General features: G+C 41.2%; 4 protein-coding genes and 1 long non-coding RNA gene across 12 annotated transcripts; 2 read left to right on the top strand and 3 right to left on the bottom strand.

The window, feature by feature from the left end:
* The first annotated feature begins 48,753 nt into the window (after positions 1-48,753).
* On the top strand, positions 48,754-164,934 carry SEMA5B (semaphorin 5B). 2 transcript variants are annotated; one of them, XM_081302805.1, is made up of 22 exons: positions 48,754-49,455; positions 124,604-124,807; positions 129,568-129,667; positions 134,286-134,331; positions 146,331-146,393; positions 146,704-146,802; positions 147,299-147,512; positions 148,166-148,451; positions 150,826-150,961; positions 152,121-152,328; positions 152,433-152,640; positions 157,974-158,091; positions 158,244-158,425; positions 159,446-159,589; positions 159,777-159,924; positions 160,036-160,261; positions 160,417-160,635; positions 161,058-161,228; positions 161,328-161,477; positions 161,816-161,860; positions 162,258-162,463; positions 162,691-164,934. In XM_081302805.1, the coding sequence occupies exons 2-22, from the start codon at positions 124,654-124,656 to the stop codon at positions 162,847-162,849; spliced, it is 3,282 nt and encodes a 1,093-aa protein (XP_081158931.1). In that variant the 5' UTR covers positions 48,754-49,455; positions 124,604-124,653; the 3' UTR covers positions 162,850-164,934. The 2 variants fall into 2 exon arrangements, with proteins under 2 accessions (XP_081158931.1, XP_081158932.1); XM_081302806.1 differs by lacking the exon at positions 161,816-161,860.
* Positions 164,935-165,087: 153 nt separating this feature from the next.
* On the bottom strand, positions 165,088-295,161 carry SLC49A4 (solute carrier family 49 member 4). Of its 3 annotated transcripts, XM_081302821.1 has the most exons (10): positions 294,535-295,020; positions 281,939-282,032; positions 247,136-247,401; positions 241,285-241,414; positions 226,497-226,605; positions 221,667-221,734; positions 217,956-218,083; positions 198,658-198,840; positions 169,744-169,814; positions 165,088-165,229 (listed from the first exon to the last, which is right to left on the bottom strand). In XM_081302821.1, the coding sequence occupies exons 1-9, from the start codon at positions 294,881-294,883 to the stop codon at positions 169,774-169,776; spliced, it is 1,368 nt and encodes a 455-aa protein (XP_081158947.1). In that variant the 5' UTR covers positions 294,884-295,020; the 3' UTR covers positions 165,088-165,229; positions 169,744-169,773. The 3 variants fall into 3 exon arrangements, with proteins under 3 accessions (XP_081158947.1, XP_081158949.1, XP_081158948.1); XM_081302823.1 differs by lacking the exon at positions 198,658-198,840; XM_081302822.1 differs by lacking the exons at positions 165,088-165,229; positions 169,744-169,814 and adding an exon at positions 191,373-192,021 and having other exon boundaries at positions 294,535-295,161.
* Positions 184,357-191,200, bottom strand: LOC308654010. The gene is made up of 2 exons (XR_014023153.1): positions 185,980-191,200; positions 184,357-185,881 (listed from the first exon to the last, which is right to left on the bottom strand). It is a non-coding gene; the product is annotated as an uncharacterized lncRNA (long non-coding RNA).
* Positions 294,985-368,567, top strand: HSPBAP1 (HSPB1 associated protein 1). 5 transcript variants are annotated; one of them, XM_081302818.1, is made up of 9 exons: positions 294,985-295,032; positions 295,709-296,389; positions 319,864-320,049; positions 333,527-333,708; positions 348,353-348,489; positions 351,604-351,775; positions 359,080-359,163; positions 367,637-367,747; positions 367,863-368,567. In XM_081302818.1, the coding sequence occupies exons 2-9, from the start codon at positions 296,326-296,328 to the stop codon at positions 368,394-368,396; spliced, it is 1,470 nt and encodes a 489-aa protein (XP_081158944.1). In that variant the 5' UTR covers positions 294,985-295,032; positions 295,709-296,325; the 3' UTR covers positions 368,397-368,567. The 5 variants fall into 5 exon arrangements, with proteins under 5 accessions (XP_081158944.1, XP_081158942.1, XP_081158943.1 ...); XM_081302816.1 differs by having other exon boundaries at positions 295,016-295,032; positions 295,540-296,389; XM_081302817.1 differs by lacking the exon at positions 294,985-295,032 and adding an exon at positions 295,088-295,208.
* Positions 368,568-373,025: 4,458 nt separating this feature from the next.
* Positions 373,026-420,740, bottom strand: PARP14 (poly(ADP-ribose) polymerase family member 14). Its single transcript, XM_081300620.1, has 17 exons — positions 420,379-420,740; positions 412,231-412,361; positions 410,759-410,792; positions 407,525-407,767; positions 403,450-403,686; positions 400,636-402,896; positions 395,296-395,532; positions 393,956-394,177; positions 391,338-391,413; positions 389,043-389,192; positions 388,666-388,728; positions 388,119-388,286; positions 383,574-383,780; positions 382,892-383,491; positions 380,913-381,046; positions 374,116-374,290; positions 373,026-373,546 (listed from the first exon to the last, which is right to left on the bottom strand). Exons 1-17 carry the CDS (start codon positions 420,563-420,565, stop codon positions 373,260-373,262), a joined length of 5,412 nt encoding a protein of 1,803 aa, XP_081156746.1. The 5' UTR covers positions 420,566-420,740; the 3' UTR covers positions 373,026-373,259.
* Between the last annotated feature and the right edge of the window lie 64,816 nt (positions 420,741-485,556).

Raw genomic sequence — 485,556 nt, 5'->3', positions numbered from 1 at the left:
GTAGAAACAATCCAAATGTCCTCAAGGGACAAATGGATTAACAAAATGTGGTATATTGATACATTGGAAAAGTGTTCACTCATTAAAAGGAATGAAGAATGAATACATGCTACCATGTAGACAAATCTCAAAAACATTATGCTAATAAAAAGCCAGAAACAAAAGCTCACACATAATGAGTGATTACACTTATATAAAACATCCAGAATAGATAAATGATAGAGACAGAAAACAGATTAGTGGTTGCTGTGGTGGAAGGAGGAAACAAGAAGAGACTGCTTACTGAATTCAGGGGACACCTTTTGGGAGTGATGAAAAATTTTGGAACTAGACAGAGGTAATGGTTGCATAACATTGTGAGTGTACCAAATGTCACTTTACACGTTAAAATAATTGTACACGATAAAATGATTAATTAATGTTATATGTTACCTTAATTTAAATTTTTTAAAAAGAAAACATCCTTTATTAAAAAAAACATATTTATTTACTTTAGTGGTGCTGGGGACTGAATCTAGGGCCTTGCACATGCCAGGCAAGCACTCTGCCACTAAGTTACCCCTCAACCCTTTTTGTTTTTTATTTTTTGGAGAAACAGTCTTGTTGGCCTGCCCACTCTGGCCTCAAATTTGCGATCCTCCTGCCTCAGCCTTTTGAGTAGCTGGGACTATAGGCATGTGCCACAATCCCCAATTGAAAAAAAAAAATCTGTTTGTTGGACACCTACTATGTCCAAAAGATCGAGATATATAATAGTTAGATGGATGAAAGAATTGCACAGTCAAGAGGTTTGTAGAGTATAACTGAAAGTCCCTTGCCCTCCATCTAGAGGTTCAAAGCCAAAACTTAGATGTTAAAACTTGACTCAACCTCTCTTCTCAACATGCCCATCCTATCCCTCATTGTGTCCCAGTAGTTCTACCTCCAAAATATATCTCTCCTGCCCCCGCCTTTAAGTCACTTACATGTCTCACCTAGGCCACAGTGAGAGTCTTCTAAAGAAGGTGCCTGCTTCTTCCCTATGTGATAAGTCAGTTGGATTTTTCTGGTCTCTCCCCCGGAAGCCCTCCAATAGCTTCCCATTGTCCTTAGAATAAAATCCAATATCCTACTGTGACCTGCAGCTGTGCATGGTCTGGGCCCCTGCCCTCTAGACCTCCCCTTCTGCCTCACCCCCACCCTGGCCCCCTCAGCTCCAGTTATACACACCATCTTTTCCTGGCCCCTCCCTTCCCTGGAGCAGCTCCACTTCAGGGCTTAAACTGTTCCTATTCTCCCTTTCCTTAACCTGATGCGTGCTTTCTAATCCATGGGAGCTCTTCTTTCTGACCTTCCTTAGAGAGGCCCTTCAGAACAACCCATCTAGAGGCACTTTCACCCTTCCCACCTAAACTCCTTATTCCCTAGCTCGGGTTTTGTTGATTATTTGTCCAGCACTTAACCACAATCTGCAACTATAGTCAGCCTTCTGTGTCTGAATCCACACCTGTGGATTCTTCCAACTCTAGACTGAAAACATAAAAAAAAAAAAAAAAAAAAGTGTCTGTACTGAACAGGTACAGGCCTTTTTCTTATTATTAATCCCTAAACAATACAGCATAACAACTATTTATATAATATTCACATTCTTTAGATATTATCAGTAATGGAGAGATACCTACGTTATATGTAAATACTATGCCATTTTATATAAGGAATTTGAGCATCCATGGATTTTGGTATCTGTGAATATTCCTGGAGTTAATCCCCAGCAGATACCAAATGTGTTAGTCGACTTTGTATTGCTATGATGAAAATACGTGACAAGAACAACTTAGAGGAGGGAAAGTTTATTTGGAGATCATGGTTTCAGAGGCCTGGGTCTACCTTGGGTTCATTGATCTGGGTCCAAGGTGAGGCAGAACATCATGGCCCAAGGGCAGGGGGGAGGAAAGCAGCTGACCTCATGGTAGCCAGAAAGCAGAGAAAGAAAGAAGGGGTCACAGGGAAGACAACCCTTATATGATAGATCCCCAGTGGCCCACCTCCCCAGCTGCACCCCATCTGCCTACAGTTACCACTCAGTCAGTCCAGTCAAACTAGGATAGACTGATTCCAGCTCTCACAATTCAATTATTTTACCTCTGAACATTTCCTCATTAACACAGGAGTTTTGGGGGGAATACCTATGTCCAAGCCATAATACTAAGGGACAAAAGTACTTATGTAGTTGTCATGTTTGTTTTCTGTTGTTCCCATATACATATACATTTCTTTCTCTGCTGCCCACCACCTCACTTTCAGAGCCTAGTGCAGGACCTGAGCCACAGGTAGTTCCCAATTCTGCTTTAGATGAATGACTGAGTGAAGTAATGTGTTGGGGGATTTCAGAAATTCCTAAAGCAGGATGGGGACAAGGCTTCCTCAGCATGCTCTGCAACCTCAAGCTCGTGATCCACATATGGGAAAGTGAGGCTTGCACCTCTTCTCCAAGGGTCTGTTTCTTGTCTGCAAAATTAAGCAACTGATTAGGATATAGAAAAACTGGAACCCTCACATATTGCTGATGGGAGTGCAAATTGGTTCAACTGCTTTGGACCACTCTACATGTACAAAACACATTTTAAAATGTCCATAGCAGCTCAATTCATTGAAGCTGTTAGAGGGCTGAATTGTATCCTTCAAAATTCATACATTGAAGTCCCAGCCCCAAGCAGAATGTGACTGCATTTAGAGGCTTTAAAGAGATAATTAAGGTTCAATGAGGTCCTTTATAAATATAAAAGATTAGATCACATACATAGGGAAAAGGCCATGTGAAGACATGGAGAGATGATTCTCTAAGCCAAGAAGCAAAGTCCTCAAAGAAACCAACCCTGTCAACACCTTTATTTTGACTTCTAGACCCCAGAATCATGAGGGATAAAATATTTTTTTCTGATGTTTAAGCCACCCAATCTGTGTTACTCTCTTATGGCAGCCCCAGCAAACTTGTACAATAGCGCAAATTGGAAGCAACCCAAATGTCCTTGAACAGAAAAATAGATAAATAAAAAGCATATTCTGTAATAAAAAAAGAACAAAGTACTGATCCATGTAACAGCCTGGATGAAACTCAGATTGTTATGAAGTTGAGCGAAAGTAGCCAGACACAAGGGAATATGACCACATGATTCCATTTATTTGAGGTTCAAGAGCAGGAAAGGGTGTCCTAGGATGAAAGAAGAAAAGGAGATGGAGGAGTGGGGGAGAAGGAGCCAGTGTTCTGGATACTGGAAATGTTCTATATCTTGATTAAATGATCCTTACATGATTGTCTCCATGTGTAAATGTGAGTTTATTAATCAAGCTGAATTAATTATTTGCACGGCATGCTAAGACTTAAGTTACTCTGTGTAACTCATGCAGTAGCTCAGCTTTTAAAAAGACTAAACAGGGAAGGGCAGGGTCAATCACTTATGTTCAGAATTGCTTATGACTCCAGGATATTCTGAATCCAAGATTGGCTAAAAGCCCCTCGTCAAGGAGGCTCCAACTCAGACAAAAATCTAACAGGAGCAGTGGTGCATGCCTGTAATCCCAGTGGGTCCAGAGGCTGAGGCAGGAGGATTGTAAATTCAAAGCCAGCCCCAGCAACTTAGTGAGGCTTTCAACAACTTAGCAAGACCCTGTCTCTAAATAAAATATAAAAATGGACTGGACTGTGGATGTGGCTCGGTGGTTAAGTGCCCCTGGGTTCAATCCCTGGTACTAAAAAAAAAAAAAAAAAAAAAAAAAAAAAACCTACTGCCAAAAGGGGAGAGTTGATGAGAGGAAGAAAAGAAAGAAACCATGTACCTATCAGCTAGGGAATCAAGGACAAGAGACTGGGAGGGAGAAGTAAAAATTGCCAAGAAAACAGGCCATTTCATTCTGCAATTGAAACAAGCTAAAATGCAATTTATGGCCCTTCCGGGAATGTTGAACAATTCTAAGCTTCACTCTCCTTGAAATATTAGGAGGAGAGCACAGGGCAAGTGCCGTCTCTCCTCCATTACAGCCCTCAATGGGAGCCATCCATTCTCCAGCTGCAGCCGGAGGGGCCAGCCCAGAGAAACCTCCGTCCTGTGTGTACTGTGCATAGTGAAGCACCTTACATTTGTGTTGCCAGTCCCCTCCATCATTGCAGCTGGAATGGGGACTAGCACAATGACCGTTTTCTGACATTCCAGCAGGATGGGAATTAGCTCAGAACAAAAAAAAAAAAAAAAAAAAAAAAAAAAAAAAAAAAAATAGTGAGGCAAGAAGCCAGACACAAAAGGTCTGTTCTGTGCAACTCCATGTGTATATAAGGCTCACAAGGAGGAGAAGGGGATGAGCCCTTGGGGGAAGTGTGTGAGGAGTTGCTGGAAGGGGTTTCTTGGGGTGCTGATGAGGCTCAGTTTCACCCTCTGAGTCAGGATACTTGGGTTTGTTCTCACTGTGAAAACTCATCACACACACTCCCGGATTATGCTATACACATGTTATATTTCAATAAGAGTTGCAATTTTTTAAAAAAGAGAAGAGATGAGATTGGAGGGAAAGAATAGTTGGCTCTGAATAAAGAAGGTGAAAAGAGGAGAATCCAAAAAAGGAACAATTTGAATCACTGGATAGATCTTACATCTGGGTGAAGGGCTAGCAAAGACCATGATGCTGGTCGTGCTCAGAATTCCCTGTGCTGCCTCACAAGCCTTTGCCTCCGCTGGCCATGTCTGCAGGTGTGTCCCTTCTGCCCTCACTCCTTTGCTTGGCTGATATTGGCTCCTCCTGGGGCTTCGCTCTTCCAAAAGCCTCTTGTGACACTCATCCTCCCACTAACACTCCACCAGTCCAGGGCTGAGCATCCCTCTCTGTGCTCTGTGCACAATTTCCCGTGAAGAGCACGGTCCTTCAGAACACAGGCTGTGACAGATTCATAGAGATGCAAAGTACAGAGTGGCTTCCAAGGGCTGGAGGAAGGGCGAATAGGGAGTTATTGTTTAATAGGTGCAGAGTTTCTGAAAGGGATGATGAAAATTCTGGAGGTGGACAGTGGTAATGCTTGTGAACATTGTGAATGTTGTTGATGCCTCTGAACTGTAACTTAACATGATTAAAAATAGAGAACAGTCTTTTCCATAAATGATGCTGGGAAAATAGGATATCTATGTGCAAAGAATGAAATCGGACTCTTCCTTATGCCATGTACAAGATGCATCAAAGACCTTAATAGCTAAAACTACACAACCCTTAAGAGAAGACACAAGGGGAAGCTTTGTGATTTTGAGTGTGGCAATGACTTCTTAGATACCAAAAAGTACAAAGGAAGTCAGAGAGAAACTGGACTATATCAAATTGAAAATTTCTGTGTATCAAAGGACACAATCAACAGGAGGAAGAAAATACTTGCAAATGATATGTCTCTTAAGGAATTAATATCTGCAATATATGAATAACCATAAAAATGAATTTAAAAATGGACAAAGTGAAAGGAAAGTGACCACAACACTCGGAGTGACCAAAAGATCTTTATTGCAGCAGTGCAACAAAGAGAAAAGAAGGAAGGAAAGAGAGAGAGAGAGAGAGAGAGAGAAAGAAGAGAAGAGATGAACAGGGAGAGAGCAAGAGAGAGACAGAGAGCGCGCGCAAGAAAAAGAGAGCAAGAGAGAGAGAGAGAGAGAGAGAGAGAGAGAGAGCAAGAGAGAAAGAGCAAGAGAGAGAGGGGCCTGGCAGGAGGGAGTTTTTATAGCCCAAATCTAATGGGGCCTCTGGGTCTGCATGCTGCCTTGTTGGCCCAAGTGGGGTTGAGTGCTCAGCCTTGAGCAGGACTTGACACAAACAGGTGATAAAGGACCAGATAGAGGGGGGTTTGAGTGTGTGGGCTATCTTGCAGCCAACATCTGTTCAGCCTGCCCTGCAGACAACACAGTTCAGCCTGCTTTGCACCCAACATTCCTCCCTTTTTGTTTTTCTAAGTGACATGGGGGTCGGCGTAAAGTTCTCTGGCTACTTCGTGCTTAATGGTGGGCGGCGTTAGACCTAGAAGGGGAAGCAGAGGAATGTCCGGGGGATAGGTCTGAGAACACCAGGGCAGCCAGAAATAACACTCAGTGGCTACAGACAACTACTGTGGTAGGGGTAAAGTCCATAAAAGTTTCTTGAAGCCACAAGTCCTCGATGGCATCAAACCAGTCCTGGATGGAGGAGATTCTTGGTATCAGCCACTGGTCCTGTAGCAGGGACTCTAGGAAGTATTGGAGGTGGCTTGGTTGAATCCAGTAATGTTAAGGGTGACAGACCGATTGCAGCCAGTGGAAGGGCAATCGCCTTGACCCAGAAACTGGGAGTGGGTGGTGTCATCCTGGTGTCATGTCGCTTGGATGTAGAAGCAGTATCTGGTTTGAGATAAAAACTTGAGAGAGAATAATGATTAGTAAAAGAAGAAGAGGGTTGGCGAGAAATTTTGAGTTTGGTGGGCATGGTAGAAGTCTAGGACTAGACATTCGGAACAAGTGCCTTTTTAAGACATGGTGGTACCAGGGGGAGTTTAGGTTTGATGCTTCCTTGTGGGGATACTGTAGAGCAGACAGAATAAGCATGAAAGACTCCAGCCCCATAACCTGAGGCCTTGTTGCGAAAGTAAAAGTATGCAATAAATAGGCACAAGTACCGGATGAGCTTACCATATAACTGGTTGAGAAAGAGCACTGCACCCATATCTCAGGACATGCTTGAGAATGGAATGTAACCCTGTAGGTTTTCCAAGAACGTATAGTGAAAAGCAAGTTTACCCTAATGCTGGATTCAAAAGAACCAATGAGATACCTGTTAGTGTGCTAGGCGGGAAACAGCTCCCCTCTCCCTATAAAAGAACTGTACCCCAAAGCCCGGTGTGCCAGTTCACCAAAGCTTCGGCTGAGGTTTTGCTGTGCACCCGCAGGTGCCTGTGTATTAATAAACTTGCCTCTTGCTTTTGCAGCCAGTGTGACACGTAGTTCTCCTTTGGACGGGGGATTTGAGGGTCTGAGGGTCTTTCAAGCAGAGTGGACGTGCTGGAGAGTAGTTCTCATTCCTAGGAAGTGAAAGAGGGGTTGTGAAAATTGGAAAAAGGGGTTAGAAAGTGTTTTAGGTGGGCACAGTGTCTCTGGAGCCAGAGGAGTTGGTCATGAGTCGCAGGTCTCCATCTTGGGCATCAGGGCTGGTAGTCTTAAAGAAGTAGTTGATTGACCAGCTTGTTGGTGAATTTGTGTATCTGATCTTGCAGGAACTACTGTAGGCAATTTAATAGACATGGTCCTATTAGGAGAAACATAGAGAGGACTAATAGGGGTCCTGTGAGGGGGATGTTAAGTTAAGGCCATACTTAACTGAACATTCCCCATGGAGCCTGTTGGCTTAGTTGCTGTCTCCTCTTTTCTAGCTGTTCTTGTCCTTCATTACTCCCAGGAATGACTGTGTTTTAGCTTAACTAGTTTTGATAGGTGTTTAAGATCAAGTTGGTCAAAATTGACTTTGTTTCTCTATCTATTGTTAAGAGTCAGCCCATAGGGGTCACTCGTGGGGGAACTTGAGAGCAGCTTCTTAGTTCTGCTAGTGCCATTTGTGCAAGGGTGGGTCCAGGTCTTGCTTGACCATGTGGCTTCCATTGGAAGCATCAGAGATGTCTCCTGTCTCCAATGACCCTCCTATTCACAGCAAATGTACTGATTGGCTTTTCATTCTCCAGTGGTCTCAATAATCTCCCTGATCGGGAGGTTATGTGGCCCAGAGTTGCAAAGCTCTTTAGAGAAGTTCCCTGTTCCCTGGATTCAGACTGACTCAGAGGGCCAGAGCCAAATATTGGTTTTCTTGGCCATTTTAATTTAACCTTAAGTCTTGATCTCAAACATCCAGCAAAGTCAGTTTCACCCTAAATTAAGAGTATTGGGCTTTAGCTGAAGTCTGGCCTACTTTGGAGTCATTCTGACATGTAGTAAGATGGGAGGCATAGCCTCATCTCAGGTAAGCCAGGGCTCTTTATAAATCTTAGGTAAAGTGTTCTAGTATTGAAGCTGATCTTTTTTTTTTTTAATATCATTTTATAAAGTTTATATATGCTGTTGCTTGATGTCACATGAATACTAGGTAATACAGTATATTACATTTAAATTGTACCCAGTGTATAGAACTTTATATTAATCTTATTGATAACAGGTCCAGTTATAGAACATTAAATGATATAAATAAATCTCCAATATGTTATTTTTATAAGCCTAAAATAACCATGCAACCTTTTGGAGAACAGCAGCTTGATATAATTTTTTAAAGCTTCTATCTTAATGACATATACTTAGAAAATATGAACACATTTAATATACAGAGAAGAGTAATAGTACCACAATTATTATTGATGTTTTTATATTAATCAAGTTTAGCTTTTAAAGAAACAACGTATTACAATATTGCAAAATAACAGTTGTTGTTTAACCATAGTTGTATATACAGACCTTCTTTAGCACTTAAACTCTCTTATTTACTTAATAGACTCTCTTATCCAGAAAGACATTTTCCTTCTATTAAACCCATACTTAGAACCTTGTAATTTCTCTTTCCTATCTGTTAACTCCTTCTTTATTCACACTTTGAAACAATCCTTGTAAATTTCTGAATTTAGGCAAATTATTCCATTTTAACAAGAGATATTTTGTTATTTGCAACACACAATTAATCACATCTGTTGACCATTTCATGAAAACATGACCAATGTTTAGGTATATAGAATTGTAGGGACAGACAAGGCGAGGCACCTAAGATAGCACCGAAGATAGGGAAACAGTCTTATATGGTTGCAGCCAGATTCAGAGGGCACTGCTTCTGTTGTAATCAATTAATCCCCTGAACCCCAAGTTTAGGTTGTTTCAGAATTTTGTACCCAACATGTAAGGGAAGGGGCTCAGAAGTTCACAGTCTGCAGAAGTTCACAAAAAGCAGTTTTTTTCCTCTGTTCTGGGCAAGTTAACCCTTCAAGGACACTTGGGAGGGGGAGAGCTTTTTCTTCCCTTTCTCTCCTCTTCCCTCCACCCTCCCCACCCCTGCCAGCTGTTATCATGGAGCCCAGTTGGGCTTCCTTATCTTAGACGTGTAGCCTTCTCTGTGAAGCCCCAGCTCAAGGTCAGAGGCCTTGTTCACATATTTTGTGGAAAAACTAGTAAGGGGGTGTCCAGCTTTTCGAGTGCTGATTTTTCCAGCCAGTGACCAAGTAAAACAGGGCAACAGGAAAATAGGAAGTTTATCTACATTGAACTTTTTGTAGAGATTCTTTTGCTGAAAGTCCTAAAATCAGCCATGGTGAAGATTTCTGGAGAAGATCAGTTAAGCCTTTTCTATGGGCCTGGGTAGGGAGGGGGAAGATGGGAAGGCGGGGCTGAGAGCAGCTGTGGATCTGAGAATGAGGAAGGAGATGTAAAAGAATAGGATTTTCCCTAGCAAGGAAAACTCGAGCAGCAGAACAGGTAGAGCAGAGGGGAGGATGGGAGTGAATATCCCAAAAAGCCTGTAAGAGACAATTCTTAGTAACCTGTTTTCAGTGATGACAAAGCAACTTTAAAGGCCATTTTCACCAGATCTCTGATAGGGGTCCAAGGGCTCTCTTCAGCTTGTTTGAGCTTTGGGTTAGCTGGTAAGAGGACCTGGTGGGACCTGGTGTGGGCGCTGACAGAAGAAGAGAGGAGTGAGTGGGTGAAGGGATTCCTTCAGTACCTGCTACCTCAGGAAAGAGGCAATGGTTTGAGGAAAGGCGGTTGTTTAGTTTTTGATCTAGTGAGTGGAGAGGAGAAGTCAGGTTGTTCAGGTGGAGGAGACAGTGGAGGGACTGGGGCAGAAGGTTGAGGGTGAGGACCTATTTGAGCCAGGCAATAGGGTGGAAATTCATCAATAGGGTCAAAAGTAGTGGATGAGTCTGGAGGAGGAGGAGATTGGGGATCAGTGGTTGTGGGTGTTGGTTTGCAAGCTAGAAAAATTTGCAGAGGTCTGCAAGAGGTGCAGAGAGCACAGGCAAGAAGAAAGCGTTGATGTAGCAGCTTTTTACCCATTTTTTCGAATGCTCACAGTAATTGTAGAGATCCCTTAGAATGGAGGGATCCAGGGACCCAAAAGGGGGGCCATCTGCTTTGGTTGTCTAAGGGATAAGTGGGCCAGGCCTGGGTGCTATATTTGATCAATTTTGGGGGTTTGATGTCTGGTGTCAAGGAGAGAGTTTTGAGGTTATCCAAGAGGTATTGTAGGGGAGAGTAAACTGGCAGAGAGGACACATTACCCATGTCGCAAAATAGTATAAGGAGGAGGGAAGGGGACGCAAACTTGGTATAGAGGAGAAGGAAGGAGACGCAACCGTAGCATAAGAGAGAATGAGGAAACTGATTTATTGGCAAAAGGGGCGTCCCCGCTAGAGCCAAAAATCAGGAGTGCCTTAGTGGCAGGTTCGAGCTGCAGAGATTGGTCGTCACCGAATCCTGACAGTGGGAGACCTTGGCCAAGGCTTTTCTTTTTGGGACCCCTCCTGGAGAGGCCGGAGACTGGCCGGAAAGAGGGGAAAGAGAGAGACAGGGGAAGAGGGAGGAGGGGGAGGGTAAGCATCTCTCTGGCGGCCGAGTCTTGAAGGTGTGAGGACTAGGATTTTAGGAGAGCCACCAAGATGGTGAAGGTCTGGGTGGGGTGTGATGTTCAGTTCTCTGTTATGTGTTCCTGGAGGTTACACAGTCCTTCGAGGGAGACCTACAAAGCCTATGCTAGGAAATTACCAGCTGGGAAGGGAAGGGAATAATTTTGAACACAGGAGTCTATTTTGCCCTAGGAAGGAGTCCCTGAGGGCCACCATGGCCTTGAAGGCTGTGGTGGGGTGTTTTCCTCCCCGCAGGTGGGCAAAGAGGTTTGCCAGACAATCACTGTCAAATCCTCCTGACACCACCTTTGGGTTTAGGACTCCAGGAAGGGGAAACTCACCAATCGAAGGTCGGTGGTGGATGGAGTTCTGGCGATCGAGAAAATGGGTTCAGGCCTGGGTTCTAGGCCATCCGGTGAGTGGCACTTCCGAAGGAAGAGGGACCCAAAAGTGGGTTTTAACCCTCTCCCAGGTTTCGGCACCAATGAAAGGAAAGTGACCACAACACTCAGAGTGACCAAAAGATCTTTACTGCAGCAGTGCAACAAAGAGAAAAGAAGGAAGGAAAGAGAGAGAGAGAGAGAGAGAGAAAGAAGAGAAGAGATGAACAGGGAGAGAGCAAGAGCAAGAGAGAGACAGAGAGCACGCGCAAGAAAGATAAAGAGAGCAAGAGAGAGAGAGAGAGAGAGAGAGAGAGAGAGAGAGAGAGAGCAAGAGAGAAAGAGCAAGAGAGAGAGGGGCCTGGCAGGAGGGAGTTTTTATAGCCCAAATCTAATGGGGCCTCTGGGTCTGCATGCTGCCTTGTTGGCCCAAGTGGGGTTGAGTGCTCAGCCTTGAGCAGGACTTGACACAAACAGGTGATGAAGGACCAGATAGAGGGGGGTTTGAGTGTGTGGGCTATCTTGCAGCCAACATCTGTTCAGCCTGCCCTGCAGACAACACAGTTCAGCCTGCTCTGCACCCAACACAAAGGACTTGAAATAGACCACATTTCTAATATTTCTTCCCAAATAGCTAATGAAAAGATGCTTGATATCTTTAGTCATTAGGGAAATGCAAACCAAAACCATATGAGACACTACCTCATACCAAGATGTCTGCTATTAAAAAAAAAAAAAAGAAAGAAAGAAAGAAAGAAGAGAAAAAAGGGGGAGGGGGAAAGAAGAGCGAGTATTGGCAAGGTTATGGAGGAATTGGGACCCTTATACACTGTTGATGAGAACATAAAATGCTACAACCTCTGTGGAAAACAATGGGGTGGTTCCTCAAAAATTTAATTAGTAGGATGGGGCCGGGGCTGTGGCTCAGCGGTGAAGCATTCGCCTAGCATGTGTGAGGCCCTGGGTTCAATCCTCAGCACTACATAACAATAAATAAATAAATAAATAAATAAATAAATAAATAAATAAATAAAATAAAGTTATATAAAAAAGTTACTTACCAGGAGAAGGGGGTATAATGGAGCAGTAAAGCATGGTCCAGACCCTGGGTTTCCATTGCAAGCACTACCGCAAAACCAATTGCCACATGATCCAGCATTCCACCTCTGGATATGTATCCAAAAGAATTGAAGAGATATTTTGGAGAGATGTTTGTGTATCCACGTTCATGGCAACAATGTACATAATACAACCAAAGTGGAAGCAACCTATGTGTCTGAGGACAGATGAATGGATATAGAAAGTATGATACATGACAGAATACCATTCAGCACTAAAAAGGAAGAGAATTCTGATATACCTTAAACATGGGTGAAACTTGAAGACATTGTTCTAAGTTAAATAATCTAGTCACCAAAAGGTAAAAGATAAACACTGTGTGATTTTTCTTTTCTTCTTCTTTTCTTTTTTCCCTGTGATTTTTCTTACCTGGAATAGTCAAACTCTTAGAGATGAAAAGTAGCGTGATGGTTGCCAGGGTGGGAGGAGGGGAACGGGAACTTGTTTAATAGGGACAGAGTTTCAGTTGTGCAAGATGAAAAGTGCTCTGGAGAATGGTTACACAACTTCGTAAATATTCTTTTTTTTTCACATTGATAAAAAGTTTATTTGGGTTAACTCAGGAACTCAGGTTTTTTTTTTTTTTTAATTTTTTAATACTTATTCTTTAGTTCTTGGCGGACACAACATCTTTGTTGGTATGTGGTGCTGAGGATCGAACCCAGGCCGCACGCATGCCAGGCTAGCGCGATACCGCTTGAGCCACATCCCCAGCCCAGGAACTCAGGTTTTTAACTCTCCTATTAAAGTTGTCTCAGATTTCTATGAGTTAAATAGGGAAAATAAGAACAGTGAAATATATGAGCTAGAAATGTCCTTAGTTTCTTGTTTTACCAAGGTGGTTAATTTTTTTTTTTTTTTTTTTTTTTTGGTACTAGGGATTGAACCAAGGGGTGCTTTGCCACTAAGCTACATTCCCAGTCCTTTTTTAAATTTTAATTTTGAGACCACTTCTCACTAAGTTGCTTAGAGCCTCAGCCTCCCTAGTAGCTGACATCACAGATGTGTGCCATCATGCCCAGCTGGTTAATTCATTTTTTTTTTTGGAGTAGAAAACTAGCTTAGTTTATTGAATGCTACTCAATCTAATTTAGAATAATTTTTAAATTCCTAAATGCTTGGGTATAGAGAGCTTGCTCCCTAGAGTCTTGTGGTTTTTTTTTTTTAATTGATTGTTCAAAACATTACAGAGCTCATGATATATCATCTTTCATACATTAGACTCAATTGGGTTTTGAACTCCCATTTTTACCCCAAATACAGATTGCAGAATCACAACTGTTACATACTCACATTATTACATAATGGCATATTAGTGACTGTTGTATTCTGCTACCTTTCCTATCCCCTACTATCCCCCCTCCCCTCCCCTCCCCTCCCATCTTCCCTCTCTACCTCCTCTGCTGTTGTTCAATTCTCTCCCCTTTTCCCCCCCTCCCCCTTGCCCCTCATAACCTCTTATAATTTTGTGTATCATTGAAGGTCTCCTACCATTTCCATATGCTTTCCCTTCTCTCTCCCTTTCTCTCCCCCCATTCGTCTTTGTTTTCTATTAGTCTTTTCCTCATGCTCTTCCTTCCTGTTCTGTTCTTAGTTGCTCTCTTTATATCAAAGAAGACATTTGGCATTTGTTTTTTAGGGCTTGGCTAGCTTTGCTTAGCATAATCTGCTCTAATGCCATCCATTTCCCTGAAAATTCTATGATTTTGTCATTTCTTAGTGCTGCATAATACTCCATTGTGTATAGATGCCACATTTTTTTTTATCCATTCATCTATTGAAGGGCATCTAGGTTGGTTCCACAGTCTAGCTATTGTGAATTGTGCCTCTATAATCATTGATGTGGCCGTATCCCTATATCCCTTTTAAGGTCCTCAGGGAATAGTCCGAGAAGGGCGATAGCTGGGTCGAATGGTGGATCCATTCCCAGCTTTCCCAGGAATCTCCATACTGCTTTCCAAATTGGCCTCACCATTTTGCAGCCCCACCAGCAGTGTACAAGTGTACCCTTTTCCCCACATCCCCGCCAACACTTATTGTTGTTTGACTTCATAATGGCTGCCAATCTTACTGGAGTGAGATGGTATCTTAGGGTGGTTTTGATTTGCATTTCTCTGACTGCTAGAGATGGTGAGCATTTTTTCATGTACTTGTTGATTGATTGTATGTCCTCCTCTGAGAAGTGTCTGTTCAGGTCCTTGGCCCATTTGTTGATTGGGTTGTTTGTTATCTTATTGTTTAATTTTTTGAGTTCTTTGTACCTTCTGGATATTAGGGCTCTATCTGAGGTGTGAGGGGTAAAAATTTGTTCCCATGATGTAGGCTCTCTATTTACCTCTTTTATTGTTTCTCTTGCTGAGAAAAAAACTTTTTGGTTTAAGTAAGTCCCATTTGTTTATTCTTGTTATTAACTCTTGGGCTATGGGCGTCCTATTAAGGAATTTGGAGCCTGACCCCACAATATGTAGATCGGAGCCAACTTTTTCTTCTATCAGACGCAGTGTCTCTGATTTGATATCTAGCTCCCTGATCCATTTTGAGTTAACTTTTGTGGATGGCAAGAGAAAGGGATTCAATTTCATTTTGTTGCATATGGATTTCCAATTTTCCCAGCGCCATTTGTTGAAGATGCTATCCTTCCTCCATTGCATGTTTTTAGCTCCTTTATCAAATATAAGATAGTTGTAACTTTGTGGATTAGTCTCTGTGTCCTCTATTCTGTACCATTGGTCCACCTGCCTGTTTTGGTACCAGTACCATGCTGTTTTTGTTACTATTGCTTTGTAGTACAGTTTGAACTCTGATATCGCTATACCTCCAGATTCACTCTTCCTGCTTAGAATTGCTTTTGCTATTCTGGGTCTTTTGTCTTTCCATATGAATTTCATGATTGCTTTATCTATTTCAACAATAAATGCTGTTGGGATTTTGATTGGCATCGCATTAAACCTGTAGAGAACTTTGGGTAATATCGCCATTTTGATGATGTTAGTTCTGCCTATCCATGAACAGGGTACATTTTTCCATCTTCTGAGATCTTCTTCTATCTCTCTCTTTAGGGTTCTGTAGTTTTCATTGTATAGATCTTTCACCTCTTTTGTTAGGTTGATGTAAATATTCTTAACACTATTGGAACTGGGTGTGGTGGTGCATACCTGTAATCCCAGCATGTTGGGAAGCTGAAGCAGGAGGATCACAAGTTCAAAGCCAGCCTCAGCAATTTTGCAAGACCTTGTCTCAAAATAAAAAATAAGAAAGACTGGGATGAAGCTCAGTGATTGAAGGCCTCTGGGTTCAATTCCTGATACAAAACAACAACAACAACAACAACAACAACAAAAAGACCACCACCACCAACAACAACAAAACTATCAGATGTACACTTAAAAATGAATATGATGAGGGCTGGTGTTGTGGCTCAGTGGTAGAGTGCTTGACTCACATGTGTGAGGCACTGGGTTCTATTCTCAGCACTGCATATAAATAAATGAATAAAATAAAGGTCCATCAACTTTAAAATATTTTTTAAAATGAATAAGATGATAAATTTTATAAATTTCATGTTATATATATAAAATACCAAAATTTAAAAAAATTAAACTATAAAAAAGGAAATGTGAAAATTTCAAAATAAATTAATAAAGCAAGACTTCAGGTTTTTTTTTTTTTAAGGTTAAATTGGTAAATTGGGGGGTTATATGTATTTATGACAATTGAAAAAACAAAAAACAACTGTGACCTTAGAAAGACATGGACAAGAGTCCTGGCTCTGCCACTTACTAGCCAGGTGGTATCAGAGAAATCATGTAACTCCAGATGCTCCCTGTGTAAGTGGGAATAGTAGGTTACACAGGGTTTAAATGAGGAGTATGAGATGACGTATACAAGGTATCTGGCTAGCTCTTGTATGGATAAATATCCATCTCTTCTTTATTAGTCTTCATAATGTGTTACATTTTCCTTTGGAGTACATGATAGTCCAAAACACACACACACACACACACACACACACACATACACACACTGTAAACTCTTAAGGACAAAGGCTGTGTCTGGTTTACTTCATTTATCTTCTACCTCCCAGTGCCTGGCACATAATAGGAGCTCATTAAATGTTTGAAATGAACTGTGACAAGAAAGGTTGACAATACAGACAATGCTAACCTTCCTAATGCTAATATAGATAAACAGCAGAACAGGCTGATCAAGTAATCTTTTTTCTTTCTTTTTCAGTTTTGGGGATTGAACGCAGGGCCACATACACTAGGCAAGTGCTCTACCACTGAACTACACCCCCAGTCTTTTTTTTCTTTTTTAAGAAATTTAAGTTGCCCAGGCTGGCCTCAAATTTGCCATCCTCCTGCTTCAGTATCCTGAGTAGTTGAGATTGCAGGTATGCCTGACTGATCAAATAATCTTAAAATCAAAAGAATCCTCACAGACCTGGGTGAAGATATATATATTTGTATTTTATATATACAGCCACTACACCCAGCTGTATTTTGTATTTTAAAAAATGTAGTTGTTGATGGACAGAATGCCTTTATTTGATCTCCATGGTATGTGGTGCTGAGGATCAAACCCAGTGCCTCATGCCTGCTAGGCAAGTCCTTTGCCATTGAGCTACAGCCCCAGACCAAGGTATATCCTTTTAAACCTTAGGTTTAAAGGGCATCTTCTAAAGGCAGCTTCAGGGTGTCTTTGTCAGCCCCTTGTTTCCACGGCAAGCCTGGAGAGATTGCAGTTGGTGACTGAATAATAATTAGTAATTCATTATTGGACATTGATTGGACATTCATCATGGGCCCAGTTGTAGGGCCTCCATCTGACATTTCATTAAGAAAACATCATATTACAAGATCCAGATCTTTATTCCTTCTAGCCATCTTTCCCTACTTTCCATCTACTCCTCCTGGCTTTAGCTAGTAGGCTGCTCAAACCTGTGGCCCTCTCAGGCCCACTTTTTCACCCTTAGTTAGAAAATGACCTTCCCATATGGCTGGGGTCCCTCCAAACTCTACCCAGTCATGACCCCTCAGTCTGTGCTATGGAAACTCTGGAAGCCTGGACCCCAGGTGAGACCAGACAACCTGAGGGAGCATGCCTGACCTCCCCCTGGTCAGATCTCCCTTAGGACCTATTTCCATGGTATGTCTGGGTTGGTTTTTTGTTGTTGTTGTTGTTGTTGTTTGTTTGTTTTTACCTTCTCAGATCTTAGCACCCTAACTGGTTTCACCTACAAGGCCCCAGGCTTTAGCTCATTAAAAAAAAATTGTCTTGCTAAAACTAAATCCAGAGTTGACCTTAGAAGACTGTGGGGAGCCATTCTGACACGTGATTGGGTGACTCCCGTTAAGGGCCTGAGGCACTCTGGCTGTGTCGGAGTTATCCCGACCCTTTCCTGATGAGAGAGCCCATCCGTGTGGGGGTGTGCGTAACCACTGACCCTGGAGACCCAATCACTGACCCTGACCTTGGAGTACAGCCCCCCCTCAACCTTCATTGGATGGAATTCTCCCCTGAATCTCTTGTCCCCCCAAATAAAAGGCTACTCCCCGGCGTGTTCACTCTCTCTCTCTCTCTCTCTCTCTCTCTCCTGCTAGCCCAGAGTAATCCTCGCTGCCCTGCTGGGCGGCTGGAGGCGGGGAAATAGGGAGGCAGGCCGTCTCGGACCTAGCAATGTAAAATAAGGTACTGTCTGTGTGTTTTATTTTGATCTCTTCTAACTAACTTAATGCCAGAACCTCACTAATGAAACCACTGCGCAGGCCGCGTGGTAGAGAAGACAGCATTTTTTTTCTTAAAAATAGCATTTATATAAAACAGACTTCACACTTATATTTAAAGCCAAGTATCAGAATTAAGATATCCTCATATCCTCTACCTTTGGGGGTCACCCTTCTGTTAACAGTAACATTTAAATTTATCAAAGCCTCATCCTCTGTGTAATAGGAATACCAATGCTTCCCTATACCAAATTCCCTTGGAGAACCATAGGGACTCTCAGAGATAGGATTCTGGGGGTCCTCGGGGATGAGTTGTTTTCCTTTGTCTTCTGTAGCTCCAATATCTTTTTTTTTTAAAGAGAGAGTGAGAGAGAGAGAGAGAGAGAGAGAGAGAGAGAGAGAGAGAGAGAGAGAGAGAGAGAGAGAATTTTTAATATTTATTTTTTAGTTCTCGGCGGACACAACATCTTTGTACGTGGTGCTGAGGATCGAACCCGGGTCGCATGCATGCCAGGCGAGCGCGCTACCACTTGAGCCGCATCCCCAGCCCCGCTCCAATATCTTGTTTCCACTGAAGCATAAGAACTTCATTGGCATTTTGGTTTCTTGCCACCCTGCGCTGACACAAACACGATGCAGACCCGTAAACTTCAGAGTCTGCAATAACTCTGGGAGCCAATGTCAGAATGGAATTGAATGGTAGGATACCCAGTTGGGGTTGGAGAATCAGACAGGAGCCTCTCTGTGATGGGGACTGATCATATGGGGTGTGGAGGGAAGTGGCGGGAGGTGGGTGGAAATTGTGCAATTATGTAGGTCTTGATTGAGTTAGGATTCTGCCCCATGTTGACAGAAGCCCCCAAACCACATTGCAGGCCAGCTATATGCGGTGGTCCAAACTCAGCCAATCAGCAACTCAGACCAGAGATTTTGTTGTTGGAGAAAGCACTACAAATGACATAGAGAATGTTTACAAGAGGAGTACTTGGGTCTAGGTATCAGGCCTCCAGTGTCCTCCCTCAGCAGGTTGTTCCCTCATGTGGGCCTCAACTGGAGAACTGGCCATTCAGCTTCCTGCCTATTTTTTTAAGTCTAATTCTCCAACTTTCTTATGAATTTTTTTTGAGGGTATGATGATTGAACCCAAGGGCACTTAACCACTGAGCTGCATCCCAGCCTTTTTTATTTTTTGAGACAGAGCCTTGCTAAGTTGCTGAGGTTGGCTTTGAACTTGTAGTCCTCCTGCCTCAGCCTCCCATTCTGCTGGGATTATGGGTGTTGCACTACTGCGCCTGGCTCCTGTGATGGTTTTAAAATACACCCACATAATCAGACATATCTTTCCTCTATTCACATATGAATACACAACCAATAGGACTCCACATCATATACAACCATAATAATGGATCCTAATTGGAAGGTTATACTTATTCCATGTATGCATAATATGTCAAAATACACCCCTCTGTCATGTATATCTAGAAAGAACAAATAAAAAAATAAAATATGCCCACAATTATTTGATACACTTACCATCAAGAGCTGAGGCTTAATCACCCTTCCCTGAGTATGGCCTAGACTTAATGATTCACTTTTCTTGAATAGAATAGGCAAAGTGAAGATGTGTGACTTGTGAGACGAGGTCATAACAGGCATTGTGGTTTCTTCCTTCCTGTCTTTCTGGGATTACTCACTCTGGGGAAAGCCAGCAGCCCATGTCATAAGTGCATTTAGGCAGTATTACGGAGAGAACCAAGTGAGAGGGAATGACGTTCCTTGGCAATAGCAAGGAAGTGCTGAGCTGAGGTATCCTGCTGACCTCCAGTGGGTGCGCCATCTTGGAAAAGTTCCTGTAGCTCCAGTCAGCTTTCAGAAGACTGAAATCCCACCTGACATCCTGAGTACAATCTAATGAGAGCCCACAAACTAGAACCACCCAGCTAAACTGTTCCCCAATCTCTGACACCCAGAAAATATGTGATTATAGATATGTATTATTTTTTAAGGCTATTATTTACAACCAAGAACCCTGGATGGTATCAGTTCCTCACATTTTCTCTCTCTACTGAGGCTGCTGCCAGTCTCTACCCCTGCCCCCTCCCCCAGCCCAGTTCTCTCAGCCTCTGCCCCTTCATCAGGCAGAGTAGTTCAGGTTGCTCATGAACTCATTCAGGCTACATCCTAAAGCCTTCACCTTCCTTATCCATCAGGTGGTCCAGATCTTTTCCTCATTGGAAAGTCATCCTTGCCTCTCCCCAAGGAGGCAAAAGCAGCCCCTCCTACTGTGGCAAATCAGTACAGGCCCTTGTCCCCAAGGCCTCACCATCTGTCTCCTTCCCTCATCAGTGACTCACGGCTCCCTTGGTGGTTTCTCATGATCTCCTCCTCAGTGAGCTAAATCACCTTGTCTCCATCCCCTGAGAGCTGTCCTTTCCTGGCCTGTCTGCAATTTTTTTTAAAAAAAGAGAGAGCGAGAGAGAGAGAATTTTAAATATTTATTTTTTAGTTCTTGGCAGACACAACATCTTTGTTGGTATGTGGTGCTGAGGATCGAACCCGGGCCGCACGCATACCAGGCGAGCGCGCTACCGCTTGAGCCACATCCCCAGCCCAAGCTGTCTGTAATTTTGAGCACCATTCACCACTCCCCTTCTGGAGACTGCTTCCTCGGTTCCTCCAACTCCACATGCTGCTCTGCTGCCTACTTTGCAGACTGCTCTTTCTCTAGTTTGCAGGTAATTTATTCTCTTATGTCTTAAATTTAGTTGCCCCTCTCCATTCCTTCCTTTATGCTCTCTCTGGGCTGCCTCGGCCTCTCTACCAGCTCCAGCTCTCTGCTAAGGCTAATTCCCCAGTCTCCGTTCCACAGCAGAACTTCTCTGCTGAACGCCAGGCTTCATTTCTTTCTGCTCAGTTACTCTAATTAGCTCCGTCACTGCTACCTGAGCTCAACACTGGTGTGCAAGAGCCTGCTCATCTTCCCTCCCATCTTTCCTCCTTCTATTAATGGTCTCATCCTTCCTTCTAGAAACCTGGCTCAGATTCCCAGTCATCTTTGACATCCCTTTCTCCTCTACTCCCACTCTCCTCAAGGCTGAGTTCCACCAAATCCTTTTCCTCTGTGTTCTCTACTTTCCTTTCCAGTCACTCAGGCCCTGTCACCTCTTATGCTGACCTCTGTGGGTACCTCTTTGTTATCATTGCACCCCATCTATATTCTCTCTCACATGCAGGCTTCAGAGCAATATTCCTAAGGAATGGTCTCCATCCTATTTATTGCCTTGCTTAAGAACCTTCCATTATATTCAACAGTTATTGAGTTCCTACTGCATGTGTATTATTTATTATTCTTTGCATGCAACCTATTGAAACCAACTTGTGCCAATTTAAACTGAAAAGGGGGAGTAGATTAATGGATACAGGGAGCTCTCCTAGAACTCAAGGGCAGGAATGCAGCCAAGCCTCAGAACTAGGAACTCTCAGGACTCCACAGTGTTCTCTCTCGCCATCTCCTCTCTGCTTTTCTAACACATGCTCTCTGCATCTCCCCCTGCAGAGCCCAGCTCTCTCTGGTACCCAGCCTCTTGCAAGAGGTTGACACCTCACAGAAGTCAAGGTTTATTTTTATCCCTGCCACGCAAGAGACCACCCTCAAATGAGAATGGAGTCTTTCAGTCCCAGCTTCTAATTTGCAAGTGTGCTGGTCTGGAATCTTCTGTTTGCAAATGATGGAAAACCAACATAACTAGCTCAAACAAAGGTATGACTTGCGGTTCTTACAAGCAAGCTTTGGGAAGGGCAGGGTTGAGGTGAGCCCTCCTGGTCAAAGAGTAACAGGGACCAGATAACATTCATCTCTCTAGTTCTCTACTCCTTCTACATGTTAAAGAACAGGACCCCTTGGGGCTGGGGATGTGGCTCAAGTGGTAGCGCACTCGCCTGGCGTGCGTGCGACCCGGGTTCGATCCTCAGCACCACATACCAACAAAGATGTTGTGTCCGCCGAGAACTAAAAAATAAATATTAAAATTCTCTCTCTCTCTCTCTCTCTCTCTCTCTCTCTCTCTCTCTCTCTCAAAAAAAAAAAAAAAAAAAAAAAAAAAGAACAGGACCCCTTGATGGTATCTGATAAATCTGGCCAACCAAGTTTGGCTCATCTTCCCCAAGTTCCTATTTTAAAAAGAAGAATCCTTAGAGAATTGTATTAGCCCTGCTTGGGACATGTCTCCAGGTGTGAGGGTCACTAGACAAGGGTGGAGGACAGACACAGGCTCTGAAGGCAGGCTGCCTGGGTTTAAATCTGGGCTTTGTGACTTATCAGCTGTGTGACACTTGGCACTTAAACCTCTCTCTGTCTCAGTTTCCTTTTCTGCAAAATAGCATCCATAACAGGACCCATTTCATAGATTGCGATGAAGATTAAATTTAGAGTGTTTAGAAACGTGCCTTGCACAGCGTAAGGCTCTGCAATAGCAATGACAATGACGACGACGACCATGATGATGATGATGATGATGACGACGACGAGGGGCGACATCCATGATAACATCTGAGGAGGGGAACAGCAGGGAGGAGAAGGAGTAAATGCTGCTTGAGCCATGAGCAGAGAGGGGAGGAGAAGTTCACCAAAGCGAGGATTTATTCATTTCCTAGGACTGCTGTAATGAAGTACCCCTGGGTGGCTTAGGACAGAAATAGATTGTCTCGGAGCTCTGGAGGTCAACAGCCTGAAATCAAGGTGTCAGCTGGGTTGTTTCCTTCTGAAGGAGAATCGGCTCCCTGACTTTCTCTTGGCTTCTAGTATCTCGGGCAGTCCTTGGTTTGCAGACGGCGTCTTTCCCTTGTCCTCACATTATCTTCTGGCTCTGTGTCTGGATGTCCACCCCCACCATTTTTTCCCCCTTTGGTACAGAGAATTGAACCCAGGGATGCTTTACAACTGAGCCACCTTCCCAGATCTTTTATTTTGAGACAGGGTCTCACTAAGTTGCTCAGGGCCTAAGTTGCTAAGGCTATCCTTGAATTTTCAATCCTCCTGCCCAGGCCTCCTGAGTTGCTGGGATTAAAGGTATGCACTGCCAGCCTGGCTAGATGTTCCCTTTTTATAAGGACTTCAATCAATCATATTTGATTAGGGCACATCCTTAAGACCTCACCTTATCTTGATTACCTGCAGAGACCAAAAAAGTTCAACTTCACAGGTACTAGGTGTTCAGACTTCAACATTATTTGGTTCAGGGGCATAATTCAACTCAACAGAGAGGATGGGACAACAAGTAGATGTTCCTTCCATTTCTAAATCCCAGGACTAAATATGCTGGTCAGTCCAGCTTGAGTCAGTTGCACTTCCCTAGTTCTGTCCGCAGTCCTTTGGGGAGGGAGGTAGAGAGCCATGCAATGCAGAATAATTGCTAGGGACAGTGGACATGTTTCAGAGAAAGTGCTGGGATGTTGGCTCACCTGTTGGACAAAATCTCAGACACAGTCCACCCCAGGGAAGTTATTGGAGATGACCAAGAAGATTTGCTTATACTGAGGGAAAGAAGAAAGCACCCCCCACAAACAAAAGTGCTTATGGTGCAGCAGGTGCTACAGAACAGAAGATGGGGGATAGTACACCACAGGGGCAGGAGAGAGCACAGACAAGCTCCACATTGGTGGGAGAGCCTTTCTGGAGGAGTGACAGCTGAATAAATCTTAGGAGAAAATTTGAATGCATAAGAAGATGGAGAGGATGAATGGGTCTCTGTGGCAAGAGAAAGGTGAAGAGATAATGCCGGGCATCTGGGTCGTCAAATGAAACACAAACAGTGACAGCTCACAGTCACCAAGCACCACCTGGGTGCCAGACGCTGCTTTGTGCCATGGGTGTCCATCATCCCTGCTCTCTTACCAGGCCTTGGCACATAGCCATCACCATGCTTTAGGAGAGGTTTAGGGACTTGCACAGCATCACATGCCAGGAGATGGCAGGGCCCAGGGTCTCTGTACTCAAGTGCTGCCCGTGCCTCTTCTCCTGTGAAAGACTAGGTTGGGACGTTGGTTAGGCACAAATGGGGCTGCCTTTCCAAGGAGTTAGAGATTTATTCTGCAGGTAACAAGAAGCCACTGAGGAATTGTAGGCAGAAGAGGACCTGATTTGGCCTTTATTTCAGGATGACAGCTCCCTGGCAGTGTGGGGGATGCTGTGAGCAGGGGCAGATTCCAGGGGAGCGAGCACCTGCCTTCTCCCACCCCAGGGGGAAGCTGAGGAATTAACCAGCCATCCTTCTATATAAGACAGCACCAGGAGCCTGGGGGACTATTTGCTACCTCGTTCTTTTTAATTTAGTTTTTATTGAAGCATAACTTGTGAACAGAAAAGTGCACAAATCATAAGAGTGGCCTGATAAATTTTTCATCAGATAAACACTCCTCACGGGTTCATTCTTAACAAGTCCAAATCTTTCCCTATCAAGGTTGCCTCTGAATCCACCACTCAAACTCTTCATCCTTCTCTGGGAAATCTTTCTACTGCTTAATTATGGCTTTCTTCTGGAGAAATATATTGTCCTTGAAAATTGGGCTGGGTTTGACAGAGCCCAACTGAGTCTTGCTGTCCTGCCGGCCTGGTGGTCCACTCACTTATGGTGTGACCTCAGGCCAGTTTCTTTATCTCTGCAAGTGTCAGTGTCTTCATCTGTAAAATGGACTTAGGAAGGGGTAGTTTCTATTTCACAAACTTAATAAATCAACCATCAGTAAATAAACACATCACAATTTCAATTTTCTATTGAAATTGATAAAAATAATGTGTTCATATTACATATGATATAATTTATAAAGTTTATGAATTAATTAATGAATGAAACAGTAAATATCAGCCATCATCCTTGATGGTATGCAAGCCATTTATTCAATATACATTTATGGAGGCGTTTCTATGCCACCTGGAGGCGAGGTATTGCAGGGGACACAGAAGTAAGGAAGGTGCAGACCCTCCCTCTCCCAACAAACACCCAAGATTTAGCTAGGGAGAGGTGGAGAGGTTGCTGTGTGGAAGGCAGGTACACAAATGACCTTTAAAGATTCTCAGGCGGGTGTGGTGTTTTATGGGGCTCTGAAGGAGTGTGAGCTCTTTACTGTCTCTTTCTCTGCTTTGCTCTGAAGGGCTCTGCCTCAGGGCCTAGGGGAATTCAAGCCCAGACTCTGTCATGATTGATGGTTAACCTTTTGCTGCCCAGAGTCTGTGATGGGGGTTGGGCTATGAGCCAACTTGAGCCACCTAAATGCTGAATTTTGCATTTTCAATGATAAATAATCACATTTCCTCCTCCCGCCCCCCACTTGCAGCCAGTTCACCCCCACACGGCCTCTCCCCTCTATCCAGCCCACAAACTGGGAGGCAGGAGAGCTTATAACTGTCCCCTTGAAGGCAGAGTCATGCTGACCATTTCATAGATCATCACCAAAGACCTCCAGACAATTGAGCCCTCAGCCTCCTTTGGGATCAGTTCCCCAAGGCACTTTTCCATGCCTCCCAGGTTCCAGGGTATGTGTGTTGGGGGACAGGGGAGTGAGGTCAGGAGAAGCCATAGCAAATGGAAATGGGTTTTCCTGGGATATAAGATCCTTGCTCCTCTAGGATTTATTTCTGAGCTATGAGTAAATAGGATGCTGGAGTCCAGGGATTGCAAGTCAGAAGCCCTAGACTCCAGTCCACCTCTCACCAGCTCTGATTCTTTTCCTATTTCTTTAATTCTTGGAACATCAGTCTCCTTTTCTATAAATGGGAATAACATTGGCCTAACTCATCTCAAGAGATAGTGGAAGCACTTTTAGAACTGCAATGTGCTATGAGGAATGTTCAAGAGAATTATTCTCGTCTCTCTTCCCTGCCCCCCTATTGTTGCAAAGCCTTATAGATACTTCTCAATGTACAATGGAGTTCTGATAAACTCATCATAAATTGAAAATAATGTAGTAAAAAAATGCACTTATCCTACCCAATGTCATAGCTTAGCAGCACAGAACACTGTAGAACATTGGAGGTGTTCTCCCGTGATCACGTGGCCTAATTAAGGGAGTGCAGCTGCCCAGCATCACAAGAGAGTGTGATACTGCATAGTGTCCATCCAGGAAAAGATCAAAGTTCAAAATCTAAAGTGCAGTTTTTACCTCAATGTATAGTGCTTTCACACCAGAGTAAAGTTGAAAATTCATAAGTCAAAAAAATCACTATAGGTCCAGACCACCTGTAATTTTTTAAAAAATTAAATTACAATTGTAAATAACATGTTGGGGCACACAATACAAGCTGTAGAGAAAGGTCTAAGGTGAGTAGTTCATGTTCCCTTCACTCTCCCCACCCCCATGCCTCCAAAGCCACGCTTCTAAGACCACCACTGCTGCTCATTGCTACAGGTCTTTTCAGACACTTTCTGCACACTGACAAGTGAATATGTATGTAATAGTGTTCTTTTCACCCAAATCAGAACATTCTGTACCTACATCCTGCACCTGGCCTTTTTTCATTCAGAAATTTGAAGAACTATACATTTCAGCACAAATAACCTCTTGTAAGTAGATGCATGACACTCCAGGATATGAAGGTACTATGCTATGAGTACCAGTACCCTAAAGCTGGCCATTTGGGATTCCCATCCTTTGGCCTCTCAGCTGGCCATTTGGAGGCTCCACGGCTTTCTCCGACATTGTGGGCTTCCTCGTCTCTTCCTCTGAGGAATCCCAGAGCATCCAGAGTCGGGGACTGCATGCAGCAGGCATTTCCAGCCTCAGGATGGGAGGAGCAGGGAAACTTGTAGGTACCCTGTGTTGAGCTCTCCCCATGGCACAGGAAATGGAGAAGGAAACAGATCTAGGGGTGTTGTTCAAGGTCTTTGTCTCTGTTGTCTTGGCCTCCCCAGGTCTGGGTCCATGCAAGGATGTTCAGCCTGACTCCTGATAGAATCACCTGGGGAACATTTCCAATCTCCGAGCCAGACCACACTCCAGGTCCATCTAATTAAGCCAGAATCTCTGAGGGCCAGCCCTAGGTCTCAGCAGTCTGAAAGTATTTCAGGTGAATCTATTGTGCAGCCACGGAAACTATAGCACAGAAGCCTGGAAATAATAATGGCATGGCCAGTCCCAGGGCCCTTGCTATCTTCCTCTTTTCTACCGTATGAAAGCAATATGATTACCCCACAGCATTCAAGCTGGGATGTATTTAACCATCATGCATACACGATATGTGCTTGAAGAGGTTCTTATTTAATTCCTTGCAAAGTCTTATTTGGTCACCCTTTTGACTCTTATTCAAAATTGTTTATGTAAATTGGTAAGAAGCTTTTAGCAGGCAATTTGGCAATATGTATCAAGAGCCATAAAACTGTTCAGAAACCTTGGCCTAGCTCTTCCACTTTTGGAAGCTATCCTAAAAAGTAACATAAACATAGGGGGAAAGCTATATGCGTAAGATGTTCATTGCAGCATTATTTATGTTAATGGAAAACTAGAGGAACCTAATATCCAATGGTACAGGGATGGCTACATAAACCGTGATACATCTATTTGGTAAAATATTAAGTAATCGTTAAAATTATGGCTATGAAGATAAAGTAATAACATGGAAAATGTGTATGCTATAAAATTAAATGAAAAACACAGAATATAAGACTGTGTGGATATACTCTAGTCACAACTACAAGCAGAGGAAAAATGTAAAGGAAAAAAAATAGAAAGGAAAATAACACAATGCTAACATGGATTATGTTAGGATAAGATTAATTGTTTTCTACTTTCCAAGTTTTTACAACATGATTGCATTACTTAGATGGAAATAGATGGTGAGAAAAAAAAATCTGCCTATGTGTTTTCTCATATGTCTGGCTGATACTGGGGACACCCTAATGTTATGATCGCTACATACACTGCTAAAGCCACCTCACACACCCAGGCTACCTACAAAGGGGTTGGTAAGGAATGGGGGTGCAGCTCAGTGGCAGAGCACTTGACAATAATGCATCAGAAGTCAGAGGATCTGGCTTCCAGCCCCTGCCCCAACTTCACAGGGTGACCTTGAACAAGTCCTTTCTCTTTCCTGAACCTCGCTTTCCTCCCATGTGACACAATTTAGTCTTTAAGGGAAAGGAAGCTCAAGAACCTTCCAGTTCTGAAATGTGTGACCAGCACCCTGATGAGGATGAAGGTGATACTAATGAGCCCCAAGTGCGTTCAGATCCCCTGAATGGGAGATAAAGAGGCAGAAACTAGTTCTCCTAAAATGTGTGCCAGCAGGCTGCCTCCGCGCCTCATTTCTATATTCAGAACTGCTCCGTCTCATCCTGCCAATCCTGAAAAGCATAACTGAATAAATGTAAGGCAAATCACACACCTCTGTTCAATGTTTGGTAATTTCTCTCCGCATCACTTGCAAGCAGTACTGATGACTTGTACACGCCAGGCCTCTGAGAGATGCCCGGAACCCTGCCCCACCCCCACCCCCACCCCCGACTTCTCATCTTGATAAAGTGATTTTCCTCAACAGGCAGAGGACGGGGAGTCATAAATCAGTGACAACACAGCTCCTTGGGGTCTCTGCAGCCCTCTGCTTGGGAGAGATGGCTCTCTTATATGAGGTGGATGCACCCAGCCTGAGGCTAGAGAATCACAGGGGGAAAGGGCTTGGGTGGTTAAAAGCAGAATTACTCTGATGGGAAGGAAAATTGAAACCCCAGGATTTAAGGAGGGCAATAAAGGTGATGATGGGAAACGTGAAGCCCATGGATGCACAGTGCCGCCTCACTCATCCGGCAGGAGGTGAATCGCTGCTGGGATTGGTACATTTTCCACTTGACTGAAGTTTAACCGTTGGCATGCCGGGACTTGACCTTTTAAACCTATTAAAATGCATCTCTATCTTCTTAAGTGCCTGTGTGGGACATAATTTAGTCTTTAAGGGAAAGGGACCAAGAGTCCTATCATCCTGTATTTATTTGGGTGATTATTTGTGAAATGCCCATATTCCACACCGAACTGCACATCCTGTGAGGACTGGAAGTTGCCCAGAGAAAGCACAAGAGACACATTGGTTGAATGAGTGCTGAGCATCCCTGAACTTTAACATGTTGAATCATGAAAGATTTGGGGTTTTTAATTTTTTTTAAATTTTTTTTGCATTGATCTCTCTCTTTTATAATTAAATTATTTGTCTATTCTAATTTGTTTCAGTTGTTCTTTTTTTTATATATCAGAAAGTGGCTCTTGCTGAATTAGGCAACAATGGAAAGATCCCAGAGGATTTTATGGGGTTCCCAGTGGAATGTGGTCTTGTGACTGGGAGCAGGCTGGAGCCCTGGGAAGCTCCATGCCTTTGCTTTGAGTTCAATCCCTTCTTATTCTCTCTCATTGCTGGCCATCTTTCTCTGCTCTGCCAAACAGAGCTATCTTCATCTTTCAAGTTTGTTGGTCCTCGGTTTTGAAAGTAAGACTGACACCCCTCTTTCTCTGTTGTTTCTAAACTTCTCAGGGTAGGACTCCAGTTGACCCAGTTCAGTTGATGCGTATCTCAGAACCAATCAACTTTGGCCAAGGATCATCCTATTAGTCTTGGTACCAATGGGATGACTGTCCTGGGAACCACATGGGAGGAGTGGGGCATTGCCCCTACCCTCATCCCTCCCTGGTAAAGGAGTGTGAAACCACACGGCAAGACATCCACTGTACTTACTTTATTACCTGTAGGACAGGTGGGCCTTCACAGGCAGAAAACCAGGTTTAGCCAAGGTGACAGAAGAGTGATAGGTGGAGGCTGGAGGCAGGAGAGGTAGGGAACAGGTCAGCCTCCTGAACACTGGCCGTTTCTTTGAACTGTGGTAATTGCTGCAGACACAATGGCCCTCGGGGCTGAGTGAGTGCCGACCCCAGGGAACTCCCTGCAAATTGCTCTTTTGGAAAAGCCCCAAAGTCAGCTTGCTGTTGGGCCATTTGTTTCTCTCTCAGATATCTAGGTCAAGGTTGTGGCCTGCCTGCTCTTGGGGGCAATGTACTGCAGGTTGCCTTTCTGCAAAATTAATCAGCGAATCAAAGGTCAGAGCTGCCTTCTCCCCAGTGATTGCTTGGTCTCCAGAATAACCTTTTCTTCTCCACTGTGACCACCGATGTTTTTTTTTTTTTTTTTTAAACTCTTCAGCAGCATGGAAGTCATACCAGTTATTTCTGCATCTCTACCACCAGGGACTAGTCTTGGACCCACTGTGCCTGCATGTGCAGGAGGCTTGTGTCTGGATGTGAAGAGTTTGTGCAGGAGTACTCTAACCCCGCTTTATGCCACCGTGGGCATCCACCTCGTCCTCATCAGGTGGTGTGTTTCTCCCAGTATGCTATTGATCACCATCTCCTGGAGTTCTTTTTAGTGTTTGGCTTCCAACAACCTCTCAGGAACAAGCAATATGAAAGCCATATCTTTAATATTGTCACAAGGCTGAAAAAAAATCCTCTATAGTGTCTACATGATAGAGCATCTTGCTCATGACATTTGTTTTGTAATAATACTTCATATTCTGAGTATTCCCCTGGTCCAAAGGTCAGATCAGGGAAGTACTATGGAATGGGGAAGGTCACAGGGAGGCCAGGAAGATGGTAAAAAGATTGTCAGAACATAACCTCGGGGAGCATTTTTATAATTACTTAGTAATAAGATGCTTTGCTTACCTAGGGAGTTCTGAGGTTCTCAAATAATCATTCCTGAAATGTTCAAAAGGATGTGAGTGCCAGTTAGGAAAGATATCTTTGTCTGAGAGCAACTGGCACCATAGATTTGAAAGATCCATAGTGTGAAATTTCTAAAATAGATTATAAACTTGCAGAGGGAAAGGGTTTTCAAGAAACAGAAAACAACTCAAAATAAGGGAAGCGATGAAAAGATTTACCATTAATTCAGGTAACAAGAAGGGCAGAGGTAAGGCGTTTTAGGATTGGTCAAGTTATTGGCTTAACAATAGCATCAAAGACCCAAGTTCTGTCCATCTCTCTTTTCTGCCATGTGCTAGCTGGGTTCCTCATAGACATAAGGTGGCTGCACTATCTCCAGGTATCACATTCTCATACATCATCATCTAGAGGCAGAAAAGGACAATATTTTCCTTGTGTTTTATTTAAGACCTCTCCTGAAACAATCTACCCAGCAAATCACTACTAATATCCCACCGGACATAATTCAGTCACTTGTCCTTTTCAAAGACAATCACCAGCAAAATAAATAGAATTATTTTGAATGACTAAGGCTGTGTGCTGGACTAGGGTTAGGGGAATTCATCCCTGAAATACATGACTGTTTGATATCTGAACATTACATTTATTCTATGTGAAAGGATGTAGAAGGAGGTGGCTATGGGTCGGAGAACCAACAACATCTGCTACAGGGCTCAATTCACATTTCTTGATTTTAATCTATTTTATTCTTCTCAAACCCCAGGACATTGGATTCACTGGCACCTACTGAGATCGACATCATTAAGCCTCGAATAATAGCAAACCGGTTTCAGAAACTCTATAAAACTGCTCAAGAGAGACAGTGTTCAGGAAAGAGTTCCTCGAAAAAGCCACAAAATTGGTCTATAGTTTCATGATGAAGTGATTGGTTTTCACTAACTTGATATAATCTCCTAATTCCATGTCTCATTTTGAAAGGCCACAGCAGCTCTTCAGAAAATACATGACTCCCTCAACCACACGTGCTTGTTCAAGTCCATTTGCCTTGTTAATTAGCTCTGGGTTGGAGAGAGAATGCAAGCTATTTGAAATAAAATTCTTACCCATATTTACCTTTATGTCTGCCTATGTATCTGTCCATCCTTCTATCTGACCCTCCACATTCCACAGGAGCCGAGATGTGCTCTGTAACATTTCCATTAGAGGAGCTTGGGAATCCCTCTCCCGGGATGACACTTGTCACCTCTACCAGCTGTGTTCCGCCACATGTTTTCCCTCCAGTTTGACACCTAGGATCTTTTCATTGCAGAGAGCAAAAACCAACCATGACTAATTTATATGGAAAGGGAATTTATTTGGAGGACACAGGGTACCCCATAGGATTGACGGAATTTCCAGGGATCCAGGTACAGGAACCAATCAAGGTGGGGGGAAATTAGCTTTTCAAGAATCTGGAGAGGAGATCCAGTTGGCTGGGCTTGGAGGCACACCCTTCTCTTAAGGAGTTGGGCGGGGCACCTCCATTAACTCGCAGAGTAAAACCTGAGAGGGTGGAGTTGGTTTTTTGTTCTTTTGTTTGTTTTTTGGTCTGGGGTTTGGGATTCGGGGCTGGATGCGGGGCAGTTAAATACAGCCATCCACAGCAACAGTTGAGCATCATTCCTGCAAACAATGCACAATCTGTAAACTGAGCAAACAGGTCTCCTCATGATGAAACAACGACTTCTGGTTCCCAGGTCTCATTAAACTTTCTTGGGAGTGGACATCTATTCTGTCCCTGAATGTAAACTCTACTTGCTTCGAAATAATAAAACAGCCTAAGATCACTTTAAGATGAAAATACTATCTTAAATTCCGTGATAGAATGTTAATCCTATTAGTGCTTTGCTCTTCATTCAAAGATGACTCCCCCACTCCCCCAACTGGGCTCAGTTGCAGGCAAGCTGTCTGCCTTTGGCAAGGAGAGTGCTCAGCTTTTCTCTTCTCACTGCCTGCTGCTTCTCATCCCTCCACAGTCTCAGCGAGGGAGGAAGAAATGCGAAGGAGGGGAAGAAAGTTTTTATTTAACCAGTACTGTCATAAAATGGCTTGTGCTCTAATAGCACAGCAGCTATTGAAAACTGACTCTCTTGTGGGCATCTTTATGTTTTAAAATTTACATTTTTTTCAATCGATACATACTAATTGCATATATTTATGGAATACAGTGTGATATTTTGATATGTATACAATGTATAAGGATCTAATTAGCATATTAGCATACCCTCACCTCACACATTAAAAATCTCTTATTGGGAACAATGAAAGTCCTCTAGCTTTTTTTTTTTTTTGTACTGGGTATTGAACCCAGGGGTGCTCAATCACTGAGCCACATCCCCAGCCCTTTATTATATTTTATTTAGAGACAGAGTCTCACTGAGTTGCTCAGTGCCTTGCTGAGTTGCTGAGGCTGGCTTTGAACTTATGATCCTCCTGCCTTAGCCTCCTGATCCATTAGGATTACAAGCGTGTGCCACCAGGCTCAGCTCTCCTAGCTATTTTGAAATATGCAATAAATTAATGTTAACAAGAGTCACTGTACTGAGCCATGGGACACTAAAGCTTATTCCTTTGGTTTAACTTCATTTGGTGCCCACAGACCAACCTCTCTCTACCTCCCCCTTCCCACCTTTTCCAACCTGCCTTATTCTCTACATCTATGAGATCAATGGCTTTGGCTTCCACATATGACATTGTGATAGTTACCTTTCTGTGGCTGACCTGTTTCATTTAACATAATGTCCTCCAGTTCGTCCATGTTGCTGTAAATGGCAGAATTTCATTCTTTTTATGGCTGAGTAGTATTTCATTTTGTTCAAGGTACCACATTTTCTTTATCTGTTCATCAGTTGATGGTCACTTGACTGCTTCCATGTCTTGGCTATTGTGAATAGTGTTGCAGTCAGCCTAAGAGCGCACATGTCTCTTTGATGTACTGATCCCATATCCTCTGTAGAGATACCTAGTACTAGGATTGCTGGATCATATGGTAGTTCTATTTTTAGTTTCTTGAGGAACCTCATGCTGTTTTCTGTGATGACTGTACTAATACATGTGCCCACCAACAGCATGGGAGAGCTCTTTTTCTGTATCCTCACCAGCATTTGTTGGCTTTTGTCTTTTTGATAACAGTCACTCTAATGGGGTGAGATGATATCTCATCATGGTTTTGATTTGCATTTCCCCAATAACCAGAAATGCTGAGGATTTTTTTTTTCACATCCTTGAGGGCTGTTTATATTTTCTTTTGAGAATTGTCTGTTCAGATCCCAGTGTTTAATTGGATTATTTGCTTTTTTTGCTGTGGAGTTGAGTTCCTTATATATCCTGGGTATTAATTCCTTGACAGATCAGTAGTTTGCAAATATTTCCTCCCATTCTGTAGTTTGTCTCTCCACTCTGTTGATTCTTCCCTTTGCTATTCAAAAGCTTTTGAGTTTGATGTCATCCTCTTCGTCTATTTTTGCTTTTGTTGCCTGTGCTTTGGGCATCATATCCAAAATCTGTTTGCCAGTTTCCACGTCCTAAAGGGTCCTTCTGTTTTCTTCATTGTTTGAGACTCCCCTGCAATGGCTGTGACTATACCTGTCTTGCTCACAACCTCTGGGGCAGCCCACCTGCCGGCCCGCCATGCCCTTTGGTTTCCTGGGATGAAAGACAGAAGATGGTCTCTGTGCTCCCCTTCTCCAGTTGCAGGGGTCACAAATTTAGTCTTCACATGGTCTCCTTGAAGCCCTCCTCACTGGGCCTAAGTTGAAGAATAGGCACCAGAGTCTCACCCTAGATGTGGGAGAGAGAGAGAGAGAGAGAGAGAGAGAGAGAGAGAGAGAGAGAGAGAGAGAGAGAGGGAACACTTTCCAAAGAAATCATCTTAAAATAATCCCCTCCTCCCCTGTTACCATCTCTTCATTTTCTTTTACATTCCTCCAGGATGTGAAAGTTTCAAGAATCACAGCTTTTTTTTTTTTTTTAAATCTTTGCCAATAGACAACAATGGTGTTTTGTTTTCATTTATATTTCTTTAATTACTGATGGAATTAAATCTTAGGCACTGTATCTGTGTATGATGATAGAATTAACACAGAGCTCCTACTACATGCCAGGTACTTACGCTAACTCATTTAAACCTCTCATGGATCCTATGCTGTAGGTACTACCATTGTTCTCATTTGGCAGATGGGGCTTAAATTAACTTATAAAACTGATCACTAGTTAATTTATTAGTTTTAACTGAATTGATATATTTTAAATAAATTAAAATGACTAAGAAATACTGAATGTTATTGCGTGTACTTGAAGGTGACTAGAATGCATTTCTTGCATCAAGACAAGCAGAGTGACAATAATTGATAAATTCAGTTGCCCAAGGTCACACTGCTGATCGGCCTGGCTCAGGAGGGTTCCTTTTAGACTGTTCTCCATTCCTGCTTTGATCATTCAACTTGACTCTGTTTCCTCTCCCTGTTTCTATTCCTTTCTCTCCTTACCCCCCTTCTTGTGGTCTTCATTTTTCCAGGGAGCCCTTTGAGCTTACTGTGTTCCTCCTGGTCAGTTCACCATATACCTATGTTGAACATTGTGACATTTTTTAGCACATAACAAATGCTGTGTTGGGGGGTTAAGAGACAAATACAACCCTGGGTTCTATTTATGTCCATTAGGATATAATCTTCTACTAGGCAGATTTATGAGTTACACGTGTGGAGTACATCACAGTTTCTCAGGCAGGCTCACAATTCCTCCATTGTTCTTGTTCTCAGAGAGGTCAAAGACTTACCCAAGGTCACACAGCTGAGATGTGGTGGAAGGGAGAAGAGAATATAAGGATTTCTGGCACACAAATCAACCAATATCCATGTGAACTCTGCCTTTATGGGGCAGAGGGATACTAGAGATTGAACCCAGGGGCACTTTACCACTGAGCTACATCCCCAGCTCATTTTATTTTTTATTTTGAGACAGGGTCTCACTAAAATGCTTAGGGCTTAACTAAGTTGCTGAGGCTGGCCTCAAACTTGCAAGCCTCCTGCCTCAGCATCCTGAGCTGCTGGGGTTATAGGTGTGCACCACCATGCCTGGCTCTGCCTACCTTTTATTTTTACTGTTTTTTATTGCCGCTCCATGTTCAGGGGCTACTTGCCATTAGAAACAGTCTTCACCTCCATTTGAGGGCTCTTTCTGCAGCTTACAGCTCCTGGGAGGATGCTCTCTGGTTAATTGAGGTGTTACTATAGCAACAGCAACAATAAAAATCAGAATGGCAGGTACAGATTTCACACCCACAGACTCAGGTGTGCAAACATGTAACTTCATTTTCTTACAACTCAAGTTAATTTCTGACCCCAGGCTTCAACTCTGCTTTTGGAAGAAATGTATAATCTAGTCATTTTCAAGTACACTTTAAAATTCAGTATTTCCTCAGCCACTTTTTATATTTAAAATGTATCAATTCAGAGCCAGGCATGGTAGTGCATGCCTGTAATCCCAGCGGCTTGGGAGGCTGAGGCAGAAAGACTGCAAGTTCAAAGCCAGCCTCAGCAACACAGCGAGACCCTGTCTCTGAATAAAACATAAAGCTGTCATATGTAACAAATTAGAATAAAAAAAAACCTATAAATTGGAAAAAAATCAACTTGTGCAAGTTAAATCTGCCCAGCTTTTTGTTTAAAAAAGGGGAGGGGCGGCTGGGATGTGGTTCAACCTCTGGTACCAAAAAACAAAGTAATATCCATTCAGAATGATTTTTCCTCATCTGATCTCCTAGAGGAAGGTGGAGTTCTGAGGTGGATGGTGGTGTCTGTCTGGAGGCCTTGTGGTTGGGCTGGGCTGGGTTAATGTACGGTCCTCCCTTGAATGGAGACCACATTGTCCTGTTGGTGCTGTGTCCCTGAGTTTAATCACGTCCCACTACAGACGGATGCTGCGTGATCCCCTCATCCCAACTGAGATCCTCTGGCTCTCTGCCTTAGTTCGCTTTCTTGTCCCACTCACAAGAACTAGCTGTACCTCCTAGTATCTAGAAATTTAGGAGGTTTCTCTCTCCTTGCCTTAAGCCAGAATGAGATGGGAAGATGAAAAAAGAAGAAGAAGAAGAAGAAGGAGGAGGAGGAGGAGGAGGAGGAGGAGGAGGAGGAGGAGGAGGAGGAGGAGGAGAAGAAGAAGAAGAAGAAGAAGAAGAAGAAGAAGAAGAAGAAGAAGAAGAAGAAGAAGAGGAGGAGCAGCACTCAGTGGTTAAGATCTCAAATACCATTCTACTGTATCAGTACAATTTTCCTCCTTCAAAGCAATGGTATTTTTCATTTCCAAGTTTATATCTATCGGCATACCTCTTTTGTTACCTTTTCACCAAGTTTCTACCTTTTTAGATTGATCAAAGAAACGCTGAGAACTCTGCCTTACCCAGGAAATTCCACGGATGTACGTTTTTGGCCTCCCTCCCTAATGTGCTAACCTGTGACACATTCATCCATGCCAATCATCCCCGCTCTGCCCAGACATGCCCTTGGGACCTGTGGCTCTGTTCCCCTGGACAAAATCAGCCTCCAGCCAGCCTCACTTTTCAGCCTTTTCATTGGATCACATGAATCCAGCAACCTGGTTGATACCTTTCTTTTTCTTTTTCTACATAGATGTCTGCTTTTTTACACATTTTTTTTACTTGCCTCAAACCCTTTATTGGAAATAGATAAGGTCTCAAGTAAAATTGTAATAAATAACACTGTTGTAGCCCTTTTCAGTTTCAAGGACTAGAACTGCCCCATTATTCCAGAGGTGGATACACTAATGGTCTCCAAATTGCTTTCATTTTGAATAAAGTTCCTTGTGCGAAGCCTTTGATGTCTCCTCCTGCTTCTTTCTCAGGCAAAAGAAAGAAAATAATGGTGTTGAGTCATCTGGGATATCCCAGGCTCTTTGCTGGACACCTCTCTCTCTGTCATCTCAGTGCATCCCAGAGGCACAGGGTCCCAGCTGGAACTTGAGCCAACTACACCCTAAGGTTCAGACAAGCCTAAGTGGAAGTTGCAGGGGAAATGGGAGGACAAGGATACAGGAATTGGTGTGAGGCGCCTTTGAAAAACCTGAGCTGGAAGAGAAAATTCACCTGGAAATGAGGAATTTTCCATTAGTTCATTCAACTCATCTTTATGGACCATTTGTAATGTACTCACCACTGTGTTAGGAACAGGAGACACAACTGAGAAATTCAAGGGCAAGGAGCCAGTTTTGGAGCACAGGGAGAATTCCCAGTGCAGCAGGGAAAGCGTGTCACTAATCATCCTCTCACTGTGACCATAGTCCTACAGCAGGACAGCTGCCGCCCAGAGTGAAGGAACACCACGAGTTGCCTTCATTCCGTTTTTAAGAGACAATTTAAAAGAACAGTCAGAGGAAAATTGAAGCCAGTGGTTTTGTATCCTGCAAAACAATGCCCTCTGTCCAAACAGGAGGACGCTTGAGGTAGAGATATTGTTGGACACCAGGAGGACACTCAGATGAGGCATTAGTAGTCTGAGGGCATTAACTCAAACAACCAAGGCCACGAGGGCCAAGCAAGGGCAGCTGCTAGGACTTGGCTGAGGTATATGCTGGGGCTTGCAAAGACTGACAGGATTTTGAAGAATACTGTGGTCCTCTCCATGTTAAGAGGGTACAGCCCAAGAAATACAACTTTGTGACTTTTGCCAAGTGTCTACTTTTACCCCCAGGCAAGAACCGTCTAGGGAGGGTTCAGGCACTTCCTAGTGAGCTCAGAGGAGATTAGACACTTGCTCTGTGAGGCTCATTGATTCAGTAATGGTCTTTCTCCAAGGACCTCCCAGACTCCATCCACCACATGGTGTGGTAAAAATGCCTCGGGATTCCCATCTCTGCTCTGCTGTTAACACAGGCAGCCCCTGGACAAATGAATTTATCCCCTCAAGCTCCATTTTTGCATGCTTTCAAGGAAGGGGCTGGACTAAAGGAACTACAACTTTCTATGAATCTCGGACTCCTTTCACCCCTTCCCTCCACCTCTCTTTACCTATCCCAGCAAATCCCCTTCCTGTTCTCCCTCAGCTCTTTCAGTCTAGCCACACCTGTTTTCTCGCTGTCCCTGATGCAGAGCACCATCTTCATTCCTGACCCCTGGGCAATTCTCCCTAGGGACTTGTGGTCAGACATGGTCATTGTTTGGAGGGAGGTACCCACAGCCTTCCCCCATGTTGACCTTCAATGTGGACATATGCCAGCCTCCCTGGGCATCCCTTGACCTCTCCGACATTAATCTGTCCAGACCCTTTGTGAATTCATTTATATTTCCCTCGTGTACGACATCTTGGAGTAATGTGCTCCAGGAGTTTATTACCCATTTCTTTTATTTGTCCTAACTGTTCCTTGATCATCTTCCCCTCCAGCAAGCATTTAGGTTGAGTGAGTCCTTGTTCACCTTCTCCTGGTTATTGATGAGTTTACTGATTTCCATTGTGTTCTGTTCTCCTCTGGAGCATTCTAACCTTTACAGCCTGTCTTCCCTTGGCCACCCCAGGTTGTTCATTCTCTCTTCCTTCTCCAGTGTCAGAACATCAGAGGTTCAGTGACCAGAACTCACCACAAATCAATGAAGGGCGGAGGGACCGTGTTGAAGGAAATGGAGGGGGCATTTGCTAACACCTGGTGTGTTTTCTTGGCCTTTGGAGCAAAGCAATACTTCAAACTCATGCATTGGAAAAGAAAATGCTTCCAGGAGCCCTTTTATAGAGACATTAGTCACAGGGTTTGGATTTGTTTATTTATTTATTTATTTTGGGTACTGGGGATTGAACCCAGGGGTGCTTAATCACTGAGCCACATCCTCAGCTCCCCACTTTTTTACAAATATTTTATTTAGAGACAGGGTCTCACTGAGTTGCTGAGTGCCTCCCTAATCTGCTGAGTCTACCTTGAACTTGCGATCCTCCTGCCTCAGCTTCCTGAGTTGCTAGGATTGCAGGCGTGCACCACGGGGGGCCCAGCTGGATTTGTTTAGTTTCAGCATATTTGCACATGCTGTGATTAATGTATCTGCCCACTTTCTGCAGATTTATACCAACTCAATTGATAACCATAATAATTAATATTTAGTGATCTTTAAAATGCACTAGGTACTGTGTTAAATGTTCTACTTGCAGTTATCTCTCTTAACATTCTCCTACACCCAATGAGTAGGGACTTTTATTTATTTTTATTTTATTTATTTATTTTTATTTTTTTGTGGTGCTGGGGATTGAACTCAGGGCCTTGTGCATACAAGGAAAGCACTCTACCAACTGAGCTATATCCCCAGCCCCTGAGTAGGGACTTTTAGTACCCAGTTTTGAAAACAAGAAAGAGGAAGTAACTTGACCATCACACGCTGGCAAATGGCAGAGCCTCACTATAAACCCAGTCTGAGATTTTCAGGCTTGATGTTCTGTGGGGTCATCTCCAGTTGTGGGTTAGAATCACCTGGGAATGTTGGAAAACCTACCAAGGCCCTGGGCCCCATCTATGGCACTTAAATTTCACTGGAGGCAGGGGTGGATATCTCTAAAAACTGCCGCAGATGATTCTAACCATGCAGGTTAAGGGTCACTGCTGGGGCTGTAGGGGTGCCTCCTTCTCTCAGAGACTGAGAGCTTATTTCTACTGAGTCCAGAAGAATACATTTGGAGTCATCTTCAGTGTGAAGGTTTATCATGAGAACTTCCCCTTCTGAATATTTACAAAGGAGTAAATCAGACCAGTCTTGGCACTGATTCTTGTTTGGCTGTCATTGTGGAAAATAATCTACATAAAATTTACCATGTTAACCATTTTTAAAAATGTGCTTTTTATTTTAATTTTTTTTTAAAACAGAGTTTCACTAAATTGCCCAAAATGACCTCAAACTCATAATCCTCTTGCCTCAGCTTCCCCAGTAGCTGGGATTACAGATGTGAGCCACCAGACCCTGCTAAAAATGTACTTTACAATATCTAAACTGGGTCATTCTACATCTGTTGGTTTCTTTCTTTCTTGTGGTGCAATATCCTGACATAAAATTTACTGTCTTGATGATTTTTAAGTGCACAGTTCAGGGTGGCAGTTAGTATATTCACAATGTATAGCCATCATGCCATCTATCTTCAAAACATTTTTGTCATCCCAAACTCAAACTCTTTTTTTAAAAAAAATATTTATTCTTAAGTTTTAGGTAGACACAATATCTTTATTTTACATTTATGTGGTGCTGAGGATCGAAACCAGCGCCTTATGCATGCTAGGCAAGCACTGTACCACTGAGCCATAACCCCAGCCCCCCAAACTCAAACTCTTAACTGGTAAATACTAGCCTCCTCATTTCCCCCAGTTTCTGGAAGTGTGACCATTCCAAATATATCATATAAGTGGAAGTATACAGTATTTGTTCTGCGTGTCTCTTTCACTTAGCCCCTTGGTGTTGTAGTATGGCTCAGAATGTCCTGCCTTTTTAAGGCTATTATTCCATCAGATCTATGCTACATCATGTTAATCGATTTTTGGGGGGTAGTGCTAAGGATTAAACTGGGGACCTCTCGTGTGCTAAGCAAGTGTTCTACCACTGAGCTACAGCCTCTGCTCCTTGCATTGATTCTTTTTTTTTCCTTGTTCAATATTTTTAATGTTTTAGATACACAGAACCAATTTAGCATTTATTAAGGGGACGTGTGAATTCAATTAAATACATGGAAAACGTTTGGTTTTTGTTGAAACTTTTATAATAAATTCCGTAAATTTTGGAAAATTTGTAAATAGTTCACACTCATGTGTACTGTTTAATAAACATCAATATTCTTTCAATGAAACAAACTTCATATATTTGATTTTTAAAAAATTGCTTTTCCACAGGGTGGTCAGGTCATTACTTAAGTAATATTCTTTCATTAGTAAAATTTCCTTTAAATCATATATTGTATATTGCACATGAATAGAAATATTAATGATTGCAATGTTTTTCATAACTTGCGTTTTTTTCCTTTAAGACATCCAAAATGTAATTATTATGTGAGAATATATGAAAATTTTAATATAAAACATAATAATAATCTTGCATTGATTCTTAAAGAGAGAGTTTGAACAGTGCCCCATCTGGAGAAACCTAAATTTGCATCATCTCTTGTCTAAGCCATTTCCTAATCTTGATAAAAGAGGCATCATTCCCTTTACCCTATGGTGACTTGAACTTGCAAAAGACCTTTCTTAGAAAACTTTGTCAAAAACCCTTTACAAGTCCAAGTAGATTCTAGATGTTGCCCTTTCTTTACTTTCTCAAAGAATGCCACCAAATGCCTCTTCTCCCTCCCCAGTGCCTGCCCACAACTACAACTTCTTGGTGGCCAGGATAATTCTCCAAAAAGCCTTCCTGGGCCCAGCCCCAGGGCTCTCTCTCCCCTGAACTTGCCTGGTGCAGCCCATCTGGCATTCACCGGCTGCTTCCTTCTTGCATGCACCTCACATTCCCAGGAGAATGATCATCCCTTAAACATTGCTTATCCTTTACTGCATCCTCTCAGCCTTGGCACAGAACTGAGCAAATAATGGGTGCAGAATTCTTATAGTTAATTGAAAGGAAGGAGCCTGCCGCCTCCCCGCAGATCAAGGCTTTGGGGCTAACATCTGAGATCCAAGCTGTTGAAGAATTGCCAGGATAGGTTAGGGGCACCTCCCATTGCCCTTCACTGCCTGGACTCAGGGAAGAACCAGCCTTGAGGCAAAGTGACAGGGGGTGCATGCTCTCCTCCAGGCCTTCCCTTACCATCCACTGCTTTTCTGAGCATCTGTGTTCTCCTAGCCTTTCTATTCTCACCCATCTCAGTTTCCTCGCCTGTGATGCAATTAATCCCTTAGGCTGTGCCTCATGCGACAAAGGTAGATAATAGAGTTCATTGTTTTGTCCTTTCTGTCCCCTGTAGGTGTGAAGTAGTTGCTGGTGCTGTCCTAAGCCTCCTAACTGGTCTCCCTTGCTCCAATCCCCCAATTACCTGCATCTCAACCTCCTGCCCCAAACCTCAAACTGCACTTGCTTGTCCTGTGGAAAAGTCTAAACCCTTCTGTTGTATTCAAGGCCCCTGCTCATGGTCCAGCACCATCCCTACCCTGTCCCTCTGTGTGTCTAATCAATAACAATGTAATGAATGCTTCTTTCCTGGGCCGGGGGTCTAGGTGTTTTGTATGGTTCTGGGATAGTGGCATGCTCAAGAGATCATTTAGAGGCCATGACTGCTTCATGCCTGCTCAGGTGCTGTTCATTTATGGTCTAGGTAAAGCATTTTGCCATCCTGGTGTTTCCCCACTGTGAGGTTTGGGGCTATGGAACACCAGGGAGACACATGCTGATCAGGACAATGGAGCCTTCAGGACCTCTCTGTCACTCGGGTGGGTTTCTCCTCCCCTCAGTAGGAGGCTCTCCTTCTGATTCCCCCTGTCCCCTGTCAAGGGTTCTGTTCCTGGTTGGCACCTCTAAGGACAAGCCCATGACCCTCCTTGATTACAGGCCTAGGGTCCTCATCTTAATGGAATGCCTCTCTTGGGGGACACTGCCTTAGGTGGCTTTGGCCAACACTCACCCTGCCCTGATCTTGCTCAGAATCTCTGTGACCTCCCGATGGTCCTGGGAGATAATCACAAGCATACATCTCTTGTTTGACCACACATCTCTTGTTTGTTCCTCTCTGGGTCCAAACATCCTGAGAGTAACCCTTGCCCCTTGGCTTGGAGCTGAGCACTTGATTTGGCCTTTTATCCTGCTCATCTGCCAGGAAGCCTGGTGTCCTCCCTAAACCAGCTGTGCCTCTCCCCAGCCTTCGGATCTGCACACCCCTCCCAACCTGCACTTCCTCCTGGCTTATCCTAGTCCAAATCTGACAGCCTCTGCCAAGGCAGCAGGAAAGAGGAAGGGAGAGAGGCGCCTGGGAGGGCCTGGGGAGAGATGTGATACTCTGGGTGTCAATCCAAGGGCAAGCTACAAAGCCAGCCTTCCTCCTTCCTCACCACAGCCTCCACTTAGATGTGGAAATGGGGTGTGAAGACTCCAGGATGAGCCATGGGTGGAGGGCTAGGTTTTCAAAGGTAACTAACTCTTCATGACATGGAGACGTGGAGGGCTGATGTGAGTTGGTGAATTGTGACTGTGTTGTACTGTAATGTCCTTCTTCTACTAAAAAAGGTTTGTAAGTGCTATTATAGATGATAACTAACAATCAATAGGCAAGAATAATTTGATATGGAAAATCAGAGTTTAAGTCTCAGCTCTGAAAGCAACCAATTACCCCACTGAGCCTCCGTTTATCCTATCTCTTTGGGTTCAGTGACTGCTCCTCAGCTGCAGTTCCCACAAGGGGGACAAGGCAGGCAAGAAAGAGAAAGAGCACACCTCGAACCTGGTTTTATTATGGAGAAGCCATTCAAATGAGGCAAGGGGTCAGGTTTCAGGGGGGTTGAATCTGGCTCCGTGATGTCTTTCTGTCTGCAGGTTGACTGACATCTTGGAAGGTCACGCCCATCTCATGTGCCCTGTGATGATCAAAGGCAGAGCGAGCGAAAGGGGCACATACATGCACAGCCCAGACAGAGATGCATGGTCAGTCCAGTCTGCTCTGTGCGCTCAAGATGCTCACAGCTCACACACAGCCCAGGGCTGGCTCGACACATCTCCACATTCCCATCGCTCAAAGCTAGGGGAGCACTCAGCTCCTATGTGGCAGCTCCCCACAATTGTGGGCTTCTTTTTCTCATCTTTTCTTCTGTGGGCTGGGGTTGGGGCAACCAGCAAAGCAGGGAGACTCTGCTTTCATGAAATTTATGTTTTGGGGAGGGGAGACAGTAAATATGTACCATATCAAGTGGTGATCGTGACAAATGTTTGTCATTTTATAAAAGATGATAATGGATCTCTGAAGAACTCTACTGGAGCAGAGACTGAAGTGAGGAAATGACCCATGTGGACACTTGGCCAAGGAGATTTTCAAACAGAGAGAACATATGCAAATGCCCTTAGATGAGAACCTCAGGTCTTTGAGAAGCAGCAGAGAGACAGATGTGGCTAGAGAGATGTAGGGGAAGGTAAAAGGGGTAGGAAAGGATGTCTGAAAGGGCCTTGTGGGGCTGGTAAGGACCTGGGTTTTTCTCCAGAGAACTGGGGAGCCAGAGGAAGTTTTTGAGCAGAGTAGTCACAGGATCTGAAATAAGAGGCTTCTACGTAGAGAAAATTCTGTTAAGTGAACATCCACGTGAGAAAAGAGAGTGGTTTGAATTGGGGTGCTGGTGGAGTAGGTGGGGGAAAGGGGTCAGATTCTGAAAACATGTCAAAAGTAGAGGCAATGGGATTTATTGATGGGTTCGATGGGTGGGGGGCGGGGGTACAGAGTGACTCCAGGACTTTGGAGAACGGAGTTTTTATTTACTAGGGTAGAGAAGTCTGACAGGATGCTGGTTTGGGAAAGAAAATCAGAAACTAAATGCTGAGCAGGTTAAGTGTGAGAAGCCCACTGGATGTTCACCTAGCAGAGGGGCAGGCCATTGTAACCATCTGGATTTTAAGAAAGAGGTCGGAACTGCAGACACAAACATGGCCATCATCGGCACAGAGATAGGGCTTACAGCCAGGTGACCAGGCAAAATCATCTAGGGCTTCAGGGTAGCTCTCTCCTTCACATGGGTGTGAAGGTCAAAGAGATAGCATATGGAAGACACTTCGGTCAACTCTCAAGTGCTCCACATATGGAAAGGACTAAATGCATAAATAAGGCAAAGAGTGTCATGGAGAGCAAGATTTAAAGAAGTATCTGCTTGTAGAGTCAGAATCATAGAATGCTTGTTGTTCAATCCCTTTCATTTTATCCATGAGGAACCAAGGTTGGAGAGGCTAAGAGGTTTGTTCAAGGTCACTGACCACTGCTTGGTAGCTCAGCTATCCCAGAAGGAGAAGCCCTAACCGCTGGTGCAGGACTCCTTTGGCCACACCACATACCTGCTCACGTTCACTGCTTCATCTCTCTCTGAATCTGTTAACTAGGGCCAAGTCATTCTTCAAACAGAAATCTAATTATATCGCCTTGTGCTTTTACACATGCTATTTCCTCTGCCTGGAATATTCTGCTTCCTCCCACTTCTCTGTCTGGCAAATTCCTGCCCCATCTTTCATTCCCGGCTAGAATAGCCCTTTCCAGTGAAGACTTCCCTGCCCTGCCAGCCAGTCACTGGCCTTCCCTGTGCCCATAGGGTGCCCATCCTGTGGTGGTCCTTCCACTCACTATGGTTCTGTCCGCCTTCCCTGCCTGCCTGTGGGACGCTTCCTATGACCTCTCCACCTAGCATGGTGAATGGCACTCAACTGTTCGTGAAGGAAGGAAGGAAGGTCTCTCACATTAGTTGGGGACAATGGCAAAGCTGTCATTCAGTGACACTTGAGTTCCTCTGACCTGAGAATGCTTTAGGGTCACAAAGTGACAATGACTTCTAGGGTGGGAATTTGCTTTTTTTTTTTTTTTTTTTTTTGCCATCCCCAGGCACAATGAGCTGGCATTCTGGGACCAGGAAACTATTTGGACATTATAAGTGATTGCTGCCTTTTTGTTTTCAGTTCTCTATCAGCATACGACCAGCTGTTGTTTGCCTTTTGCTGCAAGGCAAGATTTGTGCTTGTGTCTGGGCTATGCACAGGCATGTGTATACACACACACACACACACACACACACACACAGAAACATTGATGTCTCCTCAGAGAGGCTGCACTCTTGTTTTACAGAGTAGCTTGATCACCCTGAAAACTCCCTTGGGTGGGAGGGGGGAGACAGCTTGGCCCCCCATGGATTTGATAATTTGTACTACTTAACCCCTTGGAAATTTAGTTCAAGGTAAGTTTGAAATTTCTAGGTCAAGAGTGAATTCTAAGAAGTCCATCCCACCTTCTGTATTCCCTACTTTTTAGCTTGTTTGTTTTAGATAATTCTGTATTATTATTATATTTACATTCTGCTTAATTAACAGTGTTTGGGGAGGAGGAGAATTGCTCCTAATAGCAGTAATTATTGTACAGGTTATTGCAAGGTCTAAAGAAGGTGGCAGAAGCTGCTGGTGAAAAGATCAATGCTCCCAATTCTGTTTCAAGTAAATGATTCAGAGATTCTAACCAGACTGGTTTTGCCAAATGCCAGGGAATGCCTGGAGGAGGTGGTAAGCCAGACTCAAGAGAAAATGTCCCTTCCTGAGTTCTCTTGTATTGAGAGCCCTTGAGTAATCACTGTTAATCAATACAATACAGTAGGATGCAATTAGGATTAATTAGCCCAGTGTTGCAAGCTGCCCAGCTCCTCAGTCTGTGTCTCTCTGAATGTCTCCTCTTCTTGGCTCCTACTTTCCTTCAAAAAGAAGTTTTCCTTCCCAGAGTTCCCAGGACCAGTGTCCTCTTTTCCTGTGCTAAGGCCCTTCCCCCCACTCATTTGTAAGGTGGTGAGGGACAGTCAGGAAAGGGCACAAAGTGATGGTGGAAAGGGAAGGGAGAGAAAATAATGGAAACATGGTGGGAAGAGAGAAGGTTGGTGAGAGACTGTGTGGAGGATGGAGGAAATTTTGAATGTCTTTCAAGAGAGCTGCAGCAGCGGACAGAATCACCCAGAAGGCATTTGTCTACTCTCCCAACAAGAGAAAGCTCATTCCCTGTCTCTGCAATATAAGGAATACTGTCATGTTTTGGTTTTAATTAAAAGGTATCTCTATATTACATACATTTCTATATTTGCAGTGCAAAATCAATCCTCGTGGTCTTTAGGTAATGGGGATAGGTGAGTGCCTGCTGGGGGGCAGCACTCACAGCTTGAAAAGGGTTCAGAGTGGGCATCAGGAGACCTGCCCATCCTAGCAGATTCTGAAGAATCCAGAGCTTCTGTTCTCCAGATCTCCATGTCCTTGTCTGTACCATGATAAGTTTAGCCTCCATCCTGTGCATTGATTGTTCCAAGTTGATTTCTTCACCAATATTAGATGCATGGGCTCCAGGACATGCTCCTTTCCTTCCCTTTTTCTTCTTCTCTGCCTCTTTCTCTTTTGGATCAGAATGGGTTTTACATTTGTGAATTCCTCCCCATTCTGCACATTATGAGTTTCAGCATTTCCATTGCCCTAGAAAGTCTTTATCTCTGAGATCTTGCACTGTTTCTCTTTTTACAGAATCTTACAAATGCCTTTCTTGGATTCTGAGCACAGCCTTTCTGTCCTATCATTCTGGCCAAACTACTCCTTGTCTTGGTTGGGAGTTGGGAGTGGCAGAGGTGGGGTGCTTCCCTGGGGGCTCTTGCTGTTTCCATTCTTCTGCTTATCTGGGATTTCCATTACTCAGAATTTTGTTAAGTAAAATGCTTCTTCTGGACCTTGTTCTAATTCTCTAATTTCTAGAAAACTCTAGAAAGTCTCCTAGTGTTTTCCTTTCTCCAGCTTATTTATTTTTATTTCACAGTTATCTTTGATTATCTTTTAGACTCACATTTCTGATTTTAATATTTCAGATCCTTTGTTTTTTTTTCTCTTCATTTTCTTAGGTCACCTTTTTTTTAATTTTAAAAATACCTTTTTTGTTCAGCAGAGGGCTCCCTTCCCGTCGCTCCTGCAGCCCAGGCAGCTAGGATTTGAAGCTTGCTCCTTAGGACTTAGCCTCCCGCCTCCTAGCCATCAGAAACACTAGATCACTTAAACTTGTAAACAATTCCTCCTCGCCCGGTGTGATTGCGCTAAAGCTTCCCACCTCGGCGGAGAACACTCCATCGCCTCCGCCGATCGCTCATCCCTTGGGTGCCCTCCCAATGTTCCTAACGTTATTTTACTCCCTGGATCCCCTGCTTGTTCTTCACCATTGTGTAGGGTGCATACCACCAACCCCGATTTACAACCGAGGAAACTGAGGCTTGGAGAGGTTCTCTCAAGGTCGTACGCCTTGCAAGGTTAGCCAGCATCCGCCCAGTTCAGGCTTTCCAGTCCAGTCCAGCAGTTTAGCCTCACTCTCCGCCACCGCAGTTTAAAACGGACCTCCCTCGTTTTGTACGCGGTTCCTTCCTCCTTCGAATCCACAGGCAGGAAGATCGTTCTCTAGCTAATAGGGCTAGGAAATTGGGGAGCACGGGGTTAGCGTGTGTGTATGTGGCGGAGGGAGAGCTTGTCTCTCAGGCCCAAGACTTGGGGTGGGCAGGCCGCGCTGACGCTCTACGAGGAAGCCAGGTTCGAGATCAGAGAGACCAAAGGCGCCAAGGCGGGATGTAGCAAAAGGTGCAGGGGGAGGACCTCGGTCTGGGACTAAGGATGCAGACCGGGGAGGAGAGGCTTCTGTCCACCCTCCTGGTCGCACACACTGGACAGGTCAGGGTCAGGGATCCGGGCTAGGGGACATGGGGACGCAGGGCGCCCCCTTGCGCTCTCCCTTGCGCCTCAGGGCTGGCGGGTGAAGCGCCAGCCGCCGCAGGTCCTCTACAACCCCCTCCTCCTTTTCTCCCCTCCTTCACTCCCCTCGCTCCCAACTCCTCCCCCACCGCCTCTCCCTCCCTCCTTCTGCTCCCTAGATCTCCTCCTCCCTGCTCTCTCCGGCGCGCCGGGTCTGGAGCTAGTTGGAGCGCAGGGGTTGGTGCCAGAGCCCAGCTCCGCGGAGCCGGGCGGGTCGGCCGCGCATCCAGCGGTTGCTGGAGGAGTCCAAGCGCAGCGGGCGCGGCCCGGGTCCGGACTGCACCGGAGCGCTGAACCAAGGGCCAGGGACTCTTCCTGCGCGGCCGCCCCATTCCCAGACGGGCCGCCAGCCCTCCGGCTCGCCGCCACCTCTCGGAGCAATCAGGACCAGAGAACCGCGGGGAATCCAGCACCTGCGCGTGCAGCCGGGAGGTGAGTCCCTGGAGCCCTGGGCGCTTTCTCCGCACGGGCTGGGGCTGCAAGTTGCAAACTTCAGCAACTCGGGTGGGTAGAGGAGTGGGGACGAGGGACGCTGGCAAGTTGGAGGCAGATGGGGGAGGGTGCAGCGGAGGACAGGGGTCCACTGGATTCCGCGTCGCGGGCTGCTATCTCGGCTTGGGCTCCTTCAGCGATGCTGCGTTCCTGCCTCCCGCCGGCTCCGCGTCCCGGTTCCACTGGGCCCTCTTTGAGCTGCAATCGGTGCGTCTGGGCTGCCGCCGCGTTGGGGGCCCGGGCCTGGAGGAGGGGACCGACGAGTGCAAGGCTGGGAGGGAGCCGGGCAGAGACGCTGAGACTGGCGCGGAGATGGAGGCTCTGAGAAGGCTGGCGAGTAAACGTGGTGGAGGGAGAGTGCGGGCGGCGAGGCGCGTGGGAACGCGTGGCCCGCCCAGGGTGTGAAATCTCCCGCTCCGGGACGTCTCCGTTCCGCAGCCGCGGCAGAGAGTGGGGGCCCCCACCCGATTCTTCTCAGGCCCCCTTTAGGACACCCCAGCCCTGACTGGGCCCCAGGGAGCCCAAACTCTGCCCGCCAGGCCTTAGATGGAGGGCTCCGGGGGCCCTTCGCTCCCGCCTCGGCGGGTGGAGAGGGGTGGAGAGAGGTGCGGCGGCGGGAACCTGGGACGCGAACGGCGATTTCCCGATTTATTTTTCTCATGGTAATTTGTCTTTGTGGTTGGGGCTGCCCATTCACTTTCCGCTCACGTCGTGCCGGAGATCCAGAGCGGAGGGAGGGAGCGGGGGGCGCTCGGGCACAGGGAGTGATGGAGACTGGAGAGGGGATCTGGGACCCGAGCTGGGAGGGCGGGAGCGAGCGCAGAGGGAAGTGGTCGTTCGAACCGCGGAGGAAGAAGGCGAGGCTTGAGAGGACCGGCCACAAACTTTAAACAACCAGGAGGACCACCTGAAGCGCCATTCTTCCCACCTTCTTCTCTCCCTACCCGGTCTTTGGGTCATTTCTCTTCGTCGCGCCGGTCAGGAGTGGGCCCCGAGTTTGGATGAGGAGAGGTGACCGTGGGTCTCTGCCTCCACCCCTGTGGTCCTCTCCAGGCTTCCCGTGGGGAGTGGGGTGAAGGCAGGCGGAGCGCAGAAGGGGCAGCCCACCCGCAGGATGCCCTCCTTTCCGACCAACCAAATGGGATTGGAGGTTGGAGGCTTGCCTAGACCCCACCACAATCCCACGTACTCTGACCCCAATCCCCATCTTTCCCCTCCAAACCCTAGCTAATCCAGCCTCTTTTCATTTTTCTCAGCCCCCACCGCTTCATTTGGGCCTCATTCTGCTCCTCATTCTGTCGTGTGGGCTCCATGGCCCTCTCCACTGCCCTCCCAGTCCCCACTTCCTCTCATCTTTTAGCCTATCCCCATTTAGTCTTCTCTGTTACCCTCCCCGCCTTTCTTCTTGACATTTAGAAGTGGCTTCTCACCTTTTCTGAGCCAGGATAGATGACCTTGAGGAAGGGGCAGAGGAGAACTTGAGCCCAAGAACTGGACCTCACAACTAGGAAAAAAAGAAACAGCATTGAACACCCCCCCCCCCCCATCTAGGTTCCCAGGAGGAGGTGGGGGGGATAAGATATCAAGGAGAGAGAGGGAACTTGCCATTGGGTCACTCATCAGGCAATGTAAAGCACTGAAAACCGGTCTGGGTCTTGGGGGAGGGTCTTAGGAGGTGGGACTGCCTCTTTTTGCCAGGTGGGAAAATAAGGAAAGGTGTATATATGGGGGCTATGAGTGAGTGTGTGAGTGTGTGTGTGTGTGGGGGGGGGGCATATCAACAACTAATACCGCCAATTTCAGAAGGAATGGCAGATCTTCTATCTTTTCTTTTTCTGGGAATGAATGCTAGAGCCTTCCTCCTCCACAACTGAAAATGGCCACCATTGTAACTGGACCTCAAGCATTTTTTAAGCAAGTTACTGTGTGCAATGCACCATTTTAGGAGCTGGTAGATACAAAGAGGAACAGGGCTGAGCCCCTGCCCATCAAGCTCCCTAATTTATCAGTTTGATCCCATGATGCTTGTGTGTGTTTGGGGAGGAGAAGGTGGACATGGGCAGTGCAAGGCAGCTAGGCTTGTTGCCAAATGATGACCTTAGGAGGACTTAGGAGAGGACTGGCTAAAGAAAGCTTCATGACTCAGGTGGGACAGAGCTGAGCTTGTTGGCTCTGTCCTGAGGGAGAGGAGCCAGAACCCTCCTCCCACCACTGTCTGTTACAGGGAGGGTGAGACAGCAGAAGGGCTGGATGAGAAGCAGTTCCCACATCACTAGAGGCAGACTAGAAAGGCAGAGGAGACCAGAGGTCCAGCCTGGCTCCAGGAGTTGCCACCTCTCCATTGGGATTGTGGGAACTCCAGCAGCTTCCCTGTCATAGGGTGAACCTCCTGGCTTGTTTGAAACCTTTCCATTAGTCACTTCTTATGAGACTTAAAGCTGGAGGAAGGCTTGGAGATTGTCCATGTCGAGGGAATGGCAAACTCAGATCTAGAGTGCAGGCAGGTAACAGTGTGTTGATCAGGGAATCAGAGGAGCTTGGTATTCAAAGTCAATGAGTGTTCAGAGTCAGTCTGGACAAATGAAATGATCTGAACAAAACCAATTTATAGCCCTTGAATAGTCCCTATATCTATAATCAAGAAATTAAGATTCTAATATGTGAATAATCTATTTTGTACCTGTATTTTACACATATATTTACTTGTATTTTGGGGATTGATTGGAATGTCCTCATTCTGGTCCTGCCTCTCACCTATTGGATCCCCCGCTGATCCTCACCCTCAAGACCCACCAGGATTCTTCTGAGAGATGATGATTTCCTGAGTTCAGGGAGCCATCTTGTACAAATCTGAGCATTTCACATCCACTGATACAGGGTTCCAGATATAGAGCCAAGACTGGAACTCAGGTCTTCTATCCACTTTCCCACTAGGAATTCAGTGATACCAACCAATTTTATTCTTCACAGAAAGGAAGAAATCCAATCAAATTTCTGTTTCCCTTAATGTAGCAAAGCTTTGTTCAGGGGTTGGATGAGAAAAGACTGGAAGATCCCATTGGTTGTTCAGGGATCCCAAGGAACATCCAGAAAGCCCTGAGTCCTGACTGTGGGTCTAAAAAGGGAAGGGAATCCCCAGGAAGGGGATAGAGAATTGGCAAACATGATGGAAGCTCAGCCTAATAGGGATGAATGTTGCTAGATGGAGTATGTCCATTTGGGAAGAAGATGCTATTGGGTCTAATTATTTGGAACATTGACCATGACACATTTGTCCTTAGAGTTGGTCACCCTCCCATATCCCACAAGGAAAGTCAATGAGACAGAAACCTAGATCACTATGAATTAATCAACCAATTCACTACTTTCGTTGAGATTTGAGGTGGTAAAGGGGACACAGAAGGCAAAAGGACAAGAACCCTTATGAGAAGTGCAGGTTACTTTGTTATATTGCCATAGAGGACTCAGGGCTGTGTTCTGGTGCACTATCCCCACCCTGCCATGGAAGCCAGATGTTCCCCATGATCCTCAAGTGCTGATTTTGTCATTGCCTGGATAATACATGGTAGATGAGACCAATGGTGGCAATATAGTCACATACATGTTCTTTATTTACTGAGTACCTACTATGTGAAAGGCACTGCGCTAGGAGCTGTGAATACAAGAGTAAGCAAAGCATGTCTCTGATCTTCCTATGTGAAGGTCAATTAGCCAGACTAGGAGGACATACTTACCAACATTGACTCGACATCTGTGATGGAATTTGTGTGTGTGTGTGCTTTCCGTATAGATTTATGTGAGTGATCTGATAGCTAATGTGGTCTTATCCAAAGCACTTGTGGTCTGGCTGTAGGATTGAGAAAGCTAGGATCCAATTTCCAAATTTGTTGGTTCCTAAGTTCCAAATTTCCTTTTCATGCTTCAGCTTTCACACTGTGAAGGGGCTGAACACCTTCCTCATATCTTTTTTTTTTGTGTGTGTGTGTGGTGCTGGGGATTGAACCCAGGGTCTTTGTATGTGAGGTAAGCACTCTACCAACTGAGCCATTTTATGGCCCCAACCTCCCTCATAAGGTAAAGCCAGGCATCTGGAGGTCTGGGGATGACAACTATTGGGAGGAAGTATTGGTATATACCTCATGGTCTGAACTCCAGTGGTCCTGAGACTTTACCTTATACGATTACCTTGATCACTAGCTTGTCTTCATTTCTCTATGAAGGGGTGGCATATGTGTTAGAGATAGTTACTTGTACTGAGTGAATTTTCTGTAATTTTAGATATTTGAGTTTAGCCATCACTAAGTTGGTCTTAAATTTATGACAGTGCTTAATTAACTTGATCTTAAATGTATGACAAGAGACAAGGCAAGTGTCTTGACTAATGGAGTTGCATCAAATTGTCTAGTCTGAGCCTTCTTTTGTAGCTTGTATGTGCAGTACCTGGATTTCACTGACATTATGCTCTCCTCTTCAGATCTCTCTCTCTATGGCTTTGCTTTAAAGACATCTGCTTAGCTGTGGAATTGATTCTCTAATGAGCGATCTGGAAAGGAATTGTGTATGCCACCCTGTATCTCAGACAGTCTCCTCCAAGACTCTCCTTCTGAGGAATTCTTCTTCTAACTGGCTTGAAGGCTAGAAAGTGGCAGGAAGAACTTTCAGTTAAAGCAGAGTTTTGAAAGGAAAGGGAGGGGAGGGAGCCAAGTGTTCTGTGGCTCTGCCATGTCACTTCCCTTCCCTTCTGTTTTAGTATTTTGCTTTCCTGGGCATGAATGTTGCAAACCAAGTCTTGCAGGATGCATGCTTTAATCCTGATATGAGTGTGTGTCTATGCATGCACGTGCATGTGTTTGTGTATGTGTTGCACTGATAAAAAATTACTAGACTTTTTTTAGAGTGGAAAAAAAAGAGAGAGAAGATGATTTTCTGTCCACTTTGCTGCTGGACACCTTGGGGAAAGTAGGACAGACCATTGGGCTGAACACTGGGATTGGAAGAGTCTCCTCCTCTGCTGTAGGACAAGGATATTGTTGGGTTCTCCCTGAGTGCTTGAAAACCTTTAGAGGCAACCCTGCATATGCCGAGACCCACCATGACACAGCCCTGATTGATCTGCCTTTAATAAGGACAACTTAATCAGACTTGCACATGGAACTCGTTTGAATTTGAAGCCCTGTCAATATTTTCAGAATACCTTTGCATTTGAACCAGGAACATGTCTGACTGGCATCTTCTGTGATGGGAAAGTGTTGGTTCTTGGAGGATAGCTAGTGACCATCTGTTCTGCCCATCCCCTGAGGATCAAACACAAGGATATAAGTTTCAAGTACTGAGGGAGAAGGCTGGGTTTGCCTTGAGGGAGGCTTCCCCACTTGAACATTTCTGCCAAACCATCGGATTCCTCAGCTATAAAAAAGCAGTGATGAACCCCAAGCCCTTTCTGGCCCTTGCGTCACTGATTTTGAATGGAGATTGAAGTTGCCTCTTGATTTTCCAGGAGTGATTCATTTGCTTTTTTGATATGGATTATTTGTAGGGAATATTTAGTTTTAGGCTAATTTCTAGCCCCTCTGTTGGTAAACAGCTTGAATGCCAGTCACTGAATCTTCACGAAGTACCTTGTCCTTGTCGCCTAAGCCTGAAGCAGATGTCATTTTGGAAGGTAAGTTTGCTGTGTGTTGAGGTGTATGTGTGTGTATGAATATGCATGTGTACACAGATGCGATGCATTGCAAAGATGTGCACTATGGTTTGATCATTGGATTATCTGCAGACTGTTCCTTTGCCAGAGCAGACACAAGGCCACCAGGGAGGCGACTGCAAGGAAATGGCTTGTGAGGTACAGTTGAGATGCATTCCTACTTGTAAGCCCCACGGGTCTACCTGAGCAAAGCTCCCTCCCTGATGCTGCAGCCATTATCCTGAAGCCCCCGCCCCCCTCACCCAGGATCCCTTCCATAAGGTGTACAAAAGAGCTGAGTTGGCTCTTAATTATTCAGGGATGGATGGATCCAGTGTATTAAGCACCCAACCCAGGCCTCTTCTTTCCCTTCTTTTGGTGCCTTGAGTAATTTTATATCTGAAGTGAGAAGCTGGGAGATCTTATCATTTAATACGGACTTTGTTTCTAATACCTTGTTCCCTCTGCTTCTCTTCCCACAAGGTGCCTGGGGGAAACTAGGAGCCCTTCAAGAGGCCTCATCCTCCCAAAGCAGACTACTTTTAAGATCCACACATTCATTGGTCTATTGGCTGATGTGTGTTTCTACCCAAAAGCAGGACAGCAGAGGAAAATACCACTAGCTCTTACGTATTCAGGGTCGAGTCCCTGTACATTTCCCAGGATCCTGCTTTTGTTTCCTTCTGTCTTTCATAGAGCCTGTACTTTCAGCTGATGGAGTCAGCTGGAACCCTAGGTCACATCAGGAGTCTGTGAGTGCAGAGCAGTGTACTTGTGGCAAAAGCTCCCCAACAGGCCAGATCTAAGGAGTACTTCCGTTATCCCCCAAGGCTGAGGGTAATTCTCCTGCATAGAGCAGGTGCCTCACTTTCAGCATCACTCCACCTTGTAAAGCGAGTCTTCCTGTGCTGGATCCAGTGTAGAGAGAAGACTGTGTAACTGATGAGCAGCTTCCAATATACCTCTGAATACAGGTAAATGTGGCTTGGTCCAGCTCAACACTAAATTCACTCATTCCCATAAGAATTACCTATAGATTTTTTAAAAATAGACATGATATTCACATCCTAGACCTTAATTAAGTCAGAATCCTGAGGGCAAAGCCTGAGCACTAGTATTTTTGGCACTTCTGATATTGAGCCCTGGTTGAAAGCCACTGGCCTAATCTTTGCCTGGGTTCCACCTGGCCTCACGCCCATGGCATGCAGAATCTTTTAGCCCTCAGCCCCTCAAAGCAGCCAGGTCCTTTCTCATCCATTCCTCTGTAGCTCCTGGCATTCAGATCATAGCTACGGTTTGTGTTCCTGTTCTGAATTTAATGACTTTTTATTACAAACTGATATGGGAGCTTCTAGTATAATTTTGGGGGCCATTTTTTCTTAGAAAAGCATTTATTAAAATAACGGACATTCATACTCAACACTTCAGTATATTTCTTTCTGGATAGGTGTGACTAAACTGTGATCATACTATCTGGGCTATTTTGTAACTAGCCTTTTTCATTTAACAACACGTTGTGATAATTTCCCTATGTGTTTGAAAATGGACTTTTTAATGGTTGCCTGTATTCCATCACACCATGTGCCATAATTTATTTAACAGACCCCCCGTGGTTGGACATTTAGATTGCAAGCCATTTTTTCACCGTTATAAATAATGCTGCAGTGAACATCCTTGTACATAAATCTTTGTGCCTATTGATGATTGTTTCCTCAGAAGAGATTTCTTGAAGTGGAATATTTATGCTTCTTTCTAACATGGACCATTAAAACCGTTTTTGACTGAATTTCTATAGAAATAATATTTATTTATTTTTTTTTATTCAGAGCCGAGAAACAAACTCTTCATTGGACTTTTCTGAGGCTTCAGGCTGACTGCTTTGACCGGTCTGACTTAAGGTCAGACCTCCTTCCTAGGCTCCCCCCAAAGTCAGCTCCACATAATGCTGCCTTACCCCATCTGATGAACTCTCAGTCTTTCCTGCCCCTGACCTCCAGCATCCCTGGTTCTTCCTTTCCCTTCTCAGCCCTTTCCTCTTGACATCTCCAGCCTTTGACCTATCAGTCCTCAGCACCTTGAAGCTGTTGTTTCCACAATACTGTTATTTCCTGAGCTGCTATAACGTGCTAAACTTTTTATATGCATTATCTCTTTTGGTGCTATCTGCCTTATGTACTCTTATTATTTTTGCCTCTACTTTTTTCCATGAGACAACTGAAACCTTGAGAGATAAAACAGTTTGTTCAAGGTCACACAGCTAATAAACAGTAGATATGGGATTTAAACCCAGAGCCTGCACACATAACTACTACATATATATTTCTCCATCCTCTTGGGTATCTCTTGGCTTGTGGCATCAACAGGTTTTTCACAAATGTTCCACCAGTGTCCCGTGGACATATGTTGTACCTCCCTCCAGCAGAAGAGGAGTGGTTCTCAAATATGAATGGCAGGAGAGCAGAGATGCTATTTATCAATGTCCCCCTTTCTTTTTTACTTCCTCAATTATATCCTTGTCCCCTTTTCCCAAAAACTCATACTAGATAACATTTCTTGCTTGCTCCACTGACCAGCTGCCAAGATTCCAGCATACCTTGCAGCTGAGCAGGTCCAAGTGATGACATATCTCTGTTACAGCTTCCCTAGCTAGTCAGAAGAATATGGATGCTGCTCTCCCAGTATGGATTATAAAGCTGTCAGGGAGAGATGCTGCAGTAATGATGGGGGATAGGCAGCCTGGCTTCTGTTAGAAGTCAAATACTGTTTAAAGTGCAGGGTTAGATATATTCTTGCATTCTTGCCTCTGTACCATTGTCATTGCTGAGGAGGTCGATAAATGGCAACCCAAACTGTCATCTGGATTTGATGCTGACCATGACCAAGAACTAGGCAGTTATGTGACAGAACACTCAGCTGAAAGAAGACACATCAGCCTGGCATTTATAATGACCAAGGAAAGAAATGACATGCCCAGAGACCTTCCTTAGAGTGTAGGACATCTGACTTGGGGAAGAACGACCGTATGATTTAGAGATTCCAAAAGGGAAGATGGTTTGTGGCAGGTAAGCTTCCAAAAAATTAAACCTCACATTTTTATGCATAACTTGGATGAAACTGGAGTAAGCAAGCTTATCAAATTTGTTGGTGACAAGGCCATGATGGGCAGCTTCTATAAAAGACAGAAGAAAGATTAAAAAATGATCTCAACAGACTGGAATGCTGGGTTTAAACTAACAAGATGAAATTTAACAGGGGCAGATGGAAAGTCGCATTTAGATTGCAGAAATTAATTACTCAAGTTCTTGAGGGGGTTGGGGGTGGGGGCAGACCTGATTTGGCTGAGAGCCTGAGAAAAAGATCTGAGGGGGTTTAATTGTGCACAGGCTTCACAGGAGCCCGCAAGGTGATGGAGTTGCTCCAGACAACGCCGTTTTAGATGGCACTAAGAGAAATGCAAAACCCAGATTGGATTTTCCCTGGTCATTCTGTACTCATTTCTAGACATGGATTTTAGAAAACACCCTGAGCAACTCGAGTGTTGTCGGTAGAGGGTACCCAGCAACTGGACAGGGTTGGAAAATCCAGCCACAGTAGGTCTGGTAAAAAGAGGGCTTTTGTCTAGAGTGGGGGGAGGGGAAATGCTTGGGGTCTTGGTTGAAAGTGACTGACTGCAGAAGAAGCAGAACTTCCTGTAGAAGAGAACATAGCTCATCAGTCCAGGAGAACCAGAAGACCCTAGAATGAAAGGACAGAAGCTGGATTTTTTAGAATAAGCCAGATGAGTTCAAGTGAAGTAAACCAAACATCTATTCCAGCACTGGTTGGCACAATTTAATCTGTTAAAGCCATTAATTAAAAGTTTTGCCCAGGTACAGTGATGCATGCCTATAATTCCAGCAACACAGGAGGCTGAGGAAGGAGGACTGCAAGTTTAAAGCCATCCTCAGCAACATATTGAGACCCTAAGCAATTTAGTGAGACCCTGTCTCAAAATAAAGTATAAAAAGAGCTGGGGATGTGGTTTAGTGGTTGAGTGTCCCTGGGTTCAATCCCTGGTAAAAAAAAGAAAAAAAAAGAAATAAAGAAAGGTTTTGGGATCAAAACATCTCGTGGTGGGCTCTAAAAGGGTAAGAAACTTGGGTCGAATCAAGCAGAAATGTGTATGGACCCTTCTTGGAGCTGCCTGGTGCTCGAGTCACCTGTACAAGTCCCTACTGAGTGGCCAGAAGGTGAAATCTTGAGTACTTCAAAGACAACTCATCTCCCCACAGAGGTGGCCCATTAGATTTTTGGGCAACAATGCCTGATAGTTCTGGCCATCTTTTGAAGTCTGTTTCTCCCCTATGGGCTCTATCTTTTCTCCTTATGGTTCTTTCTAGAGAACCCAGTTACTCTTCTGTCTTCCCATTTCTTTCCCACTTCTGTTGGTCCTTCTCTGGATCATCTCTTTACTTCTGGGCACAGGACACTGAGATCCTACTATTTGTCTCAAATTGAGGTTGTTAGGACCACATCAGGCCCTGCAGGTGAGGCCTGTCTAGCACACCCTTAAGGGTCCAAGTCCCACACCTTCTATTAAGTCAGCTCCAATTCTGACCTGGCTGTTTGGGCAGCCATGGGGCACTGCTGACTTTTCTTGACCTTATGACCAACCAATTCTCCTAGTCTCTTTAACATAAGCTGTCACTCAATCTCATCTTCCCAAATGTGTCTTTGTGCTTGAATAAGTTTTCTAGGGCTGACATAACAAAGTGCCACAAACTGGGTGGCCTGATGTGTTGTCTCACAAGCTTAGAGGCTGGGAGTTTGAGATGAAGGTATTGGCAGGGTTGTTTCCTTCTGAGAAATATGATGAAGTCTATTCTGTGCCTCTTCGCCAGCATCTGGTGGTTTGCTGGCAGTCTTTGGCATTCCTTGGCTTAGGAAGCATCAAACTAATTTCTGCCTTTATCATCACATGGTGTTCTCCTGTGTTTACTTCTAAATTTCTTTTTATAAGGACAGCAGTCTTACAGGGTCAGGAGCCCACCTTTCTCTAGTATAATTTCATCTAATTCTATCTGCAACCATCCTATTTCCAAATAAGCCCACATTCTGAAGTATTGGGAGTTAAAACTTAGTATGCGAGTTTATTTTATTTCATTTTAAATATGTATTTATTTTAGTTGTAAATGTACCTTTGTTTTATTTATTTATATGTGGTGATGAGACTCAAACCCAGGGCCCTACACATTGCAGGCAAGTGCTCCACCACTGAGCCACAACCCCAGCCTTGTAGTATATGAGTTTAAGACATAGTTCCTGGGGCTGGGGATGTGGCTCAAGTGGTAGCGCGCTCGCCTGGCATGCGTGCGGCCCGGGTTCGATCCTCAGCACCACATACCAACAAAGATGTTGTGTCCACCGAGAACTAAAAAATAAATATTAAAAATTCTCTCCCTCTCACACTCTCTCTTTAAAAAAAGAAAAAAAGACATAGTTCCTCCTATAATAGTGTTGTAGTTTTTTGGTATCCTGTTTGGAACTTTACAGTTTTTTCCTCAATTCATTTTCTCTTATTTCAGTTCAGTCCATCTGTCCAGCTAACTGAGACATTTCAGAACCTGTGTTTTATTCAGCTTTTTCACTCCATGACTGAAAGACCTGACCAGAACAACTTTAGAGGAAGAAGAGTTTACTTCGGGGCTCCTGGTTTCAGAGGTTTCAGTCCATAGAAGGCTGGCTCCATTCCTTGGGGCCCAAGGTGAGGCAGAAGGACATCATGGCAGAAGTGTGGGGGAAGGAAGCAGCTCACATGATAATCAGAAAGGAGAGAGAGAGAGAGTGAGTCCACTCACCAGATCCAAAATATATACCTCAAAGGTATGCCCCCAATGACCCACCTCCTCCAGCCATACCCTACCCACTTTCAGTTACCACTCAGCTAATCTCATCAGGAGATTAATTCACTGTTTTGGTTAAGATGCTCTCTACCCAATCATTTCTCCTCTAAACCTTCTTGCATTGTCTCACACATGAGCTTTTAGAAGGAACTTCACATCTAAACCATAACACCCTGCTTTTGGCATCCAATATGTTCACTGTTGCTCCTGGCTTCAAATGCTTCCTGTGTATTGATCAGAGGAATTGACAAGCTATTGAATGGGGGAGGCAGAGGTAGAAACCCTGGGGCCCTGAGGATGCCCTTGGACACTTCCTTCCAAGGGGCCTTGACTCATGGTTAAGTACCCTCGGGGTATGATTGTGTGACCAGCTCTGTGTCCTCCTAATTCCCCACCTTCTAGCTTCCTTTCTCCAGCTCATACACACAATTTCACGAAGAGCTTGTCAGCTGTTTTGTTCGAGATCAGCACTGTGGGCGAACCCCATTTCCCTTGTCTACCAGCATGGTGACCCTGTCAACCAGAGGAGACCAGCTTTGCCTGACAGGACTTTATTATCGAATACGCTCTGTCTGCCTGTGATCTCAGCTTCCTGTCCAAGTGCCTACCACACTTCATTTATAGTCTCTGCAGGAATTTTTCTCGGGCAGCACCTCAGGTTTTCCTCTCTGTGGTTTGTGAGAACCACTTCATATTCCTTTCTGGAGGCAAAGGGTAGCCTGTCTGAGGCCTTCAAGGGACCCCCACCTCCTGCCCTGCTTGCCAGGATCCTGTCCCGATTCCTGTGAGACCCCCTACAGCTGTCTAAGCCTCATTTGCCTGACCCTGATTTGCTGGCCTGAGTGACTGGGCCAAGTGGCTTGAATGCATTCAGAGCAGCTGGAGTTTTGACGGCCCTTCTGCCAGAGCTTCTCGCTTAGCCTGTGCCCCTCATGCCCCTCATTTTTTCCTTCCCAGGGAGTCACACACCCTGATAGACGAGACCCAAACCAAACCAGGGATAGCAGCAGAGCCTGCCAGAGAGCCTCCCAGGCCTGCAGACGCCATCTTAGCTCCCTTCAGTGTCTTTTTAGCTTCCAGCTGCTCTTTCCTCTCAAGTTGCTCCTTCTCCTCTCTGTGTGGCTCTTGGGCTCTGTGGGGGTCAAACACTCCAGTGAAAGGATTGGGCTGGAGGTGGGGAGGGGTGCTTTCTGAAGGCCTCATGCTCTGCTGAGGAATCTGGCATGGAAGCCACCTGGAGTAGTAGGAAAACCCAGGAGCCACGCAGACCTGGGCTGGAATCTCCTCTCCACCGTTTACTCTTAGGTTGACTTTGGGCAGATGACTTCCCCTCTCTCAGGCTCAGTTTCCTCATCTGTAAAATGGCCACAATATCTGCTTCAGAAGGGTATTGAATTAAATTTGTTCCTTTTTGTGAAATGGGCCACCTGGAAAAAAGCCTGGGTCTCAGGTCACCAAACTAATCAGCCCTTCTGCAGAGTAGACGAGGGAGTCTTCTTGTGGTGAGGAGAGGGAGCCCTGGAGGAGGAGGCAGGGTCACAGACTGGGCCTGGCATGAGGGGCTGAGGGCCACGACTGCAGAGAGGACTTCCAAGTGGAGGAGTAAGCCTGAATGAGTCAGGAGAGAAGATGCCCAGGACTCTGAGCAACTCCAGAAGGATGGAGTGTTGTGAGCATGTCCTAGTATACCGAGAGCTTGTATAATAGCAGGCCATTTAAAAAGTTGCATGTGTTCTAGCCCACACAATCCCTAAGGGCAGGTATGATTTTATTACACCGTCTTATAGATGGGGCAATGAGATATGGTGAGATATGGAGATGCACAACACCACTCCCTCAAGCCACACGGCTCAACCGCCTCCCGGTTCTCTCCTCCTTTCATCTGACTGATGTGCTTTTCTATTCCATTTTCTCGTCATTAATCATGTCATCTGCATGCCCCATCTCTGTCCTGCAGGACCCTGGGTTGAAATCAGTCTTCACACTATTTCCTCCTTGGAGATGGGCTCACAGATGACTCTCGCTCTCATCTGGGTCAGTTCTCCCCACTCCCTCCAGAATTCTGAGGAAAGGTTTAAATTAGACTCCAATGACTGAAGGCAGCTCTGGCTTGGTGGGAGCTCTTTAGAGTTGGAGGAGGAGGAAGAAGGCAGAAGATCCCGTCTTGGCTCCCACTGGCCCAGACCTCTGTGTACAGGATGACAGGAGGGGAGGTATTCCTCTTGGCAAGATGGCTGCCACTCCTAATTAACCCTTGGCTTTAATTACACATCACAGTCATGTCCTGCTGGGATAGAGGATTGCTCAGAGATTGTCACACAGAGCTAAATGTCTGGAGCCTTTCCACTTGAGGAACTTCTCTCCTTGAAATGGCAGGCCTGGGGCTGGAGTTGGGTACCCATAGGGGACATGCCCGTTACTCTCCCCTGACCTGCCCTGGTCATCTTCTGCGGAGTGGGGTTGTGGGGGGACTTCCTGAGGGTTAAGTAAGCTCTTTGGCAGTTTGGTGTCATGGTTGCATTCAGGGCTGTCTTAGAGGAAGATGGGATATGCGTGGACGGAGAGAAGCACAGAGGGAGAGGCCATAGGAAGCCCTAGTGGTGGGGAGTGCCACCACCTCAGGGATTAATTCTGGTGAGACCTGTATTCCTAAATAACAAATACCATGTGTGGGGACCTACTGTGAGCCAGCTTCTCATTTAAATCTGCATAACAGACTCCAGTTTATATATGGGGAAAAGACCTCAGAGAAGTGAAGTAGCTCACCCACAGTGATATACAGGTGGAGTCAGGACATGGGCCCAGGCCACAGGGAGCGGAAGGTCTTCCTCCTCCTGACCCTTGGCCTCTCTGTAGCTAAAGGCCGGTCTGCAGGCTCCTGCCCATGTAGCACCACACAGCAGGGAAGTGCCTTTGGTGAAGGAGGGTAGGTTGGAAACTGGATTCAAGGAGGCAGTGATTTTCTGCCGTGATGTAGTTCAGAAATGCTGTGGCTGCTGGGAAGATGTGTGTATATTTCTCTAGGTCATTCCATGTCCTGGAGAAGTGATGGGGAAGCTTTGATGTGAAGCCACCCTAACCTTCCATCACCATAGGGAGTACTTCCACAGCCAGCAGAGCTGTGGCCTCTTTTCCCCTTCCTCTGTGTCTTTCCCTCCTTCTCTCTTGTCTGCCTGTACTGGTCCCAGACTGTCTGTCCTCCTGTGGCCTCTCTGAGGCAGCAGCCCTGTGCCATCCTAAACCCTCTAGTGACCACCTCAAGGCTTGTATCTGTGGCCTTGAGTCACAGCCTTTGATGCACCCATGTACATTGAGGCAGTAGCTTCATTCACGGAGGCCTGAGGGAGTCAGCTGTCTTATGAAGGGCCCACCCCTCAGCTGGCTCTGAATTCAGGATTCCCCCCTTTCTTGGGTGAAATTCCAGACTCCATCTTATCATTTCCTATATGCACAGGGAATATGGAGAAGCAAAGGCCCAGGATTAGCCTCAGATATCCCATAGTCCTCTACATTGATGCTGCACAAACCTGAGCCTGCTTGTGTGTGACAAGGAGGCTGGACCAGGTGACTGAGCCTTGGATTGTCCCCATTCTGTTCTCTAAAGCAGTCTGTTCTCTAAACACATGCTTCCAAATCCCCAGGGGACCCTCCCAAGGGATGTCTCTCATCTTATAAGTGGAAAACAAGGCTGTGATAGTTAAGTGACTGGCCCCATGTCACTCTCTCTCCTTAGTTTTGTCTGCTCATTTGCTCTGACAGATAGGGGTGGGATGAGAGTTTTTAAAGGAAGTGGCTCAGCAGTTATGCCAGGAGATCTTATTAAATGACTGACACCCTGCCTTCCACCTTGTCTTCTGTGCATTCAAAAATGGTCTTTGGACCTGTCCACTTGAGGGACGTGTTGTGTGTTCCCATCTGCAAGGGAATCCCCTGGCCTCAGTGACAGAACCTCATGGCTGCCCAGACCAGACACTCAGCCCAGTTTTTTATTTTAGTTAAATGTGACAGTAGGGTGTGTATTGACATATATGCATACATGGAGTATAGCTTCCCATTCTTGTGGTTATACATGATGTGGGGTTACCCTGGTCATGTATTTATGTATGAATATGGGAAAGTTATGTCTGATTCATTCCACTAGCTTTCCCATTCCCAACCTCTCCATTCCTTTCATTGCCTTTGTCTAATCCACTGAACTTCTATTCTCCCTTCTCCCCTTATTTTGTGTTAGCATCCTCATATTAGAGACTACATTCAGCCTTTGGTTCTTTGGGATTGGCTTATTTCACTTAGCATGATAGTCTCCAGTTCCTTCCATTTACCCACAAATGCCATAATTTCACTTTTCTTTCTTCAGCCCAGTTCTTACTCTGTTTTTTTTTTTTTTTTATAGGGATCTGGGTGGTGGCTGAAGAGGGGTTTGGAGAGGTTCCCACCTCAAGGCACTTAGGGCATCCAACTCCAGTCACTCACTGTAACTCTAGGATACTGGTCGGTGTTCAGGAGACCTCTGCGTCTGACACAACCTGATACCCTTCAAGAGGGTGTGAAGGTTGGTGGGTGGGAGGCTGGGTGGCTTGTGTACAGAGTGAGCTGGGGACTCACAGGGCTCAGGGGAATGTGAGATCACATCCAGTGCAGACCACATCCAGTGCAGAGGATCTGCCATGTGGCGGCCACAGTGGTTCCGGAGTTGTGGCCATGCCAGTTGTGAATTTGGCTTCATGACCAAGCTGGCAGCCTGGTTGAGTGACAATGGACATTAATGGAAGCTGGGCCCATCCTGGTCTGAGGCGGTCACTGCCACTCTCAGGGTTTGAAGGGACAACCTGTGAGCTTCTAATGTTCTTATTATTTGCTGATGTTATTTCCATGTCGAAGCCATACGTGAGAAACCAGGATACCTCACTTCAGTCAGGTGTGGAAGTCAAGATTGAGAAAATGGCTGCTTCTCTATCAAAATTGTTGCAGCCCCCAATGTCCCAACATGCAGGAAAGAGCCAGAGTGGGAAAGAGCGCCCCAAGCTGGTGTTGGAGCCAGGATCAGGGCCAGACCTTGGGGCTCTGACAGCTCCCAGCCGGCTGTGGTTTCCCACACTAACCTTTCCGATTTGCCCTGTCAACTTCTCCACCTCTGACTGACCCAATGTCAGTGCATGCTATTCGTGGTTTCACTTGTCAAATATTGTTTTGTGCATCATGTGTGCTGAGAGATGGGGTGAATGAAGCACAGCCCTAGCCTCTGGATACCAACCATTTCCTGGACAGGGCATGAAGCAGGTTAGTGTCCCCTGCAGTCTGCTGAGCTGTGGTCCTTGCCTTCAGTGAGTGATAAGGCTCTAGGAATGAGGCCAGGCTGCTCGCCTGCTTTTTATAGTCCCCAGTAATTCCCCTTCACCTGCCCTGGGCCAAATGATGATGGGGACATGACAGAAACCATTTTTTAATAAAGTACTTTAATAACTGTTGAAGAATTTTCACACCTTTATTTATTTCTTCCAGTGACCTCAACTTCCCTCACTGAACTCCATGCTCAACACTGCTTTAAAGCTTTAAGTATATTACCTCCTTTAATCCTTACAAATGATTCTGAGTTGGGTATTGTTATACCCATTTTAGGGGTGAAGAAATTCTCCAGCAAGAATGAGGCAGCTTTAAATCCTTGTCTCCCGCTTCCAAATTCCATGCCCTGCTCCATCATGCCACCTGCCTCTGCTGTCAGGGTGTTATGGAGATCGTGAGGTGTCAGGCCCTGGTCCTGAGCCCTGGGTTCTTTACTCCTGAGAGCCCTCCCTGCCTCTCACCCACTCAGAGCACCTCAAGTCCTTGCTCCAGGCTCCACCATCAAAGGTGATCTGGGGTCTGGGGTTGTGGCTCAGTGGCAGAGTGCTTGCTTAGCATGTGTGAGGCACTGGGTTTGATCCTCAGTACTGCATATAAATGAATAAAATAAAGGCTCACTGACAACTAAAAATATTAAAATAAAAATTTTAAAAAGATGATTGATTCCATTAGTCTAGGAGAGCCTAGGTGTCAGTGTATTTTTAGGGCTCACTGGGTGAATTGGGAATCTCCTTTTTTTGTCTCTGCCCTCATGCTCTGTGCTACCTCTGCTGCCATTGTGCGATGATCTCCTTGCAATGTGTCCATCTCCCAGGGAAGAGACCGAGCTAGGTTTATCTTTGTGTCCCTTTGCCCAGCCAAACGCTAGGCACAGAGGCCTCAGTAAGCACTTGTTGAAGTATTGTTAGAGCTAAAGCCACAAACACCCCGGTCCCCCTTTCTTGTACCTTTCTTTCAGTGCACGGATGAAACATGGTCCCTCCAAAAGCCTCCTTGATTTTATAATTCTAGTATAGGGTGACGAATGGCGGTCTTTCACGTCTAAAGATTTCAAAGTCACTTGTGTGTTTCAGTAGCTGGACATAGAGCAGGGACACAGTTAGATCCTTTGTGGGGAAGCCATGGGACAGCATCCTCTCCTTCTCTCCTCCTAGCCCTCATACACACACAAGGATAGAAATGAGAATGGAAACAGGAAATCTCTAAAACCAGGCCCTGGAAGGGGCGCTGTGTGGGAGGGTTGAGGGAGTAGCTTCTTTACTCTGTGTTTATACCTGATGTATTTGTAGGGCCCTGGGGGGATGCTGGATAATTGGAACCTGAAAAATAATATAGACCCTTCCTCAGCTTACAGTCCCCAATCCTTCCTCTCAATACCCACCTCCACCATGCTCGTCCCCAGAGGGAAGTGAAGAAATGGAGAAGCAGGAGAGTGGCTAACTCTGCTCCCCAGGGAGTGGAGAAGGGAGTGTCCGTGCATTTGATAGGGGGTCTGGGAAAAACCTCCTTTTCATCTTGGACTGAAACGCTGAGCCTTGATTTTCTGCCAGCCGCTCTGTTCATTAAGCAACTGCCCTGCTCCAGGCCCACTGGCTGCAGCCTCATTGAAAACCGGGTGGCATTGATGAAGCAGGCTGCACCAGGAAGCTCAGGTTCCTTCTGCCCTATAGCCAGAGCTCATTAAAGACACACCTGCTGTGGGGCAGTTTACTGCCCAGTGGCTATCCTTCAGTGACTAGCCCTGGACAGCTGTGGTCCCCCAAGTCCTGCTGAAAGTCTGTCCTCTACCCTGGCTCCTGAACCTGGGGCCTTGGGAGACTCCTGCCACGTCCTGCCACTTGGATGGCCACTCCTCTCCTTCTAGTGCCAATCAGACCCAACTTGGCCCTTCTCCATAACCCTTCACCCAGCCCAGCAGGCCCTATCTGCCAGGTCTGGCAATGTGTGGTCCTTACCTGCTGCATCTGTGTCATCTCCCAAAGTGGACACTGTTGGAAGTCCCTTCCCAAAACCCTCCGGCTGGGAGTGTAGCTCAGTAGCATAGCATGTGTTTATAGTATGTATTTAGCATGCAGGTGGCCCTGGGTTCCATTCCAAAATAAAAGAGAAAAGAAAAAGAAAAACAACAGCAACTAGTACTTTCTGGCTTCCTCTCTACTGCCTCATGCTCACCACTCCAGCCCTCCTTCCATTCTCATGCCACCCACCCATCAGGGCCAGATCAAGTCCTGCAATCCCTAACCCACATCCCCAGCCACACAAGATGCAAGTGGTCCCACTGTGGAGTGCTTTCAAGCCATCTTTTTTTTTAATTTTATTTTTTAGTTGTAGTTAGACACAATATCTTTATTTTATTTGTTTATTTTTATGAGGTGCTGAGGATCGAACCCAGCGCCTCGCAGGTGCTAGGCAAGCACTCTACCTCTGAGCCCAGCCCCAACCCTCAAGCCATCTTTTAACAAATACCTAAGGTGCATCATGGGTGTGGATGTTCACCTAGTTCTTGGGAGGGGAAAGAGCTGAAAAGAAGCCCTGCCCCTGTGGAGTTTATTTTCTCAGTAGGGGAAACAGAAAAAACAGTAAACACCATAAATTGTACAGTGAACACCTCAATCCTATCAGCATGTGAGAAGTTAATAAATATGTGATATGGTGTTGTCTTATTTTGGCTCTTAGTAAACAGATTGAATATTCCTCCAAATAGCAAAAATGAAATGTGAATTCCTATGTTCCCCTCAATTTGCTTCAACTATTAGCAGTATCAGCCATCCTGCTCCTTCTATTCTCTCCTCAACTCTTTTTTTTTTTTTTTTTTTTTTGGTGGTGCTGGGGATTGAACCCAGGGCCTTGTACATGTGAGGCAAGCACTCTATCAACTGATCTGTATCCCCAGGCCCCAACTTTTGTTTTTTCTGGCTTTTGTTTATTTGTTTTGTTCAGTTGGTACCAGGGATTGAACCCAGTGGTACTTAACCACTGAGCCATATCCCCAACCCTTTTTATTTTTTATCTTGAGACAGGGCCTTGCTAAACTGCTTAGGGCCTTGCTAAGTTGCTGAGGCTGGCTTTGAACTTGCAATCCTCCTAAATCAGTCTCTGGAGCCACTAGGATTAGAGGTATGCACCACTGCCTGTATTTTTAAACAAACCCCAGATATCATAAAAATCTTATCTATTGATACTTTAGGGTGCATCTCAATTGATCAGAATTTATTTATATTTTATATAAATACCACATTGTGGTCACACTAAGAAAATGGGCATTAATTCTTCTAGGATTGTTTAACCCTATTGTACGTGACAATCTTGCTTCTCTCGCTCCTGGAAGACCCCTGAAGGTGAAGACTGCGGAATAAGAAAAAGGCTCCAACACTTGGAAATAAGACAAAAGAATGGTCGTGTGTCTGGCAGCACCATACAGGACCACTCAAAGCTTATTTGACTCTCTAAAGGAATGCACTTTTGTTTAACTCTCAATTTATTATTGATCAGGAGCCATGCTTTATGAAGTTAACACATCGGATTGACACCTTGCAAGGTTCAAAACATACAACAAATGTGATATTTTTATCTAATAGAGAGACAATTGATTTTGTGCAGTAGAAAAATAATGCTGCAAATTATGGTTTTATAGTCCTGGAGAATGTTAGCCAGTTCTGTCTCTACTTAACAAACTTATTTCTGCATATTTTCCTGATTATTACAAACAAACCTCTGTTCTTCAAATTCTCTTTTGAATCAGCTTTACCACCCTTTATTAAGAAGTTAAGTAAATATGTATTTATGGGAGAACATTTTCAAAGTTACACTTGGACTGTGGTGGTACATTTTCTGTATCTTCTTAGTCTGGTTTGACATGAACCAGACGTTTGTAGGTTTGGCTTCATCCTTGATTTGCTATCTATAAGTGGGAGAGTCAAGGTGATAATGGAGAACTGCTTAGCAGAGGACTCTGGTCTCCCTGAGTCCCATCCTAGAGAAAGGGGAGGACTGAGGTTTGCATCGCATCCTGCAGAGAGAGTCCTGAGGGCTATCTAGAGAGCCCTGGACTTCCTTCTGTTCCTGGCGGCAAGCCCTGCCCCTGCCATAACACTGAGTGGAGAGAAAGGAAGGGGAAAGAACAAGACCCGTGTGTGTGTGTGTGTGTGTGTGTGTGTGTGTGTGTGTGTGTGTGTGTTGGGGTGGTGGTGTAGGTGTTGGAGGGTGCAGGGGTGTGCCCAGGAGGGTATGCTGGCTTGCAGTGTGCCCCTGTGCTCAGAGGGCACGGGTGACATTGTGGGAGTGCTCTTTTATGTCTAAAAATTGCCACCCTCTCATTCCTCATGCTTTTCTGGGTGGGAAGTTCTCTTTTATATCTTACTCTAATTATTCCATTACAGTTGAGGCCAGGGATGCAGACAGAGGCGGGAATATCTGCAAATGCAGCTGGGATGGTGGTGGGAGGGCTTGTTTGTGGTGCAGAGCAGCTGCCCTTTTCATCTCCTGAGAGGAGATGTTTGTTCTGAAATGGGGTGGGGTGGGAGGGTGTGTGCAGGGAGCAGAGCTCAGCAGAGATGGGACGCTATCCTGGGCGATCCAGGGTCTGGAGGATGCGCAGCAGAGAGGACCATGTCTTTGTGTTTAAAAACACGCAGTTGCCATATTGGCTCTCTCAGCATATTCCTCCAGGAAGCCAAACAACCTGGAGTTGGGGAAGGCCTTGCCCCCCAGGGTCCCACCCAACCTTCTGAATTTTCCAATGCCCAGTCTCAGCACTCGGTGCACACCAAGCTACACCAAGACAGCACTTCAGCAAGTTGTTAATAAGAAGGGATTTTCCATTCTATTTAAAGGTTGAATGTGTTCAATATTTTATTTAAATTGGCATGGAAAAGCCTGAATAACATACTTGTCCTCTTTCTGGGGTCTCTTTTGTCCCTGGAGACTGAGGATGGCAGGAAAAGGCTGGGGGTAGGCTTTCTTCTTCTCCCCTGGACTTTATGCCACTGTCGTAACTCGTCAGTCACTCCCACCCTCCTTAATGTCTTCCCCTCACTCAATACGTGTGCTATCCACCGGCCATCCCCAGGACGCATTTGCCAGCACCAGGCACTGAAACACCAAGATGGATGAGATCCTTTCCCAACTGGAGATGCTCTGAGCCCAGTGGGCAGTGATCTTTCATGAGCGGACAGTACTTTCTGGCTGACAGAGCACAATCACATTTGTTGTGCATTTCAGCCTCACGAGAACTGGGGCAATGAGACAAACATCCATGCTAGAAGAGGTTGCTGAGGCTCAGAAACTGTGAACATTTCCAATCCTGGAGCCAGGATTGGAAGAGCCTTGTGGGTAATGGTCAAGGCTATAACCTCTGGCCATGCAGGAGCTGGTTCTGGGAATTAAAAGGGGAGAAAGAGTGTCAATGAAGCTGAGGCATGGCCACCAGGGTCAAAGGCTGTGCAGTGAGGGCAGGCTCTGGAGTCAGGGCTCTGTGGCAGGAATGTTTCAGGGGTCAGCATTGCTGTCTCTTTTGCCTGGAAAAAAAAAGTGAAGGATGCAAATGACCCTTTAGTCTCTGGGAGTCACATTCTGGTGGCCAAGGAGTCCTGTGTCCCTATTCATTCTTTGTTATACCCACACTTCTGACCCCCTCAACCAGTTGCAATGACAGAGTTGGGGCCAAGCTTAAAATGAGCATCTCTTCAAAGAGTGACATGGGAAGGGATGGGGAGTCAACTGCAAAAGGAATTTGTGGAGTGGAAATTGGCATGATGGCATTTAATAGGTGACAGTGTCCTTCCTGGCTGGAGAGGGACCATTGTCTGTCAAGCTATCACTGCCCAACCTCCAATTCCCAGGGAACACAATGCGGTCGAGGGTAGAGCCAGGTGGAGGAAGTGTTGAGAGGCAGAGGGGCACAGCAGGACCTGAATGGCAGGTGGTCTTGAGCAGGAGAAGTACTTGGTGGACGGGCTGCGTCAGGCACTGCTGCTGGCAGGAGGGGCCGGGGGAGGACTGTGTTTGTCCCTTGAATGAGTGAGCGCCTAGAGCTTCCAGAGTTTATTCTGACATTTCATACTGGTCTTGCTGAAGGCAAGAGACAGTGCAAAAGAGATGATCCTTAAAGTTCATGAGGTCCTGGCTCTCCCATTCAGAGAGCTTGTGGTACAGAGAATTCTGGATTCTTAGAGAGGCAATGTGAGCTTTCATCAGGTTGGTCATCAGTTTTGCTAGGGAGATGAATAAGAGAGAGAATGCGTGTCCCACCCATGAGATTTGGATTTGATAGGTTTAGGTGAGGCAGGGAGTCTGTTCTGAAAGAGCAGCAACATAATACAAATGCCTACTATTTGTGTTGCCCATTCCAGAGATAAGGTGCAATCACTTTCCTTCAGAGTGAAGGAGCCCGTGGGGAGGCCAGTCATGACTTACTGTTGTGCTGGGTGTATCATATTTGCGGTCTGCATGCTAAAACCCCAGCTCTCTGGAGAAGCTGGGGTAGGTTGTCCCAAATTTCAGTTTTCTGACTAGCTCTAGATTTACCCCTTCAAGCAACACTTTAAAATTGTTAGCCACTGTTAGTAGTTCTTTGTAAAATGTTTTACATGCATTCCTGTCTTCTTAAGCAGAGTAACACAACCATAAATGTAACCTTTTCTTGATGTCTCAGGGGTGTGGTACAAACCTTAATTAATGTATCAGGCTGTAATTCAGTGGGGCATATGGGGCACTTTGCTTATACCAAAGAGCCCCCTGAAGTTCTGGGTTTTTGTGCCTGCTTTTTAGTTTTTCCAGTCCTGCTTCTTGCTGACAGATGTCCCTTCTTGCTAGATACAATGTACCTGCCTAAAGCAAGTTTGTCTTCACTTTTGATTTGCATTCTTTGTGTGGGCTTAGAAAATGGTGACTGAAATTCTTATAAATAAGTGAGGCAAATCTTGTGATCAACTTCCCGTCGTCCATGCCACACCAATTCAGAATGTGGTGTAATTTGGGGTTGACCTCAATCATCCTAAGGTCATGGGCCCCAGAGACTTAAGGGTGCAGCTGCTGTTTGGCTTGCCGAGGGTTAGGTTATAAATGGACACCTGGCATAATTTTGACCAGTGAGATTCAAGGATAGGTTGTTCACTGATTTGGGAGAGAATTCTTCCTCTCTGGCAACAAAGAGCCACTGGAAGTCACTCTCCAGGTAGATGGAAATGAGAAAGGCTGCCCTGATTGCTCTTGGCAGCCGGATTATAGCTTCAAGAGCTTTCTTTGGAAAGAGGCCCACTGGTGATGACAGAATGGCAGGATGTGGAACTTCGGCGACTGGCAGAGGGAAGCAATGGAGAAAACCTGAACCACATGAGTTGGTTGGACCACTAAACCTCCTCTTGTGTGAATTATTCTATTTTCTTTGATTTAAGCTGCTTTGAATCGAAACGGGGTTTTGGTTACATGGAACGAAAGCAAATCAATGGATAAATGTCAAATGTATGAAATAATGGCTAGTGGGTTCTGGGTGAAGCCTGAGGCTTTATTTCCTGCATTTGTTACTCAGTTCTGGTTCCTTGGAAGCTCGGTTTTATGTTTTGCATTTGAAGTGCGGCGTTTTCCTCCATGCTATTTTTCCAGGTAGGTAGTGACTGCTCCTCATTCACCTTCCACTGCCCAACTTTGCTCACAGTGCCTCACATTCACCAGATGTCCAAAAGCCAAATCGACTTGAACTTGGCTATCTGCCTTCATCTGAACTGTGCTTTCTCCTTGTTCACAATGATTCCTGCTTGTTGCTCTTTACTCCTTACCTAACAGGTTTATTGGGATGTTAAAACATACCATAAACTATCAATTCTTTTTGGTGGTTCTGGAGATTGAAGTCAGAGCCTCATACATACTAGGCAAGAGCTCTACCACTGAGCCACACCCCCAGCCCTAAATTTTTTTTAAAAAAATAGTGCTTCACAACTTACAAAGTGCCACCTCATACTTATCTCAGGAAATAGGTATGGCTGGGATCATCATTTTACTGATAAGAATACTAAATCCATTGGATTTGCATGCAATTTAATTTCAGAACTAGTTCTTAACAAATTTAACTTTGAAGTGGCATCCTGAGCACTTTCTTTTGGAATAAATAACCCTAATACTTCTAAAACAAGTACTCCAATGTTTGCTAAAAGACTTATAAATAACTTACAGTGCTGCAGGTCAAGTCTTCGGGAGGCCCCTCCAACTGGGGCTGCCTCTGCCTCCCACAGCCACCCTCCCCTCCTCTGAAGAATTGCAATTTGCCATCAGGTTTAAGCACTTCAGGATTCACAGCTTGAGTTTCTCACTTAGCTAATTGGTGCTTACTCTTCTTTCCTATTGGCTTATTGTTTTTACCAATAGGAAGAAAGCAGGAGTTTGCCTCGGGCTGCTGTTGCATGCAAGCTTTGCAGCTAAAAATGAACTGTGCATCTTGGGCATCTCTTGCTTCAGACATGTCCACAGGATGGTTATTCAGAGAATTATTTGTAAGCAGGGCACTGAATAGGTCTATTCCTGGGTCTATCAAGAATGGGAAAAGCTCCTTTGGAATATAATGCTCTAGGTTAAAATTGAGCTCTTACTGCATTCCCCATGCATGACGCCTGTCCATCTGACCCCAGCGCAGAGTTCCAAGAATGATGTTTGGCACTTGCTTTTTCCCTTGCCTTCTCCCCATTGCCCCATGGGCTTAACCCATTTGTGTTTTCTGCACTTGGACTTCTCCATCCCTGTTCCCCCCTGGGGCCTCTCTAATGATGGTTGGACACGCGGGGATGCACAGCTCATTCTGATTCCTGTGCCTTTGGTTATCTGGCTGATCTCTCTTTTACTTTTTGAAATTGTTGTATAGAAATTATTGGATGGAACACTTACTTTGACATTGTTTTGAAAACGGTATTGTGTGTGTATTTGTCTCCTGGAGGGCAAAGCTTATGTTTTACATTGCTTTTGTAGGATGCATAGCATCTAGCATTAAACTTGTGTAGAATTTAGAGTTAGTAGAAGAGTTTGTAACCCAGAAAATACCTGAGGAATGTCATCGCTCTTCCTTTGAGCTTTGTGGATCATCTGCTCACTTCATGTGCTGCTAAGTGCCTTGCCTATCTGCTCACAGTGAAGCTGAATGTGGGCATGCATCATCAGACCTGGGATTTTAAGGGGATGAGTGGGTGTGAACTTTACTTATATTATCTGAATAGTTCTTCAGTACATTCTAAATACATTCTGAGTTTTGGGGGGAATTTTAGAGGGGAGAAAAGTGGGAAAAATGAGTCGAGTGGAGAGGCTTGGTGTAGTTGAGCATGAAGAGAGAAAGGTTTGAAGGTTCCTCGCTGCCTTGATGGCCCATCTGACCTTGGGTGGAGGGGTTTTCCCAAAAAGGGAAAGAGGGCTCTCCCTGCCCAAGGGGTGACATTGTGGCTCTTTGTGAATTATCTGCTGCTGCTAGCCAAGGTTTAAAAAAAAATGGTAGTGACTTAGGTGAATAGTTTCCTCTCCAAAACCTATAACTCTGGCTTCTCAGATGTCTTCTCTTATTCTCTACGAAATTTCTGTCGCTGACAAAACCCTGAGCCATGGCCAGTTTCTGCCTCCCACTGTGTGAGAATCCGGAGGTGTTGAAGTCATTTGAAGGCAGTCGAGGGGAAGCAAACCCCACGTTCAGACTCGTCTGAGATTGTCCTGTCAAGCCTTGGGTGTCCAAGCATTGCCCTTCTCTCTCTTCTTGTTGCATCCCAGTACTCAGCTTTGAGGGGTTCTTGGATACAAAACCTGCCCACTTCCTGCCAGGCCCATCTCTCATGCTCAGCCAGCTCAGCACCGTTTTTGCTGAGCAAGGCCAGGCCTCTGGGATTCCGTGTGGCAGTGTGCCCCTCCACCCTTATTTCCCACCCCAGGCAGCTCACCACCAACTACATAGGTGTCTGCAATTGTTCTAGTATTTTGAAAGTTGCAGAATCAAAACGGAGTCACTTTATCCAACCTAATCAATGCATAAATAAAGCCAGGAGGCTGTGAAAGGATCTCATGCACATATACCTGATGACAAAAACTATTCACAAAGACTCTGCCAGAACCACAACCTTGCACAAAGGCCACCAGAACCTTACACAAAGAATTCTCCTACAAGGACGTCCGTCCAATAACTATCTATTCAACCTTGGACTGGTGCCACCCTTGTTATCGATCCTGAACACCCTCTGTTTTAATCCTTGAGGCCAAGGATTATTGTTTCAAAATCTCTTATGTAATTCTCATTTTGCCTCTGAAAATTTCCCTTCGCCTTGGTCTTCCTGTGGCATACATATTCCCAACACAATGCTATTCCTGAATAAACTTCATTCATCTTTTGACAATCTCTATTTGTTATTTTGTTTGATAGCATCAAGGTGACTGGAGAAACCTACCTGATATCATTAGGCAGCCAGGGCTGCTAACGCCCTGCAGGGCACTGGGAAGGCCATCCCTCAAAAAGTGTCATTGGCTCCTCTGTTGAGAAACATGAAGTAGCCTCCACAGAATGTCAGGCTTTGTTCTTCTGGGTGACATGAGTGGAAGTGTGGTGGTTGAGTTCCTGCTCTACTGCGTGTTAGCCCTGTGACTTTGGTTTCCTGGCCTCTGTCTCCTTATCCATAACATGGGTAATAATCATGTCCCCACTAGTTCAGATAGGGTCAGATTTATTATTATATGGAAAGCACTTGGGACAGTGGCTGGCACATGTTAAGCACTGGAGAGCCCTTTTCATTAATTGTGCCTTTTAAGATCTGATCCTGCATGGGCCTCCAGGGCCACCCCTTTGACCTCAGGTTGAGGCTGTTGTCCTGGCAACCACTCGCCTCCTGAACAAGTGGGCCCCTGGTTATGTGACTGAGAATCTTAGCCCAGGGCCTGCACCTGGTCACTCCAGGAACCTCCCCTTATGGCCTCTGTTCCCAGCTCACCTCTTGCCTCCTGACCTTGATCTCTTAGATCCTTCTAGAGGGCCGGTCCTCTGTTCCTTTCTTTAGGAGTCTACTTCTACTGCACTGTCTCTTCTCTCTGTCCCCAGAGTTGTGTGTGTGTGTGTGTGTGTGCGCGCGCACGCTGTTTTCTTTTATAGAAACTCATTTTTAAATGCAGATTCTTGGGTCCCACCCCAGAGATTCTACTTTGCGAGTCCAGGCGGGGGTTGCGAGTCTGCAGTTCACCTGATGCTGGTGGTCTTCATATAGTAAGCCTCCATCTCCGTGGGGCCTGTATATATGGCTTTTCCTCCCCAGGAAGGAGAGGATCATTGCTGCCTTCACCGCCAAGAGGGATGAGGCTCATTAGCATGTTACAGCAGATCCCCATCTGGTTTGGGGACGCGTCATCGTCCTTGGTGGGTTTTTGAATTTCTACTTGAAATTCTACATTTGAGCTCATGCCTCAATCTAGAATGGCTCCTTTCAGAAATGATGGGTGACAGAAGGTGAGGGCTGGCATTGCCTTCCTCCGGAATAGTGATCTAATGGAAGGGGCCACAGGGCTGTAACTCTGAGGCATGGGTGTCAGCCCCAACTCCATCACCAGCTTCTGTGTGACCTTGGCTGAGTCACTCATCCTCTCTGGGCCTCACTTTCCTGGTCTCCAACAGAAGGGGTTGGACAGATTTAGAGTTTCCTTTCTGCTCTACAAGTCTGTAAGTCTGTGAGCCTATTTAATTGTGCTGACAGCTTTAGAATGGCTAATTAATGAGAGTTTAGTGGGAACACAATTAAGTGATAATGAAGGCCTCAGAAGTACATCTCTCCACTTCTTGTAATGAGTTCAGCCTATGAGACTTGAGTGTGTTTTCCCTGAATGGAGTCCCTGAGAAGAGGGAACAAAGAGCCACCTTCTCCTACCTGGGGAATTGAAGGAGGCCAGGAGTTAGGAACAAAGTCACACACAGAGGAAGCCAGGCAGTAGCAAAAGAAGTCGACGGGCAGGGAAGGCTGGGAGCCCTGTGTGTGAGTGGACCGCGGTCACCCTGCTTTACGGCACAGGTTCAGCTGCATCCTCTTGTTCAGCACTCGTCCACCTGGTGAAATAGAGAAGCCTGGAACCTTCATCTCACTCATTTAATGCTTGAGAAATGGAGGCACAGAGCAGGGCCACCCAAGGTCAAGGAGCTAATCAGTGATACAGATCCAGACTCAGCTGGGCTTCTTGATTCCAAAGCCCACGTCCTTTCCACTCTTCCACTCTTCCCACTAGCTCCTCCCGTCTGGCATGCCACCTCTTCTGAGTGACTGGCCTGGGTGATGTGACCTCCTTGTTCCAAATGCTCCAGTGTTTGCTGACTGGCTTAGATTGCTCCAAGGATGGAGTATCTTAAAGTGGGGGTGTGAGGAAGAGAAAGAGTGACCCATAGAGCTGGGGGAGCCCTGTCCCAGGAAAGCAAAAAGTAAGAAGAACCTACAAGACAGGAAACCCAATCTGCATGGTGTGTGGGAGAGGCAAGGTCTCCTGGCCTGGAGGTGGAAGCCAGGAGCCCATGAACTTCTCAAAGACTCTCAAAAGCGGCTGGTAACTTTGGCTGCAAGGACACAAGACCTTGACCTTTCCTTTCTACGTGAAATGGGGCATAAGCATTATGCAGAGATGCAGCATCTTTGCTGCAGAGGGAGGGAACAAGCATCTGTCTGGGTCTTGCCCTAGAAATGCTTCAAGTAATAAAATCAGGACGGCTTAAGAAATCCATTACCCCTCTCTGCCTCCCACAGCCACCTGGAGGAGATGGGGGAGAGGCCTGGGGACTGGCCAGGTAGAATGGCCTCAGGTGCCTCATCTGTGTACCAGGAGATGAGGTGAGGTGATTGGGAGGCCCCAGCAACTCCTATTCAGGTGGGTCTGGAGGAGATCTCTGGGGGGACAGAGGAGGGCATGGGAGAGATGCCAGAAAGACAGGGGAGGAGAGAGGAGAAGAGAGGGAGAGTAGAGGAAAGAAGATTGAGGGAAGCTGAGGAAAGGTGAGGAGAAGAGCAAGAGGCCCACAGGGTCTGATGGTCTAGCCCAGCCCTGCTGCCCACAAGACCAGGTGGTCAGTCAGACCTTCTGAGCTTCAGCTTCCATACTGAGGAATGGAGATGACAAGGCCACCCTCACGTTTTCAAGGGTAAATGAGCAGGTTACCAACGCTTCATGCCACATGAACTCAGGGGAAGTGACAAGAAAGGAAGTGGGCAAGGCTGGGGCTGGGCAGAGGGGATGGGAGAGAGTTTCCAGAACTTTCTTTTCCTTGGAATGTAGATACAGGAGAATGGGTGAAAGTAGGGAATAAATAACCCAAAGGTGGACTAAGGAAGAAATAAAGTCCTCCCTTGGTGGCATTTGCACTTCCTCTGGGAGGCGGAGAACCCAGGGCCTGTCTGGGCAAGAACATTCCACATGGGGCTGGGTGGGCCCCGTGCTTCCTTCCTAGAGGCCCACAGCAGGAAAAGGGTATCTCCGACTTCAGGTTCTCAAGGAGCATTACTGTTTCTGTAAAACTTAACACGTGAAGGGCTGAGGAAGCTAGAGTTGGGGGACACGGTAAAAGTCCGTAGCAGAATCTAGACTAGAGGAAGAGAGGACTAGAAATAAGAAAGAAAAATTCTGTGTGTAGAATGTCCTAAAAAGTCCCCAACCAAAAAGGGGCCCTTGGAACATGTCAGCCCAGCTCCACGGTCCTTCCTTCTTCTGCTTGTGCCTGGATTCCCATCTTGGCTTGAGGCAACGCCAAGGGCAGGGGGAGGGGGAGGCACAGGGCCGGGGTCAGGGCAGCCAGCTCCCCTGGCAGGAGAGATTTATGATTTGGCTGAGCTGGGGAGAGAGGAAGCCTGCACCCAACCAGGGTATGGAAAGCAGCCTAGTGTTTCCTGGAGGAGCCTCGGTGCCAAAGGCAGGGGCATCCATCTGGCCTCACTGTGTAGTACATTTGTCACCCTGGAGCCCAGAGCCTGGCTGGCCTCCCTTCTGCCATCTGAAGCCACTGAGGCCAGCACCCATCTCAGTAACCCTGCTGTGGGATCTGCCACTCCAGTAGGTCCTCTGAGTGGGTTTAGGGGTGCTTCTTCCCTTGGGATCCTCCTAGACTGGGCCTTCCAGCTTGTGCACATGGAAGCTGGTATCCATCTAGCTTCCTCTAAAAATCCCGGGGTCAGAGAGGTGAAAGGCCCTCAGAGAGAGCCAGGACTGTAGTTTCATGCTGTGTTCTGAAGAGCTTGGAGTCCCTCCTGGCTACCTTGAGAACTGCTGAGAGAGGCTGAGCATCCAGGGTCCAGCCCCCACTCCCCACCACTATAGCTCTTCTTCCTTCTGATCTAGATATATAGATGTTCTAGATAAAAGTTCATTTGAAAAGTGGGTTCTGCCACTCCTGAAAAAAAAAAGAAAGAAAGAAAAATGTTTGAAGACCATAAATTTTGCCTCATTTCAAAGAAGGTACATAGGATCTGAGAAGGCTGGAAGACTAGCAGCTCAACCAGCTGTTGACAACACTGATACTGGAACCCAAGCCTCTGGCTCCCCAGCCATGATCTTCTCATGATACTTGGCTGCCTTTTTTTTGAGGTGCGGGTCTGAACATTCACAGCCAACCCTCTTCCGTATCTGAAATTTGGGTGCTGTGCTATCTTAGCTTTACTTCTGTTCTTTGGAACATAATCATGCAGGGCCCAGGTAAGCCTCTTTCAGGTCTGAAGCAAGACCTGTGTGGTCAGCCCATGACTACAGCCTCCACTGGCCTCAGCCTGTCTCCAGGCCTGCGCCCAGGTTCTTGGTTGTGGCTGCACTGCCCCATCCAAGAGGCCATTGGTGGATATTGAGGCCCCTGGTAGAATGAAGGCCATTTTCTTTTCTTCCTTTCTGGCCTCTCGGGAAACATGGCCCTCTCCTATTGAGAACTTATGTTGTCCATTTTGCTCCCTCTACCACGTACTCCATGCCCTGTTTCTCATGGCTCCTTCAGCCCTCCCTGGTCCTCTTTCCCAACTTGACTTTCCCTGATTTGGCTCTGCCTTCTGGGTTAGACTTGCTTTCCGACAGGTTGCCCCCATTCCCTCCCTCTAGGATTTACAGCTCTGGCTTTGCTCTTCCTAAATACTCCTCTTAGCTTCTTGGAGCTGGGCCCTTCTCCTTTAAGCAATCCACCTGGAAGCCTCCTTCTCCTGGTACGATCTACCATATGGGCCTCTCAGAGTTCCACAGAAGAAGCAATAAGGGATCTAGCATTTCCTGAGGGCTAGACATTGGCTATTTGATCCCCTTTGATACAACAATTCTATGAAGTAGATATTAGGATTCCCACCTTTTATATAGGAAAGCTGAATTGCAGAGATTTAGCAGCTTGCTCAAGGTCACACAGTGATAAGTTTATAATGCTGGTTCTGCCTAATGCCTGAGCTTCTGCAGTTCCCCAGAGCATGGAGCTCCCTACTGAAGCCAGTGAGCCTTGCATGGTCAGGCAAAGAGCCTTAGGCTGGGGGTGGTACATCCTGGTGATGAGTTGTCTCCAAAGCACCACCGCAATACCCAACTCCTCAGCACAGACTGAGTATGGCTGGAAAATGCAGGAAAGAGAGGCAGGACTCTCATAGGCCAAGAAAGACTAAAAATTTTGCCCTTGTTGAGGCAAGCCACGGTTGTTTCCAAAGAGGGAGGGGAATGTTAAAGCCATAGATGGAGTCCTGGCCATTTTTGTGGTAGCCACTATATGACACAGAGAGTAGGTGGTGGTTAGACTCTTATAAGTGAGGTAGATGAGAGGCTATGGAATGTCCTCCACGTGCCACCACCCCACTCTCCCAGGTCTGTTTCCCTCAGGATGCTCTGTGCTCACTCGTGTCTTGGTGGGCAGCATGGAGAATGCCAGATAAATGCAGGTAGAGGAAGTCTGTGGGTGTACAGAGCCCTGCTGATGGCCCCTTTCTCCTTCCTCGACCCGGGACTCACAGGAAGGGTGGTGAAGAGACATGTCGCTGTGGGACAGGAGCAGGTATGCGGATACTTCTGTCCTCCCCATCTTTTGGAGAATGAGCACCAGGACAGGGGTGGGGAGGGCAAAGACCAAAGGGGAGCAGTCAAGGACCCGGGCTGGAGAAAGCAGTGACTGTGCTGCTGATTCTTTCATGAAATGCTGCTGCCTCTCAAGTTGTTCCCCCAGATCGTTCGGCAGAGGGAGCTGAGGGCTGGCAGCAGCAGCTGTGCAGGAGGCAGGAGCAGAGGGATGGCATCGTCACCCTCTGGGTGGTGGAGGCAGGGGGTGGGAGGAAGGCATGGTGTCTCCGACCTGTTCTGAAGTCTGTGCATCTCACACCACCCATCTCTCCAGGCTCCAAGCCCAGGAAGAGAGAGGGACAGGGTGGAGATTAGACAGGGACAGGCACCCCAGAAGGATTCACACACGCACATGCACATGGACTCCCTGCCCCTCTCTCTCCCACTCCCCCCCCCCCACATTCTCTCTCTCTCTCTCTCTCTCTCTCTCTCTTTCTCTCTCTCTCTCTCACACACACACACACACACACACACACACACTCCCAGTCCCAGCTCTCCTGCTGTCTCCACTGAGGCATGACACCACTGCTCCCCGGTCTAGCCAGAGTTGGAGTGTTTCTGGGATGAGCAGATCCACTCCCTGAGGCTAACTCATCCTAAACCATCCTCAGGCATCTTTGAGGAAACTCAGGAAAGGAAGCCAGCCCTCAGTAGGGTGGCAGGGACTTGGCCAGCCGGGAGGACAGCCCTGGAGCCAGTGATTGGTGTGTCCCCGCCTGGGCTGCGAGCTGTTTGCAGTGCTTTTGTCTGGTGTTGGAATCGAGGCTGGGCAGTACGAGGGACAATCAGCCGTTCAGGGCCGGCTGCCGCACTGTGCCCTGCTTTCCCTGCAGACGGACCAAGCTGCCTGGAGCAGCCAGGCGGTTTGGAGATGTTTTCTTGCTGACCTCACCTGAGTGCAGTGGCTGGGTTGATCTTACAGGAGTGCTTTCTGTCTAAGAGCAGTACACAGCCCCCCTGGCTCTCTTGAACTGAGACACACTGGTGGGAGTTACACTGGCCCCTATCTTCCTCCCTTTTCAGGGACTTAGGAGGCCATGTGCCTGCAGCCCTGGTCTGCTCCCAGGCTTGGACTGGAGTCCTGAGCTCTAAAGCATGGGGTGAGCAGTGGGCAGTGGGCAGGCTAGGGTGGACAGCTGGGTGGATGGTGCCGCTTTCCCAGGACCACTTCTCCGGCTGCCACCTCACTTCCCCGCGCAGTGTCTGAGCTTCTCCCGGTGAGTACTTGAGCAGATGTCCCTTTCTATGTTGCTGGCTGTGTCCATGTGAGCCATAGCAGACCAGCTCTAAGGCTTTATTTTCAGAGAATGGATATAAATTGGCCTCACCTTGTGCCAACTGGATCCAGGGAGACCTCAGGAGCCTGACCAATGTGGGGTGAGGAGTTGGGGTGTTGGGGAACAGGGCTGCAGGAGTAAGAAGTCCTAGAAGTTGAAGAAGCTTTTTCCATTGTCTCCCACTCCTGGTTGGGTAGCAGTGTGTGTAGGGATGGCAACCCCAAAATGCCCACTACTCACCCGCATCACAGGCTTTGTGGCCAATATGTGCTCTTATCACCAATGCACGCTATTCGAAGGGCTGGGAGAGCTGAGTGAGATTTGCCCCTTCCTTTCCCTGGCCATGTGGCTTCCCACACTCTTCCACCCTTATGCCACTGCTGGGGCCATTGAGAAGGGATCTGTGATCCTTCTCTCTGCTCCCTTGGAGACCCTAACCCACGAGCTGCTGGACTCCTGAGGGTCATGTTGCTATTGGCATTGCCAGGAATGGGCATTTTGGACCACCTCTTTTGCAAACAATGGCAGGTCAACTTTAAATATTTATGAAATGAGATGAAATGAGGTTGGGGAGCTGCAGGCCTTGGGAGCAGTGACCCTCTGTTACAGACCTGTCTCCTACCTATACATGTGAATGCTTGTCCTTGGTGGTTATGGTTGTTTTCAGATTGGGCTGCCACTGTGCAGAGGGAGGTCTACAAGGTTGCTACCTGCTGAGTGAAGTCATGCTTCCTTTACTCCTAGATGGGACCTCAACTGTCTCTTTTAATCTCACAGGCATGCCCATCTTTCTACCTTTCTATATGTGTCTGTGATCATGTTTTCTCCCTTTCATGATTGAACAGTCTTATATCTGTATAAGTTTCGTACAATGAATGTATTTGGACAGGAAATCTCTGAGGTCCCACTGGGGGACATGTCCAACTTTTGAGAGGCTTGTTGGCAGGAGCAACAATGCATGCCCCCCCCCCCCATCCCCACCCCAATACATTGCAATGCTTCGTGGCTCATCTGAAATCCAAGGCAGGGCTGGAGGACTGATTCGGACTCATTTGAATATTCTGGTATGGAGGGTGCAGCAGTGTGCAGGGCACGGGGCCTCAGCAGCGCACTGTAATTTAGACTGCATAGTCTTTGTGGTGGGGGACTGTCCTGTGGACAGGCTGTTGAGCAGTAACCCTGACCTCTACCTGCTAGATGTGTTGCACCCGGATTTTGACAATCAGAAAATGCCTCCAGTCTGGGCTTGATGACGTACCCCTGTAATCCCAGCAGCCTCCCGGAGGCTGAGGCAGGAGAATTGTGAGTTTAAAGCCAGCTTCAGCAAAAGCAAGGTGCTAAACAATTCAGTGAGACCCTGTCTCTAAACAAAATACAAAATAGGGCTGGGGATGTGGCTCAGTGTTTGAATGCCCCTGAGTTCAATCCCCAGTATCCCCCCACCCCTCGAACAAAAATGCCTCCAGATGTTACACAAGGACCCCCAGAGGCAGAACTACCCCTGGTTGAGAACTGCTGGTTTAGGTTAAGCCTGCTGCTGTTTGTGGCACAGGGTCTGGCAGGGACGGGTCAAATGCAGCTGTCTGTGGGCTGGGAGTTCAGACTCTAGGGCTCTGTGTTCATGTGATCTCACTCATGATCCCACCTAGTCTAGGCCAGAGAGTCACTTCTAGCCCTCCTGTCACCATCAGCCTCCAGACTTCCCAGTTGTGGAAATGTGGCTGTGAGGCTTGCAGTGCTGGTTGGAGTCCTTCATTTATGCCATGTGAAGTCTAAGGCAAGAAAAATCCCACAGCAGGGTGCCACTGTTCCCTCCTGACATTTTCCAAGAGCCAAAGTGGCATCGGTACCCATGGGTTCAGCATTCAGAGCAGGCATGAGGGTGCTCTTGCCTGTGTACATACTTATATGGGCACTTTTTTTTTTTATAGAGTTTTGGATCCTGTATGGTATGAGTGCGGTGGAGGTGAGCCCTGTTGAGTGAGATGGACGTGGTGTTATGCACCAATAAAGAAATAATCCAATCAAGAGGATTCTGTGCCTTGTTTCATTTAAGTCTTACTCTTCGAGAGAAAGGAAGCAAGGGGAGCCTCTTGTTTATCAGAATCCCTGTGGGGCCAAGGTGGTCTTGCTTGTTATCAGTCCAGGAAGGCTCTGTGGAAGAGGGGGCAGCACGATACATCCATCCTAAAGCCCTTGAGTACATATTTTATCTGACAGTGAATTTGGGGAACAGGTAGAGAAGTTAGCTCAGGAATTTCCTTTCCTCTCCTGGGGTAGGCAGATGGCCACTTTTTCTCAGGTTTCCTATCTACTTTGCCAAAATTTGTCTTCAGAGCTGGAAGGCAATTTCCCCACCCCCAAGCACAGAGGAGGGGCTTACAGGAAGTCCCACATTAACAGAAAAATTATGGCCAAATTCTGATTTGTGGGATGGAGCTGAGAGGTGTTTCAGGTGCCCTGAACTAGCAAATCATCTCCTAATCAGCCTTCTGGGCTTGGAAATGCCTTGTGTGATCCATTAGCAGCAGATTTTATCTCCTAATGATGCCTGATTCTGGCAGGTTCATTTACAATCTCTAAACAAACAGCATCTAAAGAGGAGGGACTGGGAGGTGGCAGACTGTACTGTTTGGGATCCAGTTGGTTCTATAAGCCACCACATACTGTCCTTAGGGCCCTGGGTCTTCATGGCCTCTGCCTAACCACATCTTATTTTCTCCAACATCTTTCTCTGAAAACCTTGATGGATGTGGAGAGAAATCTTACCAGATGGGCAGCTTTGGGGTAAAACATGGCTCTATGATTTGTAACTTTTAGACCACTAGGATAGGAATACACTGAGATTTGAGGATTCATGACCCCAGGGCAGAGCTGGGTTCTACCTGCTCTGTGTGTTGTTTGGGGGCTGATATGTGTAACTTCCTAGACTGGTGTGAGACCTTCCCAGGGTGTACTAGGGACTGAGAGATCCTCCAGAGGTCCCAATGGACTCCTCTAAGGGTACTGCATGTGTCCAGAAGATCAGGTGCAGAACTAGGAAGCCCACTGGGACTTTGGTGGCCCAATCCAGGGTCAGCTCACGGGGGAAGGTTCCAAGGCAGGATGCTGCTTCTACAGCCACATCTACATCAACAGCAGATCCCAACTCACAGCCCTCTCTGGCCCTGGCAGGGCGGTCTCTGCATGGCTGCTGGGAAACACTGAGGGCTTTGAGCTTCCCATCTGAAACTGGATGGGACTGAGGGGCAGTGAGGGGGGACCAGAGGAGCCTCTGTAGGGTTGGGGAGCAAAGCCCAGTTCCAAGAGTATTGATGTGGACTCTCTTAGAACATGTGCTGTTCAAATGCAAAAGGATTTTTTTTTTCCTTGAGTGGAGCCAGGAGAGACTTGGGAGAGGGCATTTCGGAGCAGAGGGACTCCTGCCCACTCTGTGCTAGTTACAGGAGCCCGCTGGCCTTTCCCAACCAGGGGGAGGGAGGCTGGAAGCTTAGGCAGGTATGACTTCTCTTGAAGGGTACTGACAGCAGAACCTGCTTCCTGGGGAGCAGGAGGGCTGCCTTCATTCTGCATTCTTTTTTTATCCATTTGGTACCGTGCGCTTACCTGTGTGGATAATGCCATCTCCAAGCTTTTAGGAGCTCACAGTCTCAAGAAGGATGGGGACATGATCAAGACGCTGTGGCCCTCCCGTGGCCGTGGGAGCCCAGACTAGGCAGAGATGAATTGTTTTGTGTCTCTTCTCCCAGCACAGGTTTCCAGGCCCTACCCCAAGGCCTTCGGGAGTTAACAGATGTGGGCTCAGTCACAGCTGGAAGGAGCAGGCTACTGCAAACTGCCAAGTCCTAAAGGGGCTTGTTAATCTCTGCCCCCCCAGCAGGCACTGCTGGCAAGAGGCTGCCCAGTGCTCTTGGTTCTCAGCTCTGCATTAATTGCTTTTCATAATCTGTTTGCTCCCTTCCTCTTCCTGTGGCTGTCTGCTTTGGGACTGACTGTTTTCTTTTCATTTTTCCTTGGGATCCTCCCGTGAGATCCAGGTGGCTGGAGCTTCTGTGGGACCTGCTGTGATGCAAAGGCACTGAGAGGGTGCTTGATGTTAACCGGGCTTTGTCCTCTCCTTTCGGCCTCACCCCGAAATCAGGGCTTCATGCTAGAATTTAGTGGCACACCTTCCCCTCTTCTAGGGAAGGTGGCTGCTAGGTTCTGGTTCTGCCATTGAAGCCATTGATTGCCTCAGTTTCCTCATATAGAAAATGAGAAATTTTCTAGAATAGTCTTTCTCACAGTGAGGTCCACGGACCAGCAGTATCAACATCATCGGGACCTTGTTAGAAATGCAGATTCTCACGCCTCACCCCAGACCACAGAATCAATAAGTCTGGGATTGGGGCCCAGCAACCAGGGTCACTACTTATCCTAGGGGTAATGTGGAAGCAACTTGGTTTTGAGGATCCCTGCTCTAGAATAACTGTGGGGCTCCTTTCCAACTGTACTTCTATGACCCACCTCGTCATTTTCCAGCTCGCAGGAACTGGTGACTTGCAAAAATCTAGTAATATTATTCTGACCTATTGCCAGTTATCTTGAGGGTGTCATGTGGTCCTCAAAAATCACACATGTGCGCGCAAGTTCACACACACACACAAACTCATCAAAACCAAACCCACCATTTATCCCCTGGCTTTTTCCAGAAAGGAGTCAAGGTAGTTTACTTCCCTCTTAATCTCAGTGGCTCTCTCCTTCCAGCTCCTTTCCGGAGGACGCTGCAGAGGTGGCCATGCAATTCAGGGTGTCCAGCGCACACCACGACCCACAGCCTGAGAACTGCTGCCATCTCTCCACGGGCTGCAGCTCCCCCAGCAGCGTGAACACTCCTGTCCTTTCAGAGCCTCTGGTGAGAGCAGGCCCAGTGATCTCCATGCCGCCTCTTTCCCCAGAGGAGCAGAATGCCCTGACATCTCTCTCCTGCTGCTGGCATTTAGCCCATTGCTGAGTTAATTCAAGCAATACTAATAACTGGTTTGCAGGGAGGAGACCTCTTGCAGACCCCTAAATCCTACTCTCCGGGGTGCTGATAACGGGCTAAGAATCCTTTCTGGCCACCTGCAGCCATTCACACACAGCACATAAAACCAGCACTGGCTGGGTTCTGTGAAGACACCAAAAGAAACAGAACCTTGTCCCTGCCCTCCACATCCAGAAGGAGGGACAGGGCTGCATTCTTCCATGTTTGTTAGAGCCTCCTCTCTCCTCTTGCTTCTCTTCTCTTCCAGACTTTCCCCCCATCTCCCAAGCCCACCCCGCCCTCCTCCTTCTGTGTGGATGGCTGGCATCCGTTTCCTGGAGGTCCTCAAACCCCAGTCCATCAGGCTGTATGGGGTCGGGCTCCACATCTCGTTTTCCACTGGTTCTGTGAGGGCCTGGCCCCAATGGAGACCTCTCCTGGCCTTTCTCCCGTCTCCAAGGAGCCTGCAAGAAATGCAGCCTGAGAAAACAGCCTCCCTGCCCATCCCCCACCTCACTCTTCTACTTGCCCATGTCCCCCACCCACCCAGCTCCCCAGGCCTGGCCTGCTAGCTCACTGTCCTCCCAAACTCATGTTTTATGCAGGAACAACCCCATTCTCACGGAAAGTGCAGCAAAGTTTGGGAAAGAATTTCAAACCTCTTTTGAAGAGGGTGGAGCGAATGCAGGGTTATAGGGTAAACCTCAGCAGAGTTTTCCCTGGCTGAGTAGAGGCCTCCTCTAGTGTGTGTGTGTGTGTGTGTGTGTGTGTGTGTGTGTGTGTGTGTGTTCCTTTTACCCACCATTTGCAATGCAGGGTAGTGGGGGCGGCCAACACACAACACACCCCTACACCCCGACACTCGCACATAGGCCTCCAGAGCCCGCCTTATCTATCTCCTGGTGCCCTACCCTGCCTTTTCTGCCCTACGTGGAATGCCAGTGGGTCTTATCTTGGGTTTAAACATTCTCTGAAGTTTGAGAAGCACAGGGAAAAGAAAGCATTTATTTTTTCAAATATTAGAAGGAAAATGAAAGACTTTGGTTTGGGGGATTTTCATGAGCTCTCTTGTCTCTGTGTTTTGAAACATCAAAATAGTTGTCTATAACTGATTTGAAAAATTATAAATTTAAAAAAATTTAAAATTTTATTGGGTATGTCAAATTGCTAATTATTCTGCTAATAATTCCAAGTTTCCCATTTTGAAAGCACCCGGAACCTCTCTCTCTTCTGAAGGTTTTTAAGAAGTAGGCAAAACCTTGAAGAGAAGAATCCATCTACAATACACTTAGAGTAAGACAAAAGACAGTATTATGTTTTTTGGACTTGGTGTTTGGCGAGAACAGAAAAGCACTTATTGTCAGAAAAGGAATTGTGGAAAGAAAGGAGAGGGAAACCTTTAAATCTCATTGAACACAATTTGCTCCCCAGAACTTGATCTAATCAGGCTTATTCTCTCAGCCCTCACCTTGAGTCATTTTTGATTCTTCTAACACTTCATTTTTATCATCTTCCTAGTCCTGGAAACTGAAATTTTCCCTAAATGGAGGCAAGTTCCTCTCTCTTTTCACATGTTAATTTATCCCTTGATTTGTATCGTGTTTTTCCAAATATGGCTCCATGTCTCTCACATGAGTGGAAAACTGAGGGAGCAGATTGGAACCACATGATGTGGACTTCATGTGGGGAGGGGTTTGCTTGGGAGACCCCTAGCTTTCTGTAGGTCAGAACAGCTGTCTGCAGTTGTTGAACAGTTAGATGTTTGGGATTTGGGGATGTCTATCAAGTACTCTGGCCATTTTACTCTTACCTCTCCATGGATCATTTCCAATTCCAGATCCAGCATTCTCACATAAACTTCAATTGCTAAAGACAAAAAAATTTCCCAGTTTTTGTTAAAGTAATTCGTTGTACTTTCCTCTGTACTTATGAGTAGAAATGTACTTGGATTCCCAGGAACAATTGATTTTTCTGTAGGTCATTTAGAAAGGAATGTCAAACAAGTTGCATCCTCAAATGCAGACAAAAAGATTGATGTAGCTTGTCTAACTTCAAATCTTAGACATAATTTTTAGAAACGGTCTGGGAACATAAATACACTCTAGCCTAAACACTTTATTCATTCCAAAAAGTTTTAGAATCTAGAAATTTATTTTAAATTATGTATTTCAAAGATATCTTTGGGACCAAACGGGGGTAAATTATTTTTTTCCTTTATGTGTTTTTTCCTGGACCTTCACATATTCAGTCCTTTCCCTGGGGAATCCTGTGTCAGACAAATTTAGAATAAAATCTACTTTCTTTTCTCCTCCTCTGTAGCTTTTGTCATTATTCTTAAAGAAAAACATTTGTGATGTGCCCAGAATTCCACTGTGAGTTTCTGTTGGACAGAGGAGCCCAAAAGTGTCAGAGGGGAGAGTACAAAGACACAAAGATGGGGGCCCAAATCGAAGACCACAGATAGATGCCAAGAGACATGAGTGGGTCACAGGCCTACACTGACAAGTGACAATCAGGAAGGTGCTTAAAGGCAGGCCCAGACTCTCTTCTAACAATGGGCCCTCCCCTCCTGGCCTTATAGGGTTATTAGGGGACCTCCCAGCACTTTACCAGGCTCCTTCTTTAGCTGTGGGAGTGGAGAGGCTGGACAGACAGGGGAGGGTCCACCCTGGGTCTTTGGACCATGTCTGCAGCTTCTACCCCTACGAGATGGCCTATAAGGAGCCTATAAGGCCACCTGCAGGAGAGAGTGAAGGAGGAGAAGGAAGGTTGGCTGGAGAATTATGGGCAAGCCCTCTATAAGAACTGTAGGAGGGCAAAAGGGGTCTCTTTCAGGCTTGCTGACTACTTCTTTAGTGCTCTGTACATAGTACCATCTGGGGTGAGGCTGCTGAATTCATTTCTAGCCAATGCCATACTGGAGGTAACCTGCCTCTCATTTCTCTCTCCTTCCTCTTTCCCTGCCACTCTCCTCTCCATCTTCACAGTACCAGTAATGGAGAGAATCATAAGAGGAAGCTTTTATTGAGCAGTTACTAGGTGCCCTGGCCAGCGGGGCCTGCCTGACTCCAAGGTTCTCTTTGGTAAACATCAGTAGACTCCAATCTTTAGGGGTAGGTGAGGCCTATAGGCCCCACCCCCACCCCATTACTAGGTTAACCATGAAAGGCAATCTCAGAGTAAATTCCACCTCTCTACAGATATTTATTAGCCAACCAGCGGAGCCCAACCATACAACCACTTCTGAAAGCTCCCAGAAGTCCCAGCGCTCTCCTTTCACATGCATCAGCAGTGCCCAGGCGGAAAGTGTCCCTTGACATGAGGGTCACAAGGTTTGCTAACCCGTGCAGGAATTCTGAGCTAAAGGAGTTGCAGTTGTTCACTCCAAAGAACTGCTCTCCAGGGAGCAGGGACTGAATGATGACATCACTCAGTTTATTATTATTAACATTATTATTAACACTCTGATTTATTTTTTCCTTTACTTTTCAAATTTTGAGTTATTTTAAAGCAAATATAGAAAAAGGTCCCCAAAGTAGATGTTTTAATGATGGGTTAATAAAGTTAGGCTCATTTCACCCATTCCCAGATCAAGAAAGAGAAAGAACTCTGGCATCCATTTCTAGAAGTTTCTCTGTGCTCTTATCTCAGCCCCTCAAAGCTTGCTTGACTTCCTTGTGTGACTTTACAGTCCGTTGCTGTTTGTTCCTGATGAATTACTATTATAGGAGGAGGTGGGGCTTCAGCTTCCTGAGCTCAGAACAACCCACAGTGCATTGAAGCTGCAGCAGCAAAGATTTAAGTTAGACTATAAAAAGACTTTCTAGGATTTTAGAATACTAGAAATCAGTGATATAAAGAAAAAAAAAGGAAATAACTGTTTCCTTGAGATGACTTAGATGTGGTTCTGGTTGGAGGCAGGGAGATTACAGGAGGTCCCCTTAAAAATCACTTCTGGGGCTGCCCTAAAAGAATGAGCCTAGCTGTGCCGTTGAGGGGTCTGTGGTTGGGGCTGGGGGATTGGAGACCAGTGGTCACTTCATCCTGCAGCAGCCCTGACTGGCCAGCCAGTTCTGCCTGTTGCCTGCAACCCCTCCTTCTGCGACCAGAGGCACGCTCTTGCTCCCGAACCCTTTAATCCCGCCTGGTCAGAGAGAATGATTCTCAAAAGAGAGAATGACCGGCTGGTGGACAGGCCTGGGATCTGAGCCCACCCCATTCGGGGGTGACCAGGGCAGCCGAACAAACACACTCTGGCCTCAGGCCGAGGGACACCAGGCAAGGTGCCTGGAGGAAATGGGGCAGTGGAATAAGAGGAGAGTGAATGGCCCCCTTGCTCTCTCCCCATTCAGTGTGTGGTTTCCATGGGGCTTCAAGTGTGTTTACAGGCAGCAGACCTGGGGGTGGCGGGCTCTGGGGACCTGGACTGCAAGGCTGCAGGGACAAGAAAGAGAAGGCTGGGCAGGGGACGGGGAGGGCTGGGGCACTTGAAAAAACCAAATAAAAAGTTGGCTGTTGAATGCTTTTTGCCAACCATAGTCAATTCTTAATTACCCCCGTAATGGGAGGGAGCAGTGGCAGGAATGATTCAAAGCAGCAAATAATCCCAAACCATTTAAATGACATGATTTTTCAAAGAGAGAGAGGAGATTTCCCTTCCTAATGATGTCTGGCTCAGGCTGATGTTAAATGAGGGAAGTATGAACAGTGAGCTCCCTGGGGATCGAGGCTTATTTAACATGTTTATAAATTATTTAGGGTTCACATTTCCTGACTTAGTGAACGGGTGCTGGGAGGGGGCTGTTAGTTCTCCCCGGAGCAGAGGAAACCCTTTTCTGGGGATTCTGCAACTCCCTGGAGGAATCCCCTGAGTGGGCAGTGCAGAAGAGATGGGAGATGACAGGTCAACCAGCTGCTCATCGTGGGAGGGGCAAGAAGTCGAGAGATACAGGCCCCAACCTGTGGCTAAGAGGAAAAAGAGTGTGTGTCTTTGCTCTAAAGCATCAGGTGGCCCCCAGCCTCTCCCTGAATGAAGTGTACACAAGGCCCTTACAGTAGGGCCCCAGCCACCATTCCATCACTCGAGCTGTGCTCCTGATGTGAGGAACAGCCTCAAGGGACTAGGGACGTGCCGTGCTCACGTGGCTGATGCAAAGCGCTTGGAAACCCAGGCTTTTGACTTGGAGTCTCTCCATATGTCCCTGTCACACTGGATCCTGGCAGACTCCCAGGCTCACATCTTGCTTTTTTTTTCTCTGTTTCTGGAATGTAACCCCTGCTGCTTCCCCTGTCTGTGGTCAGCAGTCTCTAGTGCCACATCCTCTAAAGAGCCTTCTTGCTTGCTCCTAAAGTACTCCCTCTTGGCTCAGAACACCTGTGGCCTGTGTGCACCCTGGTGGCACAGGTCAAACTCTGCCTGTGTGACAGCCTTGTGTTCTTGTCTTGGTTTTCCCAGATGCTTCCAGGAACTTCTTGCAAAGCCCCTAGTACACCACCTACCTATGGCATGTGCTGTCCCTGGGCTGGTTGAGTAGAGAAGAACCTCCTCTGAAAAAGGCGTGGGAAGTTAGATCTGCCTCTCAGAGGCCAGGAGTGCCCTAAGGGATGTGATGACTTTATTTCTCCCCATCACCTATTGGTTTCCCAGGAAGTTGTCAGGTGCAGTCTGGTTGTACATGAGACATGACTGGGGTCAAGTCTTTCCTGGGTTGCACATGAGCAGTCCCTGGGAGTGCATGCTTTCCACAGGCTGTCCCAATCCTCTGCCTCCTCATCTTCTGTTGCATCCTGACTGACTGCATCCCGAGGGGCCTGGGACTTGTGTTGGAATCAGCTTTTCAGTGTCTCTTATGCACAGGGACATCTGAGAATTGCCCCTACAGGCAAGGCAGGCAGCCACCTGGGCCATGTGGACGTCATGTGAAGGGATGTGCAAGTTCATGGGTCTGCATATGCCAGCCTGCAAGACCCATGTGTATGAATGACAGGTCCACATTTATGGATAGCACCCCAGAAACTTCATCCATTCTGTCTTCACCATGCCCCCCAAAGTGCTACCTGGTGATAACATGCCTTAAAAAAATAATTTGGTGACATGTGCTACAACATGGACGAATCTTAAAAACATTATGCTAAGTGAAATAAGGCAGTCACAAAAGAGCAAATACTGTTTGATTCCATTTATGAGTGCCTAGAGAAGTCAAATTCATAGAGACAGCAATGGACCAGGAGCTGGGGGAGTGGGGATTGAGAGTTATTGTTCGATGGTACAGCTGAGGAAAATGAAAACGTTCTAGAGATGGATGCGGGGATGGTAACACAACAACATGAATGTATTTAAAGCCACTGAACTCTGCACTTGAAGGTTGTGAAAATGGTCAATTTGTGTTACAAATACTGAACCTCAATAAAAATAGTAACAATAACCAGGGGCTTTGCTTTGCCCCTGGGAAGAGCATTGCTGACCAGAATGATGGGTCTTGACCCTTGTCTTAAAGTTCTCCAGGGAGAGAAGATTACAGTCACCTCTGCCCTATCCAGAGTTCCACATACCCAGGAACAGGGAGCACTTCCTTGGGTCTTTAGATCCACACCATAATAAATCATCCTGGAACGGGGATGTGGTTTGTGTCATGAGTCAGAGACTGGCGTAAGGAGGGAACGAAGGAGAAATGTGTCTTTTTGGACGGGGGACATCAATACCAGAGTCCAGTAGAAAATGGGGATGACATAAAAAGCCTCCAGTGATAAAATATCAGGTCAGCTATAGTGTGTGGCCCCCAAAAGTGTTAGCTTCACTTTACCCTGGATACGTAAGGTCACACATTTAGGGAAAATAAGTAAAGTCAGTCACAATTGGGAGTGAGGAATGCTCTGATATAACCCAGCACACTGGAGGAGCTGTTGAAAATGTTCCCCTGAAGACTTTGGCTCCATGTGCTGGTTTGGCCAAAAAGACCATCTGGGTGGTCAGGCATGGTGAGGGTCTTGGAAAAACGTGGCATCTGGTCTGGCATCTGAGAACCGAATGTGCAGTCTGTTCTTCCTTCTTTAAGGTCCGGTCTTTCTGGATTGAGAGGGGAAGTCTACCAGGATTCCAGGACAGCAAGGAAACCTAAGGGAGACAGCCCAATTGTGAATCCCGCTGTCCCTGTTGAGACTGGGGCTGGGTGACATATTGATTTGACCCCCAAGTCCCCTGAAATCAAAGCGAGAAGCAGACAGGCCTGGAAGCAGGCAGTTTTAGCACAAATGAAAGGCAGTGCAATTACACAGCAGGTAGTGAACCTATATGGAACTTGTAACCCCCAGAGGCAGCATAAGCTAAATATAGGAATAGATGTGGGGAGGGCGTGGAAACACTCATGGATGGCAGGCCGTGGCGGGTGGTCAGGGATGCTGCGCTGCATGGCTGCCTCTGCACCCCGCATCAGGTGGAGCCTCAGCATGGCTTCCTGGAGTGTCCCTGGGGGTGGGGTCTGCTCCATCGTTTTGGTTCTGACTTTTCTCCTTCTGGGCCTTTCTGCCTTTCGCGTTCACCTTGCTGTACTTTGTCCTTAGAGCGATGGATGTCTCTGTTCGTCCCATCTAGGGATCGCCCTGTGAGACCTGAGGTTTGGGGCTCTCACCCCCGACTCCCAGCCCATTTTGTCTCATAGTTCATTTTCTGAGCTGTTGAGCCCCAGCACTTCCTCTGTTCTTTTTCCAGTGTTTTTTTTTTTTTTTTAATATCTCACACCCACCTTCTATGAAGCCCCTTCCCAGCTGCTGTGTGATTCAGTTTAGGGCAGGCTCGAGAAGGCCAGGCAGGACCTGGACAGAGGATGGCGGTGAAGGAAGCAAGGTGGTGTTTGAGGTCACTCAGGAGGGACAGAACAGAGCAGACACACGAGACAAGAGTAGCGGTGTCCAGGGGGCCTGGGAGAAGGACCAGCCACCAGCCTGCTCTGCTTACTTTGCCCACCCCGTTTGCCCAGCTGAGCAGCACATACATTTATTGAGCACCTGAACACCCCACATGGGGCAGGGTGCTGAGGATAATGTCTTCTGACACAAAGCCTTTCGTCCTGGCCTCTCTCCCCTTGAAAGCCTGGCAGGGCTCTCACCTGGGCTGCCTGGCTGAGGCCCGGACTCTGACCTCATGGTTCAGAAAGCTGGTGCTGGGAGATAGGCCTGGCCAGCGCCTTGGTGCTCTTCAGTCCAGCCCCCTCCATTCTCACGCAGTTACTGTAGCTGTTAGGTGTTCAGGGACATAATTTTGACCCATAGTCTGTGGGAGTCCATTAAAAACAAGATTTGTCATAATGGGCTTGTACTGCCCAGGATCGATTTTCTTCCTTTCTGCAGGTATTTGGGATGCTGAGCTGGTCCCTGCAACCCCACGCCCGCCCGCCTGAGTGCATTCAGCTGCTCACTTCCCCAGCTGAGTGAGCCGTTCTTTTCAGGGGCAACCGACTGCACATGGATTCCTGAGTCATGATCTCATCAGCGCGTGAGAGGCCAAGCACGTCCACCCCACCGACTCACAGGGGATAGACAGGGGTGCCATAGGGTGGGGGGTGTGGCTGGCTCAGGGAGCTGCCTTTGGGTTCATGCCAAGGCTGGTATAGGCACAAGTCTTGCCCTTGGCCTGCAGCTCTGTTTCCTGTGTCTGTCTGCAGACTCAGCTGTGGATCCCAAGCTGGGGGCCAGGCTGCAGGCTGGTTCCCGTCTGCCATCACTCCACCTGCACCAGAACCCCCAGGACACAGTCTTTCAGGAGTGGCTTAACCTTGCCCAGGATGCCTTCCTGCTCAAACTCTTACCTCCAGCATTTCTTTGGTCAGCAAATATTTATTGAGCACCAACAGCAGAGCTTCCCAAAGTGGGTCCATGGAGCTCTTGGATTAGAAACATCTGGAGTGAGCGGTGGCTAGAATGCTGGCTTCTGGGCACTGTGCCAGACCTCATGCATTAGAATCTCAGGGGGAGCCCTGGGATCTGCATTTTAATTGATTCTCCCAAGTGACAACTTTGGGGCCTTAAATGTTTGAGACTTTTTGACTGTAATGGTTAATTTTTTTGTGTCATCTTGGCTGAACTGCCCTGCCTAGATGTTTAATCAAACATTATTATATTTAATCAAACATGGATGTTTCCATGAAGATGTTTTTGGGTGAGACTAACATTTAAATCTGAGGGCATGTGGGGTTGGCTGGGCAGAACAGTAGTGTCTGTTGCCCAGCCCTGACTCTTCCCTGGATAGAGGATCCCAACTCTGCCGCCTTCACAGGACAGGGCTTAGTTCTAGGATTGCCAGACTTGGCAAATAAAAATATAGGATATCCAGTTAAGTTTGAATTTCATGTAAGTAATGAATAATATTTCAGTCTTGTCAATATTTGGGATATACTTGTGCTAAAAAAAAATTGTCATCTATCTGTGATTCAGATTTTCTTCAGCAACCCTATGATAGCTCTGGACATTTGCCTCCCCAGCCTGGAGTCAGGGATTGCTTCCTGTGCATCCTCTAGTCCTTTACAAAGGGTTTTCTCATTCAATCTGTGGAACGATGGGGTGTGGGGGGGGGGCAGAGCCGGCATCATCACCATCATCATCCCCACTGCACAGCAGGAGCTGAGGCTTGGAGGCTGTCAGTTCCCCAGCTGGGATCTGAGCAGCCCTGGCTGCACAGTATAACCACCTGGAGGGCTTTTAAATCACTCACGTTTGTGTGATGTGTATGATGTCTGCAGCCTACTTTGAAATGCATCAAAAAATAAAATGGATGAATGCATGGGTAGAGGGATGATAGATAGATATGTGATAAAGGAAATAGAGCAAAATGTTATGATAGAATCCAGGTAGTTGGTATACAAGTGTTCACTGTGCAATCTTTTAACAGCTTGGTATGTTTGAAAATATTCCTAATAAAATGTTGGGAGAGAAAACAAACCTCGGATGCACAGGTTCCTTCCCAGATCAATTAAATCAGAATCTCTGCATGTCAGACTGGGACAGCTGTATTTTTTCGAAGCCAGCCAGTTGATTTGATTAAGCTCATCACTTCTCTGTACCCAGCATCACCAGTAGTATACAGGTATCCTTCATCAGTGGTCCCCCAAACGAGAGTGTGGTAGTGTCTAGACCTGATGGTTAAAACAGATTCCTGGGCCCCACTCCCAGACTTCCTAATCCAGGAGGTCTGGGGGCTGGGCTAAGAATTTGCATTTTAACTGGGTGCAGTGACAAACGCCTGTAATTCCAACTGCTCAGGAGGCTGAGACAGAAGGATTTCGAGTTCAAGTCCAGCCTCAGCAAAAGTGAGGCACTAAGCAACTCAGTGAAACCCTGTAAGTAAAATACAAAATAGGGCTGGAGATGTGGCTCAGTGGTCTAGTGACCCTGAATTCAATCCCCAGTACCCCCGAAAATAGCATTTTAAACAAATTCTCATGGGGATACAGATGCTGTTGGTCCTAGGACCACACTTTGAGAAGCCTTCCCACACAGGACTTGTGAAGTGATGAGCACATATAAGCCACAGGTTGCATCTGTCATCAGAGAAAGCTGTGTGAGGGTCAGAATAGGCTTCAGAGAGGAGCTGGAATTCATCTAAGCCTTGAAGAGTTGGGGGTTTTCATTGGAGGAGAGGCATTCCCCATAGAGGACATAATAGGAGCAAAGGCTTGCAGGTGGGCAAAGATGGATAGCTACATTTGGGGTGAGATAAGGAATTGGGAACAGAGGGGATGTGGCCAAGGAGGATGCAGGAGAGGTGGTTTGTGCTGGATAGGTGGAAGGGCTTTGGTATGCAGGGTGTTTGGATTTGATCTGTAGGCAGTGGGGAGCTGGTGGACATTTATTAGCAGCAGAATAATGTGACCAAATAGTCGCTGTAGATTGTTGTTCTGGCAGCTCTGTGTAGGACCGAGTGGAGAGGAGAGATGAAAGATAGGAAGCATACTTAGGAGTCTATTGTGAGCAGCTGGAGGGAGAGACGGAAGGTCTGCATAATCACAACACTAATAATGATGATAAAATAATGGCTGACATTTATTGAGGGCTTTCTGGGTGCCAGACAGTGCTATGTGCTTCAGCAAACATTACCATCACATCATCTTCACAGCTGCCCCTGCCTGGTCTTATAGATGAGGAAACCGACCCAGAGAGGCTAAGGAATGCCAGGGCTGGGGTTTGGACCCAGGGCGACCCCTTTGGGTGAGTGTGTGAGTGTTTAAGGGGACCCAGGCTGAGCTGGGCAGGGAGGGGGTGAGGAGGAGAAAGAAGGCACAGGCCCCTGCCGGGCCACCTCCTCTGGCAGGTTGAATGTCCCCTGGCCTAGGGTCCATGGTCCTTCCTTCCCCTGCTGAGGCAGAGGCTTGAGTCAGGAGAGGCCTAGCTAGATAAGAATATGTCCATCCCTCACCCTCCCCACTCTCCTGCAATGACAGCGCTTTCCCACAGGTGGGGACTCAAGCCCTAGCTCATGAGCCCCACTCCACCCTTCCTGTTCTCCAGCCTCAGCAGCTGCCTGCAGACCGCATCTGTAGGCACTCAACTGAAGCTTCTAAGAGGAAGATGCCATAGCTTTCCTCTCCCTTCCTGTCCCTACTGTCCTTTGGGGCTGAGCAGAAGACATGCACCTTCCCCAGGACTCTGGCATTGCAGTCTCCTCCAGCCAGACTCTCCTAAAGCCACTCTGTACCCAGGCAGTTCTGTCAGGGAAAAGGAGAGCTGGGAACTGGGGCTGGGGCTACAGGGCAAGTCATAGATACAGGCCTGCAAATAGTAAGCCTGTTAGCTGTTATTATAACTGGGCTCCATGAATGTAGCTCTTACGGGGCTTTGGCACCAATGGCCGGAGAGACATTCATCAAGCACTGGAAGGGCTTTGTCCGCTCTTGACCATCTTTCTGTCTCTAAGAAGGACTGCTTTTACACCCGATCAGAAAGAGCCCACTGTGCTTCTCTAAAAGTCCCCTCTCCTCCATTCCCATCCCCTGGCCCAGGGCTGGAGCTCTCTCTTCTGTCCCACCAAGCCCCATGTCCTGCCCACTTCCTACACACTGTCCACCTGAGAGCTGTACCCTCCCCACACACCCAACCCCAGAAGGACCAGTCTTCTGCCTTGGAGGGCTTGAGGGCTGAGCAGCAGTGAGGCCATGTCCCTGTACCTAGAGGAGAAATTTCTGAGGAGTGGCTCTGGGTCTCAGGCACAGGTGGGTGAGCATATTCGTGTCTTAGGAATGTGCTTGGGGAAGTGGTGGGGTACAGTCCCAACCTGGCCTTCACACAGACCTCCCATCTCTTTGTGCAGGAAAGAAGGTACTCCTTGGCAAGGGTGGGGGGGTGATCCCCTTCTGCAAAGACAGGTGGAAAGATGGAAGGAGAGTGGGTGCTGGACCCAGGATGGGGTGGGGCATGTGGAGGCACCACTGAGCCCCTGCCTACCCAAAAAGCAGCCTCCACCACTGCCGCCCTATTACACCCCTGTATACTTCTTTTCTCTTTTCCTCTCTCAAAGAGGACAGGGCAGGCTCCAGCACCTTCCACAGTCTGCCAGGCTCTACCCCACGCACACCTGCAGCTCCGGGGCTTGGGGTTCTGCCCTTGGCAGAGCTCATGGCAGAGAGGCTGCTCGCTGGGACTGGACAATGGGGCTGTGTTGTGCTCTGTTCTTTCTCCCAGCCACCTGCAGCCTTCTCTCTCCCTGGCTGCCGCGCGTGTGTCATGTGTCAGGAGCAGATGGGGGCGGGTGCTGGGCTCTTCCCCCCAGCTCCCCACAGCCAACCGATTGCTCTCCAGATGGATCTGGGCACAGTGGGGGATGGCAGCCCACTCTCTGCCCGCCAAGGCCTTGCCCTGACAAGTTGGGACAATTATGTTCTGGAAGTTCAGAAGTCTGAGCTGGCAAGACCCAGAATACAAGGAAGCAAGCCTGTGAGGAAAACTCACAGCCCCCGAGGAAATCCTGATGGGATTTAAGGAACCCCCTCCCTACCTCCTCCTCCACCCGGCACCTCCATCTCTCCATCCCCAGCTCCACACCGTCCCCCACCACCTGGGAACCTACAACCCACCAAGTGTTCGACACTACACAACTCCAGTACAGGCCCGGGTGCTTACCCCTTCACTGTTTTATTTATTGTACAAACACCATCATAACAGCAATAACATAAAACACAAGGGAAAAACCCTCCATTTTATGACCTTAACAGATGAACTGTCTTTGTTTGCTTGTTCCCTTCTAGTCCCCTTCCATAATATACCCCTCCTTATTCCTTTTTCTCTCTAAAAGAGAATGGAGGATGAGAGCACAGCCTGCCAGTCCTTCCAGCACAAGGGCTGGGAACCTACCCTTGTCTACTCGCATCACAGAAGCTGTGCTGAATCAGTAGCTCATTGGCTGGCTCCCCTCAAAGCACTGGGGTCCTCGAAACCCCAAGACCAGGAAGTTGTTCTGAGAAGATGGGAGAGAAGGACATAAACCTAACCTGAACATGAGCTGGAGTGGGGAGTCAGGGCCCAGATGCATTGGGTGCCTATCATTTCTCTCTCTGTCTCTTTTTTTTTTTTTTTTTTGAGAGAGAGAGAGAGAGAGAGAGAGAGAGAGAGAAGTGTTTTCAATATTTATATTTTTAGATTTCGGTGGACACAACATCTGTTTATTTTATGTGGTGCTGAAGATCGAACCCAGCACCCCGCGCATGCCAGGAGAGTGCGCTACTGCTTGAGCCACATCCCCAGCCCCCTATCATTTCTCTTTCCTGCCCTAGTCTCAATACTGCTCACTCCCCAAAGAGGGTATCGAGAGTGACTTTCTGGGGACCATCAAGTCCCATCATTTCTAGTTTTCATATTTCTAAAACCAGCTGTATAGACACTCTGAATCACCGGTCATTAATCATTAGAGGCTCTCCCATAGTGTCCAAGCCCTTAATCCCAGACTGCTCAGATCTGTATCCAGGCTTGATTGGGAAAGAGAGGAATGTCACAGAGCACGGAGAGGGTGCCAACAGGAGGGTGAATCTGGGAGGGCGTAACTTCCCACTCTGACCATTTGGATCTACAGTTGCTCCCAAGGTCTCCAATTTCCCATCTATTAAATGGGAGCATGGCAACCTGCTTACAGCCCCTTAGGAAGATCTGAAGGGGACATGTGTGATACCTGACCCTTACTTTTCCACTGGATTACCTATGCTGCACCCAGTTCAATATCCCAACCACTCTAACAAACTCAGATGGGAGTCTCCCCCCACAGTGCTAGACCAGTAGCATCTGTGGGGCCATCTGGAGCTAGAGGATTGAGTAAAGAGCTAGATAAGGTCAAACCCTGGCACAGATCATGAAAAACAGGGTATAATCCAAGAATAATTTTTATTTGACTTAAACTCTGGGGGTGAGTGGCCCCAGCTGAGTTTTATGCACACATAACTGGTTGAGGGTGAGAACCAGCCTTGGACAAGTCAGGGAAAAGGCTGGTATGTCCCTCACAGGGGCAGCACAGCCATTCCTGTTACCACTGGCTTGGACTTGTGTTGGTTTGGACATATCATAAGTTAAGTCAGCACAAACTCTCCATGACATCAATGCGTGATACCAGCAAGCCCATTCCTGCTGGATTCCTGGAAAGAAAGCACAAATCAGTGGTGCTGAGAGGTCCCACTACCTGCTGGCCTATTCCCCACCACCTTGGATGAGAAGGTTTAAATGGCAGGGCATATTGGTGAATGCCTGTAATTCCAGTGACTCAGGAGCCTGAGGCAGGAGGATCACCAGTTTGAGGCCAACCTCGGCAATTTAGCAAGACCATGTCTCAAAATAAAAATAGATAGGCTGTGAATGCAGCTCAGTGATAGATCACCCCTGGGTTCAATCCCCATTACCTCAAAAAAAAAAAAAAGGCTAAGTTGCAACAGGCAAAAGCAAGTCAGACAGTGGGAGAACTTCCTGTTGAGAGGTCAGGGACTCCTTTCAAACATATCCAGCTTGGCAGATCTGTCAGTGGATTCATTTTGTCAAGAAGCATTTGTTGAGTGCCTATTCTATTTACAGTGTTGCTACATTCACAAGCATTTCATCTTCAGCACAAGTCTGTGAAATCATCTTTATTATTGCAGTTGTTGTTGCTATCATTATTAAGAGCACCGTTACCCTCCTGCTGGGATTGTGTCTGTTGACTTGTTCTGGGTGGATGGCATCAAGACTGGCACCAGGGCTTCCTGCTCAAAGTCCATGCCTGCTCCCCTTGCCCCACCCGCCTTCCTGAAAACCTTGGGGAGGATGTCCTGCCCAGGGACGCACAGCCACCAACTACGCAGCGGAGTGTGAACACCTTCCCCGCTGGGTACTCAGGGTGGGAGACTCAAATTCATTCATTCAGCAGACACGGGGTTTGGGGATGCAGAGGTGAATAAGACATTATTCTTGCCAGCTCTCAGCAGACCTATTCAAATCTCCATTTTTCCACCCATGATGGATTCGGAAAATGTTCTTGATAAATTACTTTGAACCGAGTTATCACCATCCTCCTCCTTTTTTATGAGTGTCTACATTTTCAGCCATGAGTGGGCACATTATCCAAAGTCCCTTTGGCCAAGAGCAAAGAGTCCCTACCCTTTGTTCCAGCATTCTGTCATCCTCTCATTCAACAAATACAATGTCTACTGCATGTCAGGCACTGGGTTAGCAGCTAGGGATATGGCAATGAGCCAACAGACATGGCCCCTGCCCTTAGGAGTTTGCAGGTATTAGCCAGTTCTCCCCTCTTGCTCTGATGTATTCCCAAGGACTAAGGCACCATGAACAGGAGTGGCTTCCAGGCATGGAATGTCTAGGGCACTGTGCTGGCCCATGACCAGCCCATCTTGTCTTCTGGGAATTATAGGCCATAGGGAAGTGACCAAGGACCAGTTCTTGGCTGATCTGTTTCTTTGGAAGGAGGTAAAGGACTGTCCCCCTCCCCAAACCTCCTGGCTCTTGACCTAACCTTTCCTGTGAGAATTATCCCTGGTGGACAAACCATGAAGGGCCCCTAACGAGAGGCCTATTCTGCTCAACCTGGGCAAGAGGTGTGTTCTGTGGGCCCTGTTTCTCGGTGAAATTTGGTGGATGAAAGAATCAAGGACACTGGAGTTTGTCTCCTGGGGACATCAGTCCCAGAACTGTCACTTCGTAGCTGTGTGATCTTGAACAAGTCATGAATATCTCCATGCCTGGGGTCCTCAGCAGTCAAGTGGCGGCCATCATCCCTGCCTTGTGGTCATGCTATGACAATGGAAAGAGGTGTCTGTGGAATCTTCCAACACTTGACAGTAAGTGTATGCCCACCCTTACTTCAGAGGACTCTGACTTTCAACTGCTTAAGGACATAGTTACCTCTTGAATTGAGACACTGAATAAAAGCTAGAGAATATGAGAAGGTAAAGAAACCATGAACTTCCCTGCTTCTATGCTGCTTGGCTGGAACAGTAGTTCCCAGAGTGGAGCCCCTCCACCATCAGCATCCACAACTTGATGGAAATGCAAATTTGTGGGCTCCATCCTGAAACTGGGTGAAAGTTCCAGCAGCCTGCCATAACAAGCCCTGCAGGCAATTCAGATGCCCAGAGTGTGGGGACCTCCAGGCTGGAGATCACAAACCATCTGTCACTGGACTGAATTCTTCCACAGATGTGTTCTGTTTGGCCTCTCTCATCAGCTGGAGCTGAAGCACAGCCAATCTGAGGAGCCACAGTGGCCTCCTGAAGAGGATCCTGTCTCATTTCCCCATTCCTTTCAGTGTCTCACTGACTGGCCTCACTTATTAACTGCTTGGTCTTTTTATTTTTTATTTTTTATTTTTTGCAATACTAGGGAATGAACCCAGTGGTGCTCCACCACTGGGCTACATCCCCAATCCTTTTTCATTTTGAGACAGGGTTTTTCTAAGTAGCCCAGGCTGACCTAGAACTTACGATCTTCCTGCCTCAGCCTCCTGAGTTGCTGGGATTATAGGCATGGTCAATGTAGGCATCTGCATTTGCAGTCTGAACTCTGGGTCAGGGGCAAGTGTGGGTCCGTCTCCCAGAGAGCTGCTCTGTCTCAACTGGTGCTGGACATGAGCCTGAGACACCTAGACACCCAGCCTAGCAGGAAATAGGAGCAGGGTGGCCAGTTTTCTAATTCCTAAAAGCGGCAGTCAGGTCCTGCTGGTTTAGCTTCAGAATTTGGTTTGAAGTGTTGTGAAATCCCAACACATCACACACACCCACATTCAACAGTAAGTCCAAAAATACCCTCCACAGCCACATAGAGATTTTTACATTCCCCACTACCTTGGATTATCTGCCTCGCTGCTCTCTGCCACCCCCGCCTCTGGCACAGCTAATGAGCAGTGACTTTCTCATGCTGGTGAGAGTGAGGGAGCAGAAGGGGCTGGTGACTCTGGTGGCCGCAGCAGTGAGAAGCGCAGCGGGGCAAGGAAATATCAAGGCAGGTGGGCTCCAGGAAGGACCCTGGAGCTTTGTGTCTTGGGGAGCGGAGCAGAATGGGTGTGGAGCCCGCAGCTGTCCTTGGAAGCTGGAATAGAGAATCCTGATCAAAGGCCCTGACAGCAGCAGGCATTCTGACCCTGAGAGATGAAGAAAATGAACCCAGAACCCAGCATGGACTAGGACACAGGGAGGAAGCTCTATTCAGAGTGACAGGAGCTGAGCTGGGCCGAGAAGCTTCCTCCTCCATAGAGTGAGCACCAAGCCTCCCCCTTTTTTTTCCGGAGGGATCCATCTCTTCAGCAGCCCTCTATGGAGGTGGGAAGCAGGCTGGCTAAGAGCATGGGCCTTGGTATCCCATATACCTGAGGGCAGATCCCGTCCTGCCATTTCCTATGTGACCCGGACAAGCCACCCAATCTCTTTGGGCCTCAGTTTTCTCATCTTCAAAAAGGCAGAAAAGCTTCTTTATTTTATTGGCATATGGTGAGGATAAAATGAGATCACGTTTATAAAACAATTAGCACACTGTCTGTCCTAGAAAAAATGAATGCAATAAAGCCTAGATATAATTATAATTATTAGAGTGCATACACTGTGTATTTTCATCAGAAGGCCTGGTATCTGGGATTTGGCAAATGTGGGATCATTGTTGAGGACAAATGGAATCAGAAGGAAGCATTAATTAATGGCCGTACAACCAGGGAAGGCTGAAAACAGGGTTTCCTCAAAGATACAGTGACCTCCCCTAAGATTTGAGGCCCAGAGCATTCATTGGGAACCTTGATAAACATTAGCTCATGCAGCAGAGAAGATGCAAGAACATCCCGGCAGAGGTGGGTACCAGACACTGCTGAGGTCACCAAGCAGTATGGCTGCAATAAAGTGACCCCCTGGCAATCTAGCTACCTTGGACAGAGAGGAGCTGTCTTGCCTGGAGCAGGGAGGAGGGACAGGGTTACCTCAGATCATGCCCATGTAAGGCATGATTAACAGCAGGGAGATCCAAATTGAACTGGTTTCCCCCTGCCCCTTTTTACCAAAGAATATATTCCCAACTGTGTTGGGAGGGTGGGGGGGTGCACATTAGAGGGCAAACAGCTGCTCCTCCTGCCTTTCCTGGGGCCTGGACCCTCACACCAGGACCACCATCTCTCTCTGATTCAGGTTCGTTGCCTCTGGGGAGACCAATCCTGAAAAAAGGGCCTGGGGTGGGGGATTAGCATTCATGCTTTTCTGACTCTGTCTAGCTGTATAAGTGGTTTAAAGGAGGATAAAGCAGACCAAAATGATCATAATTATGAGAGGGGAGAGGCACAGTCACAGAAGTATAATCCACATTAAACTGTAAAGGGGAGTTCCATGGCCTCCCAAGGCCCTTTCTACACTAATACTTTGTGAGTCTGTGAACTTTAACGTTCCTGGGGGCCCATCTGGATAATCTGGTGACATGGAGACCAATTGATTTTTGGATTTACAGCTTTCCAGAAAAATATTTCTGGGCCTTGGAGGGGATCTGCACATTTCCTTGGAGAGACCAGGAGCGAGGAGATCAGGAGTGCAGGGAGGACGCAGATACAGACCAGCGGGGGTCAAAGCCACAGCCTTGGGTGGTTGAGGGTTGGGTCTGGGTACCTAGTTTCTCTTGCACACAGGGTGAGCTGGCAGAATCGGAGCCAAGTGAGAAGTGTGCAGTTTTGTCCTGACGCCAGCCTGTCGTTCCCCTACCTCCTCTGCAGAGGCCCCCAGTGGCTGGTCTTAGGTCAGTTTCCTCAGAATCAGAGCCTGTGCCAGGACTCTTGTGCAGGTGACTGACTGGGGAGTGACCACATGAAGAAGCAGGTGCAGTACAGGGAGAAGCTAGGCTGCCTGATTCCACCTGGAGCCCTGAGCATGACCTGAGCCACAGAACTCGTCACACCTGCATACATGGTGACATGGGGGGGGGGGGGCAGAGGGTTCTACTCTTCTATTCCCATGGTCCTTGGAGTGTTCTCTCCTGGGTGTGCCTGAGGAGAAGACTGCCTTAGGCTTCAGGCAGGCCTCTAGAGAAGGCTGCACAGACATGAACAGCCAACTTCGGCGGTGGCAGTGGAAGGGTGCCCTGGCCCAGGAGTGGGGAGCCGGGTGGGGTACCAACAGCACCTGCAACACTTGGTACCTCTCTTTCTCCTGTGAAATGGCACTAAAGATATTTCTTTCATACTTTTGAAGATAGAATAGAGGCCATCAGTGAGGTGGTTGGGAAAGGGAAATCTAAGCTTCCTGACTACTCTGTACTCGACGAGATTGTATTCCAAGGTGAATAATTCCTGGGATGATTCTTCCAAGACTGATCACTCTTAAAGCCTTATTATAATGATCATTTTATGCTGAGTATTCATACTGACTTGATTCTACAATGGCACTGTGAAACAGGCCTTATTATTACGATTCCTCCTATATAAAACTGGCTCAGAGTGGCCAAGTGTTTACTTGAGGTGACTCACCTTGTCAAAGTAGTCCATGTCTAATAGTGAAATTTCAGACCATCCTGTAGACATCTAGGCTCTATTTTCTGGGGGTGGGGGGGGCTGAGGGAGCTCTTCTCTGAGTTGCCCTTTAAGTCATCAACCTCTTAGCACCCTTCCCAAGCATGTCTCTCAAATGGAAACATTTCTCAAGTGCCTTCAGTGTTCCAGACACTGGTAGATTCTGGGGCTTAAAAAGGATGGTGATGTCTGTACCAGGGGGCTTAGAATCAAACCAGGGAGCCATCTTTGAGGCCATCAGGGAGGTATGATTAAGTGCCCATTAAGAGGGTTGGTGGGCATCACAGGAACTGGGGAATTGGGGTGGGGGAACTTCTGCAGGAGAGACTATTCCAGGATGGCTGGATGTCTAAGAAGGGTAGGTCTTGAATCAGCTGGATTCAAGGTAGCTTCTAGAGTTCCTTCCTACCAGCTGGTAATCACTGGGACACCTGTGCCAAGAAGTGGCACATCCTTCCATTCATGAATTTATTCATACAAATCTGTGTTAACTAAACTCCCACTGCACAGCAAGCTCTGTGTTTGGTGCCAGGGTGGCAAAACTGAGGGGCCTCCCTCAGACCTCCATTGCCCATGCTGAGGTCCACTTTGCTGTCCTTATATCCAGGGTCTGCACATCCCAGGGCTCCAGTCTTGGCTCACTGTCTCAACAGCATGAGGATATTCTGTGACTCTCTTGGTTTGACTCCTGCCTTCTTTCATGGTTAAATCCTGGCTGCTGCTCAAGACATCACACTCAAATGTAAGGCAGAAGGTAGAGAGAGGAAAGCGATTGATGCCCACTAAGCCTATTCTCTCCTAAGGATGGTCATCACCTTCCCTGAATATACAGAAGATCTTTGCTTATTCCTCACTGGCCAGAACATGCACATGAGCACCGATGACTGCAGAAGAGACTAGGGAGACCAGAGTCCCACCAGGGCTAGGAATGTGGCCCCTCTGTGTGACCAGGGGTTTGTTATCGAGGACAATGGAGCATAATATCATAGAGGCAAGCAGCAGTATTAGCCACAGGAGAGCCGTGGACTTCCTTGTACAAACCTAGGCACCAAGCCTCTGGCCCCAGCTCCTGCCCAAGAAACTTCTGGGATAATCATAGTCCCTCTTGCTGAAAGATAAACTTGCTTCTTCCTAGCCTGTTCTCAGAGAACTATGCTACTGTCCTCTTGTCCTTCAGCACAGAGGGACTAAGCCCAGGCCCCTCTCCATCCCTCCCCTGACTCAGCCAGGAATCAGTTCTCCTGGTTTCTGCTCAGCTTACCCACCGTGGAGCCCCCTGGGAAAGTTAATGGGAGGGAGAATGAAAGCAGAGAAGGGTGTTAATTAAACACGAGATGTTTAACTCTGTTAATTAATGGCTCTGTCACCCTGACTGGCATCAGCCTTCTCCTCTCCATCTCCCGTACCTTACCATTCTCTCCACCTCAGGAGGGCCTTGAGTTGAAAGCTGAAGAGCCTGAGACCAGTGGAGAGTGGGGGGATAAAGTAAGCCAGGGAGACCCTCCAGAGCACCTCCATTGCCCAGGAGGGAGGTGTGGACACACTAGCATATTGGAGTGGGAACAGAGAAAAGGACCATTGGGAGACAGATAGACGTCTAGAGGCCGAGACAGACATGTTTTATTTGGCACATGTAAGGATTTCAAAAAATGCAAATGGTCACCAGCATTTAAACATGAGGGAATTTGATGCAAATCCAGATGTGTGGATTTTCTATAAGAATGGACAGGCTTGGGTCTGTGTCCTCACAATATTCAGCCGGAGGACGGGGCTGCATGGCCCCATCTGCTTGGCTCCTGTGTCACCTTCCAGTCCTAAGGACATCAGAGTTTGGAAACCACTGTTGACGGTCAAGTTACTTACAGGACTTGACAGTGGACGGGGTGTGGGAGATGCAGGCCAGGAGAAACTAGGAACACTGAGATGTGAATCCTGACCCCAGAGAGGGTTGTAGGGCCACTGGCAGAAGTGGGAGAGGTGGGAGGAGCAGGTGGGAGTACAGAGATGACAAATTCATGTGGGGCAGGCTGTACCAGTAATGCCTGTGTGCCTGACACTGAGATGGAGGTGGCCATGTGGTCTAGAGTTCTCCAGAAAGAGGGGCTGGGATCTGTGTAGCTGATGGAGCAGGGGAAGTGAGAGCCCTGCCTAGAGTGGACAGATGGGGGCTGAAGCCACTCAAAAGGAGCCAGGGCGAGAGAAGAGGGAATTGAGAAAAGAGCCTTGGAGAACCACACATTTGGGAGGAAGAATCAGAAAGGAAAGTTAGGGCCAACAGGGAGGTTGGAGGGGACCTGGACATATGATGGCAGAGAAGCAGGCAGAGGGTCCACTAACTACCTCCTGGCACTTTTCTCTGCGTCACCTGTTTTGAAGCACGAGTAGTGTTTCCAGAAGGACATGTGGCCAGGGAAGTCAAACGTGGCCAAAGCCCTTATTCTGTGCCCTGGGTTTCTTCTTCCTCCTCCCCCACCGCAGCTGGCTCTTCAACAAGACGTGAAGTCAACCACTCCATTGTGGCATTTTACCTCTTCCTGGAGTCTTAGCCCCCAAAACTAAGCTTTGTCCCTATTTGAAAGTTTCAGTATCACCCCAGAAATGGCCACTAGGAAAGCCACCTCCCTGAATGTTCTGTGTTCACACCCCATGAGTGTGAGTGTCAGACTGCAGCTTCTGTCGCTGACACGAACATGAAACTCCTTGTTGCCTTGAAAATATCTCCTGTCTATGAGAGGCCAAAGAACAGAGGACTTTGGAGCGAGAGAGTTCTGGGCCAGCTCCAGACTCGGTTTCTTGATAGGACCTGTCCCTCGCTTCTCTAGCCTTGGTTTGTTCTCATGTGAAGTGAGTGTAGGAATGCCCAGAGGAATTAGTGGGATGATTTCCACGGGTGTGCTTGTGTGTGCGCGCATGTGCGCGGAGCCCGTCTCCCAGTCGGTGGTTCCTTCCGTCTCCCGGTGACACCGGCAGCACAGAAGGCAATCAGCAGATGTTACTGGTCTCACTTCATTTCCATAGATTTACAAGCATCCCTTTATGTGTTACTGAAAAATCGGGTGCAAATCCTATTTTAAGAACACAGTGCAACTTGTTACTTGGAGAATGCTTTGGAAAATCCTTTGGGGAAGTGAATAATGATCACCCTTTGGAATAACTCTCGTGCGAGTGTTCATGAATTTTCGGTTGCAGTGTGGTTCACCTGTAAGGTCTCTCCTATAACCTCCCCCTTGTGGCAGTCCCTTCCCCACGGGACAGACTGTCACACTTTCCTGTGCCTGTTATTTCTGCATCTCTGGTCCTCCCTCTCCCTCCACCCCCTCAGGCTGCACATCCACGTTCCCTGATTGTTCCCTCCACTGTGGCCTTTTCTCCTCTCTGTCACCATGTGACTTAACTTGCTGGGGACGGTTATCAACCACTGCTCCTCCTTCTCAGAAATTCAGGCACAGATGACTCTCTGGATGCCAGAAAGGTGTTTACCCTGGGGTTCGAGACCTGTGGTGGGTGTGGCAGGCAGAATAACAGCCTCCAAAGAGGCCCCCAGCTTTATTCCCGGAACCGTGAATATGTCACTTTACATGGCAAGAGAGACTTCTGTGGAGGTGATTCCATTAAGGACCTGGAGGTGGAGGGGTTTTGCTGGATGAACTGGGTGGGCCCCATGCAATCCCATGGGTCCTCATAGTGGCAGGCTTCCTCCTGTGGTCCAGAGAGCCAGAGCTTAGCTACGGGAGAAGGTTAGAGAAAGGCGATGCTCCTGGCTTTGATGATGGAGCATGGGCGGCCTCTAGAAGCTGGAGAAGAGAAGGAGAGGGATCCCCTCCTAGAGCACCCAGGTAAGTGAGCTGCCTGCCAGCACCTTGCCTTCAGCCCTGTGAGCCCTGGGGCAGACTTCTAGCCCCTGGGACTGTAAGATAATAACGTGCGCTGTCGTAAGCCGCCAGGTCTATGGTAATTTGTGTCAGCAGCAACAGGAAAGGAATCCAGTGGGCAGCCTCCTGCTCCATTGGGCAGCCCTGCCCACACCTGTCTGTGTCTCTTGTGCCTGCCTCATCACACGGCCATGGATTCTAGAGTCCTCCCTCTTCAGTGGGTGGTTTCAGCCTCTCCTGGGCCTTGTCTTGGACGCCCATAGCTTCACTCCATCTCCTGATGCCCCAGCTAGATGGTCAAGGTGGGAATGGGCAGTAAAGAGCTGGCTTCACCCACTGGTCAGGAGTCAGTGCGCACAGAGGGAGGGCAAGGGGCTGGCAGTGGGTGAAGGACTGAGTGAGAGCAGAAAAAAGACCCCGTCATCTACGGGTCATTAGCACACCTCCAGGGATCTCAGCCCAGTATATTTTAAGAGCTCTTCTTAAAAGTTGATTTACAGTATATATACATATACTAAATATATATGCATAAGTATAGTATAGTAATGAGATATATATATATATATATACACACACATGTATATAATAAAATTTGTCATCTTAGCCATTTTAAAATTCAGTAGTTGGGAACACTCATTGTTGCGTAACCATCACACCATTCATCTCTAGAGCTCTGTTTATTCAAACCATAACTTCCCCTGCCCCCAGCACCTGGCAATCACCATTCTGCTTTCTATCTCTATGGATTTGATACCTCATATAAGTGGAACCGCACAGTAGTAATCTTTCTATGACTGCTTTCTTTTTACTTTCTATCATGCCTCAAGTTTCATCCAGGTTGTAGCATGTGTCTGAATTTCTTCCTTTGTGTGTGTGTGTGTACCTGGGATTGAACCCAGGAGCACTTTACCACTGAGCCACATCCCCAGTTCTTTTTATTATGTTTTATTTGAGAAAGGGTCTCACTAAGTTTCATAGAGCTCACTAAATTGCTGAGGCTAGCTTTGAACTCACCACCCTCCTGCCTCCACCTCCCAAATCACTGGGAATACAGGTGTGTGCCACCATACCCAGCTAATTTCCTCCTTTTTTAAAGGCCAAATAATATTCCACTGAACGTTTATACCTCATTCATTTATCCATTTATTTGTCCATCTCTTGGGGGATGCTTGAGTTGCTTGCACCTTTTGACTATCATACATAATGCTGCTATGGAGGGGGCTATCTCTTCAATGTTCTGCTTTCAGTTCTTCTGGATACAAATCCAAAAGTGGAACTGCTGAATCATAGGATAATTCTACATTTAATTTTTTGAGTAACTGCCATCTGTTTTACCTGGAGTCTCTACCAGGTAAATTTTACACTCCCATCCACCCATTTGAACTGCTAAGGGTACTTCAGTGGCATGAAGGACATTCATACTGTTGTGCCACCACCCATGTCTTTTGGAGCTCTTTGAATGATAGGACTAGCTCTCTGGACGTTGCTCAGGGAATAGAAAAGGCCCCCCCTTCGAAGATTCACGTTGAGTGAGGGAGTCTTCCGGGAAACTCAGGAAAAGGCAGGCCTGTCACTGGATATGCATCTGTTTCTGAGCTGGAGGCATGTTTTCAAAGGCAGTTTCCATTTTACACAGCCCCGGAATATCTGATAGCAGAATGTTTTCCAGCGAGCGCCTGCCCCGTGGGGAGGAGGCAGGAGGCCGCTCTAATGAATAGATAAGCGGGTGTGTGTTTGGCAACGTCCTCAGCATTTAATTCCAGTAATTAAAGTAGGCAAGTCTCCTTTGTTTTCTTTTCCTTGCAAAAACAATAAAATATTACAGAACATTTGGGAAACGGGAAATGAAACCCTTCTCATCATCATATCACCTTGGTGGCACCCACCGCCGTGCCCATCTGTGCAAGGCAGGAACCACTCACGCTCTTCACCTGGTTCAGGCCACACTGTAGCTGTGCGAGGCCTGGCCTGGCAGTGGCCCTCGGCCATGTCCTTTCCTCATCAGGTCTGTCCCCGCACCTTTGGTGCTCCTTCCTGAACAGGCCCGTCTTCTCCTACAAAGCTGTCCTCAGGACGTTTACACTCGTCTCTTTTCCCAAGTGAGGGGAACACTCCCTGTGTGTTCTTGATTTTGATTCCAGTTCTGACCTTTAGTCCCCATGTCCTGTTCAGAGAAGCAACTCTGGGCTCCATGGTCACCAGTGCAGAGTAACTGTAGAGAGTGCTCAGGAGATTTCATCTCCTGCAAGGATCCCTGGGGTGGCCCAGGCTCCACTCCCAAGGTTTTGTGTCCGTTAAAGCTGTTTTCTGAGTGGCGGAGTCCTGTGTGGTATGCTGAGACCAACTCTGGGTTTAGATCTACCAGTTTGACTTTTTGTTGTTGTTGTTGTTTTTGATACTGGGGATTGAATCCAGAGGTGCTTAACCACTGAGCCACATGCCCAGCCCTTTTTTACATTTTATTTTGAGACAGGATCTCACTGAATTGCTCAGGGCTTCGATAAATTGCTGAGGCTGGCTTTGAACTCATGCATGATCCTCCTGCCTCAGCTTCCTGGGCTGCCTCAGCTTCCTGGGATTACAGGCAAGCGCTGCCAGGCCCGGCCAGTTTGACCTTTTGCAAGTAACTTAACTGGATCGTGCCTCAGTTCCCCATATCCACAAAATGAGGATGACAGTAGTACCTGCCTAATCCATGGGGTTCTTGTGGATTAAAATGACAGACAACACAGAGTACCAGTTAATACATAATAACATGGTTGTTGTTATTACTTAGTCTCAGCTCTGCCACTAGTTCCCTATCTAATCTTAAACTGGATATTCTCTCCAAAGTCTCCATTTCTTCAATTGTGAATGGCCAGTAAGAGCCCTTCTTGTTAAACTTTCTGTAATCACATTTTTCTTTTATCTCCCACCTCCCCACCTGGTCCCTTTGGGTTCAATTGCACTCAGAAAGGTGTGGGTGCGACTGCAGGAAGGACTTCCCAAAACTGATGGGACAAATGCATAACTTGGAAGTTTCTAGGAATGTATAGAAGAGGGGAAAGCCCAGCCCCCACCCTTAGCAGGGCCCAGAATTCAGAGGCAGGAATGAGCTTGCCCCTGGGAAAGGGCAGGGGAAAGGCATCCCCACACCCTCACCCTCCAGGTTCCAGAGCTTTCTGAGCCTCTTCTACCCCTCCCCCATCTGGTCTCAACCTTCCCTCTGGGCCCCAGTCGGTCTAACTGGGAAGAAAAGAGGAAAATCCGTATCCAATCTGCTGTATTCAGAGCAAAGGGAAGGAATCTGCATCTCAATTTTATCTTTGTGCAGAGTTTGGTTAAACTTGGCCCCCCAAGTGGTGAGGGATGGGCCGGTGGACGCCTTCCCTGCCTGCCTTGGGAGAAGCCCTGTGGGGACTTCCAGGGGCCCAGGCCTGTGTGTGGGGGGGGAGGACACCCCCACACCTTCCCCTGCTGCCAAACCACAGACGGATACATTCTTCGCCACTCTGGGTTTCCCCTCTATTTCCTCTTTTCTTTTCCTTCTCTTTTTCTCCCCCCTTCCCAGGAAAGCAGCCAAGTAGAGAATTTGAGTGGAGGCCAGGAGGGAGGGGTCCCCGAGAGGAGGACCCGCCTGAGGTCCTTTCCCCCAAATCTTCCTGGGTAGAGCTTGGGGTGGGGACCAGAGGAAGCATGTCCTTCACTCCTACCCACCCTGGGACCTGGCTCTTGGGCCTGGGCTGGGGTGGCGGTCAGCAGGCTGGCTCCCACTCTGGACTCTGCCCTAGGCTGTCCATCGGGAACCTCTGGAATTTGTTTCTCCAGGGCCTCTCAGGATCTGGAAAAAGTGGCTCCCACAGTCTAAACTCACAGGAGGCTGATTTGCAACAGGAAGTCAGTTTAATAATTTGTAGCCAGAAAGCACTCTCCCTGCAAAGAAAGCCCACTCAGGAAACCAAATTAAACTCCGAAGGCTGCCTGTAGAGATGTGGGGCCAGGGCTGTGGAAGGTGTCCACAGGATCAGGGCCAGTGTGTCCTTAGAGTGGAGTGGCCCACACTATGGGGTTCACATCCCAGCTCCATTGTTCACTGGTGCTGGGACCTATGGCCAGTGGCCCCCCCCCTCCCCCCCCCCGCCCCCGTCTCAATCACCTGTCTTTCTTCTCTGTCAACTGAGAATGATTAGCAGCTTTCTTTTTTTTTTTTTTCATAGTTTTAATTGGCGCATTATAGTTGTTCACAATGCTGGGATTTGTTGTTAACATTCGTACATGTTAACATAACAGAACAATATAACTTGGCCGATATCATTCCCCAGTATTTCTCCTTTCCCTCCCCTCCTCCTCCACCTCTTCTTTTCCTCTATTCTACTGATCTCTCTTTGATTTTCATGAGACTGCTCCCCCCTCGGCCTTTCTTTTCCTTTTTATCCACATATGATAGAAAACTTAGGACCCTTGACCTTCTGGTTTGGTTGATGTCATTTAATACAATGTTCTCAAGTTCCATCCATTTTCCTGCAAATGATATGATTTCATTCTTCTTTATGACTGAATGAAACTCCATTGTGAGCAGCTTTCTTACAAATTTGCCATGATATCTTGCAGGTCAAGAGCTCAGTACAGTGACAGGAGTGTGCTCAATCTGCTTTAGTCGTTTTTACTTGAACCGTTATCTTTAGGATTATAAGTTGTCTTTTTTCGTTTGGTAACATTATTTTTTTTCCCTCTAAAAAGAGAAGAGGTCCTTGCTTGCTCTGGAAGGGGGCCTTCCTGTCAGCAGCAATTTGAGGGGTACTCCTGTTCCTGTCTGGGTACAGTTTCATGGCCAACACAGCCTCTGACCTGGGCCTCCAGTTCCCTTCTCCTTGCCTCTACGGGGCCCAGCCCTGCATCAGAGCTGGTACATCCTCCAAAATGGGTACAAGAGATCTACCCATGTTTTGAGTGTGACACTGGGCTCTCTTGAATGAGAAAGTGCCCAGTTCCAATTCGAGTGCCTTAGGACAAGCAGCCTACTCTACCCCTCCCTCCCAATGCCTATTGCCATCTGACTTTCTAATGTTCAGACTTGACTGTGTCCTTCCAGTGTCCCCAACTATCCCTGGGTCCTCCTGCACTGCAGGAAACAAACGAACAAACAAAAAACGTTCCGGAGCTTTAGATTTGTTCTTAAGTCTCACCATGAACTTGGCCCCAGTTTCCAGACTCTTCTCCCTCTGCCCACATCGCCAGCTTCTGTGGATTATCTCAGGACGTCCAGGGCCAAGTCTTTGCCCATGCTGTCCCCTCAGTCTGAATGTCCTTGGCCCTGGGCTGGGGAAGCAAGGCCCTGTTTGAGGTCTGCCTTCTACTATGGGCATCTCAGGCCTCCTCCCCACGGGCAGCCCTCTCACTTCCATTTCCACATGGCATCTTATACCCCATAGGACCCCCTCATCAGCTTCTCCTGCTGATCTTCCAATGCTTTGGTCTCACTGGGCTGTGAACTGCTGCAGAGCTGGGACCTCCCGGACCCCTCATTCCTCCTCATGCTGGAGGGGCCCTCTGGAAAGCAGGGGAGGGCATGGTTGTTCAAGGAGAGCCTATTGGGGGCCAGTTTGTGCTGTGGGGGGATACAGCGCTAACACACACTCCGAGTCTCTGTCTCCCTCATCCTTCACCGCAGCATGAAGGGCAGAGGTCCTCAAACTGGGCCTCCCGACTGGCCTGGCCTGGCTGTCTGCCCTTCCCTCGCTCTCCCTCACTATCCCTCTGAGACTTCACCCCTTCCCCGGGTTCCAGCCAATCCTCCTCTTACTATCTGTGCAGGGAAAACAAGCCCTGGAGAAGTCCCAGAGCAGGCGAGCAGCCCTCCAGGGTGCCTGCGTTGGGGTGCCTTCTCTCTCACACAAGCACACGCCTCCCGTGCCTCCAGGCTCCGTTGGAGTGACCCAAAGCAAGGACCCAAGGAATTGGGACAGCAGCGTCAGCAAAAGCAAGAGAAGCTCTGGCCTAAGATTCGGGAAAGTGCTTTCCTGGTGTCTCAGGGTTTCCCAAAATAGCTGGAGTCAGCTGGTGCCGCACTGCCTTCCCCGACTCCCAGAGCACCCTGCCACCACTGTGCCAGTGACAAGCAGCCAGAGACAGAGTGAAGACAGACTGTGTCCCCTGTGACCCCAGGTCCCAGGTCACTGCCCCTGCCCTTCATGGACACACCATTAAACTATAAGCTCCTTGCAGGCAGGGAGCACGCTTTTGTCATTTGAGCTTCTCCATCTCTGCTTCCCCACTGTATAGGGCCTGGCACATAGTAGGTGTTCAGTTCTCAGTGAAGTATCATAGAAATGAATGGTAGTTGGCTGAATGTTTTGTCTATACCAATCAACTTACAGGAATGGGTTCTATAATAGGCCTACTCTGCGCTTCAAAGCATTCTTTCTAAGGCAAGGAATTATTAGTCTTAGTCAGAGGTGATGACCTGAGACTTTTGCACCCTGCTTTTGCATTCTCCCAAGCTCGGGGCTTTCTGTTGTACTGTATAACCATCAGGAAAATTGGATGGCTTCTTGCTATGCTCTGCTGGTGGAGAAAGGGAGATTGTTTTAACATCAGATCAGGCACACTTATTAGAAATAGAAATTTTTATTTGTCTTAGGAATATTTGTATATTCTTATACTTATAATGTAAGTATAAGAAACCAAGCCGTATTTGGATAGAAATGGTGTTTGTCTAATGATAATTGAGACCTGAAAAAAAATAGCGTTTAAACAAATTAGGGGTGTATTCATCTCTAGTAATAATAATGACAGTCGGCGCGAACTTCAGGGCAGGTGCTATTCCAAGCTGTTCAACAAAATAATTTATTTAATCCTGCAACAACTCCTAGAGATGGTTGTTATTTCCCCCACTTTATAGACAAAGAAATGAGAGGCACAGAAATGCAGGGCTCATGGTAGAGCATGTGCTTAGCCTGCTCGAGGACCTGGGTTCAAAGCCCAGAATCAGGAAAGAAAAAAAAAAGAGTCAAGTCTGGGAAAGAAGGCTGGAGGTAGGCAGAGGAGAGCTGACTCTGTGTCATCAGGCGGCCTGCGTCTGCCTTCCTGCACCACCATCCTTCTCTGGAGGTTAAAGAGCACACGGCTAATGGAAACCCATACCCGCCTCGCAGCTTCCTCAGGCACCTCTCACCTTCCTCACTGGCCACCTCTGTTTGGAGGACAGGAGAGGTCTCCACAGGACACATGCCCTGCCCCTCAATGGTGAAGAGAGTGCTCCACAAAGGAGGGCAGCAAGAACACACGCACAAGAGGCAGCGCCCTGGCAAGTCCTGCTCAGATACAACCCAGCTGGCTCAAGCAAGAACAGGACCTTCTCCCCACGGGCAGCCCTCTCACTTCCATGTTATCAGACCTGGAGGGGGTGGCTCACGCAAGTAGAATGTTGCCAGACCTCAGGAAAGGGCCAGAACTAGGAACTCAAGGCTGTCAGCATCCCAGACAGTTTCTCCCGTCTCCTGTCACCGGTCTCTATCTTCAGATTGTTCTAATCTACATGGCCTGTGGAAGAGGACCACCCTCCAGCTCCCTTCTAGTTTCTTTAGCAAAGACTGACTTGGGGTTGTGCTCCCAAATTGCTATGAGAGAGCACATGATTGGTCTATTTATATCACATGCCTACCCTGATGCATCAGTGTGGGGTGGGGATCACGTGGTACAGAAAGACTGCTGAGGCCCACCCCTTTGGCCACAGACTCAGGGCAGATAATTTCCAAAGATGGGGAATTCTTGGAAGTTGAAAAGTCATCCCTACACATATGCACTTGCACACACACACACACACACACACACAATCTAGAGCTTTGTCAGGCATAGTGGTGCATGTCTGTAATCTCAGCTACTCCAGAGGCTGAGGCAGAAGGATCACAAGTTCAAGTGAGACTCTGTCTCAAAAAGTAAGAAGGGCTGGAGATGTAGCTCAGTGGTAGAGTGTCCCTGGGTTCAGTCCCCGGTACCAAAACAACAATAAAAATAAAATCCAAAAGGTCAGGCCTGGTACCACTCAGTGATGTGAGAATTGTCCACTCTTTTCTTAGGGTGTCCCCCCACCCTGGTTCTGCTGAAATCTGCTAAGCCACCCGCCCTGGCTCACTGTGCCCTGGCCATCGGCACCCCACACTTCAGCCCCTTCCTAGCTGCTCTGCTCCTCTGACCCTGCTTCCCACCCCTCTTAGGGCTCACTGCCTCTCTTGCAAGAGGGAAGGAGGTCCTTGAAGTGATGGCAAAATAGGTCCAAGTGTGAGTCTCCAGCTCCTGATGACGGGGACCCTGACCTGAGTACAGGCTTTTCCTGTGGCCTGCAGCCTCTGGATAACTCTGGGGTGTGCTGTGTGCGTGTCCAGGTGCCTCTCTCTTTCTCCTCCCTCACCCAGAGGGAAGGTAACTGAGGAGAGGAGATCCCGGATCCAGGACCTGACCTTCTCCCTGCCCTGCCCCCACCATGTCCCCTGAGTCCTTTCTCTTCAGAAACAGCAGACAGACATGCTGTGCTGAGGCCCAGGTGGACATACTGATATTAATTTAGCAATTATTGATTCAGGAAGGACTTGGAGGACATATTTACATAAACACCATAATGAGAATGGAACTTCTGGTGCAGGACTTAGGGGACTCAAGGAGGAGAAGGGGCCAAGGATGTTCTTTTAATTCAAGCCCCTGGGCTCAGGATCTGGTCCCAGAGTGCCAGCCCTGTGTCTCCTAGGCTCTGGTAGTCAGACCTGGGTGGGAGGAAGGGAAGCCTGGGAGGGGAGAGTGGGGGAGGGGAGGGCTGAGGATGATGAGGGAGGACAGGTGTCTTGCCAGCTTAGATGTCCTTGGGGGTTAATGGGAGAAAAGCCCAAGCCAAGATCTCAAAGGATGAAATTTGAGTTCCTGATGATGTGTTGTATCAGAAGGCTCCCCGCAGGGTGCAGAAGGTGAGCTCACAGGGTATGGAAGGTGGCAGGGGACCATATAGGATGCTCACTGTGCAGTACCTGGGGCTGGTAACTGGAGGGGGGGGGGCGGTGGTACCACCCCTGGTTCTGAAGGGAAGGGGAGGGAGAGTTTGGGAAACCTAGAAGCACAGGAGCACATGGGAGCCCTGGCCTGAAGGGGATGGAGCCAACTCCCACTGCTTTCTCCTCCAGCTCCATTGGTCAAACCCAGATGGAGGAAAAGGAGGCCTGGATGCAGTCCATGCAGGGGTCTCTGGAAGGAGAGAGCAGACTTGGAGGTGCCAATGGAAGTATCCAGCACAATGTCAAAGGGCCCAAGGGAACCCTCCCGTGTCCCCCTCCCGCCCGCAGCAGGTCGGCTCACACTAGTTGATTGCTCACTCTCTGTGGGGAACTGTTCTAGGTCTTTTAATGGCAGTGACTCCTGTAATCCTCACAGCTGCTGGTGAAATGGTTATTGTCATTATCATTCCCAATTTGGGGAAATTATGGCAGGGAGAGGTTATGTACTTTTCTCAGAGTCACACAGTTAGTAAGAAGAAGAGCTGGGATTTGACCTCAGGTTGTTTGGCTCTAGAAGGTGGCTCTTACCCTTTGGTACCCTGTTCTCCACTTCCTGTGGCCCTGTTTGAGAGGTCAAGGACCAGTGTTGGGGAAGAATTATGGTGGGCACCGAGGCTGAGACAGAAGAGCCAAACCCCATATGGCAAGAAGACTCTGCCTAGCACCAAGACAAACTCTGTGTGACAGTGTGAAAAAGTTTGGACTCAACTTCTCTGTGTGTCTACCGAGAGGAGTGGCCAGGCTCTTCTGGGGAGTGCAGAGAATGTGTGTGTTTGTGCCTGAGGATGAGGGGATCAAAGAGGGGTTATGGGAACTAATTCCTTATGGGGTGCTAGACAGGGCAGGGTAGACCAGCTGTGTCTGTGTTATTTCCTTGAGGTCTTGCAGCAAGTCAAATGATGAATATCAACCCATTTCACACTCACGGGGAGCCTTAGGCAGGAGGAAAAGAATCTCACTGTTATTTTCCAGACCTGGAGGGAGGTAGAAGAGAGAGGAAGAGTTAGGAGCAAAGGTCCTGGAGTGGGAAGCAACCACAGGGGCTTCTGGTCCTTTGGATCTCACCTTTGGAACCCTCACCTGCCAACCCAGGCCTCTTCCCCCAGAGGAAGTGATTCTGATTCATTTCATGCCTTGTCAGAAGCCCCTGATCTAGTCCAACCTTTCATTTCATAGAAGAGAAAATCATTCTTTTCACAGCTGCATAGTACTCCATTAAAAGATGCACCATAGCTTAATTAAGCAGCCTGTTTTTAGATATTTGGGTGTTTTTTTTTTTTTGTCTTTCTATCATTTCAAAGATTGCCACAGTGAATAATCTCATATATAAGTCACTTTGCACATGTGCAGGTGCCTCTGTAGTCTATTTTTGCTCCTAACTATCTGTGGTGACAGAGCAAGTTTGATTTTTCAATTTGCAATCTGTCGCAGATGGATACTTATGTAAAATTCAATAAAAGTAAATTACTAGAGAAGAGAATTGAAAAAACAACATGCAAAATGCAAGCCCGAATATTCTGTTTTCTCTCTCTTTCTCTCTCTCTCTCTCTCTTTCTCTCTCCTCTCTCTCTCTCTCTCTGGCAGTGCCAGGGATCATGCCAGAGCTTCATGCAAGCTATGCAAGCATTTTACCCCCAAGTTGTACCCTGAGCTCCAAATATTTTTAATACACATAAACATTACTTTAATTACTATAAAGGTTTTAAATACTGATCTTCACTTTCTTTATTTTTCATTTTTTTAGTTGTCAATGAATATTTATTTATATGTGGTGCTGAGAATTGAACACAGTGCCTTACACACGCCAGGCAGGTGCTCTACCACTGCACTATGACCCCAGCACCTGACTGTCACATATCTGCAACCATCTCACTGAGAGCCATTACACTGTGAAGCCACACTTGTCTACAGACTCCTCACTTTGAGGATGACAAGCCTAGTCCTCCAAAATAGGTTACTGGGTCAATGGTAAATGCATGGGCAGTTTTGCCAGATACTCCCAGGCTACCTTCCACGGGGATATGCCATTTTGCACACACTAGCCCCTTTCCCCACAAATTCAGCAAAAAAAAAAAATGTGGTTGACTAACTTGGATTTTTGTTATCTTGATAGTTGAGAAGCCTAAGTGTTAATTGGTACTGCTCTTCTTATGAGTGAAGTTAAGTGTCATTTGTATTTTAAGCCCTGTTTGTATTTATATTTTTTACCCACTTTCCTACTGAATTCTTGGTCTTTTTCTTTTTGGTTCTGAGGAGTTCTTTATATGTTAGGAATATTAGTCTCTGGTTTGTAATAAGAATTGCAATTTTTTTTCAATTTGTCATTTGCCTTTTGATTTTACTTAATGTTATTATTTCGGGAGAGGGGGACATGCACAGGTTTGTGCTTTTTCCCATTGTTTAAAGTTGGTGCATTATAATTATACACAATAGTAGGGCTCGTTGTTACATAATCATACATAAGTTTGTGCTTTTAATGTAGTCAGAGTTGTTAATGGATTCTGGATCTTGAGTCATGGTTTTTCATTCTAAAATACAAAGGATTCTGCCCAAATTTTCTTCTAGTACTTTTATGGTTTTATCCTTAACATTTAAATCTTTTATCCAATTGCAATTTTTCCTAGTATAGGGTGTGAGGTCTTGGGTTTAAGTTTTGTTTTGTTTTTACAAATGGCTACCTATTACCCCAGTTCTATTTATTAAAATCTCTTAAATACCACCTCTATCATTAAAACTAATTTTAAACCATTTGGGATCATAATAGGAAAATCTCTATAATTTGTCAATTTTGTCCAGAATACCATTACAAGGAAAATTAGCTTTCAAGATATGATCTATAACTTTCTATTACTAGTAAACTCTGAATAACATAAATACAATACCAATTTATCTTTAAAAAACCCTGTGGGGGGTCTTTAAAGGAAATTGAGAGAAGTGGGCCTTGATGGAGGGAACACTTGGTGAGACTGAGTTTTGCATTTCAGGTCCTCTCCTCAGCCTGTCTCCAGGAGCTGGGACCGCAGAGGCGTCCACCATGGTGGCACCAAGACCCCTGGTCATCTTTCTGCTGCTGCCCAGCCTCACCCTGCTGGTATCCCACCTCTCCAGCTCCCAGGAGGTCTCCAATGAGTCCAGCGGTGAGCAGCAGCTGTGCGGCTTGAAGGAGCACCCTACCGTGGCCTTTGAGGGTGAGAGCATCCCACAGGGTTGTCCCAAAGTCAGAAAGGAGGTCAGGCCTCAGCAGGGTCTTCCCAGCTGCTGGAAGCCCCGGGGATGTTCATTTCCTGTTAGGGTACTGAGACTCATCATCTGATAGATATTTTAAGAAGAACAGGTAACATTGGGCGGGAGGGGTCTGATTTTTGTCTCCAGGTAATTTATTCAGGCCCTTCATTCACCTCCTGGGGCCAGTGTAGTCTTTTGCTGGGATTCTTTAGTTAGAGAATGAAGTCATACGGGCTTCAGGTGAGAGTGGCAAGATTTGGTGGTGTTCTCAGTGCTGTTCTGGAAGCATCGGCTCCGTTCCTTGGCTTCTGTAGGGGAGGATACAGAGGAGCCACTCACTAGGAATTGCCTGGAGAGCTCTGGAAGGCTTCCTTCTTGCTCTAAGTCAGCTGCAGGGATGCCTGGCTTTGGAGTCCTGGGAACCCCCACGGAAAGGGGGCCCTGTGTGTCAAGGGAGAGCGTGGGAGTATCCTATTAAAGTGTTTCCCAAACTGGGATTTGTGAATCACTGGACATATTCCAAAGGGTCCATAAGTTCTTCATGATTTCTAAAATTAGTATATACATGTGATGATAATCCAAAAAGCAAAACACAGACACCAGGGAGGCCTGGATGTTCTCCCATTAACCAGTTTGAGAGTCTCTAGTTGTGCTACGATCACATTCAAACTTCAGGATCTACCATCTAGGTGGCCGTGGCTCATGCTGGAATCTGCAGGCATAGTGTCCAGGGTCCCTGGGTTCTTGAGTCTGATCAACACTGGCCTACTCCTCATATTAACTCCACTGGGGAGAGCCAGCAGGGCAAGGAGATTGTCACCTCCTTTTACAAACGGGAAGACTGAGGCGTGAGGGCTGGAAGACTCAGAGCAGAACCTCAAGGTAGGTCTGTCTCCTGACTCCACGGCCTGTGATAGAGCAATCAATCAGGTACTCTCCTCTCCCGTGCCCTGGACAGGAGGACATACAACCCTGTCCTATGGGATTCCACCTGGTCAGTAGGGCCCCATGAGATGGAAACCAGAGCAGAGAAAGCAATCAGTACTCTAAGGCTGGAGTGGGATTTGAGGGATAGAAGGGGCCGCAAGGATGGGAGTTGGGGGCTTCCTGGGTGGGGAGGCTGGGGGCACTTTGAAAGTGTGGGCTCCACTTCCCTTCTCCAAGTGGGAAACTTTCCAGCTGTCTTTTCTGCAGTGAAGCTTTGGAGCCTTAAGTGGATTATAGGCAATTAGCAATGTCCTAAGCCTGCAGAATGCACATACCCTCAGATATCTGATGGCCCCTGGAGTGCTGGTGGTTGTCACTAAAGTGAGGGGACAGAAGGAACAGAATTCCTAGGGCTGTTGGGGGGCCCCTGTGACAGCTCCTAATGGACCATTTCCTGGTCTGTGTCAGGGCAAATTGTGTGTGTATGTGGTGCGGGTAGGTGGGAGAGCCTGAGTGCCTGGGTTCCCTGAGACTATTTTGATCTTGAGCTGTGAACTAGACAAATCTGACTTCCCACTCCACCCTCCACTTCCCCATTCTGACAGCTTTGGGTTTTCCTATTCATTCACCAAATTATCATTTGTGGGGCGGGGGTGGGGTGCAGGGATCAAACGTAGGCCCTTGCACATGCTGGGCTCACCAAATTTTTGTGGGCCTGGGTGGTGCCCGGCACAGAGCCAGGCTGTGGGCTTAGAAAGGGAAGGGTATTTCCTGTGGGAACTCAGTTACCTCATGTCGTTTCTTAAAGGTGGCCTTTGGTCCCCCAGGGCTGCTGGCCTGGAATCAGGACTGTTTCTTGGGTCCCCTTGCATCTCTAGCACGGCTGATCACACAGTAGGGACTCGGTTCACAAGGGGTGAGTGACGAGGCCCTGCTGGTTCTGGACAGTTGCATTGACCCAGCCCAGACCCCCAGCCGTTTCCCTTCAGTCCTCACTGAGTGGCAGGCCTCCCACCTTGCAGCTGTGAGTTTCCCTGTCCCCTGACACCTGACGGATCTGTGAATAACCCCTGAGTACCCTAGAGGAGCTGCCAGTTCCAGAGTCTGACTGGCGGGTTTTCTGTTTGTAAGGTTAAATGCTCTCCCCTGGGTTTCTGTTAAGGGGGCCCACCTGTGTTTCTCCGTGGCCTGCGTATTGTTCCGCTTGCCACCGCCTGTCCTTTCTAGGAGGCCGGGAGAAGCCAGTCTGAAGTTAACACTGGAAGTGGTTAATCCACAAAGTGGGTAATTGAATTGACTATAATTAAAATCACAGGCGCGTCATGGAGAATGTCATTTTTCTCTTAAAGTCGCCGTCCAAAGCCTTTGCTGCACACGGAGCTCAGGACGTGCTTGGTGTTTTAAAGACAGCCTTCCCTCTGGTCCCTTTGCCTGTTTAATAAGAGGAGGCTGGCTCCCTTCCCAAGGCTCCCCCGGGACCGCGGCGCTGCGCCCGGCCACTCTCTCCCCCCTCACCCCTTTCCATTTGCCATGTGCCTTCCCGAGGGGCTTCAGGGGAGAGACAGACACTAGAAGAGGCCCCCAACCCCACTGTCCCCATTGTCTACCGCTCTGGCTCTGTTTCCTTTCCTTCCCTCCTTCCTGGGGGGAAAAAAAAACCTGAGTGAAGACTGAGCTAAGTCCCCAGATGAAGTATTTGGTGTGGACTGGCCATGCCACCTCCTCCCCCACCCAGCTGTCCACATCTGGAATGCTCCCGTCAGCAGGAGAGAATTAAAGTATAACCTATTTGCCACTGATAGGGAACACCTGGTCTGATGGGGACAGGCAAACCTCCTTACACACACACACACACACACACACACACACACACACACACTCACAACATGGGCACATTCACTGTGACAGTAATATACAGTGTGAGTGGAACATAAAAGGTAGGAGAGAATGTGGAACAAAATACAATCAGAGTGGAGAGGTCATAACCCAGGAGGTCTTCCTGGAGAGGGAGGGCCCTTGGTTTAGTCTCTAAGGTAATACAACATCCTACAGGATTTCAAGAGTGGCCCTGAGATCAGCTAAAGTCCCACCCACTGGACTTAAGATCGACTCCTTTTGCCTATTACCCAAATGCCATTGAGGCTCTATGATGGTTCTGTCAACCCACAGTCACCTGCTGGGAGCAGGGGCAGCCCTGAGGAATTTGCTTCTTTTTGCTGCAGAATTTCTTCTTTTTAAAATTGTGCGTATCACAGTTTTCTGAAAAACATCCAACTCGAAAAACCTCCAGTTCTCCAGGGAGCGATTAAGTGTTTGCCTGTCGTGCAGAAATGAAGGGCTGCTTTTACTCTGTAGTGGAGGGATAATGAGCAATGATTTATTTCCCTTGGATTACTACACACACACACACACACACACACACACACACACACACACACACGCACACACGCCCTCCTCTGGGCCTTATGAGAGCCAGTAGCTGGTGTGCTGTGAGAGCGCATTGCCTCCTATTCCCCTTCACCTCCACCCCCCACGGACATCACTGCTCTCCCCTCACAGGTGCCAGTTCCCTCCCAGCTTTGAGGCATGGGCTGAGCAAAAATATTAAGCTGTCGTGGGCCAAGCTCGGAGCAGTGGGTCTCTTGAAGGAGGAAAAGTCAGCTGGCAGAGCTTAGGCGTGCCCTCCCAGAGACCACTCTGCCCATTCAATTCATTTGAAAAGTTAAGGCTTTGGCTTTGGCTAGGAAGAACCTTCTTTTAAAACAGGGGTGGACACTGACAGCCCACCCTCCATTCCTCCCATCTCTGCAGAATCTTGTCTGAAACCCTGTCTTTCCTCGTAGAAGTTGAGGGATATAAATACATTCATTCAAACAGCAGGAGGTGCAGGGCTGAGCCTGGATATACAAGAAGTAAGATCTGTCCAGGCCCCGGGAGAAACCCCAAGGGTAGATGCACAGAGTGATAGGGTTAGGATGGCACTAAAGCAGAAGGAGCCCCTGGAGTCCAGGAGGGCTTCTTGGAGGAGGTGGGGTGGGGCGTGATAGGAACTATTCCATCAAGGGAGAGGAGAGGTGCAAAGGTTTGCAGGCTCTTATGGGATAGATTTGGAGGTATGTGAAGTGTTTAATGTGACCAGGGTGAAGAGTTTGAGGGAGAGATGAAATATCGTTTTTTTGTTTTGTTTTGTTTTGTTTTGTTTTGTTTATCCCTAAATAATGGATCATTAGGCATTTAACTTGGGAGGACAATGGATTCCCAGAGGAGTCAAGACTTCTCCTAAGGAGCTGGGGTGGGATCCAAGGTTCAGAGTGACATAGCATACTCGCAAGATTGTTCTGGTTGCCTTTGAGAAATAGATTAAAGGGGGCAGGAGTGGAAGCCAGGCTGGTCAGGAGGCTTCTGGCACCAGTCCAGGCAAGAGATGATGACGGCTTGTGTGCGGGAGTCGGGTCCAGAGAGAAAGAAGTAGATGGAGTTAGGGGACAGTCTGGAGTTAGAACAGACAGGGCACGCCAGTGTGTACTGGTGTGGCCGCTGAGGACAAGGGGGAGTCGAGGGCAGTTACAGGTGTCCCTTTGTGCATTTGTGGGGAGGGTGGAGACTTCCTCTGAACCAAGGGTCCCATGACTGCCTACCCTGTGAGGTGGGCAGGTGGAACCCAGGCATCCTGGGGCCTCTACCCCACTTCACCCTGACTTTCACCTCTTTGCATCTCTGATCTGAGGCTGGTGCAGCGGGGGGGGGGGGGGGCCTGGTCCAACAGTAACGGAAGGGTTACCTCTCCCTCCACCAGATCTGAAGCCGTGGGTCTCTAACTTCACCTTCCCTGGAGCCCGAGATTTCTCCCAGCTCGCTCTGGATCCCTCCAGGAACCAGCTCATCGTGGGAGCCAGGTAATGAGGTGCAGGAGAGTTGGGGCCAGGGGTGGGATGCTCAGAATTGGATATAGAGACGACTACTGGAGATGACCCACATTCTGGGTTCTAGTCCTCTCTGTTAGACTCTTTCTGTGCATGAATGTCTGTCCCCCCAGGAAGGAAGCAGGTGGGGGTCAGTGGGTGGGGGGGCAGGGTCAGGGCCTGACCCTATCTGGCATCCTGATCTCAGCCAGCCACATTCTTTAGTGGTTGGCAGAAGGGAGAGCAGGGATGCCTGCCGGCCACCTCCTGCCCTTGTCCCTGTGGTGATGCCAGGACCTGCCTAGTTAGCCAACTCCCGGGAACTCTGCACAGAGAAGGTGCCCAGGAGCCCCCTGCTGGTCAGCTGGCCACCTGCGCCTCGGGTGCCCGTCAAAAGCCTTGTGCTGCTTTTATGAATGGACTTACTTCCTTGGGGCCTATTCCTGGTAACCTCATTGTTCAGATAAAACTCTCTAGGGAGGCCCCATGAGCTCTTCTGGGTGGAGTGGGGGGGGGGGGCTAGTTCCTCAGAATCCTAGATCAGCATCCTATTAGGGAGGGAGCTTAGAGATGGCCTATCCTATGGGTCTCAAAGTGGGTCCCTGAGTCAGCAGCTTCTGCAGCTGTTAGAATCTGGTTGAAAATGCAAACTCTTGGGCTTCTGGAATCAGAAACTTGGGGGCAGGGCCCCAACCTGTATTTTAACGAGCCTTCCAGGTGACTGGTGCAGGCTCAAGTTTGAGATTGGCTGGTGTGGTTGGATTGGTTTCATTTTAAACATAAGAAGCAGAGGCCCTGAGAGGGAAAGGGGACCTTCCTCATCTGGCACAACGACAAAGGACACAGGGATCAGAACCCAGGTCTCCTAACCCCAGGGCTAGTGACCTGTGGGCGAGTCTGTGTTATGCACCCTGAGTGCGCCGGTGGTTAGTTTTCCCTCTCTACCCCTGAGGTCCTGATTCAGTGGGTCTGGGGGTGGGGAGGCATCACCCCTGGTTTGGGCCTTTCTAGGCTGCTCTGTGAAGCTGGCCTTCCTTGCCTTTTGGCCTTCTGTGCTTCTGACTCCCATTTGCTATGTGAAAAGGAGGCCAAGTCTTGAGCAGAGCTGAACTGGGAACAGATGAGCTGGAGTTTTGTTCCAGGTGAACTTGACCTTTGAGTCTCAGTTTCCTCATCTGTAAATCCTAGATTTAGTCTCTATGCTGGCAGCCTTATAGGGCTGCTGTGAAGCTGGGGCTGAAAGCATTTTCTTTTCATTTTTTAAAAATATGAATTAACTGTTTATTTTGCACCGGCATTATGTGGTATGACGTAACATTCAGAAGTTACAAAAGAGCGCCCAGGGAAAAGCAGGGCCATGTCCTCACACCAGACCCTTCCTGGGGTGCCCTGCATCCTCCTGAGGGTCATCTGTATGTATGTAGGTATAAAGGAGACTAAACTTTATCATATGGTGAAAAAAGTAATTGTTTCACTTCCTACTTTGAGATGATCATAGATGATCATAGATTCACGCTCAGTTGTAAGAAACAATGGAGAGATTCACCACCCAGTCTCCTCCAGTGGTCACATCTTGCTTAACTGTAGGGCAACATTGTAACCTGGAAACTGACATTCATGCTATCCTTCCATCCACTCTGATTCTACCAGTTTACATACATGAACTTTCTAAAACCCAAAGGGTAGCATCTGAAGACTCCTTGCTCTGAACCTTGTGAAAAAGCATTTTGGGAAAATAATGAATTTTTAAAAGTGTTTTGGAAATTACCATGTGCCAGGCATTATTTTATGTAGCATCTATGTAATAAATCATACATGCAGTAAATCATATGTGTGATAAATCACACAGGCAGTAAATTATTTTCTCTACACTGAACCCCAGGAGATGAGTTCTTATGATTACTTCCATTTTATGAACCAGGAAACTGAAGTGCTCCTCCTGATCCACTCTGGGGCCTCCCCATGTAAATAGTGGTTATGTTTTCTGTGTCCAGAGGCTTCCCTTGCACTGCTGAAGGCACCCTTGAGTCCTTGAACCAGGCTCTGCTCTCAGATGGACAGGGAAAGCCCATCCTGGACTGGTCACTTATGTCTCTAGAGCTGAGGCTGTGGGTGCTTGTCTGCTTTTTCTCCTCCTTCTTTTTCTAGGGCACATTCCTTTTTCCTTCTCTGCCAGCCATGTTTTCTCTGTCTTCCTGACCCCCTTGGACCTGAAATTCAGGCTAGGGATATTTTTTCTCCATTTATAACCCCACCTTGTTCCCTATGGGATTGAGGGCGGGTCTGACTGCAGAGATTTCTCTGTTCTCATCCTCCTGCTCCCAGAAGAGCCCTTGGAGATGCTGTGATGAATGATTTTTGATGGGATAAAAATGAATCGAGTGCTGCGCTGTTTCCCCTAATTTGTTAAAGCTGTGAGCAGCTGCCTGCGTCACCTGAGCACACAGCTGGGCCAGAGCCTAAGCTGGCGCCCATCTGTCCCCAGGCCAGGAGTGTGGGCCTGGGAAGCGCTGCCAAGACCCTGTGTGGGGCCTTGGGAGGGACAGCAGAGGCCTGGAGCCAAGGTCTCGAGTGAGCCCCGCCCAGCCCCTGGATAGCAGAGGAGCTGAGTGGGGCCTGGGCCTGCAGCCAGAGCCAGGAGAGGAGTCTCCTGGCCTGAGGTGTCCCCTTCCACCCCTGGCCTCCTCCAGCAGGGCCCCTCCTTCCCTTTCTGGCCCACTCCACAACTTTCCCCTCATTTCTCTTCTCAGCAAAGCTGAGGTAAGCCAGAGTCTTCTGAAGTAATTATTCCTAGAAATTTCAGGAACCCAAAGAGGAATGGCCAAAAGGAGAAAGAAGAAGGAAAAAAAAAAAAGGAGATCCTTTGGGAAAAACCAAGATTTTACATCTGCCTGTCATTAATAACGCCTTTAATGTGTCTCCGTGGGCCTATGGAATAAACACTACAGGCATTAACTAGTTCTTCATCGAAGAGATGCCGGCACTGAGGCCCGCAGAAGATCCCCCAGCTATTGGCTCACCTGGGATTCTGTCTGTCTCTGCCACAGGGTCTGTCCCATGAACTTGAAGTCTCTTTCCTGTGGCACTCTGACTCAGGCGTTCCGAGTCCCTGGGTGGCAGTCTTCTGACTCCAAAGCCGCACCAATACTTAAGAGCACACAGTATCTGATATTATTATTATTAGCAGCAACATTATTATTTTTTAAGGCTTTCAAGGAGCTGGCCACTGGATGAAAACAGTGTTTGGGGAAGATTATTGTAACCCTGAGGCAGTGACACACACCTGTAATCCCACTTACTTTGGAGGCTGAGATGGGGGAATCACAAGTTCAAGACCAGCTTAAGCAACTTCACAAAACCTGCCTCAGCATAAGAAATAAAAATAGCTGGGAATGTAGCTCATTGGGTTTATTGAGCACTCCTGGGTTCAATCCCCACTACCACACCACAAAAATAATCGGAACACCGTGCCCTAGAGGTGGGGAATAGAGTAATATAACAATAAAGGAGACAGAGTTTTCTGGGGAGGTGGTCATGGAAAGGTCAGACCTGGGCAGAAGGCAGGTCCAGTCACTGACAACAGGAAATGAGGGTAAGTGGTGTGGGCGGTGGGAAGGGAGGAGAAAGCCGGCCTGCCTGAGTCCTGCAAGAGCTCTGTGAGATTAAAATTGAACAGAAACAGGGTTCGTGGTTGAGAAAAGTAGGAGTCAGGAGACAAGTTATGACAATTTAGTTTACAGATCTTTACTGGCTTTATTTTTGATTCTAGAATGCGGTAACACTTCATTCCATAAAACAGAATAAGGGCTCCAATGGGCTGAACCAAAGAGATTGGTTTTACATAGAAGGGCTAAAAAAAAAAGCAGAAATAAAGAACAAAAAGCACTTTGGTTGTTTCAGAGTTACTTTCCTCATGAGGTGAGGACAGGGAGATAGAACAGTAGAAATAAATTGATTGGTAAACATCAGGTTACTTCAAGTTACCGTGTGTGTGTGTATGTGTGTGTGTGTGTGTGTGTGTGTGAGAGAGAGAGAGAGAGAGAGAGAGAGAGAGAGAGGCGGAGGCAACTCCACTATCATGGCAAGTTGAAATTGGCCTTCTTGAGAAATGTGCCTGTTCTCTTTCTCCTGATTTCTCTGAAGGTCAGTTTCAGTTTGGTGATGGGGAACTTTAGCATGAGTGACTCAGTTTTGGTTTTTAGACCCAGTGTGAGGTTTTAGTCCAATAGAATGGTCTCCTCTAATTTTTATTTATTGGCATCAAGAGTTTCCTTTGGGGACCAACCAACAGCAGATATAACATAGTGCCTGGAGGTGGACAAGACTTGAGTTTTAATCTCAACTCCTTGATAGACCATCTCAGTGACTTGGGCCATTGACCCAATCTGTTTCCTGACAGCAAAAATCGAGTTTCCTGTATCTATCACCAAGGTTGTGGGAAAGTTAAATGAGCTAATGGAGGTAAAGCCCCCCCTGTGTGTGGGCCCACCGGAGGCTCTCCGTAGCCAGTCCCCAGTCCTGGCATCCCATGAGGCCTGGGTCAGGAGGCTGCTTCCTGGGGTCTTGCCTGCAGAACCAGCTTGGCTTACAATTTCTGTTTCTGTTTTCACAGGAACTACCTCTTCAGACTCAGCCTTGCCAATGTCTCCCTCCTTCAGGTACATTTGCTTTTCTTCCCTTCCCTTCCTGTCATTTCCCCAACTCGGGGAGGGGCAAAGCAAGTGGTGAGGTTCAGAATTCAGTCCCTAGGATTGGTGACAGGAGCCACTTGCTCTTTTCCCTGGCTACAGACTAGACCCTGCTACCACGGTAACTGCCAGGATGATAGCTGGAAGCAGGGTGCAGCTCACATACACATGGAGGCACACACAGGGCTCTCTGCGTTGTGCAGAGAGGCTGCTGATGGGCAAGGGGAGGAAAAGAGCATTGGTTGGGGTGGCCAGCTGTCTCTATTTGCCTGGGACCAAGGGGTTCTCCAAGATGCAGAATTTACAGTGGCTAAAACTGGGATTGAACCACGCAAACAGAGACAGTTGCTCATTCTAAGTCCAGAGCCTAAATCCACAGAAAAGTCTCAGAGTTCGGGTCTCAAGGGAAAGGGTGTCCCTGCTTCCTTTCTGAGCTTGGCCTGAGCAATCCCATTCTAACTCAGCATTTTCATTGAGCTGTGATTGATTTATTATCTGCTGCCAAGAATGACTCCCCAAGCATAATTCCCTAAGTGCTCTGAGAGGCTTTTTAATGGGACTCCTTGATCCAGAACATTTATTCCAGATTGAGAAACAGATGCCAAACCATCTCTGCAGAGGCTGAGCATTCCAGAGAAAGAATGGCCACCTCTTCCTCAATGAGGGAAGCGCCTTGCTTTTCATGTCTAGGAGGCTTCTTTCTCTCCCAGTAACCAAGCATACTTTGAGCACTTACTATATATTAGAACTGAGCTGGGGGCTTCTTATGGTTTGGAGATGTCTGCCAAAAGCTCCTGTTAATGCAGGAAAATTTGGAGGTGGGTGGTTAGATTATGAAAGCTGTTACCTAATTGGCCCATCTTCCTTTGGGTGGACTAACTGGGTAATAACTGTAGGCAAGCAGGGCATGGCCGGAGGAGGTGGGTCACTGAGGATGTGCCCTGCAAGAGTGCACCTTCCCTTCTGTCTCTACTCCCTTGCTGCTATGACAGGAGCAGTTTCCTTCTCACCATGCCCTTCACCCATGATGGCCTTTCTCACCTGGGGCCCAGAGCAAGGGAGTGGGCCATCTATGGACTAATACCTCGGAAACCATGAGCCCCAAATGAACATTCCCTCCTCTAAGTTGTCCTTACTTAGTATTTTGGTCACAATCACACAAAAGCTGCTTAAAATGGGACTAAAGGGATATAAGAAAGGGGAGCCCTTGACCTCCAGGGAAAGATAATGAATGATGCCTACAACCAAACTGGAACTTAGGAGTTCATCAAGTGCTGAACTACGTGCTATAGACTTTCACTGGAGCAGATGGCTAGGGAAGAGAGGCCTCCTTATTGAGCTGGTATGACATCCTGGTCTTCCTTTGAACTTGGATTCACACCCCGAGGGGCCATTGTAGCTCCTGGCTGGTCACCACAGGGGAGGTATCAGAGTAGAAAAGTTGTGCCCATTTGAGGGGAGGGATCAGGATGAATAAGGCAAGCTAAAAGGAAATTGCATTCATCCACTTATCTGTCCACTTGTTCTTCTATCCATATCTTTACCAGCCAACCTGTTCATCCATCTATCCAACTGCCCACCCAATAATAGTAAGTGAATATCTACTAAAGGCCAGGTCTAGTTCTACACATTGTATTAGGCATTTAAGTTCCAAAGGTGAAGCACATCAGAAATCACATATGATTCCCTTTCCTGGAGGGGAACTGGGCAGCATGTTCCTAGGGCCCAGACTGGAGCAGGGCAGGGGAAAGCCTAGAGGTAGCATTCTGTGGCCCACCAGCGTGATCACAAGCAACTAGTCCAAGTCTAGTTCCCAAGTGGTATCCACAGAAAACAAAACCAAGATGCCAAATTTAGCAGGTCAGGCTGGGGAAGGCCAGTGCAGAGGAGATTCAAAGTGGGCAGAAGCAAGTGGACCCAATGGTAACTGCCCTGTGTCCCAGGCAGTTGCTCTTTATTTGGTCCTCGTCATCTGCAAATGAAGGTCTTCGGGCAGTGCCCAGGGGTTGAAGGGAAAAAGAGAGACAGATGTACAAAAATAATGGCAGTGCTGTGGGATGCGTGCATGGAGGGGTGGCCTCTAGGTATGAGAAACCCTCCGGGGCCAGCAGGGTTTGCAAAGACTTCCCACAGGAGCTGCCTTTGAGGTGGAACTCAAAGGATGTGTTTGGCAGGCAGCTAAGGGAAGAACAGAGGTGTGTGACAGCATGTAGCACTGAGGGGCAGGATCAGAGGGTGTGAGGGGGGGAAGGGTGGGAAGCGAGGCCCTGGGAGAAAGAGGTCATCTTGCAGGGGGTCTTCACTGCTGAGCTTAGGGGTCCATATTTTATTTTGAAAGCAAGGAGGATCTATTAATGAGTTTTAAGCAGAGAAATGGCATGAATAGACTTGATGTTTTGATCACCAGACCCAAAGCAGAGACTGGATTAGTGATGAGCCAGTCAGGAGACAATTGAAATGTCCGGTAAGTGATGAGGCATTTGCAGGAAAGCAGCAGCCATTAGAAAGGGGAGAAGACAGGAAGGGATCCTAATGTGTCAGAGTCACACAGGGCCACAGCCTCACATTTCAGCATCATCGGGCACACTGTCTTCTGTGTGAAGGTGACCGCTGGCATGGGGCATTTGCAGCCTTGGAAGAATTGGTGATGCTTGGACCACACAGGTGACATCTAGGTTTCTGGCTTGCACAGCTGAGTACCATGAATTGATATGGAAGTGGGGCTGGCCTGAGTCTAGTCGCTGGTTCTCCCTTGCTCAGGGGTACTTAACTTGGGCATTGGGATTTTTTAAATCTCTCAAGTGATTCCAATATGCAGCTAAATTTAGGAGCCACTGCTGTAGGAAGTTCAGAAGGCCTTGTCTGTAGATGCTGCCCAGCTGGTTTGGCACAAGTCTTCTTGACAGCTGGTCTGCAGGTCATAGGTCATGATCCTAATCAGATGTTAGGACTCTCTGCCTAATGACTGAGCCCTGGATTGCCTCATCCTGCTCAGTATTGATCTGGTCTCAGCCAAGGGCAGGGATCTTTGGCAACCCCATAGCTCCTGCTTGAGGCAGGGATTCGGCTTCAGAGGATTCCCTGAAGAGCCCTGCAAACTAGTCCCAAGATTACCAGGATCTGGTTTCTCAGCGGTCTAACCTCAGAAGTTCAGACTGGATTCTCCTGACAGGAGGAAGGAAATAAATACATTTTATATTCACATTCCCATAGTAGGAGGTACTGGCCAAAACGGGAGAGAACACACCGGAGGCTTTGGAAAACCATTCTGCCTCTTCTCTCTCAGGTTAGTGGCAGACCCTGGTCTCTGGTCCTCAGTGTGGTGCCTCAGTCTGCTGTCTGGCCCTGGCATTTGACTCTAAATGCCACACTTCAGCAAGTACCCCAGCATGGCCCTCTCTGGGGGCTTCATTGTCCTCAGTGTCTATTACAAATGGCTCACCAGCGACCAACGACTGTAAAGAGGAAGATATACACATAAGTTAGAAGGCTTCATTACAGAGCCAAGTGAGTCTCCCACTTGGCCCCAGGGTATGATTTAAGCAGACTTAAACCTCAATGTTTTATTGATGGTTTAAATAATTAACACTCCTTAAAGAAAAATCTAAATGCAAACAGCTTATGCAAACCAGTGTCCATTAAAGGGACTTCTAAGTGCCTAACTCTCATTAAACAATTAATGTAAACTACTATTCCTTAAGGAAAATTGAAATACCCAGCTCCTTCCCAACTCTCAAGCACCAAAGGGAGGGGAGGCCTGGAGGGGAGATGCAGCTAGGAACAGATGGAGCCACTGTGTCTGGTACAGTGGGAGGAGTAGCGAGGGGTGAGCAGGGAAAAGCAAATCAACTCAACTGTGATGGTTATTATTGGTGTAACTTGATAAAATGATCTTGGGAAACTTCAAAAAGGAGGTGAGCGTTCATCAGTGTCATGGGGATGCCGAGAAGACCAGCGCAGGCTGTCTTGAATTTGGCAATTAGGAGCTCCAGAGTGGTCTTTGCCAGGACAGTTCCAGGGGATGATGTGGGTGGAAGCCTGGTTGCAAATTGATCTTGGGGTGCCATATGTCCTGCAAGTGCAGAAATGAGGACAGGCCTGCATGTGTACATCAGGATGCACAGTGGGGCTTTGTTTGAGAGACTGGGTGACATTGGGATGATTCCTGAGCTCCCTTCCAGCTATCTCTATGTCCCTCAAACTCAGATCTGGCAGCCTGGAGTTGTTAGAAGTCTAAATTCTGCAGAGTGGGGAACTTTAGGGTCAGAAGACGTGTTAATGCTCAGCCATCATCTCTGGCCCCCACCTGTCCAGGATGGTCCAAGGAGACCATTGGCTACTCTCCCACAGCAGGAAAACCACCCAGCCACTCTGACTAGAGATCACCACTCTGGAATTTCTGGGAACAGTCCTAGTTTAGTACTCTGCACAGCTGATTGAAAGTATGTGTCTCTCTCCACTCCCTCACAGAAAGCCACTAAAGGCACTGTGAGAAGTGCAGGTACATGATGTACAGGTCCATGATGACAGAGAATGACAGAGGAGATGTCAGTGGAGAAGAGATTAAATGCATTCTGTGAGTTAGAAAGTGGATGGAGGGATCATCCTGACTTAGCAGAGCAGAACAGCTTAAAGAGCAAGCTGAGTCCCCAGCAGGACTCCGAAATTGGGGTGCTGGGGATTGTGGAATTTAAGGATGAACCACAGTTTTAAAAGCGGGAATTGATTGAGATTCTTTATAGGGAGGTTAGAACTCACCCTCTTTGCCTAGCAAAGGAGACTGAACTCTTTCTCCAGAGACCACACTGGAAAGGCTTCATATAGGGACTGCAGGAAGGGTGGAGGACACAGATGGCAAGTGGAGCTAGAGCAAAGAGCTCAAGTGGAATTCTGCTACCCCCACTCCTGCCACATGCCCAGACTAGAGACTTGAGGAGTTTGCTGGAGAAACTCAACAGGGCCAGAGACCAGACTTCTAGATGTGACAGAGAGAACCTCCTAGTGAGAGCCTAAGAGCACCCCACTGGCAACCTAAGAGAATCTACTCTATATAGCCACCACTCTACATAGCCCTACCCAGGGAGTTTGCAATGGGCTATTTAGAACTTTCCTCTTAAATCAATCAAATAAATTCAACTGTTCATCATGTAAAGCTTCACACACACACACACACGCACACACACACACACACACACACACACACACACATGCACACGCACATACATAAACTAGTACAGTGTCCTCATAGCAGTTTAAACACTTGAACAAGCCAGGTGTGGGTGGAGGACCTTTGTAGTCCCAGCTACTCAGGAGACTGAGACAGGAGGATCACAATTTCCAAGCCGTCCTGGGCAATTTAGCAAGAATCTGTCTCAAAATAAAATAAAGAAGGGGCTGAGGGGGCTGGAGTTGTAGCTCAGTATAGCTAGATTGCTTGCCTAGTATGCATGAGGCACTGGGTTCGAGCCTCAGCATTACATAAAAATAAATAAACAAAATAAAAGTATTGTGTCCATCTACAACTTAAAATTTTCTTAAAAAAATAAAGAAAGAAAAAGAAGGGGCCGAGGATGTAGCTCAGTAGTAGAATACTTGCCTAGAATGTTCTAGGTGCTGGGTGAAATCTCCAGTACTACAAAAATAAATAAAAGCCTCAACAATAATCATCTCATGGTTACTCATGTGTCATTGGTAGTCCCTACTTCTCTGTCCTGAGTCATTTTGAAGCAAATCCAGATATATCATACCATAAAGATTTCAATATGAAGAACTAGGGGTGTGGCATCATAGTAGAGCATTTGCTTAGCATGGGTTAAATCTCAGAGCATGGGGAAAAGAAAAGTCAAAGAAAAAGATTTCAGCATGCATTTCTAAAAGATAAGATTCTTTTTCTGCAGTTAAATTAATGATTCCACATCACTAAATGTCCATTTAATATCTAAGCTTCTCTAATTGTCTTACAAAATTTTAAAACAGGCTTGGGTGTCCAGCTCAGTGGTAGAACTTTTGCTATCACATTTGAAGCCCTGAGTTCAATCTCCAACTCCAGCACTGCAAAAGAATTTTTTTTCAAAATAATTTTGGTTTTTTGAATCAGGATCAAAATGTGTTATAATTAGTTAATATGTATCTTAGGCCTCTTTTAAACAATACTTTCTCTCTTTGTATAATTTATTTATTGAAGAAGCATGGTCATTTGTCCTATAGAGTTTCCTGATTACAACTCAGGTAGTATAACAACATATTCCTCTAGTCCCTGAATCACTTGTGAATTGATAGATCTACAGACTCCATTCGATTTGGATTCTGGCAAGATTATCTCATGGGTGTTATTATGTGTTTCCCTTAGAGGGCACATAGAGTCTGATCTCCTCTCTTTTTTGACATTAGCAACCATTGATTATCATTTCCTAGGTCCTTAACTGGACAACTTCTATGAAGACAAACTTCACATCTAGTCTTTGGTTACCCAATGATTCAGTCATGCAGGAAAGGCAAGGGAAATGTTTGCTAGATAGGAAAGAGATCCCCTCTCCTCCCCCTTAGTTCTTACATGACTCCTTGGCTGGATCTAAGAACCAATTAATACAATGCTGATTAACACGAGAAAAGCATACAAGTTTCAATAATTTTATTTGTATATAGGGATTTCTACATGACAGCAAAGTCCAAAGAAATGACCAAAGCAGATGTTTTTATACTTTTAAATAAAGAACAACAAATTTGTGAAAGAATGACAGAACAAATTGATCTCTGAACTAGGGATGTCACTAAGAAATATATGGGGGTTGGGTGTAAAAGCTAGTGGGAAATAAGCATTACACCAAGGAATTAATTTGTTCCGGTTCATTACAGCCCCAATTACCAGTCTTAGATGATTAAGACTATTTTTCTGCCTTGGTAAAGAAAGGACACCTTTACTAAAAGAATCTTGGATTGGTGCTTGTAGAAAAAGTCATGCCAAATGGCTCTTTCTGAAGTTCCAACTCCTCAAGTGATTTTGGCTTGAAATCATCAATGTACCAACTTGGCAGAATTTCAAGATAGTGCATCTTTAACTTCTTCAATATTCTGTTTTCATTATAGTTTTCAAATGAGGAGCTGGTTTGCTAGTCTCTTTAATGGTAGACAATTAATTTTATTCTTCTATTATAATTATTATTATAAACTCATGGATTCACACAGAGTTGATGTGTTTCAATCCATTGCGGTTCTCTTTCCTGACTCCCATCTTTCTCCAGTTGGAGCGGGCCTCTTCAAGGTGGCTCCTGGGTGCTGTAAACCCAGCCTGGTCATCTTCCGCTGTGTCCTTGCTATCTGGTATAATAAGCCTTCCCAAGCGCCTCTTGCCCTTCTGCTGCCCCACACCTGAAATCAGCTATTTCTTCAAGAAGCCCTGGTTCATTTCAGTGGGAAATGGTTAGTGACTTATTTTTTAAAATATGCACAAATAGCCAAAAATCATCAGATCTTTGAAGAAAACTTTCAAAGGGAAAGAGAAGACCAAAACAAACAAAATGAAGGAAATGGTAAGAAACAGACAATATAATAAAATGCTTTTAATTATATAAAAACTAATATCTTCTGATATATGAAAATTTTTGTATATAAAGTAATAATGAAACATGAAAATTAAAAGTACAATGAGGAAAATAAAAATTGAAGGTGTAGAAGATGAAATCGAAGAAAAATCTACCAGAAATTAGAACAACAAAACCAAGAAATGACAAATAGAGAAAATCAAAAAATGAGAGGATCAATGTACAAGGGCCAACAGTACATTAGATTAACAAAAGTTCTAAAGAAGAGAAAGGAGAAAAGGTAAGGGGGAAAAAATAAAGGTAAATTAACATTGCCAAAACAGAGGGCGAATCTTCAAATTGAAAAAGTTGACTGTATTCTCATGAGATACCTGCACACATCAGTGCAAGATTTGGGTCTGTTATTAAAGAGAAGATGAGAAACCTTCCAGAGCCTGGGGAAAAAAAAAAAGAGATAAAGTCCATTACAGAGGATGGGGAGTATGAATTGCTTCAGACTCCTCAATAGCAATGTGAGAATCTAGAAGACAATGGAGAAAGAAAGACCTTTAAATCCTGACTGACAATTGTTTTCAATTCTGTATCAAAACTGTCAGTCAAGTATGGAGAATAAATCAGACATGCAATAATTTTAAAACCAAATCTACCATGTTCTTTTCCTTGGGAAGATACTAGAGATGTATGCCATCAAAATAAGCAAAGTAAATCAACAAAGGTGGAAACATGGGATTCAGAAGACAGGAGAGAGGAGAGAGGCAACCCCAGGTCCACAGCCAAAAGGAGACCACCACCAGCCCCCTGGGGCAGGAGGACAGAGGTTGGGGATGAGGAAGAGGTTGGGAACAAATAGATAATCTAAATAATTTGTTGATGGAGTTAGAAAATGGGGTTTGTAAGATGTTTAGAACATTGGGGGAAAAACAAACAAATGAAGAAAATCAAAACAAACAGTCATTCAGGAAAGGAAACCCTATCCAACTATGACTATTTGATTGATTCTTAGATGCACACTTCTACGTTCTAATCGGTCTGAAATCAGGATGTGTCCTGCAGTCATAACCATCCTAGAATCTCTACTGGCCAGACTTTGGTCCTGATGTAGTTGTCATTGCTGTGCAGGTGTGGGTTTGGTCATCATTCTGGTGCTTTAACTGGACAGCAGCAACCCCTTGACATTTCAGTCATTTTGAGATCATATGAGGAAGGAATATGAATCTGGATTTGTCAGAAAACCCCCCTAAGTGCATTCTGATAAGATCAGGAAAGTGCCCGCTGGGGTTAATCCCTAGCACAACCGGGAGAAAAAAAAAAAAAAAAAGGAGGAGGATAAAAAATGTGCCAGCAGAATAGGGTGAATGGCTTGGGAGAAAGTCCTGGAGACCAGAGTGGCCCACTCTTTAGAAATACTACACCACTGACACCTGGGTAGTTTAAAAAAAAATGATACTCCTCAAGAAATAAGCAAAAAGGTAACAAAAAAGTGAATGTTTCAGAAGTGATTCAGAAAAGACCATCACTGAATTTTAAGATTAAGGATACCTAATTTTGCTTCCGTTTCTTTTCTTTTTTTGTACTAGATCAATATGTCATAAAAATACATGTCTAAATAAGAGCACTTTCAATAAGTTTACATTAAAAATTTAGATGATCAGAGAGTTTGACTTGGAGTGTATTTTCTTTCTTAGTGGCTTATCTTCACTGAAATCTGGGGTATTAGCTGGTAGAAGTGAAAAATTTAGTTTTCAATATAATAATGTGAATATGGATATTGACTTTAATTAATATGAAATAATTGTAATGGGAGGATGGAAGAGGGAGGGAAGATAGATGTGCACTTTGGGACAGGATGAACAGAGATATGTAAGTGGGAAAATCTTTTTTTTTTCTGGTACTGGGGATTGAACCCAGGAGCACTTAACCACTGAGCCACATCCCCAGCCCTTTTTTCTTTTTATATACAATTTTTTTAGTTGTAGTTGGACACAATACCTTTATTCTGTTTGTTTATTTTTATGTGGTGCTGGGGATCAAACCTAGTGCCTCACATGTGTGAGGTAAGCACTCTACCGCTGAGCCACAACCCCAGCGCCCCCAGCCCTTTTTATTTTTTATTTGAGATAGGGTCTAAGTTGCTAAGACTAGCTTTGAACTTATGATCCACCTGCCTCAGCCTCCTGAAGCACTGGGGGTAAAAACTCTTTATAACAGGGAGTGAAAAGATGAAATCTGAGATAGATACATTCTTTTGAGAAATTCGTTTAAAATAAAATAGAGAACCAACTACAATAGGTAAAAGTTGTTGTCCTAGAGTAAGAGGGTTGGGGAATTGGAGGAGTATATGGCTAGGATTTTTATTGGTACATTTTTCATATATTTTTTTAAAACCCTGTGCATCATTACTTTGGTAAAAAAAAATTTTTTTTCAAATAAAATGACTCCAAAAAGCCCACTCTGTGCTGTTATCATTATGAGTATACACATATTCTCTTAGGGCCAATGGGCTGACTCTCAGTAAAGGAAATATGATCACGAGAGGCTACTAGATGAAGCAGAAAGAGCTCTCTCAAGAGCTGGAGTCCATTGTCTGGCTTTGTCTCTTGGGTTTGTGGCTCATTCGCTGCTGACCTTGGGCAAATTGTGCACACTCTCTGGGTTTTGGTTTGCTCACCTTTATGTTGAGCAAAAGGCCAACGCAGTTTCACTGGCTGTTTCCAGGATCAAAGAAGAGAGAGAAAAAAAGTCCCTAGCACAATTTTGTCCCATTGTTGAGCTCAGAGTGACTTAAACTTTTATTGTGCACAACTACCCCCTCACCCACCATTGGGGTTCTTGACCCCTCGCTACAAACATGCTGACCACTTCAATGTGCTCCTGTGCTCAGGGACCCCGGGACCCCAGCAAGGCCTGTTAGCCTGCACAGCCCTCCTGCAGCCACCCGCTGCCTGTACTTTCCCTGGACATCTGCAGTGGCTGTGAACATTGCTCTTCTCTACCCCCAGAGACTCCCAGGGTCCTCATGGATGTCCCTCTCCTCCCTCATCAGGCTTAGCCTGGGAGCTCATGGGTCCTGGGTCTTACATTGCTCAATTGTTTCTGTCTAGATACCAAGGGCCATTTGCCTTTCTCTAAGGTCTAGAAGAAGCAGGGGCCCAAGATCCAGGACTGGCATGGTGAGGTGAGCCCTCCCAGGCCGCTCATGGACCTAAAGGGAGGTCTCACCAAATTCACCGCAAGCTCCTGAATCTAGGGTCTGCAGGAGTCAGTCTCCTTCTATCCCCCATAACAGCTATTTCAGGTATGGGTGGCCCAGCCTGGAAAGAAGAGAGCCCCGCTGTGGCTCCCTCTCCAGTCCCCTGCCTCCCTTCCCACCACCCAGCCCTGCAGCTCTGTAGGTGGAGACTAGAAGCAGCTTTGTTAGCAATTTTAAAAAGCAGATGGCCTTTCCCCCTCCATTTGGATGGGAGAGCTGCTTGCTCAGGGCTCCCTGCCCCAGGACAGGTTGGCAGTTCATGTTTATACATGTGACTCAGAAATATATAATGAGCCCCACCTGGGCTATGGACATTGCCTGGATGAGAAGGGGATCACTTCTTGGAGAAAGTGGAGAGAATAGGTTTAGGGGGAATCATGGCTGGGGAACGGCCCTCTCTCCTAATGCCTTGGGCACTTTGAAGTTGCATCCCCAAACATCTTACCCCAGGACAGTGTAAGTGATGCCACAGGGAGCCAAGAAGAGAAGTGCAGAGGGGGGGGGGGGCGGCGGGGGGAGCGTGCAGGGAGGAGCAGTTTAGGAAAGGGGAGTCCTAGAGACAGCCGGAGGCCTCTGGCATTGGAGGAGGGTGGGGTTCCATTTCGGTTCTATAGCACACGAGATGTATAACTCTGAACAGTCACTTTGAACCTCTATTTCGTCTGTGGTTAAAGGGGGGAAATACATACTTTGAAGTGTTATAGTGGGAAAATTAAATCTCCCATCTTTAAGGTTTGCAAAATCTAGCCTTTCAAGAGAGCCCTGTGCCGTATGTCCCACTCATTTGGGGGACATCTGACTCCTAATGGAGATACACTTTCCACCACCCACTCAGGGCCTGGGGTGGTACTGAAGGTCCTTTTGGCCACTTACAGCTCCCTGCTGACCTGGGGAGAGTCTAGGATGGATCACGGGGAAGATAAAGCACCTAGAAGGTGCAAGACATCACCTCTGCCTCAAGCAGGCAGGAAGGTGTTGGGCTCAGGTGACGCCACTCGGCAAAGGCCTCTGGGTAAGGAAACCTGGCAACCTTCCCCGGCCCTCTGATGGGATGAGAGGAGCCCTTACCCTGCAGGCTGCCCCCAACCCTTCCTCTCTTCACTCAGACACTGACTTCTTCCTGCCTTTGGGGGGAATAGTAGGGAGTGAGCCATGTGACATCTGTGTTCCTCCCACAGGCCACCGAGTGGGCCTCCAATGAGGACACACGCCGCTCTTGCCAAAGCAAGGGGAAGACGGAGGTATGTGGCCTTGGTGGTCCCAGGGGTCCTGTTTGGAGTTGGCAGGAGACTTGTGGATGTGTGAATAAAGGGGCCCCGTGTGAGTGTGAGGTCACCTGCTCCAGAGGCTTGGATGAGCTGGGGGCTCCATGCACAGGAGAGAGGACAGCAGGGATGTCCACAGACACAAGCTGGAGGTCACAGCAGCACAGATCCGGGGACGAAGTGCTGGAGAATGTTGGTTGGCATCTATGTCTCGGCGGGTGGAGGGGAAGACCCTCAGCACCACACCTGCAGAGCTGTGTCCTCACCACTTTCCTTGTTGCCTCAGGAGGAGTGTCAGAACTACGTGCGAGTCCTGATTGTCGCCGGCCGGAAGGTGTTCATGTGTGGCACCAATGCCTTTTCCCCTGTGTGCTCCAGCAGACAGGTGGGCAGCCAAGGGCAGGCGGGCAGAAGGAAGGTCTGTCACCTGGGCATACAGCCTTGGGATGGGGTTGCCAAATATAACAGGAAAAAAATCAAACCTCAAATCAAAACTAAAAAGGATTCCCAGACTGATTCAAATTTCAGGAATTTTATGATATCTTAGCGTAAGTATGTCCTGAGCAATATTTGGGACAAATTAGTACTATAAAACATTCATTCTTTATCTGAAATTCCAATTTAACAGGGCCTCCTCTATTTTATTGTCAGCCTTGCCTTGGAAGGTGCACCTGCTAGTCCAGGTGAGCTCCTGGCAGAACCTCACCCTCCGTGAGGGCCGCTCCTTCAGAGGGACTGTGGTGTGGGCAGTGACAAGGATGCTGAGGAGGGGAGAAGGCCAGAAGGACCAGGGACCTAGGAGGAAGCAGAACTCGGGGGTGGAAAGAACAGGCAGCCCCAGGCCTTAGGGAAAAGTGTCCCCTTCTTCTCATCGGCCCCAGGTGGGGAACCTCAGCCGGACTATCGAGAAGATCAATGGTGTGGCCCGCTGTCCCTACGACCCACGCCACAACTCCACAGCTGTCATCTCCTCCCAGGGGGAGCTCTATGCAGCCACAGTCATCGACTTCTCAGGCCGGGACCCGGCCATCTACCGCAGCCTGGGCAATGGGCCACCACTTCGCACAGCCCAGTATAACTCCAAGTGGCTCAATGGTAAGCAGCCCCAGGAGCGGTTCCCTCCTCACTCCTAACAGCTCTGCATGGGCTCACACTTGCTTCATTAAGGAAGAGGCCCAGGACAGGGCAGGTGTTTGTCCAAAGACCAGAGCTTATTGGCAATGGGTCCCAGATGAAATCACAGATATCCAAGGAACAAGAATAGATGAAGGGTAGGCTATTAGGGAAGAGAGAATGTGGGAAATGGCTAGTAAAAGTGGTTATGGGAAAGAAACTATTGGGGGAGGAATTATATGAACTTCCTGTTTCTTGGGATCGAATCCCTGTTTCTTCATTAACTAGCTGTGTTGCCTTGAGTAAGCACTTAACCTCTCTGTACCATGTTATTCTCATGTGTAATATAGGGATAATTCTCATACTTACTCATAAATCATAATGAGAATTAAATGGGTTAGTCCACATAAAGTTCTTAGAATATTGACTGGCACCCACCATACAGCTATTATTATGGCTGTGCTTTGTACTGGATATGGAAACAAGATTATTAAAACCCTTGGGTCACCAAGCTGGTGGGAGGATAGTGTCAGGATGCCCATCTGGGAACATCAAAGTAGGTGAGTCTTCCCAACTCTGCCCTCTTCTTCCTGGCTGGCCTCACCCACCCCTGTTCCTCTCCCCTCATTCCCCAGAGCCAAACTTTGTGGCAGCCTATGACATTGGGCTGTTTGCATACTTCTTCCTGCGGGAGAACGCGGTGGAGCATGACTGTGGGCGCACCGTGTACTCTCGGGTGGCCCGCGTGTGCAAGAATGACGTGGGGGGCCGCTTCCTGCTGGAGGACACCTGGACCACATTCATGAAGGCACGGCTCAATTGCTCCCGCCCGGGTGAGGTCCCCTTCTACTACAATGAGCTGCAGAGTGCCTTCCACCTGCCAGAGCAGGACCTCATCTACGGGGTCTTCACCACCAACGTGTGAGTCCCTGCCCCTTGCCGCCCCTTGCCTGCAATGTCAGGGCCTAGCTCTGGCCTGACTTTGCAGCCTGGTGGGCTCAGACAGGCCCCTTAGAGTCCTTGTCTCTTCATGTATAAGGTGGGGTGGCTACACCTGGTCCTCTGAGGATTCTGTGGTTTGCTGCTCTGGAGTGGTTAGCCCTTGGTCTGGGTTGCTGAAAAGGGCAGGTTTGGGCCAGATGTGCAGAAAGCAAGAGGAGCTGGAGCATGACTCATGGAGGGAGAACTTGCTAGTGATGAAAGAAAAGAATCCTGCCTTTGATGAGGAGGTGGCAGCCCTGGAGGGGCCCAATAGCCCCTCAGGGAGGCTCAGCAGGGATTCTCTATGGCCCCTCTCACCTTAGGACTCCATGACTTTGCTAAATCAGCCAGCAGTGTGTCCTGACAATCCCGCCATCACTTTCTTTCTAAACTGCACTGAAAACCGCAGGCTGGGATTTGGAGTCCCTTTTGCTTCCTTTGGTGTGAGGAAGGGTGACCTTACAGAGATTGTGAGACCCTCTTCCTCCTCCCAGTAGACACTAACAGATCAGGTAGTTTTCACAGAGAGTGATGAATGGCACCAGACCAAGGCCAATATTTGCTGTAGTGGATGCTGTGCAGGGTTCTCTATAAGGATGTTAGGAACCTGGGAGCCACAGAGCGGTCTCTGCTTGCAAGGTAGCAAGCAGGCCTTGCATGGGGACCAGGCTAGCCACAGAAATGACATTCTGAGGGAATAAGCAGGGACAAAGGTAGAGAGGCCACCCAATCAGAGGCAGGAGGACAGGCATATAGCACAGCTCTCACAAGCTGACCAGGACCGGACCGGCTCTCAGCACTGGAGAGTGAGTAGCCGTGAGCAGCTGGAGATGCATCAAGAAAAAATGACAATGTCAGTGTGGATTGTAAATAGTTTATTTATTGTGCGTCTCCTCCATGTCAGGGGCTTGTCCCAGTGTGGACTGGGTACCAGTGAGCACAGGCAGGGGTGGCTCCGTATTGTATATTAAAGAAATCAATTTGAATAGGGATATTGGGCTCCAGAGGGTACAAGCAATATGCAGCAATGCTTTTAACAGCCGGTAAGGCGGCACTAGGGAAGACTTCCTGTAGGAAGTGACAGGAATTGATGGGATGAGAAGACCATTTCAGCCCCAGGGAATAATGCACGCAAAGTTTTGGGATGGGAAGAAATGTTTTAGAACTGAGCAGAGAACAGTATGGCAGGTGCTTTGAGAATGAAGGGGAGAAAGACAAGAGAGGAGGCTAGAGGTAGGACAGGGATGATTCTGTCCTAAGAGCCTTGGAGAAGAAGGGTTTCGATCTTTATCCTAAGGACAAGAAGTTACTGAAGGATTTGAGGCAAGCAAGGAGAATGTTGGATGTGCATTTTTTAAATGCTCGCTCTGGCACTTGCAAGCCAAATGAATTAGGAGCCTACAAAAGTTATAGGTAGACCATCAGGAAGACAGCTGGAACCAGGCAGAGGTGGAAGGACATAGACACATTTGGGACAGGGACTACGTGCAGAGACTATAAGTGGACAGGTTGGTGTAGTGGTGTCGTCTCTGTATTGTTCACCCCATGCTCATGGATATCTGTGATTCTGGGACTGAAAGGGTCTTAGAGATCATTTGGCTCAGGGTGTCACGGGTTCCAGCATAAACCAGTAGATTGGTAACCAGCTATTTAATAAATAAATGAAGCAGGTGCTAGGTGAGGTGGTGCACACCTGTAATCAAAGCAGCTCCGGAGGCTGAGGCAGGAGGATCATGAGTTCAAAGCCAGCCTCAGCAAAAATGAGATGCTAAGCAACTAAGTGAGACCCTGTCTCTAAATTAAATACAAAATAGGGCTGGGAGTGTGGCTCAGTGGTCAAATGCCCCTGAGTTCAATCCCTGGTACCTGCCCCTCCCCCAAAAAGCAGAATAGAATGAAATAAAAATGCTCAATATAACATATTTAGTGTGGATTAGTATTATTTCATGAAACTTTAATATAGATGTGGGTATTATAGCAAGATGTGATGTAAAATATGTTTTATACTGTGGGCCAGGGACTAACATTTTAAAACCACTCACTGTCCTTTCACCTCCCACTGGATAAGGGAACGGGATGAGGAGGTAGCCCAGAGGGACCCGCCAGTGCTTCTTGTCAGTGGAACTTTCCCCAGGGGTTGCTGGGTGTGAGGACCACGTCTCCTTCTGTAACACCCCCAAGCTGCAGAAGTCACCAGGCTCATCCTAGGTTATTCCAAAGCCCAGGGGATTGGGCATGACAGCTGGCTGCGTGACTTCAGGAGGGTACTGGGGTCCACAGGGAGGGCAGCTTCCCACCATCTCTTGTCTTTCAGAAACAGCATTGCCGCTTCTGCTGTCTGCGCCTTCAACCTCAGTGCCATCTCCCAGGCTTTCAATGGCCCGTTTCGTTACCAAGAGAATCCCAGGGCTGCCTGGCTCCCCATTGCCAACCCCATCCCCAATTTCCAGGTACAACCTCTCCTTGCTTCCCCCACTAGACTACCAGCTGATACCCAACTGCTTACCCCAGACAAGCACCAGCCCTGTCTCTGCTGATCTATACCCATCATTGGTGTCCGTGATGGTTCCCTAACAAGAGGGTAACCTCTCATACTGAGCGTGAAGGAGAGTGGGTGAGAGGTAGAGCCAGGGGACCTGCTCTGAACCACTTCTCACCCTGTCCCCAAGAGGCAGGGTGTGGGACCTCAGCTCTACAAAGTGTCAGGGGCTAGGAGAGCACTACACAAGCAAACTGCAGCCAGAATTTGGAGCTAGGGTTTGTTCACAGAGTGTCTAGCATGGGTATGTAGGCCTACAGGGTCTCTGAGTGCTGGAGTGGGTAAGGTCCAGTCATGGATAGTTGATCATCCCCCATCCTGTCATTAAAATAGGAAACAAGTGGGCAGGTTAGGCTACTACTAATGGTTGACTTTCATGTCCATCCAACTCCCTGCCCCAGGTATGGTGTGGAGCAGGGAAAGACCTCAGGCTTTGCAGCCCAATGCTCCTGACCCAGATCTAGCCTGTCTCTGTGTGACTTTGGGCAGATCACCCAACTTCCTTGAGTTTCTTTTTCCTTATCTGTAACTAGAAATAATGCCATTATAGAAATGCCTCATAGATATGTGCAAAGGTTGATATGCCTGGAAGGTAGTAGGTGCTTAATAAAAGGTGGTTTCCTTTTAGCTTGAATTAGAAAGCATAAGAACTTTAGTGGAGATTTAGAAGAGAGAAAATAAAGCTTGGCCCAATGTGATGGAGAGGCACCTATGAAAGCATAAAATCACAGCACACGTGTCCACACTCAAATGATTTCTTTCAAGACAGTTCAGACTTCTTTGCTTCCCTCCTTTCTCTGGTCCCTCCTTCACCAATTTCCCAGCTTCATTTTCTCTTAGTTCCAAAGAAGAGGCATTCTTCCCAGGAAAGGGGTCAGGGGACCCAGCAGCAGATAATAGGTTCAATGGTGTCACCCGGGGCTGGACAGGGCGGGGACTGGGGTGGGTGGATGAGTGTTGGAGAATTAGCATCTGCTGGGAACACTGAGGAAGGGTGTGGAGACAGTATATTGGCAGCCCTGTGGCAGGGCTGGGTACATGTGACCTGGCTGCTTGGTTCCTTGAGACAGTGTGGTACCCTGCCAGAGACGGGCCCCAACGAGAACCTCACAGAGCGCAGCCTGCAGGATGCCCAGCGCCTGTTCCTGATGAGTGAGGCCGTGCAGCCAGTTACACCTGAGCCCTGTGTCACTCAAGACAGTGTGCGCTTCTCACACCTCGTGGTGGACCTCGTACAGGCCAAGGACACGCTCTACCATGTGCTCTACATCGGCACAGGTGAGCTGGCCGAGCCCATCCTGGGCTGCAAGTGGGGGAGGTGGTTGCAGGGCTGGGCTACGAGGTTCCCCATCCTTCAAGGTCACCTTCCTCTGGACCCCCAGAGTCAGGCACCATCCTGAAGGCGCTGTCCACCGTGAGCCCCGGCCTCCGCGGCTGTTATCTGGAGGAGCTGCACGTGCTGCCTCCCGGGCGACATGAGCCCCTGCGCAGCCTGCGAATCCTGCACAGCGCCCGAGCGCTTTTTGTGGGGCTGAGTGACGGAGTCCTACGGGTCCCTCTGGAGAGGTGCGCCGCCTACCGCAGCCAGGGGTAAGCCAGCAGCGGGAAGGAGGGAGGTAGCCCCCCAGTCACACCTTGGAGGTGGCCCCCCAGTCACACCTCGGAGGTGGCGCTAAGAAGGGAGTCTGGGCCATCTATCGCATCTCGGAGGTCTTCAGTGTGTGCCTTTGGACAAGTTACTTAACCTTTCTGTACTTTAGTTTCCACCTTGTAAAGTAACTTGTGGGAGTTTTGTGGGGGTTAATTGGGATAACTGCATAAAAGACGATCACTGACTGCAGGAAGCAGTTGTTTAGCAAATTATGGTGGATGTTATTGTCCCTGTTGGCAACCCCATGGTTAGAGCCCATCAGCCATCTCTAAACCACTTGATTTATTCTCAGTCCCTGCAGTTCAGAGAGAGACCTTTATCTTTGAAACCACAGTAATTATCGCCCAGATGTGGGTGCAGATGGGAGATAATGCTTTGAGTCAGCTCAAGTCTTCACCCCTCTTCCTTCCCTAGAACAGGAAGAGAGGGCTGGTGTGGTGGGTGGAAGTAAGAAACCACCTGGAGGAGTTCCCCTTGGTTCCCATTGCTTCTGAGATTGGGTCTCCATACCATAGCTTCAAGTGGAGTCAAAGATGTGGCAACAGTGCCACCAATTCCATGGGGAAAATTGAAGCCAAACAGAAATGCATTCCAGACTCCAACCAAGTGAAGCTGTCCTAGGGTGCATAGCCTCCTTTTTGAGAGCGTCAAGACTTGGCATAGCCTCAGCCACATGGACTTTCTGTGGCCTTTGCAACAGAGAGTCCTCCTAGCTCTGCCATCTGTCCTTGAGATTTGGGAGACAAATGGTATCTGTGCTGCCAAGGGTTGTTCTCCAGTCCTGGTGGAGTGTGCTGGAGGCTGGAAAGAGGCCTGCAGGGCAGGGGAAGAGGCTGCATGGTCATGAGGAAGCAGCCAAGGAGCGGGAGGGCAGTGGGCAGACTCAGGCTACCCAAGCCCCTCACACATGGCTCTATCAGCCAAACAGCACATATTTACCAAGTCCGGCCATGTTCAGGGCACTTTGCAGAACTGCTGGTGTGAGAGGAAACAAGACGAATGGGCCTGCAATACTTGCTTCACTCAAAGCTCTGGATATCTGGGTAGGGAAAGGAACCCCAGCCTCTCTCTGTCATATGGAGAGAGAAGGATGTATTAGGAAGGATTTGTGATGGAGTTAGACACACCTGGAGATCCATCACAGCTTCATCACCTACTGATTGTATGATCTCGAGTGGGTCACTTAACCTTTTTGAGCCCTGACTCTCTCATCAGGAAAATGGCAGGAAATTTGATGGAGTGCATGATGCAGAGTTGCTATAAGGATTGAGACTGGTGTTCATGAAGTGCCTAGTTTAGAAAATCATAAGTGGTGGCTAGTACATTTATTCCTGTTTTTGACCTCCCTAATCTCATTTAGGAGTCCCCTAGCCCCAACCTCCTGGGCTCTCTGAAGTTTTAGAATCTGTGATGTTGAATATGTGATATTGAGTCTGTGACGCTGGCCTTGAGTGAAAAGTCACCTGCTTGACAGCATTCCCCCATCTCTTGTGTTTTTAACGCTTGTGTTATTAAACTTTTCACATGCACCTTGTTCTCCAAGAGGTTGTGAATCTCACAACACAAACCCAGTGCCCCACTATTTTTTATGTTCCACCAGGAACCCTCCTCACCCAGTTGAAGGCACAAAATGGCCTTCCGCACAGGACTGATCTTTCTGCTGGCTAATTATTTGGCCTAAAAGGAGGTTGGTGCAGGAGAGATGTGAGAAATAGGACTGAAAAGTGGATTGAGGCCAGCTGAGAACGTCAAGGGAGGATTTGGACTTGAATCCTGTGGCTGTGGGCACTGAGGTGGTCATGGAACAGGGGGTGGAGCCTCAGGCTGCCCAGAAAGGTGTTTTACAAGGATGGATCAGACAGGAGTGAGCAGCACCATCATGGGGCAGATGGACGTCCCCAGTGAACTAGTGTGGCTCTAACCCAGACAGAAAGTCTGGGGTCTGCAGTGGAAAGAGGAAGGGAATGTGCTGGGCCATTTCCCCACTCATGCTCTTCTTTGAGGAGATGGAGAGGTTGTGTATGGGGCCTGATGCACTCCTATCCTGGAGAACATGGCAGACCATCAGTTCGGAGTTGGACGTTGCTGTCCTCTTTCCTGAGTTTGGGATAGAAGTCCTTGAAGTATATGGTAAAAACCATGGCATAAAACTCTAAGTTTGGTCCAGAAACTATAAAAAGCAATTCATACTACTGCAAGGTTAATAAAATGACCCAAGCAAGGACATGCAGCCACCAGGCTGTGCATTCCAGATGTCTGGGAGCCAACTGCCAATCACAGTTTATCCGAATGTGCACTATCATGGGGTGCATATCACAGGGTTTTACTGTGTCCTAGGATGGCTATTTCATGCTTGTTTCCTCATTCCTTCCAAGACTAGCAGGAGGATGAGGGGGGTAAGCAGAGGTGCTGGTGGGCCCCCTCCTCTGCCCAGAATCCAGGGGCTTATCTCCAACTGCTTCCTTTCATTGGGGCAAATCTCAGCCCCACGGGGCACAGCCAAGACAGGGGACTGGCCAGAGAGGACCAGGGCTCACATGAGGAGGAGCAGGAGGAATGTGGGAGTCTACAAAGTAGACGTTGTAAGCATCTATGACTCCTTCCTCCTTCTGGCAGGCCTTTCTCCCTGCCCTTGGGAGAGGGGATCCTCTACCCAAGCTCATTCACAGGTCCCCTCAGCCTGCTCTGTGAGGGCAGCAGAGGCCCACACTCAGAGTGCATCTTCTCCTGACCAGGCCCCATTCCTCTACAGTCTTAAGTAAAGACCACTTGCTCACAGCCTCAGGGTGCCGTTTCTACCTTGGACAGTTCTCCCCGTGCGCCTATTGCTAGAGGAGCTGGAATCTGATTGCTTACAATGTCCACCATCCATCTCTGTCCTGTCTGTGAGCCCATGCAATGAACCTGTTCCCTTTTGCAACGGCTGCTGGAGATGGTGCAGTAAAGAAGGCGTGGTGACACATTACTGGCCTGATGGCTCCTTTTATGAAAAGAACTCTAAATCACCTCCCCTTTCTACAGTCAGAGACACGCTTCAACTCTCTTCTGCTTGGAGCTTTTTCTTAAGAGTGTCCTCTGTTTTGTCAGCTTTAAAGTGGCCTTTTGCCAAAAACAGTGAATGTGGATCTACCTGAGCCAAGGAGGCAGTCATTCTGTTTAGTTTCCACAGGAAAAGACCTCAAGCCCTGGTCCCTGGGGCGTCTCAAAGGCCCACAGGCTGCCAGGAGCAGGGGCAGGGGTAGAGCAGTCTGCTGTGGTCTCCCTTTCATCTCTGAGACTACAGAGAAAGGAAAGACCGAGAGGGTGAGAGGGCCTGGGCAGGGGCAGGCTGGGGCAATGCCTACTCTACTTTTTCTTTCCTTCATTTCCTATTGTCAGGGATTGGAAAAACAAGGCGCTTCATTTTGGGCTCTGACAAAAGTGTGCCTGGACCAGCAGTTCAGGCTATTCCATGGCTATTCATTGCAATCACCTGGGGAGTTTAAAAGAGTCTAATGCCTGGGCCTCTTCCAGTCTAAAGGGCCCAGATTCAGGCGGGCTTGTTTTGTTTGCTTAAGCATTTTAAAAGATGCTCAGGAAATTCCAATTTGCAGTCAAGGGAACTACTGCTCTAAAAGTGGTGAGTCTCTAGAGGAAGAAGTAGCAGGAGACACGCTGGGTTCCTATAAAATCATTTGCTTTTGTCTTATATAAGCCTATTCAAAATTTTTTGCCCTTAGTCATTTTCTCTGCTGGGAAATATTTGTTTTTTGATGAAGAGAATCTTCTTTGTTATTATTACTCATCACAAATCATGGCTAATTCTTTTTTGCCCAGTTAACTTATTTGGTTATAAAGTGTCATGTCAGCTGCCTCTCAAGTTTGTCACTGCCTTTGGAGGCTAAGAGAAATAAACTAGCAAAGGCTTGACTAAGTGCTGATCAGTTGAATTTGCTAGCAGTGTTTTTGGTCCAAATGTCAGCCAGGGAGCAGAGTCTCAAAGCCACAGGTTGGAGTGAGCTCTCTGGGAGCTCTCTGGAGAGCTCTCTGGGGGTTTGGAAGGAAATTCTTTCTGGATCCACGATCTTATACTCTCTTTACATGCTAATGGACAGCAAATCCTGACTCCATAATCCTCATTTTTTTTTCTACTCCTCTCTTTTTTCTACTCCTTGAAGTCCTACTAGCAGGAATTTAAAATTCTTGCTAAAAAATGTAAAGGATACATTGCCTTGAATAATTCAGAAGAAAAGGAAGCAAGGAACCCTAGGATATGAGAAGTGGAAGCATCTGGGACACACATTGATGTGGGAACCATTATCTTTCCTGGGCCACTGCTAGAGACTTGCCCTGGGGCCAGGGAAGGGGGAGCTGTCCTTCCTGGCAGCTGAGCACCTTCTTATGATGCTAAAACCCTGAACTCTGCTTTCTGCCACTGAAGAGCTCCAGGTTCCCCTGGACTACATCCAGGTATTCCCTGACTCTGTGCAGTGTTTTGAAGGATGGATCCATATTCACTCAGTGTGTGAAATTAGATGTAATCTGCAGCTGGGAGGCAGGAGTGTGAGGGGAGAAGTGTGGTTGGGAAGCATGGTCTCAACTCCACCATGAACAATATGTGTGGTTACCTCTTTTCCCCTCTCCTTTGTACAACAAAAAAGTTGTGTATGGGTCCTGATGCTCAGTTGGGCTTACTATAAAGAGTCTAATGCCTGGGCCTCTTCCAGTCTAAAGGGCCCAGATTCAGGGAGCTTTTAAAAGCCACCCCTTTGTAGAGATTCCTGTTTGGGATGGGCTCCAGTACCAGTATTTTCAAAAAGCACCTTGGGTAGTTCTCATGTGAGCCAGGGTCAAGAACACTTTAAGGTCTTCTCTGTCTTAGTCAGAGCATCTCACAGGGAGGCAACACCTTTTTGGATTTTATTACCCATGTCTGTTCCTGCAGCCCTATATGGGGAATATGAAGCACCTGTCCTCAAGGAAAGTAGTACAGTCTCTTGGTTAAGTGTGCAGTCACTGGAGAGTTTAAGTTCGTGGTCACTTCTCTGGGCTTCCTCTATACAACGTGGGGATGGTAATTGGCCTGCATCACTGAGTTGCTGCATTAAATTAATTCATGCTTGTAAAGTGCTTAAAATGATGCCTGACATACAGTGCACAGTGAATTTACTAAATATCAAGGAAGGAACTGCATGGAAGGAGGTGCTCATGGGGGGTTGTCCAGGCATATTCTTGAGATGCAACTGAGGCTGGGAAGTCAGTGGACCTAAGTGTCAGCACCTCCGTCTGGCAGGGCATGCCTGGGGGCACGGGACCCATACTGCGGCTGGGATGGGAAGCAGCAACGTTGCAGCACACTGGAGGACAGTTCCAACATGAGCCTCTGGACCCAGAACATCACAGCCTGTCCTGTGAGAACCCCTTTGTGCCCCCCTCCACCTCAGCCCTCGTCCCTCAATCTAGACTTTGACTCCCATCAGTATTCCCCAAGTGCCCTGGGATCTCAAACCTTCCTGCCCCTGCCTCCTGTGACAGGGGTCCTTCCCCTTCTGTGAATCTGCAGGTGCGGAATGTGACACGGGATGGGGGCTTTGGTCCATGGTCACCATGGCAACCATGTGAGCATTTAGATGGAGACAACTCAGGCTCTTGCCAGTGCCGGGCCCGATCCTGTGACTCCCCCCGGCCCCGCTGTGGGGGCCTCAGCTGCCTGGGTCCAGCCATCCACATTGCCAACTGCTCCAGGTATGAAAGGATAGGGGTTGCATGGTGTTGGCCTTCAACTTGGGTGGAAAGAATGGGAGATAAGGGGCATCCCCATCCAACTGCTTGCACTAAGGGAAAAAAACCTCTGCAGGGCAGTGCCAGGAACTGAATAGATATAATGTCTGAGGCAGGAAACACGAACTCTGGGGAATTTTCCACAACAGTGGGAGGGAAGTTTTTACCTTGTGGGGTCTCTTGATGCAAAGAGGAAGGCTGCCCAGGCATGGGAGTCCCTCCCAGACAGGTTAGCCTCAGTGGGTCTTACTATCCCAAACTTGAGGGACAGGATGAGATGGTGGCAATCCTGGACTATATGGTCTAGAGATGTGACCTTGGCCAGCCACCTAACCACTCTGAGTTTCTCTAAGTGAGGGTTACAGTACCTCATGAAGAGTTGTTGAGAAGGTTAAAGGAGATAATATATGTAAAGAGCTTGCAACTGCCTGGTATCTGGGGACTCCATAAAATGGTTATAATAATGAACCTATTATTTTGAGCACTCTTAAAATAACTATTTCATATATGTTCACTAATTTAACGACTCACAGCAACCTCAAGAGGTAGGAATCCAGTTGTCCAGCTTACTTGAAAGATAAGGAGCCCAGTGATCACTGGACAATAGTGAGTAGTGACTGAGGTTTGAGCCAAGCATGTGAGTGCAGAACAGGGGTGTGATTTTGGGTTGGAGTGCAAGGATTGATCAATCAAGAAGGGTGAAAGGACAATTGCAGATGGGAATGGTGTCTGGGACCTTCTTACAGAGTGTGTCCTTTGGCCTCCATGGGTAGGATCCAGGTTATAGAAGGTTCTCAGTACATGTTTGTGGCATGAATGAAGAAACGGATGAATGGGTATCAGCCTGGTTAAGAGCTGATATTTTCTGTCACCATCTGGTCCCTCCTGATGAAAATACAAATTCCATCTGACCAGATGTGGACCACATCTAAGTAGCTAGGGCTCAAGAGGTGCATCTGTTTCTGTCCCATGTCACTCCACCAGGAATGGGGCATGGACCCCGTGGTCTTCATGGGCACAGTGCAGCACATCCTGTGGGATCGGCTTCCAGGTCCGCCAGCGAAGTTGCAGCAACCCTGCGCCCCGCCACGGGGGCCGCATCTGCGTGGGCAAGGGCCGGGAGGATCGGTGAGCTAGCGCGTGGTCAGGGAGATCTGAAGACCGACTGCCCTGAGGTCCCACACTTTCCGGGTCTGCTACAAACTGGCCTGGATGTTCTGGGTGACCCAGGGTACTCTCTTCCTTGCCAAGTGACACCTTGTCAGGGGTGGCAGTATCCCTCCTTAGGGTGATGACTCCTCCCCCTCTTCCCCAGGTTCTGCAATGAAAACATCCCTTGCCCAGTGCCCATCTTCTGGGCCTCCTGGGGCTCCTGGAGCAAGTGCAGCAACAATTGCGGGGGCGGTGTGCAGTCGCGTCGTCGGGCCTGCGAGAATGGCAACTCCTGCCCAGGCTGTGGCGTGGTGAGGACCGGGGCGAGGGGTGAGGGCCCGGGCGAGGGATGAGGGGCCTGGAACTCCAGGGCAGAGTAGGCCTGCAGGCTGCGGGGCTCTGAAACCACCCTCATTCCGAAGGAATTCAAGACCTGCAACCCGGAGGGCTGTCCAGAAGTGCGGCGCAACACCCCGTGGACCCCTTGGCTGCCCGTGAACGTGACGCAGGGCGGGGCGCGGCAGGAGCAGCGCTTCCGCTTCACGTGCCGCGCTCCCCTGCCAGACCCCCACGGCCTGCAGCTTGGCAGGAGGAGGACCGAGACGAGGACCTGCCCAGCGGACGGCTCCGGAGCCTGCGACACCGACGGTACAGCCCCGCGCCCTCCGCCCCACCTCCCGGCCCGCGGAGCATCGGGGGCGGGTCGGGGAGGCCGGGAGCGGGAGCCCGGGGAAGGCCCGGGGACTGGAGCGGGTGGCCCGGTTGTCGGCGCCCGCATCGCTGAGGCCCGCGGCCCTCCCCAGCCCTGGTGGAGGATCTCCTGCGCAGCGGGAGCGTGTCCCCACACTCGCTGAGCGGGGGCTGGGCTGCCTGGGGCCCCTGGTCGTCCTGCTCCCGGGACTGCGAGCTGGGCTTTCGCGTCCGCAAGAGAACGTGCACCAACCCCGAGCCCCGCGATGGAGGCCTGCCCTGCGTGGGCGATGCCGCCGAGTACCAGGACTGCAACCCGCAGGCTTGCCCAGGTAATCTTGAGGAAGAAGCCTTTGGCGTATCAAAATCCTCCACCAGGGAAACTCCGTGGCCCTGGTGGCTCAGGACTACCCAGGAACCCCATGTCCCGGGTCACTTCTTTTTCCTGCCAATCCTGTGCAAGGGCCACTAGAGTATTTGTTTTCTTTGTCCATGAATATGGAGGATACTTCAGTGAAGTGGGGCCTTTTCTTACTCGGCCTCACTTTTTCCTCTCCCCTAATTGGTTAGCCAGATAAGGTGGAGCTGGTTTCTCTCCCTCCGGTTGTCTCTGCTACTGCCTGCATTTTTCCTGCCACATGTGTGCCCTAAGAGTGCCTGTTGAGTGGGGATAGGGTGGGGTAGAGGTGGAGGTGGAAGTCATTGTGGCCCAGGGTGCCTCGGTGCCTCCCTCACACATGCCATCCACTTGCAGTGCGGGGTGCCTGGTCCTGCTGGACCTCGTGGTCCCAATGCTCAGCCTCCTGCGGTGGGGGCCACTATCAGCGCACACGTTCCTGCACCAGCCCTGCTCCCTCTCCAGGTGAGGACATCTGTCTCGGGCTGCACACGGAGGAGGCACTATGTGCCACACAGGCCTGCCCAGGTACTGGGTACATCTGGCCGGGGTTGGGGAGCACCATGGAGCCTCTGATCCCCAGCAGTGGTTCCTGGGGCACTCAACTGCATCCCAAACAACCCACAGAAGGCTGGTCACCCTGGTCTGAGTGGGGTATATGCACCGAAGATGGAGCCCAAAGCCGAAACCGGCACTGTGAGGAGCTTGTTCCAGGGCCCAATGCCTGTGCTGGAAACAGCAGCCAGAGTCGCCCCTGTCCCTACAGCGAAATTCCTGGTAGGTTCTTGTGCCAAAACCTTCAGACCAGCCTTTCCTGCCCCAAGCTCCCAAGTTCCCAGTCTGATGACTATGTCCTAGTCTGGGGTATGTCCTGGAGCAAGATGAAACACCCAGAGACTCACCTCTTGCCTGGTGCACACACCTGGGGCTCTGGCACTACATAGCTAGTGAACAGGCCAGCCCTTGTAGAGAAGAGGTCTGTGGAGTGGCAAAGGGAGGCCCATTCCTGCACTTTAGTGCTGACCCAGGGGTCCTCCCAAAGCCACACCCAGTCCAAGAGGGAGCCTGCCTCTCTCTACTTTGCCCTAACACTTTCTCCACTTGTCTTCCTGCAGTAATCCTGCCTGCCTCCAGTGTGGAGGAGGCCGCCAGCTGTGGAGGTAAAAGGAGCCACTCATGACACATACTTCTATTCCTCCTCCCCACTCCAAAGCCTGGATTCTTCCTACCTCCCACTTCAGACAGTCAGGCCCACTACTTCAAGGCTGTGTGCAGGGAGACCTGGGTAGTTCCAGCCATGCTCCTCATCTGGGAGGCCATCATCAGTCTATACCTAAGAAAATTATCCATCCACTGATCTTCTGGTTGCCATGTCTGACTCAAGCCTCAGGTTGTCCTGGGGAAGAGGCTCCCCTGTTTCTTTTGGCTCTGGCCTCAAATCCTTTCTTTCCTTTGTGTCCCAGAGCCTCTTATTGCTATTTCCACTCTCAGGAGATAGTCAGGAATCTCTCTTCTTCAAAGTGGTCCTTTTCTTACCACCTGCCTGTCCTTCTCCAGGGTTCAGTCTTATCCACCTGGTGGCCACCGGCGTTTCCTGCTTCCTGGGCTCTGGGCTCCTGACCTTGGCGGTGTACCTGTCTTGCCAGCACTGCCAGCGCCAGTCTCAGGAGTCCACACTCGTCCATCCTGCCACCCCCAATCACCTGCACTACAAGGGTGGGGGTACCCCCAAGAATGAGAAATACACTCCCATGGAGTTCAAGGTGCGGAGCCTTCTGGTAGTAGCAGAAGCCAGGGTGAAGGGAACAGTGGTCCTATCCTTGAGCTGGGCATGACAGGGTGGACAGTGGGGGGCATGTTGGCATGAGGGAGCACTGCCTCAGCATCTGGAACGTTTCTTCACCAGCTGACTCCTGGACCCCTGGCCCTGGCCTGTTCCCTTCCCTACCTCTCCCCTAACCCCTTTCTCTCTGATTTCTTCTTCCCACAGACCCTGAACAAAAATAACCTGATCCCTGATGACAGAGCCAACTTCTACCCACTACAGCAGACCAATGTCTACACGACCACCTACTACCCCAGCCCGCTGAACAAGCCCAGCTTCCGGCCTGAGGCCTCACCTGGACAGCGGTGCTTCCCCAACAGCTGATCCTACCATCCTGGGACTTGGGCTCCTTGCCTTCCCAAGGCACAGAGCAGTGGAGATGGGACCGTGGAGCCACTTTGGTTTTCTCCCTCTGCACTAGGCCAAGAACTTGTTGCCTGGCCTGTGGGGATCCAATCTGGCTTCAGAGAGCTCTGGCTGGCGGTGACCATGGGGGAGAGGGCTGGCTTCAGGGCCGGCACATGGCTGCAGATCCAGCTTAGCCCAGGTCTCTCATGGCCTCCTTGTGACCACCATCATGATGACCCTCCCCTGCCATGTTTGAGCTGCAGACCTACTGGGCACGTGAGGAATTGAGAAGAGTGGAGATGGCAGTGTCAGGAGGGCAGGCTGTTGGGTTGGGGTTGGGGTTGGGTTGGAAATGACTTCCAGTGTCTGCCACAGCCAAGTCTGACCCGCTGTGGCTGGCCGGAAGAAAGGCCTTGTCTACATTTAGATTGTCTCTGAAAAGAACTTATCAAATGGCCCAGTGGCTCTGGATCTCTGCCCAGTGCTGGACCATTGTGGTGCTGCCCCAGTATGACATAGGGGACCAGTGCTGCCCAGGTGGTCTGCCTTGGCCTAGCTATTTGTATTTCACCCAGGGATATTCCTCTGGTCAGAGGCAGTAAGAACTGGGAACCGGAGGCTGGTCTTTTCTGAGAAGCCCTTTAACCTGACCTAGTACATACAGGTCTCAGCCTTGCCCAGAAGAAACAAAAGGTGGCCTGGGAGGAAGGAAGGCTCAATACCATAAGAGGCACAGTCTGGCCTTTGTGTCCCTATAGAGATCATCTTCCAGTTGCTGCTAAGCAGAGTCGTTAGCTGAGACCTGCTTGGGAGTCTATGCTGGCCCCTCATCTCTTCAGGAACACACACACACACACACACACACACACATGCGCATGTGCGCACACACAGTCACCATCTGCTACAGCAACAGAAAGGATGTTGGACTGTGGCATTATTAATTAAAGATGATATCCAGTCTCCAGATGTAACTCTGTCTTTGCGCATATGTGTGTGGGCCCCTCTTGGCATGGTCCTGGCCATTAGAACAATGCTCCGGGGTAACAGATGGCTTCTCAAGGTGGAGGAAATGACCCAAGTAGAGTGTGACTTTAATAGGGGATATCTTTCCATATGTGGGTTTGTGTACACATGCACACATATTGTCCTAATCCTTTTTTTGAAAAAGAGGTTGGGAATAAACAAATTCACAAATGGGGACACAGAGTACACCAAAGGCAAGTGGCAGGAGAGATTTATGCGTGTTACCTCAGCAGCTTTTCCTGGCAATATCTCCAGGGTGGAGATGGGGGAATCCTGCAGGAAAGTATTGATGAGGGTTATTTTATGAGATAGCTTCAGTGCTAAGCTTAATAAAACCAAATTGGGAAATGAGTAAACCTGTGAAGTGGGGGAAGCCTAATGTAGTTTCTGTTGGATTAAATAAAAATAACCTTAAAGCTTCAGCCCACCAAATCAATGCTGCCATTTTGGATGAGATTGATGGACATGTTAATTTTAGAGAGCAATTTCCTAACTTAATTGGCTGGATCAATTCTCCTAAGATTCCCAGCGGAATCTAATTGTAGAGGGGCTATAAAGCCTATGGTCTGAGGGTTGGAGGAAGTGGAGGCTCTTGGGAGTGGAGGCAGAAGCACTTGAAGCTTGAAAGTGCCTGAAGTAGAGGAGGGGGAGGAACAGAGCCTTCCTGGAGGTCTTCCTGCTTACCTGAGACAGAAATGGGCGGCATCCCCAGAGCCCAAGGGGAGCCCAGTCAGAGAAACCTCAGGAAATGTGAATATCTGCTGCTTTGGGATTGCTATTTCCTGTTAGCCTCAAGAGTCCAGAGCTGACAGGGGGCAGTGGGGACATCTTAGATCCTGGGATCTCCGATTCCTTTGGGCCTGTTGGCAGCCAAAGAAGTTCAAAAGTGTTATAGGATATAGGGTCCAGGTGTCCACCTCTCAGGGCATTCAGGGTATGTTAAGTCTTAAGGACTGGAAAGTTTATGTATAATCATGAGAATTCCTAGGGAATGCCCACCACCTATTGTTGGAATGGCATCACTGGGAATATAAACCTTTGGCAATACACACACGCACTCAAACACACACACACACACACACACACACACACACACACACTAAATTTTCTGGAAACACAGGCTTTGAAAAGCATAACCATTCAGAATCTATTGAGAGGCTCCACACTGTATGCAGATGAGCTGGCATGGTTGCCAAAGACTTTAGTAACCAGCTCTGTCCCAGAATTGAGGACCCTCAGAGTGCTTCTGGAAAAGGAGGGTGTGGTGGTCTGAGTGTGAAAAGCAAGTGGGCTTCCTCTGCCAGAGGCAGATGCTGGATCCAGAGCTCCAGGCCTTCTTGGAGAGTTTTGTGTTGAGAGAGAGAGAGAGAGAAAGAGAGACAGAGCGAGCATTTTCTTATTATTAAAGCCATACATATTCATTGCAGAAAATTTAGAGAATGGAGGTTATAGAAATCTTACCACGATTATACAAAAATCTAAGGCAGAGACTTAGGAATTTTAAATGATGTTGTGAAGATATTTCTTACATTTTTTTTTTCAAAATCACCCCCAAAACAGAATAGAACACAAAAGTTATGTCACTGTTTTCAATAAAGCTAAGATGTAACTATAATCCCGTATCACAGTGCAGTTGTCCTTCAGTATTCTCAGGGAATTAGCTCCAGAACACCCCCACCACACACACACATACACATGGCTACCAAAATATGTGGATGCTCCAGTCCCTTATGTAAAATGGAGTAGTATTTGCAAATAATTTATGCACATCCTTCATATACATTAAATCATCTCTAGATTACTTATAATGCCTAATGCAATGTAAATCTATATAAATTAGTTGTTGTGCTTTGTCCATAAGGGAAAAATGACTAGAAAAGTGTCTGCATTTCAGAAATATGTTCTATCTGTGGTTGGTTGGCTCTGTGGATGTGGAACTTGTGAACAGAGGGGGCCAACTGTACATAAAGACAGAAAGCAGATGGAGTGACAGCAGTCATCTGTTAAGAGTGGATGTGGGTCAAACCTAAATACCCGAGGGATTTCAGAATGAATCAAAAATTGAAGGGAGTAGATATGAGGAAGATGGAGATCCACGCATAAGCTAGACCTTCAAGTTTTGTTCTTGTTTCATGATTTATCTAAACATTTGGTTTTGTGGGTAAACTAAAGCACAGAAAAACCATATGAAAGTATAGTTAGTGGACCTAGGGCCAACACCTTTGTAACAACCCCCTGGATCAAGAAACAACTTTAACAACTGTCCCAACATCCTTTGCTTCATCCCCTCCCTCTCTCCTCCTCCATTCAACAATCAGATGGATAACCATCAGCAACAGGAAAAACAAAAAGAACACAAGGAAAGGAAATGTAATCATCGTTAACCACTTGATTAGAGCATGAACCTCTGTATAAGGATAGCAACTGAAACTCTGCATTTAGTCTTAATTATAACTTTGTAAAATGTATTTTATAATATTTTTTATCATGGGAGAGACAACATCAGAAGAATAAGTCTCTGAGATCTTGTTACCAACTAAATGTTGGAGTGAATATTAGGGAAGAAAGGAATAAAAACCTCTTTAAAATAACTTCACCCTGATTTTGACCATGGTACATGTTAAATAAAGAATTTTGGAGGACAGAAATGCATATATGCTCCCAGCCAAGACAGGCAGGCTGCAGCCAAGATGGGAACAGGCACCATGCAACATGCACCTCTCTTTGTAAGTAAAAAGAAGAGCAAGAGGGAGAGGAATGGGGAGGAGGAGAAGAAATAATCTTGGAAAACAAAAGCATAAACCTAATAAAAAGAAAATATTAATATCCCGATATCTAACTGAGAAAACTATCATCATTATTCTACTATGTTCTTTTCTAGACTTTTTCTACGGTTATATATGAGTTTGAAAATATTTTATGAAATTAAGACAGACTGTGTGTATGGCTTTATTTTGATTTTAACCCATAACTTTATATACTTAACATTGTTTAAAAATTCTTCTGGAAACCCCAGGAACCCTTTCTGCTGCTGCCCTTTCTCTCTTCTTGAGAGAACTTGAGAGAAAGTTTGATTTTTATATGTTTCATTTATTTACATCACTGATTTACTTTTAAAAGGTTGAAAATCCTAGGCAGTATTATATAAATTCCATTACATAAGAGTATTCATTCTGTTACTTAAATTTATTTCTCTATTATATAAATGTAGCCTCCTGCTACATAAATTTGTCATAATTTATTTAAACCATTCTCATTTGTTTCAAAAATTCCTTTACCAAAGCATACTATTAGGGACCTTGTTATGGATTGGATGTGAGGTGTCTCCCAAAAGCTCTTGTGTGAGATGATGCAAGAAGGTTCGGAGGAGAAATGATTGGGTTTTTAAGAATCATAACCCAATCTGAATTAATCCCCTGATAGGGATTCCCTGAGTGGTAACTGAAGGCGGGTAGAGTGTGGCTGGAGGAGGTGGGCATGGGGGCGTGGCTTTGGGGTATATATTTGTATCTGGAGAGTGAAGTCTCTCTGCTTTCTAATCACCATGTGAGCTGCCTCCCTGTGACACACTCTCCTGCCGCGATGCTCAGCCTCATCTGGAGCCCCGAGGAATGGCTGGCCTTCTATGGACCTCAGTCTCTGAAACTGTGAGCTCCCGGAAAAATTTCCTCTTCTACAGTTGTTCTGGTCTTTTAGTCACAGCAATGGAAAAACTGACTAAAACAGACCTTATACATATATCTTGTCTTTAGGAGGCATCCCCAGAAGTGAAGGCTGCTAGGTTATAAGTACCCATCAGTGGTAGCTACTAGGGTTAGTAATAATAAAAGGAGAATTCACTACTGGTGGGAGTGTACCTAGTTTAATCCTCTGAAGGAAATTTTGGCCATAGACATAAAAACTACACAGGGGTGGTTCATCTGGAAAACTGGAGGACAATGAATCTATCATCAGCCTCACACAGGGACCTAGGGACATGTCTTCCTGGGAGAGCTGAGTGGATAAACTCCCCCAAATCTCAGGAATTGCTGGGGCTCTGAACCCAGATACATGACCCATCAGTTAATAGAACTGGGTATCATCTCTGCTGGAAGCTCCCCTTTTGGAACACTGAAATTCAGGGTAAAAAATCAAAACAAAACAGTACAAAAGTATACAGTATTACAGTTAAAAAGCAAGTCTCTTATTCTTTTCTTTTAAAATTATTTTTAACTGACATAAAAATTGTGTATATTTATGGGACACCATGTGATGTTTCCATACATGTATACAAATCGTGGTAAACATTTATCTGCTTAAACATTTATCATTTTTTATGGTGAATACATTCAAAATACTTTCTTCTAACTTCAAGTATATATATATGTGTGTGTGTGTGTGTGTGTGTGTGTGTGTGTGTGTGTGTGTAAATTTATAATATATTATAAATATACATAGCATTATCATTATATTTGTTTCCCAGTTCTCATTCCTAGGTCCTAAATTCCCTTTTTTGAGACAGCTGGAAGTAGACAGGAACATATATGCATACAGGTATATGTACACAGATCTTCCTTAAATTACAATGGGGTTACAACCCTATAAATCCATTGTAAATTGAAAATACCATAAGTCAAAATGAGTTAATATGCCTTACCTAACAAACATCATAGCTCAGCCTTACCCACCTTAAATGCACTTAGAACCCGTAGAATTAGCCAAAATCATCTAACACAAGGCCTACTGCATAAGAAGACATTGACTATCTCATATGCTGGCTGAGAACTTCACCTCACTGCCACTGTGTTATACTTTAAAAGAGTATCAAACTGTCTGTCACCAGCCAGGGAAAAATATCAAAACTGGAAATTTAAAGTATGGTTTCTACTGAATTCATATTGATTTCACACCATTGCAAAGTCAAAAAAAAAAATAGAAAATTCCAAGTGGAACCTTATTAAGCTGAGGACTGTCTGTATTTACCTATAAGTGTGTATAGAGAATCTATCAAAGTTTGACTTTGGTCTTTATCTTCAGCTTCAAATCTAGGAATTGACCTTCAACCTTAGCTTTTGGAAGTCAAAATAGCTGAAGGCAGACTTCAGTATCACATGAGCCCGTGCCTGGTCCAGTCATGGTTACACAAGGTCATCATTGTGTGTACTTAGAATGTTAATATCAGCAACGTGCACAATACCTGCTATCTAGATTTATTAATAGATGATCCTCACTATAAATGTCTAGATAAACTAAGGGGGAAAAATCTCTTTTATGCTTCATATATTAAAGTTCTTTCAGCCAGTGAAACCATATTTGTACATTTAGTTTTGTAAGACTAACGTGACACAATAATGAATGATGGTTGTGAAAACTGCTGTTTTTATGTTTGTGTCAGTTTTTGTCACTGTCCCCAAAATACCTGATAAAAGCAACCTAGAAGAGGAAAAGTTTATTTTGGCTCAAAGTTTCAGAAGTTCAGTCCATGGTGGGCTGCCCACTACTCCGGGTCCAAGGTGAGGCAGAACGTCAAGATGAAAGGATGTGGCTGAGGAGCATGGCTCCATTCATGACCACCGGGAAATGGGGGGGGGGGAGCGGGGAGGAGGAACACTTCCAGGGCAGCCCCCAGAACCCACCTCCTCTAACCACATCTCACTTATAGTTACCATTGCAGTCAGTCCATTCAAATTGGGATGGACTGATTAGGTTACAGCTGTCATAATCTCATCATTTCACCTCTGAATGTTCCTTCATCAACACAGGAGCTTTTGGGGGAATTTCCAAATTGTAACAGTGTTCAAAACCAATTAAACATTTTAAAATAGCAAATAGGGGCTGGGGATGTAGCTCAAGTGGTAGCACACTCACCTAGCATGCGTGAGGCACTGGATTCGATTCTCAGCACCACATACAAACAAAGATGTTGTGTCCGCCAAGAACTAAAAAAATATATATATTAAAAAAATAAAATAGCAAATAAATTGGGAAAAAGACTGAGTGTTAAAAAGAATACTGAGTGAGAATGTTAGCTAGATAACTTCAAGGAAGAATATTATAATCTTTGTGAGCCAATACGTGTTAAACAATTTTCAATAATCCAAGGCAGAATAATAGAGATTTGATTAAATCATAACTCTAATATTTGTCAGTTGGTTCGATGTCTATTTTGCATTCATTTTATCAAATAGAATAATCTTTAAGAATTATGTTTAATTTTTGGAACTTAATCCCATTTATTTTATGAATCTTTCAAGAAGAAATTGTTTTTGGGAATTCACATCTAATGAAAATGAATTTTGTGAAGGAAGAACATCAGCTTTTCCACTTAAACATTTCATAAGCAGAAAAGTTACCAAATCATATGCAATATCCATGATTAAATCACCTTTGATCCAGACATAATAAGGAATCTATAGAGAATAAAGAAAAGAAAAAGTGCAAGAAAATGTAACAGCAAGAAATCTCTGACTTCTCTACTGTTCTTAGTGGAAAGGGGGCATCTGTTTCTTATGACAAAGCTGCAGCCAAGTGACCACAAGAGCAGTCATACAGGAGATCACAATGAGCGGTCACTGTATCTGCACGATGATGTCAAACTTTTGACTTTACCAATCTTAATAGTAAAATTATAAGAATGATTACATACACTGGGTTGAAATCTCTTGCACCTCAGAAGTTTTATTCTGACATAGTGCTGTTACACCTCAACTGGAACCTGATGTGGACTTTAACGTGTGCCCAGTATGTCCTCAGCAGCATGCCTGCCACCTGCATGACTTCTGCTCCAGCTCTTTTTGCTTCACACTAAATCCTCAAGAGGGTCCCTGTTGTCTTTTCCCCAATAATCACTCCACCAATTACCCAAATCCCTCCTGGGAGACTTTAGGATGTTTTCAACCTTACGTTACCAGGTTGCAAAGACTATCCTTATATGGATACCACTATAATGACAGACACAATTCTGAAAAATAAAATTGCTTAAGGAGTATGCATATTTTAAATTTCAATAGATTTGTCCATCTCAATGTAATATTACATGACGTCTTGTAGTCTTATGTCTTTCTCTTTGTTGGAGGTGATTCTTCAGTAGGAGTGGCAGGGCTCATTCTGGGGGAACAAGGCGGTCAGCAAAGATAACTCAGTCCCTCCCAGATGCTCCCTTTCCCCAGTGGCTCTGTGCTCCCCGCCAGGTGCTTGGTCAGATGACCCTTGGGGCTACTACCACACCTCTGATTTTTCTTTTCTTTATTTTTTCTTTTCTTGTCTTACCCTTTCCTTTCCTTTTCTCCCTCTCTCCCTCTCCCTCCCATCTCCCTCCCCCTCCCCTCCCTCCTCCCCTTCTCCCTTTCCCTCTCTCTCTCTCTCTCCCTCTCCCTCTCTCTCCCATTGTCTTGTCTGTTTTGATGTCCTAGATTTCCTGGGTTGTTAAAATATCATCAGACAAACCAAATTTTTACTAAAGTGTGACTATCTATGCATTACAATAAAGGTTTTCAGGACCTTACCTCAAAGAAGTAAGGGACTGAGGCTCTCAGGAACTGAAACTAACAGGTGAGACAGGCATTTTGGACAGAATTCCCAAAGCTCCTGGGATTCAACTACTTTCCCTTCTTCATTCCTTTTCCTATCTCAAGTGCTGGGAAAAGGCCCAGGGTCCTAGAATTCCTCCCTGGCACTCTCTGCCCCTCCACAGCTGGCACTAATGGTCTGGGCGAAGGGTGGGAATCTTCCTCCTGCTCAGGGTGTATTCTTCCTTTTTTTTTTAAAAAAAAAATTGATTCATTTTAGTTATACATGACAGTAAAATCAGCTTGGATAAAATTATACTTGCATATTTATATCTTATTCTAATCAGAACCCCATTCTTGTGGATGCACACAATGGTGGGATTTCCTTGTTTTTTTCATGTATGTACATAAGAAAATTATGTCAAACTCATTCCACTGTCTTTTCTATTCCTATCCTCCTCCCTTCCCTTCATTCCCCTTTGTCTAATATACTGAACTTCTCTTCTTCCTCCACCTCCTAATTGTGGTTTAGCTTCCACGTATCAGCAAAAACATTCGACCTTTGATTTTGCGGGGATTGGCTTATTTCACTTAGCATGATAGTCTCCAGATCTATCCATTAGTAGTAAACGTTATAAAGTCATTCTTCTTTATGGCTGAGTAATATTCCATTCTGTATATATGCCATAATTTCTTTATCCTATCATCTATCCTATTGAAGGTTGGTTCCATAGCTTAGCAATTGTGAATTGTAGCGCTATAAACATTGATGTGGCTGTGCCATTATAGTTTTCTGATTTTAAATCCTTTGAATATATACTAAGGAGTGGGGTAACTGGGTCAAATGATAGAACTATTCTTACCTTTTACAGGAATCTCCACACTGCTTTCCAGAGTAGTTGTACCAATTTGCAGTCCCACCAGCAATGTATGAGTGTATCTTTCCCCCTACACCCTCACCAGTATTTACTGTTGCTTGTATTCTTGGTAATTGCCATTCTTACTGAGTGAGAAGAAATCTTAGTGTAGTTTCAATTTGCATTTCTCTAATTGCTAGAGATGTTGACCATTCATATTTCTTCTTCTGTGAACTGTCTGTTCAGTTCCTTTGCCCATTTATTGAGTGAGTTATTTGCTTTTTTTGGTGTTAAGTTTCTTGAATTCTTCTATATCCTGGATATTAATGCTCTATCTGAGGTTCATGTGGTAAAGATTTCCTCCCATTCTGTAGGCTCTCTTTCCACGTTCTTGATTGTTTCCTTTGCTATGAAGAAGCTTTTTAGTTTTTGATACCATTTCATTTATTGATTCCTGATTTTGCTTCTTGTGTTTTAGGAGTCTTGTTAAGGAAGTTGGTTCCTAAGCCAACATGATGGAGTATTGGCACAGGGTCTCTGGTCTAATTCCTAGGTCTTTGATCCACTTCGAGTTGAGTTTTGTGCAGGGTCTGAGATAGGGGTTCAATTTCATTCTGCTATATATGGATTTCCAGTTTTCCCAGCTCCATTGTTTAACAGGTTATCTTTTCTCCAATATTACATATTTTTTAACCACACATTCTCTGAAAAACTTAGTTACACCCTCACCATTTTTATGTTGACATGTAGAAAGAGTCATTATGATTTAAAAAGCTGTAAAAGATATAATTTCTGGCATATTGTAAATACCGACATTTAAAAAATGAAACTATTCCTTTAAATGCAGCCAATAGAAACTAAAAAAAATACAGCAATGAGTTCTGTAACAATTGGAAATTTTACATTATTCCTTTTACTTTCTGAACTTGCATATCATTCTACCTCCCCCACAGAATTTTACCCTCATGTATTTTTAAGCTTGAAAGCCTTTTGTTATTTTTTCTGCATCTGAAATATAAATTTGAGTTGTATTTTTTTAATTTAAAAAAAATTTCTGTGAGATCTAAGTTTAAAAATTTATTTGGCATCGAGATGTCATGATTATTACTGATATCATACATTAGAGAGATAGTCAAAGTTTGACAATTATTAAACACAAAGCCAAATGTTAGAGAGGAAGGGTTTAGAGTAAATGTGAGTTATTGTTAGAATGAGAAAATTCAGAGAAAGACAGAGAGGGGAACAAAAGTGTGGAAGTGCCTTAGTACAAGATAGGTTTTGGATTTACAAAATTATGTGTTAATGATTGTTAAATGAACCATTTACAGAAGAGTTTACAGTGTTTTCCTGCTAGAGGATCTGTGTTAAAATCGATGTTAGAAATTTTTTAAAATAGAGAAGTTGTCAATGATAATGAAGAGACTTGGGCTGGGATGTAGCTGAGTGGCAGAGCATTTGCCCAGCAAGTGTGAGACCCTGGGTCTTGTGCCCAGCACCACACACACATACACACACACACACAGAGCACATACACACACACAGAGAACACACACAGAGCACATACACACAGAGAACACACACACACACACCACACAGAGCACATACACACAGAGAACACACACACACACACACCACACAGAGCACATACACACATACAGAACACACACACAGAAAACGCGCGCGTGCACACACACACACACAAGTGAAGGAGAGACTTGAGCCCAAATGAAAGATGAATATGAATTTATGGTATTCAACAGTCTTGACAGAATTTAATAAAAATGGTAACACTTTTTGAAGAAAAAAATACAAGAAAATCTTAAGATATTGGCAAATCTAGGATACACAAAGAACCCCTAAAATCCAATAAGAAAGCAAACCACCCAATTAAAAGAAAAGAGGGAAAAAGAGTGAAGAGACCCTTCACTGGAGAGGATTTATGAATGGCAAATAAACATGTGGAAAGATGATCAACATCATTAGTCATTAGGAAAATGCAAATTAAAACCTTACAGCACCTTTGTACACTTAAAACAGCTCATGTTAAAAAGGCTGGGGGTGAGGCTCAGTGGTGGAGTGTGCGAAGGCCCTGTGTTCAATCCCAGCACCACCAACAACGATATTAATATAATAATTATTATTATTAATAAAAATATAAGTAAAAAGGCTGACCATACCAAGCATGGTGAGGCTATAGAACCCCAGGAGCTCTCCAACTCTCAGCTGGTGACAAGGTAAAATGAAACAACCACTTTGAGAAACAGCATAGTGTGACAAAATGAAATTAGACCCCTATCTCAAAACTCAACTCAAAGTGGATCAAAGACCTAGGAATTGGACCAGAAACCCTGTGCCTACGAGAAGAAAACGTAGGCCCAGATCTCCATCACGTCAGTTTAGGAACCAAATTCTTCAACAAGACTCCTAAAGTGCAAGAAGTAAAATCAAGACTCAATAAATGGGATGGTATCAAACTAAAATGCTTCTTCATAGCAAAGAAAATAATCAAGAGCATGAAAAGAGAACCTAAAGAATGGGAGAAAATCTTTGCTACCTGCACCTCAGATAGAGCATTAATCTCCAGGATATAAAAAGAACTAAACAACAACAACAAGTAACCCAATCAATAAATGGTCAAAGGAATTCAACAGACACTTCACAGAAGAAGAAATATGAATGATCAACAAATATATGAAAAAATGTTCACCTCTACAGCAATTAGAGAAATGTTAGTCAAAACTACACTGAGATTTCCTCTCATTCCAGTCAGAATGGCAACAATGAGGAATACAAGTAACTATAAATATGTCCAGGATGTGGGGGAAAAGGCACACTCAGACATTGCTGGTGGGACTGCAAATTAGTACAATCACTCTGGAAAGCAGTATGGAAATTCCTCAGAAAACTTGGAATGGAACCACCATTTGACCCAGCAATCTCACTCCTCGGTCTACACCCAAAGGACTTAAAATCATCATACTACAGTGACGCGGCCCCATCAATGTTTATAGCAGCTCAATTCCCAATAACTATGGAGCCAACCTAGGTGCCCTTCAACAGATGAATGGGTAAAGAAAATGTGGTGTATATACACAATGGAGTATTACTCAGCCATAAAACAGAATGACTTTATGACTTTTGCCAGTAAATGGGTGGATCTGGGGACTATCCTGCTAAGGAAAATAAGCCAATCCCCCCAAACCAAAGGCCAAATGTTCTCTCTGATACACAGAGGCTAACTTACAATAGGCCAGAGGGGAGAAGAGTAGGGGAGGCTCACTGGAGGAAGGGGGGAGTGGGGAAGGGGGGGGTGGAAAGACAGTAGAAGGAATTGGACGTACCTTTCCTATATTCATATATGCCTATGTGACTAGTGAAACTCCGCATCACGTACAACCACAAAAATGCAAAGGTACATACTCCATGTATGTGTGATGTGTCAAAATCCACTCTACTGTCATGTCTATCTAAAAATAACAGATCAAAATTAAATTAAAAAAAAAGAGAGAGAAAGATCGAGGCAGTTCTCAGTGCAGCAAGCCCTTATTATACGATCAGCCAGCCACTCCTACGTGTCATAGGGAAGCTTTACATTTATTCTTTCCACTGTGAGATTTTGATAATTTCCCTATGTGAAATAAGCCCTCAATAGGTAGATTAGCAGGAGGAAAAATAAGAGGAAGAAACATGGGAGCCATACACAAAGAATGAGGTTCAGAGAAGGGCTGGGCAAGAGAAGCTTGTCTGAGCTGGACAGTGGGATTGGGGTTTGGGTCTGGGGGAGTAGAAGAGAGGTACAGCAGGCCATGGAAGGCTGGAGGAGCAGGTGCATAGAGAGCAAGGGTGGTCATGTTATGCAGACAGTCTCCCAGAGAGCTGCCAAATGTGGTCATCTGTCCAGGCCAGGTGTCATACCCCAATCTCTTTTTCCTGTGGAAAGCTCTTTCCTAGCCAGGCACAGTGTCCCACGCCTGTAATCCCGTGGGTTGGGAGGCTGAGGCAGGAGGATTGCAGTTCAAAGCCAGCCTCAGCCAAAGTGAGGGGCTAAGCAACTCAGTGAGACACTGTCTCTAAATAACATACAAAATAGGGCTGAGGATGTGGCTCAGTGGGTGAGTACCCCTGAGTTCAACCCTGGTACAAAAAAAAAACAAAAAACAAAAAACCTTTCTTAGATAGGAGAGGGCCTATGGGAGAGAAAAGCCTGTTTACATATGCTCTGGTTGTTTACTTTATGAATGCAGATTTCTTTTACAGACATAAATTTCCTTTACAAAGAGGCAGAATTTCAGAGTTAATCCTGTCTGCAGTTTCTCAGAATAGCCATCTTCAAATATGCCAAAGAAACCTATTTTGGGATGGCATATTTTTGGGGATCCCATGGTACTTACCCAAGAAAGAAGGTACACAAATGTTCATCACAGTTTTATTTGTAAGAATAAAAATGCCGCACATGGTGCAAATATCTATGCATAGGTGAACAGATAAACCAGTCGTGGTACATCCATTAAATGGAATATAACTCGGCAATAAAAAGGAGTGAACTACTGATACAAGCACCCTCACGCAGGAATATCAAAGCATTTACGCTGAGTGAAAGAAGCCAGACAAAAATAAACAGCAGAATTCTGTATGATTCCATTTATGTACAATTCCAGAAAACTAAAACGAATCTGTAGTGGCAGAGGCACATCATGACTGCCTAGGGATGGGGCATGGAGAAAGGAGGAGGGAAGAGACGGAGGGACATTAAAGCAGGTGATGAATGTGTTCACTCGTTGGATGGTGGTGATGATTTCATGGTGTGTGTACACGTGTCCAAACTTCACTCTTTAAATATGTGAGGTTAATTGTACAACTATACCTCACTTCCACAAAGTATTAAAGAAACTTGAATTAAAAGTCCAAGAAAACAAAAGAGACTAGCTTACCTCTTTCAATGTTCCTTTTACTAGAAGGTGTACTTCTCATCTGTCAGAAGCAAATAGGGAATCCCCTACCTCCCCCTCTTTGCAATACTCAAGTCTCCTCCCCTGGAAAACAGGTCAAGGTGAAGGAGAGGTTGCTGGAAGCTTGTCCTTGCCCCTGGGAATGGTGAAGAGGCAGAGAGGATGGGTTCAAGATCAGTGTGCTTTATTCTAGCCTGAAACATAGTTAGATAAGGTGTGTGCATCCTTGACAGAGTGTCACAGGAACATAGTCCTGTCACCTTCATTGTCAATCACTGATGTACTTAACTTTGCTTTTTCACAACTCTTCCTTGGGGAATGGAAGAGGTGAGGTTATTGAACAGCACTGATATCCTGCCTGATCTCCCATTCCATGATAGGTCTGAGACTTCAACTGGAGTCCAGGTCCCCATCCACAGTGCCATGTCGCCTGTTACAGAAATGCATAGGAGAGGTGGATAAGGAGCTGTGCCCTGGCTCATGATAACTTGTTACAGTCATCGTGGACATGGATTGTTAAATGTCCTCTCCCACTATTTTTGGCAGTGAGGAGGTTTTCACATTTCGGGACCCCGTCAGTAGTACTGCTGAAGTGTGAGAGATGTGTCTGGTTGGTAAAGCGAGGAAGAGAGACTATGAAACAAATGGGAAACAGCACAGCCCTGAACTCCTGTCAGGGTGAGCATCTCCGATGAGGTTTAGGGACAGTTCTTGGTGCCCTCACATCCCTCAGGCTGTGAACCGTGAGTATTCCCATGCCCTGACTGAGGTACCCTGATGCACAAAGATGACCCTGGACTGTCAAACTCCAGCCCCACCATTTCTTTCTCAGCTGTGTGATTGGGGGCAGTGACATTCATCTTGCAAGGATTTGTGAAGAGCAAATTGATTGTTGAACAGGGTGTAGTTCAAAATCCGGGCAATACAAATAACAGCCCTTGGGAAGACTCCTACCAGTGTTTGAGGAAGGGTTCCCAGCACCTGCTGTTGGTGGTGGGGGCCTGGGTCTCTGCAGCCTGCAGCCTGGGCTCTATCCTAGCTCCTGGGCTTACCAGCTATTTGACCTTGGGCGGTTTGCTCCTCTCATGCAAAATGGAGCTAATTATAGAAACTACTTGGGGTTTTACTGTGAGGGCTGAAGCATAGAAATTGCTTAGAACAGTATTAGGCACCAAGCAAGCTCCCGAAATTCTCAACATTGTTACTGAGCTAAGCACTGGGGGTTTAAGGCTTCTTCCTGCAATCTGACTCACTGGTATGTCAAAGTAAATATGGAAAATAGGATCTGGGGCTTTGCAAAACTTGCTTGGTTGACAAAATTTCAAAATATGCCCTACCTTCCTTTGGGGAGCAAATGATAACCAACCACTAAATTATGCATGAAACAGCTCAGAAACCACTGGTGAAAAATAAGTCTCCATTATAGAACCTCCCCAACTCCATTTATCCAAACTTGAGAATTTCCCTCCAACACTTCTGGCATTTGCCCCCTTTCTGCTTTTATTTGCTAGAATTCAGAATTGAACAGGCTCTTACAGCCTGGTACTGGGGGTTGAACAGGCTTTTTCCTGGTACTGGGGATTGAACCCAGGACATTCTACCTCTGAGCTATATCCCCAGCTCTTTTTAAAAGTTTGTTTTGAGGCAGGGTCTCCCTATGTTGCTGAAGCTGGCCTCAAACTTGGATCTTCCTGCCTCAACCTTGTAAGGAGCAGGAATTATGGGGGTGCACCTCTGTGCCTGGCAGGTTCAGAGTTTTATATAAGAGAGAAAAGGCTGAATCATGGCCGATGCATATTCAGGTGTGCAGTTTAAGCGGAGGAAATAACAGGAAGGGCGAGGAGGCAGTGTGACTTCACCTTTCCCACCTGAGCAGATCCCTGACTAAGGGCCGGCTCGCTTACTGGGGGAGCCTAATGGGACTGGAAGAAGAGTAACCCCGGGATACATATCAAATCTGAATTAAGGGTTTCTCCTTCCAGGTAGAAAATCTTAGTAGAGAAAATTTCTAAGTAATTCTCAGTCTAAGAAAATAATTAGGAACTAGGACAAGGATAAATATACAACTATGTATTCCCCAGAATACATCTCCTCAGGGACAACTTCCGTCCAACAATCAAATGTAATATTTTAAATTACAAAATTTTCCCTTGTCACGGGAAAATGTTCAGGATGTCAGGTTAAGGATATAAAAGTACAGTATGAACTATACTATATTTTAAAATATTCAGCGAGAAGAAAACTTTATTCTTTTCTGTAGTTAAAAGTCTTCAGTATATTATTAGTATTACTTTTTTGGGGGGTACTGGGGATCCAACTTGGGGCATTTGACCACTGAGCCACATCCCCAACCCTATTTTATATTTTATTGAGAGACAGGATTTCATTGAGATATTATTTTATAATAGAAAAACTATTTCAAAAATTGGGATGAGAATTCTGCTCCCTACATGGCAGAGGAAAAAACACACTGTGTGTTTACCCACCAGCATTCATGGAGTAGATGCAGAGGACTCTGAGAGGGATACAAGGAAGGGACAGAAAGGAAGAAGCAAATAATATCGATTGAGCAGCTCATTTTCCAGGTGCTTGATATTCATTATGTTATTTCATCATCACACCATCCATGTGCCCTGCACCTCAATACAAACCAAGATTCTCCAGAGAATGAATTTATTCTGGAGTGAACATTGCAATGGAATATGTGTGTCATAGGAAACACTATAGTTTATTCAAGAAGGTTGAGATAAGGGTACATTTTTAAAGGCAAACTGAGGTGGATTACAGGTTCTTTTGAAACAATCATCCTTAGCTATGAGATCAATAACAGCAGGGGTGCCAGTCCAAGGTGGAACAGTTACTGGACAGATATCTTTGCAGAGGCCTTTATGCAAGGTTGTGGTTTTGGTAGTTCTCTCTCTCTCTCTCTCTCTCTCTCTCTATTTCTTTTTGTGGTGCTAGGGGTGGAACCCAGGGCCTCATGCATGCTAGATAAATGTCCTGCCACTGAGTTGTATCTCCAACCCCCTTGACAGAGTCTTTTGTGATCATTCTTGTTATCAGGCAATTGTGGGTGAGAATCTTCCTTCCTGGACTTCCCTGCTCCATTTATCAAGGACCTTGACAGCAGTGATGCCTTTTGATTCTGAAAACTCTCACACAAGTGAAGTAAATATAATTATACAATTTCTCAGTAAGTATAATTAGATACACACACACACACACACACACACACACACACACACACACATATATACTTTTTAGTAGATGAGGAAATGGTTATGACCAAACGATGAAGGAATTCTAAGTCTCAGGGCCTGTAGTTGAAGGAGCAGGACTTGGCCCAGTCTCCTCTGCTTCCAAGCTCCTATTTTTCCCACCACATCTTGCTGCCTGAATGCTCAGGGAGTTTTGGCTCCACTTCTCTTGCCATTTGGAGTTTGATTAAAAACAAAATGCGGACCACGTTATCACAAGTGCTTTCAGTACACATTTATTGCAGAGCCACAAGCATGCAACCATCTTGTCAACATAACCATATTTCCTAGCTGAGCAGGAGATCACCATTCCCAAGTGCATTTTCCAAGGAAACGGAGGCTTGTCTGGAAGCCCTGCACTGTGAGTGATGACTAGAACCCCTATTCTGAACTAGGAGTTCTAAACCATTAAACATTTAATTACCACTTTGGCAAAGCAATGCACATTACCATTTCCACAATGTAACAGCACAGAGATTTTAAATGCATCTTTATTTTTCAGAATCTTCAGTATTCACAATGTGTAAAACGAAGCAGCATTTTAAATAAAACACTATGCCAAAACACAGTTTCTTAAAAAGTCCCGAGTGAAAGGAAGAAAAATTGCACATGAATAATATTTATCAGTGCTTACAGTTGACATTAACCATAGTTTTCTAAAAGGATAAAAATACTCAAGACTTCAACATTTCCTTACAAAAGTATAGTTGGCCATAAAATAAAAATCTATAAAACCCCAATATTACAAAAGTAAAATGAAAAAAAATTTATTCAAATGTAATACAATCTTTACATGGTAAGAATTATTTAAAAACACACAGGACACTTCACAGGTTGTAATGTGCTGCAATCGGGGGTGAGGGACTCATCACACATCCACACTCTGGCCTACCCTCCTGCATAGATCTACCAGGTGGCAGAGCCAGTGCTCACTGGTCCCCAGCATCTAGTTTCCACATGGACAGGATTTGAACTCCCTCCACGCACCCTTATATGCTGCACCCTTATATGCTGCAGAAAGTTTGCCCAGGCACATGGGATGTCACAGGAGGGGCAGCCCCTGCCTCCAAGGAGCCTGCATATAACCTTTATCTGCATCTTGGTGTTGCCATTTAAAAATCAGGTCCTGGAGCTGGGAGGCATCTCAAGAGATGATCCCCATCCTCTGTGACAGTCCTGACCCTTTCTCTTGCTTTGATCTCCAGAGGCAGGGGATCCATGGCAGCCTACTGGAGTGCTATTTCATAGTGGCAATCAGAAGTTCCTCTGCTGCAATTTCAGCTGAAAGTCATTTCCAGGACTGACCCAGATCCCCAAAGGAAAGGACTCTATTCTTCCAGACTGAAAAGGAGATAAGGGCTTCAGCACAGCCTGGGCCTGGCAGGAGAGGTTTGGGGAGGAGTGAACTGGAATGAGATTCTAGGCGTCAAGAAGGCCAAGACTGGGGATGGGGAAGGTGGAGCCAGTTAGGCATGGTGGGGCGTAGTGGCTGCTGGACAGTCTCCAGCTCCCTGCGGCTGCTTCCTCTTCCTCCACCTGTAGGCTGTCCCTGCCTACCTGTCTGCTCTGTGACGTAGTGCAGACCTTTGAAAGCCAGATGACAAATGGCATAAGAAGACTAGGCCAAGTACTCCTCAACTTGAAAATAGAGTGAGAACAACAGAGCACTTGGGCTTTTGGACAGTGATTTTGGCTGGACAGGCTTTTTCACTCATTTTTGGGCGTGTGACTGAGAGGGTGGAGGCAGATGGAAAGGTCTGAATGGAGGAAGAGATGGTAACTTTACTTGGATGGAATCCCCTTGGACTAGCCAAGATGACTTTGCATCTGAGAACTGCTATGCAAATTAGTTCCTCTGGCAGAGTGCATGGAAGACAACCAAGTGGTATGGAAGGCATGCCTTCATTTACAGAACATTGCTTTGGAGGGAGATTTGTGAAAGTTACAGATCTTGGACAAAATACAGCTTCCCTTGGGCAGCGGTGGATGTTTAGATCCACGCTGCTTTCTCAGAGCAGAATAGGACCCTCCCCTGTGCCAGTCAGGGCATCTGGGAGAACAGGGTTCCCAGATGGCTGGTTTTACCTTCTGGAATCCCCACATTCTTGGAGCCAGCTGCTCACATTTCAGTGAGGGAAGGAAGTGTGAAATGTGGAGGCTGTTCCCCACTCTTCCTTTGGAGGGTTCTTTATACTGATTTGTTCTGTTTGTCTTGTCTCCCCTCTGCCACTCTTTTGGGACCCCTCCCTCCCACTGCCATTCTTAGAAAGCAACTACTTCTAAGGGCAAAAAGGAATGGCTCTGGAACAGATGACAGGGGAGGTTGAAGCATCTCCATCCCTTGAGAGTTGAAAAAACAGTTGGCCAGACACGCTGCAGGCAGGATGAGCTTGGAGGCAGGAGACCAGGCCAGATGACTCAGTGTGAATGAGCTGATTTCTGGCTCTGCTTTCCAGAACCTGCTTCTACCACAACTCCATACCTCCAAACCTCCTCTTCTACCTCAGTTTGGCAGACGTATTAACAAAGAGGTCTACAGGGCTATTTTATTTTTGGTGGTGCTGGGAATTGAACTCAGGGCCTGTGTATGCTAAGTACTTGTTCTACCACTGAGTGATACCCCCCAGTCCTCAGGGCGGGTTTATAGTTCAATAACTCATCTCCTATGGTCTCATGGATCTCCTTACATGGTTCCAACCTCTCCCTTGCTAGGCTCTTCTTCTGGCCTAATCTCATGCCTGAATGAATACTGGCAGGTCTGAAATCGTTGGAAATTTGTTGGTTTTCCCTAAAAACCTTTCCACTTATTTTCAAGCCATCAAAACAGATTTTTTCTGCCTTTCCCTTCAAAGTTTGTCCACGGTTATTTTTTACTCAATGAAGTCCACACATAAGTGTACATTGATTAGGGATAAGCATGAAACATGTCTCTCTCTCTCTCTCTCTCTCTCTTTTTCTATTTTGTACTGGGGATTTAACTCAGGGGTACTTGACCACTGAGCCACATCCCCAGCCCTATTTTGTATTTTATTTAGAGACAGGGTCTCACTGAGTTGCTTAGTGCCTCGCTGCTACTGAGGCTGCCTTTGAACTCGTGATCCTTCTGTCCAGCCTCCCAAGCTGCTGAGATTACAGGTGTGCACCACCACATCTGGCCTAGCACAAATTTTTAATGGCTCATGAAAACAGGATTTAGAATATATTCTCTCAAGAGAGTAAGACTCCACATACAGAAACTAAGACAGCATAGATATGAGTTACAAAAGATTCCAACAGCCATTTTGGGGTGGTTGCTGGCTTTTAGTTATATTTTTATGAATACGCTCAATGGAGTGCAAATCTGAGGGCCAAGGTGACCTCTTATTTGTGTCTTCATCCTCAGTGTCTAGCCCAGTGGCCAGCATAGAACAGGAGCCCAAAATATACTGGTTGAATTATTGGATACAGATTTCTCCATCCTGCTTCTTTTCCTTCTTCTTTTAAAAATCTTTGTATAATCTGCTTCACCCAGTATTTGATACTGGCTATGATGAAATCATGCCTGATTTTATTCTAGAATGTTGTTATGTTCAAATTATATTATAAAGCAGAAGGAAAAAGATCATATTCTGCTATAAGATGAAAGGTACAGTTTTGTGTAAGAAAATTGAAAGTCAAAAAAATTTTCAGAATCTAGATAACAAAAATTGGTAAAGGAATACTGATAAAGTACGACTGAGTAGGAAAGGGAATCAGCATCTGGTTCAAGACAGTCATCTTTGCCCCAAATAGACAGGCAGCAGAAAATGGATAGAATAACAGTCTCAAGGAGTTTCCATAACTTCCTAGCCCACAAGGAATAGGATTTTGTAGAAGTTCCCAGTTTGTTTGAAAAGATAATGTCTAAACTGGGAGAACTAGTAGAAAAATATCGAATTCACATGGTTTTCTGCTTTCTGCTGTGTGCGACTAACAGATATAGATCAGAGAACTATAAAACTCTTCAGCCCAAAGGAGAATCCACTCTGACCCTCCCATGAGAGAGGCACACAAGTCCACAGAGAATAGTCCACTTACCCAGGACAAAGGCCAGGCCTCCTACTTCCCAGTGGTCTTCTTTGGGTTCACTGCTCTGTGTTAGAGTTGCAGTGAAGCTGCATACACTACACCTGCAGGTAGATCACATCTTAACGTGCTTGCTCCTCTGCCCTCACCCAGGAAGGTGTTTGCATAGCTCTGCTGGAAGAATCTGGCTCTGGAGAGATGACACTGTTGCATCTCACAGTTGTTTGGTACCATAACTCTAGATAATAAGTTCAAGGATCAGCCTTGCTATCTGACCTGATGGCTTGATTTCTACAGTTGCAAATCCAGGCCACCTCACAATGAATCAAACCAGACTACAGGATAGGTGTCTGACTCTGGTGAGCAAATGCAGTACTCCCACCTGGCTCCCAGAATGTTTTCAACATCAGATGACAGCTTTTCTCTTATTGCACTTGATAAATTTAATAAATCCTGAATTTCATATATAAAGTCCTACGGGAAAATAAACAGCACCTGAAGCTTATCTCCTACCACAGACACTGAAAAAGACATTTTTTTTCTTGTTGAAATGTATGCAGCATAATATTTCATGTGTTCACGTGATGTGGGGGGGCTGCTGTACAAATGGAACATGAAAGCACTGGGAAGCTCTTTAGTCTTACAGACTGCAGGTGCTTTGGTCATTTTCTAACACTGAAATAAGCATGGACTGGAATTTCTAAACTGGAAGAAACCCAGGGGAACATCATTATTCTATTCTCCCCTTATTTTATTTATTTATTTTTTTAATTTGGTTGTTCAAAACATTACAATTCTCCCCTTATTTTAGAGATGTTCATAAGTGAGAAATGACTTCACCAGGCCTGGGATAAGAGCCAGGCCTTCGGGCTCCTAGGCCAGTGCTCACTCTTTGTGCCCTCTCTAGTCCATGAGGAAATTGTGGGGCCAGCTCTCTTCCCTACTGCTGGTAACTCAGATAACCTAGTTCACACAGCTCACTTCCAAGCATATTCAGAAATAGAGAGAAATGACCAGAAAGGAGAAAGCTGGATGGGCAAGAGAACAGGAAAGAAAGAAGTGACCAAATGAAGCTAAATTCTTGTTCTGCAGATTGCTTCAAAAGTAGGGTGGCCACAAAAATATTAAGAATTACCAGAATCTCTATTTAAAAAAAATATGACAAGACACAAACTTATTCTCTCAACCTTCTTTTCTCTACAATATTGCAGGAGTCCAGAAAACCCTGTCAAGAAACTCTATTTGGATTCTGGGGAGGGTCATGCTTTGCTTTTTTTTTTTTCTCTCTCTCATAGCACAAGAACTTTACTTGAAGGTATAAGAATAGAAACTATATTTCCAATACAAATACAGAAGTGTGTATTGTATAAGAAGACAGGATAATACAGACACTGCACACACCTGGCTCTGTACCATCAAGTTTATCAAATTTCAGTGTATGATAGAACTTGATGATACAGAGCCAGGTGTGTGAAGTGTCTGTATTAACCACTGCTCTCCTTGAGAGTCATCTGGGGGGTCTCAGAAACTCCTGCTTCTGCCCATAAAGTTTATGCTGCCATGGTCCAAGAAATAGTTCCCTAAATGACTTTATTTAAAATGTCCTCTAGGAGAATTCATGATGACTGTCTAGAGAGAAGAACCAGTGAGATAGCACGTGCTTATGTAGAGGTGGACTTTGTTTCTGTCTTGGCTATTTCATAGTTGTTATACATTCATGCATGCCTTGCGTAATTTAAAAAACTTGAAAAGATGTGAGAGAAAATTAAAAGGATTAATTCTGGCTAATACATTGATCATTTATGGAAAGAATGCTGGTCTAGGAGTTGGGGGATCTGCTAAAACCCAGCTGTATCATTTAACATAAAAGGCTCTCTGTCTATCCTTTTATAAAACATGCTGGTTGGATTAGGTCATTTCTTTCATTCCATATTCCTGGTAAATAAATAAGAAGAAAGCTAATGTAAATTAGACAAGCCTAAATTAAATACTAATTTAAAATAATTTTCTAACATTAGGGTGAACATGAAGTATTTATAAGTTAGCCTTGCCAATTTGTTAAAGACTGTGAGATATCCTTTATAAATTAGGAGAGCTTGCAGGGCATCCTAAGAGTGCTGCAATGTTTGGGTAACCGATTTTCTGGCAACCCCTTCAGGGTTCGGAGACTTACAGTGCACTAAGTCCAACACATTTAGAGCTAAAATGGTTTGATGTGTCTTAGTATTTTATCAAAGTTGCTAAAAATCAATTTCATGCTTTCTTTCATTTTTTAGCTAGGCTTTAAATTTTTTAAGTTAAATCTTGTTCAATGAACAGAACAGCTAGGGCCGAGATAACTTCTGCTCTTTTAGAGAGAGGGCAGAGATGGAAGGTTATTGTTTGAGGTCTACCAGGTTCTAAGGCACATAAAGCAATTAGCTCATCTTTTAAAAAATGCAATAAATAATAACTATACACTATCCAAGACCTTTGCAATTCCCATTTCAGGGAAATATTCTAATTTACAAGACTTAGCTGTGAGAACTGTTTAATCTTTTCCCTGGATTTACTTAGGTTTTGCTTATGCCAGTGTCCTGTTCAGGAGAGAGAAGCCCAGATGTGTGGCCTTGCTTTCCACAGGAGTCTGGGGAGGGTTGGGGGTGAAGGTCTGTGCTAGAACATCAGGGCAAGGAAGCCAGAATTCTGGGCCAAAGTTGAATTCAGATTCACACAAGTTCTGGACACTGAGGCAACAAGGAGTCAGAGCCTCAGAAAACAGTATGGTGAGAAGAGGCTGCTGTTGTTTCAGTTCTGATCAAGAAAGAGCTTAAACTGGAGAGACTGAGAAACATGTAATTGTCCTCTCTGCTCCCAGCCTCCCTCACTCCCAGCTCCCAGCCAGAGGTAACGCCTCAAGGGTCTCCTCACAGCCTGGTTTTCATTCCTAGAGCCTCTCCTAAGTCTGAGGCTCCAGTGGAACAAGTGAGCAAGAATGGGAGCTCGGGACAGCTGAGAGGTGGGTGAGCAGACACTCGCTTCTGCTGAGCACAGGGCCCCAGGCCTGCTCTTAAAGCAGCACCCCAAGTGAACTTCCACTCTTCTAGGATGGTCTCACACTTTCCCCTGAGTAGTGCTTATCTTTTTTTTTAAGAGAGAGAGAGAGAATTTTTTAATATTTATTTTTTAGTTTTCGGTGGACACAAAACATTTATTATTTTTTTTATTTTTATGTGGTGCTGAGGATTGAACCCAGCGCCCCGTGCATGCCAGGCGAGCGCACTACCGATTGAGCCACATCCCCAGCTCCAGTGCTTATCTTTTCTTACGGACTAGCAAAACTGCTTGATGGTAATAGAAATAAACTTTGTCTTATCCCCTTCTGTTCAATAATTCCAAATTATTGTGGAATTGTACTCTTTTCTGTATTTATAAGTCTGATCAAATGATCTGTTTCTCTAAGGTGACATTATATGGTTTTCTTTATGTCTTTGTTTTTGCAGTATTGGAGATCTATCCCGGGGCCTTGTGTGTGCGAGGTAAGTGCTCTTACTATTGGAAAGAATGCTGGTCTAGGAGTTGGGCAGTTCCCCATATCACAGCTTCTGTACTTGCCTGATGATATGGTATGATCATAGTAATTCCTGTACTTATTATTTCAGGGACAAAATTAATGTGATTCTTAACCTAAATTGAAAACAAATTTGCTATACATTTTTATTTGATCTTGAGTTTAAAATGAAGCTTGTATTCAGGCAGATTGCAAGACAAATGCCTGGATTTTAGTACAAATAAGAGTTAAAAAAAACTAATTAAAAGATAAGTAGATGGGGATTTAATCTTTTCAACTTAAAATCCCTTAGCTTGGATCCTTCATTAGAGAAGCTTCATAAAAACAAGCTGTAAACATTCTCAATAATTAAACATGAATATATGATCCATGATAAAACCTGGCCCTGAGGCCATATGTTTAAATATACAAAATTACATGTGCACTTGATTCCCGCTTGTTGTTTTAATAGCTCCATCTTCCAGTGAAATGCACTTGTGTAATTATCTTATTGCTTTACCTCTACCATGGATCATATTAAAAACTGCTTCTTCCCATAAACTGTGAAGTATTAATGGATAAGCCACAGGGAACTTACACTATAACATGTCCTTACCAATTAATAATGATGTTAGCTGGGTTTATGAGGACTGAATTATTCATCAGAATCCTTCATACAATGTCACTGCAAGTTAAGACTTAAGAGATGTTAGAGCACCTACAGGATAATGATTTATTTATAAATTTTACTTATAATCTCACTTGTAAATCAGTGATCACCTCGATTTAGTTCCTGAACTTTTCATACTCGATAATGACAATTCACTCATAAGTCCCATCAATTTTGGACACAGAAGAATATTCATGAACCCATGAAATGATCTAAATTAACCTTCCAATTTGTGAGGTAAGGAGGAGAAACTCTTTTGGGAATAAAAATGTGGGTCTTAGTTCTACCTTTCTATTACACGGGGTCCTTCCTCTCCACAGTTTCTCTATCTGTGGATTTAACCCACCAAAGATAAAACATTTTTGAAAAAAAAAATTGTACCTGTACTAAAGACAGATAAAGTTATTATTCCTTAATAACAACACAGTGTAACAACTATTTACATGGTGTTTACATTGTATAGGTAGATGATTTAAAGTATAGGGGAGGATTTAAATCAGTTATCTGCAAGTACTAATACATTTTATACAAAGGATTTTGATCTCTGAGGATTTTGATATCTGTGTATGGGGGGTTGTCCTGGAACCAATCTTCCATGGATATTGGGGGATAACTGTAACTAATACTTTGGCAAGATACTTTACCTTTCTTGGATCATTTCTGTAAATTCTAAAATGAGGGCTTGGGTTAGTGGAGGGTTAAGATTTCTTCCAGTTATAAGACTTCATTTGGGTTCTACAATGTGTGTTCAAAAAGTACAAAGATAATAGCTAGTCTATTTTGATGCAGGCTAGGAATAAAAACCAAAAAATTATGATTTGCAATGTTCAGATAAATAACATATGGTCCTCTCCCTACACACAAGCCTTTGGTTTTCTTCCTATCAGGCCTGGCAGATGAAATTTTGATCATTTAAAACAGCTGCAGTTTGTGATTAGAACAATGATCAACTGGAGGGGTAAGCCGACCTGGAGGGGACCTGCAGGCTCGGCTCCCTGCACCTAGGCCAAAGAATAGTCAGTGCCTGGTCCAAAGCAAGAACTGTTAATCACTGCCCACTTGGGATGTCTTCCAGCTAATCAGTTACTGAGGTATGTATCATTTTGTTTGTGTTATTCTGTACTTTGCTAAAAGTAGAATGAACTGTTAATTAAAATGTTTTGTCAGAAGTCTCATTATAACAGGATTTGATATAGCATAGTCCTTAAACACAATGGTGTGACTAAACCCCATACTCCATGCTTCTTTCCTGCTTTCTAAATGGAAAGGGGTGGTGATTATTTAGCATCCAGGTCATGGACTACTAATATCCTTAATGCTGACTTTCAATCATCTTCAAGAATTCTAACTTCACTTTATTTCATTTTTATTTAAGAAGGACGAGAGAGTCAATTGGAACCAAGACTAGCTTTCACAGGATTTCTTCTCTTTCCCAAGTTCCTTCAGTTCTTGATGCTAAGTGAACAGGTGGTTAGAAAGGGAGATGATTCAGGACTGGGGTTGTGGCTCAGGGGTAGAGCGCTCGCCTAGCATGGTGAGGCACCAGGTTTGATCCTCAGCACCACATAAAAATAAAATAAAGGTTATAAAAATTTTTTTAGAAAAGGGAGATGAGTCAAAGGTGAATGAAGGATGTTCATTTCGAGGGTTTTCTTATTTTTCTACTTTCACAATCACATTTTTGGAAGACACCAGGCAGTCCTAGAATCCTCCTCCAGGCCTGAGGTGAGTTAATGCATAGTCTTGAGCTTGCTAAGAGGGCAGGGCGAGGCATTTGAGGTGCTTGTGGAGCGTGATGGTATGCACACATGCCCTGACAAGTAGGAGTGAGGGCTGCCAGCTTCCTTAACCACGCTTCCCCACCCTAGCTGACACGGGACTGGCTTACACTGTCCAGAAAGACAAGTAAAATACACACTTAGCTGAAAATGGGGTGACAATTTCAAGTGAGGTGAGAGAAGGGAGCTGGAGGAAGCAGAGAGTAATAAAGGTAGTGTTATTCTTGACTTTGGGGAAAGTGTTTGTTTTTTCTGTGTGAGGGGAATCATGTAAATGTTAAACATTTGAGTTAGCATGCTACCACCACAGAGGATTTTATGTCATAGTGAAATCATGTCTGAGAGCTGTCCAACGAGTTACTGCTATTTAAAAAAAATCTACCATTCATAGAAAAAAAAAATAGGTACTGGCAAAATGCTGCCCTCTCAAATATACTGACTTCATACAGAATTGAATATTTACAACCTGAACTGGAACACAAGGGTGTGATTCAGAAATCACTCAACAGATTGGAAAATTTTGATGTTAGAAATTGTTCTTTTCAGGGTCATTTAATAAAATCTAACCCTGGTTAAAAAACAGTTGGCGCTGAACTTTACTGCTTATGCCGCCACATGTAGGTTGAAGACACACATGCTCTGTGTGGTTGGTCATTTTGCTTTTAACAAAGTGCTCAGCCATAACGGAACCACACTCTTCATACAATAGTTATCGCAACCCTACCAAGCAGTTAGTCACCCTTACTGTAGATATTTAAGGGCCTCGCAGATGAAACTGTATTCAGAGAAACAAGGGTGAGTTGAGATGGAGACACAATGCTTGTGCTCTGAAGTCCCTGGAAAGCACTTGATCCCCATGACACGGATGGCCAAAGGCTTCTGACCTGATTAAAAATGAGGAGTCATATAAGAAATGGCTTTTATTAGAAAAAACATGTAGTGTACATGTGGCTAATTTCTATTATCGATATACTGTTGGCTATTTTGTCATTAAAATCTGATACAGGGTTTAAACTTCTTTAGAAGTTAGTGGCATTTCTTCCTATTCTGTCATGTGACCTCAGGAGGTGTTATCTTCATGTGATAGATGCCTTCTTTTCTTTTCATAATTACAGTTTATCAGTAGTTTAGCACTGGCACAAAACACAGAGGGAATTCCTTAGGTAGTGCTGAATGTGTAAGACGTCACTCTTCCAACCCCAGAATTGGGTACAGGTATGCCACTTGTAGAGTTTTAAAATCCCCTATTACCACTCAAGTCCCACATTATTATTACCTAGTAGTAGTTAAATTAATGCAATAATCTGTAACCTAACAAAACCTCAGAATGAAGTTTCTTTCTTCTCCTTTTTTCCTGTTAGATGTGCAATTCCAAGCAAATCTGCAGTGTGCAGTATTGATTTCCAGTCTCCATTCAAACTCCCTCGAGTCTGTGCTATTAAACTGAGACAACCACATCAAGATAAAGTCTGTCATAGGATTCCCTGAAGCACAGAATGAGGAGGAGACTGAGCAAACACGACCCGGGAAGGCACCAGTTGAACCAAGACAACTCTGTAAGACAAAAATGTGCAGTTTTAAGCATTCATGTAGCACTAGCAGATCAACACCTATATGGTGGGAGGAATCTGCTATGCATTCAAAAGCACTTATAATAAATGTACCCTGGAAGGCTTGGAAACTGGCTTTCGATAAACAGTGATGATCTGGAGACTCAGTGATGTGTGTAATATAGGGCTTTCATGGGGAATATTTTAAATCAATATTAGTAATAACTTTTCATCAATTTGTCCACCTTGACTTGGGTTGTAAATCAATCCACTCCAAAGAAAAAAATGATTGCCTTTAAGTGTTAGTTTGTTAATTTTTAAAATAGTTTTAGTTGTTAAAGAACTTTATTTTATTTATTTACATGTGGTGCTGAGAATTGAACCCAGTGCCTCACACATGCTAGGCGAGTGCTCTACCACTGAGCCACAACCCCAGCCCTGTTAATTGTTTTTTAAGTACCCCCTATCACCATCACTCTTGTCCTTGTTTAGAAATGTCTGAATTAAAAAGACAAACAGGAAAGTCACCTGAATTTCAAGATAACACTTTTATATTTTGGGAGTTTCTGCAGAGAAATGCATATAGAAATATATATAGAAATACACATGTATATGAACCTTTGCAAGTAACCAGAAAGAAAAAGAAATGTTTCCCCTGTTCATTTTCATGTATTCCTATATGTATTTCTCTGCAGAAATATTAAGTATTAATCACTGAAAAATAGATTAGGAAATATATGGAAACATAAAAACTCATAAAAGAAAAGATCAATCATAGTTCTCTCCCTAGAGAGACCACTGTGAGCATTTTGGTTTATTTCTTTCTAGTTGTCTCTTCTACTAGCATGAATGGTTATTATGTATGATGTCAATTATTGGAAAACCTACAGAAGTCATTCAAACAGGCAATTCTACCATTACCCGACTTAATGGTATCAAGGATCTGCTTCCTCAAAAATGTTCTTAGGAATTCAGGACTAACAGAACAATTTGGGGCCCCCTCGCCTAACACATTCCGCTCAACTATGGCTGCCCCTGGCTGCTTCCAAGAGCTCCAGGGACCCTTGAGTATCAGCATCTGTTCAGCTTCTGCTATCCCAACACCACATGCCCATCAGTCACAGGCTTTGAAGTGAGCAGCTCCTTGGTGGTAAAGAGATTATTGTTGGGGACACTTCTCTAGATTAATATCCATTTATCATATCCAATGAAAATGAATAGGAGAAACATATTTCTTTTTCTTTTCTTTCTTTCTTTTTTTTTTTTTTTGGTCACTTGCATAGGTTTATCTTTTGCTTTGTACTTCTACCGAATGCTAACACTCTTAATCTTCAAAATCATCCTAAAGATTTCCACACTGCTGCTTTAGTTTAATCCATAATTCATATGGCCTAAAAGAGCAATTTATGCTCAGGAATGGAAATCAGAAAACCAACCAATAAAGGGTAGCAATAGTTCCCCCCCCCCCCCCGGAGCAAAAGCATCCATCTCATCTCTCAGTTACTACATTAAGAAGAGAAAAAAAAGTTGGGCATGTTATTCTATAGTGTGAAACAAGATGTATATTTTAATGGCATTTTTATACAAAGCTGTTTCCTGTGCTTTACTTGGATTGCATATAACCTAAATACTCTGAAAAGCTGTGACCTCTGGGATCTTGTCTTTATTCCGATATTCCTTGAAATGACACACTAGACCTTTGTTTGCTTTTATATTAACCATATAACTTGGATTTCTGACGATGTAGTAAAAAAATGAAAAGAAAGCAGTAAAATATAGACAAAAGCATATTGTCTGTATTCATAGTAAGAAACGACACTGATTTCAAGGCTGCATTTTAAGCAAAAATTCAAAGAAAGTATGATATTAACACCGTGGTCTATGATCGCTAAATCTTAGTGATCATAATTTATGGAAGCCAAAGCAACACAAAGGTGGCAACCATCAACTTGTCGTTGCTCTTCTTCCATTGAGGAATTTGTCAAACTGCCAAAGCAGTCCGTTTATTTCATCAGAGTTGTAAAATTACCCCTTCTACCTGGGTCAGATGAAATCTCTAAAATGCCTCATAATTGCTCTTTAATATCACAGTTTGTTGATTGGTTTCTACTGTGTGCTCCTCTCTGAAAGGCAAATCCACCTTTCAGTAAATCACTTGTCTCAAACAACTGCAAGTGTTCTTTGAAATTACTTGCCTTTTCAGAAAGCAGAAGGTCAGAGACAGGGAAACAGCTACATTTTCCCACTGAAAACCATTTACAGAAACCACAGTTTACGTGTTCTAATAAGCAGGAAATGGCTTGCTTAAAAATTTAATTTGGCTTAACATTTGCAGAGTCAATCACTGTCCTTTCTGAGCTCAATGTCACAGGACATAATTGAATCAACAGACTCCTGCTCCACTGAAGTGCTCCTATCCCCCCTTTTGTCTGGGAGCAGCTCACTAGCTTCCCTCCCTCTGCTGCTCCCTGGAGGAAAGCCAAATCCACACCCAAAGGCAGGAACACACAACTCATCCCAGCCTTTGTTGGTTCCCTGTCATCCACCATACCACAGTTGGCCCCCTCTTGGTCAATCCGCAGTTAGGCACCACCTGTCCCTCAGTGCGGCGGTGGACTCTGCTAGTGGTGGTGCTTGGTAGGGACGGAACTCATTAAGATTTTGCTCATCTTCTTACCTCTTCCTTCTAGAAGCACTGTCACACTCTTCACCTTGTCTTCCCTCAGTGAGGTCACACTTTCCACTTAGACCACCTGCAAGTGCTTGGTTTCCAGTTACCACCCTCCTTTTCTTTCATGATGACTTAACAAAAATATCTCCATTTAAACCCAGGGTGAGCAGTCAGCTGACCTCTATATTCCAGCTTAAAAGCCTGCTTTCTTGGTGCCAATTAATTACTCACTTGTTCTTACCACCTCCACACTGCACCACTGTACTTCTTGGACATAAAATTACTTCACACTACACCACATCTGTTGAACCTGACCTTTGTTCTCCTGGTAACCATTAGACAATGTCTCCCACCTCAGCCAGGCCCCTAAGTCTTTTAGGTAATGGTGCAACCTCAAAATCAAAGTAAGCCACTTCAAAATCTTTATATTTTTAGACAGAAATTGATGCAAAGCTTATAAAAAAATACCAGATAACACAAACCACAGAATATAAAACAGAATACATTTCAGAGCACATAAAGGACATAACAGCATTTGCAAATTGATTTTGTATATGAAGTTATTAGAAAAAAGCATCACTGTGCTGTCTCAACTCACTGAGATTCTCAAAGCAAACGTTGTAGGAAGCAACTCAGTTTTACAAATATGTTGATATTAGGGATGAAGATGAAGTAACTTTTTTTTTTTGAAAGTGACCTTCAAAAATCCAAGTCAGAAAAACTCTAGGAAACTTCTGACATGGATTCAGATACTCAAAGGAGAACTGAAATAGAATGTGCAGATACTGGGACTTGGGGCTCCAAATAAACCAGTGACTTTGGTATAGGAGCCTAAGCCTGAGTAACAATTGCCCTCCATGACAGCAATGACCCTAATCTGCAACAAGTCGCCAGTGGAAACTACCTTGCTAAGTGAGGCATTCAAATGGATCATTTTGGGGATAGCTGCATAGTCCTGAAAAATTATCTGATACAGTCACCCCAGATAGCACTCCGTGGGTGGGGAAAAAATCCTAGTCAGGAAGCTTAGTAGTACCTTGAGAAGTGACCAAAAGCACTACAGATTTGTATGAATAACAAAATCAGGACTTCTTCCCAGGCATAGTGTTGTGCACCTGTAGTCCCACAGTACTCAGGAGGCTGAGGTAGGAGGATTGCTTGGGCCTAGGAGATTGAGTATAGTCTGGGCAACATAGTGAGACCCTGTCTCTTAAAACTACAAGAACAAAACAAAACCCCAAGACCTTCTTAAAAGAAAAGAAAGAAAAAAAACAAAAACAAAAACAAAAACAAAACAACCAGGCCTTGTAATCATGTAACTAATACTTGAATTTTTAATTATAAATACTGGGTGAGTTGCTCAAGTTTTAAAATTGCTGAATTATGACATATGAATATTGTCTCAATTGGAAAGAAATTCAGTTTATCATATGAAAATGTTTAGTGTACTAGGTTGCAGAACTAGAATTTATTTTAAGGAAACAGTTTTACAGAATTTTCAGATTTGCTATTTGTATATTACTATATCTCATTCCATAAAGAATGGGGGCCTGTGCTGCAGGATTTTTAGGACAGGATCAATTAATCATATGTGAAAAGAATTTCAAGAGTGATTTCATGGTTCCAACGACTTTGCCTTAGAAATGTTGACATCTTTGTGTGTATTCTTCTAAAAGATTTTTTATTTGTACATGGACATAATACCTTTATTTACTTATCTTTATGTGGTGCTGAGGATTGAACCCAGTGCCTCATCCATGCTAAGTGAGTTCTCTACCATTGACCACAACCCCAGTCCCTCTTTGTGTATATTCTTATACAGACCTACAAATATATACCCAAGAGCACTTCTTTAAAACAGAAGCCTAGATATTTAAATTCCTAACATCAACCAACTAATCATCTAGAAGGAAACAAAGCAAACACTTCGTGAGTGCCAGCTATTCCTTGGACATATAGGCTCTTTCATACAAATCATCTCATCAACTATCAAAAATACCAAAGTTCACTGAGACACCCTGTGTCCCAGAAATTATATTGGTGTATTAAAATTACAATTTCAAATTTCATGTGGTCACAATAATCAGAGTTTAGGCAGAAATCTTTTAATGCCTGTTCAGGTATGTATAAGACCATGTGATCAGAAAGCACCTAAAAGGAGGGAAGACTTTTTTTTTTTAATCCCAGCCAGATAAATCCCTGATTGTATTTGTAAGATAAGAATTAGTTAAAATGGTGTTTCTTCAGTTACCTAGCAAAGAAACAAAAATATCTGCCTGTAGCATTTGGCCATTGTGAATTTGCAAAATGAGGAGTGGACAATAACTAATAATAGTTACAGTTAAGTTGTGCCAGATATCAGTCTCTGTTGTACAAATCAAAAGCTATAGCTGGACCTAGGAGAGTGACAGATACTCTACTGACTTAGTGAAATGCTCAGGGATGCACGGAGTTTTTCTGCAGTCAGACAGTGCTATGATTTGAGTGTGTCCTCTAAAGATTCATGCATAGGAATCTTGGTCCCATGTGGTGATACTAAGGTGGGTCCTTTAAGAAGTGGGTCCCAGTGGGAGGTTATTACTGCCCTTCCTCTCTCTAGCTGGCTATATTGCCATATGATTTCACCCTCTTACATATGCTCCCTGCCACTGTGATACCACATGCCATTCGGTCTTCACTAGAGTTGATCTGATGCAGTCTCCAAAAGTGTGAGTTAAATAAACTTTTCTTTCTAAAGTACCCAGTCTCAGGTATTTTGTTATAGCAACAGAAAACTAATATAAATATTTTAGAATAGTTGTCATTATATTGGTGTTTTCCCTGCCTTAGATCAATGAATATGTGTTTTTTGTACACTGGAGATAACAAGCAAGATTTACCAGGGAATATCATTGTCTGACATCTACTGTTGTTTGTAAATACTGTAAGGACAATACTCTATTTCTAGCTGATTGGGGAAACCATGTCTACTAGGCCATTTAGCAAACCTGTGCCCATCAGCTAGAAAACTGTTTCTATTGTGCAAGGGGACTTCATAGCTATCTCTGATGTTTTGCGAGGCAAAGAGAAGCAACAAACCTCTTAATTTCCAGGGTGACACAAGTGAACTAGATTAAAACTTATATGTAATAATTGTCATAAGAGTCTGTTTAGAAAGTGAATTGGAAGCAAAGATCATCCAATACCTGGTGATGCCATTTTTCCTTACTGGAGACATATTTCCAGGACAATAAAAAGAATGGATTCTGTCTGTATTATCACTCTCCTTCACTGGACACCTAACCTGCATCAGGTTTAGCAGAGTTAAGACCTACTTTATCTGCACTACTGACTTACAGGGACAATCTAGTTTGTTGTTAATTATATTATGATTCTATCATTTGGATGTTTTTTGCATTTAGGAGAGAGTGCTATCCCTGAAGTTGTCCAAAACCCAGGAAGATCTGTTTCATTGCTTTGAAAGTTTTAAAAATTTATTGTCTAGTCAAGGAGGTTAACATAGTTATTATTTTAATTATAAGCCTGTCACAAAGTTCTTTATAAACAACGTGGCCTCTTGGAGTGTCATATTTTAAAGCACTTCTTATATTGTGCAACCTCTTATTCATCCTTATGGCTTTAAACTACATACACCCTCTTGACATTAATTTATACTCACTACTAGTCCTCAATAAGAAGCTGAATATTAGAGTTATCTATCTGTCCAGGGGGTAAGTTGGGAAGAGATTTTTAAAAATACAAATGCTCAGTGTTCATCAGGTTAATTCAGAAACTCTGGGGGTGAGGATAAGGGTGCATGTAGGCTACAATACATTTCAAGAAACATAATTGTGGATTTTGTTTTTATTGGCATGTGAATACTTACATAATTTGTTTTAGTGAGCATTCTCCATATAAAGTTCCTATATTAATGCCATGAACCTCTACAATAACACATCGCGATATACAAATAAAAATCAAATTTCTTACCTGTATGATAAAATGTGAGAAAAAATAAAAGTACTCCCATGAACATATTACTTAAAAAAGTGACGACTCCACAAGTAATTCCTTCTGGAACTGGGTAGACAGTTTCCACAAAAAGCTCAAAAAATATAGGTACACTGCTATTCAAGAACACTCCCAGGAGAATACAGGAGGCATACAATGTCACTGAAATAAAAACACAAACATTTGAGTTCCGTAGCAACAGCAATGAGTCAGAGCAGACAGATCTTCTGAGTGTTCTCTTTCCTAAGTACCAACTCTGGAATCCCATCTCTCTTCAGTGATAGTTGATAATGCTGGACAAAGTATCTTACATCTATCACCTCTTGGCTCAGATTTTCTGGAATAAGTTTGGGAATGTTTTGTTGCTGAATTATTACCAGTTTATTTGCTTTACCTTTCTGGTGGCTTATTCCACAGCACAAAAACAATATGCCACTGTAAAATAATTAAAAGAACTCTCCTCTGCCATACTAAATCTACTCATTTTATAATTTTAAAGATAGCTTAATATCTAAGAGTAACTGTAAGAAACATTAAATGTAACTGAAAATTATGCATTTAAAGAGACTGGTTCATAATAGCTTTCAAATACAAAATAAACATCATTCAGTATGCAATTCCTAGAGAAATGCTTACAATAGGATTAGTTCTCAATTTTGGAAAGAGTTTTGTTTCCATGATTTCTTTTTAAATAAGGAACTCTTTCATCTAGAAAAACATAAATTTATAGCAATCAAGATTCCAGATCAGCTTCCCAAGTCCATTAACACAATTCTGCAATGAAATCTTTTGATAAAGTATGTTATTCTTAATATTTAAAGAGGAGCAGCTCATTCTAAAAAATTTCTTCCTTACTAATGACTATCTACAAACTTTCACTAATTTGAAGGTGAAACCAGACTCAATGAGGGAAACTGATTCTATTTAGAAAACTAAAACTGACACCTATATCCTAACAAAGATATCATACTAGCTGATTAAAAAAGAGTAGAATTTATTCTAAGCTTAAGGTTATAAGAAAAATATTTTTAAGAAAAGTATTTGTTAAGAAAAAGATCCCCCTCTCCACTACCTTCTCCTCTCTCTCTTTGGGGTACTGGGGATACGTTAGCCCAGAGGCACTTTACCACTGAGCCAATCTCCTGCCAGTTTTTAGTTTCGTGAGACTGGGTCTCGCTAAGTTGCTTACGGCCTTGCTAAGTTGCCGAGGCTTGCTTTAACCTCTCGATCCTCCTGCCTCAACCTCCGTGAGGATCACAGGCATTTGTCATGGCACCCAGTTAGAAAAATGTGCTTTTATAGGGACTGCAAGAGGTAAGGGAGTGCCATTAAATCTGTTATGTACTAGGTTAATGGAGCACATCAAATCCCCAGAACTTACCATTACTGATTATAATCATTAATAGTCAGTCCATGACATTGTCAAAGGGGTAAAAAAAACAGTACCCATTGATTTCTAACAGAATTCCTCTAACCTAGCTGCTGCATCCCTCTCCAATTACACGTGTGTCTTTATTTCCAAGACAATGAAATATTTAGTACATTCTAATAATGTAAATAAATGGTAATTACTTTGACTTCCTTTTATTCCTTGAAATAGTACTCATGAAAATAGGAAATAAAAGAATGATTTAATGAAAAAAGAACATACTGCTGGGTAATACAGTGACCAAATTATTCACAGAATTACATGGGAAGCACTGGATAGTTATATAAATACCATTTAAAACATGACATAATTTTGAAGACACTCTTAAAAACAAAGCACAACCTACCATCTTGTGATTACTATATATTTGCTAGACATGGATCACACAAGTCAATGTACTCTACTAACATGCGACTCATTAGTGTACATTTGGAAATCTAGGGATGAAATATCACTGGTGACTTTTATAGAGTGCTGCTGCCAAAACACTTTACAATAATATATTGATCAGTCAGTGGTAATCAGGCCAGAGAGAACTACTGACCAAATATAGTTGAGCCTAGGAGTTTAAAACAAGCAAAATATTGAAATAGATGACAAGAAAAATCAAGCTTTTAGGAACCAGTAAGGGCTATTTCTGAGTATAGATTCATGAACCACTGATGGAATTCGCCGTTTTGATAATCCATTCTATGCTATTTTGTGTTATTATTTCTGAAGGAACTGTACCCTACATGTAATTGTAATCAGGCAAATTAAAATGTAATAATTTAAAAAATCACAATCTATATATAATAGAATTATATATGGTAAAAGAAAGAATGAAAATATAATGGTACAGCATAGTGAAAGGGGATTATTGGTATAGGGATTTGAAAAAAGAGATTTGATTTTGCTGCTTTTGGTCAAGCTTGGTACAAAAAAAAAAAAAAAAAATGAGACCTGGGATGTGCGAGAAGGTAGAGGCTGGTGAAGCTGAGGCCTTGCCTGGAACCCCTCAAGACCATGCAGCTCCCTTGGCCCTCATTTCATGCTCATTAAAAAATCTCTGAATTTTGGTTTTCTAGGTATTTAAATTCTGGGAGTGATTTGGAAGAGGGGCATAAATAACTGTCCTTGGAAAGATAAAAATTTCTATAATGTTTAAACTTTGTTGATTAAGATATAAATAGTTCATCTTTTGGTGAGCAATTTGGAAATGACTATCAAAACAAAATAAATATGCTTACTCTTTGAGTCAGCAATTCTACTTCTAGGAATTTATTGTACAGCTATGGAGGCATAGGTACACAAAAAACACTATCAAATATTGTTTGTAGTATGAACAGATTAAAAACAAGCTAAATATCTATCAGCAGGGAGTTGGTTGGTTAAACATTCATGAAACATTCAAAGGTACACTGAGCAACCATTAAAAATGAAGTAACAAGCTGGGGATGTGGTTCAGTGGTTAAGTAACCCTATACCAAAAAATTAAAATGGGAAAAATAAAGTAACTGTAAAATACCAATATTAAGGGTATCTAAGATACATAAGTGAAATTTAAAAAGGAACTGAAAAGTATGTTTTAAATAAAAAGAATGATGTGCATCCTTTATCTATTTGTAAAGGTACAGTATTCTCTGTGAAAAGGCAGAAGAGATTGGCCATCAGAATTGTGGCTAGATGGAAAGCTGGGGGCCACAGAAGAGAAACTTTTCACTTATACTATCCTTCTATTATTAGAAATTTTTACTATATGAAGATTTTATCCATTTAACAAAATAGAGACATTTCATTGCAAACTAATACACTGACATCTGATACAACTCCACTTCAAGTGTTTGTTACTTCCTTAACTCAGATGATTTTCACTGGATCCCAAAAACTTCATGTCCACCTAGGAGCAAATATCCCAACAAAATCCTTAAGATAAATATTTTTACTTATTAAAATTCCTATAATGTGTAGGTTTTAGTCAGCTTTTTTGCTGCTGAGACTAAAGGACTTGATCAGAACAATTGAAGAGGGAGAACGTTTTATTTGAGGGCTCATGGTTTCAGAGGTCTTAGTCCATAGAAGGCTGGTTCCATTTCTTGGGGCTCAAGATGAGGCTGAACATCATGGCAGAATGTGTGGCAGAGGGAAGCAGCTCACATCATGGTGATCAAGAAGCAGAGAGATACCATTCTCCAGATACAAAATGGGTAAATACCAATATAGGTACATACCCCGTAGCCATGCCTAATTCCCACCTCCTCCAGCCACACCCTACTACTTCAATTAATCCCATCAAGGATTAATTCACTGATTGGGTTAAGACTCTTACAACCCAATCCTTTCTCCTCTGAACCTTCCTGAATTGTCTTGCTTGTGAGTTTTGGGGGGACACCTCACATCCAAACCATAACAATGTAGTAAAAAGAGGCTATTATAGGTGGGATAAATTATATGTATGATAAATGGGTGATATAACTATTTTGAGGCCAGTAATAAAAAAATCAGGCTGGGAAAAAACCTCAAGCTGGGAATGTTAACTCTGTGGTAGAGCACTTCCCTAGCATGTGCAAGGCCCTGAGTTTGATCCCCAGTACTGCTGCATTTAGCTGCCTCAAACTTGGTATTTGCTTCTTTTATTAATATAAAAGTGATAACCAAGAGAGTTTCTAAAAACATTGCATGGATATGCTGAAATCATTTGAAATCATTGAAGAAACTAAAAAATCAAAATAATTTACCACAGGAAAGGGTTAAATAAAAATCTTCAAGATTAGAATGGGTGAAAGACAGCAGTGTCAGGACTGATTTAATATATTCCCCAGTGTTCTGGGACATGCATAAAGTAGAAGCTGATTGTTACAAGTCTGAATTTGACTTCTATTTGAATTTTCAGTTTAATGTCTGATATATCCAGTGGGTGAATGTCATCTGTTGAAAGCCAGGCAGACAAGATAATTTCCTGCTCGTCAGAGAGAGTTCAAACCATACGATCCTTAAATATTTCCATGACTTTCTGTAATGCTGATACTAAAATTATAATAAACTGCCTTTCAATTAAAAAGTCAAGGCAATTTAGCAGAACAAAACATAGCTGAAGTGCTGATGCAGATTTTTTTTTTCAAAGAAGCTAATGACATTTCCTGGGTCCACAATTTAGACTGCAAAAAACAAAATCCTGTTTAGCACAAAATCTAGTTGCAAAGGATGAATTTCAACCAAATGAATTAGACCATAAGCCTGAAAGTTCTCATTCCCATGACAAACCAGATTATTAAACTTTAGGGAAAGAAAATTATTTTTATTAACTAAAACACTCAAACCTTACATGATAAGCAGCTATAAAACAAGTCACAAAATTCCAGTAAGAGTCATTCCACTTGGCAGCTAGGTGAGAGTCTCAAAACACCATTAATAATAATAACAACTCAATAATCTTGGAGTTATATAAATTTTCAAAACAGCCTTCACTTTTATTTGATCATCCTCTCAACTCTTTGAGGCAGGTAGATTAACTGATCAAAGTTCTGAAAGTCAAACATAGCTTATTTAGATACAATGTGAATTAGTAGTGTTAATAATATATAATTAAGTCTTACAGATTCTAGCATGTTTTCTGCCAAGTCACAGTATCAGACTGAAAAAAAAAGAATACCAAGGCTTGGTACTATTTAATTCAATAGGATTTACACAAGTGGCATGCTCCCCACATCTGTATTCAACAGGAAAGCTGGAAATGATTGTGCATAAGATGGATGACAGAATCAAAAGTAGAGAGCATCAAAAGGTTACAAACAAAAAGATGAATTTTAATCATGATGAATGCAAAATAGGTTGAAAATTATTGCTTAAGTATGTAAGAGGGAAAGCTTAGCTCGCGCCTGTCTTCAAAACTATTTGTCAGATGTCTGTTTCATGTAAGCTGCTACTCTAGAGCAGTAAACAGACACACTCTATCTTGAAATCACCCCCAATCTGAAGAAATATGACCGATACCTTCTGGCTCAGCAGCCACTTAGGTGTATAGTGTTAAGAAAAAGCTTTGTCTGATAATGAACATCAATAGCTTCCCAGCCTCAGGTGTGAGCGAAGCAGAAAGTGCTAAGGCAAGGAAATCTGTTTTAAGAACTCTGACACACTAGGGGAGGTTAGACAGAGGAAACAGGTTGGTCAGTGGTTTGGAATCCATATCCAATGAAGAATGGCTATTGACCTGCGGGTGTTTAGATGAAAGGCTAAGGCCAGACAGGAAAGAGATCTTCAATGTTTTGAGGGCGATCATGGAGGGGGAGGGAGAATACTTGCCCTCTGGAACTCATTGCTCCAAATCAGTTGTATACTCATTGGTGGGGCAAGATAGTTTCTAGGATCTGGGACTGACCAACTTACATGATAGGTACTACGTTCCCTTGCTGGAGATACTCAAGATCTAGTTCAGATGAACATTCATCTGGGATGTTGGAAGAGATTCATTTATTGAATGATAATTATATCAGATGATGATAACCTTACTTATCAGAGTAAGGTTCAGTTAAAGAGATGAGTAACAAATATAAGTTCATGTAGCAAGGAGAGCTTAACCAGGATATAAAAAATAAAATCTTACAGGTACTTCCAGGTGGATGAGAATAGATTTGTTTACAATTTTATTAAGAAATAAGAAACACTATAAAATAACCCAACAGATTTTAGTATGAGTTATCTTTTTAAAAAAATTTTAATTGATTTTTTAAAAATAAATGACAGCGGAATGCATTTAAATTCTTATTACACATATACACACAATTTTTCATATCTCTGGTTGTATATAAAGTGTGTTCACATATATTTGTGTCTTCATACATGTACTTTGGATAATAATGTCCATCACATTCCACCATCCTTGCTAACCCTCTGCCCCCTCCCCTCCCCTCCCACCCCTCTGCCCTATCTAGGGTTGGTCTATTCCTCCCATGCTCCCCTCCCTACCCCACTATGAATCAGCTTCCTTATATCAGAGAAAATATTCCTATCAGCACCTCTGCAGAACTACCAGACTTCAGCAGGTAACTCTGCTACCTACCCAACAGCACAACGCCATCGCCCGGCTCCCCACACCACACCAGACACCCTAGCGCTAAGCAGACCGCCTCCATCTAGTATGAATTATCTTAAGGATTAGAATTAAGAAATTTCCCTAAAAGGTTTATAATATTTTTTTAATATTTATTTTTTAGTTTTCGGCGGACACAACATCTTTGTTTGTATGTGGTGCTGAGGATCGAACCTGGGCCGCACGCATGCCAGGCGAGCGCGCTACCACTTGAGCCACATCCCCAGCCCAAGGTTTATAATATTAACACAATGTATAAACTTTTAATATTGAGCATACTCATTGAAATTTATGATCAAGTAGGAAAGTTAACTGCAAATTATTAGATTAGACCTTTATTGTTATAACTGTTTCACCATCTAAATTAAACTTGATATTATAAGTGAAAATATTTCTTTTGGAAATAAAGGCACATGTGTAAAGAAACAGTAAGTAGTGGTAAGAAATATTCACAATGTTAACTACATAATTTTTGCATAAGTATTGAGAATGTTGAATATATACAATACCTATACACACACAAATATACATTTCTATATCACTGAGCTGTCCTTCTCTTCTGTCACATTTTCTTCTTAAAAAACTGACTGCTGTAGCCTTCAGAAACTACCATTAATTAAAATATACTGTATGTGTAACTGTGCTTACAGAAGAGTATGGGGCATATTCTGCTGCCGTATTCATCAGTGGCTATGATTTTTTCTTTCTCTGTTATTAATTTACAGGTGTCCTTGTTTAGCCTCTTTGTTTGCATACTTCAATCCTATAAAGGTGGACTGCTACATTTAGAATCCCTCATGGCTGAAAGGTAAAATAATTACCTTGAAATGAAGTGTAACTGATAATCCTTGGAAAGAATGGGCCTAGAGTGTAGACTGGTTGTGAAATCAGATATCATTGGTACATGTTTATCAATAACTTTCAAGTTCCCAAAGAATTATTTATGGTTATAAAGAAGACAGTGCACTATTAAATCATGGAATGCTGACTGATCACCTGGTCAAAACCTTCACCTGCAAGAAACATGAACTCTGCTGGAAGGCTGATTCTCTTATTGAAAGTCTCCATGATCTGAAGGCTTATTCTCTTAAAGAAAGATCTACACGATCTTCCTTGAATGTTCTTTGAGCAGTTCTTGATTCTTATGTAAGAATTTTCACAAATCCATTCTCTTTTTGTAATACCTATGCTACTTTTCCTTTCTTGAGCAGTTAGTTATAAGTAACAGTTACTTTAGTTCATAAAGTTAAAAAGAGTAGTTAAGGCTTTTAGCCATCTTTTCTTAAAGCTTAAGTTCTCTAATTTCTCTCTCTCTCTCTCTCTCTCTCTCTCTCTCTCTCTCTCTCTGTGTGTGTGGTCAGTACTGGGGATTGAATCCAGGCCCTTGAACATGCTAGGCAAATGTTCTATCACTGAGCTACATCCCCACTCTCTACCCCTTAATTGCTTTAATAATGTGCATTTCTTTAAGCATATTCATTATTCTTTTTTTAAAATTTTCCTTTTTCACCCCAATTTGGGCATGTGTATATTTTTATTTCTTTGAATGCTATTAAAAAGGGACATAATTTTCATTTATTTAAGGTAAAATACATAAAAATATAACAAGAAGATTACTTTTTAAAAATTTGTTCTAATTAGTTATATGACAATAGAATACATTTATGCAATTTGATATGCCATACATAAATAGAACTTTATTATTTTTTTCTGATTGTACATGTTGTAGAATCACACAGGTCATGCAATCATATATGTACATAAGGTAATAATGTCTGTTTCATTCTACTAACCTTCCTACCTCCACACCCCCTCCCCTTACTCCCCTCTACTTAATCTAAAGTAACTCTATTCTTCCCTAGCTACCCCCCTCATTAGCATCTGCATATCAGAGAGAACATTATTTGGCCTTTGTTTTTTGGTATTGGCTTATTTGCTTAGCATGATATTCTCCAACTCCATCCATTTACCAGAAAATTCCATAATTTCATTATTCTTTAAAGCTGAGTAATATTCCATCATGTGTCTGTGCATATGTATACGTATATGCATATGTGTTTAAGTTCTCTAATTTCTCTCTGTGTATATACACACACATAAACATATATATGTGTTTTCATCTATTGAAGGGCATCTAGGTTGGTTCCATAGTTTAGCTATTGTGAACTCAGCTGCTATAAACATTGAAGTGGAATTTTTTGGATATTCTAAATAAAAGAGTCATGTCATCATCAAACAGTGATGTCTGAGTTCTTCTTTACCAATTTGTACCATTTTAATTGCTTTCTTTTAATTGTTCTGGTTAGAATTAAGGATGATGTTAAATAAAAGTGGTGAAAGAGGGCATCCTTGTCTTGTTCCAGTTTTTAGAGGGAATGCTTTTAATTTTTCTCCGTTTAGAATTGTTGGTATTGCATTTAGCATATATAGCTTTTACAATGTTGAGGTATGTTCCGGCTATCCCTAATTTTTCTAGTGTTTTGAACTTGAATGGATGATGAATTTTGTCAAATGCTTTTCTGCATCTATTGAGATGATAATATGATTCTTGTTTTTAAGTCTATTGATATGAAGAATTATGTTTATTGATTTCCATATGTTGAACCAACCCTGCAACCCTGGGAGGAACCCCACTTGATCATGATACACTATCTTTTTAATATGTTTTTGTATTTTATTGAGAATTTTTGCATTTATTTTCATCAGGAATATTGGTCTGAAGTTTTCTTTCCTTGATGTGTCTTTGGTTGTGGTATCAGGGTGATACTAGCCTAGTAGAATGAATTTGGAAGGATTCCTTCCTTTTCTATTTCATCAAATACTTTAAGGAGTATTGATGTTAATTCTTCTTTTAAGATCTTCTTAAACTCAGTTGAGAATCTGTCTGGTCCTGGGTTTTTCTTAGTTGGTAGGCTTTTGGTGGCATTTTCTTTCATTACTTGAAATTGATCTGTTTAAATCATGTATGTCTTCCTGATACAGTTTGGGTAGGTCACTAGAAATTTGTTGATGTCTTCAATATTTTCTATTTTATTGGAATATAAATTTTCACAATAGTTTCTAATTATCTCCTGTATTTTAGTCATATCCATTGTGATATTTCCTTTTTCATCACATAGATTAGTAATTTGAATTTTCTCTTTTTTTCTTGTTAGCATGACTAGGGGTTTATCTATTTTATTTACTTTTTTCAAAAAAACCCAGCTTTTTGTTTTGTCCATTTTTTTCAATTGTTTCAATTTCCCTGACTTCAGCTCTGATTTTAATTATTTCCTGTCTTCTACAGTTTTTGGTCTTGATTTGTTCTTCTTTTTCTAGGGCTTTAAGATATAATGTTAAGTAATTTATTTGTTGATTTTTTTATTCTTTTAATGAATAAGCTCAATGCAATAAACTCTCTTAGTACTGCCTTCATAGTGTCCCAGAGATTTTGATATGTTGTATCAGTATTCTCATTTACCTCTAAGTATTTTTAAAAATTTCATCCTTGATATTTTCTACTATCCATTCATCATTCAATAGTGTATTATTTAGTGTCCATGTGTTACAGTAGCTTATATTTTTTATTTTATCATTGATTTCTTATTTCATTCTGTTATGATCTGATAGAATGCAGGGTATTATCTCAATTTTTTTCTATTTACTAAGAGTTGCTTTGTGGCATAAGATATGGTCTATTTTAGAGAAGGATCCATGTGCTGCTAAGAAGAAACTGTATTCACTCGTGGATTAATGAAATATTCTATATATGTTAAGTCTAAATCATTGATTGTATTATTTAATTCCATAGTTTCTTGGTTTAGTTTTTGTTTGGAAGACATGTCCAGTCATGAGAGAGGTGTGTTAAAGTCACCCAGTATTATTATGTTGTTGTCCATTTGATTTTTGAAATTGACAAGGGTTTGTTTGATATACATAGATGCTCCGTTGTTTGGGGCATAAATGTTTACAATTGTTATGTCTTGTTAATGTATAATTTTCTTAATTAGTATGAAATGTCCTTCTTTGTTCCTTCTGATTAACTTTGGCTTGAAGTCCACTTTATCTGAAATAAGGATGGAAACCCCTACTTGTTTATGTGATCCATATGAGTGTTATATTTTTTTCCCCATCCTTTCACCTTCAGTCTGTGGATTCTTTGCTTGTGAGGTGAGTGTCTTGGAAACAGCATATTGTTGGGTCTTGTTTTTAATCCAATCTGCCAGTCTATGTCTTTTGATTGATGAGTTTAGGCCGGTACATTTAAGGTTATTACTGAGATATGATTTGTATTCCCAGGCATTTTGGTTTATTTCTGGTTTTAAATTTGACTCAGTTTCTCTTTTGATTGACTATTCCTTTAGTGTAGTTCCTCACTTTGCTGGTTTTCACTTTTTTTTTTCACTTCATCATCATGGAATATTTTGTTGAGAATGTTCTGTAGTGTAGGTTTTCTAGTTGTGAATTCTTTTAACTTTTGTTTATCATGGAAGGTTTTTATTTCATCTTCAAACCTGAAACTTAATTTTGCTCAATATAAAATTCTTGGTTGACATCCATTTATGTCTAGTCTGTTGGTGATGCTTTCCATTGAATTTATAATTTAGTCTATTGGTTCCTTCATTTCAAGGATTTCTGCTAGTTTTTTTTTCATAATTTCTCTTTACTTATTTTTTATTTCCTATATTCTTTTTGATTTCACTCTGTCTACCATCTTTTACTTTGCAAATCAGTTTAACTATATACATTCTAAACTCCTTCTCAGATATTTCCTCTACTGTGTTGTCAATGGATTCTGTTATTGGAGCATCTTGGTTTGTTTGGGGTGCTTTATTCCCTTGTTTTTTCATGTTGTTTGTGTGTTTTCCCATCTAACAGATGGATCTGAGGCATACATATTCTACCCTGTAGTCTTATATTGTCCCTGAAGGTTTCCAGTACCTCGAATTTAAGGTTGACTAATATCAACAACACCCAGTGTAAACAATATATAGCCTTAAACTTAATAGCTCCCACTAAGTTGTCTACTGATTTCTCAAAATAAACAAAAATGATGAGTTCAATCACTGTCTACAATATAAACAGAAAATTTGTTAATGGATTTACAATTTCAAATGATAGACAAAGAGAGAACAGAAGTAGTGTAGGACATGATGATCATGAGGGAGGAAGAGAGAAACTAGAATTAAAATTCCACAGGAAAAGTGGAAGAGAAACCAACAGAGATTGGGTGTTGGCTAAAGAAAAGATAGATAATCTAGGAAAACAGAAAAAAGGAAGAAAAAAAATTAAAAATATAAGAATATACAACAAAACTGCAAAACACCATTCATATATCATCGTCCTCAACAACAAATTGATGCATGAAAAATACCTTGCTCTGATTATGGTAGAGATATTAGAGAAGAAAAAAATAAAATAAAATAAATCTCGATGGAAAATGGAACAACTGTCTCCATCAGCATTTAGTAGTTTCTCAGCCCTGTCTCTGACTTCTCACAGGATTGCCAGGCCTGGCCTGGCCCTCACAGACCCAGTCACTATCCCACTGATCTAGCCTTCAGATACCCCAGGCTTAACCAAGTTGCTGCTCCAACTTGCAGAGAGACCACCAGGGATACACTCACACAAAGGAGTGATCCTGAGAAGCAGCAGCAAGATGGTGGCACCAGCACTCTCAGTGGGAAGACCCCAGGCACAGCCAAACCCGCAGGCACCCTGACACTGGATCTCCAGGCCCTGGCGGTCATCCCCAGACAGAAGCAGCTGCACCCTAAGATGGTGGTGGCAGCAAACCTGCTGGCACCTCAGCTCCCTCCTGGCTGGCATGCCATGATGGATGTGGCTGCATGGAATTAAACCTGTAGTCTGCCTGGCAGTGGACCTCTGAGAGGCTGTGGCAGCGGTAGTGGTGGGGGATTAGCGTAGCTGGCAGCAGGTCAGAGGCTGATGTAGCAGTGGCAGTGGGTTAGTGGCAGTGGTGTCATGAACAAGAGGATTACTCTTTAGTCTATATATGTCACATAAATTTTCAATATAACTGAGTATGCTCCCTTTCTTTAAATAGCACTTGAAGTCACCTTGTGGCCAGCTGTTGCTCCCTAGGGGATTCTGTCTAGCTAGACATCTTTCCTTACCCCTCACTCTGTATTTGTTTCTGATGTCACCATTGTGGCCTTCTAGTAACTTTAGATGAAATTAGATGAATTATCTCTCCCACGGCAACTTCTGTCAAACAAATTATATTGTTTCAGCAAACTCAACACCAAAGTGCTAACATTTTTCAAAATGCCATTTTCCTAGCATTCAACTGTAGTAAAAAATGACTGTGTGAGTTGTGGCTAACAGGGCTAGACATCTCATTCTCAGATAAGGTGAAAAATGTGTTTTCATAATTTTGTTTATGGTATAAGCTTCAAGATTTTGAAGTGCATGTTATCTAGTCATGAGGTTATTTATTTGCCCTATTGTAAGTACTTCAATTAATTAATAATGCAATTTTAAATACAAAGTTTACCTAAGGGGGGAAAATGGTATACTGTTGATAATCTCTAAGAAGATATATGTAAACAAGCACATATATCAACACAGAATGCCTTTGGAGAGAATATACTGACCCAGTTTTTCTTCTGCAGAGATGGCAACAGTTATAATATTAAGATTAGTGAATTCTCTGATAAGGGGATGCTGATTCATAATAGGGAGAGGGTAGGAAAGAAAGAATGGAGGAACTTTGGATTGAGCAGAGGGGAGTAAAAAGGAGGGGAGGGGGTGTGAGGATGGGAAAGATGGTAGAATGAGATGGACATTATTACCCTATATCCGTATATGGTGCGTGACTGGTGTCATGTGTGTCTGCATTATGTACATCCAGAGGAATGAGAAGTTGTACTCCATTTGTGTACAATGTGTCAAAATGCATTCTGTTGTCATATAGAACTAATTAGAACAAATTAAAAGAAAAGATCAGTGGTCTACAGGAAGATTGCAATAAGTAGTTTAATGAGATAACAGTAGTACTTAATAACACAGGTTGAACAAAACTAATTTAGACCAGACCTTAAACTATACTACAGAGCAATAGTAACAAAAACAGCAGGATATTGGTACCCAAATAGACACACAGACCAATGGTACAAAACAGAAGACACAGAGACAAAGCCACATAAATATGGTTATCTCATACTAGACAAAGGCGCCAAAAACATATTGGAGAAGATAGCCTATTCAACAAATAGTGCTGGGAAAACTGGAAATCCATATGTAGCAGAATGAAATTGAACTTCTATTTCTCACCCTGCACAAAAATCAAGTCAAAATGGATCAAAGACTTAGACATTAGAACAAAGATCCTGTAACTAATAGAAGAAGATAAAGTAAACTCAAATCTTCATCGATGCTGAGGGCCATTGCCAAGTAGGAATGACGCATCGAAATTTCCTTGCCAGCGTACCCCATGTTAAATGGACTTGCCTTGGAAATTCGCTGTGACATTGCATGTGTGTTTGAGAAAGGTGACCCTGCTCAAGGATGAGGATGGATCCAGGTTTAGGGTATATCCTGCAGGTTTTAGGAAGTATCCCGGTTTAGGATAATTTGGGTTTAGGGCGTTCCCGGTTTAGGACAATCTGGATTTAAGGCAGTTCCAGGTTTAAGGTTACTGCTGCTGGGAATAGGGCATATCCTGCTGCCTGAGTTCCCGTTGAGTTCTTGTGGAATTGGAGAAAGTATTTGGGACGTGAATTGGGCGGGCAGAACTTTGATTTCCCCAGAACATGTATGTAGAGGCCGGTGTGAGTTCGGGAATAAAGAATTGCTGTTTGAATCTACAAAGCTGTGAGTGGCTCGTGATTTTGTGCCCAGCCAAGACTGAGGCACATCATGTTGGCTTAGGACCTGACTTCCTCAATAAGACTCCTAAAGCGCAAGAAGTAAAATCAAGAATCAATAAATAGGATGAATTAAAACTAAAAAGCTTCTTTTCAGCAAAGGAAACAATCAAAACATGATGTGAGAGCCTAAAGAATGGAAAAAAATATTTACCACTAATCTCCAAGGTATATAAAGAACTGAAAGAACTTAACACCAAAAAAAAAAAAAAAAACTAAATAACCCAATCAATAAATGGGCTAAGGAATTGAACAGACCCTTTACAGAGGAAGAAATACAACTGATCAAGAAACATGCAAAAATGTTCATCATCTCTAACAATTAGAGAAATGAAAAATCAAAACTACTCTTAAGATTTCCTCCCACTCTGGTCAGAATGGCAATTATCAAGAACACAAGCAATAATAAATGTTGGCAAGGATGTGGGAAAAAAGTACTCTCGACTTTTTATTAGCTTTTAATATATTATGTTAACAGTTACAATCATGCATGTACAGTCATGCATTGCTTAATTATGGGGCATGTTATGAGAAATGCATCATTAGATGATTTTTGCAGTATGAACATTAGAGTGTATGACACAAAGTTAGGCAACTGAGATATCACCAGGTGATGTCCTATTATGGGACCACTATCATATATATTGTCTGTTTTTGACTGAAACAGTGTTATGTGGCACAGAAATGTATCTCAAACACTTTTCATGTGGATTCTTCTGATATATAAAAATTTACAATAAGAAAGAGGAAAAAGACTAGATATTTTCCTGATTAAAGTAATAATGATCAGTAAAAAAGAAACATGAATTTGCCATTTCTGACTTTAAATAGCAACCTAAAGATCTAATTTGTCTATAATTAGATTTCGTAGGAAGTTTCCTTTCATGAAACCTCTTTCACTTAAAAGGAATTAGATCAGATTTTTACAAAGGCAGTGAGAGTGTTTGTGATAGATTTATTCAAATTCTCCATTGTTGGGCTGGAGTTGTGGCTCAGTGGTAGAGTGCATACCTAGCACCTATGAGGCACAGGGTTCAATCCTTAGTAACACACACACACACACACACACACACACACACAAATAAAAATAAAAAAAATAAAGAAGATATTGTGTCCATCTACAACTAAAAAAAAAAAATTAAAAAAAATTCTCCATTATTCCACTAAAATGTGCCATTTTTGCCTTCCTGTACCTAGTGCTGAATAATGAAGAGACACTGTGGTTGCTGACCACCACTAGCAGTTAAGTCCTATTTACTAGGGCTCAAATGCAGGTAACACACTCCATTCATTCATTGATTCCTTAGGGTCTGTACTCAATACCAGAGTGGAGGGCAGAATGTATAAGGTACAAATCCATGCTCCTATGTTCAGACTGGTAGGAAGAATAAGACATAAACTCAAATAACTACTATCAGGAAAGATATGACAATTTAGAGAAGGAAATGAACTAATCTAATTCTTCACCCAGTGCATTGATAAATTAAAACTATAAATTTCAGAAATATTTAAGTGACATTCAAAAACTGACCTGAAATTGAAAATGACAGGAAAATTTATAAATCTCCTAAAAGTTAAGATGGTCACATCAAACTCAACCTTTCAATTCTGGCCTTGATTTAATTTAAAATTCTGCTTTTCTTATTATCCAACATAATTATTTTCAACAACAGACTGGGAAAACATGGTCTTGACCAGGGCCAATCACACCAATGTTCTTTCAAGATTTAAAAAGACATAGAGTTTTCAAATATACTTTTCCTGTAAAAGAAAAACATGGTCACTACACTAACTCAGACAAACATGGAGGTAGTAGGAAATTATATTTACTAAAGCCTTCACTCAGAGACAAAACTGTTAATTCTGTCATGTTAAATTGAAAACAGCTAAATTTTAATGAATAAACTATCTTATACTGAATATTCTACACTTAATTCAAAAGAAAGAAATCTGTTCATCATGTACTCACAATTATGTTCTTGTAAAATTCACAGATGCTTTCTTGACATACAGTACCATGAGAAAATCTAAGTGTAATGCCATGGATAAGAAGAGTTGTAAACTAAAACTGTTCTACCAGAATGTCGTCCAACTGCTAAATTATAAAATTATACTGGAATAAAAATTTAAAAATTTGTGGCCCAGAAAAATACTTGCTACAATTGCTCAAAACACCAATGTAGGCACATTGGCATATAAATAATGCACGGTGTGTCTAATTATTACTTCTCAGGCAAAGCAATGTGCATACTGAAGAGAGGACTGCAGGCAGGATGGGATAAGCAGAGGATTCTAAATCTTCTTCATTCTTAGTGTTCCAGTAATTTTTTCAAGGTGTGCCAAGGCCAAAAGAAGTAGGTAACATTTCTGTTAATTATACAGTTAGGCCCCAACAATTTAATAAATATATGTGTCCTAACAATTAACTAGCCATTTGAAAAGTAATACCCATAAACTGAGAGAAAGACAGTTTTATTTCGTTCTTAAGAATTTAAGTGTTTTTACCATCATTTCTATCTAGAGTTCATCTATTCCTCCCATGCTTCTCTTCCCTACCCCACTATGAATCAGCCTCCTTATATCAGAGAAAACATTTGACATTTGGATTTTTGGGATTGCCTAACTTCACTTAGCATTATCTTCTCTAACTCCAATGTGATAGACATTATTTTCCAAAGTACATGTATGAAGACACAAATTGGTGTGAATATACTTTGTATACAACCAGAGATATAAAAAATTGTGTATAATAAGAATTATAATGCATTCCAATGTCATATATAAATAAAAAATTCATAGAAAAATTTATAAGTTTTTTATGTTATTGTATTTAAATTTTAAAAAATTATTAATGGACACAATATTTATTTTTTATGTGGTGCTGAGGATCAAACCCAGTGTTTCATGAGTGCCAGGCAAGTGCTCTACCACTGAGCCACAATCCCAGCCCTGTTATTTTATTTTTTATACCTTTATTTTATTTATTTTTATGTGATGCTGAAGATCAAACCCAGTGCCTCACACATACTAGGCAAGCACTCTACCACTGAGCTACATACAACCACAGCCCCATCATTCCTAAATGACCACATTACTTAATAATGGGATGTGTGCATCTGTTGAGCATTGTACAACTTCTCAAATTTGGAACTGAATTGAGTACCACCACCCTCATTTCCTGTTTTACACTGATTTTGTGCTTTTTATCACAGCAATTACCAAAAAACTAACTTTGCAAAAATATGTGTACAATGTGTTATCAAAAAGAATGCAGCATAGTCTACTGCTGACACTGGGAACTTCTTTGGAGCAGAGAGGTTCCATTGACTTTGCTGCAGTACTCAGGACAGCTGGTTTGGTGTAGTCTGGCCACTGAGGGTCTAAGGTAACCTGGTCCCATTGCCCTATTTATCTTTGTAAAAGTGGTAGGAACCCCCAAAGAAATGGCTGTCTTTGAAAGATGTGTCTCTGAAGTGTAAACTATTGGTTCTGTTCTACAAAAGCAGAGATCCAAATTGGGACACATAGTCCTTAGTTATACAGAGACAAAAAAAACTCTCTTTCTCATGGACTCCCATGGAATGTACATGCCACTGGGTTCCAATGGAGCTACCTTCAGATTCTTATTTGTTTCTATTCATATGAATGCTTGTTATGACCTTTAATCATACAATCTACTTTACAACAAAAATCCTTTAATACTTAATCCAAAAGGTGACTATTAACTTGCAAATGGAATTAAAAATACTTACTTAAGTAGTCATTTGTTAGAAGAAAGGAAAAAGCAATAACAGAGTACCCTGGATTTAGAGAATAATCTGTCATAGTAATTTAAAGAGATCCTGGATTGGCAGAATAATGTCCCCTCTCCCACAAAAACATTCACACTGGAATTTGTGAATAAATTGTCTTACATGGCAAAGGGGATTGAGGCTGAGGTGAAATCATGGCTGCTCATCAGCTGAGTTTAAAACTGAGAGATTATCCTGGATTATCTAAGAGGGCTCAGTGTAATCAATCACAATTGATACCTTAAAAGTGGAATAAGGAGCTGAGAAAGGAAGGCAGAAGAGGAGAGAAGAGAAGAAGGGAGAGGGGACAGGGAGACAGACTATGGGAGAAAGGTAGGGAGCAGTGTGACAGGACTTGGCCTCCTCCTGCTGTCTTTGACAATGGAGGACAGATCATAAGTCAGGAATAGGGAGTTACCTCTAGAAGCTAGAAAAGGTGAGGAAACAGGTTTTTCCCTTAGTCTACCCACACTTTGATTTTAGCCCAGGAAGACCAATGGTGAATCTCCTTCCAACCCACAGATACATAAGATAATAAAGTCATGCTAAGTCACTAAATTTATGTAACTTAGAATAGCAATAGAGAACAGAGGCTGAATTCATAGTAATGATAATCATATAAAGAACAGCAACTATGAGTGTTTTGGAAACTAGATGAGCTAAGAAAATTGGCTATAACATACTTTGAACAGGTATGTTCAGTAAGCTTTGTTTTTGTACTAATAAAGAAAGCCAAATATAAAATACAGTTATAGGTGTTGGTTCAAAAACATTTAATATCTTAGGTTTTTGACCTTGTTTTGTTTATTATATAATAATTATTATAAAGATCATAAAATCTTTGTATTATGCTCTGATATGAATTTTTTAAAAAATCAGCTTTTCATATTATATGAGTTTTGACCAAAGAATATACTTCTTTTTCATATGCAGAATACCAATTAAAATATTTTTAATTATTTCTTGGGCTCCTTTTAGATGGAATGATGGCAGGATGATTGAACAAGGAAAATCATTGTGTATTTAATAAATGGAAAGCAAAAAAAGTCCTACTATCAGAGAATGTTTACTTCCATGAACTAAAAATATTTATTCAAACTTCAAAAATAGCCTGTGCTCACCTGTAGTCAAAGGCAGGTGTGTGATACTGTTCAAACAGGTCAGGGTGAACCATGTGGATGACAGTGTAGCCCCAGAAAATAGGAGGAGAAGAATTAGCTTCAGCATACCCCGGATAAAATCTGCAAACCTGAAAAGAAACACTGTTCTATTAATTCTATCTGAACCTTTAATTTTTATAAATAACACTTAAGAACATGCTTTCCTTAAACAATGCAAAGAATTCCCCATGCTTTATTTAAAAACTAGCTATATCTTTGTTTTTTAATTGACATATTTTCTTGTATTTATGATGTTACTTTATATTTTTTTTTCCTTATTAAACATAAAATGTCATCTTTGGGATCTATAACTCATAGGATGGATTCTGAGTTTTTCAATGTAACTTTAATTTTATTTATATATTCTATACTTTTAAAACATTCTACAATGGGGGCTGGCGATGTGGCTCAAGCGGTAGCGCGCTCGCCTAGCGCGCGTGCGGCCCGGGTTCGATCCTCAGCACCACATACAAACGAAGATGTTGTGTCCGCCGAGAACTAAGAATAAATAAATGTTAAAATTCTCTCTCTCTCTGTCCCCCTCTCTCTCACTCTCTCTTTAAAAAAAAAAAAAATTTCGTTGGACGCTTTGTTGGACCAGCCATCTTTATTAAAAAAAAAAAAAAAATTCTACAATGAACACACATTATCCCAGTTTTAGAAAATAGGCTATTTTGTTGACATAAACTTGCAAAGATGGCTCTCCCAAAATTCAGGCTCAGAGAATACACACAAGTGCCTACACCAGAGCCTCTGAGGTTTTAAGTGACATGATCTGCCTGTTCCCCCTTTCCTCGCTATGCTCTGGTTGGATGGCTGTATTTCTGTTTCTCATACATGCTAAAGTTGCTTCCCACAGTAATGGGTATATTTTGCACTTGTCCTATCTGCCTGGAATGCTGGTGTTCCCAGACCCTCACCTGGCTCTTCTGCTTATCCTTCAGCTCATTCAGGTCTCAGTTCAACAAGGCTCTCCAGGCTCACTGAGTCCTCCCCATCCTGGATCCACATTTTGCTTTTTTTCTCTATAGTATTTATTTTTCTTTTGGAAATTGTTTTATTTTTGCATTTGTTTATTTATTTATTTATCCCCACTAGACTGTAAGTTTCCGAAAAGCAAGAATACAGCATCTAGGAACACTGAATATTCTATGAAGTTTGGAACTTTTGTAGCATTTTAAATTCTCAAATCATTACCTTTTCCCAGAATCAACATGAAACTAAATAGCATGCCAAAAAAACTTTCCATTTGCCAATTGCTTTTCCTCACATGCAGACTGTTAAACGTTTAAGGCACAATCCTCTGACTGTGCCTCTATACCATTTACTTCATCCTTCAGAAAGGATGCTCCTCTTATTGACAGAAAAATTGATCCTGTCCCCAATATGACATTTCCCATGTTCTTTTCACTTTGAAATTTTAAAAACAGATTTATAATCTCTGTTGTAATTATGTGGCTGTACTTTGTAACACTTTCTATATTATCCTGTGTTTTACACTTATTTAACATGATATGGTTAATCATGTTTGTTAGTAAAAACTCTCCTGTGAGAGCTGATGCCATCTTTTGGTATGAAAAATGGATGCACTTTTGCTCAGTGACAAGTTCATTCTCATATAACAATTCAGAAGCAGAAAATTCTGTGTACTCTGTAAAAGGTTCCACAGATTGAGAGAAATGTCCCTCAAAAAAATGCAAAACACTTGGTCTTAATCCAAGCTGGCTGAACACTTTCAAATTTACATTCTGGGTGCTAAATAAACTTCCTCATCAGTGAGGCAGGTGACAAGATATAAGAGACTGAAACAGTGTTCAGGTACAAATCACAGTTGAACTGCAAGAAAGTTTTATAGAACCTGATCATATAAGAATAAACTGACCACAGTGGTCTGCTCTTTTTTTAAAATATTTTTTTTAGTTGTAGAAGGACACACAATATCTTTGTTTATTAACTTATTTTTTTTTTAATGTGGTGCTGAGGATCAAATTAGTGCCTCACATGTGCTAGGCAAGTGCTCTGCCATTGAGCTACAGCCCCAGCTGGGTCTGCTGTTTTTTGAGGGCACTGTCCTTTCAAATGGCTGATACCACCATGAAGAATATAAGGACCAAAATATACCTTTATTAGTGGTCTTTAGCAACATCATTACAAAAAACTACCCAAAGCACTCATGTCTGTAAGGAAATTCCATTCTAGGGAATCCTTGAAAAATGGGGTTCTGAAAATAATTTTTTTTAGTTGTAGATGGATAGCAAACTTTATTTTATTTGTTCATTTTTTATTTTTATGGGGTGCTAAAGATTGAACCCAGCCTCACATGTGCTAGGCAAGCACTCTACCACTGAGCCACAGCCCCGGTCTTCTGAAAATAATTTCAAAAATTAATTTTAGGCATTGTAAATAACTAAAATTTGATTTCTGAACCCAGAATAAGAGAAGCACTTTTTAGAACTTCCATTTCAACAAATTAAAAAAGCAAAATGTCTTCATTATAATTTAACCCCCTAAATGAATCTATCTGCAGTTAAAAATTAAAGAGTTGTAGAAAGAAAATAAAGAGAAGCATGTGAGATGTCATTTCTTATTCCCTCTTTGACCTATTTGGTGCTCAGAATAGGATTTGATTAATGAAAATTCACTATAATCTACTTAGAGATTTAATTAGAAAAATTAGGTATGACTCTTGTCAAAATGTGCAGGTCAATGTTCTTTATTACCAGTGATTTCCTAAAAATAATACTTTCTATCCTGTTTCTTTAGCCTTTAGATTTTATTCTTATAATTTCCTAGTTTATACAAACCTCAAATAAAGAAAATTTAGGAGTTATGGTATCAATTTATTCTTTCATTATCCCAGAAACACTATGCAAACTGTAAGGTCTAGATATATTATCTGTGTCAATTATGTTTAAGTATTTAGTTACTGAGGTGATTTACACATTTTATTTGATTATCCCAAATATGTAATTAGATTCTCTTCTTCCTGGCAAAGTTGATTGTCTAATTTTTAAATGACTTGGGAGTTGAAGGAATACTCTCTCTTTGGAAACACCAAGAGTAGTTTTATAGGTAGCAACCTAAGAGTGACATTTCCATCCTTTTCTTTTTTAGAATAAATGAAACAGACACTTTTCCTTCTGATTCATTCTAAAAATGTGTTGTCATAATAGGTTAAGATCAAAAGGAGTTTGATGAAACTGGAAACCTACATGAACATTTTTCATCAAAAATCCCATAGGGACATACCTGCCATAAAAAACCAGAAACACATATCTGCTACTGGGAGATTGCCTTCTTATGAAAAGTTCTAGAGATGCTCTTATAAATTATTCAATTCTTTCTTATTCTTGTTAACTATTGATTTACCTTTCTTTGGGTTTCATGGAGATGTTTCTCTCTAACAATACGGAGAGAGACAGCTTAATTACACTGGAAATACATTTCTGATCTGCAAAAAACATTTTAGGAAGAACTACACCTGAGAAGGATTCCTGTAGCAGTAAATTCTATTCATTCAAGTGAATTTCTTATAGCCTAAACAAGTGCCCTTTTCCAACCTTTGCCAGTTCTACTTTCTCCTGAGTTTTAATGTTTCTTTAGGAGAGCCTATTTCTCTTTGGGCTTTTCCTGCTCTTCTGTCCACTCACATTTGATATAAAATATTCTTACCTTGCCATAGCTATTCCAACAACACAGCCTCCAACTATGGACCAAAATCCAATCCAGCCAGCATCTACCTGTTAATCAAGCAGCAGATACATTTCAGGCAAGACTTTCATGTTGCAATTTAGAAAATGAAAAAGAAAACCTTTATGAACAATGTGTTAACAGCCAATTGGCAACAGATCTGGGAAATATCATTTAAGAAAATGGACAAAATGAAAGGATTCACATGTAGCTGATTAACATAAACTAATGTAAGTATGTCCTTGATTAATTTTTTATTGGAATGTTTAAAGCAACCAAGTAATCAATGTCATTAAATATATTTTCCATTATGTTCTTCATTGTACTAGGAATGCTTAAGACAATGGGAAAAGGAGAGGAAATGATCACTGAGTTAAAAAAAAAAAGTTTAAATATCACCAGCATACATGAAACTATTAGGAAATAATTAGGGGCTAAAATGTTTGGCAATATCTAAAAATGTACTGAAAGAGAAGGAGGGAGGGAGGGAGAAATATGTGGCTGAGCAAGAGAGTGGATAGAGAAAGAGAAGCTGAGTTGGGTTCAAGTATAAAGAATATTCTTCCCTTGACTAAACATTTTCCATCCCTGCCATTTACTAGCTTTGTCATTCTGGGCAAATTATGTCTTCTTACTTATAAAATGGATGCAGTGAGATAATGAGTATACAGGACTAAGGTCAATGGCCAGCACACAGGAAGTACTCAATAAATGTCGACTGTTGTTATTGCCCAATGATGCTTCTCTATTTATCTGATATTCTTCATGGCCACACTCTTTCAGGGCAATCTACAAATCCTGCTACATTTCCTCATCACTCATGTACTTTAACTCTTTTAAAAAATTAATTTAAATTGGTGAATGACAATTATGCATATTAGTGGGATAAATAATTTCATTTCCTAGTATCTCCCTTTCTCCTCCCTTCTTTCCCTCCCCCTTACCCTCTTCTATTATATGGTTTAGTTGAGGTGTCCCCCAAAATCTCATGTGTGAGATAATGTAAGAATTTTCAGGGGTAAAATGGTTAGATTATGAGAGGTACAACCTAATCGGTGTATTAATCCACTGATGGATTAAGTGGGCAGTAGCTGTTGGCAGGTAAAGTGTGGCTGGAGTAAGTAGGTCATTGGGAGTGTGACTTTGGTGTTTATATTTTGTCCCTGGTGAGTGGAGCTCTCCCTCTGCTTCTTGGTTGCCATCCTGAGCTGCTTTCCTCCTTCACACCTTTCCACCATGATGTTCTGCCTCACCTTGGGCCTACAGCTGTAGAGTCAGCCTAACATGGATTAAACCTCTGAAACTGTGAGCCAAAATAAACCTTTTCTTCCTCTTCACTGCTCTTGTCAGGTATGTTGGTAAGAGTGATGCAAAAGCTGACCAGAACACCCTCTCCTACTCTACTGGTCTCCCTTCTAATTTCATGAGATCCTTGATCCTTTGCTTTTTCCTTTCTTTTCTCTAAATTCCACATAAGAAAAAAGACATATGACCCTTTGACTTTCTAAGTCTGGCTTATTTTATTTAACATAATGCCCTCAAGTTCCATCCATTTTCTTGTAAATTATACAATTTCATTCTTTATGGCTGAGCAAAATTCCACTGTGGCTCCATAACTTGGTCATTGCCAAAAACACAAGTATATATGTATTGCTATAGTGTGCTGACTTTATAATTTCTTTAGATAAAATATAACTGTAACTCCTATTATGACTTGCCTTCTGACCCCAGACATACTCTAAGCCTCAATTTCCATACTAGTAGAATGGGGATTAACACACACACACAGACACACACACACACACACACACACACCACATACACTTATTAAGAGTCAGATCAGTTAGTAAATGTAAAGTGTTCAATACATATTAGTTGCTGTTTGTGTCTCTTAACATTGTTGCATTTGTTTCTCCTCTTTTCCCTTCCCAGGGCCAACATACTTGCTTAGTATCTTGTTTCTCATTTCCATATTCCTGTAAAAACTTCTGAAATGGTACTCACAATTTATTTTGCCCACTACTGCCAGGATAGTTACCCCAGCTGTCCTTCTGGCTACAGGACAAAGTTCAAACTTGACCTGGCACTTGAGAGTTATCCAAACTAATTTTTATCTTTTATTACTTTGAATCATACACTGGTATCAGGGTTTGCCAGCTATCTTTCAAATGTTATCTTCTTCTATCTGGGTACTTGGCTAAATTATATGTGTCCACTCCTTTCTGGTACATGTGACCATGTGACTAAGTTCTCATTGACGGAAGTGAGCAGAAGCGGGGTATGCCACCTACAGGTTAGAATAGAACCTGAAGACAGCTATATGTTTCCTCCAGGCTTTCTTTCCCTTCCCACCACTACAGTCTGAATGTGGTCACCCAGAAGCACACATGCATATAATGACAAGGTCCTGGGGGACAGAAGCAATATCCAAGTCTCTATATCAGCACTAGGAAAAGAATTGTCCCAACTTTGGCCAATGTTCCTAGATCATTGTGCATGCTGTCCTAGATTCTATGTGAAAGAGAAACTTCTCATGAAGTCTCAAAATATGGGGAGAACAGCAGCTTAGTGTACTCTAAGGAATACGAGAGCTTCACAGAGGTTTTTTCACAGTGTTTGCCACCAGAAGCAAACAATGCTTTGGAGAAAGATGACATCCTGAAACTTATATTACCATGAATTTTTTATACTACTGGCATTTGGGGCAGGAGGACTCTTGGCTCTGTAGGACTACCCCTCTCATGTCAGGGCATTTAATATCCATTGTCTAAGGTTTACTTAATGCTATTAGGCCCCTACAGACATTCCCACTTGTCCTTTAGGTGAGTGGGGTCTTGTGCCTGGCTAAGAACCTCTGTGAGCTGGTGGTTCTGCTGCTTCTGCAGTTTGTGCATTTTGCCTCTTTTCTTCATGATATCCTGGTTAATAAAATTCTATTTTATAATTAAAATTTTTCTTTGCTTTAATTAAAATTTTGCCTTAATACCTTTAATTCAAGGTCTCTGTATCTGGCAGTGTTTGTATAGCGAAAGATTCCTGAAAGGGCTTCCTAGGGTTTACAATACAAAGCATAGACATGCAAAATTAGCACCATTTAAACAGGTACTATATTTTTCCTTATCGGAACTGAGCTTGGAATACCTGCTGTCCAGAAAAACAGGTTAGAAAACTAAGATAAAGCATTTCTTTTATGGTAAAAATACCACTACGTTCTGAACGTTGGTATCCTAAAATTCATGCGTTAGAACTTACTTCCAATGTCATCAATGTCTTAATATTAAGAGGTGGGCTTTAGAAGATGATCAAGTCCTGAGAACTTTTCCTCCATGGACAGAATTAGTGCCCTTTATAAAAGAGGTCAAAGGGTAATGCCTTGTCCCTTCTGCCATGTGAGAACACAGTAAGAAGGCTCCAGCTTGAGGCAAAGGGCCATCTCTCTTCATATACCAAATCTGCTGGTGCCTTGATTGTGGACTTCCCAGCTTCCAGATCAGGGAGAAATAAGTTTCTCTTGTTATAAATTACCCAGTCTAAGGCCTGGATGGACTAACAAAAGTACAGTAGTGACTTGAATTAGTATTCTGGCTGAGAACTAAAAAATATGGTGGAAAATCTATCTGAAGAGAGATTCCACAGGGTAATCCAGAATTATGAAAACATGATGTAGGATGAGAAGGAAAGCCAGAAAGACATGCCTAGTATTTGGAGACAATTTCCATTTAGAGGTGTCTCCTGATTCCAGAAAATGTGGCTAAGAACTCTAGATAGGACAAAGGGGAAAGGGGGAGGGAGGGGAAGGGAGGGGGCACAGGGGTAGGAAAGATGGTAGAATGCGATGGTCATTATTACCCTAAGTACATGTATGAAGACATGAAGGATGTGACTCTACTTTGTGTACAACCAGAGACATGAAAAATTGTGCACTATATGTGTAATATGAATTGTAATGCATTCTATTGACATATATAACAAATTAAAATTTAAAAAAAAATTTTAAAAAAGAAGAAAATGAGGCTGAGGGAGTGAAAAATTATTATAAGCCTCATTGACCTAAAAAAATATGAATTTGGGACCTGCTTGAGGTAAGGTAGCCTTGTAACAATGACAGACTTCAACCAGGCACTCTGAAGGACCATTTTCAAAGAGTAAGGGGCACTGGAAAAAGATCACTCTGAGGGACCAAAGCCTTGCCTTAAATGATCTCAATCCCTGAAACTAGATTAAGGTGATTTGTGTCAGAAAAAAATACCTCACAAATTCTCTCTGGAAGAAAATAACATCATCTTGAAGGTTAAGTTCTTTTACACCTTTTCATATGCTATGTTTAGCACTCAGTCAAAAATCATGGAACACAGAAAGTGATTCAATCCCTAGCAACACACACACACACACACACACACACACTCCAATACACAATACATAAATTTATGAATTTATTTATATTTTCATGTGGTGCTAATGATTGAACCCAGTGCCCCACAAGTGCTAGGCAAGCAGTCTACCCCTGAGCTACAACCCCAGCCCCATAATTTTCTTTACGAATATTCTCCTCTATGAAGTATAAAGCAAGGATAAATGAAGAGGTCAACAAAGATTTCTGTTTATTACATCATTAATTTCATCCAAAAATGTAAAATTCATGGCTGTTATCAAAATCAAGTTTTAAACTGTTTCACAAGAATCTTGATTTTGCAACAGTGATTTAGGACAATATTTTACTCAGTCTTTCAAGCTAAAACCAAGAACATGTAATCAGTATTTATAAATTAAATGAACTAAAGTACCTATTACATATAAAAAAAAATTACTTACTTGGCTGACATGCACTGGCGTTAAAATTAAATCCAGAACTCCAGACCAGCCAGCAAATACACCAAGTGGGATAGCATATGCTAAAGCAATCATCAAAAATCTCAAATTGCTGTAAAAGAAAAGTAAAAGAAATGTACAATTTTCTAGTTTGAAAATTTTTAGATAGTAGATTTCATTTTTGTTTTATTATTATTAAAGTTTTCTGTTGAAAATATTTAAATAGGCAATGTAATTCAAGTAGCTCAAAATTGAAAGTTATAAAAATATGGGGGGAAATATCCCTTTTACTTCTATTTTCCTCTTCTTATAATTACCAATGTTGTCAATCTTGTGGGTAACTGTCCAATGCAAATATATGTATATTTTCCTCCCAATCTACATTTGCTGAACTTTGCTATTTTTTTCAGGGCTGGGGACCTTGTGCAATATGCTCGACCATGAGCTAAATCCCTAGCTCCTGAACCTTGCTTTTTTAAAATGAAGAGTTCTTAGAACTCTTTCTATAAACAGTACATAAATACCTTGTTCATTCTTAGAGCTGCATGGTATCCACGATGTGGATTTATCATAAATTTATGTAACCATACATATGAACTTTTACTCTTTTGACCTTATAAAGTCATTTCACATCTGTGCACCCGTAGGATCAATTCCAATGTGCAACTGCCAGGTCAAAGCGTTTGTATATTTGTAGCTTTACTAGATACTGCTAAGTGTCCTCCACAGAATTATATCTCTACACACCTATCAAAAGGACTAAAATAAAAACATAGTGATAACACAAAAATCTGACAAGGATGCACAAAGAGTGGATGACTTGCACTGCTCATGGTAATAAAAATTGGTAAAACCACACTGATAAATGTAGGAGAAAAAAAAACAAACAAACAACAACAACAATCCCAAACTACCACTACTACCTTACAATCCAGCAAATGCACTGCTGCATATTTATCCCAGAAAATTAAAACTTACATTCACACAAAACCTGTATACAAAGGTTCATAGAAACTTTTAAGTAAAAGCCAAAATGTAGAACTAACCCAGATATCACTAAGCAAGTAAATGGTTAAGTAAACTGGTACAACCATACCATGGAATACTGCTCAGCAATAGAAAGCAATGAACTAGTGATGTAGCCAATAACCTGGATTACTCTCCAGAAAATTACATCGAGTAAAAAAGGCCAAAGTTTTATGTACTAAATATTACTTATATAAGCTTCTTGAAATAACAAAGTTGTAGTCACAGAGAATAGAGTAGTACTTTCTAGGAATTGAGGAGTCAAGTGGGAGAGGAGTAAGCGTGGCTGTAAAAGGACAACAGGAGGGATCCTTGCGGGATGGAACCTTTCTGTATCAACGTCAGTGTTCTGTCTGTGATACTCTACTTTTGCAGGATGTTATCACTGGGGAAACTGGGTGAACAGTACATGTTATCTTTCTCTATTATTTCCTATACTGCATGGAAATCTACAATTACCTCAGAGTAAAAAATTTAACATGAACTTTAAATATAATGTAAAAATGTAATGAAAATTAGATACCATTCAAATAGCTTTTTTTTAAATATATATATATATATATATATATATATATATATATATATATATATATATATATATATAAAGTATCTAGGAATAAACCAGAAAGGCCAGGAATCTCTGTAGGGTGGGAGGTCCGTGTGTGTGTGTGTGTGTGTGTGTGTGTGTGTGTAGTGGGGAGCCACCTTTAATTTAATTAAGGCCACTGAGGATCAAAGACCTAGACCAGAGACCTTGCACCTACTAGAAGAAAATGTAGGCCAAATCTTTATCATGTCAGCTTAGGAACCGACTTCCTCAACAAGACTCCTAAAGTACAAGAAGGAAAATCAAGAATCAACAAATGGGATGGTATCAATCTAAAAAGCTTCTTCACAGCAAAGGAAACAATAAAGAGAGTGAAGAGAGAGCCTACAGAATGGAAGAAAATCTTCGCCATCTGCACCTCTGATAGAGCTTTAATCTCCAGGACATACAAAGAACTAAAAAGTACTCCTCCAAAATAAATAAATAAATAAATAAAATAAAATAACCCAATCAATACATAGGCAAAGGAACTGAACAGGCACTTCACAGAAGAAATTCGAATGGTCAACAAGTATATGAAAAAATGTTCAATATCACTAGCAATTAGAGAAATGCAAATCAAAACTACACTGAGATTTTATCTTACTCTATTCAGCAAGGAAACAATCAAGAATACAAGTAACAGGGGAGATCCAAGATGGCAGAATAGAGGAGGTCCTGTTACTGACTGCTCTGTGGCATGAAACCAAGAAAGCAGACAGGCAGCTTCTCCACAAGGTCTCGCCTAGACGGAATACAACATCAACAGTGTGAGAGGACCCCTATACAGCGAATTTTTGCAGAAATCATCAGCGCTGTGACCACCGGCACAGAAATCAGAGCCTCAGTACTTGAGTAAGTCTCCAGACTCTGGACCCAAAGCACACAATTCTAGCTCACCCACGGCTCACAAGTGGCTTAGCAGAACCACCTATCCTGTACCTCTGCAGAACTCCAGGCTGCGTTCCTCTCCCCATGCAGGTCACATGGCTGCTACCTATCCACAGCACAAGGCCATCCCCCAACTTCTCCCACATCACCAGACACCCCAGCACTGGAAGCAGACCGATTCCATCTTGGAAAACCTTCATTGTCATTTTGTGGTGGGTGTGGCTATCAGATTGGGTCACCACCTGAGCAGGTATCTGAATACCAATCCCCTCCCCAAGCAGTGGTAACTCATCACAGTGACCACCCAACACAAAAATAGCTCTCAGTTGGACCGGAGTGCAGTGTGAACAGGGCGCCACCCACCTGGTGTGAGCCTGGGGGTTACAGGTCCCGTAGTTGGGACCTGATAAGTAAGAGAGGGGAAGGGACTAAAGTCTGGAGAATAATAGAGGGACCAGGATCTGGGAAAACTACAGGCAAGAGAGGGAGACGGTATCAAGGGCACAAGTCAGATGATTGGTCACAAAAAAAGACCCATGAGGTGCAATTTTCCTGTTGGGACTGGTGGACAGAACTCCCCACTTCCAGAGGCTCTACACCAGGTCCAGTCTTCACACCCTGATTACCTACACCATCCTGAGGGCAGAGACACCTACTAGATGAGACAACCCCACCTACTAGATGAGAAGAGAAAGAAATGGATCTCTAAGAGTATTTTTTTTCCCTTCTTCTTCTGTCTCTTCTACCCATCTATCCTCTGGCCCTCACATCCCCAACATATGTAAAACCAAGAACTTTGCATGAAATAGGACTTTGAGGACTGAGTCACCTGAATAATATAATATAGAGGAATTGCATAAGCTCTTTTTTCCTTTTTCTTCTCTTTTTCTTTCTTTCCCTTTTTTGTTTTACTCTTCTTCTTCCTTCACCATCCAAATTTTACTATTTTCACTACTGATTATATTTTAAATAATAATTGAATCCAACATTTCTGGACATTGAGACTAAACTGTAAATGTCTCAATAACAACAATTTGTCCACAGGTGATGTATTATTGATATTGGGATCCGTTAACATTGTTCTTCCCCACAAAAGAAAGATCTTGGAACTCTACAAGAGCACTACAAATCTATAGGGTAAAAACAATAACACACCAGATCCACAGAGCTGGAAAGGAAGACACATGAGCAACATGAAAAGACAAGGGAAGAAAGTAACACAAACAAATCAAGAAGACACATCATTAGAAATATTGTCAGCTAGAGCAGAAAAAAATTACAGAGAAAGATTTCAGGATATACATGGTTAAAATGTTTTGGGATCTCAAAGAAGGCATAAGAGAACAAATACAGGCAGTGAAAGATCACTTCGACAATAAGCTACAGAAACAAATCCAAGAAGCAAAAGATCACCTCAACAGAGAGACAGAGGTTCTAAAAAAAAAAAACCAAAGAGAAATCCTTGAAATGAAAGAAATAATAAATTAAAAACTCAAAGGAAAGCATCACCAACAGAGTGGGCCACTTAGAAGGTAGGACATCAGACAATGAAGATAAAATAAATCATCTTGAAAAGAATAAAGACCATACAGTGAAAATGATAAGAAACCACGAACAGAACATTCAAGAAATATGGGATAGCATAAAAAGACCATATTTAAGAGTTATTGGGATAGAGGAAGGCATAGAGGTCCAAACCAAAGGAATGAACAATCTATTCAAGGACATAATATCAGAAAACTTTCCAAACATGAAGAATGAATTGGAAATCCAAATTCAAGAAGCCTACAGGACGCCAAATGTACAAAAATCACAACAGATCCACACCAAGACACATTATAATGAAAATGCCCAACATACAGAAAAAGGAGATAATTTTAAAAGCCACAAGAGAAAGGAATCAGATTACATACAGGGAAAACCAATTAGGATAACGGCAGATTTTTCAACACAGACCCTAAAAGCTAGAAGATCCTGGAACAACATACATCAAGCTCTGAAAGAACTTTAAAGAAGAACTAATACCAATACTCTTCAATTTATTTCAGAAAATATATAAAAAGAAAGGCAGTAATTCCAAAATCATTCTATGAAGACAATATCACCCTGATTCCAAAACCAGGCAAAGACACATCAAGGAAAGAAAATTTTAGACCAATATCTCTAATAAACATAGATGCAAAAATTCTCAATAAAATTCTGGCAAATCGAATACAAAAACATATCAAAAAGATTGTGCACCATGATCAAGTGGGATTCATCCCAGGGATGCAAGGTTAGTTCGACATATGGAAATCAATAAATGTAATTCATCACATCAATAGACTTAAAGATAAGAATCATATGATCATCTCAATAGATTCAGAAAAAGCACTTGACAAAATACAACACCCCTTTATGTTCAAAACACTAGAAAAACTAGGGATAACAGGAACATATCTCAACATCATAAAGGCTATCTACGCTAAGCCTCAAGCCAACATCATTCTAAACGGAGAAAAATTGAAGGCATTCCCTCTAAAATTTGGAACAAGATAGGGATGCCCTCTTTCACCACTTCTATTCAACATAATTCTTGAAACACTGGCCAGAGCAATTAGACGAAATAAATCAAAGGAATATGTATAGGAAAAGAAGAACCTAAATTAGCACTATTTGCTGACAATATGATTCTATACCTAGAAGACCCAAAAAACTCCACCAGAAAACTTCTAGAACTAATAAATGAATTCAGCAAAGTAGCAGGATATAAAATCAATACCCATAAATCAAAGGCATTTGTGTATATCAGTGACAAAGCCTCTGAGAAGGAAATGAGGAAAACTACCCCATTCATAATAACTTCAAAAAAAAAAAAGATACTTGGGAATCAACAAAAGAGGTGAAAGATCTATACAGTGAAAACTACAGAACCCCAAAGAGAGAAATCAAAGTAGACCTTAGAAGATGGAAAGATCTACCTTGCTCTTGGATATGCAGAATTAATACAAAATGACCATACTACCAAAAGCACTATACAGATGTAATGCAATTCCAATCAAAATCCCAATGGTATTCCTCCTAGAAATAGAAAAAGCAATCATGAAATTCATCTGGAAAAATAAGAGACCCAGAATAGCTAAAGCAATCCTTAGCAGGAAGAGTGAAGCAGGTGGCATCGCTATACCAGACCTTAAACTATGCTACAGAGCAATAGTAACAAAACATTATGGTACTGGCACCAAAATAGACTGGTAGACCAATGGTACAGAATAGAGGACACAGAGACTAACCCACAAAATTATAATTATCTTATATTAGACAAAGGTGCCAAAAAACATGCACTGGAGAAAAGATAGCATCTTCAACAAATGTTGCTGGGAAAAACTGGAAATCCATATGCAACAAAATGAAATTAAACCCCTATCTCCTACCATGCACAACTTAATTCAAAATGGATCAAGGACTTAGGAATTAGACCAGAGACTCTGTATCTAATAGAAGAAAAAGAAGGCCCTAATCTTCATCATGTGGGATTGGCCCCAATTTCCTGAATAAGACACCTATAATGCAAGAATTAAAATCAAGAATCAATAAACGGGATTGAATCAAACTAAAAAGTTTCTTCTCAGCAAAGAAAACAATCTGTGAGGTGAAGAGAGAGCCCATATCCTGGGAGCAAATTTTTGGATTTCCTATTCATTCTTCATGTTTTGGAAAGTTTTCTGATATTATGTGCTCACACATCAGATAGAGCACTAATCTCTAGGATATATAAAGAACTCAAAAAGCTAAGCACCAAAAAAAAAATATATAACCCAATCAACAAATGGGCCAAGGACCTGAACAGACACTTCTCAGAAGAGGATATACAATCAATCAACAAATACATGAAAAAATGGTCATCATTTCTAGCAATCAGAGAAACGCAAATCAAAACTACTCTAAGATATTATCTCATTCCAGTCAGAATGACAGCTATTATTAAGACAAACAACAATAAATGTTGGTGAGGATGTGGGGAAAAAGGTACACTCATACATTGCTGGTGGGACTGCAAATTGGTACAGCCAATATGGAAAGCAGTATGGAGATTCCTTGGAAATCTGGGAATGGAACCACCATTTGACCCAGCTATCCTCTCCTCAGACTATACCCAATGGACTTAAAAACAGCATACTACAGGAACACAGCCACATCAATGTTTAGAGTAGCACAATTCACAATAGCTAAGCTGTGGGGCCAACCTAGATGCACTTCAGTGGATGAATGGATAAAAAAAATGTGGCATATATACACAACAGAATTTTTCTCAGCATTAAAAGAGAATAAAATCATGGCTTTTGCAGGTAAATGGAGACGTTGGAGAAGATAATACTAAGCGTAGTTAGCCAATCCCCAAAAGACAAATGCCGAATGTTTTCTCTGACATAAGGAGACTGACTCATAGTGGAGTAGGGAGTGGGGAGCATGGGGGGATTAGATGAATTCTAGATAGGGAAGAGGGGTGGGAGGGAAAGGGAGGGGGTAGGGATTTAACAAGGCCAGTGGAATGTGATTATCCAAAGTACATGTATGAAGACTCGAATTGGGTATCAACATACTTTATATATAAACAGATATGAAAAATTGTGGTATATATGTGTAATAAGAATTATAATGTAAAAAAATCAAAGTACATGTATAAAAGCATGAATTGGCATGAATATACGCTATATACAAAGATATCAAAAACTGTACTCTATATGTGTAATAAGAACTGTAATGCATTCCGCTGTCATGTATTTAAAAAAATAAAATCAATAAAACAAAACAACAACAACAAAAAGAATACAGTAACAATAAATATGTTCAGGATGAGGGGAAAAGGGTACACTCAAACATTGCTGGTGGGACTGCAAATTAGTGCAACCGATCTGGAAAAAAGTATAGAAAATCCTTGTAAAACTGGGAATGGATCCACCATTTGACCCAGCAGCTATCCCAATCCTCGGTTTATACCCAAAGGACTTAAAATCAGCATACTACAGTGACACATCCACATCAATATTTATAGCAGCTCAATTCACAATAGCTAAACTATGGAACTAACCTAGATGCCCTTCAACAGATGAATGGATAAAGAAAATGTGGTACATATACACAATGGAATTTTGCTCAGCCTTAAAGAAGAATGAAATTATGGCATTTGCAGGTAAATGGATGGAACTAGAGAATATCATACTAAGTGAAATAAGCCTATCTCCAAAAACCAAAGGCCAAATATTTTCTCTGATAAGCAGATGCTGATCCATAGTGGGGAGGGGTTAGGGAAGAATGAAGGAAGTTTGGAATGTGCAGAAGGGACTGAGGGGAGGGGTGGGGCTGTGGGGATGGGAAGGACAGTAGAACGAGACAGACATTATTATCTTAATCATACATGTATGATTATACTACTGGTGTGACTATACCATGTGCAGCCAGAAGAATGAGAAGTTGTGCTCCATTGGTGTACAATGTGTCAAAAGGCATTCTACTGTCATGTATAACTAATTAGAACAAACTTTTAAAAAATAAAATATTAAAAAATTGATTAAAAAAGAAAACACACTATATATTCACAATGGAATATTACTTAGTCACAAAAAAAGAATGACTTTATGATTTTTGTTGGTTAATGGATGAATCTGGAGACTATCATGCAAAAGAAAAAAACAGTCCCCCAAAACCAAAGATTGAATGTTCTCTCTGATATATGGATGCTAACACATGACAAGGGGTGCGGAGGGGAAGAATAGAAATCCAGTGGATTAGATAAAGGGAAACGAAGAGAAGGGAAGTGGGATTGGAATAGGAAAGACAGGGAATGAATCTGACACAACTTTTCTGTGAACATATATGAATACACCACAATGAATCTCCATATCATGTATCACCACAGACTAGGATTCTAATTAGAATAAGATATATTTCATGTATAAATATGTCAAAATACACTCTACTGTCATGTGTATCTAAAAAGAACAAATAAAGTTTTAAAAAAATAAAATAAAAAAATAATGAAGGTCACTGAGACAATCTAGATAGATAGAAAGACAGTTCATATTGTCAATTCAATGCAAATTAATCTATGAACTCAATGCAATCACAATTAAAATTCCAGTAGTAGTTTTCCTAGAAAATCAAGAAATTGCTCCAGAATTTACATGCAAGAATAAAGGCTCTTTAAAAAGCTAAGTCATCCATTAAAAAAAAAAAAAAGATGAAAGAGAGATCCCTTCTCCTATCAGATATGACAATAAACTTCAACCAAAGTAATAAAAACAGAGTAGTATTGACTCAATAATAAAAAGAACAATGAAGAACTGAGAGCTAAGACACAGAAATTCGATATATGATAAAGATAGTACTGCAAATCAAAAAGCTAAATATGTTTAGTAAGTGGTGCTAGTTTATTTATGGTTGGGGGGACTCCTACATCATTAGTTAGCATCATATATTAACGTGGATTCTAGATGGATTGAAAGCCTAAATGTGAAAGATAAAACCAAGAAATTAATTAAGGAATCCATGAACAAAATTATCATGCAGATTACAGATTGGGAGTAGATATTGGAAATTTTGAGGAACAACAAGGAATTTATATCTAAAATATGTAAATTATTAAGAAAAAGATAAATTCTGATTAAGAAATGGGCAGAGGCTATGAACAAAAGTTTACAGTAACATGAAACAATCACATACAGAGAGTTTGAAACCTATTAATGGTCACAAAATGCAAATTAAACAAGGGATATATTAGTTTATATCTTAGAATGCTAAAAATTAGAACAATGGATAATGTCAAGTTCAGCAGGCATCTTTGAGACCAATATGGCAATACCAAGAAAATTAAGCTTGGACTATGCTATGACCTTGTAATCCTGTTGCAGGGTCACTTTCCAAGGAAATTCTCAGGTTTTGTGTTTCAAGTATGAGGGTGTCACTGCAGTAAACTGCCCGCAATCTGGGTATACAGTGGGAATAGGGGGATAGACTAACATCACGGAGTACAAAGAACTAGATGCAAATAGAGCAGGGGGGGGGGACCTATTTCAAAATAGAGAGCTCATATCACTATGCAGAACTCATATACCTCCTCATGGAAGAAGGGAGCCTCATCTGCTAACAGTCCACATGAAGATCAAAAACTAAACCGGAATCAGAAGATAGGTCTGGCTAACAATTTACAGGAAACACAAAGGACAGAGGAACATGTTAAACTACACAAGGAGACAAGCAACAAAATCCAGACTGTGGGGGTGAAAAAGCTAGCTCCTCAACAAATAAGTTATAATGAAAAAAGAGAGAGAGAGAAGTGGAAAGGAAATCTTTAGATTTTAAGGCATTTGAACCAAATGCAATATGTGGACCTACTCTGTATCTTGACTCAAACTGTTAACAAAACTTATGAGATAATAGGAAATTTAAATACTGATTTGGTATTAGCCAATTATTATTAAAAAATTTTTAGGGAAGATAATGGCACTATATTTATGCTAAAAGGATCCTTGTATTTTAAAAATATATTGTACATACTGAAATATACCTGGATATTCCAAAGAAGAGGGGAAGAGGGTAGGCAGAGATAGAATAAAATTTGCTGCACAATTTGATAACAGACATTGGCTAATGGGCATATGGGGTTATGCTATTCTACCTTGTATATTATCATACATTTCAAAATAGAAAGTAAAAAAAATCCATATAATGCTTAATGAAAAAATTAAAATGGAATGATATATAAAATATGCCATTATTTAAATAAATTAAACATAGATCCATACTAAACAATACATATATTGCATATAAAAAGACAAAAGAGATGCACATAAAGGCATTTGAGAAGTGGCCTGGTAGAGGGAGTGGGATGGGAGTAGGAGATATAAACAAAAGAGTGAATGAAAAATAAATGAATAAATGTGTTTATGTGCCCTGAAATAAAGAACATGTTCAACTTAATGCTCTTCTCTTAAAGTTTAAAAGGCAAAATGGATAAAAAAAATGTGGCATATATACACAATGGAGTATTATGCAGCACTAAGAAATGACAAAATCATAGAATTTGCAGGGAAATGGATGGCATTAGAACAGATTATGCTAAGTGAAGCTAGCCAAGCCCTAAAAAACAAATGCCAAATGTCTGCTTTGATATAATGAGAACAACTAAGAACAGAACAGGAAGGAAGAGCATGAGGAAAAGACTACAGTAAACAAAGACGAATGGGGGGAGAGAAACGGGGAGAGAAGGGAAAGCACATGGAAATGGTAGGAGACCTTCAATGATACATAAAATTATAAGAGGTTATGAGGGGCAAGGGGGAAGGAAAAAGAGGGAGAGAATTGAACAACAGCAGGGGAGGTAGAGAGGGAAGATGGGAGGGGAGGGGAGGGGAGGGGGGATAGTAGGGGATAGGAAAGGTAGCAGAATACAACAGTCACTAATATGGCATTAGGTAAAAATGTGAATATGTAACAGATGTGATTCTGCAATCTGTATTTGGGGTGAAAATGGGAGTTCAAAACACAATTTGAGTCAAATGTATGAAAGATGATATATCATGAACTATGTAATGCTTTAAATAATCAATAAAAAAAAAAAAAGGCAAAACCCAACTATCATCAAACATGACACCAACATAAAAAGGGAAAGGAATACTTACATTAGGTTATACAGATTAAAAGCATATTAAGAGAAGGGAATCATATGGGCATTAAATAAATAATTGTGGTGAAAAACATGGAGCATACTTGTTGATGGTTTTTCTTTCTTGTCAAAATACTCTACTGTCATGTGTCAAATTTAGAGAGGCAGTTATTTTAATTAATTCAGGAAGTTCTTTGAAAAGTTCAGGGAAAATTAATACTATAGATAAGGGAACTGGGGCAAGGCAGGCCCACAGACCTCCTCTGGAGGATGCAGAGGTAGCAATGGAGAAGTTACAGACCAAATGGGAAGAGAGAAAGGTAGGTCAGGCATTGGTGAAAAAGGTTTTTTATGGAGCAGAAAGATATTATACTTTAGGTTCAAACACAGAATGAGGATCTTGATTCTTGGATAATTAGAAGCCAACACACGTATACTGTGGTCAGAGGGATAATTTATTGTTCCTTCTGTGTCAGAAAAATTTTGTATCTAATTGAGTAAGTTTAAAAGCCTTTATTGACTCCTATTTCCCACAGAATAGTTCAAAATTATTAGTTCGAAGTTACTATTATATGACTACCATCTAACTCTCTAGCTTTATCTACTGTATCAAACTTCTGCTGCTGGCTTTGCATGGAAAAAATTTAGTTAAATAGTGTGTTTTTCTTAATAACCATTTTAAAATCTCATTTTACAAATGTATATTACTGACCATAATTCAACTTAACTAACATTTTTCTTTTGTCTATTATGTTGAAGGCAATGTATCAGGTGGTATAGAGAAATGGTTTTCAAAGCTTCTTAGTGTATGCCAGAATAAGAAATTTATTTTTACTTTGTGACTTACCCATTATATACAGAAACAAAAGTCTCACAAAAAATATTCTTACTACATGTGATACAATATTTTCTATTCTGTGCTGGGTGAGGTAGTGTACACCTGTAATCCCAGCAGCTCAGGAGGCTGAGGCAGGAGGATGGAGAGTTCAAAGCCAGCCTCAGTAAAACAAGGCACTAAGCAGCTCAGTGAGACCCTGTTTAAAAATCAAATACAAAAAAGGGCTGGGGTCATGACTCAGTGGTCAAGTGCCCCTGAGCTTAATCCCTGATACCTCTAAAAAGAAAAAAAATTATTTCTTGTGTTCCACTCCACTTTGTTTTAAAAAAGTAATGGTCAACTCACCAAATCATTTAGCTATGAACCAAAGTTTGAAAAATAATGAAATGTGGCTAGGGTAACTGAGGAGAAATTTTAAAATTTGAGCTCATCTTGCCTAATTTAAGTCTAAGTTTTAAAACAGGGATTAAAAAGTATTTTTCCACTAAAAAATCTTTTTTTTTTAAATTATTTTATTTTTTGTGGTGTTGGCAAAATCAGGGCTTTGTAACACTAGACAAGTGCTCTGCCACTGAGCTACATTACCAGCCCCCCAAACTGCATTTTGTAGTAGAACTATGTTTCACTTTACCAGCTGCAATACATAAGGCAGAGTGAGCACATTGGCACCCGAGTTTTCTAGTGTCATTACACACCACTGATCTCCCTGGTGTCAATGAACTGATTCAGTTCCAATTATTTTTTCATACACACTAATATGACTTTATAATTTGCTCAATTGAATATTTCACGTAGAAAGAAAATATAAGAATAGAATGGAAAAAGCCATGTTGAAATTTCACCATGAATGACAATTGCAATTTGCTGAAGCAGAACAAAATGAAATGTCTGATGTGAGAAAAAATATTTAAGTTACTTAAGTGGACGATATTAAGAGCCATTTTATATGTGTGTGCATGTGTGTATCTATATCTATCTATGTTAGATATAGAACAACCAAATTATGCTATGTGCATGCATGTATGAATATAGCACAATGAACCCTATTTTTATGTATAATTATAATGCATCAATTTAAAAAATAAATGGAAGGTAGACTAGTAGTGTAGAGAAAGAGGGTTGGGGCAGGGAAGAGGGCAGGAAAAGGGATAGGTACGAGGGAAGGATATGGAGCAAATTATGTTACATATTAATATGTCACAATGAGCCCTAGTATTATGTATAATTATAATGCACTAATAAAAACATAAAAAGAGAGACATTCTCAGCAAATGCATAAGAAGTTTCTTTTCAACAGTCAAAAAAGTATTAAGAAAATTAGTTGCTGGAAATCAGAATTAAATGTCCAACAAACATTCTAAAACAAATTTTTAACAGATTTGAGCTTATAATTTTGGTAAGCTATAAAATGGTTTGGATTTTTATACAAAAAGAAAACCATTTCTCAATGGAAAATGTTATTTAAGCTATGGAAATTTTGTTAAAAATTATGAGGAAAAAACTATATCCTACAGAAGTGACAGATCTTCAATTAAGCTCTGAACAACTGTCTATAGAATTTGAGACTATTCTATAATATCAAAGTTGTGTTAATTCAAATTTTAAAATGTAATTACTTATTTTCAATTTAGTGCAAAATGGGAAAATCTGTTCAATGAATACTTTTCAATTGTAAATTTAATGACATCCAAATATATATCAAATACTCCAATAAAAATTTAGTGTCCAAATTGAAATGTGCTGTAAGGGAAAAATACACACTGGATATTAGAGTATTGTGTGAATATGAGAATGTCAAATATCTCAATCATTAATATTGATTACATGTTAAAAAGATGTTTTAGATATAGTGGATTGAGTACAATATGCTACACATTATCTTTATTTGTCTCTATCTTTTTAAAAGGAGACTACTAGAAAAATTAAAGATTATATATGTGATTCAAATTATATTCATATTCTCATTGTGGATCAAATTATATTCCTATATTCCTATATTGGATAGTAGTATTATAGAGGAATTTACCATCTGAGGGGAAAGAAAGAACCAACCAGACAGAGCTGCTGATTTCTGAAAGTAAGTTCAAAAGTGCAACTACAAATCATAATCAATGGTGATGTTCTATGCCTCCCAAGAATCAAATTTAGCTTTTAAGAATCAAATCATTTGAGCTTTCAAGGGTAGAATTTACCTAACTACATTTAAGTTATGCCAATAAAATAAAAAAATACATTAATAAGTTTATTAAAGTGTGATCCTACTGGTGGCACATGAGAAGACTTTAGGTAATACAGGAATAATATTGTTTATTTTATTCATTTTGCATTGACGAATACATAATGAATAAAATAATCTCCATATTAGAAAAACATAATAAATACATAAACCCATACTTTCATGGACACTACTGTATAAAATTCTATTTTTCTTTTTTTTTGGTGGTGCAGGGGATGAACCCAGGGCCTTGCCATGCAAGGCAAGCACTCTACCAAGTGAGCTATATCCCCAGCCCCCAGTATAAGTTTCTTTATAAAAGAAAATTACTTAAAAAAAGATTTGATTTTAAACACAGTAAATAAATAACACTATAGGTAGTATGTAGATAGGCAAAAATTAGAGAGGTTTTGCTTTGGGTGATTTTTCAAGATAGATTTCTCATAGGAAATAAAAATATTTAATGAGTATTTTATTAATTATAAACTGATTAATGGTTGCTGAAAATTACTATCTCAAATTATCTTTTAAAAAAATGGAATTATAGTGAGGTGCCAGTCACTACCACCCAATGACCACAAGTATATTTACCTTAATAGCCTACAAAAGCTGCGTCGATAACTTAGCCTCTGGCTAGCTGCAGCAACACTGGGAGGAAGAGGAGGCCTGGGTGGGAAATAAGCTAGTGTTGCAGAGAATATTAAGCAGACAACTCCAAATTCTGAAAGAAAAAAAATTAGTAAGGTGTTAACCAGTGACACAAAAAGTTGAATACTTCAAGTATTTATTTATTTAATGAATATTTACTGAGCATCAAATAAGTCCTAGATATATAAAGATAGGCAAAATATAGTACCTAGCCAAGATAGCTCAGTCTAGTGGGAAAGACAGATATGTACAAAGTTCAGCAGGTCACAGGTAAGAAGTCAGGCTATAAATAAAGAAGCATGGTAGTCCAACGACACAGCACATAGTCAAAAAGATCAAGGGAATACACAATTGTTACTCTACAGAGAAATCTCATTCAAACCAACAACATCTTACTATAAAAGAGGTCTAACATGGTTGTCTATAAGTATGGTACTCAGAAAGAAAGAATATGAAAGAAATTTGGCAAAAATAGAATAGAACATTTGTTTGATCAAGGATAGGATTTCTGATCCATATGTAGGACAGATCCAATTTATAGACAGTACAGGAAAATTGAACAAGACAAGAAAGCATCCAAAAATAAGAAACCAGGGGCTGGGGTTGTGGCTCAGTGATACAGCGCTTGCTCTATGCATGAGGCACTGGATTCGATCCCCAGCACCACATAAAAAAATTAAATAAACAAAATAAAGGTATGTGTCCATCTATACCTAAAAATATTAAAAGAAAAAAAGAAACCAAGAGGCAGCAAATTAAAGGACAAGCTTAGCTAAATAAAAATATTTAATGAGTATTTTAATAAGTCTAGCTAAATATTAATCAGAAGTAAAATGAACAGTCAAACCATACTAGTTTGGCCTCATTATAAAAGGGAAAGTTCTTAGGACTCTCAATTCTTCCCTCCACAGCACAGATTTTGTTACCTGTGCCCAATTTTAAGTAGAAAAGCACAGCATTAATAAAAATGCTGGAAACTTAGATGACAGACTCATCCGTGCCATTAACTGACTAGCAACACAAGTGAATCCCAGTAAAGGGAGTTGACTTAGTGGTTTCTAGGGGTCTTTTCTGTTGGATAATTCTATTTCTAGGGATATTTTCTTAGGAAAAGGGACAATAATTCTATAAGACACTTAACCATATATCATTTTAGTTAATTCAATTGTAAATTTATAGATTCCTAATTCTGAAAGACAAGATTGTTAAATTTTTTTGGAATTCTCAATCTCTTTATTCTTTGTCAATCTAAAGAGCAACAAAAAGTTAATGAGTTATTTTACCTTACAGTTCTTTCTTTTAATTATTAGTAACACTGAGCATCTTGAATATACTTATTAGTTATTTGTATTTGTTCTTCTGTGATATCCTCATTCATATTCTTTGACCATCTTTCTTTTTTTAAATATGTTTTTAGTTGTATATGGACACAATACCTTCATTTTATTTATTTTTTTAATATGGTGCTGAGGATCGAACCCAGTGCCTCACACATGTAGGCAAGCACTCCACCACTGAGCCACAACCCCAGCCTCATTGACCATCTTTCTATAGACATTTTTGTAAACAATTTCATGGGATATAATTCATATAAAATACGATTCACACATTAAAGTACACAGTCCAATGTTTTTTAGTACATTTATATAACAGTACAACCATTATAATTTTAGAATTTGGGGGAGGGCAGGTATCTGGGATTGAACTCAGGGGCACCTGACCACTGAGTCACATCCCCAGCTCCTAATTTGTATTTTATTTAGAGACAGGGTCTCACTGAGTTGCTTAGCACCTCCCTTTTGCTGAGACTGGCTTTAAACTCAATTCTCCTGCAACAGCCTCCCGAGCCACTGGGATTATAGGCATGTGCCACTATGCCCAGCTCAATTTTAGAATTTTTTGATCATCTCCTAAAGAAACCCTATAACCCATTAATTCCAAATCTCCCAGCTCTAGACAATCACTAACCTATTTTTAGTCTTTACGGACTTGAGTATTAGGATATTTCATTTAAGTAATCATAGAATATCCAGTCTTTTGTGAGTGGCATCTTTCAATCAGCATGTTTTCAAGGGTCATCCATGTTGGAGCATGAATCAGTACTATACTTTTTATAATTGTCAATACCATGCTGTCTTGATTAGTTTTGTACTTGAATTAGGTATTTATTTATTTTTGTACCAGGGATTGAACCCAGGGGCACTTAACCACTTAGCTACATTCCCAGCCCTTTCTTATTTTTAAATGGAAAGATGAGTCATAAGATTTTTATTTTTTTTAATTTTTTAATTTGTTTTAATTAGTTATACATGACAGAATGCATTTATGCACTTTGATTTATCATACATAGATGGGACAAAATTTCTCATTTTTCTGAGTGTACATGTTGCAGAATCATTGGTCATATAGTCACACATGTACATACAGTAATATGTTTGTTTCATTCTACAGTCTTTCCTACCCCCACATCCCCTCCTTAACCCTTCTTATGTGCTCTTACCTAATCTAAGGTAATACTATTCTTCCCCAGTGTCCCCAGACTTTAAAAAAAATTTTTTTTTAGAGACACGGTCTTGTTGAGTTGCTTGGGGGATCATTAAGTTGCTGAGGCTGGCTTTGAATTCTCGATCCTCCTGTCTCAGTTTTAAAATTGAGAAACATGAGTTGTCCAACACCTTTTTCAAGATTGTTTTGGCTATTCCTGGTCCCTTGCATTTCCATCAATTTCTGCAACAAAGGCAGCTGGGATTTTAATAGGGGTGCACCAAGTTTGTAGATAAATTTGAGAATATTTTTTCAGTATTAAGCTTTCCAACCCATGAACATGGGATGACTTTCTATTTTGAAGACCTTTAATTTCTTTCAATGCTGTTTTGTAGTCTTTAGAGTAGGCTATAGATTTGTTAAATTTACTCCTAAATATATTATATTATTGATAGTATTATAAATTATTTTCCTAATTTCATGTTTGGGTTGATCATTGCTAATGTACAATCAATCGATTTTACACATTAATCTTGTAAAATCTTGCTGAACTCATCTTTTAGATCTAACAGTTTGGTAGTGAATTCCAGATAATTTTTCTATATTTAAAATCATGTATTTTTCACAAATTTCCTTTTTTCCCCCTCCTTTCTTTCCAACCTGGTTACATTTAAATTTCTTTTTTCTTGCCCAGTGATATTGGGTAGAACCTCCAACACAATGATAAACAGAGGTGCTAAGAGTGGACATGCTTGTCTTGTTTCTGATCTTAGGGGTCTGCTTTCAGTATCTGATAATTAAATATACTGCATTTGTGTTTTTTGTATATTTTTTATTAGGTTGAGGGAATGTCTGTCTATTCCTAGTTTGTTGATTGTTTTATTTTGAAAGGACACTGGATCTGTAAAAGCTTTTTCTTTATCATTTCATATGAGCACATTTCCCCCTGTATTCTATTGATATGACATATAACATTAATTGGGTTTTGAATGTTAAGTCAATCCTGTATTTCTGGGATGAATCCTACTTGATCATGGTATACCATACTTTTTATAAGCTGATGGATTTGGTTTGCTAGTATTTTGTCTAAGACCTTTGTGTCTATATTCCTAAGAGATCTTGGTCTGTAGCTTAATTTTCTTATGTGCTCTTACCTAGAATAATTTAAGATTCTCTAACTATTTGAGGCAGCAATTCTAGCAAAAGTATTTTTAACATACTGAAGATTCATGGGGCAATATTTCAGAAAGGCAGACTGGGAGACTGAAAAGGTGTGAAAGCACTGAGGAAGTGACTGGAAGCTGTGAGCAAGGGCTTCCTCCTGACTGCATGGGAGCCCTGAACCAGGTAAATGCAGGGCATTAATACACGCCTAATGGTGTCTAAAACTCAGATATTTAAAAGATACAATCATGGCTTAGGTTTTCAATGAAATGAATGATATTACTAACATGAAGTTTTAAAACTTACGTTTTCTGTTTTTAGGTTTCCTTGTGTATGTATGTAGTTTTACATTTTCAGTTTTTTTCTTCAAAAGGAGAGGAGTCTGTAGACAACAAGGGTTAAATACTTTCTATACTGCCACTACCCCTACTTTCAGTTTTATTCTTTAGAAGAAATACCAGATTTTGAAATGTAAATCTGATGTAAACTTCAGAGTGTGGTCTTTGCCTACACCATGGTGAACTTCAAACCTTTTCTTTACCCCTGCTTGAGGTCTCATGTCCTGGCTTCCCTCTCTAGTTTCTCCTATCACTATTCTTACCAGATCTAAGCCATTCTGGGCTTTCAGTAGCTTGAATGTACCAGGTTCTGTCACTTCATTGGGCTTCTTCTTCATGGTTCTATTTTATTCTTCCTTCTGCTCACTCTATTTGGTTAAGTCTCATCCCTTGGAAACCTTGGATGCTGCATCTCTAGGAAATTACTTCACAACCAAAATGTGAGCTAGGCACATCTCCTTCAAGCTGTTAGAGCAACTAATGCCCAGCATTCTGTTCTACAACTATTTATTTGCCTCTCTGTATTCTTCAGGATATCAAAAGGTCTGTTGGACCAGGAACCATATCCACCTCAGTGCCTAGCACAATGACAAATACACAGGAGCTCAAAATGTTTGTTAAATTCATAAGTGCATATACAAGTTAAGACAAAGCTTGGCATAATCTGTTCCCTTGTCTTTCCAGCTTCATTTCCTACCACTTGCTACCAAATACTCAAACACAAATTCACACCACTACAGCTATATTAAATTATATGTAGTGTCCTGGACATGCTGAGCTCTCGCATACCTTCTCTGACTTTGCAGTGCCATTCTCCCTATATAGAATACCCTGGCCTACCTGACTAGTCAGTGAACTCCTATAAAATTCCTAATTTTTCTGAATTATTACATCTTGGTGAAGCCTTCTTTGACTCTTCAACTTCTCTCCAAACCCAGGTAAATTAGTCTTCCTATCTCTGTATAGCTTTATTTGTATTATAATTGTCTCCTCATTGATCTCAACAATTCCTACTGCTTAGCACAGTGATTGTTATATAGCAAACTCTTATAAGAAGTATTCTTTATGCAAAAAAAAAACCAATAAACAGCTAGAAAATAGAACAGATTTAAGAAGATCTATAGGGTACTGTAATAGGGTGGCCTGGGACTCAACTTCAGAAACAAAAAGGTCCAAAGAGAATGTTTTGGAAAAGTCTATATCCCTAATTAATAGAGAGAGAGAGAGAGAGAGAGAGAGAGAGAGAGAGAGAGAGAGAAGAATAATCTAGGTCATGGCAATGCATGCCTAGGTTCTAGATCTTAGCAAGGTGAGGTGGGAAGATGGCTTAAGTCCAGCCTGGGTAACACAGTGACATCTGTTTGAAAAGAAACAAGCAAACAAACTACAGGCAATCAAGGTTAATATGATTGAGAACAGGACAAATAATGGGAAAATTGCAAGGGAGAAAATGGGTTTAAAAGCTACCAATTATGCTTGACAAATGTTTGTAGTCAACCATGATGTGTAGTTTTACAAACTGGGTATGATATTTAGAAAAGACATTAGAATATGTGTTATGTAATACTTCACTGTAAACAAATGTAAAGAGTAAAATTAAGAAAGATCTACTGTGTATCAAGAATATATGTTAAATTTAGTAACTTCCCAGGAAGGCTGTAGGTTTTAAATAGGCATCTCCATATTATAAAACAATGAAAGCACATTATGTGCATTAGCATATGTCAGTCCTTCTAACTATTTCATTTGAGGTGATCTGGTATACAAAGAGTAGACTAAAGTATAAACAGGAAAAGACTTCAAATTACCTGCATACAACACAGTCTCAATGCTGTCTTTAATATGAGCCCTGCTGCTCTCTGCAGTAAGAAGAGGTGAAGTCCCATTGGGAGCTGGAACAACAAGAGGTCCAACTAAAAATGCACATGCCCCACCCAGATAACTGAGCATGGAAGCAATCGCTGTGGCAGTGGCCCGTTCATCCGCAGAAAACCAGGTTGTGGAGAGGAATGGTGCAGCATTCATTACAGTTGGACCTGCCAGTCCATTTAACATCTGTCCTCCATGGATTAATCTGGAATTTAAAACAATTAAGATAATGTGAGGTATATGAAGCAGGCATTTACCAAGACAGGAAGAAATTAGCCAAATAGCAATTTCACTATGGCAATAAAAACAGATCTCTGTAAAGCATAAAACGCTCTAAAAGGTAAGCTGACATTACTTAAAAGTTTTGTTAATCCTCCACGAGAGAGATCAAATACAGTAATAGTTGCCATTTATTTATTTCACAAATATTTACTGAATCCCCTGATTTATGCCTCATACAAAACTAAATACTTACTATAGCCTTGGCTCATTTGATTGTCATAACAATAATGTGAAAACAATAATGTCAATTGTTTTCCCCGTTTATTGAAATATAAAAGCTTACGCTTGGAAAGATTAAGAAACTTGCCCAAGTACCAACAGACACAACTAAAATTTAGACCCAGGTCAGACTCCAAAATATGTGCTCTACTACTAGCTTGCCACTTGTTAATAGACATAATAAGTGCCACTGGACACAACTGAGCTCAACACTTGATACCTACCCTTTTCTAGGTACTGGGGGAAAAAGTCAATGTAGTATCTTCTTATAGCAAAGAAATTGGTTGGGGATCAGAGGACCTGGGTTCCAGCTCAGTTCTATAACCAGCTAGTAAATGACCCTAGGAAATATATAACTTTGGTGGAATTCCATGTCTTCTCCCATAAAATCAAGAGATGAATTTAAATTCCACACGTATTTCTTCAGCACCTGGTAAGACAAATCTTTGTGTTGGATTGAACATATACATACATACTTTCAGTCCTAATACTCTGATTCTGATTTTAGTGACGAGTACTTTCTTGTTTTCCTTCCATTTGTTCTTTTGTTCATCTTTTCTCAATAGTCTACTTAACACTCTTATGCCTTGCTGACCAAACCCTTTGCCCCATTGCTCCTGCTACTCGTAACATACACCTTCACATTCAAGAGAAGATTTGAAGGAAAAAAGAAGTCTTAAATTAAAAAAAAAAAAAAGTCTAGACAAGAAATGGAATATGGTCAAACTCTTTTGCCATGGAGTTAGAGGAAAGGGAAGGGACAATATAGCTGACATTTTTATGACACTGAGATTACTGTCACCATGCCCAGCTATTGTTCAGCTTTTTAAGCAGCGTGTGAGTCTCATATATATTTTTTTAATTGGCAGCTTAAGTCACTTAGAAAAAACATTTTATGAATGCAGAAAGAAATCACAAATTTATGGGGAGAGGTAGGGCCCTAATGTAGAAATGAGTGAGAAGTAAAATATATCACTTAGATCTGCCCATATCATCAGACATGTTGGAAAATTATGTGAAAGTAAAATATCTCCAAGTATCATTAATGTTATTAAATTAAGAAAATGGGAGAGATTTTAAAATCTTCTCATGTAAAGAGAACAATTTTCTAGATTATAGAAATGATTTTAAACTGTTTCTGAAATCAAATAGTTCCTCCAAAAGCCAGTGGATCTCATGATACCCCACCACAATTCATCATTTGAAATATTCTTGAAACAAAGTCTTAAGTGGTCCTAGCCATGACTTATGATGGCACGACAATCAGAGCATGATGGCTCATAAAGGCAACTTCTTTTCTATTTAATACTTTTAATAGGGTGTTCTTGAAGGACTCATCTAGAAGAAGGTTAGAATGAGTAAAGTTTATTATGCCTAAAACTGTCAAGGGTAAAGGAGAACATGGAAGAAATAATCTATCAAAAACAACAAACAGGGGCTGAGGTTGTGATTCACTGGTAGAGTGCTCGCCTAGCACATGTGAAGCACTAATAAGTTCAATCCTCACCACCACAAAATAAATAAATAAATAAAAATAAACAAATTAAAGGTATTCATATATAGAGTATAACTTATTAAAAAAATAACAACAAAAAACAAAGATAGTATGAATTATCAGAGTTAAGGTATAAAACTCCAACTACTGTGCAGACTTAACTCTTTGTTACCTCTCAGTACAATCATGAATAGACTAAGCATCAAACACAAGTCATAGAACGTGTGCATGTGAGACAACTTAAGGGCCAAGTAAGACCAGTTTACTTATTCTCAGATCAGAATATCTCACAACATGACATATATGCTAACGTAATGTCCACAGAAGGTAGAGCACTAGTGTCACTGCAGATGGGTTTTAAGTTTAGAGGTCTATGAACTATACAAACTCAGGAAGCTAACCTAGAGCACATGAATTAGCAGAGTAAAGGGTCATCTCAGGAAGTAAAACAAGTTGACTTGGTGTTTAAAAGTTTCTATTATTAAATAATTATATGAATTTTGCATTAAAAGTAATCATATACACATGTACTCTTCATAAATGAGCTCAGTTGAACAGAGATCTATGGGATCTTGGGGTTACCCACTAAATTAATGAAAAACCTGGTAGGTAAATTGAGTTCCATTCTTCCCAGCATCTTGAAGTTTTCCAAAACATAGTCCTATTCCTTAGACCTATACCACAGAGCATCTTAGGACTTGGCACTTACGGATATAACTGACCAAAACACTGTTGTTCTAGTAACTGTAATGGTACATTCATTTGTAATATCAAGATTTGCATATATGTCAGATACTATTTGTTATTCCTTGCCATTAAATTATCCCATTTTATAAAATAAATTTGTAAAAATATATTTAAAATAAAATTGTTTAATATATAAAATCTACATTTTCCATTTAATGGCAATGCAAATTTAGAGATGTTTTTCTAGAAAAATGCTGACCTTAAGGCATAATAAAATAAAGTCATCTAGTTATTAGATATTACTATAAACTTTCTTTTTACAACCCCTGGAACTTGTACATGCTAGGAAAATGCTCTACACCTCTGAGCTACATCCCAGCCCTTTTGTGACAGAGTCTCATGAATTTTCATAGTCTGGCCTGGCTTGATCTGATCCTCCTGCTTTAGCCTCCTGAACAGCTGATATTACAGGTTTGTACTACTGTGCCTGGCTACCAAAAACTCTTTAAAATGACAACAAAGGAAATGAAATAATAAAATGTTTAATATAAACTGCATTTATTACTTACTCTCTCAACAAACATGTATTAAGTATTGTCTTTGTGTTGGGTAGGTACTGTGATAGGTATGTGGATATAGAAAAATTAAAAGCCAAAGTCCTTGCTTTTAAGAATCCCTAAAAGTAGGGGCTGGAATTGTGGCTCAGCAGTAGAGCGCCTAGCACATGCGAGGCCCTGGGTTCGATCCTCAGCACCACTAAAAATAAAGATATTGTGTCCAACTTCAACTAAAAAAAAATAAATATTTTTTAAAAAAATCTCTAAAAATAGGTGAAGAATGACCTATCAGCCTGTATCAGGAACATAAGGAAAAATAAGGCAATAATTAGGCCTGCCCTAATGCTTGTGGGGCCTAGACAAAGAATACAAATGCAGGTCCCTTCATGTCCTTCTCTTCAACCTCTAGCTCTGGTCTATAACATCAAGGGCTTTGCATGTATGTGTATGTAGCTATGGGTCCAGGCTTTACCTAAGCTCCAGCTGTTCCCTTTCAAACATCTGTCCCTTAGCTACCCCTAGGGCCTAGACATACACACTAAGGATTCAGTCTACCCTTGGAAAAATTGGTCTGGGAAAGCAGCCTGATGCAGGAATTTGTGGGGTCTTGTGTAACAGCTAGCACAGACTAGAAGGAGGTGAACAGGGCAGGTGTATCTCCTTGGTCTTATAAACTCCTCACCCCTCAAAGAATGATGAACCTAAAGAAAAGCCACAGTGGGGCACCTGCAGGCATGGAGTCCAAGACAGGGTCTATGGCATAATTTTAAGGTGGTACTAGCAATAACAGTGGGGAGATGAAGGTAGCGGTTGTTTGCCAAACTGTTAAACTGATGTTACATCATTATGGCCATGGAAATGACTAGATATTGGGAAGGGAGGCATCCATAATTCTGTAAACATGTCCAGGAAAGGGCTGGACACAGGCCAGAAGCTAGAAAAGAGGTCTGAGCTGAGACTTACATGTTGAAGTTGGACTGCATCAGGCATAAAGACTGGAGAATGCCAACAAAGTAAAAATAGTCAAAGGAAGAGTCATCTAGAAATACGATTGAGAAGGATCTCTGACAGAGGCAGGAAGGAAATAAAAGACAGGTGCCACAACAAGCAAGGAGAGGGTTTCAGGAAGATAAGAATGAATGGCTGACAGTGTCCAGCCAAATTAAAAAAACCATTTCTGATAACAAATGTAACCACTGGGAAAAAAAATAAAACAAAAATAAAAACAAATGGAACCACTGAAGTTCAGCAAAAAGGAGGTCATTTGTGATCTGAATAGAAGCAGTATCAGCAGAGTGTTGGTTTTAGAGGGCAGATGTGTGAAGAAATGGAAATTCAGATTTAGACTACTCATTCTAAGGGCTGGAAACAGTCAGGAACAAAACATTTCTGAAAGTCAGAAATCTGAAATTCACCAAAGTCTAAAATTTACCCTAGCACCAAAACCAATAACGAAGTCTAAAACTTTGGGAGCTGACATGACACCATCAGTGGAAAATCCACACTTGACCTCATGTGACAGATCATGGGCAAAATGCAGGCATACTGAAAGTAATTTATAAAATTATTTTCAGGCTATGGATACAAAATGTGTGTGTGTGTGTGTATATCTATCTATCTATCTATCTATCTATCTATATATATATATATATATATCTCACATTTGGGCCCCATCTCTAAGATACCTTATTATGTATATACAACTATTAAAAAATCTGAAAACACCCAACTCTAAAAAAAAACTGTGGTTCTAAGCATTTTACATAATGATTACTCAACTTGTACAAGCTTAGCAAAGTGATAAACCCCCTGCTAAACAGACAATTTGAACTGAACAGTTTCTCTATCTCATATATTAAAAGATAAAATGAGCCAGGGCATACAACTGTAGTCCCAGTGACTCAGGGGCTTGAGGCATAAAGATCAGAAGTTTGAGGCCAGTCTCAGCAACTTAGAAAGACTCTTTAGCAATTTAGCCAGATGCCATTAAAAAAAAAAAAAAAAAAAAAGTTAAAGGACTGGGCATGCAGCTCAGTAGAGGGGCTCTGGATTCAATTCCTGTATAAAAATAAATAAATAAATAATATAAAATGTAATTTGTGATTGGCTCAATATACTTGTCTAGAAGCTGGTTTTCAGAAACTACCCTCTACCTATGCATCTGTCTGTTAACAAAGACATAGAAAAACAGAGAGGCAACTCACAATCTTTGGTAAAGTGAAGTCCATCACATAATTCAACATTAAATTTTCTGTGTCGTCATTACAAACCTTAGGTTTATTTTGCCAAATAAAAGTTTAAGTTGTAGGTCAGAACCGTGGCTTCTAAAGTCTGCATAGTGCCTCCACAAAGGCAGTGTGGATGCTCTTAGGAATGCATGGACTGATCCAAGTGAAGGGTCAGGTAGTCACTAAATTACCCAACTAAACTGCATTTAAAAAATCTTTGGGGGATATAACTCAGTTGGTAGAGTGTTTGCCTTGCATGCCCAAGGCCCTGGTTCAATCCCCAACACCACACACACACACACAATCTTTGCCAAGTTGTCAAGTAATGCATATATTATGAAAATGAATATGAAAAAATGGTGGCTAAAAATATTCTGGAAAAAATATTTTTTAAAAAGATGTTGAAAAAACATCTTTTTTGAAAAAAGAGATGAAAAATTGTAGCTCTATATATGTAATAAGAATTATAATGCATTCTGCTGTCATTTATTTTTTTTAAATCAATTAAAAATTTAAAAAGTAAAAATAAATTAAAAAGATGTTGAGGGTAGTAAAAGCAAGGCCAGTGTGCCATTACTGTTTCAAGCACAATGGGCTTGGGGTGGGTGGCCATGTCAGGGGTATGCAGTGGCAGTTTTTTATCCTGGGCATGAAGCTCTGCAGCAGAAAGGGAGCTAGCTGCCTGGAAGCTGACTAGGTGATTCAAGGGCCAACTGCTGGTGTCCTTACTGAATCATGAGCCTGATAAATGTCAGTACACATTCACAGCAAAGGGACTGCCTGCCTCTTGCACCACTGCGTATCTGTCCAACTGCAAGCCTATTCTCTGCTGCTCATGTCCCAGCTTTCTCATATTGACTCCTTAACTCCCTCTGTTTGCCCTCCACCCAACTCCCTTTTCTTCCTTTACCTCAAGTCTTTTTTCTTTTCTTTTTTCTCTTCTTACCTAGCTGTTGCCTACCTCTGAAATCTAGTTCATCCCATCCCTGCAAGCCAGGTGGAAAGATGGATAAAGTAGTTCCCTAGCAGGCTGAAAGACTAAATCAAAGATACAGAAGTCCCTCTAGCATCAGCAGAGCTGAGATAATAGAGACAAGAGAGCCCAACTGCTGCCCACAAGTGTCAGTACCGCCTAGGCTCGCTAACCTGTGGGAGGCATAGGTGAGGCCAGGACTAGAAACCAAAAATTAGAAATGATCTCATCAGTCCACAAATCTTTTTACTTTCCCACATGGTCTTATCTGAAGGCTCTGTTTATAATAGGAATAGTAAAAAAACCACTGATTGTTAAGATTACTTCAGGTTCACAAATCCAAAGGCAAACAGTACTTGGCATATCTTTAAAGACCTACTTTATAAACCTCTAGCATATCATGACTAGCACTGATAGATGAACATCTGAGTTAGCTTTTTAGAAATTTAACAGTTACTTCCTCAGTGTAAGTTCAATGTTCTTAACTTATATTCTGTTTTTTTTTCTTCTTCTTGTTGTTGTTTTTTGTAAGGGGATTGAACCCAGGGGCACTTAACCACTGAGCCACATTCCCAGCCCTTTTTTGTATTTTATTTAGAGACAGGGTCTCATTGAGTTACTTGGGGCCTTGCTAAGTTGCTGAAGCTGGATTTGAACTCACAATCCTCCTGCCTCAGCCTCTCGAGCCTCTGGGATTATAGGCGTGTGCCACTGTGCCCGGCCTATATATTTTTAATATGAAATGGAATAATTTAAAATTAATAAAATACTTACCTCTAAGACTTAATATACTAACAATTCAGAAACTTTCTCCCAATTCCTAATCATTCTACATCAAAATAAACTCACAGGTTACAGGATTCTTGGATATTGTGAATGGCAAAGGTACTAGAAATAGCTTTCCTTCATTTAGCTCAAGAAAAGAGTGTGTTACAAAAAGGGCCAGAAATGTAATGAGTTAATGAATACTAGATGGGGTGGAGGGATGGGAGGGAAAGGGAAGGGGCAGGGGGTTAGCAAGGATTGTGGAATGTAATAGACATCATTATCCAAAGTACATGTATGAAGACATGAATTGGTATCAACATACTTTATATACAACCAGAGATATGAAAAATTGTGCTGTATATGTGTAATAAGAATTGTAATGCATTCTTGTATCATTTACTTTTTAAAAAATCAACAAAAATTTTTTTAAAAAGGAAGTTAGGAAAGGAGAAATAGAGATAATGATAGAAAAGCCTCACATCTTCTAAATACTTTTTTTGTAACTTCAGTTTTCTTTAATGAAAATTTGTTATACTTTTATTTCCTTTAATGATTTTGGTCAATTATAATTCAATTAAAAATATCTTGAATATCCACTATGGTCAAGGTATATGTAGCTGGACACTGATCAGAATATGAAGATTGGTGTTACAGCCCTGTCCCTGAAACACTTAAAATAATAACTCATCAGATGCCAATATAGAAAGAACATAAAACTAATGAAAAGAATTTGAATTAGATACAAGAAGACTTAGCTTCTAGCTGACTTTATTAATCTTTGGTGACTCATTTATTCTCCTTCTGTTTCAATTTCTCCAATCATATTTATTTCATTGACAATACTCTCTTAGCAAGGTACCTGAGAAAAATAGACTGAGTTTTGGTCTGAGAGAAGTCTAGCTCCCCACATTTTGTCTTATATTTTTATTGTCTCAAAATTTTTATTTTGTCCTCTTAATTTAAAAGTTTATATACTCACAGTAGGAAATTTTAAAAAGAAATGCCTAGAGAAGAGAAAAAAATCATAAATTTAACTAAACCTCAATTCACACAACCATTATTAATATTTTGATTTTCAGTCTTTTTTTTATTTCAGCTTTTCACCCAATGCATCCTCCCTTGAATCATTACTTAAGCACGGGTAATCACAGAAATCATAATGAAGATACAGCTTTATGCACTAGACCATTTTAACATGTAATCTATCAGATCAATAAGGCAAAGTATATGAACATTTAGCCTTCTAAACATACTACAGAATTGTTCTACAGAAGGATTTATAATAACTTACATTTCCATCAGTAGCGGTCCACAGTACCTGCTTAACCAACATTGAGTACTACTGTTTAATACATACACACAGACACACACACACCTTGGTGTGTTTAGTTTTTTCTTGCTGTTATAACAAATTACCATAAAATAGTGGTTAAATGACATATATTCGTTTTAGGTTCTGTAAATCAGAAGCCCAACATGATTTAAGGTGTTGGGAGAGAACCTATTCCTTTGCCTTGTCTGGCTTCTGGTAGCTACCTGAGGGAAGATATAGAAGAGATTAGGCAATCAGGGCAAGATGGTGAGTAAGGAGGTTGGGGGCAGAGCCAAAAAGAGAATGGAGAGGGTCTTCTGATGAGGTCAACTTCCTACTTGAAGAAAGTGCCTGTGGATACAAGCAGGGGACCCAATCAGACAGATATTTTTATTTATACTTTTGCTCCTAAGTGGGGATCCACAATAGAAAAACTAAACCAGATGCATGGATAGAGGGGGCACCAATCAATAATAGTGAGGAGCACATGGACAGAGGAGGTGATAAGGAAAGGAAGAAATTTCAGAGGCCATATACTCCCCCACTGAATTCCCAGCTCTGGCCCTTCCTGTTCAGAGAAGTCTATTTCTATATCTCTGTTGCTTTTGCAATAAACCTACTTCTTGCTTGCTATCTTTTTTGCTGAGCAGAAACAATTAACCCAGCACCCCTAGACAGTAGCATGCCCATATGCGCACACCCTATCCCATCAGCTCTGGAGGTAGAGGAAGAAGGATTGCAAGTTCAAAGCCAGCCTCAGAAATTTAGTGAGGTGTTAAGCAACTCAATGAGACCCTGTCTCTAAATAAAATACAAAATAGGGCTAGGGATGTGGCTCAGTGGCCGAGTGCCCCAAGTTCAATCCCCAGTACCAAAAATAAAAAATAAAAATAAAAAGCCCGCAACTGTGATTTGAGTCCTTCCCTGATTTCCTCTTGTTTGTTTTAAAGATTTTTGTGATTGCATCAGTCCCCCTTCCCCTTGGACAGCCCAGTACATGCTCCTTATTTTAAGGTCAGTTGATTATGATTAGCGAGCTGTATCAGTCAGATTTTTGTTGCTAAACAAAATATCAGACACAGGTTATTTATGAGGAAAAGAAGTTTTTTGGCCAGCAGTTTTGGAGGCTGAAAGTCCAAATGGCACAGCACCGTGTGGAGAGGGCTGCTTACTTAGTTGTATCATCTGGTGGCACCAACAGCAATGGTGGGAGAACGTGGGAACAGTCAGAAGCATGGAGAGTACAGGTGGCTGGGATAGAAGGGAACAACAGTTTCTTTCATAACAGCTTTCTTGGAGAACTAACCAGAGAGTTCCCTCAAGAAATACTTCATGCCTAGAATGACCTAAAGACAACCCACTATGTCCTACCTCTTAATGATTCCATGACCTCTCAATTCTGCCACCGTGTAGACCAAGCCTTCAATCACAATGGGCCTACTGAAGACATCCAAATCATACCATAAGCTTAATTCCATCTGTAACCATGGTTCTCTCTGCCACATAATGTCACATTTATTGGTTTAGAAAATTAGGACATGGACATGGAGGGGGAGTTATTCTGTTTATTCACATTTGTTAGGCCAAAAGGCATTTCCTTATCTTAACTTGCATTTCTTTTTGCTACTTGTCTTTTTCTCTTGGTATATTACATTTTTTTCTTACTTTAAATGAGTGTTTTATATATTTATCTACATTATTTACCTATCATTGTTCTTATTTTGACAAATACTTTTTCCAGTTAATCTATTTTTTTGAAGCATTTAACAATTTATAAGTAGTCAAATCTATCATTTTTTTCTCTTTGTTTTTCTTTCGTTTGTTTTCATGCTTAGGGAAAAAAATCCCCATCTAGTGATCAGATGGATATTCTAAACTACAGTTTTTCTGCTAAATGTTTAACTGTTAGTTCATCTGAATTTATTTTGATGCAGGTTATGAGGTGAGGATACAAAAAGATATTTTCCTCCCAAATAGGAAGCCAATTTGTTTGTAGTAGAGAAATTAACTATCTCCAGTTTCCATTCTATTTTCTTTTTAGTTACTGAGAGTGACTACAGTTCTTGCTGGATAAGACACTGTCTACGTTTCCAAGCCCACCTTGTGGCTAGCTGGGTCCTTGTAGCTAAGTTTGGGCCAGTGGTATTAGAGTGAGAGGACGTGGAAGACAAAACTGCTCTCCATGGTCTCCCTCTTCCTGTGGATAAAATGTGATGACAACTGTGAACTATACTGATAAGGTCATCTTCCTAGGGGAGCAACAAGACAGAAGGAAGTTTGACTCTGACATGACCTTGCAGAATAGAACTGCCTACCTGCCCTGGCCCATCTGCCCACTCCAGATATTAAATATGAAAAAAAAAATACTATCTTGTTTGAGCCATTATATTTTGGAGTCTCCTCATTATAGGAGCTTTACTTGTTCTCCATTGAGAGCTAGTTTAAGAATTCACAAAGGCACAACACATTGGCACTGACTTAATGGTTAGGATATAGGCTGAAAAAGCAAGCAAACTGTGAACCACAGTAAAATCATTGTTTGTGATAATTTTGAATTGACTGGAAAAAAATCAGAACATTAGTCTATTTTTTGCCCCTTGCTGATTGCTATAATTTGGATCTGGAAGTTTCCCTAAAGGTTCATGTGTTATAGGTCTTTTTACAAGCTTGTGGCACTATTAGGAGTTAATGAAACCTTTGGTAGGTGGGGCTCAGCAAAAGGAAGGTGGGCCACTGTGGGAATGCTCTTGAAGGGGATACTGGAACAGGGGTATCTTCCTCTCTTTGTTTCCCAACTACCTTGAGGTGAACAGGTTTCCTCTGTTGCACACCTCTGCCATGATGTACTGCCACACCACAGGCCTAAGAGCAACAGGGTCCAGGGAGAATGGACTGAAACCTGTGGAACCATGAGCCAAAATAAACCTCCTTTTCAGTTGTCTTAGGTAATTTTTCACAGTAACAGAAAGCTGACTAACAACTGAGTAACACAAAGCTGATTTGAGTATGGCATTATAGGAGTCAGGCAACAGCACTGGTTTGTAAGCATGAATGGATGGGGCAAGAGCTTGCTAAGACAGTTTCTCTCCATCTGGGGCCTGCTATCTATACTTAATGAGAATCTAGGTGCCTGAGTCTGAAGCCTCAGTTTGTTCCTAAGTTGTAAATGGCAGGAAATAAAATGTCCTTCAGAGCCTGCTTGGTAACAGAAATGTTATTTCCAGCCTCTCTTGCTAATAAGTGTGGCCTGGCCATGTGCTAAGTCTATACAAATGAGATATAACTAGAAATTATACATAAAACCTAAACTTGTCTTAGATGTCTTACCTCTCCTTTCTCTAGACTAGTCCAATAGCATGATAATGAGCCTGCTTTGACCAGGTAGATAAAGTGATCACCCTAGGGGTGTGGGAGCAACAACAGAGAAGGCATTTACATCCTTCAAGGACCTTGTGGAACAGAGCTCCCTACCTGCCTTAAATAGCCCACTATCTTAAAGACTGTTTCTTGAGAGAAAAATAAACTTCTATTTTATTGAGGCTTTATATGTTTGGTCTCTTTGTTACACAGCTTAGTCTGTACTTTACATAGACTGCCAATAAATACTGTTGAATTATCAATTTGAATGATGAAATCTGGGAATCAACATTTGTTAAGTATACCTACTCAGCTGTTTTTCCATTTAATTTTAAAAAATGCTAATATACTTGCATATTACTTATAAATTATCTCATATTTGTAACATATTTCTCCCAGTTTGCATTTTAATTTTATAATTTGTTTTGAAGTATAAAGGTTCAAAGTGTTGATGTTAAAATGTTAGCCTAGAGCTGGGGCTGTACTCAATGGTAAAACACTTCCCTCGCATTTGTGAGGCCCTGGGTTCGATCCTCTCAGCACCACATAAAAATAAATAAAGATATCATGTGTCCATCTACAGCTAAAAATTTTTTTTCAAAATGTTAGCCTAGGGCTGGGATTGTGGCTCAGCGGTAGAGCGCTCGCCTAGCATGTGCAAGGAACTGGGTTCGATCCTCAGCACCACATAAAAGTAAACAAAATAAAGGTATTGTGCCGAACTATAACTAAAAAAATTTTTTTTAAATGTTAACCTAACCCTAACCCTAACCATAAATATTTTCCTTTGTGATTTCTTTCATTTTCTTATGCTTTAAAAAAATCTAATCTCTTAGGTGATAAGATTTATTTTCTTTTATACTGTCTCATTTTAAACATATAGCTTTCCCATCCATCAGGAGTATATTTTTTAAAATATATTTTTAGTTGTAGGTGGATACAATACCTTTATTTTATTTGTTCATTGTTTTATGTGGTACCAGGGATTGAACCCAGTGCCTCATGTATGCTAGGCAAGTGCTCTACCACTGAGCAACAACACCAGCCCCTCATCAGGAGTATATTTTGATGCCTGCTGCAAAGGATGCATCAAAAATTCAATGTTTAATTTCTAATATGTACCCAATTTGCAAAAACACTTATGAGCTGAACTTCTATTTCATAAAATGAGGTTTATTTAATAATTCTACTGATTTATGACTTTTGTTACATGTTAAATTATTGTCAACATCTGCTTCTGACCTATTTTGTTCATATAATCATTTTATTGCAGATAAAATTTTCACTTTTTTTTTTTTTAGTACTAAAGAAAAAAAACCCAGGGCTGGGGTTGTGGCTCAGTGGTAGAGTGCTTGCGCTTGCCTAGCACATGTAAGGCACTGGGTTCGATCCTCAGCACCACATAAAATAAACAAATAAATAAACAAACAAACAAATAAATAAATAAAGGTATTGTATCCGTCTAAACTAAAATAAATAAATAAATAAAAAATCAAAGGAAAATCCTTACTTTGAAGGAAAAAATGGACAGGCACTTGCAATAGTCTTTGAAATATTCTTAATAAGTTTTAACTCAGTCTATCCAGAAAATCCTTTTCATATTTATGATTTTGATGCTATACAGGAGGGATAAAGAGAATTATGATTAGGAAGGAGTGCATCCAGGACTTCTGAAGTTCTAACCTGGGTGATGGATACATGGGTATCTGCTTGATGATTATTTCACTAAACAGTGCAAATATATTTTATGTACTATCTGTATGTATGACATATTGAACAAGAAAAAATTTCATGTATGACACTGGGGGACCCTTGGAAAAAATATCTCAGACATTATGATATCACAAGGCCAACAAAAGGGGAAAAGGATGCATTACTCTAAGCTCTAAAAATAATTTCACATACCTTTTAACCCCCAATTCCATTAAATGCTTATAATTGGTTGCCTTATATTACTAACCTTTCTTGTCTGAAACCTGTCTGACCAACCATGGAAAAAAGCCATGAAAACTGATCTCAAATTTTTATGGTCAAATTGAGGAAAACAGAATTATTACATACAAGCTAAACCTTAATCTACTTTAAAATATGTCAATCATTATGTGGATCATACTGCAGAATGGACAAGCACAATGCAATTTACTTCATCAATTACTATTTAAAACAAAGACGCTCTTAGAATGGTAGTTCTCAAACTTAAATTAGCATAAGATTAACTAAAAGAGCTTGTTAAGATTTCTTATTCTCATGGTTTTCCCCAGATCCTGAGTAGGCCTGCATGGGGCCAAAATCTGCAATTTTAATAACCAAGCAGTCAATGGATCATATTTACTTATTTACTTACTTATTTGCAGTACTGGGAATTGAACCCAGGGATACTCTACCTTTACAAGGGCTAAGGCTACATCCCCAGTGCTTTAAATTTTTTTTTTTTTTAATTTTGAGATAGGGTCTCACTAAGTTGCTAAGGCTGGGCTTGAACTTGCTATTCTTGCCTCAGCTTCCAAAGTTGCTGGGATGTGCACCATTGTACTTGGCTGTAGATCTTATTTTTAAAAATACAAATCTAGGAGAATCTGAACCTTATGTATTTTACGGAGAAAAGTCTTAGTTCCTAAATCTACCAATTACTCATTTTATATCAAAAGGTTTACATTTCTGAGAAAATTTACATATAATCATTGTTTTAGTTAGCTTTTTCATTTGTGAAGAACAAATTAGAGGAGGAAAAGTTTACTTGAGGTTCTAGTTTCAGAGGCCTCAGTCCATAAACAGCCCACATCATTGCCCTGGGCCCAAGATGAGGCAGATCATTGTGGGGGAAAGGCTCAATGGCAGAAAGCTGAGCTGCTGTGGTGGGATCAGGAAGGAGCCGATAGAGGGGAAGGTCCACAGGGAAGATGCACTTGCCAGGGCAGCCCCCTGTGACTTACCTCCTCTAGCCATGCCCCACGTGCCTGCAGTTACCACCCAGACAGTCCATTCAAATTAAGATTGACTGACTAGGTTACATCTCTTACAATCCAATCATTTTATCTCTCAACATTTCTGCATTAATATAGGAGATTTGGGGGGACAGTCAATACCCAATCCATAGCATTCTACCCCTATCCCCCAAAAGCTCATGACCTATTTTAACAGTTTTAGCATTGCCCAGGTCCAAAGTTTCCTCCAAGATCCAAGGAAAATGCATGGCTGTGAGCCCCAGTAAAAATCTAAAGCAAGTTATATATACCAAATATACAGTGGCACAGAGTAAACATTCTGTTGGTGAAAGCTTAGTCCTTGTCTCCGATGTCAATCTAGTAATGAGGACATGGTTTTGAGAAAAAGGTTAAAGGTTTATTGCTTTGCTAGCAAAATAGAAACACAGGGTATTCCTGTCCCAAAGGCTGTGATTCTCCCCTTTAGCAAGAATAGGGGGCTTTTAAAGAGGTAACTAAAAGGCTACATTCCACCCATTCTCTGTCAGAGTTGTAATTTACTTGTTAATTTGGGAGACAGTTATTTCTGAGATATTCTGGTACCATCCCCAAAGTCTGGATTACTTTGTTCCCATAGTGGGTGTGTACTCAAGGAGAGAGAGATCTGATTAGGATGGGGAAAAAAAGTAATCCAGTTTCCCCTGAGATTAGGGAGGCAGAGAGATTAGGGAGGAGCAGGGAGAGAAAGAAACATTCCATTTTAAAAATAATTGGTGTTGGCAGAGCAGCAGGGGCTATATTCAAAGCATAAAGTGGACCAATGTTACAATTCCCATTCCAAAAGACAGGAATAGGGGCATAGAAAAAAGGATGGGTCCAAAAACTAAACCAAGTTGAGCAAACAGGTCTGGTAACTTCACATACAGAATCTAAGACATATGGCAGGGAGATAAACTCTTCAAAAGGCTTAGGCAGCTCTGCCCCTTCCTTTGATACTGGTCTTGGAAATTAGGATCTATTGGCATCAAATCAATGTTGGCAACAGATTCACCATTTTGGGTCAGGAGCCATTTTATCTAGAGGCTCCAAAGTCTTGATTCTGAGGCAATGCTGCTTAATTTCCCATAAGAACATGTGCCTGCTAAAAGATAAGCCCCACCCCAGTTTATGACACAACTCCTGAGCAGCTCTGTCAGTTTGCCTAGTGCTGCTAGCAATAAATCTCTTGAGTGAGATTTCAGTGTGTGGTATGGTTTTGGACTCTGAGGGGACTCTGAGTGTCATTTCAGGAGATCAGGTCCTTGTTCCCCTGTTGTTGACGATTAAATACCTGAAAATGCTGAGGCAAGCATATAAAGTAAGTTTTATTTAAGGGAAGAAACAGAAATAGACTTCTCCACAGAGAAGGGGACTCAGAGCTGGTATCCTTGGGAGTGGGGGTGTCTTACTCCTTCATAGATCTTGAGTTTCCTTTCCTCCCTGGGCCCTCCTCTTCCTCTCTTGCCTATCTGACCAAAAGGCAGGAAAAGAGCAGCCCAGCTGTATTCAGTAGCAACACCTTGAATTGAGAGGAGTAATTCCCAGGAGGTGTTGGTAACCTATTGAGAGGAGGGAAGTGCTCTGGAGTTGTTAGCATGCCATTTCCTTTTCTTTGATAATTAGTTCCCATCTTTTTGTCCATATCATTCATTATCTATACTGACTACCTGTCCTTCTTCCCTGTCTCATCTTTGGCTTTGTCAGTTGTATGCGCATGGCTTCTCTTTTAACCTGGTTTCCTTTGCAGTAAGCAGTTTTTCTTGGGAGATAGTCCATATTACGGGAATCTCTTAATTCCTGGGGTTTCTTCCATTCCAGCTTTGACTTCACCTTCTTTGCTTCACAAAGGGACTCCCAACCCTGCTACACTTTGCCTGGCCTCCCAGGCCTTTCTTTGAAATCTCAGTGGAAGCTTCCATAATACTTTATCTCTTGCATCCTGCACTCTTGAAGAACCAGACCATGTGGATGACACCAAGGTCTGCTGCCAGCTTGTGCAATAATACCCAAGTCCCCTAGAATCATAGCTTCAGAAGCTTCTTAGTGCCTATACAACTCAGCATGGTGAAACAACCTCCTAGGCCCCTTTGTATAAGCAGTGTGCTCCCATGATCTTTTTTCAAAGGAATTTTCCCTCCTTCATCCTTGAGCCTACAATGGATATGGAACTGCAAATTCCTGAGATGACTTTTAGGCATCTTTTTTATTGTCTCTGTGCAAAGTAATTAGCATCTCTTTAGGGGTTATCATCTCTTCAACATGCACAACTTCCTTGGTCCCAATTTTATATGTACTTTTCTGTCCAAATTGCAAGTTTTAAAAAATCCTTTAGCTCTGTTTTCTGCTCATGATTCTCAAGTAAAACTGGCCAAAAGCTGTGGGAAATACCAATGCCACTAGATAAATGCTATGCTGCCTTGAAATTTCCTCTGCCAGATTAGTCAGCCCATCACTTTAAAATTCAGCCTTACAAAAAATCTTAAGACATGAGAAAAATACAACCAAATTATGTGCAGAATATGAGTGGCTTCTGGTCCAATTTTCAATAGAGTCCTCAGTTCCCTCTGGAACCTCATGAGCACAGCCCATATTCCTATCAGCATTTTGGTTTTCTGAGTTTCTATCAGAATCACTCATTAAGCTTTACTTATAACATCCTAAAGCATTTCTGCTTGCATCTCCAAACTTCAAAATTCCTCCTGAAAACCAACTAACAGGAAACATTTAGAGGAGGGAAAGTTTACTTGGGGCTTAAGGTTTCAGAGGTCAGTCTATAGATGGCTAAACCCATTGTAATGTAAAGCTCTGTCCTTGTTCCCAATGCCAATCCAACAGTGCTTTTTGTGTTTTTTTTTTTTAAAAAAACATGTTCTTTCTTTTATTTTAAAACTTTATTTTATTTGTTTACTTATTTATTTATTTTTATGTGGTGCTGAGGATCGAACCCAGGACCTTGCGAGGCGAGCTCTGTACCCCTGAGCCACAACCCCAGCCCCCACCCCACGTGGTTTTGAGAAAAAGTTTTTTGAGAAAAAGTTTTATTGCTCTGCTAGTAAAGGAGAAGCACATAGGACTCCTGTCTCCCAGGCTATTATTCTGCTCATCAAAGGGAGCAGGGGGCTTTTAAAGAGGTGTTCAAAAGCTACATTCCACATGTTCTATCCAGAGTTGTAGTTCAATTGTTAATCTGGGCAATAGTCACTTCTGGTGCCATCCCCTAAAGTCTGAATTACTTTGTTACTGTGGTGGGTATGTGCTCTAGGGCAGATAACTCTACCTAGGATGGGGAAGAAAGGTAATCCTATGTCCTCTATGACTGAGGTGGGGAGATATTAGAGAGGAGCAGAGATAGAGGAAGAGAAAGAAAAATGTGCGGTTTAAAAATAAGTCCCAGTGGCAGAGTGGCAAGGGTTATATTCAAAGCATAAAGTGGATCACTGTTACACCTTGGCTCTAGGCCCAAAGTGAGCAAGGTGAGGTAGCACATCATGGCAGAAGGCCCAGGGGAGGAAAGCTGCTTAGTTCATAGTGGGATCAGGAAGCAGAGAGAGGGAAGGGAGGGGCTACAGGAAAGATGCCCCTTATAGGACTGGCCCCAGTGACCCACCTCCTCCAGCCAAGCCCTCTTGTCTATAGTTACCACCAAGTCAGTCCATTCAAAGCTAGGATTAGTTTATAGCTCTTATAACCCAATAATTTTGATCTCCAAATATTCCTACATTAATACAGGAGTTTTGAGGGACACCTCATATCCAAACCATAACAATCCTTCCTTTGTCTTTTTCTTCTTTTTCACTATTGAAACTCTGATGTAGGCATTTAGTTTTATTTAACTAGTGCTCTTAATCAAAAAGGTAATATATACACATGGCAAAAATATTTCCAAAAGTAGCAAAGAGGATAAAATAAAAAGTTAATTTCCTTTCTAGGCCAGACTTCTAGTTCCTTAGGCATTTTACCCAGAAGCAATGTGACAATATATTCTTGCAAAATTATTCTTTGCCAAAAACTGGCATATATCTCCTTCCCTCTTTTTTTTCTAGGTGCAAATTCATCATAATATTCTAAACTTTTCCTTTTCACTCAACAATGTATTTTGGAGACATTTCCATATCAGTACTTACTGAACATTTACCTCCTTTTACAGATGCATACTATTCCAGGATATACTACACCATACCAGTTGTCTGTTGAAGGCATCCAGCCTTCTGCTATTCCAAGTTAGGTTGTACGAATACGGCAGTCCTTGCAAACTGGTAGAATTCATATGTGGGCTAATTTTTTATGAGTGAAAATACTGGGTAAAAAAAAAATGTATATTTTCAATCTGATATAATGCCAAATTCCCTCCAAATAGGATGCTACAAACTGCTCAAACATCAGCAGTGCCTGTTTTTCTCTATTCTTCAGGCAACATAGTCTATTACCATATTTTTTCATCTTTGTCAGTAAAGAGGCATCTAATTGCTGTTTTAAATTTCATTTATCTAATTATGATAGAAAGTTGTGACCTTTCCTTAAGTTTATGTCACTTATATTTTATATAATTTCTATAACTGCTTGCTCATATCTATTACCCACTTTTCTACTGAGTTGCTATTTTTTTAAATTGACTCAAATTATTTTCAACTAAAAAAATTACCCATTTGTTTTATTCTTGCAAATATTTCCTACTTTTTAACTTAGCTTCTGACTATGTTTTATATTATATCTAATCATGAGGACATTCTACATTTTTATGTAGTCAAATGTATTATGCCTTTCTTTTGTGACTTCTGGGATTTTTTTCTTAGTGAAGCCTTTCCATGTTCAGGTTCTCTAGACAATCATTTTCTAATATTTTTATGGCTTGTGTTTTACATGTAGGTCTTCAACCCAACAATAATTTACTTAAGTGGTAAGGCAAGAACTAAGGCAAGGTTTTTTTTCTTCCCCTCAAGAGAGTTAAGTAGCTGTTATAAAATGATTTAGCAAACAAATCATCTTTTCTGTTATAGCCATTTTCTATTCTTTTCTTTCTTATTTTTTTTCACACACCCCACCTGTCGCCACCCCACATAGTCTCCCTACATTACCCAGCTGGCTCTGAACTCAAGATCCACATGTTTTGGCCTCCCTGGTTACAGTCATTTTAAATGCAACTTTGCCAGCTGTAAAAGATTTCACAACGGGGTATATTTCTAGAAAACTTATGTTTACTAGAATCATACTGTTTTATTCAGCTTTTCTTCACTGTGACCAAAATATCTGAACAGAACAACTTAGAGAAGGCAAAGTTTAATTGAAGTTCATCATTTCAGATGTCTTAGTCCACAGATGGCCAGTTCCACTGCTCTCTCTGAGCCCAGGGTGAGCAGAACACTGTGGTGGAAGGATCCAGTGGATGAAAGCTGCTCAGTTCATAATGGGGTCAGGAAGCAGAGATAGAGCAGGATGGAGGGAGGGAAAGAGGAAGAGATAAAGGAAGGGGCCTCAGGGAAGATGTACCCTTCTAGGGCATGCCTCTAGTGACCAACCTTCTCCAGTCACACCCTTCCTGCCTACAGTTACCAACATACAATACAGTTGTTTAAGGGTCTTCTACTAAATGACTGGCACATTCTTGACTTACCTTTCTCTGATTACATCTATATCATCTACCTTGATTGCATTTTGGGGAGGCCCACCTATTTCACACAGTCTCTGGCATTTCTTAAATAGATAGCTAATCTCATCCATTGTATGTGAATTTCATTAGTTCAACTCAGAAGGTGACTTTTGTGACCCTGATCTCCAAATTCATAGAGAGGGAAGCTTCCCACCATTGCTTCCTTCCCTTGCCATAACTGATGTCAAAAATGAGGACTGAGGGGCTGGGGATGTGGCTCAAGCGGTAGCGCGCTCGCCTGGCATGCGTGCGGCCCGGGTTCGATCCTCAGCACCACATACCAACAAAGATGTTGTGTCCGCCGAGAACTAAAAAATAAATATTAAAAATTCTCTCTTTCTCTCACTCTCTCTCCTCTCTCACTCTCTCTTAAAAAAAAAAAAAAATGAGGACTGAGATGACTCCTCTCCTGCTCTGCACCAGCCTCCAAAGCAAGGACAGTTTTCCTGATCCTTATCTCAGTTTGGTAAATCAGACTCCTGCCTCACTCTTAACTCTCCCCCTGGGAGGCAAAGTCCAAGAACAGACCAAATTGGAGACCACCCACTTTGTCACAGTAACTCACTATGTTTCAGAGGACATAATTTGGGCATTGAGGTATTTGGTTTTATGTTTGTTTTTTTCAACACATAGTGACTTGACTACCTCCATTTACACAGACTGGCTAGAGATGGAGTGGTGATGAGCTGATCAACTACTTTAAAGACTACCATATGCAACATAGATGGAGAGTGATTTCTGAAGAATTACTAATGAAATAGAGTTAATTCAAAACCAAATTAAACTAGATGTGTTTTGATGGCTCAGAAGAGAGGAGTTAGGGAAGAGTGGTCTTCTGCACCCTTCATTTTTATATTCCGGACTTTAGTAATGTTTCCTCAAGCTTTTTGTCTCAGTCACTCAAGTTTTCTTAGTTCTTATGGTTGTTCTCTGTGCCCTTTGACCTACCAGAGTTGAAATATTTGCTATTCTTTCTGTAAGAATCCATGTCACTTTAACTTCCTGTCACATCAGCTCACCTTGTATCCCTTCAAGAATTTCAATGATGCAGTGTGAAGAAGCTTCCCTCACCAAATCAAGAATTTATGTGAGTGCACGTCTATAAGATCTTGATTTAATACCATTCTTGTTCATTAGACGAAAATACAATTAGTACAGTACCAGTTCATAACTTTGCCCAAGAATTTTAAAATATTAAATAGATATTAAACTAAAATTCAGGTGTAAGGAATATTAGGAATTCTATCCTACCGATTCAATAATTTAGGTTTCATTACACAAACATTATTAAGATCCATCATATGGCCAACACTGTGTTAGGGCCTGGAAATACTAAGATAGTGAGTCAAGGTCCCAATTCTCAAGGAACTCAGTTTAAAGAAGGAAAGACAGATATGTAAAAATACAACCTCCAAGCATGAGGGTCCCACTATGGAGGGTTTCCAAAAACTGAGGTGACACAAATGAATTAAATGAGCAACAATACCTAAGTGTCGGGGAAGGACTCCAAATGAAGGTGCTTATACTGGATTTTGACAGGTAGAAATTTGCCCACTAAACACAGCCAAGACTAACATTTCAGAAAAATGGAAGTTCATATATTAATGAACAGAGGCGCATTACATTATTGTAGCTTCTGGGAACTAGAAGGAGTTTGGTGGAACTAGTATCTAAGATAAGACCCTGTAGGAAGTGGGGCTGAAAGGGCTCAATCCTAAATGGTCTCTAATGCCTTGATGAATGGGCTGGACTTCTTTCAGTGGGCAGTGAAGTAACTGATAGGTACAAATGGGAAAGGGACATGATCGGTCTCAAGTTTGGAAAGATCATGGTGCAGTCCGTGTGTGCTGAGGGCCATTGCCAAGTAGGAATGACGCATCGAAATTTCCTTGCCAGCGTACCCCATGTTAAATGGACTTGCCTTGGAAATTCGCTGTGACATTGCATGTGTGTTTGAGAAAGGTGACCTTGCTCAAGGACCAGGGTGGATCCAGGATTAGGGTGTATCCTGTAGGTTTGAGGAAGTATCCCACTCCTTGGGTTTAGGGCGTTCCCGGTTTAAGACAAGTTTAAGGCGTTCCCAGTTTAAGACAACATGGGTTTTAGGGAAGTTGGATGCTGAAGATTATTGCTGCTGGGAATAGGGCGTTCCTGCTGCTTGAGTTCCCGTTGAGTTCTTGTGAGATTCAGAAAGTATTTGGAAAAGAAAACCTCGTGGAGTAGGTGAATTGGGCGGCGGCAGAACTGGGATTTCCCCAGAACGTGTGTGTAGAGGCCAGTGTGAGTTCGGGAATAAAGAATTGCTGTTTGAATTGACAAAGCTGTGTTGTGGCTCGTGATCTTGTGCCCAGCCAAGACTGTGGCACGTGTGGATGGATGTGTGGCAGGACCAGGGGCAAGAGGTGCAGCTGAGGGACTGTTGAACACTGAAGTTTTGGGTTTCCCTTCCGTAATGTAGACATGAGGCTGGGAAGCATTTGCCCAGTGAGTGATGACATTGTCCAGCTCTTTCCAAGCAGGGCCATGGGACCAGTTTTGGCTAAGGACTGTGAGTAAAGTATATAGGTCACTCAGGCCAAATGTGCAGAGAACTACTTCATGATGTCTTCCCTTCCACAGCAACCCGGAATTCCTCATGTAGAAGATGGTTGTAGGTCAGGATAAAAGAAATCTGAATCCCTGAGTCAGAGAAAAAGTATCCAGAAGAGCAACCCAATCAAGAATACCTACAATGAACTTTTCATGAGGAAAAAATGAATTTTATTATACTAAGTTTCATAGATCTAAATACTCTTATTATTGCTAGATTACCCTATTGTAAGAGGAACATTAGAAAATTTGGCAATATTTGAAGTAAAATACAGACTTTTTATGTAATATATTGAAGGATAGGAACCTGTATTAGTCAGATTCATCAGTCAAGCTAATTAGTCAGTTCTGGGGGGTGGGGGCGCAGAGAGAGAGTGCGCTAATAGGAAACAGATAGATATAAGAGGATTTATTGTGATTATAGAGACTGTGCAGTCCCCTGATAGACCACCTGCAATTTGGAGACCCAGGGAGACAGTGCATGGCTCAAAACAAGTCCAAAATCCCTAGAAACTAGGGAGCCGATGATTTAGCCCTCAATCTCAGGTGGAAGGCCTGAGAATATAGGCAGGGGAGGGGAAGATAGAGTGGAGGACACTAGTGCAAGTCTTAGAGTCCAAATGCCAGTGATCGTGAAGTATTGATGTCCAAGGGCCAGAGAAGAAGGTCTTCCCAGCTCTACTAGAGAAAGTCCATTTACCTTTCATCTGCCTTTTCTTCTATCCAGGTCCTCAGCCAATTGGATGATGTCTGCCTATGTTAAGGGGGACTCTTCTCCATTGAATCCAGTACTCATATGCCAATCTCCTCTAGAAATACTCTCACAGACAATATCCAAAGTCATACTCTTTCAGCTATCTAGGCATCCCTTATTCTAGTCACGTTCACCCTTAAAATAACCATCACAGAGCCCTTGGAGAAGATCAGGGGGAGGTGGAATAAACAGAGACAATAACATGTGAATAATATGAAAAGGCAGAAGGATAAGGGATCCAGAGCATAGGAAGCAACAGCTCTTCAACTGGAGAAGGGAAGGAGGAATTAATTTTCATATTAAACAGGAGGAATGATACATAGATAGATAAACCTTTAAGTGACCAGTAAGAAGCTTCCAACTAGCTACATTTTCCCTGAGAAGTAGGATAGTAAAGACATTTACTGAGAGAGTATGAGGATGGCAGTGAAAGTCTTGTAGAATAAGGCAAATATTAAGAGTAATTTAATGAAAAATGGGAGAAGAGATATTTCTCAAGTGGAACTAACAAGGCCACATGGCTAAATTAATTTTCTCCAGTCCACCACATCACTCAGGTATAGTTGCAGAAAGGTGGGTTTTAGGATTGATCTAAGATTAAGGGATCGCAAAAATATGCAATGCAAGAACAAAGGGTAGTGGAATGGACTCAGTAAGTTAGGAAAGGCCTAGCTGCTTTAACAAACAAACAAAAAACAAACCAAAACAACAACAACTCAATAATAATTCAGTAGTTCAAAAGAACTATCCAATTCTGGGCAAAATGGAGAAAACAATAAATGTAGCTATTTAAATACTGTGAAAATTAAATGGCACCTAAGAGTGGGGAAGACCAGTACCATAAAATGTGATGAGTTGACTAATTTTTACCTTCAATACAATCAGGCTGAACTCTAATCTACCCAAAAGCTGGAAGTGGGCATCTGCCTGGGCAGAGTTCCCGAAGAGGACCCTCTAGAACTGGTTCAAAGACCAAGGAAAGGTCATCCAATGATCAGAGAGAATGAGAGAAAATAACTTTTTGTCTTTCTCTTTCTCCATTCTCTCACACCCAGCTTCAAAGAAATCCCATGGTTGTTGGGAGCTGAACTAGCATATGACTGGATCTGACTCCCCTGCTGAGCGGTGTGACATCTGGTGGTCATGCTGCTGGATAGCCCCCGTCTTCTAGGGTTTGAGTAAATGTGTCTTAGTGCATGGACGTGCCTTCCTACATCCCCATGGGTGGAGCTATGCTCACCTGTTTCTTTGTAATATTACCCCTTGCCCTTTTTGGGATAGAATGTTCCATGGAAATGACTTTTGTGTGTCCCCTTGTCTTACTGTGTCCTTAGGTGTGGCTTATCTAGATGTTAGTCAACCTGCTGACAGCAGACATCCTAAAGCTAGACTCAGCCCCTTGAAACCTGACCCCTTGCCTCATTTGAGTAGCTTCTCCTCCATAAAAGGGGTCAGCACGGGCTGGAGATGTGGCTCAAGCTGTAGCGCGCTCGCCTGGCATGCGTGCGGCCCAGGTTCGATCCTCAGCACCACATACCGCCGAGAACTAAAAAAAAAATAAAATATTAAAAATTCTCTCTCTCTCTCTCTCCTCTCTCACTCTCTCTTAAAAAAAAAGGGGGGGTCAGCACGTGCCCTCTCTCTCTCTCTCTCTCTCTCTCTCTCTGCAGACCCTTAAGGTCAGAGGAGCCATCACAGCACCCCCAAAGAAATAGGTATTTCTGTCTCTTGTGTGGTTATTTCTTGCAGCCTAATTAGCCCAGTTCCCTGAAATGACCCCTGAGTATTTTAGTCGTGTGCAGCCCAGCACATGGTAGCACAGTAGAGTGAGCCAAAACAGGGAGTGCAGGAGTCCAAAGCGTAGATGAAGGGAGGAGAACCTACCACTCTGATCAGAGCTGGGATTTTCAGATTTTTTTTTTTTTTTTTTTTTTTTTTTGGTTTATGTCCTAGTGCTGTATGGCTCCACATATAAGTGAACTTGAGAAAAGTATGTGAACAACACAGTGAATAAACAGAGCTTCATCTTTATTGATTGGAGAACCAAAAAGGAAGCCCAGATAAATAAAAATGAGGAGATTGCTATAAAAGAGATCAGGAAAGCCACCTGATAAAGATACTCCTGAACTCATTTCCAAGTGGCACATGCACGGATCTGACCATAAACACCAAATCATTGACGTGAAGGTTGGACTATAGGACAATTCACTGTCAAGGTTCCAGAATAACCTTACAAATGTATAAAAGCCATATTTGAATATGATTGAAAAGGCTCTTATACAAGCAACTGCATTGAAAGCATAGAAGACTATTGAAATGTGTACCTGAGCTCAACTAGGTCAACTGTTAATATGAATATTAAAAATCTTATTTCTTCAAACTATCAGGAATACAACTAAAAAGTAACCAATATAAAATTATTTGAAGAATTTAAAGAAGTGATTATTCAAATGCTGCACAAAGAAATAACAAAAGTTCTTTAAATATAAAAACTCAAGGAACACCAGTAAAAAAATTGAAGATACAAAAGAAAAGACCTATTAAACAGACTAAAGAGCAGAACAGAAATGACAGAAAAGTATGAATGAACCCCAATATCTTTCAATAGAGTTTGCAAAAACCAAACACCAGAGAGAAGAAACTTTGTTGTTGCTGCTGCTGGGATCTATGAGATGGTCTAGCATTACTGTCATCACAGATCCAAAATGAGAGGATAGAGTATGGCACAGAAAACAATTAGGGCTCAATTTTCCAAATATGGTGATAGACATGAACCTACAGACTTAAGCTGCTTAGTAAAACTTGCTAGAAGAAACCCAAAGAAGTCCACACCCAGACATACCCACAGCACTTACAAACCAAGCTTGAAGGAAAACACTTGAAGTCAGCTAGACAAAAATGAAACCTTATTGACAGACCTGGAACCACTTAAACGACTGTGGAATTCTTATCAGAAATGATGTGAGACAGAAGGCAGTGTGAAACAACTTTTTTGGAGTGACCAAAGGAAAAACAGAAGAAAACCAAAATCTCATATATAGAAAAAATTCTTCAGAGAGGAAGGTAAAAATAAATATATCTTCCTATAAAGAAAATTTAAGGGCAAAAATAACCTTTCTTTGAAAAAAGAAAATGATATTAGAAGGAAATGTGGGCACCAGGGATAAAGAGAAAGCAACAAAATAATAACAAAAGCAACAAAATAATAAATATGTGGGTAAATACAAGAGGCCATTTTTCTCTGTTTGAGTTCTTTGAGATACATTTTCACCACTGAAAGGAAAAATTGAGAAAACATCTGGAACAGAACAAAAATTAAAATACAACATATCAAAATTTATGGCTGCAATGAAAACATTTCTCAGAGAGTCATAGCATAAAATGCTTATGTTAGGTAAGAAGAGAATTCTCAGATCAATAAACTTCTACTTTCAGATACAAATACAACAACAACAACAACAAAAAATGAACAAAATGAACCCAAATCCAGCACAAGGAAAAAAATTTAAAAAAAAAGATGAAAACTAACATCAGTGGCACTATACAAAAAGTACAGTATGGATGAAGTGGATAGTTTCTGGAGAAGTATGCATTAAGACAAGAACACAAACATTTAGATGGTCCAGGGACCATCAAGGAAATTAAGTTATTAATGGAAAAAGGTCCCCAAAGATCTTCAGTTACAGATAATATCCCTGGAGAATTTAACCAAACATTTGAAGAAGAATTAGTACCAACTGTACAAAAACATTTCCAGTAGAAGAGAGAACAATTTGCAATGTGTGTTATGAAGCTGCTATTACTCAACCAGCAAACCAGAAAAAATGATGCCAGAATAAATCCATGAAAGAAGCCCAAGATTGGCCGACCAAAGTCCATCATGAATACAGACATGAATATCCCTATATAATGCTCTTTCTTGAAAAGCCAAGAAAGATACATGATGGTAAGGAAATATGTAGAATAATTACATGGCAAAACTCAACACCTATTGATAAAAAATCTCAGATAGGTAGGATCCAGACACATTCAGAGTACCTACAAACCAAGGATGAAGGAAAACACTTGAAGTTAACTGGAAGAAAATGATACCTCATTGACAGACATGGAACCATTTAAACGACTGTGGAATTCTTTTCAGAAATTAGGTAAGACAGAAGACAGTGAAGCGACAGTTTTAAAGTGCCCAAAGGGAAAACATAGGGAAACCAAAATCCACATATTAAAAATATTCTTCAGAAAGAAAGGAAATATATATCTATCTTCATACAAAGAAAAACTAAGAGACAATAGATTTGTTAACAAAAATAATTTCTGGCATTCAGACAGGAAGGAAATGATACTGGAAGGAAATGTTTGGATGCAATGAAAACATTGCTTAGAGAGAGATTCATAGCATCAAATGCTTATGTTAGGCAAGAAGAACATTCTCGAATCAATAATCTAAACTCCCACTTTCAGAAACAAAAAATGATGATCAAAATAAACCCAAAACCAACATGAGAAGAAAAAAAAAAAGGCAAAGACTAACCTAAGTAACACTGTACAAACCACACAATATGGACAAAGTGGGCAACTTCTGGAGAAGCCTGAACTACCACAAGAACATGAACATTTAGATGGTCCAGTGGCCATGAAAGTAATTAAGTTCCTAATATGAAAAGCTGCAATTGTTATCATGAATATTCTTTCTCTTGATGGTAATATTCTGTTAGTTTTCTTAGAATGTGAAGGTAGTATAGAATTTCAAATTCAAATCTTGTGAAAGAAGGAGGTGGGAAATGAATAGGAAGGGAAGAGGAAAGAGGGGAAAGAAGAGAAAGAAGATAGAAAAATAATTATCTTTTTATTGTGCTAAGCACTTGAAATAGGCAGAATGATAGCACAATAATTTTTTTAAAAATGGTATAAAACTGCCTAAGTTCAACCCTTTATGAAATATGTATGTAATGGTTCCTACCCCAGGGTTATTATGAGGATTAAATGAGATAATAAATCTAAAAAAAAAAAAAAAAAAAAAAAAAAAAAAAAAAAAAAAAAAGAAAAGCTGCAATTGTAATAATTGTAGTATTTAAATTTTACCAGCTGCACTGTAAAATTTTATGATACTACTTAAAAGAAATACTATATGAACAGAAAATAAAGTCTTGGGAACTATTCCTATATCTTTATAGATGAACACAAGAGGTTGAAATTAAATTTACACCATCTTTTTATGAAAGATTCAATCCTGTGAACCCATTTCTATTTCCTATGTGTCCTATCTTGGTTTACATTTCTTTATGAGTTTTACTTCTCTTCATATGATCTTCTCCACCATCATGCAGAATGAAATCTTTACTTCTAATATTTTATACGTAGAAATGATATAAGGGATAAGAATGGAAATCAATAATAGCATAAATGGCCCCAAGCAGATTAAAGGCTAACATAAATATTAATAGAAACCTTTAAAGAATGCATCATTGAATTTAAGCTTATATTGAAATTTATATTTAAAAACTGTGAATCTTAAAAAAACACATTCTGTGGATATTTGAAAATTAAGACTGTCTCAAAATCAATAATGAAAGTTATGTGTTCAGACCTAACTGAGAACAATGGGAAATGATGACTAACTTTCTACAGGAACCTGAATTATTTTTCTATCTTCCTTTTAAAATACTTGTACCCTGAATTTACTGAAAAGAGAACATATTTTGAAAATTAAAAAATGAATATCCACTTTGAAACTGAAAATTTCTCTTGCAAACAGACGTCAACATCTTATTGCTAAAATCTACTTCCCCCTTCTGTTGTATTCTCTGTTAACACAACTAACAGTTTCACGGTCTAGACTGGAGACTCAACCATGTTGCCTCCAATCTCTTTCTCAGGTTCTCACTTGCATCTGTGTCACTGTCTCCATTCCCACCACTTTCATGACAAGAAGGCATTTTGGATTCCTCTTCCTTTTCTTTCCCACTCATGGGCCATCACAAATTCTCCAAAATATAACAATCAGAATTTGGCTACTTCTCACACCACCACTGCAACCCTAATGGCCCAAACCACTATAATCTCTCACCTGGTTTATTGACTGGTTTTCAACTGGTCTCCTTGCCTATGTTGGTGGCCTGCAGCTGCAGTCTCTTCCCCATACAACAGTCTATAACCAGGATACTCCTCAGCTTAAATACTCCAGTGATTTCCTAGCTCAGAGGAAGTAGTTCTCACAAGAGCTGACAAGGTCTTAAAGATTGGATCCCACATTGCCACCACCACCCATAACTGCTCTACCCTCAGGCTTTATGCTTCCCATGAAGTCACTCATTTATCTCCAGCCACAATGGCCTCCTTTCCAGGTATGCTCTTTCCCCCTCTAGTTTGTTTACACTGTGGTTCTCTCTACAAGAATGCCAATCTCTTAGATACTACATCATCTATAATTTCCTTCCAGTTTTTACCCCAGAGGATTATCTTCCCAGTAAGGTCTTCCTGAAATCTCGCCATCCTTTCCTCAACATTTCAAAGCTTTCTTTCCTATTCTATTTCCCCCTACTCCTTATAATATATATCACTTATTTATCTAGCTTACTGTCAGTCTTCCCTAATCGACAAGGTAGAAATTTTTATCTATTTTGCTCACTCTTGTACTTCCAATTCCCAGCAGAGAGTGTGGCACATAGTAGGAACCCACTGAATTTTGTTGAATGCATGAATTAATGAATAAGTGAGTAAATAAACAAAAGAATGACTTCAGCTTGGGCTTTCACTGCATCTTTCCTGTCTTCTGATGGTAGTCTCTACCTACTGAAATCAACCCCACATTCTTCCATCAGGAGTTTTCTTAACACAGGTTTGATACTAGCACTTCTCTGTATAAGAATTGAAGTGGCTTTCACCTTGCCAGCGAAGATAGAACAATTCTCCAGGATGATATCAATAACTTTCATCATCAGAATATCTTTTTCTAACCTCATCTTTTTATATCCATTCTTACACCTTAGTCTATAGACCACAGTCACCCAAATTTAAATAATTTATGGATCTTATTAAAAGGGAAAATATTTCTCAAGGACTCTCAAGGCCATATCCAAGGACTTCAGTTTGAGAAACACCAATTTAAGTAATTTATAGACTAATCAATATAAATATATTTTTATTGCAGATTATTACTGGTAAAATAATATTAATATCATAAGCAAAGTGAGAACAAAATCTTAAAATCTTTATATACCTTGCATCCCACAAGAATAAGTCCATGGACCCCAGTTGCGAACACTGCTACACACAAATGAAACTACCTACCCATCCCAGAAAAGGCCTCTGTTTTCTGCCTTCTATGGGCCTTCACTCCTGCTGTTCCCCAATTTGGAATATCATTCCCCTAATGATGGTTCTCAAAACTCCATTTATCAAAAAAGGAAATGTCATGAAAGACACTACTGAAAAACAGATGATAATCAGAAATTATTTTGAAAATTTATACTCTAAGAAAATAGAAAATCTTAAAGATAAGATTTTTCCATTCTACCTAAATTGAATCAGGAAGACATGGAAAATTTGAACAGATCAATTTCAAACAATGAAACTGAAGAGACCATCAAAAGCCTACAAACTAAGAAAGGACCAGACAATTTCTCAGCCAAGTTCTACCATACCTTCAAAGAAGAACCAACATCAATCCTCCTCAAATTATTCCATGAAACTGAAAAGGAAGGAAACCTTCCAAACTTATTCTATGAAGCTAGTATCACCCTGATACCAAACACAAACAAAAACACATCAAGGAAAAAAAAAAAAAAAAAAAACTTTAGACCAATATCCCTGATGAACACAGATGCAAAATTTCTTTTTTTTTTTTTAAAAGGGGGGGGGAGTTTTTTTAATATTTATTTTTTAGTTTTTGGCAGACACAACATCTTTGTTTTGTATGTGGTGCTGAGGATCGAACCCGGGCTGCACGCATGCCAGGCGAGCACGCTACCACTTGAGCCACATCCCCAGCCCCAAAAAATTCTTAATAAAATACTAAAAAATTGCATACAAACACATATTAAAAAGATTGTGCACTATGATCAAGTGGGGTTCATCCCAGGGATGCAAGGATACTTCAACATACGGAAATTGGTAAATACAATTCATCACATCAATAGACTTGAAGACAAGAATCACAAGATTATCCCAATAGATGCAGAAAAAGCATTTGACAAAATACAGCATTCATTCATGATCGAAACACTAGAAAAACTAGGGATTGTAGGAATATACCTCAACATTGTAAAAGCTATATATGTTAAGCCCAAGGCCAACATCATTCTAAATGAAGAAAAAATTGAAAACATTCCCTCTAAAAACTGGGATAAGACAGGGATGCTCTCTTTCACCACTTCTATTCAACACAGTCCTTGAAACTCTAGCCAGAGCAATTAGTCAGAAGAAAGAAATTAAAGGGATATTAACAGGAAAAGAGAACTCAAACTAGCTCTATTTGCCAATGACATGATTCTATATTTAGAAGACCCAATAAACTCCACCAAAAAACTTCTAGAATTCATAAATGAATTCAGCAAGGTAGCAGGATATAAAATCAACACCCATAAACCAATTGTGTTCCTATACATCGGTGATGAATCAACTGAAAGAGAAATTAGAAAAACTACCCCATTGACAATAGTCTCAAGGAAAATAAAATATTTGGGAATCAATCTAACAAAAAAGGTGAAATAGCTCTACAATGAAAACTACAGAACACTAAAGAAAGAAATCGAAGAAGACTTTAGAAGATGAAAAGACCTCCCATGGTATTGGATAGGCAGAATTAACATTGTCAGAATGGCAATACTACCAAAAGCTCTAGATAGATTTAATGCAATTCCTATTGAAATTCCAATGGTGTTCTTTATAAAAATAGAAAAAGCAGTCATGAAATTCATTTGGAAAAATAAGAGACCCAGATTAGCCAAAGCAATCCTTAGCAAGAAAAGTGAAGCAGGAGGCATCATAACCAGACTTTAAGTTATACTACAGAGTTATAGTAACAAAACCAGCATGGTATTGGCACCAAAACAGACATGTAGATCAATGCAACAGAACAGAAGACACAGAGACAAACCCACATAAATACAGTTATCTCATACAAGACAAAGGTGCCATAAACATACATTGGAGAAAAGAGAACCTCTTCAACAAATGGTGCTGACAAAACTGGTAATCCATAAGTAGCAAAATGAAATTAAAACCCTATCTCTCACCCCATACAAAACTCAACTCAAAGTGGACTAAGAACCTAGGCATTAGACCAGAGACCCTGTGCCTGAGAGAAGAAAAAGTAGGCCCAAATCTCCATCATACCCACTTAGGAACCAATTTCCTTTACAAGACTCCTAAAGAGCAACAAGTAAAATCAAGAATCAATAAATGATATGGTATCAAACTAAAAAGCTTCTTCACAGCAAAGGAAACAATCAAGAATGTGAAGACAGAATCTACAGAGTGGGAGAAAATCTTTTCCACCTGCACCTCAGATACAGCATTAATATCCAGGACATATAAAGAACACAAAAAACTTAACTCCAAAAGAGCAAATTACCAATCAATAAATGGGTAAAGGAACTGAACAGGCACTTCACATCAGAAATACAATTAGTCAACAAATCTATGAGAAAAATATTCACCATCTCTAGCAATTAGAGAAATAAAAATTAAGACTACAGTGAGATTTCATATCAGTCCAGTCAGAATGGCAACTAAAAAACACAAGTAACAATAAATGTTGGTGAAGATGTAGGGGGAAAGATACGTTCATACATTGCTGTTTGTAAACTGATGCAACCACTCTGGAAAACAGTATGGAGATTCCACAGAAAACTAGGGATGGAACCACCATTTGACCCAGTTGTCCTACTCCTCAGCATATACCCAAAGAAGTTATAATGAGCATATTATAGTGATGTGGCCACATCAATGTTTCTAACACCTCAATTCACAATAGCTAAGCTATGGAGCCAACCTAGGTGCTCTTCAACAGACGAATGGATAAAAAATTGTGGTATATATACACAATAGAATATTAATCAGCCATGAAGAAAAATGAAATTATGGCATTTGCTGGTAAATGAATGGATTTGGAGACTAATCGCGCTAAGTGAAATAAGCCAATCACCTACAACCAAAGGCCAAATGTTTTCTCTGATATGCAATGCTAAAACACAATAAGGGGTGGAGGGAAGAGAAGTTCATTGGAATAGACAAGGGGAATGAAGGGGTGGGTAGAAATAGAAAAGACAGTAGAATGAATCAGACATAACTTTCCTATGTTCATGTATGAATACACAACCAATATAACTCCACATCATGTACAATTACAAGTAGGGGAAGTATTATTATACTCCATGTATGTATAATATGTCAAAATACATTCTACTGTCATGTATAACTAACAAGAACAAATTAAAAATAAATAAAAATTCTATTCATCATTCAGTGCCTAGTTTGACTCCTTCAAAAAAACTTCTTTCTGATACCCTCAGCTAAAACTTTTCCTTGTCTCATGGGGTAATTTTATACCTCTTCTATGTGTATATATATAAAATATATATACAAAATATATATATATATATTTTACACACACACACACACACATATTCTCTTACAGAGTGTATTCTATCATGGTTATTATAGCTTCAGAAGAGTATGAAAATTAACTTGTTCTTTTAGTTCCACAACAATTGGTATAGTGCCTTACATATGACAAGAAACTGAACAAATCATCACTTAGGGTAAAAAAATAAATGCTTCTATAAAGTAACCCTCCACTGACCATAAAAATGTAACTGTTTATTAAAAGCTTACAATTAAACATATACTATGTGCTTATAATAAAAGATAAAAATGCAGGAAAATTTTTTTAAAACTTAGAGGATTTACCGTCTTTTCAGCATTAAGTCTGATATAGGTATGCATCTTAGACCAGTTCCCAAAACCATAAGGAACGACGTTAGAAGCACAGTCACCCGAAGTCCTATAAAGAAACCAAAACATCCATATTAGTCTCTATTTTCACTTAAGTAAATTCAAGGTTAAAAATAAATGTTTTTCTTACTAATGACTAATGTAATAAATATTATATTCTAATATTATGACTCTTCTCTATAACCCCCAACATGAAAAAGGAATACAAACAACCCTACATGCTGAAAATGAAATGATTTTAACTTTAATAGAAAACTGGAATGATTATATTAATGATAAAGCTCTTATTTTACAAAATGAATATATAGAATATTTTGTTCAGATATAATAGTAAAAATATAGAAAATAATTTTAAAAGACTAGATATTTTAACTTGTATCCCCAATATAAAAATTCTAATTTTTAAATGTAAGGAGCTAATAAAAAAAAAACCTCTATTCTGTCCCTAAAGAGTATTTTAATGTGACAGATTATTACTATTTTTATTGGTGTACTGTGACTAGGTGTTTTGGGGGGTGGATGGGTACCGGGAATTGAATTCACTTGATCACTGAGCAACATTCTCAGCTCTATTTTGATTTTATTTAAAGACAGGATCTCACTGAGTTACCCAGGGCCTTGCTAAGTTGCTAAGGCTGGTTTTGACTCAAGAACTTGCCATGCTCCTGCCTCAGCCTTCCCAGCCGCTGGGATTTCAGGCATGTGCCACCAAGCCCAGATGCAATTAAGTTTTAATTTAATTAACTATATTAATTTAAATTTTCTCAAAAAAAGTAACAACTGGCCAACTACATATTTTATCTAATAATCAGGACAAACTCATACTAATGCTTGTTATGGGGTCATAGAAAATAATCCCTTATGGGCTGGGTATGTGGCTCAAGCGGTAGCGCGCTCGCCTGACATGCGCGGGGCGCTGGGTTCCATCCTCAGGCACCACATACAAATAAAGATGTTGTGTCTGCCGAAAACTAAACAATAAATATTAAAAAATTCTCTCTCTCCCTCTCTTAAAAAAAAAAAAGAAAGAAAATAATCCCTTAGGACTCTCTGATTAATACAATAACAGTTTTCTAATTTTTTTTTAATTTATCAGATGGTTTTCAGCTTAAAGGATAATGGTGTTAAAAAATAAAAAGCATGGCTTAGAACTTCAGAAAATAATACGCATCAGACAGTTTGGGCTTTTGCATTTCAAATATAATCAGTTACTTTTAAAATGTATGCCAATTGTTAGTCATGTGGATAAAAGGGGCAAAAAAGAATATACAAATATGTTTGGTGTACAAACAAGGTAACCAGAAATAGACACAATACTGACAGGATAACATAATGGAACTCTGTCTTCCTACTGTTGGAATGCAATACATTTGTTAATACTGAACTAATATTATCTTACTGTTTGTGGCAGCCACACCACACAGGTGGCTTATAACAAGTCTGGGTACAGATGGTCACAACCTTCAATTTTTTTCCCAAATCCAGTTATCACCTTGAAACCATTTCATATGAACAATGAACCTAAATGATTAATGCAATGTTTGTTTTTTTCCAGAAAAAAATTTATTTTGGTAGAAAGTATGGGGTTAAACGTTTGGTTTTCACAAGGCTTCTTCAATTTTGAGTCAACAAAATTATAATTATACATATCAAACACAGCAAGGAAAATAAATTTGATATCCAGATTAGGCAGATAAATGCTACACTAAGAATAATTTGTGATATCACCTGAGTTAACTTTATAATATTCTTATATAATCTGAATATTATAAATATAATTTGGCAGAAGGAATACCACAGATAATTGTGCTTCTCTGCAACAAGTAATGCATACATATTGCTCATTTACTGCTTCTACTAACAAAGCATAGATTTTAAAACCACATTATAGCCACAGGAAATAGAATGTAATTAATGAAAAGTACATACACAGTGATAAATATCCTAAAATTGCAAACATTGATCTTATAAGGTTATACCAAAAGGAATTTTATAGATTTGGGAGCCTAAAAAGCTTACATTGTACATAATGCTTATGTTTTCCTAAATATTTTGTAATTAAGGTAAGAGCCAGTAAACATGTAGTGGGGCATTGTTTACAGCCATATGGTCCAAATAACCAAGATTTTCATTGTTACTACTAAAGGCTAACACACTTTTTACTAAATTGTGCTTTTTAATCAAATGCATGACAATATAATAGCTACTATAAACTTTAAAGAATGAAGAAGTTGTGAAAAGCTGATTAAAACAATCTTACACAGCATGGAAGCTTTCTTGTTTAATTGTTGCCAAGTGTTGCTTAATCTATCCCAGTTAGGTACCCAATCTTGAATGGAATGCTTTCTTCATGTTACTCATACTTGGACAAGGCATGAATGTAATTCCATGTAATCAAAAAGATGTCATCTCACCCAGGGACGAGAAGTTATAAGGACTCCAGCAAAACAGTAGACTGCACTGCTAATCATATAAAAGTATAGTACATACAATAGGTATAGTATATGTAATATTAGACACTGATAATAAATGGTTTGTGTTCACTATTCGAAAAAAATAGTCATGTAGATCTTCTATATAGGCATATTTCAAAGGTCACAGTATTGGGATATGAATACAAATACCATGATGAAAAATATTATCAGAACAATTTTATTACACAAGAATAATTGAAAATAAAAATAAATTAATATGGCATCCAGACACTGCAGGAAGCTTCCTTTCAATAGATGAGATAGTTCCTTTTACTGGGTATCCACTAGATATAGAAGTGTAAATCGCCATAAACACACACACGAAGCAGGGAATAGTCAGCTGCTGCCACAAAGCTCACCTGGGAGGACCATCCTTGCCCAGGCTCCATAATTCCATCAGATGGAATGAAGACAAGCTCTTCTGCTCCTGACAATATTCTCTCCTCGCTCCCTACAATGTCACAGTCTTCCCACCCCAATTCACCTTGGAGAATATCAAGACTAATCACATTATATTGGACATAAGCACTCTAAAATGCACAGGTCATCCTTAACCCAGGATACGTTTCTGCATCCCTTAATCTGACCTCATCTCTACTACCCTCCAACTCCAGAAGCCTTTCCTCCACGCCTTCTGGAGGGCTCAGTCATTATCAGTATAACATGAACATTCCCAAGTTTGTCTCCAAATGGTATCTCCACCTTCTTATTTCCACTTAGGTATCTTCTCTGCTTCCCAACCTCCCAATCACTGTTACTCTCTATCCCAAAATTCTCCAGTCTTTTTTGCTCTCATGCTTAAAAGATGTTTTTTTTCATCATTGGTTTTAAGCAATATGATTATGATGTGTTTTTATGTAGTTTCTTCATGTTTCTTCTGCTGGGATTTCTAGATATGAGAGGTTATAGTTATTATAAAGTACAGACATTTATTTGCCACTGTTACTTCAAAAAATCTCTTTTTTTTTCCTATCACTCCTTCTTGTTCTATGCCTTTCTCACTTACCTCTTGTCTTCTGGGACTCCAATGATATGTATATTGGGCCACATAAAACTGCCCCACAGCTCACTGTTGGTCATGTTTTTTTTGTTCGTTTGTTTGTTGCTAGTCTTTATTTCTCTGTGTTCCACTCTGGATAGGTTCTGTTGCTAAACCTTCACACTCACGTTGATCTTTTCTTCTGCAACATTGAATCTCCTGTTAAAACCTACACGATCAATTTAAAATTTTCATCTGTAGAAGTTTGATGTTGATCTTTTTATGTTTTATTTTTACATTTTTGGCAGTACTGGGGACTGAACCCAGTCACTCTACCACTGAACTATATCCTCAGCTTTTTATTTTAAAAATTTGAGACAGGGTCTTGCTAAGTTGTCCAGGCTGGCCTCAAACTTGAAATCCTCTTGCCTCAGCCTCCCATGTAGCTGGGATTACAAGTGTGCACCACCAAGCATATCTCTTCCTAGGTTTTCTATGTCTCTTCTTACCATGCTCAAGCCTTCTTCAATCCCCTACTTACAGAGGTTTTTTTCCATTCGGACCCTTGGGAATGTGAACTGTTCCCAGCCACATGTGAACTTTGGGAACTCTACTGCCTGCTCCTCTCCAATCTTGGGTAGTTTCCTCACTTGTACCTGTGCTCAGGTGAAGACTCAAGAGGCACTCCCTACAGACCCACAACTTTCTCTGAGGATTCTTCCTCTCTGGGACTCTGTCCCAAGACTTCAGTTACACTGGCCTTTTCCAATTCTTAACTTTTTGTCCTCAACTTAGAAAACTGGTGGGTTTTGTCTGGTATCCCATTTCTCTGTTGCTACCTGGAAATTCTATCTAGGTAGTAGAATGAAGCAATGGTAGGGATCATTGGTCTGCCTTCTCCATTGTCCAGTGTCTGAGAACCATCATTTCATTCATATATATGTATGTGTGTGTGTGCGCGCGTGCGCGCATGTTTTAGCTGCTTAAGATGAAAGGATAAATTCAGCTCATATTTTTCCCTCATGGCCTATTCTGTGTGTAATCACAGCCATTACTCTGTGCTGTGATTATCTACAGACCACCAAACACCTGCCTCCAGGTCACTCACCCCCACTGCTTAAAGATGTCTTGGCTCATTATTACTCCTTGGGACACCACACTTTCACAAATCTGTTGATTTCAATACCCACTGATGGATTTTTCAATATCGTGACCTCTTATTCCATGACCATGTTTAACCTACTTTGGTTGTCCACACTTTCAATTACACTCTGACCATATATTTACCATAATTGCATCTACAATATAATCTCAATCCCAAGCATCCCATTCTTCAACCATCCTCCTCTTCTTCCCACTCATTCCCTCTCATATACTAATATGACAATGATTTTTTAAAATTGTTTTATTTATTTGTTCTAATCAGTTATACATTATAGCTGAATGCTCTTCAATTGATTGTACACAAATGGAGTACAATTTTTCACTCCTCTGGTTGTACACGAAGTAGAGTCACACCATTTGTGCAATCATACATGTACCTAGGGTAATGATGTCTATTTCATTCTACCATCTTTGCTATCCTCATGCCGCCTCCCCTCCCCTTTGGCCAATCCAAAGTTCCTCCACTCATCCCATGCCCCTCCCCCATTATGGATTAGCATCCACTTATCAGAGAGAACATTTGACCTTTGGTTTTTTGGAATTGGCTTACTTCTCTTAGCATGATATTCTCTAACTCCATCCATTTGCCTGCAAATGACATAATTTTATTCTCTTTTATTGCTGAGTAATATTACATTGTTTATATATACCACAGTTTCTTTATCCATTCATCTACTGAAGGACATCTAGATTGGTTCTACAGTTTAGCTATTGTGCATTGAGCTGCTATGAACTTTGATGTGGCTACATCACTGTAATATGCTGTTTTTACATCCTTTGAGTATAGACCAAGGAGTGGGATAGCTGGGTCAAATGGTGGTTCCATTCCAAGTTTTTTTAAGGAATTTCCATACTACTTTCCAGATTGGTTGCACCAATTTGCAGTCCCACCAGCAATGTGTATGAGTGTGCCTTTCCCCCCACATTCTTGCCAACACGGATTGTTGCTAGTATTCTTGATAACTGCCATTCTGACTGGAGTGAGATGAAATCTTAGCATGGTTTCGATTTGCATTTCTCTAATTACTAGAGATGTTGAACATTTTTTCACATATTTGTTGATTGATTGCATATCTTCTTCTGAGAAGTATCTGTTCAGTTCCTTAGCCCATTTATTGATTTGATTGGGTTGTTTGTTTTATTGATGCTAAATTTTTTGAGTTCTTTATATATCCTGAGATTAATGCTGTATTTGATGTGTGTGTGATAAAAATTTGCTCACATACTGTAGGCTCTCCACCTCATTGATTGTTTCTTTTGCTGAGAAGAAGCTTTTTAGTTTGATGCATTCCATTTATTGATTCTTAATTTTTTTTTTCTTATGCTATAGGAGTCTTGTTAAGGAAGTTGGGATCTACTCCGACATGATGAAGATTTGGGCCTACTTTTTCCTCTAGTAGGCATAGGGTCTCTGGTCTAATGCCTAGCTCCTTGATCCACTTTGAGTTGAGTTTTTTGCATGGTGAGACATAGGGGTCGAATTTCATTTTGCTACATATGGATTTCCAGTTTTCTCAGCCCCGTTTGTTAAAGAGGCTCTCTTTTCTCCAATGCATGTTTGTGGCACCTTTGTCTAGTATGAGATGACTGTATTTATGTGGGTTTGTCTCTGTGTCTTCTATTCTGTTGCATTGATCTACATGTCTGTTTTGGTGCCAAAACCATGCTGGTTTTTTTTTTTTTTTTTTTAACTATAGCTCTAACTTAAACGCTGGTTGTGATGCCTCTTGCTTCACTTTTCTTGCTAAGGATTGCTTTGGCTAATCTGGATCTCTTATTTTTCCAAATGAATTTCATGATTGCCTTTTCTATTTCTATGAGGTATGACATTGGGATTTTAATTGGTATCACATTGAATCTGTATAGCACTTTTGGTAATACTGCCATTTTGACAATGTTAATTCTGCCTATCCCAGAGTATGGGAGATCTTTCCATCTTCTAAGGTCTTCTTCAATTTCCTTCTTTAGTTTTCCTTACAGAGGTCTTTCACCCCTTTTATTAAATTGACTCCCAAGTGACAATGATTTTTTTTACTCTAATAAGGAATGACAATTTTAGAGCCTACAACTTTATCTCATTCATCTCATTCCTTGTTAATCCTATTCACCTGGTAAAACTACAACTCTGGTTAAATCTCTCTCTTTATGTCTCTGCCAACTCTGCCCATGCCTGCACTTGCCCAACAGAACAGGTTGAAGGAAAACACACAACCATGATAACTGGTCTCACTTCAAATTAATCACCAATGACCAAGCCCTCAGTGCTGCCAAATAATCCTGCTACAATTTCCAAGCCCACATGTTCCCCACTTTCCTAGAAAACAGTTCCATAAATTATTCTCTCCCCAAGAAATACTCCCCTATGCTCACTCATCAGGTGATAATTTTGTTTCCATTTTTCTGAGGCATATAAACAAAATTAACATCTACAAGCTTCTACCAACCACCATCTGCATCTGTATCTATAAACTCAGTATCTTCTGTTACTACTGAAGAATTAGCTGTTACTGCTTCTGAGGTCAGTTTACCTGTACTCTAGAAGACTGCATCTCATCTTGCTTACTCAAGGACACAGCTACAGCAATTCCACTCTGCCTCTCCAGCATCATCAATTTCCCCCTGACTCCATTAGAATACCACATTATAGAGATAGGCTTCAATATCTCTTAACTTTAAAAAACAAAAACCAAAAAACCCCAGTAGCACATTTTCTTGACTCCAGTCCCATTTCTCTGTTGCCCTTCAAGGCATAACTTCTCGAAAGAAGCATCTACACTCACCATCTCCAATTCTTCTCCTCCCATTTTATCTTGAACTTACCCCACCACTCCAGTGAGACTATTCTTTTAAAGGACACCAAATATCTCCATGTTGCTAACTCCAATGTCTATTCTCAATCCTCCCTAGCTTGTTCTTTTTTACTTGCACTACTTCTAAATACTGGAATGCCCCAGGGTTCAGTCCTCACCTCTTCAGAAGCTACATTTCTCTCCACAGGTGATCCCACCCGGCCCCAAGACTTTAAATAGTATTACATCTGACAAAGACTATAGTTTCAGGGATCATTTCTATAGTTTGTTACATCTGACAACTCCTGAAATTACTGTGCAGGTGTCTCCCCTGAATTCCATACTTGTATATCCAACCAACATTTTAATCAATCTTAGATATCTAACAGGCATTTCCAACTCCTAATCTCCATGCCATCCGTCTCCCAACTGTTCCTTCCACAATCTTGACCTCAGTAAATCAAAGCTCTATTCTCCAAATTACTAATATTATAAGGTTGAAAAACATTAGACTCCTCTCCTTCCTTCACACTCTACAACAGACCCATTAACAACACTTTTGAGTTTACTTTCAACATCTATATACAAACTAACCACTTCTCAAATCCTCCATTGCCATAACCTGAAGGAAGCCACCATCAGCTCCCTTCTGGGTTATTCCACTAGCCTAACAGGTCTCCCTGCTCTGGCTCACATTCTTAAGACAATGGTAGAGTCTTCATTTTGCTCAAGTCTCAGAGCCTTTCAACGGTGAGCCCTTCCCACTCCTTAATGGCCCAGGGCCTTCCCTTGGCTTTCAAGGCCCTCCCTGAGCCAGTTTCCCATTCCCTCAGGGATCCTCTTACCACTGTTTCTTTCAAGGGCTCTGCTCCAGTCTCATTGTTTATTCTTGGAAACGCCAAACAAGTTTAGGACCTTTTGTCTTTGCTATTACCTTTGTCCCAAACAGTCTTATCTGGAATCTACGAGGCTGGCTTCCTTTTTCCATCAAGTATCTACTCAAACACTGTTACTAAGTGAGGCTTTCCCTGACACCCTCTGCACCTGATCATGTTCCCTTCATTCTTTTTTTTTTTTTTTTTTGGGGGGGGGGCAGGGGCAGCAGGGGGAGGTACCAGGCATAAAACTCAGGGGCACTTGATTACTGAGCCTCATCCCCAGCCCTATTTTGTATTTTATTTAGAGACAGGGTCTCATTGAGTTGCTTAGCCCCTCGCTTTTGCTGAGGCTGGCTTTGAACTTGCAATCCTCCTGCCTCAACCTCCTCAGCTGCTGGGATTACCAACATGTGCCACAGTGTTGGCTCCCTTCATTCTTAACCTGTTTTTATTTTTTCCAAATCATATATTAACCTCTGACATACTAAATATTGAATTTTAAAATTTGCTTCCTGGATCTTCTCACTAGTTGTAGACTCTACCCCAGTGCTTTGCATACATTTTATTATTATCTTCTTGAAGCTTTCTTCTCTTGGTTTCTAGGTCATATTTGCTCTGACTCTCCTATTATCTCACTAGCTAGTACTTTTCTGTTTCATGCTGGTAAATAAAAAGGGGAGGGAAGGTGTAACATACATCTTAGGAAGATAAAAGGTCTTCTATGCTAAGCTGGGTGGGATCTGTTGCAGATCTGTTGCAGCATGATATTAAGCTCCCAGTGAAAGCTCAGAACTTGTGTTCTGTGTGTACAGATGAGACACCTGCAGTATAATAGCCAACGTATGAAAATACATTACCTTTGTCCTACTGGAAAGAAAAATTACTTCCTAACAGAATTTTCAAATTTATCTTTTATTGCTTCGACCAACGGAAAAAATTTTTAAAATTGAAGGATGGGATTGTAGATCAGTGGTAGAGCGCTTGCCTTGCATGTGTGAGGTACTGACTTCGATCCTCAGCACCAAATAAAAATAAATAAATAAAATATTGTGTCCTTCTACAACTAAAATAAAATATAAAATTGATTTCACCATATAGTTATAATAACTATGAATGAATTTCTAAAATGATTTATTTTATGAAATGATTAGGTAGCTTCTAATATATCTGGTCATGAATAATAGATAAAATTATAATAAGAACGGGGAAAATTAACATTTTTCTACCACAAAATCAAGGTTGACTAAATTTAAAGAATATTGAAAAATGTTTCTGATGAAAAGAAAAATAAAAAGAAACTACAAAACAGCATTTTCCTCCATTAAACAAAAATTATGTTTTGGACTGAGCTTCTATACTATGATCCAACAGGTCAGACCACCAAACCAAAATGGAGTCCCTTATGCTAAATAATCAAATGGAAACTTTAAGGATGTTATTAAAAACAGGCTAGTTTTTCCTGAAAATAGATTTTAGTTTACATGAGTCAGTATAATAAGGAAGTCCCCCTTACTTTGACCTTTACTAAAAAGTGAATAGCAGTAATCTGACATTAACCAATCAGGTTTTTTTCCTATTATTTTTGTTTCCTTGTTACACTTTATAAAACCAACTCTACCCAAGGTACAGTGGTGCTTGTCTGTAATCTCAATGATTCAAGAGGCTGAGGGAGGAGGATTGCAAGTTTGAGGCCAGGCTTGGCAACCCAATAAGACTGTGCCTCAAAATTAAAAAGAAAAAGGGTTGGGGATATAACTCAGTGGTGAAGTGCCCTTAGATTCAATTTCTGGTACCAAACAAACACCACACACACTTACTCTTTGCTTTTTTCCAAGGAGAACTTTTATTCTATTTTGTAGAATGGAAGCTGTCCAATTCATTAATCACAAATAAACTCCTATTCTACCTATAATTAAATTAGTTGTAATCTTGTCTTTTGACACTTCTAAATGTTGTTCTTGGCTAAACTTTTAAGGAATGAACAAAGAATTGTCAGATTAGAGAAAAAATAAGTAGAAATAATATGTTCAACATGCAAACCTAGACTGTATCTTAGACTAGGAAAAAAACTGGAAAAATTGATGAAGTCCAAGTAAAGTCTATAATTTCATTAAAAAGCAAGCAAGCAAACAAACAAAAATCACCAAAACAGAATATCTCCATTCAGAACATGAAATCCTTTCTCAGCATTTTGCGCACATCTTCTGTGTTAGTATCTACTCAACCTGAAAGTTCTATACCAGTCAAGACACACCCTTCCAAGACTGAATAACTTTTATTGTTAGAAGGTTCTTCCTTGTATTTTGTGGTGTCACATTCCTTATAACTTAATGCACTTCAGTTCTTCCTTCTAGACCTATATATATATTATAGTCTAATTCCTCTTTTACTTGACCATCACATATTCTACATTCTGCCTCAAGTTTCTTTTTCAAACTTAACTTATTCTGTTCCCTTCTATGATTTTTACCTAACCATAATTTTTGGGGGGGGGAAGTTTTGGTTTTTTTACAACCATGGTTTTTACAACCATTATCATTACTGTCACACATTTTTAAAATCTGGTTTGTCAAATGACCTTAAATATCAATGCTCAAAACCAAACATTAGTATAGAGAATTTCAAACCATTTCTCTTCTTGTTCTGGACACTATGCTCTGTGCCCAAAACTGTCCTCCTCTTTTAGCAGTTATATCACATTATTGGTTGTGAATGAATTCTCAAATCAACAGTTCCATAGTCTTTTCTATATAGAATATTCCTATGAAGGAACTGTCAGGATGGGAGACCATCACCCTATTCTAGTCTCTTAATAACAAATAATTTGAATGCTAACTATGTGCCAGACAATTGCAATTCTATGTCTACCTATGCTTGACTTGTGATAATCTGAATATTTGTATCTCCCTCAATCCATATGCTGAAATCCTAACCACCACAATCATGGAATTAGGAGGAGGAATTTTGGGAGTTGATTATGTTATGAGGGAACAGTCCTTATGAATAAGAGTAATGCTTTTATGAAAGTGATCCCAGAGAGATTACTGGCTTTTTCTCCCATGAGACATTACAAAGAAAAGACCACTGTGCAGGAAGTAAGTCTAACCAGACATGGATTCTGCCCAGGCCTTCATCTTGGCTTTCCAATCATCCAGAACTGTTAGAAATAAATTTCTGGGGTTGGGGTTGTAGCTCAGTGGTAGAGTGCTTTCCTAGCATGTGTGAGGCACTGGGTTCGATCCCTGGCACCACATTAAAAAAAATAAAAAAATAAAATAAAGGTATTGTCTGTCTACAACTAAAAAAAAATAAAAATAAAAAAGAAATAAATTTCTGTTGTTTATTAGGCACCAAATTGATAGCATTTTGTTATAATGGCCCCAGTGGACTAAGACAATGTTCCAAATCTTATCAAAGAACTAATTTCATAAATACTTATAAAAGGCTGAACTAACAGAAATTATACAAAGTAATCCCAAATCATTATCCAACTAATAAACCTAAAGTCTTGTACAACAGCCTCTTGAGGGTAAATCATCACTATAAATCTATTTGCCCATACTTACGTGGGATAATTCAATGTTTTCTCAGCCCTGTGAACTTTTGTTTATTTTTGCTCCTATCAGAATCATACTGGCAGGTGGTAAAATTAGATGTACATAGTATCCTATGCATCTCAATTGAGAAAGCCACCTGGTCACATACACACATTTTAAACCTGTCCTGCACCACCTTCAGAAAACCAAGCGTCAGATCTGAGTTTTCCAATAGCTTTTCCAGGGCTGGAATCATCTATGATCAAAGCCAACTCATTACTTCCTTACATCTGGACATAATCAATCTATTTTCTGACCTCTCACCCTCAACATGCCCAAATCCCTTTGAAGTCAAAGCATTAGTCATTTTTGTCAGGTGTAAATAACATTCATAGCATGTGCACTTCGATGCTCTGATGTCCACAATGTGTAAAATCTGAAACATTCAAAGATCGCTTAAATCCCTACAGTTGCAGAAAGGGCCTTGATTTAAAAATAAATAAATAAACATTTGCAAGGCAGTTTCCCCATATTTATTTGTCTCTTTGAGGACAGAGGGTTCCTAACTCAGAAACGGGATGCCACCAACACTGGGTCACCTCACACAACCCCTAAAACCAAGCCCAGAGAAGCGGCTGGCAGGCCTGGAGCTAGGGCAGGCGCTGACTCCCCAGGGAGTGACAGCACCTGCAGAGACCCCCACACACCCTGCCCACCCCGCGACCCCTTACCTCTCTTGTCCAGGAGCCACATGAACGCGAAGCAGGGCAGGAAGCCAATGGGCCCCCACAGGACAAGCAGCGCGATGTCCCAGCTGGAGAAGCCATAGGCCTGACGCGCCGAGTTCTGGATAGGGCCCCAGGTGTTCCAGACCAGGCCCTGCGCGAACGCCAGCAGCGAGAAGAGCAGCAGCACTAGCCAACGGCGCCCGTACACCCGTCCCGGACCCGGGCCAGCGGCGGGCAGCGCCACCGCCACCGCCGCCGCCTCCCGGCTCCTGCGCGCAGCCCCGGGCCCAGGCCCGAGCCCGGGCCCCAGTAGCGGCTGCCGCTCCTCGTCGCTACTCCAGCCTGCGCCCATGGCCACGCCGCCCGCCGGCCCCTGCCCGGAGCAGACTCGGTGGCCGCCTACCAGCCCACTCAGACGCGGCGGGAGGAGCACCAGTCGGAGCTGCTGTGGTCGCCCTCGGCCTCCCGGCCGTGCTTGGTGCGCCTGCGCCACCCGAGCCGGTGGGTGGGGAGGCGGGGGGAGGCGGAGGTCCGCCCCGCCCTCAGGCACTGCGAGCAAACACCCGCGCGTGGAAGAGCTGGGGTCGCAATGAGAGAACCGGGAGGAATTGTAAAGGCAGTGAGGAGCCCGGTTGGCCCGGGAGAGGGAAACTTCCAGGGAAACTGCAGTAGAGGAGGTTAGGCAAGCCACCCGGGGGTTGCTGGAGGAAGTGCCCAAGTTTGCATCATGTGCCTAATAAACAACTCGGTGACCTCAGGCCACTTAACCTAATGCTTGCTACTATATTGGGTTTAGTTTTATTTGGTTTATAACTTCAGAAATTATGGGGGGGGGGATTGATGGAATAAGATCGAAGTATAGGAGCGTGCCAGGGGATGGTATTACAAAAATATCTTGTGCCTTTGTTTTTTTAAATAAGTACTACCTAGTATAATGTGTCACCTTTTTGTCTTACATATCCAATGCCACATGTAATATTTTTACCCATTTTGTCTATCACTTAATAGGCGAACAGTAAGATTGTGTTAAGGTTGTAAGATTTCTGCCCCAAAGTGACCTAGATCCATCTTCGGTTATGATTTTGAACAGACTAAGGGTAAACAAGGAAAAAACTGGGGGTTGTTGATCTCTTGACCAGGCAGCCACTTGTTTGTTTGTTTTGATATATAAATCCAGAAGCCTGACAGCTGTCAGAGTCCTTAAGAACTCAAGTGGAGCAATTTGGCTTGTCTGGATCGGGAAATGAGTCACAGGGAGAGCAATCAAAGGACACTCTGCCCGAGGTTCGTATTCCCGGCAGTCACAAAAACGAGATGGAGTCACGCTGCTGCCAGAAGGGGCAGAGAAGTGAAAGACAGTCACTGTGCTGGTCTCCGCGGCTGGTCAGAGTGGCTGCAGGGACAGCGAACGCACAGACCAGGCCCACCGCCAGGAGCCCCGCAAAACAACAAACCACCCCCTAGGACTCCAATCCTGTGGGGTGGGGAAAAGCCAAGGAAGGATCTGACTAGAGAACGAAAGACTAAGCGAAAGAAGCTAAGGTCTGGAGGATGTGAGGAGCGCCACAACTCAAACCACGCGTTCGGTGCTTGGGACCAAAACAAACCCGTGTGGCCCCGCCCAGAGATGGTCACGTGAGGCCGCGGCGGAGGCGGCGGTTCCGGCGAAGCTGGTGGAGCAGCTGCGATTCCTTCCTGTGGTGCTGCTGAGGACCCCAGGCGGGCCCTGCGCGGACTCCACTGCACGTTCACTCCTTTGGGTTCTGGCGGAGCAGAGGCCGCCTCGCGCTCTCCATGGCAGCGGGCTCAGAGGTGAGCTCTCACCTTACCCTGGAAGCTACAGCTGCAGGGAACCAAGGTAGGTGCCAGACTGAGGTCATCCCCTAAATGCAAACCCGGTCCCTAGGGATCCACCGGGCTCCTCTCTTGTGGCCCTTTGAGATTAGCCCCATCCCAGGTCTCTCCCGCCTTGCATTCAATTATGAAGAAAAAGAACTTGTTTTCATAAATGGGAGTTTTCGCAAATAGTGGTATCCAGATTTTTGATCGTTGTACAGAAATCCTAGGGCAGTGCTGTTGCACGCACAAGGGCGTTCTAATGTGAGAGTGGACTAAAATTAAATTTGTGAAACTGGAGGTAAGGGGAAACAGTGTGGGACTCTTGTGAACAGGGATCATGGGCTTTTTATTCGTTTTCTGTGGAACTTTGGTTTAGTGAATGGGTGAAGTTTGCTGGCCCAGGAGCTGGTGTTTCCTGTTAGCATTTAATGAAATGATTGCTCCTTGCATGGGCCCTGTTCTGCATACTGCCACGGGATCCAGAAACTTTTAAATGTTTATAACAGAGCCTAGAGCCTATCCCGAGAACTCACAGTGAATAAAGGAACCTGGAAAGAAAAAAAGAATGACTAATAAGTGGTCTCATTAATGCTATCCATAGAACACACTCACTCAGTGACAGTTGTCACCATGAGGAGGGATCCCAGTGGGAAAAACAAAAATATTTCAAGGAGGGAATAGTTTGAGGTCAATGTTTATGATTGGACAGGATAGTAACAAACTCTGGTGTGGTGCTGGGAGCTCTGGAAGACAAGGAGCAAAAAAACACAAGATGGATGTATTTGGAGATCAAATAGTTTATCCAGAGGTGTAGATGCCCATTCCCAGCTGAAGGAATAAATTATAACCTCCTACTCTCTTGACTTCTTTCTCCTGCCTTTATAGCTCATTTGCTTATGTACCCCAGGAGACAATTCCTGAACTTCAGTTATACCTCCAATCCATTGACCCTTCCATTGTTATACACTGCACTCTGACCATGTTTGAGGGCATGTCATAGTTTATCATTATGAGTTCTTTCTTGAAAATACACTATTCTCTTGGCCCTCCCTGCATTTTATTCTGACAAAACTTACACTGAATGAACGCACCCTTTTGCACTCTCTGTATCTACACCTGTCTAGCCGAACATTGCTGCAAAAATTCTGCATGGACCTGTGGATGTAGCTCCAAGGCAGAGCACTTGCCTACCATAGGGGAGACCCTGGGTTCCATCCCCAGCACCAGTTGATGGCAGTATAAAAGGAGAATGCTTAAGCTCTTGAATATTCTTTCAGGATGGACCTGAGATTCTTCTGATGCTCTTTTCTAACTTTCTCCTTTGTCAGTTTCCTCAATTTTAACTCCTTTTGCCACCTCTTTCATTTTATAACTCTATAATTCAGCTAATGACCTTTTAAATCAGGACAGTTCTTTATCTAGTCTATCTTCCTTTTATCCTCCTGCATCATCAGATCCTAGATCAAATCATCTATATTTTTTACCTAAACCCCTAGTATATCTTCCTGACCAGTGTCCCTGTTTCCTAACTTGTGCCTCTCCAATTCCTTCTCTGTTCAGCAGCTGACATTTTTTTTTAATTATTTTATTGTTGGTTGTTCAAAACATTACATAGTTCTTAATATACCATATTTCACAGATTGATTCAAGTGGGTTATGAACTCCCATTTTTACCCCGTATACAGATTGCTGTGTCACATCAGTTACATTTCCATTGATTTACAAATTGTCTTTCTGGTGACTGATGTATTCTGCTGTCTATCCCATTCTCCACTGTCCCCCCTCCCCTCCCCTCCCCTCCCCTCCCCTTCTCTCTCTCCACCCCCTCTACTATAAATCGTTTCTTCCACTTATATAATTTTTCTCCTACTCCTCCTTTCCTCTTATATGTAGTTGTGTATAACCCTGAGGCTCACCTTCCAATTCCATGCAATTTCCCTTACCTCTCACTTTCCCTCCCGCCTATCATCCCTGTTTAATGTTAATCTTCTTCTCCGGCTCTTCGTCTCTACCCTGTCCTTGGTTACTCCCCTTATATCAAAGAAGACATTTGACATTTGTTTTTTAAGGATTGGCTAGCTTCACTTAGCATAATCTGCTCTAATGCCATCCATTTCCCTCCAAATTCTATGATTTTGTCATTTCTTATTGCAGAGTAATACTCCATTGTGTATAAATGCCACATTTTTTTAATCCATTCATCTATTGAAGGGCTTCTAGGTTGGTTCCACAATCTTGCTATCGTGAATTGTGCTGCTATGAACATCGATATAGCAGTGTCCCTGTAGCATGCTCTTGTTAGGTCTTTAGGGAATAGACCGAGAAGGGGAATAGCTGGGTCAAATGGTGGTTCCATTCCCAGCTTTCCAAGAAATCTCCATACTGCTTTCCAAATTGGCTGCACCATTTTGCAGTCCCACCAACAATGAACAAGTGTACCCATTTCCCCGCATCCTCGCCAGCACTTGTTGTTGTTGGACTTCTTAATGGCTGCCAATCTTACTGGAGTGAGATGGTATCTTAGGGTGGTTTTGATTTGCATTTCTCTGACTGCTAGCGATGTTGAGCATTTTTTCATGTACTTGTTGATTGATTGTATGTCCTCCTCTGAGAAGTGTCTGTTCAGGTCCTTGGCCCATTTGTTGATTGGGTTATTTGTTATCTTATTATCTAATTTTTTGAGTTCTTTGTATACTCTGGATATTAGGGCTCTATCTGAAGTGTGTGGGGTAAAGATTTGTTCCCAGGATGTAGGCTCCCTGTTTATCTCTCTTATTGTTTCTTTTGTTGAGAGAAAACTTTTTAGTTTGAGTAAGTCCCATTTGTTGATTCTGGTTGTTAACTCTTGCGCTAAGGGTGTCCTATTGAGGAATTTGGAGCCTGACCCCACAGTATGTAGATCATAGCCGACTTTTTCTTCTATCAGACGCCGTGTCTCTGATTTAATATCAAGCTCCTTGATCCATTTTGAGTTAACTTTTGTGCATGGCGAGAGAAAGGGATTCAGTTTCATTTTGATACAAATGGATTTCCAGTTTTCCCAGCACCATTTGTTGAAGATGCTATCCTTCCTCCATTGCATGCTTTTAGCCCCTTTATCAAATATAAGATAGTTGTAGTTTTGCGGATTGGTTACTGTGTCTTCTATTCTGTACCATTGGTCCACTCGCCTGTTTTGGTACCAGTACCATGCTGTTTTTGTTACTATTGCTCTGTAGTATAGTTTGAAGTCTGGTATTGCTATACCGCCTGATTCACACTTCCTGCTTAGCATTGTTTTTGCTATTCTGGGTCTTTTATTATTCCATATGAATTTCCTGATTGTTTTATCTATTTCTACAAGAAATGCTGTTGGGATTTTGATTGGGATAGCATTGAATTTATAGAGAACTTTTGGTAATATCGCCATTTTGATGATGTTAGTTCTGCCTATCCATGAACAGGGTATATTTTTCCATCTTCTGAGGTCTTCTTCTATGTCTCTTTTTAGGGTTCTGTAGTTTTCATTGTATAGGTCTTTCACCTCTTTTGTTAGGTTGATTCCCAGGTATTTTATTTTTTGGGGGGATATTGTGAATGGAGTAGTTGTCCTCATTTCCATTTCAGAGGATTTGTCGCTGATATACAGGAATGCATTTGATTTATGCGTGTTGATTTTATATCCCGCCACTTTGCTGAATTAATTTATTAACTCTAATAGTTTCTTTGTAGACCCTTTTGGGTCTGTTAGGTATAGAATCATATCGTCTGCAAATAGTGATAATTTAAGTTCTTCTTTTCCTATTTTTATGCCTTTAATTTCTTTCGTCTGTCTAATTGCTCTGGCCAGTGTTTCGAGGACTATGTTGAACAGAAGTGGTGAGAGAGGGCATCCCTGTCTTGTACCAGATCTTAGAGGGAATGCCTTCAATTTTTCTCCATTCAGAATGATGCTGGCCTGTGGCTTATCATAGATTGCTTTAACAATGTTGAGGTATGATCCTGTTATCCCTAATTTTTCTAGAGTTTTGAACATAAAGGGATGCTATACTTTGTCGAATGCCTTTTCTGCATCTATCGAGATGATCATATGGTTCTTATTTTTAAGTCTATTGATGTGGTGAATAACATTTATTGATTTCCGTATATTGAACCAGCCTTGCATCCCAGGGATGAATCCTACTTGATCATGGTGTATAATTTTTTTGATACGATTTTGAATCCTATTCGCCAGGATTTTATTGAGGATTTTTGCATCTAGGTTCATTAGAGATATTGGTCTGTAGTTTTCTTTCTTTGAAGTGTCTCTGTCTGGTTTAGGTATCAGGGTGATGTTGGCCTCGTAGAATGTCTTTGGAAGTTCTCCCTCTTTTTCTATTTCCTGAAATAGCTTGAAAAGTATTGGTGTTAGTTCCTCTTTAAAGGTTTTGTAAAACTCTGCTGTATACCCGTCCGGTCCTGGGCTTTTCTTAGTTGGTAGTCTTTTGATGGTTTCTTCTATTTCCTCTATTGTTATTGGTCTGTTTAGGCTGTCTATATCTTCCTGACTCAATCTGGGCAGATCATATGACTTAAGAGATTTATCGATGCCTTCACTATCTTCTATTTTATTGGAGTATAAGGATTCAAAGTAATTTCTGATTATCTTCTGTATTTCTGAAGTGTCTGTTGTGATATTGCCTTTTTCATCCCGTATGCTAGTAATTTGGTTTCTCTCTCTTCTTCTCTTCGTTAGCATGGCTAAGGGTCTGTCAATTTTATTTATTTTTTCAAAGAACCAACTTTTGGTTTTGTCAATTTTTTCAGTTGTTTCTTTTGTTTCGATTTCATTAATTTCAGCTCTGATTTTAATTATTTCTTGCCTTCTACTTCTTTTGCTGTTATTTTGCTCTTCTTTTTCTAGGATTTTGAGATGATATATGAGATCGTTTATTTGTTGGTTTTCAGCTGACTTTTTTTTAAGGAAGAGAAGGATGTGGCTCAATGATAAAAGGCTTGCCTAGCATGTTCAAGGTCTTAAGTTCGATCCCTAGCATAACCAAAAAACAAAATGTGTCACTCGCTTACTTAAATATTTTGAATTAATTTCATTGCACTTAGAACCTAGAATAAATGTCAAATTTCTAACTATGCCCTATAAAATGTTTAGTTTAGGTTCTGCCAACTTTCACTCACCTCTTCCTACTTTTCACATAGCTGACTTCTTCATGTGTCAGAGTATGTCAGCACCTGAGTCCTTCCCAGACCAATCTATCTGAAACAGTCTGTGGGTGTCCCCACCCTCCACGCCCCTAGATGTTTTATAATGCAGCATCTATTTCATCATTTTACTATTACCATCTGTAATTACTTTTTTATTCCATTTGATATTGAATACTTAAGGGCACGACCTATATCTGCTTCATTCATCACCGTGTGCCCAGTAACAGGTAAAGTATCGGGATATAATATTTTGTTGAGTGAATGAGTAAGAGATCTCTGTGCCAAGTCTAGAGACAAGAGGAGAAAGCGTGTTGACGTAATCCAGGAATCAAAAGAGATTGCTATGAGAAGTGGTGAAAAAAGAGGGATCCCAAAGGTCACATTATACCATTTAAGAAGCCTGACCTTTAAAACAGCAGGAAGCCTTTGAAGAGGTTTAGTTAGGGGAGTAATGTGATCAGTTGTAGTTTTAGGAAGATCACTCTGGCTGAAGGGTTGCAGAATAAATTGTAGGGAGTATTTAATCCCTCAGTGCCTCAGTTTCCTCTTCTATGAAATGCATGATAATTGTGAAAATTGAAGACCATATATGTTCATCCAGCATAGTATCTGGCAGGATTAAATATTAAAGAATGGTGACAATTTTTATTAGTAATAGACAGTGCTAGCCTTGGTGACCAATAGGAAATTGGGAGGAAAAAAGAGAAACTAGGTGTAAGTTTGGAAGCTGAAGAACAGTAGGTAGTTGGAAGCAATGTTGAGTTTTTTTTTTTTATTGGTTGTTCACAACATTACAAAGCTCTTGACATATCATATTTCATACATTAGATTGAAGTGGGTTATGAAACCCAATTTTACCCCAAATGCAGATTGCAGAATCACGTCGGTTACACATCCACAATTTTACATAATGCCCTATTAGTAATTGTTGTATTCTGCTACCTTTCCTATCCCCTACTATCCCCCCTCCCCTCCCCTCCCATCTTCTCTCTCTACCCCATCTACTGTAATTCATTTCTGTCCTTGTTTATTTTCCCATTCCCCTCACAACCTCTTATATGTAATTTTGTATAACAATGAGGGTCTCCCTTCATTTCCATGCAATTTCCCTTTTCTCTCCCTTTCCCTCCCATCTCATGTCTCTGTTTAATGTTACTCTTTTCTTCCTGCTCTTCCTCCCTGCTCTGTTCATAGTTGTTCTCATTATATCAAAGAAGACATTTGGTATTTGTTTTTTAGGGATTGGCTAGCTTCACTAAGCATAATCTGCTCTAGTGCCATCCATTTCCCTGCAAATTCTATGATTTTGTCATTTTTTATTGCTGCATAGTACTCCATTGTGTATAGATGCCACATTTTTTTTTATCCATTCATCTATTGAAGGGCATCTGGGTTGGTTCCACAGTCTAGCTATTGTGAATTGTGCTGCTAAGAACATCGATGTGGCAGTATCCCTGTAGCATGCTCTTTTAAGGTTTTCAGGGAATAGTCCGAGAAGGGCAATAGCAGGGTCAAATGGTGGTTCCATTCCCAGCTTTCCCAGGAATCTCCAAACTGCTTTCCAAATTGGCCGCACCAATTTGCAGTCCCACCAGCAATGTACAAGTGTACCCTTTTCTCCACATCCTCGCCAGCACTTGTTGTTGTTTGACTTCATAGTGGCTGCCAATCTTACTGGAGTGAGATGGTATCTTAGGGTGGTTTTGATTTGCATTTCTCTGACTGCTAGAGATGGTGAGCATTTTTTCATGTACTTGTTGATTGATTGTATATGCTCCTCTGATAAGTGTCTGTTCAGGTCCTTGGCCCATTTGTTGATTGGGTTATTTGTTATCTTATTGTCTAATTTTTTGAGTTCTTTGTATACTCTGGATATTAGGGCTCTATCTGAAGTGTGAGGAGTAAAAATTTATTCCCAGGATGTAGGCTCCCTATTTACCTCTCTTATTGTTTCTCTTGCTGAGAAAAAACTTTTTAGTTTAAGTAAGTCCCATTTGTTGATTCTTGTTATTAACTCTTGTGCTATGGGTGTCCTATTAAGGAATTTGGAGCCCGACCCCACAATATGTAGATCGGAGCCAACTTTTTCTTCTATCAGACGCAGACTCTCTGATTTGATATCAAGCTCCTTGATCCATTTTCAGTTAACTTTTGTGCATGGCGAGAGAAAGGGATTCAGTTTCATTTTGTTTCATATGGATTTCCAGTTTTCCCAACACCATTTGTTGAAGATGCTATCCTTCCTCCATTGCATGCTTTTAGCCCCTTTATCAAATATAAGATAGTTGTAACTTTGTGGATTAGTCTCTGTGTCCTCTATTATATACCATTGGTCCACCCGCCTGTTTTGGTACCAGTACCATGCTGTTTTTGTCACTATTGCTCTGTAATATAGTTTGAAATCCGGTATTGCTATACCGCCTGATTCGCCCTTCCTGCTTAGAATTGCTTTTGCTATTCTGGGTCTTTTATTTTTCCATATGAATTTCATGATTGCTTTATCTATTTCTACAAGAAATGCTGTTGGGATTTTGATTGGCATTGCATTAAACCTATAGAGAACTTTTGGTAATATCGCCATTTTGATGATGTTAGTTCTGCCTATCCATGAACAGGGTATATTTTTCCATCTTCTAAGATCTTCTTCTACTTCTCTCTTTAGGGTTCTGTAGTTTTCATTGTATAAATCTTTCACCTCTTTTGTTAGGTTGATTCCCAAGTATTTTATTTTTTTTGAGGATATTGTGAATGGAGTGTTTTTCCTCATTTCCGTTTCAGAAGTTTTGTCGCTGATATACAGAAATGCCTTTGATTTATGCGTGTTGATTTTATATCCTGCCACTTTGCTGAATTGATTTATTAGTTCTAGTAGTTTCTTTGTAGACCCTTTTGGTTCTTCTAGGTATAGAATCATGTCATCTGCAAATAGTGATAATTTAAGTTCTTCTTTTCCTATTTTTATGCCTTTAATTTCTTTCGTCTGTCTAATTGCTCTGGCCAGTGTTTCGAGAACTATATTGAATAGAAGTGGTGATAGAGGGCATCCCTGTCTTGTTCCAGATTTTAGAGGGAATGCCTTCAACTTTTGTCCATTCAGAATGATGCTAGCCTGAGAATTAGCATAGATAGCTTTTACAATGTCAAGGTAAGTTCCTGTTATCCCTAGTTTTTCTAATGTTTTGAACATAAAGGGATGCTGTACTTTGTTGAATGCTTTCTCTGCATCTATCGAGATGATCATATGGTTCTTATCTTTAAGTCTATTGATGTGGTGAATAACATTTATTGATTTCCGTATGTTGAACCATCCTTGCATCCCAGGGATGAATCCTACTTGATCATGGTGCACAATTTTTTTCATGTGTTTTTGTATTCGATTCGCCAGAATTTTATTGAGGATTTTTGCATCTAGGTTCATTAGAGATATTGGTCTGTAGTTTTCTTTCTTTGAGGTGTCTTTGTCTGGTTTCGGAATCAGGGTGATGTTGGCCTCATAGAATGAATTTGGAAGAGCTCCCTCTTTTTCTATTTCCTGAAATAACTTGAAAAGTATTGGTATTAATTCTTCTTTAAAGGTTTTGTAAAACTCCGCTGTATACCCATCCGGTCCTGGGCTTTTCTTGGTTGGTAGTCTTTTGATGGCTTCTTCAATTTCATCCATTGATATTGGTCTGTTCAAATTGTGTGTATCCTCCTGACTCAGTCTGGGCAAATCATATGACTTAAGAAATTTATCGATGTCTTCACTATCTTCTATTTTATTGGAATATAGGTTTTCAAAATAATTTCTAATTGTCTTCTGTATTTCTGTAGCATCTGTTGTGATATTGCCTTTTTCATCCCGTATGTTAGTAATTTGAGTTCTCTCTCTTCTTCTCTTCGTTAGCATGGCTAAAGGTCTGTCGATCTTATTTATTTTTTTCAAAGAACCAACTTTTAGTTTTGTTAATTTTTTCAATAGTTTCTTTTGTTTCAATTTCATTGATTTCCACTCTGATTTTAATTATTTCTTGCCTTCTGCTACATTTGCTGTTGTTTTGCTCTTCCTTTTCTAGGGCTTTGAGATGAAGTGTGAGCTCATTTATTTGTTGGTTTTTTCTTTTTTTGAGGAATGACCACCAGGCGATGAATTTTCCTCTTAAAACTGCTTTCATTGTGTCCCATAGATTCCGATATGTTGTGTCTGTATTTTCATTTATCTCTAAGACTTTTTTGATTTCCTCCTTTATGTCTTCTGTAACCCATTGATCATTCAGTAACATATTGTTCATTTTCCATGTGATGTAGGATTTTTCCTTCCTTCTTTTATCATTGATTTCCAGTTTCATTCCATTATGATCAGATAAAATGCATGGTATTATCTCCACCCCTTTATATTTACTGAGGGTTGCCCTATGGCATAATATATGGTCTATTTTTGAGAAGGATCCATGTGCTGCTGAGAAAAAAGTATATCCATTTGATGATGGTTGATATATTCTATATATGTCAGTTAAGTCTAGGTTATTGATTGTGATATTGAGTTCTATAGTTTCTTTATTCAACTTTTGTTTGGAGGATCTGTCCAATGGTGAGAGAGGTGTGTTGAAGTCACCCATGATTATTGTGTTGTGGTTTATTTGATTCTTGAACTTGAGGAGAATTTGTTTTATGAATGTCGCAGCACCATTATTTGGTGCACAAATATTGATAATTGTTATGTCTTGTTGGTGAATGGTTCCTTTTAACAGTATATAATGACCTTCTTTATCCCTTTTGATTAACTTAGTCTTGAAGTCGATTTTATTCGATATGAGGATGGCCACCCCTGCCTGCTTACGAGGACCGTGTGCGTGGTATATTTTTTCCCATCCTTTCACCTTCAGCCTGTGTATGTCTTTTCCAATCAGATGTGTCTCCTGGAGGCAGCATATTGTTGGATTTGTTTTTTTAATCCATGATACCAGCCTATGTCGCTTTATTGGAGAGTTTAAGCCATTAACATTCAGAGTTACTATTGATATATGGTTTGTACTTCCATCCATGTTTGATTGTTTATCCTTTTTTAAAAAAAATTATTTTGTTTCTCCATGATTATCTTTCCCCTCGCCCTCTGTCTTTACTGAGGCACTTCCCACTGATGGTTTTGTTATTGTTTTTCATTTCTTCCTCGTGTAGTGTTTTGCTCAAAATGCTTTGCAATGCTGGTTTTCTGGCTGCAGATTCTTTTAATTTTTGTTTATCATGAAAGATTTTTATTTCGTTGTCATACCTGAAGCTTAATTTTGCTCGATACAGAATTCTTGGTTGGCATCCATTGTCTTTCAGTGTTTGAAATACATTGTTCCATGACCTTCTTGCTTTCAGTGTCTGTGATGAAAAATCCGTTGTTAACCTTATTGGTTTACCCCTGAATGTAATCTGTCTCCTTTCTCTTGTAGCTTTTAATATTTTCTCTTTGCTCTGTATATTGGATATCTTCATAACAATGTGTCTTGGCGTTGGTCTACTGTGATTTTGTGTGCTCGGTGTCCTGTATGCATCTTCAATTTGTATATCTGTTTCCTTTTTTATTTCTGGAAAGTTTTCTGTAATTATTTCATTCAGCAGGTTTCTCATTCCCTTGGTTTGAATCTCTGTACCTTCTTCTATCCCGATGACTCATAAGTTTGGTTTTTTTATGTTATCCCATAACTCTTGGATGTTTTTCTCGTGATTTTTTACCAGCCTTTCTGAGTTGGCTAGACTCTTTTCAAGATGATATATTTTGTCTTCATTATCTGACGTTCTGGCTTCTACTTGCTCCACTCTGTTAGTGATACTCTCAATTGAGTTTTTAATTTGGTTTATCGTTTCCTTCATTTCTAGAATTATTGTTTGATTCTTTTTTATAATCTCTATCTCCTGATAAAGATGCTTAACTTCTTCTTTTATCTGTTTATGTAATTCATTCTCAATGTGTTCTTTCGCTGCTTGAATTTGCTGTCTTGTATCCTCTTTAAGGTTCCATTCCATCTGTCTAAGGTGTTCCTTGAGTTCTTTATATGACCATTTTTCTGATGACTCTAGGTCCTCCTGAATATTTAGGCTGTCCTGCATTGTTTGTACTCCTTTTCTTCCTTGCTTTTTGAAGCTGCTCATGTTACTTCTTGTTCTGTTTGACTGCTGAGTTACTATTTACTCCTATAAATTTATTTGATGCTGTAGCCGCAGGTTTTAATGATGTTATCTCCTCCGCCGCAGTCTGATGACGTCAGTTCTCTGCCATAATGGTGTCTCTTGCAGCAATGTTGAGTTTTAATATGAATGCATAGAGGGTAAATACGGGATGATGATGCAGAAGAAAGTCAGGTACACAAATGGGAAAGAGGAGGTTTGGGTTTTTTTTTTTTAATGTATAGTATGCAGGTATCATAAAATTCACCATTTTATAGCTTACAATACAATTCAGTGGTGTTTAGTGTGTTCACAAGGTTGTATAACCATCACTATTTTAATTCTAAAACATTTTCATCACCCCCAGAAGAAACATCTTCCCCATTAGCAGTCACTGCTCACTACCTCTTTTCCCAGTCCAAGGTAACCATGATCTCTCTTTCTCTATGTTTTTAACTATTCTGGACATTTTATATAAATGGAATGATACCATACATGGCATTTTGTGTCTGACTTCTTTCCTGTAACATAATCTATGTTGTACAATGTATCAATACTTAATTTTCTTTTTCTAGCTGAATAATAGTCCATTGTATAGATCTATCACATTTTGCTTATCCATTCATCAGTTGATTGCCTTTAGAATTATTTATTATCTATTGTGAATAATGGTTTTTATCCTGAATAATGCTACTATGAACATCCAGGTACAAGTTTTGTTGTTGTTGTTGTCAACATGTGTTTTAAGTTCTCTTAGGCAGAGTAGAGTTGCTGGGTCATGTGCTATTAACTTTTTGAGGACATCCTTGATTCTTAATCTGAAGTCCTAAGGAGAGGAAAAAATTTGATGAAAAAAACACAGCATGCATACACATTTGTGCAGGTAACTTGAAATTTTGTGTTAAAGGGTCATCTGAAACTGTCTATGGAACTTTTAATCCTATTTTAAAATGTCATCCTCTCCAGCAACACCACTTTAGAGTGACCCTGCTTATTATCATTAAAAACTAAGTTAATGGCAAAATGCTCGTATAAGAGAAGGCTTTGCCTTCAATTATGTACTGCTGATGGGAACAGAAGGTAAGAAAAATACATTTGTTAAGTAAACGCAAGTGAAAGGGTTAGTACCTTTAGTACAATGATGACTCTATTGAGAGTCATAGAAAAGTTCATTTTTAAGCAAACTTATTACTACCTTATTATCATAAAATATATGAATGCATACAGTAAACAAGGGACTTTCATGCAGTGAGGCAGAAGACAGTCTTTGCCTTAAAAGAGCTTATAACTGTTATAAATATCACTTTTGGTGGGAAAGAGAATGTAGATGAAAAAACTTGTAGTAAGTCTGGTTGGGGTGGTGCAGGCCTGTCATTCCAGTAACTCAGGAGGCTGAGGCAGGAGGATCGCAAATTCAAAGCCAACCTTAGCAATTTAGCAATATCCTGTTACAAAATAAAAATAATAATAAAAAGGGCTAGGAATGTTGCTCACCCTTGGGGTCATCCCTGGTACCAAAATAAATAAATAAAAGAGAAAAAGTTGTAGTAGAAGATACATCCAAAAGGTAGGACACAATTAATTGGGATGTAAATATTGCGCTCATTAAATACTTTGAGGGCTGAGAAAACTAATACAAATAAGATTGATCTGTGCTTCTTAGATCAATTTCTTGAAGGTTGGTATATTTTGAATGGGAATCAATGGAAGAGACCATTTTTGGTGAATTGAAGTAGAAGGGAAGTGGTAAGCATGAACCCCAAGGGCTACTGGCCTGGAGGGCTTAGAAGAAGATGAGGAGACTGGTTCTAGTAGGGAGGAAGTAGTGGTGGAGTTGCTGGTGGAAATGAGGAAGAGGATGTCCACTGAATCCAGAGAAGATCAGGGTCAAAATAGAAATGTTGAAGTGAAGAAGAGGGAAATTGTGGGTGAAAAAGGCTTCTTAGAAAAATAAAGCAAGGCATGGCAAAAATGAGGAAGTGGAGAAGGATTTTGGGGATATGAGTGTGAGCAAGCTTTAGAGTGGTTGTCCTAGGGTGGGGGGTAATTAGGAGTTATCAATTAATGGTAATGTGATTTGGAACAGGAAACAGAACAGAGGGAGGTGAGCATGAAACCGTAGAACCAATCCCTTTGTTTTAAGATTGTTTCTGATTATGCTTAATAGCTCATTAAGCAAAAGTAGCAAAAAGAAGTGGTTAATTTCAGTGCACTGCTTACTCAGTTATTCAGAAAACTTTATTTAGCATTGCTTTATGCCAGGGGTGTAAAAGTAGAGGCTTGCCTTCGAGGATGTGATATTTTTGTTTAAAGTAATAGCTTGGAAATTATTAAAAACAAACATAAAACTACTTACTGTCAAGAATCAAATTAAATTGAGTGTGAGATGTTTCTTTTCCAGGGTCACACATTGGTTGAAGCATTTCGATGAATTTTAAATTGCAGTTATTTGAGGTAGACATCATTATATTTCTTTCTACTGAGCTTTTGTATTTACAGTTACAGTCAGGCTATGCCTTGATAAAGAGAAGAATACATCCTTAGTATTCTTCTTCTAGTCACTCCCAAGGACATGTCTCATTCCAGAGTTGCAGGAACTTGAGTTTCATGTAGAGCTGGCACTCTAACATAACTGGATTTACCTCTCTTCAGTTGAAAACACCATATTCTCTATGTCATTGTTGTTCTCAATTTTAAAAGGAGGTCAGGCAGAGGAGTTTAAAGAAAACAAAAGTCCTACATAATCCTCCAAAGTAAAGAATTCTCATACTAAAGCACATGTGCAATTCATAATGTCACTAAAATATTTTATATTCAGTAATGATGAATATCAGAAAAATATGATTGAATTTTTTATGTTTTAAAAACACATAACATAAAATTTATTGTTGTCTTAGTTTGTGTTTATTTATAAATTATAGAAATTTATTTTCTAATAGTTCTGGAGGCTGAAGAATCCAAGATCAAGGTGCCAGCAATTTTCCTTGTCGGATGAGGGCTGCTCTTTGCTTCAAAATGGCACTTTTGGCTGCATCCTCCAGAGGGAGGAATGCTGTGTCCTCACATGGTAGAAGAGGGAAGAGCAGGCTAGCCTAATGCTGTGCAAAGCCTTTTGATAAAGGCTATAATCACATGCAGGAGGAGCCTTCATGGCCTAACTACCTCTACAAGATACTACATCTTAACACTATCACTTTGGACCTCAAGTTTCAACACCTGAGTTTTGGGGGGACACAAAACATAACAGTCATCTTAACCATTTTTAACTGTGCAGTTTAGTAGTATCAAGTAGATTCACAATGTAGTGAAGGAGATGTCCAGAATTTTTTCATCTTAAATATCTGAAGCATACTATATCCATTAAAGAACTCCAACTTTTCTCCTTCCCCCAGCTGCTGGTAACTACCATTCTACTTTCAGTTTCTATCAATTTAACCACTTTTGATACCTTAGATAAGGGGAATCATAAAATACTTAACCTTTTTTCAACTCGTTTATTTTACTTAACATGATGTCTTTAAGGTTCATCCATGTGACAAAATGTCCTTCCTTTTTAATGTTGAATAATATTCCCCAGTATGTAAAAACATTCATCCATCAGTGGACATTAGAGTTGCTCTCACCACTTGGCTCTTTCATTAGTGCTTCTGTAAACATGGGTGCGCAAAGATCTCTTTGAGACCCAACTCTCGAATATCTTTAATGAAAAGTAAGATGAAATAACCAGTTTATTTTGAATTATGGAAAGATAGAAAAAACAAGTGTTAGATGAAAATATTTTGGTAGAAATTCTGAAGATACTTTGGAGCATTAGACACCATTCTTTCTAGTGTTAATTTAAAATATAGATAGATACACTTTTCCTTGCCTTAGGTTCAAGATCAGTATTACTTTTGAACTTGTAAACATTATTTATGAGTTATTTTTTGAAGAGAGGACAAATTTTCTGGGTTAACTGGGCAAGAGTTGGAAGTATAAGTGGATAAAATGAATCTAAAAGATTTATGAACCCTTGGTAACTCTTCAGCCTATAACTGTCCCATGTGCCCAACCTGATCCTGGTGGGGTGTTCATTCCCTCACCAAATGAGGCATTGATAGTGTTAAGTCACATTAACTTTAACACTAATGCCTATGGTTATTTGGTATCAAAGGAACACCTTCTAGTCCTTGAAATTCAAAGCATTTATGACTCTGTCATTTTACTTAAGCATTATTTTACCTTCCAACTTAGTTTGTATTGACATTTTAAAATGGTAGTAGGGGGCTTGGAGTTATAGCTCAGTGGGAGAGTGCTTGCCTAGCACGCATATATCCTAGGTTCTTGGAGTTTGATCCCCAGCACTGGAGAAAAAAAGTTAAATTAGTGGCTACAAGATGGGAAATTACCTTTGGTGTAAGTTTTCCCATTTAGTCTTTAACACCAATATAGTTATTTTGTTAGATATGGGTCCACTGGCATGTATATATTCAGAGATAAATTATCTCACCATGCCAGGACCCAGTTTTTTTATACATGCTGTATCGCTATATGAATATTCTCAATATCATAGCTCTTCTTGTCACCTTCTGAGAGTTTTTGAATATCTACAATTTTTCCATTAATTTTATACCTGACATGAGAGACAAGTTAATTTCAATTTCAGGATATTTGTCATGGGTTTATTCTATAAATTTTTGGGGAGTATTCTGGAGACTTGGTAAATGTACCTTATTCCTGTCTTAAAAGTCTAAGTCTCAGGTTCAAATCCAAGCCAGGTATTAATTGACTGAATCCAGATTGCTAGCAAATTCAAAGAAATGAGGTTTCAAATTATCTTGTACTTTGTGTTAATTTTTTTAAAAACTGGTTGTAACTCAGGCTGTAATAACTGGACTGAATATGCTACATTTGGAAGAAGAAAAGACTGTTGTGCAACACCTATATCAGTAATCTGTTTTTTCAGCAATTTCAGGTCATCTAGTTAGAAATTTCTGCTTGCTGCAAGTTTAGACATAACTATACTTATCCTTTAAATGCTGTTGATATTACTTCAGAATTTTTATAGCTCTTTGCAGATATTCCTGTAATGACTGGGTACATCCGGAGGCTGTTTAATTAATCTAATGTAGCCTTGCATTCTTCTTTAAATTGTAACACTTTAATTTGTTAATTTAATGGCCCAGTTCATTGTTGATTAAACTATCAGAAACCAAATTAGTTTTATCTCACAACCAGTGGATTGTTTTATTTCACTGTTGGGCCTGAAATTCTGGAACATATGCTAATTTCTTATTATGGTGAACATCCTACTGCTTTGGTGTGCACAAGCTTTATAGCATTTTTCATTCATTTAGCAAATGTTTGGGCCTTTAATATATATCAGTCACTAGACCAGTTTCTTTCTCAGCAAATTTTGGTTGGTGGGGGGTCTTCTATTAAAAAATCTCTGGGGTATCTGAGATTTTTAGATCAAATCATTAGATACATTTTTTTTTTAAATTTAACATTATGATAAAGAGAAAAATTTACTTCCTTGAAGCCATTTTGTCAAAACAAAATGTTGGGTTTTTGTAAAAGGGTAGCAAATATGCTCAAATATGAGAGCTGTTTTGAGAATATTGAAAGCCGTGTGATCCATTAAATCCCTATCTTAGAAGGACAGGTGCTTTTGATTTTCTCTGCCCTTTAAAGTATTGAAATGTTCAAAGGTTTATTATTTTACAACCATAGAGTTGAAAGAATGCTATGGTGTGTCACACAAGCCAAGGTTTATCCAGTCTAAGCCACAGAGCACTTGATAGGGAGAGTATAACTATCTTTGAAAATATCTTTGCCTAAGAAAACAAGGTGTTCTTCCAGTTATGAACAAATGACGGAGTTTTGACTATCAGCAATTATTTTTTATGCAAAAGGATTCAAGAGGTCAAAGTTTGCTGGTGTTGGTGCACTGACATAAAGGTGGACATGTTTGCATTCTTTTGGCCAAGATTCACAATTTTCTGAGCCTTTCTGTTGTCTCCCAAGCTGGCTAACCCTTTGTCAACTTTCCAGGTAGTATATTCCAGGATAAGTGCAAAAAAGCTGATTCAGCAACTTCCAGAAATACCTCTGTTCACTCCTATCTGCAAAGAAATCTGGAAAAATCAATTTTTCAGCCATTCTCCTTGTGTAGGGTTTTGCTAGCGAGAAAGGACAGAATGGGTATTGAGTAGGTAGGTGAATTAGTCAGCTCTTTGTTGCTGTGACTAAAATACCTGACAAGAACAACTTAGAGGAGAAAATGTTTATTTTGGCTCATGGTTTCAGTGGTTTAGTCCATGGCCCATCACTCTGGGCTTGAGATGAAGCAGAACATCATGGTGGAAGGGTGTGGCAGAGGAAAGCTGCCAGCTCATGGTAGCCACGAAACCAAGAAAAAGCACACTGAGCCAAAGGACAAGATATATAATTCCCAAGGGCATCCTCCCAGTGACCTACTACTTTGGCTACACTCCACCTCCCTATAGTTACCACCCAGTAATCTATTCAAATTATTAATCCATCTAGTGGATTAGTCCACTGGTTAGGTTACAGCTCTCACAATCTGATCATTTTACCTCTCAACATTCCTGCATTGTCTCACATGAGCTTTTGGTGGGGAATCTCACATCCGAACCATAACAGTAGGCAAGAAGTAGTCTCTATAGCAAGTGCAGCGCATACCGAAACCCAGTCGCTCCCCAAAACATTCCTTTCTTTTCAGAGCACACTTGGATTATTGCCTATGAATTGATCTTAAGCTTTCTTATTTTTGCCTTTTCAGATCATCCTCTCTCTCCTGAGTTGTAAGACTGAGGTTATTCCCACAGTTTTAATTCTCTAGAAGTAGGATTGTGCAGTAGGAATAACACTGGACTTGGAATCAAGGGACCTGATATCCAGTTCCAGTTCATCTGATATCTGAGCTTCCACTTCATCCTTTGGATAATAGAAATAAAATACCTTCTCTGTGTTTTAGGCTTCTTAGAGGATTAGATGAGCATTTTGTTTTAATGTATTTAACAGTACATGGCAAACAGTTAAGCATTGTTCAGTCAAATAAATGGTAATGTAATGATGATCATGTTCAAAATCAACAGAACAAGCTGTTGCTTCTGACTTTTCTGACTTACAGCAAGTCACCAGTCTGTAATTCCACCAAGTCTTTCTTTTTACCATAGCCACTTCCCACCCCACATCTGTGGTTGAAATAGTCCTTGATATTATTCTTTTACTAATTCTCCATCTCTGCCATACTCACTGCCACCCCTTGTTTAGGACCTTATTGTCACACTTCTCCTTTGACTTACCTTAACTCTCTGAGCTAATTTTAGTCCCTGTTTGCCCTTCTCATCCCACATCTGTACACACTGCTACATAGTTTTCATTTTTATGTTTAATAGATTCACCGTGGGATAGCTATATCATAATTGAGTAAGCATTTTCCTACTTTGAGGCATGAGGTTGTTTATATTTTTAGTTGTTACAAAGTGGTAGTAGATGTGTGTACTATATGTCAATTTGGATAGATATATAACATACGATTAATTATTTTGTTAGAATGAATTACTATAATTTGAGTTACTGGCATTGTGAATGATTCTTTTGAGACTTTTGCTTAATTTTCCTCATTGATTCTCAAAGGATGATTCCAATTTCTGTGTCATGAACAACAAGAGCATATCATGACATATCACGAATGCAAGTGTCAAAGTTTAGGGGGTCAAAATATGCCACTTGGACATAGTGATTATTTTGGGTTAAAGACACTTGAAGAACAGCAGATGCAGGAAAAGGGTTCTTTGACTTTCATTTTTCTCCCAAAAGCAGGAGAAAAAAAAATTCCTATGGGAAAGGCACCCGCCTATGCCAGGAAAAAGGAAGTCATTTTTAAAACCAACCTTACGGGCTCAAGGCTGAGAGAAATCTGTGCAATCAGACTTTGTTAAACTAACCCTTATGTCCCTTGTCACTTTTCTTCATTTAACTGCCCTGGCCCAAGCCCCTTTTTCTTGTCATGCTTTCCTAGTTTAATACCTTGTCCAACGTGGTATCTAAGCATTTATGATCCAGCTGCTTCTGGGGTGGTCTTCATTTCTCTTGTGAGGGCTCCCATAGACATGTAAAAGTACACTTTTCTCCTATTAACCTGTTTTATGCCAGTCCCTGCCAGACATCCTTAGGATGGGGAGAAGTTTTGCCTTCCCCTCAATAGTTTAACAAAACTTTAAAAATATATAATAAAAGGTGTGACTTGTCTATTTTCATCCACATGGAATCCTGGCACTAAGAAGATGGGGTGTATTGCAGTCTGGGTAGCTATGTACTTTACGTTGACAGGTATAGATTAATACCTTGAAATAAAGTTATCACACACATCAAAGTAAAAAAAATTAAAACCAACCATCTTTAAGGTCAAGACAAAATTTAATTTCTAGTCACATATATTGTCCTTTATGGGACTTTTCAACATGTAAATGTCACAGAAACCTGGGGCTTTCACATTAAAGATCTCAAGGGGCCTTCTTCATCTTCACTTTTCATTTCCTTTAAAAACGAGCCTTACATTTAGACAGGCACAAATTACTCAAGTTCTTCCATGAGTCCTTCCCTAATCCTCTTCCTTTATCAGTTTATAAGAAGGTTGGGTGGGGAAGGAATTTAGATTATTTATGAGATCTTTGGAATTTTTTGAATTAGGTATAAGTACAGATTAAATAACCAGAATAGAAGGTTGCTGATTGTTATTGAGAACCGTAAGTATATGTTTGAGGGTCAGAGTATGAAGCTATTTTTAACCTACCTCCCAAAGTTTCCATCTTAAGATGTCTTTAAAGAGAAACTTTCTGGCTAGGGAGGTAGTAGAAATTTGTCTGTAGTAGAAAATTGTCCTAGTATGGGCAAGGCCCTGGATCCAGTCTTAAAAACTGAGAGAGAGAGAGAAAGAAAGAGAGACACTTTCTGGTTCTTTTATCTAAAGAATACTAATCTTTACTATCCTACCTAGGATTAATATTCTGTTCTGTGAAACTTAAGTATTCAGTAAGTCAGTTTTGGTTTATACGTATACCCAGTACTGTTTATGAATGCATTGAAACCAAGAATTACTATGGGTTGCCATTTTAGCACATCTTTTATTCTTTTTTTTTTTTTTAAAGAGAGAGTGAGAGAGGAGAGAGAGAGAGAGAATTTTTTTTTAATATTTATTTTTTAGTTCTCGGCAGACACAACATCTTTGTTGGTATGTGGTGCTGAGGATCGAACCCAGGCCGCACTCATGCCAGGCGAGTGCGCTACCGCTTGAGCCACATCCCCAGCCCACATCTTTTATTCTTAAAACTTCAGTGAAAAAAAAAATCCTCTCTTCTTCCAGATTGACTGCTGTATTAGTTTTGTCTTTTTTTTTTCTTCCACATTTAACATGTGATAGAGCAAATAGAATTATGGCTGACTCTAGCAACTCTGGTTATTTCAGAGTAGTTCCCATCAGCATTTCTTTTTCCTTTTTTTAATATTTATTTTTTAGTTGTAGTTGGACACAATACCTTTATTTTATTTATTTTTATGTGGTGCTGAGGATTGAACCCAGGGCCTTGCACATGCTAGGCAAGCGTTCCACTGCTGAGCCACAACCCCAGGCCCTCCCATCAGCATTTCTTACTTTCTTTTTTTTTAATTTATTCTAATTAGCTATATATGACAGGGGAATGCAATTCAATTCATATTACATAAAATAGAGCACAATTTTTCATGTCTCTGGTTGAACACAAAGTAAAATCATACCATTCGTGTTTTCATACATGTATTTAGGTAATGATGTCTGTCTCATTCCACTGTCTTTCCTACCCCCATACCCCCTCCATTGCCCTCCCTCCCCTTTTCCCTATCTAAAGTTCATCTATTCCTCCCATGCTCTGCACAACCCCCCCATCCCCATTATGAATCAGCCTCCTTATATCAGAGAAGATATTTGGCATTTGGTTTTTTGGGATTGGCTTACTTCACTTAGCATTATATTCTCTAACTCCATCTATTTACTGCAAATGCCATGATTTTATTCTCTTTTAATGCTGAGTAATATTCCATTATGTATGTATGTATGTATATATATATATATATATATATATATATATATATATACACACACACACACACACACCACATTTTCTTTATACATTCATCTACTGAAAGGTATCTAGGTTGGATCCACAATGACATTCCTCATCGAAATAGAAAAAGCAGTCATGAAATTCATCTGGAAAAATAAGAGACCCAGAATAGCTAAAGCTATCCTTAGCAAGAAGATTGAAGCAGGTGGCATCACTATACCAGACCTTAAACTATACTACAGAGCTATAGTAACAAAAAACAGCATAGTATTGGCACCAAAATATACTTGTAGACCAACGGTACAGAATAGAGGACAAAGAGACATAAATAATCATGTTAAACAAAGGTGCCAAAAACATATATTGGAGAAAAGGTAGCCTCTTCAACAAATGGTGCTGGGGAAACTGGAAATCCATATGCAACAACTCAAAGTGCTTAAGATCTGGGAATTAAACCAGAGACCCTGCACCTAATAGAAGAAAAAGTAGGCTCCTCTAATGCAAGAATTAAAATCAAGAATAAATAAATGAGATGGATTCACACTAAAAAGCTTCTCAGCAAAAGAAACAATCAGTGAGGTGACTAGAGAGCCTACATTTTGGGAGCAAATTTTTACCACACGCACATCAGATAGAGCATTAATCTCCAGGATATATAAAGAACTCAAAAATCTTAACACCAAGAAAAAAATCAAATAATTCAGCCAATAAATGGGCCAAGGAACTGAACAGACACGTCTCAGAAGATGAAATACAATTGATCAACAAATATATGAAAAAATGTTCAACATGTCTAGCAATTAGAGGAATGCAAATCAAACTACTCTAAGATTTCAACTCACTCCAGTCAGAATGGCAGTTATTAAGACTACAAACATAAGTATTGGTGAGGATGTGGGGAAAAGGGCCCGCTCTTACATTGCTGGTGGGACTGCAAATTGGTGCAACCAATCTGGAAAGCAATATGGAGATTCCTTGGAAAACTGGGAATGGAACCACCATTTGACCCAGCTATCCCACACCTCGGTTTATACCCACAGGACTTAAAAACAGTATATTATAGGGACACAGCCACATTAATGTTTATAGCAGCACAGTTTAGCTTAGTTAACTTGTGTATCCACATAGAATTATAAGAGGTTATGAGGGACAAGAGGGAGGGGAAAAAAAGGGAGAGAATTGAACAACAGCAGGGGAGGTAGAGAGGGAAGATGGGAGGGGAGGGGAGGGGAGGGGGGATAGTAGGGGATAGGAAAGGTAGCAGAATACAACAGTCACTAATATGGCATTATGTAAAAATGTGAATATGTAACAGATGTGATTCTGCAATCTGTATTTGGGGTGAAAATGGGAGTTCAAAACACAATTTGAGTCAACTTGTGTATCCAACCATTTCTTACTTTTTTACATAATTCTCAAATTACAAAACAATTTTTCTTTCTGCATTGGTGGAGCTTGAACCCTTGTGTATACTAGGCAAGTTTTCCACCACTGAGCCACTTCCCAGCTGTAGCCGCAATGTTTTCTAAAAATTGTCATCTTCTAAAATATAAAACAGTTGGAAAGCCTTTTGTTTGAATACCAAAGTTTCATATTTGACATGGAGAATGGTAAATATTTACCATATTAAAACATTCAAAATTTAATATGAAAGAAATCATTTAAGAATTTTATGATCCTTTGAGGTCAAGTATATATGTATGTAGTGATAGATGAACTGTAAGTATAGTGTAATTTTGTTGTTGTTGTTGTTGTTGTTACTAGGGATTGAACTCAGAAGCACTCAACCACTGAGCCCATCCTCAGCCCTATTTTGTATTTTATTTAGAGACAGGGTCTCGCTGAGTTACTTAGCGCCTCCCCTGATGCTGAGGCTGGCTTTGAACTCTATCCTTCTGTCTCAGCCTCCCAAGTGGCTGGGATTTTAGGCATGAACCATTGCACCTGTCAGTATGATATAATTTACATAGTAAGATTTGCCAGCACAGAAACGTCATTAGCTATTTTTTCTGCCTGTGATGTGAAATGACTTTATGTTTATCTGTTGCTCTATTCATTTCTGCTCTAGGTCAATGTGTCAAACCTTTTACCCCTGAGAAAGCAAAAGAAATTATAATGTCTCTACAACAGCCTGCAATCTTCTGTAACATGGTTTTTGATTGGCCAGCACGACACTGGACTGCTAAACACCTTTCTGAGGTCCTTCACGGCAAGCAGATACGATTCAGAATGGGAATGAAAAACACAGACACAGGTAAACCTGGTAATCATCATAGTGATAATGCCTCTTCGGTAGCTCTTGTACACCCTCAGCATTGGTTTCCTTATCTTTAGAGAATCCTTTATTTCTGATCTGCTTTTTGACCATTTATTGTAAAGATAGGAAAATTTTATTGGAATACTTTGACTTGAGGCAGATTTTTTTGTGTTTTTGTTTTTTAGACTAAGCAATATAGTTTAAACTCCCATACAAAATGATAATGTTTGTTCACGTATTGTAATGTAAGTTGCTAGGCATTCTTGTGGTTCCTTGAATGTAGTAGATATTTAATAATTATTTGTTACTATGCTATTATTTATCTTCCCATGTAACTGAGAAAGAGCAACACTGCAAAATAATACAATAGCATGATGTAATAATACAATACCAGTGCTACAGTGTAATAATCAATAATACAATCTAATAGTCCCTTCTACTTTTGACTCACAGAGAACATATCCTTCAGGCTGTAGTGCTTAGTCTTGCTCCTAATTGTATCTACTGCTTTATCAGCTGCCTGGCCTGTATTGCACTACACAAAAATGAAAAACATGCAGAGTTGTTTCTGTGTGTATGTATGTGGGCTGGGGATTGAACTCCAGGCCTTATGCATGCTAGGCAAACACTCTGCCACTGAGCTATATCTCCATGCTCACTCCATTTTTGAGGTGAAGTCTGTTGCTCAGGCTGGTCTTGAACTCCTCAGCTCAAGTATCCTTCCACCTCAGCCTCGTGCATAGCTGGGACTTTAGTTGAGCACCACTATGCAAGCTAGTTTTTTATTCTCTTGAGCAGTTTGATTTTGCCTGCTCCCGTTACTTGCCAGAAGACTTCTAACATTCCTTTTCCCCTCTTTCATCAGGTTAAGCAGCTACTATTAACTGTAAAATTAAATTTAGTATGAAGGAACAGTGCTATTTCTAGTCTAAAGGAGTCCATAACCATTGTCTGGTGTTTTAATTTGTATTTCAAGTTTTGTAGTCAATTTGGGTTTTTTTTTGTTTTTTGTTTTTTGGGTTTTTTTTTTTTTTCTTTTAGGATCGAATCGTGGACCTCACATGATTCTCCACTGAGCCATACCCCTACCATAGAAATTCAGTTTTTAAGCATTGCAGTGAAGAGGGGCTGGGGACATAGCTCAATTGGCAGATTGCTTGCCTTGCAAGCACGAGGCCCTGGGTTCAATCCCCACCACCACCAAAAAAAAAAAAAAAAAAGGAATTGCAGTGAAGTGACTCATGAACTATCTGTTAATAGTTCAAGAGGAACTAGAAAATTCCCCATTTTCTCTTTCAGCAGTTCCACATTTTTCTCTCATGTTGACCTTCTAGTATATCTTGTGAAATTAATTCGTTTTTGGTGTCTGGAGTCCTCTTGAATTTCTGATAGATAGAGCAGGATTGTTATACCTGGAACTCTTTGGCATCTCATTCCAGTCACAGACTGAACTCTTTATTGTATTTTAAAATTAAATACTAGACTAGCATCTATAACATAAAATGAGATCGTGCCTTTTCCTTCTTGATTTTAGTGAAATATATCTGCCACTCCTTGAAGCATCTTTTAGATACTAATTTGGAGAGAAATGGAAATTGTCATTTTTTCACATTCTGATTACACCCCAGACACATCATCCCTACTACTAGTAGCTGACACTTGTTGAGAGCTATCACCTCAGGTTTGTTCTAAGTGCTTTATGCATATCCACTCTCTTAATCTGCTCATACTTCCTAGAATTGTACTACCATTATCCCATTTTATAGATGAGACGTAGTAATTTGATATGTTTAAGTTAATACTAAAGCATAAAAGAAAAAGGAAAATATCTCTGTAATTGTAAGAAACTATACTGAGTTCTTAGTAAAGATGATTAGGTCTTTTTAAAAATTCAGGTAAAGTTTGCATTTCAGACATTGAATAGTATGCAGTTCAGTGGCTATTAGTATATTCACAGTGTTGTACAATTTGTTAGTATATTCTCATTGTTGTCTAATTTCAGAACATTTCACTATCCCATAAAGAAGTAAGTACCCCTTAAGCAGCCACTTCATTTTGCTCTACCCTATCCCTGGAACCACTAGTCTACTTTCTATGAATGTACCTATTCTGGATATATCATAAAAATGGAATCAGACATGATTTGGCCTTTTGTGTCTGGTTTCCTCTACTTAAGCATGTTTTTAAGGTTCATCCATGTACTAGTACAAGCTGAATGTCCCTAGTCTGTAAATCTGAAATGATCCCAAATTCGAACTTTTCAAGTGTTAAAATTATGCTACAAGTAGAAATTCCATACCTGACCTCATATGACAGATCATAGTCAAAAATGAAGGTGCACCATAGATGTGTAAAATTCCCTTCTCTCTATTAATACACACATACACACACACACACACACACACACGCATACACGTACATACACTTATGTATGTGCCAGTATTCCAAAATCTGAAACCTGAAGCACTTCTGGTCTCAAGCATTTCAGATAAAAGATGCTTAACTTGTATGCATCAGTACTTCTTTTAGCTGCTAAATAATACTCTGTTATTTGAATATACGTAATTTTTTTAATCTACTCATCGGTTCGGTTGTTGGACATTTGGTTCTTTCCACTTTGGGGCAATTATGACTAATGCTACTATGTACATTTGTGAACAGATTTTTGTGTGGATATATGTTTTCATTTCTTGTGAATAGGTACCTAGGAGCAGAATTGCTAAGTCATACAGTAAATATGTTTAACATTTTGAGGAATTGCCAAACAGTTTTCCTTAGTGTTTGTACCTGTGATATACTAAAGTTCCAATTTCCTGTAGCCTTGCCAACACTTCATTTTTGAAAACTGTAGCCATCCTAGTACAGTGAAGTGTTATCTTAGTGTAATTCTGATTCACATTTCCTTATGATCAGTATCGTTGAGCATCTTTTCATGTATATATTGGCTAATAGAAATGTCCATTCAAACCTTGACTTACTTGTTTTTTATTGTTGAATTAGAGTTCTTAAATATCCTAGGTATAAGGTTCTTATCAAATATATGACTTGCACATGTTTTGTCCCATTCAGGGCATGGTCCTGATAATTTGTTCTTTTTAAAATCACTACTGAATAAATAAATGTAATACTACCACAGGCAGTATAGAATAATAGTACGAGAGAGCCACTAGAGTCAGCCTGCATGAGTTTAAATTTTGGTTTACTGTGGGACCTGAGCAAGTCAATTAACTTCTCTGAATGTTAGAAATATTTTCAAGAGGGCTGGGCATGGTGGCACACACCTGTAATCCCAGCAGCTTGGGAGACTGAGGCAGGAGGATCAAAAGTTTAAAGGCAGCCCCAGCAATTTAGTGAGGCCCTAAGCAACTAAGTGAGACCCTGTCTCCAAATAAAATACAAAAAGGGCTGGGGATGTGGCTCAGTGGTTAAGCGCCTCTGGGTTCAATTCCCAGTACTAAAAAGAAAAAAAATATTTTCAAGAGTAAGTGATTTCATATGCCTAGAACATTTGGAATAGTGTCTAGCTTATTGTTAGTGTTCAAGAAATGTTATTTTAAAATATAAAAATAAAAGTATGACTTCTTTAGGGCTGGGGCTGTAGTTCAGTGGTAGAGCACCTGCCTCCACATTGTAAGGCACTGGGTTCGATCCTCAGTATCACATAAAAATAAATATTTTTTTAATTTTTTTTTTATTGATTGTTCAAAACATTACAGAGCTCATGATATATCATCTTTCATACATTTGACTCAATTGGGTTTTGAACTCCCATTTTTACCCCAAATACAAATTGCAGAATCACATCGGTTACACACTCACATTTTTACATAATGGCATATTAGTGACTGTTGTATTCTGCTACCATTCCTTTTTTTAAAAAAAGTATGACTTCTTTAATGTAGAAAAGACAAAAAATGAAAAATCCCAAGAACCTTAAAAACACCTGAACTACTACCTAGAGGTAGATAGTCTTTAGTTACAGTTTAATGTTCATCAACATGGGCCTTTTTGTATTCAAAAAATGAATTATTTTTCACACCTGCTTTTCTTTTTAGTTAACATATTCTGAGCAGCTACTCTTGTCATTCAATGTGACTTTTAAATGGCTACCTAGTCCATTCTATGGTAGTATGATAATTTTTAAAAAAATTCTATTTGGGTTATTTATATTTATTTTTTTTTTATTGGTTGTTCACAACATTACAAAGCTCTTGACGTATCATATTTCATACATTAGATTGAAATGGGTTATGAACCCCCAATTTTACCCCAAATGCAGATTGCAGAATCACGTCGGTTACACATCCACAATTTTACATAATGCCCTATTAGTAATTGTTGTATTCTGCTACCTTTCCTATCCCCTACTATCCCCCCTCCCTTATTTATATTTCTTACAAGCTTTAAATTTATAAATACTGCTGTAGGGAACATCTTTGCAAACAAATCTTGTCCAAGTTCCTGGTTATTTCCCTTAAGAGAGATTCCTATAAGGAGAATTACTGGGTCAGAGGATATGAAAATTATCATCAGCAGCAGCACTATCTGAAGTTTCTTACACCAGAACCTCTGAGTCATTCTGAGTGCCCTGTCATTCTGGTGGGTCGTGACTCACATTCTGAACATCTGGCAGCACCTGCTTTCCTCTCTCTCCATGGCTAGCCCATAGTCATCTCCTGCTGTCTCTCCATCCATGGCTAAGTAGCCTCTTCCCTAGTCCAGTTTCTCCATCCATCTCCATGTCTTACCCTTCCCAGGCCATTCCTTTTTTTTTTTTTCTTTAAAGAAAGGGAGAATTTTTTTAAAGAGAGAGTGAGAGAGGAGAGAGAGAGAGAGAGAGAGAGAGAGAGAGAACTTTCAGTATTTATTTTTTAGTTCTCGGCAGACACAACATCTCTGTTGGTATGTGGTGCTGAGGATCGAACCCGGGCCGCACGCATGCCAGGCGAGCGCGCTACCACTTGAGCCACATCCCCAGCCCAAGAAAGGGAGAATTTTTTAAATATTTATTTCTTTTTTAGTTCTCGGCAGACACAACATCTTTGTTTGTATGTGGTGCTGAGGATCGAACCCGGGCCGCACGCATGCCAGGCGAGCGCGCTACCGCTTGAGCCACATCCCCAGCCCCCAGGCCATTCCTCATGCTATAATCAGGAATAATTTTTAAATAAACAAATCTAATATTATAATTCTACTTAAAGCCCTTTAATGATTTTCCTTACCCTTAGGCTAAAGATCCAAATTGTTTATTGTGGTGTAGAAGGCCCAGCATAATTTCTCTCTCCCCCAACTTGGGCCAGAGAAGTGTGTTTTCAATTTCTCTATTTCTGGGGATTTGCTTTTTCCTACTTTGGGGCATTTGTGTATGTATCTAGCCATAGCTCTCTGTATTTCTAGTCATTGTGGGTTTTTTCCCCCCATTTTCCTTTCCCGTAGATTTATCTGGTTAGTTGCTTTTCTTCCTTGAAATCTTAACTTAAATGGCATTCTTTCCTGACCATATCTATCATCCTCTACCCCCCAAATCATGTGTGGCTTCAGATTATCCCAGAATACCTTGTATTTCTTAGCCATACTAAGTATAGTTTTAATCACATGGACAGTTGTGTAAGTAATCACCTGATTAAGGTCATTTTCTGTGAGACCAAGGGCCATGTCTCATCCTGGGCAGAGCACCTAATAGACATTCAGATATGTGTGGAGTGAAAGAATGATATGTATGACAAGCACCTTAGAGAAAAGTTGTTTCCACTGACACTTTTTTGAAAGTACCTATTTTGCCACTGCTTTGCCAAAACTGAGATTTCTCTTTTAAGAAAATCTTGTTGATAGGTTAATAATAGCATCTCATAATTTCAGTTAACATTTCTTTGATTGCTGGCAATGTTGAACATATATATGTTAATGTTAATTGGTCATTTGTATTTTTTCTGATAATTGTTCTTTGATTAGTTCTTCATTGGAGATTTAGGGTTTAACTTTTTGTTAGTAAGTTCCTTACATATTAAGAATATTCTGTTGGCACTAGTACATTTCCCAATGCCAAATCAAATAATGCTCAAGTAACATTTTTATTATTTATTTTATCCTAGGAATTCCTTCTCCCAAAAGTAGATATTCTAATTTTTTTTTCTAATAGCTTAATTTTCTTCTAGTAGCTTAATGGTTTCCTTTTTTTTTTTTTTTACATTTTATTCTTTATTTATTTCATATATGTTTTGGTATGTGATGTTCAGTGGGTTTTTTTCCAAATAGTTGGGAACTTTTATTCTTTTGTACCTTATTCTCTTTGGAAATCAACTTTATTATATTGCTATTTTCCTGTGTGAATTTCAGCATCAGTTTCTGGCCCACATTTTTAGATCAGTTTTGGAGCCAGTAACAAGTTAAAATGCAATTTCAGTACCAGTATATATTTTAATATTTGAAAGTACAACTCATTCTCCATACTTTTCTTTTTTAAATTTTATTTTTATTTATTCATATTTAATATCGAGACATAAAATTGTACATATTTATGTATTATGTGGTGTTTCAGTGTCATGTATGCAATATGTATTGTCTAGTTCAGAAATGGCACATTTACCTCCTCAAACATTGATCATTTGTTGTGAAAACATTCAAAATCCTTTCCTCTAGCTTTTAAAAATATATATAGTATATTATTGTTTTCTGCAGTTACTCTACTGTACAATAGAACAGCAGAACTTACTTTTTTTAAACTTAGTACCCACTGACCAGCCTTTCCCATCTCTCTCTCCTCCCTTCTCTCCCCAGCCTGTGGTAACTACTAGTCTACTCTGAACTTCTGTTATTCTTCCTTCTTAGATATTGTTGAATTTTATTCATCTAAATGAACTTTAGAATTTTATACAAAGTGCTCACTTTTTAAAGAAATTCTGTTGGGATTTTAAATGAACATATATGAAGCTGTATAAATTAATTTGGAAAAAATTACATAATAATAAAAATATATATTCCTTATTACTCAGCCATAAAGAAGAATAAAATTATGGCATTTGCTGGAATGTATGGACTGGAGGCTATCTTGTTAAGTGAAATAAGCCAATCGTCCAAAACCAAAGGCTAAATATTCTCTCTAATATGAGGCTGCTCAAAATAGGTAGGAGTGGGAGGAATGGAGGAGGGTTACCAGATTCGGATGGGGGGGATAGGAGTAGTAAAGTCAATAGAATGAATTGGACTTAACTTTCTCATGTTCATATATAAATTCACGACCAGTGTAGCTCCACATCATATACAACCACCAGAATAGGAAGTTATACTCCATATATGTATGATATGTCAAAATAAATTCTACTGTCATATATAACTAAAAAGAACAAAAAATGTCTGTGTATGTATATATTCCTACATCAGAACATGTTATTTTCACTTACCAAGTCTGCCTCTCAGCAAAAAAATTTATAGTTTTCATAAAATAACAAAAATTCTTAAACTATTATAAATTTGTTATAGCTGTTATGAAGGCAATTGTTTTTTTCTTAAAGAGAGAGAGAATTTTTTAATATTTATTTTTCAGTTTTCGGTGGACACAACTACTTTATTTTATTTGTATGTGGTGCTGAGGATTGAACCCAGCGCCCTGCACATGCCAGGCGAGCGCGTTACTACTTGAGCCACATCCCCAGCCTCTAAAGGCAATGTTTTTTACCTATACTTTTTTTCTAACTGGTTATGATTGATACATAGATACAAGCTATTTATTTCTATATGCTTATTTCTTATTCAGCTACTTATTAGTCTAGCTAGTTTTTTCTTTGTTCTGGTGATCATCTAGGTAGACAGGCATATGATCTTATTAACAATGATAACCTTGTCCTCTCAGTTGACTATATTTCTTATTTCTGTTTTAGGTTCGGTTAGAATTTTTCTAGGGTGCCTGCATAGTAGTGTTAGTAATTTGACAGTTTTGTTGTTGTTTTTCTTTCTTTGTTTCTTTGTTTCTTTTTTTTTTTTTTTTTGCAACAGGGTCTTGCTGTGTTGCTCATGTTGGTCTCAAACTCCTGAGCTCAAGTGATCCTCCTACGCCAGCCTCTTAAGCAGCAGGGACAACAAGTATAAACCACTGCTCCTGGCAATAATTGGCATTTTTAAAATGTTATGTGTTCCTTAGTTTATTGTAAGAAGAAAGCAGTAAGCATCACACAGGTCTTTGAAACGATTTGGGATCACATTCATTTGTCGAGATACGTGCTCAGTGGTGGCATTGTACTTCAGCCAGCAAAATTTGGCAAGCAGTTATAGAAATAACCCTAAACATCTGAAAGTTGGGCAATGAAGCAGTGAGTGATCCAAAGTCCTATTCAGAGCTTACACCCAACGTGTTGTTCCTTATTTGAAAAATGATGAAAGTTCAACAAAATGGAGAAGTATTTGTTTTCCTGCTGGTCAAATAATATTTTAGGACCTTTATTATGAGAGTTAAAAGCAAGTTCAGTTTGTGTACTACTGCTAAGTCTTGTACTCAGCTGAACCTCTTCTTACCTAACATTTACAGTAAGTGGGATAGAAGTTGTAGCTTCCTAGGTACTTCATCGTTAAATGAAAGAACAATAATAATGAAATTAGAAAGGAATAATGCCACTCCATAAAGACAAAAACGGAACTGCTGGGCACAGTGGTACTCATCTATAACCCCAGCAATTTGGGGTTGAGGCAGGAGGATTATAAATTCAAGACCAACCTGGGCAACTTAGTGAGACCCTATCTCAAAATTAAAAAATAAAAAGGGCTAGAAATGGAGTCAGGTGGTAGAGGGCTTGCCTAGCATATATGAAGCTCTGGGTTCCATCTCCAGTATCATTACAAAGAAAGGGGGTGGGGCAGGAAAGAAAAACAACTGCGCTACCTGGAGAGAAACTGTCATTTCAACAAAATCAGAATGCTCCCTTTGTCCTGCTACCACCAAGTCAGAGTGAGAAGATTTTCTATCAAAATAATTATGTAAATGAAAAGGTCTGTCATTTCCATTCAGTCCTTTCATTTTAATTTTCCTCTGATGATAACAGTTCCTGCATGCAATTTTCACATTTTTGTATTTTCATTTTTAACATGCAGAACTTTTCATGATAGCAAATGAAGTCCTCTAATGAGGCCAGGTTCTGAGGTCTGCCATGCAGACTTGTTTGTGATAACTGGCCTTAATGGAAAAGGGCTGTTCAGTACACCCCGGGGCAGCCAACTCAATTAATGGCTTTAGTATTGTAGTTGGATCAAGCGCTGTGAAATGAAAACTTACAAGACAGTGCAATGTCTTTAGGCCAACATTGGAGTTTATGAGATGATTCAGAAATGACTCCTGTTTCCCAGCATCATGAAGCTTTCTTGCCACGTACATTTTTGTTTGTCAGAATTTAACTTTATGAAGTCTTATGCTGTAGTGGAGAATATTTGATGATGTCAATGATATTAAAAGCTTGTATCTATTAATGGTTTACTGTGTGCCAGGCACTGTTCGAAGTGCTTCATAAAATATGGGAAAATTTAAATAGTTCTGGAGTATGTAGTTTTTATATTTTAGATCAATGGTATTAGTAAAGTTCTGCTTCTCAACGTCAAGTGACAAGTAGACAAATTAGAGTGATTCTTTGATGTACACCCTGGCCTCTGTTACCTCTCTGCCATTCTGCAGAAATGAATTTAGGAAGAAGAAAGCAAGGGAAAAAGAGATCAGATAATCCTAAGCAGTTGAGGAAGAAAGGAAGGAAAAAGATAAAAAATATTGAAAGAAGAGTTTGAATACCTTTCTCCTTCTACTAATTCACTTAACTGTTAAAAAGTTCCAAGTAAATATATAAATTAATAATAAGTACTAATAATTGTGCCTGCAACTACTATGTCAGGCACTGTGCTAACTGGTCTACATCCCTCAAAGGATTTTATGCTTTGCAAAGGAGGTAACAATCAGATTTCTTAATAAATTGTTAACTTCCCTGTGCTCATTTAAAATATTCTGCTAGTTGCAAAAAAAGTGATTTCATCCCTGTCTTAGAAGAATAGTTCTCATACCAACCCAAGACTGTAGTCTTAACTCGTTGGTATCATACCCATACTAACAAACCCACTGCAGACAGATAACAGACCCTTATCTCTGATTGCCTTTCCCTTTTTTAAATGTCTGTGGTACAAAATTTTGTATTTAATTACATGATGCTTCAAGTTCTCTACTATTCTAGTTAAAGATTTATCTTTATCTAAATATACTATACACTCAATAGTATTATCTATTTTTTATGTTCTTATAAGCCTGAGTATCATGCTAATTGCAAATTTTGTGCTTAATAAATGATTCTGAAATAACTGAGTTAATGAATAAAAGAACAGGCGTTAAATCATTATTGTCCCCTTAATGAGTCTGAGGAGCTATGCATGCTAAATGTGCAGTAAAGTCCAAAAATTTTCAAAAAACAGTTATTTTGTTATTGCCTTTCTTTTTTTTTTTAAGCTGAAGCAATGATTCTCAAGCCCTTTGAGCTCAGGATCTCTTTTAAAATGATTGAGTTCCCCAGTGAGCCTATGCTGGTGTGGGTTGTCCCTAGTGGTACTTGCCATACTTGAAACTAAAATGGAGAAATTTAAAACATGAGAACATAAGCATGTATTCCACCATCTGTCAGAGCAGTGACACCAACACATGTCATGTGGCTTCTGGGAAACTCCCTGGCACACTTGTGAGGGAATGAAAATGCAAAGGGCAAATGATGTCTTAGTGTTATATGAAAGTAGTTTGGACCTCACAGACTCACAGAAAGGTCTTGGGCAGCTGATAATCTCAGGCATTCCACTGGCTCACTAAATCAGGCTATGATGAAGGCAGTCTTTAATGTTAATGTTAAAACTATGTTTTCTGCTTTATCATGAATACTATGAGTATTATAAATTATTATTTTTTTAGAGAGAGAGAGAGAGAATTTTAATTTTTTTTTTTTTTCGTTTTTTCGGCGGACACAACATCTTTGTTTTTTGCATGTGGTGCTGAGGATTGAACCCGGGCCACACACATGCCAGGCAAGCGCGCTACCGCTTGAGCCACATCCCCAGCCCAAGTATTATAAATTATTTTAACAATAAAGTAAGTATAAAATTAATATTTAATTAATGTTAATAGTTCTTTTTTGGTTGGAATTATCTTCATTTAAAAAAAAAAACATTATTGTTTTTGGAAACCACTTTCATTGTTCACTTAACGGTGTGTTCGAACAGATTTTAAACTATACTACAGAGCAATAGTAACAAAAACAGCATGGTACAGTACCAAAACAGGCAGGTGGACCAATGGTACAGAATAGAGGAAACAGAAACCAATCCACAAAATTACAACTACCTTATATTAGACAAAGGTGATAAAAGCATGCAATGGAGAAAGGATAACATCTTCAACAAATGGGGCTGGGAGAACTGGAAAGCCATATGCAACAAAATGAAATTGAATCCCTGTCTCTCACCATGCACAAAAGTTAACTCAAAATGGATTAAGGAGCTAGGAATCAAACCAGAAACTCTGCATCTAGTAGAAGAAAAAGTTGGCTCCAATCTCCACCTCATGGGGTCGGGCTCCAAATTCCTTAACAGGACACCTGTAGCTCAAGAGTTAAAATCAAGAATCAACAAATGGGACTTACTCAAACTAAAAAGTTTTTTTCTCAGCAAGAGAAACAATAAGAGAGATAAATAGGAAGCCTACATCCTGGGAACAAATTTTTACCCCTCACACTTCAGATAGAGCCCTAATCTCCAGAGTATACAAAGAACTCAAAAAATTAAACAATAAGAAAACAAATAACCCAATCAACAAATGGGCCAAGGATCTGAACAGACACTTCTCAGAGAAAGATATACAGTCAATCAACAAATACTTGAAAAAATGCTCACCATCTCTAGCAATCAGAGAAATGCAAATTAAAACCACTCTAAGGTACCATCTCACCCCAGTAAGAAAGGCAGCCATTATGAAGTCAAACAACAACAAGGGCTGGCGAGGATGTGGGGAAAAGGGTACACTTGTACATTGCTGGTGGGACTGCAAACTGGTGCGGCCAATTTGGAAATCAGTATGGAGATTCCTCGGAAAGCTGGGAATGGAACCACTATTCGACCCAGCTATTCCCCTTCTCAGACTATTCCCAAAGACCTAAAAAGAGCATACTATAGTGACACAGCCACATCAATGTTCATAGCAGCACAATTCACAATAGCTAGACTGTGGAACCAACCTAGATGCCCTTCAATAGATGAATGGATAAAAAAAAATGTGGCATATATACACAATGGAATATTACTCAGCACTAAAAAATAGCAAAATCATGGCATTTGCAGGGAAATGGATGGCATTAGAGCAGATTATGCTAAGTGAAGTCCGCCAATCCCTAAAAAACAAATGCTGAATGTCTTCTTTGATATAAGGGGGGGCGACTCAAAACAGAGCAGGGAGGAAGAGCATGAGAAGAAGATTACCATCAAACAGGGACGAGAGGTGGGAGAGAATGGGAGAGAGAGGGGGAATTGCACGGAAGAGGGAAGGAGACCCTCATTGTTATACAAAAATACATATAAGAGGATGTGAGGCAAAGGGGGAAAAAAAATAAGAGAGAGAGAGAAATGAGTTATGGTAGATGGGGTAGAGGGAGAGGAGGGGAGGGGAGGGGAGGGGGGATAAGAAGGGCAGCAGAGGGCTGGGGATGTGGCTCAAGCGGTAGCGTGCTTGCCTGGCATGCGCGCCGCCCGGGTTCGATCCTCAGCACCACATACAAACAAAGATGTTGTGTCCGCCGAGAACTAAAAAATAAATATTAAAAAATTTTCTCTCTCTCTCTCTCTCTCTCTCTCTCTCTCTCTCTCTCTCTCTCTCTCTCCCCTCTCTCACTCTCTCTTTAAAAAAAAAAAAAAAAAGAAGGGCAGCAGATTACAACAGACACTTGTTTGGCAGTATGTATAAACGTGGATGTATAACCAATGTGATCCTGCAATCTGTACACGTGGGAATATTAAGAATTCATACCCCATTTGAAACATGTCAAGATCAATGTAATGTTTTGAGCAACTAATAAATTTCTGATACTTAAAATATATATATATAAATAAAATATAAAAATAAATAATATATATATAATATATATATAATATAATATATATATAATTATATATATATATTATATATATATATATATATAATCAGCTCAATATATTGAAGTGCTCCTTAAACCTTTTTAAAAATAAATATTATTTCATTGTACAAACCATAAGTAAATAATGCTCTTTAGGATGAAGTAAAAAAAAAACAAATAGGTGTGTTCGAGGGGCTGGGGTTTTGGCTTAGTGGTAAGCCCTTGCCTAGCATGTATGAGGCACTGAGTTCAATCCTCAGCACCACATAAAAATAAATAAAGAAAGAAAGAATTGTCCATCTATAACTTAAAAAAAAAAATTTAAAGTGTGTTCTCTTACTTTACAGTTCCCCAATTTGAAACTGCTTGTAGTTATGTGGAAGCTACACTTGAAGAATTTCTGACCTGGAACTGTGACCAGTCTAGTGATTCTGGACCATTTAAAGATTATGATCATTCTAAATTCTGGGCTTATGCTGACTATAAATATTTTGTTAGTCTATTTGAAGACAAGACAGATATTTTCCAGGTAGGTAATACATTCCTTTTCATCTTGGTAAGAAATTACTCTTGAATGGGAACCATCAAAAATACAAATTATTTAGTAATAAATGCAGGAAAGGATGTGGAGGAAAAGGAACACTCATATGCTGTTGTAGGATTACAAATTAGTACAACCACCATGGAAATCAGTATGGAGGTTCCTCAAAAGACTAGTAATGGAACCACCGTATGATCCAGCTGTACCTAGGGATTTATCCTAAAAACAATTACTCATCAGACTATAGCGATACATGCGTACCCATGTTTATACACAATCACCAAATTATGAAACCAGCCTGGGTGTCTATCAGCAGATGAGTGGATAAATAAAATGTGATATATGTACACAGTGGAGTTTTATTCAGCCCCAAAGAAGAATAAAATTATGTCATCTACATGAAAATGGGTAGAACTTGAAAGCATTATGTTAAGTGAAATAACCCAGACGCAGAAAGTTAAGAGTGGTATGTTTTCTCCCATATATGGAGGCTAGAGAGAAAAAAGGTAGAAGGTGGTCTCATGAAAATGGAAGGTAGATCAGTAGAATAGAAGAGAGGACCAGGGGGATGAAGGAGGTGTGGGGAAGGAGAGATACTAGGGAAGGAAGTTGTCCAATTTATATTGTTGTATTATGCATGTATGAATATATAATAATGAATCCCACTATTACACATAATTATAAGACACCAGTAAAAAATTTTTTTTAGAAAGACTATGCTTTACCAAAAGATCCTAAATTACAATCTTCCTGGTATTTTCTGCCTTGACTGCCTTTTTGTCTCATAAATAGTGACTGTGAGTCTGGAGCATTTTACCCAATAAAGCCAAAAGGTCTACTCAAAAGAAGTATGTTTGATTGACGCATATCAGCAGGCTTCTGTTTTCCTACTCATTAGACTTGCTACGCACCCCTCCTTTGCCTTTGAATGGTACTGAGTAGCTTAGAGTATACTAGAAAAATACCTGTGTTTAAAACTTCATCTGCAGCTGACCTACATGGAAGTTCTTGTTCCATCAGTGAGGCAGGTAGAGATATAAAGTTTCTCCCAGGAAGCATTACTTATGTCACTCTGCCATACTGTCTGCTCTAGGGTTTAGTACAGCTAATTTTTCTCTGGTGGTTTATGGCCTGAGATAGAGAATTTTGGGCTCCTGGTATTTGGAAGTAGAAGACCTGCAAAAAATGTGCAGAATATGGAAGTTCACTGCTGTGTGTTGACATAACTGTCAACAGTTTGCAGATTACCATATCCTCTTTTCTTTTACATGACTTCTACCTCAAAATGCCAGTTTGTTTTGTGGGGTAATTTTGCAAACTCCCAGGTTTGATTTCTGTCTTGTCTTAGGTGTAGGGCAAGGGTGAGTCCGGCCCCAGGGAGCCTGTTTGGATGGCTCTACCTTGCCCATAATCAGGCCACATCTCCAGAGTTCCTCACTCTGTTCTTAGTTTTGTATAGAGACAAGTATACAAAAACCCTCAGCACTGTAGGCTCTTCCCCCTGCTCCTCCCCTCCCACCTGTTACCACCACCTCTCTGGCCTTTCCTTTCATGTGGGATGATTATTCTTTGGTTCCAGAGCCAAAGAATTTTTTCCATTCAACCTACATTTTCGTTTTTCTCTTTGCATCAAGGTATTTACATGGTTATTATAATTCAACTAATATTTTGCAGCTTTCCTTTATTAACTTTTAAAAATGTTTGCTTGAATAATTTTACATTTTTTGGAGAGGGGGTAATCAAGGATTGAACTCAGGGGCACTCAACCACTGAGCCATATCTCCAGCCCTATTTTGTATTTTATTTAGAGACAGGGTCTCACTGACTTGCTAGTGCCTTGCTTTTACTGAGGCTGGCTTTGAACTCACAATCCTCCTGCTTTGGCCTCTTGAGCTGCTGGAATTACAGGCATATGCCAGTGTGCCCAGCTAATTTTACTTTTTATTGAAAACTATATCACCTTGCTCCATAATTGTTAGTTGAGGGTGTATCTTTATTCTTGTAGCCATGAAATAAATGCTTGATTTATTTGTTTGTCTGTCCGGTGTTTTTGTTTTTGTTTTCCTTCTAGAAATGGGGTCTCGCTGTGTTGCTTAGACTAGCCTCCAACTCCTGGGCTCACGCCATCTCCCTCTGCAGTCCCCTAGCACCATAGGTGTGCTCTCTCACACCATGCTAAGTGCTTAAATTTGAAAATATTCATTAAACATTTCTGAATCCAAAGTCCATACCGAATCTATTTACTTATTTTTAAATAATTTTGAAATAGATGTTTTCTCTCTTAACCTCAGATCACATTATGGATCTTTAATCCTGGAAATTAAAGATTTCCTAATTAGCTTTTAGAGTACTTTGTTATATTTCTCGTATCCCCAACAACTCTGTAGAATTGAACAATTGCCTTCTTACTCCAAATTTCAAGTAAAACATCATGGGAATATAATGTTTATCAAGTACTTATCTTTGATACCTTTCTAAACTTTTCGGAACACCTTACTTTTTAAAAAAAAAAAATTTCCTGTAGTTGTAGATGGACATCATGCCTTTATTTTATTTGCTTATTTTTGTATGTGGTGCTAAGGATCGAACCCAGTGCCTTACCCATGCTAGGCAAGCGCTCTACCACTGAGCCACAGCCACAATCCCAATGCCTTACATTTTTCATGCTCATAATAATTTAATAATTATCCCTTTTTTTTTTTTTTTAAGAAAAATGAGGCACCAAAAAGTTCTGGTAACCTTTTCAAAGATTATACAACTAGGGAGGAGTTGACCCACTGAGTCTGTCTCCAGAGCTTCAGCTCCTGCTGTGCCTTCAGAGGGTCCAAATACAAGCAGCCCCGTGGGGCTCTGCAGCCAGGATGAAGCACTTTCAACTACAGGGAGACTGGCTCTCTTGACCTAGGATACATCCCTCATCTGACCCTGTCAGTGCTTCAGTCCTATCCCAGGCAGCCAGCACTGGGCAGACACGTGACCTGGCCATTATGTGCAGACATAAAAGACAGCCTTTCGGTAATGTGCTGGAATTCTAATTAAACCCTTATAAAATCTGATCTTTTTAGTTGAATGAATTTTCTTTCAGCTCATATTATGGTGATTAATTCTGCTATGAAGGACCAAGTCTACTCAGAAAATATCTTCTTTTAACTTAAAGTTTTCTGGGTACCAAGTCTTCTTATATCACAAGCACATAAGTTGTTGTCGTTTTGTTTTGACTACTATAATCCATTAGGTCATTAAATCTTATTAGTCATTGTTTCAAGCTTTTTTATTACAAGAGAATATTGTTTACATTCTTGCCAGCCCTTTAGTGTCTGGCTTGTAGATAACAGCTGGATTCTCACATCTGCTTTTTCAGTCAAGCTGCAGGATTTATTGATCTTTTGGAAGGATATGAAGAAAATCTTGCTTCACACACATATGCAGCTAAAAAAGAAAAGAAAACAGAAGTATTTTAATAGCCTTTTCAGATAATTGTGGAATTTTCACATTTGACAAGGGATAGTTTCTTTTTTTCCCCTTTTTTCTTTGTTATTCTTCTTTATATCTGTGATTTTTGTGTGTGTAGATGGGGAGAGGGTTACTAGGGATTGAACCTAGGGTCACTTTACATTGAGCCACATCCCCAGCCCTTTTTATTTTTTATTTTGAAACAGGGTCTCACTAAGTTTCTTAGGCTTCACTGAGTTGCTGAGGCAGGTCTCAAACTTAGCATCCTCCTGCTTCCTCGCATGTCCCTGGAATTACAGGCATGGGCCACTGTACCCAGCAAGGGATAGTTTCTTAAAGGGTCATTAGTTGCCATGTAGAATCTCAACCCAAAATGAATAAACTCTTTGTACTTTTACATAATAAGATTCATTGATCTATCTTGAACAGAATAGATCCTAGGTAATATAATTCATTGACTATTTATAAAATGTTGCTTTGCTAAGCTGTGTAGGTCTTGCAAATGTTGGTGCATTTCAGTGTACTCAATACATTCCATAATATAAAAAGTCATATTTGCTAATATCATCACCATTCTCATTACAAAACCTTTAGCATTAGAAAGCTTTCAAGGTCATATATCTCAAAATACAGCTTGCAAAATCATTTTAATTCAGTTCCAAATATTTTCTAATTTATCTAGTGATTTCATCTTTGACTTACTGGGAATTTTTCAGCTTTCTGTTATTGATTTTTAATTTAATTCCATTGTGGTCAGAAAACATACTTTGTATGAAGTCAGTCCTTTTGAGTTTATTGAAACCTATCTTATGGCCCAGAATATAGTTAATCTTGATCAACATTCATGTATCCTTGACAATATTGTGTATTCTGTGGTTGGGTGGAGTGTATAAATGTCAAGTCAGGGTGATGGTTCAAGTCTCCTGTATCCTCAGTAGTTTTCTGTATATGTGTTCTACCTATTATATAGAAAGTGGCACTGAGATCCACCAATGATAATTATGTACTTGTCTTTTCGTCGTTTTAGGTGTATCAGGTTTGGGGGTTTTGTTCATGCATGTGAAAGCTGTTATTAGGTTCGTATATGTTTAGGTTTATGATGTCCTCTTGGTGAATCAACCCTTTATCATGATGAGAAATCACCCTCTGCATCTTGGGTTCTCCTTTGTTCTGTTTTGTTTACTTTGCCTTTGCTTAGTCTTAGTATGAAAAGAAATACTTACTGTATAATTCCATTTTTATAAAATTTTAGAACTTGCAAACTAATTTTATAGTGATAAAGTAGTTGTATGAGAATGAGGGTGAGGGGGCACCAGGAAGCTTTTGGACAGATCAGAATTTCATCTCAATGTGGCAGTGGTTTCTCAGGGGTATAATATATACCTTAAATATATGCTGTTTATTGTACTTATGTTATACCCCAATAAATCTTTTGTTGTTGTTTTAAAGAATTAAGTGCTACTGATAACACTTTGGTCCCACTGCCTTGACACTAGCAATTTAATTTGTCATTGCTTATGCACCATCAATGTGAGCCTCAACACAGTGAATTAGACAAATAACACAAAAATAGTTTGGACCTCACAGATCCCCTGAACCGCTGGTGTACAACCTCCCTTTCAGTAATTACTCCTCTAGTTCCAACTCCTCCTCTAATTCTATTACTCTTTGTATCATGCTCCAGATTAAATATTAAAATATATTAATCATGTTAACAAAACATTTTATGATTTGAAATTAATATAGATAGTATTTAAGTCTCTCACCCACTGACTCACCCTACCTGTCTTCTCTGCACAAGCCTCATCCAGTCTCCTCACTGACTGCTGATGTACCAGTGTACCCTCTCACCTTCTGGCCTCTGCTCCTGCCCTTCTGAATTTCTGCTTATTGAAGTCCTGCTTTTTAGGGCCTGGCTCAGACTCAGCCTTGGCTCTGAAACCTCAGCCACTGGAACCCATATCCATGTGCCCCTTGCCTCCATTCCCAACCTTTATTTAGATTTTTATTTAAAAGGTCCATGACATAAAACCTTATGTCTTATGCCTCTAATAATATTATAAGGTCTTTGAACTATGTTTTAAAATTATTTATTTCCCAAATCACTGACATAGTGCTGAATACATAATAGGTATTTGAATGACTACTTGAGTATATTTTTCCCCCTAGTTTTACCATATCTTGTTTATTTCTTTAGTTTTTAGAGCCTTTCAGAAAATGTTTTGACTTAAACCTTAGCTTCATTCTTGTCAGTGAATTAAGTTTATTGATTCTAGTTGATCAATCAAGGGTAGCATTTTCAGTCTTTTTATTTATTTGTTTTTTTAGTATATTATAGTTACACACTTCACTTTTGATATATTTATAAATGCATATTACATAGTTTTCTTCACTTCATTTTAATACTCTTCCCTCCCCCAGTCCTCTTCCTCTATTCTATTGGTCTTCCTTTTATCTATTTATCTATATCTATCTATCATCTATTTTAACTGATACATTATAGTATATATAAAATTGGAATGGATTTTGATATATTCATAGATGCATGTAGCATAATTTGGTCAACTTCATTCCCCAGTTCTTCCCCTTTCCCTCTCCTCCATTGCCCTTGGTTCTCTACTTTTACTCTATTGATCTTCCTTCTCTTTTAGTGTTTACCTTTCATGATAAGAAATTCTTAGCTCTGGGGCTAGGGATGTGGCTCAAGCGGTAGCGCGCTCGCCTGGCATGCGTGCGGCCCGGGTTCGATCCTCAGCACTATGTACAAACAAAGATGTTGTGTCTGCCAAAAACTAAAAAATAAATATTAAAATTCTCTCTCTCTCTCTCTCTCTCTTTAAAAAAAAAAAAAAGACATTCTTAGCTCTCTTCAGCCTTCTATTAGCGTTATACTTAAGATCTTTTCTTGAAGTTTCCCTCTATTAGCCCTTTTCTCCCACAAATTAAATTCATCTGCTGGTAAATACATAATATTTATTTATACAGATAAATATACTGATATAAATGCTGATATGATTGGAAAATATCTGGTAACCTTACAGATGGCCTAAAACTATGATTTTGACACATAACAGACCTTTACATATGGCACATAAAATTAGTCTCATTATATTTTAGTTATATATCATATCATTGACCAATCTAAGTAAAGCATTTTCAAACAATTCATCTTCTGCTTCCAAAGGAGGTAGGGAATTTGTGACAGTATCACATAAAATTTCTTTATCTCTGACTCCTTAGGTAAGAATGACAAGTTTTACCTTTTGTAGTTATCAGTTAGTATCCTTGTAATTGATGCTATTAAGAGTCAACATTAAAAAAAAAGAAGAAAAGGAAGAAGAATCAACATAGCTGGGCATGGTGGTGAATGCCTATAATCCCAGTAGTTTGGAGGCCGAGGCAGGAGGTTCACAAGTTTTGAGGCCAACTTTGCAATTTATCAAGTCCCTAAACAATTTAGTGAAACCCTGACTCAAAGTTAAAAAAAAAAAAATTAAGAAATTTTAAAGGGGATGTAACTTACTGGTAAAGAATCCCTGGATTTAATCCCCAGTTTAAAAAATATATATATATAATACAAATCAACATATAAGGATGAGGATGTAGCTCAGTAATACAGTGCTTGCCTAGCGTGTGCAAGGCCCTGAGTTCAATCCCCAATATAGCAAAAACAAAAAAACAATTTAGCCCCAAGAATGTTTCTCAAGTAGATTCCATCTTGTGTTGTTTTGGATTGGCAACTGAGAGGCAGGAGTCTTATGAAGTCCTCAGGATTCAGAATCCCAAACTGCAATAAGTGGTGGATCAGTTCTAACTTGTCCTGATTTTATAACATGGGGGTATGTTGAAACTGAGGCAGGTGATTTGGTGATGATTAAAGGGGTCTGATGGCCAGTGATGCTTTCTGATGAGGCAAGTTAGCATGAAATAATTTAGGTATTTACCTGTCTTGTTCTGTTTATGTTCCTAAGGTAATTTTCCTAAGGAAAAACGAAATTTAAGTAAGTACCTGCTAATATATAATATCCATTTAAGGGGCTGGGTGAAATTTAAATTGAAATCTTTATCATTCATAAATTGTTTCAAATTTTATTGACATTATAATTATACATAATAGTGAAATTCTTTATGTCATATTCATATAAGCACATAATTTAATCAATCTCATTTCCCAATACTTTCACTTTTTCTCCCCTCTACCTTCCCTTTATAAGTTTTGTATAGTAGTTATAGCTAATTATGTTATATTTCAAAGTTCCATTTTTGTTGATTTTCTTTTTTTTAATCAAGATGTAAGCTTATGGGCTGGGATTATAGTTCAATGGTAGAGCGCTTGCCTAGCATGTGTGAGGCACTGGGTTCAATCCTCAGCACCACATAAAAAATAAATAAAATAACTGTATTGTGTCCATCTACATCTAAAAAAAACACTTAAAAATTTTTTCAATGGCTGGGATTGTAGCTCAGTGGTAGAGCACTTGCCTGGCATTTGTGAGGCATTGGATTTGAGTCTCAGCACCACATATAAATAAATAAAATATAGGGCCATTGACAACTAAAAATATATTTTTAAAAAATATTTTTTAAAAGAGGTAAGGTCATTGTGGAATTATATGTGACCAGTTTATGATTTAGGCATGGAAAATGTTAGAATGAGACAGATTTTCACGTGACAAATTAACAGAAATTCTCTGTGATCACTAGCCTGTTGTAGGTGAAAGAACAAATATTTCTGAGTTGGGGCATTCCCATATCCTGCATAAGCTAACCTGAGCTCATTTAACCTGTTGGAAACCTAGATTTCTTATCTGTTAAGCAGAGATGGAGGTACTATGTGAAGGTGTTCTTAAACTATTTCACCAAATAATATACTTTTAGAACAAAACAACTTAAGAATTAATTATTTTTTAAGATTGAATTATTTTGAGTTATGAACTGCCTGGTAGGCTGAAAGAAGTTACCATTCTCTCTTATATAACCATCTTACCAGTTTTTCTTCAGGTTTTTTGTTTTGTTTTGTTTGGTGGAGACTGTAAGATTACAGATGATTCAGTTACTTATACAGCATTTTAAAAATGGTGTCTTATCTTGTAAGAGTTATTTAACTCATTAATTGGAATAGGTTTAAGAGCTATTCAAGTATAGAATAAAAATAGATCAAATAATCTATCTCAGTAACTCAGCAACTTTTGAGCATGTGCTATATTCACTGTGAAAGAATTGAAGAAGCCATTTTGAGTAAAATAAAAGACTGGGATGTCATAGGACTTTAAAGTCTAATGTGGAAACCAAGCTTTGCTATTGAAGAGTATAAAATTGCCTACTGAATTTCAATGTAATTCATTATTTTTTTACTTAATGTATTAGAATATAGTACCTATCAAGAATGTTGAAACATATACATTAATTACTTATAGTAGAAAACTCAGAATAGAATTAGCTTAACTAAATGCTTAATGGTGATCTTTTTCCTTGTGTAAAGAAAGTTGGGAGATGGACTGACTACCATTCTATACAGAGAGGGCTGAAATGGAGGCTCCATCATACTGAAGAACCCAGCCAGGTTCTTCCTGTCTTTATGCTCTCTCCTTTCCGTGCATGCTTCCATCTTCCAGCCCTCTCATGTTCCAAAATAGCCATCGCAGCTATATTCCGGAAAGGAAGAAGGGCAAAAGTATACTCTCAGCTCTGTCTCCCTTCTAAGCTAGTGTCCCAGAGGTCTCACTGAAACTTTTTTCTGCATATGGTTGCTATTCAGTCTCATGTCCTCCCTTAGCTACAGAGGAGGCTGGGAAATGGAGGTCTCTAAGGTGGACACATTATCTCCCCTAAAGAAATCAGGGATTAAGTATGAAGAAAGATAGGCAATTTCTGCCAGACTCTGTTCATGGAAAGTCATGGAAAATTGAAGCAAGATTTACATTGTAAAAGCATTTACATTTTAAAAGGGACAGTTCCTCTGGGGTCTCTGTGTGCAGCAATTAGAGGGACTCATAGAATTGTAGCAGTACAAGGAGGATTTCAAAGAGCAGTGCTGTCCTTTGTCTCATCCTCCTGAGGTCATTCTTAATGCATGGCCAAGGATGTTCTTCCCAGTAGGGGAGGGAGGCTTTTAAAGTCAGTAGGAATAGCAATTTTCATGCAACCACAGGAACAGCAGTTTCAAGGGGAGATGCTCTGGCCAGCTGCCTGGGGCAAGCCACCTAACAGTCATTTTATTTACCAGTTAATAGGTTGACAATCTGCTGTCCTCCCTGAAGCACAGGAGAGGAAAAAGCAAAGTTCCTTTAGTACTGTTAGTACTATTAAGTATTGATGCATTCATTCATTGTTGAATGATGAAGACAGAGAAGGAGGAAAACCAAATTTCAGCCATTTCTGACCTCTTAATTTATCATGCAGTTGTGCAATAGCAATAGAAATAGCCATTTGACTGTTTTGTGGGGAGGGAATAATTTTTTTATATTAAATTGTTGTCTCCAACTAGATTGTAAAGTTCTTTTTTTTTTTTAAAGAGAGAGTGAGAGAGGAGAGAGAGAGAGAGAGAGAACTTTTAATATTTATTTTTTAGTTCTCGGCGGACACAACATCTTTGTTGGTATGTGGTGCTGAGGATCGAACCCGGGCCGCACGCACGCCAGGCAAGCGCGCTACCGCTTGAGCCACCTCCCCAGCCCCTAGATTGTAAAGTTCTTGATACTGGAGACATTTGTGCCTTTCACGTTTTTGTTTCCATCCTTGACTAGCATGTTACATCAGTGATTCTTAGCTGTCTCAGATCCTGCTTACTGTTTATGATCCAGAAATGCTATTTGTAGATGATGTAATTACCTACACATGTAATTTTAAAGAATTATTAAAGTGCCTTACCTGTAAAGGAGAATTTAAAAGGTAGTAATTTACAACAAAATAATATTTTGATGTGTAAATGCTCTGTGAGTACATAGAAAACAATGGCATATTGATTAGTATGTGCAAAGGCCCTGGAAAAGAGAATTTACCTTTTTGGGAAAAGAGAAAGAAGGCCAGTGTGACTGAAGCCCGAGGTGGAGAATGGTTGAGATGTTGGAGAGTTGGGGGGGGGGGAGGCATGCAGAGAGAACATCTGGCAAAGCCAGGGAGGGACTTGGATTTTATGTTCAGAAGATCACTATTGTTGCTTGAAGCAGAGGACAGTGTGTTGGGAATCCAGCAGAGAGAGTGACTAACTTTGCATGACAGAGAATGGAAGTGTTCAAAGCAGGACTTTTAAATTGCATCTTAAAGGACAGATTTGAATGGGGATGTGAGAGCTGTAGAAATGGAATATATGACAGCAGTTCTCATATCAGAACCTGTATCCCCTTCACAGTCCTGAGAAGTAATTTGTGGATGATATAATTACCTTCACGTCCAGTCTTTAAAATGCCCTAACTGTAAATTTAGAAGAACTTAAACAAATATGTGTAGATATTCACTCCTGATTAAAAGCCATGAACTAATCAGATGCTTGTGCCTACCAGTGAGAAAAAAGTTCAGTGTAAAAGAATTAAAATAAAATTCCATTGAATCTTTCCAACATTTTGTATTTAACATTAAAATCATAGCTAAATGGGTATATTTGTATATTTACAGGCTATAGGCAGAGTCATTCACTGTGAAGTGATAGAAGTACAGACTGATACTTGATATGTATATTGCTGATCCAAATGTCATGAGTTTGTGTTATTAATGATCTAATTTTTCAAAATGGTGAACAGCTCTTGATAAAGCTACAGAAACACAAGGTAAAATCCTCCCAATCATAGAGAATTTAGCACTGGAGATGAAATTCTGGGAATCACGTAGAGGTTAATCTAAACATTATAAAACATCAAACAAAAATGAACAAGATTAAATTTAAGAGGAATAAATATAGGATCCTCATGGCTTTTCACTAGAATCTACTTATAAGTCATGACTAGGCAGCAGTCAAACAGGAAAAAAAAAAAGGCAGGCCCAACTTGGTATAATTCAGTTGCTTAAAAATAAGCATGCTATCTTTACAGTATATTAGCAGTATGATGTCCTGGCCATGGGTGGTTCAGGCGCATGTACAAAATACTGCTGAGGGTTCAGTTTGGGAGCCAGACTATGGAGGTGTAAAGGAAGTTGAAAGAACCACTGGAAAGAAAAGTTAATGTTACCAAGTCTAGGTTTAAGAAACAACAACCATAAAGGAGGAGTAGTTTTCCAGATAATTTAAAGATTGCAATTTTTGGAAAAAGAGAAAATAAGTTTATTCTCTGTATCTATAGAAAGTAGATCTGGGACCCTTTCCTGAAAGTTACAAGAAAGTAGATATTGAGCAATCAACACATACTTGCTTACCCTTTTTCAGTGATGGTGTAAATAGAATATGCTGGAGATAGATAGGTGGTTTCTCAGGACTTTTCTAGCTCTTGAATGAATGTGAGTAGACTCCAGGATGGCTTACCCCGCCAAGCACACGTTTTGGTTTCACAGCCAAACAGGTTCCCAGTTTCTAGCAAGACTCAAGGAAGATTCCATTGGACCTGTACTAACTAGACATTTGTAGTTATCCAAAAGTAACTGAACTCAGTTGGGTTAGGGTTAGGGTTAGAAAGAAAATCCCAACTCTGAAGAGTTTCCTTCTATAGAGGGAAAGCTGATTTGTAGGTAGCTCACCCTGGTCAAATCATTCTAAAAATAATTCTGCTTTTTTAAAGTTATTAATGTGCCAGAAAAGAAGTCTCCTGACTTCTCAGTTTCTCATGCCATAACCCCCACTCTGTAGAAAAAAAATCTTCCCTTGGTATTGCTTTCTGAAACAGGGCTCTAGAACAGAGTTTTTCACCCAGGGTTGGTTTACGAAGTCCTTGAAGTATTTCTGAAATATTTTGGTTGTATACATTTTTCTAAGAGGGGCATTGGCATTCATTAGATTCCCAAAGGGTTATATCTTTTAAAATTAAGAATCAAGTTAAGTGGTCCTTTTCTTAACTAAGGCAAATCTCCCTTTTTTTCCTTTTTATAGTGAATGTCTTTCAGCTGCCCTTAGTTAAATTCTTCCGAGGTATCAAAAGTTGTTTGAGGAGTAGGCTAATTGGAAAATTCCCTTAAGCTCCCTGCTTGGGCCTGTGACCCTTCTATTATGATCTTAGAATATCCTCTGCTTATTTCTGATATAGCACTTGTCATGTTATATCAAAAGGCTCTGTTGATGGGACCATCTTCCATTATTGGCTTTGAAGGGTAGGCCTGTGTTATATTTATTTTTTAATTCCCAGCATTCAGCATCACACCAGGTATATGATGGATGCTCAAAAGTGTTGAACCATTTACCCATAATTCAACAGACTCTACTTTCCCTCCTGCAGCCTGTATATTTCAAGCGCTGACCCTGAGCCAGGTACTATGTTAGGGATCCATGCAGAGGGATTTTTGCCACCCACCCCAAACTGTATAATAGGACTGACCCTGCTGTAACAGCTATCACTCAAGAGGACAATGAGTGTGTTCTTTCTAGTCTTCCTCAAAAACATTTTTATATGTCTCTTTATTTTTCTATTTTTTATTTATTTGGTACTGGGGATAGAATCCAGGGGTACTTAACCACTGAGCCACATCCCCAGTCATTTGTTATTTTTATTTTGAGACAGGATATCGCTAAGTTGTTTAGGGCCTCACTAGTTGCTGAGGTTGACTTTGAACTTGCAATCCTCTTGTATCAGCCACTGGAATTACAGGTGTGCACCACTGTGCTGGGCTCATAGTATTTTTTTAGTTATTTATTTTTTATTCTAATTTGTTATATATGACAGCAGAATGCATTACAATTCACGTTACATATATAGAGCACAATTTTTCATATCTCTGGTTATATACAAAGTATATTTACGCCCTTCATGTCTTCATACATGTACTTAGGGTAATGATGTCCATCTCATTCCACCATCTTTTTTACCCTCATGCCCTCTCCTTCTCCTCCCACCCCTTTTCCCTATTTAGAGTTCGTCTAATCCTCCCATGCTCCCCCTCCCAACCCCACAATGAATCAACCTCCTTATATCAGAGAAAAAAATTTGGTTTTTTGGGGATTGGCTAACTTCACTTAGCGTTATATTCTCCATCTCCATCCATTTACCTACAAATGCCATGATTTTATTCTCTTTTAATTCTGAGTAATATTCCATTGTGTATATATGCCACATTTTCTTTATCTGTTTATCTACTGAAGGGCATCTAGTTGGTTCCACAATTATCTATTGTGAATTGTATTGCTATAAATATTGATGTGGCTGTGTCCCTGTAGTATCCTGTTTTTAAGTCCTTTGGGTATAGACTGAGGAGTGGGATAGCTGGATCAAATGGTGGTTCCATGCTCATAAGTATTTTTAATCCCATGGATTTGGGTTAGATTTGGCCCTATTTTCTTGAGCTACAAGCTACTGACTCCTAATTACAGGCTTTTCTCAGTGGTTGACAGGCAGGATTTGACTACAGGAGTCAAGGAGAATCCAAGTCCAGAGCCCTGAGCCATCTATTCTATAGTTCTTTACACTTGAGGAATATTTGACTGGGTGGGGGGGAGGCGGGAAGCGAAAGTCATGTTTAGTAGGTAAGAGCTAAGGATCCAGCATTGATAGTTTTAAATGATTCTACTAATCTAGGACAGGCTTCTTTTATGTGGTCATTGAAGTAAAAAAATTAATAAGTTGCTCATGCCTACAAATATCTGCACAACCTAAAGGGACTCTGGCTTCCTGACTTCCTAAATTGAGCTTCTGCAGTATGTCCACGGCACTCCCTGTTCCTACTGCATGAAACAGTCTTCCCCAGGTAGCTGCATAATTATGTCTGTTGCTAGTTATCTCCAATAGATCTAAGCTTCATCTGGGCAGGCATTTTTGTCTGTTTTGTGTATTCATCGCAAGCTTTAGAACAGTTCCTGGCATGTTGTAAGTAGTTAGTATATATTTAATGAATAACTACTGTTAGTGAGGGTATTCAGATATGTTTTTGGTTAAAATGATTGTTTTTACACTGCCCTGGAAACCTGTCCTCCTCCTCATTAGTAGCATTTTCTGCAAGAGATTATTCTAAGTGCCAAAAACAGATGTGTTAAGTGAAAATGTACAACACTGCCAACAGCGGGGCCGGGTAGTTCTTGATGGACTGTACCTTCATTTCAAAACAGGACGTGATATGGTCTGATTTTGGTTTTCCTGGAAGAAATGGACAGGAAAGTACATTGTGGATTGGCTCCTTGGGAGCCCATACCCCCTGTCATCTGGACTCCTATGGTTGCAACTTAGTATTCCAGGTACAAGGAAGGTAATGCACAAGGGTTCTTGTGTGTGTGTGTGTGTGTGTGTGTGTGTGTGTGTGTTCATGTGCACATGCAAGCAGAGACAGAGGAATGTGTACTGAGTGTGCAGGAGGACCCCAAGCCTTACTCCCAGCCTATCCTGTTAGCCTGCCCTAAGCCAGAACAGTCCTCTTTGCCTCTGGATCTGTTTCCTTTTTTGTGAACTGAGGGTAACAGGTGAAATGGTGGTTTCCAAGCCTCTCAGCCATGATCAGGATTGTCTTCAGAACTCCCATTTCAGCTGGGCTCCACTGGATTTTTTATATTATATTAGAGTATATAGGTTTATGTTTTCCAAACTTTTCTTTAAAAGCAGGAGCACCCTTTCTTCAGCTCTCAGTAAATAAAAGCAGAGCAGTTAGTTGAAAGGAGGAGTACTTCAACTGTTGCCCTCAAGCCCGAGGGGAATACCAAGGAGTCTGGATCAAATCCTTTTTATGGTACTTTTCAACTATAAATTTCAGTTTGGACCTACCTGTAGACACAGTGCTATAAAGTACTACCTTAGATCAGTTTTTATCTTCATCTGTGGACCCATAAAATATAAGGGCCAAGACCACAGTACTTTTGATAGCCCTAGATTTCTGGAGCTCCATGAGAGTGTAAGGTTTCTGCTGCCTGGAGGATGTATTCAGATGTCCTCTGTGCAACCTTATTTTCCCCTAATTAATGATGCCCCAGTCTTCTCTTCTGGCCTTCTGGTCCTTTGTTGGGCAGCACTAGGGGAAAACAGAAATGGCTATGTGCAAGTTCTCAGAATCATTAGACATGAAATGATTAGGAGCAGATCCAAGAGAACATCACATGTGAAGGTTCACAGAACTAGAGTGGTCTGGGAGAGTCCACTATTGGATCCATCAAGTCTCTGTAGAGGGCTTAGAATGTCTGGGCCTCACTGCTGCAGTCTGTAGATGCAACAGTAAATCAAGTGTGCATGGTCTCTGCCTTTATGGAGTTAATTCTGAAATCTGCTAAGAGAAGACCTTGTTTTAAGCAGTTACTTCTCATGTGTTCTGAATTAGGAAATAAGCCAAAGGAATTCCAGTTGGAAAAACATTACCAAAAAGTGCTCAAGTCCTTTCTATAATATGAAGTTAATAAACTTTACTGTAACTTTGTAATAGAGCATATATTCTGTCTTCATATGGCTCTGGAGAAATAAAATACCTTTAGTAAGTGTCCATTAAGGTTCCACGTGTTACAGTAAGTACAGAAGTAAGGTACCTCTCTACCCTAGGAGGGCTTACAGCTGGAGTGCAGGCAGGCCCATAGATAGCTGAGATAGAAGGCAGACTGTACATGCCCTTGAGGAAAAATTCACTGAGCTCTGGACTGAAAAGAAAAGGTAATGTTCCCATTGAAAGATCAAAGATGATTTCATGGAGGAGCTGCTGGGTGTGGAGGGCTTTAAAGGGTGTTTGAGTGCTCAAATGACAGATGAGAGGAGCTCTCGAAAGCTTGGGATGTGTAGCAGACCTTGTAAAAATCCATTGTTAAGTTTTGCACCAGGAAGAGCGGGATTGGGCAGGAAAGGCAGGCTGGAGCATGAAGGTCTTAACTCCCAGACAAAAGCTGCTTATTCTCTGTTCCTTCAGCATGCAGAACCATGAGAGTTTTTTTGAGAAGGGGATGATGTGATGGTCAGCTAGAAGGACACACAGATTTAACATTTGAAGCAGATTGGATGGGTTGACTCTTCCTTTGTGAAATACTGACCTGGTGCAGTGGGAGGAGCCAAGACCTGGAGAAGCCAGATCTGCAACCCTAGTTCCTGTCCCCAGTAACATGAGGCTGCTCAGTGGCACTGAGCCGGCACTGGGTTTCTCTGCCACTGTTTTGAAAATGAAATTAGACCTATGATCTTTTCAGTGCCCTTCCAGCTCTAGCATTCTAAACAAATTAAATACTGAAACTTTGTTCTAAACTAGCCATAGATACAGTGGAGTGGAGCAGCTTTATTACCTCAGAGCTTTGAGATGAGGCCATCAGCTGATGGCTTTGTAAATTGATAAACTGCCTTTAGTTTCAAACTGAATTTCTGCAAAACAATGTATTTTATTTACTACTTCTGTAAAACCTTCAAATTTCTAAACTAAAAATGACTTGAATGTGTATTTTTATTTTTTTAGTTGTAGATGGATACAATAACTTTATATATATTTTTATGGGGTTCTGAGAATCGAACCCAGTGCCTCACACCTACTAGGTAATCTCTCTACCACTGAGCCACACCCCCAGCCCTTTAATATATAATTTTTAATTTGAAAATAGTAGTCATTGTTTCCCTGTTCAGAAAGGACTTGGTAACCCCAGGGGTAACTGCCAGGGGTCACAGAAGGGCTTTAGGACTTCTTTTCTCAGAAGTAGGGTTTGGTTTTGGGTTTTTTTCTTTGCTTCCTATCTGTGTCTTCCTGTCTACATCTCTTTTGTTCTCACACTTCTCCCCCTTTGGCCTCTGATGTCCTCCCTCTATTGGCCTAAGTATGGATGTGTCAAGTGTGTTGTGAATTAAGATTTGTTATCTCCTTTTTTCAAAAAAGTCTAAATGAATAAAACATTTTACAGTTTTCTCTATTTGAAATTTCCTATATCATACCACTTTTTACTAATGTGACTTTATTTGTACATTTCTCTTCCTTAATGGATTAACTTAACAAATGCTTAAGACATTCAGAGAGGGAGGAGTCTGGAAACAATTTGGTGGATGGAATTATGGGCATTTAGTTTGCATATGGTATGAATACAGATATGAAAGGGTGAGGGTTATTTTGAATAGCTCCCGAATCAATAATCAAGGTGATGTATGAAGAGGCACACTTTGATTGGAGATATGAAAAAATGATCTTACAAACTATGTCTTGTCCCATCATAAAAGGGGCTGCCTCAGCAGGTCAGGAAGTCCAATAGTAGTGAGGAACCTATACCAGGTGTCTGTAGAGCATTGAATGAGAGACAGCCAGGTGCCTGTGTTCCTCCAGGGATTGATTGTAAATGGGTAAACATGAGCATTTAGCTGCTGCCTTCTTACATGTTTTGTCTCAAGTTCACAGTCCTAACTTATATCTTATTTTTTCAATTAGGAAAAGATGGCATCTCTTTCCTCCTGAAGATACGCCTTTCCTTTATCCAACTAGAATCCCTTATGAAGAATCTAGTGTGTTCAGTAAAATCAATATTGTCAATCCTGATTTAAAGCGTTTTCCTCAGTTCCAGAAAGCTCGAAGACATACGGTCACGCTGAGCCCAGGACAGGTAATGGGGCTTTAAAACATTATGAGCCATCAGTGGACACCACAGCTGTAACTCTCTGAAATCCTTATTTCATGTTCTTCTCCCTCAGTAAAAATGAGAATGGTTTCCTTTGTGCTGTTGGCATAGCTTCCCCAACTCTGGGGCTCCAGCACCTGCATCTCTGCTTCACAAACCCCTGGAAAGGAGATGGGAGAGGGAACACAGCGCCTTCTATTGGTGAAGAGGGAAATAGACTTTGGAAAAAGATGAGCCCACAAAGCCATTTCCATCAGGTTAAGAGAGTTTCAAGGCATGGGTACCTGAGCATCTCTGCAGTATTTATTCACAATTAATGACTATTCAGGGATGGGGTTGTAGCTCAGCGGCAGAGTGTTCGCCTCCTATGCGTGAGGCACTGGGTTCAATCCTCAGCACCACATAGAAAAATAAATAAATAAAACAAAGATATTGTTTCCATCTACAACTAAAAATAAATTTAAAAAAATATCTGTTCAAGTACAATAATACTGAACCTATGTACATAAACTAGATTGGAATATATACAGGTTGTGGGCAACACATGCAGACAGAATTAAGAATGGTTTATTTCTGGGCAAGAATGGTGACTATTTCTGAACTATTTCTAAAGGCATTATACTTAGTGCTGCTACTCAGTGGGGAAAACTTCTTTACCACATTGGCATTGCTATCCAATATTTTATTAGCAATATGAAAACTTTTTCATAATCTTTTTAAAAATTTTTCTATTTTTATAAATTTATAAAATTTATCTTAAATTTTGCATCATAATTATACATCATAGTGGAATTCGTTGTTATATATTTGTATATACACACAATGTAACAATATAATTTGGTCAGTTTCATTCCCCAGTTTCTCCCCTTCTTCTTCCTTCCTCCCTCTTCGGGTTCTCTTCCTCTGTTCTGCTGGTTCCCTTTCTCTTTTCACAAGATTCCTCTTCTCATCTTTTTTTTTTTTAAATCGTTTTCCCTCTAGTTTCTACATATAAAAGAAAACATACCACCCTTGACTTTCTGAGTCTGACTTATTTGACTGAACACAATATTCTCAAGTTCCATTCATTTTCCTGAAAATGACATTATTTCATTCTTTTTTATGGAAGACTAAAACTCCGTTGTGTATATATACCACATTTCCTTTATCTGTTCATCTGTTGATGGACACCTAGGTTGGTTCCAGTATTTGTTGTGAACTGTGATTCTATAAAACATGAGTATCCATATGTGAGTAGAGTCTGATCACTATTTTTTTAGGATAAATCCCAAGGAGTAGTATAGCTAGGTCATATTCCTAGTGTTCCATTCCTAGTGTTTTGAGGAACCTCCATACTGATTTCCATGGTGGCTATACTAATTTATAGTCCTACCAACAGTGGCAAGTAGTCCTTTTCCCCATATCCTCTCCAATATTTATTATTATTTGTATTCTTTTTAAAATATTTTTTTAGTTGTTGATGAACCTTTATTTTATTTATTTACTTATGTGTGGTGCTGAGATCTTTTTTCCCAAAAAAAAAATATCTGTTTATTCATTTGCCCATTTATTGATTGGGGTTTTTGTTTTGTTTTGTTTTGGTTTGGTTTGGCTTTTGGTGGTGTAAGTTTTTTGAGTTGTTTATATATTATGGATATTAATCCTTTGTCAGAAGAGTAGCCAGGAAAATTTCTTTTCTCTTATTCTTTAGGTTCTCTCTTCACACTCTAAATTGTTTCCTTTGCTGTGTAGAAGCTTTTTAATTTGCTGCTATCCCATTATTGGTATTATTTCCTGAGCTTTAGAAATCCCATGCAGAAAGTTGTTGCTTGTGCCTGAATGTTACAGTGTTGATCCTACATTTTCATTTAGGAGTTAGGAAAGTTTTGGTCTAATTCCTAGGTCTTTGATCCATTTTGAGTTGATCTTTGTGCAGCATGAGATAAGAATCTAGTCTCATTCTTCTGCATTATGGATTTCCAGTTTTCCCAGTACCATTTGTTTAAAAGGCTCTCTTTTCTCCAATATATGTTATAGGCACCTTTGTCAAGGATCAGCAGGCAATTTCTGTATGGGTTTATCTCTGTGTCTTCTATTCTGTTCCATTCGTCCATGTTTCTGTTTTTATGCCAGTACCATACAGCTTCTGTTACTATAGCTTTATAATATAATTTGAGGGGCTGGGGATGTGGCTCAAGTGGTAGCGCGCTTGCCTGGCATGCGTGCGGCCTGGGTTCGATCCTCAGCACCACATACAAACAAAGATGTTATGTCCGCCAAGAACTTAAAAAATAAATAAATATTAAAAAATTCTCTCTCTCTCTCTCTCTCTCTCTCTCTCTCTCTCTCTCTCTCTCTCTTTAAAAAAAAAGAAGAAGAAGAAGAAAAAGAAATACAGTGGCTAGGATTGGGGCTCGGTGGTAGAGTGCTTGCCTAGCATGTGGTAGGCACTGGGTTCTATTCTCAGCACCAAATATAAATAAATAAATAAAGGTCCATTAACAACTAAAAAATTTTTTTTTAAAATAATAATAATTTGAAGTCAAATATTGTGATGCCTGCAGCATTGCTTTTTTTGCTTAAAATTGCTTTATCTTTTCTGGATATTTTATTCTTCCAAATGAATTTTAGGACTTTTTTCCCTTAGTTCTGTGAAGAATGTCATTAGTATTTTGGTAGGAATTACATTGGATCTGTATATCGCTTTGGACAGTATGGGTATTTTAACAATATTAATTCTGCCTATCCATGAACATGGGTGGTCTTTCATCTTCTTCAATTTCTTTCTTCATTGTTCTATCATTTTCATTACAGAGATCTTTCACCCCTTAGATTTATTCCTGGTGTTTTTTGTTTGTTCATTTTGTTTTTGGTTATGGGGATGGGGGGCAAGGAGATAGTGGTATTGTGAATAGGATTGTTCTCCTGATTTTTTTCCCCAGAAAATTCATTATTGGTGTATAGGAAAGCTATTGATTTTTGTATGTTGATTTTGTATCCTGCTACTTTGCTTATTTTTTAAATTAGTTCTAGCAGTCTTCTCATGAAGCTTTTTGGATCTTCTAAGTATAGGATCATATTATCTCCAAACAGTGATAATTTGACTTCTTTCTTTCCTATTTGTATCCCTTTTATTTCTTTCTCTTGCCTAATTATTCTGGCTAGAATTTCAAGTGCTAAATTAAATAGGAATGGTGAGAGTGAACATCCTTGTCTTGTTCTGAATTTTAGAGGAATACTTTTAGTTTTTCCACATTCAGTATTATGTTAGCTTTGGGTTTATTGTACATAGACTTTATGATGTCAAAGTCAGTTCCTTCTATGCCTAGGGGTTCTTCATTGCTTTTATCATGAACAGGTGCTGAATTTTGTTAAAGGTTTTCTCTGCACCTGCTGAAATGACTAAATGGTTTTTTTTTGTCCTTAATTCTATTTGTGTGGTGAATTACACTTATTGATTTATATATATTGAACCATGCTTTCATCCCTGGGATGAAACCCATTTGGTCTTTATGTATGATCTCCTTAATATATTAATGAATATAATTTGTTAATATTTTACTAAGGATTTTTGCATCTGTGTCCATCAGGGATACTGATCTACAGTTTTCTTTCCTTGATGTGTCCTTATCTGGTTTTGGTGTCAGGATGATACTGGCTTAATAGAATGAATTTGGAAGTGTTCTGCTACTTTCTATTTAATGTAATAGTTTGAAGAACATTGGTATTAGTTCTTATTTAAAGGTCTGGTAGAATTCAGCTGAAGTGATCCTAGGCTTTTCTTTGTTTGGAGACTTTATTTACTACTTCAATCTCATTGCTCGTTATTAGTGTGTTCAGATTTTCTATATCCACTTGGTTCAATTTGGACAGGTCATATATGTCTAGAAATGTATCCACTTACTTTATATTTTCCAATTTATTGTAATGTAAGTTTTCAAAATAGCCCCTAGTGATCCTATGGATTTCTGTGATATCTTTTATGATATTTTCTTTTTCACCTCTAATTTTATTAATTTGGTGGTTTTTTGGTTTTTGTTTGTTTGTTTGTTTTGGTTAGTTTGGCTCAGAGTTTATCAATCTCATTTATCTTTTCAAAGAACAAACTGTTTGGTTGATTAATTGTAATTTTAATGCTCTATTTCATTGATTTGGGCTCTGATCTTATTTCTTTCCTCCTACTGGTTTTGGAATTGGTTTGTTGTTTTTCTAGGGCATCAAGATGCATCCTTAGGTTGTCAATTTGGGATCTTTCTGATTTCCTTATGTAGGCACTCCTAGATGTAAACTTTCCTTTTAGAATCACCTTCAGGGCTGGGGATATAGCTTAGTTGGTAGAGTGCTTACCTCGTATGTACAAGGCCCTGGGTTCAATCTGCAGCACCACACCAAAAAAAAAAAAAAAAAAAAGAAAGAAAGAAAAGAAAAAATCATCTGCAAAGTGTCCCAGAGATTTTAATATGTTGTGTCTATAGTCTCACTTGATTCTAAGAATTTTTAAATTCTGATTTCTCTTGTCATCATTCAAAAAGTAGTTTATTTTTCAATCTCCCTGTGTTTGTATAATTTCTGTAGTCTTTCTTGAGGCTGATTTCTAATTTCATTCCATTATTATCTGATAAGATACAAGGAATTATATTGATTTTTTTTCATATTTGCTAAAGTTGCTTGGTGCCTAAAATATAGTCTATTTTGCAGAATTTTCCATGGCCAATTCAGAAGAAAATGATTTTGACATCTATTCTCTAGATGTCTGTTAAGAGGTTTTCATAATCTCTTATTATGGATGCTTTATTCCCTTGATTATTCCCCTCCCCTGTCTGTCTTCCTTCCATCACTCCCTTTTAACTGGCCCTCTTCCTGTTTCTTTCTCATTCAGGTACTGCCAACTCATACAATTTAACTTGATCAAGTTTCCTCCACCCTTAGCTCATTCCCCACTGACTTCTTTCCCCTCAGCCTCTGACAACCACTAATTTATTTTCTGTCTGCATAGGTTTGCTGTGATTTTAGGTATTTCACATAAGTGAGACCAGACACATATGACCTTTTATGTATGATTTCTTTTGAGCATCATCCATATTATAATATGTTAACATCACTTTATTCTTCTTTAAGATTGAATAATATTCTGTTATATAGATTCCTGTATATATTAAAGGACTCTATATACATTCACAGGTCTTTATTCATTTAATGAATTTATTCATTCATTAGTTGATGGACATTGGGTTATTTCCACTTCTTATGATAATTCTATTTTGAACATTGGTGTACAAATTTTTGTATGAACATACGTTTTCATTTCTTCTGGGTTAGGTACCTAAGAGTATAATTTGTAGATCATATTGTAATATTATGTTTAACTTTTTGAAGAATTACCAACCTGTTTATTATAGAGGCTCTACAGTTTTACATTTCCCCCAATAATCTGTGAGTGAAGAATTTTTTCACTTTTTCCCCCACCCATGATATATTTTTTTAATTATTATAATTCCTATAGCCATTCTAGTGGGTATGAGATAGTTGCCAATTCATTTTTTCTTCCATCTTTAGTAGCCAAATTTGAATGACTGGTTTTGTCCATCAGATTTCCTTACATGCTGCCTGTTCTTTGGTTAACCATGTACAAGTTCTCTCTCACCACTTTACTGAAACTGTATTTTATGATAAGACATTCACGTCTGTGTTACTCAGCTCTCAATCACTGTGACAAAATACTGAGAAAATAAACTTAATAAAGGAAAACATTTGTTTTGGCTCATGGTTTCAGAGGTTTCAGTCCATGGCCACTTGGCTCTGTTGCTTTGGACCTGTGGTGGCACAGCACATCATGGTAGGAGTACATAGCACAAGTAGATACTGCCATTATGGTGGTGGGGATGCAAAAGATAGAGACAGAATGGGGCTTGGGCCCCCATATCACTTTCAATTGCACACCCCTAGTGACCTAACTTCTTTCCACTGTGTCCCACCTCTTAAAAGGCCTACCACCTTCCAGTGGCACCACAGACTCTCAACACATGGGCCTTTTGGGGACACTTCAAACTACATGAACCTCTTTTATTAGGAGTGTGGGAAGCTCTGGAGATTTAACCCAGAGGTACTTTACCACTGAGCTACATCCCCAGCCCTTTTTGTTTTTTAATTTTGAGACACAGTGTCACTGAGTTGCTTAGGGCCTTGCTAATTTGCTGAAGCTGACCTTGAACTTGTGATCCTGTCTTAGCCTCCTAAACCACTGGGATTACAGGTATGTGCCACCATACCTAGCCCATATCCACCTCTTTGTAACTAAATCCAATGGCCTTTTTAATGCCCAGTTCTAAAAGGAACTCTTCCCATCTCCAAACCCTGCCCCATTAGAGCAAGTGTCACTGGTTTCCTAAATCCAAAAGCTTCAGATCATCCTCATTTGCCATTCTCAGCCTTCAGTAGGCAGTCTCATGCTGAGTCTGAGCAGTTACCATTCTTCTTGACTTTGCACATTGCTTTTGTCTAGTAAAACTTCCTGTTTAGATCTTTCAGTAATTGGACCATCACGAGAATCTCCTGTCCTTTTCAGACTTGCTCTTAATGTTACTCTTTTAACCAACCTCCTACTCAGAATTTCTCAGTGTCTCCAAAGCTACAGGATGAAATCCCCATTCTTTATTCTGGATTCAGGGTCCACCACAGGCCCTCACGTGGTTTTCCCAACTTACCTCCCATCACTCCTGCTGCAGCTGTAAGTCTGACATACTCAACCGTCTACCTCTTCTGCCAGTGTCGCTTCTTCCTGGCATGTGCTCATTCTCTTCTCTAATTTCTCTCTGTGCCCTGGTTCAAATCACACTTTCTCCATTCCCTAGTTGCATCCTGCTTCTCCCACTTTTGAAGTTCTCAAGCCCCGAATGTCCTCTCATTTACTCGGGCCATCTTCTTACATGTGTCTTCTCCTGGGCTCGATTGGGGACTATAAAAGGACAGAAACTGTGTCCTTCACTTTTGCCTGTGCCTTTCCTCAGAATGCATTCAGCTGTTCTGCGAGGAAAACCTTGAATCTCAGAAGCCTTAAAAGGTGGGCAGAGGAGGCTCGGGAGAAGGAGAGTAGAGAAACTGGCAGAAGCCTAGGTACAACACATTAACTTAACGGAGAAAGGAATAAAAGGAAAAAAGACTGTGGTTTTTTTTTTTCTTCTTTCCCTTTCCTTTATGAATTCATTTGGCTCCCCCCCCCCCCCCGGCCAGCAGCCTCAATCGGGGTCTGATTCTAACTTAATAATGAAATGTCCAGTTCTTGTGCTAACTGTTTTTTGTTTGGTTTTCAGGTTCTGTTTGTCCCCAGACACTGGTGGCATTACGTCGAGTCCATTGATCCTGTCACTGTCAGTATAAACTCATGGATTGAACTGGTACTTTCTTTTGTTGTTGTCATCCTTATAAAAATGCACAAAGTCCCTGCTTTTGATATATAAAGCCTGTCTATAAAATTTGGCAATTAATTTATTTAACTGACACTCTGATTGATTTGATTTGATATGCTATGATTCTGTCTTCTGTTGATGGACATTTACATTGGAAATAGAATTCTTAGAGGCGCTCCACTCTCCTTTCTCAAAGGATCCACGTGATGGGCACTGTTGTTGACATGCAGAGCCCTCTGCCGTCACCAGTGTTGTTAGGATTGTGTTGGAACTGGAGAGATCTGCTGTATGTGCTCAATGGAGGCAGTCCCATCCCACACCGTCTTGTTCTGGAAGTATCTGCTTCTGGATTCAGGGCCCTCATTGCTAGTTATAGAATTCTTAGTCTCAACTTATATATTTTTTCAAAGCAGAGTCTTTCAGTACTTGGTTTTTATCATTGATTTCTGCCAAAAACCTTTTCTCACCGATATGGTATCCTGAATCCTGGTTGCCTGCTCTGTTTGACAACTACAATAGCTGCCTGTTATGCTCATGTCTGTCCCCTTAACTTGAGGCCTTAATTGCATCTGTGCCCTCTTTAATCCCAGGGCCTCATTGCATCTCTGATCTCCTTAACCCAAATCCTTGATTGCATTTCTCTAACTCTCTTTGTAGCTTCCTCCTCCCCCACAGTCAGTGTTCACTCTCTTTTGGTAACAGGAAGGACTTTGGAACATAAAAACATATCAGTAAAGAAACTAGAGGTTTGGGGCTTGCAAGAAGAATAGATTCAGGGGACATGTGGCAGGTATCTTCAAATACTTGAAAAAGAAAATGTACTGTTTCAGCAACAATGGATAGGGCTGTACGCAATAAGGAGTACTGCACAGGAAGCTGCTCCATATAGACGAAGGTGGGGGGAGTGGTATAAACTTTGGAGTGTAGGTGAAAAGTGTGGCAGGAGGTGAGTAGACACAGGAATCTGCTTGAAACTTGCTGAACTGGAGTTGGAGTAGATTTGCAGTGCCGTCCTTAGAGCCCACCTCTGCTGCCAGTGCCAATGTCACATCTCCAGTAGCCCTAAAGCAAGCTCCTCTGTTGTTCAACAGTGGAGCTGTCGTCTGCCTGCGTATAGTCATATATATGTGTGTGTGTGTGTGTGTGTGTGTGTGTGTGTGTATATGTATGTATATATATATATATAAGTAATATTTTATTAGTTGTTCTGGATATTTATTTATTTATTTATATGCGGTGCGGGGGATCGAACCCAGAGCCTCACACATGCCAGGCAAGTGCTCTACCACTGAGCCACAACCCCAGCCCCAAATAATATATTTTTAAGATGTTCCATTTACATTAAAATCCCAATACTGATATTACTATTAAGCATAAAACTTGTAAGTAGAATTGGAAATTTCATTGCAATTCTTTTCATCATTAGACTATAGCCCATGAAAGGGAGGAGAGTACAAAGGGTTTTGTTCAAAAGTTTCAATGTAGCCAGGCGCAGTGGCACATGCCTGTAATCCCAGTGATTCGGGAGGCTGAGGCAGGAACATCGCAAGTTCAAAACCAGCCTCAGCAAAAGCACGGTGCTAAGCAACTCAGTGAGACCCTGCCTCTAAATAAAGGGTTGAGTGCCCCTGAGTTCAATCCTTGGAACTGCCCCCACCCAAAAAAAAGTTTCATTATAAAGGAATTCTGTTCATTTGTGGCTGTGTTGATGATATTCCATTAGGTTCATTTGTTGCAGTTTGTTTAAAATTTTAGGAGTTTTTCTTCATTTTTTGGTCTAATTTAATAATCAACATGTAAATCATTTGATTTGTCAAAACTGTATTAAAAGGTATGCTCACAGACATCCCCATTTCATGCCTGTCTCCTCCACCCCATTCCTCCCAGCCCCTGTAAGGATCCATTTTTATTCATTTCTAGTTCATCATTCAAGTGTGTCTTTTTTCTGCAAGTGTGTGTGTGTGTGTGTGTGTGTATGTGTGTATGTGTAAAACTGATGAGTATATTTATCTGTGAAAATAAGTATATACAATTTACTTTTGTGCATATATAGTTACTTCCTCTCTTTCTTACACAGAAAGTAATAAACTATGGTGTTCTGTGCCTTATTTTTTAATTTAAAAATGATATCTTCAATTTGCCTACATAATAGTACAGAGAAATCATCATTTGTTTCTAAACAGCTATATACTACCCAATCGTGAGAACACTCCACTGTTATTCAGTAGACCCCCTGTGGATGGACATTTGCATTCTTTCCAATCTTGTGTAATTACAAATAATGCCAGTGAATAACCTTGTGCATTTTTTGTTTGTTGAAGTACATCCCTGGGGAAGATTAAAAGTGGGTTTACCAAGTCGTAGGATAAATATATCTTTAATTTTACTAGGTTTTACCAAATCCCATCCAGTGTGACTGTGCCATTTTGCATTCCTACCAGGGGTGTAGGAGAGTGCCTGTTTCTTCCAGAGCCTGGTAAACAGAATGTGTTGTCAGATTTTATTGGTTTTAGTTTTGGGGTTACAGTGAGAAAGACTTTTCCCTTTTCTGAGTCCTAAAGGAATTTGCCGATGTTTTCTTTTAGAAGCTGGATCACTTCATATTCGTTTGCATTTAGATCTCTTATTCTTTTGTAGGTTTTCACTATATGGTATAAAACCGAGATCTAATTTTATCTTTTTCCAAATGGTGATATCACAGATGTCATAGGTTTAAATGTCACCTTAATCATATACTAAATATGTATATATCATAGGTCCATTCCTTCCACTGGGCTTTCTACCTGTTTTTCATCACTTCTACCCTGCTTTATTTAGAGAGGACTTACTATTTGTCTTTAATATCTGAAAGACTGACTTCTCTCATTACTTTTCATATACTGTTTAAAGTCAACTTGTCTATCTTCAGGGGAAAAAAACCTACTGATATTTTGATTTAATCCATATTAAATTTCATATCAACTTTACGATATTGAATTGTCCTGTCCAAGAATAAGATGCCTTTCCTCTTGTCCAAGTCCAGTTTTCTTTATTAAAGGAATATTTTAAACTTTTCCTCACTTAGGCATTGTACATTTCTTTTTAAAGTTTATTCCTGGGTATTTCATGTTTTTTTGCTGATTGGCAAGAAGGATCTGCTTTTCCCTTATATCTTATTACTGGGTATTGTTAGTATATGTGATGGTTATTGATTTTGGTACAAATTTGAATTATTTTGTTGTAATTTGTTATTGACTTTCTTGGATTTTTCAGGTGTCTCTCAGGTTACCAAAAATGAAGATAGTTACTTCTTCCATTTTAGTTTGTTTGCCTATAGTTATTTTCCTTTTTCTGGTGATATTGGCTAGTACATCCAATTCAATAGTAAATAATGAAGATAACTGCCAAATAATGAAGATAACTGCTAAGAGCCACAGCCAAGTAATATGACGCATGGCATTTTTGGTTGAAAGGTGACGCCAGCAAGCCATTGAGATGATATGATTATGTTAAGATTTACATTCATATGGAAATTGGACTCCTGCTGTTCACCTTGGCCTGCTACGGGACTCATGTTACGGGACTCCTGGAGAGTTCCCATTGGTTGGGGAAGTGCAGTAGGAGGGAATTCCGGGGGAGGAACCTCCTCTGGGGTTCCAGGAGAAGCTGTGTGTGGATTGGCAATCTTGGGGGGGGGGGGGCATTGGCGGCAGTTTCAAAAATAAAGTTTGTTCCTGCTTGAGTGGCTCGTGATTTTGTGCCCAGCCAGACTGCGGCAGATAACAGGTATACTTGTTTTGTTCCTCACTTTATTTTTTAATTTTTATTTGTTCTTTTTAATAGACAGTAGAGTCTATTTTGGCATATTTATACAAACATGGAGTATAACTTATTCTAATTAGGATCTCAGTCTTGTATGTGTACATGATATTGAGATTCATGGGGTATACTCATATATGTATGTAGGAAAGTTATGTCAGATTCATTCCACTGTCTTTCCTATTTCCGTTCCCCCCCTCTCTTCCCTTTATTCTTCTCCTTGTCTAATCCACTGAACTTCTATTCTTCTCTCCCTCCCCCTTGAGTTAGTATCCACATATCAGAGAGAACATTCAACCTTTGGTTTGGGGATTGGCCTATTTCACTTAGCATGATAGTCTCTAGTTCCATCCATTTGCTGGTCAGTGTCATAAAGTCATTCTTTTTATGGCTGAGTAATATTCCATTGTGTTAAAAAAACACATTTTTCTTTATCCATTCAATGTTGGTTCCATAGCTTAGCTATTGTGAATTGAGCTGCTAGAAACATTGATGTGGCCATGTCACTTTAGTATACCAAGGAATGGGATAACCGGGTCAAACAGTGGTCCCATTCCTGGTTTTCTGAGGACTCTCATAGCTTTCCAGAATGGTTGCAACAATTTGCTGTCCCACCAGCAATGTATAAGGGTATCCTTTTCCCCACATCCTAATTAGATTTATTATTACTTGTATTCTTGATATTTGCTATTTGGTCTGGAATGAGATAAAATCACAGTGTAGTTTTAATTTATATTTCTCTAATTGCTAGAGATGTTTTTGTTCCTTACTTTAAAGAGAATTCTAGTGATTTCTCTTTAAAATGCAGCTTTAGGATTGAGTATATTTATATATATTATCAAGTTAAGTGTATATATATATATATATATATATATTTTTTTTTTTTTTTTAATCAAAATCAGGAAAGGGAGACTGGAGATGTAGCTCAATGGTATCATGCTTGCCTAGAATGAGCAAGGCCCTGGTTCAATTCCCAGCACCACAGGGGAAAAAAGAATCAGGAAAAGGTGTTATTTTGTTGAATGGATTTTAAGTGTCAGTGGAGATGATCATATGATCTTCCTCTTTGGTAAAAATATGGTATTGTAGGAAACTATATCATTTGATTTTTTTGATATTAATCACCCTTAATTTCTAGAACAAATCCAGTTTGCATCTTTTTTTTTTTCCAATTTGGTCTTAATGTACTATAAGATACTGATTGTTCATATTTTATTTAGATTTGAATTGCATGGTCTCAATAGTCTGAAAGATTTCACCATGGTCTTTCTAAAACCTTATTATACACTGTCTAATTCTTCTAGAGGGTTTTTTCTAGTTCTTCAGAGGGTTGGTATCATTGAGTATAAACAGATCTCCAGGAGGTACTCACAAGTTAGGTAAACGATACTGAGGACTCGATACTGAGTTGAAGTGGACAATTTTTGTCCTTCATCAAACTAGGACTCCAGTTCCTTATTTACCTTCCTCTGTACAGTTCACAATTTAAAGACCACTTGTTCCTTTTTTAAAAACTAGAATGCAAAACAATAATTGACTAATTACATTTTCCTCTGCTATGTGTTGCATATTGTATTGTCAATTATTAGAGTGTTTGTTCTTGTTGCCAAATTTAGCTCCAGAAAGCTCTTAGGTCTTAAAACCTACCAAACTCGCAGAACTTTAACTCCAGTTTCTGATGTTCAAAGATCCAGAAAATAGTGGAGAGTCTACTTCTGTGCAGGTGATATAATATTTATCTCCTCTGAATTTTTCTGTTAAAGAAATGCAGCTTCTGTCTTTTTTTTTTATATATTCCCTGGGAGTAAAGTATATTCTCATTGGTGCCTTTTCATCTCCTTATTTTTTGGAGTATTGAAATGTATTTATCACTATTTTTTCAAAACTTTGCTAGAAAATTTTTTCATTAATTTTAAAGGCTTTCCTCTTCTTTCATAATCTTTATTTAGTATATCTTTTATAATATTTCTACATGTAAAAGGGTATATATGTAATACATTTGTAATATATAAAGGATAATATAATGAATATTAGTGAGTCTAATCACCTAACCCCCAAACTAGAAATATCACCAAAGACTTGCTTTTGTGTTGTGCTCTTTCCAAGCCCCTCCCTCCATTTTTTCACTGTCTTCATTCTTTCTTTTTTAAAAAAAAAAAAAATTCTTATTGGTGCATAGTAATTATACAGAACAGTGGAGTTTTTAAAATATTTTTAGTTGTCAGTGGACCCTTATTTTATATATTGTATACATGGTGTTGAGAATCAAACTCAGTGCCTCTCAAATGCTAGGCAAGCACTCTACCACTGAGGTACAACCCCAGCCCAGAACAGTGGGTTTTAATGTGGCATACTCATATATGCATAATTTTAACTAATTTCTTTCTCTTTCTCAAAAAATGTCTCATTACCTATATATATCCATTCATGTATTCTGTTGTTTGTCTTTCCCTGGAGAACCCTGACAGACCATATGACCCAGCAGTGCCGTTTGTAGGTGTATACTCAAGAGAAATGAAATATGTATCCACATAAAACCTGTGTACACACATGTTCACAGTAGCCAAAAGTGAACACCACCCATTAATTGATAAAGGGTGGTGTATGCATAAAATGGAATATTTTTCAGCCTTCAGAAGAAATAAAGAAAAAGTATTGGTACATGGTACAACATGGATCTTATGGTATATGGTATACATGGTGAATCTAGTAGTAGATGGTGTTATCTGTTAATGGTTATCTCTCTATATATATATTCCATTGGTTCTATTTCTTTGGGGAACCCTGGGTGATAACCATTTGACCCAGCAGTTATATTCCTATGTATATATAGACATATATACTTATGGTATCCACATGTAAGTATATATAGATATCTATGTGCTTTCTGTCTACACAGACATATATTGTTATCTGTCTATAGAATGGGGAAAGAGAGAAAGATTGAGATTCCCTTTAAGGAACTGGCTTACTTGATTTATAGGAGCTGACAAGTCTATAATTTGCAGGGCAGGCAGAGAACTCAGACAAGAGTTGGAGCTGCAGTCAAGAGTCTGAAATCTGTAGGGCTAACTGATGTAGAAGAGACTCACACAGGATTTCTGTTCCATTTTTGAGGCAGGATTTCTTCTCTGGGAAACCTGTTTTTACTCTTAAAGCCTTCAACTGATTGGATGAGGATCATTCATATTATTGAGGGTGACCTTTATTACTTAGAGTCAACTGATGGTCAATGCTAATAGCATCTTGAAAATATCTTCACAACAACATCTGGACTAGCATTTGGGCAAACAACTGGGTATTATAGCCTAGCCAACTAAGTCAAGGTTAATTATCACCTATGTTCTGTGTTTAGCCTACTGAATTCCCAGACTATTTCCAAAGTAGCTGCCCCATTATATGTTTTTCCCAGCAATTTATGAAGATTCTGATTTTTCCACGTCCTCACCAACATTTGTTAATTTCTTTTCTTTTTTTTTTTTTTAAGCCATCCTCGTGTGAAGTGGTGTCTTATCGTGGGGATTTGCTCTTTGAAATTCAGTACTGTTTTTGAGGTTCATTTGTGTTGTCACATGTAGCTTTTCACTCATTCCCTACAACATTGTTTTGTGTTTTCCACCATGTATTCATTGCTCTGTTGATGGATAATTGAATTATTTCCAAGTTTTTGTTTTTATGAAAGAATGTTCTTGTACATGTCTCTTAAAACACATGTGCAAGATTTTCTGTCTATCAGTTAGAGTTCCCACCATTAGTAAGCCTCCTGTCTAGGATCCTGCATTTCTCCACACTTAGAATTAGGAGACCCTCCTTTGTCAGTTTCATGGGCTTCTGGATTTGTATTTCTTTGAAGGTTAAGTATATTTTCATATACTTATTAATCATATGAATGCTCTTTTTTGACTTTTGCCCATTTGAAAAAATTATGTCATTTGTCTTTTATGTGCAGGATCTCTCTCCTAGATATTAATCTTTCATCAATTATATTGTGTATATTATACGTGTATATTATAGACATGTAGTGGTTTTTTCCTTATGGTGTTTTTAATGAGTAGAAGTTGCTGATTTAAGTGTCATTTATCATTAATGCTACAGTTTATATTTGTCATATCTTAGAAAAGTTGTTTAGATAGATAGTTATCTCATCCTTTTTTTTTAACCTTTATTTTGTTTGTTTATTTTATGTGGTGCTAAGGATTGAACCCAGGGCCTCATACATGCAAGGCAAGTGCTCTACCACTGAGCCCCAGCCCCAGCCCCTAGTTATCTCATTCTTATAGCCAGGCATTACTATTATTCTTCTCCCATCTCTCAAAAATAAGTTGGTTTTCAAACTCTAGGGATCATTCTTTTGTACTTAGTTTAGTACTTTTCTTAAGATTTTTAAACATATCAAAATATGGAGAAACCATCTTAAGATGATTCATACTTAAGACCTGTGTCTCATACACAACATGAACACTTAAATGTGGTGAAATATTCTGTACCTCTTCTAGATGGCAGATAATAGAGAATATATAAAAATTATAGTTCTGTCAATATATTTGTTCCTTCTCTAACAATACTTATATTGATGAGAGAATGGAGCACAAAATTAAAAGGGACCCTAAGTCATGAGACACAGAGACAAATGCTAAAAATGAAGTTTTTTATCTCACTTTAGGAAGAGGACCACCTTGCCCGGGTGGAGGAGGCCATCACCCGCATGCTTGTGTGTGCACTGAAAACTGCAGAGGACCCACACAATACCAGAGCATGGTTAAACCCCACGGAGGTAGGCTACCTCTTGTTCTCATCGTGGTTGTTGCTTTCTGTGGTAAATCAACCATGGCTAGGGCATTTGCTTTCCATTTATCTAAATGTCTCTAAAGGGTATTTGTTTTCCTTAGGTTGAGGAAACATCCCATGAAGTCAATTGCCACTACTTAAATGGAGCTGTAGCTGCCTTTCTTGATCATTACAAAACATCCAAGGGAGTAGAAATTCAAGCACTAAGAACAAGTAAGGAGAACCTGCAAAAGGAAGATTTAAACACGTGCAACCGCATGGAGATGGAAGGAACTCATGGCCAGAACGGAACCATGGCAGCCATAAAACAGGAGGCAGCAAGTCTCTTTGGCCCTGACCTGGTCCCTGTAACACTGAGATCCAAAGAAACACCTTCAGAAGGAGGAGGCATATTTGAAAGTGATGGCAAAGACTTTGTCTTCAAAGATGGAAAACACTTTGCAAAACTGTTTTGTGCTGACAGGCAGCAGACAATGAGTACAAGTGACAATGCTGGGGTGGATCAAATGGCTTCAAACAGTGCTCCAGCCCCTTCTCAAACATTCGTTTCCACAGACGACTTGTTGGACTGCTTGGTGAATCCACAAGTGACCAGAATGGTGGCACTACTTTTGTTACAAGGGAAAAGCTTGTGATTCCAATTGATGACTTTTTAAATAACATTTTAAGGATATTTCTAAATAATATGACTACTTTACAATTTAAAAATGCACAGCAAAAGGTCAATTTGCACATGTTTGTAAATGAACTTATTCTTACCTAATTAAAAATCAGTTGGTTTGCTCTGCACATTGCTGTCTGGCCAGACTGGTTCCTTTTATTTGTAAGCCTTTCCTTAGTCCCTTTGCCATTCCTCCTCCTTTCAGCCTGTTTTACATATAAGCCTCAGGTGTTTCCAGCCGTAAGCAGTCTCTCTATCCGCTTCAACCAGGGACAACATGCTGCTGCTTTTTGTAAATAAGGCTTTATTGGAACACATCTTTGTCATTTATTGCATATTATCTATGGCAGCTTTACCATGACAGTGGCAGAGTTCAGTACAGAGACTATATGGCCCAGAAAGCCAAAAATGTTTACAAATAGTAATGTCCTTTTCAGAAAAGGTTTGCCAGCTCCTGGTTGGATGAATTCATTAGATGGATTCTAGCCTGGATCTGAGGTGATTTCACTTCTGACACCTGCAGAATTCTCACTGGTGACCCCTGTCATTCAGAACAGGAAACACATTGCTCTTTGGCCAAAGTGACACCTTTTATTGTAAGTCTTTCCTCAGTTAACTTTGCTTTTCCTCCTCCATCCCATCCTATTTTAAATATAAGCACCAAGGAGGAAATATAAATACAAGCCTTAAGAGGAAAGCAGGTGGGGGTCCAAGATGAATTCTCCCTGTGCAGGCATACCAATCCTGGAATTAGATGGTACTGGGTGCTACCAACTGCTGAAATAGTGACCGAAAGCATAGTTTAGTGAGATGGATCCTACCCTCATATTTGTAAGAAGACCTGGAGATAATTAACAATTTAGAAATTAGAAAGCATGTTGATCTCTGAGTAACCATGCATAAAACAAATGCTCAATAAAAAAAAAGATACAGGAAGTCACCTATTAGAACCAACTGACTACTGGCCCCATCTATCTTTCCTCACACTGAAGGTATCAATAAATCCAAAGAAAGTAGGTGCTTCTGGGAGAGAGAAAGGGAGGCTATTGTTATGTGAGCACACCCAAGGAAAGAAGGGTCTGAAAGGGGCCCTTCTGTGACACTTGTCACCATCTGTGAAGCAAATTCACAGTGTCTTGATTACCAACTTGTCTTGACTCTGGTGAGAGAGAACACCCCCACACACAAGTTCTATAAAGTGGAATTATTACTGATATGCAGCAAAGGACAATAGAAGCCTAGGATTCATTGTGCATCAGTCTCTCAAGGCCAAGAAAACAAATGGAGTCTCATCTGGCATTTACCCCACTTGAGACCCTGGAAAGCAGCCTGCCCTGAGATATGTGCCTTGGGGGCCACATGGTTTGCTGGGCTAAAGCACTGAAGGGCACGATGTTTGTAAAGAGAATTAGAACAGAGCACAGCCCATTCTTGTCTCTCCCCATCTCAGGACTTTGCATGCCCTGCACATTCTACAGTTATTCCTAAGAACTTTGATCCGTTCCCAGCACATAATAGGTGCTCATTAAATATTTGACTAAGCAGATTAAAGGACTTGTTTGCAATACTCCATACTTTGAGGCAGAGGATATTGTAGCCAAATATAAGGTTTATCTTTTTCTTCAGGTAATTTTTATGTTTACTATGTTATGACCCATTAATGAGTCAAAATATTGATTTACAGAGTGAGATCAATATGAAATAGAATGTGTTAGGATTCAATACAACTCAAAATCATGCAAATATTCAAAATTATAGATAATTTCAGTGACTTGCAGTAGTAAGTGTAAGCATTATTGTGTGAAACTTCAGGAAAATCTTATTTTGAGGTGAAGTATAGTTATCATAAAACTTTTTATTTATTCTGCACATGTACTGGGCTAGATGTATGTACTTAGTTAGGTTGGGGTTAGAAAGGTTTGAAAGGTCTCCTGAGAGAAAGCCTTTCATTCAGTTATAAGTACTAGTCCTTGACATGCAGAGGCCTGGGAAGAAGATAAGACATTGATATAATTGGATTTCTAAGTATAAATGGGAGTTAATTTCCTGGTTTTATAGGGATCGAGATTATGAGGCAGCCAGAGATCCTGGTCCATCGGCAAAGGGACATTGTAAGAGAGAACAGCGGAAAGGGGGGACTGTCACCCACCAATGGAGCTGGTGCCCACTTCATGCTGCGTCTCGTGGATAAGCACATCTGAGGGAGTGAAACCAATTAGTCAGTGAATACTTTGACTCACCACAGGCCAAAGGAGCTCAAGAACACAAGCTCAGACTTATACCTAATGTCACAACACCAAGGTGTGAGTCAGCAGAGTTCATATATCCATTTGGTTCAGTAGGCACAATGCAAGGGCCTGTGATACTTTCAGAAATCCACAAAGATGTTTTAATTTCTTTTAATGCCAGAAAAAAATGAATATAATCCAGTCTCAGCTACACTCATGTTTTATATCGATGCAGTTGCTAAAAATTTCAAATTGTTTTAGATACTAAGGGAAAAGGACTACAAAGGCAAAAAAGCCTCTTGGGCCCATCAAAGTCCTGATGGCCCTGGGTATCTGGGCTGTCAGAATCATTTGAGATGCGTGCTGAAAATGCAGATTCCTTGGTCCACTACAACTACAGATAGGACTCCTTTGGGATGGAGCCCAGACTTGTGGTTTCAGCACACTCCTCGAGTAATTTAAATACCAAAGAAGTTGTAGTCTCTGACCTTATGCTGACCCACCAGGACCTATCACAGGCTCAAAGTGGGCCTGTTTCAGCAGGGGGGCTACTTGCTGGAAGTCAAGTTTCCCTCCAGATTTACTGAACTATTCCTGTCTTGTGCCCCTCCCTTCCTGTACTTTCCATCTGGATATTAGTAGTCTGAGCATTCCACGATGCTGTCATGTTTAGTTGTGGCTTTTTATCAGCAGTGGCCACTGTTTAGCATTATATCCCCCACATTTGCCCTTTGGGAGAAAGGTGTTTTCTACCAAGTGAAAGTGATTTTACCCAAAGAGGAGCAAAATGACATCTTTATTTAGATTGATGATAACTATAACATTTATTGACTAGATCATTAATCCTAAGTGCACCACACTCTGCTTTTCAGCCTTGCCCTGAGTCAACCAAACCACTGGAGAACAAAAGCAAATGAGACTAGGTCTGTGTTTTTTATTCCAAGTTGTTGGTGCTGGGTTCAGATGCCATTGGCTAGAAAGCCACTCCCCCAAGACATACAGAGTCTTTGCCATCCAAATATAGACAGATGGCGGCAGCAGCCGAAGTTGGAAGACCTCTGTCAATGGAGCAGCACCTGTGGCCTCCTCACCCTCCTCCACAGGAAGGAAGGTCTGGTGTTGCTCCCTGTTGCCTCAGAAGAGCGACTCTATCCTCCCGCCATCCCAGCATCCAGGTGTGCCATCTGCACTGGCTTCCCATCAGCGTTGGCTCTGGCTTCTTGGCCTACAGAACTTCGAATGAGGAGATATAATGGAAACCAAAGCCAGAAGGGAAAAAGCTAAAGAATTATGGGAGTATTTCAAAGATTATTTGGGATATTCCCAAATCGATGGCATTAATTTAGAGACCATGTTCTGTGGTGGGAAGAAGAGCAAAGGGTGCTGAGGCACCAAGACTCAATGGCTGGCTCTCAAGGTTCCTGCCTAGGTGACCTCAGGCAAGGAGGTTTCTTGCAATCTGAACATATTTCCTCAGCCTTAAAATATAATTATTAACTCACATGATTGTTTGTAGGAATAAAACAATGTACGTGAAAGCACCTAATATACTATCTAATTTGACCTACGTTCTCAACAAATGGTGTATGAATCTGAAATTTATCTGAGGAAGTTAAATAAAAACCAACTCAACCATCCAATAGATATTGAGTTATCAAATTAGCAAAATGACTGCTTAATTCCTTTGTCTTATTTATACACATGGCTTTAAAACTGTCAAAAGCGAGGCTGCCAAGGGAAATACATTGTGTAGTAACCTGAGAGTCCATCCATCTTAGCTGCATAGGAGAGCATCCACTGAAGACTGTCCATTGTTTTCATGGAACAGTGTCAATACCAGTGAGTAGATGTGGTAAGAAGGCAAATTTAGGTTCAGTGTTTGGCAGGTAGAGTGGCTTCTAGGCTGCACAACTCCATGAGATGCAATCCACCTGTGCCCATTTGTGCAGAGTGCAAGCACACTGTAGTCAGAGCCCTAGCTCAAGCTCCCACATGGCATGGGCTGGTTTGTGAAGGAAGAAGTTCCCTGCAGTGGAATCTATTCAATTAAAAGGCAATATAGGTCAAGGATACTGATGAGATGGCTCCTACTTTGGGTAGGAATCTAAGAAGGCTTTTTCATTCCAGATTGATTTATCAAACACTTATGGAACACCCATTACCCCTCAGACAGAGACCACACTCCAAGGACAAAAACATGAATAAGACATCATGCCAGCCCCCAAGGAAGACAGCAGCCCCAGCACTTAGTCACACCATACTTCCTAGAGCACTGTAGCATCTTGACATGATTCCAGCTGTGTCCTCCTGCTAGTGGCAGCTGGAATTGTATGGTTGTGTCTACTGTCTGTGAGACTATAAGTCTCTCCTTCTTATGGATTTGATGTCCATACCTGTGGACACACAGTTGTCCACCCAAATTCTCAAATTTATTTGCTCTCAACATAATTCATCTCCATCATGAAAGAGAAGCTGAGACGTTTTCAGTGCCACAGAAGGATATTTTGATCTTGGAAAAAGCTGTTAAGAGGTTTTTAAAAATCAGATACTTGTTTTTACAACTAGATAGGTATAAATGAACAATGGCTTTTGAGAAAGAACCCAAAATGTTATCTAAAAGTAATGAGGTACTCTGGGTATGCCTGATAGTCATAAAATACTACAAATATACTTGGACTTTTTTCATCATCCGTGACAGAGTCATACAGGTCCGTCGGATTTTGCGTATTCTTTGAAGGAGGCACAATTAATGAACTGTGTCCGCGGGTGTAGATTCCAGTAAGTACTCGCACATAATACATATGCTTTTTCCCATTTATATCTGGTCTGGAGTAAGTGTTATTGGCAGAATAACTGGCATCAACAGCAAAATAGGTTCCCTTTCCATATGCTACAGCTGTGAAGAGAAAAACAAAACACATTTAAGAATTTCAATTTAGTATAGAATTTGACATGTTGGTCCACTATGTCAAATAATGTAAAAAAAAAAAAAAAAAAAAAAAAAAAACAATGTTCAGTTTAAATATTTTGTGTCTTTTTTTTTTTTTCCTTTTTTTGGTACCAGGGATTGAACCCAGGGTCTCTTAATCACTGAGCCACATCCCCAGCCCTTTTTGTATTTTATTTAGAGACAGGGTCTCACTGAGTTGCTTAGGGCCTCGCTAAATTGCTGAGGCTGGCTTTGAACTCACAATCCTCCTGCCTCAGCCTACCAAGCCACTAGGATTACAGGCGTGTACCATGGCGCCTGGATCCATGTGTGTTTCATTTTAAAAAATCAAATTGTCTACCTCCTAGGGCCACTGAGTCCCTTTAGGATGGAATACAGTAAGTCCTATCCTGAAACTTTGTCTGCAACCTGGTCACCAACCATGGGGAAAATAAGTAAATCCACATTGTCCCTAGTCAGCTTGGGTTCTCATGGCTGACACCTTCTCTGGAGCAGGCAGATCCCTCACTTCTTACCATTCTTTCCAGCATAACTGCGGTTGAAGCCATTTCCATTGACATATAGCACAGAGCCACCATCTGTTCCGTGGAAGAGTAGCCTCTCATTTTGTACCTGGCCATTCTTGCCATCCATGGTTTTTTTCTTTGCCTGGTAGCTATTCCAGAGATCTGGATTCTGGATCCTTTCAATCTACAAATTAATGAAAAAAATTATTCTGCCAGTGCCAAGGGCACTTGCTAAGTATACAGGCAATGAAACATGATCACTATTTTTCATAAATAAAAATTACACTCAACAGAAAATGACAACTTTCTGCCTGGAAATCTTTTCAGATCCAGTTTCATAAAAACAGAAATTGAGATGAATGTTGGTTTGTTTTTTAACATCTGCTACAGACACATAAAAGCAAACTATTTAGGATCTTAAGTACTCATGATAGAAATCTGATGATCCAGTCTCTCCGGTAACTGCTATTTATGTGCATCCAATAATGGCTTCTATTGCCCTGTCCAATAACCTTGCTCCGTCCCTTTGCCTCTTGATGCCCCAGCCCTCCTGGGATACTGGTTGACCTAGCCATGTTGTAACTGTGGGAAGAACAGTACAGTATCTAGTACAGAGTGAAGCAATAAAGTCAGAACATGGTGGAATAACTTTTTCAAAGTGCCTGAAACACATGATTGCCAATTCAGAATTCCATACTCAGCAAAAACTATCCTTCAAAGATGGAAGGCAAAATAAAGTCATTGCAGACCAAAACTGGAGATAATCTACCACGACTAGATCAATATTAGAGAAAGTACAGAAAATGATCCCAGTCGGAAGCATAGAAATGAAGGAAGTATTGAAGAGCACTAGGAGGAAAGGGCAAATATGTTGGTCAATGTTAAGAGCAGCAAAAAAGTCAGACAGGGGTAAATAGGTTTTAAAAAGTGGCTGCATTGTCTAAAAAAAATAATAATAATAAATATACTACATTAAAGTTTCATAAACCAAGGATATACTTTGTAATTTCCAGAGTAATTAAGGAAAGAATTATAATAGGACACACAACCAACAATCTAATAGGGGGAGAAAATAGAATAACAGCAACGATTAACCGAAAAGAAGTCAGAAAGGGACAAAAAGAGCAAGGAACAGATTTGATAAAAATATTTAAGGGCTGGGTTGTGGCTCAGTGGTAGAGACCTTCCTAGCATGTGTGAGGCACTGGATTTGGTCCTCAGCACCACATAAAAAATAAAGAAATAAAATAAAGTTATAAAAATGATTTTAAAATTATTAAAGTGAAATATTTAAACCCAAACATCAGTAAACACATTAAATGCAATAAAAAGATTAAGTACTCTACTTAAAAGATAAGGAGAAAGACAAAACTCATATGCTGCTACTAAGAGACACATTTTAAATATATGAGCTAATATATAACCATAAAATGATTAAAAGACAAAGACTGGACGGGGCTGGGGCTGGGGCTGGGGCTCAGTGGTAGAGCACTCGCCTAGCACGTGCGAGGCCCTGGGTTCGATCCTCAACACCACATAAAAATAAATAAATAAAGGTATTGTGTCCAACTACAACTAAAAAAATACAAAAAAAAAAAAAAAGACAAAGACTAGAAAAAGATGAAACATTCTAAAACTAACCAAAGAAAGTTAGTCTTGATATTTTAATTTTTTTGCTAATAATTTTAGTATCATATTTATAATATAAAACAAAATTAATGTTATTATAAATCAAATTTTCTTTTTTAAAATGTTTTATTCATGCATAATAATTGTACAGAGTAGTGGGTTCACTGTGGCATATTAGTGCAAGCACATAACATAATTTGCAATTTCTTTCCCCAGTACCTTCCTTTCCCCTTCCTCCTTCTCCCTAATGCCACTTCTCTACCTACTGATCTTCCTTCTATTTTCATAACATCGCCTTTGTTCTCTTTTTTCCTGTAGCTTCGAAAGGAAACACAATGCTTGACTTTCTGAATCTGGCATATTTTGCTAAACATGATACTCTCCTGTTCCATTTTCTTGTAAAGGATACAATTTCATTTTTTATGGTGGAAGAAGACTTCATCGTGTATATAAGACATGTTTTCTTTATTCATTCATAAATAGGTGTTGACAAACACCTAAACTGATTCCATAATCTCACTGTTGTGAATTGTGCTGCTATAAAATAGTTATGAATGTATCTCTAGGGTATACTGACTTTAATTCTTTTGGATAAATATCAAGGTGGGCTATAACTGGATTACATGGTGGTTCTATTCCTACTCTTTTGAGGAACCTCCATAGTGATTTCCATAGTGGCCATACTGTTACATTCCCACCAATAGTGTACAAGAGTTCCTTTTCCCCTGTATCCTCACAGGCATTTGTTGTTACTTTTATTCTTGATGATTGCCAATCTAACTGAAGTTACATGGAATCTGAGTGTAGTTTTTTTAATTGTTCAGCATTTTATTCTTATGATTTGTATGCTTGGTGATACTTTTAAAATTAACTGTATCACAGATAGGCATATCACATACTTTACAGCTATAATAATTTTTCTAACACTATGTTTTTATGACAGTAATTGCCTTCTTTCTAGAAAAATATTCATTTTGAATCTAGTGACACTTCATCTATTATTTTTGATATATTAAAGCAGCATTAGATTATTTTTATTTTTTGCTTTTAGATGTACATGACAGTAGAGAGTGTTTTGACATACATACATGAGGTGCAATCCATTACAATTTTGATCCCATTCTTGTGGTTGAACATGATGTGGAGTTACACTGATCACATGTTCATATATGAGCATATAATCCAACCAACAAATGGGCTGAGGAACTGAACAGACACTTCACAGAAGAGGAAATACAACTGATCAACAAATATATGAAAAAGTGTTCAACATCTCAAGCAATTAGAGAAATGCAAATCAGAACTACTCTAAAATTTCAACTTACTCCTGTCAGAATGGCAATCATCAAGAATACAGGCAACAATAAATTTTGGCAAGAATATAGTGAAAAACGGTACTCTCATGCACGGCTGGTGGGACTGCAAATTGGTGCAACCACTATGGAAAGCAGTACGGAAATTCCTCAAAAAATTGGGAATGGAACCACCATTTGACCAGCTATCCCACTCCTTGGTTTATACTCAAAGGACTTAAAATCAGCATACTATAGTGACACAGCCACATCAATGTTTGTAGCAGCTCAATTCACAATAGCTAGACTGTGGAACCAAGCTAGGTGTTCTTCAATAGATGAATGGATAAAGAAAATGTGGTATATATACTCAATGGAATATTACTCAGCTTTAAAGAAGAGTGAAATTATGGCATTTGCCAGTGGATAAATATCAAGGTGTGGTATAACTGGTTAGAACTGGAGAATATCATGCTAAGCGAAATAAGCCAATCCCACAAAACCAAAGGCTGAATGCTTTCTCCAATATGCAGATGCTAATTTACAGGGGGGGCACTAGGGAAGAACAGCATTACCTTAGATTAGGTAGAGGGAAGTTATGGGAGGGGAGGGAGAGAATGTGGAGATAGGAAAGATAGTAGAATAAGACAGACATTATTACTGTATGTATATATGTGACAACATGACCAATATGATTCTGCAACATGTACACTCATAAAAATGAGAAATTATATCCCATCTATGTATGATATATCAAAGTGCATAAATGCATTCTACTGTCATGTATAACTAATTAAAACCAATAAAAATATTTTAAGAAAAGTCTATAATATTAAATTTTAACAGAAAACATAAATTTGAGCTCATGATTTTCTTAGCTTTAGAAACGAAAGGGCCTGGAATCACAACACCTCAGTAGCAGTGAGCTCACTCGGCACACAACTCTGCTTTCTTACTGCCGTTCCCCACTACATGCAATCAGGATTTTTAGGGAAACAACTGGTTCCAAGCCTGAGACAGAGAAAGCACAAAGTAGGCATGAGTGACCTTATGCCAGGAAGTGAAGAAATGTTCCAAGTGTAGGGGGAAAAGACATGGAAGCCAATTTCCTACCAGCCGCACATAGGATGATTTTTACATCTAAAGGAATAATCACTCTAATTAAATACAATGTAATAAACCTTTTTTAAAAGCATGAGGGAAGAAAACTTACTCTTTTAAAAACAGCCAGATAAGAAATACAAAAGGAATGCCAGCATTAGAACGTCATCTTGTAGACACAATGGATTCAGGCAAGAATGATCAGTGGGTGTTAAAATCAATGGATAAAAGATGGTTGGGGACAACATCATCATTAATATTAGCATCGTTAACAGTGGGACAAACTTACCATATGAAACTCCTGATGTGAAATATCACCTATGAAGTATTATAAAAATGTTGATCTGAATTTACCTCAACCTTTAAATCTAATTCTCAGTTTACCAGAAATAAAGAGTATACAGAAATAAATTAAATGACTCTATGATGAATCAGACAAACCTAGAATCTATAAGAAAATTGGTTGGAATTTTTTCCAAAATACCAAGGTATTAAGTCCAGAATGTGCGATACTCTACAACACAATTGGCTTAAACTCTTCAAAAATTTGATGTCATGAAAAAATTATTTTAAAAAATGCAGGAGTATGATTCTATATTAGAAAATATGAGGAAGATATAATGACCAAATATAGTGTATAACCAAAGTTGGTACAGCAGGGAAATAGGAATAAAAAAGATTTGTTAAGCAATTGGAGAATTTCGAATATGGTGTCTATACTGGATATTAGTGCATTAATGGTAATTTTCTTACATAGTATAATGGTATTTTGTAATTTAGAGAATGTCTTTGTTCTTAAAAAATATGTACTAAATTATTTAGAGTGTCATGATGTGCATAACTTAACTTTCAAATGCAAATGTGTAAAATGGTTGAATCTAAGCACAAGGTTTGTGGACATTAAAAAGTCTTAATCATAAGACATAACAATAATGCAAGATGACAGAGCAGCAATTTTTTATGTTGGTGTTTTCATACTACCAGGAACAACACAGAGGTGTCATAAGTACTACCTACTTCAGATTTTATTGGGTTCATACACTAGGATTTCCTGGTTCCTACGATGGGATTTCACATAAGATTTTATTTAGACATTATTGGATTCATTTCTCTGATGAGGTCTGTCCACCCATGGCAGGCCTCCCAGGGCCTAATACAGATGTTGCTCATCAATTAGCACATTCCCAGCTCATCTGAATTTGGCATCTTGTTAAATGGGCCAGTCAGCCACTACCAGTTTTCTGTTTTTGGCATTTGGAATGACACTTTGTTATCTCAGAACTAGACCATCAAATGGCTACACACTTGAATCCCATTGTCTTGGTTCCTCATAGAATTGTTTTCATTCAATCAGGCATCAGTTTTGTTCAACCTGTTTACATTAAAGGAGGTTTAAGAAAAGGTGATATAAATTTGATATTGAATTTATCATGAAGATGATGTTAAGGATATTCTCCAATACTTGAGCCACCAGAGAAATCTCTCAGGAGTCAGTCTCAGAATTGTGAAGAGCCATGAGTCTCGTCATCAGAAGGTTTATTCTTTTATTGTGGATGTTATGAGTCTTGTAACTACTAGGTATTTACTTCTTGGCTTTGTCCACTAGGAAACTAGGAAACTCAGGGACAAATGTACGACTGTCTAAGACCTTGTGTTATATTGTGACCTGGCAATATTTAGGTATTATCTTATTTTCTCTACCTTCTTTCTCTCTTTATCCATTTTTTCTTCATCTATTTATTTTATCTAAAGGTATAGTATATATCTTTGTAGGACACTGGAGATCTTTTTGAATCATCATGTGTTTAACTACATGAATAAACAGAATGATGGCAGGCAGTAAAGAAATTTTGCAAAGAAAAAAATGAAAGCCTCATTGGCAGACTCATTATTACAGATGAATGGAAGGTAATCAAAGATCTCTGATTTTCCCAGCAAATGGTGGAATCAAGGACAAAAGTGGGGAAGGAAGAGAACACAGAAGTAATAGATGATGAGTTAGATTTAGAAAAGTTGATTTAGCAGTTACACATTCAAGTGGAGAGGTTTTAGGCCACTTGAGTAAGTTCTAGAAACTTGAGTAAAAGATACAGTTTGGTGGTGTTGATTTAGGAATTATCAAGATTGAATGAATGGCTGAACACAAGAGGGGTAAAAATTTCCCCAGCGAGATACAGAGACAGAAGACCAAACTGTGAGTCCTATGGAGGAAAAACAGATTACACTGACAATGAGAGGGAAATTAGTTAAAGAGGGAGAAAAAAGTCAAATATCTTTTCACATAAGTCAGATAGGAACATCATTTCAAATGACAGTATTAATAATGTTTAAACACAGAAGATGCCAAAATAATTGAGAAGAATAGGGAAAAGGCTACAGAGTTTATCAAGGCAGTTAGCACCCTCTGACCTGTGAACACAGGAGCAAAAGAGCAGAATCCTGAGTGAGGACCCTCCATGCATCACTATCTCATGTTTGCTAGTTATCAAATCCAACTTTGAAGCCATATCATTAAATTTTATTAACTTGCTTCACAAAGTAAATATGATGTATCTTTAATATTCTAACATGGGATTGTCGTCTAAGATTGTGTTGTAACAACTGACACGAGACTTTAAATTTTGGTAATTGTGGTGCCATAAATAGAATCTAGAATCTAATTACCATAAATATTCTAATTCTGGTTTAAAAATGCAATAGAAAATGAATAAAAATGCATTTAGACAGGGCCATGATATCAGTTATCTCTGCCATCAAGAGACATGATGTCAGCAGTTGACTTACCTTCTCTATGACAAACTGTGAGCAGGTCTGGTTAAACTTGCTTGCCACAGTAGTGTATTCTGGATCACTTGGCTGCAGCTCCACCGCACACCAATTCTGCTGCATCATGTCACTCCAGTACTCAGGGATTTCAACTGCAAAGCAGACATTTGAGGGTTCTGCTGCACATGCTTGGTATTCTTTGAATTAACTGAGTATCATCTGTGCTCTTGCGTTACAATCTCCTAATTCCATGTTTCCATTTCCTTATCTTCCTAGGATTTTTTTTTTCCAAGTGTGGATCATAGACAATCAATACCAGAACTAACTGAATTCTTATTATTAAAAAGAACAGAAGAGGGGCTGGGGCCGGGGCTTAGCGGTAGAGTGCTCGCCTAGCACATGCAAGGTGCTGGGTTCAATCCTTAGCACCACATAAAAAAAAATGAATTTGTTCATGTTTCCATATTTTCACAGACTAAAAAATACAACTAAAAAATACATTAAAAAAAGAAAAAAAAAAGGGCTGTAGTTGTGGCTCAGTGGTAAAGTGCCTGCCTGGCATGTGTGAGACACTGGGTTTGATCCTCAGCACCACATAAAAATAAATAAATACAATAAAGGTTTAAAAAAAGAGGAAAGAAAAGAAAAGGGGCCAGGCACAGTGGCGCACCTATAATCCCAGCAACTCAGGAGGCTGAGACAACTGGATCCCAGGTTCAGGCCAGCCCAGGCAATTAGAGAGAAACTGTTTCAAATAAATAAAAAAAAAAAATTAAAAAGGCCTCGGGATGTAGCTCAGTGGTAGCACCCCTGGGTTCAATTCCTAGTACCTAAGTACATACAAAAAATAACAAACTAAACAAACCAAAGAGGCTAGGATTCAGCTCTGCGATAAAACATTGCTGAGCCTGCATAATGGGTTTAATCCACGACACCAAACAAAACAGAAACCTCACACCTGTTGAATAAGGTCTCCAGGGGTGAAGCCCGCGACTCTTCATCTTAAGTTCTGATCATGCTAAGATGGGAGACCACTGGTGCACTATACCTCATCTTTAGTTTCTATTCAGCCTCTACTCTGGCACAATTAAACAACACATTATTTTCCTACCTGTCTGAAATAGTTACTATTCTTTTGCTTATGCATAGAATTTGCCAGAACCCCTCCTTGCCATCACCACTGTGTACTCCACATCTATTTTCTCATTGTTTTCCACCATGTCCTTAAGAGGTCAGTGTGGAGTACATTTTGCCATTTGGCAGGTTGTGGTGGCAGACCTCCCTCCTATCCTGACTACTACACATGATTGGTCACGTCATTTCCCCAGCGGGCTCAGGATCTCTGGAATTCATTCATACTCATCTCACAAGAGATGAACATGGTGTATGGGAAGCCAAGTTACTGCTTTCCACTGGGCGACTTATGTGTCGAGGGCAGGGATGGGGTTTACGTGGGACAGGCATTCCCTTCTTGGGGAGCAAATCCAGTCTCAGGATCCTTGGGTGGCTTCCTGATGTGTGTCAAGGAAACTGCTGCTCAGGACAGAGATGACTTCTGGGAATAGAATTAGGATGCTCCCAGGGTCACCAGGGACACAGAGAGGCCCCCTCTGACCATTCTGTCCTGTTTTTTCCCCTCTAGAAAATCTTGGGCCACTTTCTCTTTGGGCCTATTTTCTTCCCTTCTGTGGCTGATGCAGCCATTACCTCCCCAGCAGAGCTGGCTCTGGGGAAGCTCATAAATTAGAGACAGGAACAAATGCAAGGTTTGGCTATTGGTATCATTAAGATGGTCATTCTCAGACTGTGGGATCATGTCCATGCTGTGTGTCCCTGGCCAAAGAGTAAACTCTTTAAGCTCAGAGACCAAGTCTTTTAGTTTATTCCATTAGGGTTACTGGAGTTTTATCTACTTGAAAATTTTATACATATCCAAATAGTGTTAAGCCCAAAGTAGGTTTAAAATGACAGATGACAAGCATGAAAATCTAACTCACCTTCAGATTTTGTGAGGCGCTGAATAGTTACACTATGTCCATGTGGACCTGTGGCAATGTATGTGTTCAGATTCACTGTATAGTTCTGATTATTAATTTTGACAACAACGTTCTTATTCTTTGCTCTCCTTGCATCCTCCAATTTCAGACTGGTCATTTTGTCAAAAGGAACAAAAACGTTATTGGCATCATATTGCCATTCTATAAAGTCACTGATGCAATCTGCCCGGGATTCCTTTTCTTTGGCCAATCGAATGCTCTTGATCATTTCCTCAATTTCATTTCGAGCCTGTAGCACATCTCTGCTAATTCCCAAAACCTCAATTAAAGGTCTCTTCTGGTTCAGGGAAATGGTAATATTTAAAGTCTTCTGTAGCTCATTCAGTTTCTGGTACTCCTTTTCATCAAAGTCTTTGATACACTCATCTTCACTAGTGTAAGAACACTGCTCCTTTTTAATCAGTTCTTGTAGCCAGGAGATAGTTTTGTCCACATTGTTTATATTTTCACCACACACCTGGAAAACTACCAATTCTGTTTTCTTTTCCAAAACCAAGGGATTCCGTTTTTGGGGAGATTGCTTTGAAAAGCCCAAAAATGCTAAAGAGAAAAGGAAGATTAGCTATTTCTCATGCGATGGCAATATTAGGAATTACATATGAAGTAGAAATGAACAACTCACAGGCAAATTTAGACATCATAGACTGCTGAGGGGCAGCCTGAGATCCTTCTCTTTTTTTCATGGTGGCATAAAACACATCCAGGATCTGGGGCAGAAGGATAACAACTTTCACTTTTTTCACAGACTGGACGGATCCTTTCTGGACGAAGTCTTCAATGGCATCCATTGTGCCATCAGCAACCGTACCTGGGTTTTGTTGGGCTTGTCCTGGAAAAGCAAATAACAAAAAATGACTAGCAGGGAAAAAAAATCCAAAAAAAAAAAAAAAAAAAAGCTCAGGAATAAATTAGGCATTACAAATCTCACAGAATAAATGCCCACTCCCCAACTATTCATCCAATTTTTGCCACCCACATACCTTCACCGTATCATGGGTCACAACGTTGAACTGTTCTAACAATACATCTGCAAACACTTTTGAAATCCTGGATGCAATGGGGAGTTTTTCCACCCAGGATGTCAAGGAAGCCAACAACCGAGTAAGGAACAGGGATCCTGAAACCTAACTTCTGGTTTCTGACATTTCTATCTGACCTGTTCTGCTGATCCCAGATCACTGTGTCCTGTTACAGAGTACAAAGTTCTGTCCCTAAGAACTTTTCTTTTTGGTTCACTAGTGGATTCAAAGGATCCATAAAAAGCAGAAGATGCTAATATACATTGAAACAACACACTCTTGAGAGAGAAAAAGGTTCTTTTTTACTCAGTCATCACTTGATTTTGTGCATGTGTCCATATTTTCACAGATATTTTGGGGGACCTGATTTTATTTTATTTTTTTAATGTGTAATTTTTTCCACATTGTCTTATTGGTACATTATAGTTGTACATAATTCTGGGATTTGTTGTCATATATTTGTACATGCACACAATATAACAATATAATTTGGCCAATATCATTCCCCAGCACTCTCCTCCCCCAATCCTTGATTGCTTTCCTCTACTGATCTCCCTTTGATTTCCATAATATCTGTCCCCATTTTTATTTTTCTTTGGGGGAATCGATTTCAACTAAGATAATTTTATATGAAACCCAGAACTGTCAGCTAATAGTCATAATCTATAATTCTTTGCACACAAGTTATCCTAAGCCTCCAGGAAGTCTTTTCTCCCACACACAGAAGTGTTTTTTCCTCCTTGAACCACCAGAGTTCAAGGTAGCCCAGTAATCAGATCCATTCCTGTTTTCAGCATGCTCCATATTGTTTTTCTCAAGTCACGAAAGCCACTGCCTAGGTAAGATCATGAAAAGTCCCTTTCAGCTTATGGAAGTGGTCCATGTGAATGTCAGCTGGCCAGGTCACATAGTAGGCAATGTAAAAATGTCACCAACCTGGTATGACTGATTAGGGAGCTGATTTGGATTATCCCTAATGATGGTATCTACCATCATCACAGAAAATGAGAGTAGACCTCTTTGACTTGACAATGTAGACAACTGTGGCAATGTGGACAATCCCTATGTAAAATTAATCAAGATAGTTTTTTCAGCTTTTTAAATGAAATGATCAGGGACAGAAGGAAACTCCATAAAAAGCTGTGGTTTTCACATGGTACTTGGAAGAATTTAGATTCATTCATTCACTCTCAATAAACATCTACCATGTCCCATAACAGGATAGATATTCAGCTAGCCACTTATTAGGACACAGAGAATGTGTGTGATATGTGGAATAAACAATGGGGGAAGTTTGGAAAACTTATGCCAGATAGAACTATGTCACAGGGGAATGGTATGTTCAGCCTGGCCTGGACAGGAAAGCACACCAATTTTTGAGAAAGATAAATCTGGAGTGGATAGAGAAGGCACTGGAGTGGGGAATCCAGCTCTAGGTAGGAAACTAATATAAGACTTTAGGCGAAACACAAGTGCTGAACTAAGAAAGACAAGAGGCCATAATGAAGAGTAGGGTATAGGAACGAGGAGATATTTAGGAAGCCAAATCAGGAGGACTATGACCAGCAGAGTTTGTCCTTGACCCTTCCCTTCCTCTCTTTTTCCCCCACATACCTTCACCACGTTGTACTGCAGGTGTTCATTTACCTAACTCATTTACCTCCAGGCTAGGTGCTCCTGTGGACTGGACTCTTAGTCATCTTTCTATCGACTGTGTCTGGTGTATATATACATATTTAAACTAACTAGCAATCTAATGAGCATAAGAGTGACAAGGAGTCAAGGATTCCAGATGGAAAGTAAAGCTTTTCACACACCTGGGGATTTAAGGGGGAAGGCAGGATTGAGGGGGAAGACAATGAATGGGAATTTGGAGTTTGCACTGACTCTCAGGTGTTTTTGATCAGCCATTCCCTCCCCTTATGCAGGTGTCTATAAGGAATAGGGAGAAGGCCTTCCCTGTAGGAAGCTGTCCTGATCACAGTCACAGGGCAACTCATAAACATCACTAAGGTGGACGCTCCCAGTCACTGTGGTCAAAAGGCCTGATCAGAAAAACTTAGCAGAGGAAAAGTTTATTTGGGGCTTACAGTTTCATAGGTTCAGTTCATAGTTGGCTGACTCCACTGCTCTGGGACCAAATGAGGCAGAACATTATGATAGAAAAGTGTGGTGGAGGAAAGCTGTTCTCTTCATGGTTGGCAAGAAGCAGAGAGAGACAATAGAGGAGCCAGGGACAAGCTGTTGTCCAGGGGCATACACCCAGTGACCAACTTCCTCCACCACCCTCAACCTCCCTATAGTTGGCACCCAGTAGTTCACTCAAATTATTAATCCATCTTGTGGATTAACGCAGCAATGATATTATAACTCTAATAATCTAATCATTACACTTTTGAATATTCCTTCATTGTCTAATGCTTTTGGGGCATGAGCTTTTGGGGTGACATTAACGGTCCCAACCATAACTCTTCCCATCTGGGGGTCCAAAGACCAGCTCAGGTGGTGAAGAAGACAGCCAAAGAAGACAAGCAAGAAGAACCTGCCAACCCTGATTTATTTGTTCAGACCAGGTCAGCAGAAGAAACAACAGGTTGGCAGTAACTAAGACATACTGCAAGATGTATATATATTTACACAATACTAAAATGTCCACCTTTCCTTGTTTCTTCTTTTAACTCTACCCAGGGAAGATCTGTGCCACAACTGAGCTGCTGCTTTATTGTCCCAAAGTAACTTAAGGTGGAAACACAAGATTAGATATCACAGGGAAATAAAGATGAAGACAGAGACTGGGGAGCCATTGGTGGGTGTTTGCCAAAGACTGATAGATAGATGATTGATTGATTGATTGATTGTTGAGATGTTGGCTAATCTTCCAGGAATGGATGATATCACTGGAGAACAAAAACATATAAGGATCATAAATTATAATTTTAGAAATAAAAGTAGTAAAGCAGACATGAAATTCCTTTTAGGAACTTTATGAGCAATGGCATAGAATTGCAGAAAGAAAGACATGGATCAAAAGTTTAGAAGGCCCAGAAAATGACAAGGATGATTAAACTTATTGAGAATGAACTTTGGGAGAGGCTGATGCCAGTCTAAGATACTCATAGATTTTCAGCAACAGAATGTCAGTTCCAATGCTCAGTGCTCACTCACTGGGACCAGTCAGACACCATCCTCTGAGACGTCCAGCCTGAGAGTAGGTGCCACTCCTGGCCTGCTCTCTAAGGGAGATCAAGCAGAAATTCCTAACATGACTCTGATTCTGGGGGGAAGAGCTTGAAGGGCTTCAGCTCACTAATGATAAACCCAAAGCACTATGCTTATCTATAAAGAACCACACAGTCATTGCACAGGTTGAGGAAAATAAGAAACTCAAAAGAAGTTGGCTGGAAAAAGGAAGGTGTAGAGCTGAGTTTCTGACCCAGAGGTTCTGCTGATCGAGAGGCTTCTGTACAGAGGTCCAAGGCCAGCAGATACAGGCAACCACTGAGTGGAGGGCTGCGGGCGCTCACCCAGAGGTCAGATGAGCCAGATGGAAGCAGCTGCACAGATGTGGTCCACGTGGAGGGGACAGAAGAGGAAGTTAAGAATGAAACAATGGAGGATACACAGGGAGTCAATAAAGAGAGAGCTGATGAAACAGCCTGAGGGAAAGTCTTTCCTTCCACTCACCTTCTTTTCTTCTCCCTCTCCTTCCCTTCCTTTCTCTCTGACATCCCACATTCTCTTCAATTCTTTTCTTTTTTCATTTTTTCCTCTTTCTTTTCTTCCTCCCTTCTGCCCTCCCTCCTTTCTTTCTTCCTGTCTTTCTTATTTATTTTTTGAGATGGGGTCTAAGTTGCCCATACTGGCCTCGAACTCCTGGGCTCAAGTGATCCTCCTGCCTCAGCCTCCCTAGTAGCCCAAACTATAAGCACATGTCATGGCACCCAGCTCATTCTTTCCTCTTTAACCACCTCCAGGCTTTTCTCATTCCCTAAGTGACTGCCTTGGGGTGAGGAATCTGTCCACTCCTAGATTAACCGTCTCTGCTGTCCCTCAGATTCGTTGTGTATCACCCACATTCACACTCAGCACCAGACCTAAGGGAAAGTGGACGCTGTGGGATTCAGCGTTGATAGCCAGTGGCTACACACCTGTCCCAATGGCTGGGAGGCAAATGGATGAGTAATTCCGTTTCTCACACTCTTGCAAAACAAAGGAAACTGACTTCTTGATATCATTTCCACCAACAACATGGATGATATTCTTGCACCTCAGTAATCCACCTTCTGTAATTATATACTCGTTTTTGCCTTGTTGAGCTGGGAAACACGGATGAAGGAAAAAAAGATACAAAATTAGATGTTGAAGCTATTCTTTGTTTAGTAAGCAAAAATAAGAAACCCTCTTTGATGAAACTGTGGCTTAATTTCTCTTTCTAACTGTGAGATTATTTTTTTACTTCTCCTATTCTACCATTTGAATTGGTGGGTGTTTGCCAAAGACTGATAGATAGATGATTGATTGATGATTGATTGATGAGATGTTGGCTAATCTTCCAGGAATAGATGATTAAACTGTATGATTTTTAAGACTAATGTGTTGTCTTCCCAATCCCAAGACATTCCTCAGCTCTTCAAAGCCTTCCCTATTCAGGCTTCTGCTCATAATTTGGGACCAGAAGATAGCATTTTGCCTTACCCATGCGAGAACATTCCGCCTCCACATTTTGTCCTGCACATTCTAGAATTGCTTTGGAGACACCTACACAAGAAAATCAAGATGGTAACAAATATGAATAAAATCATGACAGTGCATTTGGATCAGAAAGATCAGCTTATTATCTAAACACATTCCTCATTTTCAACGAAATCCTATAACCTAGGTATTGCCAATAAGAGGAAGAAAAACTCATAAAATAACTGGTGCCAATTATAAGAACACTTGTCAAAATAATTTTTTAAAAAATTAATATCAATAAGCCAAAGTTATCAAAACCAGCTTGGCTATAGAAACCTTTCTTCATAGGATCTACCAGGTCAATAATTACACTAGTGAAAACCATACTAGTGAAGTACCTGCTTTGAGATTAAACGTATTTGATGTTGAATTTACAATCACATCTGCTGCCTCTTTGGTGATATCTCCAGAGGCCACCTGGAAGAGGATGGGGCCAATCTGCATTTCATGCACTCCTAAATCAGGGCTGGAGATAGTCCCATAGAAACCTACAAAGAAAAAAGGTAGAGTCAATAACCAAGTCAGCATGAACTGTTTCTCGAAAAAGATTAGAAAATATAGGACAAACATAGCTCTGGGTTTGACCAAGGTGAACTTAGCCTTCTAAGGATCTGTGTCTCTCACAATTACAAAGAAAAACTTAGGACAGACACAAAAAGCCACCACTTGAGAACTTTAAAAAGTAAACAGCAGGCAGACTAGGCAAGGGGGTGAAAACATGTAGAAGCAATCTGTACAGGGGAGATTTTCACATTTGGTTTCATTTTTAAATGTTTCTTTTTTTCTCCCCTAGAGTAAAAAGAACTGTATAATGGGCAGCAAAATCCTCTCACACGATCTTTGTCTTTGCAGTCAAAGGATTGGGGAAAGGGTCTCTGTGGGCTGAAAGCTATGGGAGGGAATTCTCTGTTTTTACACATGTGTGTGCTGACACACACACAGTTTTAATCCGGGTACTTGCTCAAAGTGACCCCAGTTGCAGAACTGCACATTGGAACTGCAGAGAGCTACAACTCTGAGAGACATTCTATAAAGTGTGGCCAAAAGAATTAGAGAAAAGGGGTCCCCCGTGTTCTGAAAAAAAAAAATGTCCGTATGCACGCACACACACTCACATAGGTAAGGCTCAATGTTTGTATGGAACATTTTTCTTTTCTCTCTCCACTTTACCCAAGGGCAACCCTGGTAATGAAAAACTGTGAGGCAATGTAACAGGTAAACTGAACTCTAAGTGATCCCTGTCCCTGTGGCCAGAGGACCTCAAAAATGGGCTCCGCAAGCCAGAGAGTGGAAGGGAATCATAGAAAGGTGAACACTGGAGAAGGGGATCACTTGATCCTATACATGAACTGGAATAAGTCCTGAGCTCCCCCAGAGCTGCCCAGGTGTGGGGCAAGCCCAAGGCAGCCCAGCTAAGTCTTTAACTTTGACTGACCTTAGAACCTTGCCCACTCAGAAGGTGAGACAGAACTCGCAGAATGAACTTGACTGACTGACCATTAAACAAGAAAAACCACCACCACTCTTCAGATTTCAATAGGACCCAAGTCTCATAACATAATATTCCAAAGGTCCAGTCTACATTCCAAAATTGCTTGTCATATAAAGAACCAGAAAAAAATGACCAACTTTTGAAGATAAAAACAATAAATGTCAATTCCAAAGTGATCCAGATGTTGGAATTATTAGCATCTGCTGTAACTATGATCCATGAGATCAGAGTAAACATATTTGAATGAATGGAAATGATTTGGATGAATGAAAGGACAGGACCTCTTTGCAGAAAAATAGAAACCATACAAAACAGGACCAAATGGACATTTTTGAACTCCAAAATACACTATCTGAAATAAAATTTCACTGAATGTATTCAACAGCAGAGTGGATGGAGAAAAGATTCAGTGAACTTGAAGGCAGATCAATATAAATTATCCAATCTGTAGAGAAGAGAGAAAAAAGCACGGGGGGGGGGGTGGGGGACTGGCAGGGAGAAGAACAACTACTCAGAGACCTGAGAGACATGACTGAAAAGTTTTGCAGTCACATGGTTGGACTATCAAAAGGCAACAGAAAAGTGCAGGAAAAAAATTTGAAGAAATAATGCCCCCCAAATTCCCAAATTTGATAAAAGACATTTTTTTAGTCTCAAGAAGCCTAAGTGAAGCTGGACGTAGTGGTGCACACCTGCAATGTTAGAGGCCACCTTAGGCACCACATTGAAACCCCATTTCAAAAAAAATAAAAATAAAAATAAAAACTCAATGAACTTCAAACAGGATAAACTGAAAAACAGCAGCAGCAGCAAATTTGATAGAGGAGAAGCATTTGGTTGACATGGTCTTTCAACACGTCTGTTTTAGAAAATACATGCTATATTATGCTCTGAAAGTAGTAGTGTTGTCACTACTTAAATACCCACTATATGAATTACAGAATGTGGCCCTCTTTTCTCTTTTACCCCAGATCAGATAAACATGGCCAGTGTCTTGCACACTTAGGTGTATGGAAAATAATTATGTTATTTATCACTCAATTTTTTTTCCAGAAAAACCATCACTATCATCTTCTACCAGTCACTTGGATAGTTACTTAGAAACTAGAAAGCATTTGTCAATTTAAAAGCTTTACTGAACCTTTTGTATCTTCAGCCTTGGGGATTTTGTCACTAAGATTTCCATTTTTCCTTCTGGCAAATTCATCTGAAAATGCCTGGAAATACAAACACAGTTTTGACCATTACCATCCAGTTGATGAACGAGTTTGATTTATCAGGGTTTTTCATCTTGCAAGTGTATATACAGATTTAGAAAAAAAAAATGTTAAACAATATTATTTATTTCTTTATGGATTTTTAAAGTTATGAAAATAATACATATAATTCCTTTTCTACAAATGTGTGCTATGAAAATTAACAAAGATATGAACACAGATAAAAATACAAGGATATTCATCAGAGTGCTATTCATAATAGAGAAAAAAATAAGTTAAAATCCAATGGGAGGCTGGGCTCAGTAACACATGCCTGTAATCCCAGTGACTCAGAAGGCTGAGGCAGGAGGATGTGAGTTCAAAGCCAGCCTCAGCAACATAGCTAGTGAATGTATTCTAGTGTTGATGAATATGTGAATTTCATTTCTTTGAAGAATCATCACTTTCTTCCTCCTTGTTAAATAAACAACAGAGACTTTTATTGGGGGGTGGGGATAGAATCCTGGCTGAAGTCTGACACAGTGATGGGAGAGGGATGGGAAGAGACTGCTTAGTGAGGTCTCAGAATCACCAGCCTCCGGGAGTCAGACAGGTAAACTACCCCAGTAGAAGTGGACTGATTTGAGTTTGGAGAATTAGAAGACACCTGCCACTCAGTCCCAGCAAATTGTTCCAAGCAGCAATTTCATTCTAGCTTATCAAGTCTTTTCAATTTTTAGGTCACATCATTTTTTTGAACATCTGGAGGATCACAAATTCAAAGCCAGCCTCACCAACTTAATGAGGCCCTAAGCAACCTAGTGAGACCCTGTCTCAAAATAAAAAATAAAAAGGGCCAGGGATGCAGCTCACTAGTTAAGTACCATGGAATTCAATCCCTGGTACAAAAAAAAAAGAGAGAGAGAGAGAGAGAGACAAAATGGAACAACAATGCTTATGTAGAATCAATAGCATTTCAAATGACATTGATGGTGTCTGTAGAGACTAAAGCTTGTTATAGAACATTTGCAGAGTACTCTGAGTGTTTAGGGGGAAAAATGTAGACTGGGATTGCTAGAAAATAGTGAGATATGATGGTTCAGGTCTGTGTCATGAAACTCTCCCATCTCTCCACTCAGTCATTCATTCAATAATGCTCAATACTTCGTGTTCTGACTTAGTTTGCTCTGTGTGTATAGATCCTAGTGCCTAGAGGAAGTATGATTTATAGACAGCAAAATATGTGCTACATACCTTGTTCCATGACCCACATCACCTCACATGATCTAAGTCACAGGGAAATTATTAAAAAGTCTTGTACTGAGCAAAAGTATCTGTAATTATACAGGCCAAGCAAGTGGACCACCTATTTTTCTCGGGTGACGTAGCTGCCTGATTAAAATGGAGGTTAAGATTTGTTTGCTTCCAAAGAACTTATAGATAGTGTCCAGATTAAAAAATAATAATAATAAAATAAAATACGACCTAAAAATTCAGATCCTCCTTTTATCCATGGACATCTTTTGGCTTCCTGGCTTCAATCTGTTTGTTAAATTCTTGCAAAATCGTGTAACTTCTCAAACATTTATTGTCATCTGCGCTACTAGATTATAAAGACTCAGAGGGCAGGGATGAGGGCTTAAATGTCTATGGTTCTCCCATCATGCCCAGGCCAGGGTCTCACCCACAGCTGATATTTAGTACATGTGACCTGATTGTCAGACTATGACTGAAGATGGTGCTGGCATTTCTCTCCTGCTCATATGGGGCAGTGCTTACTCTTTCTCATCAACCCTTCACATTACAGTCCATTGCAAATCCAGGAAGCACTTGTGTCCCATCCTGACATTTAACCATGTTAAAACTATGTAAAAATGTAGAAACTATATTTTTATAATATTATTAAAATTTTTATGTCCATGAAAGGAATCCTATAGGTTTCTTAAGGAGTCTTAAGGAGTATGTCAACTGTACTACAATATGTGAGCCTTATTTGGATTCTGATTCAAAGCTGTGAAGACCAAATAAAACATTTATGAGATAGTTGGAAAATTGAACACTGTCTTTATAACTGATCAAGTAAAGGAATTATTGTCAATTGATTTTAGGTATGAAATAGTATTGTAGTTATGTTATTTTTTAAAAAGAATCCTCATTTAAAATAAATTGATGAATGTTTAGAGAAAAATTATGCTTTGGGATTTCCTTCAAATATGTGACGAAGGGAAATAATATGAGAGAAGGGGAAATAAGTGTAGACAGAGATCAAACATATTGGCCACGGGTTGATAATGGATGTTCCTAAGGGAGTTCCTTAGACTTTTTTTTTTTAAATCTACTTTTGCATGTGTTTCTAATTTTCCTGAATATGTAGTTAAACTTTTTTCTATGTCTGTAATTTTTCTTGACACTTGTCAATGTACAACTAGTCAACATGACTCTCTTACTTTCCCTCTTGAGGGACAACATTAAAGAAACATCCTATTAGACCAAGAAGACATTTGAGAACATGATGCTCCACACAGAGATTGCCAAAATCATCAGGAATAAGACAAGACTGTACCTGAATATTTTCATGATCACTTGGGTGCAGCACAAAATAAACTTTTTGTAGTTTTTTCAGTTGATTTTTGCTACTAAATTTGAGTACTTCTGAAGTGATCAGTTCAGCAAATACGTTTTTAGGAAATCCCAAATTTCCTGTTCCTATTGCTGGAAATGCAATTGATTTTAAGGACAATTTCTCAGTGATCTTCAAACACTCTCTGATGATGTCTTCCATGATCTGAAAAGCACAAAGCACATCTTTATATATCTTGAGTTAGACCAAAAGGACAAGAATTTAGCACCTATGGCTGTGATCTCTATCTACTCCGTTTTGCTTTCAACTGAGGTTAAGAGAAATCAGAAGAGGAAAGATAAAATACAGAAGAGGAAAAGGAAATGAGAATGTAAGAGCTCTTCTACAACGATTCAAACTCAATTCACCATGAAGGAAAGAAGAAAAGCAACAATTCGTCTTAACCTTCACTGTCTTCCATCTCCTGCCCTCACCTTCCATAAAGTAGTATAATCTTCAGTCACTTTTCCTGACCCCCACTAATTACTGAGCATAATAATCAACTTGTATTACTAACTAGTTCCCAGAACAAGTCAGCTATGGCTGAAAGAAATGGCCATAATGATAAAAACCTTCTACCAGAAAGTCACAGTATTACAGAAAAGAAACAGACAGGGTCTACCTTAGAGCACACTGAAAGAAGAGTCCAAGGGGCTACCCTGGTCATAGGGAAAAAAAAATATTCAGACTAATAGAAATGAGTTGATTGAATGGATAGTAAAAGGGAAAGGGGATACTCTCAAGGAAAAGGGTGGGTCCTCTCAGAGAGGAGAGGGACAATATGCCTCTCCTAGAGCCGTGTCATAGAATTTTTTTTTATTTCTTAGATACATGACAATAGTGGAGTACATCACATTCATAATTATCCATTCACAGCATAATTTTTCATAACTCTGTATATAAAGTATGTTCATGCCAAATTATGCTATTATACATGAGCTCTCTTATTTTTTGCATACAATTCTTAATACACCTTTATACCACAATTTGTCATTTCTCTGTATATAAGGTATGTTGACACCAAATTCACATCTTCATACATGTATTTTGTATAATGATGACCGTCTCCTTCCACCATCCTAGCTATTCCCCTTCTCCCTCCCTTTCCCTCCCACCCCTATTCCCTATCTAGAGGTAATTTTCCTCCCATGCTCTCCCTCCCTACCCCACTTGTATTTGCAGGGAAATGGATGGCATTAGAGAAGATTATGCTATGCCAAGTTAGCCATCCCAAAAAAAATAAATGCCGAATGTGTCATAGAACATTTTAAAGCAGACCCTACCTTTCGTGAAGATGTGCTGCCATCTTTCCAGTGCGGAGCCACCACGTGAAGCACACAGTGGCAGTGCAGATTGCAACCACTGGTTTGGAGAACTGTGCCCACACTGACATTTACTCCTTGTCCAACTGCATTCAATTCCTCCTGGAGTTTCGGCCCAGCTTCTTTTAAGAGGGCCTGTGAAAGGAGCCCTGCATTGAGCCCAAGATTCGAGGGAACGGAGTTGACAATAACGTCGGTCTTAAAGACAAAACCAAAGATTCGTTTCAAATTCTTACAAAAGACATTCATCCATGGTAAGTATGTTCGAACCCTGGGCTCAGCACAAGGGGGACAACTAAGATGGCTGAGGTTTTGAAGACTGAAATACCAACACAGTGTTTTAAGACAGTTATTTAAGTAACACTCGAGGACAAAAGAGAGCTGTCAAAAAATAATATATAAATGCATAGTTCACTGAAGGGTATTCAGTGATGATGAACATGCCATGGGTGACATGGGACCTAGGAAATGGGAATAGTCACTCTGGACAGAGAGCAACAGGGAATAGCATGAACTCACTCACAGTGGACTGTGAGCTGTGAGCAGATTCATTTGACCTGATGGAGTCTTCTGCAGCAAAACGGGGTAAACCAGATGACATCTATTACACTGAGTTGGACAAAGAAAGCCCACCTCCATCCAAGCACCTGGATCCTCTGACAGACAGCGCCATGGAAGCTTTCCCACCTGAGCATTGGTGCAAGCCGATTGATTAATCAGACTACTTTAGAGAGGCCAAGAAAAGAGAGAAGGAAGGTGTCCTTCCCTGTGGTCACGGAGAAGTAATGCAGCAGTTAGTGGGGCAGCAGAAGCCACACATCTCTGGGAGAGAAAGAATGTCTTCATACTCAGGGTGACGGTGGCAAGAAACAGAGCTCATTCCCATTCCTGATCCATGGTCAAAAGAACATTGTGCTTTTTTCATTTTTGGTTGTTTTTTTTTTTTAATGGCAACAAAATTACTTTTGATTTTTGAAATAAGACAACAGTCAAGAACTTGAATAAATTCCAATCCTATTTCTATCAACCACTAACTGTGAGACTGAATGGATTACTTAACTCCTCTAAACCTTGATCCCTCGTCTGTGAAGGGAATGATCTAATTCTAAAAGCTACTTTATGGCACTGAATGAGAAAAATGCATGTCAAGTACTTAGCAAAATGCCTGGCACAAAGTAACATGCAATTGATGCCTGTGATTCTTATAATTATTACTTAAGCTTATAATAAGCAGAAATATAATATCTTACAGTACACTATTGTAAACTAAAGCAAAATTTTTTTAAAGTAATAATTTTAACAGAGAAAACCTGGTCCACAGAAAAGAAGACATATTTGCAAATCAAACATCTGATAAGGGACCTGTATCCAAAATATATAAAGAATACTTAAAATTCAATAATAAAAAAGCAACCCAATTTAAAAGTGGGCAAAGATCTAAACATTTCTTCAAAGAGATATACAAATGACCAAAAAGCACATTAAAAAAAAGTTGAAAATCATTAGTCATTAAGGAAATGTAAATCTAAACCACAGTAAGATACTATTTTATATTCACTGATGGCTACAATAAAAATGATATAGCATGGGTTAGCAAAGATGTGGAGAAACTGGAATTCTCAACCCTGCTGATAGGAATATAAAATGGTACAACCACTTTGGGAAATAATCTAGTAGTTCCTCAAAGTCAAACATGGAATTACTATGTGACCCAGTCATTCCACTCCTAGGTATGAACACAAAAGAAAAAAAATTATCCATATAAAAATTTGTAAATAAGTGTCCATAAGAACATGACACATAAAATAGTAGAAGGAATCCAAATGTTCATCCAGGGATGAATGGATAAACCAAATACATATCCATACAATGGAATATTATTCAGCCACAAAAGGAATGAAGTACTAATGCATGCTACTACAGGGAAAAACCCTTGAAAACATTCTGCTCAGTGAAAGAAGTCAGTCACTGAAAACCAAAAATTATGTTTCCATTTATATGAAATTTTCAGAGTCATTGAATCTCTAGAAACAGAATGTAAATTAGTAGTTGCCTACAGCTAGAGAGTGGACTGCATGAATTGATGGAATGGGAAGTGTCCCTAGGGACACAAGGTTTCTTTTTGGAGTGATAAGAATGTTCCAAAATTAGATTCTGGTTATAATTGCATACCTCTGTGAATATAATAAAGACTATTGACTTGTACACTTTGAATGGGTATGGTACATGAATTATCTCAATAAAGCTGTTTAAACAAAAAAGAGGATGAGGGTTACAGCTCAGCAGTAAAGTGCATGCCTAGCATGTGTGAGGCACTGGGCTCGATCTTCAGCCCACATAAAAACAGAAAAATAAAACAAAGGTATTGTGTCCATCTACAACTTAAAAAATTTTGTTTAAAGTTAAAAAAGAGGAGGGCTGGGGTTGTGGCTCAGTAGAGCACTCGCCTAGCATGCACGAGGCACTGGGTTTGATCCTCAGCACCACATAAATGTAAAATAAGGATATTGTGTCCATCTAAAACTTAAGAATAAAAAGTTTTTTAAAAAGTTAAAAAAGAGGGTGACTGATCATGACTATTAAACAATTTTCAACTTTTCTCAAGATAAGCTATAGGAATATGCTAAAACAGTAAATATATTCAGGATAAAGCAGTTTTAGTGTGTCATTATTTTTAATACCTTTATTCTACCTATTTATTTTTCTGTGGTGCTGAAGACCGAACCCAGGGCCTTAAACATGTTAGGCAAGTGCTCTACCACTGAGCTATAGCCCTAGCCCTAGTATCTCACCTTTTATTATATTATATTGGAGCCTGTTTGAATGGAAGCTTAGAGATACTTTTCTCTTGTAAAAAAAAAAATCCAAAGCAAAACATTTGGTGGATTTATTAAATCTAGTTCATTTAATCTCATGTAAAGTATATCTAACGATGTGTTATTTAAAGATAATGAGAACAAGTGACACCCAGTGGTGATAATTTAGGACTTTGGTCTTGGTCTTTGAACAAAGCATTCAGGCTTGGTTAAAATTTTCACTCTATTGTGATGCCTGTTTTTGGTATATTCTTTTTAGATATTTTCTAGGTATTTTTTTATGTATATTCTTTTAGTTTTTTTTAGGTATTTTCATATGTGTGTGTGTGTGTGTGTGTGTGTATATATATATATATATATATATATATATATATATATATATAAATTTGCCTTTAAAAAAATTTTAAGTATATTTTTATGTACATTTTATTTATTTTTTAAAATTTATTTTTATGTGGTGCTGAGGATTGAACCCAGGGCCTCGCACATGTGAGATGAGCCCTCTACCACTGAGCCATAACTCCAACCCCATAAATTTGCCTTTTAAAAAGTGGAGACACAGGGCTGGGACTGGGCTCAGCAGTAGTGCACTTGCCTGGCATGTGTGAGGCACTAGGTTTGATTCTCAACACCATATATAAATTTAAAAAAATAAAGATCTATCAACGACTAAGAAAAATATTTTTTAAAAAGTGGAGACACCAAAAACCTCAGAGTTGTCTGGTGGACATGAATCCCTCTGTCAGCTTTGGCTGCTTCCCTAGATCCCTCTGAAATCTGCAGAAAAAAGTTGGGGCTAATATTCACTGGAAGATACACCCATGGCCACGCTGGCCATTACAACACAAAGAAATGGAACTATTGCTTAGTAAAAAAGGTACTGCTCTGCCCCCAGTGCTTCCACCACCTCCTCCATTCCTTGTCAAGAATTCCTTCCCCAGGACTCCCCTCACCCTCCCATCACCCTCCAATTAAAGAAATACAGCCTGGCACAGTAGGAGGCATCTAGATCCTGCTTCAGAAAAGTGGCTGCTGTTCTGATTAGTTAGTGCCTGTGTTGCAAAGAATATTAAATAGCTTTAAAATATATATATTAGCCCCCTATCCCCTCCACCCCCACAAACCCTCAACCTTCAAGAATTGTTCCTGCATGATACCTGGACCTTGTTCAGGCCCACTTACCCCCTCCTTTCTTACACAGGATCAACAAACTGGTATTGGGTGTCCATATCTGCTGATGTCAGACTCTGGCCCCACGTTCACCTTTGCTAGGCTCCATTAGCAAGATTTCTGACCTCTGCATCCCCCATGCTCTAACTGTTGTGGATCTGCTATCAGTACACTTGACAAGAAACTAATCTTAGCTTTACCAAACTATGAAAAGTGTAAAAGCAAAGTAAACGAATCCAAAGTCATCTAAATGTATGATACCACTGATACAAAATGGAAAGACCCGACTCTCCCTCAAAGGGTGCTCTCCTGTTTTTTCTGTGTTTCTGTTTTTTACATTTTAGATTATTATTTTGCTGACAGCCACCACTGTGGAGCACATTCAAGTGGTCACCTTTTCTGTGTAGTCAGGCCAGATTGCCATCAAAGACACGCCATGATCACTCTGGGATACTTTGCCTTTGACTGCCATAGCTTCCAATGCCTGTGTCCATCCCAGATGACTCCTCCCCTCTGCAGCTACTTCAGGTGTCTCTATTCTGGTCCATGAGGAGCTCCTCTCCTCCCCACGACTAAACAGAAAGTGTGCAATTAGCCAGCAGGACCCTGGGTGCATATGGGAGCCCACTGTCTCTGCCTACATAAGCAGTCCTCCCCTCAACCTTGTCAGATCAGTTTCTGTACCGCTTCCCCTTAGGCTGCAACATAAGTCCTAATAAGGCTTCTTTTGGATGGCTTTATCTTGCCTATCTGTGATTTATATCCCAAGTAGAACAGGCTGAGTTGGTTATACCAAGATCTGGTTGAACATAAAAGGCTGCCAGGAAAGTGGCCAGGAGCCAGAGCTGGAAATACTGAAGGCATTAAGAGTCTAGGAGCCAAGCAAGCTCCAGAAAGCTGCTCTGGCTGCTAGGAGAGCTGTTAACACTGAGAGCTAAGAATTTGTGGATTACAAAGTTCAGTGCTGCTAACACCAAGGGAGCTGCACTTTGCCTATTCGCGAATTCTAACTGAAGTGAGCCAAAGAACACCCAGATGATTGGTAACATTACTTTGGATTTTCACATTTACTGGAAACCTAGTGATCTGATCTCAATACACTTTAAGCTCTCAAAAATAACTGGCCAATCTCTTTCACTAAGTGATTTGGTAAGTAGCCTAATTATCTAAAGGAAACCTGATTCAAGACCGAGATGGAGGGTGTAAGATTCTCTGTCTTGATTCTCCCCCTCAATCCTGGACTTTCTTTGGTCCTCAATGAGAGAGCTATACAATGAGAGCACCTTGGTGGTATGCCGTAAATAGGGACACTCACCTTAGCTTTCTGCACACCTTCTCTCTTCAACCGGATCTTTAGGCCCTCCGGGGATATCAGACATAGCTGGTTCTCTGATATTTTAACAGGCTGGACTGCTGCTGGTGCACTGAGCAAGGAAGCTTTATCTGGCAGGGAAACTGTACCAAGTGGGGGGTCTTTAAATACAGTTTTCATGGCTTCGACAAAGGCCTCAGTAGTCTTCTCAGATACGTCCATAAGGTAAATCTCTTTCAAGGTGCGCCCATCTGGCTTATATTGGAAGTTTGCTTTGATGGCTCGAACAATGGTCTCCACACACCGTTGTAAGGGAAAGCCAAAGATTCCAGAACTAATAGCTGGGAAGGCTATGGATTGGTACTTGTATTCCTCAGCTAAAAGGAGACTGTTTTCTACAGCTTTCCTTAACACGTGCACACACCACGGAGCGTCATCCTGCTTCCAATGGGGCCCCACTGCATGGATTACCTGGCGGCAAGGGAGCTTTCCTGCTGTTGAGATTGCAACATTGCCAGGTAGGAGTCTGCCTTCTTTCTTCACTATGTGGTTACAAGCAGTTTGCAGCTCAGGGCCTGCGGCTTTTAAGAGAGCAGCAGCAAGGCCTCCGGAATGCTTGAGGTCCTCGTTTGCTGCATTCACCACCACATCAACAGGAAACTGAGCCAAGTCACCCTGTAGCACAATCAGTGTAACTCCAGGGACCACATCCCTCTGAGACAAGCACTTCTGCCTATCAGGGATGCGTACCACCTTCTGTTCTTCTTCTTCTTGGAGTTCAATGAAACAACCAAACATCCGTCTGACCTCTCCTTTGTAATACCTCGCTTTCTCCTGGAAGAACTGCCTGGCCCCTGGCTTATCAATGCAGACGTTTTTAATGCAGACCAAATCCCTGACTTGCTTGACAATGTCCATACCCTCCAGTACGTCCTTCTTGGAGCCAATTAATACAATGCCTTTTTGTTTGTTCTCATGTTTGAAAACTACCTGCACATTTACCTTCTTTACCTTTGACCAAAATAATTGCTTTTCTGCCTTTAAATAGGCTCTAACCAAGGATGGCTCTACTTTAACTAATCTCTCTATTTTCACATGTTTTTCCAGGAAATCAAAAAGCAAGCTATGGATTTCATTTACTTCTCTCACACAGCCTGCAATGATGACCTCAGCTGGAGTTCCTGAAGTTAACTCACTGACTACCACAATACTTGCAGAGGAGCTATGTTTCTTTTGTAAACTTTGAGCTATCCCTTTCCACTTCTTGCCATTAAGAACTTCTTTGTCCTCAACCTGAATGTGCTTATAATTTAAGGTCTGGAGCATTTGTTTTTCAGCTTCTACCAGGACTGCCGAAGTAAAACTGGTTAAGAGAACAGTTGTACCCTCTAACTTGAAAACTGCAAGAATATTCTGTACTATAAAAAGAGATTTAGAAAATTCTTCACAATCTACCTGCTGCAAAAACTGAAAGACCTCAGGAGAGACCTGAATGTTTTTCTGGGTCATGCTGAACACCTTTTCCTGGATTTCACACTTGACTTTATACACATCTGCACAAGGCCCCTTCAAGAATAGTTTCTGAGTGGCTGCATCATAACAGATCTCCATCTCTCCACACTCCGTGCGTAGACGCTGCAGGACACCACTGTGTTCCAAAAGAAAATTCCTTTCTGGAGAAATGGTCATTTTTTCCTTTAGACTTTGCTCTTCCTTTCTAATTTTCTCAGTGGTGCTTTCTATTAATTCCTTGATTTTCAGGTCAATGCTTTGGACATCTTCTGATTTTCCTGCCAAGGTTGCAGTCTCCTTAAGTGAATCAAATTCAATAAAAATCTTATCTTCTTCTAAGTCATTTTTTATGATGTCCCACACTACTGGATCCACTTTAAATGAGGTAACTTCATACTTAGACCTGATGCCGGAGAGTGCTGTGGAAGCGTCTTCCTGCCAGGCCTTGATTCTGGGTCTTCTTTGATTGACTAAAGTGGCTGCAGGTCTGATAGTAACTTTACTGTTGACGTGGGACCACGTTAGCTCACAGTGACAACGTCTCATTTCATTATTTATATCTTCAATTAAGTGATTATTTTTCTGAAAGAACTTCCATAAGGGAAGATCCAGTGACTCTTGGAATGGTGCTGGAAGTTTAATCAGAGGCTTCTCCTTTCCATACAATGCTGTGCCCAAAGAGGTATAGTAGGGAAAGACAAACAGCGGCATCTTATTGAAGTTATGTTTCTTGGCCATGATGGTGTCTAACACTTTAAAAGTAAAAATAAATAAATAAGTAAACAAATAAAAATAAGGTAATCCAAATGTGATATATTTCAAATGAAGACAAAACAAAACTTTTCTTTCTTTCTTTTTGCAGTGCTGGGGATTGAACCCCGAGCCTCGTAAATGCTAGGCAAGTACTCTACCACTGAGCTACATCCCAGCCCCTTTAAGAGAAGTTATCTTTACCTAAACTTGTTGAAATTAATTTGAGAATTTATGTGGATGGCTAAAACACAGATCTCTTTTTTTAAATACAGTATTTTAAAAGTTCTAAGAATGATAGTTTTTTTTTTTTTTTAGTCTATATGGACTAAAGACTCATGAGAGAATTTCCTTTTATCTTTCAAAAATTTGACAGAGTTCCTCTCTGAATTACTGGCTTCCTTTAGTTTCATATCTCAGGTGAACTGATGATTGATTCAATTTCCAAAAAAATATAAATGAATGAATAAGTAAAATGCTTCAGAGTTTAAGTAACTGCTAAGATCTGCCAAAATGGCCTGGGAAATACCAGACGTGGTAGTTAATAGATACTACCTTCTCTGTCACAAAATTCAATCAGAGCTGCACTCTCTTCAGGAAAACATTCAACATGGGCAATGCTTCCCCCTCCATTACGAGGATTTTCAAAGAAAAGTCGTAACTGGTAGTCATCGATACCAGGCGGTAAGTTTTCAACCCTGATTGTTTTTGTTGCTTCCAGAAGTCTTGGAGAGAGCCGAAGTTGTTGAATTGTATGGTGCCTGGTACAATCACCAACAAATGTCATGACATCTACAATAGGAAAAAAAAAGATTATTATGTTATATCTATCATATAGAAGAAGTTGGCTATTAGTTGAGATAAGGGGGAGAGCTAAGTCCTCCATTTATAGACAAGATTTTAATAGCTACTGAAAATTTACATGCGTGCAACTGCCCATCTCTGAACAATGATGCATTCATGAATGTCTTACCTGGTTCACTGCTATTAAAATGTGTCCTTGCCTCCAGTCACTGCCCTAGCCAACCTGATTGAGGCTTTCTCTATAATACCATCTCCTTGTTTCACTCATTTCTCAAACCCTTCAATGGCTCCCCATTACCTGCCGGTATGAGTTCACGCTCTTCAGCTCAACTAACAATGCCCTTACCTTTTAACTCCCAACTAATTTCCAGGCATCACCTTTGGTTATTCTCTGCCATTCATTTTATTTTACATTCTTCTCCCCAAAATAGTCATTCTTTTTAACATTTTCCTTCTCTTTTGCCTTTGTATATATAATATCCTGTGTTTTTGGTTTTGCATTTTATAATGCTGGAGATTGAACCTAGGGTCCTATGCATGCTAGGCAAGTACTCTACCACTGAGTTATACCCCCAGCCCTTTTCTCCAATTTTTCCCCCTTTAAATCTTGATTCTATTCATCCTTCAAGACTCAGCCTAATTATCTCTTTCAAATTAGTAAGTATTCATAGTGGGCCCAAGATATGCCTAGCACCATTCTAGGATCTAAGGCTACAGAGATGACAAGTCCTTGCCAGTTCATCATCCAGGAATTAGGTGGTCTTCAAAGCAAATAAATTGCCTGCAGTGGGATGAAATGAGGGAAGACTAATTCTGGGAATAAAACTTGATTTCCAGAGTAAGTGGTCTCTGTTCTGGTTTTGAAGGATGAAGAGGGAGGTCGACCCGATAGACACGTCAGGCAGAGGGAACAGCAGTGGCACAGAATAGCTTAGTGTATTTTGGACATGAGAGGTACTGTTGGAGTAAGGCTTTACGGGAGGGAGACCAAGCCATCTTGCTGGATTCCCTTTCCTCCCATTTCTCACAGCTCGTTGCCCACAGCTGAGAGATGGCTTTTCCTCTTGCATCTTCATGATTCATTTACATACCGGCTTCCTCCTTGCTCCCATACTGTGAGTTTCTCTTTGTGCCCACAGCACCTAGACCAGTATCCAGTACATAGTAGGTGCTACAGTTTGGACCTGGAATGTCCCCCAATAGCTTGGTGCTATTGAGAAGTAGTGGAAACTTTAAGAGGTGGGACTTTGGGCTGGAGCTGTGGCTCAGTGGTACAGCACTCGCCTAGCATGTGTGAGGCCCTGGGTTCGATTCTCAGCACTGCATATAAATAAATGAATAAAAGAAAGTCCATCAACATTTAAAAAAATATTTTAAAAAAGAGAGATGGGACTTAGTGGAAGTCTTCTGGTCACTGAGGGGAAGGAGGAAGATAGTGGGACCCTGTCCCTTCCTCTTTCTCTATTGGCCAGGAGGTGAAAAGTTTGCCATGTGCTGTCACACTATGTGCTGCCTCACTCTAGGCCCAAAAGCAACAGAGCCAACCAACCACAGGTTGAAACCTCCAAATATCTGAGCCAAAATCAACCTTTTCTCTCTCTCTCTCTCTCTCTCTCTCTCTCTCTCTCTCTCTCTCTCTCTCTCTCTTTTTTTTTTTGGACCAGGGATTGAACTCAGGGGCACTCAACCCCTAAGCCACTTCCTCACCCCTATTTTGTATTTAATTTAGAGACAGGGTCTCCCTGAGTTGCTTAGTGCCTCGATATTGCTGAGGCTGGCTTTGAACTCATGATCCTCCTGTCTCAGCCTCTCAAGCTTTTCTATTTATAAGCTGATGATCTCAGGTATTTGATACAGTAAAAGATGTGGTAGTCAATAGATATTACCTTCTCTGTCACAAAATTCAATCAGAGCTGCACTCTGAAAGGTAACATGGAAGGTATTCAAATTCTTTGATCAACGAACAAAAGCAAATCCAATTTGATTTTCCCTTGTAAAAAAATAATAATAAACTTGAAATAAACAACTCCTCTAGCTGGATATGGTCACACACTCAGATAATCCCAGTACTCAGGAGGCTGCAATAGGATGTTCTCAAATTCCAGACCTGCCTGAACAACTTTGCAAGACTCTGTCTCAGAATAAAAATAAATGGGAGGGGATGTAGCTCAGTGGTAGAGCACTTGCCTAACATGCACAAGGTTCCAGGTTTAATCCCCAGTACTGCAAAGAAAAAAGAAAAGAAAGAATAGCCTTTTTATTGAACCTTTACCAGATCTCAGGTACTACGTTAAATGCCTTTCAAACATTTTCTCATTTAGTCTTTAAAGAAAATTTAGATAGGTGTTATTATCCCACTTTATAAACAAGTAAATTGAAGCACAAGGAAGATCGGATTTGGTTAGCCTTGTATAACCAGTTAAATGGCAGAGCTAGAATTTTGACTCCATGACCTATGCTCTTTTTTAAGAAAATATTTTATTTATTTTTATACTGTGCTAAGGACTGAACCCAGTGCTTCATATATGCTAGACAAGCACTCTGCCACTGAGCCATAACTCCAGCCCATGACCTGTGCTCTTAATTAATCATTCCATCATTATTTTCATGGGTTAATAAGGGCTTAGGACAGGAAAATTTCCTTGTTTTAGGTAGAGATATTTCTTCCTCTCGACCACGACTTTAAGGAGCTGTCATTTTCCACATCACATGTACTTATTTATTCCTGCATATGTGACCATGAAAGGACTAAGGAAAAACATGGCTCATGGTTTGGATATGAAACGTCTTCAAAAGCTCCTGGGTTAATGCAGGAATGTTCAGAGGTGAAATGATTGGATTGTGAGAGCTAGAACTTAATCAGTACATCCTAGTTTGAACAGACTAACTGGATGGTACCTATAGGCAGGTGGGGTGTAGCTAGAAGAGGTGGGTCACTGGGGGTGTGCCCTGGAAGGGTTCATCTTCCCTGTGGCCCTTCTCCCCTCTCTCTCCACCCCACCAATCTCTCTCTTTACCTCCTGGCTACCATAACAGGGCAGTGTTGTTCTCTACACCCTTCCACCATGATGTCCTTCCACACCTTGGGCCCAGAGCAATGGAGTAGGCCCATTATGGACTAAACCTCTGAAACCATGATGCAAAATAAACTTCTTCTCCTCTAAGTTGTTCTTGTTGAGTATTTTGGTCCTTGTAACAAAAATTTGACTAACACATATGGTAAAACTGATAATGGAAGAGACTGAAGAGGTAGGCTGCCTGGGTTCAAATCCAGTTCTTCCATTTATAGCACCTTTGTGCCTTTGTCTACTGGGGGATAATAAGAGTAATCTCACAAAGTTGTTGAAAGGAAAAAAATCAATTAATACATGTAAAGTGTTTAGCATATTACCTAACTTACAGTAAGTACTATGTGAGTGTTTATTTCCTTCTAGCAAATTCAGTTTGGTAAGAGATAAAAACAAACTTTTTTTAATGAGATAACACACGTAAAAATGCTTAGTATCCTTAGACTAGACTTCTAGACTTCTATTTCTCTCTCTCTCTCTCTCTTTCTCTCTCTCTCTCTCTCTCTCCCCTCCCTCCCTCCCTCCCTCCCTCCTCCGCCCCCCCCCCACACACATACATTCAGGAACCCAGACAAACATACAAGAATATTTAGTTTCAAAACCAATTTGCTTGTCTTAAAAAAAAAAGCACCAGTATTAATTTGGAGTCTTCTTTTACCAGCTACTAGAAAGAGTCAAAATTTCAGAGAGATTCCATTAACTGGGTGTCCCAAATCCCCAAATGTGGTACAAAAAAGGCTGATATCACTTGAGCTCACCTATGTGTCTTTTAAAGGTAACCACAGCGATGTCCAAATCGCGTATTATTTCCACCTGAAAATCATCACTGGTCAAGCCACTTATGTTCTCCACTAATAAGATTAACATCATGTCAGTCACATTTGCTGGGAGATTTTCAAATGCCACCAAAGAGGAAATGTTTTCACATTCTTTGGGGATAACTTCTATTTCTTCTGATGCACTATTGAGAGACAACTTTGTATCCAGTTCTTCTGACACATCTGATTTTAGGGAGACAAAAAGAAGTAAAACATATTATATTACCTACCATGGTCTTAGCAAAGTAAATTATCATAAGATAAATCCTCCCTGCCCCCATCTCTTTAGCTAGCTCAACTAAAAACAGGTCCTGGATAGTTTTTTACTTTATTTAATTAAAAATAAAATGTAGGGGCTGGGGTTGTGGCTCAGCGGTAGAGCGCTCTCCTAGCACAAGCAAGGCGCTGGGTTCGATCCTCAGCACCACATAAAAATTTAAAAAATAAAGGTATTGTGTCCAACTACAACTAAAAAATAAATATAAATAAATAAGTAAATAAATAAAATGTAGCATTTAATCATCTATTACTATTATCCAATAATATCTCAGTAGTTTAAGTTCAATTTTATTTCACCTTTTTCTGCCTCATTTCTATGAGGAACCTATCTCATCCTTCAGGTCATAGCACCTGACATATATTTCTATCATAGCACTACATTATAGTTATGGAGCTAAGCTTCCCCAAAGCAAACACATGTTTATTCACCCTAGTATTGCTGTCACACTGTATATTGAGGCCCAGTAAATGCTTACTGAACCGGAGATCTACTTGGCTCACTAAAGGAAAATAAGAATACCTGACGATGCACATAAACTCATGCTAAATTTAAAAAAAAATAGCTTAAAACTGGGGCTGGGGATGTGGCTCAAGCGGTGACGTGCTTGCCTGGCATGCATGGGGCACTGGGTTCGATCCTCAGCACCACATAAAAATAAAATAAAGATGTTGTGTCCACCGAAAACTGAAAAATAAATAAATAAATAAATAAATAAATAAATAAATAAATATATATATATGTATAAAAGCTTAAAATTCAATAATAACAACAAAAATAATAAATAAAAAACAAAAAAAATTCAATAACAACATAACTTAGCATTAAATGAGATAAGTATGACCAACCAGAATGAGTACTGGGCTAGGGTGAGGATCTATGCATTCCATCCCTGACTATGACTCTTCAGCCATGCAACCCTGGGCAAGTCTCTTAATTGTAAAATGAGAACAGTGGACCAAGTGAACTGAACAGGAAAGAGTCTTCCTAGCAGTACAGTTTTATGGCCCCACAATTCTTAGAAGCTTCAGCACCAAGAAGCTTGGTTAACTGACAAGTAAAAAGCATCCAGAACATTTAAAGAGTCCAAGAATTAGATAAAGGGACTGGACTGGCAGGGAAAGAAGAAGAAGCTGAGCAGGTCTTGAAGAGCCCAGAGAATCAGATACAGAAAGTCAGACAGAGGGTGCTAAGAGCAACAGGAGCACAAGCAGAGTCCTGTGATTGCCTGAGGCCATTCAGAAAATGGTCGGAATGGCCAAAGGACCTGTGTGGCTCCAATAGGAGCATTTTCAAGAGATGTGAGAAACAAGACTGGAGAGGTGGTCTAGATCCAGAATGTGGTCTGGACTTGACCTTGCAGTGGATGATAAAAGTGAATCATGGAAGGTTTCTGTGAAAAGGACAAGAAGATATTTAGAAATAGTACAGGGGACTGTTTCAGCTATCAGGAAACAGGGTGTCAGAAACAGAGGGACACAGCTGCCAGCTCCTGCCATGTTGGATTTGTGAGGTAATAAGATGGGCCTGTGGTGAGAAGATGGCTGAGGAAGACTCTTCAAAAAATAATAGGTCTCTCTGAACAAGAGATGTGGAAGGTCAAAGAGAAGATGTCTGAAGTTTCTAGTTGTTGAGGAGCAAATTATATATTTTAAGAAAAATAAGGAAGTCGGAAAGGATATTGGTTTGGGAGGAAGCAGACATAGGTGGCTTCAGATATTCTGGGTCTGACTTCCCAGAAGGAAGGTTGGACAGAAGGTCTGAAGCTCAGAAGGGACCCATAACTGAGATGCGGACTTGGAAGTCCCAGAATTTGTCAACCACAGGTGACCAGTATTTCTCTGTTCTTGTCTCTTCTCCAGGATCTTCTAGTTGCTGGTTTCCCCCTTTCAGGCCCAGCCCAGCTGGATCTGAACACTGGCTCAATATTCACATCTTGTGGTTCTGCTATGTGACTTTCCCTGAGCTGTCAGCTCCTCAGCGGGTTAAAAACCACAAAGTTGGTTTTCAACTTTCTGCATTGACTTTCAGGCATGTGTAATGCATCCTTGAGGCAGCGTCCTTTGAGATTTTAGATCTGTTAGATAACTTCTCCCTGAGATTTTGGATCTGTTAGATAACCACTCTCCATCCACGTTTCACTCAGCTCTGAAACCATCTACCCCATTCCAATCCATTTCAAGAGTCCTAGCCTTTTGGCCGTCATCAGAATTCAGTGTGGACCAACCATTCAACTCAGGACTTCTTCATGTCTCACAAGAGCCATTAAAAGATTTGATGAAGACCGTCTGACTCCCTAGCTGGTAACTCCCCTTAGAGTCTGAGTCAGGTAAAAACAGGTTAGAAAATGGTTGCAACATTTCCAGGACAATAAAAAAGGGGGTGGGGTCAGATATCATAAAAATATAGGGAAGATCTGCAAATAGAAGGAGTTGGAAAGGAAGGGAGAGGGGACAGGGATGCGGAGGAAATGTGGACAGAATGAATTGAACAAAACCACACAATGTGCTTATATAAATATACCACAGTGAATTCTATCAGTATGTATATGTATAAAGTGTCAATCAAAAGTAAATAAATAAACCAGAGAAAGGAAGCCCAGTAGAACAGAGGAAAGAGAATATGGAGAGGCAGGAGGAGAGAGAAAGGAGGGGCACTGGAGACTGAAATGGAGTAAATCAAATCCAATGCATGTATGGTTTTGTCAAAATGAACCCAACAACTATGTGTAACTATAATGCAAAGAATGAAGAGGAGGAGGAAAAGGAGGAGGGAGGAGGAAGGAGGAGGAGGAGGGAGGAGGAGGAGGAGGAAGGAACTTCCCCTAAATGCTTTCCTTACTTAATAAAAGCAAAACTTCTTGGTGAATGTCAGAATTATATCAATTGAGACTTTACCTGGTTCTTTGACATCTTCTTTGCTCTTGGATTCCTGAAACCCAAACAATAAAGTAGCATTAATGTATCACTAATAATTTCTTTACATTAGGAAAATGTCATGGAGAGGGCGCTGGGGTTGTGGCTCAGTGGTAGAGTGCTTGCCTGGCACGTGTGAGGAACATAAAAATAAATAAATAAAACAAAGGTATTGTCGTCTGTCTACAACTAAACAATTAGAAAAAGACAAATTTAATAAAAAAAGAAAGAAAGAAAATGTCATTGCATGCAGTGGTGCCCTTCTGTAATCCCAGACATTCAGAAGGCTAAGCAGGAGGATCACAAGTTGGAGACCAGCCCAGGCCACTTATCGAGACCCTGTTTGAGGGAACAAAATGAAAAGGCTAGCAATGTAGTTTGGTGCTTGCCTAGCATGTGTGAGGCTCCTTTATTTGATCCCAGCACTGTAAAACAAATAAATAAATAAAAATAAATGTCTGGGCTGGGGTTGTGGCTTAAAGGTAGAGCACATGCCTAGTACGCATGAGGCACTGGGTTCGATCTCCAGCACCACATAAAACTAAATAAACAAAATACAGGCATTGTATCCATCTACAACTAAAAATTTTTTAAAATATCCATGGAAGCATCTTGGAGATGAATGGTAAACAGAAATGATAACAAAAAGCTCTGATAGTGGAGCTCTTGAATGCATCTGGTGCCACATGTCAGAGCAGATCCCTGTACTAGACACAATAATTATTGGGGGGGAAAAAAAGGTAAAAATAGCAGAATACTCAATTCACACAGTATTTGGGATATGGAGTTGGGATATGGGGTAAGACCTAAATCAGGGAAACAGCTTAGCTCATAATTGCTTTTCCCCATTTAGCATTTATTGAATGTTTACTATATAACAAGCACTGTGCGTGTGCTTCGTTGAACTCATCTCAAGCCTCCCAATAATCTGACAATCTATTTGACAACTGAGGACACAGCATCTGTAGTATGATGTTTGGGAGACACTCAGATCCAACTGTAGCACTAAATATTAAACAGTATGTTTAAAGATGAAATTCTAATCCACATCTGCTTGCTCAACTTTTATTCTTTTTACTACACATAGTCGTAGAACTCATCTTTATAGAACTCACCTCAACCCTCAAAACGTTGTTTAAAAAAATTAGCAAGTTTCCAGTCAAAAAGAAGCCAAGACAAAACAATCTAAAATTTTATATCTGAAACTGATATTAGGATAACCACTGAATCTTAATTTTCCAAAAGTGTCTAAAATCAACAAAGTGCTTCATCCTTCATTGTTTTATACCATGTTATCACCACCCTCACCTTCTCTGCATTTATGAGCTGTTCTCACTCCAGTTTGGTTGACACTTCTCATTCCACTGTTTTTTCTTCATTGAGATTCCCGTCCCACATACTTGGGAGGACCCCCCACCCCAGATCCCTTTGAACAACTTCTCAGGTTTACTTACCTTTGTTGAAATTTTCCCCTCAGAGACTGGGGCTTCCTCTGAGGCTGTGGGTAACCGGACAGTTAACTTGAATGTTCCTTTTCCTGGCAATACTAACTCATGATCCTTTTTCTCCAGAACAGCTTGCCGAACTAAAGCATCCAAAAAAAAAAAAAAAAAAAAAAAAAGTCAAGCAATCTTTATTTACAAAATTATACCATCATCTCTATGAGCTCCATCATCAATCAATAGCTTTGCCAGTTTCTCAAGAGAGACTATGTATAGTAAAAAAGAACAAAAGTTGAGCAAGCAGATGTGGATTAGAATTTCATCTTTAAACACACTGTTTAATATTTAGTGCTATGGTTTGGCTCTGAGGGTCTCGCAAGAGCCCATGTATTAAAGGCTTAGTTGCCAGCCCATGATGTTAACAGGAAGTGGTAGAACTAACGTCACACTAAATGGAGAAAAACTGAAAGCATTTCCTCTAAACCCAGGAACAAGACAAATGCCCACTCGCACCACCCCTATTCAACATAGGCCCTGGAATTCTAGTCGGAACAATCAGGCAAGAGAAGGAAATTAAAGGGCTACACATAGGAAAACAGCTCAAATTATCTCTGTTTGCTGACATGATCCTGTGTTTAGAAGACCCAAAAAAACTCCATCAGAAGACTTCTAGAACCGATTAACAAATTTACTGAAGTACCAAGATAAGATACAAAATCAACATACATAAATCAATTGCTTTTCTATACTACAATAATGAATCTACTGAAAAAGAAATAAAGCAATCCCCTTCACAATAACCTTAAAAATATATAGAATATTTAGGAATTAATCTAATGAAGGAAATGAAAGACCTCTACAGTGAAAACTATAGAACACTGAAGAAAGAATCTGAAGAAAACCTCAGAAGATGGAAAGCTCTTCCATGTTCTTGGATGGGCAGATTAATATTGTTAAAATGGACATACTACCAAAAATGTTATACAGATTCAATGCACTGCCCATCAAAATGCCAATGGTATTCTTCACAGAACTAGGAAAAGGAGTTCTAAAATTCATTTGGAAAAACAAGAGACCCAGAAGAGCCAAGGTAATCCTGAACAAAAAGAGTGATTCTGGAGGCATCCTAATACTGGACCTCAAATTATACTCAGAGCTACAGTAACAAAAACAGCATGGTACTGACACCGAACAGACATGAAAAGCAATAAAATTGAATAGAATACAAAGATATAAATCCACATAAATACACTTATCTAGACAAAAGGATCCAAAAACATGTTGGAGAAAAGATGGCCTAATTAACAAATGGTGCTTGGAAACTGGAAATCCGTATGCAGAAGAATGAAACTATGGGCTGGGATTGTGGCTCAGTGGCAGAGTGCTTGCCTAGCAGGTGTGAGACACTAGGTTCGATTCTCAGTATTGCATATAAATAAAGGTTCATCAACAACTAAAATATACGTGTGTGTGTACGTGTGTGTGTGTGTGTGTGTGTGTGTGTGTGTATGAATGAAACTAGATCCCTATCTCACACACAAGTCAACTCAAAGAGAATCAAAGGCCTAAGAATAAGACCAGAAACTATGCAACTGCTAGAAAAAAATGTAGGCCCAACATGTCGGCACAGGAACTGACTTCCTTAATAAGACTCCTAAAGTGTAAGAAATAAAACCAAGAATCATTAAGTGGGATGCCATCAAATTAATAAGTGTCTACACAGCAAAGGAAACAATTAAGACATGAAGAGAGAGCCTAGAGAATGGGAGAAGATCTTTGCCACATGCTCCTCAGATAGGGTATTAATATCTGGAATATAAAAATAACTCAAAACACCACCAAATTTTAAAAAAAACCCAAACAACCCAATTATTAATTGGGCAAAAGAGCTAAACAGATACTTCTCAAAAGAGGAAACACAAATGGTCAACAAATACATGAAAAAATGTTTAACATTTCTAGCAATTAGGGAAATGCAAATCAAAACTACATTGAGGGCCGGGCGTGGTGGTGCACACCTGTAATCTCAGCAGCTCAGGAGGCTGAGGCAGGAAGATCAAAGCCTGCCTTAGCAACTTAGCGAGAACCTGTCTCTAAACAAAACACAAAAAAAAAGGCTGGGGATGTGGCTCAGTAGTTAAGAACCCCAGCTTCAATCCCTAGTAAGGAGAGGGAGCATGGGAGGAATAGAAGAACTCTAGATAGGACAGAGGGGTTGGAGGGGAAGGGGGGGCATGGGGTTATTAATGATGGTAGAATGTGATTATCATTATTATCCAAAGTACATGTATAAAGACACAAATTGGTATGAATATACTTTATAAACAACCAGAGATATGAAAAATTGTGCTCTATATGTATAATAAGAATTGCAATGCATTCCACTGTCATATATAAATTTTTAAAAAAAAAACTACATTGAGGGGCTAGGACTGTAGCTCAGGAGTGGTAGAACACTTGCCTAGCACATGGAAGGCACTGGGCTTCATCCCCAGCACCACATAAAAATAAATAAAGAAACGTATTTTGTCCATCTACAACTAAAAATATTTAAAACTAAAAACTACACTGAGATTTCATCTCATTTCAGTCAGCGTGGCATTTATTAAGAATACAAATAATAATACGTGTTGGTGAGGTTGTGGGAGAAAAAGTATATTCATACATTGTTGGTGGAACTGCAAGTTAGTGCAATCACTCTGGAAAGCAGTATGGAGATTTCTCAAAAAACTAGGAATGGAACCACCATATGACCCTGTTTTTCCCACTTCTGGGTATGTTGATCCCAAACATCTAAAATCAGCATACTACAGGCAAAAAGCCACATCAATATTTATAGCAGCACAATTCACAATAATCAACCTAGATGCCCTTCAACTAGGCACATGGATAAGTAAAGAAAATGTGGTATATATACAAAATGGAGTATTACTCAAGTCATAAAGAAGAATGAAATTATGGCATTTTCTGGTAAATGGATGGAAATGGAGACTATAAGGCTAAGTGAAATAAGCCAGACCCAAAAAAGCTAAAGGTCAAATGTTTTCTCTGATATTCAGAAGCTAGTACAAAATAAAGGAGGGGAGAGGGGGGAAGAGAGGGGGGGAAAAGAGAGAAGAGGGGAGAGAAAGAAAGGGATGGAAAGGAAAAAGAGGGGCAGAAATTCCATCAAAATAGATCAGTGGAATAGAGGAAAAGGATTGAGGGGTAAGGAGGAAGAACAGAATAAGGGGAAACAGTGGAATGAATCTGACCTAACTTTCCTATGTACATATAGAAAAAACCATACTGAATCCATCACTATATATATCCACTAGCCACTAATTTAAAAAAAAAACTAAAAGTTAAAACTAAATAAATAAATAAAAATGTAAAAAGAAGTAAGGACTGTTGCGAGGAAGTTTGGCCACTGGGGTCATTCCCTTGAAGGGGATATTGGGACACACATACCCCAACCCCTTCCTCTCTCTCTTTTTTTCACTTTCAGCCATGAGGTAAGGGCTTCCTCTGCCAAGCACTCTAACCATGATGTATAGCCTTACCATGGCTCAAAAGCAACAGGCCAACTAACCATGAACTAAGACTTGCAAAATTATGAGTCAGAATAAACCTTTCTCTTTTTAAATTGATTACCTCAGGTATTTTGTCACAGTAATGAAAAGCTGACTACACATTTAGCATGTTTTTTAAAAGGCTTACTTACAAAGCCTTTCTTCTTACTTACAAATGAGGTTAATAAAGACTATTTTGTACCAGTGTTGTGTGGATTAAAAGGAAGAAAAATTATAAAGAACTTAATATGAGTACCTTACACCCAGTAGGCACTCAAAAAGGTAGCAACATTCATTCTACACAGGAATGAGCTAATTAAAAGATTCCACATGGAGAGCCAGGGCAGACTGAGTGCTGGAACATGACAAGATGAAAGTTCCATTTTTAGAAGGTGACTCAGGTGGCATGAGGAGAATGACCAGGAGCCCAGTTAGAAAGCCATTTTGACCAATTCCTTAGCAGGTAATGATAAGGGTCTTACATCTGATAGTAAAGGGAGTAGACAAAAGGGGATAGGAGAGCCGGGCACAGTCACACACACCTCTAATCCCAGCTATTTGGAAGGCTGAGGCACAAGTTCAAGGCCAGCCTGGGCAAATTAGTGAGATTCTGTCTCAAAAGAAAATAAAAAGGGGCCTGGGGTTGTGGCTCAGTGGTAGAGCACTCGCCCCACAAGTGTGAGATACTGCGTTTGATCCTCAGCACCTTATAAAAAAATACATAAATAAAAGGAAATAAAAAGGGCTGGGAGTATAATTCAGTGGTACAGTGCTTGTCTAGAATGTATGAGACCCTGGGTCCCACCCCCAATAAATACCACAAAGAAGGAGGAGGAAGAGGAGAAGAAGAAATGGGAGAGATTTTTCAAAAACAAACAAAAAGAAGTAGCACCTCAGACAGATGGCTACAGCAAACAAACTGAACAGTGGTCATAAAGTCCAAAGGCCTGGGTTAGACTCCCAGACCTGCTATGAACTAGCTGAGTGACTGGAAGGAAATACCTTCTCTGCAGCTTTACCCACTTAGAGTGTTGCCTCCGAATGTTTTCTGAAACTCTCTTAAGAGCTATGCTTGGGCTGGAGCTGGGGCTGAGTAGCAGAGCACTCCCCTAACATGTATGAGGCACTGGGGTTCGATCCTCCACACCACATAAAGATAAATAAATAAAGGCACTGTGTCTATCTACAACTAAAAAATATTGAGAGAGAGAGAGAGAGAGAGAGAGAGAGAGAGAGAGAGAGAGAGAGAGAGAGATGCTTATGTGAGTTGTATTTATCAGGAGCATCCAGAGAGAGATGATAGGAAACTTAGGAAAATCAGTGTCTCCTACCACAGAGAACAGGGAAGGAGTGAGTTTAAAGAAGGAGGCATGGTCAACATTGGCAGAGGGTGCAAAGAGGTCAGGAAGAAAAGGACCTTACAGTTCAGGGCTGCAGCTCTGGCACGAATGCTGGGTGGCCATGCCCTGCTCTAATGTGGTTGGCCTGATGGGGTCAGAATATTTCATAAAGAGGAGCTCGATGGCTTTCCCACTTCAAACAGCCATGAAGGCGGTGGGCCAAGTAGAGCCTCACCTGGATGTCCACTCAAAAATAGGCCTCCAAAAACCTGGGAAGAAACACCAGACTCCAACTCCACTCTTCACATAGACCCCTAAAGGGTTGGACTAAGCTGGAGTGAGGACTGAGGACTGGATGTGACCCCTGAAGCCCAAGACCAGGCTGTTATCTAGCATCATGCACTCTGTGTGGCATTACTATTTCTACTTCCTAGATGTTAAGGAAATCCTGTTCAGGCATCTCCTGTGCCAGCCTCTTCTCAGATTGTGTGCAATATGTATAAAGGATTTCAGGAAAGCAATAGTGGTTACATCAGTATGTGATCCCCAACAAGGACAGGGGGAACTGGGAAGAAAAAGAGCAGACACTCTCATGTCCAGACTCCGTTACCCATGTGGACAGTCTTCCTCCTGCACCAACCTCAAGTCACTTATGTTTAATTTTATTTAAGAAGATGAGCTCTCTTATCCCAAGGTATCTGAATAATCAGGAGTCAAATTATGACCACAAAGTATGATAAAATGTCCACATTTTATCATTAACTGGATGTGATGGCATACACCTGTAATACCAGCTGAAGCAGGAGGATAGCAAGTTTGAGGTCAGCCTGGGAAACTTAGCAAGACCCTGTCTCAAAATAAAATTAAAAGGGCTTGGGCTGGGGTTGTGGCTCAGTGGTAGAGCTCTTGCCTAGCATGTGTGAGGCACTGGGTTCGATTCTCAGCACCATATATAAACAAATAAATAAATAAAGGTTCCTCAATAACTAGTAAAAAATTTTTAAAAAAGGGCTTTGGTGTGGCTCAGTGGTAGAGCACCCCTGGATTCAATCCCCCCCACACACCCCATCCACACACACACAAAAGTACACGCCTGAAATCATGTTTAGAATGTTTTAAGTCAGGGACTGGGGGTATAACTCAATGACAGAATATTCGTCTAACATGCACAGTTCCCTGGGTTTGATCTCTTGCACAGAAAAAAAAAGATTATAAATCAATTTATACTAACTTTTCAGAAATTTGGTTAACTATATAAAAGCAAGATACAGTTTCCTATTCATTCTTATTTGCTATACACTCATTTCTACAGGAAACTGCTGGTAGGCTCACTCATACTATTTGGTTTTACAGAATTATGTGAAGAAAGTCATCTCACACTGTCGACTTGAAAGGTTAATAAAATAGGTACTTGTCACTCCGTTTTTCTATATGCTTAACAAAACACTGTTTGCTAATCTTGTTCCCAGGTTGTGCTGTCCCCAACTGTAAACTGTTTGCTAATCTTGTTCCCAAAATAAACTGTCCCCAACCACCAAACTACAAAATGTAACTTCTCTCCCTGCCCTCTCCAAGAAAAATATATAAGCTCTGCTTAAACTGTTCTCAGGGCTCTATCTCTCTTTGCTCTAGTGAGCTCTGAGCCCCAACATGCTGGTCCCCAAATAAACCCTTTTGCGGTTACATAAGACGGTCTCTTGGTGGTCTCTTCCTCCCACATTTCGCCGGTCCCTTACAGACTGTGCTTGCTGAAGTCTTTTCTTGTGTGGAGGGTAGAGGGTGGAGTGTGGAGAGGGGAAGGTGAGGGAAACCTCTGCGAGGGCATAGGCCATTCTCAGAACATTCCTGATGACCTGATACCGGGAAAGCGGAGCTTCAAGATGGAAACTGAAACTGAAAAGGGATTTTCCATCCCCGGGAATGTAGACTATAAACAGTTTTTGAGTCATCTGACTGGGGTAAGACCCCAGGAGCCACTAGAGAAGCCTGTGGTAGAGACAGAGGGGCAGTGTGAACTAGGTTCTGTGGAGGACGGAAACCTAGCAGGGAGGTTGAGATGCAGGTGGTCTGCCCCCCCCCCCCCATCTGAGAGCTACTCCTGAGGATAGAGGATGCTAAAGAAGAAAGAACTCTGAAGTGGTGATGTTGACAGTAGGAATCAAAAGTAGGGAAACCCTCTAGGGAAAGGGAACGGAAAGGGAAAGGGCTCCATTGCTGCCCTTCTGAACACTCCCTGGTCAAATTAACCCTCGAAGACACTGAACTTTGTTTTCCATGAAGCATCTGAGCCAAGCAGATCTCCCGTCCTCTTCCACCCTCACTTCCTTCCCCTTCTGTTCCATTTCTTTCCTTTTTGAACCCCTGCTGGGACATCCCACCAGTCCAATTGCATGGCCTCCTAAGCCTCCTTGCCTCTGCTCTGGCCCAAATGCTTCTCCAAATTCAGCACAAGAAAGCAGGATCAAGGGTGGTCTACATCCTGAGAGGTCACTGTCAGTCTCTAAGATCCCAGTGGAAAAGGTGCGCTTGAGCTTCCCATGACAGCCACCTTGAGCAAACCCAGATCCGGGGCTCTTGGCCTCCCTTCCCACATAGGAACAAGGGTGGGGAGTTGGGGAGAACTCAGCCAATAGGCCTGAAGAAGGAACTTTCTCCCAAAGCTCCAAAATCCAAACCACAATCACCTCAGAACGTCATCCACCCTCCCAATCTCAAGACAATCCCAAAACCGAAGAGGCAACAATAGGCCCTCCACAGAGGTACGTGGTGTGTTCATCAACAGCACTGTTGCCTTCCCCTCCAACATACCAACCTAAGGGAAGGTCCCCTACGTATTTACACCCAGACCTTGTGACTTTAGGCAGCAACACTGCTGCTCTCCCAAGTGACCCCCCCCCCAAACAGCTGGGAATCTCCATGACCCATGAAGAATCCCTGTGACTCTTCGCGTTTCTTAATCCTTTTTCCTTTTCCACCTAAATAACAACTGGGAAGGATAGAAAGGGTTGGAAAAGGAGATAGAGACTCGTTTGCACAGTTCCATGGTCACCTCCAGACCTCTCCAGCAAGCGCCTGGAAGCGCAGCGCGCAGGGGAACCGCAGCGCCCCCGGGGCACTACGAGGCCATTCCGCGGTCCTGGCCACCACCCATACCGCTGCTTCAAGAGCCCGGCGGATACTCCCCCGCCTGCCTCTGCCTCTAGTTTCCCCTGCGGAGCAAGCCCGGGGGGGGGGGGTTCGCTCCGCACGCAGCCCTTTGCGCCCCTCACCGTCCTCCGGGAAGAAGAGCACCAGGAAGCGGGGCGGGCTCCCGGGCTCCTGGCGGACCTCGCACTCCCCGCCGCCCGATCTCTTCCGACTCTGGAAGTACATCTGCAACTTGGTGCTCAGGTTCTTCGGGGGATCGGGGCCCCAGGACCCCTCCACCAGCAGCGGGAAGGAGCGGGACGCAGCCATCCTGGCTCCGCTCGTTCTCGGGGACTGCCGGGGCCGCCCCGACTCTGGGAAGTTAACTTCGCTTCTTTCGCTTTCGTTTCCTGGAAAACCCCTCCCGGCTCTAAGTTTCAGTCTTCAAAAGAGCTGCCCTTGGATTGCAGTCGTTACCCCACCACCACAGCCCCCGCCCCCCGCATTCTTCTCTGGCCCGCTGCAAAGACAATTAACCCTTTGGAGCTGCAGTTTCCCCTGCAGGCTTCAGGCCTCGATCCACCTGTGCATAGCGGTCCTCAGCGCTCTGGCACAGCCTGCCACTCTTGCAAACCAGGGCTGCTATCAGTAGCCCTGGGTCACTGGACCTTGAACCAACACAATGAGAGTTTCATTTCTGCCACAGGCCGACATTTTACAGAAGAATAAAATGGCTCACTAATTGTGATCCTCTCTGGACATTTGCTGTCCATTTTGGGACTACTTTCAAGGATCAATGTACTTATCAGAACTTGACCCTTGACCTTACTTTCCTTCTTTTGTTTCCTGCTCTGTTAATATTATGCATCTAGAAACATGGGAGAAATGATAGGACCCCCCCCCCATTTTTGTGGAACATATTTACTAGATGACTTGGGCTAGGGACGGATTCAACACCCCTGCCCTAACTAAACTCAGGCAACTTTGGGGGGCACTGGAGTTATGACACAATGGAATGAGCTGTCTGGAAAGGAACACACAGGTGCTCCTGAAACAAATGAGAAGGGGCTCCAAGTCCAAGTGGGGAGAATCAGCGAGGGTTTATTGGGAGGTGACATGTCACCTGAGGCCTATGAATGATCAAGGAATAATCTTAGAGGGTTAAGAAGGGGACAGGGTTTCTGTTGTGTGGTTTACACATGCAGAATCACTCTGAGGTGTGGTGGCTAGAGAAGAGGCAGAGAGACCAGTGAAAGGGCTTCTGAACTGTTGGGTGGGGACGTGGGGTGCTGGCAGGGGAGGACAGAGAAGAGGTAAGGTTCTAAAAAGATACTTCAGGTAGGAATAGCTGAAGGATGTAAGTGCAGAGAGAAGGCAAATCTCAAAGATGATTTCAGGGGCATCCATAGATGACCCCAGCAAGTGACTGAACAATAGTTAAATCTACTACATGGACAGACTATGGGACGGCCAGAGAGGTGGGAGAGGGGCTGGGAATGTGTATATCCTTCACTCATGACAAAAAGAGTGATCTTGGGGTTGGGGTTGTGGCTCAATGGTAGAGTACTCATCTGGCTGTGTGAGGCCCTGGATTTGATCCTCAGCACCACATAAAAATAAAGTAAAGGTATTGTGTCCAACTACAACTGAAAAAGAAAATAAATAAATATTAAAAAATGATCTTCAGAGGGAGGCACCATCATTCCAGTGCTGATGATTCATCAAATCCCAGCAGTGTCTGTTGACCTGTTGGGGACCCAGCAACCATGTCTCCCGGGGAGAAGAGACAGAGGAAAGTGGCGGCAACCTGAGGACTGACAGGAAGGGAAGGAAGAGGGAGCAGTGATTTCCAGAAGTGCACCTATGAAGGAGAGGGAATCCTGGGCGGACAGAAGCAAGTGTCCCCTCATGGCCTGGGGGAAGGGGGTATTCTAATACCTAGAGCAGCCATGTCACATCACTGTTCCTGGGGGATCAGGGAATTGTTATTTTGTTCCCTGGTTTTAAATATTTTTATTTATTTTTTTTTTTTAAGAGAGAGAGAGAGAATTTTTTTAATACTTATTTTTCAGTTTTCGGCAGACATCTTTGTTTCTATGTGGTGCTGAGGATCGAACCCGGGCTGCACGCATGCCAGGCGAGCGCGCTACCGCTTGAGCCACATCCCCAGCCCCGGTTTTAAATATTTTTAAAATAGAAAAGGTTTAGGCATGAGTAAATAAATGTGGTGAGAAGAAGGAAAGGCTGAGGATACTGGCAGTGGGAGAAAGTGAGAGGGCTTTCTGATAGCATCAGAATTAGCAGCAGAAGTCTTTCCCCAGGGCACCAGCAACAAGGTGGAACCAGAGTGCAACAGCAGGTCTAACAGGTTCTGTTTCTCAGTGAAGCAGGGGGTGAGGTCTCTGAGAGCCTGCCAAAATCAAAGCTGCTCTCCCTCACAGGCCTGGACCTTGCATATTGTCATCTAATCACAATGAGGCCAAATCTCAGAACAAAGAGAACCAGAGATGTGCCAAAGAATTTACTGGATTTTTTTATTCCTGATCTATAATAATGCTTTGCAGTTTCCTGATAGTTTTCTACTGCTTTCTGCTTTCTACCTGCAGATGGCGCTCTCTTCATCAGATCCAAACCACTCTGGACCTGGCAGGTGCAAGTGAGGAGGACCCAGCAGAGTGGGTCATAACCCACAGACATACAATGGTGACTCTCTCCCAGGGTATCTGTCATCTCTGTCTCATTCCAAACCACAGCCAAGTTTAGGATTATGGAACTAGGCAGTGTCTTACCTCATCACTTTATAAGGCATAGCGGAAAACTCTTATTTATAGTAGAAATTTTAGCTGGCCATTTCTGCATCTTTCAAGGATTTATTTATCAGCAATGTGTCTTGCCACTTGAGGTCTGCTTATTGCTTCTGGGTGAACAGGGAAGGAGCCATCAGGATCAGGGTGGCAAGTCTTGAAACCATGGAAAGAAAATTCTAGAAGGAACAAACTATTGAGCATCATTAGGCCCTGCAGTATTTTATCTTCTAAGATATTTTCATCCTGTTCACTTGAACCTTCCTGAAGTGTGTTAATTCTCTCTCAGTTCTCCGTCTCCTTTGGTGGCTGCCTCCTGAAACTTCCTTCCTAGAAGCAAGTGTCCCCTTATGGCCTGGGGAAAGAGGGCATTCTAACACCTAGAGCAGCCATGTCACATCACTGTTCCTGGGTTGTCTTTCCACTTCACAGTTTATATTAGTATAACTCATGTCTGCATTGGGGGATTGAAGCTCCCTTTACCTACTTCACCTAAATTCCCCCTTTAGCTTCTCTACAAATGGAGAGCACTGGAGGGAAAGCATATGTAAATTGAGGAAAGAGACTGTTTTTCTGTCTGACCTGAGTTGGTGACTTGTGAGCACCTCATGCCCACCCCTCCACCTCACTGTGCTCCTCAACCCCCTTACTCTGTTCCTCCAAAATAGGATATGGCCATAGGCCAAGGAAGAAGCACTCCTAGGAGCTCTGCCCTCTGAGGGAGCCAGTCACACAATGCCTTCCCCCAGGCACAAGTCTTCTCCAGAAGCTTTATCTTCTTCAAACCTCTGTAAGGCTAGTCTCCTCTCAATCCTGCCAGTGCATTAATCCCTAGTGGTAACTTTGCCTAATATTAATGTAGATTCATTAATATTATAGTTGGGGGGAGTTAGAGGGTGGCTTCTGCAGAAGAGTCCAGAGTGGACTTGATTTTTCCAAAATTGTGTAAGGTGAAGAGTAAAGCAGAATAAAGATCATTCTTGCTCATCCAATAGGATCATCATTGAGTCAAACACACAGGCATGAATCTCAAGAGAAGCATTAACTCTTGTAGCACTATCCAGATCATATCTAAAAAGAAAAACATACAGCATTTTACTAACACATCATATCATGCAGGGTCTCCACAGCAACACGCTATTAAATATTGAACAATCAGCTCTCTGGAAAAAAAAAGTTTGCACATGTGTATATGTCCATTATGAATTTTAATGATATAATGATTGTATTGCACATAATTATAAATAATAATAGGTATATAATACTTGATTATAATTTCAAAATAGTAAATTAATTCTCAAAGAATGTTTCAAAGATTTTTGCCAAACTTATCTGTAGTCAACTATGGTTGCAATTGATAATTAAGTGTAGTTCTAACAAAAATGTTGGTTGACACTTGTACTTACATTAATGGATAAGATGAGGCTGTCTCTCCCTCTGGGAATGGCCCATGTTCTTCCGTGAGAATATGCATTCCTTGCTTTATCCCAAATCTTCTCACTCTCAAGATGGTTGGTGTTCTCCCTCAAATATGTATTTCACACTTTACCCAAGAAGACTTCTCTCCCTTGAGATAGCCTGAGTTCTCCCTTGAACGTGTATTTGCTTTCCTAAATAAATCTGTTGTGTCTCTGGAAAAAGTAGATAAGATGAAAATGAAACAATGAAGACATATATAAGAACTATTTTTTGTTTGTTTGTTTAGTGGCTGCTGGGGATAAAACCCATGCCCTTAAGTATGTTAGGCAAGGTCTTTCCTACTGAGCTATACCCCCAGCCGTGTCAGGACTCTTATCAATGACATGACTCCTTCATTACTAAATTGGATGTTAGCTTTCAAATTCTGGAGGGATATTTCCTCAATTGTGCTTTTTACAATGTAATGGCTATAGACATGATACAATTTTAAATAATCTGCCGCATGAACATATTCTTCATTACTTTCTGTAGTCTGGATAATAAACAAAACAAGTTCTGTGTGGGGAGCCATTCTGACACGTGATTGGGTGACTCCCGTTAAGGGCCTGAGGCGCTCTGGCTGTGTCGGAGCTATCCCGACCCTTTCCTGATGAGAGAGCCCATCCGTGTGGGGGTGTGCGTGACCACTGACCCTGGAGACCCAATCACTGACCCTGACCTTGGAGTGCAGCCCCCCCTCAACCTTCATTGGATGGAATTCTCCCCTGAATCTCTTGTCCCCCCAAATAAAAGGCTGCTCCCAGGCGTGTTCGCTCTCTCTCTCTCCTGCTAGCCCAGAGTAATCCTCGCTGCCCTGCTGGGCGGCTGGAGGCGGGGAACCAGGGAGGCAAGCCGTCTTGGACCTAGCAATATAAAATAAGGTACTGTCTGTGTGTTTTATTTTGATCTCTTCTAACTAACTTAATGCCAGAACCTCATTAATGAAACCACTGCGCAGGGTTCTGTTTGCCAATTCCATTGTGTAAATATTCCCATTGTGCCTAATTTTGAATACAGAGTTGAGAAGAAATGAACAGTAGCACAGAATTATACAATACTTCTGCCATACAGACACCATAGACATTAATAATGCAAGGGCATAGATAGTAGTAAAATGTCAAAAAATTAAGAAGTGACTTGGTGCCCAAGGTGTTTTATTCAGGGATGGTCATGTAGGGACCTTCTGCCTAACACGTACCAAAATTTCAGACTTTGAAGAATTTAAGGTGTTCAGCACAACCCATGTTGTACCAACAGTTTTAAGGCTCTGAGAACCACACTTCTAATGAGTTAAGGAACTGAGGAAACCCTTCCTTAATCTAAGTTCAGAGGCCAACCAAGGGCGACTTGCAAAGGCCTGCTGTGCTGACTCTCTTTTCTGTACAAATATGTTCTTATCAAGGCAACTGGTTCATATCACATTCTTTTTTTTTTTTTTTTTTAAAGAGAGAGTGAGAGAGAGAGAGAGAGAGAGAGAGAGAGAGAGAGAGAGGAGAGAGAATTTTTTTTTAATATTTATTTTATTTTTTAATTCTCGGCGGACACAACATCTTTGTTGGTATGTGGTGCTGAGGATCGAACCCGGGCCGCACGCATGCCAGGCGAGCGCGCTACCGCTTGAGCCACATCCCCAGCCCGATATCACATTCTTAAAAGTCTCTCTGGTTTGAAATATGTGGTCACCCAGGTATTTGCTTTCCATTCAGAAAGTTCATTCTAAAATCATAGGCTTTCTGTAACTAAAGAAGCCACAGGGATCAACAAATGGTTTTATATAAAGCAACACCCAAATCTGTTTTCATTAAATTCTGTGTTCTTACTAGTTTTACTTTTTTAAAAGTAAATCCCAGTAATCAGGAATGTTGTCAGATCCAAACCCAGCCCAAAAAAGAAACAGAGAAATGCAGTTCATAGCCATTAACTAAAACACGCTCATAGACTTGAATGGACCAAAACTTGGCCCTGAGTTCAGTCACATGACTAGAAAATTAAGAATAATTCATGCATTTATAAAATCATCACTAAAATACAGGGAGATTATGTCACTTTCTTGAGTCTCCTTTTCCTGCCATTCAGTAAATTCCTTTTGAAACTCGCCAACTTCTTTGGAATTTTGAAGTTTGTGCTCCAAAATTTTCCTTAGAAACAAAATGAATGATGTGTACAGCAGAATGGTTTGATCCCTTTGGAAGTATTTAGCACAGTGGTGTGCCATGCAGAGTCCCCTTTATAGAGGGGAGTGTTAACTCAATTGCTGGAAGTGCTGACTGCTCTCAGCGTCTTTAGCGATTGTCTCAGATACACAGCCACTGGTCCAAGGTCACACCTTCCTGGGTCGTTCCCATCCAATGACTGATTCAGGTGAAAACACATGGCTCAGCCTCTCTGGCTCAATACAGTGCAACTCTAATTGGCAATTTTAGCACGTGAGCCCTATGAGGTCAGCTGAGGCTATTGTCAGGACTTCATTGTAGCTTCACCTCTTTGCCCAATTCTTTTCTCTCCCCTCCACCGGTATTGACTTCCTAATAAACATCCTGCACATTACATATCATATCAGTATCTGATACCTGAAGAAGCCAACTTGAAACATAATTGGGTCTAATCTTTTAAAGCATCTCTTAATTGCGTGGAATGAGGGCAGGTCAGTGACTAGGAACAGGTACCATCTGCTCAATCTGTGTGTCTTTCACAGAACACCTCCTTGAAGAAATTAGTGTCTTTCCTTCTTGCTGTCTCAAGTTCAGGGTGATTGGATGTTTCATCTATCACCATTCAGAAAGTACATTCTAAAAAACATCTTTGCTCTGCTTCCATAAGTCAGTGATATGCCTGAATTAAAATAAATTTATTATCCTACATATCAACTTCTTCCTTAAATCCCCTAATCTGTCAGTGATTTAAAGGCATGAAAATAAAGAAATTTCAGTTTAAATGACTTCCTTTTTATACCAAGCCATATCTAACTTTTAAAAATTCTTAATAGGATGAGAGTGAGTAGATTATTTCAGTTATCTTTTCTGCTGAACATCCCCCCACCAAAAAAATTTAATGGTATAAAACAATGGTCATTTATTTCTGTTCTCTCTCAAGAGTCTGAGGTTGATTGGGCTCAGCTAGGCAGTTCTTTGTAGTCAGACTACGGCTGAGGTTGGAGGCATTTAAAAGGCTACTTACCTATGCCTCGTGCCATGTCTGGACAACTCAAACTTCTAAGGGCTGGAATGACAGAGGCTTCTGTATGTGACTCCCATGTGGTCTCTTCAGCATGGTAGCTCGAGGGTAGTTGGACTTCAAACATGGTAGCTCAGCTTCTAATGCATGGAGAGAGACTAAAATGGTATCACTTTTTATGACATAGCTCTCAAAAGTTACTTCTCAGCATCCTATTTATTAGAAGCAAATTATTAAAGCCAGCACATAATCAAGAGAAGGAGAAATAGACTCCACATCCTCATGAGAGAACTGTTTAGGAACCTGTAGACATGTTTTAAAACAATACATATACCAAACCTTTACTTTTGAGAGGAAAAGTAGTTTAGCTTCCTCTGTTTCTTTTTTGGCAGATGCTGCATCCTGGCCAAGTGATCTGTGTTTCCTTATATAGTCCAGAAAACAATAGCTAATTCCAACAGTCAACATTTATTTAGGGCCTACTATGTGCCAGTCATGGTCATAACTCCCCAACTTCTCTATACTATTTAAGTGGTTCTTCATTTAATATCCAAACAAAATGTCTCACATCCCCATCCAATGCACAGCAGGAAGAAGAACCCTCTCCAATACATCTGTCTTCAGGGGGCTACATTTTTCCAGAGAAAGTCCACACTGAAATCTGCATGTGAGATCCTGTTTCCATACTGCAGCTATGTTATATCATATCATTTAATAGAGGTTTAGACTATGGACATCTCCACATAGGAATCAACTCCTACATCAAAGTTCACACTAAGTATTTCTAGCAATTTACCAACCATTTCCTACTCAAACCTTTTCTTCAGTTACAATGAACAGGGAAAGATTCTCCTCTACTCTCTAGGTCAGAAGTTCAAAATTGGTGATCACTGAACTAAAGCCTAACCTGAAACCCATTTCTGAAATTTTTGAGTTAAATGGAGACATTTAAAAAGTTTGAGTTTCATATCAAACCCAGATTCCCCACTTCTTTTGGATTGTGTGCTAACAGTTTACCTCCTCATATGTCAGCAACTAACTGATAGCTGCTTCCTGGATCTGGTCCCCCAAAATCTCCATTTGGCCAACTTCACTTATTTGTATTAACCACCAGCCATTCTATTGGCAAGGCCCTACCCTAAGATCCACTTCCTCTTCTCACTACTTCACTGTGCTGTCAGGTGACACAATTTATTTTTAGACAAATCACATGAACTCTAAATTCCTCTTATTTTATTAGATTGAATAATTTGGCTTTCTCTAGGTATTGTACTACACAGATCTGCAGCAGGAACCTTTTAAGTTCTGCCAAACCCATGACACTGTAACAGTGACTGTCCCTTTGAGAGTGTCCTTGACAGTTACTTTGGCTTCTTTCTCTTTGCCCTTCTGAAAGTTTGTGTCCCCTCCTTGATCTTTTTGCAAGTATCAAGTCTTCTTCCTTTTGTCCAATACTCATAAAGATTTTGTCCAAAATCATAAAGAAAGGCCAAATCAGATTGATTAAGATGCTAACTGCTAAATAATCTTTCGATTTATAGAACCCAGAACTTCTTGTGACTTTTGTAATGACCTTCCTTAGTCTTCACTTTGCATAAACTAACACAAAGCATGCAAATTGCTGAGGTTTAACTTATGGGAAAGTGACATGTAGGTCTAAGAAGAACTATAGAAACTAGCCCCAAAAGATCAAGGTCCTTTGGGATGTTCTAACGTTCCAGAGAAAAAGGAGGGCCGGGTATGCAGCTCAGTGGTAGAGTACTTTCCCATCATGCACAAGGTCCTGGGTTTGATCCCAGCACCTCAAAAGAAGGAGATGGAAAAGGAGGGAGACACATGTCCTGGGTGACAAAGACCCCACTCGGCATGCAGCCTTCTTGCCCTGCTCCTCCTTTCCCTCCCTGTAAGAGCCCCTTTCACCCAAAAGTCCCCCAAGATGGAGCCTTGAGTATGAAAGCCCCCTCCACCTATCAATGTGCTGCCTTCCTGAATAAACCAACTCTTAAAGCTCAAGTTCACAAATATTGGCTTTCAAGTGTCGAGCAGACCAGACCTTAGTCTGGTAACGATTTCTGTCGCAACTGATCCATTCTACCATCATAGACCAAAAGCAGCTGATGGGAAAATCTAACTAAAAAACAAATCTTCGGCCCGCCTAGAAAACCTCTCCACAAGGTAGAGAGAAAGAAAATTCTTTTATTATTGAAGAGCCATTAAGCAAGAGTATGATGGTATCTCAGACAATCTACTAAAGATATTACAAAGATGGAAAGAAGGGGCTGGGGTTGTAGCTCAGGGGTAGAGCGCTTGCCTAGCACATGTGAGGCACTGAGTTCGATTCTCAGCACTGCATATAAATAAATAAACAAATAAAGGTCCATCAACAACTAACAAAATAAATATATGGAAAAAAATCTTTACCTTTTAATACTATCAGTCAGAAATAACTGGTTACACATATTCTCAAACAATAACTAATCTTCAAGTAAGAGGACTTGACAACTCTGTTTAAAACCACGTAGTTCTTCCTAAATTCACCTGGTGATGGGGTGGCTACACATATTACTAATTGCCTTCATTCAAAGAAATAAAAACCTTATCTCTCTGACAGGCAGGTAGTTATGACTTGGAGCCAGGTACCAGCCAAAGTCCTGCCTTCCCAGGGAAACTGAAAGATAGGGGGTGCATATTCCTTAATGATTACATTTCAAAGTGATGGCTCCTAAGATTTTGGAAAAAATATTCCTGGGGTGTAAAACTGGCTTTTTAAAAGCAAGCTTTAAAAATATATACATCTCAAAAGAAAAGTAAGACAGAAAGGGATAGGCAGTCCAGAGTAAGGAAGGGACAGTGAAGGTTGACAAGAGGGCAAGCACGAGGACAGCTGTTTTAGCTGTTTTAGGTCCTGTTTCTCAGAAAGGATGTAAGTTTCCATGCCATGAAAAGCGACAGCAAAATCCGGTCCATGCACATTCATGGAACAATGGAAATATCAAGAACCAATCAACAAAGTGCACATGCCTGGTAACAGTGAAGAACCAATCAGGAGGAGCTTATCAACTTCTCCTGAAGTGCCTTTAGAAGAAGGAATGCTGTTGACTTAAAGAGCACTCTTGCCCCTCACAGGTGAGCTGCACCAGGAGTTCTGGGTCTTTCTTTCACTCTCTTTTTAAATAAAATTCCTGCTCACTTGCGTACCTGGTGTTTGTGCTCATTCCTTGACTCCGTGAAAAACAAATCCAACTCCTGCCAGTAACAAAAGAATGAACAAGTTTTTGAAAGTGAAAATAGGGAAGGGAGAATTAAATTTTTAATTTTGCTTTTTTTGGGGGGGAGGGTAGGGGTAACCTGGGATTGAACTCAGGGGCACTTGACCACTGAGCCAAATCCCCAGCCCTATTTTGTATTTTTTTATTTAGAGACAGGGTCTCACTGAGTTGCTTAGCACCTCACTTTTTCTGAGGCTGGCTTTGAACTCTTAGTTCTCTTGCCTCAGCCTCCCAAGCCACTGGGATTACAAGTGTGCGCCACCACGCCCAGCTCTAAATTTTTAATTTTTGATTTGTATTCACCCTTAAGTAACCATAGACTATACACAAACAAATGAGTGTGGCTATGTCTCAATAAGACTCTGTTATGAACACAAAAAGTTGAATTTCACTTCATTTTTACATGCCAGAAGAGTTACCCAAAGCATTAAAATTTTAAAAGATAAAGAAAACAAAAGGAAAGGAAAGCAAGAAAGAAAAGCAGTGGACTGGGGCTGGGGTTGTGTCTCAGTGGCAGAGCATTTGCCTAGCATGTGCAAGGCCCTGTCCTCAGCACCACATAAAAATAAATAAAATAAAGGCATGGAGTCCAATTACAACTAAAAAATAAATATCTAAAAAAAAAAAAAAAAGCAGTGGACTGGATTTGGCAACTCCTGAACTATACTCTGATGGGAGTGGGTGACAGTGGAGGGGTAAAGACTTTCTCTAAGTGTGTTTCTGAAACCAATGAACCATGGTTTTTGCCACTGCCTTGGAAGCCAGTAGCCAACTGCAGGCCATTTTTGTTGTCCTTAGTATTTCTACCAAAAGATAAATATTTAATTCCCTTTGCTAATTTCTTTATTGATTTCCAACCAACCTTATGTCTCAAAACAGCAGAAATCTATTTTCTCACAGTTCTCGAGGCCAGAAATCCAAAATCAAGTTATCAATAGGACTGGTCCTTGCTGGAGGCTCTGAGAGACAGACTTTCCCATCCACCCCCTTTGACCCAGCTTCTGCAATCACCCTTAAACCTTGGCAGTTGTTGATTTGCAGGTTCATCACTGCAATCTCTGCCTCCTTCATTACAAGGCATGTTCCCAGTGTCTGCCTGTGTACAAATTCTCCTCTTCTTATAAGGACCCCAGTCACTGGGTTAGAGCTCAACTTACTCCAGTAGGGTCTTCATGTTAACTCGATTACGTGTGCAAAGACCCTGTGTTTAAATAAGGTCACATTTACAGGTTTCAGTGTTAGCACGACAACATATCTTTTGGGGGGAACACAGTCCTACCCACAGTAATCCCACTTCTCAAGTTACTTTCTGCCTGGTAGCTAAGAGCTAACAGTTTCTTCCAGCTAGTTAAATAGAAGCATTGTTTCTACTAAAACTCTCAGTTGGAACATTGCCCTGGAGTGGGTGGAGGCACTCTGATCATCCTTTGGAGGAGGCCACTGGCCCATAGGGTGAGCATCCCCTCTCAGCCTTGAGTAAAGGGGGTGTTGGTCTGGCATCGCAAGCCAGGAGCTGAGAGAGGCAAGTGGCCTTCTCCTTTGCTTGGCAAAGAAATTTGCTTCAGCTCTGGACTTGAGTGTTACCCAATGGGATTGGGCAACCCCCTTGAAACTTTATCCTTTGCCTTATTTGGTGTAGAATAGTCTATCAAAAATCTTTTGTTTTCTTTTCCCTAAAAATAAAGCGATTCCAGGTGCACTTATTCTCTTGCCTTCCAGCGTGGAGGACCCTTGAGGTCGCAGGACAGTCCCACCCTCAATATGAAAATTACTTCTATGTCCTGTGCTTTTTTGCCATTTTCTTAGCTTAATATTGCAGCCAGCTCTGTTGAACCCAGTTCATCTTGTCAGCATGGGTCGCTGGCAAGAATCGCTTGCTTTGGGGATTTTTTTTTTCTTTCTAACAAAGTATAATCTCAATAAGGTTCAGATAACTAAATGGAAACACCATCATCTGTCCACCTTCCTGGATTAGGTAGGCCACCAATAACCGTATTTCTATAAGTCAGTTCAATGTCCTACAAAGTCTCTAGAGAAATATTCAATTTTTTAAAAATCTAATGATTTAATAAATTTATGGAATAATTTTACTACAAGTGTATTGGCCTTAACCCAATAGAAAAATTCCCTAGATCTGTCTTTTTCCTACAATGATCAAATATATTCATGGTTCTTTTATCATTGTAGTGGGCACATATGTTCAACTGGGTATTCTTCTTATGCAACATGATTTAACCAAATATTTTCTATTTCTTATATCAGCTTTGTATTCATCAATTTTATTATAGCACTAAAGTATATCATTTTAATATACCATAGTTAGCTTCTATATCTGTGCTGTTGGAATCTTAGATTTCTTCTGGCATTTAACTATCATAAAATAAACATTATATATGTATACTTTTGTTTTTTATTAAACATTATTTCCTCAGGATAAATTTGACTACTTGGTCAGGGATAAGGCATATTTATGATTCTTTCAATAAAGGACTGTTTTGCCCGTCAGAAAGACTGGGTCAATTTGCATTGCTATCATTAATGCATGAGCAGATCTGCTTTCCTGAAACCTTGCAGGCCTGGGCTTTCATAACTTTTAGAAGTTTTTCTGATTCTTTTTTACATACAAAATGAAACTTCACAGTAGGCTTAGTCTGTAGTTATTTTATTGGTAAGGTTGATTGCATATTTTTAAAGTCATGATTTACTGTGATTTTCTTCTTGTCTTTTAATCTTTCATTGAATGGACAATTGGTATTTTTATCCTTATATGTGCTTTTTCATACATTTTAGTTATTGAAATTTTGTCTTTAGTGCAAACATTTTCTCCACTCTTCTGAATATTTAAATCTCAGCTTTATTGGTATTCATTCTATCAAAGCTGAAACTATCTAAGTAATGAAACTGTCCTTTTTCATTTCTATTCTATCAACAGTTCAAAAGTAATTTCCCTATTACTAGTCTTTCATGTATGTGTGCACGTATTTGCTTTTATTATTAAAGTATTTAACTCTTAATCCACCTAAATTTTTTTTGTAGAGTATCATAGGAAATGTGGACCTTTTTAATATGATCATTATGAATATTCTTGCATATCATGGGTCTCAAATTGGTTACCAGTATGTCTTCTAGGACCACTATATCTCATGACTGCAACTGGTCCACTTTATGCTTTGAATAAGCCTTTACTGCTCTGCTACTGCAACTAATTTTTTTGGTGTGTGTGTGAGTTTGAGGATTGAACCCAGGGCCTTGTGGATGTGAGGCAAGAATTCTATCAACTGAGCTATATCCCTAGCCCCACTGCAAATGATTTTTAAAATGGACATGTTTCTTTATCTTCCTCTCTCTTGCTCCTCCCTAATCTCAGGGAAAACAGGATTACCTTTCTTCCCCACTTTAGGCAGATTTATCTGTCCTTGAGTACACACTATAGGAATGAAGTAATCCAGACTTTGGGAGTGGTACCAGAAGACGTCAGAAATTACTGTCTCCCAAATTAAGAATTACAACTCTACCAGAGAACATGCAGAATGTACCTTTGAATCATCTCTTTAGAAGTCCCCTGTTCCTAGCTCCCTGTGGCCTGGCAACCCATAGAAAGGTGCACCCCACACACGCAGAGAGAGATGCACCCTGCTGGGTTTTCTTATTCACCAAAGTGTGGCTACACAGCCCAACATCAGAGTACATGTAGGTTTGAGACTGCTGCCACCATGAAACCAGGACATCACCGATTCTATCAAGGGACACCAATAAGGACCTGGTAAAACCTCACCAAGGTCCCTGTGGGCCTGGCTGCACCAGAGATTTCTCTACTAGGGGTGCTAAAAGTTATTCTGTTGCTGAGGAAACAGGGAGTCTTGCATGTGTTTGTCTCTCTCTTGTTTCTCCTACTAACAGCCAACTTCTTATGATTACCCTTTCACTAGTCATATAATCTAATACCTCTATATTCTCACATCCTACCTTACAAACATCTCAGCCAACCCCAGAGCCCCCCGCTTCAACATTGCATAAACCATTATGCAAACCTATTGACTATATGGTAGAAGATAACTGAACTCATCATTTCTGATTATAGCAACAAAACTGTAAATTAATAATAGAAGCTAATTGATCTATGGCTGCATGATGAGTACATTGAGTGCTATAATATTGATCTCCCCCTTAAAGGTGAGGAATTGGTAACCTGCAGAGACACTATAAGACAATAGGACAGAAGCTGTAATACCTTGGATCTACACTACAAGAGAGGAAGATACATAGACATCATGAAAAAACAAGGGAGGAAAGTGCCCCAAATAAACCAAGATACTACAACAGTAGAATCTGTAGATAACACAGTAGATGAAATGGTAGAGAAGGAGTTCAGAATGTACATTATTAAAATGATCTGGGAATTAAACAAGGACCTATGTGAGCAGACACAGGTAAAAATCGATCACTCCAACAAAGAGATAAGAACACAAATACAGGCAACCATGGATCACACCAACAAAGAGATAAAAGAACCAATACCGGAGGCTGGGGATGTGGCTCAACCGGTAGCGCGCTCGCCTGGCGTGCGTGAGACCTGGGTTCGATCCTCAGCACCACATACCAACAAAGATGTTGTGTCCGCCGAGAACTAAAACATAAATATTAAAAAAAATTCTCTCTCTCTCTCTCTCTCTCTCTCTCTCTCTCTCTCTCTCTCTCCCCTCTCTCACTCTCTCTTTAAAAAAAGAAAAGAACAAATACCAGTAGCAAGAGATTACTTCAAGAAAGAGAGATTCTGGGGGGGGGGGAAAACCAGAAATCCTTGAAATGAAAGAAACAATAAGCCAAATAAAAAATTCTTTAGAAATCATCACTAACAGACTAGATCACTTGGAAGACAGGACTTCACACAACGAAGACAAAGTATACAATCTTGAAAATAAAGTTGATCTCATAGTGAAGATAGTAAGAAACCATGAACAGAACATCCAAGAATTATGGGATAACATCAAAAGACCAAATTTAAGATTTATTGAGATAGAGGAAGGTTTAGATAGTCAAACCAAAGTACTGTACAATCTCTTCAATGAAATAATATCAGAAAATTTCCTAAGCATGAAGAATGAATTGGAAAATCAAATACAAGAGGCCTATAAGACACCAAATGTACAAAATTACAACAGAGCTACACCAAGACACATTATAATAAAAATGCCTAGCATACAGAATAAGGATATAATTTTAAAGGCCTCAAGAGAGAGAAATCAGATTACATATAAGGGAAGACCAAATCGGATCTCAGCAGATTTTTCAACCTAGACCCTCAAAGCCAGGAGATCATGGAACAACATATACCAAGCTTTGAAAGAAAATGGATGCCGACCAAGAATCCTATATCCAGAAAAATTAAGCTTCAGATTTGATGATGAAATAAAAACCTTCCATGATAAACAAAAGCTAAAAGAATTTCCAGCAAGAAAGCCTGCACTACAGACCATTCTTGGCAAAATATTCCATGAGGAGGAAATAAAAAACAACAATGAAAATCTGCAAAGGGAAGAACTACAATAAAGGAAAAGCCAACCAAAGGAGAAACCAAGTCAAACTAAATGCCAAAAATAAACAAAAATGATAGGAAATACAAATCATGTCTCAATATTAACCCTGAATGTTAATGGCCTAAACTCACCAATCAAAAGATTGGGCTGCAACTGTGGCTCAGCAGTAGTGTACTTGCCTAGCATGTGTGAGGCACTGGGTTTAACTCCCAGCACCACATATAAATAAATAAAGGTCTATCAACAACTAAAGAAGAAGAAGAAGGAGAAGAAGAAGACGACGACGACGTAGACTGGTAGATTGTATTTAAAAATAAAAAAGGACCCAACAATATACTGCCTTCAAGAGACTCATCTCATAGGAAAAGATGTCCACAAACTGAAGGTGAAAGGTTGGGATAAAAATACTTTATTTCATCCTCATATGAAATAAAGTAGACTTCAAGCCAAAATTAATCAAAAGAGATAAAGATGAACATTTTATACTTCCTAAGAGAACCATACATCAACAAGACATAACAGTTATAAATATATATGCCCCAAACAATGGAGCATCTACATCCATCAATCAAACTCTTCTCAAGTTCAAGAGTCAAATAGATCACAACACAATAATTCTAAGTGACTTTAACACAACTCTTTCACCACCGGATAGATCTTCTAAACAAAAGCTAAACAAAGAAACTATAGAACTCAATAACTTAGACCTAACTGACATATATAGAATATTTCATCCATCAACAAGCAAATGCACTTTCTTCTCATCAGCACATAGATTCTTCTCTAAAATAGACCATATATTATGCCACAAAGCAATTCTTATTAAATACAAAAAAGTAGAGACTACCCTGCATTTTATCAGACCACAATGGAATGAAATTAGAAATCAATGATAAAATAAAAAAATAAAAGCTATTCCTACACCTGGAGAGTAAATAATATGCTATTGAATGAACAATGGGTTGCAAAAGATTTCAAGGAGAAGATTAAAAAATTCTTAGAGGTAAATGAGAACACAGATACAACATATTGAAATCTCTGGGACACTATGAAGGCAGTCTAAGAGGAAAGTTCATTATATGAAGTTAATTTCTTCAAAGAAGAAAAAGTCAACAAATAAATGACCTAACATTACATCTCAAAGCCCTAGAAAAAGAAGAACAAATCAACCCCCAAAGCAGTAGAAGACAGATAATTAAAATAAGAGCTGAAATCAATGAAATTAAAACAAAAGAAACAATTGAAAAAATTGACAAAAAGTTGGTTCTTTGAAAAAATAAATTAAATTGATAAACCATTAGCCATGCTAATAAAGAGAAGGAGAGAGAAAACTCAAATTACTAACATCCATGATAAAAAAGGAAATATCACAACAGACACTACAGAAGTACAGAAAATAATTAGAAATTATTTTGAAAATTTGTACTTCAATAAAATAGAAAATATTGAAAGGATTGACAAATTTCTAGAGGTATATGATATGCCCAAACTAAATCAGGATCATACACATAATTTAAATGGATCAATTTCAAGCAAGGAAATACAGGACACCAACAGAAGTCTACCACCCAAGAAAAGCCCAGGACCAGATGAATACACAGCTAAGTTCTATAAGACCTTTAAAGAAGAACTAATACTAATACTCCTCAAACTATTTCATGAAATAGAAAAAGAAGGAACACTTCCAAATACTTTCTATGAGGCCGATATCACCCTGATTCCAAAACCAGACAAAGACACATCAAAGACAGAAAACTTCAGACCAATATCTCTAATGAATATAGATGCAAAAATTCTCAGTAAAATTCTGGCAAATCAAATACAAAAACATATCAAAAAGATAGTGCACTACGATCAAGTAAGGTTAATCCCAGGGATACAAGGTTGGTTCAATATACGGAAATCAAAAAATGTAATTCATCACATAAATAGACTCAAAGATAAAAATCATATGATCATCTCAATAGATGAAGAGGAAAGCATTTGACAAAATACAGCACCCGTTCATGTTCAAAACACTAGAAAAACTAAGGATAGCAGGAATATATCTCAACATTGAAAAAGCTATTTATGTTTAGCCCCAGGCCAGCATCATTTTAAATGAAGAAAAATTGAAAACATTTCTTCTAAAAACTGGAACAAGACAGGAATGACCTTTTTCACCACTTCTATTTAACATAATTCTTGAAATTCTAGCCAGAGTGAATAGACAGATGGAAGAATTTAAATGGATATGGATAGGGATAGAAGAACTCAAAATATCACTATTTGCTGACAATATGATTCTATGCCTAGAAAACCCAAAGAATTCCACCAGAAATCTTTAAAACTAATAAATGAATTCAGCAAAGTAGCAGGATATAAAATCAACACCCACAAATCAAAGGCATTTCTGTACATCAGTAATAAATCCTCAGAAAGGGAAACTAGGAAAACCACCCCACTTAACAATAGCTTCAGATAAAAAAAATCAATGCAAGAGGTGAAAAACTTCTACAATGAAAACTACAGAATGCTAAAAAAAAAGAAATTAAAGAAGACCTTAGAAGATGGAAAAATCTACCTTGTTTTTGGATAGGCAGAATTAATATGGTCAAAATGACCATACTACCAAAAGCACTTTACAGATTCAATGCAATCCCAATCAAAATCCCAATAACATTCCTCATAGAAATAGAAAAAGCAATCATGAAATTCATCTGGAAAAATAAGAGAACCAGAATTGCCAAAGCAATCCTTAGCAAGAAGAGTAAAGCTGGTGGCATTACTATATGAGATGTTAAACTATTCTACAGAGCAATAGTAACAAAAAACAGCATGGTATTGGCACCAAAGTAGACCCGTAGACCAATGGTACAGAATGGAGGACACAGAGACAAACCCACATAACTACAGTTATCTTGTATTAGACAAAATTACCAAAAACGTACACTGCAGAAAAGATAGCCTCTTCAACAAATGATTCTGGGAAAACTGGAAATCCACGTGTAACAAAATGAAATCAAACCTTTATCTCTCACCATGCACAAAACTCAACTCAAAGTGGATCAAGGACCTAGGAATTAAACCAGAGACCCTGCACCTAATAGAAGAAAAAGTAGGCTCCTATAGTGCAAGAATTAAAATCAAGAATCAATAAATGGGATGGATTCAAACTAAAAAGCTTCTTCTCAGTAAAAGAAAAAAATCAGTGAGGTGAATAGAGAGCCTACATTTTGGGAGCAAATTTTTACCACAAGCACATCAGGTAGAGTACCAATCTCTAAGATATATAAAGCACTCCAAAGCCTTAACACACACACACACACAAAATATATATATATATATAATAATAATAATAATAATAATAATAATAATGCAACCAATAAATAGGCCAAGGAACTGAACAGATACTTCTCAGAAGAGGATATACAATCAATCAATAAATATATGAAAAAATGTTCAACATTTCTATCAGTTAGAGAAATGCAATTTAAAACTACTCTGATTTTACCTCACTCCAGTCAGAATAGCAGCTATCATGAATACAAACAACAATAATGTTGGTGAGGATGTGGGGGGAAAGGCACACTCATACATTGCTGGTGGGATTGCAAATTTGTGCAGCCAATCTGGAAAGCAGTATAGAGATTCCTTGGAAAACCTGAAATGGAACCATCATTTGACCCAGCTATCCCACTCCTCGGTTTATGCTCAAAGGACTTAAAAACAGCATAGTACACCAGTGGAACAGAGACACAGCCACATCAATGTTTATAGCAGCACAGTTTATAATAGCTAAATTGTGGAACCAACCCAGATGCCCTTCAGTAGATGAATGGATAGGGAAACTTTGGTATATAAACATAATATGGAATATTACTGAGCATTAAAAGAGAATAAAATCATGACATTTGCAGGTATATGGATGGAGTTGGAGAAGATAATACTAAGTGAAGTAAGCAAATTCCAAATGAACAAATGCAGAATGTTTTCTTTGATATGAGGATGCTGACTCATAATGGCGATGGGGCAGGGGAGCATGGGAGGAATGGAGGAACTTTAGATGGGGCAAAGGGGAGGAAGGGAAAGGGAGGGGGCAAGGGGGTAGGAAAGACGGTGGAATGAGTTAGACATCATAACCCTTAGTACATATGTGAAGACACAAATGGTGTGAAAACACTTTGTGTACAACCAAAGACTTGAAAAATTGTGCTCTATATATGTCATATGAAATTAAGTACATTCTGCCGACATATATAACAAATTAGAATAAATAAATAATTTAATAAATAAAAAAGAAACACACACACACAAAAGGAAGTCCCTCGTTCCTGCTGATGGGCAGAATCACAACCTTTAGAACAGTAGTCCCTGTATGTCTCCTTTGCTAGCAAAGCAGTAAATGTTTTTCCTTTTTTCTCAAAACTGTGTCCTCGTTATTGGATTGGCATCAGGGATAAGGACCAAGCTTTCGGCAACAAATTTGATACCCCAGGTGGGACCAGAGAGCAGCCCCCACTCCAGCTTTCTTGGGCAGGCCTGGCTCTCCAACGAGCCCCACTTCCATGCTTAGATGCAAGGTGCCTGGTGAACTTGTTGAGAGCCAGCTGCAGGGGAGTTAGAAGATGGGTGAGTTTGCTTCAGGTTGAATGGAGGAGCTATTCCTGTGAGTGAAGGAAGGGACTTAGGGACCATCCCAGCAGCTGCTGAAGCTCCTTTTACTTTAGGGAACTCCTGCCTTCTCTCCCTGAATAGGACAGGTTGCTTCATCATGGTCCACTTAGAGAAAAAGGAAACTGAACTTAGGGAAGCCACGACACCCTTGGCCATCTGGTAAGTCCCTTGATTCTAAACAGCTGGTTCCTCTTCATGGTAACACCTTCTCCCTCTTTATGGAGACATTTGTGGTGCCACTGGTGTAGGAGTCAGGGTAAAGTGTGACTCAAGAACATAGGGATATTTACTCTCTTCTGGTCTTTTCTCCTGGCTCCTCTCTGGTTGTATCTCTTTGTGTTTCCTTTTGTACAATCTTGCAATTGGGGTTGCTCTGTCAGAGGTAAAGTGAGATGAAGAAAGAGCCACCTATAGGTATAAGCCTGTCCAAGATAATGTTTTACCACAACAATCTTTGAATAGATTTCTGGATTATTATACAATCTTGCAATTGGAGTTGTTCTGTCAAAGGTAAAATAAGTGGAAGAGATTTTTACATACAGGTCTGTCTATTTAAAGATTCCCACCTGTCAGCCCTGGTTTTGCTGATCCACTCTCATCTGTTTGTGCTTTTTGTATCTGTTAGTGGCCCTTTAAGAAATGGGCCATGTTGCATTGCTCTTACCAGTAGTCTCTTGAGCACAGAGATCTTGGGTGAATGAGCTACTTGTAAGTATAAGCCTGTCTAAAAGAAAGATGGTTTACTCTAACACAATCTGGCCTTTAACTGTTTTTTCCGGATTATTATACAATCTTGAAGTTGAAATTGGTCTGTCAAGGGTAAAGTATACGAAGGAGATTCTGGGCCTGGGTTTGTGGCTCAGTGGTGGAGCACTTGCTGAACATGCAGGAGGCACTGGATTGGATCCCGGCACCACACACAAACACACACACAAAAAATAAATAAATAAAAATAAACAAAATAAAGGTATTTTGTCCATATACAACTAAAAAAATATTTTTTTAAAAAAGGTTCTGTATGTACAGGCATTTAATCAGTTGCATGATAAGGGGTCTAATGGTCAGGCACTAAGTTGAAAGTGCCAAAAGTCAGGGGATAATCACCACTGGGGCAAAGAAATTCTTGCTATAATAGTATCCCATCAATCTGAATGCCTGGGGGACTGGCAGAATAAATACCTGCACCCAGAAAAGAAAAAGACAGAAACTAAGGCCAACCTGTGTTTGTAGGCAGCTTCTGCAAAGGGACCATCAAAGAAGCCTAAAGAAAAGGATGGAAAGGGCCTCCTCCATTGCATATCAATATGCCTAGTACAAGAAAAAGGCCCACAAGGAGCCTCTGGGTACAACTGACAGTGGGAAACTCACTTCAAGTTAATGGCATCATGATAATGATACGGCAGACAGCTCAAAAATATCCTTGAAAGCAACTTGGGAGAAAAAAGATTAAGGCACAGTTTTTGTATATGCTGGATTGTCCAACCCTCTCCTGGGATAAAATTTGTTGTATAAATTAAATGTACACATAACGGTCAGAAGGACTGTTTTAGAATATTAATTTAAGAAAGGGTCAAAAACTAGAAAAGCCAAAAAGAAAGTTATAGGTATGGAAATATATTTTAGTACTTAAAATCAGAAGGCAGAAGAAATATTTCTAGATGAAAAAGTATGTTGTCTGATAAAGTAATATTCTTGTACTAAATTCCAAGATGAAAGAGGACAAAACTAAGGATGTAAAGAAGTTGTGAGTGTTTAAGTTGCAGAAGGTTTGTGAAAAGTAAATCTCAAAAAGTTTCTGTTTGTGATTAAATTGGCTATAATAAGCACAGTCAGTTAAAGTTATTTGAACTTTAGTGTATTGATAGGAAGCAAAGTCTGAAACATTGATCTGCTCTTAACTATTGAGATAATTTTCTTATATTTGTTAGGTTTTATTACTTGGGGAAACTAAGTCTTAAAGGAATTATTGTTTGTACCTGTTTTAAAGTCTTAAATTATTACTTTGTAACTGGCTAAATAAACAACTGTTATTTAGGTTATAACAATATTTTTTACACCCTAAATATATGTGACTAACTACGGGTATGCATCTAAGAACTCTGTCTAAGACTTATCTAAGGGTTACGTAAAAGTTTATAAAATGAAATTTTATGTAAATTTATAGGCAAGATAACTAATACGTGTTATCTTTTATATATTTTATCTGACATAGAAGGGCCTCATTGTCATTTGAATACTTGTCTTGTATCTCTTTGCTCTAAGTCCATTTCTGATCATTAACAGTGTTTCCTAAATGTATAAGAGATTTAAGGCTATCTTTTGATTTTTGCTAGTACTGCTAACCCATGCAGATCTGTAATTATTGTTGCCATACACTATGGATTCTAAATTATACTCTAAAATTAAACTTAGTTAAATATAAACTTAGGGGAGAGCACTTTATCAAGTTGGTATTCTCTAAACTAAAATTATGTGTAGAAAAAGTCTTAGATTTGTATAAAAGTAACAAATTTGGTTGGCATTTATTCATGTCCTTTGATGTTTTATAGCTGGATAAAGTAACCTGTTGTCAATAAGTTATATATATAAATTGTGGAGTGACCAGCACCCCACCAGGATATGTTCCTGGTCAGGAAGTGTGAGCTGCCTGGGAAGTAAAACGTCTGAAATAATTAGTAAGAAATAGAGATGGAGCCAGAAATTAGATATAAAAAAAAAGTGGAGTACTTGATAGGTCTTCAAGTCCTGATAGGAGCTAGAACTGAAGAGCAGAAAAATGGCTTAGGTTCTTTATTTAAGGGGGAGTACATCAAAGGCAGGGATAAGATTTCAGTAGGAGGAGTCTTGCTTCTATGCTTGCTTCTTGGTGTGGCAGGGGTCTTGCAGTAAACAGGTTGATTGGCATTGTGGCAAACCGCACCCATCTCTGAGAGGGTGTGTGCCTCCAGAGAGTCTCCCCATCTCTGATGCTGTGCTAAACTTCTGCTGGAGCTAGGTAGGAAGTCACATGAATCAGGCATTCTCAAACCAGCTGGGAGTTCCAGATCTTTCTGCCTAATGGCTTCCACATCATTTTAGTTTATACATAGTTCAGATATGGCTCATGGATGGCTTTTGGGAAACAATTTTGTGTTACTCTTCACACTGGAATTGGAATATAAATGCATTTTTGAAAGATAATAAGGAGAGCCTGATCTGTTTAGAGGTGACATTGTAAATCATGGAAGCATTTTGCTAGTTTTTCCACAAAAAGAAAGGTAAAATCTCTCTTGACCTTTATTTATTTATTTATATTACCAGGGATTGAACTCAGGGGCAATCAACCACTGACCCATATCCCCAGCCCTATTTTGTATTTTATTTAGAGACAAGGCCTCACTGAGTTGCGTAGTGACTCACAGTTGCTGAGGCAGGCTTTGAATTCACGATCCTCCTGCTTCAACTTCCTGAGCAGCTGGGGTTACAGGCATATGCCAGCACAACCAGCCATCTTGGCCTTTATTCGATGCTCATTTTAGATGTAATTTTCTATTGTGTTAGTAGTGAAGAGTCCCATCTCACCTAAGACTCTGCCTCCCACTTTACTCCATGTTAGAATGGCTCCAAAATAGGCTAGACTTGAGCTCATTTAGATTTGTTTTCAAAAAGATCAGATTTTGTTGTAAAGATTACTGTGATCTCAAAATAAACAGGGTATATCATGTATAACTAAGTAAAGGTTTAGATTATAAAAATCACAGGCTGGCATTGCAGCTCAGTAGTGGAATCCTTGCCTCACATGTATGAGGCACTGGGTTCAATCCTCTGCACCACATAAAAAAAAGTAAAACAAAGGTATTGTGCCCATCTATAACTAAAAATATGTTTTAAGGTTTATAAAAATCATTTTACTTGGATTATAGCTATTACACAAATTGAATATTCCCTGTTAATTCATTATATATTTTCCTTGTAAACTTTGTAACTGGTGCCTGTTAGTGTACTGCAGAGCTACTGCTTCTAAAAACAAACAAACAAACAAACAAACAACTAGGTTTGTTTGAGACAATAATCCTTCACCTACAGGACAAATAGTATATAATGCTGATTTCTAATACTAACCCCAATTAAATTAAAGGGGTAACAGTAAAATTATAGATATTAAAGTTATAAACTGTTACTCCCTCTTTAAGACTGGTGGAACCAGCTTGCTGGGTGTTTAAAACCAAAAACTTGGAGATCAAAGTCAAGGAATTAAAAGGACCAAGAAAAAAGCAGCCAACATATTAGTCCTTGCTCTCTAAGGTCAGATAGGATGAAGAGAATGACAGGACCCGGCTTCTCTGAGTTCTACAACTCTGGTGAGTCACCTCATCTGCTGATCAGGGAGATAGAGAGGGTCCTAGAGAACAGAAGCCAACCAGTGCACATTCTACAAAGAGAAGGGTCATTGGAGATGCAAATGTTCTTGATGCTTCCAAGAGAAGCCACATCTGGTCAGCCAGACCCTGACCCATCCTAGCAGATGGCACCACTGGTAGAAGAAAGGTAAAGGAGCCAGGAGGCTTCACACACAGCCTGAGCACAGTTCTACACGGACATTTAAAAGGAAAAACAATGGTTTATTTAAATAAAACTTAAGAGGTACACTTGTACCTACCAAAAGTAAGTAAAGCTGGAGGGTATAAAGGAAGGATTATTGTTGGAGTGGCTAATAATAATGATCGCAAAGGACTTGAGGGTCACAAGTTTGTCCTGAGTTAATTTGAGCCTGATCTCATAGATTTACAAATCTTCCTAATTTCCTATATTGATAAAACTCGATCTGTCTTTCATTTATATGATTATAAGTTACTGTCTTTGTGGTTTTCAGAGACTAGCTGAAATACTAATTATTTTTGTGCTAATTATTTACCAAAAAATCTAACTCTTTGCTGTCTTGTTTATCATTGTCTCAGCATGATCCCTGCCCTATGTATTCCTTGTCCAGTCACCTGCCATCTGCCATTCTGGACGTCTGGACTGCTCTGATGCTGAATGCTTTTAAGTGTCTACATCCCACCTGATAGAGAACAAAGACTTTGGGTTTCTTCCCTCAACTTCACCCCCTTTCAGCAGGAAGCAGATTGGAGATGTCAGCGCCCATTTTTCCATAGAAATGGAATATAGAACTCAGCAGTGATCTACTTTATGCTTTGAATATAACCCTGGTTGCTCTGCCACTGCAACTGATTTTTAAAATGGACATGTTTCTTTCTCTTCCATTCTTCTTGCTCCTCCCTAATCTCTCTGCTTCCTAATCTCAGGGAAAATAGGATTACCTTTCTTCCCCATTTTAGACAAAATTGTCTGTCCTTGAGTACACACCTATATAGGAACAAAGTAATCCAGACTTTGGGGATGGTACCAGAAGATCTCAGAAATGATTGTCTCCCAAATTAACAAGTGAATTACAACTCTAACAGAGAACACATGGAATGTAGACTTTGAATCCCTCTTTAAAAACCCCCTGTTCCTGCTGATGGGAAGAATCACAGCCTCTGGTATAGGAGACCCCTGTGTTTCTCTTTTGCTAGCAAAGCAATAAACCTTCTTTTTCCTTTTTCTCAAAACTGTGTCCTCATTATTAGATTGGCATCTGGGACAAGGACTGAGCTTTTAATAGCATGACCACTTTAGAATCTGGAATGCTCTTTGATGTTCTTGACCACTTGTTTCCCCATATAAAATTATATTAATTGTATGAAGCATCTTATTTCTGAATCCATAATGGACTATGCTGAATGTAGGCTGAGTTGCAATCGTGCTAAGAGTCAATCTAACTTGATCTCACCACTATCTCTTCTGAGTTTTTGTAGACATTCTGGTGTATTCTCCATGTCCTTCCCCCTCACATGTCCAGAATTCTGATCTTTGTCTCACAGAATTTCTGAAGACTCTTTTTCTGCTCTCAGAAGCCTCTGCTTCTATTTTGACATCTTATTCTTGTTCATCCGTAGAATTTAACAGATGTTCTGCAGGGACCATCCAAATCTTCTTCAATAGCCAGACTTGTCCATCTCCCAGCAAATATCTTTCATGGGTGTAAGGCCTGGGGTTACCGGCCTCTGAACCATGTGCAGAATCAGCAAATAACCCTGCATGGAGTTGCTGCAGAAGTCAGCTTGTCTCCCTGAGATTCTCCCTCTTTGAAGCCCTAGCCCTTCCAGTTCTTGTTAACTCAGCAGCTCCCCTCTGCCTTAAAATAGATGTCTTCTCTACTTTGTTCCAATTTTTTTGTGGCTTTAGGTGGGAACACTGGTCTGTCACTAGTTAATCTATCTTACTTGGAAATAGAAGTTCATTCCATCTTATTATTTTCACTATACCTTATATTTTAAAACAAAAAAAATGTATTTTTGTTTGACACATTTCTCAGGAAAACATTGCCTGACCTCTCAGATTCTGTTAATACATCTTATAGCACCCTTTACTTCTTTAATATTTATTGCTATTTTGATTAATTATGTAATTAATATGTTTAATGTCTCTCTCCCATGCTAGATTATATGCTCCTTGGGAGCATTAAATATATCTATCTTGCTCATTATTATATCCTTAGTACTAGACATAATGTTGGATATATAAATAACAATGGCTGAATGAATGAATGAATGAATGATGTTCAAATCATTGAAAAATATAGTAAATTACCGATGTGATTCTGCAATTTGTATTTGGGGTAAAAATGGGAGTTCAAAACCCAATTGAGTCAAATGTATGAAAGATGATATATCATGAGCTCTGTAATGTTTTGAACAATCAAAAAAAAATATAGTAAATTTTTTTCAATTTCTTGTTGGATACTTTCTTTTATTTTAATGACTTACATTTTTGTTTCTTTTTATAAGTTTATTTTTATTATTTCCTTTCCCTTATATATTTAGTGATCATTAAAGATCTAGTTTAATGCTTTTGATTTGAAAATATACTTTTATTTGGGAACTGGGTGGAACTGAAGATCATAATGTGAAGCAAAATAAACCAGACACAGAGAGACAAGTATCACATGTTTTCCCTCATTATGTGGAATCTGGGGGTGGCAAGGAGACACAAAAGTAGCAGGAAGACTATTAAAGAAGAGGAAGGAGATGGGATGGGGGAAGCTAAAGAAGGGAAGCAGGAATAGATATGATCAGTGTATTCTTTACATGTAAAAATAGGACATAGTGAAACCCATTATTTTATATAATTAAAGTGCACTAATAAAAATATATATACTTTCAGAAGCTGGAGTTGTGGCTCAGTGGTAGAGCGCTTGCCTAATGTGTGTGAGGCACTGGGTTCGATTCTCAGCACCACATACAAACAAATAAAGAAATAAAGGTCCATAATATATATACTTTCAGTCAGGTGCAGTGGCACACACATGTAATCCCAGCGGCTCTAGAGGCTGAGGCAGGGGTTTGAGAATTCAAAGCCAGCTTCAGCAACAGTGAGGCACTATGCAACTTGGTGAAACCCTGTCTCTAAATAAAATACAAAATAAGAATGTGGGTCAGTGGTTGAGTGCCTCTGAGTTCAATCCCTGGTTCCAAAATCCCTGGGTGTTTTTGGATGAGATTAACATTTAAATTAGTGTACTTTAAAAGTAAAGTCCATTGCCCACAGTACTGTGGGTAGGCCTTAATAGAACAAACTATGACTTCCCCCAAGCAAGAAGAAATTCTCCCCGCAGACTGCTTTTGAAATTGAATTGCATCTCTTCCTTGAGTCTCCAGCTTGCTGGCCTAATCAATCATATTTTGAACTTGCAAAGCCACAGTGGTGTAAATCTACTTCTTAAAATAATTCTCTTTATATGTACACATTCTCTTGGATCTGTTTCTCTAGAGAACTTTAGTAACAGTTATTTACCTACCAGGTCAAGTTAACGGGTTAACGGGTAGTTCTAACTTTTGTAACTGAAAGGCAGAAATGATCCAGAAGCTCTGTTAGCAAAATATGCTCTAAAAAATAATAATAAAATAAAATGAAATTATTAGGGGAAAATGTTCTAATAGATATGAAACACATATGCCATGAACGATTTAACATTTGAATCTAAACATGTATGTGTGTGGTACTAGGGATGGAACCCAAGGGCATTCTACCCCTGAGTTATTTTGAGACCCAGCCTTACTGAGTTGCCCCTCCTGTCTTGGACTTCTGAGTCTCTGGGTTGATTGACAAGCACCACCATGCCTGGCTTTTTCTCTTTTCTCTTTTTAAAATACTTCACATTGGGCATGGTGGCACATACTTGTAGTCCCAAATATCAGGAGGCTGAGGTGGGAGGATCACTTGAGCCCACAAGTTCAAACAACAGAGGGACACCCCATCTCAAAACAAAGCAAAATTAAAAAATACTTCAGAGTGTTGGAAGAAAGGAAGGGAGGGAGGGAGGGAGGGAGAGACGGTATTGTTTCCCACATGCAAAGTGTCCTCTTCCTCTTCTTCACCCCTAGGAGCTCAGCTAACAACCAGTGGAATAGAAGGACCAGATAAGAAATGACTCTGACTTTCAAATAATGACAGAGGTTATGAAGATTTCATAGATACTAGATGAAATACAGGCCTTGCTAATCACTGAGGAAAGGATGAAATCTTGGAAAGGACAGAAGGCTCAAAGTTGAGACAGGAGGAGAGAATAAGGGGAGGTGGGGGGAAGGAGAGGGGAGGAAAATTCTGTGATTTATGTGCTGTGCCTGATGGAAGTTTTGGTGGGCAGTCTGTATTGTCCATATGGTTGAATTCTGTTAGGGTCATGGGATCCCCTTGTGTCCTGCAGTATGACTACTTTCTAGGGGAATTCAAAGTAAAGAGAACATGGGGTATGGTTCTGGAGTTGCCTGGTTATGTATCCACATGGGGGACTCCAGTCAGTGACAGCACCTGAGCCACCCCCAACATGCAGGAAAAGGTGGACAGAGGCCGCACCTGGAGATGACTGCCAAATATAGGACAAGGTCAAATGACCTGAGTAGTCCATACCCTTCTTTTGGTAAAAGTATATTGAGTTTTCTTTGGGAAGAAAAAAAGAGGTAATGATCCCCTCTAGCTAAGTGTGGAACATGTGACTTTGGCTAGCCAATCGGTGTACTGGGAGTTCAGTTCCCTGGCTACAGTGATGACCTAGGCTGGTCCAATCAGAAGGAATCTCAGGGCTTATACAAGAGCTCTGTTTGCAGACATCACATTTTGGTGATTAGTGTATATCTCCACTGGATACTCTTTCTGATTAGACCTGACCATGGACAGATATGGGCTTGAAGCTGCTAGCAGCCACCTGATTCACCATGTGAAACCCAAGAAGAAAAGACAGCACCACAAGAAGAGAGTGAGAGATGAAGAAAATTAGGGTGTCAATGATATTGTGAATATCTGGATTAAACTGAAGCCAGGAATGCCTAGATTTCATTGTCAAATGTCGATAAATTCCAGTTTTTGCTTAAACCAGTTCAAACTGGTTTTCTTTCTATTACTGCAAGAGCCTCCACGGATAAAATTATTATTTTGACTTTTATTTATCTTGTGCATGGAAATCTTAAATGTACTGTGTGTTATGGCACTTTGAGGAGAATATTTTTTGGGAAATAATTGTATAGAGAACTGAGATAGTCACTAGCAGCAGCAGACAGCAGTTCTCAGGTTAGGGAGGCTGCTGATGACAAGGACTCCTCATTACTAGCAACGCTCAGGGTGCTTTATGGGTGAGGACTCCAAGCAGATGAAAACAGCAATGAGAGGAGCTGCACCTCTCCTTATTCTAATAGTGGCACAGAAGCCACAGACGGGGGGGGGGGGGGGGGGTAGCTCAGAGGAGCACGTAGGTACAGAAGCGTGGTGGGCATAGTGTGTAAACACACCTTCCACAGCAGCAGCTGGGAACCTGCCTGCTTGTGATGCATTACTACCAGGTGATCCTGGCCCCTCCCTCCTTGCATCTCTTTCTATTCCAGACTAACTCACCTGGTAGTAGATGAACGGTAAATCAGTATTGACCAGCTAGTCCATAGCTTCAAGGGGCTCTGAGGGTCAACACCAATCAATAAGTAAACAATGAGACAACCGGTTAGAATTTCTGATGTCCACTCCTTACTTCCTGCTTTCCCACTTCTTCTCTTCTTTTCCTTCCCATTTGCCATTCCAGTTTCCAAGCCGTGATTTTGCCTCTCAGAAAAATAATCAGCTGACAGAAGGCTGTATTTCCTAATTCTTATACTTCTCTCATGTGCCATAGGAAGTTGTCTGTAAAGTCCCAAAAGTGATAGAAAACTGTCAACATAGTGAGTATTCACATCCAAGTGTTTATAAGTAATACAAGAGACAGGCACATAATTTTTATATATATATATATATATATATATATATATATATATATATATATATATACACACACATATTTTTAAGTTGTTGATAGATCTATATTTATTTATTTTATTTGTTTTTGTGCTGAGAATGGAACCCAGTGCCTCACTCATGCTAAGCAAGTGCGTAACCACGGGGCCCCAGCACCCGCCCAGTACATGATTTTTAAAACAAACATTTTACATGTAGTCTTGGAGAATGTGGACTGAGAGGCAGGTGACATGAAGATGTGTCTTTTTTTTTTCCATGCTATCATAAAAATCTATCTAGCAGCTCATAGAAAGAGGAGAACTTTAACTATTTTCATGATGGAGAGAAGTGTATCCAAATGATGTCCATACTATCATCATTTATGTTATTAGCATTGATGATTTTTTTCCCTAACATATTCTGAAAATTTTTTGTTTGTTTTCAAGTAATGAAAAGAAGTTTTGGGGGGCTGGAGCTATGGTTCAGCAGCAGTGCACTTGCCTGGCATGTGTGAGGCACTGGGTTTGATTCTCAGCACCACATACAAATAATAAACAAACAAACAAACAAATAAAAGTTGATCGACAACTTCATATATATATATATTTTTTTTTTTCAGCTGGCATTGGTAATGTGATGAGACCTGGCACACACAGTTCTTTGTGCTGATGAACAGGAAAGCCCTGACTATCAGGAACTGACCTGGCCCTCAGAGCTGGGTCTTGGTGTTCTCTGGCTGAAAACAATTTCATAGAATATCATCAGTGTAACCACCTGTAGCCATAATGAGTTAGACAAAGAGAGGACCACTCTGTAATCATGTGAGCACAGACAAAAACACAAACACTGTGCAAACCACAAAAACGGCCAGGCACCTCCCATCCTGCTAGTAGCAGCTGCTACTTCCTTACCTCTCACAAGTTTAGCCACACTTGGTTCTCTCCTTCTAGAGAGAATGCCTGAACACAGAATTCAATCTGCTTCCTGTAAGCATGTGACTCAGAGAAAAGCCCCCACTTATTTGAGATAGCCACCAAACACAGCCCAAATTCATTGCTGAGTCCTCTCTGACAAGCCCTTGCTGAGATGCTGGGAAGCTCCCCACAGTGTGTGATCCTGGTGGTTTTAAGCTGAAGGGCACTGATAGTGCAGAGAAGAAAACATGTGATTTGGATGCAGAAGATCTGTGTTTCTCTTCTGGCTCTGTCAATTATTAACTGTGTGATCTTTAGTAAGTCTTTTGATCCCTCTTGTATTTATTTGGTAAGATCGCCATGAAATGCCAGGGAACTGGTGGCTTGAGCAACAGAAATTCATTTTCCTACCTTTCTGGAAGCTGAAAGCCTGAGACTGTGGTGTCAATGGAGTTGGTTTCTTCTGAGGTCTTTCTCCTTGGCTTGTAGATGGCCAGCTTCTCCCTGTGTCTTCACATGGTCTTCTTTCTGTACCTGTCAGTGTCCTGATCTCTTATTATTAGGACATTAGTCATGTTGGATGATGGTCTCCCCTAATGTCCTCGTGATAACTTAATTTTCTCTTTAAAGATTCTAATACCAAGGACAGTTATGCACTGCATAACAGTGTTTTGGTCAAAACACAGAATACATATCCAAGAGAGATCTCTTAAGATGACATTATAGCCATCTTAGTTTGTGTAAGTACACTCCATGATGTTCACATAGCAAAACTGTCTAATAATGCATTTCTCAGAACACATCCCTATTGTTGAGTGGCAAATAACTATTACAGTCACATTCTGGGGTACTAGGGTTAGGACTTTAAAGTATGAATTCAGGGGTGGGACACAACTCAACCTGTAACACCTCTAGACTTCAGTGTACTCAGCTATAAACTGGAGTCATAATAGGTAGTAGAGTCAATGATGTGGTAGTTACGAATACAATCATAAAAGGCATAATGGTAGAAAACCAAGTAACAGTTTAAAATGTGCAGACTCTGGGACTAGATGCCTGGGTCTGAAACTAGGCCTGTTGCTTACTGGTTGTGTGACCTTCCGCTTTAATTCCTCACGTTCTCCATCTGCAAAATAGGAAAACAAGGAGTCAGAGATGGGCCCGGGGTTTGGAGGCCTTGGAATGCAAATATTTCAGAAAAGGAATACAAATTACAAATAAATGTTGTATAAAAGTGAATATCTTCATTATTTTCACAATAAATTTGCCTTTGCTAATAGCATGGTTTGGTGTCAAATCCTCCCAGTTTTCCTGGGATGGAAAGATTTGCCCAAGATGCAGGACTTTCAGTATTAAAATCAGGAAAGTCCTGGTAATACCTGAATGAAGTGATCACCCAACACAAAGTTACTTTGATGAATGAATGAGCTGTCAAAACATGCTTAACACACAATAACTTTTAGTAATTATTAACATTACTACTACAACTAACCTCAACTAATGGGAGTTTGGTGATACTCAAAGTAGATGCTGTCTGGAAAACATTTTGAAAAATATGAATTACCACACAAATGTTGTCCATCAAAATCAGTGGGGAAGAGAATGTATTTGAGCAGCTCAGGGGGCATCATCAATAGTACCTGTTATTCATATAACAAAATTTGATGGACAGGGTTCTGCACTCAACAGGGAGCAGAGAAGAGATGAAGGAGGCTGGCAGCCTATCTCAAATTTACATCACTACCACTGCCTTCAGATGGATTCAGTATTTACTTCATTACTAGTGAGACTAAGTCCAAAGGAATCTAGATCACTCAAAATTTTAGAGCCATGAGAGGCTGCAACACTGTTCCTGTGACTGGCAGGGAAAGGATGTGTACTCCTTTGTTCACACTTTTCTAGAACGCTGGAGACTATTTTCCTGACATCATTTCCCCCAAGAACATGAATCATTATCTTGCATATTAAGTATTAACCTTATGTAATTATAAAACCTCTGTGAGGCCTGGGATGTAGCTCAGTGGCAAAGCGTCTGCCTTGCATTCGCAAAGTCCTGGATTCGTCCCCCAGTTCCAAAAAAAGACCAAAAAAAAAAGAACCCCACCAAAAAAAATAAGATTAAAAAAAAAAGACCTCTGTGAAATTGTGCACCTGAAAAGAGAGAGAGAGAGAGAGAAGAAAAACAGACACACACAGCACATCTGTTACTGGAAGCAACACTTTCATTACTGAGAAACAAAAATAGCTGACACGAGAGAAAGTCATGAACCACCCTCCCTCCCTTCTGTTAGTGTCACTCACAGGGGCTGTGACAAGCTCATTTCCTTTACAATCAGAACTCTTTAACTGAACAAATACATTGTGGAGTTTTTGAGATGCTGTTAAAAAGCACTCTGTCTGCCTTCATCCACTCAGTCCTCAAAACAAGACTTTGATACAGATTTTTTTTTTCCTCCATTTCACACATTAAATGGATGCACAGAAAGGTAAGGTCACTGGCCCAAGATTGCACAAGGACTTAAACCCAAGCAGCCAGTCCCTAGAGCACTTAACCCCTACTCTCCTGCCCCCGGGAGCAATCTCCATGTTCATTCAGCCAGATGGACCTTTTGAGAAGGTAAGATCTCGTGCTCTGAAGTGTAGTAGTGTGAAAAGACCAACCCTTCTCCTTCCCGCAGGACCCTGCCAGCTCGTGAAGGTTGCCAGGCCACTTGAAGGTGCTGCTCTTTTGATTCAGATTGCTCTGAGGAAGGCTTGGTCCAGCAAAGAGGAAGAGGAGGAGACTGGTTGGCTCCCTGCACATCTCTGCCTGCCCTCCTTGGGAGCACCCAGTGTCCAGGTCCTTCACTGGTGGCCCTCAGTGGCTACCTTCTCTCCTCTTTCAGAAAGCTTCCCGAGGCCTGTCCAGCATGCACAACGACAGTTTCATTCTCTGCTTCTGCTTCCAAGGTGCAACTAGCCCTTCCAGTACACAAATCCCTGCTAGTGTCCTTGGGTTGGTGACCAGGTTTACCTTCTTCTGTTCTCCCCCTGAAATTTATTCACTTGAAAGAAAATGTCTTATCATAGGAGAGCTCTGAAGGTGACATTTCAGGCACTGTAGCAGGTCAGCTGAGGGAATATATCCTCAAGGGTGGATCACTGACTTCTTCAAAGCAAGAGTCAAATGCCTACGCTATTTTGTGAGACAGGAGTCCTGTTTCAAAGCTATTGCTCTTCAGTCATGGGGATTGAATCCAGGGCTACTCACCACAGACCTGTGTTTTGGGACAAGGTCCATAAGAAGTAAAACAAGTTGGAGAAACTGAGATATTTCTACAACACGGGAGCCTCACATCTGCCTGGGATGGCCATTACCACTCCTTGCTAGTAGAATCAGCTTATGATGAGAGAAGCAAAGCGCATGGAGATTAGATAATGTGCCTAGGATCACTCTGTAAAGGGTGAGCCTGGATGGAGAGGGCCTGGACTTGAGTTTCTCTTCTTTTCTTTTTTCATTTTCTTTTTGTGGTTCTGGGGATGAAACCCAGGGCCTGTGCATGCTAGACAAGCATTCTGCAACTAAGCTATTCCCTTATCCCCGGGGTTCCTTTCAATATGCACAAGGGAAGAGGAAGATGGAGTGGTGGAATGAAGGATCTCTTCCCCAGAGTCACCAAGTCCCTCCACCTATGCCTGCTCTTTATGTGAATCAACTCCCAAAGCACTCACTACTTACTCCACCCTAATCCTCTTGTAAATCCTCTCATGGTATTCTTCGCTCTCTAATTTTCAATAGTGTGCAGTCAAAAGTAACATATTTCTGTACCTACTACAACACATTTATTTTCCACAGCTGGTTCAGCACCTCCGAAAATTGCTTTTGACATGCCTAAATAAGACATGTTAATGGTAAAAAGCATCTGTTGAAATTCAGTAAGTGGGTATAACTTTTGCACATTATACTTCTTTCCACTCACTCTTTTGTGCATAGTTCATTCACCTCTATTCCTGAAAACCACATTTTCTACAGCAAACTTCATTCCAGGGCTAGAGAATAAATCATTTGATCTACCGTGTGATGGTGCTGCCCACTGGCTAAGGGTCCGGTGTCAGCAGGTTTACCATCCCTGTTTATACAAGGATATTCTTGCAGCTATTTGAATTTTTTTGCATTGTACCTTTATTACCTTATTAAAAAAAATGAAAATGTATAAACATTGTGGGTCAGCTAAAATAATGCTATGAGAACATATTTATTATTCATTCTAGCATAGAATAAGCAAATATTTAATAAAGGATTATAGGTTAGAAGATAATTTTTATGAAAGAATGGAATTATGCAACCTGTCCAAATATAAAATAATGAAAACATAAAAACAGAAGTAATTCTGATACTAATAAGAAGTACAAGTCTCATAAAGTTGAGAATTTTACTTAAGTTATTTGATTTCTCCCTGATGCTTAAAATTAGACAGACAGTGAGTTTCAGTCCAGTGAAAATCCAACTAAGAGTATAATTTCAAATACATGACCAGTGAAACTCCATATCACAAACAACCACAAGAATGGAATCCTAATTAAAATAAGTTATGTTCTATGTATGTATAACATGTCAAAATACACTCTACTTTCATGTATATATTAAAAAAAAATTTTTAAAAGAGTATAATTTCACCATTTTTGGTCAAGTCTAATTACAGCTGAGTTTTGTGGTTGAAATATGGACCTTGCACTTTAACAAACTGGGTTGGAATTGACTCCACCATTCACTACTTAATGTATGGCTCACCAGTTCCTCAATTGTTACACGCAGCCTAACAGTACTTCACTCACTGGGTTATTTGAACATTAAAAGAGAAGATGCGGCCGGGCACAGTGGTACACTCCTATAATTCCAGTGGCTCAGGAGGCAGAGACAGACAGGAGGATCATGAGTTCAAAGCCAGCCTCAGCAAAAAGTGAGGCACTAAGCAACTCATTGAGACCCTGTCTCTAAATAAAATATTAAAAACAGGGCTCAGATGCTGGGGTTCTGGCTTAGTGGTAGAATGCTCACCTAGTATATGTGAGGCACTGCATTGGATCCTCAGCACCATAAAAAAATAAATAAATAAAATAGTCATTGTGTCCATCCACAACTAAAGGAAAATATTTTTAAAAAAAATTAGGGCTGAGGATGTGGCTCAGTGGTCGAGTGCCCCTGAGTTCAATCCCCAGTACCCCACCCCCCAAAAAAGAAGATAGGTGGAAAATACTTGGCATAGAACCTGGCACTCAGAAAGTTTAAATGAGTGTTGGTAATTTTGTCACTTAAAAGACTTGCATCCATATCGCTATATCCTTGATTATGTGTTATGAATCATCTCTTTTTAAAATTCCTTTATTCAGTTGTTTGTTCTCAGTCTTTGCTGAGGTGGAGACTTTCCTCAAATGTCAAGGGATCTCCACCAAGGAGGCTTGATGACCACTGGGCTTCAGTGGAGAGGAAGCAGGAGGTATCCACTATCTACTCTTCTGGGGGGCCACATGGAGAGAGGGTCCGGGCACTCATTGCTCAGCACAGAGACTGCCCTGTGGTGGGGCCACCCATGAGCTATATTAAGCATCCTCTCTCAGGCCTGAGCCAAGGGGTTGTTGGTCTGGCATTGCACACTGTCTGGGCTGCACGGAGAAGGTGGCCTCCACCTTCCATCACAAAGAAATCTGCTTTCTTATAGTTCTAGACCTGGGCGTTACCCACTGGGGTTAGGTCAGCCCTCTCCCTGCCTTATTTGGTGAAGAACATTCTATCGAAACTCCTTTGTTAATTTCCCTATAAATAAAGGAATCCCCAGCGCATGCTCTCTCTTTCCTGCGCTCTTTCCAGTGTGGAAGCTGACCCTTAAGGTCACAGAGCTATCCTGTCTTCCATTTAAAAACTCCTCTCTGTGTCATGTGATTTTTTTTTTCTGCTTTCATAGCTTAATGTTGCAGCCAGCTCTTTTTAAAAAATTTTTTATTTTTTAGTTGTAGTTGGACACAATACCTTTATTTTATTTATTTATTGTTTTATGTGGTGCTGAGGGCCTCAAACGTGCTAGGTGAATGCTCTACTTGCTGAGCCACTACACCAGCCCCTGCAGACAGCTCTTTTAAATTCGGTTCGTTTTGTCTGCGCAGGTCCTGGGCGACACTGTTGCTGTAACACTGCTTGCAATCTAGCTCTTTATCTCACCGGTCCCTGGAGCCCTAAGCACAGAATCTATCTGGTTCTATTTCTCTAGAGAGCCAATCTCCCATCTCTGGCCAGGCAAGAGCAAGGGAAGTGACTGATGAATAGGATGGGGGGTGGGGAGAATCGAGATCTAATTGCCGCTGATGCAGAATATCATCCAGTTGTTTTCATCTCCACACTTGCGCCCTGCCTTCCAAGTCTCTGCCACCTCCAATCCCTGTGTCTCTAGGTCTGCTGTTCTCTCTGCAAATACTAAGATTTCTCTCCTCAGCGTCAGTTACCACCACCTGGTGGCTAGCTGCGTCCCATCTTCTAAAATTTTACCTCTCATTCATTGTTGTTTTTCCTCCCATTCATTTTATTCCTTCCCTATTGCATAAATGGAATTTCAAGGGGCAGGCATAAATATATATATTCAATTCACCATGTTTCAGATAACTGCATGTTCTTTATGTCTGCATTTTGAATGACCAATAAACTGAAAGGATATTCTATGGATTCACTACTTTGTGTATTAAGTTCCAAAATATTTTGCAATTTAGAAAATATCTAAACTTTTATTTTTATTTGTCTTAGCCCTTTCACTTAAGTTTCAATATTTTGTGATGCATAAAAAAATTACTATAAGATAATATGTACTTAAGTTGTAAACAAGTAGACACATGTAGGGAAGGCATGCTCAAAAGTGGCTGGTCAATGGGGTGATCAGACATATTAGGGAAAATCAATTAAAAGAGATTGCGTTTCATTCCTCAGTAGAATACACAGAAGAGAAGAGCTATCAGAGGTGACATGTGAATGCTGAGTTATTTAGAAACATTAAAAAAAAAGATGAACTTAAGGTTTATTAAATTGTACATGGGATTCTTACAGCGAAAAAGGGATTTAGAGTTGACACTGCCTAAGTATGACTCATTAGTTATACCCGCCTTTACATCACTTCTACCCCATCCTATCCTCCTGCGGCAAACAAGCAAAGAGACTGGGGCTCAGAGAGGGTGGTTTAGTTGCCCAAGGCCATGAAATGTAAGTGGCAGAGCTGGGATTCAATTCCAAGCCTTTTCGAGTTCAGGACCCACATCTTTTCTGTAACTCTGTGTCTACTCAGGGCAGTATTATCCACAATCTCCCTCCCAGACATCAGTTGTGTTAACAATTACGATCAACTCTAATGCTTAAATTAATTACCTGATTTCAGATTAAATGTCTTTGTTGTCGAGTTTACAATAACATCTGCCTTTTCTTTGGTGATATTTCCAGGAGCAACCGAAAAGTAATTGCACAATTTCCCTTTCACGCATTGTGAACCAAGTATGAGAGACAGTCCTGAAAATATCTGAAAAGAAAGAGAATGGAGAAAGAATCGGCTTGCTCCTGGAGGAAGAACAAACATCATGAGGCCCTATTCTCTTCCCAGGCCTCTTTCATTCCTAGCCTGTTAAAAAGCTCTGCTTAAAAAAAAAAAAAAAAAAATAGAGGGCTGGGGATGTGGCTCAAGCAGTAGCGCGCTCGCCTGGCATGTGTGCGGCCCGGGTTCAAGCCTCAGCACCACATACCAACAAAGATGTTGTGTCCGCCGAGAACTAAAAAATAAATATTAAAAATTCTCTCTCTCTCTCTCTCTCTCCTCTCTCACTCTCTCTTTAAAAAAAAAAGTCTGTAAAAAAAATAGAAAGGAAATTAGAAAATAATTCTTTGTAAGAGTATCTACATTGTCTCCTTAAATAGGATGAGGCAGGTTGGACCAATCTGTTGATCTGCAAAAGTTGCTGTGGTGTCATGGGAAAGGAATGAGGAAGAGGGAGAGTGGAAAGTACATTCTTGGTTCATGCTGATAACATTTCTGGGAGATTCTTTTATTACCACTGAGGTAGCAATATAAAGGCTGCTCAAAGGAAATTACCTTCAACTTATTGGTTTATTACTGTCCACAGTAGACTCTGAGGCTTCACAACTTAGAAGTGCCACTTTGACTCGTCCCTTTAACTCTTCCGCTCTCCCTTTGCACATTTACACAGTGGCAACAGAACCACCTGACCAAGGGGACACTGCATAGTTAAATAATCTATGTGGAAGCAATCAAAAGACTCTAGTGTGCCATACACACTTTCATTATTTAAATTTTTTTCTTCTTTTTTGTTTTAAAGCACTCAATTTTGTTGGAAATTATTATTTTTTTATCATCATTTCTTAGAAACTCTGCTTCACTGGCACTGATTTGATTCACATTCATACAATTGGTTCTTTGTCTGCCCAGACAATGGGGCATGCTCTAATGCCCCCTCCATCCCTGCTTCCTTCTTCATGTGAATGAGCTTTCTCTCTTCTTGTTGAACTCCATCTACCAGGGACAAGTCACCAAGCAAAGGGGAAATCTTCCTGCAGTAGAATAGCTCTACTGGCGAATCTTGTTTTTATAGGGATTTCCTCTCGATCTTCTAATAAATTCATCTAAAAATGCCTGGAAATAGGAAGAAACATAGTTACTGACCACAACAATGTTTTGTAGAAATATGAGTCCAATTCTTGGGATCCCTGATCATCAGACATCCAACAATAACAATAATTCTCAATAGATTTCTATTACCTCAGAGACCTCTTATTTAAAGGACTTTGGTTCAATCTAGGAATTTTCTGAATAAGTATCAGCACTGATTTACTTTATTTTACAAGTGCAACTAACATCAGACTCAGACAAGTAGCTTGAGGCCTGACATAGAGGGAGTTTGTTTTTGTAAGGCTCCTCTATGAAGTCCTTCTAATCAACAACTAGTTTAGGGACCACAAAGACCTGTGTAGGACTGGGGTTGTGGCTCAGTGGTAAAGTGCTTGCCTCACATGTGTGAGGCACTGGGTTTCATTCTTAGTACCGCATATAAATAAATGAATGAAATAAAGGCCCACCAACAACTAAAAAAAATTTTTTTTTGAAATACCTGTGCCAATCAGAAGATTCATTTTTCCATTCTAGGGTTACAAAAAAACCATCTTATGCAAGCTGTTCAGGATTGTGTGTCTTTTTTGTGACTACTGTAGGATATCCTTCATCTTTTGAACCCCATAATTCTGGGTGCTTACTGGGATTGACTAACAACAAATACATATTTTTCATTTCTGTATCTAGCCAAAACTTCCTGGATGAAATCATTAATATCCATATTTAAAAGCCTTATGCATTGAAATTTTGTTTAAAAATTTCTTCTTGGCATGAGGAAAATAAAATTGAGCAATGGATTGCAGAGTTACATAATTTCACTTGGATGGTCCTCTTAGATATCAAGAAAATTCTGCTAAAAATTTTTTCTCAATCTGTCTTTGAGCAAGTATTATGTCTCTACATATTTCATATTTACTAGGAAGAAAAAAAAGTTCCATGGTACATGTTATTCTTTTTTGGGGGGGTGGGCGGGGATTACCAGGGATTGATCTCAGGGGCACTCCATCGCTGAGCAACATCCTCAGCCCTATTTTTTATTTTATTGAGAATCAGGGCCTCCTGATCCAGGGGATTACAGGCCAGCACCCCCACACCTGAATTTAACTATTATTATCCTTTCCTGCTTCTATGGGCAAACACATTTACAGACCATATCAGGCAATACTTTGTGTTTGTTTGTGGCTCTCTGTGAAACGTGGAAAAACCACACTTCCAACCCAAAATGCTAAGAACTAAGAACTTAGAAAGCAAAATAATCTTTAATATCTTTTTGAAATGCTAACGTTAGTAAGTTGTAGCAACTGCCTGTTAGCTCTTAAAGTCAGGTAATAAGAAGATAGTAACTATTACTGCAGCCAGTTTTGAGGCTTGCTATAGGCTTGAAACCATGCAAAAGACTTCAGATAAACCATCTCTTTTAATCCTCATGATAGCTCTGAAATGTGCTATTATCATGTTCATCTTACATGCGATAAAACTGAGATTCAGAGAGGTTGCGTCACCCAACTTCTATTACTTTTTAATTAATTAATTAGTTTTATACAGAGTCTCCCATGCTTCACAGAATGGCCTTGAATTCTTGGACTCAAGCAATCATTCTGCCTCAGCCTCCCAAGTAGCTTGGTCTATGCCATGAGGCATCATGCCTGGCCAATTACCCAACTGGTAAAATGGAGATTCAAAAATTAGGTGTACCATTCTTCTAATACTAGTCACTAGTAGTTTTTTTTTTTTTAAGGTAAAGATAATTTTTTTTAAAGAGAGAGGAGAGGGAGAGAGAGAGAGAGAGAGAGAGAGAGAGAGAGAGAGAGAGAGAGAATTTTTTAAAAATATTTATTTCTTTTAGTTATTGGCGGACACAACATCTTTGTTTGTATGTGGTGCTGAGGATCGAACCTGGGCCGCACGCATGTCAGGCGAGCGCGCTACTGCTTGACCCACATCCCCAGCCCAGTAGTTTGTAAATCTTTGGCTGCTTCTGCTCTGCAGCCAGTACCATGTAGTACTGGTATTTCTACCTGTTTACCTTCAGAGACTTGTGTAGAGCAGTTCATTCTACACAAATAACTAAATTCTTGACACTTCTCTTAATCCCATAAAGCTTCGACTTAACTTTCAAAATGCCTGGACGATTTCTTTTTGCCAAGAACTTCTACTTCTTGAAAGAATTTACTTATTATAGTTATCTTGTCTCTTGAAAAACAGTCTAGGAAGAATCATTTGAGTCCTCAGTACAAGCTCATAGTTAAAAGCCATGTGAAAACCCCATCAGCAACTAACACTTATGAGCAAGGAAATAGAAAACATTATTATTTATAGATCAAAAAAGCCATCTGATTGCCCTTGGGTTGACTTGCTAGAATGACCAGAAGAGATGTATGACACCTGTTGGCCTTCATTGTCACCTGGAGGTACCAGAAAGTAAACTTCTCCTAAGGTTTTCAGCCACTTGCTGCTACTATATTTAAATACCTTCTAAGGGGGTTAGTTCAGCAAAAATAGCTTTGGGAAACCACACATTGAGGAAGCCACCCGTGAAATGTGCGTGGACCAGATCGGTGTGGAAGTCATTGACTAGGAACATCTGGTATCTGGGAACTCCCAGCAGCACCCTTGCTGGTTTTGAGATGCCCCAGTGCATTCGAATTCCTACCCAGCTCTGCCAAAGGTCCCGCATAATACCTGAGATGGGTGTGAGCTGTTAAGAACGGGGCAGCCTACCTGCCCCCACCCCATCCTGTTTTTACAAAGAGGCTTCTATCAAATCCTTTTGGTCTGTTCCGGTATAAATAAAGCAAGCATGGTCTCCTTCCTTTGTTAGAAACTGCACCCCTCTGGTCGGATTAGCCTGTCGCTACCCCACTCTGAAAACATTTCTGGTGTCCTGTGGTTATCTGGTAGTACTATTTTCTTAGCATTTATTTCTCAGCCAGCCCATCCCTCCCAAGGGGAACCCTTTTCCTGGCCCATGCAGGATGTGTGCAAGAAAACATCTCCTTTTCCAACATGGGAAATGTAACTACTGAGAAAGAGAACTATTCAATAGTCATCAAACATTTCTTGATTATATTTGCCGTGATCAAAAATAAAAAAAATACACATTTACATGAGTAAGGCCTCAAGCTGGTGGAGAACAGAAACAGCTATGGTTTCAGCAAATTTGAATAGCACCTGTTGCTAGCACCTGTTGGCTTTGTCAGGCACTAGGGAGTCAGAAAGGGACAATAGGAGCAGAGAAGACTTTCCAGAGAGAGTCAAACTCATCCAAGAGGGGAGAGTCTGACAGTACTGGAATGGTTGCATAATCAATGGTTCCTCAATGCAATGATGCAATTGAAGTAGTATTAATGAAGAGGGTTTTTTAATATTTATTTTTTAGTTTTAGGTGGACACAATATCTTTATTTTATTTTTTTTATGTGGTGCTGAGGATCAAACCCAGTGCCTCCTGCATGCCAGGTGAGCGTGCTACCACTTGAGCCACATCCCCAGCCCTAATGAAGAGTTTTAAGTTTAAAAAAAAGTAGGATTAAGAAATGTTTATTAGAAAATCTCAACTAGTAAATACACATAAAATTGACTTGAAGAAAATACAGTAAAACGTCAACTAGGTAGTTGGATTATGATTTTTTTGTACTTTTCTACAGTGTACATGAATTACTTTTTATATTCTGAAGAAAATTAAGTTGAGTGTTAGACTAGGAGTGGAGGCAAGAATTAAGTTATCAAACTAAGGGCACTTTTTTATTATTCACACTACTCTGGTCATATCTATTTATTTAAACTAAAGGGTTATGACATTACTCTTCAAACACTGTTCCTGCAAAACCCTGGCCATTGTTCCTATATTTGAGAGTCAACTATTCTGCAATAATGGGTGGTCATGATGGACTCTCTGCGGAGTGTAGTTTCTCAGCCTGCACTACACAGCACAATGCTTTGGGGTGTGTGTAGGGGGTGGGGGATGCTGTGTGCATTGTAGGCTGTTAGCAACATCCTCTACCCGCTTGATACCAGCAGCAAGTCACGGGTGAGAATTATTTCAGTTGCAAACCACAGGTCCATACCATGCTAGAAAGAATCTCCAAAGCTATCACATAAAGTGAAGAGCTTCTCTACCTGCCATTTTCTCGATCCTTTATCCCAACCTAGAGTCGCAACACAAAACACAATTTTTCAGTCTTATTATAGCCACTTCTTTTCCCTGCATTGTGGAAATGAACTCTTTCTGGAGCACTGGGCCAGTTTTCTACAAAAGAGCCTGGGATAGTGATCTTCCTCCAAGCTGAAGATTCAAAGGAAATAGTGTTAAAACGACAACACTGGCCTTAATAAAAAGAGCACATCTGTTAGGGATTGAACTGATAAATAATAATGGAACACCTATCAATTTGCTAAGCATTGTCAGATAATACACAAACTATGTCTTTCCCATTATACTGACATGCCAGTCTTACCCTCAAGGTACTTACAATCTATTGTTAGTATTTAGACACCACAATAAGGAGACATCCCAAAACTTAGAAATTAAGGAAATAACCACTACTGTCAAATCAACACCTAGTAAGTCAGACGGAGGCTATAAAGATGCATGAACAGAATAGAAAAAGAAACAGAAATATAGAAGGAAAGTGAGAGTGAAAGGGGGTGAGAGAGAGAGAGAGAGAGAGAGAGAGAGAGAGAGAGAGAGAGAAAGATACAGAAAGATTGAGAGAGACAAAGGAAGAGAGAGTTGCTTTTAGGCTGACAAGAATGGAGAGCAAATGTTTTGAATTTTAAAGCATAACTAGAGAAAGAAAGGGTCCCTCTGAAGGGAGTCTGTCAGTACTGAAAGTCTAGACAAAGGAAAGTCACTGAGGTAAAGACAGTGTCCATTTTATCCTGTCCAGAGGCATCAAGTTCCCCAGTATTCAGCTAAGGCCACCACTTCAGTGAGATGGGGGTCATAGCCTGATGCCATATATTTAATTCATCTAACTCCTCTTACTCAGATTGTTGTGTTCACCAATGACATTTTGATTCTCTGATTATTTGAAGAGTGAGTAGGAGGGGAGAATGCTCTGCTTATGTGGATTTTGAGTCTTCTGAATCCTCAGGGGGCTCTTCCTCATTGTAAAGTAAAAAGTGTCTATGTCTCTGGGCCACATAAAAGTTTCTTATTTCACTCTAATAATTGGCTTTCTTGGGTCCAACATACAATATCAGTTAGCATATGAAGTCTTAATATAAGGTTAGTTAGGATAAGCCAATCTCAGGATCTGCAAGCACCCTGAATGTTAGTCAGCTTTTCATTTCTGTGACAAAAATACATGGCCCAAACAACTTAGAAAAGGAAATATTTATTTTGGCTCATGGTTTCAGAGGTCTTGGGCCATGGTTGGCCAACTCCACTGTAAAAATATCGTGGTAGAAGGTTATGGTGGAGGAAAGCTGCTCAGCTCATGGTATGCAGGAAACTGAGGGAAAAGCAGGAACAGGTAGGGTCAGATACAGTCCCCAAGGTCACATACTTAGTGATTTATTTCCTCCAGTCACGCTTCGCCTGCCTATTGTGTTCACCACCTCCCAGTAAATCCATTCAAATTAGTAATCCATCAAATGTGAATCCACGGATGAGGTCAGAGCCCTCAGAATGAAATCTTTTCAACTCCGAACATTTCTGAATTGCCTAACACTTGAGCTCTTGAGGGAATATTCAGGATCCAGACATAATCACTCTGCAAAGGCAAGGGTGAATGAACCTTCCAAAACAAAAATAAAACTAGAGGGCTGGGATATAGCTCCGTGGCAGAGCACTTGCCTTGTTTGTGTGAGGCCCTAGGTGAGATCACTAGCAGCATAAAAACAAACAAACAGGGGCTGGGGTTGTGGCTCAGTGGCAGAGTGCTCGCCTAGCATGCACAAGGCACTGGGTTCGATCCTCAGCACCACATAAATGTAAAATAAAGATATTTAAAACAAACAAACAAACAAAATACTGAAACTAAAGCCAGTCAATTGTCCCTGTACTTGCAGCCTCACTCTCTCTTTACTGATTCCTACACAGACTGGGGGAACTGTATATAAAAAAGTAAAATACTCTCAATGTTTAAATCAGTTCTAGGTAATCCAAAGACACAATACAAATATTAACTACTATAAAATTGTAAAAAAGGTAGGACTCGCTCAGATTGGCTTTACAAAGGGAATAAGGACTTGAGCCAGGCCTTGAAGAGTGGATATAAATGGGTCAGGTAGAGAGCTGGGGATGTGGCTCAAGCGGTAGCGCGCTCGCCTGGCAAGCGTGCGGCCCGGGTTTGATCCTCAGCACCACATACAAACAAAGATGTTGTGTCCGCTGAAAACTAAAAAATAAATATTAAAATTCTCTCTCTCTCTCTCTCTCTTAAAAAAGGAAAAAAAATTTTAAAAAATGGTCAGGTAGAAAGAAAGCAGCAAGTCATTCTAAAACAGAAAGAATTGAGGAAAAACAGAAATAATCCGCTTTAGCTAAGGCAAAGTCTCAATAGTAAGAGATAAGGCTGGCAAGAGATATGGGGCTAGATAGATGATGGGGAATTTGGAAAACACATTTCTTTTCATTTGATTCTATAGGTATAGGGAGTTAGTACAGGTTTTTATGCAGGGAAGAACCTAGTTTAAGCAATTTTGGAAATGTGTATCAAAAAACACTGTAGAGGACAGATTGTGAGTGTCAGAGACTAAAGGCAAGGTGGCCAGGGCAGCACTGTCGGGCAGTGAAATAAGGAGGGATGGTAGGAACGAAGAGGAAAAGGAATTATGAGACATTTTGAAAGGAGGCTTGTTGGGGCTTGGGAACTAATTGGATAGGGAAAGGAATTTAGAGGAGAAAGAGAGAAGATTCCAAAGTTTATACAGCACTTTCCAAAGGTGAGAATAGACACGGTGACATGAGACGTCATGAGTTTTGCGATAAACCTCGCAGACTATGCACAGGAAAGACCTTGGTTTCCTTATCTATAGAATGGGGGTGGATAATAATTATGGCAATTAGATTGTAGTATTAATTGACTGAGGTAAAATTAAGTGAGGTGAAATTCCATCATAAGTGGGTAATGAGGATTACTATCACATTTTGGTCCTTATTATGTGTCAAGTAGGAGCAGAGTGCCGTATAAAAATTATTTTATTTAAGCCTTATCACCACCCATATTTATAGATAAGGACTCTGAGGCATAAGAAGAGTACTGATCAAGATCAATGACTGGTCAGAGGAGAAATGGTATTTGAACACTGCCACAACTGCTTCACTACTACACTATGCCCACTACTGGAGTGAAAAAGAAATGTACTGTAATGTTATGCCATCCAATTTTTTTTTCTGGTCTGATTATATTCACCAAGCATTCACACAATAGCCAGTTGCAGAAGTCAGTATTTCCTGTAGCCATGGCAATTATCTTTCTCATTGAAAATAAAGTAATTACAATTCCAGTTTTATAAATAAGTCTCTTGAGTTTGGTTAGTGTGAGTTCAATCAACTGTGAGTGAAATGATAAGATTCACCTTCTCAACCTGATGAACTGAGGACAAGGTCCTGAACCCATGTCATAAAGTAGTCCCAGGACTCTGTCTACTACAGCAAACATGAAGAAAGCACCTGCCTGCTTCCCCCTCTGTCATCTCATTAGCTGCAGCAAAGGCAAAAATTTCCAGTGGTTCACATAATCCAGAAGAGCCTCCACATTTCCCAGTACGATTCTTTTTCCATTAGTCTTGAAAGTGTGTTGTCTGAAGGTAAATCTCAAGCTTAAAATGGTGGAGCTATAGAATTCTAAAGAGGCATCCAAATAACTGATTCTTAATCCTAGCTGCCTAAAAGAATCACTTGGAATGTTTTTAAAAACTGTCTCCTCTACCACCCACCTAACCAATTAAAATCAGGATCTCTAGGGGTAGTGCCTAAATCTGTGTTTTAAAAATCCATCCAAGCCTGGATTGTGTATCATGGATTTTAACTATAGGTGGAATATGAGGGCCTGCTCCTCCTACAAATTTGTGATCGTGGAGTAAAGGGAAGCAATACAAAAGGAGGAGTAGGCAGGAGCCACCCTGAGCATTTAGCATCTGTACAGGTAAATTTCTTCCTCATCATTCTGCCTGTATCTCTTTAAAGTGCTTAGTCAGAGAGGGATGTGTTGTGAAAGGTGATTTTATGATGTGGTGTACATATGTCTTTCTAATTAATTTGCTCATTGGAGCAGGAGAGAAAAATAGAACTGTGCTAAGAATAGGTCAAGGTCAGTTATAGAGAAATAAAAAAGGTGGATTTGCATACACTGTTTTATGGTTAAACTTGGATCCCTCCACATGAATACATGTGGAAGAATATAGAGGATGATAAATACATCTGTGCATGAACCTTAGGTAGGGTTAACATCTTAGATTTATGGATCCCATTGTTCCTTGGTGGATTCACTAAATAACACTACCTACCAGAAATACAAAACATCTCTGCTTACCAAAATAAAGCTCAGACTTTGATTCAGACTAAAGACACAACATTTTTGTTTCAAAGATAATCTGTCTTGCTGAACTGAACCCTTGGCTGTGAAGAAAACAGTAAAACCTGATCTTGAAATGCCTAACTGAAGAATTTCCTTATAGTGTCCAAACGAAAAATAACTAGTAGATTTCACAGACTTCTCTAACACAACTCATAACTCAGCTCTGAGATTCAGACACAGACAATTCATTCTCACCATGTTTAAGAATTGAATTGAATATCCCAAATGCCAGTGAGTTCTATTTCTTGTTCCCCCAAGAATCCTAGCATAACAGACCCTGTCCACATCCTCTGGCCCTTACATTTAAATACACTCTGACATTATTTCTTAGCTGTATTTCTTACCTGAGGACTTTCTTTAGTGCCAAAGCCCAATTGGCTTGCTGGTGTAGCCGAGAGGAAGTATAGGTAAATTAAGCCATTCTCCACTCTCCCCCAAGCATTCATCTAGTGATTGACAGGAGTTTTTATAAAACTATCTGGCTTCCCAGGTAGATTCACTATGAGTTCCTAAAGTGGGATTTAGTGGTAGCTGATCTGATAACAAATCTACCAGTGTCCTCTACTTCCCTAGTTAATTCACTTGTACTTTAATCCTGAATCAAGGCCCTCTTCTGGGGGAACCCAAATTAAGGTACACCCATGAGTATTTTAGAACAATGCATTATATTCTGAGTATTGCAATTATAGGATTTAAAGGATTTATCACAGACCATCCAGTGTCGAAATTTCTTCACCAGTGTGCAAAGGGAGGAAGTAGTTTGCTCAAAGTCACACTAGAGGTCAATGGAGGACACAACATGTGAATCTGGTCTCCTCATACCCCTTCAGTCCTGCACTTTGTGGAATCTGAGCCGATCTACCTGATGGTAACCTCACACTTACCAAGGGTAAAAATGGGGCATTTGCAACCACAACATACATTACTAGTTGAAATCAGCACTCTTTTTCCATCAACTCAAGATACAGTCTCAAAATCTTCCTCAACATAAAGTCCAGTTAACAATTATTGTTTGGTCAGTGCTAACCCATAAAATCTATTTTACATGACTGATCTAACTTGAAACGCATATGAATTATCTTTGCTTAAAATAGTCTTAGAGAACTTTTCATTTTCTCCTTTTGGTAACAAACAGAAAACTCCAGAAGGACTGGGAACAGGCTTCTGAGCAATTCTTTTCACTTGCTCAGAAATTTTATTCTTCACTTTATACTCTTGGGGGAGGGAGGAACGAATAAGTGGAGCACAAAGGATTTTAAGGGCAGTGAAACTATTTTGTGTGATACTAAATGGGGACACATGGCATTATGCATTTATCAAGCCACTGAACTATACAACGCCACACACACACACACACACACACACACACACACACACACACACAGACAAACCCTAAACTATGAATTTTAGTTAATAAAATGTCAATATTGGTTCATTGGTTATAACAAATTTTCACACTAATGTAAAATGTTAATAATGGGAAAAACTGGCGAGGGGCAGAGGGTATTTGTGAGTCTTTTCTTCCTGCTCAATATTTCTATGAAACATAAAACTGCTCTGCAAACAAAAACAGCCCAGTGGCTTGGGAGGCTGAGACAGGAAGAACATGAGTTCAAAGCTAGCCTCAGCAGCTTAATAAAGCCCTGGGAAACTCAGTGAGTCCCTGTCTCTAAATAAAATATTAAAAAGGGCTGGGAATGTGGATCAATGGTAAAAGCACCCCTGCATTCAATACTTTGTGTCAAAAACAAAACAAAACTCAGGCAACACACCTGGGGAATTATGCTTAGTTCAAGGTACCAAACCTTACAAAGGGATCATGAAAACCAGATATTTTCAGAAGAGGGAAACTGAGGCTGAAGGGACTCAAAACCATGTCACATGAGGATATATAAAATGGACTGAGTATACCTAACTTGCAGAAGTAAAGTTAATGGGTGGAGTATAATATAGGGGCAGGATGTAGTAGTTGTCCCTATACATTTGAGAAGCCATCTTATAAAGGATTTATTTCTATAACTTTACAAGGAAGAACAAAGGCTAAGAAGCAGAACTAGAGTAAAATATATTTGGGCTTAATGTTAAGCTAAAAGTTTTGAATAATTAGAACTTCCCTAAGGTGAAATGGGTCAATGTGATGAACAGTGAGTTCCCTCCCAGGAAAGCAGAAGAGGGACTTTTATATAGTGATTTTTTTTTTTACATCTAAGCTAACTGTTTTGCCTTTCTTTTTTCATATTTTTCTTAATTGAATTTACTAGCTTATATTCAGATACACTTTTAGTGGTTAAATAATTTATTATGATGCCTTTATGTCAGAGGTAATAACAATATAAAAGTGAAAGACACTGAAATATTTAAACATTTTATAATAATGGCACTTGATGTCTTTTATCTGCCAAGACATAGCTATCCAAAACACAACTCATACCTGTTATTTCTTATCAAATTAGTAACCTGTGCTTCTCATTTGTTCCAAATGTTATCATTATAATAGTTATATTTATTAAATACCTGTTATGTGTCAGATATTTTACAAATAACCAATTAATTTAAATCCTCACCATCAGTCAGTGAGATGGAGTTTATCTCCACTTTTTAAATGAAGAAACAGAAAGTCAGAAAATAACTTTGCAATTCTTATCCAGCCAGTAAATTCTAGAATGGTTTAAATCTATACTTTTGGGATTCTAAAGTTGGTGGTGTTCTACAGTTTCCATATAGAGTGCTTAGGTGTGATAGTCTTACTAGGAGTGGGGGTGATGAAGGGAACTTGTCTTGAACCTATATTTTGCTGAATGCATACATAAGATGGCTCTCAAAAATCCTGATCTCCTGGTAATCATGCCGTAGTCTCTTCCCATATTATACTGGAGGAGGTTTGTTTGACTAAATAGAATATAGCAGAATAGTGATATAGTGATACTCTGTCCCTCCTGAGGCTAGGTTATAAAAGGCAATAAAGCAGCCCTATAGAGAGGTCCTCATGTCAAGGAACTGAGGTACCTGGCAGCAACCGTGGGAGTGGATCTTAGAAGCAGACCCTCCAGTCCCAGGTGAGTCTGCAGATGGCTTCAGCTCCAACTAACCTCTCCATAACAATTTCATGAAGGATCCAGAGCCAGAATCACCCAGCTAAGCAGCTCCCAAATTCCTGACTACAGAAAGTGTGCAATAATAAATGATTGTTTTTAAAATATCTAAGTTTCAGGTCAGGGGATTTGTTATACAGCAGTATAAAAGTAATACGGATTGTATGCTTATTTAGGCTGGCTACAGAAGGACAAACTAGGGGAGATAATGGGGAAAAGGCTAAAACCCTCAAATTCCAACCCTTTGCAGTTAAGTCATAGCCAAAAGCCAACCTCTAACTGCTATACCAATAATATGAATTTTAAGGGTCGTAACAATAAATTTTAAGATTTATATATATTGCATATTTTATATAAATATATAAATATTTAATATATAAAAATATAATTTATATATTAAGGAGATTTATATGTATAAATTATATATTTTATTTATTAAATATTTACACATATATGGTGAAGAGAGAGAGAAGAAAATAGAGTTTTCCTTAGCAAGAAATACACATACTGCAACAAAAATTATTTTTCCAAGCTGCATCAGGTACTTTGGCTTCCATATAAGGTGTAGGTTAGAATATAAAATATAGGTTTTGTGGTACATGGTGGTTTTTTTTTTTTACAGTTATAAAACTTTGTTTATTTTTAAGTCATTATCTTAATATATATGAAAGTATTAATGGATAAATTGTACCATGTTTTTTATTAAATTATTTATTTATTCTAATTTGTTATACATGATGGCAGAATGCAATTCATTTCATATTACACACATAGAGCACAATTTTTCAAGTCACTGTACACAAAGTATTTTCACACCATGCATGGCTTCATACATACATGTACTTAGGGTAATGATGTCCATCTCATCCCATCATCATTCCTACCCCCTTGCCGCCTCCTTTTCCCTCCCTCCCCTTTGTCCTATCTAAAGTTCTTCCATTCCTTCCAAGCTCCGCCCCCTCCATTGCCATTATGAGTCAGCATCCTCATATCAAAGAAAACATTTGGCCTTTGGTTTTCTTTTTTTTAAGTTTTTAAAATACTGTACTGCACTCCATGTCATTCTGCCTCTTCTATAGACTTCTTTACTTGACTGATAGCTGGAATCAGAATTGAGGCTCCTAGACATCCCAACTTTCTATATTGTCTATAATAACTTGAAAATGCGTAAACATCAACCAGTTACCAGAGTGTAACTATGATGAAATGTTCATAAAAAGGTCTTCAGATGTTAATAACAGCATTAAGAACCAGTGAAGCTATGTGAAAGAGGAAGCCTTCAAATTCTGCACATTTTGCAAGGTTGATATTACTCCTGAGATTCTAGTGGTTTTTTTAATATTTTTTTAGGTGTTGATGGATATTTATTTATTTATTTATTTATTTATATGCAATGCTGAGAATCAAACCCAGTGCCTCACACATGCTAGGCAAATGTTCTATCACTGAGACACCACCCCAGCCCCTGAGACACCCCCCCACCAGTTTTAAATGTAAAATTCTGCTAAGTGAGGGATACCAGTCCTAAATGTCTGTCCTTTCAAAAAGTGCCAATTATAAGTTTCTAGTGGCATTAATTCATTACTTTGTAAGAATAAGATACGTCTGCTTCAAATAACCAGGATGAAGATTGCCCTAGTGCTAAGTCTATTAGCTTTCTCTTTGCTATTAGCTTTCTAAACCACTTGCTATGGCCTGAAATGTTTGTTTCCCTTCAAAATTCATGTTGAAACCCCATCAGCACAGTGGTGCTATTAAAGAATGAGGCCTTTAAGAGAGCATTTAGTCACGAGTGTGAAATTCTCATGAATGGGATTAGTGCCCTTTCTTTTTTTTTTTTCTTTCAAGATTGAATTTATTTTGCATTATACAGGTTAATCAAAATGGAAATCAAATGAAACATGGTTTGTGCTGCTAGCAGGACAATGAAAATTTACTGATGGAGCTGAAAAAAATTATTTCATTGAATTACTTTGATTTTTGCTAGGATTAGTGCCCTTTCAAAAGAGGCTGGAGGGAAGCTTCCATCCCTCTGCCATGTGGGAATAAAGCAAGAAGATGTCATCTATGGAACAAAGAACATGACTTCACCAGACATCAGATCTGCTGGTATCAGACCTTGGAGCTCCTTGCCTCCAGATCTGTGAGCAATAAATTCCTGTTGTTGTTTTAAAAAACCACCCAGGATAAAGTACTTTGTTATGGTATCACTATCCTTTGGATAAAAGTCTCTCAAGGCCCATGAGGTAAAGTTTAGGTCCCAGCTGCGGTGTGATTGGAAGGTGGCGAAAACTTCAAGTAAGTTCTTCCAATCACTGGATGTGTGTGTCTTTGAAGGGGTTATTGGGTTCCTAGGCCCTGCCTCTTCCTCTTTCATTTCTTAACTGCCATAAGGGGAGCAGCCTTGCTCTACCATACACTCCAGCTGTGACGTACTGCCTTACCACAGGCCCAAAAGCAACCTGGACCAACTGATCATGAAGAAACCTCTGAAATCTTAAGCCAAAATAAAACTTCTCTTTATAATTTGATTATCTTAGGAATTTTGTTAAAATAATGAAAAGCTTGTTGAAAGTTAATCTTTTCATTTTAGATGCCTCTCAATTTTGGTTCTCTTGCCTGATGAGTTTCCATGAAATCCATGTGAGCAAAGTTCTAATACCTGCTTCTCTACTCTTGACTAGACTCAAAGTACCTCCACCTCCACACCAATCTTCTATCCTCTTCTATAGTTTAAAGGATGCTTTCTGGCTTTGATGCAGCCACCCGCCAAAAAGACCCCCACCATAATTGTAACATAGAAGCTTCTCTCCACTGCCACAAGATTTTTGTAAATAATATCAGCAGGAATTCTGCAGAGAGCTCATTGTGGTTTGAGGCGTCCTCTTTGTTGTAAAGGCCAAGTTTCTCTTTCTTGTAAAAGCTAGGTTTGTAACAAGTTTGTTGTGATGCAAAAGTTTCTATTTGTGTTTTTCTTGGTAAAAATTTATGAAATCTGACCTAAAATATGGGACAAAGAATAACTGCTATGTAACCACCCACTGAGTACAAATCTAAAAGAATTTCCAGACACAAGGTCCAGAGAATTTTAGGTATGAGCCCCTCTGGACCACTGAAGCTTTATAAACCTAAATTCTTAATGTGGGGAAAGTCCACCTAAATTCTTAATTTTTAGTTGTATATGGACACAATACCGTTTTGCTATTTATTTTTATGTGGTGCTAAAGGGGAGGGAGGGCAGGAAAGACGGTGGAATGAGACGGACACCATTACCCTAGGTACATATGGTGCGAAGCTACATCATGTTCAACCAGAGAAATGAAAAGTTGTGCTGCAATTGTGTACAATGAATCAAAATGCATTCTACTGTCATATATACCTAATTAAAAATAATTAATTAATTAAGAAAAGAGGGGCTGGGGATGTGGCTCAAGTGGTAGTGCGCTCGTCTGGCGTGCGTGCGGCCCGGGTTCGATCCTCAGCACAACATACAAACAATGATGTTGTGTCTGCCAATAACTAAAAAATAAATATAAAAAAAAATTCTTTAAAAAAAAATTAAGAAAAGAATTTAGGAAAAGAAAATGAAAAAGGAAAGAATGAAAATCAATAGACACTGAGGTAGGGAACAAACCCAAAGTTTGTTCTGCATCCTAGCTGCAAGTAAAGAAAGTACGGAGGAAGAGGGAGTTATCAACTGAGTCAAAAGCTTCCAAGAGATCAAGTTCAATGAGTATCAGAAAGAGGCTACTGAGATTAGCAACAGGGAGGCCATGCATGACCTTGATAAGCAATTTCAGGGGAATGCTGGAGGTAAAAGCCTGACTTGGAATGGACTTAAAAAAGAATTAGAGTAGTTCAGTGGTAGAATGCCTAGCATGTGTGAGGAACTGGGTTTGATTATCAGCACTGTATATAAATAAATGAATAAATAAAGGTTCATTGACAATGAAAACATATTTTTAAATAGAGAGATAATTAGAAGAGAGGAAATGGAAATGAGTATAGAAAAGCACAGTCAAAAAATTTTGCTGCAAGGATAGCAAAGAACTGAAGCAGCAGCTATAGGGAAATTGGGATCAAGAGAAGCTTTTGTGGTGGTGATGGTGTTGCTGCTGCTGGTGGTGGTGTTGATTTGTTGTTGTACTGCAAAACAAAAACAAAGAAACCCACATTTGTTTTAGTTAGATTTTCACAAAGGTTTGTTTAAAGCTTGAGTTAATTCATAATATATGCCAGTAAGAATGTGGTAGCTTTGATGAGTTTCCTAATCACCCATGTGGCCCCCAATCCTACCTCATTCATGCATCCAATGGTTAATAATAACCTTGAACATTAAAAAGGAAGGGAAATTTTCATTTATTTATCTATTTAATTATTTTGGTACTACGGATTGAACTCAGGGGCACTTGACCACTGAGCCACATCCCTAGTCCTATTTTGTATTTTATTTAGAAATAGGGTCTGGTGGAGTTGCTTAGCGTCTCGCTTTTGCTGAGGCTGGCTTTGAACTCTCCCTAGCTGCTGAGATTATAGGTATGAACCGCCACGCCCCACAGGGAAGGGAAATCGATGGCACCTTTGTAGCCAGAAAACTCAACTAAGACTGAACTCTCATCTGGGAAATTCTGAGAACTGTATGTTGACAACTCGTTCTTTTCCATTTTCAGTATTTTTCCAAGAAAAAAATTATGTAATTATTTTCAAATAAGGTGGCATTTTTTAATATTTATTTATTACTTGTAGTTAGACACTATACCTTTGCTTTTATTTATTTATTTATTTATTTATTTTAACGTGGTGCTGAGGATCGAATCCAGGGCTTCGCACATCCTAGGCAAGCGCTCTACCCCTGAGCCACAACCCCAGCCCCAAGGTGACATATTTTTAATCTTAATGGTTATTGTCAGTTCCAGAAGGCTTGGGAAAATATGAACACTGAACTTTGTGGTGTCTATCACAAACATTAATAAATGTGCTGACATCTACAAATAAAAATAAGTTTATTTGTACTATAACTTCATTTTGTATTAAAAGAAAATATATTTTAAAAAGTAATATGATGGGCTGGGGATGTGGCTCAAGTGGTAGTGCGCTCGCCTGGCATGCGTGCGGCCCGGGTTCGATCCTCAGCACCACATACAAACAAAGATGTTGTGTCCGCCGATAACTAAAAAATAAATATTAAAAAAATTCTCTCTCTCTCTCTCTCTCTCACTCTCTCTTTTAAAAAAATGATTTAGAGGCTAAATTTCTATGTAAAATTAGATTCAATAGTTTCAGCTTCAATCTACCCTACATGCCTACCCTGAATGCATAGCTTTTGTTTGTTTGTTTTTAGTTTTAGGTGAACACAATACCTTTATTTATTTATTTAATTTTATTTTTTAAAAAATATTTATTTTTTAGTTTCAGTTGGATACAATACCTTTACTTATATATTCATTTTTATGTGGTGCTGAGGATCAAACCCAGGGCCTCACACGTGCTAAGTGAACATCTTACCACTGAGCCACAACTCTAGCCCCAACCTTTATTTATTTTTATGTGATGCTGAGGATGAACCCAGTGCCTCATACATGCTAGGTGAGAGCTCTACTGCTGAGCCACAACTCCAGCCAGCATAGTTGTTTTTTTAAAAATATTTATTTTTTAGTTGTAGTTGAACACAATATTTCCACAACCCCAGCTGCCCCCCACCCCATAATTGTTTGTTTTTAACAATGACCTTGTTTGAGATTATTAGAGGAACAAGAATCAAATTACCTCTACAAATATTATCAAGTATGTACAGCCACTTTATAATCTGAAAATAGTAATAATGATTATAATATACTATTGTTTCTTAAATCTGATTTCTCCCTGTCCCCCCATAAACTCCACCATACTTTGAACTCTATTGAAACATATCATTACCATAAAAATAAAGTACCATTGAGATAGAACAGATGACATAGGATAGGTAGAAAACAGATGTGCAGGACAAAAGAAGAGTGGCCATGATATAAAGTCTACTTTCACATGGATCAAAGGTCCAGATTTAAAGGTTACAAACAGCACTGTTCAATCAATTATTGGACCTTATCCATGGTTACACTCATGTAGTACTGTTTACATTCACAAAGCCGAATGCATCAAAAACAAAGGGAAAAAAAATAACCTCCACCACAGTAATGGTCAACATGTCCAGTTACCAATACAAAGGAGAACTAAAAATAACCTCTTAGATGGTGTCTTTACAGATTTTACATGTGTACACATACCTAGGTAAGACATAGCTGGTACATTACTCTGCAACATCCACAATCTACCCTGTCTCTCAAACTTCTTCCTCTCAATAAAATCCATCTATGCCTCAATTTGACTCATCCTTAAATTCCTTTCTGTGAAGGATGTGTGTTGGTATACGAGACATATGGAAAACTCTCCATATTTTCTGCTCAATTTTGCCATGACCCCAAAACTTCCCTAAAAATTAGTGTATTTTTTAAATCATAAAATTAGTTATTCATAAGAAGCACAATAGCAATTTCAGAAATAAGCCTTAATCTACTAAGAAGTTTAACATATGACATATTAAGAGGAATACACATCACATAAACCACAAGAATGGGAAGTTATACTCCATGTATATATGATATGCCAAAATACATTCTACTGTCATATATAACTAAAAAGAAAAAATTTTAAAAATTAAATAAGAAATAAGAGAGTAGAGGGATGAATCATAACAATAAATATTGTTGGGAAAGTTAGTTTTCATTGTGAAAAAAGTTAAATATCAGTTAATAGCTTACAATCAACACATACCCACAGTAAAATTAACCCAAGATGAGAAGTTTTTAAATGTTTATTTATATATTTATCTGTTTGTTTATTTATTTATTTATTATTTATTTTGGTACTAGAGATTGAACCCAGGGACACTTAACCACAGAGCTACATCCCCACCCCTTTTTACTTTTTTATTTTGAGACAAAGTCTCACTAGGTTGCTTACATTCTCACTAAATTGCTGAGGCTAGCTTTGTACTTGAGATCCTCTTGCCTCAGCCTCCCGAGCTGCTGGTATTACAGACATACACCACTGTGCCTGGCCAGTTTTTAACTTTAAATACTCTAAGGAGTTAATAAGAGTGGCATATTTATTTAACTAGTTGTACTAAGGTGGACATTTTTCAATTAATGAAGCAAACAGAAGACCTACAGGTGTCAATTTAAATGCATAAACATAAACTATTGAAGCATTAATAAATGCAAAAAGATATTTGCAACACAGCAAACACTCAAGAAATGCATGTTGATAAATTAACACAATGGAACATAGGCCTCTTCTCAGCCAGGGCTGTAAATTGTCCATAGTTGGGAAATGGAAGAGGAGATGGTAAGTTATTATATCCATCTGATAAACTGAAAGCCTTCCATCAGATAATTCTTGGAAGGATAAATTCAGCATGCTGAAGGAGGTTTAGAAATATCAATATTTAATTCATTGGAATATGAATTACATAAAAGTCAAGCAAATGGAAGATGGGTCAATATTAGAAAATATAGTAATATAAAATTTACTATGTTAATAGGTCTAAGGGAAAAAAAACAATTTGAGTAATTTCATAGATGCTGAAAAGCATTGGAGCAAATTTAACACCCTTTCCTAATAAAATGTCTTGGGGGAAAAAAAAAAGAATTGAATGGATATTCCTTAGCATAATAAAATATGTATGCTTCAATTCTGAAGTCATCATCTTAACTTAAGGAAACCCTGTAGGGATTCTTATTAGGGATGTGACCATGGTGAGTACGGTAACTATCACAATACAATTCAACGTTGTTCTTAAGATACTGATGCAATTATATTTGATTTTTTTTAAAAAGAACATAGAATAGAAAAAGATGAGATAAAACTCTTCATTTGGCTCAGTGATAGCCTAGCATATGCCAACAAACAAAAAAGCCCCCCTAAACAAATTCAAAAGACAAATGAGAAACTAGGAAGAAATATTCATAACACATAACTGATAAAAGGTTAATAACCCTGATTTATTAAAAAAAAAACTTCCAAAATTCGATGGGAGTGGGAGGAAGACCAAAGGCACTATGAAAAATGATAATTCTGCACTCCACTCCGCGGGATATGCAGTCTCAAGCCAGGGCTGTCAGCGCCCCTAACCGAGAACCGCTTTGCTTGGCTCCGGGCTGCGGGGTCTCCTGCAGTCTCCAGCGCCCCACTCAGGAAGCGGGGCGGGCTCCCGGGCTCCTGGCGGACCTCGAACTCCCCGCAGCCCGATCTCTCCCGACTCTGAAAGTACATCTGCAACTTGGTGCTCAGGTTCTTCGGTGGGTTGGGACCCCAGGACCCCTCCACCAGAGCGGGAAGGAGCGCAGCCATCCCGGGCTCGGCTGCTTCTCCGGGACCGCCCCGGGCCACCCCACCCACGAGACCCGGAACCTGCCTTGAGCTCCTTTCGCTTTCTTTTCCGTGAAATGTAACCGGGAAAGTTCTGGTTCTATCTGCCCCATGAAACTAAACAGTTGAGAGGCAGAGTGATATTTATTGGCAAGAAGACAGAATCTGAAGATGGGGACGCTTGTCCTAAAAAAGCCATCTTGCTTAGGGGTCTCAGGCACAAGACCTTTTTAGAGGGATTTTTTGGGGGGCAGATCAGATGGGCGGCCGCCAGGGTGGCCACAAATTTCCTTGGACCTGCCTTTCTGAGCAGGGGTTGCTGTAGGACAAGACAAGTTCTGGGTGCTGTAAAACTAAAGAAGTTAAGGGTTAGAAAGTCTAATAACTCATGTCTTTATACTTCCCTTTTCCCGGGAATAGTTCACCCTGCAAAGTTAATCTTTAGGATGCAAAACAAACAAACAAACAAAAAACCCCCATATTTCATGAGAGTACAGGGGAAGATGCAGGGGGTAGTGGGTCTAGGAGGTACAGTGGACGATAACAGAAAATAAAGGACTAGAGTGTAACAGGAGGGTGGATTGGGTGGGTTCTTTGTCTCACAAATAATGAAGAGGGACACAAGGGTGAGAGCAAAGTAACAGGATTTGTTAGCATAACAGAAAGAAAGCAGAGCTCCTGAAGAAGGAGGGGTCCCAAGAGAGGGATGCCAAGGAGTGTCTCTTGTCCAGGGTTTTTATGGGCTTGATCTTTCCCTATAGATATAGGACTTAGAAAAGAGGCCAATCAACTCTATTTTGCCTTCTTCAGCAAATCTGAAGAAAAGTGATTTCTAAGCCTTAATCAGCACAAGAGTGGGAGTGAAGGTCTGTTGGAGCAAGAGGAAGTACTTTTGAGGGTTGGTCGGTCTCTTCTATGGGCTGTTAAGGAGATGTCCTTGTGGCTAGGAATAGTTGGAGTCAGAAATTTGATTTCCCATTTCTGTCTTCCTTCTTTTCTTCTCCAGGCCCATTTTCCTGGCCATCTGTGAGTAGTTTAGTATTTTTTTTTTTTTTGTCTAAATACTGAAATACAACTTTTCATAGAATAATTTTAACAGGGGATGTGGCTCAAGCGGTAGCACGCTTGCCTGGCATGCGTGCGGCCCGGGGTTCAATCCTCAGCACCACATACAAACAAAGATGTGTCCGCCGAGAACTAAAAAATAAATATTAAAAATTCTCTCTTTAAAAAAAAAAAAGAATTTTAACAAGCTTCAGTCAGAGGTGTTGAAAAACCAGCCTCTACCTCAGAGCAAAGCCTGTCCAAGGAAGGGACATGACCTTTGTCCTTGGAAGGACCCACAGAGCACTCCTAGCACATTCCCACCCTGCTAAGTTGTTTATCTACAAATGATAGGAAAGATCTGCTGTGCCAGGTGTCCCTGACTTAGTCAGGCTAGGTGGGAATCCATAGCAACCCCCTAGCGGCTACCAATCAGCATGAGACAGGGAAATACCTGGGATGCCAGATGACCCTCCCAGTAGTTTAAGATGGTTGATAACGTGTTGAGAAACCATGTAGTTCAGCACGAACACCCCTCTTGGCTTAAACCAATCAGTTCAAATGAATCCCCCTCTTGTAGTAACCAATCACCCCTACCCAACTTGTTTCCGCCAGTGAATGTGCTAATCATGTTTTAGAGTTGTTGTTTGATTTTCCCGAGGTGTGTGATGATTTGCTAAGAGATGCTATGATGTATGTGGGGGTCCCTGCCTTCTCCAAAGAATGTATAAAACTGCTGCAAACCCTGGGCTCAGGGCCTCTCAGCATCACCAATTGCTGTGTGTGCATGAAGGACCGAGCTAGCTCGCAATAAACACCTCTTTGCTGTTTACACCAATCTTGGTCTCTGGTGGTCTTTTGGGGGTCCCGAATTCGAGCATAACAGTGTCATCTACAGCAAAGCTGTAGACTAATAATATATTGCTTAGCTGTGTGACCTCCAAAATTAAGGGATTAATGAGGTGTATCGGGGAGAGGGGATGTTGAATCCAGAGCCTGACCTGTGCTAGGCAAGTACTGAGCTACATCCCCAGCTCTTTTTATTTTGAAACAGGGCTTCTAAGTTACCCAGCTGGCCTCCAACTTGTAGGCTCCTGCCTCAGCCTCTCAGGTTACTGGAATTACAGCATTGGGCCACCTCACTAGGCTAAAATATGTGATTTTAAAAATCTACTAAAGCAAGTAGAAGGTTTGGGGATGTTGATTAGTGGTAGAACACGCTTGCCTAGCATGTTAGAGGCCCTGGGTTCAGTTCCCAGAATGCAGGAGTGCACATGTGAGCGCGCACACACACACACACATAAATGGATGGGTCAAAATCACATAGTATGGGTCAGATTCATTAGCTGTGTAACCTCAATTAATTAAATCCATACAATGGCACAGCCATATCTTTCAAAGTACTATCTTGAGGATTAACCCCCCTCCTTCACAGTATTATCATGAGGATTAAAATTTCCACCCCCTGCCCCCATGATACTGGGAATAAAACCCAGGGCCTCTCAGCAACTAGCATCCAGGTGATTTCTGACACAAGATGAAGTTCAAGAAGTACTGTTGGGGCATCAGGAAGCCACTGAAGGCATATCCTCAGAAGAGATCAGAGCTTGCCGGGTTTCTGTTTGAGACTAAAAGACTCAGGGTTTACCCCAGTTGAACTGGGCTAACTGGTCTGTGCAAAATAACCACACAAGAGACACAAATACCTTTTTCATTGGGGTCGCTGTGACAGCTCCTCTGACCTTAAAGGTCCACAGGATGAGAGAGAGAGAGAGAGAGAGAGAGAGAGAGAGAGAGAGAGAGAGAGAGAGAGAGAGAGAGAGAGAGAGAGAGAGAGAGAGAGAGAGAGAAAACGCTGACCCCTTTTATTGAGGAGAAGCTATTCAAATGATGCAGGTTTCAGGGGGCTGAGTCTATTTTCATGACGTCCACTGTCAGCAGGTTGACTGACATCTGGGTTGGCCACACCCAAGGGCACAGTAAGAGAAGGGGACACACACAACGCACTTCCATGGAAGATTCTACCCTAAACAGGGCAAGGGATTATATTAAAAGGAACAAGTGAGCATAGCTTCACCCATGGGGCTGTAGCAAGACACAGTCACTCGAACCTTAGAAGAGTAGGGCAATCTAGCAGCATGGGTGCCACATCACCCAGCAGGGGAGTTAACTCAGTCACAAGCGAGGTTGGTCTCCCACAAGAGCTGTTTTCTCAGAAGGCAGTTTGAGGTGGGAGGAGAAAGGGGAATGGGGACAGAAAGAGTTCTGACAGGGTATTTCAATAGTTCTGGTAAAAGAACTAGGAGGACACTAACTGGACAGTGAGATCTGAAGCAGGACCAGTGAGAATGGATGGGACTGATGCAGAAGAGGGAGAAGCCAAAAGTGCCACTAAGGCGACATTTAAATACATTATAAATGTGCTTTATATCTTCTCTTGTTTTCTCAAGAAATAAATCTGAGTTCCCTCTATAAAATGAGGCATTTAAATAGGATGATTTCTGGAGTCTTTTTCAGTTCACATGCCCAGTGAACAGAGCTGCTATCTGCTGAGCAACCTGCTGTGTCTTTGAAACGGACTTTGTGGAGGAGTAGCCAGGGTGATAACTCAGAGCATTGCTTTGCATCCTGCTTTGCCTCTTCTTGTTCATCCCTACATGCACTGCCTTGAGCTTGAACCTATCATACAAATAGCATCTTAATTTTTGCCTCATTCTCAATGTTTTAGAGGCCCCAGGACCCAGTCAATAAAAAGGCCATAGTGCTGAACTCTCGTATGGAAATCAAAGCAAAAACTATTCAGATAAGTATAGGAAAATCCAGTGATGGTCTGATTTTTCCCTAATGACTGTTTTTCTCCTGATATAATTCTTAGGGAAACATTCAATATCTCAGTATTATTTTTTTAAAAAACAAATATTTATTTTTTAGGTGTAGACGGACACACAATGCCTTTATTTTTTTATGTGGTGCTGAGAATCCCGCCAGTGCTAGGCAAGTGCTCTATGGCTGAGCCACAATCCAGCCCTCAGTATTTTTTAATTCTTATTTTTCGTTGGGAGGGGAGGGTGCAACCCAGTTTGCTGGTACTCGGTGAGCAAGGAGGGGGGCAATAGTTTGATAGGGTTTTACCTGTGCTTTCTCTAGCAAAAGAGAAGGGATGAAACCTGTAGGCTACTTTTATCTTCTTTAGAAACCTATGTGTCAGGAAGAAAAACTATTGAGAAATATGAATTTCATAGCCAAACTGGCAGCAGTGAAGTAAATAGTGAAATTCTACTGTGATAATATTTAGCAAATGGCTACACACAAAATCAACCAAAGATGTCCACATACATGTTATACGGTTTTATACTGTTTGTGTTGAAGAAAATACCCAGAATCTCAACCTAAGAAAAAAGGAACAAGGGAAAGAACACAGACAATCTGTTCCAAACATGGATTTGATTTTATTTAAAGTGGATGAAAA

Source organism: Spermophilus citellus, assembly GCF_964194105.1.
Source record: "Spermophilus citellus genome assembly, chromosome: 7".
In the NCBI taxonomy this organism is placed as follows: Eukaryota; Metazoa; Chordata; class Mammalia; order Rodentia; family Sciuridae; genus Spermophilus; species Spermophilus citellus.
The sequence above is the reverse complement of the archived record's forward strand: the minus strand, read 5'-3'. Positions and strand labels throughout refer to the sequence as shown.

Coding starts and splice junctions, on each gene's coding strand:
- SEMA5B (XM_081302805.1), top strand. CDS start 124,654: ATGGTGGCACCAAGACCCCTGGTCATCTTTCTGCTGCTGCCCAGCCTC. Junction 160,636..161,057: donor CAACCCGCAGGCTTGCCCAG/GTAATCTTGAGG, acceptor ATCCACTTGCAG/TGCGGGGTGCCTGGTCCTGC. Junction 162,464..162,690: donor ACACTCCCATGGAGTTCAAG/GTGCGGAGCCTT, acceptor TTCTTCCCACAG/ACCCTGAACAAAAATAACCT.
- SLC49A4 (XM_081302822.1), bottom strand. CDS start 294,883: ATGGGCGCAGGCTGGAGTAGCGACGAGGAGCGGCAGCCGCTACTGGGG. Junction 247,402..281,938: donor GACTTAATGCTGAAAAGACG/GTAAATCCTCTA, acceptor TTTAAATTCCAG/ATTAATCCATGGAGGACAGA. Junction 221,735..226,496: donor CGCCAGTGCATGTCAGCCAA/GTAAGTAATTTT, acceptor CTTGATTAACAG/GTAGATGCTGGCTGGATTGG.
- HSPBAP1 (XM_081302818.1), top strand. CDS start 296,326: ATGGCAGCGGGCTCAGAGGTGAGCTCTCACCTTACCCTGGAAGCTACA. Junction 320,050..333,526: donor AATGAAAAACACAGACACAG/GTAAACCTGGTA, acceptor CTTACTTTACAG/TTCCCCAATTTGAAACTGCT. Junction 367,748..367,862: donor CATGGTTAAACCCCACGGAG/GTAGGCTACCTC, acceptor TGTTTTCCTTAG/GTTGAGGAAACATCCCATGA.
- PARP14 (XM_081300620.1), bottom strand. CDS start 420,565: ATGGCTGCGTCCCGCTCCTTCCCGCTGCTGGTGGAGGGGTCCTGGGGC. Junction 395,533..400,635: donor AAGGTGTGCAGAAAGCTAAG/GTGAGTGTCCCT, acceptor TTTGTCTTTAAG/ACCGACGTTATTGTCAACTC. Junction 381,047..382,891: donor GCGCCTCACAAAATCTGAAG/GTGAGTTAGATT, acceptor TCTGCTTTGCAG/TTGAAATCCCTGAGTACTGG.